This window comes from Poecile atricapillus, chromosome 8 (genome assembly GCF_030490865.1).
Source record: "Poecile atricapillus isolate bPoeAtr1 chromosome 8, bPoeAtr1.hap1, whole genome shotgun sequence".
Lineage (NCBI taxonomy): Eukaryota > Metazoa > Chordata > Aves > Passeriformes > Paridae > Poecile > Poecile atricapillus.
In genome coordinates, this window is record NC_081256.1 from 8,075,598 (window position 1) to 8,645,507 (window position 569,910).

The 569,910-nt window shown below is 43.5% G+C and overlaps 17 protein-coding genes, 1 long non-coding RNA gene and 16 other non-coding genes across 66 annotated transcripts; 16 read left to right on the top strand and 18 right to left on the bottom strand.

Moving 5' to 3' along the window:
• Positions 1-463: 463 nt before the first annotated feature.
• On the top strand, positions 464-62,685 carry GIGYF2 (GRB10 interacting GYF protein 2). Of its 2 annotated transcripts, XM_058844304.1 has the most exons (27): positions 464-543; positions 3,117-3,246; positions 5,391-5,486; positions 9,772-9,880; positions 16,545-16,656; positions 17,204-17,244; positions 36,713-36,892; positions 41,831-42,048; positions 42,137-42,296; positions 42,370-42,570; positions 43,070-43,260; positions 43,971-44,130; positions 45,357-45,523; positions 45,887-45,975; positions 46,960-47,067; positions 47,624-47,721; positions 48,218-48,318; positions 49,105-49,266; positions 53,888-54,046; positions 55,214-55,450; positions 56,016-56,138; positions 56,758-56,961; positions 57,084-57,289; positions 57,596-57,750; positions 58,168-58,337; positions 58,664-58,811; positions 60,916-62,685. In XM_058844304.1, the coding sequence occupies exons 1-27, from the start codon at positions 503-505 to the stop codon at positions 60,981-60,983; spliced, it is 3,834 nt and encodes a 1,277-aa protein (XP_058700287.1). In that variant the 5' UTR covers positions 464-502; the 3' UTR covers positions 60,984-62,685. The 2 variants fall into 2 exon arrangements, with proteins under 2 accessions (XP_058700287.1, XP_058700286.1); XM_058844303.1 differs by lacking the exons at positions 57,596-57,750; positions 58,168-58,337; positions 58,664-58,811; positions 60,916-62,685 and having other exon boundaries at positions 9,772-9,925; positions 41,849-42,048; positions 57,084-57,293.
• Positions 22,846-31,117, bottom strand: KCNJ13 (potassium inwardly rectifying channel subfamily J member 13). The gene is given in 4 exon segments (XM_058844310.1): positions 22,846-23,468; positions 24,312-24,792; positions 30,942-31,076; positions 31,079-31,117. Coding segments are annotated over 4 exon segments (1,278 nt in total).
• A 31-nt stretch (positions 62,686-62,716) lies between the features above and the next one.
• Positions 62,717-73,882, top strand: SNORC (secondary ossification center associated regulator of chondrocyte maturation). 3 transcript variants are annotated; one of them, XM_058844314.1, is made up of 4 exons: positions 62,717-62,840; positions 64,807-64,951; positions 72,707-72,892; positions 73,590-73,882. In XM_058844314.1, exons 2-4 carry the CDS (start codon positions 64,858-64,860, stop codon positions 73,697-73,699), a joined length of 390 nt encoding a protein of 129 aa, XP_058700297.1. In that variant the 5' UTR covers positions 62,717-62,840; positions 64,807-64,857; the 3' UTR covers positions 73,700-73,882. The 3 variants fall into 3 exon arrangements, with proteins under 3 accessions (XP_058700297.1, XP_058700295.1, XP_058700296.1); XM_058844312.1 differs by having other exon boundaries at positions 62,830-64,277; XM_058844313.1 differs by having other exon boundaries at positions 62,830-64,277; positions 64,840-64,951.
• Positions 73,883-74,171: 289 nt separating this feature from the next.
• Positions 74,172-121,456, bottom strand: NGEF (neuronal guanine nucleotide exchange factor). 5 transcript variants are annotated; one of them, XM_058844306.1, is made up of 18 exons: positions 121,149-121,456; positions 113,380-113,437; positions 112,780-112,835; positions 110,236-110,607; positions 106,835-106,949; positions 98,030-98,215; positions 97,819-97,922; positions 92,931-93,205; positions 88,427-88,587; positions 88,134-88,286; positions 86,021-86,150; positions 85,202-85,276; positions 83,183-83,272; positions 81,477-81,640; positions 80,287-80,442; positions 77,789-77,868; positions 77,237-77,341; positions 74,172-76,747 (listed from the first exon to the last, which is right to left on the bottom strand). In XM_058844306.1, the coding sequence occupies exons 4-18, from the start codon at positions 110,501-110,503 to the stop codon at positions 76,575-76,577; spliced, it is 2,235 nt and encodes a 744-aa protein (XP_058700289.1). In that variant the 5' UTR covers positions 110,504-110,607; positions 112,780-112,835; positions 113,380-113,437; positions 121,149-121,456; the 3' UTR covers positions 74,172-76,574. The 5 variants fall into 5 exon arrangements, with proteins under 5 accessions (XP_058700289.1, XP_058700290.1, XP_058700288.1 ...); XM_058844307.1 differs by lacking the exon at positions 112,780-112,835 and having other exon boundaries at positions 110,236-110,324; positions 110,432-110,607; positions 121,149-121,455; XM_058844305.1 differs by lacking the exon at positions 112,780-112,835.
• Positions 121,457-125,234: 3,778 nt separating this feature from the next.
• NEU2 (neuraminidase 2) lies at positions 125,235-134,704 on the top strand. 2 transcript variants are annotated; one of them, XM_058844155.1, is made up of 4 exons: positions 125,235-125,317; positions 128,130-128,234; positions 131,710-131,914; positions 133,629-134,704. In XM_058844155.1, exons 3-4 carry the CDS (start codon positions 131,714-131,716, stop codon positions 134,565-134,567), a joined length of 1,140 nt encoding a protein of 379 aa, XP_058700138.1. In that variant the 5' UTR covers positions 125,235-125,317; positions 128,130-128,234; positions 131,710-131,713; the 3' UTR covers positions 134,568-134,704. The 2 variants fall into 2 exon arrangements, with proteins under 2 accessions (XP_058700138.1, XP_058700139.1); XM_058844156.1 differs by lacking the exons at positions 125,235-125,317; positions 128,130-128,234 and having other exon boundaries at positions 131,580-131,914.
• Positions 131,864-191,670, top strand: INPP5D (inositol polyphosphate-5-phosphatase D). The gene is made up of 29 exons (XM_058844154.1): positions 131,864-131,914; positions 138,912-139,143; positions 143,259-143,322; positions 164,157-164,307; positions 166,401-166,572; positions 166,962-167,102; positions 172,991-173,078; positions 173,795-173,875; positions 174,052-174,123; positions 174,400-174,523; positions 175,579-175,685; positions 176,193-176,295; positions 177,094-177,290; positions 177,514-177,631; positions 178,102-178,198; positions 179,243-179,381; positions 180,047-180,155; positions 180,311-180,399; positions 180,634-180,715; positions 181,863-181,952; positions 182,133-182,246; positions 183,371-183,453; positions 184,488-184,575; positions 185,270-185,419; positions 186,176-186,269; positions 186,502-186,609; positions 187,104-187,373; positions 189,322-189,898; positions 190,642-191,670. The coding sequence occupies exons 2-29, from the start codon at positions 139,010-139,012 to the stop codon at positions 190,642-190,644; spliced, it is 3,645 nt and encodes a 1,214-aa protein (XP_058700137.1). The 5' UTR covers positions 131,864-131,914; positions 138,912-139,009; the 3' UTR covers positions 190,645-191,670.
• Positions 191,671-199,700: 8,030 nt separating this feature from the next.
• Positions 199,701-220,455, top strand: ATG16L1 (autophagy related 16 like 1). Of its 6 annotated transcripts, none has more exons than XM_058843742.1 (19): positions 199,701-200,252; positions 201,273-201,366; positions 203,580-203,685; positions 204,770-204,843; positions 205,033-205,284; positions 206,123-206,188; positions 208,408-208,494; positions 209,233-209,289; positions 209,487-209,534; positions 210,232-210,334; positions 212,334-212,439; positions 212,559-212,629; positions 214,081-214,152; positions 216,070-216,190; positions 216,968-217,073; positions 217,586-217,735; positions 218,060-218,107; positions 218,475-218,576; positions 218,975-220,455. In XM_058843742.1, the coding sequence occupies exons 1-19, from the start codon at positions 200,138-200,140 to the stop codon at positions 219,066-219,068; spliced, it is 1,872 nt and encodes a 623-aa protein (XP_058699725.1). In that variant the 5' UTR covers positions 199,701-200,137; the 3' UTR covers positions 219,069-220,455. The 6 variants fall into 6 exon arrangements, with proteins under 6 accessions (XP_058699725.1, XP_058699727.1, XP_058699729.1 ...); XM_058843741.1 differs by having other exon boundaries at positions 199,702-200,252; positions 208,405-208,494; XM_058843744.1 differs by lacking the exon at positions 209,487-209,534.
• Positions 210,544-210,814, top strand: LOC131581856 (small Cajal body-specific RNA 6). The gene has a single exon (XR_009278175.1). It is a non-coding gene; the product is annotated as a small Cajal body-specific RNA 6 (non-coding RNA).
• LOC131581854 (small Cajal body-specific RNA 6) lies at positions 212,977-213,239 on the top strand. Its single transcript, XR_009278173.1, has one exon. It is a non-coding gene; the product is annotated as a small Cajal body-specific RNA 6 (non-coding RNA).
• Positions 220,456-221,321: 866 nt separating the features above from the next.
• SAG (S-antigen visual arrestin) lies at positions 221,322-237,888 on the top strand. The gene is made up of 16 exons (XM_058844491.1): positions 221,322-221,441; positions 224,230-224,397; positions 224,956-225,016; positions 225,103-225,147; positions 225,434-225,627; positions 226,348-226,407; positions 227,514-227,581; positions 227,754-227,889; positions 228,205-228,289; positions 229,488-229,560; positions 230,593-230,730; positions 231,015-231,092; positions 231,957-231,980; positions 232,399-232,463; positions 236,481-236,490; positions 237,132-237,888. Exons 2-16 carry the CDS (start codon positions 224,299-224,301, stop codon positions 237,223-237,225), a joined length of 1,230 nt encoding a protein of 409 aa, XP_058700474.1. The 5' UTR covers positions 221,322-221,441; positions 224,230-224,298; the 3' UTR covers positions 237,226-237,888.
• Positions 237,889-240,315: 2,427 nt separating this feature from the next.
• DGKD (diacylglycerol kinase delta) lies at positions 240,316-299,473 on the top strand. 12 transcript variants are annotated; one of them, XM_058843418.1, is made up of 31 exons: positions 240,344-240,481; positions 242,046-242,107; positions 255,453-255,563; positions 256,222-256,302; positions 270,714-270,818; positions 271,638-271,770; positions 272,331-272,437; positions 272,959-273,084; positions 274,136-274,238; positions 274,755-274,917; positions 276,929-277,037; positions 277,766-277,905; positions 278,707-278,791; positions 279,341-279,435; positions 279,524-279,623; positions 279,774-280,047; positions 281,907-282,068; positions 282,799-282,927; positions 283,895-283,991; positions 284,281-284,391; positions 285,144-285,240; positions 285,980-286,087; positions 286,679-286,792; positions 287,084-287,218; positions 289,608-289,759; positions 290,514-290,625; positions 290,792-290,884; positions 291,226-291,345; positions 291,687-291,804; positions 293,058-293,188; positions 294,308-299,473. In XM_058843418.1, exons 3-31 carry the CDS (start codon positions 255,471-255,473, stop codon positions 294,395-294,397), a joined length of 3,483 nt encoding a protein of 1,160 aa, XP_058699401.1. In that variant the 5' UTR covers positions 240,344-240,481; positions 242,046-242,107; positions 255,453-255,470; the 3' UTR covers positions 294,398-299,473. The 12 variants fall into 12 exon arrangements, with proteins under 12 accessions (XP_058699410.1, XP_058699398.1, XP_058699399.1 ...); XM_058843415.1 differs by lacking the exon at positions 242,046-242,107 and having other exon boundaries at positions 240,317-240,481; XM_058843416.1 differs by lacking the exon at positions 242,046-242,107 and having other exon boundaries at positions 240,317-240,481; positions 281,907-281,999.
• Positions 299,474-300,870: 1,397 nt separating this feature from the next.
• On the top strand, positions 300,871-308,481 carry PROC (protein C, inactivator of coagulation factors Va and VIIIa). Its single transcript, XM_058843428.1, has 8 exons — positions 300,871-300,954; positions 301,324-301,484; positions 302,399-302,423; positions 302,949-303,059; positions 303,736-303,876; positions 304,221-304,330; positions 305,235-305,352; positions 307,819-308,481. Exons 1-8 carry the CDS (start codon positions 300,888-300,890, stop codon positions 308,379-308,381), a joined length of 1,296 nt encoding a protein of 431 aa, XP_058699411.1. The 5' UTR covers positions 300,871-300,887; the 3' UTR covers positions 308,382-308,481.
• Positions 308,482-312,923: 4,442 nt separating this feature from the next.
• IWS1 (interacts with SUPT6H, CTD assembly factor 1) lies at positions 312,924-342,218 on the bottom strand. Of its 6 annotated transcripts, none has more exons than XM_058844279.1 (16): positions 342,102-342,218; positions 328,215-328,330; positions 326,240-326,296; positions 326,097-326,151; positions 321,612-322,362; positions 320,891-321,086; positions 320,595-320,652; positions 320,206-320,306; positions 319,755-319,905; positions 318,228-318,310; positions 317,824-317,953; positions 317,012-317,129; positions 316,186-316,297; positions 315,950-316,006; positions 315,648-315,759; positions 312,924-313,351 (listed from the first exon to the last, which is right to left on the bottom strand). In XM_058844279.1, exons 5-16 carry the CDS (start codon positions 322,327-322,329, stop codon positions 313,220-313,222), a joined length of 1,968 nt encoding a protein of 655 aa, XP_058700262.1. In that variant the 5' UTR covers positions 322,330-322,362; positions 326,097-326,151; positions 326,240-326,296; positions 328,215-328,330; positions 342,102-342,218; the 3' UTR covers positions 312,924-313,219. The 6 variants fall into 6 exon arrangements, 5 of the variants coding, with proteins under 5 accessions (XP_058700262.1, XP_058700261.1, XP_058700260.1 ...); XR_009278131.1 differs by lacking the exons at positions 326,097-326,151; positions 326,240-326,296; positions 342,102-342,218 and adding exons at positions 314,302-314,344; positions 314,932-315,089; positions 328,642-328,800 and having other exon boundaries at positions 313,214-313,351; XM_058844278.1 differs by lacking the exon at positions 326,240-326,296.
• Positions 335,495-381,894, top strand: MYO7B (myosin VIIB). The gene is given in 47 exon segments (XM_058844274.1): positions 335,495-335,722; positions 336,237-336,350; positions 336,956-337,108; positions 338,308-338,492; positions 339,318-339,439; positions 340,124-340,266; positions 340,360-340,473; positions 342,123-342,276; positions 343,193-343,269; positions 343,558-343,677; positions 343,894-344,036; positions 345,391-345,601; positions 345,841-345,976; positions 346,203-346,363; positions 348,634-348,771; positions 349,758-349,910; positions 350,423-350,521; positions 351,075-351,169; positions 352,287-352,371; positions 353,560-353,850; positions 355,116-355,265; positions 355,979-356,188; positions 357,076-357,243; positions 357,520-357,600; positions 358,128-358,255; positions 359,739-359,865; positions 361,211-361,330; positions 362,214-362,387; positions 362,788-363,015; positions 363,461-363,628; positions 364,216-364,333; positions 364,428-364,554; positions 365,283-365,452; positions 366,148-366,356; positions 367,159-367,286; positions 367,817-367,974; positions 368,450-368,603; positions 370,260-370,415; positions 372,906-373,011; positions 373,147-373,260; positions 374,117-374,204; positions 375,309-375,415; positions 375,872-376,057; positions 376,916-377,032; positions 377,810-377,893; positions 378,601-378,720; positions 379,481-381,894. Coding segments are annotated over 47 exon segments (6,492 nt in total). The 5' UTR covers positions 335,495-335,704; the 3' UTR covers positions 379,565-381,894.
• Positions 362,934-373,235, bottom strand: LOC131581718 (uncharacterized). 2 transcript variants are annotated; one of them, XR_009278133.1, is made up of 4 exons: positions 373,024-373,235; positions 371,900-372,057; positions 368,408-368,547; positions 362,934-363,037 (listed from the first exon to the last, which is right to left on the bottom strand). It is a non-coding gene; the product is annotated as an uncharacterized LOC131581718 (long non-coding RNA). The 2 variants fall into 2 exon arrangements; XR_009278132.1 differs by lacking the exon at positions 373,024-373,235 and having other exon boundaries at positions 371,900-372,776.
• On the bottom strand, positions 381,154-411,978 carry LIMS2 (LIM zinc finger domain containing 2). Of its 2 annotated transcripts, none has more exons than XM_058844282.1 (10): positions 411,826-411,978; positions 399,404-399,563; positions 398,468-398,534; positions 398,041-398,161; positions 389,504-389,653; positions 388,524-388,674; positions 387,376-387,468; positions 386,438-386,486; positions 386,180-386,255; positions 381,154-385,369 (listed from the first exon to the last, which is right to left on the bottom strand). In XM_058844282.1, the coding sequence occupies exons 1-10, from the start codon at positions 411,834-411,836 to the stop codon at positions 385,222-385,224; spliced, it is 1,026 nt and encodes a 341-aa protein (XP_058700265.1). In that variant the 5' UTR covers positions 411,837-411,978; the 3' UTR covers positions 381,154-385,221. The 2 variants fall into 2 exon arrangements, with proteins under 2 accessions (XP_058700265.1, XP_058700264.1); XM_058844281.1 differs by lacking the exon at positions 411,826-411,978 and adding an exon at positions 406,703-406,839.
• GPR17 (G protein-coupled receptor 17) lies at positions 391,628-396,367 on the top strand. Its single transcript, XM_058844283.1, has 2 exons — positions 391,628-391,697; positions 395,152-396,367. Exon 2 carries the CDS (start codon positions 395,182-395,184, stop codon positions 396,211-396,213), a length of 1,032 nt encoding a protein of 343 aa, XP_058700266.1. The 5' UTR covers positions 391,628-391,697; positions 395,152-395,181; the 3' UTR covers positions 396,214-396,367.
• A 7,297-nt stretch (positions 411,979-419,275) lies between the features above and the next one.
• On the top strand, positions 419,276-419,347 carry TRNAQ-CUG (transfer RNA glutamine (anticodon CUG)). The gene has a single exon. It is a non-coding gene; the product is annotated as a tRNA-Gln (tRNA).
• A 5,119-nt stretch (positions 419,348-424,466) lies between these two features.
• On the bottom strand, positions 424,467-424,538 carry TRNAQ-CUG (transfer RNA glutamine (anticodon CUG)). The gene has a single exon. It is a non-coding gene; the product is annotated as a tRNA-Gln (tRNA).
• A 786-nt stretch (positions 424,539-425,324) lies between these two features.
• Positions 425,325-425,396, bottom strand: TRNAM-CAU (transfer RNA methionine (anticodon CAU)). The gene has a single exon. It is a non-coding gene; the product is annotated as a tRNA-Met (tRNA).
• Positions 425,397-426,129: 733 nt separating this feature from the next.
• Positions 426,130-426,211, bottom strand: TRNAS-AGA (transfer RNA serine (anticodon AGA)). Its single transcript has one exon. It is a non-coding gene; the product is annotated as a tRNA-Ser (tRNA).
• Positions 426,212-432,666: 6,455 nt separating this feature from the next.
• On the top strand, positions 432,667-432,748 carry TRNAS-AGA (transfer RNA serine (anticodon AGA)). The gene has a single exon. It is a non-coding gene; the product is annotated as a tRNA-Ser (tRNA).
• A 733-nt stretch (positions 432,749-433,481) lies between these two features.
• Positions 433,482-433,553, top strand: TRNAM-CAU (transfer RNA methionine (anticodon CAU)). The gene has a single exon. It is a non-coding gene; the product is annotated as a tRNA-Met (tRNA).
• Positions 433,554-434,340: 787 nt separating this feature from the next.
• Positions 434,341-434,412, top strand: TRNAQ-CUG (transfer RNA glutamine (anticodon CUG)). Its single transcript has one exon. It is a non-coding gene; the product is annotated as a tRNA-Gln (tRNA).
• A 569-nt stretch (positions 434,413-434,981) lies between these two features.
• On the bottom strand, positions 434,982-435,580 carry LOC131581628 (feather keratin Cos1-1/Cos1-3/Cos2-1-like). The gene is made up of 2 exons (XM_058844109.1): positions 435,488-435,580; positions 434,982-435,320 (listed from the first exon to the last, which is right to left on the bottom strand). The coding sequence occupies exons 1-2, from the start codon at positions 435,578-435,580 to the stop codon at positions 434,982-434,984; spliced, it is 432 nt and encodes a 143-aa protein (XP_058700092.1).
• Positions 435,581-441,989: 6,409 nt separating this feature from the next.
• Positions 441,990-442,061, bottom strand: TRNAQ-CUG (transfer RNA glutamine (anticodon CUG)). Its single transcript has one exon. It is a non-coding gene; the product is annotated as a tRNA-Gln (tRNA).
• Positions 442,062-442,615: 554 nt separating this feature from the next.
• TRNAM-CAU (transfer RNA methionine (anticodon CAU)) lies at positions 442,616-442,687 on the bottom strand. The gene has a single exon. It is a non-coding gene; the product is annotated as a tRNA-Met (tRNA).
• A 733-nt stretch (positions 442,688-443,420) lies between these two features.
• Positions 443,421-443,502, bottom strand: TRNAS-AGA (transfer RNA serine (anticodon AGA)). Its single transcript has one exon. It is a non-coding gene; the product is annotated as a tRNA-Ser (tRNA).
• A 5,698-nt stretch (positions 443,503-449,200) lies between these two features.
• TRNAQ-CUG (transfer RNA glutamine (anticodon CUG)) lies at positions 449,201-449,272 on the bottom strand. The gene has a single exon. It is a non-coding gene; the product is annotated as a tRNA-Gln (tRNA).
• A 787-nt stretch (positions 449,273-450,059) lies between these two features.
• TRNAM-CAU (transfer RNA methionine (anticodon CAU)) lies at positions 450,060-450,131 on the bottom strand. The gene has a single exon. It is a non-coding gene; the product is annotated as a tRNA-Met (tRNA).
• A 733-nt stretch (positions 450,132-450,864) lies between these two features.
• Positions 450,865-450,946, bottom strand: TRNAS-AGA (transfer RNA serine (anticodon AGA)). The gene has a single exon. It is a non-coding gene; the product is annotated as a tRNA-Ser (tRNA).
• Positions 450,947-452,095: 1,149 nt separating this feature from the next.
• LOC131581638 (feather keratin Cos1-1/Cos1-3/Cos2-1-like) lies at positions 452,096-452,413 on the bottom strand. The gene has a single exon (XM_058844127.1). It carries the CDS (start codon positions 452,411-452,413, stop codon positions 452,096-452,098), a length of 318 nt encoding a protein of 105 aa, XP_058700110.1.
• Positions 452,414-456,536: 4,123 nt separating this feature from the next.
• On the bottom strand, positions 456,537-456,608 carry TRNAM-CAU (transfer RNA methionine (anticodon CAU)). Its single transcript has one exon. It is a non-coding gene; the product is annotated as a tRNA-Met (tRNA).
• An 8,803-nt stretch (positions 456,609-465,411) lies between these two features.
• On the bottom strand, positions 465,412-542,223 carry SPSB4 (splA/ryanodine receptor domain and SOCS box containing 4). 2 transcript variants are annotated; one of them, XM_058844464.1, is made up of 3 exons: positions 541,761-542,223; positions 519,338-520,194; positions 465,412-466,725 (listed from the first exon to the last, which is right to left on the bottom strand). In XM_058844464.1, the coding sequence occupies exons 2-3, from the start codon at positions 520,029-520,031 to the stop codon at positions 466,598-466,600; spliced, it is 822 nt and encodes a 273-aa protein (XP_058700447.1). In that variant the 5' UTR covers positions 520,032-520,194; positions 541,761-542,223; the 3' UTR covers positions 465,412-466,597. The 2 variants fall into 2 exon arrangements, with proteins under 2 accessions (XP_058700447.1, XP_058700448.1); XM_058844465.1 differs by lacking the exon at positions 541,761-542,223 and adding an exon at positions 539,141-539,183.
• Positions 542,224-569,910: the final 27,687 nt, after the last annotated feature.

A 569,910-nucleotide genomic window follows, 5' to 3' on the forward strand; every position in this document is an offset into this window, starting at 1 on the left:
ATCTTTAGAAGGCTTATTTTTCAAGAATGAGCAGTGGAAAATTCTTGAATACTCTGCCACTCAGCTGGCAAATCTGTCTTGCTGTAATTCTTGTGGGGTTTTTATCCTCTTGTAATTGTCAGGAAGCGGCAATTCTGTTAATTAAGCATTACTGTTCTTAGAGAAGAGGATTATGCATCAAGTTCTCTGTGTTTGTACAAATTGTTTCCTCAGACACCCTAATCCAGTGTCCTTTTGGAGCTGTTAAAAGAGGGATTTAGGGAAGAAATCTTGATGCAGTTGTTCCTATACTAATAAATCAGTCTGTATTGGAAAGCTGAAATGGATTCCTTAAAAAAAATAAATTTCAATATAGTCAATTTTTTCACTTCTTTGCATGACCAGGTGTGCTTTTGTGTTTTCAGTTAATCTGTGAAGGGCTGTATCAATCCAGCTGTTTTGATAATAAATATTTATTTTTCAGGTTCACACTTTTTAAAAAAGAGGAATAGAACAGGAAAAAATGGCAGCAGAAACTCAGACACTTAACTTTGGGCCTGAATGGTAAGTTTTGTCTGTTTTGTTAGACTCCAGAACTTGTCTAAAAGTATTTTTTTTTTCCCCTTTGTTTGGAGCAGAATTGATTATGGTACTGAATGGGATATATCTTTGTTGTTTTGTCCTGCTTTACCTCAGTCCATGGCCTATGATGTAAAGCAATGTTAAAAAATTAATCTTCATTTTGTGAATTGGCATTGTGTATGAATTGAGTTGGATTTTTTGTTATGTTAATGCATAATATTTACCTTGCTTCCAAGCATTTGAGGGAGGAGTAATGTTTATGATCTCAGAGGTATGCACAGAATAATTGAAGATGTGCTTATTCAGTCTTTCTGTGTGATGCATATTAATAAGGAAGTTCTTAAACTCTCCTCACTGTGCTTAAATCTATAGCTAAACAAGCTTTTTCTTTTCCCAGTTTTAATAAAACCAATCCCTGTATGGAATATGGTAAAAGTGTGAGTTTTGTGTCAGTGTCCTGCACGTTTGTATTGACAAGTGTCAGGAAAAGAGGCCTATTGTGTTCATGGGAATCCATGCTGTCATATAATTTCGTCAGCTGTTAGTTTTACAGCTTATCTGACATGCATTGTCCTGGCTTTTGCTAAAGAGCAATTGCACAGGTGTGATTATTCAGTATTTGTTTCAATTTCTTGTTAAAGTATTGGTGACTTCAGTTACAAACAAAATTTCTGAGTGGTGTGGTTTCTGAAGAGTGATTGATCTCCAAGTGTGTGAATGGGAATATGAGTAGTTACAGGAAATACAGTTGCTGCATAGCATGTGATTAGAACTGTTACTTGAATAACACATTTGCTTTTGCTGACACATTTCTATACACAATGTACAGAAATTGGAGAAGATTTAGTGAAGAAGTAAGACATGATTTACAGCCTGTGAAACAATGAGAGCTCAGTCTGTTTTGTTAGAATGAAAGAAGGTTAAAGAATGAATTTATCAATATCTATAAATATAACCACCAGGCAGATATCTTGTGCTGGAGTGCTCTTCAGTGTAAGAGACAGACATTATTAGATTTTTGATGGATGGAAGCCAAAGTTATATTAAAAAAAGGGAAGGGTGAAGGCAATTCTTAAAAAAAAAGCACTTACTTCAACAGTAACTTCATTGCTGTGTCATAGTGAGGGGAGTGTTGTAGTGAATCTCCAGTTAGATTAAAAACCAGATTAGATTATATATGGAAGCATATATTATATTTCAGTGAATTAGTATATTTTTACAGGAATAATGGAGCATAAGGTAGATAGATAGTTTTTCTTTGGGGTTGTGGTATAGTCATGTCTGTCACATAAGCTGCTGTATCACTTAACAGTGAAACTCTGGATCACATTTGATCTGATTGGTGTTGAACATTGCACTGAGCCATCAAATCCTTTAAATAATTCTTTCCCAGGCACAATTTGTTTGGAAGTGGTACATAGAGGAACTACCACGGGGTGGCACCAAACTAAAAAAATAAGATCAACTTTTGACTTGAAAATGATTTTTTTCTTTCGTATTTAAAGAGCAATAAAACAAATCAAAGCATGCTTCGATAATTAGGTGAAAGGTAGCCTCTGAACCACTGTTTTAGTTTAGACCTACTTCCCTTTGAAGGATTTTTTGTTTGCTGAGAAAAGCTTTTACTGTTTTACTTGTCTATGTTGCCCATCATAGAGAATGTGAGAAAATTGGCAGGGTTTTGTTTCTTGACACACATATCCTTTTGTAAAACATTCCTCAAACTTAAAAATACGAAATATTTGGGTAGCTGAGGAAGTGGCTGTGTAGAATGAGACTAATTCACCTGCAGAGTGGGAATAATGTATAAGAGTAAGATGCTACCTGCAAGAACTCGAGTAACTTACTTGTGTGGGATGGGAACAAATGTAATAGCATGTTTATCTGTTAGCATAAATTAGATTTATTAGATAGCTGTTTCCAGTGTCTCTGGAGTAGTGTCACTATATTTTGTACATACATTTTTTTAAATTTTATTTTTTTCTTTTATTGATAGCCTAAATTAGATGGTATATGCACTCTGAAACAAAAGCCATTAATTTTAACTTGTGGAAAAGGAATTTGTGGTAAGGGAGGATTCCAGAGACAGAAGAAGAAACTTTGTTATAAAATTTAGTATGCTGTACTGTTAAACTTCATGAAACATTTGATATTTGATGCACTCTCCTAGCATGGTAGGAATTTTCCTTGGCAAAAGGAAGCTGTTGTCATTAAGATGTTGTACTGATACGTGTGCAGCCTGTGTAAACAGCTTAGGTAAGGCTTTAGGTGGGTATAGCTGACTTGCTGTATAGCCAACATAAGAGTTTTCCTGGGGAAAGTTGAATTCCTTGATGTGCTCATGGGAATTTTTTTTCTTGCTCTCCTGGCTGTGGGTGAAACAATGGAGGTTCTTCCACTCTTCCTGTTGAAGCACTGAGATTTAGAGTATTGATGTCTTTTCTTTCAGTATTGTATTTATTTTTTTGTGTGAAATCTGTAAATGTGCAGAAGAATGGTAGCACAGGCGAAGAGAATCTCAATTCAGTTTTCACTGCTTTTCTGCTTTCTTTTAGGCTGCGAGCTTTGTCTAGTGGCGGGAGTGTGACATCCCCTCCTCTGTCTCCGGCTTTGCCGAAGTACAAACTAGCAGACTATCGCTATGGGAGAGAAGAAATGTTGGCACTTTTTCTAAAGGATAATAAGGTGAGCAGGAAGAGGAAGGTGGCCTGATGTGTATATTCCTAACGATAGTCTTGTGATTAAACACAGTTGTTTGTATTTTGTGATTATGGACAAAGAAATCGCGTATCCCTTGCAATCCCAGATTGAAGAGGGCTGATTGTGGGGGTTTTCATGTGTGCACTTGTTTGATTGAACTTTTACTAGATCCAGTATGTTTTTGGGTTTTTGTTTGTTTGTGTGTTACTTGTTTTTTGGGTTTTTTTTCCATTTTAGGGGTAACTTTCTGTACCCCAGAGAACAAAAAAACCTGATTGCCATATTCAGTTCTACTTCCACAGATGACTGAGGGTTAAACTCTCCTTGCAGCTGTGCAGATTTGCTTGCTTCAGTAGGATTTTATTTAATGTAGTGCATAATGTTATTTGATTCAGCTACAAAGTCAAGCAATAAATCATATGAGCAGATTATCTGAAAAAAACAAGACGTCTCTATTTATCCCATTTTGTCAGCTCACTTTAGCAGGTAACTAGCCCAATGGGAGCAGTCCTCAGGTAGCTCATTTCTCTGGGAATCAGGACAGAAACTGTGGCATGTAAAGCATAAGAGCAGTATAGAAAATCAAGAACTTCCTTCAAACAAAGGTTCTCAGTGATGTAAAAGATTATATAAAATTTCAGAGATCTTTCAGGCAAATTATTAGTATATTTTGCAGTTGTAAACATAGGGTTTTTCTTTAGATGGTGACAGTGGTTGGTTTATTGTTGCAGCAGAGTTGGAAGTCTGAATTCCCCTGAGAGCTTAACCTCAGGGAGGGAGGGAGGGACTGCAAGAAATAATGTCAAGATTGTGCCTTGAGTTTGAAATGGAGATGTACGCACAGCTTCATGTTCCTGTCCTGGCTGTGCTGACATTGTACAATGCTGTGAGCCCTGTGTTGCTTAAACATGGATTTAAGGGCATTGAATGTCAAAGATGTTTCTAAGACTGTTTAGTGTGGTATAGCTTAAAGCCATGCTTGAACATGCAGGATTGTCCTGTTCTACAGGAAACTGCGATTTAAACCTTGATGCTATGCTTGAATAGGTCAGCCAGTCAGAAGTCATTGTTTTTTGCAGTTTGTGTTTGTTATGTCAGATGATGCTGAGACCTCTGCTCTTGCGGCTGATTCAGGACAACCCCCAAATATCCTGTGTTACAGGACATTTTCTGATTGTTTTGAATGGCCCAAAAGTATATTTTTTTCCTATGCGTTCACCAGAAGGCCGTTATGATTAGAGTATATCTTTCTTTTGATATCCACATTTTTGCAGGGTGTTGAGTGATTCTAGTTATGAGGACTGAGAGGACTCTTGACAGTCATTCTAGTCAGCTAGTAGGTGTCAGCAATGTTCTTAAGCTGTTGCATCTCTAAGAGAGACTGACTGAAACCAGGCAGACTTCTGCTAGCATATATCTAAATGAAAAAAAAATGTATTTAGTGTTAAGAACTGAATATTTTTCAAGCAGTTGTCCATTGGCATAATTGGAGCTCACTTGGCTGTACATAATTGGATGTTCTTGTCCACATTCTCATGGTCACCTCTATCGATGGAGGTTCTGATTCAAAATTAGTGTTAAAATTTATTTTGATTTAAAACATTAGTGTTCTCTAGTTAATCTATACATAGTCTCACTACTTGTATTTTTCCATATGTTTTTTTTAGTTGGTTTGGTTTTGTTTTTTTTTTTTTTTTTTTACTCTCCTGGTTGGTTTTAAATTGGAGTTGCTTACTTTAAATCAAATGCCTCTGTGCTGTAGGTGGTAGTTTTGTTAATTAAAAATTTGGCTATAAAAATGTGTTGAAGTTCAAATAAATAGTGTTTCATTTACCAGGTGAAATGCCACTTGATTCAAATTTCAGTTGCAGTGGTTGTAAGTTTGAGTTCTGATATCTGTGGCCTTGTGGGTGGGTGATGCTTTGGATGCCTTGCCTTGTTTATATTTTTTTCTGAGGGTTGTAAATTTGCAGCAGTTATACCCACCCCCAACAAGAGTTACTGGAAGTTCTGGGTAGATGGAGACAGAGTTGGCAGAATAAAAATTCTTTTGAATCTGTGTGTGTGTAGAATCATCCCTGAAGTGGAAATACTTGGATGTAGTAGAATGCTCTTTTTCTTTCATATAGATACCTTCAGACCTTCTGGATAAGGAATTTTTGCCTATTTTACAAGAGGAGCCCCTGCCACCACTGGCACTTGTACCTTTTACAGAAGAAGAACAGGTATGTGTATATATTTTTTTAAAAACTTTAGATTGATATTAGTGTAAAGACATAATAAAGAGTATGCTTCCATTAAGAAAAACAATAAAATTGGAGATTAGTAGGTCTCAGAGTGTACTAGTCTGAAAGCAATCTAGTGGGAGATTCCAAGTCAGAACTACAATTTAATAGGAAAAATAAAATAAAGGTAATATACAGAAACCTTGGCTTAAACTGACAGAGTGAGAATACCACCTAACACCCTGTTGGTCAGGGTGGTGGTAGCAGTCCGATAAAATGATGGCTGCACTCCTGTTGAAGTGATGAATGTGGTTTTGTTGGAGAGGTGATCCTGTAGAAAGATCTGGTCCTCTGGGAATCCAGTGGTAGTGCTCTCCTGGTGGTCTAAGCCTCAGGTGATATAAAGGTAGGAAGGTTGGCTTCCTCCCCCTGGGAGGGGGGGTCTCACAGTGGGATGATGTAATCCTATGGTCATGAGAGACATTGATGGCCCATTAGTGGAGATAGTTTGATTTTGCAGTTGCTCTCTGATTTGTCGTGTTTCCTAGCATTTTTCTTACTTCATAATACTGTGGTTTGGGTTTTTTTGTTTCTTTTGTAATAGGAAGCTGAGTATTTTTATTGGCTTGAATAATTTGATTTTTGCAAGGGTGGGTAGTGTTACTATTTGTTTCTTAAGATATCAGAGCATCCTCCTTCCTTTGCCTGCCCCAGGCTGTTGTGTTTTTGAACTTTTAATTTAATTTTATGCCTGGGTGTGTTTTGGCATATCCTCTTCATCTCTTCCAGACTTCCTTTCTCTTCAGAATTGGTCCGCATTTCTTGTGTCTCTGTAGAATGCTGTCTTTTCACACAAGATACTAATGGATTAGTTTTCAATCAGCAGTTATATTTGAGTTCACGTGGATACGCTGTGAGCACTTTGTCATAGTCTTAAAAGGCAACTGAAATTGAGACTATGCTTTTGTGCAAAGTCTTATTTTAGCTCCCATTCTTGAATAGGAAGAGAAAAGATTCAGGAGCAAGCCCCAGAAATAGTCAGCCAGACATACAGTGGCACACCTAAATGTTGAACCTTTGTGTAAACGTCTTTGGACGTACTCTTTTGCTGAGGCGTAGTGTAGTCCTTCAGGAAGAACTACAGGCCTTTTAGAATTTAAGGGGATGCTGACTTTTGGTGATTGTCAAGATACTCTCTGTGAGGAATAACAGGAGTTGAAGGCTGTGGTATTGAGAGTTTGATGATGATGATGAGGTGAGATACAGATGAGATGGTAAGTGCTGCTGAGCTTCAAGGATAGATGTGGTCCTCTGCAGCAGTGCCCAGTATTTCACCAGTCTTGAAAACTCCTGAGGAGCTGTGTATACCGTCTCACTGCTTTTTCCTGCTCCTTTTCACCTGTAATCATACAGGAGCCTTTAAGCAGCTTAACAAGTCTCTAAAATCTCCACAAAAATCATAATCTGAAAGAAGAGGTCCATATTCCCCTTTTAAGAAAACTTGTCCTTTAATGCTTTCTGGGGACCCAGAGGATGTGAACAATCTGGTTTTTCGTGTCCCTTTTCTTTCCCCATTTTCATGACTGATTTGAGGTACCAAGGGTTAGAAGTTAGAACTTCTGGTGTTTGTTCCCCATGACATAACATTGTTTATTGTTAAGAACCATGTTCAGAAGTGATCTTGAGATGAATACTAATCAATTTGCTGCTTGCTGTGGCACAGGAAAGTTCTTGAAATTAAGATAGCTAAAAGAGAGTTTAAAAGACCTTTTTACCCCCTCAATGAGCATTTGGGATAGAATTGTTGTCTCAGAATGTGAGGAGCAAGGCTTTGGGAGTCCTTAGAGGAGAGGCTGATCAGAACAGTGGTACTTTGGCGTAGTGTCAGTTGCAGCTGAGTCTGTCAGGATTAGTCTGGCCTTAGATTCAGAACAATTCCTGCTGTGTTATGCACCTGATGGCACTGCAGTTGTATGTGTACTATGGAAGGAGCTTGTCTCAACCTGATTTAAAGATGTATTATCTAGGGATGGATGACAGATCATATCAGATCCATTAATTTAAATTTAAATTTGCACAGTCTTGTAGTATTTAATTAGATACTTAAGGCTACAGTGTTCCCTCTAGCAGGACATGGACATGCTTTGGATAGAATTGCTGGTTCTTTTTATGTAAAATGTTGCTTTTCTGAAGATAAAGCTGTTGAGCTAACCTACAGTTCCACTGATTCACCTAATGTAATGAAATACAATATATTTCTAATCATAGATTTATCTAAGATAAATATGTTTGCAGGGTAATCTGTGTTGAAGTAAAAAGGGTTTCTGCAAATGCCTTTAACAGGGCTTTCCATCACAGAGCACTGGCAATGTGCAGCAAGTGTTCCTTTGCTTTTCCCACTGCTCTCCTTTTTCCTATTTGCATTAGGGGAGAATTTGATTGTCTTAATCTTACCTGCTTGCATAGTAAGGGAGGTTCAAACTCTTGCTGAATATAGTGGAGATGCTTTCATGTCCTCTTTGGTTGTTTTCCTGACATCTGCTTCATGAGACATCTTCAAAGCTATTTGGCAGTGGCTTTGTTCTTTGGTGTGCATTGTCAGCATTGGTCATTGAAGGAATACACTGATCAATAGTAGGGCAATTTTTACTTTTTTGACTTTGCTTTATTATTTGCTTTATTATTGCTTATTATTGATCTTATCATGTGGGTTGTTACCACTATGCCTTCACTGCAGCTGACTCTACAGAGGGGAGGGAGAAGTTGCTCAGAGTTCAGGCAGACAAGTCAAATTAAAAATGAATTGGAAAAGAAAATCAGATTATTATTTTGTTCTTACAGGAAGAATAAGCCATAAAAAAAAAAAAAAAAAAAAAAAAAAGAGGAATCTCCTATGCAAGACAATGATTCTGATAAACAGCTTAAATATGTTTTTGTAGTGAGGTATTTTAGTGCTTCACAAAAAAGCAGAAGTATCAACACCCGAAAAGGTCACCAGCGTTAGCTCAGAGGCAGATGGAGAGGTGGTTCCTTTTGACTTGCAGTTGAAATAGTTGCTTTAAACTTTAAGAGCTAGCTCAGAAAACAGATTTACTGGAGGCTGACATTGCTTTTTTGCCATGCATGACTGCATTTTTTTTCCCCTCAAGTCTAATTGGTTACCAGTTCTCTCTTGAAGGAAGATCTACTTTTATAGGGAGCATATATCAAGCAGTTTCTGAAATGCTTCTGTGATGTATTAAAACTCCCGTTGGCTTTGATCTTGGTGATTTAGATTTTAAATAGTATATAATCACTTGTCTGATTGTTCTCTGAAGACTTTCAAAGTAATAGTAATTCAGATGAGTTGATGTAAGCACCTTGGCTTTAAGTTCCTTTCAAGAAGCCTGATACACCAGCTGTTTGGAGTCCTTTGCAATCTTATTATTCAAAACTTACACTCAGAAAGCGTGTGTCAATTCAGGTTTACTTGTTAATATTTCTGAACATGCTTCAGAGCTCTTTGGTCCAGTTTTCCAAGTATTTGTGCTCAGAGAATAGTGTCAGAGTTGGTTATATTTATCCTTTCTTTATTGAAATAGCTTTTTCTTTAGCAATTGTTTTGTATTAAGCTAAAGATGATTTTTACTGGTGTTTATTTTCTTATGAAAATGAGTATCATTTAAATTTCAGAAGCCTTAAGTACACTTAGTTTTTCCTAAAAATATGTTCCTCTTGTGATATTTAGAGAATAAAAAGATTTATTTCTGCAACGGAGAAGGTAAATAAAGTAGGTATATATCATTTTATCATATAGTAGGTAAATATAATTTTATTCAAGTTCTTTTGGTCTTTACATGTTCCTTCTTTGCTTAAGAAGTAAGTTTAGAATTGGTATTAATTACTGGTGTCAGGTATAGGTAGATGCCAGTCTCTTTTTGTGGCAGAATGTGTGTTTAACACTGCTTCAACTCTGATGGCTTCTATGCTGGCATCACCTGATAAAGGAGAAGGTGTTCAAATGCTTACCTCAGAGCATAGAAATCTCAGCTAAGTAACTTGGAAATGATAATATTGTCCAAGATCCCTTTATAGACTGCTTCAGCTGCTCATGTGTGCATGGAATCCTTTTCCTTTTCCAGTGTTAATTGTAGAGAATTTGTAATGAAAACAAAGCCAAATTTAAGATAATAGTAAATGTTTCTGTTTTTTCTTTTTGTTTTGTTGGGGTTTTTGTGTATTTGTTTGTGGCTTTTTGTGAAGGTTTTTCCAGTCAAATCTGACCATGGCTCTTTCTTCTTGGCAGAGAAATTTCTCGATGTCTGTAAACAGTGCTGCTGTCCTGCGGTTGACGGGACGTGGAGGAGGAACGGTGGTAGGGGCTCCTCGAGGTCGAAGTTCCTCTAGAGGTCGAGGTGAGCTGCCGGTGGGATCTTCTGCAGTGGATCCAGGTGATCCAGGTCAAAGAGATATTAAGTGGAGCTTGGCTAGAGCCATGTCTTCTCATGCCCAGTTTCTTTTCGCTTAAAGCTCTGAAACATTTCCAACAAGATGGTGCTTGAGAATTAATATTGTGTTTAGTGATGATTCTGCACATCTTAGCGTGCAACCGGTATCTCTGTTATAAGCCTTTGCCAGGTTGGTGGGTGGGAAAGCAAAAGGGAAAAGATAGTTTTGGGGTGGAATATGAAATTCTTTGGTTCAAGATTGTTAGAAATAACTTTATTAAAAGCATAAAAATTTGCAGGGAGAGGGTAGAAAAAATCTATGAATGTGTTTAAAATGTCAAGGTTGTAGTAGGTTGTGTTCAGTGTTCTGAAAAGCCATCTTCATTTGTTAACATCCTGAGCATAAACAGTTAATGGAAATATGTAATTGAATTTGGGAGATGTTTGAGTCTTTCCAGTTTTAGTGCATCGTTGTACTTGATGTCTCATGCAGGATCACCTCAAACGTTTGCAAATGAATGGAGAAAATGTCCTGAAGCCGTATTGCTAAAGTCAAATCAAATTGTTAAACCCAGAATTGATCTTAGCAATTCCCTTTCAAAGTGTGTATTTTTGTGAACTCTTATTTGGGGGGCTTTATATATAAGTATGATGTGTTGCATTTAGAATAATGGGAAGCTAGTAACCTGGAAATACTGAGTAAATAATCTTGTAACCTCTGTCTTTACAGGTGCTTAGGTGAGGTTTCTCTTAGAGCCTTTTTGAATTTAATTCTACATGTCCTTAATGGGTGATATTTTCAATAAAGTCTTCAGAAAGTACTTCATATATAATTACATGCTTGACCAGAATTTTGCTATGACTTAACGCATTTTCTTTTTTCTGTTCTCATTCCTTAATCTTGTTTTCTTTTCAGTTTACATCTCTCAGATATTTGTAAATTGTTGCGGTTGCTTCCCAGCTAAGACACAAATTTAAAGCTTTATGAGACTATCACTAGATTTTCCTGTTGCTTCCCCTTTGTTTGCCATTGTATTTGCACAAATATTCAGGGTTTCATTAAAAAGTGTGCATATATATAGATGTGTGTACTCATTTGGGAGTTATTGTTTTTTTGTTTTATTTTAATGTATGTGTTTCTACCACTTATGTTTCACTTTGGCTTGGAATACATGTATTAGCTAGTTTTTTTAGATGCATCAAGACTTAATTCTGCAAATTAAATTATTTCTGCTTAAAATTTGGTGATTTGAGATCATACACCTACTAGTGTGCTCTCTAGTTTCAATATCAAGATACTTGGACCATTTCTAATTTGACAAACCCCTTATTTTGCTTTCTTTTGTCAAATTTCTCTTTGTTTTCTTGCTGCACTACTAACAATGTCATCCTTATGCAGTGAGCTGTTTTTTAATTGCCCCACTAATTTTAATGAACTTGTAAGGCTAAATGTGGCAGAATATGGCTTCTAATTCAGTAATTCTGTTATTGAATCTACTTGTATTCATGACTGTTTGGAAATAGTTGGATTCCTTACCTTTTAGTGGGCAGAACTTAAAATGTACACAGTATTAAGACTGTTTGAAAGCTGCTGCATGTATTCCTGGTTTCCCACAGTTCATTTTTAAGATTTCTTAAGAAATACTAGCAAGAACTTTGTTGCAAAATGAATCCTTTTCACTTCCTTTTTTGTTTTATCCTAATTTGATCTTTTAATGTGTTGGATTTGTTATATGGTGTACTTGTTAGGCTGCTCTAAGCTGTAAAGGACGCATTTCTGCAGTAAATTTCTCCAGCTCTCTGAGCTTTCCTTCTTTCATTGATGCTGGTTACTGCTTGTTTCTTCCATTCTTCCCTTCCTCCTATGAGCAATTAGTGCTGGGTTCTAGGCATGATGAGTCTTCCCAAAGTTTCTATGTCTCAGCAAAGAAATTAAGGTTTCTGCCAGGACAAAACGGTACCATTTTCATAATTACACACATGATGCTGTTTTAGCCAACGACTTCTTTCCTATAGTTATGAAAATTCAATATAGGACCGTTGACATTTACAAAAATGTTGCTTCTAAGGAGCAGGCTTTAAATGCAGTTTTGTTTTTTCAAGTTACAGTGAAAAGGACTTGAAATTTCTTGGGAGTTTGTTCACTAAATGAGCTGCCTCACTTAACAGTTGGAAAACATTTTTATCGCACTCCAAAATTGCCTGGGTTCAAAAGGTTTTCTGGTGTTTTTCATGAACTTTAGACAATTGTATGCAGCAAAGCTGCTGCTGAGTCAGTGTGGGCTTCAGCTTTACCAAAATGAGATTTCTGTCTTGAAGGGACTTGCACCACAGTAACTTTATAGAGGAATTTGCATGTGTGATTAGATTTGTTAATGAGGTTCCCTGACTGAGGCACAAATCACAGAATTGTGTTCCAGCATTTGAGAGCATGAGAGGCAATCTGTGGTGGATTAGCAAGGGAAAGAAATGCTGGTAAAGGAGTCTTACGGGTAGAACTCTAAATGGGATTCACTTACCAGTATTTAAAACTGAAGGATAACACTCAATAAATATTTTCTGGGTAGTCACCCCAAATTTTACTGACAATGCTCATGTGATGATGAGAATGTGGTTACTATGTGGATGTTGCTTTGATTTTTGATCTGTTTTTTCTAGTTCTGTGTTTTTTTTTAAAAGAAGTTGTAGTCTCTGAAGAAACCAAGTACTTGCACGTGACTCTTTTCTAATTGACTTGTTTTCCTGGGAGCTCCCTGTGGTGTGCCATTAAGCCCTGTGCTTTGTGCTGGCAGGACTGGAATGTCAACATTCATGAATAAGAGCCTTAGATGAGGAGAGATTTAAATAGTCCCTGGAATGGGCTGTAAGCTTACAGACACCTTGTTTTGTAGCTGTTCTCCCTTTTGGTTAAGACTGTTAAGAAGGGTCCTTTGCTTCCTATTAGAGCTCTTTCCTCACCCACCATCTTTACCCTTTGTAAGCTGTTTTTGCTGCTGTTGGAAAGTGTGTCAGTGGCGTGAAAGTGTAATGTTCGCATATCTAAATAGGAGTAATTGAACTATAGTTATTCCATTTTTCCCAAACAGTATTATAGTTGTGATTGTAGATCCTGAACTCCAGTTATACTGTAATTTCATTAATTTACTTCTTGCATTCTGTGGGGTTTTGTTTGTTTTTTTTGTAATGAAAATCAGAATGACACTTCGTGCTGCTTCTTCTCTTGCTTGTGTCTTATATTTTTACTTAAATTTAAACTTGTCTATTTTTCAGGTTAGAGACTTAGCTGTTCTGATTGCACTGTCCAGTGGGTTGATGTCCTCATCCTGAGGTTTTTGAGAAATTATTGAATTACACATTTATTCCACTCCATTATTAAATGGAAGGGTTTACTGGCATTTATTGAGTTTGCATTCAGTACTTTGTGCAACATATGCACTTAGTCTGCTGCTTGTGTGCCAGGTATTTTTTTTTCACAAGTGGCATTCTATTTAAAATAAGCCAAGGAGTGCAGAAGCAGAATGTCAAATGGTGTGCTTACACGTGTTTTATCCTCTCTGCAGACATTTCTTGTGCATTCTGTGACCAGCATTAGCTGTGCCTTAGTGTGCACTTTCAGGTCAGACCCCCCCACCCACACAGTAGTTGCTGGATGACTGACTTTGCACACCACAGTTTGCCTGACTTTGCGCACCACAATTTCCCTTGACTGGCTGCTTGTCTTCTCTAGCTTGATAGGATCTGTTTGATGCTTCCCACACTGTGGTCTGCTTGGTGTCTGCTGGGGCTGCACATGCACTTCTGCTTGGCACTGATGGATGGGCCCATGTTGTTTCCACACATGGATGGGGTGGCAGCACAGCCAGGGCAGAGGTGTCTTCAGTAGTCCTGTCCAGTGTTATGGAGTGTCACGGCAGCTGACCCCACAGACAGCCTTAACCTGAATGCCTAAGATCAAATGTTTAGACATTTTGTAGGGTTATCTTTTAATATAGACCATTTTGGTGACTGAGCACAACTGAAATACTGATGAGCCACAATACAGGAGTGGTGAGTTGGGGGAGGTTTTTCAGGCTGTGATTTCACACACTTTTAAATGGCCATAAGCCATGCTGCTGGTAAAACAACTGATTCTTGCTTTTGTTTGGGGCACTTGCTTTATTTGCTGGTGATATGGGACATTTCACCAGCACTCTGGCTGCGGTAGTATGTGTCTACTCCCAGCAGGCAGCGTGCACTCACCCTTGCTCACCCTGCAAGGGGAGCACTGCATGCTGCTGCTCACTGTACAAGCCTGCTTTGTTTTTGTTGGGAAAATGTATGCAACTTCCCACCTCTGCTACCTCAGAGACAGGAGATGAGTCAGTGCCTTTGTTCTGTTTTGACTCTATGAACTACTTTTGTTTTATTATCTCTTGTGAGAGGAAGGAAGAGAGCTTTCCTGTAGTGAATAAATTAGGCAAAGATTGCTATTGCATGAGCTGCTGAAACTTTTCTGGCTTTTATTTGCGAAGAATAAAAACTTGGAGTCCTTTTCCAGGATTTTAGGGGACTCATAATGCTTCAACTGGATAAATACCATGCTATTTTTGATGTTGTATCACCTCTTCCTGTTTCTTGCCTTTGCAGCTTGTTTTACACTTGTGACTATGGTCAACCTTGTAGTATCAGACTTGCCATAGCGAAGGTGTTTCTAATAACTCTCATAGGTTTGATGCTCATTTCTCCTCTCTTACCTTAAGTGCTCAGTCAGCTCCTCTGCCTGCCCCTGAATTTGTGTAAAAACAGCTACACTGATTATGGGATAGGTGTGCTAAACTCCATAGTGTCCATTGTATAGCAACAGCCAAAAGAAGGCATCTTTGCAACTGAGTAAGTAGTAAGAAAAACACAAAGGCGAAGAGGCTTAGCTGCCAGCTGTTTGCAGCTCAGCATATTTCCTGAACCAGATGTGGTCTCTGTTAAGGAATTTTGTTAATCTTTTTTGCGTTTATCCAGTTTTCATCTGAACTTAAGCATCCTCAAAACTCTGTGGTAAGGAAGGCTGCATCTCTGTGATACTGGGAGATCTGCCACTGATCAGCTTTGCTGGTGATAAACCAGAATAGGTTTCTCTAAAGAGGATGTTAAAATTGTTCCTTATACACCCTGCAACCTGTTCTGCCTGATACAAAGGCAGTTGTGTATTTAAAGACCCTGACTGGATTATCTGTGGATCACTTTTCTTTTTCTCTGCCTGAAAAGCAACTTTCTGCCCTTTTCTTCTGCTACCCTTTCTAAGAGATTTGGTATAGTAGAGAAACTGTTGCAACTGTCTCGTTTATTTCAAATTTTTCTGATCATAAGATACTGAAACATGGTATGATTCCTTGATGCTTCCAGGTGTCTTTAGATTTTATATGTATAGGCTTTTTATTACTACTTTCTTCAGAAGACTATAAGAACTGCCGTCCATTCTTAAGGTGTTTGTGTCCTGTTTCATTTGGTCATTCTGTCTTACTCCTGCAGATCCCTGGCCAGGTTTACATTTCGTGCTTTGAGGTGTTTTTTTCTTTGAAGCCAGGAGGAGAGAAAGATGAAAAGATTGATGTTTGAAATACTCACCCAGCCCAGAATTCCTGTTACCAGGTGCTTTTTAGGTTCTAGAAGTTGACTGTACAGACTGCACATGTATGTAGGCAAGGCATTATCCTGACAACTAGCTGATAAAGGTTCCACTTGTTCATCTTCTTCCCATGAGATCTTGAAATGGTAAATTAGCTGATTAGAAAGCTGCCATTTCTTCTGCTGGAGCACTGTGCAAAGCAGTGTTTATCTTTTGTGGATCTGGAAACTTCACCCCAGCCATTAATCTAACCAGTGCTGGAAGTTGTTTTGAAGGGCTGGGGATATATGTGGGTGTTGTTTTTTTTGTTCTGTGGGGCTTGTTGTCTTTTACCTGAACACCCTATGCCTTCTCAAGCCCTGAAGATGTGCTTTGCCATGATTTGCTTGAGGATGTGTCTGCAACTTTTTGGCTTGAAGCTTGGTACTTCAAATCTGCCTATAGAGAATCATTTACTGAAAAGGTCAGTAGGATCATTTTTAATCTATAGCTAGTGTTCTTCATTCTGACCTGCCTATAGCCATCCTGTGATCCTTCTTTCTTCCCACTGATTCTGGGGGAGATTTTTGCTGGCAGTCACTAGAGCTTAATAGTGGTGATGCTTCCTTCTCCTATATGACCTTTGACAGCAATAATTAGGAGTACATCCACAGTGCAGTGCCATTATACTGGAGTTTGCTGTTAAAAGTAATCTGACTTTTGTGTGTGAAGCACACATGTGCAATGTGGATGTTGTGTGAACAATGCATACTTTACTTGGTAATTTCTCTTGGGTAAGTATCTGTGTTTTTCTGCATCATATTTATTTCAGAATTGTTTGCTTGTTCTGTCTGGTCTTGCACTTCTTGATAAGAATTTTTGCATAAGACTCTTTCTTCAGTCGTTCCTTTTTCCTTTTGTCCCAGATAATTTCACTGGGGCTTAAGACTGCAAGATTAGTTCTCAGGGACACCAGGAAAGGGAAACCTACCTGATTCTTTCAACTTCTATTATTATTTATACAAACACTTGTGTTTTTTGTCTTTTCAGGCAGAGGCCGAGGAGAAAGCGGTTTCTACCAAAGAAGTTTTGATGAAGTGGAGGGTGGATTTGGGCGAGGAGGGGGCAGGGAAATGCACAGATCACAGAGTTGGGAGGAAAGGTAACAGAACTCTAGCCCTTAAAGTTTTTTACACACATCTGTTCAGCTTCCATTTGTGCCTTTTGACTTCATAAAAACACTTTAGGAAAGGTAATTAGTTAATATCTGTGAGCAAAGTGTCTGAATTTCTAAGATGGAATCAAACGCAGTAATGTTTCTTGAGGCTCTGGAGAAAGTAAAGGAACATTTCTTGTAAAGAATTTTTCTGCAGAGTTCTTGGGAAGAAGGAGCTAACTACTTTAAGAGAACATAAATTACAACAGTTGCAGTGGAAGTGCTGGTGCTAAGGATTTGCTTCAGTTTTAGTCTTGACATTGTTCAGTACTTAAGGGCACATTTGAAAACATACCCAGTTCCCAAGGGCCGTGTGTGTATTGATGCTTCTGAAAATTTCAGTTGTCACTTGGACCTCTAAAGGTACTGTCCATCAAGCTCCAATTTTAAAAAAGTTCCCACCAAGTAAAGAAAACCTGCAAAACCTATGCCTAAAATGAGTTTTTGGAGTAGTTCCAAACCCTTATTTGAAACTTCTATTCTGCCTTTCTAGGGGGGACAGACGCTTTGAAAAACCAGGGCGAAAAGATCCAGGTATGGTTTTGTTACTGTGTGGGCAGAAAATGGGAGGGAGGAGCAGGGTGTGTTTGGGGGAAGGGACCTGTACATATATCAACCTTTCTTATTGCTCCAGGTGTATTGTTGATACAAGATTCATGTGCCAGGTTGCTAAGTGTGTTCTCAAAGTGTTGTTTCTCCTACTTTGTGTTGTTTCAGTATTAAATGTAGTAAATAAGAAGCATGTGGAGTAAGAAGGTTCTGTTAATTTAATTAAGTTGTGATGTCTACAACTGGAACTAAGTTCCTGTACCTCTGTGAAAGAAGCCTTTGCTGATGAAAAGGCGTGCTGTGGTAATACACCTTTAATCAGTGCAGCTTTAAACATTCCTGGTGTGGGCTGTTTTGGTACTCAGGACTTCTTGACCATTTGAACTTGAATTTTTTTGAACGCTTACTAGTGTGAGAGAGATCCCAGCAGTGTCCTGAGGTTCCCATGCTGATGGATTTACTGTTGATCAAATTAGTTAAGTCATCATCTGAACCTCCTGTTCAGTCTGGTTATCTGCTCTTCCGTCTCTTGTTCCTCCACTATTCTGGTTCTGAAATGCTTCACACTGGCTAGATGTTCTGGCAGAATGCTGGATCTTTAATTGTGGCCCAGTACATCTGAACATCCGACCAAAACTGAGTTGGAATGGGTTTGTCATCTTGGAGATAAAACAGACATTCTAAGGGTGGTGAGAGCATTGGGTCAGCTCTGGCTATCTGGGAGCTTCAGTGACTTTTGCTGTGTGGGCTCATCTGTTGCTTGTTCTCTGGTACGCCCATTCTCTTTCTCCATGGCATGTTTCCATGTGCATGGAGCACATCTGTGCCTACTGAGAGGTTTTCTACTAGTAAGAGCTTACTGACAATGTGTCTTCTCTATTTAGGACCCAAGGAATCTTTGGCTTTGCTAAAGGAGTTTTGGCTTCATATCTTCCTTGGTAATATGCTGAGAAAGCATAGATTAGAAAAGATAATTGCAGGTTGAACTTAAAGACAAACCCAAAGAGATCTAATTGCAATTAGAAGTTGACAGGAATGTATTTTAATCCCTGTGTAGCTGTTAGTATTGCATTAAGAGTAGCATAAATTGCCATATTTATAATTTTGTGTTATCATGCTGACACATGCCATAGGAGTTTGCTTTCAAAGCCCTTCCAGTCTTCTCTCTGTATAGGAGTTGATGTTCACAGCTTCTAAAGAGTACTATTTTTTTCTGCTTGTTAAGTTGAATGTCGACACAAAATTAACATGTGTATGTTTTCCACATTGTTTAAATTCGGCACAAATTATCAAAATAATTTGATACTGGTCAGAGATTGAGCAGTTTTAAGCTTCAAACTTTCTGTGTATCTTTATATTTAGAAATTTTTAAAGAAAAAATGAAAATAGGATAAAGTAAGTACGACTGAGATTTCAGGACTGCATTTTTACAAAAGAAAAATGGATGTAGAGGTAGTATCTACTACAGTTGATTTAGTTTTATTTATTTAGCTCCTTGATGTTGTGATTAGAAATACAGCTATTCCAGTTCCAGGCTATAGAGTACACCACATTTCTGATAAAGATGGGAAAAAAATATTGCATATTGGTATAGGATCAGATGTATTTCTCAGCTGAAATTGAGGACAGTTTACAGTGTGCAAAATGTTCTTACAGAAGTTGACTTCTGCCAGAGGATAATCTGCAGCTAGTGTAGAGCATTTTGTGTTTATAGCAACTGCTGGTGATCAGGGCTATTGAATGCATCTTCTTTCAAGAACTGTTCCCTAGGGAAGATGGTGTCCTTGATGCAATTTGTTGGAAGCTCATTGTGAGAGATGCTTATTCTCAAATTATGAAGCTTTTTGAGTATCTAATTGCTCTTCTTTAGTCTCTTGTATTTCTCTGCTAGTCAGTATGAAGCAAAAGACCTTCAATCTTTCTGAAGTTTCGTTATAAAAATATTGTTTTAACTATAGCATTGCTATGTTAGATGTTAATGTTGCAGTAAGTGGGAAGACCATTTCTCTCCCCTTTACTTCCAAAGACAGATAAGGTGGAGAGCACAGAGATATTGATAGAAAGTGTTGGTCTATTCTGACTCAAGCCTTGGTTAATTAGAAGTAGTTACTGTTATGTAATGGCTTCCCAATGACAAAATATCTTGAGTGTGAGAGAAGGATACAGATATGCCAAAAGAAGTCCCAGGTTAATAGCAAGCAGTAGTATCCACACAGAGCTATGGAAGCAGAAAGGGGAAAGGAATTGACATTCAGGATCACATGCTTTACTGGATGCCTGGACTGGTTTCTGTTACCTTGGTTAAACTCCTTAGTTTAGGATTTTATTCTACAATTTTACTGTGCTTCAGTTTTTCCTTGCTGTTTCATAGGGCCTTGGATTCAGATTACATAATTTACTGAGTTGGCAACTTCTTCATGTTCTTTGTTCTGGATGATCCCATTAGAGAATTATTAAGAGATCAAATATTTTAAACATTTCTGCGTATTTGTAATGGAGAACAATGCAAGCACCCTCAATTAAAAATCAAGAGATTAAAAAAGTAATAGAAATTTAACAACTATTTCTCAAATATGATCAGTATGCTGTTCTTAAAAATTAATGATTGCTTTTTCAGTGGTCACAACAGTTTGCAAGGTCACATTTGACTGATTCTCAGCATAAGCAGTATCTGTTCCTGGTTTCAGCATGCAGATTGAAGATGCACAAAGTATTTGCAAGTTTCTGTTGCAGATTGTCACAGTTTTGACAGACTTCACTTAGAACCCAGATTGTTTCTGGAAGGCTGAGGCCATTAGCAAAGAAAATGAGCAAGTTGCTTTCTTGTACATGTCTGTCTCTTCACAAAAGCTGCTTAATTTTCTGTGCAGCCTCCTGACTAATACCAGCTTAGTAGATGAAGGGATTTGATTAGTTACCAGCAGTTACAAGCTGAAGTGAATAATTATGTTGTTGAAACAAACCTGTTAGTAAGTCAATTGTAGAACGTGGTTGAGTTCTGTTTAATGTGTGGGTTTTGGTTAGGTTCAGAAGACTTGAATATAAAAGGTGTGTTCAAGTTGATATAAAAAGGATGTTGAATTTCTTTGAATTGTACTTTCCCTCACTCTGCCTGTCTTGTTCTCCTGCCTTGCCTTGCTGGCAGGAGGTGCATTCACAGAAGGTTCATCACCAGTTTGCTCTTACTGTGTTAAAGCATGGAGTTGGTGCATCAGAATCCATCAGCAATTTTCCTAGGCTTCTACTCTAATTTGGGCCAAGGCATATTTCCAGTACTTTCAGACATCCATGATTCACCACTTCTCTGGAACTGTAAAAGCAATTTTAATGTATTTTCTGCCCTTGTTGTGAAGTAACTGCACAGTTCTTTGTCTGATTTGCTTCTGCAGTATCATTCAGCTTTGCATTCCAAAATCTAATATTTGAAGATTGCATTTAGCATTTACTAACAACACATTTTTTCTTTATGCTTGCTGTTGTACTCCCTTTTAAACCAAATCTATGAAGAGAATTATTTTAAAACCAGGACAACTATAAAGTATCAAGTCATGTAGAAATCAAACAAAACAGCTCACCTTTTATTAGATGAGAATTGAAATTAGAAATAGCTTTGTATAACTTTGGCTCTAAATCATGAGATTATAGCCCCATGTGATATATGGGAAAAACAATGCCTCACCCAAAATACTGTCAAACAGAATACTCAGTACCTCACACAGAATGCTGCCCTATTTCAGCATTGGTATGGGAGTCTGTTCTCCTGGTCTTGCACTGGTTTTTAGTTTGTAGGACTCTTATCAGTGTCTTACATTGACAGAGAATGTGGAAAAAATGCAAGAAATTATTAAAAATTATTGGTGTTGACACATGGGTGGAAAAGGGCTCTTTAAACTGTGTATGAATCAACAGCTAAAAAAACTGTAATGAAAAGGGATGAAGGCAGTATAACTTGATAGTGCTGCTCTCCAAGCTCCACAATAGTCATGAATGCTTGTCTATAGAATTAAGTTGAAAAAATATTTTGGGAGTGTCTGTGATAAATCAAATCTGAAGTCTGCAATGGGGGAAGGCAGCACTTGAACTGTTTTGGAATGAGAGCTCAGTTGGAACAAAAATGTGGCCCTTCTGCCTCATTCCCCAACTGTGTGTGGAATGCTTCTGTGGGGTGGCTCTCCATTTTCCCAGACCCTAAACCAAAGTAGCTTTTTGCCTACCCTGTTTGGGTTATGAACACACTTCAGTGAACAGTTTTGTGACTTGAGAATTCGTTTAAGCTACCTCATCAGATAGCTGAAGACCATTTTTCCTGCTGCTGACCACTGGGGTGAAGTTAAGAGGGAAGTGTATTTGCTAGCGTCTTACGATGTTGTCAATAAAAGTTGCTATTTATGCCATCGGGGTTTCTGGGAAAAGTCTTGTACCTTTAAAAGTAACTTTAATTTTACTTGAGTGTTCAGGTATGAACACCTAATGGGCAATGCTTTTGTTCAGAGCTTGGAAATAGTTATCCATCGCTGTGTTTTTCCTTTAGCATCTTAAATTATTTAGGAGCTTTAGAATGGCATCTTAGTTGCAGTAGGTTTATGAGGCACTTAAATACAGAAGTCTCATGTATAGTTTGTTTTAATTTTTTATTTCAAAATTGATTCAAGTGTCTCTAAATATTTTTTGTGCGGTGTGTACAGGCAAAGATTGATGTTAGAAAGCATAAAATATCAATGGATGCAGTTCTACTTCTCATATATATAGTGCATCCTTCTGAGTCAGATATACTTGAGACAAGCAACGCAAAGGTGAAAACATGTGGAATGTATGGGGCTTTAAAAAAACCCTCCACATTAATTCATTAAAAGCGGTCTTTTTTTTTTCCCACTGCTAAATTTATTCAGTGTTTTCAAAGAAAAAATTTCTATTGCAGTATTTGTCATATGCAACCAGATTTTTGGATAGTGTCTTCATAGACCTGTCTGGGAGTGAGATGTTCTCTTATCTAGCAGAATGAGGAACTGCACTTAGTATTTACAGTTTTGCTTAATAAGCACAGCTGGAGTGCTGTTCACTGTCATGAGAGATTGGCAGGACTATAAGCCATCTGAAAAATGATGAAAGTCTGTATTCCCAAAGAGGTAAGAGATTAGAAAAGCTAGGCTCTTGGATGAGCAGAGTTACTTATACCAGAATTCATGTGTTTACTGAACGACTCCATATTGTTTTATCCGTTTGTTTTGTTGTCCGTTTTGTCACAAGCTGGTTAATTATGACTTTGGTCAGCTTTGGGAATTTTGAAGATCTCTCCTTTCAGGGTCAGTGTGGCTTTAATCATAGTCTGGTGAATTCAGCAGATAGCTCTTCTAATTTCCCAAGAATTAGTACTGTAAGTGATGCACCTGACTTCATCCTGGATGGTTAATGCATCCTCTCCTCAGTTCTCTTCACTCTGTATCTCACGTTGTAATGAAAAGGATGGGACTGCAAGAGAGATCACTAGAAGGTGGCAGGGCAGGCAAGGAAGTAAGTTTTTAAATGGAACCCGCAAGTTTAATGTAATAATAATTAAAAAAGCACAAAGTTCAAGGTCTGTTAACTCTACTCTGTGAGGCCAGTCTCAGAGAGCTGGAAGCTATCGGTATGCTGTCCATTGATGCGGATCTCCTTGTCAGTCCTTTTTGGACTCTTTGAGTCAGCTGCAGCTGGAAGCTCAGGAATAGTCTTGTCAAAATTCTCCATCTTGATCTGGTATTCACCTTTGGCATTGCGGGCTAGCAGGGAGGCAAAGCGGTGGTACACCAGGATCTCTGACGAGAGGTAGGATGTTCTCCTCTGACACGTTTCTCCTGTGCCCTCCTGCACAGCTGACAAGAAGATGACCAGCTCAAAATGGTGAGGAGCTTCTCTTTGAAAGAGAGCAGCCAGTGGGCTGGATGCAGTGATGGAGTGGTAGTAGGTCAGTGGGAAAATGAAAAAAGGACACTCATCTGCAGTGATGCTGTCCAGGTGGAAGTCAATGCTGGTTTGGTGCAGCTGCCCACTCTCTTGTTCTTGGTAAAGTATAGCAGAGATCTGGACGCTGGTCAGGGGGCTGGAGCGAGTGTTGGCCACCTGGAACATGAGGTGTGGCTTCCCCTCGGGGTGCGTGACCACGGCGAAGCGCGAGAAGCAGATGGAGAGTGCCCGGTTCTTTGGGCGCGCAATCTTGGCCACAAAAGCACCTGGAGCAGGGGAAAGAGCAAACTCAGCGTGAGCACAGGACCTGGGCTGGTTCCCTGCAGGCTCCAAGGGAGCAGAAGCAGGCTGAGGCTGGAAAGACCATATTTGAAAACTATTAGGTTGACACTGTACTAACCTGCTTTTTTTCAAAAAGGTGTAGCTTTCCTGAAATGCTTATTTTTCTAAATTGTGTTCACTTATTAATATTTGGAAGTTAACTGTAGCTGCAAGGAGGCTGTTAGCTTGCCCCATGTACTGTAATTGGTAATTTGGATGTCTTAGTATGTTACATTGTCAAAGCTCTTTCTAATATACAGTAAACTAACCTGTGTATTTTCAAATTATTTTGAATTACTTTAAACATGAATATTTTAAATAACTTAAATTACCTCAAAATAGCTGTGACATTGTAAAAACTTTCATTACAATGGCTACTGAGGAATACATAAACACTGAGTTAAAGATCAATGAAGATAACTCAGACAAAAGTATACCTTAAAAGTAAAAAAGAAAAAATTGACTTTAAACACTGCAATTATATGATAATAGCTAAGAGAGAGAATGGTATAAGAAGAATAAGAATGATATGCAGTGATCTGCCACAAGTATTTTCTAATGAATGGTGAAATTATTAAATCCAGATATTGATAACACCTAATTTGTCTTTTGATGATTAGAGGTGTTTAAATTTTAGTACTACATAGCTGTAGTCATAGCTTGTCATCCTTGTAGTGGCCAATTGTTCTTTCATATATCAGAAAGAACAGTATTTATTTCTAACTCTATTCTTAAAACTAATTGTTACACCGGTAACAATTGTGTAAAGATGCAGTAGGAGGGATTACCTGTGAGGAAGGCTTCTAGCATGAGCCCTAGGACCATCTGAATTGCCAGCAGTGCAATAGCACTGGGACAATCCCCACTTGGGAACATGGTGCCATAGCCAATCGTGAGTTGTGTCTCCAGGGAGAAGGAGAAGGCAGCTGTAAAACTGGTGATGTACTTCACACATATAGTGTGGTTGTCAGGTGGAGCATCGTGGTCCAGCTCCAGGTCCCCATTCATCTCAGCCAGCAGATACCAGAGCACTGCAAAGACCAGCCAGTGAATGACAAAGGAAGCTGAGAAGACGAGCATCATCCACCTCCAGCGCATGTCCATGAGTATCCCCCACACGTCTCGGAGGTACGCCACACCTCTGCCTTGGGCACCAGCCATTTGGAATGTGCTGTGCCCATCCTTGGTCACCAGCCTCAGGTATCTCTGAGTCAAGAGAGGAGCGCTGGATTTGGTGTTATTGCTCTCTATTGTATCTGTTGTCATCTTCTAGAAAGGAGAAGAAAGGAAAAAAAGTGATACAGTGCCACATATTTGTATTTTGCCTAATGTTCACAGCTTCTGACACATCAGCAGGGGTAGAAATACTGCAGCCAACAAAGGAGGGCTTATACATTGCAATCCAGAGAAGATTAAGTCAGGTGCCTGGAGAGGAATTTACCACTGTTTGTGGTAATACTTTGCTAAAAAAGATTAGGTTTAAAAATCTGACTACTACTCAAATTCTCCCTGCTTAGTTGTTTAAATATAAATTTCATACCTTCCTAAATTTACATTGGAGTCACATGCTTTAATTCTCTACGCGTGAGTGGGATGGGATTAGGCATATTGTGTGTGAAAAGAAATTGAATTTTGCTGATTATATCAGATATTGTAACTTCTTTTGAGCAGAGTATAATAATTTACCAATACTATTATGAATACTATTAACAGTAGTGTTATACTAAGGAAAGAATGTTTATTATATTATTTCTGTAACATATTTATGCATTTTAGGTGAGTGCTATACTTCAGCTACTAGCCATTTCTGACTCTCTTAGCTCAAGAATTGTCTGCTGTCTGCACCCACCATGTCCAGTTAAACAGAATTACAGTATTCTGTAAATAATACTGTAAAGCTGCTTCTGGAAGTCTGAGGCTGTTTATGTAAGGATCAGGTAAAAAGAGGGCAGGAGACCAATACAGAAAATACACTCTGACATTATTTCCAGTCTAGTCTGCCTGAGCAGTGTAATTTTTATTAGTGACCAAATAAAATAGGACAGCAAGCATGTGGGAATTAAGGTGGAATTGCAGATATGGGAAGCAGATGGATAGCTGTAGGTATTGGACATATTAGGCTCCTTCGTTTGCTTTTAAACCTCAAAGCTTTTGGAATTTGCCAGAGCTTGTGAATGTCTTTTGACAAGACAGTGGTCGCTCAAATCCGTGCATTTTATAAATTGTGGATGTTTAAAGTTGACCTGGGACAGATTAAAATTAAGTACAGGTTTGTGTAAAATGGAGACTTCATTATGTGTACAACCTGTTTAAAGAAGGTTGTGATGAAGCTTGTTTGTAGAGCAACAGAGGATTAAAAAATACCTGTGAATTCTGCAAATGATAATTATACATGGTGTATTTAGTTTTGATTTCCTATCAATTTGGACTTTCCTTTGAGTGATGGCTGTTTCAGTCCATCACATTTTTTTGTAGAGGAATTGGATTTTTCCCTTCCAACAGTGCCGTCTTAGCTTTCTCTTGAAATGCATTAGAAGTAAGGATCCTGAAATTCAGAATGAATTTATGGTAGGTGAAAATTTGTCTTGTGATCTTTGATCCCATAAACCAGCAGTTTGCATGACTGTTTGCTTAATCTTCAACCAAATTTTAGTTAACTACAGAACACTCTTTTGCTTTTACTTGTGTTTAATGCCTACTGAGACAATGAAGATTGACATCACAGTGACCATTTAGTTAAGTTTTTGTTTTTCTTCCGTAGCCTCTCAAAACCATCCAGCTATTACTTCTATCCATGCCATAGTCAGGGGGAGATAGAGTAGATGATGGCCTGAGTAGAATTCGGTGGTTTTCCCCTAAGTTTTAATTTCCCAGTTCACATCTCTCAAGAGGAATATTTTGAAACCATTCGTGTCAGAGACTAGAGTGCACTTAGCGAAGTTCTCCTGGCATATGATACCAGGCTGCTTGTCTTGGAGGATTTTGGTTGTAGTCCATCCAGTTTATAGCATGACCCCCCACCTTCAGTGAGTTGGTTCTTCAGTCTGCTGCATAGCTCCCTGAATGGCAGTTCTCACTCTTGCTGTACTGTAACCTGAACGCAATGATACGTGCTTCTGTAATCCAATCATTGGTGACTTGTCTGTGGAGCACAGTGCTTGTGTTAAGATTTACATGAGCCTTTCTGGAGGCCTGAAGGATCTGGAAAATGGGCATCTCTGAATGGGAAGGATGATGGGCACCATGCTGAAAATGAGTTCTTAACAGTGCCTTGGTTTTATCATCTTAGAGTAAGCGGTACTCACAAGAAACACTCCCTTGTTTGAATAGAGAGCACTTACTGAACAAAATGCTTCTGAGTGCATCATGCTTTCAGAACTAACCAGCAAACAAAAAACCCAAAACAATGAAACACAATCAAAAGCTTGTGTTTTTCTGTAAATTCTTGTGATACTTTGAGGGCAGGATCTACTTTGTAGGCTCTAAGTAATTTGGGTTTACAAAACGAATACATGTTGTGAAAATGATTCTGATGCTGACTGATTGGTGACAGAAGCCTTTTCTGTGGTGTTATGTACATTAAGAAAAAAGGGAAAACATTCTTAAGATTGTACATTTTTTTTTGGCTGTGCTTCAGATCTTCACACGGGTGCTAAAGCAGTGTGTTTGAACACTACAGACTTAGAGCAAATGCTGTCAGCATTGTAGGATGTCAGATTTGTTGATTAAGGAGCTTCTTAGAGTAGTGATTAATCACTTAATGTTGTCTTAAACTCTGAAAAAAATCAGTCAAGTTCTTTGGTATTTTTTCAATGGGGCAGAATTGATACCTGACAGATTTTGAAGGCACTTGAGAAAGACAGCCTACATTAGCCCACGGCCGCACATTTCAGAGCAGTCTTGTGTCTCTGCTCCTTGAGACTCACAAGCAGGTGAATTTGCCTTCTGAGGTTAACCATGTTATGCACTGGTACAGTGCTCTGATTTTTCTAGTCTAGGACTGTTTAAAATGTTAGTTTTCTAGTTCAGTGGCAGGGAGAGCATTAGAAATGTGTAAGCTTAAGTTCCAAAAACCCCTTTTTTCATAAGCACTTTTTTCAAGTGCTATGATGGATTAAGAGTCCTAAGTTTTGGCATCTTGGACTGAGAAAAACAGATAAGAAACTGCAATAAACTCTGAGAGTGGTGCAGTTGGGTGAGAGTAAGAGGTAAAAGAGCAACCGGAAAATAACTTATCCAGACTGGAGGATCAGTCCTCTGTATTCTCAAAGGCAGAGGCAGCTTAAGAGTGGATGTGACTTTAAGTTTAAAAAGTGTTAACATCTTCTGTCTACTCCTTTCTTTGCCCATAGTAAAAAAATACGAATACCTTCTTTCCTTGTTAGTGATAAATTAATGAAGTTATAAAGTACAATTTGAGCCATCTGATTGAATCCCCTGCCTGGCATGATCCTCCATGACCCCACATTAATCCCAGTAATCAGTGTATGTTTTAGGAAAGGCATTTCAGCTTTGACTAGAAAAATTCTGTGTTTATTGGAGAATGCTTGTCTCCACTATAGCATACATGCACTGTTTCTTATCCAGGTTTGTCCAGTATTCTCTCCCAACAACCTTTATTTTACGTTATTTGCTTGGTTTTGCTTTTCCTGGTTCCTGACTTACACAGCTGTTGAAGCTTTGGGGTGTTTCTTGTCCCTCTATCTCTTAGCTGAAAGCCCTTGACTAGAAAGACAGGAACTGTCAAGAAATCCCTTTCTTAAACCTCTTCTGGCATGCTGACCAGTCCCTTATCACACATTTGCTGTGTCTAATCCTTCCTCTTTACCTTCTCTTGGAAGCTAAATTATCACTAACACCAGTGTGTCTATCAGTTCTTAGGTTTTTTTTGTTTGTTTGTTTTCAGTCTTCTTATCTCCTTGTCCCTCATCCTGGCTTCTTTCTTTTATACACTTCTCTAAGACAAATCAAGCTTGGCTGAGTACTAATTTTCAAAACAATCACAGATTCCTTCTTTAGCATTGGGACACACTCTAAACTGACCTGGCTGGCTAATGATTTATGTGTGATAAAACCTTGCATTACAGGTTTAGGATGTTGCTTGCATTTCTGAAATTCATGATATCCAGCACACGGATCTCCCATGCTTTGCGCTTTTGATTGAGGCTGTCTTCCTTGTGTTGTAACAGCCTTTTTTGCGTTCCTATTCCATGTCACCGTGTTGATTTCCTCTCCTTTCCTCTTGCTTAGCTTTTTCTTAGGACTCTGGTAGGGAAGAGTCCTCTTTGTCTTTCCTCTGAGGGAAAGACACTGGCAGCACTGTCTTCATTTTTGTTTGCTTTCTCAGTTGAAGGCATTCAAAGTGACGCTTCCAGCCTGTTCTCAGCTCGATACACAAATGCATCTGCAACCTTTTGAGGAGCCCAAGCGAGGAGTTGTGTTCAGGGCAGACTTCTGCAGTGTTGCTCTACTTGCCCAGGTTCTAGTCTTAATAAAGTCTGTTCTAATTGACCTCAGAAGGGATTTGAAACAGTTTATGCTGTGCTGCTTCATTCTGACAGGAAAGTAGTCTTGAGGACCTGCTGTTTTCTGGGAGTGACTGCAAAAACTGCTTATAATTGCAGCATCATTTGAAGATTTACTTCTGCCACCCAGGTGGTGGCATGCCCTTCTGGGGATGTGTATGTTCCCTCTTTACTTGGCCTGGGTTTGCATGATTGTGTACAAGCTTCAGATTTAAAGCTTGTCTGCTCTGAGCTGAGATTGTGCAGGTCTGTTGCTGCCTCTGTGCTTTGCAGCAAGAACAAACTAAGATTATAATTTTTAAGGGCATTTTTCATGCAGTTGAAATGGCTTTTTTGTATGTTCTTATTTTTAGATTATTGTGTATTGTTTTTTTAGACTGATTGGCCACCCTTGGAGATGCTCTGGCATTATTATTAGGAAATGAAGGTCTTTTCAGTATGGATGTCATGACTGGATCATTTAACTTACATTAGGGGACAGTCAGAAATGTAGGAAGTAATTCAGCTTGAGAAGATGTGTTGGTTGAAAGCTTATGCTCCTGTTGTTAGTAGAACAGTTAACATTTCAAACATACATGTCCTTTTGGTTTTGTAGCTAATGCCTCATTGAGATGAATGGAAATATTTTTTGACAAAACTGTTACTTCTGAGCAGTGTACAGAATTAAGATAAGTTTTCAGGACTTCTTACATTTATAAGTAGGTCTTTTAAAAATGGAAACTTGAATTTGTTGACCCCAAGTTACATTTTTCAAAGCAAGTGTCATAAAGGATAGGATGTGAGAGCTCGTACTTTTGAGTTTCTGTGACAGTTTATTACAGAATGCACTTTAAAGAAAAGAGGTGGTAAAATAGGAAAGTATGTCTCCTTTTATAGTACAGAAAACAAGGCTGCTTATATACTTGATTTTTGGGACGCTAAATAATGCTCCATTTTATATATAATGTATTTTCACATAAGCACTCTGAGGATCCATATGAACACTAATTCTTGATTTTGAAGTAGCACCTGAGTGGACCAACTAGTTTAGCCACTTTTAGAGAAGCAGAAAAGCAACATTTAAGCAAAGTCTTGGTAAAGGCTTTAAAATATTCTAGTATATATTAAATCCTTATAAAGAAACTTAAATGCAGAATTAAATATTAATAACTGAGGTGTAATTTGATAGTTACAAGGGAGGATTTTATTTGATGTAAAGCTGCAGTAATGGAAGTGTGCTACCAGCCTTTTTTTGTGGAACTTGCTGTTTTTGAAGAGCAGTCCTGCCCTGTGTGATGCAGACTTTCCATGGCTTGCCTAGAAAGTCTAGGTTTTGCAGGGTGGTGGAGTTCACTCCATGTCCTTATGTGGTGTCCTGGGCAGCGATGCTGGCTCGCTGTGTGTGTCCATAAGCACAGGGAGATGAATGAAAACTGTCGAAGTCTGAGATATAATTGGAGATGGTAAAAGCAAGTTTGAAGATCTGAAGCTTGTTTTTTTTTAATTTGTGATGGAACTGAATGCTGAGTTATAAGTACAGCAAGGTGAGGATGACTTTTTCATAATTCTTGGCCAATTTCATGACACCAGCTGCTGTGGCTGGAGCTTGCAAATACTCCCTGTCTGCACAGCCTTGCCAGCAATTATCTCAAAAACTTCCTGAAAAAATACTGCATAAGACTTTGGTTTTGCTCTGTGTGCTCTTAGGACTGACCTGAGAGAGCATTTTTTTCCTTTTGAGGAGGAAAAATCAGCAACTATTTTGCCTAAGGTGATACCTAGTTTAGCAAGCTTTAGAAATAAAACCCTCTGTCCTGAAAAGAATTTGGATTTCTTTGATTAGAGTGACAGAACCATTAAAATTGTACAATAAGAAAAAAAGAAGGAAAAAATATGATAGTTTTCTGTACTTACCAGTCCTCAGAGGGTCTTTGTGCAGGAGGAGGGGATAATCTGGGCTCCAGGAGAGGGACTGCTCTGGTCTGGTGTACTGGTCCCAGCACTAGCAAGAAACTTCCCACAAGTGGTTGGTAGAGATTTAAAAAAAAAACAAACCCCAAAACCTTTAAAAATGGGTTTGTATGTCTCATTCCTGTGTTTATATGCTGGGGGGATTGGTTTCCATCTGAAGCTGATTTGATTGGTCATTTTGCCTGCAGGGGGGCCGGTTGGCTCTGATCATGTGGAAAAGAATGCTGGTTTGTTAGGAGCATTTCTTTACCCAACACAAACCCTTAGCAGCCAAGGAGAAATCATCAAACACTTACTTGGAGAAGGGGTGCCTTCCCCCTCAGCTCCTTAATCAAGATAATTTTTTTGGTTTGTATAACCTAAAGCTTTACGTGAAAGTTGAAAAGGCCAAAATTTCCTTGGAAGAGCTGAGTGGAAAAGTTCCCATATTGCTGCTGAAAACTTACACTGTTCACTGATACCTTTTCTCCAACCAGTGTCAACTACTGTTTGAGTGAAGGGAGACACACTCTTGTGTCTCACTGCTGCTCCACTTCTTCCTTTCCTGTTAAGTCCCAAGCTCTGGAACGTTAGTAGAAAGGTGGGTGCAGCTCATGGTGCAGCCTGTGGTCTCAGGACGGTGTTGTTGAATTGCAGCCTAATGCTGCTCAGGAGATGTAGTCCTGGCCATTTTCATCTCCACATTGCTCCTTTGTGAAAACATGGAATTAATCACAGGATTTTGCTAAAGCTTAGGAATGAAACAAGGCAGATTAGGTGGCTTGCTGATTCCATGCAGCAGATGAAACCACTTTTGCTTAAGCTGTTTGCTCTTTCACTCATGAAATTAGAGGAGCTGTTGAGGGTATGTCTGAGCGAGCAGCTGTGCAGAGTGGTCAGTGTGTGCTTCCCTGCTGGACCAGCTCTGAGGACAGCTCTGGAACACAGTACTGGTTCCCTTTTTTTTAATTTTTTTTTTTATCCCTTGGTGAGCTGCTGATGTGAGGGCTTTGACCGAACGTCAGATGTAAGAGGATCTGAGAAACAAAGGCTGTGGTTGTTTGCAGTAAAACTACTGAAGGCCTGCTGGGAAAATCATTAATGTAGACTTTCCTGCTTAGGAAACAAAATCCTCCCTATTTTTTCTTCTTTAACCTTCCCCCAACCCTAAATTGCAAAACATTAATTTTTTGCTTCATTAGTATGGAACGTTTTAATACATGTTCAGGCATGGCACCGAAAGTTGATAGGCATATTGTGACTTTGAGAACCAGGGCAAATAATGTAGTGCCAGGGGACTCCCACCAGTGTGACAAGGCTGTAGGACAGTGTGACTCGCCCTTCACCCTTCCCTCCACTGTACACAGCCTCACTTAAACCAAAATCCTACTTGTGACTCAAACTATTTCTTAGAAACCATCTTTTGAACTGTAGAAATCATATGCTGTGTGTTCATTGGTGTTCTAACCTAATTCAGCTGAATGAATTAGAAATCTTTATACAGTTGTAAACAGGTGAAATAAAGTACAGTGTGTATTTTTCTGGTGTGTTATGGAATTGAACTCTTCAAAATTCCTTTGAATCTATTGGCTCACACTGGTGACAGTAGATAATGGCCAATTTAGTAAGAAAATATGGAGTTATATTTGATGGTATGTTTTTGAGACCTACTGTTGAGATTGATATTTTATGCAGAGATTAAAAATTTGAAGCTAGAAATGGGATTCAGAACTTCTGATCTGTCACTGGGAGTCACTTCATGGTATTTGTATTCCTTTGGTGGTCCTCGCATGTCCAGTAGCGTTCTAATGAGAGAAGGTAGTCCTTCTCTAGAAGCATCATCTTAAGGGCATTTATTCTTCTGTGAAATAAATTAAAAAATTACACATTTAAGCAAAGTTATTTCAGATCCTTTAAAAACACTGCCTGCAAAGGTTTTTATCTTCCTCTTGAGGAATTGTACAGGAGGCAGCAGAGAGAAGAGAACAAGTTAAAGGGCTTAATAGCCTCTCCTGGTTCTTGCCCTTCTGTAAACAGCAGTGCTGTCAGTCATTGCTTTCCTGTTTATTCTCTCCAGACAGTGAGCATGGCGTAGGAAACGTGGGCTGACAGCCTGGAGAACAGAAGTTATTTGCCATTCTGTTAGTAAGTCCTCTTCATAAATGCGTTGCCATGGGGCCACATCCTCAAATCCAGTCTTGTTCTCCACATTCAGTATCCCTTCGAATCAGTGTTGCACAGCTGTAGGCTTTTCTGGCTGGATACCACTCGACTCTGTCTGAAGTTTTCTGTAAACACCATTGCTGGCTTTGTGACAGGCCTGAACAGAGGTGCCCTTTTACTGCTCCTTCTCTTCAGGAAGTCCAGTCAATTAGTCCAAGGCAAAACCATAGATTGCATTTTAGTTTCTTTCATCCTTAAAACATTGCCAAGTCCTCACTCTGTGATCTAAGTCATTTCAGCTGAAACGATTGTTCTCAAATCTAGAAACAGTTTGCAAAGAATATGCTGGGACTTCGGAATTTTCACGTAATCTGTATGAATATTCCTGTATTAATTTTGTTATAGTCTTTCTGTCACTTGGGTAGCTTGATTTTTCTGGTCCTTAATCTGTGACTGGTTTGTGTTTGTAAAGAACTAGTTTCTTGGCTGGTCTGTCTAATCTTCAGGATCATCTAATGCCAGACCTGTTTGGACACATAACTTGTTCTTTGAGTGATGCTTGCTATGATGTCCTAGTACCACAGAAATCTGAAATATGTCATGAGACACTGCATTTTTTTTTCTCTTAATTCCACTGAATGCGGCATCAGAACAGTCTCTCATGTGACACACTGGAGTGCTGCTGTGTTTGGAAAGGTTTTGGAACCACAGGTGATCTCATTCTCAAATGAATATGATACTGACTCCTTTTATTTGATTTTTTTTTCATTTCTATATTTCTAATGCCATAGAATTTAAAATCAAAAGAAGGACAGGATCCCACTTGAGTCTAATCTTGGCAAACAGCTTTTGATGTTTTATAACCTCTACAGAGAAGTGTTTCAAGCCCCATTTTCTGCAAGTTCAGCATACAAAACCTGACTTTGATAGTTCAGTTCTTGGGAACAAAATCTGCTGTCCTAAGGAATAACAGAACCTGAGTTGCCTTGGTTTGCCTATAACATGAGTAGATGTGTAGTGGGACTAAAACCTGGATATGCAGTGGCAAAGCAGACTTCACTGTATTCTTTAACTGGCCTTTTTTCCTAAATGTTTTTGGAAGAGTGGAAGAGAACCTATGAGCAGAGAGCTTGTCTGTGTTAAAGAGCAGTCTCCAGAATCAACTGAACCTACAATAGATGGGAAGAACATCCCTTTTTTTTTTTTCATTAATTGGTAGAGTCTAAAATTTCTCGCATTAATGTTACTGAATAAGTGTCAAGTAACAGCTGTGAGTTTTTATTAAAATAATAAATAAATCTGTAAAAATGTTGCTTCCCATGTCTCAAAATAGTGATTTGAATAACTTCTTTTGGTAACTGTTTTAGTAAGAGAAAATTTAATGTCTTGTGCTGCAAAATGAAAAAAATTATATCTCTCTTCTTCTTTGTAGCATTTTAAAAATAAATTCAGAAAGAATGAGGCATTTGCCTTGTTGTCTGGGAATTAGGCTCCCCTGTGCTCTCTCTTGTGCACCTCTCTCTGTGGTTTACTTCCAGCTGACTCGGCTCTGTACTTTGCTTTCTCCTTTTCTACTATGGGAAGCCCATCCAAGGAGCAATGGTGAGAGGCTTCCCGGGACTTTTTTTACCATAGTCTGCATTATATTTTTTAGATACCTAAAATTTTAAAATAAAAAAAAAAAATTCCCAAACTTAGATTTTTGTCTGGCTTATTTTCCTGTCTTTTCCATGAAGCATGGGAAAACAGAATGTGTCTTGACCTTCATCTGCAGAGATTTATCCCCTCCAGATAAAAGAAGTTGCCAGCATCACACGTACAAAATGAAGGGAGTTGAGGAGCCTCCAGTAATTTTATTTTATTTGGGATATTACCAGAGACCCCCCCGCCAAAATAGTATTCAGATTTTTTTTTGTTTGATTCTCAAAGCCCAGCAAATACAGAAGTGATCTTCAGCCAGATGTCCCCTTCAGTGAAGTAAAGGTGTAACTGGGTTATACTTGTGTTCATAGATGACGTTGCCTGTTGGTGCTGGTGCTTAACTTTAAGTTAAATTTAATTAGGTACTGGATTTCAAATTAGCCAGCGTGCTTCAGCTCTTCATATAGGAACAATATAAGGGAAAGGTATTCCAAAAAAATTAGAGCTGGAGGAAGAGAAAGGTGTTCTGAGATGGTGGGGAAGGGATGTCAGTTTTTCTTCAAGGTGCATGCAAAGCAGACAGTCAGTGTGTGCTTCCTGTCCTCCAGAGTGCAGTATTTCTAGCAGGAAGAATTTTCATGTTCTTAGCAGAAACCTGATATGCCACAGAATTTCAGATCGTCTTTGTTCTCTCATCTTTTTCATTGACTGAAAAAATTGCCTGGTGCTAAGAAAGCATTCTCCTATGCTTCCTAAACTAATCTCTTAAAAATGTCTCTTTCCACCCTAGGAGTATTAGTACATGATCATGCTTTCTTTTGTTTTTCCTGTCTAAGAAAGCAGGCATGCTAAACAGACTTCACCAAATAGTATCTTAAATTTTGGATTTTAGGAGTCTTAAATAGGAAGATTCAGTATACCTTTCTCTAGTACTTGATTTTTTCTTTTTATAGATAAGACAACAGTTTCAGGTTAACACTGGGTAATAGTACCAGTGGGGAAATGTGGTTCCTGTGAGAATTCTGGTGCTACACAGCTGAAGAAACTTATTTCAGTGATGGGTTATCTTGTCAGGGCAAGGCAGCAGTGAAAGCATCTGTGTTAAGCCTTGGCATATTGCTGTATGATGTAGAAATCCTGGTGTATAATATGGAGTCTTTTCATAAAAATATTTATATCATCCTTTTTTTATAAGGTTGCTTTTCATAAGTACTTGAGGATTTTATGTTTTGTTTTAAATATAACACAATGTAAATGGGGAACTAAAAGGCTATCCTGTCTCCTAAACTTCTAGTAGACTTGTCCTCTAGCTCAGTCATAATTGCTTCTAGACCTTCGTACACTGACTTTGGCTCTCCAGAAGATGGATTCACAGTATAATGTTAACATTGCTAAGTTTTTTCTTGTTTATTCCTCACTGCTACTTTAAATTTCCAGTGTTTTTTAATAGTAAGACTGCTGTATGCTGGATTAAATAAATAGATATCACCTTTTTTTTATTACAGAAGTAGGAAATGTGTTTGGTTTATGTAATGCTTGCACTGTGCTCCCCTTTTAGCTTGAGACACTTCATGATAAAGCAGTTTATTCTTTTTCTCTGCACACTCTTGCCTTCTTTCTATTCGGTTTACCTACATCTCTTAAACTGCCTTTTCCTCTTTTGTGTTTCCTATCCATGTTCCTATTGCTTATATGTTTGCTTCCTTCTGGTTTTTGGTTTTTTTTGTTGTTGTTGTTCCATCCCAAGGTACATAGGGATCTGGATTTCTTAAATCCGTCACGTTTCCTTTGTGAATTTCCATTCCTCTCCTAGGTTCCTATAACCACTTCTGGTGCATTTTTGCCTCCTAGGGAGCAAGATTTCAACCTTTTTGTATTTCCGTGTTTCTGAAGACAGGACACATGTTCACTGGCCTGTGTTTTCTTTGCAGTGAGACCAAACTTTGAGGAAGGTGGGACAGTGACCACGGGGAGGAAACACGAATTTATACGCTCTGAGAGCGAGAACTGGCGCATCTTCAGGGAGGAACAGAATGGGGAAGATGAGGATGGAGGCTGGCGACTGGCTGGGTCACGGAGGGATGGGGAGAGGTGGCGTCCTCACAGTCCAGGTGAGAGCAGAGCTGGGCAAACATGCAGCTGTGGTACAGAGAGAGGGCAGAGGTCATGAGGAGAGGGAGGTGCCACATTCAGGTCAAAAATAGGTTCATGTAGTTTTGGTCATTAAATACTGTTCTGGCATGTGCAGGTCACAAAATGATTAGCATAAAATTATGTGCCTTTTCTTTTCCTTTTAGCATCTTCAGTACCCTTACATATTTAAGGGAACAATACTTTTCAGGTGTGCACTTGTAGGTATTGTGCTCTAGGTGTATATGTACTTGGTAAAATAAGGGGTTTTTAGTAGTACTGTTTCTTTGTGGCTGTGATAGTGAGGGGATAGAAATCACCCACGTTAGACAGCATATCTAAGGCTGCAGAGTGACACTGACATTAAACCATTCTGGTCATTGACCTCTTCCTGGTTTTCCAGATGTGTTGGCAATGCCATGAGGCATCCTTGGAAAATCTCAAAATACGTTGCTCTACGTGTTTTGTAGTTAGTTACAGGATGTCTTGTCTCAGTAAATTTCAGGCACCTGTTTGGTTTTACTCTCCCCTTCCTGGGCCTGACAGGACAAGTCTGTTCACTTGCTTTCCAGCATTGCATTGCTGGAATTGCAGGAGAAATACAAAACAGAGCTTGGTATTTCAGTAGAAGGACTGAAACATATTACTTTTTTTTTTCCCTCCTTCTCTTTGGAAAAGCTTGTCATACATGGTGTGGGATCCTGGGTTTGGCTATCTTTTGGCTGCAGAAGGCTTCTGGAGTACCAGGAGAGGATTAGGTTCTTCTACTATTACATCTTCACAGAATAATAAAATTGTTAAGTTTGGAAAAAAGCTTAAAGGTGGTTTAGTCCAGCCATTGACCCACTAAGCCATGTCCTTAAGTGTCACATTGACATGGCTTTTAAATCTCTCCAGGGATGGGGCCTCCACCAATTTTCTGAGCATCTGTACTAATCCTTGACATCCCTTTCAGTGAAGAAATTGCTATTAGTGCCCAATCTAAACCTTCTTTCTGGTAGTTCTAGAAGGTGATATAAGGACCCCTGGCTTGAGCCTCCTTTGCTCCACACTAAACTTGATGGAAAAGCAAAGAAAGCACAGGACATTGTTGAGGCTGAGATGGACAACTTTTTCTCTTCAATAAAAAAAAAAGTCCCAGTTGCTCTTTTAATGGCTCTGTTGCCCTTTTCAACATCCCAGACTTTCAGTGTGGTTATTGTTGTGAGCAGCCATCACCTCTGTTCTGAGCCTTCTTCACAGCTGTGTATAACTCTGCTCTCAAACAGCTGTTCTATTGTACTAAAATTCAGCAGCAAGCCCAAGGCTTGATTTATCATCAGATGTTTTCTATTTTAGAGCAAGGCAAAAAGACAAATTTTGAAGAATATAATTTTCTTTTCCCCAGTGTTTGGTCACAGTTGTTGATCAGACACTGCCGCTTTGTTGTCTAGTTGAGGTGACATCAGGCCAGCTACCTCATGATGCAGCATGATACTCAGGAGTGGAGCGTTCTGTGACTACCAGCCTGCATGCTTTAGCTTAAAAGGGAGCATAGACCTCAAAGTTCAGAGGTTCATTCAGGTCTTGAACTTTTTTGGATGCTCTGAGAAAGGTTTTGAAAATTCATCTCACTTCTGTCATGAAAAATATTACTGCTTATTTGAATTTTCAGTGTAGTAGAAATTAACTTAACTTCCCTTATGAGTTAGTTTTAGCACGTATTGTTGAAAGCCTGTTGAAAGACTTACATGAATCTGCAGAAAAGTTGCTAATTTTGAGATAGCCTGAGATTACAGCTGTGTTGTCCTAGTTTCAGCTTTCATCAGAGCCTGTATTTGAATTCTTCTCTTAGTAGTAGCCACCGAACAATCAAAATGGTTTAAATCACATTTTTGCTGTAAACAATGAGTTTAACTCAAATTGGCGTGGCTTAAACTACTTCTTTGTACTTATTCTGGTGTTAGGTAATAGTATAGTCATATATCCTGCTAAAAATAGAGAAATGTCTTCAGGGGACTGTAGTCATTTGTTTAGTTGGTTCTTCCTGTGGCTTCGCTCTGTGTACTCCCTGCTAGGATCTTTAGACTGGCTTTAATATCTACTAGAAGAGTGTGATCGCAGATTTAGATTCACTGGCTGCTTTGAAGTTCTGGTTCTTTTTCCTTTTAATTTTTAACCATGTTTTAAAATTATAAATGTCCAAACCACCCCTCTTTCTGTTGTTCCAATTTTTGCATTCATACAATGACTGCCCTTTAAATTTGCAAGGCTTTAAATTTGTCAGAAACATGAACCTGTTTTGGTCTCAAAATTAGTGACTGATCTATAGATGTTCATGGTTTTGGTTACCAAGCCTTATATTATATTACCAGCCTTAAGAAATAAGAATAAGTTTTTCTTGCCTAGAATTTTTGATATGATTTTGTGTCTTTGCTTAAATAGCTCTTCAAATTGGTCATTTTCCTGAAAAGCATTTGAGAGAGGCATTAGACTGTACTCTCATGTAGAGATTCTTTAGTTACTGCTTCATTTGAAAGGCTTTTCAAATTTATCTTGACTCACTCCACTTTCAGAATCAGGTGCTGCTATTCAACTCAAGTTGAATTTTTGGGCATTGTTCCTTGCATTTCTTAAATGTTGTGAAGCAGCTAAAATACATTGGAGAATCTTGTTCCAAAATTGAGCAAAGAACTAGGTTTATATATAATATATGCCAAAAAAAGTGTACTATTCTTTTAAGTGTTTTAGTAGATATTGAAAATTTCACTGCTGAGTTAGAGAATATAACTTTAAAGAGAGAAATAGCTATTAGTAAGTCTAATGTGTTCTTGGATTTCTTGAAGCAGCCAGTAGTCCTTTTTCCTACAATGTCACCATAAATTGCAAGGGATAAATTAAACTTAAGATTGTCTCTACACTTGACATATTGAACATGTAACTGCTTCCTAGTGATAGTATAGGGCTGAACTTAAAGCTGTGTTTGTGTCTTAACTGTTGTTTAAAAAACATCAGTTAAGAATCCAGGTTTATCTCTACTTTTGGCTTGCTTTAAAAGGTTGGCAGCCTGACATTTCAGACCTGAATTATGGCCTACATTCTAATTGGGCTTTTACAAGCACATTTTGTTACTAAGAAACAGGGGTGTGAGTCTGCTGTACCTATGTCTTTTTGCCTCTCCACATAGCTCTGAAAACGTGGGAGCTGTAAAAGGTGGTGTGACAAAATCTCTGCAAGCAGACTAAATGGTTCTAACTTTGAAGATACCTGGGCTTAAAAAATGTTTAGAATTCACCTTCGAAAACTGCATTTCTGCGTCTCACAATGATGAGCTTGTGCCTGGTATTGGCTTGTGAACTGTGGGAAAATAGAGGCTCCTCTCAGTGTAGGGTCTCTAGATGGCCCATTTATGGCTGTGTAGGAAGTTCTTAATACTCAGTTTTCCTATTCCACACAAAAGAGAGCTGAAGAATAGATGGCTCAGCCTGTTGTTAGCGCTAGGGTAGCAAACAGGCAGAGCTGTTAATCCATACACTATGGCATTGCCAGGTTCAGGCCACAGCTCTGTCCCCCTGCTGGGAGCCCTGACATGGACATTGCTGCTTGTAGCGAAGGGCAGTCTATTCAATCAGAAATTGCTGGCTGGTTGTCAACTACCTTGCACACTTAAATTTCTCTCCTTAGTAGCATTAAAAAGATTGCCTCAGAACATTGATTTGATGGTTTCATCCTGGTTTCTTTGTGAGGCATAACTAGAAGCATAGGTTAAGTTATCCAGTGGAATTATTTGCAAATAAGCACATATGGAATAGTGAAGGCCTCGTAAAAGTCTAACATTTGTGTTTCCATGGTAAAATCTAAGATTGAAGGTCATAAAGTTTCTGGAACAAGTTTGTTTTACATTTCCTGCATTTGTGAGACAAACGTGGATTTTTTGCATGGGTAATATTAATAGTTAGGATATTAAGGTCAGTGTGGAAACATTCTTCATTCATGAAACAGGAGCACATTTCTCCCCTTTACTGTGGTTTTTTTTTTAATTCTTTTTGGTAGACATTTGATACTGTGAGGCTGCGCTGATTCTGGTGCACAGATTCTTGGAGCAAAAAAAAGAATTTACTTTTTTTTTAATCCAGTAAAGAGCAGCCACCATGAAAAGCACTAAGGTGTGTTTGCTTTGCACCTTTGTGATAAAGATGGCTTGTATTGCGTGGAGAGCTCTGTACAGTCCTTTCACTCCCAGTTTGTTTTCCTTAGCAGCCAGTTCTTTACAACTTGAATAACATCATTGCACTCGGAGCATTTGAAGCTTCAGTGAATGAAGGTGTTTTTTGAATATGAAGTTTATACATGAATTGGGAAAGTTCTCCCACTTCTTATCTTTCCAAGTTTTGGTATTCCACGGCTAAAAAAAAACATTCAGGAAACTGACCAGTTCTTTCAAAGGTATTTGAACAGCTGTCACTCCATTTTTCATGTACGTGCATAAAAGCATAGCTGAGGGCAAGAGGCAAAAACATGGGTGTTCTGTTTAGGATGTGACTTCTTCAGAGTCCCTGAAGGAAAATACAAAATCTTACACTTATAAAGAAGAGTGCCATAAAAGACTTAATCCAATGATGGCTAGTAAGTTCAATTGGCAACTAGTGTTGCTTGTCCTATTTTGGTGCCTGTTCTAGATTTTGTAGCTGAGCTTTTTTAGCCTTATGTGGTTTTTAATGTTTATTCCAGAATTTATAATGAGGATATACAGTGGACAATATTTGAGAGTCTTCTGCTTATTAGCAAGATGATTCTTTTCTTTGCCTTGTCCTTGAAGTTGCCTGTTCATAGGTGAGCTGTACCATGTAGGGGCTTTCTGAGTTGCTGTCAGTGTCCCTCCCCCCATTGCATGAGCACTGCCCCAGGACCGTGTGGTAAAGCTCCTTTCCCTGCCTTAGACGGCCCTCATTCCGCAGGCTGGCGGGAGCACATGGAGCGACGGCGGAGATTCGAGTTTGATTTCCGGGACCGAGATGACGAGCGGGGCTATCGCCGCGTGCGCTGCGGCAGTGGCAGTATGGACGACGACAGGGACAGTCTCCCTGAGTGGTGCTTGGAGGATGCAGAGGAAGAAATGGGCACGTTTGACTCCTCTGGAGCATTTCTCTCTTTAAAGGTGAAAAGCTGCTTTGGACCCTTGGGTCACTTGGCGCAAACATCCCGTGATGTCAGGTGGGTTATGGATGGTTGTGTTGACTTTGCAGAAAGTGCAGAAGGAGCCAATACCAGAGGAACAGGAGATGGACTTCCGGCCTGTGGAGGAAGGGGAAGAAAGGTCTGATTCTGAAGGGAGCCACAATGAAGAAGCCAAAGATCATGAAAAGACCAAGAAAGAGGGGGAGAAAACAGAAAGAGTAGTGGCAGGTAAGGAGGACTTCTGCAGCTGTCAGTGTAGATTTCCTGTAATTCAGTTACTTAGAACTGTGCCCTGTTACAGAAGCAGTGGAAGAAGCAGCTCAGGCATCATCTCCAGCTGCCAGGTCAGACACCCCACCGAAGTCCCAGCCTCCAGACCCACTGCAGACAAACCTTTTTGAAAGGAAGGAAGAGACTGTGCCAGAAAGAACAGAAAAAACAGAAGATAAAGAGAATCGAGTGGAGAATACATTGTCAGCCAAAATGCCCAACAGAGGGGAAGGTAATAAACCTGACAGATAAATTTAGTCAGTTTCCATTACTCACTGTGAGTAATTCTAGACCCTTAAAAGAGGCAAGGACTGGATTATGGTGATGGAAAGCCGGAATTCACCAACTGGTCTATAAATACAGAATTTGTTGGATATGCCATCTCAAATGCTTTCAGTGCACTGGTACTTCACACTGAAATGCAGTGCAGAGAAACATGAGCTAGTTGTGGATGTGCCTCACTGTGGTACAGCAGAATAGTCTGGACAAATGTGTGTGGCCAGGAAATGGGATATGCTCAAATGTGCCAAGTTCTGCACTGATAGAACTAATTGTTTGTTCCTTGAAGTTAGGCTGAGTGCCTATGCTGTAAGCAATACATTCAGGAAGATCTGAAAATACTTTTGTTTTGGTGCTAAATTTGAGTTGTTGAATATTCTCTGCATTAAGTTCTTAAAAGTAATTGTCATTTATGTTAAAGATAATGAACTAACTTTAACATTTTTCTTTAGATTTGGCTTCTCTTGCTCAACCTTTGCCACAGATTTCTGCAGACACAGCTGCTTCTGCTCATCTTCCTCCTCCTGTTTCCAATTCAAATCCTGCTCTGCGGCCAGTTCAAACACCTGTTACAGCTGCTCCAGGCATGGGCAACATTCCCACTGACCCAGATGATGAAGAGGGCCTCAAACACCTAGAGCAGGTAGAATTTTTCTAATTCCTTTGTTGTTGACAATCATGAGACTGGAGGAATGTGGAATGCAAAAAACATTTGGAGCCCATAAAATCAGAAATGCAGCTGAAACTTTACACTCCACAATGTATGCTGAAATCTGCTTCTCTGGTTTTGTTGTTTTGGTTTTTGGTTTTTTTGGCAAATAATTCAATCTTTTGATGCTATACCCTGTGTTAAAAAGCTAGAGACTGTAACGTTTATGATCACTGTCAAGGAGCCTTATTATCATTTGCTTTGAGAAATTATGTATGTCTGTTAAGACCCACACACAAACAAACCATCAAGCAAGCAAAAACCCAACCAAAAATCCTGTAAGTGAATTACAACATTGTGTTGATGAAACTGTTGTGACTGCTGAGGTGTAGAGCCTTCTTTGTGCTCATGCTCCCATGCCTGTTTTATTTTTCACTGTGGTACTGCATGGACATCCTTAGCAAGTTGCTCTAAAGCTTTTTATAAGCAGGTGAACTGTGCCTGTTCAGGATTCTGCCTGATAAGTGTGGTGGACAGAGCTCCAGATTTGTGTAACAGTCACTCCTGTCCTGGGACTGCTTGTCATTCCTGGTATTCACTCTGGAGCACTGGGTAGCACAACGTGGTTGTGTTTGGTACGGTCATTTTCAAATCTAAGCTCCCATTTAACTCATATTTCTTGCTGGTTTTGATGTCTCCTGCAGCAAGCAGAAAAGATGGTGGCATATCTGCAGGACAGTGCCCTTGATGATGAAAGACTAGCAGCAAAAATCCAAGAGCACAGAGCAAAGGGTTCCTCTATGCCCCTGTTCCACGAAGCCATGCAGAAGTGGTACTACAAAGATCCACAAGGAGAAATTCAGGGTAGGTCTGTGCCATTTACACTTCCTCTTTTGTTTCACAGAATTATTAAAGAGCTCTTCACAGAATTACCACCAACAGATCCTGGTGCCTCTTTTTACAAAAGCACTACAGGGAATTTACCATTTTAAAATTAAGTTCTGAAAATATCTTCAACCCATCACTGCCCCCATGAGCTCAGCAGGCCAAACATCCAGAACTGTGCTTTATATTGTGGCTGAAGTTTGCCATTATTTCATGTTTCTGTAAATTAGGTTAGACTAAAACCTGTTTCACATGCCAGTAGTTACTTGGATTTCCAGATAACAGTGAAAACAGATGAGGAATGTGACCACTCAAGTAGCTTGTTGTGAAGAATCCACAAAAAACCTTGAAATCAGATTTCTAGACTCAGCCTGAAGACATGGAATAGTCAGGGAGGGTGGTTTGTTTAGAATTGAGGGTGAAGAGGAATCAAGTTTCCACCGGCCCGTGCTTGTGCAAAATCTCAATTTAAATTGTGCTTGCAGCCACTGTGTTGTTAGTTCATATAATATATAGGAACTGCTCCCTGCTTTCAATTCTTGCTTAAGATTTTTTTTTTTATGAAATATAGAGCAGGCCTTTCATATAGATACTTGCATCTTTGCTTTCAGAAGGTACTTTTCTTTTGGAAGTCCCAGGGTTCTGTTTTAGCAGCTGCTTATCTGCTTCCCAAAAGTGCAGTTAAATAGTGAATTCCTTCCTTGCTGTACTTCACACTGTGTAGTGTGAATCATTCCTCAGCTGTGAACTCCAGATAGGATTGGTAGGGGTGTTGTTTGTGGGATCTGTGTCAATCTCTTGACTGCAGGTATTACACATCTTTAGGATTTTCTTCTCATCCCTTTAAGTTTAAAGAATGTTAAACCACAAAGTGCTTTCATTTGTTCAGTGAATGTCAATCACTGCTTGGTTTTATTGCTAAGTGACAATCTAAATATTTTTGTTGTTGGATTAAGTACTTCAATGTGACATCAAGAAGTAAACACTTCCACATTTTTATTTTTTCTTGGGCCTTTTGTGGTTTCATATCCCCTAGGAGAAATTGCCTTCTAGAGATGCTCCTTACAGAGAAGGCAAGGGTTACTGAATGTTCCTGCTCTTCAGAAGCTGTTTTGTGAAACTGACTTCTGTGGTCCTTACTTGGTTAAATAATATTTTTATACTGGTTTTGTATGTATTTGAATATGTAAAATTGCTAATTTCAGGTCCGTTCAGTAATCAGGAGATGGCAGAATGGTTCCAGGCTGGATATTTTACGATGTCGCTGTTGGTGAAGAGAGCCTGTGACGAGACTTTCCAGCCACTTGGAGACATCATGAAAATGTGGGGCAGGGTTCCCTTCACTCCAGGCCCAGCACCACTTCCGCATCTGGTAATTATATGATAGTTACAACATTCAAATAGTTCTCTAACAAGCAGGAATTGAATTTTTTAGGTGTCATCTACTCTGTCTTGGAATTGCAGGTGCTCTAAGCACCCAAGTTGAACTTGGTGTTAGATTACTTTTGCAAGAATAGAAAGGACATATAATTTAAAAATGCTTGGTGTGGCTGGGAGGCTAGGTCCTCTGTGATATGTGTGTTTCACAGGCTCTGTAAATCTTGATCTTGGTATTTTTCTATTTTCTTTTGCATTTTTTTCTGGTCAAAATACAACTTTTACATTGCTTGCATTTGCTATCTACTACTCTTGGTATATATGTTATTGAAAAAGAATGTTTTATCCCTAAACACAGGGTGAGCTGGACCAAGAACGACTGACTAGACAGCAAGAGTTGGCTCTGATCCAAATGCAGCACCTGCAGTATCAGCATCTTTTAATACAGTAAGACTTCCTGTGATCTTCCAGTGGCTGTGTTCTGCTCTGCATTTTTAGTCATCTGGGTTCAACTGCTTGTCATTATTTCCTTGGGCAATGAGGCTAGGAGAGCTTCACCTCCAACAGCAGTAGCTGCTTCCACAAACACCAGAGATGTTGATAGTCTACAGAATTAGGGAAGTGTGTGTGCCCCAGGCTCACATTTCAGAGTCCTTCCCAGTGTCACACATAGCTAGTTTGGTGAGACTTGCTTTATAGGTAGCTGTCATGGTCAGACTTGAATCCCAGATGTCCTAGTAATGACCTTCAGATGTTTTGATGTCAGGAGAAAGCTACATGTCTTTGGAATTGGAGATGGAGAAGGTGGAACTTACATTTGGTATGCTGCTCAGCTTTTTGAAGATCAGTGAACAGTCCTGCTGGGCAAAGCAGTTAGTCATCCATTTTGCCAAAGCTCTCAGTTGTTCAGTTATGGCCAGTTCCTGACAGCTTTTTTTGCTGCAGCTCAAAGGAAAGAACACTACCAGATTGCTTTTTCAGGGAACCCTGAAAGCGTGTGTCATAATTATAGTTTTTCAATACTGATTGTCAGCTTATGACTGAATGAGGCAAGAGCCTGCTCCTGTACTAGGCAATGCCTTGACCTACTGGGGAAGAGACTGATTGTAAGTGGGCAGTGGTCAAAGCCAGATTAATTTGAGCTAACGTTACAGAATTTAGACAAAGTACTGTTGCACAGCTTAGAAGAGAAACATGGGGCAGTAATAGCCAGTTGACATAGCTGAGGGTGAAGAGAAGTCTGGTTCTGGTCATGTGAGCCAACTGGCTGTATTCTTGTATTTTGATTCTTGCCAAGCTCTTGTTCTGTGGTTTCTTCTAGTATTTAGCATGCACATTATATAGGTCAGTGGGCATTAGTCCCAAAGCATGCATCTGTCTGCAACTTGGGCATAAATGAACAAATACCATTTGTCTGCTTCTCTTTTGAAGACAACAGTATGCACAGATGCTGGCTCAGCAGCAGAAGGCAGCCCTCTCATCCCAGCAGCAGCAGCAGCTCGCTATTCTCCTTCAACAGTTCCAGGCCCTGAAGATGAGGTGAGCTAGCCCAAACTTGAACTGAATTCTGTTCTTCCTGCACTCTAGTTTGTATATAACAAAAATTTCATCTTGTCAGCTGTCTGTCCTAGTTAAGTTTGCTCATATTTTAGGATTATATATGTTAAAGATGCTAATGAGAATAGGAGTATGTTTCAGAATAATAGGAAACAGTTTCAGGATATGGAGTACTTCTTCATATATGTAACCTTTGCCTCAGAGAGTGTTTATGGAAACAAGGAGTTGAAATTTACCTGTCTGACAGATATGTTGTGCTGGTCACCAAGGAGCTTTGCTGGTTCTGCAGTACTGGATGCTTGTTCCTCAAACTGGCCTCTAAGCAACTAATACAAAACTGTAGCTTAGCCCTTAACTTAACAGCAGGGGTGAGATCAGCAAGAACTCTGCAAGCAACTACTGTTGTCCGCATCATATTTTTGTTTTAAATAGAGGTGTGGAAGGAAAGCAGTATGTTACAAGTTACTGAATCTCATGCGTGTTCAGAGCACTCCTCTCCCTGGAAGTGGCGTGTTGACTCTTCCTGTTGGTATTACAGAATATCTGAACAGAACATGATGCCACCTGTTACAAGGTCTGTGTCAGTGCCGGACACTGGCTCTATATGGGAACTTCAGTCAGCTTCACAGCCTACAGGTAAGGTGCTTAGCCTGGGTCAGGTCTCTTGGGAAAAGTCCATGCATTAAGAATCAGCATCTTTGAGATGATCCTTCCCTTTTTGACGTAAAGTGAAATTATTTCTGCATCATGATGTTTAACTGGATCAGCCTGCTTTGCCTTGAAGTAGAAGTTCCATTTGAGAGCGGTGAAGAGTGTGGTAATTTTTCCTGTGGTTGTGGGCAGTCTAGATCTGAAGGGATTGTTTTATTTAAGGACATTCTACTCTGATGGGAGGAGCTGGAATAGCTGGTTCTTCTGTGAAATTTCATAGGAAATCCATCCTTCCTTCAGTCATGGACAGGCCTTGTTCTCCAGGAAGATAAGATGGCCCTCTACTGACTAAGGCAAAAGTGTTAATGTGATTTTAGTTCCTAAAACATAGTAACAGCATACACAAGATTCTCCCCTTTCAGTTATGTTTTGTTCACGTGCTTATTTTTGCTTGTCAATGTTTGTTTTCTTCACTATCTAGTCTGGGAAGGAAGCAGTGTCTGGGATCTGCCCATTGATACTGCAGCTCAGGGACCAGCTCTAGAACAACTTCAGCAGCTCGAGAAGGCCAAGGCTGCAAAGGTCAGAAACTGTTTTGTACTGTAAGAAGTTGGGATTGCTCTTCTTCAGTGTAATTGTGGTTCTTGAGCCAGTGGAAGACCGAGCTCGTCAATGGATGGTTTTGACTAGATTTTCATGGAAAACACCATAAAGAGAATAGGGTTTATAAAAACAAGTTATGAAATCCTTGTGGACAGCTGTTTGGAAACCATCACTGTGGAGGTACTACTGACCTCTGAAATAGTGGTTGTGTTCTACATTTGTGATTAAAACCTCTTCACTAGCCACCTCTGTTTTAAACTGAAATCATGAGCTGTCAGGCCAAACCCTGAGTTGAGACCAGGTAGTTGTACTCTTAATCCTTGTGATTTTCACCAGAACTGGCTTGGGGAATCATAAGAGTCCTGTTTCGAGGGTTATTCTACATGTACTGTAGTATTGAATTATTTTTGTGAGTTTGAACCTGTATGACTTTATCTGTTTCCTGGAAATTACTATTTTATGATGACTGCAAAGCAACTCACTACTCGCTTCCAAAGTCAGAGGGTATTTTGAGGAGCTGATGTAGAAAGACTGAGTAGAGAACTGGTGTTTGCTACAAACAAAAATTGTCCAAAATTGTTTTAGACTGTTTCAGGAATCTGACCTCAGTAGGCAGCCAGCTGATAGGCAAAATTGCAATTAAGGGAGAGCATCTGTCAGAGGCTTCATCTATTAAGCTGTTACTATAATATCAGCAGAGTTGCCCTAAGAAATGGTGTAGGAATACGTTACCTGCATCTGAGTATAGTTTTATGTGAATTGTAGCTAGAGCAAGAGAGGAGAGAAGTGGAAATGAGGGCCAAACGAGAGGAAGAGGAGAGGAAAAGGCAGGAGGAGCTTCGGAGGCAACAAGAAGAGCTACTTAGGAGGCAGCAGGAAGATGAGAGGAAACGACGGGAAGAAGAAGAACTGGCCCGCAGGAAGCAAGTGAGTTTTCCCCAATGTAGTTAATCTGTAATTAATTATAATATTTTATAAAACTCACTTTAAGAATCCTGTGGGGTCTAAGTAATCTTTGGTAGGTGTGTATGAAGACAGTTAATATTTTTCATGTGAGTATATTAAATTATGATTCTTCTGTTCTTCATTTTTTTTAAGAGCCCAAACTGCAAGCTGAGAAATGGGCTTTGATGCTTCACTTTAAGATAGGTTTCTGTTTGTGAGCACAGGGCCTTTATTCCATGTGGAATAATCCCTCTCAACTTTTTAATGTCAATGTTAGACTTTAGTTAGTTGCCCAGTTAGTGCATGTTTTGATCTTTATTTCCCATTTATGCAGTCAAGTGTTTTATGAGGATATGTTCTGGAGTAGATGGAGCTTGAGCAACTGTTTCATATCAATAAGAGGTAGAGGGCTATAGTGGACAAAAAGTGATGTGACATTCAGCTTATTTTTCCCTTTTTTTTTTTTAACTTAGTAAACTGATTTTCTGAATAAATTATTGTCTGGGTAGGAGAGTCTGTCAGCTTTTTTACTTGAGTTGATACTTGGGAAAGGAAGGGATGTAGCTTGTTCAAGCATGTCTTAAAAAGAATTACGTGGTCAGTGTTGCAGTAGGGGAATGAATATAGGAATTGTAGTATGTTCTTAATCATCCAAGACTACAAAATAGAGACATTATTGTTGGGCATTTTTAGCACATACTTCTGAATTCTGTATGGAAGAAAATGTAGTTGTTCCTTAAGTGTTGCAGGAGGGAGAGACAGTGAAAGTTAAAGTTTTCATTCCGCATGTAAAGGATAAGGGCAAGCACAAGGCTGAACTTATTCACTAAGGAGTTAGTCAGTAAATGTCCTGAAAAGTACCACATGAATAACAGGCAAAAGTACTAAATAATTCTGTCCTTTATAGTATTTCTTATGAGCTTAGGTAGGCAGTTTTAAAGCGTGTTCCTGCTGTAAGGATCAGATACTTCTGAGGAAACCTCTAGAATCTCTGGTTTTGTTTGGAAGTTCATTGTAGATCTCTGTTCACTCAGGGTTTGGGTTTTGTCACAGAAGGTCTATTTTAATTGGTGCAATATGAAATGTAGATAATTTCATGGTATCTTTTGGAATCAAATCTGCAAATAAATGGCTCCTTGCTTTAGTGTATCTACTTTGCAGGAAGTCATTATGCTGTACAGAAAAGCATCTTCCACTTGAGGTCAAACTAACATTGAAGCAATATTATACTCAAAAGTTTTAACTTTTGAGATAAATTGATTTAGATATGGTTCAATAACAAGAACACATTTTTCAGCTGGTAACTCAATTTGTGTCATCTGTGCTGGCTTCAAATAGACTTGGGTTGTTTCTTTTCACTAACAGTTTTGCCTCTGTGTGTAACAATGTCTGTTAAATTCCAAAGTTTTGTTGTCCACTTTGGATTTGTACAGTTAACAGTCTGACTCTCCCGTTCTGAGATGCCATGGGAAATAACTATTTACACGAAGGAAGCAGAACGGGGTTGAAAAGCAGTAACAGCAAGTATTTTAGTTCATTACCAATGCAATAATTGCCACAATGCTTAATTCTGAGCAGTACTGTCTTGAAAAGGTAACAAAGAGTTTAAGCACTTCTCTGGAACGAGAAAATAACATTGTATTCTGTATTAAAAAAAAGAAACTGGTCAATATTTGAATCTGAATTCTGTACTGAAAGGCATTGTAGAATCAGGGATGAACTGATTTATTAGCATGGATTTATGCAGAGGAGATGATGCTTAACAAATTTGATTAACTTCTTTTGAGGAGATGACAGTGAGAGCTGAGAGGGGTGAAGCAGTAGACTTAATCTGCCTGGACTTCAGGAAGGCTTTTGATGTAATACTGCATAAAAGACTAGTATATAAGGTTAGTAAATATGCTGTTGATGGTGAATTCTAAATAAAAAAAAATAACTAATAGAAATTCAATTCTGTAGGATGAAATGTCATACCAAATGTTGAATTCAGTTCTGTTCACAGTTTTCATCAATTACTTCGCACTTTAGAATTGCAAACAGTAATGCCCAGCTTGTGTAGCTCCTCCTGTATTTTTGCTTTTGTCTCTGGCCTGGTATCTTCTATTTTGTAATAATTGATTGCTTTCAGGAACAAAATTTGAGGTTTAATAACCAGCTAATAATTGTTTTCTCTGAATCATGTCTTTAGTTCTCCCTATAAAATACCTGTTTCAAAGAGGAGAGCAAAAAGATTTGTGAGCCCTGGTAACAGACAAGCAGAACTGCAGGTGTCATCAACTACAAAAAATTCTCTATTTAAAAATCCAGAGTCTATTGAACTGGGGATTGCTGCTTAAGGATTTTTTTGTAATATTACAGATACTTTAAAAGATGTGAAATAAGCTGTCTGTACAGCAAGATGCATATGTTTGAAAACAATTACTAAGAAGGATGCTAAAGAGCACTGGGAATGTCTTGGAGCAGGAGTCTACGAACATGGGAGCACTAAGAGCCAGAGGATTGATTATTTCCCATACCAGTCAGTGGCAGAAAGCTGGAGAACTTTGAATTTTGGTCACATGCTCAAACAAAAACTTCACATAATAAGATACAGAAGTAAATATTAAGACAACATTTTTATAGCTGTGAAGAGTCAGCAAAAAGGCTGTCTTGCCCAGCTTTTTGTATCTTACAGGGTATTTTTTCCTTTGTGTCAGTAAAAAAACACTGTTCATCTTTAGTTCTGTAGAGGAGAGAAGTTTTTTACTGATGTTATTCAACAGTGTTTCTGCTGGCATGCCTGAGCAAAGAGATCTGTACAGCTTTTTTAATGGTAATTCTAGCCTTGTTTCCCAAGGGGAAAGTAGTGCTCATCTCTCCCAGGTACTGCCTGCTGTGTCAGTGAGAGCTTCCAGCCTGGCTGGCACTGAGGACTCCTGAGCTGAGATCCTGCTCTGTGGTCTCCAGGCAAACAAAAATGACTGGCACCTCCAGCCTACCCAGCAGCCTTTTCAATAAAAGATACAGCACACAGAAATTTTTTTGCACTTGTATTGGGGACACTTGATTATTGCGACTTGACTACATGTGTCCAATTAATACAGTTAAAGGCCCAAATTTCAAAAATGGCTCAGGTGGTGTGTGTTGCACTTGAAGATGATTTGATTAATGAGAAATGAATCACAGGCTATTGTTCTATGTCCAGCTACTGGAAAAGCACACTTACTGCACTTACATCCAGCACCAAACCACTTAAGAGATATTCAGCAATATGAATGAATTGTTGGCTTGCAGCTAGCAGCTGTTCAGTACCATGGAATTGCTTAGAAAAGATGTTCTGTCTACTGACAGTTTTGTTGCAGGCATCTGAAATTCACTGTCAGAGAAAAACCCAGGGAACTGTAGTGTAGTTTATCTTTACTGTATGTACATGAAGCTTTGGTGCCAGATTGAATAAAAGGGTCTTAGTTTTCACAATTAACTTCCTTGATTTACCAGAGTTTACTTCCATGCTGCACAATTAATCACTGATCATCCTATGAATATTGTTTATAAAAAATTGGTAGGGGTGTGATTGCTATAGTGGGCATTTAAAAAAAAAAAAAACCAAACAAAATTATAAAAGCTTAAAAAGGTTCTGGTCCAAAAATTAAGATCTTCAGGTTGAGCTGGTAGGATAAGTCAGACAACAGAAGGGGTGAAAAGCAGGGTAGCCTTAACTCAGTTGCTGGACATCAGAGGTCAGAAAAGGCTGCAAAAACTAAGGCTTTTTTATGCAAGGGAAAGTCAGAACTGATGGAAGAGGTCCCCAGATGGGATCCCATTTAACAATGTACAGGAAGCTGCTTGTCCCTATTCCTCAAAAAAACCCAAGTAGCAGATTGGAAAAATGTTTATGTTGATAGGAAAGGGTGCTAATGTTTAATTTTTGAGTTAAGTAAATTATTTTAGTACTTAGAAAACAAAATATAATTTATTGGAAGCCATTTAAATAATTTAGGGAAAACCCAAAACAAAGCCCTTAAGAGGCCTCTTGTTGCCCAGAATATATTAATAGTTTAGGGAGAGCCCAGTCAAAGGCCTTGAGACCTCAAAAGTAGCTGTTCTTGAGTGCACTGGGCTGTGTCAGCTTCTTTCTAATGTCTGGAGATATGGTTTGAGTTTTGTAGTGCTCATGAAAGTCAGTGTTCAGAAACTCCTGTAAGTAGGAAAATCTTCCAACTTAGAGCTGACAGCTGCCCCCCCTCCCAAAAGGAGTTAATGATACCCACACATTAAAATATTTATAGATCTAATGTCCAGCTTCTAGTGCTGCATAGTGAAAAGAGGAGTCTCACCTTTTGTTGTCATTCTCGAACACCATTCTTCTTAGAATCAAAGGCAGGCAATTATGTCTTCTGTTTTTCATTAAAATAATTTATGTAGGTGATGCACATTACATCAGAAATACTTGTTAACATGTAGGTTTGTCGTGCTTAATGCAATGTTTTGGTAGAACTTAGTTTGGGGCTAGGGAGCTTTTCTTGAGGCTACTCATTTGGCCAGACAATGCTGTAATTTGTGTTCTGATGTGGTTTGTTGATAAAATGGCATTTATAGACTAACATTTTGTTCCCAACTCCAGGAGGAGGCCCTGAGGCGGCAACGAGAGCAGGAAATTGCACTAAGGCGGCAGCGGGAGGAAGAGGAGAGGCAACAACAGGAGGAAGCACTTAGGAGATTGGAGGAGAGAAGAAGAGAGGAGGAGGAAAGACGTCAGCGAGAGGAGTTAATTCGTAAACAGGTGAAAAATGGATGGCAAAAGGGACCTCTTCTGTTTAATGATGGAGGCTGCCACAACAAACAGGCTTTGAAACTTGCACCAGTACTTGAGAGATCATCAGTTTTGGTCAAAGAAAGCAGAGCTTGCAGACAGTATCGAGTTGAGTGAAAAAAGGTTGTTTACCTGTATCCTGACTTCAGACAAAACAATCAGAATCCAATATGCCCTTAGGTAAAGAGATTTGGGTGGGGGGTGAGTGTTCTTCCTTCACATTTAGCCTTAGGAATGGCTTTGCAGCACAGTATTTGTACTCGTTTTGAGGCAGAGTACAGTATCAGATTAAGTTTGTTTTGAATTAGCACCCTCTGGGCCTTTACTTAGTTATCTTCAGTGTCATCTGAGATGATTAATTTTGGTGGTCTTCCTGTGCAATGCCAAGTCTGTATCTACTACCAGTTTCAACTTTCTTTCTTACTAACAGGATTTTTTTCTCCTTGGGGTCAGCATTAAAAGTCCCTATTGGGAAACTTGAACTTCCAGTCCCCTAATTGATGCTCTCACAGTCCCTTGGTCAAGCTAATCTTGAAATGTGATTGGTTTCACATTAACTTCCAGGTCCATTTCAGAATTCCCAGTTCGTGTTTTAAAATGCCTTTTCAGAGTCCCCCTTTGTAAGATGTCCATCACCATTTCTGTCGTTTGTTAGCAGAAATGTCTTTTCTGGAGCTCTGGTATTGAGTAATAACAGTAAACTCTCCATCTTTGTCACCTGTCTCTTTTTTCCTGTTATTTTTGCCAAGTTTTATTCCATTGAAAGTGTACTGTAAGTAGTATAAGCAAGCAGAAGCTCAGACTGAAAGGTGTGTATCTAGTAAAAGGAAAGTAGTAAGAAATTAGCTGGTGTGAATTACAGAGATGTCATTCTCATGCAAGTTCTTTGGAGCAATGGGAAACATGTATTTTTAGGGAATATAGATCATATTACTAGGAAACATGTATTTTTAGGGAATATAGACTATATTACTTTATTACTGAGAAATGTAAAGGTAAATGAACAACCCAAACAGCACAGATTACAGATAACATGGTCCCTGTCTGTTCTGTCAGAATATCAGTGCCACCGAGTTAAGAGTATTTTAAATTCTGCGAAGTCTCCTTAGACTTTATTCCTTTCTGTGTCCCGGGAAGGAAGAGGAGGCCGCCAAATGGGCGCGTGAAGAGGAGGAAGCTCAGCGGCGGCTGGAGGAGAGCCGGCTGCGCATGGAGGAGGAGGCGGCCCGGCAGCGGCTGGAGGAGGAGGAGCGGAAGCGCAAGGAGCTGGAACTCCAGCGCCAGAAGGAGATCATGAGGCAGAGGCAGCAGCAGCAGGAGGCTTTACGGCGGCTGCAGCAGCAGCAGCAACAGCAGCAACTTGCACAAATGAAGGTAACCTGTTCCTGCAGCTTAACTTCCTTTCAGCTCAGCATGGAAAGTTAAAGCCACAGCTGCATTCAGAATGGCCTGTAGTAGCTTGGGCAGAGCAGGGGTAGATGAGCTGTCTGGAGAGGAAGAGGGTAAAGAGTTGATATGAGAAAAAGGAGAAAGAGAAGTTACAGATTAAAACCTCAAAATGTTCTGTCACTAGAAGCACACTGGGAAGGCATCACACATGGACACAGATGGCTTTTTGCCACAATGAGCAAGGGCCCATGCAAAGTTTCTAAAGTCTTTGAAATCTAAATTAATTGCCTTTTTCTGGTAATGATGTTACATTATTCTTGATACACCATGTCAAAAACTGATGTGTCATAAGGCAATTCAGAGAACGTACCATTTATATTTGCTGCATTTTCATACATTCTTATTATACCATTTTGTACTTTCTAGGGTTTTGTTAAACTTTAAAGGTGGCCTTTCTTTTCCTCTGGGTTTATACCGTTTCTTCTTGATTATACTCCAGCAGTGTTCTCTAAAATGTTTTGTAATCCTGATGATGTCTGTTTTGGCTCAGCTCCCTTCATCTTCAACATGGGGTCAGCAATCAAATTCAGGAGCTTGTCAATCCCAGACCACACTGTCATTGGCCGAAATCCAGAAGTTAGAAGAAGAACGAGAACGGCAGCTCCGAGAAGAGGTAAACACTGACAGCAGCGGAGTGCAACTTGTTAGAGGGGACTCAGCTGTGGGACTGCTTAGCTGTCACTTCGGTTATTAGAAGGAATGGTGAGGATGAGGAATGTTTTTTTGAAATAGCATAACTCAAAATCCTGTTCTTCAGGCATAGGTTCAGTAAGCACTTGTGTGAAAGTTTTCACGGCTTCTTAGTACAAGAATCTGAAAGGGAAAACTGCAGCCTTTTAACCCTGGGAGTGTAATATATTCACAAAACAGTGTGCAATTATTTCACATCTAAATTCTAACATGTGTGAAGATATTCATGAGACCAGGGCACTTAAAGGGAGAGTGGGTTGGGATGGGGAGCAGGAGGTGGTAGGAGAGAAGGTGTTCTTCCAAGAAGCTGACTGCAGTCATCATTTGATAAATTTAGTCTGTCCCAGGCTAATAAACAATTTGTATTTACTGTTTATCTCATGTCTCCCTTTTTGGAGGAACTGTAATGGCCCAGGACAGTAATAGGTCAGCCAGACTTCTCTAGAAGAAAGTGGATTAAAACCAGTTTCCAAGTTAGACTTTTGAATAAAGTAATGATCATCTGAAAGTATTTACAAGCACTTTTGTCTTGAATGCAACAGCAAAGGCGCCAGCAGCGTGAACTAATGAAGGCCCTCCAGCAACAGCAGCAGCAACAGCAGCAGAAATTGTCAGGCTGGGGTAATGTCACCAAACCAACAGGCACCACCAAGTCCCTGCTGGAGATACAGCAGGAAGAGGCAAGACAGATGCAGAAACAGCAGCAACAGCAGCACCAGCAGCCAAACAGAGTCAGAAATACCACGGTATGATTGTTTATCTAATCAGTACATGGGGGAAAGCAGCCATGCCACTTCCCTCTGTCTGTTCTTGTCTTTTCTGCTGGGTCTGTGCTAATAACCAGCATCTCTTTGTTATTTCTCAACAGCACTCTAACCTGCACACCAGCATTGGGAATTCAGTGTGGGGCTCTCTAAACACTAATCCCAGCAACCAGTGGGCATCTGACCTAGTCAGTAGCATCTGGAGTAATGCCGATACCAAAAACTCAAACATGGGTTTCTGGGATGATGCAGTGAAGGAAGTGGGACCTCGTAACTCGACCAATAAAAATAAAAGCAATGCCAGCCTCAGGTAGGAACTGGGGAAGGAGCTTTTGCAAAGAAAGACTGCCACTCCTGGCACGATCACTTGGCACTTAGAACATGTTCACGTGTTTTCCTTTTGTTTTTTCTTTGTGTCATTCAGGATTTGTTTTGACAACAAAAATAGCTAATAGGTGACCATTCACAGTTCATTTTGTCACCTGGTTAGAAAATAATTTTGTTCTGAAAAAGTGTTTGCATCTTGTGAAATAGTCTTACAGTGTTGCACTGTATACTGTACTGTGGGTAAGCCTGGTAACTGATAATCTAATTCTATGTATTTTCTTTACCTCAGTAAATCTGTAGGTATTACAAGTAGACAAAACAAGAAGGTAGAAGAAGAGGAGAAGCTGTTGAAATTGTTCCAGGGGGTTAATAAAGCCCAGGATGGATTCACTCAGTGGTGTGAACAGATGCTTCATGCACTCAACACAGCCAACAACTTAGATGGTAAGAGATGGAAAGGAATGGGGGGAACAATATCTGTTCTGTTTCCTGACCAGAGTAGTTCTGAGGGATTTTAATGACATCAAACCAATGTTTCCAATGCACTTAGCAAAAGGACATCATTAAATAGCAGCCAGAAGAACTGACTGCATTTTACATTTTCATTGTCCTAACTATAGCAAATCAGTGGGATTTGAAAAAGTTCTGGAGTCTGTCAGCCAGAGCCCTCCTGAGGATTTCTGGTAGTCATGGAAGCATTATTAGGCAGATAGGTGAGGATCTAGTTGCATTGTATGATGGGGCTTTATTGCAGAGAACTAGACCAGCAAATATTTGACACAGAAATCTGACATTGGTGTTACTGTATGTGTGTGTTTGCTGTCAACATGCACTTGCTCATGGTCTGCCTTCTTCTTGCAGTTCCCACGTTTGTTTCTTTCCTGAAGGAAGTGGAGTCTCCCTATGAGGTCCATGACTACATCCGAGCCTACCTTGGAGATACTCCTGAGGCCAAGGAGTTTGCCAAGCAGTTCCTCGAGCGCCGTGCCAAACAGAAAGCCAGTCAGCAGCGGCAACAGCAGCAACAGCAGGTAAAGGTGCCTCTGCTCTTCTTCCTGGGGACTGTGAGGCTGGAGGGTCAGCACCCCTGCTGGATTCATCAGCATCCTGGGCAATGCAGACAATAAAACAGCTTTCCAGTTTTTACCACAGGATCAAGTTTCCTTTGTAACTTAACAGTTGAGGCCAACTGTAGGTCAGAGAGTGTTTTTGCATGGTGGTCTGGGAAATGCTGTGGGAAGATGAGGTGGATACATCACGTGGATATGGGAAGGGTTTTGGGCTCTCTGAGTTTTTTGTGTATAAATAAGCCAGACTTCACTGTGCTCTGTAATCTTGTCCTCAATTTGTTCTCTAGGATTCAGTGTGGGGGATGAACCACAGTTCGCTACATTCAGTCTTTCAGACCAATCAGAGCAACAACCAGCAGTCCAACTTTGAGGCTGTGCAGAGCGGGAAGAAAAAGAAGAAACAGAAAATGGTTCGAGCAGATCCCAGCTTGTTAGGTCCGTTTCAGTTCTTAAAAATTGATGTTTAATTGGGCAGTGGTGGTTTGCTTTGGGGAATTTAGAGGATTCTTATTGACCTTAAATGGTAATACTGAATTTGAGTAGAAAAGTTGGAATGTCTTTAGAATATTTTTAGTAGTATTATTTATTTAATGATTTGAAAAATTCTGTACTTATGAAAAACTTTTTTCAAACTTTCCCTTATGTAATGGCCTCTTTGATACCTGGGTTATTACCTGGAAACCTCTAAGTAGTTCAGGGATGTCAGTTAAATTCACTTTCCTTTTTTGAGCTGACTTATGGCTATTTATTGCTTCAATGCTGATTCATTCTTTGAAGAAAAACATTTTTTCCTTTCTTTTTTGAGGAGCAGCTTTCTGAGGTTGCCTTGGCCTTGCCAAATTTTTCCAGGAGCTAACCACTACCCTAGTCAGAAAAGACAGCAAAGTTTGAAGTGATCACAGATTTTCAGCTGGAGACTGTGGAGATGATGACATCATTAGTCGTCCTTTATTTATTTATTATGTTCTGTGTCTTAATTTTTACATGAGGCTAGTTCTAACCATCCCCTGTAGCACTGATGGAAAAGTTTCTTTGAAGTAGCTTTTAAGGTACAAGGCCATTGTGTGAGTGCATGGACACTGTGGGGTGACAGGTCACTGTCGTTTTTCGTGTGGAATAAATGTGTCTGGGTTTGTGCCCTGTGTGACAGAGAGGAAACCAGGGCACGGCACTGGGCCAGGCTTTGTTGTGCTGCTTCTGCTGAGCCCAGTTGCTGTAGAGCAGATAGGTATTGTCCACCTGAAGTCACTGCTTTTTTAAGGCACTAGTAGAGCCCTGCCTTTTGTTTTTGTCTGTCTTCTATTTTTGGTCTCACCAAAGCCAGTACTTCAACTACATCAGTGATTTCTGCACTGGTGTGTATGGAACTTTTCAGTGGAATCCTGACTTATGCCACCCCAAGGTGCCCATCCACTGAGTCTGATCTGGGTACTCAGTTGAATATATTAACAAACCAACTGGTGTGATGTGAAGAAGAAATCACTAAATACAACTTATAAGTTCCAACTGTAAAGGAAGTAGCCCGTGCAGCTTTTTAAAACATATACACTTGCTCTTTTACAAAATAATTTCAGATGCTTTTAGGCCACACTGCCACATGAGGGAGCCAGAACAATTTTCCTATGCCTACAGAGCATTTCTTATCCCTAGAAGTGTGAGGCAGTTGGTTGTCTAGCACAGAGCAAACCAATGTAGCACTCTCAAGACACTGAAGTGTCAACTTTGTGTTTAGTAGCCTTACACAGGGAAACTTCTCCTGTTCTCATACTCTGTATGGGGTTCATGGAGCTCTAAAAAGGGGATTTCAGTAGGAAAGCTGCATTTGATATATTTGATTTGTTTCCTTGTTGAAAGTGTTTTCACTCTCTCACACTTTTCTCGTGTGCATTGTAACCTCAGCACATCTAGCTAAAAAGTTGGGTAGAAGTTTGGGTGCATCTCTAGCCACCTGCATGGCCCTGGGTAACTTTGTACATTTTCATGTTGTACTCCTGAGATGGAAGTTTGTAAAAAAAGCATGGAAATAGATGTAATTGGTACTAGATTTCATAGTCTCACATGCAGTGAGACTTTAAAGGGTGAAATTGCTCACAACTCCTGAAGCATGAGAACATGATTCCACATGTGGATTCCGAGTTCTCAGAATGCCCATTTCTGCTTCTCAGACCATGTAAATATGGTGCTGACAGCCACTTCCAAGAACCAGTTGACTTAAGCATGCAAGATGTTACAGAGCCACGTTGCCACCATGTATGGATGTGTCTCATACTGGCTCTGCAGGTGACATTTTTTAAATGGAACTTGAAAACAGTCTTCTGATCTGGTTTTAAAGACTATAAGTGATGCTTGTCTAAATACACAGTTGATTATCTTGAGTTTATTCAGGAAAAAATCAGTTTGTGTGACTGCATCTGTAGCCTTCCTGAACTACCCCATGATTCTTACTTCCTCTTACATGTGGTACTGCACATAACAGATGTTTTGTATCAAGTACTCTTTGCCACAGCCAGATTTTTAACCAGTCCTTCTTGGTTCACAGGGTTTTCAGTGAATGCTTCATCAGAGCGGCTCAATATGGGAGAAATAGAGACTTTGGAAGACTACTGAGCATGTGCAAATCAACTGGCTTTTCCTGCATCTGTTAACCATGGATTCTCCGTTTGGACATCGTACTCTCCACCTTGTGTTGTTCTTTGCCTCGCAGTGAATCACAGGATCAATCATCTCAGGCTGCTTCCTCTGGCCCCAGCAAACCCTTTCTGCCCAGGACTGCACAGGCGTTGTTCCTACTGTCAGCCCACTCAAGTGGACTTGGTTCAGAGTCCCGGGAGGGTGGGAGTTAGGCTTTGTTTCCCAACAAGGCTGAATTGGGCAGCAAGCTTTCACTGTGCTGTGATTCATTCTGCTGACATACCTGGAAAAAAAAATCAATTGGGATTCTGCAAAGCATTGCTTCCTTCTCCTGGTTACTCTTACCACATCCAACATGTGCAGTCATATGGAGAGAGAGAGAGAGATTGAGAGAGAGTTTGTGGTTAACAGATGTTGGTCAAAACCAAAATGCCACACAGATACTGACTTGGCTGCTCCATCAGGGCAAGAGGTGCTCTCCTGGCCAGGAGCTGCATTCATAAGCTACCCTTAGAAACTGGCAACAGGAGAGGGGCGGTAGCGGGCACAGATTAGCTTGGGTTGGTTTGAAGTTGCACACCCCCTGCCAGCCCTTCTCAGCACATAATTTTTGGAGGGAAAGTTCGAGTCTGTCTTCATTAGGTGGTGATGCTGAAGCTGGTGGAGTTCCTGTCATCGGCATTCTCCAGACTTCCTGGACAAGTGGGGACTTCTGCTCTGGAAAAAGGGGGGTGGCATCTCTTCTTTCAGGCTGAATTTACCCCTTAAGTGCTACCTTCAGAGGGTTAGGACCAGTTTATTTTGAGCTCTTTTCCTGCAAATTTGTCTCGTTTAAGAGACAGTGGGATCTTTACAGTGTGGATCTGTAGTCTCTGGAGAGGGTGGACCCTGGCTTTCAGAGACGTGCCAGCAGCCTCAGCTGGTTGTCACTTGAAGCAGTGCTTAGGTATTGAGCAGAGATGCCCTTTCGTCATGGAGAGAGACACTGGAGGACGAAGCTTTGTGCAATGATGGCCCTGCTTATCTTCTACACCTTAAAAGTACTTCATGCACCTTCACTGGGATCCATAACCTCTAAGTGTTTATGGAGTCATAACCTTCCTCTCTCACCAAAAGATTAACACCACCTTCCCTGCTCCACGTAACCACCCACCCCCACACACACACCACAAACGACAGAGAAGGAAAACTGCCAAATGCACTTAGTTTGAACCCCCCTGGTCCCATCTCCCGTCCCCAGAGGGGTGTAACCTGCGAAGGGAGATATGCTGCAGTTTTGGTGGAGTTGTATAAAGGTGTCTGTTATTCTGTCATCACTGCCTAAAGAAAACAGTTTGAGTTGCTCAAGAGCAGTTTGGCTTTGGATTTTATTTTGTTTGGTTTATTCATTTTTTGGGGTCACCTTCCCCTCCTCCTCCTCTCTCTTCCCCCGTCCCCAAACATGTACAGTAACTATACAGAGACTGCTGCAGACTTGTATATAGTTTTTGGATCCAATAGCATGGAGAGACTTGGAACTGTTGCAAATCTGGTCTCCCTGTCTCCTTTGCTTTGTAAATTCATAAAAGGGGGAAGAGGGGTAGTTAAAATGTTTACAAAACTTTAAACTCCCTCTGAACTTTTGCCAGTGTGGGGGGGGAAAAAAGAGAGAAATAAAACCTGGTTGTATTATATCTGAGAGAAAACTTTCTGCTTGCTTTTGTCAAAGCTGAGTATTGAGATAATTCCTGGTGCTAAAACTCACCTAAACTTGACTTGCATCAGTTTTCATCAAGAAACAACAAGCAAATACACAGGATGTGGAACAGCAGCTGCTGCTTTATTTCTTCCCTGGTGAGGAATACTGGTTGGTTTTTCTACTTGATAATTTTAGAGTTCAAATAAACACCAGTAAGTTGATATTGGAAATTTCTAACAAGAAAGCTTTAATTTTCCTCCACTGTCTGTAGAGAAACGTGTGCATTCATGCTGGTGCTGTTTATGCAGGGGAGATCAAGCCATGGCTGGTTTGCTCTTAACACAAACACTTGGCCACAGAGCCTCCTTTGCCAGTCTGTGCCCACCCCATGCACTCCAGTGCACTGCCCTAAATAAGAGGTTTTATTTCTCCCCTCAGCCTGAAGTCCACAGGGATACCTTGTAGGTTTCTCTTTTTAGAGTTATTTTCCTTTTTTTTCTACTTGTTTTTGTGTGGAAAATCCCAGTAAAGGTAATGGTAAATGTCCTGCCATTCACATGACCATGGAAAATAAGTATGCTAAGGCCTAACTTACACAGTAGCCTTGCACAATGTCTGATGTCTGAGAGAACAGTTTGTGTTTAGGCTGATAACCTGACTTTGTTTTAATATCTTCTCTTTTTAGCATATAAGGTGTGTGGTTCATAAGTGCTTTCTGTTTTTTTACTGGTATGATCTAATTTCTACAAGCTAATTTTGGACTGCTCTACACTATGTTACAAGTAACAAAAGCCTGTTAGTTTGGAGCTCTGCTGGGAAGCAGGAAAGGAACAGCTCTTCTATTGCTAAATGAAAATGCAGAAACGCAAGCAGGGAAAATGTGCAATAATTTGTCAGACCTTGAGGACTTCACTTGGCTCCTGAGAATTTGTAGATAATGGCTCAGTGGGGAAGTAATACTGTTCTTAATGCTGAAATACTCTGGTTTGTGTGTTTAGTACTAAGGTAAGGTAGTGGCATGTACAGATTGTGTGCCCAGGTGATTGCCTTGTCACCTCCTGTGACAAACAGGGCCCTTTTTCTGTAGCAAGTCATTTGGATCAGTAGGGATGGGGAGAATAGGGACTCCAAGAAACAAAGCGATTGCTGCAGAAAAATCCGAATCTGAAATTTAAGACAAAACTACTTGTTTGCAACTCTGAAGTTATGCATACTTTCAGAGCATAAAGAACTGACATTGGAGGTGTTTATGTATTCATTACACGATGGGAAACCATGAAGTATTCATCATCATATCAGCTCCAAAACACTAATGAAATTTCTTCTGTGACAATCAGCTGGAGTGTTCCCCTTTTTATACACCTTTCCCCATTCTTTGTTGCTGCAAATGTGATTTGAAACAAACCTGGGTTTTCTATGTTGTGAACTGCCGCGAGCCCCCGAGGCAGGCAGGGGTAGAGTGGCAGAGGCTGGTGGGAGGAGGTGGTGCCTGAGCAGTTGGGATTTGAGGAGGATGCCATTGCCTGCCCAAAGCGACTCTCCTGGAGCACTTGACAGCAGTTGAGACCACCCGTGGCTCCCAGGCTAGCTCTGTAAGTATTCCACCCAGGAACAAGGATGCCATGGAGCTGCTCTGGCTCCGTGTCAGAGCATTTTAGCCTTGGAAGATTGAGGCCCTTGTTCTTTGCTCTCCCCACACTGCACAGTGAGGGAGAGCAGAGCCCTCGAATGGGCTGCTTGGTCTCAGGCTGAGCTGCCCCAATGGCTCCTGTGTTATTTCCTGTGCTTTGGGATGGCCTGCCCGAGGGAAGGCATTCCAGGAGCATCTTCATGCCCTCTGGGAAGGGCTCACCAACAGCTGCTCGTGTGTGCAGCGGCCTGGCAGGGTCCTGATGGCTCTGCTTCGCTGCCTATGGGGTTTTAGGCACAAGTTTGGGAGGGTGGAGCTGCCTTTGGGAGGAGGTGTGCTCCTGGAGCCAGAGCAAGGGAGGCTCTGCTGGGCTTTTCACTCTCTGCACGGTTGCTTTAGCAAACTTTTTTTCTCTTTTTTTATTTTTCTATTTTTTCTTTTTTTTTTTTTGTTTTTTTTTACCTGACTGAACAAATTTTTTATTATACCAGTGAAATTTCTGAGTTGTTTTGTGCTTTGAAGAGTTTTAAGGATTCCTGCTGATGCTTTTCCTGAGGGAAGCCATGTCCTACCACAGAGTCCTTCACCTGGTCCTGCTAATGCTGTGCAGCATCCTGGTCCCTGCTGTGCTGGCAGGTAAGGAGCTTTGTTTGCATTTAAAGCCCAAAAGCTTGGGATATCCTTTACTACACTGTCCCTCTCTCTTCTCCCTTCCCTGAAAACATCACTAAATATGTATTGAATTATAATTGATTAAGGGAAACTAGCTTTGTTTGCTGCTGGTGAGCAGCAATGTATTTTCAGTGGAGAAAATCCTTTAACTTTTCCTAAGCAGAACAGCAGTAGTACCTATGTGAGCATTGGTGGGTGGGGGTCAGTGGATGCATCAATCAACAGGAGATGGAAAACCTCTCAGCACCTGGTGGGACAGGCTGACCCTCAGCTTTTAATGACAGGAAGAAATTAGAATTATGGAAAGAAATATTTTTCTTTGGCTAAAGCCTCTGTGTCAATTCCTGGTTCCTTCTGTGCTCTTGATTACAGCAGAGCACAGCTGCTTTAGGCAGAGCTAGGGAAGTGTCTGTGAAAACCTCAGCCTAAAGCCAAGGTGTGCATCTTTCCAGAGTTGCTCTGGATCTGGGGCACCACGGCAGTGCAGGGAAGGTGCCTGGCTCTGCACTCAGTGAAGTGATGGGCAGAAGAATGGGAGAGATGCCTGTTGTGTAAGGCACCATTTTTCTGGGGATTCTTATGAATTTCAATTTTATCTGCTGCTGCCTTCAGCAGAGCTGTGCTGGCTGCAGGGAGCTGTGGGCACAGGCAGCTTCAAAAGCTGCAGTTCTGAGGTGGGTTTTACAGCTGGGGAAAAACTGATTTCCATACCCACTGCACTGATGGGCTCCGAGTGTACAGGTGGAAACTCTGCCGGGGAATTGCTTCCCCCAAAGCCTTTCCTGCAGTGGAGGCGAGACTGAAGAGATGGTTGGGACCAAGATAACAGGCACAGCCTTTGTTTTCCCGAATTCCTGTCCTGCCTTCCAAGACCAGGAGTAACATTGTTTTGTAGTTCTCTCCCAGTTTCTTCTGAGCATCTTGCCTCTTCTCAGGGAGATCCTGGCCAGCTGTCTAGGAGATCAAATTATGGAATCATTTTTAAAGGAGCTTTCATATGGGTAGGGGACTTCACTGCAGTGCCTAGCTGGAACATCTGTGGGTGGAGTAGAATTAGTGCAGCTGGTATCTTCTTCTGGGACACCTTTGTGCTGGGAAATCTTTAACTAAGACATGAGCACTAAAATATAGATACTTTCCTTCTTAAACCGTAAGCTTTTTTTTTTTTTTTTTATATAGTGGAACATTAATCACTTTAGCACAGTTTCATTTTGTGTCTCGCTCTTGCTCTCAGCAGCACTGGCCATGCTCTTTCCCCATACCAGGTAAGGTCTTTTCTAAATCATTAGCAGTATTTCACTCTGCAGGAAGTGATTGATTTCAAGTGAGAATTCAATCTGCTTCCTCTCCAAGCTGGGATCTCTTCTGTTTAAATTTCTGATATTTGGTGCATTTGCTCTGCCCCCCCTGCTCCTTGCCAGCTTTTTGATGTGCTTGCTCTGGCATTACAGCTGTGGTTTGTGCCTGGTGCTGCCATCCTTAGCCACTTCTCCCAAGTTCCCTCGATCCTGTTACTGGATGAGTCGTGGTCATGCAGTGAGGCTTGAAGGGCTTTGTTACTGGGGAGTGTGACATTCAGATCTTGGGGTGTAGGAGGGATTCTGTGCTTTCTCTGCACTGTTTCAGAGACTGAAGGCCTCTAACAGGTTGTTCCCTGCTCCCCCAGAGAGGACAGGAGGGAACCAGCCTGGACAGTAAGCCATCCCAGGAGCAGAATGAGTCTCTGCTGCATTAGACATGGAGAGTTCCTGCCCCCAGTACAGGTGCTTTGAGGAACAGTGGAATTTTTTCTCTTTTACTCCATTAGAAAAGGAAATTTCAGGCCTGGTGCAGACAAAGAGGAGAAGGGCACACAGACAGCCCTCTGGTCTCAGCACATACACACACAGCTCTGCCTTTCTGTAAACAAGTTTACTTAGCATCCATCAGAACCGCAGCTCTGCAGTTGCTGCACACAGGAGCTCCTGGCCTTGCCTGCCACAGGCTGCCCTTTGTGCTGCTGCTGAAGGCCTCCTTTCAGCCCTGCCCTGGCCCTGTGCCTGCCATGGCCACCTGGGGCTGGACAGCCCCTTGCTGGCCTCAGAGTTCACCAGCCCCTGCCCTTTCGTCTCAGCACCTCTGACTTTCCCCAGCAGAGTCCTCCAGAGCAAGCAGGAGCGGCTCTGCCTGGCAGCTGGTGATGGTCATGCAGACCCCATGCCCAGGATGAGTCTCCTCTCCCTTTTGGTTGCTTGCCCAGCTGGTCTGAGTTCCTGGACAGCATGGTCAGGGCTCTGCAAACTGCTGAAAGTGTGAACTTCTCCTATTTACTGAGCTCTTTCCAAGGTCACATTTGTCAAAGGTGGGGAAGCAACCAAGCACATCATTAACCCTTTTTGTCCCCATCAGCTGGGTGCAACAGGAAGCTTAAGGATCTGTGACAAATTTAAGCCTTCTTCTCTTCCTCCAAACCCAAGTGGCATGTAGGTGTAGAGCACAGGAGGATAAAGAGATGATTTTTATTTTTTTCCCTATCAGCAAACCCAGATTCAATTCCTGTAATGGATTCAGAGCTCCAAGTGAGGTGGAAGTTAGTACAAAGCCTTTGCAAGGTGCTGGCTTCTGAATTGTGTATATTTGGTATTTGAACTCACATGTGGGCTCATGAGCTTGTTTTGAGATAATGTGGAAATCTCTTTTACTGCAGTAGCACATCAGAATGAGTCTGGGGGGAAAAAGCAACAGAGCACACACACTAAAGGAAAAGACACAGGAAAACACCTTGACCAGGGACATCTTTCTGTAGCAGCTTGCGTGTGTTCGTTTTCAACTGCAGGGAAATAGGAGATTTTTAGGAAGTTTTTTAAAGCTTAAGTACTAGAACATGGATAGTGGTAAATAGGTTTTGTTTGGCAAATTTCAGGAAAAGATGTCATTGTTCCACCAGATCTGTCCAGACTTAAACCAGGACTTTGTAAGCCATTACTCAACCTTGCTCTGCTCCAATACTCCTTATGAATTTCTAATGCTGGTATTGACTCATGAATAAGGAACTAGGTTGGAGGCAGAGAGTGAGGATGATGAGGTGCTGCAGTCAGCTTGTGTGAAGAAGACTACTGGCCAGTAGCAAGTAACCTCCAGGGGCAATGATGTGTCATGGCCATACCTGCCTCCCTTAAGGTCTTACAGGTGGCCTGTGGGGAGGGTCTGGTCGGCTTCCCCCAGGGCTGTCACTTGTAGAGACTCTTCCAGTCACTAAGTACCTGGGGTACCATGTCACTATGCTGGCAGCTCAGCCCACCTTCTTCTTTCTGAGCATGGAAATAGCAGTTTTGTCAAGTTGCCTTTGCCATCATCCCCACTAGGTCTTTCTGCAGCCCTTGTGTCTGGAGTTCCACTGGCCCCTGCATCACTTGGAAAGCTCATAATGTATTTCCTTATGGTAACTGATATTTTCTTCCCATTTCCTCACCTCAGTTATAACTAACCTGTGCTAGGGAGAGGGAGAAGACTGTGCAGCAAAGATATTTCCCTAAAATGAGACAATTTGTAGTGTTAACATGTGAGAAGGAAGAACTGCCATCATCCACCTGGCCTTCTGCAGAACATTCTAGTAATTTTAGTCCATTTTGTCCAGTTCCATCTCCAGTAAAACTCCAATAAGATTATTGCATGTTGTTCTCCTTGGTGTTCTCCAACTTTGTTTCTCATGAAAAGGCTTTTACTGTTAGTCTGAAAGCAACAGTTGTCCTCAGCTTGTGCTTCAGTGCTGAGACAGAGCTAATGCTGGGGAAGAGCTCATTTGTGCCGGAGCCTGGAGGCTTCCCTCCCTCCGGAACAGCTTGCACTGAGGTACAGAGCCTTGGCAGTGGTGGGTCACTCGTGTGCCTCAGCAGCCTGGCAGCCCCTCCATGTGCCCCTGGCTGCCCCTGCCAAGTCCCTCCAGGGCAAGCAAACCATGTGAGTGCACCACAGGAGTTTTCTAGAGGTAGAACTGGTCCTGAGACTGATGGCAGCACAGCTAATGCATGACTTTCTCCCAGATGTTAAACATCTGGTCTTGTGATGGATGATGTGTTTCTTGCTAGTTCTTTATTTCTACAAAGTTCTTGGGTGAACAGGAAAGCCATGCACTACCTTACCTTCAATAATTGGTTTCCAGCTCTTGGTTGCACTCCCTCCCTGGAGATGGCAGCATGTTTGGGTGTTTTTACAAGTTGAGAATTCTGTTTCTTTCCCCATGGCCATGGAGCTTCCATTCAACTTGTCCTTTCCCTGGGAAAGGCTGCTGCTGGGTCCAGAGCTGTCACTAAGGCGTTTGTTGAGGTTCACAGGCCATGTCCTCCTTGTCACAGTCAGAATGATGGCAATGGTGTGGGCAGGAAGGCCTGGCCACTCTGGTGCTGCTCTCTCTGTAAATCATGTTTAGATCCTGATATCCTGCTCATGCATAGAGAAACTCAGCCTGTGAGGAGCAGGACTTGTGGTGGTCACACAAAACATCAGTAGCAGAGCAGAGAACTGAACCTCCTGAACTGGGTCCCCTGCCTGTACTTAGAATCTCTCCAGATTCTATCTAACAGGTGGCTGGAAAAGGCCTTTGTGTCTCACTTTGAGACATGAGACTTTAGTAATAGCGTGCGCGTGTTGGGGTTTGGTACCTGACCCAAACCCTGTCCTTCCCAGCACTAGCTTTTACCAAGGGACTGAAATGGGATTGTGGCATTTGATGTGGGTCCATTAGAGATCTGACACTCATTGGGACTGTCAGGAAAGCAGGTGGGAAACCTCCACTTGTTAAAGAAACCTGCTGGATGGGTGCTTGGGTTTCTCAGCTGGCAGAGTGGAGGCATGTGAGGACATGAGCTGTTAGGTTAGGAGGGAAAATCAAAGGAGAAACGTGAAGGGAACAGTGCTGGTTATGAGCAGATGTTCTCCCAGGCTGCAGCAATGGGCTCTGGAGGAACCTGCCTCTTGTTTTGTGTTCCCCCACCTGTGTGCCAACGGCAGGGCCCTTGGCACCTGCAGCAGCAGCATTGAGGGGCAGGAGCTGAGAAGGGGACCAGCATCAAGCCCTGGCTCCTGGGGAGGCTCAGCTGCAGGTACTTCATGCAATGTGTGTGCAGGAATCTGCTGCTGCCTCTGAACTCACAACTGTTCCTGAGGCACCAGACCTGACTGAAAGGGGTTGTGTTTCCCTGGGCTGAAGTGCTGGTAGGGTAAAACCACAAGAACTCAGGACAGCAAATGCATGTTAAGCACATTCTGCCCTTTCTGTGTGGGCAAACTGAGAGTGTGTGTCAGTCTGATGAGGGGAATTAACAAAATACATGTCCAGCAGCCATCCAAGTTTTTAAAAATCATGGAGATCATAAACAAATTAGACTGTTTTTTCTGTATTTGCTTATCAAAAATAAGCTCTGTGCCCTGCTTAAAGAGAGCTGCCAGAAATTTTTTCAGGAGTTAGAAGCACTGAGAACAGGAGAGACTTTCTGGCATCTCTGGGTCTGGTGGCACCTGTGGTTGGAAGACAGTGCTCCATCCTCATCCCTTTGAGAGCGGGGATTGGGAAGGCCCAGCCCAGGTCATACAATCTCCTTGGATGGTGCCTGCATCTGTTACAGATCATCTGAACTAACACCAGTCCCTGGTCACACACAAGGCAAATGCACAGCTCTGGAGAAAAAAAAAAACATTCTTGGGAAAGGAAGCAAGACTTTCTTCCCAGCACTGTGTTCCTCTGCCAGATGGGTTCAGTGGCAGTGTTGGTTCTGGTCCTGGGGGTGTTGACAGAGTCATGAAGGTCACAGCTGGAGTGTGGCTCTTCTGTATGGAGTTTCTCCCTTAAAAAAGCAGCCTGGAGCTGGGGCTTCCAAAGCAATTCTGTATGTTTGATTTGTTCCTAAACCAACAGCTTCCCCATGCCACTGTTGCCAGCTAAATAGCTCAGCTCTGCTTGGTTCTCTCCTGCATTAACTACATGAATTCTGTATTTCCTCCTGTTCCATTCTCTGGCAGTGAAACCACAGGATTTAAAGTAGAGAGGTCCACTGGAAATGGCACTTTTTGGAAGAGCCATGGGATGGGATATGAGTCTTCAGCTCTGCTGGTTGGTTTTGCAGCACAGGATGGGAAGGGCCCTGCAAAGACTTGGGTGTTTGTGGGGAGCTCCTGTGGAACACAAATCTGTGTGCTTGTACAGGGGAGCCGAGAAGCCACCTCTGGTGCAGAGACCATGGATGTACCAAGTGTGTGAGGACAGCGTGTTCTCTGCTACACCCAGCTCTGACTGGGTTCCTGCCTGGGTCTAACTTGCACAGGCTGCATGCTGGGGACTTACACTTGTCTCTGTCAGTGCTCATTGGGCTAGGATTAAAGCTGGCGGCTGTCTTGCTGGATACCTTGTAGCTTTTCCACCTGTAGAAAGAGCTTTCCAAACTAGTCTAGAACTTTGCTGTGTTCCCAAGATTGTGGGCAGCCTGGAATAGCTCTGGGGATGGTGGGAGTTACTCTTCGATGCAAGACCTGCAGTAAGTTCTCAGCAGGTTTGTACCAGCAGGAAAGGTGAGTGTATTGGCCCTCCTGTTCCAGGGAGTGGTCTGAAGGGAGAACAAAGTGTGGTGCAGCCCATTAATGAGGACTCTTTGCTCTCCTCCCACAGTGCCTTCTGTCTGCAGGAGACAAGGAGGGCTCCAGGCAATTAAAACTGGGGCTGGCACTGCCAAGATGTGCTGTTGTCATCTCTCTTCCTGGGCTACAGAGAGCCTGGGACAAGTCTTAAGTGCCTCTGGTACACCAAGGTTCACACACCAGAGTTGGGGTGCCTGGGGCACCTCTGTACCTTGCCCCAGGGAACCCGTGTGCTTGCTCCAGATTCTGACTCCCTATTTCCCAGTCCTGATAACCATTGTGTCAGTTCAGGTGGGCCCTGGCAGTGAATGTTGTTCGTTTTTCTCCCTCCTGCTTTTTTCCCCATCCCAGTGCAACATTCCCAGTGGTTTCAGCAGGGAGCTGTGGAATGTCTCCTGCTCCTGCCAGAGCCCACCTGAACAAGGCTGGGCATTGACAGGGAGTGCTTGGTGAGCCACACACAGGGAGGGCTCTCTGGCTTGGTCTCTGACCCACGGCAGGAAGGAATAACAGGAGACGAGTGGTAATGTTAAACAGAAGCCAGCCGGGCTTTCATCTCCCCGGTTTGGTGGGGGTGCAGCAGGGGGGAGTCGAGGCTCTGGGGTCCTGTCTGGGGGAGCTGTGTCCTGTGCTGTGACAGCACCTCCAGCGTGCTGCACTGCATGGGCTGGTGGTGCAGGACAAAAGGGCCCTGAGATGCTGTGAATTTGGCCAGCACAGGTGGCCTGGTGGCCTCTGCCTGTTGGCAGTGTGACAGCCCTTCCCAGCCCAGTCCCAAGGGCATCCATGAGCAAACCAGCTGTGGATGTTCATGTGGGGCCCGTTTGTGCATGAGCAGAGGTTGCAGGGTGTCAGGGCATTCTGTGTTGTCTCGTGTGTGCTGTGTATATGCTAGGTTGCCACAGAAGCATTGCCTTTGGCTGCTCTGGGTATGGCTGTTCAGCAGAGGTGTCCCTCAGAGGAGGCCTCTGCCATACCGGGATTCTCAGCCTCCAGGTCACCCTTGATGCACCTCAGAGGCACCTGGCAGGCAGCTGAAGCCTGGGGACCTGTGGTTATCACTAGTAGCCTGACCAGGCCCCCCATGCCTGTGGGGTGCTTGTCTTCCAGCAGAGTACCCGCAGGACCCGGTTCCTACCCTCTGGAACGAGCCACCCGAGCTGCCCTCCGGAGCCGGTCCCTTCGACGCTGCCACCAACCCCGCCCGGCTGTCGGACGCCACTGCCTTCCCCCCGTACACCTCGGAGCTGGAGCCCGAGGACACCACCCAGCTGCACCGGCTGGACGCCGGGGACGGTGAGTGGCTGCGAGAGGGAGTGCCCGCGGCTGGCTCCCGCAGCAGCCTGGGATGGCCTCACGGTGGATTTGCTCCCTGTGGGCCTGTCTTCTCCCAGGAGAGGTTAAAGCCACACTGCTGGGGAGGGTTTTATCTGCCTGGTTGTGGAAACTTCCCTGCTGAAAAGCCTCTGCTGCAGAGCTCTTGCCAGCCCCAAGATGGCTCCAAGACACTTCTTCCTGCCCCATGACCTGTCATGGCAGGCATCTGCCCTGAAAACAGCCCTGAGTGCAAGTAGGGCTCTCCAGGACAGAGCATGCCGGGAGCTCCCTGGACAGGGAGCATGAGTGCCTTTCATGGCTCGGGGCTCCTGACTGACAGCAAGCACCAGCTGAGATGTGGTTCTGCCACAAGCAAAGCAACTCTCCTGGTGTGTTAGCAGGAAAGCTGGACACCACCAACCCACTATGTGGCAGCTGTCCTTGTCACTGGAGCTGGCTGAGATGGTGGTGGCTGGCTACAGCCCCCTGCCCAAAGGTGCACAGGACCACACCTGGCTTGTGTGAGGACATGGGACATGGCCAGTGCAGGGAGCTCCGTGACAGGAGTGTGGCCTGATGCCTGGGGACATGCTGGATGTGGCGTGATCCTTGGAGCCCTTCCCATCTGGGCTCCACAGCCTTTGCTGACCTCGTGTCTTTTTCTCTCTTCCTGCAGGCTCGCTGGGGCCTGGAGCTATTGGTGCCATTGTCATCGCCTCCCTCCTGGGTACGTCTGTGCTTGTGGCCTTGGTCATCATCACACTGAGAAAGTTCTCGGCCTCCTGAACTCAATAAAAGATTTTTCTGTTAACACAACTGGTCTGTCTCCAACCACAAACTGCTCCTGAACTGTCTGCCTGGGGCCCTGGGGGGAATAGTGCCATGGATAACAGGAAAAGCACTGCAGGCCCTGTGCTGGGCAGCCAGGCTGCATCAAGTGCTCATTGCCCTTGGTTCATTCGTGTGTGTGTGTGTGTGTGTGTGTGTGTGTGTGTATCTCCTGGGTGATACAGAATGGCAGGGCCTTGTCAACCCCACTCAGGAGGAACCTGTGGCAGTGTGTGGCTTTGAGCTGGGAGCTCAAAAGGGCCCTTCTGGGTCTAGTCTAGGTGATGGTAACAGTGTTGGGCATCTCCCTGCACAACTTTCCTAGGGGAGGGTTGTTCATGTTCACCCACTGCATTTGGGCCAGTTGCACGGGAGGGTACTGGGGAAGAGACAAGTGATCAGTCCAGGGGAGGAAGGAGACACACAAGTGTTTTGGCGCTGGCTTGCTCAGCTACATTTTATCACACAGAACAACGAGACAACAAGAAGTTCCCCTCAGTTCGCTGAGGCAGCCTGGCAAGGGCTATGGGGCTTCAGCCCATACTTGTGGGCCCCAGGCCTGGCCCTGTACAACACTGGAGACCACTGAGATGGAGGCGTGCAGGGCTGGGTCTGAGGAAATAACACTGGATGCCATTCAGCGCTTGAAAATGGCACAGCCTGTGCCTGGGGTCTGGAGTCCTATGGAATTGCAATGGAGCAGGAGGGGCTGGAGCAATCCCAGGGCTTGGTGGTGAGTGATGGAACAGGGCACAGCAGCACTGAGCCGTTCTCCCTGGAGCAGTGCAATGAGGAACTGGCATCCTAGCACTGGGGAACTGGTGAAACATCTGATGGGAGCATTTCTGTGCTGCAAGAAACATGCCAGGCAGGCATGTGGGGCTGCAGGCCCTGTGCTGGACTGGGCTGGCTGCTGGGCTGCAAAGCTGGATGATGTGAGATGTGGCGATTTCTCAGGTAATTTAAATTGGAGCTCCTCTGGGGTTTGCACTAGTGAATTTGTGGCTGTTGCAAAGTTTGGATCCTGAGCTGGAAGTTTGGTTGTCTCAGCACACTGTGGAGTGCTGCTGGAGGGACCTGGCTTGGGGTGTCCTCATTAAATCTGCCCAATGCACCAGGTTGGAGGCTGCAAGTCCTTCCTGGCCCAGCTCTGAGGCTGGGCAGTGAGTGGGAATTGCTGGCTAGTATGAACTTCCCACAGGTGGCCAAGGCAGCACAGCCTTGCTGGCTGTTGTCACATGCTTAATATGGTGGCACTGATCTGTGCCTGAGTGAAGAATGCCTTCTGTCCCCTTTCAGTGCTGTGGCTCCCACAACTTTGGTCCTGGGTGCTGGCTCTGGGCTGGCTGTCCCAGGGCTGTGGTTTCAGTGGGGACAGCCCTGGAATTCATCTCAGCTGTTTTGGGCCTCACACTGCACACTCCATGTGTCCAAAGAGCAGTTCTGCAGCCTCCCTTCCAAGCATCCTGCTTTCTCCCCATGTTCCGGCTGGCATGGCTGTGCTCCTCTGTCCATGCCCATGGCTACTGCGTGGCTCCATCGGCAGCTGCTCTGTGTCCCCTTTCTGAGCACAACCGTGCCATGGCCAGAGCATACATCAGCACAGGCTACAATGCCTGGAAGACAATCCTTTGCTGTGTTACAGGAAGGTGCCAAATAATTGATTTTCCTAATGGATGCTGGGCCCAGCTTGAGGGCTGAGAGGCCCTCAGCCACATGTGGGACTGTTGAACAAGGGGTGGCTGCTGTGGGTCTGTGCCCCACGCTGCTCTCAGTGCTGTGCCCAGGGCTTCATGCGTTGATGAGCTGGCTCTGTTGGCCGCAGGACTTGCATATTTACACGGCGGTGAGCCTGTACAGGGAGGCTGATGGGGGTGGGTTACAAGCATGCAGGCAGCGGTTGTTGGGCCTCCCAGAGCACGCAGGACAGCAGCTCCCAGGTAAGGTCACTCACCTGCTGTGTGGCACGGGGGGCTGTTGGTGCTCCCATGGCTCGTGTGGTGTGTGAGACAGCGCTGGCACAGCCACCCCTGCTCTGGCCTTGGCAGCAGGGAGTAGCAAAGACCACAAGAGCACAATCAACCAGGAAAGACCATGATGCAGGGGTTCTGCAGTGGCCCTACAGAAGGAGGTGGGCTGTGGAAGAGGGGGCTGATGAGCCATGGTCCTGGGCCCAGATGCGCTTCGAGGTTGTCAGGCAGAGACGTGGGTCAGGGCTGGCAAGGCTGGGCTGCTGCTGGACAAGAGCTGGGTGTGGAGCACTGGAGAGCATTTGACTGGAAGCAGATTGAGGTCTGCCTGTGGGAATCAGCCTAGCGGCTTCACAGCACGACTAGGGTGGTGGAGCTCCTGGGGCTTATCCCAGCCTGTTGCCAATGAGCTCTTGAGACAGTTGAGTCTACTGCTTGACCTGTGAGATGCTGGGTTCAGAGCACTCCAGACTTGGAAGGTAGTGATGAGCTTTTAGTGCTTAAACTGGGTGATATTAATTGCTCAGTGATGTTTGTGGCCATTGCCTTTCCCAAGCAGCCAGCACATGTGGCTCATCTGGCCAGCACCCAGTGGCCTCTGGGCAGTGTCTGTTGAGCTCATGCTCTTTGGGGCTGTACAGAACTCTTGGAAAAGGGGTTATTTTACAGTTTAAAGCGCTGATCTCCAGGAAAGGACCAGTGCTGCCAGGGGGCCCAGGAACAACAGTCTGTTTGTTCATGGGTGTGTGTGCCTCGTCTGTACCAGGTTCCCCACAGTGTCCCACAGCTGCCACCTCCTCCCAGCAGGCAGCCTCTGTCTTCTGCCTCTCTGAGGCACTCCAGAAGCTTGGGGATGCTGGTGGTCATTGGCGATTTCTGCTGCCCAGTTTCCTTCTCTGACTGTCATCTGACTTGTGCACCCGGAAACACTCCTTCAGGTTCTGGGCTCGGATTTTGGGGTTCAGGATCTCCTCCCCCATAGAACTGGGGAACCAGCCCCTCTCCTGGTCGTGAAGACGTTCCCCAAATATCCAGCCTGAGCACAGACAGAGACAGGCATAAGTGGGGAAGGACTGGCCCTTGCTCCTGCACTGGGACAGTTGTGCTGTAAAGAGCCATTTGAGCTGGCAGAGCTTTCTGGAAGCTACTCAGAGGCCTGTGCTGGAGCAGACGCAGTCTGACCATCCAGGCAGGAGGCCTGCTCACCTGAGCAGCATTGTGTGAGGACAACTGGCTCAAGGGATGTCAGCAGACACAGCAGGCACTGCTGCCACCAAGTGCCCTCTGCTGCCCCTATCGGGGGTGGCTGTGCTAGCTTAACCATGGCCCACAGCTGGTGCTGGGAGGCTGTGCCAATGTTGCCACAACTTAAGGAATTAGGAGAAGGCAGTAACTTCCTTCTCTGGCTGTGATGCTGATGCCAGAGCCTCTCCCTGGCTGGAGGGTGAGACTCACAGCTGCCTGCCTGCAGCAAAGCCCATCCTTCCACAGGGACTCCCAGCCCATCCCCATCCCGTTCCCATACCATCATCTGTCTTGTCCAGGATGTTGAGGACATCAGCCAGTTCTAAGGAGAGCTCATCAGGCTGCTGGGCCACGTACGGGTGGACACACTGGATCTGTGGGCAGTCTGCCAAGGAACAGGGGGAGAGTGAGAGGTGGATTGGGATGGACCCCCTTGAAGAACAGCACAGCTTGGGTGGCTGTAGCCTCATGAGCTCTGCACATGGTCCCTCTGATCTGTTAAGGGCCTCTGGGGAAGCCAGGGAGTGCCCCAGCCACAGGTACCAAGGAAGCAACTCTTGGGAAGGGAGCCCAATGTCACCACCACAGTGCCAGCCATGAGCAGCCCGGATGGGAGGGAGAGTGCTGGTGCAGCCTAGCCCAGGTTTGAGGGGTTGAGGTCAGGGCCAGGCCCAGATGTCAACCAAGCTCTGGGCTTGATAGTGGAAAAGGAGAGGAGCCCACGCAGAGGGTTTAGCTTTGGCATAGGTCCCAGATATGTGGCTGCACTGAGATCAGGCAGAATAGGGTGCCCTGTGGTAGGGGTGAAAAGCTCCCATGCTGGGTCTCTTACCAACAAGTCTGGATGTAAATGAAACAAATTTGGTTCTCCGGTTTGGGGCTAGTGAAATCATCCAGCGCTTCATTTCACTCCTGGATAAGGGAGACAAACCAAGGCTGTAAGCATGAAAGGGTTGTAGGGGCCCTAGTTATTCTGCCCAGCCAGTTCTGGACTTCATATTCCTCCTTCCAAACTTTTCCTGCCTGCCCCTCCAGGGTCCAGGGTTCAGTAGCAATGCTGAGCCCCACTGTTGCACACCCCACTCAGGATGTCACACGTGACACAGTGCTCTGGGCCCTGCTGCACAGCTCTGGCTGTCCCCCACAGGCAGCACAGTCCCTCTGCTAGCCTTGCTGCTGAGAGCCAGCAGCAAGATGGGGGGCCTGGTATTTTCTGAGAAGTAGAAAGCAAAGGCAGCTCCTGGCTGGGCTGGTCAACAGGAGCAGTTTTTCCGTGAGATACGCAGTTACAGGAACCATTTATTCCCACAACTGCTGTGTAGGAAGCAGTTTAAAGGGAAGAACTGATTACTTCCCTTGCAGAAGAGCACTGCAGCACACCAAGGGTACCACTTACTTGGCAACAAGACCCATGTGAACAGCACACTGCAAAACCTGGACTTGCAGCTGGGAGGGTGAAGATTTCACAAATGCTGGAGAGTCCCAGGCCTGGATCTCCTCAGGCTTCCCTCAGCCCCACAAGGAAATGGGGCGGTTCACCTTCACATGCTCCTGCCTGGAAGACCAGCTGTGCTTCTAGCTGCTAGAGAGCCAGATTCTTCTACCTTCTCAGGTGGTTTTAAAGCCTGAGCTTGACACACATGAAAAGCCATGGGAGTGTCTTCAGGGAGGAGAGGGGCCTAAAAGGGATGTACAGGACAAGTGCTGGCAGGTTGATCTGTAGTGTTGGGAATACTTTATGCTTCAGGTATGAAGAACAGTGCTAAGGACCAGTGGAAACACCTGCAGGTCACACCACATGAAGATGTGTGGGATGAAGGCCTTGTGCACAGAGGAACTCTAACACGTAGAGGTCAAACCCAGAGTCTTGCCGTGCTTGTGGCCCTGTCCACAGATCCTTGTGGAGCTCCATGGATCCACCCACAGTGCCCAGCTCCTCTCAGCCTGCAAGGAGCTCACCCACACTCCAGTTCTATCAGTTCATCCAGTTGTGTTCAAATAAAGTGTCAGCTCCTGGCAGAGCCCATCCAGGGCATGAGCTGCAAGCTGCCACTGAGCAGGTCATTGTTGCCTGATGTAAGAGCTGTAGCTCTGTTTGGCACCCATTTATCTCTTCTAACAGTTCAATTTTTCAGTCTGTGCCCAGTACTGCTTCCATCATTCCTGTATCTCTGAAACAGCAACCTTCAGCAGATGATATGTCACATTTTAGTGCTCAAGACCTGCTGGCAAGCCAAGTTCTGGATCACATACCTGCTGTAGCCACCTAGAAGATGGGACAGGCTCCAGAGCACGGACCTGCGACTGCGTCCCCTGAGCTGAGCAAATCCTGGCCTGGTTTATCGTTTGCTGCACAGCCAAGCCTCACAGACGTCACACGTGCGCTTGCCCTGCATAGTGTGACTGACATCTCTATTTTCAGTGCAGCAGAGATGCAGCCATATGTCTGGGGAGAAGGTGCAGCTGCTCCCTGTACTGGGGGCTCGTTGTCCTGATGCTGTAGTGGTGGCGGGGGTGTAGGGTGCAACCCTGGGGCTGGTGTTCATTTAGGAATATGGATGATGAACACCAGCCTACTGACAGCAGATAACATCAACTTGGGGATATGCATTGTCTCTAGGAGCTGTTTAGGTGGTGGCTAGAAAATGTGGGCCTGGTAATGCTTGGGTCAGTGAGAAAGCCGTGCCCTGTGGTCCAAAACAATCGGGTCAGTACTAGCACAGCTGGATCATTTGCTCAGCCTGAGCTTTTTGGAGCCTGAAGTGAAAAATCAGTGAGCCAGGAAACCTGTATCCAGGGAGACAAGGAGGCCCTGAGTAGCAGAAGGGCTGCACAAGATTGGCACTGGCTGTGGAGACATGGAGGAAGCAACCTTTTCTCCCACCTTCACCCACAAGCAGAAGACACTTTGCCCCACAGGGCTGGTCAGGCATGGCCATGATCCTTGTGAGTCAGTGGAGCCATTGCAGTGTGTCAGTGTGTATCCTGCTTGGTCTTACTTTCTGAATATGCTGCAGGCTGAAAATCAGCTGGGGCCAGGCACCTGGGCTGATTTCTGACCTCTCTGTCCCAGAACAGGAACTGCCTGTCTGTCCACCATCCCCAGATGCCTCAAATACACCCTACCAGAGAGAAACCTGCCTATGTGACCCGTGCCTTTCAGTAGCCTCAGGGTAGTTATGCTGGGCAGAGAGGTTGGTAGGGCCAGCTCAGCTGCAGCAGTGGGATCCCTCCCTGCCCATCCCTGGAAAGCCTGGACAGCTGGTGCCCATGAAGGCAGCATGTAGGGAGTGAGCACTGCTGAGTGCTGGCAGGGTGACTGGTACTCACTGGGATGATGCCTTCAGCATGTAGCTGGCCTCCCGGTCGTCTGCATTCTCTAGAAGCCTCAAGATGAAGACATTGGCCAAACTCTGCCCCTGATCTTCTAACTCCTCTACCCGAAGAAGCCCTCGGGGAGCAGAGTCAAACACTTGATACTTGTCCCTGGGAGAGGTTAGAGAGGAGATTAGGAAAAACTGTGGTTATTGCAGGAGACTGACTTCAGCCACCCAGAGCTGTACTGAGGACACAGACCAAGAGCTGCTGCATGGCAAAAGGAAAAAAGATGTCCTGCTGTGAGAAGAGATGAGCGTGTGGCTATGAAAACTCACTGCAAAGCAAGGAACCCTCTCTGTGCTCTGCCCTGGGCATCCCTCATGGCCTGGAATAAGCTGCTTGCTCCGTCTTGGCTCGTCACGTCCAAAACACAGATGGCGCTCCCTCAAAGGGGATTGTGAGGCTTAATTCATTCCTATTTATGAAGTGCCTCTGTGTTTTCTGGATACAAGTTGCCACAGAAGCAAAACATTTCCCAGTGTACAGACACTGTGGCGACATGTTCATTAGGAACACTGGATGGGCAAGATGCTCCCTACCAGTGGGTCTAATTCACACCACAAAGAGCGTGCTGTTCTCTGCTGCCGTATTTCACCAGCATTTGCTTGCACAAGACACAGTCCTCAGCACAACATCCTCCTCCTCCTGAGGCAGGTTACACCGTGTCAAATATAACCACTGGCCTCAGACCGAAATTTATACCCCTCCCTCCTCATCAAACTTTCTAGATGGCTATTTTAAGAGTTTTAAATGACTAATCTGAGCTGTTCTTTAGGTAGCAAAAAGTCAAAAATCACTTCTTGACAGAAAGACAGGTCTCCAGGGTCAGCACACCAGCCAGTGTAACTCATTGCCACCCTGCAGGAACTGCTGGATGCATAGTCACCCTGCTGGCAGATCTGCCCTGGGATCTGTTTAACTCCTATTGGCCACGAATTTTCAGCTGGAGAGAGCTGTGCCACGCATGAAAAATCAGCTGTGCTCAAAGGCAAGGTGGCTGCTGGAGGGAGATGTGCATGTCAGGCCAGGATGCCCTCCCTGTGCCTGAGGGACAGGATGGCGTCACAGCATCACAGGCTGGATAAACCTGGGGCAATAGAACTAATGAAATATCCTGTGTACTACCTGAATTTTGCACTCACCCAGGAATTTGCCGGCAAATCACCAGCAGATCATTGAAAAGGAACAGGTAGATTTCTCTGAAGAGTTTTTTGGTGCGAAGCGTTCGTGATGTCTTTGGACCATTCATTTGCTGCAGTTCCCCCTGCTTCAGCAGCCAGCGGGAGTGAGAGATGATGGGTACAGACTAGAAGGGAGGAAAAGATGGCAAAGTTCAGGAGAGCGGCAGAACCCCAAGGATTCAAGTAGTTATGATGCTGAAAGCATCAAGAGATGCAAAAGGAAAGGTGGTGAGCTCCCATCACCACAACTTGCACTGCAGAGGCCGAAGCAGAGCTGCAAGGAGAGGGCAGTGTGCTGCCATCTACACAGCCCAGCACAACGTGACAGAAGTTGGACAGAGTACAGCAGGGGCCTGAGGATGGACTGACATTTAAGGATAGGAATGCTAGAGCACCAAATGCTGGAATAAAACAACAGCCTATGCCCTGATCTCTCTCTGAGAGACCACCTGGGCAGAACTTTCCTAAATACTAATACTAGTAAAACTGACTTTCTAAAACCATGGATTTGGCATTTTGGCTACAAAAAAACCCCAAGGTTAAGCAGGTTTCCTCTGGTTGGGTCTGTCCCAGTCAGGAGGTGATACTGTCCATGCACCTACCACAGCACTTCTGCTGGAGTTTCAACACATCTTGTGCTAAAACCAAGAAGCCCAGAACAAAGCACATCTTGTACTAAAAGAACACTACACTTCCAAATGACTGAAATATTGAAAAATACCTCTATAACTGTCACTCTTTCCACCTTCACTCCCAGTGCTCATCACATGCATGGTGGCACAATCTTTCTTTTCAGCTCCTTGCACTATTCTCCCCAGATGAGCCCTACCTGTGCCAGTTTCCAAGGCAGATCTTCTCCAGAGATCCAGCCCCTGGCTGTCATTACAGCCTCAGCTTTTCAAGAGGTGAAGGCAACCGTGTAGCTTCCCAAATCTACTACTGTCCTGGACTGCAGTCTAGCCCTGACACACTGGTAAAGTGCTCTATAAAAATACATTTTTTTGTTCTGGTTGTTCAGGGACATAAAAAGATTGCTTGGAAGCTAAATACGATCCTTAAAGGTTGTGAGGCAGACAGACCTGAGAAGCCCCTCTATAGCATTCAAGAAAAGAACTGACAACTTTATACTCAGCACTGGAATTTCATGGTATATATCAACTGAGATCTGATCAGACACCCCTGAGATCTGATCAGACACCCTAAATATTGATTTAGTAATTCCCTCAGTGGAGCCGAAACAGATCAGCAGCAGGTATTTAGAGACTGTACACAATGCGTAAGTACAGGAAAGAATTAAAATGGTGGGACAGTCTTTGGGTATTTTTTAGTTTTAAAGTGTTTTGCTTTGTAGCTTTCATCTACCTTTAACATATTTTGTATGTAAAATAACAGCTGAAAGCTGGCCTGTGTTTTGAAGAGAGATATGAGGGAAGAGCCAGACCTGAGTGCTGGAGCAGGAGCACAGTGCACAGGAGAGCTGATGCCAGCATGTCCCACCTGTGTATGTGCACACCACACTGGCCTTGGTGCTGCCCTAGCCTCTGCAGCAGGTGTGCACTGAGCACACACAGAGGTGCTGTGTGGAGCAGCCCCTTCAGAGGGGCCTTTTTGTTGGCTGTCTGCAATGTGCAGACAGTGAACCAAAACTGTCCAGCCTGTGCTTATACCTTGATCTTGAATTCTAGTTTCTTCTGGATGCTGATCATCTGCTCTGTTCGGCTCATCTTCCGGACACCTTCATTGCATGCTTTCACCACCTGGGAAAAGAGAGCACAAAGGATTGTCCCTGCTGGCCTTAAGCAGATAAGTGATGATGGGCAGCATGAAAAGGCCTGACCGTGATCAGATAAGTGCTCTGCTGCAAACAGGAATTGACAAAGCCAAGTTCTTCTATCAACACTGTGTGTGCATGAAAAAGAGAAGGGGAGAAAAAACCCAAAACCTGAACAACCAAAAAGCTCCCAAATACCCAGAAGGTGTTACAGGTGGAAGCTGATTGTCAGAGGATATATTAGGTGGCTACATTGTGTTACTGAACCAGACAGTATGAAACAGTACTTCTGGTTGCACAGCAAAAGGAACTGCTTGTTTTCCAGATCCTGGTACACCATATATCTCATTTCCCCTGTTCCCAATACTTGAAACGAAGTATATGTGCAGTATCATCTTGAAGGAGAAAATGAAGCCAAACTTCTTTTCAAAAATGCAAATGCTGTAGTTCTGCCAAGCAGCACTAGATGCCAGGGCTATGAAATGTCCTAGGGAAAGAGCTGTTCATCACACAGAGCCCAGTTGTGTTCTGAGTACAAACTTTTAACTGAAAAACCACAACCAACATGCAAGCACTATGCTGTTACAGGGACCTTAACCTAGATGCCACTGCCTGTTTCATAAGGAGCAACTCTCCTGAGAACTGGCTAGGTAGAAAAATTACATTGGAGAGCAAGTTCCACTTTGTGCTCTGTTTCTGCTAGTCAAAAATCTACCAGAACATCAGTAACTGAACCTGTGATCAGCTCTTGCCTCTCAAATAGAGAGAAAATAAGCCTAGAGCAAAAGTAAGCATCAGATGGTTTCTGTTGTGATTCCTGTACCTAGCTGGATATTAGGTATCTAAGCTTAAACACTTACTTGTAAGTGTTTAACCATGCAACAGAATTAGTAAACTGATCACCTGAGTCAATGATAACTGAATACAAACCCAGCATTTTTCCATCAGCAGCTACAGTCATCTGCATGCTACAGGAGCAGCCTTCCTCACACTATTGACCAATAGAAAAATAATTGGCTACCAAATGTGTCAAGAGGGATTATGCAAATACTCACTCCACACAGAACAGCCTTCATTGATAAAGTCCCTGCCTTTATCCCTAGTGATCTCCAAGCATACACTTCCTAGGCTGGGTCAGGTTAAATCCGAGAGCCTGTTCTGTTCTAGTGTTTCAGTCAGAAACTGCAGGCCCATCCTCAGGCTGATGTTCTAGCACAGTTTTCAATTTCAAATACTTGTGTTGAACTGCAGGAGTCAGGAGATGTTCCAGGCTTCTGATGGAGTAGGGTTGAAACACAGTCCCAGCCCATGTAGCTGCTATGTCTAGACCATTCAGACATGGTATTCTCCTGTCTAACCATATCAGGAACAGTCCAGATGGGAAACATCCCACTGCCTTCCTGGGGTTTGTACACATCAGTACCTAGCACAACTGAACACCACACCTACCTACCAGCTTCAGGGAACAGGGCTAAAAGCTGGCTTGTGTACTTCATCAGGTAGCTGTTATTCTAGGTCAGAGGAAGAAGTGTGCTGTGTAAGAGGAAACCTGACACAGTTGTACTCTGCACCTAATCACATCTCTCAGTGGGATCCATCACCTTCAGGTGTCTGCAAAAACATTTTTCATTCTTGGAGACTCTAAAGGAAAACATTCTCTGACTTTTCATACGGCAGAAACCTACATCTATTGTTAGCAAGGGATTTGTTGTCACTGACATCTAAGTGCATGTAGACTAGTCCATCTTTCAGACTTTAGGGAAAAAAACCCTCTTGAAACACAGTGACAGGATTCAAAGAAACAGCTCCGGGATAGAATGTAGTCTACAGGTGATTTTTTCAGGGGGATATGTGTGTGTGAAATGAGCATGGTGGTTTAATCTTAATAGCCTTCCATTAACTTATTCAAACTTACTGTTTCCAGTTCTTTATGTGCATCCAGGGCAGTGGATTCTCTGTCAGATTTCTCTTCCACTTTCTTCAAAATATTCTGCATGGGAGAAAATGCTGTGTTAATGCTGATCCCAATGTGAGAGCACAGAAAGGTCTTTGCTAACCTACAGATTACTTCTGGCCATCAGCCTAACTACAGCAAAGGTGACACAATACAGTGACTCTCACCTCTTAGTTCCTGTTTCTCATTAAGACCTGTTCCCATCTGACCTTATATCTAAGAGAAATACAACAGGTAGATTCTTATTTCATAAAAATAAATTAATAAATAACTAGAGCTGGCACTAATAGACAGTGTTATTGGTAATCCAAATGGGATAAGACCATTTGGAACTGAGCTGTTTCCTCATCCCTGGAAGCATGTTCTCCAGCAGTGTTTAGATAAGATGGCAAAGCACAGGAGGAAAATGGCTGACTGGTCCAAGCCACCATGGTGTAGCATCCCTATGTCATCCAGCTGTTCTGTGTGTCTGTGTGTCACCATCCTAACTGTCAGGCAGCTGAGTTAATGGACTGCTGCTACACCTTCTGGCAGCTCAACAAAGCTCCTTCTCAACTCTTTCACTCAGTAAATGCGATCTGGAAAACTCAACATTAATTTGGGGATGGACTCTGACTGAAATCCTTTTTCCATAGTTGTGGAGAGTGCCTGACTGTGGAAAGGCTTCATCCAGTTCTAGGTTTGATTGTAGCTGTATCTAAGCCCCTTTACAGCTGCTGGAGAGGAAAATTACAGGAGTGATCCCAAAGTCATTTGTGAGAGAGAGAAAAGCAAAACTACCTGCACCAGCAGCTTGAGTCGAGTGATCCTTTGAAATGGCAGAATCAGGAAAGAAGAAAAGGACAAGCCTTTGCACTTGGGATCCAGCTCCAGCTGTGAGATCACTTCCCGAAAGGCTGGTTTGTCCTGGCTGAGAGGAGAGACACAGAGGCTGAGAGCTTTGAGTGCTACCCTGCCTGGGACTCCGGTATATAGTTGGTGACCCAAAAGCAGCTTGGTCCTAGAGACAGCATCTGCCTGGCCTCTCCCAATAGGAGACAAGAGGGAAGGAGGGGACTGAATGCCTCTGGGTGTATTTTAGTTTAAATCTAGAACTATTTATAGTTCTGGGGGAGGGAAAAAATAGACTTCTAATGTACAAGCCACGGCAGTGCTCACATGTGTTCATATCTATCTTAGCAGCATACACTGTGTGTGTAGGTGTATGTGAATGGGGTGTGTGTCCAAGTAAATGAGTCAGAGGCATAATTATATATTTTTACACAGTTGGAACACTGTAATAAGGTGAAATTCACAGTCATAAGAACAAGACAAGCCACAAAGTAGCTCAAGCTTGAATATTCCTTGCTGCTTAGCTAGAAGATGGAAATCATTATCTGGCCTGAGAAGGGCAGGGGCTATTCCTGGGCCTTCCCTAATGATGTTTGCAGGAGATGAGGGCACAGCTGGGCCACAGACACAGCTGTGCAGAGCAGAGCAGTCCCGATCGCCACAGGAAGGCAAAGCTTCCTGGCAGCCACGGACTGAGCAAACCTGAGCAAGGCTTGTGCTGCTGGAGTCCTGGCTAGAGGAAACAGTACGGATGCAAAGAGGTTGCTAACAGTGCAAAACCTGTCTGTACTGTGTGTTACACAGTAACAGATTACAACATTCGAAAGAAGCCATCGGCAGTGCTCTTCCCTGCTGCAGCAGATACCTGTGTGACAGTGTGACTCACAGCAGAATGGAACTGCAGTGGAGCAGTCAAATGGGGAAAACTGTGACACACCTCAGGCTTTGAGTTCAGTCAGGTGTTGCAAAATTCCTGTGCTAGCTGGGAGCCTGGGGAAGGGAGTCTGTTCTTTTCAATTTGCTTTATGTATTCCTTCAGACAAAAATGCTGCCCTCTGAATTTGCATTTAGGAATCCCTCATCTCCAACAGGTCCCTTTCAAGCTCAAGCAATCCAACCTATTGTTGCTTTGCTTCTAAGTGAATAGTGATAATGGCTGTAGGTAAACTCTTTCGGCAACTGTATTCCTTAACTCTGACTGAAGGAAACCCTGTGGTACCCTCTTTTTGGAGAGAACAGCAGGCCAAGCTCAATAAAGGTCCCTTACATGTTTGGGTTTTTTTCCTCAAAAGTTAGAGAGCGGAGAAATGAAAGGATGAAATGTTGTTACACTCGCCTGAACTAGCTGATGCTACAGGAGAAAATACACTGCAGCATGTGCAATAGGCTGTCCTGAAAGAATCCAGGACATTGTAACTAGAGAAAAACTGATTCTCCTCCTCTCAAAGACAAGCTTGTAGGGCACTCGTTGTTTTGAGCTGGTATCAGAAAATTCCTACTGGACCAGAACACTTGCTACACTTGAAAAATACTACAAAAATATCTTGGATTATATCCTTAGGCCTAGGTTTGTGTGTTTAACACTAGAATGTGAAGAAAATAGCTTTTTTATTTTTTAATCCTTTTAAGAAAATCCTGTTGTTCTGGAAAAGAATAGTTATGAAACTGAGGAAAGTCAAATGCCTTGCTGAGAAGGTTGGGAAAAACAGTGGCTATTCTTCTCATCAGACATCTATATTATATTCTTGGCCTTCCATTGCTTGCCTCTACTTGCAATTTAAAAATATGTGCATTGCACAAGCACATGCCCCTGCATGCACCATAAATATTTCCTACAGTTGAGAAATGCTGTCTTTGAATTAACTTGCCATGTTACCTGCATCAACCCATCCTTACAATAAAACCTTTAATTTTCTTTTTATAGATGCAGTGAGAAATCACGAAGTGGGAAACCCTGTTTCTGTGCTACCTAGCCCTTTCTCATAAATACCAAAATTACACATAAATCTGTGTGGCTTGTACAATTTTGCAGAATAGTCCAGCAATAAGCACTAGAACTCACAGAAGCTGCTTGTAGGCTCTCTCTTGATAGGTCTGGTTGGAGACGTAGGTGATGTACACAGAGAAGTGATTAACTGTGTGCTGGTAGACAATATCACACACGTCCGAGATCACAATGTTCTCTTCCACCCGCTGCTCAAGGTCTAACAGGAAGCTAAATGAGAAAGTCAGCACCCATATTAATTGTGACCCATCTGTCCCAGGCAATGCCCAAGAGAAGTCAGCTCCTCCATCCCTCTACAACTGCAGTTACCTAAAGCTACTGTTTTCAGTGCCATCCAGCAGCCAACTTACCGCTCACTGACAGCCATGACATCCAGCACGTTGGAAAAGAGGATGTGTGCCTCAGACTGGTGCAAGATCTTTTTCAGACGTTCATTTTCCATGAAGTGAGACACCAGCAGATTCAGACTCTTGTAATACGACGCTTCGGAAGTAACCAGCTCAAACATGGCCTGGGGGAAAATCCCAAAGAAGGAAGTCAGCAGTTACCTTCTACAGAGAGGCACACCGGGCATTAAGTCTGTGCTGCTCAGCCACTGACCTTGCACCCACCCTGCAGGCCCAGGCCGCATGAAGTAAGCCCACAATGCATTTGCCACATGTTACAGGAGACAGTGAGTTCAGCGGGGAAGTTTTCCTCCCACAGCCATCAGCCCTGACCTAGAGGAAATACAGCTGTCACTGTCCAAGTGAGACTCCCTGATCAGCCCTGGCCATACACTTTTCTGCCCTAGTTCACAAGGGACCAAGACAAGACACGGTAGTCCCTAACTACTACCAGAAATAATACCAGAAATAATAAATAATCTCCAAATTTCAGTCTTTGTTTATCCTGTTAGAAGAGAAATCTCTAAAGCAAAGTCTGGCTTCCTCAGGCCAAGGATGTGGTCTGTGGAAGCAGAAAGACAAACTGATGGTTTGGTTCAGAGATAAAAATCAGTTTAATGGGATGTAGATATAAAATCTTCTACCTACTGCAACTGCTGCAGGGACATTCCACTATTACCACTCAGAGATCCCTTATTCTCTGGGCAAGTAGATGTTGTCTCTGTTCAGAGGTAGTTACAAAAGGTATTTATTTACACAACTACTGAATCCATTAGTTGAAGTAAGATTAACTGAAGATTCTCACAAGAGCTTCAACCCAACGAAAAGTTGTTAGATCCTTCAGGCATCTCTTGATAAAGGGGTATCTTGGGTTCCTTGATTTGGGGCCAATGGCCCATGCTGCCATTACTGAGAGACAGTTGGCAGTTCAGTGGAAGTTTTGTTCCCTTGAATCTAAAGCTGCTACCTTGTGCTCACAGCTCCTCTGTTGCACCCTGCTGAGGTCCAGGGAGCTGGTAGTGTGGGTGCCAGTCCCTGAGCTCTGCTGGCTCTCAGCACCTGCTGGGGCCCAGCTAAAGCTGAGGAGGTCTGATTGAGCCACAGTTACATGCAGTGTTTTTTGTGTACATAGGAAAATATATTCTAAATTAGCTGGGGGCCTGTCTTGTGGCTTGGTTGTTGTCCGTTTTTTCTCTTTAAAGAAATTATTTGGAATTTTCCACTGATCAGTTTTTGGCCTTTTCCTGGAAATATCACTGTGCATCACATAAGAACTCAAGGTAGAGACCTGGGTTGTGTCCCTGACACTGTGCTACAGCCCAAGATCTGGGTGAATGGGTACAGCAAGGAGGGACTGTTACTCAGTCCAGAGCTGCTGAAATAGCAGTTGAAGTGACATTTCAGCTCTTTGCAGGGTTGGCAGCCTAGGAAATGTTCCCAGTGGGCACTTAAGTCCAACAGTGGTTTCCTGAACCAGAGGAGGAGGTTATGCCTGCACAGCCCCCAGAAGGAAGACGGAGCAAAGGGTGTCAATACAGATGAACTTAGTGATTGTGGAACAGATAGTGTTTAAGGAATAAGAGGATGCCGGATCTTTTTTCAAGGCCAGATTCCTAATGAGAAAAGTAGAGGAGTATCAGCTCAGCTTTTCTCAGAAGCTTTACCCAGGCACTGGGTGAACCTGTGAGAGAATGTCTCTTTCTGCATTTCTGGCTCAGTACTAAATGTAACTTTAACAGCTTTAACTGGACCTTTTTATTTGATAAATTAGAGAAGTGGAAATAGGAAAAGATATAAAGGATGTGTTCGAATAGCCTGTCCCTTCCAGGTATCCTGGAGATTGACACTTCCAATCATTTTGCATTGCAGCTTTCCAGAGACTCCAAGTCAGGAATTTTTTTCTGCCAAGTCTGACTGTAGAATTTGTGCATGTTTGGCTGCTTGCCATAGTGCAGGGTGCCAGACCTGCAAGGGCAGGTCCAGAATGTAGGCTATACTAAAGAAATAATGAAATCAATAGTGAAAATATCTGGCTTGTTTGTTCCAGTGGGGACAATAAAAAATCACTTTCCATGACACTTTTCAAGCATCCACTGCTTTTCCAGTCAAGTTTCTTGTTTTGACGTGTGAAAATCCTGTTTGTTATTTTTTTTATTAATCTTGCATTGATAAACTGCTCAGTAATATTCCATCATTGCCACTAATGAACACCAGATTTCTTTTCTTGTTCTAGTCTCTTTCCCTTTGAAGATTATTTCAGATAACCAACTTTTTCTCTGACTGTTTAAGCCCTGCTCTGTTACAGTGGTGTTCCCCTCCTCAGCTATGAAGCAGGGTGCGAACTTCAACTTTCTTTCCATTTGTGTACCAGTATTTCTCCCAGTGGCCAAAATAATACTCTTGCTCCACCTTTCCTGGCTGAAGATATGCAAGCTTTTCTGCTCCCTATGGTTACTACAGCTTTGAAGATAAAATGGGTCAGAAAATACAATTTTGTCCTTAAGATTTTTTCTCCAGAATTTCTGCTGTCCTGTACTTCAGGAAAACTTCTCCAATTTATGAAGCTGAACATTTTACATTCTCTAAATTAAGCCCTCATGTACAGCTCACTCTCACAGTTCACATCCAACACGAGTAGAGTTCCAGAACTGTAGAATCAAGTAGTGCTTGCTTATAGCAAGGCTGAATTCAACATCATCTCTTCAATAGCTTCAGCGATTTCTCTAGGCCTCCTTGTTTTCTGACCTTGATTCTCCTCACAAAGCAAATTCTCCACTCTATCTGTTCATGTTCAGCCAATTTCACAGCTTTCTGGCTTTGAGCAATTTTATAATCTCTTACTGTGTTAATCCCAGAACAAGCAGGAAGAAAATTTCAGGTTTGATAAACTAACAGTGGAGAAGGCATAGTACTTTTTTATGACAGCACTGTCCCATTCTCCAACTGCTTTATTTCTCTGTTTACTTTAACAGAGAGAAGAAAATTTGGAACGCTTAATATTGGGTTTTAGCAGCACAGAGATTTTTTTCCCAAAAACACATATAGGTAATGAATGTAACTTATCAGAAATGACAAGCTTGGTATCTGTAATGCACATTTTAAGCAAAATATTTCTCCATAAAAGATTCTTCATTTTGAAGCAAAAATAAAAGCTTGTATTTTTTTCAGATACCAGATTGTGTTCATAATGCTGGCACTTGGAAGTACTGTGTTTTGCCAGGTAAACAGAACAAATCAGAATAACCAGTGCAGAAGAATACGGAAAAACAACAAATAATTTCATTCACCTTCAGCCCTAACCCTGATACACTAACAGCCTATGCTTGCCAGCCCAAACTACTATATAGAAACACCAGTCCCCTGTGTGAATAACACAGCCTTTCCCATCATACCTTTGGGGTGCACAAGATGAACCTTTCCAGTGTGACAGTTAAGTTACAGCCCTAGCCAGGACTGGCACTGTGTGCACAAGGTGTTCATCAGTGTGGATTATGGAAGTCTAAGTGAATTTAGGAGGGACTGCTTGCACCCTAAGTTGTTCTTCAGCACTTTGGGTACAACCCTGTGAGCTAGGGCTAAACACATACACTGCCACAACCATCTCATCAGAAGCAATCCTGGTACAGGAGTACAGTTGGACTTGTGGGATTGAGCCTTAGAAAGCCCCCTCCTTGTACCACAAAGCAAACCACACACTAAACAAGGTTTGCCCTCCCCACTGCTGGCTATGAATGCAGTGCTGTGCAGTGACAAAGAGCACTCACACTCTCCATGATATCCAAAATAGCAAGCAGTTGTAAATTGTGGTGTGACTGATGTTGTCATCACTTGTGAGAGCTACCCCCACCCACTCCTTTCACTGTCTGATGCAGTCCTGTAAGTCATAGCTCATGGCTCTAAAATACTGATGTCACCACACTGCATGGGTAAATGCAAATATACCTGTCGTTATTTTTTACTGCTTGCAATAGACTCCAAGTAACAACAATTAAATATCAGGATGTTTATCAATCTCCATCTCTTCTATTTCTATTAATGTCAACATATTCAAAACCTTACAGTTAATGGTTGAATTCTTCTAAGATTTCTGGTGGAAAGTTATGTGTCCTGACAATAACTTCAGAAAAGGATTAATGTGCACTGGAACCAATAGCTCTTTTGTAAAAATCTCTTAAATATCCCTCTTCCTTTGTAAATTGCTCCTAAAACTGAACCAGAAAAGGGAAATAAGTTCATTTTGCTACAGAAACATCCAGCAGCAATAGCATATAGAACAACATCTGCAGTTTCACAAAAAAAGTGAGTGGGGTGCTAACCAGTGCAACTCAGAAAGTACTCAACAGGGCAAGACTTGTCTGTGACTGCTGTGAAGCTTTTAGTTTTTAAATCTTGATCATTTGGCCTAATTCACTGTCCATTTTTTTAAGCAGGTAACACAGTTAAGGAATATTCTGCCTTCCTCCATTACCTCCTGCAGCTTGATCTCATCTGGTTGGAGGATGCTGAGGACACCACTGTTCTGGACCTCAGGAAGATCCTGCCATAAGTTGAACCTGGAGTTGGAATTTCTCAGCAAATTGATTTGTGGTGGAGCTTTGTTTTCAGTTGTACTTGTGGGTTCTGCTTCAGATGGGGTTTCCTCACTGGGTGAAGTCTCCTCAGGGTCTGTCTGTGAATCTTGCAATCGCCTGGTTTCAATCTCCTCACGTGTAGATTTATCTCGATATTCCTGGTACAAGAGCCCTAGGAAGGAACATAACAGGTCTGAGAGGTTACAACTGAATGAGATAGTAGAAAAGTATTGTGGAAAAGACAATTAGTTTGCATTACTTCACCTCAGCAGAGGTGAGAGATATCCCTTCCATGCAGAGTGAAAAGCCAATTATGGTATTCCTATTTCAGCCAGAAGTGGAAACTATAAATGGAAGGCCATTTCTAAATCTAAAGTGTTGTTAACAATCTGCTCTCACAAAAATTTAGTAATACAGTCAGATGAATCCATGATCATTCAGAGGACATAAAAGAAGCAATTTTTCAGGCTTTAAATGCCTTTTAAACCTTGATTTTCTCTGTTATATTACTATGTTACAAGCTATATAGGTTGATACCTATGTTTAAGCATGTGTCTGGAAAAGTAATACTGCACACACTGAAATTACTTTAAAAGGAGCTATTTGACGGCCACAAAAATCTTTAATGAGGAAACACTGAGCTGCTGTTACTGGCATTGGACAGGTGAAGTTTTGGGACAACTGGCTTAGTTACTTTTTTAAGTAAAAAACCTAGTAACTTTTTTAGTTACTAGGTTTGTTTTGGTATGGACTTCATGGTTAGCCTTAGACACATTGCTTAATACCCTGCTGTTTCCTTTCTCAGTTTCTATGATGCTTGAAGATACAAAATTAACATCCAAAAGTACCTATTCTCTACAGCACTAAAGAACAAGCTCTGAGTTCATACCATGTGGCAGCACATCAATGACACCAGGTGTCTTCCAAGTTTCAACTACTAACTTCAGGAGTAGAGGAAATTGCACAGGATTTGCCCCCACTCCGATATCAATTGACAGCATGAAAAAGGCAGGAATCCTGAAATTCACTGCCAATCTTTAGAACATCCTTTGTCTCTCTGAGGGCTTTCAAACTGTCCCATTTTTCTTTCTGAACCATCTGTAGGACCCAGAATTTTAATTGCTTGAATATAAAATGTAATTTAGAAGACATGTAAAGGCAGGAGAGCATGAGCACACTGAGTCACTTTCCTCCCTTAATGAAATTGAAGAAGCACAATTTACATTATCTCCCTTGGTTTATACTTGAATTGCAGTGTAACATGAATGAATAAAAAGAAAAGCCTTTGATGTTAAAAATGACATGCTAAATAATTTTGTCTGAACCATTAGGGGTTAAAATTTATCTGGTCACATGTACTCATGATATTTGATCTGAGATTCTGTGTGTAATAAGGTGAGACACAATGGGATTAAAAGTTTGTTTAAGGTGGGCAGAAGCATAGATGTTGCTGCCTATTAAATCTCTGGACCAGTTTTAATGAGGCTATGTACCAATCACTGCTAAAATCATATAGGAAATATGCTGGGAAAAGGCGCAGGAACAGCGCAGCATTACTGCAGTCTGCGAGTGTGTCCTGTTATCTGTTCTTCCTGGAAAGATGTTCGACATCGGATTAAAATAGCAGTAAGGGTAGCTGTGCCTAGGAAACCATATAGTCTTCTGTTAGCTTCCTACATGATACTGAGCAGAGGAGACTTCCCCTGAAGTTTTGCATGCTGCTGCCACTTATGTAATTTCTCTCTGCGTCAGCTAGGTTTATATGGCTTTCCTAAGCATTTCAGGCTGCTTTTCACCATCAGGGAGGATGCTGAGGATGTAGCGGGGTGGAAGGGCTCCTTCATGAATGTAGCAGGGGGCCTGCTAAATTGGAGCTGCTTTTGGTGGCACTGATCTGTATGGTCAGCCTGTGCTTGAGGGCTCTGGGTTCTTTTCGCCCCTTAGAGAGCAGGACAAGCTGGGAAGCAACATCCTGCAGCAGCGTAGGCAGTGTTTGGCTCAGGGGAAAACACGCTGGGAAACTAAAGCGTAATCTATTTTACTCAAATTGGAGATAATTATACTTACGGTGTTTGACTGCAGGTACACAGCCATGTTGTGCTGCTAGCTCTGCCTTGCAAGTCAGAGGATGCTTTGTGTAAGGGGGATTTAGGGCCCTTTGTGCAGATCTGAAGAGCAGCCCTTTTTAAGAGATGCCCAAGACTATTTCTCTCTTGCTTTTAAGGAAATAAAACACAGATAATTAAAGCTGGTTTTGTTTCCACGTTCCCTGACTGACCAGGTAAGAGCTACGGAGCTGTTAGTGGCAGGCAAAGCAAATACAGACATAGAAAGATCTGACTGATGGAAAGCATCCACCAGCAGAACTCGATTGGAAAGGACAGCAAGAGAGACTAGCTGAAGCTCTACCACAGACAGCAACATGGGGAGAAAGCAGAAAGGTGGTACAGAAGTAAGACAAAAGACAGGTTTAGGCAGAAGGACAGGAAGAAATGAGGGTTGTGCTAGCAAGGATAAAAGATATCCCTGCTGTCTGGGTCCTAAGGGTCTACCCAAATGTTGGTAAAGAGGTTAGAATGGGTAGAGAAATTATATAGGTAAGAGAGAGGTAGGGAAGCTATGCCAAAACCTTGTCCAGATGGAACAGAAGATTGTCACAGCACAGGAGGGTTGACAGATGCAAGGTGAAGGAACAAGGTTTTGACATGTTGAAAGGAGAACAATACATTTGGGAACTAACTGAATGTGTAGAAAAAAAGCTGAGATCAATAGCTGAATGTGACTCAGATTATGTAATTATTTAGTAAATGTTTACATTTAGTAAGTTAACAAGTACAAAAAGTCAGAGACCTATACAAGCTCCCTTCATTGCTTAATGTCCCAGCTGTCCCTACCGTGACCTAACAGTTATCCCTGTGGTCAGAGCATGATTTTGGTGTTATCTGTTGACTTAAGTGTTTGACTGTTCTTCCTAAGTCATGTTTACATAATTTTTATAGTACATAACAGACATTTCCCTTTTTGTTTATTCCATTTAATTTTGCAGTCACAGTCTCTCTTCCCAGCTGTCTTAAAACCTGGGAGGGGAATTGAAAAACTAGTTACTAATTGTGGAAATCCTCGCCTTAGAGAGTTAGCAGCGCTGTTAAAGTAAACGTTATTGCATTGAAAGCTATATAAAATCCCAGGAGGCCCAGAGAGGTTTTCTCTGAAATTCTCTGCTCCAGTTTCAGACAGAGTCCACAAATGTCTCAGAAGCACGAGGGAGGGAAGAGAGCGAGTGAGTGAGCTCGAGCCATTTGATGTATCATTTCTGGTGGGGATAAACATAACACCTCATATTGTCAAAACCCAGTCTCCTCCATAAAGGTGCAACAGACCTACTTGCAGTTACACTGATGTGTGCAGAGCTTTTGCACAGCTTCCCTCTGATATACAGCACATAAAAATATGTGTGAATATAGCAGCTGGGTTGCTCTGAACTCCTGCTCGTTTTGGTATTTTTATTTCACCTCTGAGGTGCACAGTCTGAGTAAACTGACAGTGTTTTGACACAGCTCCCTTTGTAGGTTAGTATCTACACAGCCAAAAGCAGGTAACAGATTTGGCAACACTCATGCAAATTGTTTGCCACTTTCCTCCAGGAGGCCCCAGACTCAGCTGGTTTGTCTGACAGATGCTGGCAGGCTGATGGTTTCACACCAGCCTCCTTCTCCAATACTGTCCCAGTGGCATCAGGTGTACCAAGAATCAGCCTTGCATGCCACAGCCTGACACCAAACAACAGAGACAGCCTGATAAGCCTTCTTGTTCCTGCCAGGGAGGTTTGCACTGCTGCTCATGAAGTTATCTATTCGATTTTCCCATGCTAAGTGCTACATTCCCACCCTCTAGATTCAAGTATGTTGATTCTATTTCCTGAAACTGAGCAGGAGTGTTTAAAAACAAAGCTTTTTTATTCCCACCATGAAACCTGCCTCAGGATGGGATTTAACTTTGCTGTTGATGAAATCCCTCTGAGGAATGTCACAATTCTGATGTGGGAAACCAAGAAACAAGCTGTGGAGGGCCTCCCCCCATCCCACAAAAGATAAAGATTAAAAAATAAAAGAAAATACCGTAAGAACAAAAGCTTAACAATCCTCTCCTCCATAGCCACCCAGATAACCTCAACTTTGCCTTTTTAGAAACCATGAAGGATGAAATAACTTACTCCTATGTTGAAAGTGCTATGCCAGTGGCCGTTACAGTAAATAGATGCAGAACCTGGTGCACACAACTAATGTCCAACAGGATAGGTGACAAAATACTTTAGTCTTAGGACTTTCAGAGTATGCAAAATCATATTTTAGTAGGAAGTTTGGGGTAGCCTTAATGATTGTTTCATAATCACAAGAATAACCGTTATTTATAGACAAGGGTCAGGCTGTTCCACGATAGCATTAATCCCTGACAGGCAATGTGCAAACCTGATGCCCCTAAAGATCTCAAAAAACTATAATAATGATGTTTTACACCAACGGTGAGGGGAGTTACCAGCAAGGCTAAGGAGTTGGGTTCCTGCAGCACAAGCCCTTACCCTGCCCTAGACTCCCCCCATCTGTGCACCGCTTGTCTTTAGCTTTGGTTTGGGGGTTCAGGGGGCCGGCAGGTGCAGTCCGGCTGGGCTGAGGGGCACCTCTAGGGGCTGCTGTGCCGCCGTCGGTGCGGGGAGCGGGAGAAGCGGCGAAGTTGTGTGAGGGCGCAGCGGCGGCCGGACATCCCGCGGCGGGCACGGCTCCTTACCGATATGCTCGATGAGGTTCCTCCAGGAGTCGGCCGTCATGGGGTGTGCGGGCGGTGCTTCGGCCGTGCCGGCGGCGGGAGTCTCCTCAGTGGCGGACGGGTCCCTGCGGGGAGGCGGAGGCACCCTCAGAGCAGCGGCGGGACAGCGGCGGGAGAGCGGCCCCCACACCCGCCCGCGCCCCGCGCCTCCCGCCCTCACCACCCCCCTCACCTGCCGGGCTGTCCCGCCGAGCCGTCCTGGTCGAGGGCGCAGGCGGCGCTGAGGGCCGCGGCCAGTAGCTCCATGGCCGGTGGCGGCAAGCGGCTGCCCAGCAGCTCCGGAGGCAGCGGCGGCGGCTGTGCGGGGCTGGGGGAGCCCGGGCGGTTGCCACGGTAACCGGGGTAGGAAGGCAGCAGCCTGCACGGGAAGGAGAGGGACCTTGCAACCGCCCCCGGGGCGCCCCCGCAGCGCCACCCCCCCGGCCCTCTGGGTCCCCAAGCCTCCCCAAGCCTCCCCAGAGAGCCTCTATGGTCTCCTTAGAGTCTCTCCTCAGACACCCCCTTCTCCCAAAGCGTCCCCATGGCTCTCCCTTAAAATCGCTAGACAGCCTCCTCAAATCCTCTCAGACCCTCCTCAGAGCCTCCCCTCACACTCTCCTCAAAGCCTCCTCACAGATTTTCCCCACAGAGACCCCCTCAAAATCCCCTCAGAGCCTCCTCGCGGGCTTCCACCAACCCCTCAGAGCCCTCCTAGCCCTTTGCAGCCCCTCTCCTCGCTCCCAGATTTCCTCCGAGGCTCCACGGAGTTCTGCCAAATCCCGGAGGATCTCCCTCAGCTTACCCCAAAGACCCCGAGACTCCTCGAAGCCCGGCAGTTCCCAAGCCCCGCTCCCTCGGAGCCCTCAGAGCTCCGCCTGACCCCTGAGTTCCCCGAGAGCTCCTCAGAGCCCCTCCTGCAGACCCTCTCAACGGCACCAAAATATTTTCCGAGCCCACGCAGACCCCTCAGGTGTCGTGTCGTTCCCCTCCTTCCCAAGCTCCCCTCTCAGAGCCCCCCACCCCAGTCCCGGTACCCCTACCCGCAGAGACCTCCTCAGTTCCCCGGTCTCCCTCCAGCGCTCCAGCGCAGGTCCCTCCTCCGCCGGGAGGCTGACTCCCTCCTCCCCAAGGGCCCCCCTAAAAGGCATCAATCCCTGCCCCAGAGACCCCCCACCTTCACAGGCCCCCCTACCTCCATCCCCCCTGAGCTCCTGCAGAGGGGCTTCCTTCCCTCGATGGGAAAAGGGAAGCCCTTTTCTCCTTTCGCTCCCTCCCTCCCTCCCCAGCAAGGCACCCTCCCCCAGCAAGCACCCACACACCCCGTCCCACCTCATGCAGCAGCCCCTCTCCTCCATGCACGGCCACCCCACAGCGGGAGGGGGTCCTGCCCCGGCACTGACCTCCCGTCCCTCAGCCCCGGGGCGCAGCGCTGCCTCCCATCCCCTGCAGCTCTCTGCTTATGTGTGGATGGCGCCGGCTTTGAGGGAGGAAAGGGGGTGGCAGAGGGGGGTTCGCCTGAACTGCTTACAGATCTGGTGCATATGGTGTACTTCTTCAGGAGTGAAACCCTGAGATGGAGGAATGTAACTGGGAAACTCAGCCTAATCCCTCCTGCCGGGAAGCGCACTCCTGATTATCCCACAGGATTGGCTGCTATCCGCCTCTCCTTCTCCGGCAGGGCTTCGCACCCGCTCGTTCATTTCCCTCATCTCCCCTTCCTTAGCGTCGCTACTTCCATAAGGATATATTCCCTCGTTTAGGAAGTAAGTATCTCAGTACTCAGTAATCCATATCTGTCTTCGTTCAGGTAATTGTTTTTCTGCCTCAGGGATAAATCCTTTTGAGCTCCAGAGTACGGTTACATACTTGCATCAGTTCAAGTGCTTGTGGACAGGTTGGGTGCAGCTCTTCACCACACGTTAATAGCCCTCAGCAAAAAAAATATGTCATCTGCACCACGTTGCAGCTGAGGAGTTAACAGAGGGAAAATGCTCTGCTATTCCTTGTGCTTGCTCTCTCCCTGTTGCATAAATAACGGTGATTTTTTTCTGTATGTGATAGAGTAATTTATGCAACAACATAAAATCAGTGTGTTGGTCTGTATGTGTAAAATGGCTTCCTTTTTATCATTTTTATATTGTTTTTTCTAAATGATATGTCAGGATAGCTTTTAATCAGCACATGACAATACGTCCAGAGAAACTCCTTCAGTTTATGTGAACTAGATCTAGATCTGGCACACTGGAGAGCTCAGTTGTTAAGTCATTAAGAAGCAGAATGGGAAAGAAAAAAGAGCTGGGAATGTCATTGAGGGCTCAGAGAGGGCTGCGTGTGATCCTTGTCCAGTCCCAGACCAGGAGGTCAGAAGAACCAGGAAACCAAAAGGAAATACCAGGGTGAGGGTGAGAGCTGGAGCCTGTGTTGTACTTACAGAGGAGGATGAGAGCCTGAGAGCTGTGGCTGAGATTGTCACTGGATAGATGGTCAGTATGGGTTATCAGCCATTAAACACTGGGGATCATGGGGCTGGGGGAGCCAGGTGAGTGAGAGGGTGGCCAAAACCTTGTGGAATGGATAAAGCAGCAGCAACTATCTGAAGCTCATTTTTTGGTGGCTTGTTGCCAGGGCAAGAATATTGTCAAGGGTTTTACAGAGTGGGTAGGCTTCTTAAAAGCTTCTTTCTTAGAAAAAGGGAGCCTCTTCATTACCCTGAAATCTGGAAAATCAGATATGCTGTTTACTGTTGTCTCAAGGGAAGGACCAAGAGCAGTGAGGAGTTCTCTCTAGTATGTAAAGTGAAATCAGTGTATAAGCTTTTAAGTGACACTACTAGAATGAACATATATCTAAATATAACTTTTCGATGTATTACTTGAAAAAAAAATCTTTCAGATTTTCAGTTGCTTCACTCTCAAGAGTTAAATCTGATGGAAATTAGAATTGTTTCTTAGAAAAAAGTCTGGGTCATGCTATGAAAAATATTCAGAAATAGAAAGCATCTTCTTATGATACTGTAACTGGTAACTTGATCCTGCCTGTCTTCCCTTTTCTTTCACTTTTTCCAACCTAATTTTATTTTTGGTCTGAGATGAAAACTTGAAAATATCACAGAAAGCAGTAATAATAACAAACCCAGTGGAAGCTCTGAAGAGGTGAAACACTAGCTAGGAGTGAAATGCCCCTGTGGCCATGGCAGGCCCAGCTCGTGTTTCTGTGTCTCAGAGAGCTGCTACACTGTGTAGCAATGACCAGTACTCTACTTGTCCTTCCTTTAGGGCTGTTTATTTTTTCCTTGTAATTTGATCTTTCAAAGATGTTGTTCTTTCTTCCTTCCCAGTCTTATTCTTGTACTTCACATTGACATACAGAGAATATAAAAAACATAAACAAAACAAGTGCCCGAGAAATACTTTTTCTCCCAACTGAGGTGACAGAGTGTTCCAGCACTCATGGGACTGGAACAAAAAAATTATATTTAGCAAAAAGGAGATATTTTTGTCCTACAAAATTTGCTGGGATTTTCTAAGTCTTGCTTTTTTGTTTCGGGACAAAACAGAAAGCTTTTAAAGTTTGACATGGAAACTAAAGGCAGGCAATCAAGTAATTCTGTCACAGTGGTCTGGTGATTGGGATCCTCATGCTGGGGGTGGGGGACCAGGTCGAAGCCAGAGATGTGCTACTCCCTTACATGTTACTGCCTGTTCCAGGGCAGGTTTGTCTCTTCCTGGAGCTGCTCGGCTTTCTCTGATCACTCAAAAAGGTTCTTGAACATGCTGAATGCCTTATTCACCTTATTCTGATACTACTTTAAGTCGGTTAATACTGAACTGTTTCTATGAAGTAGAATAGCTATAAGATGCCTCCCTACTTCCACAATTGTTAGGATTTTGTATGCAGTTTAAGCTGACCTAGCTGCTCAATTCCACTTTTCACTCGACTCCCTGAGGCAGATTTCTACCTCTGCTTTTATGCCAGCACTCACTCAAGCTTATCCCATTCACAGAAGAGCAGGTCTGGGCAGTTAAGCTCTTGGAAAATGATTTTTTTTTTTTTTTGTAGAACTAGACCTGTGTGTGTATTGTTTCACTACAGAGTGAGCTCAAAGTGAGTGCCAACAGAGCAGAGGTAGCAGATGTGCAGATGGGTGTCAGGAACACAGCAGTGCCACCTTGGATAATTATTCACTGCTGTGAAATGAAGGCTCAGGCCTGGAGAGGTGCCTACTCCACCTGATCTTAAACATGAGGTAGAAGTTTAGAGGAGGCGTACTTTTCTCTCTCATACTAACAACAAGAAATTTGATCCAGAGCCTAAAGAGTTTTTCCCCAGTTACCAAAATCAGTACAAACTTAAGATGACAAACCAGTTTTCTCACCAAAATCCCTCTAATTCTTCCTAAAGTTCCTTGTCTAGTTGAAGGGAAAAAGAAAGAATCCAACTACTAGAACAACATATATTAAAGCCCTGTAATAATCCTCTCACATCACTGTAGAAGTGGTGCTGTGTGCTCTGCTCTTGTCGGTGACAGTGCCCCAACAGACCAAATTCCAGTTTTGTCTCTGGAACTCTTAGGGTCTGCAAGCATAAAGGCACTGGAAATGATCCTTGGTGGCCATGCTCTACTGACATGGTTCAGCTCCCTGTGGACAAAGGGAAGGAGGTCTGAGCTTGCACATGCTCTGCAAAGAAGGGTTTGTGTTGTTGCAGACTGTTTCCAGCTTCACTGGAACTGCTGCTGGAAAAGATTTTAAACACTGGCTGACCTGGTCCATGTTGTATTAAAAATGTGATGATTGCTGAGAGTTTATAATTAGTTTATCACAATTACCTCATTTAAGTTATGCTTGAGGGATGAATTCCCAATCTTGGTTTGTATTTTCAGGCACTAGTAATTTTGAAAAATGAGTAATCATTTGAATTAAGATTTATTATGTGTATTTCAACTCAAAAGCAATCCTTAGAATAAAGCCCTGCAAAGAGCTTGTTTTCGAATGAAATTGAAATGCATTTCTAAATGTTGTCTTATAGCAATTTTTAGAAATTAAATCTCTTCTTCTAGAAACTAAAAAGAGAAGAGCTAGCCCAGGAGATCTTATTCATGCAAAATTCCCCAAACCCTTCTAGTCAGTGGGAGTTTCACACCAAGAAAGGCCATAAGATGAGGTAAGAAGCACTTTTTAAATCTGAGCTAACCAAAATATTGAGAAGTGTGAAGTTACTAATAGATTTGAATGTTATACCTACTCAAGGACTTTTTCATACCTCAGTTTCATTCAGGTTCCCTCTGTTCATGTGTATTTTTTAACAGTGATTTTGGCAATCGGTATGTCTGGGCACTTTCCATTCCTGATTTTTGACTTTTTAATGGTAGATGGGTGGGAATTCTCATCCCTAGTATTTTTAGATCCTAAAGGCTAGGAGTATATCTGTTCTTCTTAAGCTCCTTAAGCTTTCATCAAAACACCTTAGTTATATCTATTGGGACTGGCAAACTTACAAATAACTAAAAATGTTCAGGAATTCCGTTTATGACATCTTTATGTGCTTCTAACCTTTTGATGCTCATAATCATCAAGGTTACAGTTTTAGTTACTGACTGTCTGCCAGAAACAAGTTATTTTTTATATATTAAAAAAATTAACTATTTATTAGACTTAGGAAAATATTATTGGATCTCTGTTAAAGGAAAACAGAAATCCTGTTGTTCTCCCCTTCAAGAAACTTTGCTTTCTGTTGATATCCAAAATGAAATTTTGGTTTGCGAGGGCTTTATCTTTTCTGCACTCATGAAAATCCATAGAATTATAGGCCCTTTTCCACTGCCCACAAGGCACACAAATTTTAGACTTAGATTTTAGTACCTAAAATTCCTGAGCTCCTGCCCATGGAGAGAATGTGTGTTGTGCTGAGGGCTGAGAGAATTTCTGATGTCATAGCTGTAAAAGCTGCCTGGTCCAGATCTAGGCACTGTGAATAAAGGCCATTTCTGCGATCAGCATGATGAGAAAACCACCTGACTGAAAAACAGAAGGAGCAAGACTCAAGCATGGAGAGAAAGAGGTTTACTTCTGGACCAGGGGACTGCTATGAAGAGAGGAACTCACCCAGAACCAGATGCTTCAGGAAATGCCAAATTGGAAAAGACCGTAAAATTTGGCACTGGAGCTAGGAGGAGGGGTGGGATACTAAGATTGTATAAGGAGCTAGATGGTAAGAGCCTGTGGACAGAAAGGACACTGAGATATGAGCCACAGGGGGGGAGTGAGAAGAATGTGTCTGGGAAATAATAGGCTGAGGAAATTGTGTGGTGTTTACAAGTTGAAACTGATAGAAAAGGAGTGAAACAAAGAGATTGATGGAGAACTTGGGGGTCAGGGCATGTCCAGATGAAGCAGATCAGATTGGGAGACCTGGATGGCAAAGCCTAGACCTTGCAGAGTAATGAAAATATGAGTGGGCTGAAAAACCTGGCAAGAAGAGACTGGGTGGAATAGGTGGGCAGGCTGGGATTGGGATCTCCATTGGCTATATGCTGGAAGGATGCTTTATTAGAATTGTGTATGTTATTGCTTGCTATTCTGTGTGATCCTGTGAAATATGATATTTTTACAGTAATGACATTTTAATACCTACAGTGGCTATTTTTACTGAAAACGTATTAGTTTTTAAAATACTTCTCCCTGAAAATATGGTTGCTCTTAGACTTTTTAGGATGCAGATTGCACAAAAAGAGGGATAGAAAAAGAAATCTATTTATCTATCTCTGAAAGAACAAAAATTTGTTGTAGAGCAACAAAATTTAAAGATTTGGCCAACAGGTGTTTGCACCAGCTATTCCTGACTTCACCACTTGCAAATTGAAGCACCATTGGCAGCATAAAGATGAGGTAACTTTAGGAAATGTATTTCATAAGTAGAAGGAAACTTGGTCAAGTGTGGTATAAATCCTTTTGCAATCCAGGTCCTGGACTCTCCAGAGGCTTTTCTTGCTCTTCTGGTTAAATCAGGCTATAAAAGCAGTGCCCTCTGCTGCCCAGGATCGAGAGTGCTGGGCTAAGGGATGCTAACCCGAACTCACATGAGCAGCCTTCAGAGTGCTGTGCTATTTCACATGTGTACTGCTTCTCTCTAATACATGTGTTTGCAGGAATTCAAACAAGTTAGTTTCCCTCTTGCTGCTGGAGGTGACTATTTGTATTCACCACTGTAGTACTTCCGTTCTTTGAGTTCAGATCAAAGGTGATCGAAGGGTTTTTAGATTATCTGAATTGGAGGTTTCATAAGCAGCATAAAGAAATTATTTGCTCTGCACTGGTAGATCAACGGCCTCCATGAGCTTTGCAAAGTGCCCTTCTGCAGAACTGCTAGCTTCTGCTTTCAGAAGAATGGTTAGCTGGAAGGCACCAGATTTATTCTTTTGGGTTAAATTAAATGCATTTCTTGAAACTAGCAATAATATTTTAAATTACTTATCTGCATAATGGCCATTTTTTCCAAATAGAGGTGAGGTATTATTGATTACTACAAATAATGTCAATTTTTTAGGCTCTTGCAGGCTTTCCCAATGCAGATTTCTAGTGGCTCTCTTATTAATTACAACTGATCTTTTGGAGAAGGAAAGAGGACATGAGATGAATTTAAGCTGGAACTTTGGTCTCATTCTCTGTTAAATCTCTGTGCTCAGTTTCAAGAGATGCCACTCAGCAGGACTGCCTGCTTTTAGCAGACACATGACTTAGAACCTGTACTGACCTGCCAGGCTCTGTGCACAGCAGAGTCTTTGATAAAACTAACTCCTAGCACAGGCTCATTGTTTCCAGCTCCAGGGAGAATCAGAAATTGCACATTTCAGAGCTGCCTAAGTGTCAGTGTCAGGATGTCAGACTGACAGTGATGATTATGCCCCAAGGAGAGGAAGACAGATGGGTCTAACATCGCAGCAGACTGTGGCTGTCTAGTTTCATATGCTCAGTTTATGGCCAAGGGGCAATCAATTTTAGCCAAGGCAATTAATTTATTTAAATCCAACTTGACATTTGGCTAAAATTGTTCTGTTTGAGTCCTCTCCATAAGGAAAGGTGCCTGGGAAAGCACCCAAGACAGCTGGTCTCAGTGATTAGGACCAGACGGTGCAGAAGGATGCATGCCCCCTTTAGAGGACACATGCTTACTGCTTCCAGCTTGATCTACAATGGAAGGAGGGACTATCTCACAGTTATACACACAGGAGGAGAAGGAGTCTAGGAGAAAACCTCAGTTACATTTGAAAGCGTAGGGATAGGTAGCTGCTCTTCTCTCTGCCTGGCTGCAGTGGTGAGAGAACAGGAGTGAGGGCAGATTTATGGGATATATGTAGATTTTTGAGTTGTGGGACCAGGGTCTTCACTGGACCTTTGTTGTTGAGGGATTTAAGCCAAAAAGGACTACCTCACTGAAAGCCTCTGTTGCTTATCAGTTCTTTAAAGTAAACAGCAAACAAAAAGTCTGGATACTTTAGAAAACATCTTTGTAGCTACTTCTTCAGCTATAAAATCCTGTTTTTCATGTGGTATTGTGTAACAGGCTTCAGGAAAGCCCTCTGTGAAGGCCAAGAGTAGGATTATCCTGATGTTGGGATGTTCCATAATGAAATGCCCACAGGCTCTCCCTATTGTCAAGTAACTGCTTAAGGCAGTCTGCCCAGTTTACTAACACTGCTGGGTGATTCTGCATCACATTCCCCTTTTTTCCATCTTCCCCACTCTCTTCTTGTTCCCCCTTTTTCCTTCACTGTCTTCCTCAAGCCCACACTGATAAAACCCTTTTACCACCATGCTAGTACTATACTGTATAAGTCATTAAGACTGAAAGCAGCACCACAAGTCAAGGTGAGAAGGCATGGATCAGAGCTACAGCTTAGTCCAGCTGTCCTTCCCAAAAGAAGTATTCTCACTCTGACACCACTCTAATTAGTTTTCAGGGAAGGCATGGGGAATACCCTGCATGGGAACCTCCTTACCTTTGGATCAATAACTCATCTAATGTTGTTTGATCAGAGTTTGCTGGAGATGGTGATCCCTTATGAGATAAAACATTCAGAGGCTCTTTGATGGGCTCATTATTTTTGAGCGAACCTGTGATATGAGAGAAAGCCAAGAAGGTGTTAAAATAGTAATTTTCTTTATTTACCTTCACTGTATGTAGTGGTTTGCTAACACCAAAGGCAACAGAAAGACCATAGACACAAAGGTGGTTACATTTTAGCTTTGATTTTCAAACAAGATCAGGGTCATCTGCTGCTTTTCTCAGCTTAAATGCAGCTGAGAAAAGGTGAAGTTGGATTTAGGGTATCAGTTCTTAGGTATGGGAGTAGCACTCTCACCACTGCAGGTTGGGTCCCAACATGAGTGATTTTCAGTGCAATTATTTAAGCAGAAAATGTTCAGCTGTGTGTGCCTGTGCATGCCAATATTTGGTTTCCCAAATTAAGGCATCATTACTGCTCTGCTTTCAGGCACACCGTAGATGTTCAGTTTAGTAGATAAATCAAGGTTAGATTTGGTGAGACAGAGCTTTACTTTTAATTGCTTCTTCAGCTTCCCCTCAGATGAACCACTTGATCCTTTCACAGTGAGTCAAAGTTGCATTAAGTCCAAGGCTTACTACTGCAGTAGTTGGCAGGAGAGGGTGCATTTCACTTTTCAAATGAAATCTCCCATTGTTTGAGGTTTATTAATAAATAGCCTTACGTTTTTTATTGGAAATATTTTGGTCTAAGTCATAATTCTGTTTGTCTTTCACACTGGTGACAGCACAGTCAGGTCAGTGCTCTGACTGAAGCATGCTTCTTATGCACCTTTTTAATCAATTTTCAAAGGGAAGGGATGACATACAGAGTTTTAAAACCTTCTAAAATAGAGACAAGGCCTTATGAAACAGTAATTTGAGTTATTCACTTTGAATAGTTTAAACACTTTATCCTTCTGTCAAAAAAGATTGCAACAATTCTTTTTTCAGTTAAAGAAAAGCATATATTATGTTTTACAGCTCCTAGGCTATAAGTCAAAGCTGGGCTGGTGCAAAGGGTGCTTGTATGGAAGCCTTTCCCTCAGCTGGATTTAGATAATTTTAAATTGTTTCTCTGTGATCGCATTTCTTGAGTTTTTATTTTTCTCATTTTCTATTCTACTCTGTCTTTTCTGTCTCTTCCTGTATTCTTGCCTTCCCCTCTCCTCCCTTCCAGTTGTTCCCTGAGCAAAATGAGAACAGGTTAACATTTGAGCTTGAGTCACATCCTTGGATAGCTGCTATTCAAATGGGTTGGAAGGCAATATAAAATAACTCACCCATCCCTTGCTTCCAAGCATGTCAGCAAATGCTGTCATAAGTTCCTGCTACAAATGAGGCTGGTTTAGAAGCACCCTCTGTCCAGTTTCAGGGAGATGGAATGGATTCAGGGAAACAGAGAGAGAGAAATGCTGCTTACACAATCCTAGCTGGATTTAAAGGCCGTAGCTCTGAGGAGGACTTGCTACAGTTACCTTGGAGAAAGAACTATTGCTCCTAGCCCAGGTCTTGCTGTATAGACTGGAGAAAAGACACGTTCCCAGTGTGTCTTGCTGAACAATTGCAGGCATGGAAGGAAAAGCCCTGTTTGGAACCAATCCTGTTTCAGCAGTGGTAATATAGAGAGGGGAGTGGCCGAGAAGCACAGGTCAGCCTCGTGGATGCTCTAATGAGTTGCTAAGAGAGAAGCCCTTCTCTTAGCTTGTCCTTCCTCAATGACACTGGCCAGATATAAGGGATGTCCTCCTCTGCCAATGTCCTGATGCCATGATGCTGCAGGTCTAGGAAGAAGGTGAGTCTGTCTGTGCCGGTGCTGCTGCACTGGCAGCGGCAGGTCGCAGGGGTGAGGAGCCCCCCGGCAGCTGTGGGGACGCTGTGACAGCCGGGAGCAGGACGGAGGGCGGGGGGGGCTGTGCTGTGCTAGTTCTGCAGCAGTGCTCTGGAAGGCGGGCAGAGCGCTGCTGCTCTGGTCGTTTTTGCACCCGCAGGGTGGAGACCAGCTCTGCTCTGGCATAGGCAACACTCAGTTTATCCACAAACTTCATTGCAACGGTAGTAGAATATTAAACAGGAGCTCTTTGCTGCTGTCTGCTTGGAAACTTGGAGAAAGGAGGGAGTTTTCCTTCTGTCCATGCCACGGAGTTGAATGGATCTTTATACTGCTGAAGTAGCATAACTCCCCTGGCTAGGCAGGCGGGATACACTTATTTTCTCGGGGACATTTCCCACACCCCTTTTACTTGTGGGGTGGAGCATGTCTTGTTTTTATTTCTTAAAGAACTTGATCTACTTTCAGGAGCTGAAGAGGTGGCTTTACTATTACATAGCAAAGCAATAGCTTTCAGTGGTTTGCAGAGCAGTTGAACATAAACAGTGATGTATCATTTTGATTCATACAGCTATCCAAAGTTCATAGTCCAGTGCATTGATTCTGTTAGATTATAACCTGAAGATAGGATAGGTAACTTTGCTGGGAAGGAGTTTTAAAATTCAGTTTCTCAAAGCACCTGGGAGATGGAAGCAAAGGGCATTTTCTATGTTTCCAGTTCTAGGTCTCTCATTTAGGACTTAGATTAAAACAACTCCAATTTCCTTCATGCAGCCCTGTTTTCAGCGCTTCTCAGTGTGTTGCAGTAGCTCATTTCCTAGCTCTCTCTTTCTTCTTTCTCTTGCTTCATTCACAGACGTCAGCTCAGACAAGGTTCCAGCCCTGAAACCTGAAAGATGTCTGGTTCCAGCCTGGCCTTGTAGTCATGCTGTGTACTGTTCATACTCAGGGAAAGCCACCTCATTCCTTTTCTACTGAAGCCATGGCTGAATGCATGCACGTTCTGGATGGTGTTCCTGTTATTTCAGCCTCTTCGTTTAAAGGGAGCCTAGGTGTTTCTTACAGCTCTCTCCAGTGCAAAGTAGCACTAACGGCACTTTCACAGAAGTCTTGTTCCTCCCTCATAAGGAACCATTGCCACTTCCTCTGATTTTACTGACAAAATGTAATGACATTACATTTTGAATATGTAACTTCTGTATGCTAAAGAAGTCCCTACTTCGTCGACAACTTCATGTCTAAGTTATTTTTCTCTTAGAAAGCAGAGGGGTGGCAGTGCAGAGTCCCGCATATGTTTAGATTCTCTGTCATGAAGTGTCTTTAAACATGCAACCATTCTACATTTCCAAGCCGAGAAAAGAAGAATGGCACTCCTCTGCCTGCTGTGTTGTAGGGCAGGGCTGTTCTTTTACGTGCTGACTGCTGAGCTGCTTTCTATCTTCCTGTCCTTCTTCTGTTCTATTGACTCCTCTAGCTCCTAATCTCACAGGAAAAAGCAGCATAATGCTGTTTGGGTCAGTACTCACCTGTGGCATGATGCATGTGCATTGTCTCTCTCGAAGTCTTCCTTTTCCCTCTGTTCGGCAGCCTCATGGATCGGTAATACCTGGAATTTCTTTGAATAGCTATGTAATGTGTGTGCAAGTCCGCCTCATGTGTCACTGGGTTAGCACCTGTTGACTCTTCCTCACCTTCAGAGACCGAACCTGACTCTCTTAGTACCTGCTGAGAATGGCCCTGCCAGAGCCCACCAGTGGAGAGCCTGTGGGTGGCTTCTCTCCCATGCTCTTCCATGGCTTCCAGAGCTTATCTCTATGGCAACTGAGACAGTGGATCAGCAGCAGCGCAGCAGAAGACAGGTAGCCTCCACAACTCCATCAGCTTTATCTGAATTAGAGCTGGAGACAGACAAAACAGAAGGTAACAGAAGAAGAGAGAACAAAGTTCTTTTTAGTTCAGAGGCCATAGTCCATCATCTGTTTAGGATAACGGGGACTTTACAGGACTTTTTATCGGAGATCGTTCTGAGCTAATCACCTTACAAGCCTTATTCTAATGTCCTGAACACTGCTTTGATATGCTCATGGTTGTCATTCCATGACATATGGCAGATGTTACTGGAAAAATGTTGTATTTTGGTTTGGTATTACTGGTTGATTTAGAGTGTATAGCAGATAGCGGCTGTGTCCTTTTATATGAGGGTGAAAATGTTATGGAATAAGAGGTAAAAGCTGAAGAGAAAGCTCTGTAAATCTGTCTATTATCTGTGTACTTCTCCATGTAATAGAAGAATTAATACATTTTACAGGGCTGGACTTATCAACACCATTTACTCCTGCTGTGCAGGTAAGCAAAGAAAAATCCATAACTGTCAAGCATGAAGGTAGAAGAGACAAGATTATATAGTGCAGGGGCTTGATTTCCTTTCCCAGTGTTCTCCTCAAGTGCCAGTGTACCTCCTCATGGACACAGGGACTTCAGCACAAAAATCCTCTGCTCTGTGTGTCAGTATGTGGACTATGCCAGTACTCCCAAAAATTTTTAGGAGGCACATCACAACAGCAAAACATCAGTTAATCCCTCAGCCTTTGCAGGACTGGGTAAAATGTGAACAGATTACTTAAGCATTCGCTGGTCCTTTGCTGAATTCTTTCAGCTGTCAAAGTCTTTCTGAGTATATAACATGATTTTGTGACTGATGGGGCTGTCATGAGTAGTAGAAAGAGATGCTATATAGGAAATGTGAATATAAAATTGACAGCAGGCTGAGAGAAGGGCATAAAACTGTGCTGTGGATTAGTTAGATGCTGTTTTAAGAAGTCACATGTATCACTCGTTTGTTATGTTACAGTATATCCAAGACACAAGATAGCTTAGAAAGTAGGTGTTTCAAATTTTTTATGGGTATTCTGCAATCTCTGTGAACTCATATGTTCAATAAATATTTCCCATGCTTGCCCCTGGGGTCACTCCAGCAGACCCTGGGACATCAACTCTGAATCCTCTGCTTTCCAATATTTTTGAAGGCGCTATGATGTATCCTTATAAAGAGAAGGTCACTCCCTGAAATCATGCACTGGGCGTAAGCTTCTTGGCTCTAAAGAGGAGAAACCCTGCTTTCTTCTTTCATAGCCTGAACCACAGCATGCAGCTCTAAATTTGGATCCTGACTTCAGTTCTGCCTTTTGGACTGTTTGGAACTATGGTAGTTTCTCTGGGACTGTTTCCAGTGTTAATGGAAGTGTATGAAGGACCTATTTGTTGTTGGTGGTGTTAACTTTTGGTTTGCAAACTACTCTGAGGTACAGAGATTCACTAAGCCTGTTTCTTTTTTCTGTGGGTGTGTGGAACAACGGAATAAAAACAGCTGCTGTTGGAGACAGTTTAAAAAGAAAGAAGAGGCTATTTCTTTTCCTGTGCCTTTCTTTCTGTCCCAAGACTAGAGCCCCAAAAGCTTGATCCTTGCAAGTGTGATGGAAGTGTATCTTCTAACTGGACTACAATTAATATTACAGCTGTAATCCTACTTAACCCCAAACTCTAAAAATTGCTAAATTTTTATTTATTTCTCTTCTATAGATTATTTTAAGCTTTGACATTTGAGGAGATGAACCTGTAACAATCTTCTCTACATCAAAGTTCCTCTGTGCTTCAAATGGCCACCCCTTGTCCATGTGACTCAGAGGGCCTGTCTCTCTCACGACCTTTGCAAAGCTGACGTAACTTGCAATGCTTTGCAAATTGCTGCTGGTGTTTTCAATAAAATATAGATAAAGTTTTCACAGGAGCTGCTCACCAGTCATGAGTAGTTTCAAAACCATGTAAATGTCCAAAGGGATCATTAGGCAAAGAGATGCACACATGTGCATGGAGGACTGTTTTCCCCTTTTACCTATCTGACTTCTGAATATGAGAATACATGGGTGTCATTGTTGGGCTTTTACAAAGACCCTTGGCAGAGAAGGAGCCCCCTGCATGGCCAGGTAACACTCAGCTGGGTTACCCAAAGACTTATCAATGTGTTCAATACCCCTGGCACGCCTGTGTGCTTATCTTTGCCAGATACTCACTCTTTTGTTCATCAGAGGAGTGAAGGGTTCCCATCCTGATAAATTTCAATCAGTGCCTAACAAACAAAATCCTTGATCAGAAGTGAAGATAGCAATGGATGAGAGAGAGATTTTCATGTTTTCTAGGACAGGCAGAGGGGGCACTCATTTAGTGTAGTGGTTATAAACAAGATATACTCTTTTTTACTTTCTTCAATGAAGAGTTCAAGAACAGAATGCATTTCTGAAGTCAATACTTCTGATTCCAAAACTGATACTCTAAGAAAGTATTGAGAAGCCATTTACTGATATGTCAATCAAATAGTCCTGACTTTTCCACCTGTTTAGGTGTATTAAAAAACTAGGGATATGTTTAAAGGATGCATTAAAATTTAGTATTACATTTTTCTGGTAGTAGACAAATTATTCAGTGACAGAGAATGGCTCAAGGATGTGTGGACCTTAACTACCCCTGTCTGAGTGTTTGTAGAGAATTTTTTAAGAAGGTATTCATCTCTGATAGTAAGAGGTAGGTGAGTGCCACGTCTTTTGTCAGGAGTACCCCCTCCCAAGTATATTCACATGCCACCATAGAATCACATGGCTTGAGTCACCACCCACCTGAATGTGCTTTGCAGGCAAACACTTGCCCAGAGCTCATGGAGACCAAAGCAGCAGTCTGTAGGGAAAAGGGAAAGATGACAACAGTGAAGCCAGCAAGTGATGCACATACAGCAGCACTAGAAATATGCGTTTTGACTCACACATAATCCAGCCTCCAGGAATTAGACTATATAGAAGTTTTACTTGCTTATGTAAAAAACTGGCATTTACCAGCAAATGCCATGAATTTGTACAAGAACAGCTGAACTCAGGGATGTTGAGTAAGATGCTAATACAAGCTGTAAAAGGGACTGAGGTTCCTAGAACAGTGTGGACCTGGACACATGGATGTGTGTAGGAAACAGGGAGCACTGCTGCCCCTGGGACAGTGGGACTGGAGGTGTTTTCAAGGCATAGGCTAGCTGTGGATGTGACTACTATATAAGGAGACTGGACTTAGAGGGACATGAAGGGCATCGGCTGTATCAAAGGTGTATTAGGTGTAACTTCTGTTAACCAGCTAGGGCTAATTAAAGATAAGGATGCTTTTAGTAGCAGCTGTAGTCTGAAAACTGAGATTGCAGCTTTGTAGACCTGCAGGTATTTCAAATGGGTTTATTATGGGCAGTGAGTCTGGAGCAGGAGGTACATTCTGGCATCAGTTGAGCATCTCTACCTCATCCCACGATGTGCCAGGCAGGCACAGCTAAACGAATCGTGGCAGAGGCAGACTGTGTGGTCTGTCACTGGTGGCAGCCCCGGTGGGCACTGGTAGCAGAGCGAGTTGCTGGGGGCTGGCAGCCCTGGAAAGCCAGGCTGGCTGTCTCAGCTGTTGCTGAGACAGGAGGGGTGCAAGTGGTGTCTGAGCTGCTGGAATGAGCCACCTTCTTCCCTGCCAAACCTGCTGCTCCACACACCCTGGCCCCTCTCTCAGCGGCAGTTTTCCAGAGCTCCAGCACAGCAGAACAGGCAGCTGGATCATGGATTCTTTGCCCCCTAGTACTTTGCTGTCCTGAATAATGGGCTATTTTGGTGTGCCTGGTGCTGGCCCTGATCTGACAGCCTGTGCCTCTGGGAGGATTTTTTCTGCACCCTCTCTTACACTGCCAGAAGGCAATAATTTGTGTGGGATGTGGGACTTATTTGGCTCCCTGCTCTCAGCATTCCCTGCGATGGAAGGGGTGCACGAGGTGACTGGTGGCTCTCCTTGCTGGTGAATCCAGTCCTTCAATAAATTCCTAATTCCTCTTTAAAGTCGGGATGTGTATTGGATGACTGAAAAGTGTTAAATACTGCAGTAAGGAAGTTAACACAAGGATTTTGAAATTAAAACTGCTCAATTTGCTGATATTATACAACACTATTGCCCAGCCTGTGAGAGTAATGAAGATTGCTTAATTAATGCTAGAGACAGACTGAAATCTCCAGCTGTGTGACTCAGGGATATTTCAAAGTAGAAAATAACAGGTATGGATACAACTTGACTGAATCGTTTGCCTATATAGGGACATGCAGTCACAGAAGAATTGCCCTTGTCTGACTGTATAATGTGTCCTTACCACCACCAGTAATCAAGATAACAGTATTGATGTGTCCACTCAAAATATGCAGGTGGGTGCTCTCAGCACACAGGACAATGAACCCCTACTCTGAGTTACCTAATAACTACTAACTAGTTACCTAGGAACTAGTGCTGTGTTAGTTTTGCCATCAGCTCCAATCCATCCATGGCTGGATGCTCCTTTAAATGATGTCTAGCTGCACATCATTTTGTTTTGGGGCTCAATGAAGAAATTGCTGTTTTGGCTGTAGTGTGTTTGTGCTGTAGAAAGGCAGAAAATCTTATAATATTTTCTTCCTTTTTATGTGTTGAAGTTGTTTCAAGTGTAAAAGCCAAATTAATGACTCATCTGGAAGGTCTGGCATGCTGAATATAGGGATGCACCTTTCATGTATATTTGATGAACCAGATAGAGCTCTTTTAAGACAAAATTTTGACTTCAAGCCCTTATAAATAACATGGCTCCTTTAATATTTTTTTCTTTAAATACTGTCTGAATGTACATGCAAATGCCAATTTAGCTGCATCTTAACGGTTTCATTTTAAAATGCTTTTCTTAAAGTCTAGTGCAAGCCAAAATCAAACCATTTCTCCCACCAGAACCAGTCCCCCATTACATCCCTGCTCATGCGTTAGGCAGTGACTTTCGTCTATCTTACTTGGTTTTAATTGGAGTGGAATGTCATTTCTAAACTCTTTCATTCTGCATGATAATGAGGCAAACCCAGCTCTGCTGGTATGCAGCACATTCCAAAATCTAGCAGCAGGCCTTACTCATCAGCAGCCGCTCTTGCTCATGCGGGTGCCAAACCCTTAAGGAGTGCCACATGTGAGAGGACCCTGACAGAGGCTCTGGGGCTCTACACAAGCTCAGGCCTGCATTTGCATTGGGAGATATTTCTGTCTGAGTCAGGGGAATAGTAACACCCACAGACTCAGCCCTAGGCTCTGGTAGATTTAGCTCTCAGCAGATGCAGCTATGAATTCATTTAGCCTCATCAGTGGCTGAGGTGAAGGCACAGACTTGGAGCCTGTGTGTGTGGTGCTCTCACATGTCCTGCTGAGCCATCCCTGCTCCAGGGTGACTGAATTCCAGCAGAAGGATGTTTGGACATGGTAACATCTTACCCTAAAGTTCTCATGGCCCTCAGCTGCCTGACTACACAAATATTTATATTTTCATTGTTCCTGGTTGGGATCGCCATCCTTGGAAGTGTTTATAATCCTGACACTTTCTATTAGGTAGTGGCAAAAGACAGTTAATCACCTGCCCATGTCCAGAGCAAGGTACATGACACAGGAATTTCAACTATTTAGGTGCAAGGCCAAGGTATTATTTGATTAAGGCACAAAGGTGGAGACAAACAGGTGGAGCATGAGAACAGACTGACCAGGGAGTACGACATGGACCAAAGAGGTTTGCAGTAGAAGCCAGAGAAAATTAGATAATAAGTTTGGGAATGCTGGCTGAAAGGATATCAAATAGTTTGACCCCACGTTTCCAGAAATTAAACATTTTCTACTTATTTTGTAAATAAAATTGAATTCTATTACCAGGCTTAACAGAATCAATCTACAGCCACTCCGGTTTTGACACAGTCTTTCAGCTGAGGAAGCTAACATAATGGTTCTATTGCCACGATTTAGTGCTGGTACCTTATTTATAGCAAGGAAAACCAAGACAGAATTATATAGTTCATTACACTTCTGTGTAAAAAAAAAATCCTTTTTGTCTTGCACATATGTTATAGAGAACCTGTTTTAGAAACACTTCAGAGACTAAAAATAAATACATTGGATCCATATAATAAATCCTCCAAACCATGTGCTTTAGAAACCCTGAGACCAAGTGAATGGGGATGGAGAGAGAAACCAGTACACTTAAAGTAGCTAAAAATGACTCAAATGTTCTCACTAGATCTAAAAATGTTTCTAGAATTAAGTCTAGCACTGTGGGTAGTTCCATGCATAAAGGTAAGCCATGTGTCCACAGGACCACCAAATAAGTGTGTTCTACAAATATTACGACACATGCCAGAAGAGAATACATGCCTTCATACAATTCCCTCTGGATGAAACATGGATATTTCACTACTTTGTGTAAATTAACTAATATATATCTCAATATATACTTAATAAAGAACACTAAAAAGCTGCATATTTTTCTGCTGCAGGATGGTTTATCTTTCTTACTGTTTATTGATTCTCTATGATTCAAGAGCAATTATCTAAAAAGATGTGGTTTCTTATATGCCACTAATTGTCATCCCTGCTCAATCCATGCAACTCAGTGAGTGGTCCAGCCCTATCTCACCGAATTCCATGCTTCAACCCCTGGGTCTCATGTGGTAGATGCAGCCACAGGCAATAGCATAGGTGTTAAAGAATTTCACCTCTGGAACTATACTCATATATGTATATGTACATATATACACTTATATAAACACACATGTTCTCTCCAGCTGTGTAGAAGGAGTCAACCTAATTTTTAAATCATACAGAAGAGTACAAGTGGAAATCTACAAACTCTTCTGCTTCTGCTAATAAACCAAAAATCTGACCTTATTTCTATTCCTTTCCTTAAATTATTACACGTGCAATGGTAAAAATGCATCTTTACTTGAAAATTTTGAGAGAGTCCTAAGAAATAAAATGTCTAAAACTCATCCTTGTTCTTCTGACATCACTGATACCGCTCTACTAACAAGAACTCTTGGTTCTAGAGGAAGTCCCCTTTCCTTCTTCCTTCTGTTTATAAAATGTTCTTGCCATAGATGCCATCCCATTCCTTATTTCTGCTGAGAAGGTAATAGTGAAATTGTTGCTAAGGAGCTATGGTTGAAAACTCATGAGATTTTCCAGGCTTATCTCTGGAAGGTAAGTGAATAATTAAAATCCAAATCACTGCATCTCCTAGGCTGGGGGAGTACACAATTATCAGCTCAGGGCTTAGGGGCAAATCACAGGATGTAGCCTCAAAGCGGGATATACCCATGTACTCTGCAAGTACGTACACAGGAAGGCTCTCAGCAGTTTGCCTGATGATCTCTTCTGTTTTGCAGGATTGCACGTGGGAGTTGCAAGTCCTTGTTCCTTTTTGTTTGTTCTGTTTGGGCTGTGTGAAGCCTTCTAGCCACGGAATATGTATGCAATGTAGAACTCACTTAAAAAACTTAAAGGACTAAGGTATCAAGCTTTAGTCTCTGATGAAATTATTTAGTCAAAAACATGGTATGAGAAATAATATCCAGGGCATAATGCCTTGCTGAAAGCAGAGGTTTAGTAATGCTAAGACACTTGGAAAAGGAGGATTAACAGATGTCTTGGATGAAACTTTTCAAAACAGACTCATTAGTAAGCAGACAGGGCAAGTGTCCCTTGGGCAGACAAGACCTGTGCTGCTCTTGGGGAAAAATATAATGATTCCCACTTCTGTGTCTACATTTTCTGGTTGTGTATTAGACACTTGGCTGTAGCGTGGTCTTGTTATGGAAGTCATGAAAGAAATGAGCATGGGTGATTGTTTGAACTACGGAGAGGTAAGAATTCATACGGTTTTTCATTTGAAAGCTTCCACACAGAAGCAGGGAAAGAGAAAGCTAATTTTGTTGATCAAGAAATAGTAGAGTTTTCACTTTTTACTCCCTCAGTGTTTATTGGGTGGAGGGTCCGAGGAGTGCCTGTTTGGTGAATCTGCTTGCAAATGTTTAGCTGCAAAGAAGCCAGAAGTCACTAAGACATCAGAATCCTGTTAGGCTGGTTTAAGTTTGAAAAGACAGGCAGGTTTGGAGTGCTGCTATGCCATGCTATCCTTGTCAACTGCATCAAGCTAATTTCAGCTAATTTCCAACATGACATAAGCTGATTGTATTCTTACAGCCTGTTACTCTGACTGCATGGGTCTTTAGTAACTCAGAAAAGCACTTGATACACAACTCTGGAAACTCATTAGCAACAGCATTGAAAGACACAAACTCCCCCTTCAGAATGGCTGTTTTTAGACCCTGGTGGGAAGAGAAGCTTGCTGGACTGCAGCTCCCAATGCAGAGCAGCCTCTTCTCTCCCAGTCCTGGGGGACTAGCCCAGGGCTTAGGCAATCAGCCCCCAGCCTTCCCCACTTGCCTCTAATTTGCCAGCTGCAGCACTAGCCAGCATGGCACTGTGGAAAACAAGGGACATGTGCAGTGCTCTGGCTGTGTGTATATCCACAGGGAGTCTCCATCTTGTAAAATTACTGCCATGGTGTCCACAGCTGCAGTTCTGTAGCTCATTTTACCCAAGCACTGGGAAAGGTTGGCAAAACTTTCCCTTCTGGATCTTTCCTTCTAACAGCAGTTTTTACCCTCTTCTTCAGTCCCAGTTTTTAAACATAGAAAGAGGAAGGCTGGGATGAGAGTAGTGAATCTCATGGCTGTGTCACAGAATCAGGTTCTGGAAGAGTAGATGTAATTTCTTAGCTCTGCTGCAGTTCCCTGGGCAATCTTGAGCATGTCAGTCTTAGTTCCCCATCTCTAGACTGGGAGCAGTATATTATAGTTTGTGAAGACTCCCACATTTTTCTAGTCTTTTTTCTTCTGAGTTACTTGAGCTCAATGTAAGTGCAAGAACATGACATGAGATAACATGATATGTTCAAAAGAACTCTGGAACATACTGTAATTAAAGGAAAAAATGAAACAGTTTGAATATTCTCTTGGTTTTGGTTATTTTTCATCTGATGTTTTCTACATTTCAGTCTACATTTTCATTTCAGTGAAAAGCAAGCATCTAGTCTAGATTTCCAGTTCCTCAGTGGCCCTGTTGTTCTTTTTAAATTTTATTTGAGCTGACTGCAACTGCTCCTAAAAAGGGTTCTTGTTTTAGGAATTGCTCCCTTTTGGAACAGCAAAGTCCAAGTTTTGCAGATTGAGTAACCTGGTTGACCTGTTTTTTCACAGACATCTGTGAAAAAAAGATTATTTCCAAGATGATTTCACATAGGAAAGAGAAGGCAAGAGGGAGATGAGACTTCCAGATTGTTTCAGGCTTTACTGCGTCTTGTCAGTTTTCCTTATTTTAGATATGATGAGGCAGTTTCCATGGGGTGCTGCTTGGAAACATGAATTATTTCCTCTAATAATTATTGGGGGGAAAAATGATAATTGCCTATAGAAATCATAGAACAAGGTACTTTCAGAAGGAAATCCCCAGGGACTGGCCACATACTCAGGGACAGATGAAGGTTATTATAATATTAAAGCATTTTACATTGTCTTGCAAATGTCCTCACCAAAATAATAGCAGTGTGGGACAATGGGTTCTTTGGGGTTTTCTTGTCTGGCAGTTACTGTGGTGTTTCACACATACTCCTGTATTTACAGTTTTTCTTAAAGTAGATTTGAGTTAACAGTCCTAATTTGACTCTGTAGAAAATCAGCCCTGAATAAAATTCCTGTCTGTCTCTTAAAATGGATGCCAGCCAATTAGTACTTTTTGCAAGTTCAGCAAAATATTCTAAATAGCTTTCATTATTTCCTATTTTCAGCTAGATCTGGAAGTGACAGCTCCATTGTAACAGTCAAATCTAGTTATCTAGAAATCTAGATAGTTCAAGATCAGAAGAGCTAGCTCGTTCTTATGAAATTTGAGTCCTTGTTTACTTTGCACATTTAAAAATATACATAATTGCTGGGACAAGGTTCACAGTTACACTGGATTCACAGCAATTGGCCTCCTGAGAGTGAAAGGGAAGACTGGCTCAGGGGAAGGATCAGCCTGAACTTAAGAGGAAAACAGGCTGTTTTTCATATTTCCTGTCTTTATTTACATATATTTTTAAAGCAAGATCACACATAAATGTTTGAGAGGAAAAATCACAACTTGTGCTGCCCCTGGAAAAAGACACACAGCTTGGTTGGTTTGGGAATGTTTGCTGTTCAGTTGGTCACATTAATGTCATTCCGTGAAGTCTGCGTCTCCCCTCTGATTAGGCTTCCTGCCTGTGGGTGGTGGGTTTTATGCCTACCAGGTTGTGTCAGCGGTGTCTCTCCTCTCTGTCAGCCAGTATTTCAACAGTATCACAACTGTGTTCTCTCTGGCTTGCACAGGACTCCTTCAGTATGACTTTGCTTGTAGAGTAAAGTCAGTTCTTTCTTGGGCACTGGACTTGTGCCTTTGTTCGTGGCCTGAGGTTTCTTCCTCGGGCAGTTCCTCTACCAGCAACCCCCCAGAATAGGATTTTACTCACCTGACACTCAGAGGCTGAGCCAGTCTCTCGTTTGCCATTGAGATGAGGTATATCCAAAAAGTCTGAATTAAACTCTCCCAAACAGTTAGGGATTTGCAATTCAGTTGTGAATCCAGAGACAGGTATGTCCTACAGAAGTTCGCTGTCCTTCAGTCCTTCTACATTCTTGTCAGTTCTGCTTGAGAGTAAAGTGTCCCTCAGATTTTGTTTGCTCAGTTTCCAGAGTCACAGCAAACACAGTTTAAAGGAACAGCTTTCTCTTTACCCAGATAAGTTAGTACAAATATGCCCTGAACGTCCTTTGCACTGCTTGTGCCGAGGCTTAATGACAGGGGATTGTTAAACCTCCCATATAAATCTTTAACAACTGGGCGAAACTTCAGTCCAAATCTGCAAACTCAAGTGGAAATGGTAAATAGTATTTGCTTCCATTTTTAAGGCCCACTGGTGGGGAAACTGCTCTTGCTTTACATTATTTACAGCCATTTGAGATGAAAAGACTTACATATTTATGACTATTTTTAGATTGCCATTTCTTAATTTCATGTGTGTTCACATACCTGGGCATTGGGGTGGATATAGCAGAGCCAGCCTGGTTTTATTTGAAGGCTTTTTGGATCAGTTCAAATGCCTGTGATAATCTTCCCTCTTAAAATATTTTACCTTATTACCAGGCTACTTTCTTGCTATGATTTGAATGTCTCTCTTCTGGGGGCAACTTAGGCCCAGTGCTTCAAAGAAGACAAATAATAGCGATTGCTTAGATCAGTGCTATACCTAGCAGAGAATTTTCCCCTCATCCTTGGATAACTCGCTCTGTATTTTCAAGACTGCATTTGGATTGACTCTTAGAAAAACATCACATAGCCTGCTGAATTTGATTTGCTAATCTTTTCTTTGGTTTTTATTTTCTTCTTGAAGTTCATTGAACTTGCCAATTGTCTTGTTCATTTCAAAATATTTTAATTGGTCACAACATTACTCTTTTTAAAATGCAGCTGTATGCCCAGCCTACTTGGTGAAAGCTGTTCACTGAGTTAAGATTGGGTTAATCTGAGTTCAGACATCATAGAATCATGGTCACCAGTGTCAGTGTTCCTTTATACCAGCTGAAGGCCTGGCCTGGGCATAGAGGGCTGCCAACAATTAATCCTGTAATGATTAATCAAGGTCACCATCAGGCCTGTGCACTCCTGGTCTGAGAGCTGGCAGGACTCAGGAATGAGGGATGCAGCGGAATTTGGGCTCCTCTCTGTTGCAAGAGTTGTCCAGGGTGAATCTAGCTAGGCTTGTGCTTCAGACTTGCTTATCTGAGTGTCCAAGCACTGCAGAGTACATGAAGCAAGGAACTATGGTTTTATTACATTTTCCAGTCATTAAATTGCTGCAGTGACTCCTTCTCAGTGGGGTGTTGTGGGGTTTTTTTGGGGTTTTTTGTTGGTTTTTTATTTGGTTTTTTTTTTAGGGCTAAATAAATCCTGCTTCTACAATTCTCTTTTTGTATTCAAACCTCACCACTCTCTTCCTTTGCTTCCCATAGATTGTGCCATTAACAAAAATAAAGAGTATTTTCTTTTTTTGGGTAAAGTAAATGGGGAAATGGTGCAATGTGTATAATAGGCAGGCTGTTTATTGGGTGTTGTCTCTCACAGGGTGAGGAAGCTTGCCTGTGACAAACCCATGACTCACCATGGCATGCCAGAAGGCTTACAGGTCTGCTATGGGGTAATACTGTTGCCCTTTGAGTTAAGGGAATATTTTTTTCATTTTGTCCAATTTTTTCCACAAGGTGAGGAAATAAATTGTATTTGCTGTGAGAGAGGCAGCAGCAGCAGGATTCTGTGCTTACTCCTCCTGATGGAAATCAAAAGTAATGTAAGTGGAGTCAGTGGAGTGTGGAAGGCACAAAAGAGTACCTCCTCCTCATGCCTGTTGCACCTAAGGGTGTTGATAAGGATAGTGGGGTGCTGGTCTCAAATGTGCTCGGAGGCTCTTTTCCCTAACTAGAATTAGCATTAAAAGAAAACAGTGGATATCTTCTCATCCAGTGGACCCTGCTTCCCAAAATGCTCTGCCATTAGCGGCATCTACAAGCATTTGCTTGTTACTTTCATAATCATTATTACTTTGGCTTTTTCTTGCTTGTCTTTTTTTTCCTTCCCAGGCAGAACAGACTCTTAGTCAAAGCCCAGGTCTATAAGATTTATCTTCTGCAGCAACACTACCATGTTCCCCAATGCCTGGAAAGCGGCACATAATGTTTTAACTTAAAATTTGCAGTACTGTGTAATTGCTGCTTCACATGATCTGACCCCACAGACCTCTTGATTTGAACTACGACTGCCTGACAACAGCAGCTACATTGTACAGCAGAGCAAAAATACTGAATTACCTGAGCCAGCCTTGCCTTTCTAATGATGTTGGGAATCAATGGAGTCAGGTTTGAGCATTTTGCAAGGGAAATATACATTGAAAAATTTTAATGGACTGCATGTCACTCACTAAATGTGCCATCTCTTTTTTTCCTGCTAGTTTCTTTTCACATACACTCAAGAACATTAGCTTCTGACTTCTTTTCCTCAGCCTCCATTTGCAGCTATTGCTGAATCTTTCCTAAGACGTGGCACCCAAAACTGAACACGGTCCTCCAAATTCAAATGCTCCATTGTTAGGGATTCTGTCATTATATTATCTTCTGCATTATTTTTATATCCTCTTATTAATGCACCCACACACCCTATTTGCATTTTTTAACCTTTTTAAAAACGTTTTCATTACAACAATCAGATATAAGGGCAATGAAGTAAGTGTGGAACAATAGAAGGGAAGATTTTGATCCTACTCAGACCTAAACCTCTTTTAAACTTCAGTGGTGACACTGATTTTGATTTACACTGAAAGGAAAGAGGGAGGATCGGGCTATGCATGTCTACATCCAGTGGGACATCCATTTTTGATAGTTAATAAGGAACAGTTTTGTAAAATAGTTTCAGAACACAACATGTTGTTTGGGAAAAGCACTTTTATCTGAAGGAAGGGGTTTTGCAAATAGAGGTCTGTGTTGTGGGCTGGAGGCTGAAGAGCAGTGCTGGAGCCTGGATGCTGGCAGTGGTGGTGGTGGCTGCAGGGAAGCAGTGTGGGGTGCCTGCATGTTGATTGTGGGACTGTCCTGCACAGGCACTGGGATTCACTCATTTTAACCTCACTGCAGGACTAAGCAGCACATCCCTCATTTTAGGAGTAGATTTAGCCTTTCTAGCTTCTGCACAGACATGTCTGACACTGACTGGTTCTGGGGAGTGGGTCAAAAGTGGAGCATCCCAGCTGGCTGCAGGGGAATGTCTGGAATCTTAATTAGAGAGGAACAGATGATAAGGGGAGGTGGAAGGTGGCCAGAGGCAGAGCTACTCTGCCATATTTATACTGCCATCATAGCCCATGGAACCATTGCCACCACACCAAGCCACACTTGGGACTTCCACTCAGAAGATGGACAACCAGTTTTAAGCTGCAGCTGGGAAAGGTGATTTTTATTAAACAAATGAGTATTTATGGATTGTCTGGCTGCAGAAGCCAAGTGTGTGACTCAGAAAATCACCTGAATAACACTGCTGCTAGCCAGGGAGAAGAAAAAAGGTGAAGAAATCCATAAAGCAATCATTTATGTCTCGCTTTCTGGCAGACTGCACCTTAGCAGCCTCTTCAATGTTTTTCCTCCTCCATTAATTGCTTCTGCTTTACTTGACTCTGGATTTTCTCCAGGAGCCACTGTTAAAAGTTAGTGTCTGGAGGATATCATTGACATTATCTCTGGAGGGACTTTTCCTCACACTGTTGTTTGATTCCAGGTAATGCAGTGAGATACAAATGCCTTTGGTCTTCTCTTGTGTGCCCCAATTAAGGCTGTACTTTACTTGCCCAGTTAGGCAAGGTTCATAAACAAGGGGTGTGGTTTTACAATGCAGATCCAGTGGCTAAATGCTAGTCTGGGTGGTGACTCTGCTCCTCCTGTCAGCAGCTTCATGCTCCTGCTCCAACTGCAGATTCTGCTGCTTGATGGGCTCTTGCTGACGCAGTCCAGGACAATGACCTGGCAGAAACTGTTCACCTTTTATTTTTTTTCTGGATTAGTTTTCTGCCAGTCTGATATCCTCTGATGGCTTGCCAAGGTAAGATGAACATTCCTGCTGGCACAAGAAAGCATACAACAGAGTTGCTCAAGAGAAACAGTAATACAGAAGCATTACCTTAATTTGGTTGGTCAGCTGATTGGTTGCAAATCCACTTCTTTGCAGCTTACTATTTGGCTTGCACAGATCAACCACAACTGCCATCAAATGAGGAGACTTTTCTTACTCTTTTTCCATGACTATCAAGTTCTCTTCACAGGATTATTATTCTCATTCTTTCAGATCACTGCAAAGACAAGAAGTGTTAATGGCAACAATGGAAACTCAGTAGAAAAGGGGAAAGCAAGGGATGCAGCAAGAAATGGGATACTGCTGTCAGAGATGACAGCAGTAGCACAATGTAGTTGTGAAATTATTTGCTTGGGTACTTGCAGCAGCTGCAGGTGCTGCCTCTCAGCCAGCCAGGGCACAGCTGGGAGAAGGGGTGTTGCTGTCCCTTTCTTCCTCTGGTGTGACCTTAGTCTTGTACTGTCCTCCCTGTTTCCCTGCTTGGTTCTACCCAGTAGCTCCTTGCCTGCAGCTGCTGGGATAGTTTGGCCTCAGAACACTTCCAAAGAGGCTCTGGGAGCTGCACCTGAATGCATCAGTATGTCATTCCTGCATTCCTGCCTGGGAACTTTTGGTGTTAACCCATTTCTTATCCAGAAAGAACATGTTGGTGGATTGGAGGTGCGTGGAGCCAGAGTGTTAGATTATGACAGCAGCATCACCTGTTGGTTATAACAATTTTGTGGGTTCTTCAGGCAAACTTTCCCAGAGCTCAGTACTCTGAGAGAAAGCATTGGGAGTCCACATGCTGCAGCCAGAGGAACTTTGCCTTCCTCAGCACCAGGGGAGTAGAGCACCAAGAAATAAGACAGCATGCTGAACTGTATAGAATCAGCAGCTGTGCCACAGTGTGCCAACCCATGCAGGTAGAAATATGCTGCTTAATTACTATTATAATGTAAAAGTATTTCCGTATTGTTTGTCTGGCTCACATGGAACCACCCCTTATATGCAAAACAGGTTTGCTATTTAAATGTAAGCTTGTGTTTATATGCCAGCTGATAGCTTTTCCTGGGATCTAAGACAGCTGACATTGCTGCCAACATAAACAATTTTGCAGGCTGGAGACTAGTAAGAGTGTGGTGAGCATCCCTTTTGTCTAATTCAATAGGAGTTCTTTTTGGTTCTGTTTCTTTCCTTTTGACGTGACTTCCAGAAGACACAGAGTAAAAAAGGTATTTTTTTCCTTTTCTTTTTATTTTTCTTTTCATAACTGTGGACATTGCTAGGAACTAAAAAGGTAAATACAACATTTTGTAGGTTCAAATAGGGAATGCAGTTTGTGGGTTCCTCCACCAAATATATTTTAAGAAAAATACTGCTACTTCATGTAATTCTTCTCTCCCGCTAAGAAAATCTCCGCTTTAAGGCACAGGAGCTAGTGCCAAGCTGAGCCACAACAGTTTGAAAGCAGACCCTCACTGATTGTTTAGGAAAGCATGTACTGGGGAGATGGAAAATCCCCTTGTAAATGTGGTATTAAGTTTTTACCACAAGAGAAACTTTTTGTTTCTAGTGTGGTTAAAAAATTTAGTTCAATTGGCTGCTGGATTAAAGTAATTCCAGTTTTGTGTCTTTTTCACTTCTAAATTCTGAATATTTTAGTTTGTTTAAGGTTTATTGTTTGACAGTTTTTGCTGATAACATCTTTCTGACTTTACATTGAGGGTGATTTAGCCAGCTAAATAAATGTGTGTTGCCTGGCTTGTTAAGAAATTCCATAGCCTAGATTTAGTGTAGGGTCTGGTCTGAGGGCATAAGCGGTTGGAGATGGAGCGCTCTGATGCTGGGCTTTGGCAGAAACAGGCACAGTCATGCTGCTTAGGAGGGAGGAAAACTTCCATGCAGAAGTGCACTGTGTGGCAACTACTCTAGAAGCAAACTGGGTCTTCTGTTTCTTTGCCCTATACAACTGGAACGTGACTACTTCTGGGTGGGACCCCACTATGCAATATCCCAATAGAAATTATTTCCCTTTGAGTGAGACAAGGAGTGTGTTTTGGCATAATGCTTAGTTGACTTTATACATTTGGAAAACTGTAAGTCCAGGTCTGATGTTGAATAGAGAATGACCAGTCCTGGGTTCTTATGCTTGCCTTGAAAAGCAGAATTTTAGTTGAGTTTGGAACTTGAGTCTCTCTGAGTTTTTTGATTGTTCTTCCCCCAGAGTCTCTCTGAATGGGTTGGATAGTTCTTTTGGGACTTATCTGAAATCATTCAAGAACAAGCTACCTGCTGCACAGAGCATAGAGCTCTCTGACAGGGACTAAGGGATCAAACCCAGCATATTTGTTTGTTTTTCTTTAAAAAAAAAACATGCAAAGCATGGCTTGTTTTAAAGACATGCTGTTATTTCAGCTTGGTTCTAATCATGTTCAGAACAGGTTTTTACAGAAGCTGAGGCCAGTGAAAATGTTATGCTTTTTACTCACTTTTCTTGGAGAGGATTAAAGCAAATAAACATGCAATGGTTGATCCTGGTCCAAGTCCATGTGAGCTGCCTTGAAGGACAGAAGTGGAAGGAACAAGTATCCTCTCCTGGTGTCTACCAGCACCTTTTCCTTACTGCCACTTGGGCTCCTTCCAGGCATTAAATCCACCATAAATTCACTTGTTGACAACTGTTATTTCTTTTGACTCTTCTGGTGTGCTGGAAACAGTCTCTGCTTTGGAAATCATTACAGTGTGTAACTTGCAAATGATGAGTAATGGCTTCCTCCAGTTTAACTCCCCCTTCTCTTAGTGTTTCCAGTGTGCTCATCTTTCCCTGTCTGCCCAGCCCTGCCCAGAGGTGAGGTACTGGATCTCAGTGCAGCAGCTTCCCTCGTGCCTTGGAGAGGAATTGCAGGTAAACATCAGCCTCCCTGAGCAAGACACTTTGCAAGGATAAGCCTGGAAAATAAATTAAAGATTCAGGTAAATACCAAAACGCAGTAGGAGATATTGGCTTAATGGCTACACGATGAATTTCCCTTCTCCTCACTAGGACCTCTGTCATCCAGAAAGAGGTGACCAGTTATGTTCTTTTCTCTTAGGAAAAAAATAATACATCCACTTACCCTTTCTTACTCCTATAGTTCACAAAAGTACGGCTAACTCTTCTGTCCAAGGCTGTTGAGTTGATACAGATATGAGCAATTTTTGTCTTCACATGTACAACTCTCCAGTCTCTTGCTTGTGTTTCAGGCCTTTGTATTCCCAGAAGCTTATTTTCTTTTTCCAATATAACTCTTAGTATTTCAAAAGATATTGCTGTGATCTTTGTCTTGCCCATGTCCTTGGGGTATGCTGGCTGCAGCACTGTTTTCTTCCTTAAAGGCCAGCCAGTGCTGTTTCAGTAGGGTTTAGGAACCGAGTAGCATCATGGACACATGCATCCCGTGGCAATGTAGCCTTGGAAGGTATGTGTGATTTGAATCCCTTCACTCCTGGAGTATGAGCATTGGAACACTCTTCATATGGCTGTCCAGTCAAAGATTTTCCAATTTTACTTCTTTTTTTTTTATTCGGGAGGGTCTAGTTAGTGGGCATGCCTTTGAATACAGCTTGGGGTCAAAAGAAAAATCAATTCCCTTCAGGTGGCTGGACAAGTAACCAAAGCAGCCCTATTTTGCTTTCTTTTAATATATATATATTATGAACTTTAAGCTTATTTAAAGATCCTGCATTTTTGATTCTGTGTGAAACTCAAACTGTTATGACTCAATCTCTGCATGAGAATCCACAAGGGAGAAAGTAGAAGAAGCTGAATACTGACTTTGTGTGGCTGAAAAAGGATGGAAAAGTTTCTCTGCAGATGGATACATAGCATGCATATATACACATACAGCCATAATACCTACACTGTGTGTAGGGAGTGTATGTACAAGTGTATATACACACACACACTCACATGTATCTCTGTTTAGTCTCTGGATAGATGGAAATGTCACTTGATTCTAGTATTTTCCTTCATTATAGTTGCTGTGTCCAGGAGCCTCAGGCTTGTTTCTATGGCAGCTATTCCCAGTTTAGCTATTTCCTCAATCCCCATTTGGCAGTAAGTGGAAGATGTTGTGACATTCACAGTGAGTGTGTCACAGAGGGGCTGAGAGCGTGGGCAGAGCTGTGTGCAGGTGACAGGCTCAGACGAGAGGGACTCGTGTACAGCACGGCCTCCCATGGCACTGGTTTCTTGGCTTTCCATCAAGGGCTTCATGGGCCTGCCCAGATCTCTCTCTCTCCCTTTCTTCCTCTTCTTTATGTTTTTTACCTTTCTTTTCCTTCCCTGTTGCCCTGCTCTGAAGCAGGACTGCAAGATCAGGATGGCATCATGAGCAGGAACACTAGGGAACCTGTGCTGCACTAGACAGGCTGACTAATCTGCCTTTAAATAATCTCCCTTTAAATAGTCTGGAAGCACACTGGTGAGTTTCTGTTTCAGGAGCCATAAATAGCCAGATCCATGCTGGTAAGTAGCGAAAGGCACTGTTGTTTGTTCTGGGAAGGTCTTCCTATTTCCTTCATGTTATTGCATGGATAGCTGTGATCCAGTTCTGGAAACACTGTGTACAGTAGCAGTGCTGCTGCCTTTCCTCACACTGCTGTATCTTCTGCGACAGTGACGGGGGAGCAGCTGCTCCTGGGAGACAGACTTCTCTCTCCAGTGTCTTTAGATCAGAGTGGCAGTGGAGCTGTGGCTTGCTGTGGACTGTAACTGGCTTTAGCTAGTAGTTCAGGCCCTTCTGAGCAGTGCTGTGAGTTCAAAATTCTCATTGATATTTATAGCATCTAGAAGGTGAAAGCAAGGAATATTTGAACACTTACTACCTAGCAATGGATCTGGACAGAGTGGAATGTATGGTCCTAGGTAGCTATGTATGTGAGCTAGCTAGCCTTGTGATTCAGATTTGTCTGGAGGATAAACTCAGTTTATCTGTGTTTTTCTAACTCAAAAATAAACACTATGAAAAATAAAATTATTGACCAAATCTATGTTAGTTAGGCTGGCTAATATAATCTTCTTAAAGATGGAAGAGTGCAAAATATTCTCCAGGTAGGTACAAGAACTTTGAAGCTGCCTCCATATCTGGTCCTGAATCATCAAGGCAGCTTTCAAGAACATCAGGAGCTCATCCGTGTCCAGTAGCTGCTATAGCACTTTCCAAGATTTAGGTAAATAGGAGAATCCTCAACAAAGAGGGCAGCAAGTCTTGCCTCAGCGAGGTAGGAGGCGTTTAAATTTCTTACTCATAGTGTATTGTCATCTTCTTCCTGCCATCCTACCCACTCAATGCGTCAGAGATCTAAGGCTTGATTTTTTAATGTTTTTTTTTCTTTTTTTTCTTCCCCGCCTTCTCTGCTGAGCAGGGAATATCCAAGAATTCAGTTTCTGGTGCATCATGTGAGACTTTTATTTTTTTTTTCCTTTTATATTTTTCCTTTTTTTCCCCATATTTTCCCCCCATCTGCTGAGATATAATTCCCTCAATCTACTGGCTTTTTTACTGGAGTGAGTTGGCTCACCGGTGCAAGAGGACAGAGGGCCAAGTAGGTCTGAGGAGGGGAAGAGAGGATATATGGGGCCATAGCACAGAGCAGTTACACAGAAGTAGCTTCTTTAAATTGTCCCTCATGTTTGCCTTCCTTCATAACATTGCTTTTAAATCATTGCAAAGAGGACAAGGTTTCTGCCTGGTCAGAAGTTCCATCCCAAGTGATGTTACACCATTCAGACTGTTCTTTGATCTTATGGAAGGAGGGGTGCTCTTTTCCTTTTCTTATTCATGCTCAGTGCTTGTCATCCTCAAACTGAGACACCCCTGGGGCCAGGGATTGCCTCAGTGTGTCATTTATATGGGATTTTAAGCTCATGTTTGGCAAAGCAGAAGTTCTGTGCTAAGTTTTGGATACAACATGAACAGAGAAACTAATGGTCTTCTGAGGGAAAGTACTACAATGTCTTATTACAGACTAAAAAAAAAAAAAAAGCCAAAGAAAAAATCAACAACCAAAACCAAAACAACAACCCAGTCTGTGCATTTCATTAAAAAGACAAAACAAAGCACAGCTTTTTCATTAACTCTATTTGGTGTACTTACCTTGTGACACTCCAGGCAGAATACCCAGGCTGCTCCTGGGGTAAGTTTGGCCTGAGTTCCAGCTACTATGCTATGCATAGGTTCTCTTTGGAAAAGCAGAAGGAAAAGGCAAAGCTGAAAGTAGCAGAAAGTAAGTTTCAATGCAGGACAGGTCCCACTGGGCAGAGAACAAAAATCAGTGGAATCTGCCCCATCACACTTTGCTGGGTCAAAATACAGTGTGCTTTGTCCTCTTCCCTCTAGCACAATGGCTGCGTTCCCTGTCTTGGAGCAAGAAACATTATTCCAGAATGGTACCTGGAGCTATCGAATTCCAGCCCTGCTCTACCTGCCACGGTTCAGCATGATCCTGGCCTTTGCTGAGGAACGAGAGGACCTGGTGGATGAACATGCCAAGCTGATAGCCATGCGCAGAGGCGTGTATGACCCAGCCACGCAGCACGTTCAGGTACCAGTGCAAGGACACTGTCCCCTGTTCTGCCCTCCTGCCCCCAGTGAGCTGAATGGATTTGCCCCCTTGCAATCCCCCATCCTGTAGGGACAGGTCAGCTTCTCCTCCCCAGGTACGGGAGACAAATCTGCCTATAAATAATGCATGTCTTGTTATAACTGCTGGGATTCAACACTATGGGCAGCTGTTGGGGGGACTAAAATGGAGTAGATATTCTAGGGGTGGCTTTGACCCATCATTGCAGAGCTGGGGATGCAGATAGAGAGATGAGACAAAGTCCTGTTGTAGCAGGAAAAATGTGGTGGAGGGGCAGAAATGCCTCAAGGAAGAGGAAGAAATGCTGCAATGATGGGGAGGAGTAAATTAGCCATCAGTGACTATTCTTTTGGTTTCTTAATTCATCATTTTAGGATTAATTTATAGTTTAATAAACAATTAAGAATACCTAGTCTCCCCATGCAAAAAAAAGTGTCTGGTTTGTTGGTGCCAGTGAATTTGCTACCTTATTAACCTACCAGTTATTATTAACAGTTTTGCTGCTGGGTGGCTGGGGGTGGTGGAAACTCTATTTATAATAATTTTTTGCATATGCAAAGGCATTAATGTCTTGGGGAAAAAAAATGTAATTATATTTTTCTATTCCAAACCTTCGTTGGTTGCCTTAGATTATAGGCTCTTAAGAGCTGGAGTCTGCCTAGCAGAAGCAGCCTCTGAGCCCACCTGCAGTACCATTCAGGTAACATCTTGTGTAACTCCCTGTAATTCAGTTAGTGGGGTTCAGTTGGTTATAAACTTAGTAATTTTTGTTCACATGCTAATTTCTTAAAATGGAAACATTAGATTTTCAATAAAAGTTAATATTAGTTGGATAGAAAAAGATAAGATATGAATAAAAAGGCTAATCAGCAAATCAGGGCAGAAAAGCTAATTAATATAATCTTACTGAAAACTACTGCTTTGCTTACCAAGCCAATAACACTATGTAGTCATAGTTTTATAATTGCAATTCTAGTGTTAGAAACATGATTGTGTTATGTTATTCATTGAAGAAAACAGGGCTTGCTGGGTAGTTATACCAGCTCTGCGACCTACTTTCTGAGTCAGACAGCTCAGGGTCCAAATTTCCATACCAGAGCCACGCAATCAGCCCTAGCAAGGTGCCTCAGTGTAGGCTGGGTTGCCCATTCACATACATTCACATCAAAGTGGAGGAACAGGAGCCCAAATTAAAAGGGATTTGTCATCATGTAGGATTTATTCAAAAGGGCTTGGGTTTCTGTGTGACTTCCTAAAAAACATTGACACAGCAGAGTGTCTGTACTAGCACACTCTGACCACTGGGCATGTCTGTGTGCCATACATATATTTGTGAGAATTTCTGAAAATTCAGCCTTTGTAGCTTTTTAAAGGGAGTCATCAGCCACCAGCTGCATTGAGTTATGGAGCTATCAGTTCCTCAGGGAGTAGTAATTGAAAAGGACATAACCCACATGCTTGGTGAAGTGTACATGCTTTGTGCCATCTAAATAATTTTCACTTGCCTTTGGTGATGCCAGATTATTGTCTTCCCATTTCTTGCTCTATCCATTATCCTGTTTCTGTTCTTCCCATGCTCTTCTGTAGCTTTTATCCAGACATCCTTGCACTATAATGTGGGTCTCTTTGTAACAGTGTGTTCTATTCCTGTCTCCCTTCCCACGGGCCCTGGCAGTGGAAAAGGATGGAGACCCTTGTCAGTGCACAGCTGGAGGACCACCGATCTATGAATCCTTGCCCGGTATATGATGAGGTCTCTGGAAAACTCATCTTGTTCTTCATAGCTGTCCCAGGAAAGATCTCTGAGCAGCATCAGCTGAGGACAAAGATCAACCTGGTACGTCTTTGCTATGTCACTAGCATGGACCAAGGACGCACCTGGAGCACTGCCCAGGATGTCACCGATAGGACCATTAGGAATGAGTACAAGAACTGGGCCACGTTTGCAGTAGGGCCAGGTCATGGATTACAATTGCTCAACGAGGCCCGGAGCCTTGTGATTCCTGCCTATGCCTATCGTATCTTGGATCCCAAGCAACACCCCACCCCTCATGCCTTCTGCTTCATCAGCTCTGACCATGGGACAACATGGGAGAAGGGGAACTTTGTGGGGGAGGAGAGCGCAGTGGAGTGCCAGGTAGCAGAGGTGCATAGCTGTGGCAGAAAGGTCCTCTATTGCAATGCAAGGAGCAACAGGGGAGCCAGGATCCAGGCTGTCAGCTACAACCATGGGCTGGACTTTGAGGGAGGCCAGAGGGTTGAAACGCTAATAGAACCTCCCTCTGGATGCCATGGAAGTGTTACTGCCTTTCCACCTCCCCCGGATGCCAGATGTCAAGATAGTTGGTTACTCTATGCTCATCCTACAGACCCAAGGGGTCGAAAAGATTTAGGAATTTACCTCAACAAAAACCCTTTAAATCCAGGACACTGGACAAAACCCAGTATACTCTTCAAGGGCCTGTGTGCTTATTCAGACCTGCAGTATATGGGCACTGGGCCTGATGGCTCACCTTTGTTCTCTTGCCTCTTTGAATATGGGACCCACAGACAATGTGAAGAGATTATTTTTGTCATGTTCACCTTGAAGCAAGCCTTTCCCTTGGAACACTGAGTCTCAAGCTTTTCCATCAGCATCTCTCCAAAAACCATCTTTGTTGATGCTTTTTACTGTCATTTCTTATCCCTCAGTAAAAGTTTTTTTACTCCTGCTGCACACATAGTTTTGTGTTGTCTTGTTGTGTCTGTAGGTTGTGAAATCTATTAAACATACCACAACTTAACATGTTTGGTTTTGTTTTCTATTGCCCGTTCTCCCTTTTTGCTGTTCTCTTTGGCTACCTTTTGACACATCACGTGCCCAAAACAAGTGTGACCTTTGTATAGGGCTTCTCACCTTGAGGTCTCTGATAGACTTCATCAGGGACACGTGTGCTGACAGGGCAGGGACTGCAAGGGAACAGATGGCAGCAGGGTTATGCTCAGTGGTATTTAGTAAGTTGTGAAGAAACTTCTAGAGAGGGCACTTGGCTTACTACCCTATAACTGCTGTCATCTCCTTCAGGAAACTGCTTTGGCTCTGGTAAGGAGCACTTCTTGCACCCAGCGCAGGAATGTGGGCACCTGTAATTTCCAGGGCTTTCCGTCTTCTTATTTCAGCAGGGCCATGTGATGCCTTGCTCTTGGGATATTCCTTGCCAACTTCTTCACTGTGTTTGGGGCTGCCTTGCTGAGTTCCCAGGCACTCCAGGGGCTTCTGTCTAACTTAACCTTCTCCTTTATTTCCCATGCTGTGTTTCCTTGCTTACTTGCCCTTTTGCTTACATTACATTGAGAAGGTGCAGTTTCCCATGTGTAAGAAAAGCACAGCCTTGTGTGCTCTGGCTGCTCCCTCTCTCTCAGCAGTGACAGTGGGAGCCATTGAGGACACCAGGACCCTTCCATGTTCGGGGACAGAGCAAGTGGCAAAAATGGCATTTTGCCTATATGGGAACTGCATGCAGGATCAGGACAGGTCTGCAGAGGGAGCTCCCAATTTAGAGTCAGGAGGGGAACTGCTTGCTGGTCTTTCTAACACAAGTGCCAAGCTATGATCCACATAGCAATTGCTCTTATTGTGGACAACCCCATGTCTTATTATTACAGAGTATTATTGGCATATGAGGCACTATATCAAACAAACGACATTTCCCCACTTTCAGCAAAAAAACACAGTTTCAGAGGAAAGAGAACTGATCAAGGCCAGAGTAGCATAAAACACTTAAGCTGGAAGGCTTTCCAATGTAGACAGTTTTTCAGGAGATTTCTGAAGGAAACAACTCTAGTTTTGGTGAGAGAGACACTCTCTACTACTATACAGTGTGTTTTGAAAGGATGCATTATACAACCACTAGACAAGGGACTGACCAGAAACAAATGGCTACCAGGCAAGACACATCAGAGCAGATGGAGCTAGGAAAGTGTTACCCATGCCTCTGGACAAAATTCTACATATGAACCAGTCGGTGCTTGTTTCCTTTGTGTTGTATCCTCTGCGTGTGAACATGTTCAATGACTGCATGGAAAATGTGTTTGTTTGCCCTCTTGATGAAGGAAACCACCTGCTTTTCAGAGGTCTCTGAGCACATCCCCTTTGGTGAACACTAGCAAGTCCCATAGGATCCTTTGCAGTTTCACTGCTCAGGTCTGTGCACCTCTGCTTGCACAGTGATCCTGCCCTTGCCTGTTACTACTGACAACATTCATGGTGGTGGGCAGAGAAGCCCTGACTTTCCTCACTACAGAGATTTGTTTCAGAGCACCTGGATGCTGCATATACCAAGGGAGTGCAGGGATCTCGTGACCTGCACAGATACACCTGTAACTTGTCAAGCCTTTCCCAAGCAGCAGGTCAGTAACATGCTGGGCTGGAGTAGCACAGTGGCTCAGGTAGCCAGTACTTTTTGGGTATTACTCATATGCTCTTTAGATGTAGGCTAGACTCTAACTTTTGTGGCCAACAGCCTGTCATTAATGCCTAATTAGGGCATGGTGTATTTACACTTCAGCAAAGCTACCTGCTGCACTATAGATTTAACCTCCTCATCAGGTACTATGGAATACTTTAGTTTCGTGACATGGACATGCGTGCTTTGGTTTTTATCTGGCCAAGCCAATTTCCCATGCTGGTGCAGTGCAAAGGCTGAATATAAGTGTGTGGGGGGGTTGGGTGACCACTGTACATCCTGAATGATGTCACAGTCAGTATTTATTTACTGGTTCTGGAGAGGCTGGTGCATGGACACCTACCTGGACATCTATAGCAAAACCAGTTTAGATAAAGTGTCTATTGTAGTGTCTTGGAGACAAGATACTATTCCAATCTAACAAGCCATTAGGGATCACAGAACTGTTTATATTAGGGGATTGGGAATTACCTTTTGAGCAGCTGGAGCTGTACTCTGCTTTCTTTTAGGGCCAAGAAATACTCACAGAAACCAGCCTGCACATTCAATTGCCATAATCATAATTTGTACTTGGAACCCTTCCCCTTGTTTTTGTCTCCAAGTCAAGGAGTAGTGTGTGCCTGGACACAGGATTTGAAGGAAATAGCAGCAGCTTGCTAAAAATCTGTGTAGGTGGTGGTATGGATAGGACCTAAATATGCAGCTAATTAGTCTCAGATGTCTAATGAGGGCTTGTACCTGTTACCTGGTGTTAGTTTGCAGGAGATCAGGAGAAACTCTCCAAACAGTTTAATTCTATCAAAACTCACATTGTGAGCAGCTCTGTCCACTCTGCATCCAGATACATGCCTGTTGCATGGACAGCACTGTGAGGGCAAGCAGTGGTTGACATTCAGAGCTGTTCTGCTTCCTGCTGCAGCTGTGCTCCAGAGAAGCTACTGGATGTATCAGAAATCCCAAGGACTTGGTGCAGGTGAGGTTAGCAGTGCACTGTGGCTAGGCAGAGCTGTCAGAGCAACTGCATAGTGCCTTTGCCATATGCAGATTCTCATTTTGTTTGGAAGAACAGAGTTTATAACCACTCTGTAGCTTATAGCTACTATCCACTGGCAGAGCCACTTCATGGCATTCAGTGTCTGACTCCATTTAGGCACCCCAATCCATAGTTTGTCTGTTAAAGGCCTGTATGGATGTTGGTGGAGCTGAAGGCCAGGTTCAGCTGAGCTAATTTTGGTGTGCAGACAGCGCTTGCTCAGCATGGACAGGAAGCCCTGCACAGTGCAGTTCTGCTCCTCTAGCAGGGCCCTGGCCTGGCTGCACAGCTTTGGGCTGCTGCTGCCCACAGTTCCATCTCAGTGCAGAGGTTAAGCTGGACACTGCAGACCAAGCCTCTGCATAACTGAAAGCAGCAAGAAGGCTTACAGGGATGGATGCTGGGTTGTGCTGGTTCACTTTCCCTCTCCACACCCACACATTCTAGCCTCCCCCTGAGCAGTGACAGTCTGTTCTCTCCTGCCTTGGTGTCCATGTAGTGCACAGCATAGCACTTCATGCATGGTCCGGGTACTGCGGTTCCAGCACTTCTCTTGACTCTGGAAACCAAGGGTTGCATAGGGCTAGCAGGGTTTGCATTGTTCCTTTGCCTCTGGACTTTGAGTCCCAGCTCAGCTGCTGCTTTCAGGTATAGCTCAAATGCGGATGTGCAGAGGGCAGAGTGGTTGAGGTACAGGATAGACAACCAAAATTGCCATGAAGGCAGTGCCCCTGTAAAAATGTCCTAGCATTGCTGCAAATATGTCTTGGACATGCAGCACTTAGCATGCCACACAGCATAGCTGAGGGACAGATGTACAGACAAAGAAAAGGGAAGTGAAAGCTCCAGCTCTCCCCTCTCTGACGCAGGTTGCCAGACACAGCTTTGCTCTATCCCACCTTTGGGGATTTAGAGTAGGAAAGATCTTTGAATCCATCTCACAGTAGCTGACAGGGAGCTTTGGTCAAAAATCCCTAGCACAAATCAGTGTTTCAGTCTGCTTCTATGTGTGGAGACATGCAGTAGTGATTTTATTCTTTTCAATTCTTTGATGTCCCCCCCTCACACCTAGTGAGATATGAGGACTAGTCAAGGCAGAAATGGGGCAGTCAGTGCTATGTATCCTAACGCACAGTGTGTTTCTGATCAGAGGTTTATTTATTCCTTATAGAGACCTGCAGTGGGTAGGACAGACAGACAGGAAAAAGAGGATCTGGCAGGAGATCATAAATTGGATGTCAGGCCACCAAAGCCTGGGGGACTGAATCTGTGAGGGAGCAGAAGAGATTACCAGCTGGGACTTTTGGACACAAAGCGGGAGGGAAAGGCAGGGAACATGGGCTTGCTCGTCACTTCAGCGGCAGCATGAAGAGGCAAAATGGGGGCTGCAGGGATATGTCACACTCCCTCTCTGAGCTGTTCAAGTTGAGGAAGTTGTCCGTGGCTGAGTTTCCTTTCCCTCTCTGTGCTATTGAAACAGGAAGCTGGTGAGCTGAAGCTGGCTGATCGTTACACACAGACACACAGGCGGCTCTGGCAGGTCCTGTATTAGCATTCAGGTTTCCTCCAGCTCCAGCGATGGATCAGTGCTGGTACCACGGCAACATCACTCGCTCCAGAGCTGAAGACCTGCTCTCCAAAGTAGGCAAGGACGGCAGCTTCCTTGTGCGGGCCAGTGAGTCAATTGCTTCAGCATATGCACTCTGCGTGCTGTAAGTACAGCGTTCACCGCGCCCTCAGCCCACACTGCTGTCCCTGCTGGGCAGGGGTCACCCCTGCCTTCTCCCCAGAACAGAGGCAAACAGGTGCTGTACTCACTGGAAATGTGCAGCCCTCATCAGAACATGGCTGGTTTCACCCGACTGGGCCATGGGGTGGGAAGGGTTAGGAGCCAAGTTGAATAAACCTATAGTTATGTACTGCTGAACTGCTCACGCTGCTCCTGCCCCTGATTCCAAAGGAGAGAATGGTCAAAGGCACTGCTGCTGGGATCTCAGAGAAAATAACCTCTTGAACTTCTGGAGTGTCTTAACAACTTGGGTCAAGTATTTATCTTTAGTGACCCCAGTCCCAAGCCTGGGACCTCCCAGGCACTTTTCTTGCTCTGGGTCACTGTATATTTGAGCTCCCTGCTTGTACTGTGTTGCATTCAGCAAAAGGCTTGAGATAGTTCCTGGAGCTGTGCAAAGTATACCCAGCACAGCGGTGATTCCACCTGCATCATTAATGTGGCTCATGGGGTAAATGTTTCATGTGGGAAATAGGGAGAGAAGTGTTAGCAGCCCTGATCCCCCCATTCGGGGTTCGGTCAGGGACCAGAGAGCAAGGCCTCCCTCCTGCTCTGGGTTTGTGAGGGGCAGGTTTTTTTTCCTGGAGGCAGGAGAGCAGGGATGAGAGGAGACTGAAGTCAATAGGTAAAATCTGAGTAATTTGAGTCCTACAGGGAGATCAGACAGTTGCTCCTTGCTTAGGAGAGATCAAGAGAGCTTTTGTGGGACCCTGTCAGATCCTCTTTGCTGCCATTTTGCAGCAGATCAATGAAACTAATTTCATCTTTACCCCACATTACATTACAAGCAGACTTCTCATTTTCTGTCTGAAAGTGTATTTCTTGTCGTGGGGAAGGTGGTGCTGCTGTTTGTAACTCTGGGCTAACTGCTTGTCTCTGAGGCCAGATTCCGGTCAGCACTGCCTGCTGCCGAGGGCATGGGCTGGGTAACTGCCCCGTGGGCGTAGGTGTTGGACTGCCGGGGTGGTGGCTGGGGAGTGGGTGTCTTCACAAGGTGCAGAGAGCCTCGGTGCCTGCCTGTTAAGGTGCTTGTAACAACACATGGAAGAGTTTTGTCTTTCTGGAGGGCGCAGAGAAAGAAGGGCAGCTGCAGATGAATAGCCAGTACTAGCAGGAGGGAGGAGAGACAATCCTATAACAGGGACTGAGGGCCCGAATGGTTAGTCAGAGAACAATTTACTAGAATAGACTGTTGCTTCCATTGAGTGATTTTAGTATTACCCCACTGATTTGACTTGTAGCCAGTATGTACAGTATTTTCACTGAGTGGTGGTAGGGATTATAGAAAGGAAAGGTGCTGCAAAAATGCCTACTAACGTGCATTTGCATAAGTTTTTCCATTGTAAATGTTTATGCAGTCGGCTTTGAAAGCCTTTTGTGACTTGAGAGACATGGGATCAGGAAACAGAAACAATATAATGACCATGATTTTCTGAACCGGGAGCCAAAGGTTATATTCTTAAATCCATTCTGAGGTAGCTAATATAAATGGCTTGATTAAAGAACTGGGGAGCACCCAGCCTTGCCAGCCAAGAGCAACTGGATCAGAGGTGCAAAGGGCTGGCATTAATTACAGCCTGGGAAACCTCACACAAACTTCTGTCAAACTATCTGACAAGCTTTCAGTTTATGCTAGTTTGCAGTTAGTTTGTGGACAGGTGGTGATTAAGTCCCTCTGAATGTCATCTCCACAAAATGGGCGCCTTTGCTCAGAGATGTATCAGTTTCAGCTGTGCTACTGACTGGGAGGTGTTTGAAGTTTGAGCTCTTCAGTTACTTCTGTTTAAAAAATAGAGAGGCTGGAGACAAAGAATGGGAGAGTGGAGAATTGAAAGGCTGACTGCAAATTGTTTCCACAAAAGAGAATTATGTTGAAAAGGAGCAGGTGTCAACTGTGTATACATATGGAAAACACAAAAACCTGAAATTTGCTCTGAAAAAGAAATGTAATATTCTACAAAGCTCTAGTATTTACTGGGAAGATCAATAAAGATCCAGCAAAAGCATTTATTATTATAATATCATAGAACTAAATAATGATTTCGTTGAAGAGCTGCTTTAGAAAAACAGGGTTTGTATAAATATAGACAAGTGGGGGAGGTGTATTTGGAGAGCCTTTTAAGGGTGCCTTGTCTTCTTTTCTGAAACTTAGAGAAGCAGCATTTAGAGAGTGAAAGGCTGGGGAATGCTCCTCCCCCTGCAGGGCTGTCCCCTGTTCTGGTCACACTGCCCCATAAAAGGCAAGAAACAAACCCCTTTTCCTCCTCCTTTCTCTGTGCCTAAATAATTTGATCTGCCAGCTTATTGACAAGAAATGGGCTCTTTTACTCACCTGGAGGGGAATGCCTAAATCCAAAAGAACCTGCTTAGTGTTCCGTGCACCTGAACTGGTACCATTCCTCCAACAGAAGATCTTCTGTTGGCAGTTCATTCATGAATGGCTGCAGGACTGACAACACTTCAAGAGGTAACATTCAAGGACCAGCTGCAGCTTTGGGACCCCTCTAAGAGGACCCTGCCTGTGAAATGCCCTTTCCAATGCTCTCATGGTGCATTTGGCACCAGGTCTAGCACAGCAGCTCTGTTTAGTGCTCCAGACACTCTCAATACACACATCATCACCTGTGCATAAAAACATATAGCATGAGAGGAAGGAGAAAATCCCCGTCTTACCACACTGTTAGCTCTTCTAATTGGCTGAGAGAACAGGGAGATAACAAGTACTTGGAGACTTGTTTAAACGGAGTCTGATGTTTTATTTACCCTCCACATGGGCAGCCTGAACCACGGCTGAGCAATTCTGAACTCAACCCAGCTTTTAGGGAGGACCTAGAACGTGGCAGAAACTTGGACTATATAACTGGACAGTCAGGATGCCAAGGAGAGGACGCCTAAGGGTAAAAATGGAGTAAGAGGCCCGATCTTCTCCATCCACACACATTAAATTAGGGGACCGGCAATGAGGATTCCTGCTTTTAATCCTAGGAGTGCTCCTCCCTTCTCCTGTCTTACCCAACCGCCCTTCTTTCTTTCTTCCTATACTGATCTTGTCCTCAGCTCATCCCGCATTTTGTGACAATTCCACAGGTACTGCAGTGTTTCTGTTACAACCAAGGAAGATCTGAGTATAGATTGTGTTCTTTCTTTTGAGAAGAAAGGGGTTGAACCAGCATCTTTTGCTGGCTCAAAGCGATATTGTTATATTTTAAGTGCTTTGCAGATGACTTAAAAGATTTGATCAATCTGTTTTGAGAAAGGTAAAAATATATTTTCTAGTCAATACTTCTTGAGTGAACTGCACAAAGCTCAGCATCTGCTGAGGAAGGTCAAGCTTACAGTGCTGTTCAGGCTTCCCTTGGGCTCCCATGCATTGATGTGACCCTCCACTTAACACAAAACTCCTCCATCTCCCCTTAAATAAGAATCTAATTGAATTTAGCTGGGACAAATTATTTGTTGTGGGTGTATATATGATGCACATGTATAGTGTCCATCCATACCACGATGGTGAGATGGGTTTTCGTTTAGGCTGTTGTTTAGGATTTGTGGATAAAAATGTGCCTGGCTGTTGTACTATGATTTAGCTGAAATATATTATTTGCTTTTTCCAATACTAGTCAATGCACTAGCTCTTCAGTTTACTCATTTATTGCTGATTTTGGCCCTTTGCCTTTTGAATGTCTGCTTTTTCATTTCTTCCTGAGATGCCTGCTCTGCTGACAGCTAGAGCCACTTGGTGTTTTCTCTCTTTCCGGCCAGAAGATGAGTGGTATAGCTCCCTCTGAGCTAATGCTGATATCACTTTCTGCAGTGACATCTGCAAGCAGACGTTCCTGTTTCAGTGACCAGGAACACTTCAGGTTTGTGTTAGTCTGCAGACTCCAGGGAAAGAAAGAAAGAAAGAGAAATTAAAACCCTTGTGCATGAAGCAGTCTATGTGTCTCAGGATTTTACAATGTCTTTTCTTATGGGGAGGGATGACATAGTGAGCTTCCCTTCTGGACACAGTCTAAACTTATCACCTGTGGTCTATTCCAGGTACCGAAATTGTGTTTATACATATCGAATTCTGCCCGATAAAGAAAATAAGCTAATTGTCCAGGTAAGCCATCTTTCTACTATTTGGTCCCACAAAAATGTACTTGAGAACTGCTGGTTTTCAAAGTAATTCTAACCCCAACACAAAAAAAAGATAAAAGGAATTAAACTAATGTCAGGCCAGTAGAGTGCTGGTCTCTAGTCCACTGCTGTGGAGATTTCAGTCTCTGGTCTGGTCCAGAACTGTGGCCATTGGCACACTCGTTATGACACATGCCTTCAATTCAGTTGCACAGCCATGTTTTATGTATCTGAGAAGCCCAGCATGTGGAATAACTTTTCCTCTGAAGCCAACTTCTTATCAATACATCATGGATCTTTTCAATTCAAAATTGCAGCACAGTTGCCTACACCCAGAGAATGTAAGTTGAGTTCTGGTCTCAGGATCCAGAAAGTACCAAGATTGAGGGCAGGAGTTTCAGATGTTCTGTTTATTCCTATTTTGATTTAAGAGCCTAAATGAGCCACTTCCCCTTCCGGTGCCGCCTCTCAGCCCCCTTTTTTTAAATATAAATCATGAAATGTGGTGTGGGGGAGAGGCATGGTATCCTACAGCCCCAAGAATTGGGAATGGGTTTACTGGGCAACACTGGGGGCTGCAGCTGATCCGTGCTCTTGGCACAGTTAGTGCTGCATGGGCATTCCCTGCTAAATGGAGTGGAGATACCCATGCTACCCAGTCTGCCTTGCCGGTCAGAGTGGTTCTACAGTAATTCCTTCCCACTTCAGATGACAACTAGCTTCCCACACTAGAAATCTACCAACTTCTTGAGCAGCTTGTATGTCTCATGCACCACGTTAATGGTGTATTTCCTCACGTGCTTTGGGGTTATCAGTGTTTCTTTGAGATCTCCACTAAGAGGCAGCATATGTGAAATTAGAGTCATGAGTTAGTGAGAACAGCTACATCTAGCAGCTGTGAGCTTTTGGTAAGAATGGTGGATTGTGTGTCCTGGGTGCACACATCCAGCTTGGCTCCTTCAAGACCCACTTTTGGGTAGCTCGGGCTGTTCTCAGCAGCCCCACTCACATGCAGCTCTGCACAGACACAGCTGTATTGCCTCCAAGGCTAATTCCAGGCTCTTGGTGTGACCAGGGGCAGCCACCATGGCCTGTCAGCCTTGACAGCTGAATTCCCCAGAGCCATTGAGATTCCTCTGCCTCACTTGCACTTCTGTTTCTGAGGAGGAACTGGCAGCAGTAGTCTATGCTGGACTTGACCTGGGTCTGTAGTGTTAGAATGGCATGTCACCAGAGTTCATCCCTCTTCATGGAGCACTGGGTGACTCTGTGCAGAGAAACTTGTGCAGGTTCAGCTGGGTGCAAGCCTGGGACCAGCACCCAGGTAGAACCAATAACTTGCCGTTCCCACCTGGCTCCACACAATGTGCTATAGGCTCTGTGTAGAGATACTTGATTCCCCCTGTCTTCTGATATATCCCAGCATTCTGTCCTAAAGAGTGTGTTTTGGTGCGTTGTGCTGGTGTGATGTGGTGGTGGTAAGAGCCCAGAGAGTGATATGGTAATTATCATTGACAGTACCCAGAGCAGCTGCAGAGATCAGGGTCTCACTGTGCCAGAGAGCTCACAGATGGAGCCGTGCAGGCAGACAGTATTTGGGGATATCTGAGGCCCAGGCAAGGGGCACAACTATCTATGTCCCACATGCTCTGTGGCAGGGCCAGTGCGGGACCCTGGCACTATTAATGATGTCCTTGCTCTTTGTGCAATGGTGTCCTGCTTCACTGGCAGCAGTATGATGAAGGGAATTTGTGGAACCCTAATTCTGAGTAACTTTGGGGTATGAGTTTGACAGCTGCTTTGTCTTTTGGAAAACAAGCACAGAAATTATCCTATGTTGGGTTTTCCCCCTGTGGGAGAGGAAGAAAGGCAGGCCAGAGGGTATCTGCAAAGGCAGCCCCACAGCCCCACATTTTGTCCCTCCATGCCCTGGGCAAGCCTTGTCCCCTCCTTGTCCCTCAGCTGCCCTGTTGGCAGATCATGTGTGAAACGCTGGACGTACAGCCTGGCCTGCAGCCTGTTCTAGCAGGACCATGATGCCATGAGTAACAGGAGAGTCTGAAACCCGAGCAGAGAGCAATGTACCTGTGTGCAGCTACTCTCTGGAGAGCGCTGGGACACAGGCTGCTCACAGCACCTGCCAGTGAAGGTCTGTGCAGAGAGTTCTGTGTGTTACGACCCAGGAAGATGCGAGTCACACCAATTTGTGCTGGATCCATGCTTGTCTCTGCTGTGACAAAGGACCTGTTTTCATGTACAGCTCTTGTTTGCAGAGTTGTACATGTACAGCACTCAGAGCACTTCAGCAATAAGAAATCTGTGTTCCTTTCTGTTGTAACAATGGGCAGCTCTCATGCTGGATCAAGGTTTATGGACAAGAAATTTGTTTCTCTTGGGCCGTATGTTGTGATGGCGAGGGATTTCTCTTCTTCCTATGTCACTGAATGCAGAGGGACTGTGGTGGAGTACCTTTGTAAGCTGGGTTGCCAGGAGCTGTAGGTTGAATATCAGGAGTAGACTAAATAAAGCGTGTTGTTAACTCATGTTTTGAGGACACGACACTTCCTGCTTTGTGCTGCCTTATTCCAGTTCTTGGTACAGTGTTCCAGCTGGGCCAGGCTTTTTTTTTGGTCACTTGTCTACTGATTTTTGGATAAAACAAAAACTACTTCATGTGTCTTAAAAGATCAGATATTTGAAATTATTACTTCTTTGCAAGGATGTAAAGTCTGTTTAAAAGGATGGAATATGAACATTTTTAAAAATCCCATTAAAAAAGGAAAGTGTCTACTAATCCTATGGAACTAGATCAGGTGTTAAATTAATACAGTAATCAGTAGATGCTTCTCATTTCTGGGTTTATAAAAATTATATAGGAGAGATTCAATACTCAATCTTGAGATTAGCCTGTATTAGTTACAAATATGAGACCTGTTTATCAATGTGACCTTTTTTTTTTTTTTTTTTTTACCTGCACAGTGCTTCTTCCTTAAAAAGGGCTGTCGTCTGTCAGGAATTTTTCTTGGTGACAGCAGGTTTAGAAGGTCTGTCATATCACAGCTACATACACAGCACATATGATATGACACCTCTCCCTCTGCCACTCTGGAGTTTTTCCACCCTTAAAGCTGCAAGTTGCATCATTTTTTTTTAAGTCATGGAGAGTACATTTCATTTTTTCTCGAGCCTGGTCCCACCCTAGTGGAATGATAGTAATTTTTTTTTGCGTGGTTAAATTAACTGTTCAAGAACAGGTGGCAGAAAGGGAAATACACATTTTTGCATGCAAAGGTGCATTTTTGCATTCAGGGTGTAGGAAAAAAAATATTGGCATATGTCCTTCCAGCAATTTGTGGCATGGTTTGTGATCTCCCATTGGGATTCTATATCTACAGAACCTCTACAGCAGATAGCATGGTCAGGAATCTCTCCTGCCTGCCATATCTGGAATTCTTCTGGTGTCCTCCCAAAGCATACTGAGCTGTAGAGGTCACTGTCAGAGGCTGTTTTCTTTAAACACAAATGGAATTTTTGCCTTTCTTTTCTGATGAATTTTCTCCTTTCATTACTTGAGACTTCAGAATATATGAAAGCGTGGCTTGGATGAATCAAACCTGCATCCTGCTGATGAAAACATTTAAGGAAGGAGGGTAGGGATAATGAAAACCCCTTGAAACATAAGATCTGTAACAGCAAGTAGAGATCTTTAGGCTGAGTCATCAAGATAGTCACCAAGATATCCCTGCTAGTTTGCAAACTCTTGCTGTAATGAGAGAGAACAGGAAGAGAGCAAAAAACACAGTTCCACAGAGATTCAGTAGCAGGGGCAGGAGGCTGGAAATAACTGCCCCTGAGTGAGCTTGGCTGCTGCCTGCCTGTGGGCAAGTCACAGCTGGGGTACTTCACTTCCTTCTCTGTGAAAACACATAAATATGATTTTCCCTTGCTCCAGTGGGGAGACATAATTAATGTATACTTACTGAATGTTTGGAGATTAGCAAAATGTAATCATGTTTGTGCAAAGAGGGGTGAAGCAGCAAAGGAATCCTTGGGCATCACATTATCAAACTAAACACCAGACACAAACTAAGGGCACTAAAACTGCCTTTTTCAACTAGGTATCTATGGTCAGTTCTTGCCATCCAGATTCACAGAAGATATAACTTTCCTGTGCTGTCACTGAAAGCATCTCATTTATTCAACTGGCTGAGGTGTCAATAATGACCCTCATCAGTGCCCACTCTGCATTCCATATGACCTTACCATCCCCTCAACAAATGGGGAACTTGGCCCAGTTGAGGATTGGGTTACTGAAAATAATTTTAGACATCCATCCCTGGCTGCCCTTACCAGATCAGAGGATGTGTGTGATACATCAGGATTCATCCCTCCTCATTTTGGACGTGCAGTCAAAGCTGTCATGTAGTCAAAGCTGAATTGTATCTGTAATCAGCAGGAAATAAATCAGTTTCTCATCTGGGTGGGTTAAGCTGTCCTTGACAGGTCCTGTCTCTGTTGCCTAAAAATAACCCTCTTAAACTGCCAACCTTGGCAGGCTGCAGTCAGGTGAGGATATTCCCAGTACAACTGACTTGTTCCATGTGAGAAGGCGCTGAGGTCAAGAGCTGCTGTTGAAAGCCTGTAGTACTACCCTTGCCTAACGCTTTACCCTCTATTGCCTTTATATACTTCACCTTCAAAGGGTCACTGCCAAGAACATAACCTGCCTCACCAGTGAGGATGCTTGAAAGAGGTGCTGAGAAGGAACAAAACAGTCTTGGCTGGTCAGTAATATGGATTGGAACAGGGTAGGACGGGTTTTGATGTCCTTCAATTTCTAGTGCATCTCAAACAGAAGTTCAGAGCTTGCGTTATCTGCTGGAGCAGTGAAATCAATCATTTCTCAGGGGCAGCTAGATTGCATCTTATGTTCTGCTTGTAGTCTGCCAGAGAACACTTCATAGGTCTTTTGCAGGATCAAGCACAGGCCTCGTGCCACTGTGTGTGGAGGCTGGGGGAGATACTCTGATGGACAAACTGCAGCACTGCACAAACAGGGCTGGCACCAGAAAGGCAAAAAGGACACAACTCGGTGGTGGCCGCCAATTCTCCCCACAGCAACAGCAGCATTGTCTCCCCTCCAATCCCGAGAGTGAGCGCAATGCTGAGCTCAGCCCCTCACTCCCCAGCCAAAACCTGGCAGCATTTCTGCACTTCCAAAGAGAAAGCCCCTGAGCTAACAGACTGCAGCCAGCTGCACCTTTCCCCCTGCTCCATGGCTACATCTTTTGTCTCTCTTGAACGTCGTCGTTATCATCTTAAACAAACATCGTTTGTTGCTCTTAGGTAGCAAACGAGAAAGTTCCCTGAAAGAAAGGAATAAAAGCAGAAAAATCGTAACATGACTTATCACCTTTTACACTAATATGGGGAAAGGGTGTTGAACCAAGACTATGCCTTGCATAGCACATGCTCCAAGCTCCTTCATTTTTTTAAGAACTTTTTTTTTTTGCTTTGAGCAAAACTGTTTGACCAACTCAAATTAATTGTGGATTTGAAAAAATGTGGATTACCCTGTTGTGAGAAGGGATCACAAAAAGCAGCCTTCTTCTCCTGCTGTACAAGAGAATGTATTACAGTAAAGAAAGCATTAGTGTTTTTAAAGTTACAGCCTGTCTTTTACTTTCCTCTTCCCCTCCCTGGGCTGTCCTAGCTGCCCAGCTCTTTGACAGAAGACAGCCGTGTCTGTGCACCTTCCTGCTCCCTGCTCCATGGGGAAACACGGGAAATATTCATTTTGCACTCATACTGCCAGATCATCATTCCTGTGTACATGAACAGTTCTTGCATTTGTGCTGAAATTCACTATTTTAAAAATTTACATTTATACTTATTACCTGTTGCAAAGGGAGGGCCAGACCCTTTTTACTTGTTCATTTTTCTAACTTCATTGAAAATTATAGATGCACGGGCAGCACTGTTTTACAGTGAGTGATCATACAGCTATTTTTTTTTTTCCTCTTTCTGGTACTTTTCTTCTAGTCTGACACTGGGCTTTGTGCAACAGGAAACAAATAGTGCTATGTGAGCAGTTAGAAAGCAGGCCAGCAGCTGTGACTCACTGTACCAACTGACACTAAGAGCAGATCACCAGCGTGCTCTGCAGCTCACAGGAGTTAGGAGAATCCCTAAACACTATATAGGGTTTTCTGCTGAGCCCCGCCTCCCCAGTGCACTTCTAGAAACATTTTTTGGGAACCATCTTGATTTATACATTGCATATGGGTTGACTAAATATGCCAGAACCAATTAAATTCTCCCTCCTGGGATGGGCTAAGATGTACAATGAGAGGGGTGCCTGTCACATCACTGTTGGTAGGACTACATCTGCTCCTGACAAGGATTAGTTCTGCCTTCTATTTATGAGTCCTGCAGGGTGGAGCTGGGGCAGAGGCCCCATCCGGTGTTCAAACTGGCTTTGGAGCACAGGCTGCTGTCCTGATAGCAGTATCTGATAAGAGCTATGAGTTTAGATCAGTTCCTGCATTCCTGGTGTCACTGCTGCTGTCACCAACATCAGAGACACTGTCTGCCTGTGCCATATGCAGTACCAAGTCCATTGTCAGCCCTTTGCAGAGAGATGCAAAGTTTTAGTTGTTCTCTTCATTGCTGCACTGTAATCTCAGTGTGTTGTGCTGCTCTGGCTCATGTGGCCATGAAAAGGTTTTCTCTAACAGGACTTTGTGATTTGCTGTGGATTTTACTAATCTATCTGTAATTGATCAAAACTTTTCTACTGGGAAATTACCCTGGAGCTGGTTTCATTGGGTGATAAAGCAAAATAAAACACTTCAGGTGAGGCTCAGCCATCCACCACTTATATCTTCTGTCACAGCTCTGTGAAGTGTTTATACCTGCTCAACTCTGATGGTGCAACCTCATGGGCTCCAGTGAAGAAAGGGCAGGCACAGATCTGCCCAAAATGCCACTTGCAGACTGCACAGTGGCTGTTTTAAGAAAAGATAATTACAAGAATGGAACAGATTCCACTCAAGTTATCTGTTACTGCAGAAAGCTCACTGTGCTTGTGGACTCACACTGCAGGGCTGAGAGATAATCAGTGATCACTTTTCTTGGATAGAAAGAAAGCACAAGCAAACAACCAGACAATACTTATAGGCAATGTATTGAAGCATGGTTAGGGCAGCACATTTCAAGTATATCCCAAACCATAATTTAATTATATTAAGCTTCATTTTATTACCAAAAATTTTAGATATTAAAATTTGAATATTTTCAACATTAATTTATGTTGATTTAAGTCCATTTGCAAAGTACTTTACATATAGGACTAAAAATATTTTACAATTAGGACTTAGCAAAATCCATATATTGCATGCTTCTGTAAACTATCCAAATCTGTTTATACAAGGAAAATGTTTTTTTTTTTCCATTCTTGCATCTGAGGTAGGAGTGAACTTAATGCACTCCACAGGTTTTGAAAAGCTGAAAGAAGCAGCATTTAATAAGAGAACTAGGTATTTCCTGAAACATGCACATTCCTGCTACTGAATCTCTCAGTATACAAAATTCTTCATACAAACAAACCATATCCAGCTTTTGTCTAGTTTGAACCCTTCCAGAATGTTTCCAGTTTCCTGAAATATTAAAAAAAAAAAATCAGACAATATGGTTTAAATCAAGTTAAAGTGATACTATTTTGTTTTTCAACATTCAAAAAAGGTGAACAGGTATTTGGAAGCTAATGCATGCCATGAAGTGAAATCCCTTTTATCTGGATGTGCTATCAGACAAAATCTCCCTCTAATGAGGGAAATGCAAATGAACATCATTAATTTCTGTTGCAGCAGAACTCTCCTTAGGGGTAGAAATGAGACAGACTCTCATTTAACAATGTGAAAAGGGTCCTGGCTTATTCTCTTTACAGCTTAGCCATCCTGACTCTGCCTACAGCAAGCTAGGGTCCCAACTGCAGACTGTCTGCTGGACTATGTCAGCAGGCTCTAGCTCCATCAGACCCAGACCGGCCTAATAGCAGATCTTTCACTCTCCTCCTTGTTTCATTCTTCTTTGTGTTTCTCTTGTTCCTTTTTCCTTAGAGCTCCTCTACCTTTCTCCTGACCAGCCAACTCACCCCTTTTATTACACGTACCTTTATTAGTCACAGCTGTGACCCATTAAAGGCAAGGCTGTACCTCTTCTTTGGTAATTGTTACAACTGTGATTTATCAGGGGTGAGGTCACCTGTAATCCCTTCTTCTACAAATTTACAAATCCCTACACCTACAAATTTATTTTGCTGTTTGCCCTCCAATAATTGTGTTATGTCATAAAGCCTTCATCATGCTCAAACAAATGAAAATTGCAAATAGCCAATCCTCGCTGAAGGTACAAAGCAGCCTCCAGGAGCTGCAAAATTCCTCCAGACTCTGAAGATAAGGATTAGGGCTGTTATACAGCAAGCAGTTTAACAATTATATTTTATTTGTTTCACCTGTTATCCTTTGGCTAACACCCAAAATCACATACCCAGCACCTCTTTCCTACTGTGCTGGATCTTCTCCCCACTCTGTTACAAGAGCTCGGGTGTGCAAACAACTGCGTTACAAACATGTATAACCCTGAGATGAGCCCTGGGACATCCTCACCTCAATGTCTCCTGGACTTGCAAAAGGAAAATTTTCCTGAAATTTTGGAACTGCTATGGTAGATGAGAAAAAACAACTGAAAACTTATGCAACCAACATTATCAACAAGAAAATACTCTCATTTTTGCAGTAATTTGATGGATATTAGCTTTAGTGTTATCAGTCACATATTATTCAATCCATTTGGTTAAAACACCATTTCCCCCCTCCAGCCCCTCCCTTTTCCCACTGACAGCACAGGGAGACAGGGCATGGGGGTTTTGGTAAGTTCATCACCCGAGATCTCTTTCAGTTCACTCAGGGAGAGGAGTTTTTCCTCTGTTATGCCATGGGGTCCCTCCCACAGGAGACAATTCTCCATGAACTATCTCCTGTGGCTCCTATCTCATGAGCAACAGTCCTGCCAAAATTGTTCCAGCCTGGGTCCCTCCCACAGGCAAAGTCTTCCCAAAACTGTTGTGGCCTGGTTCACTCATCCATGGGGTGCAGTCCTCTAAGGATGCTCTGGTTTGGAAGCAAGGGCCCTCTCTTCTCTATCTCTGGAAGCAGGGGCCCTCTCTCTATTCCAGTCTCCCACTGGATCACAGCTCTCTCTGGCATCCACCCACTCCGGCATGACCAATTTTTTCACAACCTGCGAGTGGATTTTTGCATCCCCCATGGACCTCATGGATTACAGGGGGCAGTTTGTTTCTCCACAGATCTCACCATGGCCTGCAGAGGAATCTTGACTCCAACCCTTGCAGCACTTTCTCCCCGCCTTTCTCCACTGACCTTGGTGCTGCCATGTTGTTTTCCCTTACATGTCCTCACTTCCTCCTCTGTCTAGAAGAAAAACTGCTTGTTTTGGTACCATTGCCAACAAGTTCCACCAAATCAAAGATCCTTGCAGGATCCCACAGCGCCGAGAGGTTGATCTTATCTAAATTCCATTTTGGGGAGTTGCTCACCATGTTTTTGCCTCTGGCCAGGCGGCCCTGCCGCCTCTGCAGGCACTGGCGGCTGCCGCAGCGCTGGCGCTGTTTAACTCCTCTCTTCATGTGGGGCACCAGGAAGGAGAAGCCACTGCCACCCCTGTCCCTCTGCCCAGGGCACGGCTGGCCAGGGGTGGCCAGGCAGGCGAGGCTCACTGCAGGCTGCGCTGGAATGGAGGTGGCCGTGGCAGCAAATTACCGTGGGCTGCGCTGGGATGGCCCCGGTGGCGGCGCCTCGTGACCCCTGGAAAAAGCTGCGCTTGCTCTGCTGTGATTTTCTTCTTAAATCTGTCATTACAGAAGTGTTAGCAACCTCTCTAATTGGGCCAGCAGCATGTCCATATTCAGAGCCATCAGAAATTGGCTCTGTCAGACATGGTGGAAGCTTCTAGCAGCTTCTCACAGAAGCCACTTCTGTGGCCCTCTCCAACTACCAAATCCCAGGCTGTGCCAAATCAACACAGTGTTTTTTATTTCCAAAGACTTCTGATGAAGCTTCATAACTCAATTTCAGGTATGCAGGAAGACAATCGATTATTTCCCTCTCAGCTCTGTGGTAATGAAACATTGTGTTTTATTGCTTCTGTGCTTTGAGGGATGATGGGCCACAGAGGAAAGTGCTCATTTACAGGCAAGTCTTGAGTTGTTTTATCAAGAAAAGAGAAATTATTATGTTTTTGGTGCTGTCTGAGGCTTTTTGTCCTGATCATTTAAGATAGGAATGAGTCTTGAAAAACACAGATTTGTTTACAGTGAGTCTTATGGCAAGTACTGCTGTTCACTACAAAATTGTTTCCACACTCCATACTGACAAGGTAATGCCCTTCTTCCTTCAGAGATCTACCTTGATTTGCTGATGAGATGGATATTTGCGGGCTGAATCCCTCCCCATGCAGACATGGAACTCATCCAGCACATTACAAGTGACATGTAGGCTCCAGTTAGATCTCATTCAGTCAGTCTGCGCTGCACCCTGGGGGAATGGGACCAACACAACGCACATGGGCTGCTGGTTGCGCTTGTTTTAGGTAAAGAGGGCCTGCTTCACCAATACTCTTCAAATTTACCTTTTGGTGGTTGAAGTTATTACAGCTTTTAAACAAAATTTAGTGTCCTTGAGTTTTCAGATTGCTGCATAAATGCGTGCAAGGCTTGATTTCAAATGACAAAATAGTTTAGGGAAATGAAACAGACTTTAGCAAACATAGCTCAGACTCAGTTGTTTCAGTCCCTCTGAAAGAATGAAGTCACAATGCACTTTTTGGTTGTTCTCAGACCTTTGCCCAGCTGTCTGACTTCTTATGTCTTCAGTTTGTACTTCTGTCAGAGTTTTCAGTGTTGGTTCTCCTGTCTAAATTGGTTGAGATCTGTTCCATCCCAGGCTTCTGAAGCTGTCCCTCTGCAGTATTTTAAAAGCCAACATGCTACTGCACGGGTACAAGCTGAGTTCAGCAAACCCCGCAGGCAGAGGATGGTGAAGTTCCCTCTGGGCTGGAGTTGGTATTGGTTAGCAGACTGGTAAGCCTGAGTTAAAATTTCTAAGTAACTCTGCATTAAGCCTTATTCTCCAAAACTTGATGGGGATGTAGTGACCTGTGCTGTTTAACAGTCTTAATATCAAGTGTTCCTCGTGATCAGACACAGCAGGAGCCACAGACAGGCACTGGTTGCTCACAGAGGCACTGGGTAGCCTGTTGTCGTTGTACATTCCTGTGCATGCAAACCCAGAAACCATGAGTCCAGTTTTGGGGGCCAAAGTGTAGCAAAAATTGTGTAACTTCCATATTTTTATTCCAGAGGTGCAGTTCAGGGGAGAACACAAAAGGAGAGGGTTTGAATGGTGTTTTCTTTCTGCTTTTAGTTTTGTGGTTAGTTTTCCTAAATTATGTGCTCCTTCAGGCTGGGTTCTGTATCTGTTCAGTCAGCAGCTATGGCTCAAGGCTTCCAACTGATTGAGTAAGGGTTTCCAGTAACTGAATAAAATAAGGGACAGCCCCTTGAAAGAAAGGACAAGTGGTCATCCTTAGTGTCACAAACAGTAATCAGTTGCTGTAGCTAAAGCCTGAGAAATTCTGCAGACTGAGACAGGAAATTGTAACTAAGGTGCCTACCCTTACTGTGCATTGCTTGGGGGGTTGAATTATGCGATCCCAGAAAATGATGCAGTTCAATGTGGTGCATGCAGCTGCTTCCCATGCACCTTCTGCCTGCATTGCTTTGCTTCAGCAGCATATCTTAGTAAGTATTACCTCTTTAATCTTACATGTTTCCTTTCCCACTGGGTAGTTTATGTAATTTATGCATATTTAGTGCTTGTTGAAACTGGGATTCATTCAGCCAAGAGGACAATAGGGAAAGCAGAGAGATGATTATGGATCCTCCACTGTCTGCTGCACAGGTTGTAGAAGATCCCCAGGAATTCAGTGTAAGACTGATGTGGGCTGAGGGATCCTGCCCAGCTGTGCAGACAGAACCATTGTGGGCATGTCTTCACCTGTTTCAGGGAAAAGTTCTTTCTCCTGGGACTTCAAACACCACACATAGGTGCCTGGGTACGTATACATATTGCCTTCTACAGAGGGAAAAGCTGAAGGGAGCTTGGGAACTTCCACGAGAAGCAAGTAACCTGCAATAGTTCTCCCAACCCAGCTACTGTCAGCCAAGAGCACTGACAAAATCACAACGATGACCTCCACTAAGTGCCTTCAGAAACAAATGACTGTGGTACATTTGCTGCCTTGGGTGCCTTGATAACTCTTGGGATAAGTTTTCAAGCTTATCTTGGTAAGCACTAGAGCTAGATACTTCATGAAGAAATTAAAATGGAAATTTTCATTTGACTTCAAGTGTTGAAGCTCTTCAGTGGAAAACCAAAAAGCACAAGGCATGTGATAAAATCACTAAAGTTCTTAGAAGTAGCATACTCCAAAACTTTTACTTAAATTCCACCTACACACTACAGAAGTGCTAAAAAAAATGCATCAGATCCTCATGGATCTGCAGTCCTTGCTCATTCATCATCAACTCATCTGACTTGCACCCTGTAGCTAAATTTAATACCAGTCCTTCATGTTCCATCATGGAACTGTACTGTTGTTTGCTTTTTGTTGATGTAAATCTTATTTATTATAACACAGAGAAATGCTAAAAGGGTTGTTTGCTCAGCAGGTTTCTCTTGGTGCTACAAGCTGAATCATTGTGTGTTGTGTTGGCAAAATCTTTATTGAAGGCTGGAGTTTGAATGGTTTATTTAATGTGAAAAACGTAAAGAACTATCCCAAGTACGTGCTCTTTCTAGAATTGTTTGGTGTTCTATCTAACTATATTAGTTCCATATTTGTTAATTAACATACTTTTTATGTGAACCATGAAGTGCTGGAGCAGAGTGTAATGGGGTCTTTAAGTGGGATCTGAGTACATTGTTTTTATGATCTATCTCAATATCATGTGTGGAGAATGCCAGTTCAAAAGCCTTCCACAGGTCCTTTACCACCCAGAGCTTCTAATGTGTTTTTCTTTAGGAGGTAGAATTTTAGCAAGGAACTTGAGATAAAAATCTGGCAGCCAATTATACTCTACTGAGAACTCCTTTCAGTATTCCTTTCCTCCATCAGACTCTCCTAATTTACAAATGTCCCAATTTTGCCTGTGAACATGACTAGTCTTTAGGCTGCCAGAACGAAGCCTGGATGGGGTCACAGACAGGAAAACTCTTGCATAGCCAGAAGAAATCAAGTGGCAGATATGAGAGTTAGGATCTTTTTTAGGATTAACTGCAACTGGGCTCACATTCCACACACACAAAACATGTTAAGCATTTGAAACCAAGAATGCGTTGTGCTTCTCAAGTCCTTTCCATGACACCGCACAGAGGAAAAAGTGAGATGGCCTTTCCCAAAATTGGAAACCTTCAGCAATCCTATTTTTTATAATGTTTAATAAGAATGGAATTGTGATGGAGTGTGAGTAATTAATACACAGAGTCTCTTAAGTCAGTATCATGCTTTAAAAAATTGAGCTTCTGATAGTATGTACCGGCATCCCTCAGTTGCACTGGAGGAACAGAGGGAATTTTATAGGATTGACAATACAGTTATTTTCTTTCTTTTTCATTTTTAACTCAGATTTTTTTGGATGTCAGATTTTCAGCCAGGATTACAAGTGGAAGTAATATGTACTTAGTTGTTATTAAATTGTAATTCCTTGTTTCCTTCCATGAATCATCTCTTTCAGAAATTCTGAATCCCTCTTTTCAGAACTGTATGAATTCCATGATTTTCACCCAAAGTCTTAAAAGGTCACTGTAGCAGATGTGACATGTATTAACAGACTTGAATATCAGGATCAAACCAAATGTGGAATGAGACAATAAGCCTCCATCATCTCTCACCTTGGAGGAGACAGAGACTGTTCACCTTCCATTCCCTCCAATATTATTCAAGGTGTATGACTTATAACTGCACTTACACTGTGCAATTCTCCCCAAAATTTGTAGGATCTTTTTTCAAGTGAGGATGTACTGCTCTGGCCACCCACCAGCATCCTCTTCCCATGTTCCCTAGATTCCTCCCCTCACCTCTTCTCTCATGCTTAGTTCCCTGGCAGAGGCCCTCTTGCTGAGCTTTTTGCAGCAGCAGAACTCTCTTGCCAGCCCACAGGTTCCCACCTCTTATTAAAGTTCATTTCTTTATTGACCCTCCAGGTCACAGGAGCCCTCTTTTCCTCAGCCACACGCTTCTCTCCCTCTGTGCTCCTAGGTAGCTCCATTTCTTCCAAGCCCCAGGTGTTGCATTCAAATTAGAGTACATTTCTGGGTGGCTTATATTTTGGAAAGTAGCTGTTTCTCCCAGCTGTGATTCCTGTCTACAATCCCATTTTTGTGATATGCTCCTGAAACTTCGTAGCACAAGATTTGATTTAAAAATAAGTCAGGTTTGCTAACAAAATGAAATTGAAACACAGTCAGGTTGCTAAAAATGCTTTAAAAATAACTTACCAGGAATTTCATAGCTCTTAGGTTCACTTCTCTAGTGAAATACAAAAAGCTTGTCTACATGAGAGCCAAACATCAATTTTAAAATGCCACCTAGACTTCCTAGCTAACAGATAGTCTTGAAGACAACTTTTTTCCAAACCTCAAAACATTTTTGTTTCCAAATCTAAAAGAAGAGTTCCTGCCAGCCAGTAGAATTGTAGAATTGACCTGATTAACCGTTTTCATTTAAGCTGGTGGGTATTTGTAAGAAATTTGCAATTTTGAAAACTTATTGCCTGTTACTGAAATGCCTATGTATGTATTTAAATACCTGTTTTAAGGTACTCTGTTTAGAAAAGATTGGCCTCAAGCAATATAACCAGATGATCAGTTTCCTAGTTCCTCCTGTGCCTTGGCACAGGAAAGGAAAACACTTCCTCTTCCTTCTGAGGGCCCCAGACTTCCTGTGCCATCTATTTATACAATTGTTGTAATGAACCCCAAGTTAACCAGTTAACCAGTTCCTCTCCTAGTTTAGCATAGGCTTTACATCTTTTTACTTCATGTCTTTATACTTGCAACTTCTCTTAAAGACATGATCAGAGCTGCTCCTCATTAAACCTGTGTTTGGAGTGTCTTTGGCAAGGCGTTCTCTTGGCCAGATACAAAGGAAGACCAGATTATCACAGCCATACAAAACCTGTTGAAAAGTTCAGGTGGTTGAATGTGGAAAGGGGGTCACAATATTTAACCAAAGTCTGGTGATTAAAGGCATTATTTGTACCTGTCCGGATGAAATGAACAGCCTAGAAGCCAGTTCAGCAAGAAAACAAGAGCAAGTTGTAGCTAGATGTGCTCAGCCATTTTACTGTGAGAATACAGAGGACTGGAGAAAATGGAAAACTGGAAGGACATGCAGAACTGGGGACAGGCTCTGGGGGACAGGAGACATGAAGATATCCCGTGGGAAAGAAGGTTCATAGCCGGAAGGGCTGGAGTCAGATGTGGAAGGTCTGAAAGCTGTGGTTTGGGATGCAGTTGAAATGGTAGGGCTGGTGGTGAAAAGCATGATCATGTTCAGCTTTACCCATGCTCTTCAAGGGTTCTGGATCTGGATGAAGGAAACTGGGAGATTTGCAGAGGGCTTCCTATAGTCACGGAGTGTGGAGTGGCAGGAGGCCTTGCAGGTGTCTGAGCCCAGCGTTACCCTGGTTTTGAGCTGAGGCAGGATCAGACACTTGCTAGCTGGCTGTGAGGAGTGCCTGGGTGCATGACACTGCTGTCCCCTGGGGCCTTGCAGCACCTCTGGTTACCATCTTCTTTAGAAGAGAATTTAAAACTTGTAAGACTGCTGCTGTGATATCTCCAGGCTGTCCCTTTGTCAGACCATACAAGTTCCTTTCTTCTGAGCTTTCTGTGTGAAACCCATTTTCCAACTCTTCAGTCTTCCCTGGAAATTTTCCTTGGGTAATTGGTTTCCTTTTTCTATGGTACTTTATATGTTCCATAAGAATTGGTGCCCCAAGCTGTTCACAGCAGTGCAGCTAAAGCCTTATAGAACTAAGTACAGCAGAAGAATTTCTTCTTGCATCTTGTATGACACTCTCATTAATAGATCTTGGAGAGACTTCTGCTTTGAATGTAGCTTCCCGCTATAAAATTGCTGCTCATTCTCTGATTCATTGTTCTCCAAATTCCTGTGTACAGCTCTGCTGTTTTGTGGGCTGTTCCCTAAATTGCGTATGTTCACTAGGTGTTTCCTTTCCATATGTTGTGGCTGCCATCAGCATAAAGCCGAGGTACCAGTGGGGATGATGGAAGAATCCCCACGGAAGGAGAGCCTGCCATCCACACCTCTCTGGTGTCCCATGAGCCCTGTGAGCACATTTCTGGGGATGTGGTGTGTTGCCATGGAGATGACACTTGCCATCCACGTTTATAATGACTTGAAACAATTCACTGTGCAATTAAAACAAGATCTATCCTGTGATAATCCTGAGGAAACAGTTACTTACTAAATGCAGGCAGGGGGGCGGGAAGTGGATTTCATTGTTGGCTCTGCTGGGGTGGCTCCAGCTTGCTCTGCGCTGCCCCGTCCTGCTCTGGTTTGTTCACAGTGCCCTGTTCTGCCTCTGCTTCCTGTCTCAAAATCCAGAACAAGCTTGTGTAACGTTTAGGCTGCATTTTGCCTCACTCCTGTCATCCAGAGCAGTTGTCTGGAGGATGTTTATTAATAGTTTACCATCAGTCCAGTTTTTGGTAATGTGCTCTGCAAACAACCTGTCTCAATACCAGTACTTCATTATCCACCACCACTTTTCTTTCTCCACCTAAAAACCAATGCCACAAGTTCAAGTGGGAAGAAAGCAGGTGTCCTAGCAGATGTCACAGATTTGGGCTGCTTTCCTCACTTGCTGGCAGAGATCAACCCTCAGGGGGGTCATCCGGCAGCCTGTGCAGCATTACTGAACCAGACTTTCAGTGTTCAACTGATGCTGCTCAGGCATCATCCCTGCAGTCCCAGGCAATGCTGGCTGGAAACACACCACAACCTTGGCCATAGTCCTATTGTTCTGTGGCTGGGAGCAAAAAAGCAAAATGGTGCCACTGCCTTTTGTGGTGTGGGGAAGGACCCTAAAACTCCCTCACTACGAGCATGTGCTGAGCAGGTCTGAGGCTGCCCATCCTTTCCTCTGTGCTTGGCCATGGCTGGTTGGAGCTGGTTCCCCATTTTCTTGTTTCATCTCTCACTATCTCTGTGCAGCTGCTCAGGACACATATTCAGTTCTTTGCTGAATTCTGTCTTAAAATATGAAATGCTGTTCTTTATTTTACTGTGTGCCATGGGGAGTTGGTCCTTTTTCTCCTGACTGGACTTGGGGAAGGTGGGCTGTCAGAGGAGCTGGCACTGCTGAGATGGAGGCTGCTTCTCTTTGGGAATGAGCATCTGGATTCAGATACAAAGCCCAGCTCCTTGACATGGTCATAAATTCCAGTTATCCTTGAGGGAGGAGAAGGGGGGCTTTATCACAAAAGGTGGCTGGGTGCAGTGGGCCAAGTTAACAGAGTAGAAGGGGTGCATAACAGCAGAGCCTCTGTGCTCATGTGTGCACCCAGCCAGGCTGCATAAGAGCTGGGGCTGATGGCCATGCTGGGGAATTTGAGCTGGAACACAGGCTTCGGACTGTGCAGAGAGTTAGAGGAAGGAGGCCTGTTGCAAAATGCTCCTTCTGCTTACCACAGAGACCAGGACAGTTTCAGAGACTGAACTATCCTTGGCAGCAAAAAGCGCTAATTCAGCCTTTCCTGCCACTTCCATCAAGACTCTGGCCTGAAAAGAGCCATTCATGGCAGTCTGCCTTCCTGCAGGCACATTGGGAGAGCAGGAGCTTGAGGGGCAGAATAAGGCTAAGAAGACAGTGTTTGGGCAGTGAGGGTGGCAAGGATTCTGTGCAGGGACAGGGGCCTTCAGGCACAGTCTGGGGAGATCTGGGGAAGCAGGCAGGTGGTGAAGTAGCAAATGAAAGTGAGGGAGAAGTTGGAAAGAGAAGGAGTGGAGCAGGCTGCAGTAATTCAAGAGGTAGAGAGAGCACTGACAGCAAAGCTTTCCTCCTACAGGGATGCACATGGCAAACCCTGACCCTGTTTGTCCTTGGTGTTTTTTGGGGTCTGTGTGTGTGCTCCGGTGGGGCTGATGCCTTTTCCCAGGTGCCCTTTGGGGTAGCCTAGGGCAAAGCAAGCCACCCCAAGCTTTGTGCCTTATGAGCTCCAGCCTATCTGTGGGGGCTGCAGGTGGGCAGAAGGCAGCCCAGGCAGGGTCATCCAGAGGATTAAGTGTGGGTGATGCTGCCATGGACAGGGCACGGAGGCTGAGTGTGCTGCCATCCCACCACCAGAGCTGCTAACTGTGCCCTCTGGGCTGCTGTGGGGGTGCTGGTCAATGAATAATCACAAAAATGGGGATTTCAGAGCAGAAGAAGGTACTGCATAGAAGATAAACAGAGAGCATGGAAGACTGGCTGAACTATTCTTGGTCTAATCCAGTGCAGCACTGTGACTTCAGGATCCTTTCATACGATGGATTAGAGCTGTTTTTTTCCTTGATGGTTTTCCCTGATTCCCAAACTTTGCACTTGGCACCAAGAAGCAGAAGAGTCTGGGAGGACACATTAATTGGTGTAAATGAGAAGTCATTCCAAATGTGCAGAGTCTATGCTGCTCTAGCAGAGCAGGGTTTGGCCTACACTAGGTGGAATCATGAGAAGTTTTAACCAATTATTTGTTTCAACATCTCTGGCCTCACAAAAATATAATCCAGTGTTTGCGCAAGTATTGCCTTCATGCTGAATATGATGTTTTCCAGTATATGAGGATAATAAATCTTGTTAAATTCAGGAGCAGTTATGTGGAAGACAGAAAAGGAGGCTGTACAGGCAGAGCTCTCAGAAGTATCACTCATGTTTGTTGTGAAAATGTGCCTTGCTGAGCCTTTAAAGACATGCAGGTGTAGCTAAAAATGAAAGGTATTTTTAATGGCAAGCCTGAGGGCACTGATGACTTCAAATGCCCTTCACTTTTGAAAGCACTGTCCTAATTTCTGGCCTGAGATTTTACTCCTTAGGAAAAGTTAAAAAGAAATCTTGTTGCTGCTAGGACTCACTGAAGACATTTTCCTGTGCTCTGCTGTGGTTTTTGCTCACATCTCACTTGTTTAATTTCTTTGATTTTCTACATTTGCCTTTCAAGCAAAAAAGTTCATAGAGAATAAGAAACTGAGCAAAGATAAATGGCAAGTAAATAAATTTGTTCAAACATGTATTGAAACTTTGTGTGTAACTTTTTACAGGCAATCACTGCAAACCCAAAATAAATTCAAATACTCTGCCTGTTAGTCAGAGGCAGAATGTCTGTGTAACAAGTTATGTCAAATTGGAGGCACAGCTTTAATTCCTCACTAATTAACCATGTTTCCCCTGCAAAATCTAGTTTTATGCATGCAAAACAATGCCAGTCAAGCCTGCCATTGGGGTGATCAGGTCTTCCTTTAGGTTGCCCAGCTGTGAACAGTTCCCAGTGTCGCTCTTTTAAGTCAAGAACAACAGCCTCGTGGGGATGGAAAACAACTGCTCTCCTCCATTCTGTCCCCACTTCTTGATCTTTTATGGCAGATATACAGATAGACAGGGCCTTCTTGGGTTGGTTTCTGTGGGAAAACCTTTTGTCCAGAAGGAGCACCCTGCCAGGAAGAGGGTGCCCCAAAGAGAGGGATCAGAGCTTTGGCTGTGTGTTGCTATAGCCTTGGGATTGGATGACACTTCATTGCAGTTTGGGAGGTGGCGTAGGGTTCTTTCCCTTGCTCAGAAGATCTGTGCTGAGCCATGAGAGACTGTGTCTGTCTTTGGTAGGGTCTGTGGTTGAAGCAGTGGAGCAGACCTGCAGGAATAGCAGCTGTTCCTGCTGGCAGAGTCACTGTTTGTGCCAATGTGTGGATATAATTACACTGAAGCTTTGGCTCTGAACACCTCCAAAACCTTATCCCTGTGTTTGGCCCCTGTGGGTAACCATTTGCTGAGATTAGTGGCCAGGGTGTGCTCGAGACAGGTTTGGTCACAGAATTCAGCTGGCACACACAGTGCCATGCCATGCGCATTTGCAGTCCTTGCCACTCTCTAAACCTCTATCCAAGCATTTCTGTGTGGGGCGGCACCTTGTTTCATTTGAATGCAGTTCTGAGCCTTTGAATCCTGGAAGGGATGCTAACGTCTGGATTTAGCCATGTTTACCTTGCAATTTCACAGAAAAATTCTTCCTGGATACCACAAAATATAACACAGTCTAGTGGCTTTGTGCTCAGCAGAAGAGAGAATACAAGGATTAATCTGGGAGAATGACTTGTTTTTAAAATCTTCCTTTGCAGTGAAGCCAATCACCCTGAACCCAGTGAGAGAGCTCTTCCATTTGGCTGCAGTGAGTCTTTGAGGTTGGCATCTGTGCTGACTCTGGCTGGAACATGTAAACTGTTTCTGTTTGTTCTGCACAGAGCCTGTGGTCAGATGGGCAGCAAGAACAGGGCAGCTTCTCTTCTGGGCAGCAGCAGTGGCTTTTTCCTCTCTCTATGACTTTGTTTTTCCTTCTGCAAGGGGCAATGTTTGTGTGGTAGGAAATCCCATGCTATGACTGCCTCTGTGTTTTGTTTCAGGCATCAGAGGGTGTCCCTGTGAAGTACTTTCAGAACCTGGAGGAACTGATAGAGTATTACAAGAAGGAGAACATGGGTCTGGTATGGCACCTCAAATATCCAGTGCCACGGGAAGAGGAGGAGGCTGCTGATGAACTGGAGGAGGACACTGGTAAGAAACCTATGATGTGACTTGCTGATGCAGACCCTTGACTCAAACCTCTTGACTGGAGATACACAGTGCAGGCAGGAGATTACAACATGTTGTGCCATAAAACAGAGCAGAGCATAGAGAGGCCTGAGCTGGCAAGGCCCTGCAGCAGTGAACCCTCATGTGTGTCTTATGGTACACACACCTGGAACATCCGTTTAGCTCACCTGAGGGAATGCACTGAGACCCTCTGTGGAAGTATACTGCATCTGCTGTGGGGGTGGTTAATTGGGTGTCCTTATCTGGACTCCACTGTTTATGTCCAGCCATCTTCCAGACCTCTGCACCCTCTCCTTGTCCTGCATCTGTAGGGCCTCTCTCTAAACAGAGATGCTCCCTTGGGGCTTGGAGCACATCTCTGTGCTGTGCCACGCACCTACAACTGCTAAGGGGCATCTGAAACCACTCAGCTGCTCTGCTCTAGGGGACATTTTTGACAGTCCTAAGCAGAGGGCACAGCTCTGGCACTGGCAGACAGTCTAACTCCATGTACAGAGGCAGGTGTATGATGAAGAGGTGTGATTGGCATCATCCCTACTATTTTATATCAAATGCCACTGTGCGTTCCAGGCACTCACTGGTCTTGGATCATTCCTTGGATTTTTCCTGAATCACCCCTTGGATCTGTCATAGTTCTCCCAGAGGAAGGTCATGTCCACAGAGCCATCCTTCCTGTCCTGTCTGATGTCTGTCTGGAAATGATGAGCACTGCAATCAAACAAGTCTGAAGGACACAGTGCCTGGGACAGATCGACAGGCCCTGTGAACTAGGGCAGATTGATGTGCCTGTGCAACCCAGTGTCTGTGTAACCCTTTGATGGAACCCACTGCATATCTCACAGGAGCTGGAAGATTTTGAAATGCAATTTTCTGGAAGAAATAGAACAAAATTTTGCAAAGCTGCTAAGGAAAGATGTTCCTGGATTTTGGCCAGTTGTACTTAGTCTCCAGCTCCCAGGGCCAGGGAGGGAACTACAGCAAAAATAATATAGAGAGAGGCAAGCAGCAGGGAATGAAGTTCTAGCCAAAACTAAGAGCCTTCAAATGAAAGATTAGTACTGGGTCTGGGCTGCTCATGTACACAATTTAGTTTTGTTGAGGCACTTCATGCCATCATGGTGGAGCCATGTAGGGCCTACAGATGTCTGGTCATCTTAGATGTGAAACTGCAGAGGTGGAAGATGAGCACCCTGCAGATTAACCAGGCATGACTCAGTGGCTCTGAATCACAGCACCAGCCCAGAAGCAGTGGGTCAGTCCTGGGGGTGTTTTTGTAATGCAAATTCCACCATTAGGAAATAACCAAATGAAACCTCACAACTCAACCAGCTTCAGTACAACATGTATAACAAAGTATTGGAGCAATTGGTATGAAAAGAAAGTTAACCACGGTTGGGATCAGTGGAGATGAACCCATTCTTCTCCCAGAAGAGGGAGATATGCTGAACAGCAGGATGACACAGCAGGAAAATCCTTTTTCCTTCCAACTCAATGCCCACAAGACAAGGCAAGATATTCAGCCCCTATGCACTGGGTCATGGAGTCTATTTTCTCCATCTCTGTTTGCTTACTTTAGCTGTTCACTTCTTTCCGTTGGCAGTTTCTGGTGCTTCTTCCATCATGTTCCTCCATCCATTCTGCCTGAGCAGCAGATCCCCATGATAATTGGAATTACATGGGTGGGGTACAGCTGTGTTCTCTAAGAATTATATTCAACTTAACTAATTAACCTTCACAGCTGCTGTGCAGATGGGAGAGTTAAAACTGGCTGGGGTGGAGTTCACGGTAGGCAGAGGCATATGTTGCCTGCATGTGAGTGCCAAGCCTGACACTTCATCCTGCTGCTCTCACACCACAGCCATCCCTGGAAACACAGCGGGGCCTGTGCTGAGTCCTGACCTTCCCAGCTCTGACATCCCTCCACAGACCAGCCAGAAGACATGGCTTCTGAAAGGATTTCCCTGGCAGGGTGGGCTCTGCCCTGAGTGGTATGAGGGACAAGAGGTCCAATTTTTGTGCTGGAATGACTGTGCCTTTCCTTTTGTTCTTGCTAGACCTGGTACCCACACCTCCTCTTCTGCCCCCACGCAACATCCTCATGGCACTGCCAAGCAGTGAGACAAAAGATGTCTCTTCTCTCCCTGAAAACTCCCGGGTGGCAGATGTGAATAAACTGTCCCTTTCTGAAACACTGCTCCAGCGACTGCAGTACCAGGACACAAGCAGGTAAGGAAGGGTGAGTGACAGGACTGCTGAACTTCAGCCCAGTATTGAGCTCGCTGGGCCTTGGTATTTGGGACAGCTGAGGACCTGTTTGATTCAACAAAATTAGTCCTCATTAATACTAAAGAACAGAATCAGATCAACAGTGCGTTGACTGCTCTTTACAGTCCATCTGTTGTCCAGAAAAGACACATTTCTGAATTATTAAAATAACCCATATACTTTCTCCACTGAGGTATACTTTTCTAATATAAAGGATGAGTAGTATCTGAGAGAACTTCATTTATTAGCCATGTGTCTAAACAGTGGGAATTTTAGAAAAACAAGAAAGCTATTTGATATTTGGGAGTAGAGAGAAGAGCTGGCTTTTGACCTGTCTGTTTCCTTCCCAGTGTCTCTGACGAGCATCTTAAACTCATCCAGGATTACCTGCGAGTTCACATCATCAGTGACTTTGAGATCGTGCAGACTGGCTCAAGCAATCTTCCTCAACTGAAGAAATTACTAACAGCTCTTTGCAAAGGACTCTTCAGGTAACTAGAAGCTGGTTTTCAGAGTGTAATGCCATAACATTGTAGTCTAACAAAGGTCCCACGTGCATGCATTCAGAACCCTCATTTTTGGCATAGGAAATTGGCTTGCCCTCAAAAGCAGTCTATTTAGATCTCGTGACCCATGATTCTGATCCAAAGATATGAAATTTATATAGAAGAGACAGCTCTGACAATCAAGTTTCCTTGTAGGTGGTTTCAGACAGCAGAGTGTTATATTTTATGCTTTGTTTAGAAAGAAACAAAACAAAAAATGCACTAACCAATTTACTGCATAATTTGGTAATGCATAAATGACACCCACAGGATTGTCAAGTACAAGCCGCTTATGGAAACAAGCACAAATTAGTGTATAACTAGATTTTAAACACTGATTTTCCTTCCCACTAATGCATTGTGAACTTGGAGTGATTCCACTCATGTTGGTGAAGGCCAGCTCAAATGAAAAAAGGAACAAGTCCAGACTCTTGACTCTACAAATTTTACCTTTCCTGTTTGTAGAGCTTCCATGTCACAAATAGAAAAACTCTGACAGGGTACTAGAACATTGCAGAGCTCCCTCCTTCTGTGGTGGAAGGATGTTATTTCCCTCTTGCTGGTTCTAAGCAAAGGGACCAGCCCACACTTGTGCAGAGCTCTTGGAGCACTGTAGCAGAGGGCACATATTTCCACACTTCTCTCCATGGCTTCCCATACCTTTCTCTCTGGTGTATGCAGAGGGGAGGCAGGTTGTGCTGCTGGCCTGATCCTGTTCTCCTAGAAGCCAGCTGCCCACAGACAAGCCCCTGTGAGGATTGAGGACAGATTTTTCCAAGTGCTGCCCTTCTGCACCCTGCCTGTGCAGGCAGGCAGGCGTTTTGCTTCTCTACACACATCGGAGAGGAGAGACCCAGGTGGCCAGCTAAGAATAAACCTGAACAATGGAAACTCAAATCAAATGAAATCACAAGTGAGAGTCTTGTGTTACTAAAATACCTCCAGTGCTGCTGTTGTAATGATGTTTGGCTTCTCCTATTTCCAACTTCTTATTCTACTTCAGCTTATCTGGGTTTCACAACCCTATTCCTCATAGATGCACATGGAGAGATGAAAGGAAGGAGATGCAACAATTCCCTCAACTGTCAGGACATCTGTAACATTTCTGGATTTTCTGTAGGATTTCTGGTGACTGCACACTGCAAAGTGACATCCTAGAGCAGAGCTGGGTGAATTCTGCTGCTGGTGGAAGCCTGTTGAGTGTAGGGACGTGTCTTGGTTTGAAAGACAGGTGTCTGCCAAGGAAGGCAGGAACCTCCTTTTGAACTGAAAATATAATCCCCTTCCCTCTGAATTATTTAACTTGGAAATTAAGGGGCTCTCAGGCAAAGATATGGGAAAAGGAGTAACAGTTCTTTCCTAGTGTATGTACATATAACAAGGCAAACTGCCAACAGCAGCAGCAACAAGGAGCAGAAGCAGAGAGCCAGTGCCACCTGTCTGGGCTGTGGAGCCCTTTCCCCTTGGGTGCAGTTCTGGGCACGGCCGGCAGGGGCGCTGCTGGCTCCCGGCTGGCCGGGGGCGATGGTTCCTCCACACCTGCAGGGGGCGCTGTGCCACAGCTCGGCTGCCGCTCTGCGCCTGGGGGATGGCGGCAGGGAAAAGGGGCTGCCTTTGCAAACCCGCAGGGGCAGCTGGGCCTGGGCCCCTCCGGATGGCGAAACGGGAGGGCAGGAACCTCACAGCGGTGGCTGGAATGGCACACTCGGGGTGCAAAGGGTACCAAAAACTCTGTGGCTGTGCCAGAAGCGGTCAGGTGTTGGGTTACAAGTGTAACAAGAAGCCCAGAAGCAGCAGCAGAGAGCAGAGAGTCTGGGCAGGGGATTGCTCCCATGGATAGCTCACCTGCGACGACCGTTCCCGGCGATGGGCTGCGCAGAGTGAGCGGCCCTTTGGAGAGGGGTCAGGGGGGCTGGCACAGCATGCACTGGCTTTGGGCTCCTGAGCAAGCAAAGGGGCAGAGAAGCAAGCCAGTAAACTCTAGTCACAGTGCTGAAGGAAAAGAAAAAAATGGGTAAAACCCCACCAGGCAACAGCATCTCTAGTCAGAGACACTGTGCTGCATGGCAGAGATGATCGCTCCACCAGAAGCAACCCCTCCTTGCCCCAAGGAGATCCTTGGGCTGATGCTCACCCATCATGATACTCCCAGAGCGGGGGGCACAGGGAGGGGAAGGCACCGACCACCCTGGACACAATACAAAAAAAACCAAAACAAAAAATTGGATATGGGATAAAAAGCATCCCCAAGACAGGACACTGCACCACCACAAACCCAGCAAAGGACAAGGACCTGCCCTCTGTCCTTCTGGTGACTGCACATAACTATGGCAATGCATATTCTCATGCACTTCTTCCCCAGCATTTTCTCCCCATACCTGCATTATTTTGGCTTGTTGGAGCTGCCGTCTCAATTTTTTCATGACGGTCCAGAACTGCAGGCTGTGGATACTTTCAATCCCTGTCAGGTCTCACTGAGGAACTTCTCCCACTTCACATTGTCTCATGGATCTCTACCACCCAACCAAATGATTTGCTTACCATCAGCTGGCTAATAATCAGATGCTTGGATATCCTACTGTTTTAATCTCTGAGGTTGTCTAGGGTTTAAGATTGAAGCAATCAGGAAAATTAATCCACAAACACCAGAGATTTATGTCCAAAAAGGAGACAGAGTAGTCCTGTTACTTTATTCAAGTAAAGGGGAAGGTCATGGGACATTCCCCTACTCCTTTTTATCCTAATTTCCCAGCTGCATTTCCCTCTCTCTTTCCCCATTGGCTGAAGTGCTCGAGAGGTACAAACTTTTCAAATTGCTTAATACAGACCTCCTTCTAATGTATAGCCCACCCCTTTTCTTTTCCTTGTGTCAGTCAGGGGAATTCCTGTGGAATTTATGGTTCTTCTATTACTTCTTCTATCTCTCAGTATCTACCTTTATTTATCAGCAGACCCACAGTTTGTTTGTAAAGACAAATCTGTCTGATTCCTTTCACTTCCCTTATGTGATTTCTGAACTCAAATTTTGTCAGTGGCATTCCCTAAGTTTAGTTTTTGTTTCCCTGAGCTTCCTTCAGCTGTGCAGGGAATTCCAGCTGAAAGCACAGGTTATTCCTAGGCTGCTTCTTCGTGTCTTATTTTTATGTCAAATTCCATTATTTTCACACTATTTTCGAATAGGTTAAAAAACAAACAAAACCCCCAGAGTTGCTAATTGGCACAGTGGAGATCTTGCAGTGGAGCTCTGAATTTCCTGGTGGTGCTGGGGGTTAGGAATGTGCAGCACAGACTCACTGTGGCTGGGTTGGCCTGGCTGCTGAGGAGCCACACAGACTTGCTGTGAATGTGAGGGTTTTACAATCTGTGTTCTGGCTTCTCCTCACCTTGCAGAGCTCAACTGTGCCATCTCTGAGGGTCACACTCAGACACGCTGCAGTCACTGTGAGAAAGGAGCATCAGTGCCCTTTGCTGCCTCAGCCCTGTGCTGTGAGCCTGGGCTGTGGGTGGATGGTGACTGCAGAGGTCAGCAGGGCAGAGGGGACAGTACTGGAGCTGCTCAGTGGTCAGGAGGAGGACGGAGCTTACAGTGAGCAGTGGAGCTGGGAGAAGAACTGAACCAATTGTTTGTGAACAGTCTGTGCCTTTGGCAGCTCAGGTATTGCCCATGGATGGGGCAGGATGTACAAATGGCCAAGAAGCTCAAGCACAGCTGGGCCACAGCAGACCGGAGTTCAGAGTTTGTGAGCTCTTCCCTCACCCTTCGCCCCTGATTAATTTAGCAAGGCCTCGACCCTTGTGTTCTTCAGAGACTGGGAAAGCTGATTTTAACTCTGCTGCTACTGCTGCTCTAGGGCTAGCAGTGGCCAAGGGGGTCAGGACAGCCATGGCACATCTCCTTATTAGAGCCTGGGGGACCAGGAACAACCACTTGGGAAGAGGCTGGTCCCTCTGGCAGGTCTTATACTGGAAATATACAAACAAAACCAAGACCTGTAAGGCTGATGGGTACTTTTGTGAGGCATTCTGTGCTAAAGAAGTTGCCATACAAGGGTTTCCTTGGCCAGGGGAATCCTTCAGCAGCTGGAAAGCTGACTCAGAGAGAGCGGGGACTGCCCATGCAAGGGGATTTGTTCAGCTTCCAGTGAAAAACACCAATAGTGGTCTATTCAGTCTGCTACTGTCTGAAGCCATCATTTGGTCATCAATTGCCGTTCTGCATATTTTGTTTATTCTCCCTCAATAGATAATTTGCACACAGAGTTTTTAAGGCAGTTTTTCAAGCACTTGTGATACCAAAACTTGTGCAACTGCATGTGGATACACAGGCTTCTGACACTTCAATGAAGATCACTAAAGGTATTAATACTGTCAAGAGAAGAAAACAAAAGAAGTTACAAATTAATTAAAACCACCCAGTGGTTTTAATGGGCTTGAACACCCACAGGAGCTCTTCCTCCTCCTCACACACAACCTACATGTTGCACTGTGAACAGAGGGCAGTTTTCCCATGGGTAATCACTCCTGAGTTGCTTCAAACAACTGTTGCAGTGTTTTTAAGAGATGGCTTGCACATCACAGTAAATGTCCTTTCAGTCTTCTCAAACTAAACTTCACCCAATGTTCCTGCAACTGCTTGCAGCCTTCTGGGGTCTTACTCTATGGCAGCAACGGCACTCTTGGGTTTGGGGCCAGATCTGTTTGCGGTTTCACTGGCCCTAGGTGATCCAGAGCTGAACAGTGGCATTGGAGGAATAAAATTAGCAGAATCAGATTCCTACATGTGCCTTGTACTCCTGTGTGTTCCACGGCAAGTCTTTCAGATTGAAATGTCAAATATGAATGTTTAATTTAGGCAATTAATCATCTTTGGTTCAGCACCTAGACATATCTCTTCAGGCAGGCACACTTTTGTTTTGGAGCACTTTCCCTGACAAAGATGGAATAAAATCCAGTCTGTTCAGACTTAGGAAAGTGAGGGAGATCATTAATATCCACCGTTGACTAGACACAGTGCAAGCATCCTAGTGCTGCTCACCACCATCACCTTCCTTTTGACCTGTGCTCCCTGGCTGCTCTTTCTGGAATAAGTCTTGTCATTATCAGCATAGAGCTTCTGTGCCCAGTTCACACAGCAGTGTTTCAACAAATGAGCATCCTGTGGAATCTCATTGGCAAGCACTGAAGGAATGACATTGTTACCTGTAAATGGTTCTGCCCAGGAGATCAAAGGCTGCCTCTTCCACCCCCTTGCTGCACCTGGCATGTCATGTGAGATGAAATATCTGCAAATTAGTTTCCTCTTTGCACAGAGTCCCCAGCATAGTCCCCAGCACTGTCCTCAGCAATCTCAGCAGCTGCACAGGCCCTGTACAGAGCAGAGCTGCTGCCACGGCTGCAGCGTTCAGGGGCATCAGACTGTGCTGGGCTCTGAGGCGTTTGAGTGCACTTGGGTCTATGAGTTGGCATAGTTGGGGTAATGCTGTTTATACACCATATCCTCAGGTTTTGCCCAGACTGGGATACCTTTCTGTGGAGATTTAAGGAGTCAGCAAAGCAAAACCCAAGGAGCAGCCAGTATGGGTGTGTTCCAGCTTTGCAAGACGAAGTCAGCTGCCTGACTCACACTGCCCTGTTGACCATGTCACCAAGCAGCTGGGATTTGCTCCCGTACGCATCTCACAGCTCAGGGGGGACATGGCGAGGGCAGACCCAGTGTGGATGTGTGCCCAATGTGAACATGTGTCTGTCATATCATCCATGTGGCTGTGTCCGAGTGTGAACAGCCCCAGGGAGCCGGCCACAGCCTTAGACCTGTGCTGTGTCTGTGTTCCCAGTGAGGCCTCGAGGACTCTCCCATCTCTGGAGTCCATCCAGAAGGTGTTTGAGCAACAGCTGCATCCCATTACCCACCAGCGCTCCCAGGTAAGGGGGCTGGGAGGTGGGAAGAGCAGGACAGGTGTGTGGGTGGCTGTCAGTGGGGGCAGGGATGGCTCTGGTGTGCAGCCATAGCCAGTGGGGTATAGGTGGGCATGTGCCACTTCTGTTCTCTTTAGCCTCTTTCTGCTGCAGTGCAGGGGGCGCACAGTGAGTTCTATCCCGCAGTTTCACTTATCCCATAGCCCTCTCCACCTGCCCCCCCTTTCCTGTCCTAGAGGAAAGTGCCACCAGCTGCTGAGGACTCCCACCTCCCCATCCTCCCTCAGAATGTGGGCTGGCATTGCACACTTCTTTTTCCATTAACCTGATTCCAGGATGTTTCACTGCTACATCCTTCCTTTTCCCAAGCCCACTTAAGTTCCCATGACTTTCCTTTCCCTGCCAGAAAACCAAAATTCCAGGACTTCTGTATGCTGAGCCCCAGGCCTGGTCATGCAAACTTGCCCCCAGCAGCAAGCTGACTCCCATGCATGGCCAGCTGCCTTGACCCTATGGAACAGGTTTACAGATTTGTCCTTCCAGCCTCTCACACTTCTGTGTGTTCTCTGCTCTTGTGCTGCCCATTACAAATCAGAGTGGCGAAGGTACAAGTGCTGCTCTTCGGTCTGTGTGAGGTGTTGCTGGGACTGCACTCCAAGCTGTGCTCTGTGGGCTTGGTAATTGTCCATCTCTCTCTTTTTGTTCCTGTGCTGTGGTTTCAGGTGCTTGGTGAAGCAAGTCCGGCCAATATTGTATTGAAACTCAACCAGCTGATTTCTTTGCTGTCTTCTATTGAAGAAAAGGTAGAGTTTTCAAACTATTTTATGTCATCTTCTTGTCCTCCTTTGCCTCTAGTTTGTTTCCTGTTCATTATCAGTGCAGTGCTCTGCCACATTAAGATTGCTTTGTTCTGATTTCATTACTCTCAGTGTAGTGCAGAATCACCAAACGCAATAAATGACACATAATTATTTTACAGGTGAAAACACTGTTAATTGAAGGTCCTGATTCAACACACCGACGCTCCCTTATCCCTCCTGTCACCTTTGAGGTAAATTTACTCCTTTAACAACAAAGCTGATCATAATGTGGAAGGACAGTAATGCAGATTTATGTTAGTTTCTCAGCTCCTGGGAAGTTTGCTGTGCTGCCACAGAGGTAACAGCTTTTCCTGGATTCTGCTTGGCACCGTAAAAATGCCTAAGAGATGTCTGGTGAGACTGGCATAATGATATGTGTCCAGAACTTGAGGGAAGTGCTGCATTTGTAATACATGTGACTGAAGTGTAGAAGGTCCCTCATGGAAAACCTCTTTGTATTCCACTAGGTGAAAACTGACTCCCTAGGAATTTTCTCAAAAATACAACTCAAAGTGGATGTGGAAATGGGAAAACTGATTATCAAGAGATCTAAGGATGGTCCAGAGGACAAGTTTTATACCCACAAGAAAAGTAAGATGTCAGCTTAATGTCACAAATGCTGGGCTAGGCTCTGGGTCCCTGGATGATGGGAGGGGTTCCCTTCAGCCCTACTCAGGGCAAGGTTTGGCCCAGAGGGCAGGTCCTGGGTCCTGCATGAGCACCAGTCAGCAAGACACAGATATCTCAGTACTGGGATAACCAGCTTTCATAGATTGTTTTAGACCCAGTTTCCAGGTCTAAATGAAGACACTGGAATTAGCACTGCAAGGGAGCAGGTTTTGGTAGAAGATTCCCCATAGAGCTGGTTGCAATAGAACCATTTTTCTTCTGAAAAGCAATCTCGCTTGAAAATAAACCCCACCATTCTGCAAGAACATGCTGACTTCTGTGATGATTTTTGATGGTAAAAAACCAGACACTCAGTTTCAGTAACATTTTTCAGTGAATTTCCCTTGATTTTTTTGTATGTAGATTGGTATCTCTCACCATGAGCAATGCCAGTTTGGTCTGTGGTTGCCTGATTCAAGCAACTTCCCTTTTTTCTGTTGTCTTTCTTAACAGACAGTTCACTGAAGCTGAGAAAAAGAGATTTGTGAGAGAGTAGATGATGCCCTTGGGCTCTCTCCTGCTAGAAAATCAACCTGTTGCTGGCAGTAATCAAAAAGATGAGCTTTCACACATGGCTTTCTCTACCAGATGTTCATAATAGCTGCTATTTTAGATGCAAGGAATCACCTTTACCACCAAATGAGGACTTACATCCTCTTTCACAGATGGGGAAGGAACACATGTAGGCTGGCTCAGGATACAGGGGGATTGCCTGCACAAAGTTAAGGCTTCATTTCACACTGCAAGGCTTGGGATGGAAAAGAGCTCAAAGCAGGAAAGTTTTGGGGGTCCTCTTCACTTGGAGTCCAAATCTGTTCCTATTGGGAACAGGATTAAGCAACTTTAAAATGCAGATCTACAAGGAAAACTGCACAGACAGAAAAGACCATGTAAATCCCAGGCCTTTGAGCTTCTCTTGGTTTTGCTGGGACCCTTATTTCAGTGACCGCAGCTTATGACACCCAGCCTCTGTTCAGTCTTGCAGCTCATCAAGTCCCAGAAGCTTCCAAACAAGCTGGTGATAGTTCTGGAAACAGAAAAAGAAAAAACACAGCGGAAGGAATATATTTTTTCTGATTCCAAGGTACATATATGGTGTTTCTTTCCTGCCAACCTCGAGTAGGTACACAGGTGGGAGTGGAACATGGGGCATTCCTTGGTAGAAAGCTGAACTGTTAAAGGACAGTAGTTGCCTTTGTAAAAGATATTTTCTCCTTTGTTCTGGAAACATCCAGAAAATGAGCAAGTATACTGTCTAAAGGGAGATACTAGACGCCTAAATGCTGTCACCGAGGCAGGAGGACAGAGCAAGCACTGAGAAGCAAGGTGTCGAGATGGCCACTGTGCAAAGGTTCATATAGACAAAGAGGGAAGAAAAGATTTTTTTCTGACCAGCTCAGCATTTGTTAAAACAAAGCTAAATGACTAAAAAAGCACCACAGGAAAGGCAGCCTCTTGAAAGGTTTCAGGATAGTGCAGAGCTAATCTGCCCTTCAAGTGTGCTGGGAATTTTTGGTTCAGCTGGTTTTTCAAGAGGTCATGTCAGAGGAGTTAAGTATCTCATTAATTTTCTCTGCTTCTCCCTGTCTAGAAGAGAGAAGGGTTCTGCCAGCTTCTGCAGCAGATGAAGAATAAACACTCGGAGCAACCAGAGCCTGATATGATCACCATCTTCATTGGCACCTGGAATATGGGTATGGGCTCCCTTCTGCCATGGGCACTCCTTCAGACACTGCCTAAAGGTGTGCTCAGCTGGCACAACGAGCTCCAGACTCTCTGTGTTCCATGGCAGGTCTGTACACCAGGGCTGTCCTCTCCCTGGGACAGGGGAAGAGCGGATATCTAGACTTTTGCATGTGGTTTGACACTTCTCATGGTTCCACTCAAAGGACCATGAAGTTGTCCCTGTTGGGTACTGAGGGATTGCTTCAGTGACAGTGGCTGGCACAAAGCTGGTGCAGCAGCGCACAACATCCACCACCTTGCTGAAAGGACATGAGCAATTCCACAAACTGCACATCAGCAGCTCTCGTTTGACTAGGGACAGTTCCTGTCCAGCCTGGGAAGACAGCTGAGTGTCTGTGGTACTTAGAGAAGGGGACAGGGTGAGGGCAGTGGAATATAGGTTATTTTTCTCCTTTTTGGGACAGAAGCCTGGTTCAGCTGCTGTGAGCTGAGCTGTCTGTGCTTGGCCATCCTTAAGGAATAAGGTCAAGGCAGTGGCAGACCAGGAGGAGTACAGCTCCCTGCCTTTACTCCTGACTAGCCTCGGCCTTGGAGAGCTGATCCACAAGAGGCAGGTGGTCAAAGCAGAATCACTCCTTTCTCAGTGACACAAGTGGGGCATTGTCATCTTAGAACAGTGTGCCCTGGCTGATACAAAAGTGATACAAGATGTGAAGCCCATAATTTCTGTCCCCATGAGTTATCTTCATCCTGGTTTTGACAAGATATGCTCTGACTTATTTTGGTGTTTGATGTGTTAATAAAAGGTGCAGCCCCACCCCCAAAGAAGATCACCTCCTGGTTCCTCTCCAAGGGGCAGGGGAGGACCCGTGATGACACTGCTGACTACATCCCTCATGACATCTATGTGATTGGCACCCAGGAGGACCCCCAGGGGGAGAAGGAATGGCTGGAGACCCTAAGGCAATCTCTGCAGGAAATCACCAGTATCAGCTTCAAAGTGGTGAGGGGTTATTCCAGCTATTGCATGGAACTCAGGAGATGAGGGTATACATGTTGTACACGTAAAAGAGATGGGAATAAGTGGGATTTTGCCTGTACCTCCTCCCTTTCCCTCCCTTTATTGTCATTGAACTTGCTATTGAAGGAGTCAGGAAGCCTGCAGCCACAGTGCAGCTTGGCAGGTATTTACAGAAATACAACCTCTACCCTTCCCATTCCTGCAGATAGCCATCCATACCCTCTGGAATATCAGGATTGTTGTCCTGGCCAAGCCAGAACATGAGAACCGCATCAGCCACATCTGCACAGCCAATGTGAAGACAGGCATTGCCAACACGCTGGGTGAGGCACGGGCAGGTCCTGCCCAGACAGCTGTGATCTGCTCAGCCTGCATGGAACAGCTCTTCTCCAACACTCCTTGGGCAACATTTATGTGACACTCCTAAAGTTACATTCCACTTGCACTGATTGTATTTTACCCTGTAAGAGAGGAAGTCTATTTGTGTGTATACTTAGTACGAATATATATATATATATTTATATTCCCAGCAAACACTTTTGACTGGCTATTGGATTGCTCTTTCTTGGGTTTCACAAGGAAGTTGCACTTCTCTCTCTTCAACTAATTTTTTAGCACCCTTAAAAACTTGTTCCCACAATCTGTGCTGTAAGCACTAAGTTTTTCTGTGCTGATTAAGTGATTTTCTCTTCTCCATCCTCCACTTCACATGTGTTAGGTGCTTTATTATCTTTGCTACATTCAGGCTGGAGGTGTATTAATTTTTTGTCATTTTTGGCTTCCCTTTTGCCAGGTAATAAAGGAGCAGTGGGGGTGTCATTCATGTTTAATGGAACCTCCTTTGGGTTTGTTAACAGCCATTTGACTTCAGGAAGTGAAAAGAAGCACAGGTAAGATACATCCTCCCCTCTCAGAAATGGTTGTTGAGCCAGGGTGAAATTCTCTGGGCCATATTTGGAAGGAGGGCCCACCAGACAGGCACAAACATGTTTTCCTGACCATAAAAAAATTGTTTAATGTCTCCTGGGAGGACATTTAAACAAGGGGCTTCTGCTGTGTGGCCATACCACATGGGTGCAGGGGAAACGGATGGTAAAATTATTTCAGAGCCAAGTGTAAAAGTCTCACACAACACTTGCATGACCTGTCATGAAAACCCACTGCATGAGGAAGACAGTTCCATGATCTACAGTGTTTTGGAGAAATGTGGAAAGGCTTTTCCAATCCCAAAATAATCCCCAAAATGGGACTGACTTCCTCATCACTGTAGGGAGTGCTGTGAGCCCTAGGACACAGCTGAGAAAGATCTTTCAGGAATACCAGGAGGGAGGTGTAGAACAGGAATATCCTTGCAGTGATTAATTCTCTATACCCAGCTGTGAAATAAGGGTTCGTGGATTAGGTTCTGGTCAGCACAGGACTGGAAGGCAAAGATCCTGACACCACTGGGAGATCAGTGCCCACACTGGGAAGAGCCGGAGCAGTTGGAAGGAGTGGTTTAGAAAGTGAAAAGGACTTGAAGAGTTTGGCCTTATCATCTTTCCCAGTCCAGGAAACAGATGGTGTGGAATTTCTGCACAGGGTCTTTGCTACTGATGAAGTTAACATCTATGGAAGGGTTCCTCAGGGCCTGGAAGAGCTGCCAAAATCTAGTTATATGTTTGCTGCTGAAATCTGAAGGAAACAATCTAATGCTGGGTTTCTAGGACATGTAGCTCAGAAAAGCACAGCCCCAGAAGGCAGTAGAAGTAGCCTCAGGAGCACATTCCCTGGGTCTGTCTGCTGGGGTGGAAAATTCTCAGTTTCTGATTGGCTCAGCTCCTCTGTAGCTGCTGAATTGGACCAGCTCCCACCTGGTAAAGCTGCAGCCTCTGCTCCATTTGGAAATTCCATTGCAATTTAGGATGTCAGGCAGATGTTTCTTGTCTTGACAGACGCAACCAGAACTACATGAACATCCTGCGCTTCCTGACACTGGGAGATAAGAAACTGAGTCCATTTAACATCACTCATCGCTTTACTCATCTTTTCTGGCTGGGAGACTTGAACTACCGTGTGGAACAGCCCCCAACGGTGTGGGACACTGCGGGAAGCCCTGCAGGGACAGCACACTGTTGCTATAGAAGTGCTGTCTTCTTCCTATCTAGGGCAAAATGGCAAAAAGAGGGGAGACAAAAGGGATCCCCAGGGCGTGAGTGTGGCCCCATTTGAGGGAGAGTAAGGAAATCCCCTTTGTCCTCTCCAAGGATTAATGGACCCAGGAATGCCATCTGTCACGCTTTACTGCTTCAGGCAGCCTCAGTTCCCCAAACCTCCCAACTTTCCTTCCCACTGTGAACAAGCATCTGTCCCTGAATGGCTCAATCCAGAGACTGCCTTTCTGCTCTGGTTGGTGAGCTTGGAATGGCTCAAACAAGCCTTCAGGAACAGGCGAGCCATCATAAATCCTGGATAGGTTTCAGTATGCGGGAGAAAACACCAAGCTTGGTGTTAATGTGCATGTGGTTGTGAGTGTGTGTGTTCTTGGGCAGGGGATGTGTGGGCATTTCAATACCTGTTTTGATAGATAAATGTTCCACCACAAAGGCTGGGGCTTTTCAGTGAAGGGAAGGGTGGAGAAGTGACAGGGGCTACAGCTCTGTCAAACAGTTCAGGAGCACTCACCAGTTTACCCATGAAGGGAGTATTTATATGAAGGTTTTGCATCATCTACAGCTCTGCTGTTTCCCTGTTGGCAGGAAGCAGAGAATATTATCCAGAAGATCAGGCAGCAGCAGTATCCGGAGCTGCTGGCTTTCGACCAGCTTCTCCTCGAGAGAAGAGACCAAAAGGTGTTCCTGCAGTTCGGTGAGATCCTGCACTGGCTGGCAGGTTCCTCTGCTACATCCACCAACTTTCTCTGCCAGCCCCAGCATGGGGCAGGGTGTACCAGGCAGTGGCTCTCTTGCCCAGGTGAGGGCTTCCAGTGGCCAAGCTGTAACAGAGCTCTTTCCCTGTTTTAGAGGAAGAGGAGATTACTTTTGCTCCAACCTACCGCTTTGAGAGAGGCACCCGGGAGAAGTATGCATATACCAAGCAAAAAGCTACAGGGGTAGGTGAAAACTGATTTCCCTTCAGAGGTATAGGGCAGAGTTGTGACAGCAACTCCTGCAGAAGAAAGTGACTTAAATCAATCTCTGTGTTTTCTGCCCTTGTAGTGTTTTGAAAGGAGTCAATACAAACAAAAAGACTTGACACAACTACATAGTGCTTGGGTGAATTTCCTGTTCTTTTGTGAACTGGCCCTTTCCATTCTTCTTGACATTACTTCTCCTTTGGTTTGCAGATGAAGTACAATTTGCCATCCTGGTGTGATCGAGTGCTCTGGAAATCCTACCCCATGGTGCACGTTGTGTGTCAGTCCTATGGTGGGTGGAGAACAGATTGTCGATAGCAAGGCAACCAGTCTGAAACGGAAATGATTCAGAACAGAATCTGTAGGATCTCCCTGCACTGCCAGGCACTCAGCATAGAGGGACCTGATGTTAAACCAGGCAGTGGGGAGCCAAAATCTCTCAATCTTACAGGGTTGGGAATTCATTCTGTTATTCTTTTATATGCAGAACACCACCTGGACAGTTGCAGCTGTCCAACTTTAGGCCATACTGTAGGATCACTTTACATCAGTTATTTCTTGGCAGCAACCACCACTTTTCCTGTGCAGTCACTACCAGGAACTCCTGACAGTGAGTGCCAGCAGGACAGACCCTGTGTGCACAGTCCAGTCTGCAGACTGGAGCTGCAAACACATCTCTTGTATCAAATCATATTCCAGAAGAATGTGTGGTATCAAGAGTCCATTTCCTCTCCTGCTGAGAAGCATCACTAAAGTGCAGTGCAGGGAAGAGAAAAAGCCACAAAATCTGTTTAAAAAAAGACTCAAATGCCAGTTCCTGAAATGTCATTGGCTATATGTAGGACTGAGCATCTGAGTATGTTGTTCATGGTTTCCTATGCATGGATTGAGAGCAGGGCTGTGAAAGTCTGTCAGGGATAAGGCAGGCTGATCTGATCACAGAGCCCATGATGCTGAGGTGTGGGGTTGAATAGGCACCTCTGGAATGATTTGGTTTGCTGGAACTCAGTGTGTGCTTAGATCCAATCAGGCCTTGCTCACTCACTGTTAACCTTGGTCCAGGAGTTGTTTTGTAGCACTGAAGTAGCACCAGTGTATTCTTGTGTGATTTTTCTGCCATATTAGAGCTATAATTAGCTGTGCATGTTGCAGAGGTAACCAGGAAGCCTGTAAGGGCTTTTTGTACTGGAGGAATCTAACACTGACAGTCATCTACAAAACAGTACAGTAAAATGGTGTCCCTTAAACAAATCTTTCTGTATTGTGACACAAGAATTACAGTCATGTGTACTGACATGAGTTTATGTAAAGAAACACTTTTGACTAGAGACAGTTACCAAAGAGACGTTTATGCTTTCTGGAAAATTACTGAATAATATTTCTTTGGCAGTGATCTCTCCGGAGCAGGGCAGTAACCATCCTCCCTTTCTCACTGGCAGGCTGTACCACTGACATCATGACAAGTGACCACAGTCCTGTGTTTGCCACCTTTGAAGTGGGAGTCACCTCACAGTTTGTTTCCAAGAATGGTCAGTCAGGTTGGGTGCACGTGTACCATCTTCACCTTGGATACAGAATGCAGTACTTTGTAAATGCTGAGAGAAAAACCTGATTCTTTAATACTTTAAGACTCTTAAAAAGTCCATTGAAAAAAGCCCTCTTTTTATCTCTTGCTGAAAGTGACATTATTTTCCCTTCCTCTTTTCTAGACTCTAAATACACAGATTCCCAAGGGGAGATAGAGTTCCTGCACTGCTATGCTACTCTGAAGACCAAGTCCCAGACCAAGTTCTACATTGAGTTTCACTCTAGCTGCTTAGAAAGTATGGGTTTGCCCATCTTTATTGTTTCTGTTAAAGTTTTCTGAGTGTTTGGATTAGTTCTCCTTCTTGCTTAGATCTAAAAATATAGCTATGTGGATCATTTGTTCCACTGCAAAAAAGGGATGTCCTAAGGATTTGCTGTAGTTTGCAAGACATTCTATACTGTCAGCAATACAATCCAAACCCCACAGCCAAGGTAGCTGTAATCCATGCTTAGACATGTAGCCTTCCAAGAGTTTTTCCACCTTGTTTGTCAATCTGATAATTTCTTTCTTGATGGGAAACATGTATTGTTCTTGCTTATCACACAGAAAATACCTATATAGCAAAGACATGATTGATTACACTTCTAATTGTGCCTACTACAAATGATCAGGTGATTTCAAAATAAAGCATCTGCATTATGCTAACAAAAATATCTTAAAATAATTGAATTAAACTGGTTTAACAAAGAATAAGTCAGAGGATCAACTAAATGGGAAATGAATGCTAGTGATGTGACTTTGTAAGTGGGACTGTGTACCCCGCAGCATTGCAGATTTCACTGCCTGTGCCCATGCTGTGGGGCTGAGTCTCAGCTGTTTATGTAACATAAGCCTACGTGCCCTTGCTGTGGGTTTTTTAAAGCAATTTCCCATCACAGATCTGCTCTTTTAAGTGGGACAGCAAGCCTTTGGTGGATGCTTCATCACATTATCGCATGTCAGAGCGCTGTGTCAAAGACAGTTCCATAAAAGATTATTTTTTGGCTGTATAAAAATTTGCATAAATTTCTATGGAAACAGTGTATTACGAATCTTAAATTAGAATTTCAAAAGCATGCTATCTTGAGTGGCGTAGGAAGAGCTGTCATGTTCTTATCCTCCAGTCCATGTATGCACTGAGCTCCTCAGTGCCAAGTTTAACTGCAAAATAAAACCGTTTAACAATGCTCTAGCAAAACCACTTGCAAATTTACTGTGTAAAAATTCATCCAAAACTCAGACTTTAAGCTTCTTAATACTTTTAAAATTTGTGTCCAAGTAGGAAAATGATTGTAGGCTCTTTGGAGACATAGTGAAGAGGATTTGTAGCCCAGTACTTGCTGTCTCTTTCCTGGTGAACTCTTTCTTGTCCCTTTGCAGGCTTTGTAAAGAGCCAGGAAGGAGAAAATGAGGATGGAAATGAAGGGGAGCTTGTGGTAAAGTTCGTCGAGGCACTTCCAAAGGTAAACTGGGACTATACCTCTATATTCATATGGAAGAGAAGCTTCCACTTTCATCCCATAAGCAACATTATGTCTTTTACTTTCATAAATACTATTTTCTGGAACATTGTTGTGGTCTTGTTTCCACTCAAAGGGACTGTAAGAATGCAGGATGGGCTTAGGCTAAGCAGAGTGTTGTAAGCAGGAAAGGACTTTCATGTCAGTGTACTTACATCTCTATCAAGAATTTTGCTGGCATGATTATGCCATTCAGAGCCATGACTTTTTCCTTACTTTTTAGTGAACATAATGTCGGTTTAAGCAGGCCCATTTTTTTTTAGTTTTAAATGGAAAATAAAACATCTTAAACAGTAACTCTCTGAAGTAACAGTAACAGTAACTGCTCTGAAGTTTCTTTGCCTGGTCAGACAAAACTTTCTCTTGGTATATTTTAGAAAAGTTGATTAAATATTTGTTACCTGTGTTAAAAAGAACATCAGTGGCCAGAAGTAGTGTTCTGTGTGTCAGTATCAGACAGAAGTCCTGTCCTTGCGATCAGAGCTGTTCTTCATTTCTTGGCATGGTGGAAATTGAAAAAAACTACAAGAGCTCCTGGATTTGGAGCAAATGTGCATGTCAATACCCTTCTAAATAGCCCAGAAGAAGTGCTGACTTTGGAAAGAGTGCCTTACACTGGGGAAAGGCTCTACAGTAAGCGATTACAACAACAGCTAGATAGATTTTTGGGAACAGACTGTAATCAGAGTGCAGATGCCTTCCTCCTCAGGCAATTTTCAGTCCTGGACTACAGGAGAAAACTGCAGCTCATCCCATGAGTGTCAGATTTGTACCATTCGATTCACTGTGCTGGGACTCAAAGAGTGCAGCCTTCTACCACAGATATCCAGATATTATCAGAAGCTGATCCTGGAGGTGACATGATACCCTCATGGGTTTATCCAGCAATTTTCTCCTCATTTGGGACTGAGTCCCAGGGAGAAGTGTGCTCCTGTCAACCATGTATTGTATTGACACACTTTAACTTGTCTTTGCAGCTGACTCCAATTATTTCAGACCCGGAATACCTACTGGATCAACATATCCTGATCAGCATTAAGTCATCAGACAGTGATGAATCTTATGGTAAGTGCTTAGCTCTAAAGTTCTGGATGAATCAAAATCTACTTAGATTCTTCCAAACCACTGAAAGAGTGGAAGAGAAGTAACTCTTATAGACTGAACATCTATGATTTAGAACTCAACATACACAGAAATACACTGTGGGCAATATTTTGTGAAGTAATTATGATTCAAGGAATATGAACTCAAAGCAACAACCTTTGTGAGCTTTACCAGCTCTGAAAGAGCAGTGGTTTAAAAACAAAGTTAGAAACAAACTAAATCAGGAGTCAGCATGTGTTTATTCAGAACATAACAAATCCTGTTTCACTTGCACTCACTTGAGGCATTTCTCCTGGCTACAGAAAGTATTTGGCTGTGCTTTTGGATCCCAGATTCTCACCAGCCAGAGACTGCAGTCCTTGTCCACAGAAGGCTCTTTGCCTAAGCAGCCATAGGCTCATCTTTTCCTTACCAGGAGTGGAAGCTCAGAACCCTGAAGTTTCCCACAGATATCTTCAATGCCGAAATCCTTCACACATACATGAAGTGAAATAAATGCCCCTAATTTCTCAGGAGATACTATGCTCCTTACTGTGATCCAAAGCAAATTCTCTCCAGTAATCAGACCTGTCAGTGCATTGGTAGTAGATGACACAAAATATTTCAGTGCTTAGTTTCTCAGTCCCAGCCTCACTGTCTCCCTGTTGTCTTTTAGGGGAAGGCTGCATTGCCTTGCGAATAGAAGCAACAGAATCCTTAGCTCCCATCCATACTGTGCTGACACACCATGGGGAGAAAACAGGGATCTTCCAAGGTGAAATCAAGTTACAAACGTCACAAGGAAAACAGAGAGAGAAACTGTATGGTAAGGAGTGTCATCATCTCTGCAATGCTCGTGCTAGAGAATCTCACTTCAAAGGATTTCTGATAGCTGTCAAGGAATTGAAAATTATCTCTGCAGTGCCTGTAGTCACCGAGAGTGCTTTTGATGCTGAGTGCAAGGAGGTGTGAGTATGGTTAGCTCTTAGGAGCATACCTGTACTCTTTCAGGAAGACACAACATTAGATTCCTTGTTGTTTTTCATAATTCACGTAAATTCAGTGGACTGAGAGAGCCCCCTGTCTGTCACCAGCATTGCTTTTATTGAATGGGGATACCTTACTTCCACTTGTGATGTGACACACTCCATGCCAAGCTCTCTCTGCTCCAGACATCCTGGGGAGCAAAGAGTGTGTTAGGCTCTCAATGAGCAGTTCTTAGCTAGAAGATGACAAACTTTGCTTTTTTTCACCTTGCTATCTGTTGTTCTCATTCAGAGTACAGAAGTAGCCATTTACAATTATTAATGACATTTGCAATTATTCTCAATGGTAAAATGACTGTATGTGGCTGTTTGGTGGGTCATGACCTTTGTATTTCAAGACACACATTTCTTCCTCTGTCAACAAGACATGACATGTATTAGTGAGCAGTTGAAAACATAACAGCAACAACAGTTAAAAACAGTTTAAAACTGTCCATCACTCTGATGGACAAAGAGAGATGTCTTAATGAACACAGGAACAAAGAAAACTTGAGCAGCCAGACTCTGGAGATATGTGTGCCCCTTCTTTCCTTCAGATTTTGTCAAGATTGAACGCGATGAAATCACTGGGCAGAAACCAAAGAACATCAGCAATTTAGAGCCTAACAAAGACTGGGATCAGACTGACAGGTAAAGGGCAAGTGGGTAAGTCAGTTCCAGAGACTAGTTGGCACCATAAATGCAAAGTTGGGCTTGCTGTGGGAGCAGCATCAACAGGTGTGCTGAGCACTGGGAAGCTGCTTTGTGGCTATCTGGTCAGGACAGGTCAATGCTCCTGTGCCCAAAGCTTCAAAAGCTGAGAATACATTAGCCACGCCAGGTCCCTGCACCCACTTGAAAAAGGTCCTTTAATGTCCAACAGAAAGTCCAAATCTACTCATCTAATGGCCAGAGAGGCAGCAGCCATCGCTCGCTACTGGGGGAGTGCTGTCCCTTCTCCAGACAGCCTGGGAAAGGAGGATATCTTACGGTAACCTTGCCACCTTATCTCTGACAGCTTGGGGTGGGAAACTATGCTCAAACTGCCTGGCTTTTCCTTTCCAAGAGTCATAGGGTGAGTCTGGGTAAGGCTGTCCATTCACCTGTTTGCATTGGGGCTTCTCCTTCCAGCTGGGCCCAGAAACCCATGACAGCCCCTGTATGTGGCTGCAGAGCTGAGTGCTCTCTGCAGCCTGGAAAGGGAAGCATCTGCCACAGCCACAGGAACTATTTTGGGGGTGGGAGAGGTGGTCTTGACCCAGCTGCTTCCTCTCCAGTGACCAAGGGGAGTGAGGCACTAACAGGTCTCCCACTTATTCCCTAATTCTGAAGCAACAGTGACAGAAAATAAAAGTAAAAAAACAGTAGGTGGTATTGAATCTAAGCAGTCAGTGGGCACAGACGCCTTTGTAGCTGGCAGGGAGACAAAAACCCTAAATGTATTTGTGCATGTACCTCCCTAACAATATTTCTTCTCTTAAGCAGCTCCACCCCCACAGACATCAGCAACCCCAACTACCTGGGCATGGCTGCCTTCTCTCAGCAGCCCTCTGCAACCTGCCAGCTTAAGCAGACACCTTCATCAGAGCAGACACCTTCCCTCTGGAACTATGAGCAGCAGTCCAAAGAGAACACCTCCCTAATGGGGCAGAGTCAGTCATCCTCCACATCACCCTCCTTGTCACCTCTATCTCCAAAACCATCCCTCCAAGCTACAGCAAACAGAAGCATTTCTAGTTGGAGTCAAGAGTACCAGTGAGTGTTTGAGTTTTGCACCGAGGTTGGGCCCCTCTCTCCTGTCATGTTTCATTATCTGTTTAGAGAGTTCAAGGTGTAACATATTCTTTATATATTTTATCTCTAGAAATAGGAAGATAAGTGAAGGTCACAAGTACAGACTGCATAATCAAAGAAAACTAGTCTAGCAGTTCCTCAGAATTTTGTGAAAGGAAAGCCAAAGATAATGAGTTAAACTTACAATTAAATAATGAAATCTTAGAATCACAGGTTGGATTTGGATTGGAATGGACCTTAAAGCTCATCTCATTCCACCCCCTGTCATGGGCAGGGACACCTTCCACTATCCCAGGATGCTCCATGCAGCCTGGCCTTAGACACTTCCAGGGATGGGGCAGCCACTGCTTCCCTGTGCCAGGGCCTCAGCACCCTTTTTTCTAACATCTAAATCTCTCCTATTTTAAAAATTCCTCCTTGTCCTGTCACTACCTGTACTCTCCTTCCTTTGTGTAAGTTCCCTCTAGGCACTAGAAGGCTGCAGTGAAGACTCCTTGTAGTCTTCTCCAGACTGAACAACCTCAGTTGTCTCAGCCTGATATATGTAGGTTTAATTCTCTACCAAGAGAAGAGAAGGAGAATTTTACAAAGTTTTAATAACAAAATAGTTGTAATAACAAAGAAGAAAAGTGGGGAGAGTGACACAGATCTTCCCCTGGATGGGAAGGAGAGGTCCTTCATGTGTTAGATGTGAAGTACTTTCACTGAATCTCTACTGGCACTATGCAAATATCCAGCTTGCTGCAGAAGCTAGACTCCATATACTGTTTCTATCACAAGCCTTGATGCAGAATTTCCATCTGGCAACTTAAAATATCCCATCCCAACTTAGTGAGATGATGAGGCTACTTCACCCTAGTGCATGTGCACAATGTGTCCTTGCTGCAGACCTCTTCACAGCCAAGAGACAGCTGCTCTCTGAGCTGGGCTTGAGCTCCCTGGTAAATGGGTGTGGCACTCTGGAAGTCAAAACTTGCAGTGGTCAGAGTTGCCAGCACTGCTTGGGTCTGTTTGTACCTGGCAGTGCTCCATCATCGCTCAGCTCTCTCTGCTCCTGCATGCACTGACTGCCAGAGAAGAGCTTGAGACAAGGAACACGACTCATTTGAAGGTACCCAAAGAACATGTGCCACTCACCTCTCTTCCAGTCTGTTCAGTGATTTGTGATCTGTGGCTGATTTTTAAAGTAATTTGAAGGTGAAAGCCTGGCCAAATCAGGTCGAGTGACCCAAACCCACAGGACCTGCTGTGTCCCACTGTACAGCTGTGCTGTCATTCCAGACTGAGCTGCAGCTCAAAGGGCTCTGCTGAGAATGCACATGGATTGTCTCACTCTGCAGCAGAGCCATTACTCTTACACTGTGCATTTGGGTGCATTAATGAAATTTATCCCTTCCTTAGGAATACCATGCTGCACTGGTAGCAAGAGGAGATTGACCTAGTTGTAAAATGCCACAGTACGTGATGTGAGCTCTTATTTTAAATCTCTAGACAACCATTTCCATCCTCTCTACCAGATCTGAAGATTATTATTAATATTCAAATTCAGATTTGTGTGTGTTGCAGAGTCATCAAAAGACCTGGCACAGTTTGCTCAGTAGTTTATCTGTTTAAAAAGAAGTCTAACATCACTCTGAAGGACTGTAACCTAGCAGGGAGTTTACACACTGGGAGTTTACATGCTATTGGCTATGCATATTTGCTCTCTGCTGTCATGTTACTAATGATTAAACAAAGCAAAAACAATGCACACTTCTGTTCTCTCTCCCTGAGTTTAATTGTTTTTCTGTTGCCCCTTTAGGCAGTCAGTTTAATTTGCTCACAGTATTCATGTCCTCTCTAAATCAGCCAGTGACTCTCTTGCCTGCTCTTCACAAGTCTCCTTTTCACCCTGCTTCCATGACTGCAGGCCAGCTGACATGGGGAAATCCACAGCAGAGCCTGTGCCACAGGAGGAGGGGCAGCAAAGGCCAGAGATGTTTGAGAACCCACTGTACGGCTCTATGAGCTCCAAGGGCAAGGTGCCCCCCAAGAAAGAGCAGGAATATCCCAAGGCCTTGCGGAAAGAGCAGCCGTCACTGCCTGAGCAGAGCTGTCATCTCACAAAGCCACAGGAGCCCGAGTGCAGCAAAACCTCTGGCAAACAGCCATCGCCACCTTTCCTGGTGCCCACACAGCGATTCCGGTCCTACACCTCCCCCTTCCAACTGGAAGAAAAGAATACAGCGGAAAAGAGCCAAGGCAAACCAAAGATGACAACACCATTGGAAAACTCGGCACCTCTCAAAAAAATCGTGAAACCATCAAGGGCTGAAGTCAGCCTGAGCATCCAGGGACAGCAGAACAAGCCGCCCCTTCCCTCCAAGAGCCGGGCAGTGCTGGACATGCAGAACTCCAAGGGCCGTGACTATCGGGACAGTTCAGAGCTGCCGCACTCCGGGAAGCACCGCATGGAGGAGGGCCCGGTCAGCAGGACAACTGCACCAGTGCGTTACTCGGGGGAGTGAAGCGGGGTGGAAGTTGTCTTGGCTGTGATGTTGCTGTGACTGGAGTAGTATTGGCTTAGGCACTAAGTCCTCACTCCATGGTTCCTTCCAAGCTCACTGCTGTCCCACAAACCTGCAGGGTTTGCAGAGCAGGGGGTGCCAGGGAATATCCTAAAGCAGTATTGCTGCAGAAGATGGCGTGTTGTGAAACTATGGCTTAGCTTTGCAGGAATTTTTACCTTCCTCTGGACTTTAAGCCTGGTGGTCCACAAGAGGAGTGCAAATAGTCAGTACCTTGCTATGTCTTGTTTTGGGTGTACTGTGCTGTTCCTGAAAGTGGCTGATCCTGGCCTGATAGCACAAATCTGCTGTATTGGGCAATGGATTTGTTTTGCTGTAAGTAATAAAAAGATGATTAAAAGTAGCAGTTAGTGGTAAACACTTAGCAACTTAGAACAGTGTGTCCAAAACCATTACTGAACCCTCTATAGAAATAATCAGAAATATACTTTCCTGGGCTGGTAGGTTTATTTGTTGTGGTTTGGTTTGGGTGTGTGTTGTTTTTTGTGTTTTTTTTTAAACAGAACATAAGAGCTGTATGAGAAGGAGTAGGGGAGGCCTTAGTAAGTGCATTTGGGAGAAAAAACCTACTTGAGCGGGCTGTATGATTTTTTCTTTTCCGTCTCCATCAAAACTTGTAGAATTGACAATATACAAGCTGATGTCTTCTCTTGTCTCTACAGTGAACACAACACAGCAGCTGGTGGAACCCTAGGAGGAATCCTGATGGGAAGAACAATGGAGACTACTGCTTTGTTCACACTGATGTCCTCTAGTTTGGTTCTAAAAAAGACTGAGGAATTTTATTTTTGAGGGTGTAGCCCTCCCTGTCATTACGGAAACGTTCTAGCTGAGAAGTTTATCCTATGTTGCTCAGACCAAGAGGGGCCAGGACCACAATACCAAATGCAAGTTATTCTTTTGAGTGTCACTTTGGTACTTCCATTAAGAGGCAGGTGGCCAAGTACATGCATTAGTAAATGTTTTGGAAAAGAGGACGGTACGGTACAAGGACTAGGAGATGGAAGGGGTGTACTGAAAGAACCCCCTTCCTACAGAAGAAAGATTTCTATTTTGTGTTACAGGATTCCTGTTAAAGAGTGATCTGTAAAAGAAAGCATCTTAAAAGTGGTACAGCTCCAAAAGCATGTCATATCCTTGGAGCAAGGAGGTCAGGGAGGGTGGGGAAAGAGTCTGAATAGCAGATACTGATGCAGGTCACACACTCTCAGTAGAGCAAGCCTTGCCTGGAGCTCCGGGCTGCATCCCTGCACCACCCAGGGGACACAGCAAGTGAGGGCCGGCCCGTGGCACCGGGGCTTCTTTTCCTTCAAGCAGGCCCTGGTTTGATACCCCAACAAACAGAGGGAAACACCAGAACCACAGGCAGAAAGAGGGGAAGAGAAAGGGTCCACGTCTGCCTGGAGGGGCAGACAGCAGCACCCCAGCCTGCCTGGAAGCAAGCACTTTGCTTTAGAGGACACTGGCCAGCTGGTTCTGGAGCATTATTAACAGATTAATGCTGACCTTACTGTACACTTTTGTTTATTGACTGAGAATGAATAATGTTAACATACTTGTCATTTCTGTTATATTTGTGTTAAATATTAATGCTATGGTTACTATTAGGCTAAGACTGTTGTGTCTTAATCACTGCTATTGTTTCCATGTTGATTACTTAAAAAATAATAAAATAGTCACTTTTCTGCTCATTCTTTATTGAAAATTCAGAACTGCCTGTCACATGATTCAGCTTTAGGTGGGTGTTACACCAGCTTGCTCAGTGACAGTTGTCCCTGCCCAGAGAAAACACCAAAGGCACCAAGGAGAGCACGGAAGACATGACGAGGATGACTGAGAATGCGTCTGTCTGTCTGCACAGATCTTTTGTGGATATAGCTGGTTTGAAAACTACAGGACCTGTTAGCAGGTACAGTTACTAATTGTGTGAGTGTAGAAAAGGTACAGTAATTTTACTGGAGGAGAAGAGGCCTAGCAAAGGCTTGTGAGAATGGGTGAAAGAGGACAACCTGTAAGTAGAAACCTTTCAAGAGGAGATGATTTTGTGCCATGCAGGTTGGAGTTTTGAGGCATCATTATGGAGGCACCTGGCTCTCCAACCTACGAATCAGCAAGAGAAACCATGAGCTTACATTCCCCTTGCTTTATTCACCAGAACCCTCTCTGTGTAATCACCATAGTTCAGTAGCTGTGGTATTTCCCTGGCCCTGGCAAGCATTTCACTTTTCCAGGTTGCAGAAGAACTTGTGTGGCCACCAAGTAAAACCTCCCTGGAGCAGGTGAGCTTTCTGTCCAATACAGAGAGTTAGATCAGTTCCCAGTAATTCTGGGCTGTGTTCTTCTATGTGTGGAGAGGGGAGTAGAGTAAGCTTTCTACAAAAAAAATATTAACTTCGTAACAATGAGACAAGCTCGGATTTTTTTGGTTTTATCCCTGACTCCCTAAACTGTAAAAAATAAAGTATATTCCCCAAAGTTTAGAAACTAAAAGCTGGATATATAAAACAAATATAGCTTTCTGTGTAAACATTATCCTAATAAGGAATGCTGCTTAAATTGTGCACAGATTTGCAGATGAACAGAGTTTGAGAACATTGGACTTGCTAAGGCATAAAAATCTATCCAGGTATTTAATTTGGCCTGCCCTTTAGAAAGGCGTGTTGCTGGGGGAGAAAAGCAGCTCTCTTCCAAGTTTCCAGCAGAAAAAAAACCTACATTCCTATTCCTATGCTAAAAATGGGCTGCCTACCCACTTGGGGTTCCAAAGATAGTCTGATGGAATGGCGGCAAATGCCACCTGGCTTTGTGCAAGTGGACAATATTCTAAAGAAGGCTCTGCAAAGAGCTTTCTGAAGCCTCTCTGGATGAGAGTCTGCTCAGGTGAACAGCTTAGACATGGAGTGGAGAAGTGGGACAAGTGGTGAGACACTACACAGTACCTGTCTCTGTGGCCAGACTGGCTGTGCCTTGCGATGGTAGAAGTGGTAGCAACAGCTGTGGGAGCTTGGAAAATGAGAATATCAGAAAACTGAATTTAACAGATAAGTCTGGTGCTTCTGTTTGTTTTATTTAATTTTTAATTTCTGTCACAAAGCCTCTAAGATGATACCGATTGGTTTTACTGCCTTGAACCACATGAAAGCAGAACTGAACACAGCTGCTACCTTCTCTGACATCCTTGAGTCTGAGACCTTCTTGCTAAACTAGGCACATTTCTCTTCCCCCTCTGCTGTTGTCCAGTTAAGTTGGTACAGGCAGTATGAGCAAAAAACATGAACTGAAGGATAAGAGTTGTCCAGAAATGTACTAATTTCCCCCAGATGTATTATCTATCCATAACCTTCTGCCATCCTTTAGTTTAGGTTCTTAAAATAGCTGGAGTCTTTTTGTACTTATTTCCATGGAGACCCAGCTGTCAAAAATGCCTGAAGTTCCCAGCTACAGGATGTAATGTTGCAGAACACAGTAAGTTTTAAACCCCCCATTTCCTGCCTGCACCTGTTGCACCTAACACCAGCTTCCTTGTCCTCTTGGTGTATAACTACCACAACAGCATCTTTAAGCCTTTGCCTAAGATGTTGCAGGTGACACATTTTCTTCCTGATAAAGGTAGGGTCTTAGAGAAAATGGCTCAAAGAAGAGGAAAAACAGCAGGAAAACCAAATTAAGTTGAGTTACTCACTCCAAAATAGCAAGGGGGTAATTTTGATGTTAGAAATTATGTTGCTTAAGCCTGTAATCTACTTGGACCAAGCACCCTTTTTCTGTACAGCTTAAAACTAACCATTTAGTCACTATCCTCCCACTTGTTTTTAAAATTAAAGGTTTTCTAAAATTTTACAACATTTTTCTGTTGTCCTTGTAATAATACAATAATACTCTATGTGATTGAAGGGACATATTGTCCAGAAATTAATTGATTCATCCCCAGACCAAGCTCCTTATTTTAATAACATTGTGAAGGCTCATATATTTATGTGTGAATAAACTGTGGGTGTCAGGACTAACTGACCAAGGTGACACAGGACAGTTCCCAGAGATCTCCTAACCAGTATCAGCAGATGGATTAGAAATAGACAATACCCATATATTTTCCTTTTATTTATGTACTCTCTTCCTGAAAGAGATCTACACTTTCCCTGTGGGACATTTGCCAAGAGACTCTGTCCCTGCTGTCATTTGTGATGTTCCTTGCTGATAACACAGATCAGAGGTGCAGCCAGTGGGCTGGGCTTGGGGAAGGGAGGGGTGCTGCAAAGCCTCTTCATCAGCAGCTACATCTGTGTGGTGCTCATGTTGTTGAGGCTGAAGTATTTAGTGATGGGGTCAATGGCTTTGCCTGTTCTCTGTGCCCAGCTGGCACTCTTACATGCTGGTCACACCTGCCACCAGAGGGCTGCTGCAGTCCCCAGGGCATTCCTGCAAGGCCTATGGAAGGATTCATTATGCAAGTGCTACAGAATAATCCAAATGCTCCTTTCAATGTGCAGGAAAGGTGTTAGCTGCAGAGGTACAAGATGTTCTTTCTAAATATATATGTAAGCAAACATCAAGTTATTATTCACATGAATATGAAAAAGATCCTCCTAACTCTGTGTGTGCATGGTGTTGTTTCAAATGAGGCTCCTAATAAAAAGTATTTTAAGATTGCATTTGTGTTAAACTACTGAAGTTTCTCAGAGATTCTTTCAGAGTTGAATCCCAGGCTGACAGAAGAGATTTCTTTTTGCCTACTGTAATTTGCTATATTTTTTTCTGCATTATCTTATTATGCATCATCACAAAGCATTATCTCATTATGCATCACCAAATTTCCCTGAACTTCTGTTCTCAGTTCATTATCATTATTCAGTTCCATTAATTTTATTTGCAGATAATCTTTGCTCTAGCTCCAGTGTACCCTTTAAGATCAAAACTAACCGACATTCTTCTATAGCTCTCAGAAAGCTGTGATCAGAACTGTTATACAAACCCCAGTATTGCAGAAGCCATCACAAAAACCAGACATGGGACTGCTGAATGTGGGGCTTGGACTGGAGAAACTCCAGAGACCCATCCAGATTCAGCTTTTCCACACTTGTGTGGTTCTATTTAACTGAGACCATTCTGTGCAAGGGATGGTAATCTGCTACACATTACAGTTATTATTAACACTTTACTGCATTTTTTCTCAAGGTCTGGTCTAGATTACATAGAAAACAAATTAGTCTCTCTTATCATGAAATATTAGATTATATCATAACTAATAAAGATGGCACAAAACAGGGTAGTAAATGTTGGGCACAAGAGAGGATGCATGGATGGAAATGGATGAAGGTGTCCAGCAACATGGACAAAGGTTACAAAAAAGCAACTAACAAAGACTTTGTGGAAGGACAGGAAACCCAGCAGAAAGGAGGTGAGTGAAAGCTCTCTCTCATAGAAACAGGTCAGACAAGAGAAGAAAGTAAAGGCAGCAAAGAGACTGGAAAATTAAAAAGAGACCTTTGCAGGTCACAAAAGGACGGAGAGCTAGCACAGAATTTATGTCTGCTCCATACTTCACAGTAATTTGCATCTTCACATTAAGGCTTGAAGTACAAAGAAAATGACCAGGTGTAGGATATGTTCCACTCTTTTCAAAGATAAACTGAAGATCCAAAACAAAGCTGAATTAAAAAATGGTGTTCTGAGTGTAAATTTGGGAAGAACACTGGTGATCAGCATCTTCCCAGAAAACTAACATTTTTGGTTCCCAGGCAGGAAGCAGTAAAAGAAGTAAGTGAATCTGAGCAGCAAGCTTCAGGGAAACATCCCACTGGAAACTGCTCCACTCACTGTGCAGCAGGGATCCATTTTGTCACCCAAGTGTCAGTCACAACACAGCCAGCTCAGAATCAGAACTGGGCTGGAGGGAGCCCTGATGGGACCCTGCAATCCACTCACCACACCAGCAAAGACTAAATAATAGTCTAATAATAGACTAAATAATAGTTTAATAATAAACTACAAAATCCTTCATCATGTTTTCAAGTGGCCTTATAAACCTCCAGGAGAGATTCTCATCTACCTCAAGCACCCTGTTTTGAGCTTCACCAGCTTTTACCAGCCCTTCCTCATCTCTAGTGGACATTTTTTGGGTTTACTTTTGGCCCTTTCAGTGTAATCCTGTCCCACATGAACAAGAAGATCAGAGCATTGTCTAAATTTTCTGATACACATATTTACATAGTGCTGTCACGTTTCCCACAGGTCTTCTCCTTGTTAGGATAAACAATTCCAACTGTCCAAGTCTTTCTTCTGGATCAAATCTCCTACATACATTTGTCATTCCTGCTGGGCTTCTTTGACATTCTCAGTTCTTCCTGAAATGTGCTGGATAAAGCTAAACACATCTCCACCAGAAGTCCTGTTTTTCCCTCTATGGATGTGGAGTGCAATATTCATTGGAGGCAGTTTTTGCTTCTTCACAGCAGAAGGAGCTTTCTGAAAAGCAGGTTAATTTGTTGGTAGTCTGAATTTTTTACTCCTGAATTAGAATGTTGAACAAATTGCCAGATTTTGCTGCTGGTGGTGGCAGAAAGGTGCTTCAAGTGAAGACACCACTTTCATCCAGAACAAGCTGTTTATTGTCACGTGTTCTTGCAGTTCTTATGGGTATAAAAGGAGAGCAGGATGACAGATGATGATGGTGACATGGTGCAGGGATGTGCTGTTGGAAAGACTTCCAGAAACCTCATATATATTTAAGAATATTGTACTGGAGTGGAAAAAGCATTGCTAGCAGGTACTGTAAAGAAAAATCAAGATATCCTACCCACAGATTACAGAAATCACAGATTACAGAAATCACAGATTACAGAAATGTGGACATCTGTAACATAGTGTGATTTTTATAAATTCAGACATATACAGATGACAATTAATTTAAGTCCTTCCCCTGGAACATTCTAGCAGCTGCTGTAAACAGTAAAATGTGCAATGTTTGAAGTAATTAATTTATCTAATGCTTGAGGACACACTTTTTTTCCCCCCATGTCATTTCTACTCACACTGATTCTTTTTCCTGCCCTGCTGAAAGAAATAGGGGACAATTATTTTCCCTCCCAGTTTTAGAGAGAAAAGCCCGCTCTCAAAGATGAGCTGAAGGATTTCTTGAGTCTGATCCCTATATTCCCGTATCTTTGTCTTTTCTTTTTCCTCATGCTTTGGTTGCTTTCTTCTTTCTCTGCAAAGGATTAAGATGTAGAGAAGATTTGATAGGATTAATTTCACTCATCACTGCCCTTCAGGAGTTCAGTAACTATAGTTGTAGAATTAGGACTTAACCTTACAGTTGCTATAAATGACCCAGACCCTGAGTGGGAAAGAGTTATAAAAGTTTTATTGAGCACAATAAAAAAACTTGCAAAGCAAAAGGGACAGCACTGGGAGCATGGCCAAACACCAGAGGCTCATACACAAAATGATGGCTCCACCTTTTATACCCCTGGGATTGCTTCAGCTTTTTGCATATTTATTTTGATTTCACACAGTCTTGCCCCATGTCACTCTTTTCGGCGCCCACGTAATTTCATCACTGTGGTCATCAGGGCATCACTGGATGAAGTTCTACTACTTTTAAGGTTGTGTCTCAAAGGTTTGGCTAGCAACAATCTGCCCTATGTAAAACTCATAAATCCACATTACAACATACAAAACCATCCTTGTGAAAACCATCCTCACAACTAGGCCGTTGTAACAACATCAACCACTTTACAACACATACCATTATCTTAATATTAACAACATTATAATATTTAGTACCAATTAATATAAAGCCCTGTGAAAGCCAATTCCCATTAACTTGTTTCTCACACAGTTGCAGGTAATTTTAAGTTTTTAAACAACTAATTTGATTTTATGATGTGTAAGTAGAATGAAATAGGCTGTGTGCTTACACTTGGCCAAATTAGCTTTAGAGAAAATACACATAACCTTGTGCATTGTGTACTTCATAAGACAGAGCTGTGCATGAGCTATTATTAACTCAACCAGCAGCACACTCTCATCCAGTCTAATAATCTAGTGAATCATCTCTTTCACGCTGTTACAATTTCATCTTCATTCATTACTCAAAAGAAAAACAAAGCAATTTAGGCAGTCCAAGACAAAAAGCATTATGAGTTCTGCCCAGTTTCCAATTAAATTACAATAATACGGTTACCTAACACATTACTTAGGAAGTTAATGTCAGGAAAATCCACAAACGCCAGAGGTTTATGTCCAAAAAGGAGACAGAAGAGTCCTTCAACTTTATTTGAATAAAGGGAGAGGTTTCGGAGGGCACAGCCTCCCTTTTATCCTAAACTCCTGGCCACGTGTGTCGCTCTTCCTTTCCCTTTTGCTGAGCTGATAGGAAGGTACAGCCTTCCCGAGCCACCTTCCACATATCCCCCCTTGAACCTGTCATTTTACCCCAAAGTTCAGAAGTTCTGCCTTGTGCAGACCCTTGCCTGTTTCAGGAGCCAAGCTGCCTGCGGGTTAGGAACCCGCCTCCCAAAGTCAGCAGAGACATGCAGATCCATTTCAAATACGTTAACAGCCATACCTTCACCCATCCAATTGTTTATAAAGACATTGGCACACATCTTTCCTCTCATTAAGCAGGTGAAAGTAAAGCAATGGAGCGAGTAGCTTCTTCGTGAGGCTGGCCAAGAGGTGGGAGTGCAGGGAGGGTTGCACAGTAGCTTCTGCCCTGTTCCACATTAAGTAGTTTTTCCTAGAAAGCCTCAAGCTCCATTTCATTTCACCACCACCCTCCTTGAAGGCTCAGCTGGGGCTGTTCAGCTTCGAGAGGGGCCCTCATCCCTGGGTGTCCCTGTCTGCAGGGAGGGCTCCGAGCAGAGCCCAGGCTCTGCTCCGGGGGGCCCAGCAATGGCATCAGCAGAACGGGCAGGAACTGATCCCAAGAAATTCCCCCTGCACAGGAGCCAGAACTTCTTCCCAGGGCAGTGCCCCAGCCCTGAAGAGATTGCCCAGAGACTGTGTGGACTGTTCTCACAGGGGATAGTCCAGAGTCCTCCGGATACAATCCTATGCCCTGTGCTCTGGGATGGCCCTGCTGGAGCACGGGGTGGGGGGGGCCAAACGAGCCACTGTGGGCCCTCGAGCCTGACCCATCGCATTATTCCAGGATTCCCAGGAAGCCATGAGGGAAGCCGCGGTGCCTTGTACAGGGACGGGAAAAGAGCACAAAGAGCACTCAACAAATGGCACTGTGTGCCATCTTTACGTAGGGCAGTACAACACTCCCTCTGCTCTCTGCGGAGCCCTTACTAAATGTTTAATGTTCACTCACAGCAGCACCCATCTTTAACAGTGGCAGGCTGTTAAATCACATCACAGAGATGTGACGGTAGCTGCCGAGGCCGCACAGTCCCGTTGCCACGCGGGCACCAGCCTATAACCTTACCAAAGCTTCACCAGTGTCGCCGGTGAACAGCACGGCACAGCGCCGCCAGCCCTGCGGGGACGCTGAGCTGGGCGCGGTGTCACCGCGGAAAGCTCTGCCCGTGTGGCGGGACGCTGGGCCCGGCCCCGCCCCGCACGGCGCTGCCATCGCTCCCCGCAGCCGGCGGCCTGCGCGCATGCGCTGCTGTGGGGCGGCCGGGGCCTCAACATGGCGGGTTTGCCACTCTCAAGATGGCGGCTCAGACGCTCCCAAGATGGCGACAGGACCACACTCAACGTGGCAGCAGGACCACTCTTAACATGGCGGTAGCGCCACTCTCAAGATGGCGCCTGCATTGCGGACACAAAATGGCGCGGCGCGGGACCTCCTCGCCTCAGAAAGTGCCTGTTCTTCCGCCTGAGGCTGACCCCGCCTCTGCGTTTGCAGCGCGATCTCGCGCGGCGTTTTCAAGCTTAGGGACACCGGTGCTGGGGTCGGCAGCGCCGGAGGCGGGCGGACGGCGTCAGGCAGCGGCGGGGCAGCCTCTGTCGCGGTCGCGGAGCGCCGCACAGACGCGAGGGCCCCTGACGTAGCGCGGCGCCATGGCGGGTGTGGGGGCGCGGCCGCGGGCCCGGGCCTGGCTCTGAGGGGGCTTTCGCCGCCTCCCCGCGCTCCTGCCGCCTCCCTGCCCCCCGTGCCTCCCGCTCCGCCCGCCCCGGCCCGCTCCTCCCCAGCCTGCCGCGGAGATGGCGTCGGGGCTGCGCGCTGCCGGCTTCCCCCCCTGGAAGCGGCACATCGCGGAGGAGCTGCGGCGGCGGGACCGGTTGCAGCGCCAGGCTTTCGAGGAGATCATCGCCCAGTGTAAGCGGGGCCCGGCGGGGGCGCGGCCGAAGTGGCTTGTATCTTCTCCCTCACCGATGCCCATCAGTATCTGCAGGGAGACTCTGCTCAGTGGGGAGGGTGTGGAGTCTTCCTCTCTGGGGATATTCCAGAACTAGATTCTCTCCGGTGCCGTGTGCTATGAGATTACCCTGCTCGAGCAGGGAGGTGGGATCTGGTGACCCACTGTGCTCCCTTCCGGCCCGAATCATTCTGGGATTCCTCTTCCTCAAAAGTGGGAAAGCCCTGGTGGCTCAGGGTCCCTGGCCTTGCCCGAGCCGTTTTCACGGGACTGTTTGGGACGTGTCTGTAATAACAGGAAAGCTGGAATTTCTGCATTATCGAGAAAAATAAGTAGTTGTTTCAGTTCCCTCAGAGGCTGAAGCGCTTTGTGCTCTGGGCAGTGATTGAATGTCTGAATTGTCTGCACAATTCCCGCCCAGTTGCTTATGGAATTGAGAACAATGGTGCTATTGACCCTGCTCATGGTCTTTTGTAAAATTTGGAGCTATCCAGGGGCCAGCACTCTCTGTTTAGGGTTTTCCTGCCCGCCCCTCTCCTGCCTCAGCTGTGTCAGGATTGAAGGGGGGGTCCCATAAACTGTGGGGGAAAGCAAATGGCAGAGCTCGGTTTGGCCTCTCTGCCAGGCCTGTTCTTCTGCTTGCTGTCCTTTGAGGACCTGTGAAGAGTCTGAACTTTGAATTCTCTCAATTTTAGCAGATTGCAATGCATCTGAGTAGTCCCTGTCTCTATTAAGCTTTCATGAGACCAGTCCCACACAGCATCTGGATTAATGAGGAGTTCCTGGGGTTGTAGGTGGATGGTGCCTTAACCTCTTGAGATCAAAGAGGAAGAAGAACACACTGATGTGGTGGAGGCTCATTTAGCATTTGGCTGTGTCAGAGTAATTAAAGGGACTAGATCACAACTAGTCATCTAGGCAGAAGATGGGAATCTGGATTTTCTTTCTGGTTGTCTGAAGTGCACTTTTTGCCTCTGCAGATAACAAGCTACTGGAGAAGTCAGACCTTCATGCAGTGCTGGCTGATAAGCTTCAAGCAGAAAAATATGACATGCAGAGCAGACATGAGATCAGGTATGTGACACTCCTTTTTAGTCAGCAGCTGTCTGTTGTGCACCTTGTAACCTAAACCACTGTTTGATGCCTCACACAAACAGCTCCAGGATCCACACAGTGACTTGGCACACAGCAAACTGAAATTCTGTTGGACTAAATGTAACTTACAGCTATGTCTAAGCCTGTGGTAAAGTTACAGTATGTTTAAAATATGTAGCACAGAAAGGTCTAGCCAAGTTTGGGAAAACCCATGGAATAGAGGTGGGCCACAGTGAGGTGCTGCTCCTAGTCTGTTTGCCTTGTAATGCTTACAGTGTTTACCTGCTCTTCCTAATGAACATGGATGATTTAATGGCTAGTGTCTTTCAGTCTGTGTCATCACATGAAAGGGGAGAACAGAAATAAATCATGATTGTGAAGTGTCAATCCTAAGTAAGCACCAGATGCCAAAAGGAAGGTGTTTTGTGCCTGCTTTTTAGTAGGATTTCTTGGGAAGCTTCCTCTCTAACCTGGGAGTAGCACTCTGGTGCTGAAGGCAGGGGTTGTGCTGCTGGTTCTGCTGGTGTTTGACTGCACAGCAAACCCATGTGCCAGAAGTGTCCCTTGGACAGCCTGTCTGTTCCACAGAGCTGGCTGGCTCTGCCCTCAGTGTACCTGAAGAGAAGGCAGGGACAAAGAGCTCAGAATTCCTTCTTTTGTAAGAATTGCTTCCTCTGTTGAGATTCTTTTTGCTCTGCCCTGAAACCAAAACTTACAGCAGGAAACTGTATGAGCATGTCCATCTGGGATACAAAACAAATCGATATGGCAGAGAAGGAGGAGCTGCTGGGTTTACAGGAATTGCAGGCAAAACTCCAGCAGGCTGGAGTTAATAACCATGTGAAAGTTCCCAAAAGCTTTCTGATGGCTTCAGTTGTCTTGAACCATTTCAGTTTACAGGAATTGTGTTCTGTCTGAATGCCAGGTCTAAGAGATGAGGCTGGACTAAATGTGAATGAGAAGAAAGGCACAGAAGCAGCATCTGAAAGTAAATACTCAGCTGAAGTCTGATATTATGCTTAATATATGACAAGTTTTTGAAACAGAATTATTTTTCTAATCCTAGATAGCTGAGGGAAAGTTTTTTTACTTCCCTCAAGGCCAGGGAGTAGTATCTAGTTCTGGCTATAGAGGTTTGCTTGGCTGGAGTTATGGGATGTGTTGGATATTACCACAGGACTTGGCTTCCTGTCTATTTGCACACTTTTTTTTTAATGGAGTTAGTGCAGCATTGGTTCAGTGAGGGGTTGGTTGGTTGTTTATTGAGAAGAGCATTAAGTTACTGATATCACTGTGAGGCATTTGGATGGATTATTTGTTTCCCCCTGGACTATTACAACACAAAATGACTGGAGAAAGGGATGTAATTTCCTTGTTCTGTTTGTCTGATATAACGGTGTTGAAGATAAAATTATGATTTTTTTAAAAAAGCTGTAATTCAAAATATAGGTGATAATGTGCTCAGAGTATGTGTGTGTGTGTATGCTTTTAAAAAAGCTCTGTTCCTGTCTCTGCTTTCAGAGACATGACTGATAAATGTTACACTCTATACACTCTATAGTTGTTTCAGGCAGAGGCTGATATAAATATTCTGATATATAAAAATTCAAGATTATCTCACAGTAATAGTGTTGAAAAACACAATTAGTAACCACCTCAAAACTTACACACAAAAAGAGTATAATCAGACCAATGGAGAAGTGACTTGTCACACCTGGGACTGTAAACTCAAGGGCCTGGGAATACTCCATTGGTTTCCTGGCTTTTGGTTCTGTACCCTCTCCAGACATCTTGCATCTTCAAGGTCCACCAGCTCCCTCCAGAACAAATCAGGGTGGTAAAATATTTGTAATTGTTCCAGAATTTAGAGAGTGTACTTCTAAGACTGAGTTGTCTTCATGCAAATTTAAACAAAGGGTAGTCATCTTCCGTTGGAGTTTGAATTCTAGTTTAGAAATGTACAAAAAGTCAATCTGGTCCTCAGAAGATGTAACTTTCCATTACTGTGTGATGGCCTTTTGGCTGGTGTAGAGTGCATGGTGTAGAAAGCCAACTGTGGCTTGGTTTATTACAAATCACCTATGTCCCTGGTGTACAGAGCATCCAAGGGAGGCAGTGTCTGGACCCTGGTAAAGGCAGAGAAACAGCTGGATTCTAGTTTGGGACATTTCTTCTTCTTTGTCCAATTGCAGCCCAGGACATGATAGCACGTGGAACGACGCTCAGCTGCAGGAACTGGCCCAGCTGAAGATAAAGCACCAAGAGGAGCTGACTGAGCTGCACAAGAAACGTGGAGAGGTTGGAAAGTCTTATTATGTTCTCTGTGGTCCATATGTGGCCTTTTGGGAACCTGACCATGATTATACCAGGCTCATTAATCATAATTTTTTTTGTCCTTTCATCTAGAGGGTTTTTTTTTAACTTCCCCAATTCTTGATGACTAAAATCAACCAGAGATGGGCTGGTCTGTAATACTGTCACCAGGAGATGAGCACTTACATTGTCAGCACAGCATGATTTTTAAGTGCTGAATTTTCTGCTTCACTAATAGGTTTTTAGTTATATTAGGGGAGGGGGGAACTGATCTGGGCTGCACAGCTGTATATGACCACTAATAACTGGAAAAAATTCTTCACACTGGAGGTGTGAAGAAGCTCCAGTGTCAACAATTCCGAACTTTCTAAAGAGGAGATGGTTTTCTATCCAAGGTGTGCACCAAGTGGTCAGGGCACTCACAGTATTTTCTTTACTCCCAACCTGGTGTCCTAAAACCACTTACACAGGCAGGCACTCCTCCCAAAAATCAGTCTGCCTTCTTTCTGGGCAGCTGAGGCTGTGCCCCTGGGTAAGCTAGGAGCTGGCAGCTGCAGCTCAGCAGCATCAGCCTCTGCCTCTCTGTCCCCTGTGCTCTGCAGGCCCTCCACCAGCAACTTTCTCTGTGAGAAAACTTTTGGTGGCACCTGTGTTCACAGTATGAGAATGAATGGCTATTATGGCCATAACAGGATTATTTGTTTCTTGGTTATCAGTACTCATTTGTTGTTTACTTACTTGAGAGTTTTTAGTTTCTGTATTGATTTTTCCAGTACTAAAATTTCTTCCAGTATAGATTCTGTTAGATCTGACTATTAATGAAACTTTTTGAGGGAACAGAGTGAGACATCAAAGGACAGCAGCTTTTTGACAATTCATTTTTGAAAGTGGATTCTCAGAGTTAATGACCTGGGTAGCAGATCTGCATAGAAAGCTGAGGTAAAAAAGGTCTGAAATGTGTGATCCATGCTTTTAATGCTAGATTAGTCTGTGCTTGCACTGAAGGGTGCTAAGTGCGTTATCCACTGACATCCCTGCAGTTTGTAATGCAATTTTCTCCTCTCCCCAGCTGGCCCAGTCTGTAATCGATCTGAACAACCAAATGCAGCAGAAGGACAAAGAGATGCAGATGAACGAAGCCAAGTGAGTAAGAACTGTTTTGTCTGTGACCATACTTCTGATGGAGTTCTTTATTGCAGTTATAATATTCTCTAGGAGTCTTAGCCCAGGGCTAAAAATGCCTTTGTGAGGCATTGTGCAAACAACACAAGGAAGATGGCACAGGTCCCAAAGGAGGTCCTCATGGTTTTTTATGTTTTGTTGCCATTCCAGGATTGCAGAGTATTTGCAAAAGATTTCTGAACTGGAAACAGAGTGCCAGGAATTGCGTAGCAAACTGCAGGATCTTGAGCGAGCTAATCAGACACTGAAAGATGAATATGATGCTCTCCAGATCACCTTCAATGCCTTGGAGGAGAAGTTAAGGAAAACTACTGAAGACAACCAGGAGCTGGTCTCACGTTGGATGGCAGAGAAAGCACAAGAAGCCAATCGGTTGAATGCAGAAAATGAAAAGGATTCAAGGTGAGATACATGACCTCTGTTTGATAAAACTGATACATTTTTCGATTATGAGTGCATAGGATAAAACCAGATTTAGTTTTGACCTCTGAAATCTCTGTTCTTGCACATAACAGTGAGAGTCCAGAACTTTCTTTTTCCAGCCAACAGAGACTGACACTTCATGAAAACATTTCTGTCTTTTAAATGAATAAAACATATTCTTTTGTTTCTTTGGCAACATATAATTGTGTGCTGAAGATCATAAATCAGAAAGAAACTGTGGGGTTTTGCTAGTGTTAGGTTTGGACTTCTCTTGTTCATGTTGCATCTTATACTGCTCCTAGTTTTATCCTTTTTTGACCTGACTAGCTCCAGTGTTTTTTGCATTCCTCTAGAATGAGCATCTGCCATGAGACTGAGCTATGTAAAACTTACTGCAAAAGTAGTTTGTATGGCTGTTTTTCCATGCAAAGTAATTTTTCTTCTGAATTGTTTCAGCTTACTTGCCAGCTAATGGTACCTGGAGACTGACCTATATTACAAGTCTTACAGTAGCTGGCAGTTTTGTATTAGCTTCACTAACATAATCGTTAATTTGGCACATTCTTGCCCTCCAAGGTAATGCATATTCATATGGATCATAAATGGCCTTACTGGAGGGATCTTGTCCTTTGCTACTCACAGTAAGAAAACTGCCTCTCCTGCTCAGAGTGTCTTAAAAGGTGGGATAAAATTAGAGCAGGGGACTGATTTTTTTTTAATTTTATGAAGCCCATCAAAACTGTGCAGGGTAGCCTTTGGAATGGGATTAAGGAAATGTTGTTTTTATTTTTTAATAACCTTGAGTTCTCTTTTTTAGGAGACGCCAGGCCAGGCTGCAGAAGGAGCTGGCAGAAGCTGCCAAAGAGCCCTTGCCTGTTGAACCGTAAGCAGTCTTGATTTATAGAGTCTCTTTCATCAGTTTATGCCTCAGGTTTATGCAGATGCATGATAAATGGTATCTTTGATATTCCTGAATTGGGTGATGTAGAGGAGTGTTTGAACTTCTCATGTAAAGTCAGAAATGTGCTGTAACTCTCTCTGCCTCAACTTGCAGAAGAAGGAGCTCTTTTAGGACTGAAAATAGATGCTTGGACAGAAAGTCCCAGGAATGGTTCATATGGTCAATAGATGTTGTTATAAGAACTGTTTTTATGCTGAGGTATGTACCTTTGATCTTTAAGATAGTTTTTCATGAAATAGTGCAGTCATGAAACAATTACTGTGGAGATGCCTAGATTTTAAAATGTTAGACTACAAACATGCTCAAGGATTTCCTGTAGGAGCAGGTACTGAGTGAATTAAGCTGGGTGAAAATACATGGCTTCCATACTGGCAGGGATTTGTCGTTTCAGGGAAAAACAGTGGAGTACTTTACCTGGTAAGCTGAAGAGAATCCCTCTGGTGCCTTGTTCTTGCCCTGCTGTGTTTGGCTCTGGGTGCTGTTGGATCAGGTGGCTGAAGTGGGCAGTAGGAGCTGTGGGTGCACTGAGCTGGGCTGATCAGGGTGTCTGTGTTTGCCCAGTCCAGAACAGCTGGATCTGATGCTCTCCCTGAGCCCTGCTGAGTGGTGCCAGAGCAGCCTGCAGGCTTTTTCTGGAGATCTTTTCTCTTTATGCTCACATCACAGAGTCACATCGAGTGCTGTGCTGCAAGCCCTTGTGAAGGACAGAAGCAGTGCATCCCTCTGGAAGGGGGGTGCTGTATGAAAGGCTGGAAGAGGGAGGAAGGGCAGGTGGAAAGGGAGTATGAGACACCCTACAGCACAATTGCTTCTGTATACTATTTAAACTCTGCTTCAGAGATGGCTTTGATTTCTTCATGATTTTATAATTTGAGAGGGTTTGTGTTGTGTAAATGTGCTGCTTACTGAAGGGAAAAACTGCACCATTTCAGGGCTGTTTGTATTTACTTAAAAATATAACTAAACATGGAAAGTTCTTTAGCTACACATAGTTTTAATAGCAGAAACTTTAGATTTTTTTTTAGATTTTTAAAACCAAATATTGGCAGAATTTGATAGTATTTTATTGAAACACCAGCCTGATACATTCAATCAGTGAATATATTTTCCACTGTCTTTTCATGTATACTCTCCTCCAAAATCTTAGAGTTGAAAGTGAAATAAGGGATTACAAATGGTTTAATCCTTTTAGATGCTTTTGCAGCTGAGTGTTATCTAATGGCACAAAATGATTATTTAAATACTGAACTTAAAATTCTCTTCAGTCAAATAACATTAAGTTAGTAAAATGTGTTTAAAAATAGTGTGTCCTGCAAAATCAGCAGTGGAGGAAAAATCATCACTGAAGATAAAAATAATAGACTGTCAGAGTCTATGGTGACTAATGGGGGAAAATCTTCAGCATTAGCTGAGTAATTTAGCAGGGTTAATTTATTGTACATGGGTTGGAGCCTCACACTTGTGTTCAGTTCACCACCAACTCTTTAATGGAGTAAACAAAAACAGCTCTCACACTTAGTGGTGCAGCACCTGAAGTACAACAGTGTAAGAAGTATCAGGGTGTCTGGTGTAGGTGAAGCAGGAAAATTTAGTCAGCCTCTTGTGCTTTTTTTAACACTTGCTTGTTTTGAAACACCAAAAAAGGTACTGATATCACCTATACTTGGTGTGTCAGGAACTCATGTTTTTGTTGTTCTGTAACTGTTCCAGCAAATATCATTCACCCTGTAGTTTAGCCTTGCTCAAGTGTGGTAGGTTGTTATAATGCTGTGTGTAGTTAGTGCCTGTAGTAAAGAGAATCTGAAAAGGAGGTCTGAAGGCAGAAACAGGGATGTGGAAATCCAGCCCTGCTGTCAGTGAAGTGGAATTGGCAGCTGGAAAGAAAAAATGAAATTTAGTTGCTGTCTGTATCTGTTTTCAGACACAGTGTGTTGAGTTACATCTCTGGCAGTGGCAGTTGCGTCAGAATTTGTTATCTGGATGTACCAGATAACCAGATACCAATGTGTGTTGCATTGTTGTTGTTATAAACCTGTGTTGCATTGGGCATGGACACTGACAGGCCCTGGAACAGTGCCATCCTGTCAGTTCATGCTGTCAGTGGCTGATTGAAAAGGAGGTGTTTTCTCTCACTTCAGCAGGGATGATGATATCGAAGTGCTTGCAGATGAAACCTCTGACACAGCTGAGGAAACCTCTCCAGTGCGAGCTGTCAGCCGGACGTCCAGGTTTGTGACCAAGAGATTGTTGTCATGTCACTGAGGAAGGACAAGGGGCATAGTAGAGCTGGATGAGTGCTGGGAATGTAACTTAGGTTTCTAGTTGCCTTTAGGTGAAACAGTTTAGTGCTACTACCAGAGCAGTAGGAAACTCATGTGCTGTGTTCTCTGTTGCCATGCTTTAGATGTGCTGGTTTTCCTTTGCTGTTTTAACTAAGTTACCCTAGTGCCTGAAAAATCTTAGTTTAATCTTTAAAACAAATGTTTAAAAACTAGTTAATAACATGGCTATTACAATGCCTGTTGTTTTATGCCTCAATTACTCTACAAGATATCAATATGACTTTGGAAATAGCTGGGTTTATCTGAAATGCTGAAAATAATCTTCACCTAGATTAAATGCATCTTGTTCTTTCTCTAAAATAGCAGTGAGTGGAAAGTAAGAGGTAGTTATGAAAGATCATGGATTAATTTGATTGAAACTTCAGACTTGGCAGACTGTTCTATCTAAACCCAGCAATTCACAGGGCGAGGTTGAGGGGCATGAGGAAATTTCACCCACAAAATGTGTTCCTAGTTGTAGTTACTGATGACTTTTGCACTGATGCCTGTCTTGGTGCTCTCTGTCTCTGGGCTGGGTCTGAGGGGAGGGAATCTTTCCAGACATGTTGCTATGAAATGTGTTTGTATTGATCTTTATGTGGAGAAGCTATTCACAAGGTTTAAACCTGTCCTCCCCTCCTTCAGTAAGCGACTCTCCCAGCCAGCTGGAGGCCTTCTGGACTCTATCACTAATATCTTTGGGTAGGTTAGAAAACTTTCACCTCCTTGTTTTGTTTATTGGTTTCAATGTACACCAAAATCTTGGTGATGCAGGGAATGCAAACAAATATTTTCAGTCTTCCTTCTAGCTTCTGTCTTTTTTTTTTTTCTTTTTTGTTCTCCTCAACTTCCTGTTTCTTCCATCTTGCCGTGTGCTGACCTCTGACCTTTCCCTCCAGTCTGTCTGAGTCTCCCCTTTTGGGACATCAGTCTTCTGATACTGCCAGGTGAAAATGTTATCCGCTCTTAGTCCAGCATGTGATTGTATTCCATTGAAGTAACATGGAACCCAGCTGCTTTGTGCTGATTAGATTCTGCAGTTGATAACTGGTTAGGAACCATCTACAGTGAGAGAGGCAATGAGCCCCTGTTTGTGGAGAGAATACATGGGGTTTGCTCTTACTTTCCACTGCACTTTGCTCCTTTAGTAGGGTTATTTAAAATAAGTCATTGGGTCCTGTGCTTAGTATCCAGAGCGGAGCCGGTCCTTCTAAGCTCAGCTCTGCAGTAGGTGGATGTCTTTGCTTAAATGGAGCAGCCCAAACTTTGGAACAGAGCATTTTGCTGCGTGGTATGTAGTGCTGAAATGGTATTAAGTCTTCCTAGATACAAAGATGCAGCTGCTGCCAGTCCCATGTTTCTCTTCCTATTGAAAACATTAAAACTGCTCCAAAATCAGGTCAGTAATCAGTTAAGGTAACTTATGTGGTGGACTGTGAAATATCTAAGGCCACAAGTGACTACAGTGTTACATAACAAATGTAATTTTTGAAAGGTGGGATAAAAAAAAGACATTAAAAGCACCTTCCCTCATTTTTTACTTTCTGTACAGAGTAGTTAATTGACAGTTACAGATAAGGATGAACTCGAGAGAAACAATGTTCATTTCTCATTTTAAAATGTCTCTGCTTTGTCTCATCTCAGGAGGCGTTCTATGTCCTCATTCCCTGCACCCCAGGATAATGCAGAGCCACATCCAGGTGCCAGTAAAGAAGTGAGAGTGCCCACTACTGCCATATGTGTCTTTGTGAGTACAGAAGGAATTCTTTGCTCTGCCATTCTTTGTTCTGGTTTTGGAGGAAGAGAGTCCTCTACGTGGGAACTTACATCCTGAGACCCTTTCTATTAGCACTGCTGAACAGGAAGGAATTCTCGGTTTGGTAGAAGCATTCATTCTAATAAATTCTTATCCTAAATGTTTCTCAGAGCCAGCGTGCTCGATGTCTATCTTACTGAGGTCAATGATGACAAAGAAGTTTTCTGAGGGCACAGGGAAATTCCACCCCATTGCCCCCTTGGCTCCCAGCAGTCCCTATTCTATCATGCCATAGTAGAGCTGTGATTGAGGAAGAGATTGCTGACAGTTTGGGATTAATTCAGTTCCAGTTCTCCACAGTAAAGGGAGTTGTGGCACCAAATGTAATCCAACATATCTGGTGAAGAGGAGCTCAGGGTGATGGGGTGTCCTCATTTGCTGTGCATGATCAAAGGTTTTCAAGCTGAGACCTCCTTTATGTGTACTTTGGCCTCACAAAGCCAAACTTAATTTTCTGTGCAGGGTATTGTCTTGTGACTGAGAGCAAGTTGTCCTGTAATGCAGCTGCTTGTTTGAACATGCTTCTGGAGCTTTCTTGGGCACTCCAGAGCTGGATGTGGATTTTTCATGGATATTAAATGACTTATTTTCTTCATTCAGATTATCAGTGTGGCTCACCGCAGCAGGGAAGCATGTGTATTCTCGCCTGCCCTCTTACCATATTCGTAGTGGAAGTTGTGGGTGAAGGGAGTAGCAATGTTACCTCAAGTGAGAATAAGGTCATGACTGAAATGGCAGCTGGAGCTGGCTGGAGTAGGGAGCATCAGGGGAGGAGGTGCTAGGCTTTAGTTCCAGTGTTTTGAGCCCAGGTTGAGAGTCAAGACATGTCTAGGTCTGGCAGGGCATTCCAGGAATTAATGCTAGGACTCTGTGACAGGTTTGGCAGGTATGCAGACTGGCAGAGAGCAGGCCGGGCTTACCTTTGGAGAAGCAAGTAGGAGGTGGAAAAGGTAGTCACTTCAGGAATCATTCCCAGGCATAGCTTCTAGGCAAGGCCTTTCACCAGTTTTGTTGTGAATGGCTCCTCTGTATTTGCAGAAAGATCAGATTTGAAGTGTGGTTAGCCTTAAATATGAGCTGAGAGACCACATTCAAGCAACAAGTTCTGTAAAAATACAAGTTTCCAGAAAAGCTGATTTTGAAAGAGCAATTACTGAAAATACTTTAAAAATTATTAAGATTGTGATGGTAATACTGTCTGGGTAAGTAGTATAAAGCTGTGAAATGAATAGAGGAAAAAAAAAAAGAATTAATCTTAAAATTCTCATAGGTTTTAAAAGTTCAAGAATTCAGAACATTAAGCTGTGAGAAGTAGAGGTGCTGGGGGGTCAGTGCATCTGCAGAGATGGCACAGCTTAAGCCCAAGTCCTCTGCAAGCAGGTGCTGTCACACTTGCACTGCATAATCATCAACACACCCAGTGAATGCAGTGCATCTGCTGTGCTGTTTCCTAGCAGACCTGCTTAATTCAATCCTGACTTGATTGTTCCATAGTTGCATGAACTGATTGGATCATTTTCCATGGCCGTCTCTAGATGGAGGAATGTAAAGTTACTTTCCTTCTACAGCACATCATCTGTTACTGTTTCTTATCCTGTCCTCTCATTTTGGGTTTTTTCCCCTCTCGTGACTTAAGAGCCTAAGCTTAGGAAGCACCGTATCGCTTTTGGTAGTTTGTTAGCGCTGCTGAGTCCTTGCTGCTGTTTTTATTGATGTGCCTTTGTTTTTTCTTCAGATAAAGATCAGCCTTTTTGCTGTCTGTGCACCACCAGCCACAGCAGAGTTTGTGGCTTTATTTCCTATGTACTGCTGAAAGATGCACAGCTGTGATTCCGTGTAACCTTTTAAGTTCTGTAGCTTTCTGATCTGTGGGTTATGGGTGTGTGCTAATTCTCTTTTGGGTGGCTGTTCTGTTCCTTCCCCTCCTCAGGATGCACATGATGGGGAGGTGAATGCGGTGCAGTTCAGCCCTGGCTCCCGGTTACTAGCAACAGGAGGCATGGACCGGAGGGTTAAGCTTTGGGAAGTCTTGGGAGGTAAACCTTTCTGCTTTGGGGAATGGTGGGATGCTAAATAAACTCATATTATGGGTCACTTTGTGTCAGCTTCTGTTCTAATCCATTGCTCAAGTTTTTGTTCATCTTTCTCTGTGCAGATAGGTGTGAGCCCAAAGGTTCCCTCTCTGGTAGTAATGCTGGGATTACAAGCATAGAATTTGATAGTGCTGTAAGTATCTGTGCAATATGCACTGTTCATAATTGGGAATAAATTGATGGAATTATATTGTTCTCTACTATCATTTCCATTCTAATTGAAAAGTTACCTAAGAAATGGGTTAAAACATGAAAGTAGTTAAAATTGTACAAAATATCTTTATTTGATGAGATGCAGTCTAATTCTGATCCTTGCTTTACAATTCAGATGATGAAATGCAGCTCAGATGTTGGCTGTTACGGATTTTTGTTTAAAGTAAGAAATTAGCTTTCCACTGAAGTTGGCATAACAGCACAGAAGAAGCAAATACACTGAGGCTTTATTTCTGTGAAGTTTTTTTTCCATAAGTAGTTTACTGAGGTCTGTGATGAATAGTAAAAGGTCTGATTATCCCAAGACTTGCAGTTCCATGCCCTCTTCTCCCAGCAGTTTCTCCGCAGCCACAGCACAGCAATGGTGTGGCTGGCAGAGTGTTTGCTGACAGTGTGAGATGCACTCAGCTCATGTTCACCTGGAGCAGCGGAGACATGACTGGGATCAGCATCCAACAATACTGATTGAAGGAGTTTGGGGTCTTGGATTGGTCTAACTGGACATATGATCTGACTTTCCTGCTGAGACCTCTTCCACAGAACAAAGCTGATATAATTTCTGCCATTTGTGCTGAATTATGATACACACACAAGAGGATCCTTCTTATGGACACTGACCAGCTCATTAGAGATGTGCTGTTAATCTGCAGGAGAAGCTAGTCCTAAGGTTTGGCAAGTTGCGTGAACACATTTGCAGTGAGAGTTGCCTGGGTGAGATGCCAAAGGATTACAAAGATACAGGAAAGTCTTTTGTGATGGACAGGAATGCAAGCATAAATTTTGTGGTGACCATTCTCCATCATGGGTGATTTGTGGGAGCCCTAAGCCTAAAGTCATAAACAAGTAGATTTCTCTCTCCTCAGGCACATTTCATTTTTGAAATCTTAGCTTAAAATGCTAGAATTTTAATGAAAGTAGTAAGAATCAGGCTAATTCCACTTTGAGACCTTTTAAGCAGCGGGGGTATATGATGCAGGGCTTTTTTCCTCTGGAAAAAAAAGAAAAAAGAGGAAAACAACTCTACAACAGATAAGGGTAAACTAGAACACATTTTCTCACTGCAGCTAAAGAGAAAGATGAATGTCCTTTTTCTGGTCTGGTTATTGTTATAATTGGTATACATTATTCTTGTTATAATCTATAGCCATGATTCTACAAACCCTCATTTTGGTGAGAAGCAGGTGTCACAGCACTTTGGGAAGGGTTACATTAGGTTTACATACTGGCATTTGCTACTGTGGTTTTGGTGTTATTCCTATTTTCCTTTGACAAAATAGTACTAATATAGTTTTAATGGTTTATTGAAAATACTTTAATTTGGTTTGCATATCGACTAGCAGAAGGAATTTTAAAGGAATCTTGTGTTCACAGGGTTCTTACCTCTTAGCAGCTTCAAATGACTTTGCCAGCAGAATCTGGACAGTTGATGACAATCGATTACGGGTGAGTCTTGTGAGGCAAAACAGTGCGCAGTTTGTTTCTGTCTTGTATTCACAGTTTTGTCTAATGGGGACATGGCAATTTAAGTTGGGCATTTACAGATGCTTTTAATAGTTCTTTTTGTTGAGAGGTTCTTAATCTCTTGAAGGTCTTCACAGCAAGACCTAAAATACAGTGTTGATCTCCACACAGCGTTGCAGGAAGCTCCAGTTATTGTGTATTTTTCCCAGTACAACCCTGCTCTAGAAAAGCCTTGCCACATAAAGTGTGTGTACACTTTCGTGTACTGCTCTGGGGAACTTTAAATGCCTTTTATGGTTTATGGAGAGCCACCTCGATGTTTCAGCCTCTTGCCAAGAACAAGCTGCTGAAAAGGGCTTTGTAGAGGACAAAGCAGAACTTTTGTTTTAAGTGAGGAGCAGAATTCTTGAAAAGGAGCCCTCTGCCTGGCTGTCCAAGACAGCAAGCCTCAACATGTTGGACATCATCCTCAATGTCTTTTAGAAGGTTCTTCCTTTCCTCCTAAATACTTTGTACTCATATTCTTCTCTAACACTTGTCCCTGATTTGAAAATAATCCTTTGATAGACCAAAAGAAAAGTTCTACAGCTTTCCCAGAGCTTTTTTTAATTGTCATTTTTCTCAACTTTTTATTTTCATAAGATGCTATTTTGATGTTCAGATCTTCAGACATTTAAATGTTGGTAATAACCAATAGATGCACTGTAATTCATTGTGTAGTTCTCAGTGTGGAGATGTCAAGTCTCAGGAAAGTGATCGATTCTTTTGCACCTTCTCATTGGCTGCAAAACCTCCTACTGAATGTGAATTGTAGTGAATACAAGTTTAGCAGACATAGATTACTCACTGCAAAAAGTTAGTTACACCTGCCAACATTCACATAATCTTCCTGGAGTGGGTTCATTGTTTGCTGAGATGAAATAGTGCTCTGCGTTTCAAGTGTGAGTACAGTGGACTTTGCATGGCTTGCACATAAGCAGAAGGTAGTAAAGCTGAAATCACTGTAAACTTTGCCAAAATTCCCTGCCTAAATGTGGATACCTGTATGTGATGTTTGTGCAGCAAGGGCAAGGAGAGATGCAGAGTGGAAGGGAGATAGATCCTCCTTGTTGGAGTTTGTGTTCCTTTCTTAAGGCAAGGTGGTCTTTTTGGGATGATGTTTTGTGTATCAGGTTGGGGATTTTTTCCCAAACTTAGCTCCCATTTCTTTCCATTCTTAAAGGCTTTTATTTTGTGTTTCCCCAAGCCCAGATTTCTTTGTGTAATTTGATACTCCGTTGAGTATTTTTAAAAAAAATCTAACTATCTGCAAAGATTTGTCTTGTTTTTCATAACTCTTACTTTAGTAATTCACTGTTTTGTGATTTAGTATGTAAATGTTCAGCAATTCTAAGTGAATGTGGTTCATGTTCTCAGCCCCAGAGAGCCTCCCTCTGCGCTTAGAGAAGCTGCTGTAGGGAGTTTTTCTGAAATTCCTGGTTGTCTCAGCTTTCAGGCTTTAAGAAGTAATAACAGTTGAGACTCAATACCCTATTGTGTCCTTCAGGGAGGCTCCATGAAAGCAGAAAGGCACAATTTCCATTTTCAGCATGCTTTAACCCCTTGTCATTGGTTTGTCCTGCAAGGCTGTGTTGCAGTTGCCATCTGTCCATGAAATGTAGGTGTGCAGTGTTAAGGAGGGAGCTGGCAGGTTCCTGAGTAACTGGAGAAACTGCAGCAAAAGATGACTTGTGTTTCCCAGCTCCAGGCTGGACTCTGATAGTTAACAGTCCTACTCAATGGTGATTTCTGTTTAACGGTAATAGATGTTTTTTCTGCCAAGCAATGTAGGAGACATGCAACTTACAATTTGAGCAAGTGGAATTACTCAGTTTCACCCTGTCAATCTCCTGTCCCCAGCACACCCTGACAGGTCACAGTGGTAAAGTTCTGTCAGCCAAATTCTTGCTGGACAATGCACGTATTGTTTCGGGAAGTCACGACCGGACCCTCAAGCTCTGGGATCTCCGCAGCAAAGTTTGTAAGGAATCATAACTTCTGCCTTTCATCCATGTTTTGTGCTTCTGCTGAATGCTCATGGCAGTCTGGTGTCAGATCAATTATTGAATCTTTTTGCCAGTATAAAAATAGAAAAAGCTATCAGTCATCCCATTTTCTGTTACTCTTTAAGTAACTGAATTCTTTCTGCCTGTTACCTGGAATGAGAAATCCTGTGTGTGCAGGAAGCCCTGTTAATGCTATTACACTGAGAGCAGCTGTTTTTGGGATTGTTCTTTGTTTACCAGTCTGGGGATGGGTATTTTAGTCTCCCACTAAAAACTTGGAGCCAGGCCAAGTTTTTAACCCTGAGGTGGATGGAAGTGTTTCTTGGAAACATGCCAAAAATTTCAACCTCTCAAATGAAGGAATTGCTAGGATCCAGGCTTTTCTTCCAGAGAAATACCTTATTTCCTTGGTTTTTCTCCTACTGCGGGCTCTTAAACCTGCTTGCACTGAGAGAGCATTTGAGATTCAAGGTTACCTTGATACCTGAATTGCAAACATAGATAAATATGAAGTGGAAATGAAGCAGCTGTCATAGGAACATTTAAAGTCCCAGCAAAGGAGATTGAGAAGGGCAGAGAGGTTGAAGACTTAATTGGGATTATTTTAAGATAGTTTACCCTGTGCCGCTCCTTGGGCACTGCTCTGTGTGACCACTGTATGGGGGGGCATTTAAGGATTGTTTTCTGTCTCAGTTTTCATCAGTTTGGACAATGTGAATTTAAGTGTGTCACCATTGGTTTCTCCTTTTTAGGTATAAAAACAGTTTTTGCAGGATCTAGCTGCAATGACATCGTGTGCACTGAGCAGTGTGTAATGAGTGGACATTTTGATAAGAAAATTCGTTTCTGGGACATCAGGTAAAACCATTGTAGGAGAGCTTACAGTGTAGGAGTGGTTATAGGTTTGCTGTTAGGTTAATCTGAAGTAGGGAGCTCTTCTTCCTGAGCTTGGCAGCTGGGGAGGCTGTTAAAAACACGGCAAAGGGCCATTAAGGATACTTTTGTTCCTACTTTTATGCTGTTTGGTATTATAGGTTTGGTTGGGGCTGGGTTTTTTTTGTTGTTGTCTTTTATTATTTTGGGTTTTTCTGTGGGGGGATGCCAATTTTTTTTCTGAAAAGACAGCCTCCTTGCTGGTAAATATTTTTGTGCTGGTAAATATTAGTGCTGTTCTAGGATGAGGTTGTGAGGAAAGTAGTGTCTTAACTGTTTGCTGGAAATGCTATCCACAGGGTGGGATCTAGCTCTTCCACTGGGATGAGTAAAAGTTTTGATGCACTCGTTTGGCTTCTGGACCCTAGTTCACTGCTTTCTTTTTCCTTCCCTTTTTTTTTTTTTTCCCCTCCTTTTTTCCCTCTTTCTGTCTTTAGGACTGAAAGCATAGTAAAAGAACTGGAGTTGCTTGGAAGAATCACGGCTCTGGACCTGAATCCAGAGCGAACAGAGCTTCTGACCTGTTCCCGTGATGATCTACTCAAGATCATTGATCTGCGGGTCAGTGCTGTCAAGCAGACGTTCAGGTGAGTGTATTCTTCACAAGAACACTGTGAATTTCAGGACCTTCTATTGTGGGCTACCCTCAGTGCTGGAGTGGTTTTCAGGACCTCTGTTGAAGAGAGCAGTCTCCTCATGGTTTTTTTTCTACATGGCAAAGTTCTCTAGAATGTCTAGAAACAGCACAGAATTTCTTAGGGTGGCATTGAGAGGAGGGTGTATGAGGAGGGTGTATCCCAACATGAATTGGGATAAAGGGGTGCTGGAGTTTATTCTGAACCATGCTGAAATCCTTAACATTTCCTTTAGTATATAAATGAGTTAACAGTTACCCGATTCTATCTTTCCAGTGCCCAGGGATTCAAATGTGGCTCTGACTGGACAAGAGTTGTGTTCAGGTAAGGTCAGACATAAACAAGATACCCGATGAACCTTTCCCCAGCTAAATGGAGTGATTCCTGATGCTTGGCTGCACTGGTCCCCAATTACAGCTAGAAAAACTGGGGCAGAGTTTGTAATTTGTCCAAGGTTACCTCTTGGTCAAGCCAGAGTGTATCTGTAAATATTGATCCAATGTCTTGGAAATGCTCTGATTTCAAAGTGCTTTCACCTCTTAGTATTAGCAGATGACAGCACAAATCTCCTAAAGGAATGTTTAATGTGAAGTTGCTTGCTTAGGAAGTTGTGGGTGGAATGATGATGTGTGCTGAAAATTGCTGACTTGAAAATTGTTCTTTGCCCTCCACACCTGGTCTGATCTCACAGCCCTGATGGTAACTATGTGGCTGCTGGCTCAGCTGATGGGGCCCTCTACATTTGGAATGTGCTTACCGGGAAATTGGAGAGGACGCTTGCAAAGCATCACAGGTGAGGGAAATGGGGACATGCAGCCTAGGGTGGGGATCTGGGTTGTGGATCTTACTGAGCTATCAAAAAGTTGGAGTTGCACAACTTTTATTGGCATGTGAGAATTATTAATATGCAAAGTCTTTGTGGATTCATGGCAGTATTCTCTAGATTGAATTATATTAGATTTGTTGTTATTATCTTGTTAAACTGAGATATGATTCTAATAAAGTGCATTCAATACATTTTGAAGAAATTGTACCTCCCTCAGACTTACTAAAAGCCCAAGTCTCTTGAGATATGAGAAAATGTGGGTTTTTTTAAATTGGTAATAAGAGTATTATAGTAATTCATTCCAATGCTAAGTGCTGTTGTGGAATTCAGCTTTCTTGTGAACTTACTCTTGCCTTCCCTTTCAGTTCTTCTATCAATGCAGTCACGTGGTCCCCAGCGGGTGCCCATGTGGTCACTGTGGACAAAGGAAACAAGGCTGTGCTGTGGTCTGAGTTTTGACTGACGGAGAGTGAAAGGCTGTGTGTGGTGGTGCTGGTCCATGGCTGCACAGCTTGGAGACCCGAGCCCAGATCCATCCAGAGTCAGGATACTGACAAGCACATGGGCTTTGCTTTCCAGAGGGAAGTTCTAAAGCAATGGAGAAAGGAGCCTGAGTCAGAGACTTCTCACGGCCATAACTGCACTGTGGCACTCGGACTCAGAATGGGATTAGCTGTTGTAGATGGAGAATGCTACTTAGTCATGCCTTTACTTGCAGTATCTATGCACCACGTGGAGCTGATGATACTAGCGGGATTCCTCACCAGACAGCTGTGCCAAATATCCTGTCACACAAATGTATCTACAGCACTTCTGAGGTGGAAACTTTGGAAGGAAGTCATTGTGTATGCTGACTTAAAGCATGTCCTGTCTCCTGTGTTCTGTTCTGGTGGCCTAGTTCAGGCACGGGGTGAGAAGATCCTGGGACACATCCTAGGTAGTTTGAAGTGTTGGAACAGCTTTTAAAAAGAGTCTCCATGGCTCTGACAGCTCTGTCTTTGAGTCATCAACTCAGTTTGGATCTGTTCTGATCCTGGCACAGGCTCTCCAGCACTGTCATTTGTACTCTGTTTATCAGTTCTTGAGACAACGGTCTGTTCTTCAGGACTTCTGCACCCTTGTGTTGAAATGCCCTTTAACAACTTGGGCATCACAGAATAGGAGATTTTTAATCTTTTTATACCACAGACAGTTTGGTTACTGGGTGTGAGGAGAGACCTGGGCTTGTTGAGGTTGTAAAAGTTGTGCTGCAGTGATGAGGAATGTAGTAATCCTGTGACTTCAGTCCTGGAATACAGATGTTTGGTCCCTTTTTCTGTTCATCCGTCCTGTCCTGGCGGCTCTCAGTACACAGGGGAGCAGTGGCATCAAATCCCAAATCCATTGTTTTGGTGCTGGCAATTCCAGGCCACTTGCCCCATTCTTGAGCACACGTGCAATATTCCCATTTGCGCTGGAGCCCTCTGTGGTACGGAGTGGTGTCTTAGCTCTGTCCCTGTTCTGGCACCCCAAACCATGATGTGACTGAGTGTGAGCTACCTGGCATATCTTTATCCAGCCAAACCTTTCCACATCATCTGGGCCTCAAGACAAGCCACCAGCGTTTTATTGCCTTTTTTATTTGCACTTTATTTTCTTCTTTCCCGATAGTGTTTTACTATGGAAGTGTGTTCTTTGGAGGGGCTGGGTTGGGCGAGCTGCTCTGACAGGCTCCCTCTAACCCAGCCTTTCATTCAGACACTTCCTGCAGAGGGGAATTAGAGTATATGGGGCAAAGTTGTTATTTATTCAGCTGCCCATAAGAACTTGATTGTAAATAAACCTGTGTTCTGCTTTTAAAACCCCACACTGCTCTGATTTATTTATTTGTGCATCTGTGTGTGAGATCTTGTTTGGAATGAGTGCAGAGGGGGACATGAAATATTTTTGTGATGAATTGTGGGATTTGGTGTAGAGGGGGAGAAAGGATAATTCTCTTAGCTTAGGGCTGGATGTCCTGCAGGTGCAGCCTGGGCTTGCCCTGTCTCAGTCCTGCCTTGAGACAGAAGGAAGTCTTTCCTCGTTGAACAAGTGCCTCTGTCTCTGTCCTTGAAAGGTTGATGTATTGTTGGATGTTTTAGATAAACTACTGAACTGAGGAAACCAGGATCTGTATTTCAAACACTGCTGAAAATAGGCATCTTTTTCTGCTGTGAGACTGACTGCTACCTTGTCAAGTTTTTAAGATGGGAATAGGAGTTGCATGTTTCTTTAAAAACACAAAAACCCTGTTAAAGATGTTACTCTGGTTCCAGCTTCAGAGTAATGAAGCGAAGTCTTCAGCTTTTCAGTGTACAAATTTCATAACTAATAACCATCACTGACTACCCTCCTTTTTCATAAGAAAATAAGCTTTTATCCAGCTCATGGAAGTGAGAACTGTAGCAAAAATGAAAAGTTGGCATTCTGAACATTTTCTAAAGGCAAGATGTTTTTTTCTTCTGCCTGTTGCAGTGGCAGATGGTCCTTGAAAAGGCACCTGCCACAAGTCCAGGTGACCTTGGTTACTGCAGGAAAGCAGATCATGAAGTAGCAAGTCAGCATGATGAAAGATAATTGGGAGATTAGCATAATAAAAACTGCAGGCTCTGCTGAGGAGGATCAGAATGGGTTTAGGATGTTTATAATTTAGACTGCTACACTTGTGTTTTTCTACAGGGTGGACACAGATCTTACCCAAAGGGATTTGTTAGGCTCATTAATGCTGTTATGAAGAAGGTTAATAATGCTGGAGAATAATGGCCAGCTAGCTCAGTCCTTAAGCATTTTAGATGGAAGTTCCTTAGCACCAAGGTATGTAAGAAATTCTAGTGACCAATTTTAGCTTTTCTTCTTTTCCCAAATTTTGATTACTTTTATTGCCTCCTTTTCTGCTTCAGCCTGCAGAGGGAAGAAGAGCAAATGAAGGTACTTGCAGTGCAGAGGTGGCTGTAGCAGTTTTGCTGCCAGAGGTGGAGTTGCCCTTCAAGTGGATTTGGGGGTGGGTTGGGCATCTTTCTCTGGATTAAAGGTGCACCAGGAACACGTGTTACAGAGAAGCTGTTTCCAAGATCCCCTGAAGATGTTTGCAGTGGTACGTGTACCAACAGAAATGCTCATCCTCCCCTGGAGAACTAATAACCCTGCAGTGGCTGCAGCACAAACTTGTACAAAACCAGCTTCCTCCCTTGTGTTTTTGCAAAGTGTGACTGAGTAGAACATCTCTGGAGTTTCTTCCTTGCTTCTTACAATAAAGGCCTGACTTTCCTTCTGCAGCACAGGCACATGTGAATTTCTGTGGTTCCAGCCTAACTGGTTTGTGTTTCCCACAACTGATTAGACAGAGTAGTGATTAACTTCTCCAAATAATCAACCTCCAGTTAATAAAATGTTTCTGGAAACCTGAAAAAGCTGAGGAACATTGGTTATGTCATTCAATTTTTTTGAGTAATTTGTGTAGCCCCGGCCACTATATTCAGGCAAATGTCAGTGATTTTGGAAAGCAAGCTTGATCTGTGACTGCAAGGTTGCTTGAGCTGGAGGGAGCTGCTAGGCTGGCAAGTGTACAAGACATCATGTGATCCTTGTAATCAAATGAACAGATGCAGCCAGAGGAAAGCTACTGCTGTTCCTACAGCTCACAAGCCAAAAGTTAACATGTACTGTTGTGCAGAATACCAGGGCCAAATTCACCGGTGAGGGAAAAGCTACTCTTGGAAGATTAAGGACCAGAAAAGCTGAAGTTAATTAAAATATCTGTGTTTCTTAAATTCCAGATGTTGTGTTTTTGTAAGTAAATTGAGGAGGGGATTGTACAAGCCAGCAGTGTATTGTTTTGCATCAGCATGTCAGTTGGGTGCTGGTGAATAGTAGTAGATAAATTGCTTAGTGATCATGAGAATAGTGCATTGTTCTCAGTGTTTGACAGTCCATCAAAATGGCATTTTAGTGTTTTATAAACTCCCTTTTTCATAAATGGCTCTTGTCTGTTCAGTTTCTTACCAGGCTGGGTGTCTTGCAGCCCTGGGATAGAGGAGATAGAGCTTTAGAATAAACTGCTTTCAGTAGCTGTCCTGTGCTACATGTCTGTAGTCTTTGCAAAACATGTGAATAGGACATTCTAGACATCTTCACTGCCTACCTGAATGTCCTTAGGTAATGCCTTGTTGTTGCTGACTTAACCACTTCCCAGCTGAATCAGCCCAGGTACAATACTTGCTCATGGAGAGAGATTAATTCTTGAAATCCTGGATAGATTCAACTGGAGATGAGCTTTCAAATCCCCTACAAATTGTCTTCCTTGTTTGTGAAGAGGGCAGTAATTCCCTCTGGTAGATGCAAAGAATCATAGGACACAGCTTAGAAAATTAATATTTCTTCAATAATTTAGAAGTTCTCATCACTGTCCGTGGAAGCTCCTGTGCCATTTGGAACACAGCAAGGTATTTCATGTTATTTGCTGGTATATTTCTTTGAGTCTATAGCATGAGTATCATGTCTAGTCAGCAGCAAATATTGGTCTGGATTTGAAAAACCTATTTAATGAAAATAGAGATGCTTACATGTGTGTGGTCTATTTCTAATGTCTGCCTTACATTTTTTTTCAGTTTTCCAAGAAGCCAAGTGTTTCCTTTTTCTATGGTTTGTTGTCTGCAAATAGGCCCTAGAAACTGTTTTACTCAGAAAGCAAGCAAAGAAATAGAATGGGAGCAAATTGCAGGGGCAGTCATACTCCATCAGAGCTGGGGTTTGTCTAATAGTGTTCTCATTCACACAGCTTTGATGGTGAGGAGTGTAAGGACAGGATATGTGTGGGATAATCCTCTCCTGATGCTGCTCCTCTGCTTCAGAATCTTACAGGGTTAAGGTTGCTCCTGGATCCTTGTCCAAGAGCTGCCAAAAGCCTTTTTCCCTGTGAATGTATCTAATCCTGTGATTCATCTCCTATTGGTGATTTCCAGAGCCACCTTGAATCTTCTGTTAACTGATAAAATGCTTTACCTTACTTTAAATTTGCTGTCTGATCATTAACTGGGTGCCATTTTATGACATACAACAAAATGAAAAGCTCATCTCTGCTTTGTACCACTTAGGTTTTCTGAACTTCTCTCTGGGATGTCTCTTGTGCCCTTGTGATCTCCCCTTTATCTTCTCTTCTTTTTTTTCACTGCTTCTCTTTTCCCCCCATTTTCTCTCTCTCCTCCTGCCCACCCCCCCCCCCCCCATCTTTTCTCTCCTTATTTTTCTCCTCCTGAAGAATTTTTATTCCATATGCTTTCTACCCTTCAGGTGCAAGCTGTTCCCTACCTCCAAATATAATTGTTGCCTTTGTGGGCAGGTGGCTGGACTGTTCTATCCTTACAGTGCATTCTGATTTGAGCTCAGTGTTACTTTTCCCATGATGGGTTGCACTGGGTTCTGGTTGAGGAAAATGCAACAGGACAGATGAGTTCTCATTTGGGGATTGGTCTGACTCCTTATCAACACAAACCACCTTTGTACCTTTTAGACAGAGCCACCATTTGGATGTGTGAGGGGTTCTGAAACAGGACAGGAGTACAGTGCTTTACCTACTATTATCTCATCCACCTATTTTTCCCAGGCATCTGGGGCAGGACATTTTGGGACAGAAAGGCTTCGTTCACCCACAGTCACATCACTGTGTTTGACCATGAGCTGTCCTGTGTCTCAAAAGACTGGGATTGGTGGGAAGAATGCTGATTCTCCTCCAAAACAAGTTATCTTCAGAAAAAGCACCCGTGACAAAGCTGTGAGTACAATAATAATGGGCTTATTTAGGTTTGCGTTTTAGCTGTAGTGAGACTGGAGACTTATTAGAAAGCTCTTTCCTGTCCCCTTTATTTTTTTCTGAAGAAAGAGTGTGAGCCATATTCCCACTAAATTTGAGATGATGTAAACAGTTTTTAAGGCAAACTTTTCCTATGCTATAATACAAGAGGAAGGCAGCTCACCTCATGCTCATCCTGGGTTGTTCTTCTTCTGGTAATTGTTTAAAATAAAGCTGATTCATTGTCTTTACAGCACCAAAAATCTTCAAATCTACACTTCTTTGTCCCATGCAAGTATTTGTGTTGTACCTTTGGGAGCTAGTCTAGATCAGGTCTTCAGTTCTGATGTCCTGAAGCATGTGAATAATCCTGTTGAGTCTGGTGGGGTTGCACATTTGCTGGAAAAGGAACAAATATTCCATTTACAATGGAATTGTTCTGATCTCTGCAAGATTTATAGTTCTCTGATGTGTGTGTCCCCCTTCCCTCAACAACCACAAACATTTTATAGTTCAGCTGTGGTCATCCTCTCCCCACAGCTGACCATCTACCTGGGAAAGCGGGACTTCATTGACAACATGGGGAATGTGGAACCTGTAGGTAAGTCGACAAGGTTATGCACTGCTCTTCATGCTCTCAACCCTGTTTATCCTCTGTTAATCTTGATTTTTTCCCCTTTCTTTCAGATGGTGTTGTATTGGTGGATCCTGCTATTGTCCAGGGAAAAAAAGGTTTGAGGTTTTATGCAATGTATATCTCAGAAATTGTTTGTCTTTCTGAGTGAGGTGCTAAGGTAGAACCTTCTTATTTTTTTAAGGGTACAAATGTAACTCTTCCCCAGTGAATGGGCTTCTTATCAATGCAATGCCTGTTGTTACGCATGGCATGAGTACTCACTGGGTTATGCAAGTGTTGAAATGAGTTTCCATGTCTCCCTGAGGCAGGAGATGTCCTCATCCCAGCCTGCCTTCACTGCTATCCTGCTGCATGTTTCACCTGTCCTGTGCTTCTTCTCAGTGTTTGTGTCCCTCACCTGCGTGTTCCGCTATGGCCAGGAAGACATTGATGTGATTGGCCTCGCCTTCCGCCGGGACCTGTTCTTCTCCAGGGTCCAGGTGTACCCACCTGCTGACAAGCCAGAGTCTCTCACCCTCTTGCAGGAATCTCTGCTAAAGAAGCTGGGGAAAAATGCTTATCCCTTTTTCTTTACAGTAAGTATCTCAGAAGAGCCTCTGATTCTCTTCTTGTCTGTACTTACCAGGCTGTTGAGGCCTTGTGTTGGACTGAAGATGGGAATTAACAGTGAATTCATGTTCTGCAAGTTCCAATTTTGAGTGATGGGTGGTGTTACCAATGTTTTGGTTTTTTTTTAATTCTTGCAGTCTTGAGAGGTAAAGTACAAGAAGATCCTAACTATGCAGTGATCACAGCACTGTGAGAAGTGTTTTCTTAAAAAAGGGAAGGGAATTTGCAATGGCTTTATGGTAGCAACAGCCCTATATATCTTTGCCTTCCCATTCCTGAGGGGGTGGAATACTTTTTACTATTGCCTCAATGCCAAATCCATTTCCTTTAAAAACTCCCATCAAATAAGGAGATGAAAAGGTCTTTACCAGCTGTTGTCAACAAATGACAGCTGACTACCAAATTCTAACAGGAAATCCTTCCAGTGCTGTCAGTCACATGTCTGTCTTAGTGTTCCTGAAGAAGATTCACAGTGTGCATGGACTTTTTTTCTTTCTTGACTATTAAAGTATTTTTGGAAGAGAGGGATTTGTTCATACAAGGTTAGTATTCTAGCCATAGTTCCAAAGGGTTACTGCATTACAATGAGTGGCCCCGTGGCTTCAGGACTGCTTTTGTGAGCAGTATGTTACTTAAAACATCTGTGTACTATTGCTTTGGGGCATTTCTTCTTCTTCCTCCCACAGTTTCCAGATTACCTCCCTTGCTCAGTTTGTCTGCAGCCTGCACCTCGTGATGTTGATAAGGTGAGGCCAGTGGGACACTTGTGCTTATCATGGTTAAGGAAAGTCAGATGGAAAAAAATCATGTGAATTTATTCAGCTTGCGAGTAGGAGAAGCTGATACTGATTTTACTGTGCTGTGCCACAAATGTCAAGAACTAAGGGCTACAAGTATGTGTCACAGAATTGGAGTTGAAATCCTCAAAGTAAGAAAGGGAATCCAAACAAATAGCAGCAAGACTACAAAATCTGCAGTCCTGTAGCTTCTTTAAGACTATCACATGATTTGTGGGTTGGCTGCACATAAAATGATTGTGGCTATGAGGCTACATGAAAGAAAAGGAGACTGAATGCCTAAAATGTCACAGATTGCTATAAATAACATGTCTTAAGACCTGCCCTGAATTAAATGCAGAGAAGGGCTGGCTTGTATGTATGTGTAAACAGAAAAAAAAACCTGTAGTAAAAGTCACTAAATAATTAAATGTTCTGCAAGGTTTCTGATACTGTTAAAAATATTCCTCTTATACTTGACTGGCTGCTTGTCTGGACTGCAGAACTAGGCAATCAACCAGGCAAAATGGGCTGTGGGTTGTAGAATCTAGTGCAAAAAGGATAATCTGTGTTTTATGCCAGGGAATGATATTCTAGCAAAAATGTCTCTGTAGAGAATTACTTGGGACTCACACAGCTGCCCCATGATGCTATAAACCCATTAAAGGAAAGGTTAGCTTGGCATGATCACTTCCACTCCTTACATACTGGTTTTGGCATTACAAAGCCAACTCAGAAATTCAGTTCAGAAACCCAGGGTGGGCCAGAGAGCATGGCACACTAGTCAGTCATATGTTGTGACCTTTCCAGCACTGGTCTCAGAGGAATCCTTTCAGGAGCAGGGATGTCATCTTTCAGAGTCTGGGATTAAGCCTCATTTATCAGAAGCACTGTAGAACAGGTGGATGTGCCAACACCAGTTGTCAGAGATGTCTGTGATAGTGGTGGGAGGCCAGATTAAATTGCACCTGGTGCCTGCCAAGTTTCTGGTGTGCAGAAAGATACTGAAACATCTGCAGATGTTCCTGTCTTCTGATCCTGATTTCACAGCTCTCTCTCCTCTCTCTTTCTGACAGACTTGTGGGGTGGATTTTGAGGTGAAAGCTTTCTCAACAGAAAATGTAGAAGAGAGAATTCATAAGAGGTAATAGGATATGTCTCTCTCCAGCTTTGCCTTAAAGAGGATGGGTGGTCCAGTGATGCACCCTGATTGTTCAGCTTTGCACCCACTTCTTGGGTGTGAGCACATGGAATTGCAGAACTCCTGCCTCCGCCAAGCACTGGGTGTCACCATGCTGTCCTCTTCTGCTTCCCAGGAACTCTGCACGTCTGCTGATCCGTAAGGTGCAGTATGCTCCAGAGGAGCCAGGACCTCAGCCTTGTGCAGAGACCACCTGGCAGTTCTTCATGTCCAACAAGCCCTTGCACCTGAAAGCTTGCCTCAGTAAAGAGGTGAGGGGGCGTTTGCCCTGGGGCTGGGGGCATTGTGGTATCTGCAGGCCAATGGGCATTTTGCTGCTTTCTCAGCTGAGACTGACTTGTCCCAGCACTCAAGGGCTCTAATGTAATTTCTGTCAGTGGCCACTGCTAGGGGTGGCTGAAACCCTGTTACCAAACACATTAGAAATCATTGAAGGAAGGGTCATGAATTGCTGGGAGGGATCATCTTCCCCTATCTGGCTTCTGCGAGGTGTAATCTGGGGGAACTAGAGGGGTTTAGGGCTTGGAAGAATTTGGCTGGATTTCTGAGCATCCCATTCCTTCTAGGTATACTACCATGGTGAGCCCATTCCAGTCACTATCACCATCAACAACAGCACAGAGAAAACAGTGAAGAAGATCAAAGTCCAGGGTATATTTTTACTGTTGCTTGGGATTCTTTGAGTGCAATAGGGCTGAAAGAGAGACAGAATTTAGTGCTTGCAACAGTTTAAGAAGGCAGTTGGGGATATCGTGAATTTTTCCCTTTCTGTGTGTTGCTGTTTCTTTGCTGTTCATCGAGTGAAGTGCTATAGCTTTTTTCCTGATTCTTGTGGTTACTTGTATGTCTTAATTTCAGGCACCAGATTGTCCCCCCTAGAAAAAGAAAAAGGGTCTGGCTCCTGCAGTGGGCAATGCAGGTGTGGGAAAAGTGGAGGAAAGCTCATCCTTTTTGGGAGGTCAGTGGGAGGGGCTCCTTGCCAGTGTGGTGCTCCTGTTAACTGTGAATGTGCCTAGATCACATGCAGCTTTGCCTGGTGGTCCAGAAATCTCTGGCAGGGTAAGAAACAGCCACTCTGCCAGCAAGTGTCATTCCTCCTCCTGAGGAATTCCAGCTGAGGGCAGGAGCTGAGCTTCATTGCTGTGCCAGTGTTTTATATGACACTGCATGTTTTCATTCCACAAGCTGCAGAGCTGGGAAAGACAGTCCACAAGACAAAGGATATGGGAAAGAGAAAAGAAGGCAGAGAGGGAAAAAATGGCTGAGGTTCCTACAGAACTATAACAGAGAAAGCTATTTCAGTGCTAGTCTGGGATGATGCACTGTGATTCCCAAATATTTTTAGGCTCTTTTTTTATGCCTATGTTAGGCTTAAAAACACCTTCTTGGTCCCAGAATTCCCCTGGGATTTTTGTGTAGGTTTGGAGAATGTAAGTCATCTGTCACCACAGGCTTTGTGCTGATGCTGTCTCCTGAATGTATATGTATGGGCTGTAGGCACACAAGAGATACCAAGACCAGAGAAAAGCAGACCCAAAGAGAGAAGGAAGAGGGACATCTTTATAATGGAAAGAGAGGATCACAAGAGAAACTGTAGGTTATTGACTTTCTCTTGTCTCCAAATCAAGGCCAGGTGCCTTTCAGGGAAGACAGACTTTGGCCATTGGTGCGCTGTTGGTCTCTATTCAGGTCAGGCTATCTGACCTGGTGGTCCCTTCAGGCTGTAAATGGATGGGATTTTCTGCTGTCTTCACCATGTTTCCCATTCCTGGGACTTGTGGTGGGGGCAACTGTTTTGTTTGTGGTACCTGCACACACCTGAGTGTCCGCTTTCTTCTTTCTCCCTCAGTGGAGCAGGTGACCAATGTGGTGCTGTACTCCAGTGACTTCTATACCAAAGTGGTGGCTTCTGAGGAAGCACGGTGAGTGAATGCTCCTGTTCCTTCACACCCTTTTGATTACCCTCATCATCAGTAATGAGAGGTTCTCATAATTACAGTCTGGCATTCTCCTGCTGTTACAGTGCACTCTCCTCTTACCTTGTGTGTGCCACACCACTCATTCTCTCTAGATGCAGCTGGTCCCCTTTTCACAGAGCATCAGAGATCCTCATGTATTTTCAGGGAGTGAAGATGTTGCAGAAGAGGTTTGAAGAGTAATTACATGCTAGACAAGCTTAGTGGTGGTGGCGGGAGGTTCCCAGTTGCTGGAAATCTTTAAATAGAGATGCAACATGTTTCTGAAAGGTGCTGCTGTTTGAGTGGAAATCATGGAGACTCTTGCTTGAGCAAGAGCATTTTGTTTGGTTTCTTCTGGCCTGTGAAAGCCCACAGAAACCTTGAGTCTGTAGATGTTGCGGAAAAACACTTGCTTTTTTTCACTGTACTGGCAGTGCTGAACCTCACACGGTGAGGAAGTTTGGGCATACCCAGGTACTTTATATATGTCTGGTGTTACGCTCTTTAGCTTAGGGACATGTTTTCCATTCAGTATTGGTATTCTCAACTAGGATTCATTTTGTCCACATTCAGAGCTTTGCAGCACAGAGGATGTGGCCTCAAGTTGCACCTGGGGAGGTGTGGGTTGGATATTAGGAAAAATAGATGTGGAACTTGGGGACATGGTTCACTGGTGGCCTTGGCAGTGTTGGGTTAATGGTTTGACTTGATAATCTTAAAGGGCTTTTCCAACCTAAACTATTTTATTATTCTGTGCTTTTGACCTGCTTTTCTGCCTTAATGTGAAATTAAACATTTTCTGTAAATATATGTGTTTCTCTGCTGATTATAAAGGGAATTTTGCTGACTAGATTAGAGGTGGACATCTGTATTGTTGACAGCTGAATTTGCACAGATAAATTCCTCTCCTTTTGGGCAGCTTTGTAATCTGTTTTGAAATTCTCCTAGTTGGGTGTGTAACAAACCACAGAGTATCACTTCCCTTATTATTTTCAGGGAAAAGGTGCAGCCAAACAGCAGCCTGACCAAGACCCTGACACTTTTACCCTTGCTTGCAAATAACCAGGAGACACGAGAAATAGCTCTGGATGGAAAATTGAAGGATGAGGACACCAACTTGGCTTCTAGTACTATGTGAGTGGAGTTTTAAGTTGTTCCAGGTAGTGGGAGAGTTATAGAGAAGGGGGAAGGATGGAGGAGACATTTCTCTCAGTGTAAAATTGTGCCTGGATGGATACATATAGCACTATTACTAATGCCATCATGTTCATTCAGAGTGATCACACATCTGGAGAGGTATTGGCTGCACCTGAGGCTTGCCTGCCCTCCCACTTTTAGGATGCTCCCCTAGTTCTTGCTCCAGGTGTGTTGTTGCTATACAGCTGTGCCAGCTCACACTGCTCTGTTTTCTCTGGCAGCATTAAGGATGGAATAGACAAGACAGTGATGGGGATTCTGGTTTCCTACAAGATCAAAGTGAAGCTCACTGTTCCAGGGTAAGTGTAACATACTTTTTGCTACATCTGCCTAGAGTTAAGGGAGGGGAATGTGTTTGTCATTGATGGGTGAGGAGAGACCAGAACAGTCCACCCCAAGAGAAAAGGCACATGTTATAGAATATGAGGCTTCCTATAAAGCATAAATTGCCTGAAAAACAGTCTTGGCCTATCCATAGAACTTGTGCTGAGCCAAATGGTAATTTGAGCCAAATTACTCTCCTTTAGATACCATATAACTTTACGGTTGAAGTAGGAACCTCTGCTTTGCATTGCTATTTTTGTTTCAAAGCCATCACCTATTTTGTGAGAAGTGAGGTGAAACTGTGTGAACCATTATGTTGGCATTGCTGTTCTCTCAGAGCAGAAAGTGAAAATGTCTGCCTGAGAGTTGTAAATATTGTAGCTCAGATTCTGTACTCAGCCAGCTTTCTGGGTAAAGCTGATGTTATCAACATGAGCTAGATCCAGGATACAGTGCAAAAAAGGATAGTGACTCTCAGTTGATGCTAGTCACTGTTTACATTGGTATTTCATTCATCTATCCTTTGTTGTAGTATAAAAATGCATCAAAGATTTGCCTAAAGCATGATAAAATAACTGCTTCCTTCTGGTCATCCCCTTGCCTTTTGGCCCTTGGAAAAGGGGCCACGCCCAACACTTGGTCAGGAGTTTAAAAACTTAGACTTCTCCATGGGAATGACATGAAAAAGTAAGACTATCTTTTAAAAAAAATAAGTGGCAAGTAGAGAACAGTACATAAGGAAAGTGATTTCAGTAGTCCACCAATTAAAGCATTTGCTGGAGCACCAGAATAGAAAGGCATTAAATATTCTTTGTTTTTCTCTTTGTTTTCTTTTGTAGCATGCTGGGAGACCTCACTTCCAGGTAAATGTAATCTTCCTTTTCAGACCATGCAGTCCTAGTTGTTAGTTCATCTTTTTATTCTCTTTCTTATTGCCATTCCCACCTCCCTAAAAAAAGTAACTGTCCCTTAAGTTGTTAGAAGCAAATAATTTGTGGTTCTGCTGTGAAAATGAAGCTATTACAGAAATATATTTTGTTTTTATATACATGCAAATACATTCAGCACAAAATAAACCCAGTCTATGAAAGTGGATATGCCTGGGATATTTGTGGAGAAATTGGAGCTTAACTTTTTTTGAGAGGAAAATTATGATTAGAAAAGTATGAAGGGATGGGTGAAACTGGAGCTGAGGGCTCAGGCTGGCCTAAGGAGGAAGGAGGCTGAACCAGGCATGTGTGTGGAGCTGTGGATCTGATGCATTCTTTCTTTTCCCTAAAGTGAAGTGGGCACAGAGCTGCCATTTCGTCTCATGCACCCCAAACCTGAGGAAAAGAACCCAGCAGGTCAGTTATACCTGTTTTTTCCCTTTGTTCATTAACAGACTCTGGTGAGATCTCACCATTGTAAGGCTTAGAGTGATTTGTGGTACAGGCCATCTAGTGCTCCTGGGTTGCTCAGAAGCTTTCATGGATACCAAAGAAAGATTGAAGACTTCGAACAGGGCTCATCCAAAGGTTTAGGCAACTGTAACAATTTTTTTTTTTTACATTTTTTTTACTTTTTTTGGTGTTAAAAATGCCAGCACCCCCTCTTTATACTTCTGGCACAAGCATTTGCAATATGAGGAAAAATGGAAATAAGGTAATTCTTCCTTCTAAGATAATTTCAAAGGAGGGATGAGGTACTCCTTTATACAGAACACTCAAAAGGATGTGGGCAGAAGACTTTACAAGGAAAATGGAGATATGCAGTATTTCTCAGATCGCTTTCACCAGCACATCCTCTTACCAGAGGCGCAGCCCACATGTTGTTTGCTACATCAAAGTCTTCTAGGAGCTTGCTGTCAGAAGTGTCAGCTATGCTCCATGCATTTTGTACAGATGGAAATACCAGGTTTCTTATAAAGTGAAAAAAATGCAGGTAATTTCAGGAGCTATCCCATGGGAAAGCCCTGCAAATGTTTAACTCAGGAAATAAATACTTTCTCTTAAAAAAAAAAATAAATTCTAACACAACAGAAAAATCCTCTGAAGCCTGAATAGCTGACTCGAAAACTGTGCTGGAATGTGGTGACTGAGCTTATTACAGGGAATAAAACAGTCTCCCATATGAAGCTGGTAAACTGAAATGCTTTTCAGCTTTATGGGTTGGTAGTTTTCCATATACTGTGCTTCATCCCTTTTCCCAGTTGTGAGTTCAGGCTTTTCAATTTTTTCTTCTACCATTTTAGCTCATTAACTCTGAGAAACATAATGTGTTTCATTAATGAAATACCATCTAATTTGGAATCAAGCAAATCCAGGCTTAATTGCAGAGATGGAGCTTCAATAAACAGTGTTTAAACTCTCGAAGGTCCCAAAAGATGGAATTTTTCTTTGTTGGCTTTTTCAGCAGCTCTGCAGTGAGTACTGGCAGAGGTGCATGCACAGAGAGTTTTGAGATCACCCCTTATCTTCTTTTTCCACTTCCTTCTGTTTTTACTGACAGATCAGTAGTGATTAGTTTGCCTACTGCACCTTCCTGCTCACTTGACTGTCTTAAGGCATAACTGGAAGAACAGAAAAAAGAGCAACCATCTTATGGAGTTAAAGCTGGAGCAGGATTAAAAAATGCCACATATTGTGATTTATTTTGGAGTGGGGGAATATCCTTTTCTTTAGCCAAGGTGATTTATGGCAGAAGTAAAATGTGTAGCATCAATGCATTTAATCATGCAGGGCTGACTTGAGTACAGAGAACCTCAGAAACTTATGCTTCCCAAGAACATGATATAATTTTTTCAGGACCAAGCTGGGGCAAGTGTGAGCAAGTGCTGTGTGCTCTGTTTCACAGCAGATGGCTTTACCCTCTCTAGTTGTCTGTGAGCAAGCTCTGAAGCATTCATCACTCAGTAAACAGCAGGTCTGACACATTGCGCGGCTATTGCAGATTGCTTGATCTTTCTTCCATGTGCCTGCAGGAGACAGAAAAGAAGCAGTTTGCTACCTCTCCTTGCCTGTGTTTATTGCTTCCTTCTCTTGGTCTTCTGCTAGGCCAGGATTTGCATGTTTCATGTGTGCTGGTTTTGTGACTGTTTTTGGACTCATGTGGTTTACATGTGGTTATTTTTAGGCAAAGCAGCTCCATGTCACATTGTCGGTCTGTCTGTTCCGCCTGTTGACAAAAAAATGTGTAGAGATTGGTTTCCTTTAAAGATACATTCAAACTGGGCTGTGTCTATTCATGCTTCTTCTTTCCTGGTCAGCAGTTAGCCCAGAAGTTCCTGCTGGGTTTTCCTCAAGGCTGTGGTCTCAGCATGAGTTCTTTGGTCTGGGGTTTTCCTGCCAATCTTCTGATGTTTTGCATTTTGTGCATTTTGTGGGCCTATGTCTTGGACACTGGCCTTTGTTTTGGCTGTTGTTCAACAAATGATCATTTATCTGCTCCCTGATTAAACTTGCACAAAAAGGCTGTTTTCAAGAAACCGAGGAATGCTTTGTTCTTCTAACAGCAAAGCAATACTTTCCCTGTGTTGGTATTGTGACATTCAGAAATTAGGAAATTTTAAAGCATTGAATATCTTGGAAAATAAAAAAAAAACTATTATCTTTTTCTTTTCTTCCCCATCAACTTAAGAGAGGCTAAAAGCAAGATTATACTGAAAATTACCACATTGATGTGACTTCAATTATATGGAATAATTTCTGTGGCTACATAATAAAAGCGTCCAGAAAACCCTGCTCTGAGAGGACAATGGTATTCTGGACCCTCATCAATCCCCCTCCCACCACAACCCTCAGAATAATTGTTGGAATGCTAATTAAAAGAAGCAAAAGTCTACCCATTTTCTGAGAATTTTTCAATATTATAATATTAAATATACCACAGGACAGCTAGAAAACTCTGGAGTGGACCTAACTCCTGATAAGGGGGTGCAATGGTAGCATGATAGTGTTGCAGCCCAAAGGTGAAGTGGTGCATCTTTGAATGTAATCTTCCATCTAAGGTATATTTATAAGCACTACTCTGCTGTCACACTATCTGTATTGACTTAGTAATCATTTATCTGACACTTAAGTATATGTCCAATTGAAACAATACCTATTTCCCCCCTCACTCCATTTTGTAAAATCAGTTTCAAATCACTGGTGGGGATCTCACTCAACTTCACCCACATCATTAGTATCACTGTTCCCATAGTAATGAAAGTACCTCCAGGAGGGGAAAGAGCACAAATTAAAAAAAAAACAACTGGAGAAAAAATGGAATGAGAATGATGCTTTATATGTTGGAAATTTTAGAAGTTCTAAATGTTTCATTTTAAATCTATTTCAATCAAGCACACATGCCTTGACACTTTCCAGGCTTCATCTTGGCTTCTGTCCTGGTCTGGAGAGATGCCATCAGGAGTGTCTTTGCATGAGCCATCCTTTGAGGCATTTTGGCTGGAGTGGCCCCCTTTGGCACACTTTTAATGCTGACTTTTCCAGCAGTGCTTGTTGTCCTTGACTGCAGTGTGTGTCGGGGATGGGAAATCTCCAGGTGTAGTGAGTTATCCAGTCACTGAAGTGCCCCAGATCCCTGCTGACTTCTACAGAACAAGGGTGCTTTGCTCCCTGACCCAAAGCTATGAGAAGTAAGCCAGGGAAGTGACTATGCCTTGCTAAAATAACTGTGAGAACAATAAAATCCCTGCAAATAGTCTTCTGCTTATTTTAGGCTGTGCTGAAACAGCTTTCAAGGAATCCTGCTAGTAAGCAGGATTTGTTATAATGTGGTTAGCAAAGATCCCACTAAAGAAACATAATTGCCAAAGGTCTCTAAACCATTTTTAGGGCAAGATGAAATCAGGAGTACTGCCCCAAAGGCCTTAACCCATCTGATAAGAGATCCCTGAGGTGTTTCTGTACTTTGACCTCTAATTTTAATACCTTCATGTTTATTGAACAAGAGCATTGTCTTTTCATTAGCTGACTTCTTCAATCACAGTGACAGAGCAATTAAAGCTGACATCATGTCATGCAAGCACTGTCAGCTTGGAGTCCAAGTGTGTGCATAGATGTCTCCTACAGCTGTGACCACGAGCATGTGTAGATGGGAAAATCTGTCTTTGTTCCCCAGCCCTTCATATAGCTTGGGCAGTGTTGCTGGAATGCTTTTCCATTTGGAAGATTGAGTTTTGCCTCATCAGGTGTATGTATGCACATTTTGAGACTTTCTGGAATTCTGCTTGTACTGCTGCAAATCCTGCTTCTTGTCACTGCTCTGACTTGTCAGTCTATATACTTTTGCACTGAACATTTTGCAAATGTTTTTGCATCTGCTGTTCTGACTACCTGGTGTGTCTTTTTTCCTCCTTTGCTGCATGCTCATGACTGCAGGGAAGGACGGGTAAGTTTCTTTTAGTATTTCACTTTCTAGCTACACTTGTGCATTGACTCTTTTAAAAACTCCTCAAAACTGTCCAAAAATCCCCAGCTTAAGATCCAAAGTAAGCAAGTTACTGTGGCCTAACAAATGACTGCTCAGAGTTAAACAGCAGTGACTGACCATGTGAAGATAGATTAAGAGATCATGTTTTGCCTAATAGCACAAACACACTCAGGGAGGGGTGTGTTTGTGCCCTATAGCTGGAAGTGTAAGGAACTTAATAGGTTTGACCATGCACCTCTATTTTAGTATAGAAGGAATAAGGGTGAAATGTTCCACGTTTTGTTCCTGGACAAAGCCCCTTGCAGGCTCTAGGCTGTTCAGCTAGCTGATAAATACGTATCTGGAATGGACATGATTCGGTACAGATGAAAACATCCTCAGTTTGTGCCTTGACTTGCTCAATCAATTGCTTTTCATTTTAGCTAGAATAGCATCAGTGAAGATGGTGCCTGTGGGAAAATGATCCAAATCTCTTTGGAGACAAGGGAAACACTACCAGTCTGTCGGCTTCCCTTCTTCTTCCTATGTGTTGTCTCTAGTCTACTGGCATAAAAATAGAGTAACATCATTTTGAAAGACCTGCATTTCTTCCATTGCAGTGAAGCAGAGCTGGTATTTGAGGAGTTTGGTCGTCAGCAGCTAAAAAATACACCTGATGAAGAGGACAAGAATTCACCCTCAACTGATGAGTGATTAAAAGAACAGACTGACAGAGGAGCTGTGTTGTGTGGCTTCAATTACAAATGTAGGACCTAATTTTCTAGTAGTCTGCATGTTCTCAGTTCATGCATGGTCTTACAGGGATCAGCCCTGAGGTCAGTGGACATGACAACATGAATCTCTATTGCTTATTACAAGATTCATCTCTGGAGGAATGTGGCAAACACAACACCTCGTACTTACCAGAGGAGGACAGGACATCTGCCATGTCATGACTTCTGCTTTCAGGGCTGCCTAATAAAAAGGTTGGTTGCTTTCAGCACTGGTGAGAGCTTTAAGAGGGTTTATGCAGCCTGCCTGGACTTAGTGTCAGAGTCTGTGACTTTGAAGTGCCAGTGAACCAAATCCTACCCTGGAAGGCTGGCTTGCAGCCGTGGGTGATTCATCAAAGTTTCTCAGCAGACTGTACAAAACTGATTTTATTTTCTTTTGGTTGCTTTTGCATTGATGCTTTACCAAATTCAGGCAGTGAATTTTTTCAGTGCTTGCACTGTCCCCATGTGGCTTTTACATTCATTTTCTGTACCAGTAAATATCTCACAAGTTGTCTCCCACAGCATAGACAATGCTGATACACAGTGTTAGCTTTCTAGCAATATGCTTAATAACCATGTTATTAAAGATGAGATAAATGTGCACTGTCCATGAATTGCTTAAAGCTCCCTATATACAATGCCAAACAGAAATACAAGTCCAGACAGAGCCTGTATTTAATCTAGTTTCCTGTAGGCAACTGCTTCAAAAGAAGCTACCGGAAAATTAAGGAGGAAATTATGGCACAGCCTTCCCTGAGGAGCCTTTCCCAATATCTATCTGCCAGCAGTTGGTTTATGCTCTAAGAAATGAGATTGCATTCTGCAAACTTTTCCTCTTGTTGATCTGGATATTCTCATTATACATGTACATGTTGGATATTTTCCTGAATCTCACTGTTTTTGCTGAAGTGACTTGCATCAGCTAATCACATTTTGCATGTAAAACAACTGGTGTTTCATTTTTCTCATTTTTGCTTTAAATCTGCTTTTCAGTGTCCCTGGTTTAAATTCTCCTGGAAAGTCTGAATGCAGGGTCCACATTTATTCATATAGACTTAAGTTTGCCACCCTACACTCTGGAAAATAGAATTAAGAACTTCACACTTATATCTGTTTGCTTCTGTAAACTGGTCTTGATTAAGATGCTGGAAGCAGTTAATTAAGACCACAGCTAACTTCAGGGTTCCATCAGTGCTCTCCCCTAATACACCTGTTCCTCAGTGTTGTTTGTTAGTCACAGGTGTCTCACTTTAGCTTGGAATTGCAAGAGGCACAATGTTCGCTCTGCACTGGGTGCTCTGCTGCTAAAGGAACCCGGCCAGTTCCAGGTGTTTGCCATCAGGATAATTTCTGTGTGATTTCAGCTTTGTGGGAGGGTCAGGCATTTGCACCTGGATGTTTGGGAGGCTTTTCCCTGGTATTTTTATTACTAATCTGTTGGTGGCTCCAGAACACACAGAACATACAGTAAGGCTGAACAAATTGCTGTTGTGAATGTGCTGGTCTTGGAGAGCAGGAGTTTAGAAAATCCTTTAAAGATCTAAGAGAAGGAGGGGGAACAGGGTTTCCCCTGTCTTACTTCAAAGTGTCTCTTTCTCGACAAAGGTGTTTCCTTCAGTGTTTCTGGCTACTACACCTGTAAGTATGGGACCACTAAACTCAGGGATCTGATTTTTTTTTTTCTTTTTTAAAAGTTTTTTATATGTCAACTTTGTGAGGGGCCTCTGTCACTGCCTGACTTTCCTCTCAAATTCAGCTGTGGTGATGACTTCTGTAATCTAAGTGTGACAAAATCACAGTGCACTCTGTTGTGCAGTGGGGAGGAAATTGGTTGTTAAATGGTTATTAAATCTGTTCTTTTGTCTGGGTTTGGGAAAGCACTTTGAGATGCTACTTGTTCAGCTTATGCCAGTCATTTGCTCTGTCCTGCAGGACTAGCTGGATTTTTCTCTGGCGCTTCAGCCAGCAGATGCTGACTTTTGTCAGCAGAAAATAGGTCTGTAGCTAGAACTGTTTGCCTTTTATCTTCCCTTTCTTCTGGTTTTGGTGTTACGTTGATCTACCGAGTCAGACCTGTGGTCTGCTCCTCCTGTTTACCGCTCGGGGAGAGCAGATCCAATTTCCTGACTCCGTGGCTTTGATGTGGTGGGACTCTGTAGAGAGCTCGCCAGCTCCCGGAGAGGGATGCGCTCCAGGAGCGATGGCACCTCTGGACCTGTTGTGTTTGAAGGCAGCTTGGAACAAATACGTGACAGGACGGGTTTCGTGACAGCCTCTTTCCCCTCATACATCTCCGTGAGATCCCAGCGGGAACACTATACTGCCCGTAGCTGATGGGTGTTGGAGAGGCGGGGGGGAGCTACCTGGCCACTGCGAATGGAGTGGGGCCGGGCCGGGGGTGCTGCGGGCTGGGCACTGGGAGCGGCCCGGCCCTCGGCCTCAGCCCCCCTGAGGCGCCCTTCGGGGCGGGGGCTGCGCGGCAGGTGGAGCCTGGGCAGCAGGTGTGCTCGCAGCATTTCAATAAATCCTGGCAACACGGGGAGAGCTTTGGGAGGGGCTGTCCCGGGAGGTGGTGGAGTACTCGTCCGTGGAGGTGTTCAAGGAACGGCGGGACGTGGCACTCAGTGCTCTGGTCTGATTGACAAGGTGGTGTTCGGTTATAGGTTGGACTCGATGATGTCAGAGGTCTTTTTCAACCCGAATGATTCTGTGATTCTGTGCTGCAGTAGCCACGAAGAATGGGAAGGAATGGGGACGGCGGTCCGGACTGTCGGGCTCGCCTCGGCGGGGAGGGCTGCGCTGAACACCTTTGTCCAGGCTCCAAGGAGCCACGGTCGGACCGTTGCGATCGGGGCGGTTCGCAGGGACCGCGGAGGGGCAGGGTGGCCGTGGCCGTCCCGTTACAGCGGCCGGGCCCTTCCCCGCCCCGGCCCCTCCCGCCCCTCCGCCGCCGCCGCCGCCGCCATGTGACGCGGCCGCCGCTGGGGGGCGCCGCGCGCACGGGGCCGGTAGGGGGCGCCGGGCGCGCCGCCGCTCCGTGCAGCATGGCGGCGGCGGGGGCCGAGCAGACACAGCCGGAGCCGGCCGCCGGCGCCGCGCCCGAGGAGTCGTCGGACAGCGAGCCGGAGCAGGAGCCCGGCTCCCTGCAGAAGCTCATCCGCAAAGTCTCGACGTCCGGGCAGATCCGCCAGAAGGTGCGTGCGGCGGGAGGGGGCCGCGGGCAAGGCCTCGGGCTCCTGGCGGCGCTGCGGCCGGCGCTGCCTCCGCGTTACGCTCGGTGCCGCCGCCTCTCCCTCCTGCCCGGCACGGTCCGTGCCGCCGCCAGCCCGGGCCGCTGCTTTGGGAGTTGCCAGAGACCTCCGAAGCTTTACCCGAGGGCCTGCCACTGAGCCCGTCCCTCAGGGAGCTGCCGGCATTCCCCACACATCCCTCTCCTCTCCCCTCACAACGACCCCTCAGGGGTCTGCCTGTGACCACCTCACATCCGCCAAAGCACCCCTCAGGGACTCGGCCATTTCCCCCTTTTCCCCTCTTGGGAAAGTCTTTAATTGCAGCAAATAATGTCTGTGTTAGTGAGGTTTATTTATCCCGTCGTTTTCGGTGACAGCCCAACCATCCCTCTGGGTCCTGTTGGTGACCCCCAATCCACACCGCAGAGACCCCCTGACAACACCCCCAGTAGCTTTTCAGGCACTTGTGAACCCCAAAATGCCCCTCAGGTATCCCCATAATGAACTGTTTCTCAGGTGTCCGTTAAACAGCTGCCCCCTAAATGCCCTTCAGCGTCTGCCAGCGTCCCACAAACTGCCCCCGGTGCCTCTGTGAACCTTTCTAGTTCCCCTCCCCAGTAGCCCTGCTTAGGCCACCTTCTTCCCGGTGCCCCGGTTCAGACCTCCCAGAGAGCTTTACCCAGCTCAGTTGTCAGTGTATCCAGGCTTAGAAGAGCCCCTTCTTATTTTCCCTCCTTACCCTCTTTCCCTGTAGTATTTTCTTGGAGTCATGGAGGTCAGATTTGGGCTTCTATTCCCTAGTGCTGCTCCATTTACCTGGCATTTGAATCCTCAAGGGCATCCTCACCCCATGAAGCTGCATCTCCCCTTTTCTCTTCATGTCACGTTGGCATGGGCTCCTTCCTCACCTCCCCATGCCTTTCCCTGAGAACCTCTGCACATCTCAGCTGTAGCTCCCTGTCACAGTGTTCCATTATTGCTTTCCAACACTTCCCTCCTCCGTGGTCCTGTTGTACTTGGCACAAGTCACTGTCTCATCTTCAGAGCTCTGCTCTGGAAGGTGCAGCCCTCATTGTTCCCTGCAGTCATTGTGTGTGCCTCCCTCACCATCTTCCCATCCTTTTTGTGCATCCTAATTTTCTCCATCTCGCACTGTGCTGTTTTACCTTTCTGTAGCCATATAGCAATATTTAGCTTTCTGTTTGGTCAAGCAGTGATCTTGCAGCTGGTTAGTCTTTGTTTCCAGCTTTGTCTGTCCTGCTCTGCCTTCCTGGTAAGGTAACAGTCCTTTCCACCCAGATTCCCTTGTCCCAGTCATATTTTATCCTGCTGTGGCTTGTTCTGGAACAATACCATTTTTAGGGGCAGTAACAACATTCTGCAACTACAACCACAAATGTAGTTTTTCTGTATTGTTATTGTGAAAGAAGATGTGAAAGTTTCCTTCAACTTTAGACTGGGAACCAGGCATAGGGAGTTTCCTTTTTCTGTACTATTTTTATTATAGCAGCATGATTTTTCTTTGTAGCCACTAAGCTCCTGTGTAACTCTTGGACTGTTATGTCATGTATTTCTGCTTAGAAATACCAGGTTAGTTACTCTGTCATCACCTGCCTTGTGCTCACCTTGTCTCTGCAGCATGGACAAGCACAGTGCAGCTGTGGGGATGCAAAAGCTCGCTCAGCACTGGTGCTGCAGCTCAGTATTGCTTCTCTTGTACTCATAGCAAAGGAGAGTAAATGTCTCTGCATGGTGGGGTGTCTGAAGCATTGCTCAAAGGGCTCTTTTTCGTGCTGGCTGTTTTGCCCTGCTTTTAAACATAAGGCCTGCCATCATTCTGCTGTGCATCATTGTTTGGCTGCATTGGTACCAGTTATGAAGCCCCTGTGACAAAGTGCAGTTGTGTGTGAGGACCGTGATGGGGCTGCTTCCTCCATCTGTGAGTTGCTACTGGCACTGCCACTGGCTTCTTGGGCTGAGGCATTGCGGGGCTGGGCTGTGAGATGGTTCTTTTGACCACACCAGCAAACCCTGGGGCCCTCTAAACCTGTTGATGTTCTGTATCAAGCGGATCTCAGCAGTGCTGTAGCACCAGGGTGGCTTAAGCTAGACTGTTGTTCTGCTGTGAAAAAAATAAGCCTTTTGAGATATTTTCCTGTATCCGGAGTGCTGAATATTAAGAATTTGTCTTGCTGGAGATTGGATGAAACTTGGGATTTTTTAACACCACTTGTGGCAGAGGTCTCATGGGGAAAGGAAGGATGGATGCTATAGTCTGTCTCCATGGTGGTATTTATGATGAGTGCAGGGATACAAAGACTTTTCCAGTGCTAGAGTGGGAACTCTTGCTCATAGCAGGATGTTAGAGATGCTAAGGTGAAAGGCGCATTGGGTTGTATTTTTGTTTGACTATAGCAGAACATGTCCTCCTGTCTCTACTTAATAGTTTTCCCTGTTTCACATCACTTCTCATGTCAGCATGGCTGGAAAAAGACAAAACCAGCCACCTGTATACGCAAACATAAGCATATTAAGAACAGGGATTATAAACATATATTGTCTACAGCTATTGAGCCTTCTGTGTGTCAACCTGCCAAAAACCTTTGACTAAGTAGTGTCAAATTTTCCAAGCCCAGATATTATGGTACTCAGGATTGATTTGTTCTTTTGCTTGTTAATGTCATTTTGGTTTGTCATTGTCTTTTATGCATGCTGCTGCATGTATATGCTCTTTCCTTGCCCTCAGGGCAAGGAGCAAAGACAGCTTGGTGGGTAATCATGGTTTTGATGAGACTTTGAGGAGCTTACTTCCTTTGTAAAGGCAGATCTAATTCTGAATTTGTCTGTTGAATGATAGAATGCAGACTACTGTAAACTGTAGAAGCTGTTGGACAGGTCTGTCAGTGACAGTAAGAGATGCAGGCAGACTTTTACTATGGCCTGAGGATATAAATCTCTTCTGACCACATCTTTTGCTGCAGTTAGCTGAAGACGGTGCCTGTAAGTATAGCTAAATCACCATGGAAGCTGACTGTTATCACAGCTTGAGTGTGAAATCTGTTGTGGCCATGGAATTCCTCAGAATTTACTTGTTTGTCACAGTTGCAAGTGCTTTGAAGGTACATTTTCCTTCCTCTGGTCCTGCCATCTGTTTTCCTAGGAAATGTTGTAAAGTAGAGCTGCTTGCTTGCTTGCAAGACTGTAAAACTTCAGTGAATTTGTCTCAAAGCCCAGAGATTGTCCAGCTGTGTTTGAGTGAAGCAGCTTGCTGTGATAGTAGTGAGGCAAGTGGAATAATTTAGATGTTTAAGGACTGAGGTGTTGATGTGCAGGGTCTAAAGGCAAATCACAGATAATATCTCATCAGCTAAAAGACCTGTCCCTTGTGAGACAGAGGGCAGGGGAAGGAGAAGTTGAAGGCTCAGTGTTTGGAAAGTGAAGTACTGTGTTTTAACTACTTACTTGCTTTTTGCTAGAAAGAATTTTTGAGGCTGAGAAGAAGATATAAGGGAAGCATGTTTACCAGTCTTTTAATGATTATTATTATGGGGAAAGAATAAAGCCTCACATGATCCGGTTTAGCAGGTAACATGAGTGCTCTTGTTGCAGCTGTCTGAGAAGCAGAGGCTGAATTGTGTGCTTGATCAGCCATTTGGACACCTGATGGACTTGTACCAACATAAGGCTTCATAGTGCACTCTTTTAGCTCTTGTCTGGTCTCAGGTTGGTGTTGGTGCAGCTGCAGAAACTGTTGGTCAGCTAAGATTAACTATTTTTGAATGGATAGGAGTTAGGAAAGAGGTAAAATGAACTTAGAGAACAAAGATGTGTGTGAGGAGAGGCAACAGCGGGACCTTGCTCCCACCTCCTAAGCAGTGCTGAGACCTCAGCTGGAACCAGCTGAAGTGGTAATGTCATCTCTTTGTCACTCAGCATGGACCAAGGCACAGCAGTATCCTGGGAGCTGAGGGTATGAAACCAAGGAGTAGAGCACTTTTTTTAAGCTCTGACAGTAAGTGTGCTTCTTCCTTTGGACCTGACCTTTCATTTCCAGCATCACATTACAACCCTCAGAAAGCTGGAGGGTGGATGAACAGTCCATGTGCGCATTTCATTCATCAGTTCTGTGGGATTTCCAATGTGCCAGCTTTGGTATGTTGAGCTCTCAGTTTGTTTACCAGACAGGATTTCAGCAGCGTCCTTGGGTAGCATCAGGAGAACTTCTTGTTTAGACTAGTTCAGTCTAAGTCCTGTTTACTTTCACAAGCAATTTCTCTGTAATATTTTCATTTTTATAAGCATCTATCATTGCTTTGAACTTTTTAAGACAAGTTAGCAGTGTATATTTCACCAGAGTTGCAAACAGAGTGAGCAGCTCTCCAGACTTTCTGGGAAGCTGTCTAGCTCTAGTAGCAGAGATATGTCAAGTTCATTTATATTTTTAAAGCAGTACGGAAGAACTGGTGTTGAGCTTTATGCTGCAGTGGACAGACTGACGGTATCGGAACTAGCACATTTCCCTTCTCTGTGCTGTGTATCAGCTGTAGGTGATGCCTTTTTTGCTGTGGGAAGTTGTGATTCTCTTTCTGACCAGTAGCCTTGAAGTCTTGGAGCTGCCCTGCAGCATTAAAGCAGAAAAACAGGGAGAAACAAAATGTTTCTCCTGATTTTTTCTGAAGTTTCCAGATCATACTATGCTGAGTCCTCAGACATGGTGGGCAGCATGGGCAACTGAAGAAAGCTCATTTTGTTTCTTCTTGTATTGACTGTTAGATAAAATGTCCATTTTATTGGTAAAGAAGTGTTACTTTTATTTCTGGAGGGCAAATGTTTTAAGGTTTTCTGAGATTAGAGTGAAGAAAATGAGATGTTTATTAGTTTGAAATAGAAGTATTGAAAGAAGCATTATGATAAGAAGCACAGCATTTCAGTAAAGCAACATTGTAGAAGAAATAAGCAAGAAATGAGGAAGGAATTTTCAGGAATTCATGTTCTGTCTCTGGCATCTTCCACTAAAACATATTAAAATGTCAGTCTGGTTTTGTTTTGCTGCCTTCTAACAGGCTGTCTGAAAGAGGACATTTTTAGGATCTTCATGTGTCATAAATTGTAGTGGCTTACACTTTAATCCAGGTAGAAACTGCGAACTCTTCACCTAAAAAGAGTGAGACCTGTTGAAAAAGAGAAGTTTTTGTGATTGAACTAAGACTGAACCTCTTGAGCACAGGTTTAAGGACATGAATTTTCTTGGATTAGCAGCATGAACATACTAGTTTCTTCTTTGAGCGCCAAGACACAGGTAGGATTTTAGGCCGTACAGATGTTTCTGTCCCTTAATCTACATTCTGTTTCATGTATACTTCAGACTCCTCTGTTCTGACACAATTTGGGAAGCCTCCCAGCACTGTTTCCACTGGTGTACTGTAAGTTTGCCTTGCTGCAGGAGAGTTTTGGATGCTGTATGAAAGTAGCAGCTGTTACTTCCTTGTTAAAAAAAACAAAAACAAGAATCAACAAACCCAAACTAAAAAAACCCACCACACAACAAAACAAAGCACAAAACCACACGCACTTGAAGCATTTCTCATTCTTTCTAACTATAGATCAGGTTCCAAGAACTTAAGAGCTAACATTAAACTTTTCCATGTTTTGAGAGCATGGATTTACTTAGACCACATCACTAAAAAATTTCCAGTCTACTAATTATTCTCTGTAATAAAATTAGAGCCAAGAAAACATAGGTATTGAATGTATTGGTTTGATTGCTTGGGTTTTAAAAATTAAACTTAAGTAAAATATTTAGAGTATTTTCCTCTACCCAAAGCCTCTCATTACAGAAAAACTATTGAGTTATTACTTTGGAGGAGTACAGGATTATTAATGAAAATTGTGAAATTTCTATCTCCAGATTACCTGATTAGGAAATCCAGTATACCGTGAGACACTGTACCTTCTTTTGCTTCTTGTTTCACTAAGAATTTATGTGTTGCTTAAAGACAAAAGATGCTTCTGTTTGATACTGCAGCCTTGCAGGATATTCATCCAGGGGTAGCTGGATTCTCCAGGCAGAATAGCTGAGGCAGCAGCACTGTTCCACAGCATCTGCCATGGTTTGTGGTCCCTCCTCACACATTTTATATAAAATACTTCAGAAAGTAGTGAGCTTATTGTGCATGCCCTGTTCAGTAGTGCTGTACCTCTGCAGCAGCAGTGCAGTGATTCCACAGGGTATGGAACTTGCAGTCTGCAGGCCCTGGACCACACCTGGACATGGGAGCACTTTCATGGAGGAGGAGGAGGAGGAGGTCTAAAGCTGGCTGCTCTCCTCTCATGCAGAGAGGAAAAAGTTGGCTTGATAGCTACAATGTTACCACTTCAATTATGCAATTGATTAGTACATGATTGCTTCATTTGGTTTTAGAGAACTTTTTATTTCCTCACCATCTCATTGCTAAATTGAAAAGTTTTACATCTGATCATTCTTCTGATGTTGTGGTTTGCCTATTTTGAGAAAGGAAATGCCCTCTTGATCACATAATGCTTGTATCGAGCACATTGCATGTGAGACTTGCAAGCTTTAGTAAATTTATCCATGTAATTTTCTAGTGAGGAGAGGCGATAGGATCTGCAGTTTCCTGTAGGGAAAATGTAGATACATACTTCTTGTATCAAATGTAAGAAATCACCCAGACATGGGAACTAAGGCAGGTGGTGCAAGCTCCAGATATTGTCTTACTCCATGGGACAGCCACCTTCAGTGGTCTTTGAACAACAGAAATGTGTCTGATAAAACAGGGAGGGTGAGCTGCCTGCTCTTGGAACTGCTCTCAGCTGAGGCAGGACAGAGCACTCTCTAGAATGTGTAGATTTATCATTGAGGTTTTATTAAAAATCACTATTCTGGGAATTCACACCAGCCTGTTCTGTTCAGCTGAAAGTTAACAAAACGGTGTTCCCAGGGCTGTGCTCATCTTTTTTGTTGTTGCTGGTGCTGATCAAGAAGTCTTGGCATGGTCAAAGGTATTTGCAGGATATTAAAACAGGGAAAGTGGAAAAACAAATTAAAACTTTGCAGTATCCTTTAAAAACTATGTTAAATAGATCAGGAAAAAAAAACTTAAAAGCATAGGTTGTTTAATACATAAATATGGAAAATCTGATTACAACAGTTGTTACAGATGAGATAAAAATAAATTCTAAGATACCTAAGTATTAATTAAATGGCCAAAAGCCAAAAGCTGCTTTCTGCTCTCAAAGCAGAAAGCAAACCTATTTGAATACCAGTTGGAGTAAAAGGATGAGAATTTGGCTCTGCATCTACCAGTCCCTACCAAACAAGGCTCCTTGCAGAATTCAGTATCAGAGGTGATGGGAATCCAGACACAGTAGGAGGAAGCTGTCTTTCTTTCAGCCTCCTCAACAGAAGGGCAAAGGATTCAGTTTTCTTCCTCAAGGTATAACTTTCACTTTCCCATATTCTGAAGTTTTCTTACTGGTACTTTCTGCTGATTATTCCTTCCTGCTTGGCGAAGGTCTCCATGATGTTCAGAGGTGTGGGAAGACTGGGGTGGTTATGAGCGTGAGGATGAGATCTGCAGCTGTATTCTGCATGTGCTTTCCCATACATTTGCTGTTCTGTGCTCGCACTGGTCACACTCCTCAGCCTGGTATTTGCTTGTCAGATGGCCCTGACAGCCCACTATGCTGAGTGCCTGGCTCTGGTGAAGTGCATAGTGGGGCTTAGACATGTGGGTTTTGGTAGTAACTTGTCTCTTTGAATGCGAATGAATAAGAGTGTGACTTAAGCTGGGCTGTACAGGCTGCAGTGTTAGAGGGTTCTGTGTACAGGCTATGATTCCAAATGAGGTTCTATTGCTGTGCCTCATCAGTAGAGCCATGTGCTTCTGAGTTCAGATGGGGGGTTCAGTGGTGCTGGTGCATAGCTTCTGACAGGTGTATCTCAGAAGGCTTTACAGTAGGTAGCATGTTTTGACATTTTTTGTGTATGGGGAAAATGCCCAAGGTAGGGATATAGTCATATATATATATATATATAATTTTAGATGGTAGAAAAAAATAACAGTCAAACTTTTCATGTTTATATAAAGTTCACATTTAATTAGTACCCTTTAAAATTTTATTCCACTCCAGAATTTTCTGGTAGCTATTAAGCTGTTACCTTTTTGGCTTTAGTTATCTTTGTAGATGGCTTTTAGTCCTTATCTTCCAGCTTTGGTACAGTTTGACTGGCATTTTGTGCTCAGTTTCCCTCTTGTGATAAATGTGTTTGGGAAGGATGCTGGGAGCCTATGAAAAGCATCCTGAGGCTTAAGCAGTTAGTATGCTAGGAGTTGTCCAGCCCCTAACTCATCCTTAATCAGTGTACTGGTATGTTTTTCATTCTCCCTTCTAAGTAGCTGAGCAGAATATTCATCTGTTTTAGTACTTTTCTTGGAGCTCTTTGACAGAGCTCATTTTACCAAGAAGCTGTGCTTTGATACTCTGTATGTTATATTTCCTTCCCCATATACATTTTCATGTGCTCTCAAATTGTTTTTCATATGGTAATTTGTTCACTTTAGGTCTGTGACTGTGCATGCCTTTTAGGAGAGCTGTTCATAATAGTAGCAGCTGAACCTGGTATTGAAAGAAGCTGGTTCAAAGACCTGTTCTTTGTTTATTGGCTGCAGCACTAACTAATGAAGAATGAAGTGTTTGACCATTTATCTGGCAAATTAAAACCTTTTCATTATTTATTTGATACCAATCCCTGATTTTACTGTGGATCCAGAGAATGAGCTTACATTACCTGTTTCAGTGAGATCTCAGCTACTCCATGGATAGGTTTCTATGCTCTGCTCTGGATTCTGTCTCAGAATTTGCAGAGAGGCTGTAGGAGAGCTGTCAGCCATTGCCCACCCTGGTATCTCACTGGGTGTTCCAAGTCCAGCTCATTCATCAGGACTGGAGGTTACAACAGAGGAGAATTGGGAGGATGATTATTAGGAGAGTTTTTCAAGCTTCCCCATGTGGTTGTACAGAGCTATTGTATTGTAACCCCATTCATCAGTTGTAGTGCTTGGCTTCTGTTAGTGGGCGTCTGACTCACTGCCTCAGCTTCCAGTTTGATACTTGATTCCAGCTCTGATTTTCTTCTGGAGTCCTTTTTTTGCAGTGAGTTCTCATAATGCCTTGCTCTTTTGATGCAAGTGAAAGAAATCTTAATGCAATTTTCACTTCTTCAAGAGCAAAGTGCATTTAATGTAGAATTCCCAAACAGGACTATGCAACTTGTAATTACCTTGTGCTCCCTTTTAGATCTGTATAGCTCTCTGTGTCCCGTCGTCAGAATTGCTTTACTGGTCCAGATTTCCCCTCTTGAAGCTTCCTGGAGTTCATTTCTAGGGTGTGACCACTGTCTGGTGGAAGGATGTTGCTCTCAAATTAGCTTGTTAACCCCTACCCTTTTGACATTTCATGTCTTATTCTGTGGGGTTGGTTAGATTTATTCTCATAGTTTCTTGGTCGGATTTACTGTGTTTTATTTGATTTTGAAATATTATTTAGTTTTGTGTTTATGACCACGGAGAGCTTTTATAACACCAGCTACTGAAACTATTTTGCCCATAAGGTACAGCACTCAGATTTGTACCTGCCCTAGCACGGCAAGACTATCTGGCCATGTTTAAGCACCTGCAGACCTACTCCTATCCTTTTTGCCATGGCTTACTCAAAATCAGTGACTAGATGAGGTTGTTTGGTCCCTGGGGTTCAGCTGCCTAATACACATCTATCAAGATAGCCCAGTTCTGCATTTACTTTTGCATTTTGTTTTCTCCTCTCTGCATTTGGTGCTTTGTTTAGTCAACCATTTGTTGTTTGGCATCAGGGTTTTGTGGTACGTACAAATAAAAACTGCGTGTGTCCTAAAGTTTTTACATTCTGAAGACACATGATAAATAGAGAAATCCACATGCTACTTTGGACTTAGAGTTTCGGATTCTTTAGTTGCTATTTAGATAGCTTTGTATAATTTTGCTGTTACCTTGTACTTAGTGCTTTTTCTGCATTGGAAACACGTGTCTGTGGAGCATAATTCTTGTTTTAGATATGCTGCACTGAGTAATTGTCCCTAAGAATATGTTATGATCTCAGCAGTGAAATAAGTTGCACTGTTCTTCCTTTGTGTCTATCAAACATGGTTTGGAGCCTCCCTGTGCCGAGGGACAGTTGCCAGCCTGACAGCTGGATAGTGCTTGATAGTCAACCTCAGTCTGGCTAATAGGGCTTGTTTTCCAGATTAGGAAATTAGTTTTATCAAGAGCCCTACTTCCAAATGGGGTGATAGGTTTGAGCTTCAGAAAAGGATTGTCTACTCATGTGTTTCACTTGGTGAGCAGTACTATGTGCAGGAGAACAGGGGATGTAATTTGAAAGTAGCTGAAATCTGATCCTTCCTAACTTTTATTAGAATCACTCATGTTATCAGTGTAGAAAGCATTTAATCTGTGTAGGCTGTCTCTGACCTCCTGACATGGGTTACTGACTGCATAGACACCTCACATGAGCAGTGCTGCCAAAAACACAACTGTCTTGCTGTTTTTCTGAACAGCTGTTAATCTTTTGGCTTCTTGTTCTTACAAGGCCGGAAGGGGAAACAGTGAAGCATAAGGGTCTCTTTTAAGTTCTTTTTTTAAAGTCCTCTGAGTTGTTTGAAACCATTTCTGTTGAGGTCAGTGGCAAAGCTTTTCTTTTGTCAGTTCAGAATTAGGCCTGAACCCTGCACCCATTTTGACAGGAGAAATCTGAAAACATACTATTGCTCTTCCTAAATGTCAAGTTTTGAAAAGGGATGAGCTGGGGAGAGGATTGTGTATTGCTTGCCATAAACTGATTTTTTTTTCTGCAGGAAGTTGCTGTCCTTCAAGGCCAAAGATAAATACCAAAATGTTAGAAATTCCCTAGGCCTTGCCTTCTTGCCTTTCAGTTATCTAATTTTAGTTTTTTCAGACTTCTGAAGACACTCTGCTATGTGCAGTGTTGTCTTAAATTGTTGGTTTGTTCAGTAACCTTTTTTATACCTTTTTACACTGACTTGTAATATGATAAAAGGGGTCAGTGCTGAAAGTAATAGCATATCATTTTACACAAGAAGAGAATTCATTTTCATAGTGTTATCTGCCCATGGAATGCCATGCCACAGGACACCACACTGGAAAGGGACTCAGCTGGACAGAAAATAACCTGCATAGTTCCATTGCAAACAATTTTAGTATTTATCCTGGATAGGATGCACATAATTAAACCTCAGAATGTTTTAGGGCAGTAGCTTTTCCTGTAGAATCCAATATATGATACTTAAAATAGATTTAACACTCTCTTTTCATTATGGGAGAAACAATTTAATTTTTATCTTGATGAATTACATGCCCAGTAATCTGATCAGAGTAGATCTTCAATTAAAAATCTGCGGAGAGGCTGGGGAGCAGAAGTAACTGTTCATCTCCCCCCTTTTATGTTATTTGTGTCTCTTTGTAGTCAGGTCCTTTCCCCAGTTCATTTTCTCCAGCTGCATTCCTCTGCAAGTAACAAGTCCTTTGGCTGTAAAGTCAAAACAGAGGAGGAGAAAGGCAGCGATGTCTACATCATTTTATAAAGTCATCATGATCTTATCTCCAGCCCTTTCCGCCCAAACCCACCAAACTGTGCTGAGTGCCTATAAATAGCCCAGCTGCTCTTGTGCAGAGATGGGCAGCACTGAACCAGAGGCATGTTTGCTGTGTGCAGAATGAGCGCTCCTGCTCTGGCCTTTCATGTCTGAGCTGGGTAGCTATGAGGTTTTCTATAGATAGAGCCTGGCAATGACAGAAACTGCTGCTTAGAGCGGGGCAAAGTGACCTCTGCAAGTGTTGCCTTTTGGTAAAAAAAAAAAAAAAAGAACAAAAAAAGAGGGTTTAAAAGAGGAATGGAGGAATGCATGTCTTGTGCAGAGGTGAGTGAGCCCAGCTGAGGTGAGGGAGCAGGTGGGAGCAGTGGGAGCTGAGGGAAAGCAGAGGCATTGTTTTGCTGAGGGTTACTGTGCTGGTGGGCTGGGCAAGAGTTTGGCTAAAGTGATGCTGCCTGAGCCTGGGGTGTATAAGGGCTCTGGCTGACCCCAGTTTAACCATAGCTGTAAATAAGCATAGCAACAGAACTCTGAAATCTCCTCCTGCAAGTTGCTGTTTTTTGATTAGCCTTCTTGCTGACTTGATATCTTCAGTCTTTTCATCCCAGGAATCTTCCCCAGGATTGGTAGTTCCTCCCTGACTTTGGTTCAGTTCTCTGCAGGGCTTTGCAGAGTTCAGTAGCTGCTTTCTCTGTCTTATTTTTTATTTATATGTGTTTTTTCCCAGGGAATGCAGAAATCACTCCATGTTTCTGTCTTAAGCTGAAAAATATGCCACTTTCCAAATATGCCATTTTCCAAAAAGAGCTGCAGAAATGTGTGATTTCTTTAGCGCAGTAATTTGGATGCTGGTACTTTACATTTCTCTTTGATACTCAGGTGCTGGAGTTAAGATAACTTGTGATTGAAATATATATTTTAGTGGGTTTTCACAGAGTTGGTGAGTGCTGTTTGTTCCACTTGATACATGGGGGATGGAGACATACAGGGTGAAAATTGCTTTCTTGGGAGCTCATAAGAAGTCCATGGCAGAGTAGGAGCATGAATGCATCTTTCCTGGTTCCAGACGACTGCCCTCAGCTCTGGCCTTGCCTTCAGGGTTGTTTCAGTGAGGGATGCTGTTTGATCTGTCTTTGCACTCAAATTTCTTTTATGCTGAAGCTTCAGCTAAGATAACGTCTGAATTTTGGATTATTGATGTAACACCATCTCTAAGGTGGTTTAACATTTTGTTTCTGGGTATTGCTATGGTGTGTTTAACTTCTGAACCCTAAAGCCACTCCCAGATGCTTTATGGCTTCTTAGAGTGTATTCCTGCTGCTGTGTCCTGTGAAAATGAGTGCCAGGATGCCTTTCAGTGACTGCTTCAGATCTGTGGGGAGCTGGTGTGGGAAACAACTATTTTCTCATAGGAGCTTAATCCTCAATTGTGCTTTTTTTTTTTTTCCTCTTTTCATTCTGCTGGAAGTTCTGTGGAGTTTGGCAATTCTCAGTTGAAGCAGGCACACTAAGTTGGTGTTTGCCTGAGCACTTGAAGGTATTTATTTCTTCTAGTGTTCAGGTGGCTTTGTGAAACAGACCACTGGGAAACTTTGAGGCTTGGGGTTTGTTAACCTTGGAGCTGGCCAGGGCCCAGCATCCAAGGTAGACGACGTTCTTCCAGGAGACGGGGAGCTCCCCCCTTTTTCTGTTTCCCAACACAGTGAAGGAAGATTCTAGTGGCTTCTGTATCTGACAGTTCTCTTTAGGATCTGGTGGAATGCGGCGCCTGCTCTTTCTCAGCTGATTTGTGCATAGAGGCTTCACCATGGTGGTCCAGACCTTATGATCTCTCAGGCCAGTCTGAGGATTGCTCAGTCTAGCAAAAGAGAAGCATATATTGTCAGACGGATGTTTCTCCTTATAGTCAGCATTTTTTTCAAAGTGGTTTTTGAGGAAGCTTTGAGCTTGGCAAGGGCCAGTGTATGTGGAACGTATCAAAATCTGCAGCTGTTCCAAAAACTAAAGACACACATTAGAAATATATATAGCATTTTAAAAGGAGGTTTAATGCCCTGGAAAGGAGTTTTAAAATTAACTAAGCCCTGTGGATCAGTAAGAGTATTTATTTTGTGTGCTGTAGTAGCTTGGCGGTGTCCATTTGGTGCTGTTTGTGAATTGATACTTATCAGCCACCTGACTGTTACAAACCTGAATTCCATGGAGACCTCTGGTATGTTAAAGCTGTGTCATTTTTCTGGCACTAAGATACAGAATAACCTGTCTTACAAGATTGTCAGACGGTTTGTGTCCCGTGTTTTACCTGAATGTTTATCCTGTTGGGCTCTCTCAGCAAGTAGGTTCCTGCAACTGTTTTGGGGAGAGAAGTAGGTTTCTTGTGGTACCAAGGCATGACATAGCACTGCTTGTAGCTCCTAGGCAGTATTTGCAATCAGGAAATTTGGGGTTGGACATTCAGCCTCAACTTTTTTGCCTTTTGTCTTTCTGAGCTGCAATTTTTGAGGTTATTTTCATGTAGCTGTTGGTATTCAAACCTGAATAAAGCGCATGTGGATTAAATCCATATTCCCACAAATGCACAGTATAAGAACGAGCATATGAGTTTGTGTATGCTGGTATGTCAGTCTAGTTATAAAGCAGTTAAAGAAAAAAAATCAGTGTGCAAAGACAGTTTTGGCACCGCAGCCCTGGGAAATGGCAGCTGGCCAGAGAGTACTGAGGCAGGGCCAAGACTATCTGAAGAATACCAAATGCTAATGTTGGATATAGCACCTTCTTTACTCTGGTTTCACTCTTCACCCCCTGGGCTTGCAGCTTGCCACCTCTGTACCAAGTAGATGCAGTTCACAAGGCACAGAAGGAGGTAGAGACTGATATCCTGGGTGTGTATGTGCTGGTAATCAGATGCCAATTAAATGAAAGGTGCAATTACCTGCAACTGAAATCCGACCTGGGTGAGTTTAACTGTTACGCTCCCTGATTCAGATTGAAAATGCTCATTCAGTTTTAAGTTATTTATCTTCTTTGGTATCGTGATGGCACTGAAGACAAGGGTAAAACTGCACCGCAGTGTGGGTTGTGTGTTCATTAGTTTTATCTTGTGAAGGCTGCTCAGTTTTGCTGAATGAATCTATGAAATGCTTCCAGCAGAGGGCACTGAGGTTATTGGTCTCCAACTCCAGTTCCCCTACGGATGTGTGCTGGAGGAGCAGAAAGCATGCCTGTCAGTAAAACCTGTGCTTCACCCCTCTCCTCTGATGCTTTTTGTAGACTGTCATCAAAGAGGGGATGCTGATGAAACAAACCAGCTCCTTCCAGCGCTGGAAGAGACGATACTTTAAGCTGCGAGGACGAACACTCTACTACGCAAAAACTGCTAAGGTAAGGTCCTGACAGTACCTGTGAGACCAAGGAAGGAAGTCAGTAGAGGGGATTTGGAGGCAGATGTTTGTCAGTGGGGAGGCAGCCCTCAGCAAAGAGCTCTTTAGGCACTGGTCTTCAGGTTTTGTAGATACTAGAAGATCCCTGTGTTTTGCCTCACACTTGGGAATCCTTGAAGTGAAGCATCATGTGGACCTGTGATACTGTTTTTCTACATTTTTTCTCCCTTTGGTGCATGTTAGTAGGGAATGGACTCTGAATCAGTAGATGGAAGAGAATACAAATGAAAAGAGAAAGTGCAGTAGACAAGCAAGGCTAGAATTTATCAAATCAGAGCTGCTATGCATCTGGTTTAGTATGTTGATAGTCAACTAGATATAAAACTGTCTCCTTTCACAAGGACAAAACCTACAGTTATTTGGTGCTCTTTTAAAATAATCCTTCAGTAAAAAGAAAGTCTTTGTATTCACTGTCTGAAGACAGGCCAGAGTGATCCTGAGTGTATGGAACTAGATTTCCTTAATGTTGTTGGTGCTGTGTCTTTCCTTCAAATCATAAAAGGCTGTGATACAAAGCATACTAGGCAAACTCCCTTTGAGTCTGCTGCTTGTACATTGGATTCAAGAATTTACTAAGATTTTGAATTTTTTCTTTCCAGTCCATTATTTTTGATGAGGTGGATCTGACAGATGCCAGCGTAGCAGAGTCCAGCACAAAGAATGTCAACAACAGCTTCACGGTAGGACTTTTTGCACTATTTTCTGTTCTTCTAGCATCTTTTCCCCACATCCCATCTCTTTAGCAGTTAAAAAACACCTGAACAATCTTCACAGCATCTTTCACAAAAAAAATCAGAACAAACTTACTTTTCTTTACAACATGATAACTCATATTTGTGCATGTGGGAAATTACCTCAGGGAAATACCTCAGCTTACTATGTATTGTGCTGAGACTTGGCATTCAGGGATTTTCTTCCCTGTAAGCTAAGAGGGTTTGATAGAACCTGTTTGCACAATGGGACAGAAAAATTTGTTCTGCTGAGGGAGTTGGAGGTGATGTTCATGTTCATGCTGGAGATCTTGCTAAAGGAATTTAGTTCTTCCCATAGGCATTAAAATATGTAAACTTATTTCTCTGACTCTGTGTGTGTATGTGTGTGTTTATATATGCATGCTATATATAGTGGGAAAGCAGAAGGAGGAATAAAAAGAAATAGCACAGAAATAACTGTGGGATTGGTTCAAGATACTCATTAGATGTGGAATGTGTGCTAAGTAGTTGCAGTCTGGAAATGTGGTGGTGTCCCTGCTTCATTTTCTCCGGGCTCAGGAACTGGGAGGAAAAATGATTGTATTTCTAAGGTGCAGGTGTTCTGCAAGCTCCAGTTTGGGGGAGCACCTGGTGTGCAGAAAAAAGCCATTACCATCAGCCTTGCAGGATGAGTGTTGAGCTGGTGAGCAGCAGCAAACCTCCACACAGCTCCTGAGGGGCTCAGAGCAGAGGAAAAGGAGCGCCTGGGGAAAGGAAGGTTTGCTCCAAGGCAAGGTGAAGGGGGGAGTAATCCAGGTGGAGGGAGGAATCCCTCCTGGTCCTGCAGGTGGTGACCAACACTGAACAGTGTGCCTTGTACTGCAGCAGGAGTGATCTGCTGCTGTAAACATCTGCCAAAGAGCATTTCTGTTGAGTAGCTGTAGCTTTTGGCTTTGCAGTGCCTGTGTCCAGATAAAACTCCACCACATTCCCAAAACTTGAAAACACATTCTACATCCATAGTTGGATAGGTACATCTGGATGTTGTAGTTAAATATTGAATTCAAGTGTCAATGTTAGAGTACAGAGAAAAAGTTTATGCAGTGATTTGAGTAGGGGACATGTTTTCAAGAATGTGATGTTATTTACCTATTAATAAAGCATTTTATCCTGAATCCTGCTTCTCAAATATAAATAAAGACTGATTTTTCAGGTAAGTGTACTGTTCCTGTGCTGCTTACTGTTGTAGTTGGGAGAGATTTAACATCCATCAGGAAGACTATGTTAGGGACAGAAGGAAGTAGTGTATTTGCTCCCTCAGATTGCCCCATACAAGTCAAACAGTGAAGAGTTATTTCCAAGACTCTGGTATTAGACTCTGTCAGTTCCTGCCTTCCCTAGCTGATAAAAGGTAAAGAGCTACCTTGAAATTCAAGGTACAGTTCCTTATCAGTCTCCAGCTGAGCAGTGTATCATGGTGCTTATGTAAATACAAGAAAAACATGTTTCCTCTTAATTTCTATCTGCTCTTTCTGTCATGGCTTATGGAGGTGACTCGCTTACCTTGAGCTCTAAAAACACTTAAGAAATTCAGAAGGTGGACTAGTCTTGCTGCTGTTTGCTCTGTTACATCATTGCTCTCACTGCTTTTTATTCTTTGCAGTCATGCAGTTTTCTGTTGGTTTTCTTTGAGATCCCTCTGCTTCCCCGTTGTATCTTCCTTTCTAAAATTCAGACTTTTTTGATGCATTTATTTTCCCTGTTTCAAATCAGTGGGTCATACGATTTCAGGTTTCCTCCTAAACTGAAAATATGTAGCTTTGGCGTTATAATCAGAGTTCTGATTTTCTTTTTGTTTTTTCATTTTCTTCAATGGAGGCTAGTACTTGTGGATTTATATAAGAATGGTTTCTTTCTGAGAAAACTCAGTCTCTGTCCAGACACCTGCCTAATGTATAGATTCTGCAGGTCAGGTTGCCTGAATGATACCTCTAACTTCCTGACAAACACCAAAAACATCAGATAAACCATCTGGAGGAGCAATGTCCAAAACAAAGGGGTAATAAGGACTGACCAGTCAGAAGATCAACTCTTGAAAGTGTATTGAGGTGCATGGGGAGGCAGCGTCATGAGAGGAGAAAACCAGAGCATAAAGCCAGGGAAGGTTGTGCTGCATGGATAGAGGAATAAAGTGAAAAAATAGCTGTCAGTAAACTTTTTACATAGGACATGACTGACAGGTAATTTGTTTGCTCCCAGCAGGAAGGAGAGCAAGAAAAATGAATTTTAGGACACCAACTTCTTCCTCTAAAAAAGTGTGTAATAACAAATTCCACCATGGTTTTCTTGGTTGATCTTGCATAGTTTCCTCAGTAAGTGTATCCAGTTTGCAATGGGGACAGTTTTCAGGACTGCTACCTAGAGTTAATCGATAGATGACTATAGAATGGGCTGGGAGCATGTGACATGGGACATTTTTGAGCTTACAATGTTGTACAGCTCCATTCCCTCACGTGTAATGAGAAGCTTTATGTTTAACTTTGTTCCTTTAGGTCAGGCAGTGTGGCTGCAGAGGTATTTAACAGGAAGCCTCTGGGAACAAATCTTACAGCAGCCCCATGCCAGAGCTCTGTTCTCTCATTAGGCCTCTAGGCTGGTTTTTGGTTTGGTATTTGCTGGTTCTGTCACATCTCTGCCATCTCTGTCCTTGAGAGTCAGCTGTCTACAAGATAAATTCTTCTGGGATGTCTGGGCTGGTGCAGGTGCTTTTCATGTATGATCCCTTGGTACGTGGTGTATAGATCCCTCCCCAGCCTTTTCCTAGGGTTGCCGTCTTGTACAGGCCTTAGAGAAAATCTGCTGTGGCACAAATGCAGTGATAGGTGTGCTGTCCTGGGAGTTCAGGACCCTTTATTTCAAAGCGAGCAGTCAACTTTTAGCCTAGACTCTTGCCATCAGTGTGTGCTGTGTTGTGCTCCTAACAAAATAGAGATCAGCAGCACTGGATGGATGAGGACAGAGCCTGGCCCTGATTTCTGAGCAGCTCTTTCTTAGCCATACTCTCAAAACCTCTTGTGATTTCTAAAAAACAGATTATTTGGGATCACACTGGGTGCATTCCCAGTGAGACTTCCGCTCTTTCCATGAGCAGTTTTTTCTTGGACAGTGCAGTTTTGCCATAACATGATTTGTTAAGGTGCCCACATGATGGACTAGCATGCAGTTATGTGAGGAGCATTAAAACAAAATCTGCAATGAGGATGAGTTCCATACTTTAACCTGGAGTAGTGTTTTCTCAAGATAATGCTGGGAAGCCTAGGTTTTACTGATCTCTGTCTCAAAATGATCTGCTTTACCTGTTTCACAGACCTGAACCATCCATTATGCCTGTTCTCCCCTGGGACACCTGCAAGGTCTGGGGGACACCAATCACTCTCTTGCCTATTGCTCAGGTCAACACTTTGCCACCACAGCTGTCCCCTCAAAAGTCTTTAAAAACACTTTGGATCATCTCCTTGGGCCCATTTTTGTAAGTGTTTGTGTGGTGAGCAAATTCTTCCTCCTCAGACTGGTGTGTGGGCTGAAGATCTGCTCTTTTCTAGAAGGTGCCAGCTGAGTTAAGCCTGCTGCCTTCAGTGTAGCTGGTACATTTAAAGGAGTAGTTCCTTATCAGTTCATTGACCCTTTCCTGCTTTGTGGAGGATTTGTATAAAGATAAGGTATGTATTCTTTAATACTAGTCAACGCCTGTCATTGTCAGGAGAGCACCTGGAAAGGACATCATATCTTCCCAGGTACATATTTTGTGTTCCAATATGATTATCACATGGTAGTTTGGTAAATGTTTTCCAGTTATTGCTACCAAATGATGGTGTGGACTTTGACCCTCATTCACATAACATGAATTACAACATTTACTTCTTCTCCCATCTGATTCAGAACTTTGAGATCCCACAGGAGAAATATCCTCTGTGTGGAGAAGGAATTCTTTCTGATGCTTTGGTGAAATGGAAGCTGGTTCAGAGCACGTTTTTGAGTGCCAGGAGCCATGCTAGTGACCCCTCCTCCATAGTTAAAGCTCTTCACTGGAAGAGGTGGAGCTTGAGCTCCTGAGCTCCTGTAAACCCTTTTTTGTTGGGAAGTACCTCTCAGCTCAGCCGCAGACAGGAAACAGCATATTATTACAGTCAGCGCCTGCCTCTCCACTTCATTGCCGTCAGAAGGAAACTTATCCCAGCTCCTCCTTAAGCAGGCAGCTAATCAGCTTGTGGCAAGTGGAACGTAGCTCAGAGAGACTGACCACAGACGAGACTAATCCTATTAATTGCATGTCAAGCAATCTGTTTAGGTTTTTTTCTGAGGGAGTAGGCTGCTCTGGACACTAGTTTAGAGGAAGATTGAACGTGAAAGGTAAGAGCAGGAGCGTGAGTTTTCTGGATTGAGCACTGGGAAACATGGCACCTGTGCCAGCATAACAGATATCAGAAGCTCAGGTTCTTTGGAATATGTTTGCTATGTGCTCTTATTCTTCAGGTGTTCTCTCCTGAGTGGATTTATGTAGATGTATTCTCTAGAAGAGGAGTAAAATGTGCCTGTGGTGCTGTTGGAAATGCTGCACCCAGTTAAGAAATACTGTTTATTAACTGATGATTCACCCTGACCAATGTCCCAGGGGAGAGGAAGTACTCAGGTTAGAATACCTCTTTTACAGAGCACTTGCATGACTGGAGGCAACAGTGGTTGTGGTAGGCTGAGGAAAAGGGAGTTGCTGGTGCCCCTGAATGAGAGAGTGCAGTCATCTCTGAGGAGTATGGATGGCATTCTCCAGCTGTATGGAAGCCTGAGGTGTGCTACAATTTTTTTCGTATTATAACCTTGTTACTTAGTACTGACTCTATTCAGCAGGGAAGTTGCCAGTTTCTGTCTTGTGAAGTTATAAGTTAGTGATCTCCAGAGTACGTATTTCTGCTGTATTGTCTCAGGGCTTATTAACGCTGTGGAGAAATAGCTTGAATTTTCCTTTCTGGTTAAGTAATCTTTCCTATAAACAGAGGGCAAAGTGCTTGAACTTGGGTAAAAAATTGAAGTACTGTCAGGCCTTCCTAATGGGGAGAATATGCTGTTGGTATTTGCAGTTCATTCACAATGAAGTGAAAGTACCTTTGCCGCTTCATGGTTTTGTGTCAAGTTAATTATTTATGTAGGTGCTTTTAAATTAAAATATATCCTTTCCAGCAGAGAAGGCAGTAAAGTCTTCTCTGAAGAGTTTGGTTTTGAAGGAAAATAGAGCTGCTGAAGCTACAGAAAATTTGCTCCTCCTGTCTAGCACTGGAGCTGTGTGCCTGTAAGGCACTGTTGGAAAAAGGAACCCAGATCAGAGGTTGGTTGTGCTGGTTTGAAATACAGGCTTCAAGAAAGAGTGTGTCACTTATTTTTATGAGGAGAAAGAATATAAGAACTTTTGTTGCAAGCTATTTGCAGGAAGTCATAGTTGGACTTCAAGCTTTGGCTGATAGAGATCAGGAAAGTATGTGTGGTTTGACACTTGCACAGATTCTCAAAACTGCCCTATGTGGCCTCAGCCCTCTGAAGAAAATGGATTTGAACGTATGCTCCAGGGAGTCACTGGGATTTCTAGCAAGGGAGAGGATTTTCCTCCCCTGCTTTCTCAATAGGGGGTTAAAGAGACCCAGGGAGAAGGCATCAGCTGGGCAAAAAGACTGATTAATCCAGTGGCATAGTGACACAGACCAGTCCCTGGTGTCCTGAATTCTCACAGAGTCGTGGATTGCCCTGTTAATATTCGGAAAAGGGAAAGATTAGGAAAGAGAGACTTATGAACAGGATGATTCTTTCTTCCTTGTTTTTAATCTTTCGTCTCTAAATGGGAAAAATTGCAGCACATATTGGAAATTCAGTTTTTGCTGGGGGTTGTTGTCTTTTCCACACCCATGTGTGTACACATTCAGGAATTGTACACTCTTTGCTAGTGCTTGTACTCTGTTTATATTGGCAGCTGTCAGAATTTCCTTTATAAGCAAGTGAAAAGATGAGTAGAGCCGTGTATTGCCATGTCTAGAATCACTCTGCTGGTTTTCAACCTTCATTAAGTGCAGTTCAGTCCCCATTTCCTGTCAGAACTGCTGCAGTTTCAAAATACTTTGCTATTTTAGTAGTTTGTAATCCAGACTTCAATGCAGTTTTTTTCTCCTTGAGAAAAGGCCCTTTGGTAAACAGACCATTCTGAGTCACTGTTAGTCAGTGAAAATAGTCATTTAAAATCCTTTCATGTCAAGGATTTTTGGGACTTTTAATCCAGCCTCCAGTGGGAGCTGGTCATTAGTCTGCTCTCATAAAAGAAGGAAAAATCTGGAGAAAAAAGAAGATAAACATGGAAGAAGAGTTAGAAAGTCTGGAAGAGGTTGCTGTGGGTGGAGAGATCTGGCGATTGCTACTGTATGTTACAGAGTGACTCAAAAATATGCATGAGGTTTTGAGAGAGATGAGACTACTGTAAGAAGAAGTTACACTGAACTTTAACTGTTTACTGTGGGACAGGATAGACAGGGAGCTGAAAAGTGAAGGAGACTGTTTGTGAAGAGCTTTTGCTTTCCTAGAGGGAAGTTAGCAGCTTCAAAATCATGTCTGCCCTTGTGTCTGAACACTGGAGGCTTTTGTTTGATAATCTGTTTGCTCTTTGTAACTGTCATGCTGAATTGGAGTTTCACCTACCTTCCTGAGCAAGACTGCAGATTTCAGCATATTCTCCCCTTCCAGGTGGGGGCACAAAGGCAGAACGATGCGTGGTCATTTGAGAATATGTTCAGCTTTACATGAAAGCTACTTTAGAAGGAAAAGGCTCCTTTTTGTGCGGGGAGAGGCTTGCTAGCATTACTTGCAGAAATGCTGCCTCTCTAATTCTGGTGCTTGTGATGGTGCATGAACAGGACTTTTCTTAGCCCAGTGTGGAAAGCTCCTGGGTTCATCAAGCTGTTGAAAGTTATTAATTTCCTTTTGCGCTAGCTACCAGCCTCTGTTCAACACTGCTAAAGTTAGGGGGCTGTGAGGAGCTGCTACTAACAATTAACTCTCAGTAATAGGACGTTTTCCTACCACTGATACGATCTTTTATTGCCCACTGCTGTGGTTTACTGGGTGCCTTGCCATGTGTGAGCCCACTGAGACAGCAGCTCTACCACTCTACCACAGCCCTGCCCCTCTGTTCTTCATGGATTTGCTTCTGTTTGAGTGAGTAGGAAGCTTTCTCTGAAATATGCTTTACCTTCCTAAACGGACCGCCCTTTCTGAACAGAGTGGTTCTGTTTAGGACCTCTTCCTGGCAGGATTGTGTCCTTTGGAAAACAGGTAAAGGGATGTATGTGCATCTGCTGCACGAGTGTGTGGGTAATGGAGCTGAGCTAAGATGCTTTGGCACTTGGTACAGCTGCCCTACCTGCTCCCACTGGGTATTGCTCCATCCTTGGAGATCTCTAGGGATTAACAGACCTGAACTGCCAGGAGAGTTGCATTTCTCACATGCTAACAGTGGCAAAGACCTTGCATGCTCTAGCTTTTGACATCCGTTAAATTGTTGCTAAAGTTTTAAAATCCTCTTCTTGTCTGTGCTTCTCTTACCAATTGCCAAGAACAGGAATGTGCCTTGTTTAGGAACAGTTTCCAGAAGCCTGTAGGAATGTGACCCTGGTATGAGAGATGATAACTTTCCCAGGGATAATGCTCTGTCTGGTCTAGTTTCCCACTACAGCATGGGGGAGGTTAGGGACTGGGAGAAATCCCAGATGGAGGGTCAGCATGAGTTGAACTTGACCTGCAGCACAGCATAGCACAAGAAGTGCCAGTGCTCAGAGAAGATGCACTGCTGCCCTGGTTCAGGAGGGACAGATTGCAAGGTGTGTAAACCTAAAAATGTAAAATAATGTAAAAATGGTCCTAAAGAGACCACAACACACTGGACCTGCTTTCCTATGGAAATGAGCTGTCCTGGATTTTACAGATTGAAAATGAAGGTAAAAGAGCCACATGGAAGTTGGGGATAAAATAGCTGGTGTATTGTGAACAGAGATTTGGGCACTGAGGGCTTTGAGGAAAATCTTGTTACTGCTATTTAAAGAAAAAAAAAAAAGAAGGGAAAGGAATTTGGCACAACTCTAAGAACATTAATGACTTGTTTTATTTGGTGGAAATGAGAGTTTCCATGGGTGGAAGATGGTCATTTTAGCAGGAAATTAAGACCTTGCAGTATAAAAAAACACACAAAACGGGTGCATTTCTTCAGTGTTACATAAAAAGCTACATTTTCTTTCCCATGTCATCCAGGTTTTGGGTGAAGAAAATTGGTGCAGTTCTAGAGAGCTCTAACTGACCTCTGTAGTGAGTTAATGGGACTGGATTTGTTGGCAAAACTGGGTGAAAGCTGAATTATGAAATACAGTAGGGCTGTAGTCTGTGGAGGAAGGCAAGGCTTGGACCCTTATGAGTCTGATACTCATATTATTGCTGTCTTCCAAACTGTAGAAACCTAGTAAAATTATACTGACTCACTGCCTAAGGCTTTGCTGGCCTGATGCTGAGCTCCAGATTGTTTCAGAAACAGCCATCATTGAGACAGACGTTAAAGATTTTAAGTGTTAAAGACTGGTTTAAATTTCAGATTTGTATTCTCTTCTCCCTTTTTCACAGTCTTCTTTTTTGTGTGTTTGCTGACGGAGTAGCACTTGCTAATCCACACTTAATCCATTTTGCCCTGTGTGAGTTCAGTAATTGTGTTTGAAACACAGTGGATTTGCTGGTTTGAGAGTCTTGCTGATGAATACAGGTGAGGTGTTTTACTGTATTCCAGTGTTCATTTCACTACTGCTGTTGCTGAAACAGGAGCTGAAATAGAAAAATGGCTGGATCCTCATTACAATCTCACCCAGTTTTCCTTCCTGAGTCTTGGACTCTCAGGATGTCAAGATCATTCTCCACCATACAGAGCAGACATAGCAGTTAGCTACAGGTGGGGGATGGTTTCCCTACCTTTGCCATATGTGATCAAACTGAAGGTTTTGCAACTTTTTTTATTTTTTCTAGTTTCTAGGTCTCTAGAGCTCCAGAAATTCCTATTGTCTCTATACTCAAGTAATCAACTGTTTGGAATAATGCAGGATCTCTTAGAGGGATTTATGGCTAGCACCTTTGAATGTAAGTCTATGTTGGAACAGGATATGAGTAAAAGGAAGCAGTCAGAATGAGCAGGTGTTCTCATACCCCCACTTTTGGCCATTCTGAGAAATGTACACATCAGGAAAATTATATTTAGCAAAGTTCAATATCCCCCCATCCCATCTCTGCCCGCAGCATTTCTTCTGTCAGCTCTGTGATTGGGCCAGTGTGATCTTAACTTGCTTTGCCATCTTTTGTGGTCACTGAGCTCACCAGATGTACTCTGATAACAAACAGTCCCAGGGCATGCTTGGCTAGACTGTCACTTTATTGCTGAGAAGTTTCTGGGGAGCCAGAAAATTCTCCAGGTGAGCAGAGATGATAAAGTTGGCTTGGGTGGCAGCAAGACAGGAGAATGAAGTTTATGCTCCAGCTGTTGGGGAGGGGAAGGTTACTCAGTACAACAAAGGGTGAAGTATATCAGATTTCTGTTTAAAATTCGGTCTAATATAGGAATCTTTTTTGGACTGCCTTGTGAATCTGATTATTCACAGCTGTTCATCAGGGAAGGACATCCAGGGACATTAGTCCATTTTTAGAACATGAAATGAGGAGTTTTCTTTGGTTGGCTCTGTTTGTTAACTGGCTGTATTGGAAATGTCAGTAAACTGGTGTTAGTTTTGGACAGAGGAGTGTGGGTCAGCATGAGAGGTGGGGGTTAACAGCTGGTAAGAGGGAATGGGCTATGTGAGACAGAGGAAATAAAGTTACATTTTCAGTGTTAAGAGTGTCTGTGCTTGCACAAGACAGCCAATGAAGGCATGGTTATTTTCAGATTTAGTTTTTTTTAGATTTAGAATGGGCAAGCTTGAAAATTGAGAATTTCTCTGATAGACTTGAGATGACTCATGGAGGGCACATACCTACTTCCTGGGGACCTGACTATCACCCCCATTTCTGCAAACGTATTTCAGGAGTTTCATATGCAGTGAAAAGTTGATAATTAACTTGTATCCTGATTTGAAATGTCTTTAATCCTTCCTGCCATTCCCATGTCTCCTTATGACTCTCCCAGAGTGATTTAGAGGGACTTTTCCCCCCCTGTGACTGTGGAGCTCTTTTTCTGGTCAGAATTAGGTGTCAGTCATATCACCATGTGGTGAGCACTGAGCACCTAGTTTCTACTAAACAGTGAAATCTAAAGAATCTCACCCAAAAGTTCAGTAGCATTTAGGATCAAAGAAGTTTTTAATATTCAGTTTTTAGGCAGAATAAGCACTTTTAATTTGCATAATTGCTCATATCTAGATACAGTTCTGAGCTGCTTTGGGGCGGGAAAGCTCAGAGTTCTGCCAATCCCCAAACAAGCCAAAAATCTGTGAGATTAAAAATAAATCTGAAAACTTTTTATTTGGTTTGGGTTTTTTTAACTCCTAGTAAGGCAGCCTTCATCCTAGCTCAGACGCAATCAGATCGTTGTTTTCGTGCTCTCTGTTTATGAGAACAAGAGGTCACTGGTTGACATTACTGCTTTGTAAATTTAGAACAAATAAAAGGAAATGCTGCTTCACCTAGTGCGTCGTCATCCTGTGGAATATACTGTTCCAGGATGTTAGTCAAAAGCTGTAGCTGGAACATGAAAAAATAGTTGGATCATGCTCGTTTGTAGCCATGTGCACCAACAGGGATAACCAAGCCTTGTGTTGCAGAGTATTGGCTCATTGCAGCTGTAGCTGAGAATGAACTCCCTGGACTCCTGGCTAGGAAAGAACAGCTTTCCAGGGGGAAGATTGGTGTGGCTTCTTTTGAGATGACAAGAATGATTTTATTTTTGTGCAAGATGTTAAACTGATCATCGCTCTTGCCTGGACAGCGTGGTGTATGTAACAGCCTTGGCCCTCTGTCAGTATCCTTCAGCAGGTGTATGTCTGGAGCTGGAATAGCTGGTTCAGAGAGAGGGAGGGAACAGTGGCAGGAGGAGTGGGAGTGAGAGCTTCTGTTGCTCAGCCCAGTGCCGTGGCACACGTGCTGCCCACCACACGTGCAGGAAGAAGTGGGCAGCTGCTGCGCTACGGGGCAGGCACAAGCAGCGGATGCTCCCCTGATACCCAGGCTGGGCTGGGGGGTGTGGGGCGTGTGAACAGCAGAGCTGCTGAACTTCTCTGCAAAGGAAGGAGCCCTATTAACACGTTTCTGAATTCCTGATTATCCTCTTTAAGATGTTTAACTGTAATACTGCTGCATATTAATCAGGAAAACAGGTTTGTATGGTTTCTTCATTTCCCTAAATAGTTGCTGCACTAGTTACATTAAAATCTTGTCTGTCCTTCATAGTGAAATCTGAATTGTCCCAGTTTGTTCTCCTAAGGAGCAAGCTTTTTTAAAGAGGTTTATTCTTTTACTTTCCATCTCTGGTGATACCAGTAAATCCCAGTGCAAATGTTGCATTTGAACTGACTAATAGGGAATGTTCTTCATATATTTATCCTGCACAGTTGCATTTATTTGCAGTTTTGTAGTGACATAATAGACCCTTTATTTTAATTCTGTGACTCTTTGTCTAGATGATTCATGTATGAAAATCTTTTGATCTCTTCATTTATCCTCTTGTCTTATAAACTTTGACTTTGTTTTTGGAACAGAGGGTTGTCTAACACTGAATGTGGGGATTTTTAAGATGATGCAGTAGGTGACTTTAGAAGGAATTAGTTGTTTTCTATATTGGATGATCTGTCCAATGATCCAGGGAGTCAATAGCCTCAGAAATTAATTCTTATCAAAGGAACGTCTGTATTTCTGTATTTTATGTCAATATTTTAAATTTCTTGTCTTCCATTATGATTAAAAACTAAGCTATAGTTTCCATTTTCCTTCTGTCCCCCAGAAAGGCAGAAAAATAGGAAAAGGGGCAGCACTGAGTAGGAGTGTTCTGAAGCTGTTCTTCCCTAGTGCTCCAGGGCATGCCAGTGACTCAAATGAACTGGTGGTTCCTTACAGAATATGGCTGGTTTTGCAGCCATGAAAGGTCCTTGGATGCTTCATCCTACGATGTTTGGACTTTATATGTGCTACTGTTGTATGTATGCAACTGTAGATGTTCTTGGCCTTATTAGCAGGAAGAAAGTGAGGTCCAGTGGTGTCTGAACAAATTAGTTAACCTTGGTTTTACTTCCAGAGAAAAAGCTGCTTCCTCTTAGCAGGACTCAGACATGCCTGTTGTTCTTCTCTGACTTCACACTGATTTCTGCATCAGTGTTTTATGCTCTGGAAAAAGTTTCTCTAGGGTAGCCATTCTTACATAGCACAGTTTTTGATGGAAATACATTTAACTAAACACTTTCCTGCTTTCCCAAGGAAGAAGAAACATTCCTGTGAATACCTTCTTTGGAAATAATTTTTTTCAAAGCTGGAAATGTTTAAAGGAAAGTGAGGGAAGAGAGGAGTTCCTAAAAGTTTTATTTTTAGAATAGTGTTAATATTTACTTCTGTGTGCTTACAGCTGATACAGATCAGGTCATTTTGTCCAAGATAGAATGCTCCAAATGCTAAAACTGTGTTTCTAACATGAATGGCCAGTCCTTTCTTTAAAAAGGGATTTAGCTCCTTTCATTGCCTACTTAATGTGTCTGTAGCACTGGTTTCTAGGTATTAGTTGTGCCTCTGGGTAAGGTGGTGCTATTGCAGATGAATCTGCAGTCTGACAATGAAAAGAAATACAGTTTGAAAAATGAAGACCTTAAAATAAAGCAGAATTTTCCAGGTGTATCTTTTTTGTTGACATTACATCTGCATTTCTTGGCGGATGCTCTGAGGCGTTTCAACATCAACTAAAAGTTTGGTGTTCAACGTCAAAGGCTTTTATTTTTAATCTGTTTTATGAATGATGATGAAAAAACTGAGAAACAGACTGGAAAACGAGGATATTGTATTGGGGTGATGTGTGTGGGTGTTTTAGTGTTCATTAACAAAACTTTGGCTGAATGATTGGTTCACTAGAATCCTAGTTTATTTTAAACCATTCTTTCAGATGTTATGTACAATTTGCTTGAAAAGCAAATGATGTAGACAATTTTTTTTCATGTACAATATGTAGAGGGGTGCAGGAGAGTCTGGAACTCGTGGGAAATTTTGGAGTTGACATAAAAGGGAGCCTTTTGGTTTTTCTTAACAGTCCTCAACCTTAATGCAGCTTTTCTTAAATCCAGGTCTTGTAAACACTTCAGTATTGGTCTAATTTAAGTCAGCTTGCTGGAAATCAGTACAGAGGAGTGCACAAAGAGACAGTGAGATAACTACACTGTGGGGAAGAAAGACTTTTGTCTTAGGAAGAATAAAGGTTGATATATAGTCAAGTCTGGACTCCAACTGAATGGGCAGCCCTGAGAACAGCAGACATGGTCCTCTGAAAAGCAGAGTGCTTTTATTTCCTCTGCTGCCACCAGCTGACTGAAGGAGAGGAAGTTAGTGGTAGAGGACACAGGGGCCAGGTGCCTCCTTGGGCAGGGGGAAACTCTGGCCACCCTGCATGTCTTCTGCTGGTTTGTTCAAATACTGGGCTTTTTTAACACAGGGCAACTAATGCATGAGAATTAGCCCAGGGTATAAATACACTGAGGAAAGAATTGTTAGAGGGAGGCAGACTCACCACAGCCTCATCCTGATAGGGGAATATTTGTTAGAATATCTTTTAGGTATGTAGAACAAGTCCTCAGGAAACATGAGGGTTCAAATTGCTTATTTTGTTTTATTTCTCCCCTCCCCATGAGGGAGACTAAACAAATTGTCATGACTAAACAAATTTTTAGTATGATATTGCAGAGAATGTTATCTGATTCATTAATTGCTAAAAACTGGTATACTGTGCTATTAACAAAATGTGTTAATGTTCTTACCAGTTTTAAAAGTACAGTAAGTCCTTTAAAAAGACTTATACAAGGTCTGCACATAATTACTCCTGCTGCTTTGTGCTTGATTTGTGTTGTGCTGTTATTTAGGTATGAGAGATTTTTTTTTACTCAGTTCAGTATTGGGAATGACAGCTAAAATCTGAGTGGTTCTGTACTTTTAGGAAGTACTTCAAGGTGTGCTGTGGTGGATGAGAAACATGGTTCAGAGGTGCAAATAACTTTTGTTGTGCAGCTCTGAAAATAGCTTCAGCAGACTGCACTAGTGGTAAGGTGTTCTCTCACTGTCTTCTCACTGACATGTTCACGCCTTATTTTCTCTCCCTTCAGATTATCACTCCATGTCGGAAGCTCATCCTTTGTGCTGATAACAGAAAAGAGATGGAAGATTGGATTGCAGCACTGAAAACTGTACAAAACCGTGAACATTTTGAGGTAATGGGAAAATGTGTTCCTTTATATTCTGTGCTTCCTCTGCTAAATCACAGCTTGTTTTGAGAGTCAGCTTCCAGTGAAGTTGATGAAGTAATTTTATTGACTGTAATGGGTAATAGTGTTAGGACCTTCTGTAAAATTGATCCCAAATACATTGAAGTGATTCTCCAAAGAATGTTTGCCTTTGTATATGCTCCCTTGGGAATTTGGAGAGAATTTTCAGAGCATGGATAGGTTATGAAGCAATGTTCCCCTCCCACTTTTTCATTTTTCAATTATCCTCCCTGCTCTAATTCACATCTTGCCTGCTTGGTATTCTGCCAGCTTCAGTGCATCTGCCTGCTTCCTGGGGCTGAGTGAGACCAGCACTGCTGCCACAAAAAACTCTCCTGTTTTCCCGACTCTGATGCTGGCCTCCCTTATGCTGGCACAAGCATTTCTCTGCTACACAATGAGCCAGGTTGGGGAACTGATCTTTCTGAAAATTTAATCTGATAAAAAAAAATAAAATAAATTTGGGGATAAATTCTCCAGCAGATAAATTCTCCAGTTCATTTTCCTAGACACACTTGTAGTAAGACATGGATGAGAGGTGGTACAGGAACTGTAGTGAATGTGTGACTTCTTTAGGTAGTCTGTTTTGCTTTAGAGATCTTCTTGGGTTTCAGCTAATGTGTATAAACTGCATGTCGCCCACTCTTTCCTAGTAAAAAAGTGTTCTGTTTCTGCTTTTTCAAACTGCTTCATGCAAGTCTTCAGGGAGAAAAAAAGTTTTGTTGCTCTACTTTAGACCTTCCTGTAATACATTTGTATCATCAGTCTACCCAGTACAGCATGGACCATTTCTCAGGGATGCATAACTGGTACGCCTGCTCCCATGCCCGGCCAACGTACTGCAACGTGTGTCGGGAGGCCTTGTCTGGGGTCACATCACATGGGCTGTCCTGTGAAGGTAAGCGTGCCCTCATCCTCTGCCTGGGAAGGAACAGCCTCATTTTATTTTTGTTTTTGCAAATATACCCAAATATTGCTATCCCTTGTTAAAATCATGTGTGTGCAATGAGCAGATACACACTTCTGAGGTATCTGAGAGAATATTCTTAAGAAGACTCCTATTCATGAGAGTAGCTGTATTTATAAGAACATACTTGTTAAGTGTTTGTGTGCCAGAAGGTTAGTCTTCCTCAGCTTTGTCTTAGCAGAAATGCCTGGCTGTGCACAGCTCATGCTTCTAACATGACTGCAGTGACACTTATGCTGTGTAAAATGATGGAGCAGTGTGCAACTATATAAATCATGTTAAATTTAACAAGGTGATCACTAAGCTTTGTACAAGCAACTGGCAAAAATGACAAGGCAAGAATTAATAGTTAGATCAGAGCACTTGCAGCTGATCATTTTGATGGTGCTAAGAAGGATAGAGTGTGCTCATGCTTTCTTCTGGAGCCAAATACACACTGCCACATTAGACCTCCTGAGGCAGGATTAATACATTCTTCTCTTCCTCCCTAGTGTGCAAGTTTAAAGCCCACAAGCGCTGTGCTGTGCGGGCAACCAACAACTGCAAGTGGACAACTCTGGCCTCTATTGGGAAGGATATCATTGAGGATGAAGATGGGGTAGGTGTTAGTCTGAACTTTTCCAGCCTTACCATGACATGGAAGCACTGTCTTGTGTTCTATAGCTTTGTTTCACTTCATAAATAGCAGATTCTGTTTTACATGGAAAAGATTTCTACTGTCAGAGCATGAGATTCAGTGTGAAAAGGCCAACCAGGGTAGCAAGGGACTCCTTAGTAGGAATAAATTGCTATGGACTGGGGGGAGTTGAGATTAAATAATTGCAAGCCTGGAGAACTTGATCTTAGTTTTGGCAAAAGAAAAATACATGTTTGGAACAGCACCTTAGCATATTGGGATGTCTGATGCAAGTCGGTGTTTCCTGGGTAGCCTGGGGTGAGTCACCTGGACTCTGTGCTTGAACATGATGTAAATGATGTAAAAATTTGTCCTCAGATGTTTTCGAGAAATTGCCTCTGCTGTCCTTAAGCAGTGCATATAAAGAGCTGCTTCTCTATGTATCTCAGAGTCATAAAGGCCTCCTGTATCTTTAAGCTTCTGTCCCTCTGTACCTTTTGCAGATCTCAATGCCACATCAGTGGCTGGAAGGAAACCTGCCTGTGAGTGCCAAATGCACCGTGTGTGATAAAACCTGTGGCAGTGTCCTGCGTTTGCAAGACTGGCGCTGCCTATGGTGCAAAGCCATGGTGAGTTGAATAAGTGTGATCATTTCAGTAAAGGACAGTTTTTGATCAGCTCTGTAGTATGTTCTTTTAATGACACTTGCTTGGAATAAAATCTCTAACCATGCTGTCAGTGTTTGCCATGAAGGACTTTATTGTTCTGCAAGAAATAGAAATTTAATTTATGCTCAGAAGTGTTGCTGTGATGCATAAAAGCAAGACCTGAAAAAAGTATCCAGCTTCTAGCCAAGCTCCTTTTATTTTGAGAGTGAGCTTTCATAGACGAATCTCATTACAGCAGACATGAATCAAAGCTTCAGTCATGGACTGCTCTGGATTTTAAGGAGCCATTATTTGTTATTTCTACAGGTTGAAAAGGTGCAACAAACTATAAAGAATACTCAGCTATTTTTATAATAGCAATTTCCCTTCTGTTGCAATAGATTTCTCTTGCCTAACCACTGAAGAGATACAGATCTTGTTATGTTTCCGGTTGTCTATAATACTAGTAAAAGAAGTATCACAAAGTATGTTTTTAGAATGGGAGGCTCAAATGCCAAGCAAACTCTCTATCTTGCAGTCTTTATGTACCAGAAAAGCCCTGCTCCCCTTTGTATTTCCTTTTTTGGTGGCTTCATTAATCTCTTTTTTTCTTACCTCTTATGTCCCTCATGTCTTCCTGCTTTTTTTTTCAGCTCTCTTGTTCTCTTGAGTTCCCACCTTTTTCTTTTGTTGCTACTTCAGATCTCTTGGCTGAGGTCGGGATTTTGAAAGCAGAATGCCTGAAGGATCCTAAAGCCACAGAATCTGGTATCAGGTTCTCTCAGCACTCCAAGTGCTGTTCTTATAAATTCAAATGGCAGGAAAGTACATACTAATGGAAAGAAGAGAATTCATAGAAGGCTCTGATTAGATAATTCTTAAAATAACTTTATCAATAAATTCATCAATTGACATTTTTTGGTGATCACCCCCTCCACCTTTCTTCCTCTTAAAACTTCTTTTGGATGGCTTTAAAAGTTATACCATGGTGTCCAAAAGAGTCTGTACCATTCTTTTTTGGTGGTGTTTCCAGGTACACACAGCATGTAAAGAGTTGTTGCCAAACAAGTGCCCTCTAGGGCTCTGCAAAGTGTCTGTCATTCCTCCTACTGCTCTTAACAGCATTGATTCAGATGGTAAGTGTTCCTAGTAAGTAGCACTTCTTTCTCTTCCTCTCAGTTGCAGTCACTTCAGCTGGCACTATTAATGTCAGGTTCTGTCAGCTGAAAATTCTGCTGTTGCTGAAACTCGCCACTGGAAGCCATTGCTGAGTATGGCAGTGAACTGTTTGCTTTGCTTTTGCATTCAGTTTATCTCCCTGTAATTTCAGTGTTTGCTGAGCTGCAGCTGATTAAATTTATTGATAATAACAATATTGCAGAAGCAATTTGGGAAGGTTGGGGAAGCTGAAAATTTTGGCATGCTGCTAGGAGATAAGTGTGACATTTGGCAGCATGAGGTGTGGTTCATGCTGGATTCAGGGCTGTGCATGTTTGGCATTCACCCAGTGAGTGCCATAAGCACAGGGAAAATATAAACTGCTTCATAGCTGGGCTGGGGTGTGGGCTGTTGGTTTTTCTCTCCATCCACCCCCATGGGCAGCTTCACATCTCTTGGCTTTTCCTTCCTCTCTCTTCCCTTTGCCTCAACAGGTTTCTGGAAAGCTACTTGTCCACCGTCTTGCACAAGCCCTTTGTTGGTCTTTGTCAACTCAAAAAGTGGAGACAACCAAGGCGTAAAATTTCTACGAAGATTCAAACAGCTGCTGAATCCAGCCCAGGTCTTTGACCTCATGAATGGAGGACCTCATCTTGGGTAGGCAGATATTCTATGGAAACAAAAATTCCTTATAAATACCCAGAAAGTATGAGGGATTTATTTGATTAAGCTCATCCTCAAATGTAACAGCGAACCTATTCCTCAGAGAAAACAAAACACATGAGGTTTGGAGGGGTTTTCCTCTCTCTGTGTTAAGTGTTATTGATAGTTAAAATGAAAAATATTGTCAGAAGGGTCATTATATCCATTCATCAGTAATAGCAGGACAGCTTGAGGCATTTGGAGGGAATTCCAGAAACACTCCCCTGGAAGAAGACCAAAGATGGAAAGCTTGAATCCATAAGAAAACTTGTCCGCAGTCTTGTAACAGGCATCCTGATGTCCTGTTAAGAGGAGTTAATTTCAGTTAACTCAAGTGAATAGACAGATGTCATAGGTAGCAAATTAATATTGTCAAGATGAGAATTATTGAGATACAACTTACCTGAGAAGTCTGTGAAACTTCCATCCCTCAAAGACTTTGTGGTGATTTTGTGGAGAGATCTCTTATGAGTGTGTTTGGTAAAGTTGGTTCTGCCCTAGGATCTGTTTCAGACTTTTTGCCAAATTATGCTAGAATATCCGTGGATATAAAAGAAAGTGAGTGCTGTGAAATAAATTTATTGTGTGTATTTATGTAACTCTCACTTAAAAAAGAGTTTGGTCTTTAGTTTGCCCACTTCCAAATGTTTTTCTGTTGCATCAGATTTAACTAACTTTTGTCATTACTTTGTGCTCCTTAAAATAAGAGCCAACACAAGGTGAATTTCCCTCATCTTTTCCTCACAGTGACTCCAAATGTTTGACTAGGTCTGTGGATGCAGGGGGCTAAATTTGGGAGCATCTGTTCCTGGATGAGTGATCATTGGATTCTCCTGAGAACTGTTGTAGTTCTTTGCCATAGCATATTACAAAACACTGGTATTTAAAACTGCAGTGTTCTGTTGAGGGGATGTGTTTGGCTGAAAAATAATTTTTAAAAGACTTGTAAAATTAAGTACTTTTCTTGTTCTCCTCCCCAGCCAGACGAATTTTGTCACGAGGAATTTTGCTTTTAAGTAGCTTTTAAGTAGCAATGGAGAGGAAGGAATCAATTACCTTCTTGAGCTGTGGTGCACACTTCTAAAACAGCTGCTCTTACATATTTGATTAAAAAGGAAGTGATTTAAAAAGGGTAAAGCCAGCTTCTTGATAATTTGAATGTTTTCAGCTGATGCTAGTCAGACTTGTACCGTAAGATGTTGTTATTTCTGGTAGTCATCTTTGTGTGTCAGCAATGCTTGATAAAATAAGGATTTTCATGTACTACAGAAAATCCTGTTTAGGTAATAATAGTAAAAAACCATATATACAAAGCCAAAATAAAAGCAGGAGCAGATCTCAAAAACGTTCAGTAGGAAGCACAGCTTCAAACAGAAGAGGTTGTTTTTATTATTCTGGAAAGGGTGAATGAGAAATTAACACTGGTGAGCTGTTTGCCTGCCTGTGGGACAGTCAAGGCAGCAGAGCAGTGATTTATGTTGCCTTCCCAGAAGGACTAAAGCTTGTAATGTTTTACAGCCTCTTGCAGTTGTCTCATGGCTGAATGACTGCATGAAGATCCCCGTCTTGAAGCTTTGCTCTAATTGGTGTGGCTGTGTCAAGGCAGTGACATCAGAGCACTTAGAACTGATGAATAACTAGTGTTAGGCTGGATGCAGCAAGGCTGCAAGAAGGAGTTATTTCAATGGATAATCAGCTATCACATGCTTGTCTCCCCTTCTGTAGAGACAGAGTGCCCTGCTTTAGTAGACGAGTATGTCTTGGAGATATTTCTGTAGTGAATAGCTGTTGTAGATTGCTTAGCTGTATTTATAACCTGTAATCTGGCAGTGACCTGTATTCATTGCAAAATCAGTGCCTACTTTAAGCAACGCTGCCATATTTATTATCTAGATTGGAATTATCATTTCTTTCTGTAACAGCTGATTGTTTTTCCCTCTTGCTTTTTTCTTTCTCTTCTCTGTAGTTTACGCTTATTCCAGAAATTTGACACTTTCCGGATTCTAGTTTGTGGTGGGGACGGAAGTGTTGGCTGGGTTCTCTCTGAAATTGATAGCCTCAACCTTCACAAGCAGGTACCTGCCCAAGAGCTTGGTTGGATGAAGGAATGAAATAACAGCAGGGGCTGAAGAGGACTTTCCTTGGTCATGCAGATGTCATTTGCCCCAGGACTGAAGCTGCTGAAAGCTTACCATAGCAGTGCTCTTGCATTAATTTTCTGCAAGAAATTAATCCAATAATAGGCTAATTCTTTATGCCTGTGTCCAGTGTTCCTCCACAAGATCCAACTTTTGGAGTAGGTCTGAGTATTCCTGCTCTGTTGCCAGCAGAGACATGCTCTGAAAGGGCTGTGGTTAGAAAACTTGGAAGTTCCACATGGGTTATGCTCTGTTCCCTTTAATTCTCATGGTATAGTATCTGAGCCTAAGGGATAGGCAGAAACTTCACTGGGGTAGAGATATACAGTTTTGCCTGGGAGCTGTCTGTGCTAATTTTACAGAAACACAATGGCACCACCTGATGGCTAAATATAAACCTTCAGGAGGTTTACTATAGTGAGGTGCTTATTGAGATGGTAGCTGTAAAATGCTCCTCTCTCAATTTACAACCAAAAGTAGAGGAAATTTTTCCTTAATTATATACTCTTCTGGCTGTTTTCCCCATCCAGTTACTTTCTCTCACCCTGGGATTAACTGTTTCCCAGTGACTGGTGTGTGAAAGAATCAGTCATGTTACTCATCCTATTTGTGGCTCGTGTTTCCCCATTTGAATATGACTTTTATTTTCCTTTTCTCTAATGCAGTGTCAGCTGGGAGTGCTGCCCTTGGGAACAGGGAATGACCTTGCCCGTGTTTTAGGCTGGGGTTCTGCTTGTGATGATGATACCCAGCTCCCGCAGATCCTGGAGAAGCTGGAGAGGGCCAGTACCAAAATGCTGGACAGGTGAGTAATCATCACTAACATCATCTGATCTTCAAGAGTTTGAAGATATCCTTCCAGGAAAACAGGGCAGTCCTGACTCTGCCAAGCTTCTGGACCTTTTACTAATGCCAGATAACATTTTGTCATTGATAATCTACTGTCACCTGCTAGCAGGAGGAAGTGGTCTGGCTTTCACTTGTTCTGCTGCAGAACAGTAACAAGTGAAATTATCTGGGTTCCAGATATCAAGATATCAGATATCAAGTGATGTTATCTGGGTTCTCTCTACTGTCCCAGAGTTCTCATTAATTCAATTTGTCAGCCTTTGTACTAGTTTGAAAACAAACTTATGTTGTAATCTAAGAAAGCCTTAAAGTCATGACTTTTTTTCCAAACAATTTCTTCTTGGTAAATCTAAACCAATTTATTTTGAGCTTCGCTTAGAAACAAAAGCCAAATGTAGAAGTGGATGTCTACTCTTGGTATTGATACCTTCTCTATATCTTTGTACATTTAAAATTGTTTTATGTCTTTCAAGTTGCATCTTGGCATCTCGTACGTTGAATCAAGTAAAGCCAATTGAATTTTTGTGGAGAGGGAAGAAGTACAGAGATGTTCCCTGTGCTGTAGAATACTTGTTCATAGTGTCATACTTCCTTCCCCATTTAAGCCCTTCTGTATTTCCATTGTCACTCTGTGGCTTCTGTGTATCAGTGGTGGCTCCCCAGCGTGCGGTTTTTTCTGCTTTGAGGTTCTAACCTGGTATGTTTGGATAATAGAAGAAACCATCTGCATTGTAGTGACAAGTATGATTTTCAACAGGTGGAGCATCATGGTGTATGAAACCAAACTCCCTCGCCAGGCCTCCACTTCCACAGTCACTGAAGACTGCAGTGAGAATTCAGAGGTACCTCTCAGGGGAGGGGCAGGGGACTGGAGCACCAGCCTTGGAGCACACAAGATAGGAGGCAGTGGCAGAGCTCCAGTGGAGCAGAGCTGAGACAGAGCTGCTAAGATCTGGGGCTTTAAGTCAGTGAAATATTATGGAGAAAGATGGAGGTTGGGTTACCAGAGTCAACAACCATAATGAGGGATGAGGAGAAGATACTTTGGAATGGAACAGAAAGGAAATTACTGCCTTTTATTTGCTTCATAATGTCAAGCTGTTGAAATAGTGTCAAGCTGCATAGCAGTCAGGAGAAGCCCCAGTGCTTTTAGCTTTGCAGTTGATCGGAGACTTTTAAGAACTGAATTGCTGATGATTTGTAGGTTCAGAAGTAGCGTCCTCATCAGATCCAGGTCTTCAGTAAGTAACAGAGCCCTGGACTGTGGAACTTTTTCAGGGCAGAAAGAATCTGTGGAGTGATAGGTACCCTCAGAGGAGCCAGGATTTCACAACATAATGTTGTAGGGCTGGGAAGCAGCACCCCAGTGGCTTCTTTCTGACTGTCAACAGGTGCAGAAGATTCTCTGCTATGAAGATTCTGTGGCTGCTCATTTGTCCAAAATTTTGACTTCTGATCAACATTCAGTGGTGATCTCCTCAGCCAAGTGAGTACTTAGATGACAACTGCTCTAAATTGCACTGTGAAAATCCTGTGATAATCCTTGCATGATTTTGTTTTTCTCCTTTGTCTAGGGTGCTTTGTGAGACAGTGAAGGATTTTGTGGCTCGAGTAGGGAAAGCCTATGAGAAGGCAACAGAAAGCTCAGAGGAGTCAGAGGTCATGGCCAGGAAGGTAAAATTTGAAAAGATGTTTGGGTTTCTACTTCTGAAGTGTAAAACTGCTCTGTTTTCAGACAACTGGGATGGCAGCAATTTACTTAACACTAAAAGAATAAGCTACCCAGGCAACTGTTCTTCTCAAATGTCATTCTTCTTCATGTAGTGCTCTGTCCTGAAGGAGAAGCTGGACTCATTACTGAAGACACTGAATGATGAAGCTCAAGCGTCTTCCTCTCTGCCCAACCCTCCTCCCACCATTGCAGAGGAGACAGAGGATGGGGATGGGTCGGGCAGTGCTGGTGACTCTTCGAGTGAGCTGTCGGTGGGCTCAGCATGCACTGCACGGCCCCAGATATTCCGTCCCCGAGAGCAGCTCATGCTGAGAGCCAACAGCTTGAAAAAAGCCATTCGCCAGATAATAGAGCATGCAGAGAAAGGTAACTCATCAGGAGTCCTGCTTGTCACTTCCTACAGCCTCTTAAGAACCATAAATTTCCTTTATTTTGGGGGCAGTAGGCTTCTTTATTGAAAGCAGCTTTCCTGAACTAGAGAAACTATTCAGTAAGCCTGGCCATTGAGTTTCAGTGTCATCTCTGCCAAGCTCCCCTTTTGGGAACATTTCTTGATAAATGAGTCTGAAGTTCAAGGTGTGTTCTCTTCCAGCGGACTGGTTTAGGAAGTTCCTACCCTCCCACACTGTTAATTTGCATTTCCTGTCTGTCCCCACCCATACCGCAATTGTGTCAGTGCAGCTCTCTGTGTGGCCTTGCTGTAAAACAGATCTGAAAATACTTGGGAGGAAGGGATTTTAAGTATTTTAACTTTAATTGTTTCAATCTCTTAATAGCAGAGCCCAGCAAAACATTGCTGTGGTACAGCTGCAGAAATAGGCAGGAACTTCTTAAATGAGCTTTGTCCTTGGGAAAAACTCATAATACTGCCCTTTAATGCAAGTCAGTTCTGTTCCGATGTTAACATCTTAGGCAGGTGACCATCTTCTCCACGTCTTGACCCTTGTCTCTCTCCAGACACACATCCCAATGCTCCAAGGTTCTTTTCCTTTGAAAGGCAAGTTAGTCATAAAGCTGGGGGTTAACTGAGACCAAAGGAAGTACTTAACAGATTGTTACTGGAAATAAAAGCATTGAAGTTACAAATGTAGCATCTATGCACACCCAGGTGTGCACTCTGAACAGCTGTGTAGTAAGTTACAAATCATTGCAATGTTGCTTGGATTTCCAGCACTGTATACAATATTTGCTGAAGGTGAATAGTGGAAGTGCAGCAAACAGCCTGCTTCTAGTGAAGTAGGAGGCCTTGACCTCACTGCTCCCTCACTTTGCTGCTGCAAAGTTCACTCCCAAATTTACCCTAAACCAAAACAAATACATTACCTTAGAACAGTTTAATGTTTGTGAAGTTCTTTTGGGGCCCAAGCAATTTGCTTATTCCATCCAGGAGTGTTCCTGTTTCTACTGTGTGAGTGGGTTGGATTGCTTTGTGGGCAGTTCTGATGAACTACAGGGTCAGCACAAGGGAGAGGAAGAGACTGAAAGAAGCATGTGAGATGTGCAGGCAGTGAAGCTGGTAGAGCAGCTGAGAATATACAGAGCTGTGCCCTGACAGGGGATGCTGGGGAGGAAAAGACCTGTTGCTTGCATGCAAAGGAAGTTTTGATTTCTTTAGGCAGCATGCTAGCACTTAAATCTTACCAGCTCGCAAACAAACTTCAGTTACATTTCAGATGTGTTTGTTCAACTTTTCCAAACTGTTTTGCTTCCAAAGTTGCGATCTGATTGCAATGATTGTATTGGTTTTTACCGACTGCTATTTTCTTACTTTTTGATTATATGTGTCTAAGTTCCCTTTTCAAGTGCCTTATGTTATTGTACCACTACAGATTAAACAAACAGGAAATTCATTGATCATTTCATGTCTGTCTGGTTAGAATTCCTGGCAACATCTAAGTGCAAATAGATGGAAGCCCATCACCTCTAGCACAGTTTACATCTCAGGATGCCTGAGTACCTGTGGAATTAAAAGTAGACACTTCTATTTAGAGCCCCACTGCTAAAGAGCTCAGCAAAGTGAACAAGGAGGCTAAGCCAACCTGGTTCCAAAAGCTCTCCAGAGCAGAGCTGAGATAAATGATAAAGGAAAGCTTTGTGTTATTCCTGTTCTTTCCTTTACGGAATTGGGACATTTAGAGTCCCATCCTGTTGTTATTTACATGAGTGGGAGGTATTCCTTGCCAGAAGAGCTGTGAGACACTCACCTACTTTATCTCTTCATACAGCTGTAGATGAGCAGAATGCCCAGACCCAGGAGCAAGAGGGCTTCCTCCTTAGTCTCTCAGCCTCTGAGGAGGGCAAGGAGCTGAGGAATGAGGGTAAGATTTCCGTGCAGTCATCACACAGCAGCAGCTATGGAGTGTCCAAGGGGAGGAGCCAGAGGAAAGGTACTGCTCTGGAGCTGCCACCATGCATTTCTTGCCTGTAGATTACAATTCTATTAGTTGTAAAAAGGGAAGAAAGTGTAATGTGTATTAATTTCTGTGTTCTGTTCTTCTCAAATTTTTGCATGATTGCTCTTCAGGCCTTGCACATTTCTGTGTTCTAGCCTGTGCATTATACATCCCATTTTTTGCTACATCTCTCATGGCTGGTCCATGATCTTAGTATATGAAGTCTAAGATTCAGAAATTTTCTTGCCCCTTAGCTAGTAATCTGGGTTCTCTTGGCTTTCAGTGCTTGGACAAGTCAGTCTTGAGCACTTTTCATGTCATCCTTTGTAGATGACAGCGAACAGCAGCCAGTTTGCTTTAGTAACTGTGTTATACAAGTAATTTGTTAGAGATCCCTGATCACTGCAGATACATTTGGAATTTCCCCAAGTATTGATTTGGAGCCAAATACCCTGTCTGTTGTGCTGCTGGCACCAGCTTTTTCTCATCTCTATTTCTAATATTTTTCTTGTGGCATTTTGTACTTCCAATCTGTTGGGTTTTCCAGCAACGTGTATGTGACATCTCTGTCTCTTAATGACTGATTCTGTCAATTTTTTGTTTTATAGGAGCTCAAGTGTTTTGCTGTTGAGTGATTCCTAACCCAGTCTTGCTGTTTGGCCTGTGCTGGTCTGAATCACAGCACTATGTTTGTCAATATCCAAGTTTGTGTTTTGTTTTACAGCCTCCAAGTCTCCTTGTGAAAGACTAATAAACAAAGGAAGTTTGTCACTGGGCAGCTCTGCATCCCTTCCTCCCCAGACAGGAAGCCGGGACAACTTGCCAATGCTGAACACAAAAATTCTCTACCCAAGTAAGTGTAACACCCACCACTTCCCACTGAGGCAGCCAATTGGAGCATGGGTGACTGCAGCACAGGCTGCAGTCCCCATGTGAAAACATGAGATTGTCCTGCCAGATGTGCAGGGTCAACTGTGAGAGAAATCCCTTTGTGGATAACTGCAAGTGGAGGCTTGGAATGAGCTGTAGTAGTTTCCAGTTTGTAGCTAAGACTTAGACACAGGTTTTTATTAATGCCATGAAGTGGCAGAATTTAGATACCAATTGCAAGGAGATACTTATCTCAAAGTAACTATGAGAAGAGAGAGAGATGATGCTGTTGAAAAAGGTTTGTGAAGAATGGCAGCCATAGGTTGGGAGCAGCAGTTCTTTTATATCAAGGTTAAAGTGACTGGAAGGGCACAGGCTCAGCAGAGTTCCACCTCCTTCATGAAGTGCAGCAGCTTCTCCCCATCACTGTGGCAGCATCTTTCCACCTCTTTGCTCAAATTACTTGTTGAAATTGCTCCTTCTGGAAGCAGGTAATTCCCTTTCTCTCTGACAAACCTATTATTTGTGGGTCACCAGTTAATAATTTAAGAAGCAGGAGGCAGTAATTCTTGAACAACTTGGATTATAGCTTCAGTCCTGCTCCTTTCTCTCTATTCACTGTATCAGGAATATTATGTGTCTTGCCTTGAAACAAAAAAGCTGCTGCAGAGAGTACACTCCTATTTTCCTTTTCCATGTTTCTATACAACTTTGCTGCTAGCCTTAGGCAGTACACTGTCAATCAAAAACCCTGCAGGCAGCCCCAGAAACCCTTCTCCTTGTCAAAAGAACTGACCTCTGGAGTGAAAGAAAGCACTAATGCTATTTTCTTTCATCATGAATGACAGGGAAAAATGTATCCACTCTTGTTATCTTGTCTTTGAGATTGAAGTTACCTGTTTTCTGCTTATTATTAATCATGCTCTTCTCCATGGTCAAATTTGCTACAGATATCCGGGCTGGCATGTCAGGTTCTTTGCCTGGGAGCTCTGTCATCAGCAGATTGTTGATCCATGCTGATCCCTTTAACTCTGAGCCTGAAAATCTGTGAGTATGCTCAGGAGCTTGAAGGGAGGGAGTGGGCGTTTGTAAATAGACCTCAGCAGAGGGGGATTAGGTTATGGACCAAAGTAATGGACTGCAGCAGCCTGGAGTTACACAAATGGATCTATATGCTGGATTCTAGGGTTTAAGGATCAGTTTATGGAATTACACATGCAGTGACACATCTGACACAGTTGGGCTTGGTCTTTTCCAATCTAACTGATTCTGTGTGAGATACGCAGCAAATGGTACTGAGACTTACGAGTGGAAGTTTTGTTCTTCTGTTTGGCAGTGAATGTTACACAGAGAAATGTGTCATGAATAATTACTTTGGAATTGGACTGGATGCAAAGATTTCTTTGGACTTCAACAACAAACGTGATGAGCACCCAGAGAAATGCAGGCGAGTTTGGTTTTGAATGACCTTTGGATTGATGCCAGAAGTGACTGTGCCACTTCATGCTTCTGTGTGGTTTTGAAGCTGATGGTGTACAATGTGCTAAATACACCTATTTAGCATTATTTGTTTTGTCTACATAATGCTCCTTCAAGGCTTGAAATCATGATGGAAGAGATAAATTACTGATTTATTACTGATTCATTGTGCTATAAGGTATATAAGTTGCTACGTTGATGCAGATTTGGCACATTGGTTCTATTTATGTCGTCTCACAGATTTTTCTCCTGGGCTTGCTATTTAGCTATGAGAGAAGTACATCTCAATTCTAAGTGTGGCAGAGGCTGGTTTTAGTGTTGATCCTGACTCAGTATAAACCACAGGTTTGGCCTTTTGAATACCTAAGCAATTACAGCATGCTTTGTGTAGCCTGGGATTGGCTACATTTGCTGTATGTGAGCTAATACAGCTGAGCACTGTTGATGTCCTGGTGTATGAGATGGACAAGTTCTGTGCCAGTGCAGTCTATTCATGTTTCTGGTAGTGTCTGTTACTCATGCTTGATTCCTTCATGACATTTATTTAAAGGGAAGTAGTGTCCTAGCACAGTGACCACTTGGCGCAATTGACCCTTTAGGAAGCGAAGCACCTTTGTGGTTTAGGATGTAGCAGGTACCATTTCAATGTGAAGTTTTTATTCCTTCTTAGTGAAAGGGTTAATGTCTGTGATGAATTTTTCTTTTTGTTTGCCCCATTAGAAGTCGTACTAAGAACATGATGTGGTATGGAGTATTGGGGACCAAGGAGCTGCTGCACAGAACATATAAAAACCTGGAGCAGAAGGTCTTGCTGGAGGTGAGGAATTAGCATGTTCTTCTGTTCCTGAGGCTGGGATGCCTAATTGCATCTCATTCAGGCATTGTGATTTTTGTCATGGTGATTTGACTTGGTGATATTTGCCCGTCTGAAACAATGTACTTGGCTGTATGACACCCTGAGCTAACTAAAAGTGGCTTTTCTTGGTTCTGGAGCATAACTTGTATTCTCAGCCCATAAGGGAAGAAGTATAATCCTGATGGAAGGTATTTGCTGTTCCTAATGCAGTGTTCAGTATGGATAAGATGGTTATGTTCCATGTGGTATCTCACAAGAACACATCATTTTAGATGGTGGAATTTAACTGTGCTGTAATATGCACCCAACTAGAAAATAAATATTTTTGTATAGGTCATGAACACCATAAAAGGTAACTTGCAAGAAGACCCTCATCACATGGATGTTTTAGGAGTTTTATTCCACTTTCTTGAGAAATAAATCAAGAGGCTTTGCCAAGCCTCTAATGTGCCCTGCTCCTGTTAGAGGAAAAGAAGCAAGAGTGTCTCTTTAAAACATGTCTGCCAGAAGATGTGTGGCTCATGAGGCTTGAGTGGACACCTTCTACTCTTGTAGGCCAAGAATGAACAGGAAGAAACCTGAATTAATGTATTACTAAGATGGTGCTGGCTGCTGGTTTTCTGTTCACAGAGCATGTGCTCTGGCAGGAGGGTCTCTCTCCTGCTGAGCTGAGAGTAGTGTTGCCTTCGTTTCTGTGCAGTGCGATGGGAGGCCAATCCCTCTGCCCAGTCTTCAGGGGATTGCTGTACTCAACATTCCCAGCTATGCAGGAGGCACCAACTTCTGGGGGGGAACCAAGGAAGATGATGTGAGTATTCTCCAAGACCATACATGAAATGTTTCTACTTACTGTTGCTTTTGAGGCCACAGCCTCTGAAAATAGTGCTTGGAAGAAGAGGGCAGGGAGCCTGTCTGCATGCACTTTCTGTTGGAAGTGGCTGAGATACTGAAATCCAACCTTGAGCAGCTTTCATACCCAGGCAGTCTGCAATGATTCAGAAAAAGCATCACCAGAGCATTTGGACCTGCAGGAAGTTCTTTAGGTTTTCCTTGTCCCCACAGAGAAGTAAAGAGAAGTAAATCCCCTTTAGGGAAAAAGCAGCTAAATTCACTCAGAAACATTGTATTTTTTGAAAATGGAGTGCCTACTCTCAAAAGTGTAATTGTCACCTTGTGGCCTACAGCCTTCATGTCTGCAATATACATTAGCCACTGGAAGCCTCCTTTTTCTACCTCCTAGCTCATTCCAGATCTTCACCTTCTAGCCTTGTTGTTAATTTTATACAGATTAAAGGGCACAATTGAAAGCCAACCCCCAGGTCGGCACCAATAGGGGTAAGGGAAACCTCTCCAACAGAACTGTGCCTCAGCTGAATTCTCTCTCCCTTGTATGTGGCAGACATTTACAGCCCCTTCCTTCGATGACAAGATTTTGGAGGTGGTAGCCGTGTTTGGTAGCATGCAGATGGCAGTGTCACGTGTGATAAACCTACAGCATCACCGGATTGCACAGGTATCAGCTGCTTTTGTGAGCTCTTCCTGCATGCTTCCTCTCTAGCTGATGACTTTTTAAAGCCTTTCTTTCTGCTCTCTCTGGTCCATGGAAAGAGCATCTACCAGGGCTGGAAATGGACATGCTCAGAGGCAATTTTAGTATGGAGTTGTTTGCTAGCATTCACTTGCTAGTGTGTGAGTGCAAGTAGCACCAAAGCTACAGCACCTGGATTTTGGAAAAACAGAGAATGGCTTATGCTTTTAGAAAATCAACATTTTAGAGCTTTTCTGACCCAGTCACTCTTTGCAGTGTCGGACAGTAAAGATAGCAATCCTTGGAGAAGAGGGAGTTCCTGTGCAAGTGGATGGAGAAGCCTGGATCCAGCCTCCAGGTTACATTTGGATTGTTCATAAGAACAGGGCACAGACCCTCACCCGAGACAGGGTAAGAGCATCCTGAATTCCCTGTGTAGTACACATATGTTTTAATGTCACATATTTCTGGAGGACATGGCAAGGGCCACATGTGAACATTATCTTTGTGAATGCAAGAAGCATATTTTATTACACACCATAAACCTTTTGGGAAAGAATGTGATTAAACTTGCATTCACCACTTGGGAAATGGCATAAATAAGATCGTTTATGGAAGCTTATTTTACTTCCTTTTCTATGTGCTTCATGACAGTGTTTCTTAACATGCTTGCATGCTGTTTTTTCCACAGGACTCCTGCCTCGCCAAGTGCTGTGGATTGTCTAGATTCAGACGGTCAATGTTTTAATTTCTCATTATTGTTCAGTATGTGGCTTATACCTCATTGACCATGTAAAACAGCATCTTACAACTTGTTTAGAAGTGTGTGTCGGTCTCATCACACAATTTTCAAATATATCTGATGAGTACCAGCAGATAAGGAAGCCTCCTTGCTCTTTTGCTGTATGATTGAGCAGTGGTCAGACAAAGGAATGATAAAGGCCCTACTGTGGCACAGACAGACTTTGAGTCCTCCCAACTCTGTGACTGTCCATGTGTAAGCAGTTCATTTGATAGCAGCTCTTCATACTTTCCAGCATTACACCCCTTTACCCAACTTCCAGAGCAAATCAAAGTCCTCTGCAAAGGACTCACCTACTGAATCACAGTAAAAAGGAGTATGACAAAGGGGAAAAAGGGAAAGTAGCCTGATACAGGCCTGAGGCACATTGCCTGGCAGGGAGTTACAAAGATGACAGTATGAAAAGAAAGCAAAGCTGGGCATACAAAACCCCTGTCATGGTAGGATGGGGCACTGGAGACCTCTTAACTGGGAGAGCAGTGGGTGTTGATCATAGGACCACAGAATGGTTTGGGTTGGAAGGGACTTTAAGGGTCATCTAGTGCAAGCCCCACCTTGGGGAGGGACAGCTTCCACTACACCAGGTTGCTTAAAGCCCCATCCAGCCTGTGGTCTAAATGTTGCCAGAGATGGGGCATCCACCACTTCTCTGGGCAATCTGTGCCAGTGTTTGATCCCCCTCATCATATTAAATCCTTCCTTGCATCTAGCTGAATCTGTTCTCTTTTGAGTTCAAAGAGTTTTCCTGTCAGCTTTGATGTGAATGTTGTGGAGAGGAGACAGGAATAGTGCACACAATCTTTTGTGAAGGGTAAGAGAGCGCTGCAGCATCACACTGACACTTGGAGGGAGAGTGACTGAAGGAGATAGCACAGAGAGCAAGAGAGAACAGGATTGCTGCTGTAAAGGTAAAGGGAGATAAAAAAGGAGAGGCAACCTATGTGTGGGCATGGTGGGAAAGGCAGCATGAAGCACAAGAGATAGGACAAAGTAGTCCCTTGTTAGTGTGCTATGTGTTGGGCCATCAGAAGCCATATGATTGTGCCAGCCCATTCCTAATTGCCTACCAACTTGGTTTAGCAGTTGTGGAATTTCTGCTGAGAAAGAGGTTCCAGTTTTGCAATTGCACACTCAACTTTGTCTCAACTTATCTTTGTTTTTCCTGCTGTCCTTTTAAAGGTCATTGCGTGCCCCTTCTTTCACAGAGCAAACCTGTCTATTCAAGTCCTCCCTTCATGCATGTGACTCTGTACCTTTGGTAGCATTTTTCAAATGTAATTTGGGATATATAGTTTCCTAAACTGAGGATGGAAAAGCTCAAAATGCCCTTTTTTGGCTTCGTCTGGACCACTGAAGAGTCATAAGCAAGAGTGAGATCAGCAGGTAGCTTGCACTGAGCTGAGAGAGCCTGATTTTCTGGTATCAGGGGCAGTAGGGGAAGGGAGTGCTTTACCACAGGGCTCCACAATTTTCATTCTCACCATATTCAATATTGATCCTTCTACACTGAATCTGTTTTATTTCTTCCCACACCACTAGCTGCTGCCCACAGGAATATCAGTATGGTTGCAAATAGGGCAGGTGTTAGCTCCGAGTTCAGCTGCTTGGCTCACCAGTTCCTAAGGAAGCCCAGTTTTACCTCCAGATAAGGAGGAGCCTTGAACATTTTTATTTTCAAGCTCTGGAGTGTCACAGTAATACTGAGGTGTAAAGGTGATGTAGCTGTTCAAAGAAAAGGCTGCCAACAGTACGGAATTGTTGGATTTTGTTAGTCTGGCCCTCAGAACTGGCCCAGTAATTTTGACTAAAACTATGCTTAAGCAGAAATTCAGCCAAGGCAAGGATGTGGCATGGAAAACTTCATCCCAGCCAGCTAGTTAACAAAGTTACAAGCAACTTAACTACTGGGCCCTGCAGTGAAAGGGCCTGTATAGGCACAGTCACTGATTTTTATAGGAGCTTTACAAGGTACCTTATAGTTTGCTTGCTATATTTTAGGCGTTTGAGAGCACCCTGAAGTCTTGGGAGGACAAACAGAAGTGTGAGTTGTCACGACCCTCCTCTTTCTCTCTGCAACCAGAGATCATGTCTGAAGAAGAATCCACCCAGATCATCCAGTTTGGTCAAGCTGCAGGTGCTCTGATCCACAGGTGTGACTCAACTTGCTTTTGGTGAATAGAGCCTTCTTTATTCTTTAGGGCCTGAAGTTGTTGTCCTGCTTCCTGTTTCCAGAGATGTTCCTGTTCAGTCTTACCCACTGCATTGCTGGCCCACGTCACTGGGAGTAGCGTTCAGTGTCCCAGATAAACAAGGACTGAAGCTGAATAAGCTTTCTTCAACCATTTTTTTAAAAAAAATGTTACTTTCATGAGCTAACATGGATCACTTAATCCTGAAGGAACCTGTTATCTTTGAATATAAAGTATTTTTTATGGAAAGGAAACAAAAGCCTCTGAAAGAGCTCACATGAAAAGCTGGGTTGTTATAACCCTGATGCCTAGGAGAAATTTTTATACAATTCCCGGAATGTATGCTTGCCTACTCATCATAGTCGGGCATTCCTTTGGGCTTCTGAGAGAAAGTTCCCAGAGTCATTAGAGAAGGTTGTTATAAGTGCAGCTGCCTTTCACATCACTCTGGTCATACTAAAATGTCTGGATTGTATTTCAAACTGCTCCCACTTTGTGTGCACAATTGAACATGTGCCTGTGAGAGCTGCATTTTTTTGCCTGGAAATGTTCACGCTCAGTGTGGCAGGAGAATTGCCCTGCTTTGCCAGAGGCTGTGCCCCTACCATGATCCAAACTCATCACTTGGATGGGTGTTAAAATGAGATAAACAGACAGGAGAGATCTCCTGCTTTGAGCATATGTATGCTGATGCAATGTGTAATTCTCTCTTTAGCATTCGGGAAATAGCACAGTCCTATCAGGACATGGAACAGGAGCTTGCCCATGCTGTCAATGCCAGCTCCAAGTCTATGGACAAAGTCTACGCTAAATCCAAGTCTACAGAGGTACTGCACTCACTTGGCATTTCCCATTTTGTCCTTGCTCCAGAGCTCGTGGTTTTCCATTCTGACTGACCAAAAGTAGGCCTTGCTAGCCTGAGACTTCTTTCTTTTGACTGCTCAGACCTCTGCACTTCCAAGCTTAACCTGTGCATGAATTGCTTCCCTGCAGGGTCTGAACTGCAGCCTTGTTGTAGAGATGGTGAATAATGTCAAAGCCCTGCACAATGAGACAGAGCTGCTGTTGGCAGGCAAGATGGCACTGGTAAGGAGCACAAAGCAGGAGGAAAAAGCAGCCTCTCACTTCCTCCCCTCTCCTTCTATTGCCTTGGCCTAATGTTTTATTGGTCTTGTACTCTGTAAGTCAATTTAGATGTTTTCATCCAGGAATCATTTGCTACAGAAAATTTTGCTACACGGGTGTGCTGTGGAGCTTGGAGCTCAGAAGATACAAGAATTGTTAACTTGGTCTGGGCAGAGTACCTGGTCTGCACTTCCTTTCAAAAGGAGGAACTGCTTTTTTAGCTATGAATTTCAAGGCAAGGGCCTGGCTGTGTGTTCTGCCATGAGGCTTTTAACTCTGCCTTCCTTCTATTCCTGATCCAGCAATTAGATCCTCCACAGAAGGAGCAGCTCCAGGCAGCCCTGGCAGACATGGACCTCCAGCTGAGGAAACTGGCAGACATCCCTTGGCTGTGGCAGCTTATGGAGCCCTGTGATGAGGAGGTGAGGAGGATCAAGGCTATTTTTTCCTAGCTGTTCTCTTTTTCCCTAGTTGGCTCTGTGTATTTGACTTCCTGTTACTATAGGACTGATGTGAGAAAAAATTATTAAGAAAGAAACTTGACTCCCTAGGGCTAAAGAGAGCAATTTCCTACTAAGATCCCTTGCCTAACATGGGATCAACTTTCTCTGCTTCATTTTCTGTCTTGATCAGAATAAGTTTAGGATTTATTTTTTTTTCTTTTCTTACAAGATTATGGAGCTGAGCTTGACAGTGCTTGTTGCTCTTAGTCCCTTGCAATCAGTTTGAGTGTGTGTGTGATTTTCCCTTTCTGTTCTTGCAGAACCAGATGCTGGATTATTCTAAACGCAGCCGCAGTGGCAAATTCCGCCTGGTGACCAAGTTTAAAAAGGAGAAGAACAACAAAAATAAGGAGACTCACAGTAGCATGGGATTGCCGGGTACCAAGCCTGCTCATTCACTGTGTCTTTTTGTCACATCAGTGTGGTCACACCACTACCTGTTCTTGGTCTGTTTCCTCACACATCCTCTCCTTCTGTTTCACCTGCATCTGCCTTTTCTTGCAGGTCTAGTCAATCTTTTTCACGTGGCAAAATAGCTTATTGCTCCCTTCTGAGTCATGGTCCCCCTGTACCATGAAAATATTCCTGAGCAGGAACAGGAGGTACTCTCTGAAGAATTCTCCCCTACATTGTACAGATTTTCAGGGATATTTCAGAGGGTGCTTAGGGAAGTGAATTTGAGGATTTTGGCATTTTAACTATAAAAATGACTGTGGGGCCCAAGTCCGCGTAACTCCAGTCTTTTCACTGCTTGTTTTCTATGATACAGCAAATTATATTTTTCTCATTGATTCACCTTCAGGCTTTAATCAGGTTTCATGTCTAATTGGCTGGGGATCAGCATCACCACAGGTGTTCCCTGACTTTTAATCCTGTTGGTCAGTAGATAAAAACTGACCATGAATCAACAAATTGCCATTCAAGACACTTCCTCTCTAAATTGATCTAGTTGATTTTTGATTTATGCTCTCCTTATGAAGGCTTTCTTCCAAAATTCAGAAGTATGACCTGTTCTGTTGGCTCTTGGGTTCTGTCCTCTGCCATGGAGTTGTGGGTGCAGTCTCCTGTCTGATAGACTGGTGTTCATTCACTGCCTCCCAAAACTGGAAAATGTTATTATTCTCTTATTGAGAGACTGTGCAAGAAGGTGGAAGTCTAAATTCTTCCTCTCTCCCTCTCTCTAGAGTGAGAGAGGTTGCCATTTTGTTTACTGAGCACAAGTGGTTGTACATAATAGTGTGCAAACTGATCTGTGCTGTTGTTCTCAATCACATATTTTATGAATCTGTTGTTTTGTACACAGAATTTACACAATGAATTTGCTCTTCTTAAACATGGGGATAAACGTGAAAAAAGTTATCCCCATCAAAAGATATCCCATCCCATCAAAACAAATATGCACTTCCTCCTGGCTGTACTGCAGCAGGCCTCTTCTTAAGAGAACATCTCTTACTTTTTTTTGCCCTACCTCTTTCATTTGAGATTGAAGGTTGTGCTGCCCTCACCTTAGTTAAACACTGTGGTCCTGCTTGCCCTCCTCCTCTGGCACTGAGTGCTGTGGTGTCCTCATCTCTCTCTGTCTCCTGGGATTCTGGGTACTCAATGCACTCCTGCTTTTCCATCTCTGACAGTTCACCTCTGGGGAACGGAGGAGGTTGCGGCGTGGCTTGAGCACCTCAGTCTTTGTGAGTATAAGGATATCTTCATCCGGCATGACGTCCGGGGCTCTGAGCTCCTGCACCTTGAACGGAGGGACCTCAAGGTACTTTCACGGTCGGGTCATGAGAAATAGCCAGCTGCATCTGCATGACCTTCTGTGCTGAATGTGCTTGGAAGTGGTCTGCCTGCTGTTCATTCCAGGTGCCTTGGCAAGATGAACAGATTCACTACAGCCTCGTTTTATTTTCTCACCGTTTTGGGTCACCTGGTTTTTAATAGCCAGGAGGTAGAAGAGGTGGTTGAGGGACCAACTGTCCAGTTCTGCCACAGCTTCCTGGAGATGTGATACAGTCCAGCACACAGATTGCCAATAGTGTTCTTGAGACTCTCTGATTTTAATGATGGAAGTTTTTCTCAGCTACTGTACCATCTTTGCAGAAGGTGCTGTAATTGGGAAGATTTGGTTCTTACCCTGCAGTGACTGGACAAATAGATCATCACACTTCTTTGTTACAAGAAAAAGTGATGGTGCAGTTTGATGAGACGTATGGATGGAGATAATTTTTTTAAGAGGGCTTAACAACTGCATTGCACAACTTTTCATCTCCTCACCAGGAGACATTGTTTCTACTGAGAGAAATTGAAAGTGGTAGTTCTTTGCATGTGCAAGAGACTTGTGTCATCATTCTGGTGACTTGCACAGAGCAGGAAAACACTATTTTTTTTTGAAGTAGCGTGTGGCATTTGTTCAGTGTGCCTTGATTCTCTTTATTTATCATTTTGACCATCTTCCCATGGTGAGGATTGCTGTAACCTGTGTAGCTGACCCCTCTGCATGTCATCCACCTATGGCCCATGTTTGTTGCATGGTACCCAGCTATTAGATGTGACTGGTTAGTTCTTCCTGCATGGTTTGGCTACTTGCATAGGTCCTTGATGTCTGTGTGCTCTTTCTGTTCTCACAGACTTTGACAGCCAAAGCAACTTGTGTTTCTGGCTAAGTCCACAGTTGTTTCTCTGCATTGCTCTGTGCCCACTCTGCATTCCTTAGTAGCTTTGTGACATGTGGTTTGAGGCTCTGTATATAACACTCAGGTTTGGAATTTTTCTGGTTGGTTTCCTCCTCTCTTTGTAACTGGCTGACTAGTTTGTAACTGTTGCTTGGCTACCTGGAGTTTCCCTCTGCCTTTCTCTTAATGTAAGGTTTTCCTTTTCCTTCCAGGACCTGGGTGTGACCAAAGTGGGTCACATGAAGAGGATACTGCACGGGATCAAGGAGCTGAGCCGGAATACTCCTGCCAGCGAGGCTTAGCCTCTGTTTTCACTGCCTGTGTCTACCATTCTCCCTAACTGCACAGCAGTCACCTCACAAAGCAGATGTGCTCACAACTATCTCTGCTGAACAGCCAAATTTTAGCTGTTCAGAGCTCATATCAACCAAGCATGGTGCTACTTTTTTCCTGTGGGGTATGGCTGCATCCAGTGGAGAAGTGTTTCCTCTGCAGTTGGCAGAGCCTCCTGGAGAGAACTCACTTGCTGTTTGAAGAGCCATGTCCTGTGTCGTGGGAAGTTCTGGTTCCAGGGACAGTGCAGGACTCATGAGAACTGCAACACAGATACCTTTACTGGATATCTTCATCACAGTAGAATAATTCAGGGCAAAAGATATATTGGCCAGTCTTAGTTCAGAAGTATCTGACAGTCTTTTCAGACCCAAAACTTTCCTGCTCAGCTGTATGTCACATCTGTATTTAGCATATTTGAGTGGGATAAAGCCTCTCCTTGCATCTTACTAATCCCTTTTTAATGCATCTGTAGTTGTGTGCAATTTGCATCTGAAATTCAAAGCCAGTTCAGACCTCTTCTGATGAACATCCATTGATTCTCATTCACTCATGCTTTTGCAACAAACAGTTCATGTACTTCAGACAGGGTTTGGAACAACTGGTGGGGCCTTCTGCTGGGCCTGCTCTCCTCTTCCAGCCAGGGGTAGTAGTGCAACCTTTAGGTTTTCACCACAAAAAAGTGTGGTGCTGAATCATCATAGACAATTGTTCAGAAATTCCTGGTAGTAAGAAAAGAAAATTCTGGAGAGCCAGATGGTTACAGGAGATCAGCTCTGACATTCCTTCTTCTGAATTCATCTTTGGAAAACTAGATAAAAGGGAGAGGAAAGCTAATGAGCTGTTTGGGCTGCACAAGAAGGGAGATAGAGGACAAATTGCTTCATCTTGGGGGAAAGAGCAGCATGACTGGTAATGGCCAGATGTAGCTTCCTGCCTGCTTAGTGCCACTTCTGTGGCCACAAACACAAGAGCTGTTTCTTTACTTCAGCTTGCAGTGGTTTTAGTAGCTTTTCCACCTTGCTTCTCTTTCTTGCTGCCTTGCTCCTTCACTCCAGGGTGATACAAAAGATTAGAGTAGCTCAGTTCTCCTGGGCTGTACCCCTAAGGGAGAGATTCCTTATGCTGTCAAACACTGGGGCTCCTGTAAGAGCACTGAGAGGATTGTTACCAAGCAAACAAGCATCATAATGAAAGCTGGAATATGTTGATAAATTGCCTTTGGTACCAGCAACAGTGGAAAAATTAGTGCATCTGAATCAGTTTCTAGATGGCCGACCCCAGTTAGGTGGCTGTTAAAGCCCAAGACTAGCATGCATAATTATATCACCATCTTTATCACTGCAAAGGGAATTCAGCAACAGTCAGTGCTGTAAAACTTGAGAGACAGCAGAAATTTTTAGTTACTCTGTCATTTTCTGTGTATTTTTTTTTTTTTAATTAGTACAGAGTGGCACCTGTCTGACTATGGCTGCCAACAGAAAAGCCCACATACACAGTGGCATAGAAGATAATTTGCTGAGGACATCATTCTTCTTTTTTACTTGTAAGGATTTTTGTCAGATTGATATCACTTCTCTAGTCTAATAACAACCAGTCAAGTTACTTTATGTCAAAGGTTTGTCAGCTTATGAAGGCTCTGAGCTGATTCCATTTCAGCTGGGAAAACTCCATTGAATTCCCTAGTATTTCATCAAGGGTTATTCTGACTCTCTCTGTCCATTTTAACCAGATACATTCACCCATGTGTCTCCTGTCAGCCTGGTGAGTGGCAGGGTTTGCTCATGTGAGAAGGTAAAAGAAGACTAAAAGTGTTTGGTCCAGCTAGAAACACTTACGGTATAAATACTGTGGGGCCTGAGCAGGAAATATGTCCAGCCTTGCCCTGGATGTGTTTCTCCAATATATACATTGGCAATTGCTTCCATAGCTGTATTTTTTATTTATCAGTAAAGACTCCCTCTAACTATATTGAATTCCTGAGGCATCAGGTAAGTAAGAATTGCAAACATACTGTATTGTCCCACTTGATTGTTGAGGCACAGAGCAGTGTGTGGATGAAAATGAGGAGAAACCTTCCTAGGAGAGCCCCAGGATGCATCCATCCTCAGTGGTGGTGTGCAGTAACCTCACAGTGTGTGCATCCCACTGTCTATCCCAGAGTTGTGCATGTTTGGGACATCCATGTGCCTTGCCAGGAGAGTGCAGCAGGGGCTGAGGCAGGTGATAACTCTGGAGAAGAGGTGAGATCTGTATTTGTTCCTATATGTAGTGAAGGAAATGTTCTATGAGCTTTCCCCAGGCATCCTCGTGGTTAAAAATGTATAAACAATAAGTGCTTGCCTTGCATAATCCTTGAGGGATTAAATTCTTGCTTCCATAGAAACAGCTCCTCTCTTCCTGCCCAGAGCAACAGAGGAATCCAAAGAGTTTTTACATTCAGGTGTGTTCCTTAATCCATGCCATATCTATCAAGACCTGATGGCCATTAGCCATCTGCATGAGTGATGAGGCCTGCACAGACCCATCTTCATTTCTTTTGCTTATATGATGTGTGTGTCAATGCCTTCATATCCTTTTTGTGCACATGCACATTTATCAAAGGGTTGACAGCCACTATATTCCTGTCTGTTACTTATCAGAGGCAGGGAGGGAGTTCTGCCTTCTTTTAAGAGCTAGAAAACAGGATCTTCATTTAACCTGAGTGCCTTTGAATATTTATTAAGGTATAGATCTAAAAAGCCCCAAAGGATTGTAGTTCTGTGTGTCTCACGGGGAATAGTGAAGATTTCTGTTGTCAGGATTTTTGTGAATAGATGAAGACGGTTTGTCATGAACATCAGTGAGCACTATCTGCAAAGTAGGAAGCCAGGTAGAACTCCTGGCTACATTATTCTAGGTTTCTCTTCTGACAAGTGATAATTTTTTGTGGGAGAGAAACTCAGGAAAGACTATTAGTAAAAAATTTGCTGCTTTGCAAAAAAGAGACTGTCCAGCAGTCTCAGGGACGCCACCCTGAGAGAAGCTAGAACTGTCACATATCACACAGGTGTTTACTCCCTGAAGTGATGCAACTCCTATGAAAGCCATGTGGCACTTTCTGTTCTCATCCCTCACCCCTGGCAGTGGCTGCAGTTTCTTCTGCTTGGAAGAGGCTTCAGTCTGTTCTCTCACATTCTGGCACCATCCTGGATATTTAATGGCAGATTCTGGGGAATGATGGTTGGGGCTAAGTGCGATTGCATGCAGTGGAGACTGGAGGGAGGTTTGGCTGTTGGCAGTGCCCTGCCCTGGGCTGCCCTCGGGAGGGCTGGTGCAGCCTCTGTGTTGTAGCCTGTGGGACATTGGCAGGAGCTGGAATGGTGGCCAAGGGGAGCTGTGCCACTGGGTCCCTGCAGGTGCTGGCCTGGCATCTGGGAGCCTCCAGCTCTGCCGGGGCCTTCAGTGCCAGTGCCACAACTGCTTCTGCACCCAAATCATATGGAAAGCTTCGTTCATTGTTTTAGTGTTATTTAAAAATGTGCATAACAACGATGTGATTTATAAAACAGACTGTTTACAAGACATATTTTGTATCTTAAGATGTGTGTACTGTAAAAAAAAAAAAAGGAAAGTATGAAAAATGATGTTTTTCTACAACTGTCAGCAGTGACTGTATGTCTGTATCATTGTCCACCGACCATTGTTCCTCAGGGGTCTCCCCACCATTCCTGTGATCCTGTCACAAGCATTGGGAAGCAAGTGAATCCCTGTACAGTTTTGGGAAGAAGGTTTTGTGCCTTAAGAATGGGACCTGCTTCCCTCCTATTTATTTTGTTAATTTATACAGTGATTACCATGGAAATGTCTCTTGGGTTTTTTTTGTACATAGTTTTCTTGTTGTAAATATGTTTTTCTTGTATATAAAGTAAACATGTTTCCGAGCTTCCAGTAAGGACTCTTTGTTACTGATTTAATTGTGAGAGGGCTGCTGTGCCCATTGGGTGGGAACCAGCTAATAAAAACCTGTGCTGTGATTAAATGGTTTTATCCTGGCTTGCATCAGAAGTTCACAACTGTTCGTTAGAGAGGAGTGAAATGGTAAATATAAGTGTTGTACACTAATTTTGTAGCATTTTTTCTGTTGGTTTAATTGGCATGGAGTAGAAGACATCAGGTGGTTTAATTTTTTTTAGCTATGTCTTGCAGTGAACAAAAGATGTTTTCAATGTGGTGCTTCTACTGGTGAGCATCCTGATCAGAGCTCTGCTGGCAGCAAACCCACAGCTCGATGGGAAGGCTCTGTCAGGCTCAGCAGGGCTGTGTTGGTTACCCCTCCTCAGGTGGCTGTTCCTGGCCAAGGTGCTGCACTGCCAGGATGGGATGGGAGCAGTTGTTCTCCACTTGGGCCTCTGTGTGTTCTGTTTATTGCAGGCAATATGTACAGTGTCTGGAATCAGTGAAAATGCATTTACAAAAATGTGGGAGAAGTGAATTTTGAAATGTAGAAACTGAGTACCATAAATGAAACCTGTAAACTTGAAACAAAAAAATTTGGAGGTGTTTGAATGAGCAGTCCATAGAGTGGATTGTGACAAGCTTTCTCTTCCATCTCTACAGATTGGTGTGTTCATAAGATGCTGACAGGAAACTTCCAGCAGATTTATTTAAATTGAGAGGATGGTTGTCAAGTTCCACAGTACTGTTGCAAAGTGGGTGGAAATTAAGTTACAATGGTCATGAACATTTTCTGTGTGAAAAGCATCTTTGTACGTGATAATTGAACAGAAGTATGGAGAGAACAGTGTATGGAAAAGGAACATCATTCTAATGTTACATACTCTTGCATGATGAAACTTGTAAAATTGAGCATTACAATGTTGGTTACCTGGAACCAGAATAAGGAGAAAAAAAAAAACTACTGTGTTTACTCACACTTGCATCAGACCCTGAGTGTCAGGCTCTGCTTTACATGGCACTACAGAAAACATGCGAAGAAAGTAGCAGCAGAGAAAGATGATATTCTTATTCCTCTGATACAGGTTAATTAATTTTGGTTTGTTTTTTTATTTTTTTATTTTTTTATTTTTTTAAATAATGTGGCAGAAGATAATTGCAAAAAACTTACTGCCCCACTCAGTGTGTCATTACTGAATGTTAGACCGCCTTCTCAGGGCTGCCATCCTCTTGGTTTGATTTAACTACCTAATGGATCTCAGGAGGGTGGAATGGATTGGGAGGAAGGTGTGCTGTGAAGATCTCTACCAATGAGTTTAAATAAAAATATGAATAGCTGTGCACCCCCTAGCTGGGCCTGGAGTAGCTTGAGGTGTTTAATTCTCATGTGGGCACAATGAAAAGGTCCTGAGACTGGAAAGTGACACTCCATGTTGATAACATCTAAGAGTTGTGGCAGTTCTCCAGCAACTTCTGTCTGAAGAGCTCTAGCATTTTGCTGGCTTCCCCAGTGACCTGGGAGTGTTTTTCTTTACAAGAAAGGAAGAGCTGGGGCCGTGTGCATATGACCTAGAAGACCCCTTTGGTTGACTTCATGGTCAGTTGTGACCTATGGCTTTTCTTCATGGGAGCAGGGAAGGGGGTGACCTTAGCCCTCATGTCCTCCTCCATGAGCAGGTTGGTTTGCACTGATGGGCTACTCCAGGGGAGGAGTTGGAGCCCCAGCAGCACTCCCAGGTGTGAGCAGATCCCAACCAGGGAAGTCACAGGCTGGGAGGAATTTGATATCTGCACAGGTTGTCAAATTCCTCTTGTTCCCAGGCTGCAAACTGGATTCACAGCAGCACCTTCCAGCAGCACACAGGCTCTCTGTGGAGAGTTGTTCTTGCCTTTCTGGCAATTACCATTTCTGCTTACCAGAGAATCAAAAGGAAAAAGGGTTTGAGAAAGGCAAAGTGGGTGCCTCAGCTATTTCACTTTTTCCCTGCATGCAGGTAAATGGTCAAGCTCTCCCTGAGCACTGTTTGTTTAACAACTAAAAAGAAAGCACTTTATGTCACTCCAAAGAGTAAATATCTGAAGTTATGGATTAACTAAGTTCCAGCAGAGCTCATGGAGGAAGAACAGATCACGCTGATTCCCACTGAATAAAGCAGTAAGTGCTTAAAAAATATTGTATCCTTTCAGACTTCCAAATACAGTTTAATGGAGCATGAAGCTTGTAAAAAATGTCCAGTGGCAAGGGGAGGGTGTCAGAACAGGCCAGAAGTGTTCTGGGAGAGCTGCTGATGTATTAAAGGGAATGAACAGACCAGTCTGGAGGGAATGGCTGCTCCAGAGCTGGAGTCAAGAGACAGGGCACACCAGAGCATTCAGCAGGGAAGCTGCTCTCTGAAAAGCAAGTGAGTGAGCTGGCTGAGCTGGATGGGTGGGAACTATCTGCAGCAGGGTCTTGTGTCAGTCTGCAATGTACTCTTCTTGATACTTGCCTTCTCCTCCTCCTCAGGTGACTCCTGCTGCAGGATGTGGAAGCTCCTCACCGTGGGGCTGCTGTTGGCTGCTTGCTTTTCATGGGGCTTTGGCACCTCAAGTAAGTGTTCTTTTGAGAGATGGCCTTCAACCTTTCCCAGCCACTGCAATTGCTTTTCCTGCCCTTCTGTTAGAGGGAGTGGCTAGAACTGTTCCCATTAGGGGGGTTTGACTTCCTTCAGCAGAGGCTGACAGTGCTGGGGCCATGGCAGCTGCCTGGTCAGAGCCCCATGGGCTGTCAGAGTACCACAGGGCAGAGGCTGGAGCTTGATTCTGCAGCACAGCACAAGACAGCACATGGTGTCTAGGACAGCCTCTCTTGCTGTATTGGAGAGAAGCTGTTGCTCTCATAAGTGTCCTTTGGGAGGCAGCACTACTAGTTTTCAGCCAGCACTTTTCTCTGCTTGTGCTTTCACCTTTTTGCTTGCAGTATTTTACAGCAGTAAAGACGCAAACCAAGTCCTGAGAATCCAGAAGCGGGCAAACACTTTCCTGGAGGAGCTCAAGCCAGGCTCAATGGAGCGTGAGTGTGTTGAAGAGATCTGTGACTTTGAGGAGGCCAGTGAGATATTTGAAACCAGGGAAGCAACAGTAAGTTGTCTTTTTTAAGGATGAGTGGGGAACTTAGCTAATCAATTATTTTCTTAAAATATTGCAATCCAGGGCACAGGAGATCATGCTGTCAGTACTGAATGCAGATCTCTTCTGCCTTCTTGGGTGTGGGCATGGTTTTGAGTGTCACTGTGTTAACAGTGATTGTCAAGCTACCCCTCTATGAGCCACAAAGCTTGGCTACTGAAGCATGTCCTACCTGACCCACCTGGTGAGGTCCCAGACAGTTAATTCCAATCCTTACTTGGCCCCACTGGCTGTTCTTGCTGCTACTAAGTTTTTCCCAGTCCTTTTAGTCTTTCCCCTTTGTTGTCCATTCACCAGTCCTGGCTGCTTTTCAGTGTATCTCGCACATCACCCAGATACGCCTGACAAACATTTCTCTTTTCACTATGTTCTCTCTCTCCTTCTTCAAACTCCTATTTAGAATTGGACACTATGTTTACTGTCTGCTGATTCCTGCCCCTTTCCACACTCAATTGTTGTGTTGGGTTAGACTCTATTGCTATTTTGAGCAGAGTAAGCTCAAAGCATAGGATGACGCAGTTCTTGCTGTCCCTCAGACCCCAGAGGAGAGAGGGGCTGTCCTTGGAAAATGCCCATGTTTTGTCTAACTGGCCTCAAGTGAACTCAGGTAACTTACCTGGCAGAAAGTGCCAATAAAATAGCCTGCAAGCAGAGCAGGAGGGTATGTGCTTAGTACAGACAGTACAGGAGAATCACTGGCTGGTTTTCTTGGTTGGTAGTGCCAGTCACTACACTGCCAAGCAGAATGAGACCAATGTTACTGATCCCAGTGCTGTGTCCTGTTGGCCAAGATCACAAGACACTTTAAAGCCTTCACTTGTTAAAAATGGCTTCCTCACTGTAATACAGATTTTGTTTCTCCACAGCTAAGTTTTTGGACCAAGTATGTAGGTAAGTAAAGACTTTCCTAATCGTTTCTCTGTGCTTCCCCAGGAGCTAGTAGTCCTCAGCCTTCCTCCTGTCATGTGTCATATACTGATTCAAATCCTATCCTCATTCTCTCTCATGAGGGATGTGCAGAGGATGTTTTCTTGTTCAATCATACAAGCAGCCTTCCTAAAACACTTGAGGTGCACCTGTACCTATCATTAGTCATCTTCCCAGAGTTAAGGAACTGGTGAAAAATGCTTTGGTGCTCTAACCATGCCTGATGTGGTCCAGCAGTAACCTGCTGCTGCCCTGCCTGCCTCAGGCTTTACTCTTTCCTCCTCTTCTACCCACTCCACTCACTCTCCAGATGTAATTGAGAACCCATACTGATGGCCATGTCACTGGCCAAGTGCCACAGAGGTGTGAGCATTAAGTGCCAGAAATGTGGCTGATACTTGGGAGTCTGGGGAGGGTCCATTCATGTTGATGTTTGATCTGTGAGCTCTGTATTGGTTCAGTGACTGAGTATTCCTACCTCTGTTTCAGATGGAGATCAGTGTGAGAAACAGCCTTGTTTCAATGGGATCTGCAAGGACAATATTGGAAAATTTTCCTGCATCTGTAACAAAGGCTGGGAGGGGGTTTTGTGCAGCTATGGTAACACTGCATTTAATCCACTATAAAATAACATCTGTTGTGACAGGGATCTTTGTGTGATAGGGGTGGACACTTCAGTCATTGCACTGCAAACTCTTTCTTTACTATTTTCTTTACTACTGTGGTTTCTCATGCTTCTTGATGTGATGAGAGGTTTATGTGTGCTTATCTAAAGCAAAATTAACTTCGTGTTGCCATAGGAGAATTTTAGAGATATGAGATATCTAAATTTTGGACAACACTGGAAGCATTCAGAAGCAGGGGTTTACTTTGGAATTACCAATACAGGGATTATGGTGGAGTTTTTAAATACAGGGGAAAATTCAATCCACTGCAAATATTTTATTACTGTGACAGTTCCTTCCTTGGACAAAAGCTGGACAGCATATTTAGTGATGAGCGCTGTATGTCATATATCATCTATAGTTTGCACTCTGACTTGGCACACAGAGTTTTCTGTTCTCCAGTCTACCTGACAGTAATCTGTTTCCTCTATCTCCCCACTGCCTGTTTCTGGACCTAGGTCTGTTTGCTAGTGGCCTGAGTGTCATTGAAGCCCACAACGCTCATTCCAAATCCATTGACAGCTGTTACCCACTTGAAGCACGATGTCACTTTGCCACCTTGCCTTTCTGACTTCCCCAACTCCACGTCTCTCTTGCTGTTGTTCCCACAGAGGTCAAATACAGCAACTGTTCCGTGGATAACGGGGGCTGTGAACATTTCTGCAGGGAAGACCCTGCTGAGCAGCATCGCTTGTGCAGCTGCGCATCGGGGTATCAGCTCAAGGATGACCACACCACATGTGAGCCTGTAGGTAAGAGCAGGATGTTTGTAGTCCAGGTTTGACAGAGGATTATTCAGACTGATGTAAAAGAGTTTTAGGGGAGATTTGTCTGCAGTCCGCTTCGTACTCATTTTCAAAACATCTGTTCCATGAAGAATAACTCTGCCTGCATTTCCCAGCTCCATACCCACTTGATGGCCCTTAATCCATGTTTGCCTCATGGAGACATAGAGGAGAGTCAGGAGACTGCCTCCTCTGCCAAATATTGAGGGATTTCCATGAAGCTTCAAGTATTGCCTAGATAGAGGAAATCCTCGAGAAAGAGGATTGGGTGATCTGGGCTTTGCTAGTGAACTTCTCTGCATCTTCTGCAGTGGAGTTCCCCTGTGGAAGAGTGAAGTTTAACTACATTGAAGCCAAAGCAGACTTCAATATTCGGCTCATTGATGGAACAGCTGGAAGAAGGGGAGGCAGCCCTTGGCAGGTGAGGAGAAAGGGATTCTTTGCTACAAATAGTTCAGGCTCTTCCTGAACTGCTTTGCCTGCCTCTCTGCTCCAGAAAGGCTGTTGCATTGTTACTGGTGGTGTGATATGAAACTAAGATTCCCTTAGCTTTTTCAAAAGCATCTCAAAGGTTGGAGTAGCAGGAAAAAATAATTTAGTATCTGTGAGGATTCTTGACCTTGTTGCTGTTGCAAAGTTTTTGAGCTTACTGTGCCAGCATTGCTGAGACAGAGGATGGTGATGGTGCTCATCTGCTCTGTTGCTCCATCCTGGGGAACTCATGGTGTGTGATGTTTGCTTCAGCTCCTGCAACAGCCTTCCACTGTGAGGCGATCTTCCTGCCCTTTCTTATAAGCCTTGTCTGTCATAAATTCAAGTTAGCAGATTTAATCAGCAAAATATGCCATGGCAGGCTGGGTTATCGCAGAGAAAAGGGAGATCTCACAGAGCTTACCATGGAACTAATGAGTGCAAATATTTAGGGGCTGGTTCCCTTTGATATTAAAAGGCTTTTTACACTGTAGTGTGAGAGCTGCAGCCTGAGATGATGCGCTGCCTCTGGTGTGGGACACACCCCTCATTTGTGCTCTTTATTTCAAAACTTTTAAGTACAAAGTGCTTCTTTGCAGTGACCAGCATCATCCCATGCTGATTTGGATGAAGCCAGCCCTCATTCAGGAAGGACATTCAAAACTTTTTTGTAGGTATTTGATAGAGACTCTATTCATAGAGCTTTTGTCCCCCTGTAGAGCTTTGGCTTCAGTGAATGTGACATGCTTTGGTGCTTGATAAGTCTGGGTATTTGCCAGCATCCAAGAAGAATGAGTATAGTATTCTGTGAGCTGTGCTCCATGCAGTGTCACGCCTCCCTTGTCTTGTTTCAGATTATGCTGCAAAATACCAAAGGGAAGTTTCTGTGTGGGGGTGTTCTCATCCATCCAGCTTGGGTCCTAACAGCAGCACACTGCCTCGAGGAGCACAAGGGGTTCAGAGTTAAACTTGGTATGGAAAAATCACCTGTCCCTGTGTTTTTAAATATAACTGTTTAATTTCTAACATTTACCATCTCAGGGAAAAGACTAGCAGGCTCTGAAGATGAAAGTCCTTGGCTGTAGGAGTGGTCTGTCTAGGCAGTATTTAATATGCACCTTAGCTTAAAACAAAGTTTAGTAAAAATCTGATTTAATTGGAGCCATTATCAGCCTTAGTCTGGAAATGAGCTGATCTCTTCTGAGCACTGCTGCTGTTCTGTAAAGTAGAGAGACTTGGTCTCTTCTGCCTGTGTTTTTCTGGTGATGAAAATATTTAGGCCATCTGAATACTGAAAAAAAGTCTTGATCCCAGAAGTAGAATATCACAGGGTCTCTTCCTGCCTTTCTGTGTATTTAAACACTGTTACTTAAGAGTGTTTCACTGGAGAGGTGCTGCTGAATGGCAACACTGCCTTTACTTGCTCTGCTGCTCTGCGGCATCAGAAAACGTCATTTTTCTCAGAGAAAATGTCAAATAAGTGCTTCTCCTGAATTAACAGACAAAAACAATTAGTATTTCATTTACACTTACGTAGATTATTTTTAAAAATAGTGTTTTCTATCTACCATTGGTGCTGAGGCATAAGCAGCTCCACTGCTTGCTTTCCATTAGTGAAAGGACAGATTATTCCCAGTATTTGTGGAGAATCCTGCCAATATATTGTCTATGTATATAGCCTTGAAAATAGATGGTCTGTGTGCATGTTCCATACACACTGTGGATGTGCAGGTGCTTGAGAGCAGAGACAATAAGTTTATGTACGTCCAACATAAAGAATGAATCAAAAAGTGTGTGAAGTAGCCTTGGGTCCTCTTAGGGCAAGAATATTCACCTTTTCACAGAGAGACATCTGTCACTCATGAGAAAAACCCGGAGACATCTGTGAGGGACAAGGAGCAGAGCTTTGGATGGAGACATTGCCATGTCCTTGGGGATAGCCAGGAAAGTGTTTGTACTGAGCCTGCACAGGTGGTACTCAGCCTGTGTCTGTGAGGCTGGGATACCCCACACCCTTCTGGATTTGTCCCCCTGCAGCTTGCCATCCACAGGAGCAAAACAGGAGGGAGAACTTGCATCTGAATTTCCACTCAGCTTGGAGAGAAGTCTTGTAGCGGTGCTTATGTGGCATAATGCACCAGAAGTCAAAGGGGGTGAGGGAACCTGTCACTGCAGTGTGAAAGGTGTCACCCACTGGTTGGTGGCTGCCTCACTATGGAGACAGTTGGTGGCTGTGCTGGTACCAGGTGTGTGGCCCCACAGCAGGTGTGTTCCTGCACAGCCACTCTGCCTTCCTCAGAGGAGACGGTCTGACAGTGCTCGAGTCCAGAGTTATTTCTGAGGCCTAAAGCAGAGTTTGTGTCTGTGAAGGCAGGAATAAAACCCTGCCAGCCAGCCCCCAAACCTGGTGGCTTCAGGCTGCCTCAGGGGTGCTGCAGACATTGTCACCACAAAGAAAAGAGACTGTGATAGGAGGAAAAAACTGGTTTGTGACTGTTGGCTCGATATTAGCAAGTCCATCAGGGGCTAGTGCCACTTAGTACAAGACATCAGAGCATTTTTCAGCTGTCTGCTCCAGCCATGTGTGAACTGTCCTTTGTCTGCAGACAAGTAAGAAGAGAAACTCAGAAATAAATGGGCTGGAAGACCAAGATCCAAAGGTGGATTTAAGGGATCTTTTGAGAATATATTTACGTAACAACTGTGGCCTGTAAGTCCCCATACCTGGAGACACTCCTTACAGAAAAAAATCTTGCCAGACCTCATTGATAGCCTGCCAGAAAATCTAGCTCTGCCTTTCCTATTGCTATGTACCACAAATGACTTCTTGCATTTCTGGCCCTTTTCACCACAGTTTCTTGCTTGCTTTTCCGTAACTGCTTGGCCCATGAGGTAGCCATGATCATGCCGCACAAATAGCACCTGAGGAGTCTTAAGCAGTGAAAAATTCCTTAAAATACAGATGTAAGATTTCAGAAAGGAATACTCTTACCTGTCAGTCAACTTTATCTTAGAAATCCTGACATTCAGCCATCCAGGCCCTGGCTATTCAGCATAAAGCTCATGTCCTGTTGTAAATGTCCTGTTTTGTGGTGTGCTTCCTCTCCCACCTTTTAATGCTGGCTCCAAGAAGATTTTCCTCCTGAAGGTGACTCACACTGCACAAGTGTAGTGAAATATGAAGACCACAGGGCAATTTTCTTACTCAGCTCCTGACCAGAGCTTTAGAGCTCTATGGGTATTCATGATTTCTGTAAATACGAAAAGTTTAGAGATTTGTCCATCTGTTAAGAACACTGTTAAGTTACAACATAAAGTTGTATTACAAGAGAAGTAAAAACATGGAGTGCAGTCCTAATGACCAGTGTAATCCAGATACTTCAGTCTTCAAAGTAAAGGAAGCTTTGACAGCATCTGTCATCGTGTTTGCTCTTCCAGGTAAATTCCGTTTCCGTCCTGAGGCAGATGAGCAAACCATTTGGATTGATAAATGGGTGATCCACGAAAATTACACCAAGAAGACCTCAGATAATGACATAGCCATGCTGCACTTGGCTGAGCATGTGATGTATTACAAATACGCGCTCCCAATCTGCCTTCCCACCCGCAATCTGGCAGAGCAGGAGCTGATGAGGAGTGGGAAGCAGATGGTGGTGACAGGCTGGGGCAGCACAAGCGAGCGTAACACCAGCTATGCCGCTTCCCTCAGGTACATCGAAATCCCCATTGTGCCCCGGAATGAGTGTGCCCAGGCCATGAGCTTCCCTATCTCTGACAACATGCTGTGTGCTGGGAGCCTGGGAGACAGGAAAGATTCCTGCAGTGGGGACAGCGGAGGCCCTATGTTCACTAGATATAAGGATACTTGGTTTTTGGTAGGACTGGTGAGCTGGGGTGAAGGCTGTGGAAGAAGGGAGAAATTTGGAGTCTACACCAAAGTTAGTCAGTACCTTGAGTGGATCCAGCATCACATAGATATGTCAGCTCCTTTGAAGGGTTGATTCTGATCCAGAGTCTGGAATGTTGTGGCTCTGGGCTAGTGACAGTATGCAGTGTAATGTACTTTCAGATCTTCAGTATTAAATATTGAGTATGTGTTAACCCTGTGTGCTGTTTTCCTTGGTATCCACCTTTTTCCTCCTTTTTTTCTTATTTACATTGGTTTGTTGCAGGTTATATTATTTATTTGTGGCATGGTGCTACCTCAGCCTTACAGGCAAGAAAATACCTTCTGTTAGCTGAGATGCTGGACATACAACATTGTAGAAAATAAGGTTGTCCGTTGTCAGACAGCTCCATCTTTGAAATAAAAATGTCAGTTATTTAAAATGTCTGAACTGGTTGGGGTTCAGGAGAAGGACAGAGAAAAGTGTTTTGCAAATAACCCTAGAGATGCAGCTCTGTCATTTCAGCTGTACTGCAAGGTAATACCCACAGTAACTGTTTTGGTTTGCTCGGTATTTGTCTAATTTTTCTTTCAACCCAATGAAATTTTTATTATATCATTACTACCTCCAGTTCTTCACACCTTACTCCAGTGTTCACAGATTGTTGATTCAGCAGATGACTGGAACTTATCTGTATTTTCTCTTCTTTGTACACTTGATGCCTAATTTTACCTTCCCAAACTTCCTTAAAAGAGAATGGGAACTCTCTTTCATGTTATTCACCAAAAGAACACCACCACCACCACCAAAAAACTCAACAAAAACAACAAACAAACACCAAAATAAAACACAAAAACTACAACAACACAAACATTGAAAGAAAAGGAAAAAAACCCCAACCAACTTCAATTCCAAGATTTTGCAGGCTCTATTTATCATGAAGTCTGTAATTCTCTTCTGATTAACAAGCAAACAAACACTTCTGTTCTGGAAAAAGGGAAACTATGTCTGCTCTAGTGATGTTTCCAACATCTTGATGGGCTTGGATGCGCGTTTGGATCAGTGAAGAACTTCAGTCTGCTCTTGTGACGAGACTGTTAAACAAAAACTCCCCAGGTGCAATGAAATTTTATTAGTTTGTAAGAAATTTAATATTATATCAGTGAGGAGGCTTAACAACTCTTAAATTGGTTCCCTCAGAAGCTGCCTCTGTGCTTATTACTCAAGTGAGAATTCTGAGTCATGCACTGAAGAAGTAACAGTCAAACCAATGGCTTCTGTGTCACCTGCTGGCTCTGTCCCTCTCCTCTCCTCCTCTTTTTGCCTTGGGACAGGATTTAGGGGTGGATGAATGTTAAAAATGCTTTGAACAGCAGCCTTCCCACCAGGCTGCAGTGGGAAGAGGTGACCTGTAACTCTGTCTTGCAGGGAAAAATACAATTTTGTTCAAAGCCAGGTCTGAGTAACAGCAGAAACTGTAATGTCAGAGTGGCTGTGACTGTGACAGGGCAGTATTTGCCTGCCTGCAGGTGACTGCTGTGAATCTTCCTGCACACTCCCAGCTCTGCATATTTCAGAGGTTTACTGAGCAGCTTGTGTGTTTTCCAAATCAGTTGGTCTTACCTCTGCTGGAAGGTGGAGTGTCAGAAATCTGCTCTCAAAATTTCCATATTTTCCTGAATAAATCTGTTGCAAAAGGTGGCTTTTATTACTGAAGGATATATTTTTAAGACCTTTTGATTCTGTTTTTAATGCACCTTTGTATATGTGTGGAAACACACATGCAATTTTCTTCTGATTTTGGGTTTTTAATGTGTTTCATAGAATCCAGGTTGTCTCTCCTCTGTCAATATTTGTGATGGGTTAATGATCAACCTTTTGACCTCATGGCTGTTCCTGGTGTACATCCAAATCTCTTTCCTGTCTTCCTCTAAAAAAAATAAGGAAAAAAGTGAGTATAATAATGAGCATGGTTCTTTGTAAGATGAACTCACTCTGGAGCCTGTGTTTTTGAAAACATGCTGCAGGCAGTGGAGGGTTAGGTGCTGTCGAATCCTGGTAAATCAGCATGAGAAGATAATGCCAAGAAATCCAAACTTCTGTCTTGTACCTGTGACTCCAGGTAGATGATGGTTGGTGCCTGGCTGGGGTTGGTGTGGATGATACTTGCTCAGCCCATCAGGAATTGCACAGTGGCTGCTGGGACTCCAGGAACTCGTTGTGCATCTGCCCTTGGCACGAGAGCTGGCACAGCAGGGACTGGGCTGTGGCTGGGAGCGGCGCCTGCTCCTCTGGAGTCTGGCCCTTGCACTTCCGTGCTCCCCATGGCTTTTCCTTAGGGGCTGTGGCTCAGAGCCTGCACCTCAGCCTGGGCTGGCTCAGCCTCTGCCTGTGGGGATTCCTGCTGGGGTGGCTGCACTGCTCTCCCCAGAGGGGAATGGGGATGGTCAGCAGCTGGGGAGCCACACACGAGGGGCTCCATCCTGTGCTTCCTCATGAAAGTGTGGCAGCCCATGGTGGGCCTGGAGTGCTGCCAGCAGATGATGGGACAGGCAGCTCACCGACATCCTGTTCTGTGCCTGCAGGGGGGACAGCGGGGGGCCTTCCACTGTGTCCCACTGTAATACTTTGTTCCTCCTGGCCATTGTCAGCTGGGGCAAGGGCAGTGCTGAGCAAGGTAAATAACGGTGTATACACCAGAGTATCCATCCAATACCATGTATACCACAGTATCCAACTGCAGCCCCTGGATCAAAGTGCTGGTTGAAAGCGTCGCAGATTCATAAAACTTTTTCACTGACTTAGTATCACTGCTAAGAATAGGATCAATTCAATTATTACAGTGTTTCAATCCATGACACTATGCCTGCTCCCATTCTTAATGCTGTAAAATCAACTTACCCTCAAAGACATTTTGAAATGCATAAATTGCTCATTTAAATATCACTGAGTAAAGTACTTGTGTATAATAAAGAACTATCTGCAAGTAACAGAGAAGATAACTCTTCTTAATGTGAACCAGGAGGATTTTTTTGTTTTAGAGAAACTTTCCATGTCTCAAGCCTATCTGTGTTACAACATAGGCCCACAGCCCTATGTGAATTCAGTGCTCATAGAAGGAAGTGCAGCTGTGTAAGGGTGGCTGTCAGGAGACAATGCTGAACACTGGGAGCGAGCTCTTAAGTTTGGCACCAAGTACAACCTTGAGTACAAATCAGTTACAGATCTGTATTTACAAATCTACATTTGTATACAAATTTGTATAATAGATTACATTTACAGTTTTCCAATACAAAAACCGAGGTCTACGGAATTGTGCATAAACCGAGCAGGAGGAACTGACCTAGCTGCAGGACAAAAGGGTTTTGTGGTAGGAATCTTAACAGTTGATCTTTGTGTTTCATATCAAAATAAGTTTTGATTTTGTGACCCTTTCTTACAATTGACTATGAAGTTATAGTTACAAACCCCCAGCACTTGTGAAAGTCCATTCTTACCATTCCACAACGGAGTCTTTGTTTTCCTCAGACAAGTAGTGCTGAGCTATTATGAATAATTTTGACTGGAAGAATTTTATTAGGCCTTGCACAAGACCACCAGGTTCAGTACTTCAGAGAAACAGCTCTCAGGATGTAGAAGTAACCCCCAGCAACACCCATAAACAGTATGACCAGACTGTAGCACTAGAACTACAAAAAATGTGGGCGGATGAAAGAATTCATTCCAATTCCTGAACCTTCCAGCCCAAGCAGCCTCTGGCTCTGAACAGCTCTACAAAGTTCACTTATTTTTCACAGTTTCATCTGCCACTATGGCAGTAAAGAATGTCTTGGCTTTCAAGAAATTAATTAAACCTAAAAAAAACCCCAACACCATAAACCCTGAAGGGCTCAGCATACTAAAAACACACACCTGAAGTGGTTACTGCATTATACACATACCTGGAAAAAGCAGGAGCTTTAGTCCCCTAGTCCCCAGCACAGGTGCCCTCCTTCTTGATTCAAGCTGGTGCCCCAGCACACAGCTCTGTTACTGTCATTCCCTCCACTCAGAGGGGCAAATTTAACGTGACCTCTACACGCACTTGCAGTCTCTCCATGACTGGTGCCAGCAGTAACTCAGCCAACACCAGGATTCCCAGAATTACAGAGGCTCTGCTCCTCCAGCACAAAGGTGACTTTTCTTAATGAAAAAATGCCAACTGCCAATTACCTGTGCAAGAAGAGTCAGTCCTCTTCTTGGAGGCAAGCTCAGCAGAGAGCCATTTTCAGAGGTAAAGACAAAGAAATAGCATTATCCCCCCTAACACAATAACGTTCTCCTTCCCACTAGTAAAACAGACTTTTGCAAAGTCACTGGTAAGGCACGGTGACATTTTAGCTGGAAGCTGCTGGAATTTTTAATGGTCAATCTGCTAGCTTTCTCCTGAACTTCACGTCAGTCTTCATAAACAGAAAATCCTTTGCATGGAAGATGATCAATACTTCTAAATCAAAAGCAATAGATGCAGATCTCCAAAGACATAACAACTGATTAATAAAGCAATGACTAAAGAGAAAATGAGCAAAGTTGAACAAAAAATTAACCCCTCAGTTTTTCCACATCCCAGGTGGTCTGTGCATACCTTCATTTGAGCAATGAACAAGCAGTCCCCTCCCAAAAAAAACCAGAAGATGTTTTATTTTTTAAAGTGTTGCAATACAACAAATACATGATCTGTACAAACGAAACGACAGGGCCAGTTTAAATACAATCAGGAGAAAGGAGTCCCCATATTCACAGTCCTCAGACAACATCTTCTACCAGAACCTGAATCAACAATTCAAGGATTCACTTAAAAAACAAACTAAAAAACCAAACCCACCCCAAACAAGTTAAAAAATTTAAAGGTCTCCAAAGAGTCTGTGGGTGTATTGTCTTACAGCAGAGCTCATGGGGCATTCTGTGAAGGGTCACAATGGCATCTTATTGCCCTCAATGCTGATTTTCACTGCATGGGCCGATCTGCTTTTTTTCCTGATATCTGTGAATTTCCGCATCTGTTTGTCCAGTCGACTCACCCCTTTCTTAGAGGTCCCCTGGAACTTAAAAAATAAAACTAATAATTACTACTGAAAAAAAGCAGACGCCCCAGAGGTCCAAGGCAAGCGGCACATGCGAGGCTGCACCTGGGCAAGGAGCGGGGGGAGCCACTGGTCCCAGCTGGCCTGTCTGTTCTCTTCCCACAAGGGGAAAATGCTTCCCCCCCCAGGACCCAGCTGGAGGCAGTGGCACTCACAGCCTCCACAGTGCAGGGGCAATCACTGTATAGCTGGATACCCTTTGGAAGTTTTATATCTATTGGCTGGCGCTGTGTCAGAACCACAGTGCATCAGTGTCACCACTCTGGACTTCCTGCAGGAGAGTTAGACACAGATACACTGTGACTAAGGCTGACACATCAATTCCACACTGCCATTTAGTTTAAAGGTCAGGGATTAGTATTTAGAAAGCAAGGGATTACTGAACAAAGGCAGTGTAGGGGGTAGCAAAAAGAAATGTCTAAGCTGACCACACAAGCTAGTGCAAGTTATTGCATTTCATCTCTGTATTTGAACTGCAAATGAAAACCAGGTGGCGCAACAGTTATTCTACACAGATTAATACAGTGATGGTGTGCTGAAACACCACTGAAGACAAACAGCAAGGACCTTCCAAGCCATAGCCAGTGCTTCCTAAAAGGCAATTTTCCCTTAACTAGACAACAGAAACAGTAAGTGATGGAAACATGACACCTTTAAGTTTGGGAGAAACAGTGATATTGAACACATGCTACTTAGTATCTGAAAAACACATCCATTAGAAACTTGTTCCCATGGCTAAGGAAGGTGCTCCTGACATGCTGATTTCAAATAAGCTTTATTCATAAATCTGTTCACTATTCATTGAAATTACAGCTAAAATTTCACAGTGATGTTTAAGAAAATAGCTTTTTAAAAACAAATAAATATGAAGCTTAATATGAACTCAACAGTTATCTATGACTTGTGCTCACCTCTTCCTGTCACTGTTAGCTTGTGGCAGCCCTGCTCACAGCACTGAAATTCAGACCAGGAATTGTCAAAACAATTCCCACACTGATGTAGGTTCTCACAGCCCACACTGAGAGCAGAGGATTCTTCTCCCCCTGGTCTCATTCTGTAGCTCCCATCAACCATCCCTATTGTCTCACATCATTCTACTTCCTTGAACGAGCAGGTGTGAAAAACACCTCACTGTGCCCCAGTCAGAGGTCAGCCACAGACGCCAGCATGCAGTGACATGAGGTCCTGTACCAAGGGCTAAGAATTCCCACGTGTCGCTTCAGGTGAATCTGGGAAACCTAATTGTGTCAAAACAGCATTCAAAACCACAGGTGGTGCAAAGCTGGTTTTGAGCACAGGTATTTTCACTGAATTCCTGTCATTTGGTACCCTGAAGCTGTGCAGGCAGGAGCCATGGCAGATGTTATGTGCTAGAGCCTGTTTTCTCCTGTACAAGTTCCCTTGTAGGTCACAGTACAGACACGAGAGAATTCAAGGAGAGTTTTCCAGGTTGAAGTTAGGGTGTACACACTCCTGTCCTGCATGTGCAAACTGCCAACAGCTGGAGCACATGCACTGTTCACACCTCCCTCAAGGGATACCTCTCCAACTTGGGAAGGCAGTGGTATGGCTACAGGGGCATCCTGTTGCCTTCAATGCTGAACTTGATGGCCCGATGCACTTTGCTGAGTCGTTTCTGTTCAGCAAACCGTCTCTTGTGCTTTTCCAAGCGACTAATACCTCTCTTAATAGTCCCGGGCTAGAAACAACATCTCAATTAATGGACAGAAGGAGAAAGAACAGCAGACAGCACAGCAATTGTTACTTCTTCCACTTACACATATTCTACCACATATACCCCTTTTAAATGAAACTGTATGAGCAGATGGATGAAGACAAAGCAACACAAAGGCCTCCACTGAAGCTGTTCACATTTACCAAAACCTCAAAGGTTTCCCAAACTGGAATATTATCAGAACATGATACAAAAGCTGGGAGAAGTATAGAAGCATCAGTGCAGTGACACAGGTACTGAACTGCACCCTTAGCTAAATATGCTTTAAAGCAAGAGGCCTGTAATCAGATTCTCACCTGAGAGAAAAATTCTAGAAAAGTTAACTCAAAATCTCTTTTTCGGTCAGAGATGTTTTCCTGTGAAAACGTGATGAGCTTAGAGCACCTACTTACTGGAGAGTTTACTGTTCACACTCAGTACAAGAGCCCCTTAAAAGAACTACCCTCCTGTGCAGTAACCATGGTGATATGGTGACAGAATCCCAGGCTCAGGAACAGTCGCCAGGACATTGCCAGTGCTTACCCTGGAGGACTCCATCTCCACGTTCCACTTGGGCCTGACCACGTAGTCTTTGTTGGAGGGCATTGGCACCCTCGCACGGGCACAGAACCCAGGGTCCCCAGGCCTGAGAGCCCTATGGAAAAAAAGGATGTGACTTACGGACAAATCTTACCCAGAAAGAAGTAAAAGCACCCAGTGTGCTCTCCTCTGAAACACACTGCATACCACTGCCTCTAAAACCTCTACAACACAAGTTCCACAGTGTAGTGCCACTAAAATACTTCACAAAAAATAAAATAAAATCAATAAAAAATCCAACCTACTTTTCTTCTCCTGTTAACACTTTCTCCAGGTCCCTGCGGGGAGTCTGACCACCAGAGCTGCAAGAAAAATAAGTATTTATAAGCATTTATACAGGGAAAAAAATTTAAAAGACCATCAAGTATGTTAAAAGAAGAGAGACCATAACTTACTACCCTTTTATTTCCTTTAGTATTCACACACCACTTGGTTTCTCTTGATGGAGTCTTAGACGGATTTTTTTGCCTGCTACTCCTACCTGCTCATTTTCCTTCGATGAGGCATCTGCTCCAAATCTCTTTGTTCCCTCTCCTCTCTGGTCATGCCTTTGTAGTTTGAGGTAAGGCCGAAGATGGGTCGAGACCATTCATCTATTAAAAACATGATTAGTTAACGATGACCAGGCCTTTGTTTCTCAAACCACTCTGGTGATCAAGTACAGCCTTTGAAAGTTTGTGGCGAGTATTTATGTTTCCTTTCAACCACATGATTTTTGAGCCCTTAGTATTTAATGGAAAAACAGCCTTGTGAACAGACAGCAAGAGCTTTCATCCCCGAAGTCTCTTTGTTGCCTGCTCTTTTAGAACATCTCCAAGCTCTCAGTGTCAGGAGCTCCTGCACAACCCAGGAATGCTCTTTTAGAAATATGCAGAAAAGTTCCTAAAGAACTTAAGTTTATCATCAGTCTGCAGCCATTCTTGATGGAATGCACTCCACATGGAGTTCAGCTGGTTGAGTAGTAAACATTCAGTCAGCCAAATTCTCTCTGAAGTCCATGAAATAAACAAACCTCTGGCAGCACCTTCCTGTCTTTGCATTATATACACAAGATGTGGACAATGAGCCAAGAGAGAACTGAGGCAAAACAAATGCCGTCCTCTGGTTTAAGACAATGAAGCAAGGTGCATTGCAGAAGTTAATGTAACAGTGTTTGTTAAGAGCTCTATAAAGTTATGAAACAGATCAGTGAGGTTCCTACATTGCAGAATCTATTCTACAGACAGCAGTAGTGCATCAGAAACTGATGCAGAAGCTCCATTCATCATCAGTGGAATCTCAGACAAGGCACAGGCAGGTGTACGTACTGATCAGCTTCCCAGCCATGTCCTTGTTCGGTCTCGACTCCTTGGGGTGTTTGTACAGGTACATCACAGCCCGTCCAATGCCGCTGTGCTTCAGGGTCTCTTGGCTCACACTGGGCAGCTGAAGAGAAAAGTCAGAAAAGAGCAATAAATTATGACTGAACATTAATGGTGTCACTAAAATTTGCAAAAAGATCAAAACTCACCCATCACTTAAATCAGCTTGGAAAAATTAATGTTTTCATTGTCCCACTAGCAATTGTTTAAGGTATCAAACACTAAATCTAGAAATTTGCCATAACATTCTTGGGTTTATACACAAAATTAGGTAGCTTTCTAGAACTTTTTGCTCCAAATGCTCTTTAGCTTATATTACCCCAAAACCATGCTAGTGCCTTCAAATCATTCATTCTAGAAAGATAAAAACTTACATGGCAAAGACACTCAAGCAATCACTTTAGCCACAGACACTGAAAGCCTACACTGAATGTGAGGGGCCTTCCTGTGCATTGCACACTTCAGTGGAACAGAAAAGAGAAGGGACCACAAGGGAAGAAAATTCAGGGATGCACAGTAAGTAACTCATCACTTAAATTTGGATATAAACCTAAAACAGGCAGGCAGAGCCTGTTTAAGAATAATCTAAATTCTTTTACACAGGCACATCTGTTGTGCAGGCTACTTCCTTGTGTTTCACTGCACAGCCCATTGGTAGCAGCTGCAGTTCATTTATCACCTCACATTTCCCTGAAACATATGACTGTAAAACTGTGGAGAAGCCCCAAATCAAATGTGGTTAAAAATCAGTTCCAAACCTCTTGCAGGATCTTCAGAAGCTCCTCTCTTATCTTTAGTGCTGGCAGACTTCGGTCTGGAAGAGGAGAAAGCCACTCTTTGATGGCAGACATAACACCACTATCGATGAAAGTTTCTTTGAGGTCCTGCCTAAATGGTTTAAAGAGAAGCCCAAAAATCATGAAATACAGCAAAATCTTAAGATGTGATGTTCCTTCAGGAAAATAGCGCATTTGAGTTTGTTTCATGTTAAATTAAGAGGGAAAATTACATATAATTTTAGGTTTTTGATGTCACCTAGCTTCAGCATTTACTTGGAAAAGTTTTACTGCATATTCAGTACAGCTGTACTGTAACTCCATGAAATCTTATGAATTCTGACTATTTCCCAAGGTTACAGTTAACTGGAAGAATGACAACTCACTTTTTAAGATGCATAACTACAGTTGGTAACAAAGTTAATTTCTTTAGTGCTGGTTTCTTTTGTGTATTCAGCTGTCGATCCTCCTGTAGAGTTGAAGAATCAGCAAGAGTTAATCAAAGAAAGAAATGAGCAACTCCCATGCTTTGCAACAGTTACAAGAAAGTCTATTAAACTAAAAGTGCAACTTTGGCAGGATTACACTAACTTTGTCCCCTGCTCCAAAGCTCACAAACAATTATGCAACAGTTTCTCTGAGAAAAGGGGAATGAATCACTTTAGTCAGTACTTCCCACAAAAGCATCACATTAGTGGAGTGCTCCTAAATTTACATTTTTTTTCCAGTTCATAACTTAGATTGACTACAGTAACTGAAGGTCCTCTATACTGTGCACAGGTAACACTTCATTAGTAAAGCCTCACCTGAAAAACAAAGTTGCTAAGCAGAAAAATGGGAAGGGATAACTTGTATTTTCAACTCCTCATTTCAAAATTACTTTCATCCAAGGCCTGACTGTCACTGTTCAGTCCTTGTCTCCCATATCAAAAGCACCCATTGCAATCAACAGATTTCTGTCCAGCTATGGTAATTCCTTTCTACTCGTCCTAATCCACTGAAGGCTCTTTCTGTGCAATGTCTGTTTTTATTGCAAGGGAGGAGATATCTTACAATGCATCGTTTTCCTCTTCCTGCCCCTGTATTTCAAAATTTGCCACTTCATTCAAAACATCTGGCTGTCGTCTTGTTTGAGAAATGCTTTCCTGTCAAGCCTAAGAAGTTTCAGTTGACTTCCAGACTGCATTCTCACTCTCCCCATCTTTCTGAACTCATTATCCTTCTGATCTTGTTCTCAGGAAGGTTTTTTTGTTGTTGCTATTTGTAAAGCTCCTCTTTCTAAAGTCCTGTATATCTCTCAATTGGTTTTAATGTGTTTCACTGTGCTGTTTGTTAATTTGATTACTACTCCAACAAAACAGATGACACCTGACAAAAGGCAAGACCCAAAAAGCACTTCCACAGTAACATATTAAACCTTTTCCCAAGAAAAAGGCAGGCTGCCAAGACAGAAGGTCCCATGAATCTGTTACTCTGACTCATTACCACAGCACTGTCATTCAAACAGTTTGGAAAAGGGCTCTTCACAGGAACAAGTACCAAAGTATGACACATGCCAGTAACACTATAATGAAATTAAAGCACAGTCCATTTCTCAGTATTTAACATACTTCTAGGTAGTTTACAGAGCACCTATATATCCCTTTTTATAGAAGTTAATTGCAACTGATCAAAGTTCAGCAATTGAACTAGTTTTAGTTTTTAAAATTAGTATTTTATCATGATTTCAACAGAATAAATGTTTTCATTTAGAAGAGCAAACTAACATATAAATGGTTATATAGACATTACAAGCTTTGTGTACAGATTACTCTTGCTGAATACAAGCCAGATTTTTGTATCTTATTCATCACACGGTTTTCCCATAGAAGGGAACTGAATTTTAAGGTGCCTTTGGAGCCTGGAAAACTCACCTCAGCAGCTTCATTCATCTTCACAATCATGGCACTGACCACGTCATCTGCGTCACTGATGAAAGTTCCCCCATCGCGGTTCCGCCTGCGCTTGCCGCTCATGCTCTTCTTCCGCTGCAGCATCATGTCAAAATCTGACATGAAGTCCATGCTGAAACAACCACAGGATTAGCTGATGGTCCCTGGTAGGAAACAGTTTTGTGTTTTTGTAGTGTACAAACACTGTCTCTCAAGGTCCCTGTGAGATAAATTATCCTCAGTATAATAGTTTTATATAGCTATTTAAATAGCTAGTTTTGCAAAACTAGCAAAGGGCTCCAATGGCTCTCAAACACCCTCAGACCCTGCATTTTTAATACTCAACATGTGCACACCTGTAATATCCACTGTCCATAATGCCCTTTCACCAAAATCTGGCATTAAGAAAGGAATAGCTAACACAATGACTTACTGCTTCCCTCTTTTGATGTTATCATCAGAGTCTGATTCATCTGCTGTCTCCTTCATGTCTCCATCACCTTTCTCTTCCTCCAAATCCTCTTGGTTAAAACCCTGATGAGTACAGATAGTGCAAATCAGTGAATGGATCAGGATTGAGCATCTACTCAGGTACCTGACACTAAAAAAGCTTCAGAGGATCTAGAAAGATGAACAGTCTTTTTAATTCCCTCACCAACAATTAGTGTCTCACCAACAATTCTCCCAAAAGATGAGCTGTAAATGTTATTCAACCCAAAGGCTACCTCAGTGAGTCTGGCAGATACAAAACTGATCTGATGCAACATATACATTATCTTCAGATCTAGCAAGTCAACAGGAGACATCCACAGTAACACTTACTGTAAATTCTTCCTCTTCCTCATCACCAGATTCTCCAAATATATCTGCAATCAGGTTCCTGTGAAAGTAACAGCAACATTTATCTGTTTGGACTACAATGAGATGTACCTTTTCTACAAAATCTCTGATGACTGTGTAAAGATCTCCCTTTTGTTCTGACTCTTTCTACTGACCTTTCTCTTCATGCCACCAATGAAGGTGAACAGTCATTCTCTAGTTGGGATTTAACTGTTTTCCATTCGGCATCACTCCCACTGTCTGCAACCCCGAAAGAATTCATATTCTTTCGCACTTACTCTTGTTCATTTCCAGATTCACTGTCACTGCCAAACAGATCTTTCCCTTTTTTCTTCCCAGCATTGTCTTTTCCTTCTTCTTCTTCCTCCTCCTCACTATCGGACACAACATTTTTCTTCCTTTTGTCAGATTTCTCTGAAGCAGCGTCACTATCCGATTCTTCAACATCGGAAAGGATTCGTACCTTTTTTGCAGCTGCCAGCAGAAAGGAGCATTACTACATGTCCCAGTAACAAAAGGGGACAACTGTTACTTTCAAATTATTCTGACTAGTCTTTCTACACCAGACTATTGTCATTTCTTAAAAAGCATATCCATTCTGAAGAGTTTTATTCAATCAGCAACTGGAGCTTCCATACACCACCATCTATCCACAAAAAAATTGTAATTTCAAATCTCTCACCCCCAGTATATGAAAAAAAAAACCACAGGAAAAAATTACTAGAGAAGCAGCAACAAAGTAGTAAAATAACAAACTACCATGTCAACAGATGCCACTTAGATCCCTACAGTCTTCTGTCAGACTTGCTTATTACTCTTCAGTACTAGATACACATTCACACAGCAAAACAGTCAGAACAGCCTCTACAAATGCAGTTCTGCTCCAAAACCAAGTCTGATTTATGGTTTCTCCCTTAGAAGCTTTATTCACATAAAAGTAATGATTTAACTTTCACACCACTGCCTGCCACAGCACGCTTTCACAGTATAGTTTCTTACGTGTTTTCTCACTGTCATCCTCACTATCAGAAAGGATGGCTGTTTTCCTCTTCACCGTCTTTTCTTCCTCTTTCTCATCTTCATCACTGTCTGATATTTTACGTCTCTTAGGAGCTTCGTCTTCACTGTCAGAGCCCTGAAATCCTTTCCTTACATGTTCATTATCTGAATGATGAGAGTCATTCTGCACCTTTTCTTTCCTGTCCTCCCCATCACTATCTTCAGACTCTATCTGCTTGTGTCTGGACACATCCTCGCTCTCCGAGTCGCTGGCTGGCTGCTTCTGAAGCTCCTCACTCTCAGAATCACTGGCTGGCTGCTTCTGAAGCTCCTCACTCTCAGAGTCACTGGCTGGCTGCTTCTGGAGCTCTTCACTCTCAGAGTCACTGGCTGGCTGCTTCTGGAGCTCCTCACTCTCAGAGTCGCTGGCTGGCTGTTTGTGGGATTCCTCGTTTTCAAAATCACTGCTGTGATCCCTTGGAGGGTCTCCATTGTCAGAGTCACTCGCTCGATGATTTAAAGCCTCTTCATTTTCAGAGTCACTTAAATGTCGGTTTGGATGATCCTCAGTATCAGAATCACTGTCTTTCCCTCCATGAGTTGCTTCATTTTCTGAATCACTTACATTGTGATTTGGGGGCTCCTCATTATCTGAGTCACTTTCTTTTTGCCTTGGGTTATCTTCATTTTCAGAGTCTGTCATATGAGGCTCTCCCATTTGCCCATCATCTTCTCCACCACTGTGTTCATTCTGAAACAGAAAAATAATCTCAGACAACTAAGCAAAAACACCTTAAAAAGTAAAGAAAAAAATGTTCTGAATTTTTGCTTGTCCTTCCTCCAATTTGATTACCCAAGGTGCTGCAAACTGAAATAATTTCTATGTAGAAATAATTAGACAATTTCCATCAAAAGACTATTAAATACTTCACATCAAAAAAAGTATTAAGAGATCTACGGAAGAATGTCCATCCTGCAGCTCTATGGTATTTAGAGAACAGTAACGAATTCATAGAACACTTAAATAAGCATGTCTAAGAAGGGTCCAGTTGCTCAAGGGTAAAGGCTTAGTATTTATTTTAACAAGTCAGACCTTCAAAGTGGTTTAGCTGAAGTTCCCAGTAACAAAGCAAGAAAAGGATATCTTGCATTTGTCATTTTATTTTCCTGAAGACCTCAAGCAGATGTTTTTTGTGTGAAATACATCTTACTGAAACAGCACATGCATTCTGCTCAAATGAAGATAGCACCTGCTCCTTCTTTGTCCAGGAAGCCTATTTAAGAACAACTAAAAACCAAAAGCCTAGCAAAAAACAAGAATAAAGTTTCAGTCAGACATAAAGGTTTTATTACCTGTCTCAAAGGTTTTCTTACCTTTGAGTGTCATTTCAGGGTACTATTGTTAACAAGTTTTGTGTTTCTATGTGCAAGAACGGATTCAACAATTCTCTCCCTTATGCTGACAGCTCCCATGCTTATCTAGACACCCAATATAATTCATGCACAAACACACACCCACCTGACAACGTTAGAACTGAAACAATTCTTTGACTTTTCTACACAGCAAAAGATACTGAGCCACAGCTCCGTTTTTAAAAGAACCTCTCGCAAGCCAACTTGCTAAGTACAATTACTGACAGCATCATCTTTTATCTTTCTATCATCTAATTTCTACTTGGAAAAAAAATCTCAATTGTGTTTACCTGAAAATATGAAATTAGATTCTTGAACACTCATTCCATTAATTCAGTTCTCACAGCTACTGTCACCACAACACCCTTTTCAGCTGAAAACAACATTGTACAAGGAACTTCTCTTTTCCATACTCAACTCAAAGCCTCAGTAAGGCTTTCCTCAGTCATTTTGTCTCAGCTATAAAAGTCTTCTACTTGCAAACTGAGTATTTATTGTCCTAGGAGACGTTTTAAGACCTATATGTCCTGAAGTTTCCAAATATCTTTTTTTTCTGCAGTTCAATTTCCTTGGAAACAGACTATATATTTTTATTTTCTGTAGTCATTCTACTCCCACATTCAGAGGCATAGAAAAAGTAGGTGTAGTACCTACAACACAGAATACTATTCATCTTTAAAATGCATGACGCAGGAAGAGTTTTAAATAAAATTAATTTTAAATGCTTTTAGGAACTACTTCCTCCATAATTATTCTAAGTGGCGAAGAGCATTGCTTTTCAAGACTTTGGACTTTATATACTTACTCCTTTGGCTAGCACTTGATAAAGATCTTCTAAATTACTGCCGAATGATTAACAAAGTCACTGAACAATGAAGATAAACCCCATGACCATGCAATTTTAAAACATGGACTTCAAATTCTACTTCACTATTTCCATGTTTCTTAATGCTAACTACAAATAGCTACTGTGACAATCTGAGTTGTTTTCTCTCTGTTGCTTGTTCCTGTTTCAGTGATGCATATTTTGAATCTTTTGTAGCCAGTAATTCTCATTTCTCCTCACAGAAAGGAAACACTGTTCTGTTAAAACCTGAATCTGGAATTTTAAAGCATTAAATATTAATATTAGGAAGTGACAGAATTGAGGATGTACACTCAACTACTCTCAGCTCGTTACTGTTTTTTTCCCTTACCAAAAAATCACTTTGATTGCCCCTCTCCTGCCTAGTATGTTCCACAAAAGCCAATCACAGGTCTATGTAATGGATCTTCCCTGGCCATATTACTTTAGATGAAAGAAAACTGCAGCTGGAAACAGAACGGAAAGCAGATTCCACAGCAGTTACAGGTAAGGTCGTTGAGAAATGCTGAAATTAAATTGGTATCTATAGTAACAAAAATTATTTTACTATAATACTTGTTTTGCTACCATTTTATTTTTGTGGGTTTGTCTGTCTTCTCTTAATGTCAGATGGTGAATGCTGCATAGTACTGATAATTATATTAGCAGTAATAAAAGGATTTTGCTAAACAAACCCAAGGAAATTAATAAAAATACTCCTATTTAAGATATCAGGACCATTATCTTCCCAGCTTCCAGTTTAGACATTATTTGGTGAAAAAATAAACAAAAGTAAGAAGCAACTAGAATCAGTGATGATTCTTAGTATTTCTAAGGTCAGAAGTGTGTCTCTAGGTTATATATGCACTGGTTCAGAATTAACCACTACATTACAAAGAACTTATGCAAAAGCTTGGTGAGAAGACACTATAATTATAGAGCATTACTGCTGAAGATTTTTACAAGACCCTGAACCTTTAATCTGTTACTGCAAGCTGTCAATCACTCCTGAGAATGAAGATGTTTGGTGAGGGAGAGCAGATCCCCAGCTGGAAGACTCACCCAGTGGTCACAGCAGCTCAACTGCTGCAGTGTGACCACCTGAAGCAGCAGCCCCCCTGCAGCACAGGTGTCCCTGCCACCCTGGGCATGCAGAGGCAGCACCTCCTCTAGCCCAGTGTGGAAAGCTGAGCCAGACAGCTCCACTGTGTCAGTGTCAGTGAGTGCAGCACTGCCCCAGAGCCCCCCACCAGCATCACAATGCACCCTCTGCAGCAGAGCTGACACCCTGCACAGGGAAGGACCTGCCCGCAGCACAAGAGGCTTCTGCATGCAATTAATGAATCTGCATGTTCTGGAATATAATTGATATAAAAAATGACCAATTTCCCAATAAATGACAAAAAGCTGCTGGATATGTCTGATAGTCTTCACCTTCCCTTTTTATTAGTTTATCTCTAAAAAACTGTTTTCAAAGAAAAGAAATATTTAATTTTTGAGTTTTCTAGTTTTCCTTTTCCAAATGCTTGACTGAAAGATCAGACATCCTCAAAACTGAGTAGGTCTCAGGTAATTGCTACTGCATTTTTCTCTAATTCCTTTGCTTTCTTTTCTTCCTCCTCTTTATCTATAAACATTTTAATTGAGATGTCCTTCATTTTTTTTTTAAATTAAAAAGTTCTATAACATGAGGCTTTAGTACAGTATAAAATAAGGAATATATCAAAATCAAATTTACAGTGTTACACTTCTACATAAAAATTACAGCTACCAAGCAGTTTATTGGATCAACATGCAGCTACTTTTAAGAGTTACTTCTTCAATAATTCAGTAACTCCAACAAAACTGAACCCATCCAGTACAATCTCATGAAAGATGAGTATTAAACTAAGACCTACACAACCATCATGGGCAGATCAGCAAGTTCCTCCTTTTTTTCAGAAGTGTCCCATATTTGTGTTTGTTAACAGTCACAGTTTAACCACAACTTAATTCATGAAACAGCAGCAACTTGGTGGAAGTGTAAGAAATAAGTTATTACAGATTTCTGTATAAACCTGACTTGGACAAACACTGTAAACGTGATTTCACATTCATTACTGTACTAAAACTAATTCTAATTGTCTAAAGCAGAATCAGTAAGGACATCAAGGAGAACATTTATAGATAAAGTGGGACTGGGGGAAGGAAAGCCAGAAAAGAATTGTGGAAAAGAAAAACCCACATACCTGAGACCTACATAAGTAATTCCTCAGGATTCCCCTTTTCTTTAAAGTTAAGAACCTGAAAGAAAAGTTTGAAATTTTAAAACTTTAGTTCTTTATATCTGAGTTCTAAATTAGAGACAAAATAGTAATTAAATAGACTTAACTGATTAGGCTGTCTCAAAGGTTTTATTACCTTTGAGTGTCATTTCTCCCACATACTCCTGAAGATGAAGAAAATAAGAGGATGAGAGAATATTTAGAGTAAATAATATTACAAATGACTGAAAGCTACTCCTTTCAGAGATGGCTGCTCCACATTACTGCCTTTTGAGCACTAAGTGAACTCAATGGAGGGAAAGAAAAATTAAGACTTTACAGCAAAACAATATATTCAAATTTTGATTTGAGCTGAATCAAATCAAGCATTAAGCCTTGACAGGTCACATCTAGTATTGGTCAGAAAGGTGGCTTAGCTTGGCTTTTTTCTTTTAATTTACTTTCTGAAGTATTTTACCTATAGAGGAATATTCAACTGCCATCACAGAACAAAGTCTTTAAAATAATGCAGCATATGAAGAGGACCAGTTAACAATGATAACTGGTACTTTCTGCTCACCTAAATTGGAAGAGCACATGCTGCAGATGTAAACAACAGTCAACTTCCCTGCCACAGTAAGTAAAATTAAAGTCTCAGAGAAGAAAGGTAAGAACCAATGATCAAACATAAACCATTGACATAGCAGAAAAAGTTTAATATCATTGTAGCAGCATCAGGACTTCACACACTGATCACACTTTCATTAAAAAAGAAGTACTAAATCCCTCCAGATAGCTGTTTTTCCTATGCTGAGAAATGTGTTTCCCACCACACTGAAATTGCAATTGTCACAATGAGAGATGCTGCCTCACCAAATCTATTTCTTCCCTTGGAAATATCAACACCTTTCAGAAAAAGTAAATTCTAAATATGCTTTACAGTTAAGTTCAAATACACGGGAAGAACTTTCATTTACAAAAATACAAAATCTTCATACACTTTGTAACTCTAAGGGAAGTATGAATCCAATAAAGGCAGGGAGAAAAAAAAGAATAAAAAGTAAGGATTGCAAGTTATGCCACAGTGGAGTCAAGCCTTTGCTCATATCAGCCTTTGTCGCATTTTAAGTAGTTTCTAAAATGTGTAACACTGAAAACCCAGTCAGAGTTAATCCTGATCTTTACGTAAAATACAGTAGAATACACAGAATACTATGAAATGGCTTTGATTTCAATTTTTATAATTATCAAAAAGTTCTCTGTAACTCTTCTGGGTAGAAGACCTGAATTCACAGGCCAAAATTATTTGTTCCGACTAAGACCTAATGTAACTGTATTCTGAGTCACAAACAATTATTAAAAATTAAATCCCAAATTGATTAATTTTTTAAAAAAATTAATTCCCAAACTATCCTAGAAGTCTAAAGGGAGCCTTCTCTTTCACCATAATCTCTTCTTAGCCCAGTCAATCCACAAATGAAGTGACTCTGCCCCAGAAACAACCTTAGACCAAAGCCTTTCTATACTGAATGCTTCTCCAAGTGGGAATCACTTCGGAGGAAAAACAGGTCCCATCTAGGAACGTTAATCTGCTCCACATGCACACCTGCTCCTTTGTAAATGACAAGGTGAAAACCAGCACAAAGCAGACTCAAGAGTCAGTGCTCCCACCTGACACAGAAGCTGGGAGAGCATTTATTCTCCACCAAGGAAACCTACACCTCCAAAGTGTGTGGCTTTACATTACTGTGCAGAATTTCAGGTACCACTTCAAATACCTCGTAATCCATCTCTTACCGTTTCAAACTCCAAAATTTTATCTTTGTGAAACTGAGACCAATCAAGTACAACCTACTCAAGTTCAGAACAGTGTGTGCTATCATAACAATTAAGAAGGAAAAAACCAAACAAAAACCCTAAGCCAACATACTTGTCAAGAGACTATCCAACGCTTTTTTTATGGAAATAAAAGTTTTGCCCGATGGAACCCTTAAGAGGAACTGAATAAACACGTATGTCTTGGTTAAGAGAGAATGCCACTTTAAACAACAGCAAAAAAGAATTCAGAGCGTAAACTTTATCTAGATAAGGCTCCCTTAGTACCTCTGAATGGTGCCCTACACTTCCATTCTCCGATCCAGAGTGTTGTTCGTTTCCTTCATCTTCCACATCAGATCCTGAGTCTCGCTCGTCTTGCACTGGAGTAGCTCCTCCATCATCTATTCCGAGATTAAAGAAAATAAAAAAAACCTCAGCGTTTAAAGGAACCACACAGGAACCCGGCGGGCTCCCGCTCTAATGGGGCAGGGAAACGGGGCTGTCGGAACACACCACCCCAGACACCCCCGGGAACGCACAAATCTTCTCATATCCCGCGGGCAGCGGCTGATGCACTGCCCAGACACCGGACTGTTGAAGCAATTAACGCCGTGCTGCCCTCAGGCCAAGGCCCCACCGCTGTCCCCCCGAACCCGCGGGTCCTGCCGTGCGCGACGCCCTCCCCGGAGGCTCCTGCGCCCCACTCCACTACCTGACTGCTCCCCGCCGTAGTAGTGGGTGTCCATGCCGGGCCCCGCGGTGGCGGCGGGCGCTGCCCTGGGCGCTCCCTCAGCGCAGGCCCGGCCCGGCCCCGCCGCCTCGCACAGGAACAAGATGGCGCCTCCCCGCCCGGCAGCACCCCCGCCCCGCGCGCACGGCGCGCCGGATCTCGCGAGACTCCCAGGGCAGCGGCCGCCAGGGGCCGTTGCACACTCACAGCCGGCCCCGCCCTGTGGGCTCGGGTTCAAGCACAACAAACCGAGAAACATTTTGTCCTCTGCTTTTGCTCCCCCGCCCTTCCCCTCATTAGAATATGGAGGGATTTCAGCTGGGTAGCGGAAGCGCTGAGGAAGCTGAAGGAGCCTTGGAGAATAAAATGCTATTTGTAGCCCCTGGGTGACCACGGCAGTGCTCAGTTGCAGGGTGACATGGCTGTGATCCTGGCAAAGGTGTTGCCTTTTCTGAGCCCTGCGGGAATTTCCGGGAGACCAAACCAGCTCCTGACACTCCTAATGGCTGCTTGGAACCACAGCCCCGAGCTACGGGAGAGTTCCCAAAATCTCCCTTCTGCCAGAAAAGGGCCATCTGGTGCCATGCTTCCCACAGTGATTAAGGGTGGGAGATCTGGAGTGAGATGTAGAGCAGAAAAGATTTTATATATCTGCTCTTTACAAGCCAAGTCAGCACGATTAGCGTGCATCTCCACAAGAAGGTGGCAAAGCAGAGCCAGAGCTCAGGCACACGCTCACAAGTGGGCTCTGATGCTGCAGTGGGGTTGGCAGTGTTCATGTTGGCAGCTGGCAGGAAGGGGACCCACCATGGCCATGGAAAGGAAGGACAGGTTCTCTCAGCAAATTTAGGCCTGGCTGTCCTGACTGAAACTCCAGTTCAAACTAGTTCATGTGTGGGTGGTTCCTCCAGATTTAGCCTTTCAGGATTGACTGAAAGTTCACCCTGAGCTCCCGGGGGATGGTGACTTCCGGAGTAAATGTGGGCAGGGCAAAACAATGCTCGTATTTTTCAGGGATTGTTGTGTTCTGTTTCAATAGCCCCTATCCTCTGAGTAATAGCATTACTCAAGTATTTGGCATGCCCCTGATATGCTAGTTGAGATTTGTTAGGGATGGCTGCTGTCATTTATGCAGCATTTCAAAATGATGAGTCTAATAAATGTTTATGGTGCCAGTATCCTGCCTCTCTGTCTGTCATAACACAACATTAATTTTCTAGGGAAATCCTGGTCAATATGAGATAGAAAACTGCTGTGTGTGTCATTTGGTGTATTTCTGAGCAACAGTGACTTTAATAATTCTGCAGGCCTGACCCTTGTTCAGAGTCATCAAAATTTAGTAAGTTGAATATTTGGGGCAAAATTAGTCTATTTCTTCTGTGCTAGAAGGACCTTGGAGTGGATGGCAGAGAAGTTAAGCCATTATTAGCCAACACTTTCTGTCCAGCAGCAAGCAGTTTCATGCAGAGCGTTCAGTGTACCAGGCTAAACACAGCTGAACTCTCAGGACTGAGTCATTACTCAACATTTTCTGCAGCAAAACACTTAGAAGGAGAAGTTAGCAGTGGAGTCAGATGTTTCTTGGATACAATCCTAAATTCTTAGCAAAAATGCCGAAAACGTTTTTTGGTTTTTTTTTCCCTGAAAGAAGCTTACATAAAGCACAGATAGTATCTCTTTGTTTACAGCTCTACTGGTCTTTTCCAGATAGCCACAAAGATCCTTAAGTGAGTCTCAGGACCATGCTTTTAATGGCATCATGTCCTTTTTTCCTACTCCTATATGATTTTTACTTCTTTTAGGTCTTCGCACTGTGTGGTTTCATTGAGATCTTTTTTGGAAGGAGCAGGCACATGTGGAAGTTTGTGATAGGAGTCTCCTGTCATTGCAATTCTTTGACTTCCATAAAGAAATTGAATGACTTTACACAACTGACTAAATAGAAAGTAGGATGACAACTTTACAACACAACAAATAAAGGAATAAGGAAATAACTTGATGTAACAGAAAATAATGGACAAGGGAAAACATAAATAGAAACTAACAAAAAATCTCAGAAAAATCTCTGTTGAATAATGTGTAACAAGGTACCTAGAAATTGTACCAAGCTGCCTAGAAAACACAGAAATCTATCCCATAGTAAAGTTCCAAGAATATCAGAGTATGATGATAGTCCACCTTGGAAATTAGCACTTTATAGATATGTGTCATGTTCTGCAGTGATAGTGAGCCACTGTCCCAAACTGCAGATGCACTGAGGCAGCACTGATGAAAAAATAGAGATTTTGTGCATTTACTGAGAGTGGAAGGAGGCACAGAGATTTCTTCCTAATCGTTATGAATTCCCATCTTTCTGAAATGAAACCTCCTAACCTACTTGTGACATGCCATATGCATCACACAAGGGAGGGAGCACTGTGTCTGAAACAACCTCACCTCATCAATACTGAATAACTGGGCATCCAATCCAGCCCTTGCTCTGCAGATAACGTGTGTGTGCACACCAACGTGCACATGCCTTTGTTCCTCATGAGCCAGAGCTTGGCACATATCAGTCTGTAATATATTCTTTTAATACCATCCTGGCTGCTTCCCAAAAGGAAGTGACAGTCAGACCGTAATGGGATTGCACAGTGGGGGAGAATGACCTGTCTTCTACCAAGCAGCGTAAGCAGCGCCCACTTGGCATGTGTGAAGGTGTGTAATGACACAGATCCCAGAGCCCTGCCAGTTTGCCTCACTGTGCAACTCCATGAACTGGCTGGAATGAAATAAGCCCTTCCCTGAAGAACAGAATGCTCAAGAAAACCATGCGATGCACTTGGAAATCCTTTAATGGTATGTACTTCTTATTTAGTTCACTTTGTTCTCTGCACTGGCCCTTTCAGAGTTAACAGACATCAGTGACTTAGAGCTACAAATCTGCTTAGAGGAAGGGAAGGAGGTTAGTGTGGGCAAGAGGACTGCTGAATGAACAGTTTAAATTGCAAATTGTTACACCCAATTCATCTTGCTTCAGAAACCTGACAGAAATAACTAGTTAAACATAAAATGATGTTTGGTATCCAGGACTTGGTGATGCAGAAATGACAAGGCCACTTTGATTTAGCTGGAGAGAAAATAGGAAAGGTAGTGCCATGTGCAAATTAAACCCTTTGATCCTGACATCAATCTCTTAATTAGGAAGGTGTCGGGAAGAGGCAGTTTTGTTAACACATGTCTATCTGGACAGACCTATTGCTTTGAACAACAGCAGGATTAAATTCACCAGGTTTCATCCAATTTTATTTTCTTGCTTTTCTCGGTGCAGCATTCATCATAGAATCACAGAACAGTTTGGATTGGAAGGGACCTTAAAGCTCATCCCAGTTCCACCACATCAGGGGCACCTTCCCCTATCCCAGGTTACTCCAAGCCCTGTCCAACTTGGACACTTCCAGGGATGGGGTAGTTGCAGCTTCTCTGGGAAGCCTGTGCCAGTGTCTTGCTACATACTTAATAAATTTTTGAGCTTTATTACTTAAGATGTGACATCACAGTCTTCCCCATCAGCAATTTGATTAAAGGAAAGGTTACAACAATTAACCAGCATAGACCATGCAGCAGGTTACCTCTAATTACCACTACAAATGTTCCTGTGCCCTGCACAGTCCTTCACCAAGCTCTGTGTTCAGCAGCACATCACACTGTTCATTCCTGGCAAGTTCTTCTCCTGGCATTCCCCAAAGCCCAAATCTGAGCTGTCTCTGTGCACACACAGGGCCTTCTCTAGAGGCACCTTTAGCCTGCTCATCTCTCATTAGCTGTGTATGCTGCACAGAGCATCTTGGCTGCTTCCCCTTGGTATATTAAGTCCCTGCTCCCTCAGCTTTTGTTTTCTACCTCTGGAGAATGTCAGCTGTGGAAATCAATCTCCCTTCTAGTATATATTTCAACTGTACAATGAGTTGTACTTTTCTTTCAGACGGCCTCAATTTCCCTATGATTCCATCTAGTACAGTGTCTATAGGACATAAATCCTGTGCTTCTCTCTGAAGTAGCACAGGCACTGTGTCTTGGGCACAAGTGTTAACAACGTAGTTAATTTTAGTGTAAGATTCTCTGCCCCCAAACAGGCTCCATTTGGAATTTCAGCAGGTATGTTTTGTTTGCTGAAGGAATATGCATGGCATTTTTTTGTCCAATTATACAAAAAGCTTTGGGTTTAGATATCTGCCTTGGTAGTATAAAGGTATGTACTTTGATTTCTTTGCCCTATTTGACCTTTACCTAATAAAATCAGTACTTGGAATTTTGTTAATCACATACTGCATATAGACATCTAAAAGCTGTATCAAAAGTAAGTCTGCTAAAGATCTACTTTGAGGCAAAATCTTTGAGTAGGAATGATTTGCACAGTTAGAAACTTGAAGAAAGCTCTCTGTGGCTTTCTGTTTCTCTCCAAAAGTCTCTGAACCCTGAAGGGCCTACATTTTATTTCTGCACCTGTATCTGCTGCTGTAAGACTTAAACAAAACTCAGGTAAGGAGGCTGACATTAAAACACAAATATGTGGTGTTGATAAACATGCTACTCCCAACTATTTATTGCCATGCTTGAATACTAGCAGGGGGCCCATTATACTATGCAGCCACACTGAACCTAGGAAACAAGAAAATAAGAATTAGGGTATTAGGTATACTAGCACATGCTCACAATTATTGCACATTTACATTTGCATGTTTAATAGTGGGTACACAGACTAGTGCACAGTGTTACACACAGGGCCCTGGAGGAAGGTGACAGCTGGGTTAAGGTACATGGAAAAAATCTCATCTTCACTGCTTGGGCTCATCATAAGGGTTGGAATGTGCTTGACTCCTGAGTTCTTGCCTTGGCTGGAGAAACCCCATATCTGCCTCTCTACAGAAGTACTACACTTGTGTTTCTTTCCCATACTGGAATTTAACCCAATTTGCAATAAGGACACAGAGACTACATATGGAGCCAACAAAAAGAGGAAAGCTCTTGGTAATTCTGTCCTGTTTTGGGAACAGAGAAGTGGACACATAGGGAGTTAACATGCACCTAGATTCTGGAACACAGGGACAGAGTTTGTTGAGAGATAAATTAATGATAGTGAAACCAGGACATTTTGTCCCGTTATATGGGTGTGTGAATGAGTTCCAGTTAAATGTGATGAGTTAATTTTGGTCTAAGCTCTAGGTACTGTGAAATACAGACCAGACAGGACACAGACTGACAGGCATTTTCTAGCAGAAAAGAGCTGTGGAAAACCAAGGGGAGGTTTTGATGAAGAGATGAGGGTCTGATTTTCTTCACACCTAACAGAGTAAGAGACAGTCCTAGGGAAGTCAGTCATGTTGGAGCAGGATAAGACCAGATGCTAAAGGGTTTTCTTCTGGAAGTGCTTTCCAGATATCTGAAAGGATACAGGCCTAGTGGAGAGACTGAAGTTTAAGATTCACTGAGGCAAGAATTAGCCTTCATGCTCACTGGAACACCTGACCTGGAAGTGACATATACACTGAACTGGGAGCAAAGTCCTATAATAAATAACTGTGCTTCAGTCATTTCCTCCTTTGTGCAGTGGAGAGCTGGCACTTAATGGCACCAGGGCCAATTTCACCTTCCTTTCCTTTCTTACTCCAATGCTTATGAAAAAGAGGGACCTGAGCTGCAAAAGCCACACAGTGAAGATTTCTTCTGGAGAGGTAAATTCCCATCCTGTGGGGTGCGATTTGGTTTATGGTGCAGCATTACTTTGTCAAGAAAAGGAGCAGAGAGAGCCAGGTTTGGCCAGGAAGTGGCCATGCACCAGGTGCAGGGGGTGGCCACTTATGGCTTCTCTAGGAATAAGAATTTTAAATGCTAGAACTGCATATCCTGGGATTATATGGGATCTCATCCCTACACTTCTGCTCTTGGCTGCTGTCAGACCGGATCCAGAGCCAGCTGTCCCTTTGATGTGACACTGTATGGCTGTCTCTGTGCTTGCGTCCGCCACTCCCTCCTTGTTCAGGGTCAACATTTCTACTCTTTTGCCATATTCTGGTTCCTGGTGCAGGTGAAAAAGTGCTTGTCAGTTGTGAATCACTGCCTGTGGCCCATCTTCAGCCTATGTTTGACAACCTGCACCATTCACAGCAACAGGCCATCTCAGTGTTGAAGTTGATATGTAGGTCCTGCCTCTGAGTCCTGAATATGAACATGAGGACTTTGCCATAAGAATAGCAGAATATGAGAGACCAGCTGGCAAATAATCCTAATCATGGAATGACTCCCAAAATCCAGCTCTGTAGGACAGAAAGTTGCTTTGAATATTTTAGTTTCTTGGTTAGGACAGCCTAAACTGTATCATCCCTTATTTAAAGCATTGCCGTAAATTTCTGGCCACTGATATTTTGTCTGTTATGTTCTTGATAGTGAGTTCCTAATTTTATTGTGATTCCCTGCAGTCCCTTATTTTGCTGTTCATGCCTTGATTACAATCCCTCCCATTCCAATCAAGGAAGGTGAACTCTAGGCCTCAGTTTGTGTTTGGTGGTGGGTTCAAGCTGGAGAGTTTGAGGAACTCAGCTCAGAAAATATGAATTAAACTTGTGTCTCTGGCACAGCCACTGAACTGCTGGGTCAATGGACTCTATTGTGCATCAAATCACATTGCATTGTGGAGTCTTTATTGGTGAGCCAACCCTGAAGTTCAAACTTCACAGTAATTGTGTCTTGCACTTGACTAAGAGAACTACTTGGTATGAAAATGTGCACAGTGAAATCTTTAGGGCTGAAAGCATCTCCAGAGTTATGTGGTAGAAGTCACAGCACCACCCCAGTGCTGCAGGTTCTTTGCTTTTTGTAGATGATGTCATTGTTTCTATATTAGATGTATCTTACTATGATCTCTTCTGCTTTAACAAAATTATTTTAAAACATTTTGATGTTATTTTTTTGCAAGGAAACTCTGCTGTCTGTTCTCATCAAAGCCCTTTTCTGACCTAAAATTATTTTCTTGGCATGCAGGTTGCATACAGTGATCTGAAACATAATGGTGGTTTTCAGAAAGGTAAGTCCTACTCTTTGCTCTGACTGAGTAATTAGCTTGAGGCCCAAAGAGGAGAAAATTACCTTACCATCATGGTTCAATCAAAAGAAAGTAGCAATAACCCAGTATCAACAAGGTTTAAAATAATTTCAGCCTAGACTAGGGAAGCAGAGGAGACTTGCCTCACCAGGCCATGCTCTTGTTGAGCAGATGACCTCTGTCACAAGGTGTGGCACTGAAACTACAGCAGTGGAGCTGCGTTATTGTTGTCCTTGGAAAAAGTGTTGCCTCATTTCCTCTTGTGAGACAGCTGGGTTTGATGACTTGTCCAAAGTCATGTTCTAGATCAGCTGTGGAGCTGGGAGTAGGATTCAGAGGTCTGTAAATGTACTGCCTGCAAGCAGTAAGAACTTAGCCAGTTAAACACTGCTAAAGAAATCAAATCACTAAAAAAGGAAGACCAAGAAGTGTTTGCCTGTGAGCTACATGGCATCAAGTATGTCACTATACTTGACAGTAGCTTTTTTCTCCCCAGGGTGATCATGTGTGGCTGGACACTCAACCAAACAGTGAATTTAATGTCCCTATTGGGGCAATTGTGAAGGAATCTGACTCAGGACGGATCTTGCTTGAGGATGATGAAGGCAAGGTGGGCTATGTTATAACTTTCTGTAAAAGATGAACATAAAATGTAAAAGTACAAAGTACAAAAGAAGGCCCTATTGGGACAGAACAAAGCTCCATCTATCCAGGTGGTCTGACTTTGATATAGGTAGGATATACTAAAAAAAGACTATAGAAATAAGGCTATAGATGGACCAGCATCTCCAGGCCCAATCACTTGGAAGATTCAGAGCTTCATAAGATAGAGGTTATATCTACATGGTTAGGAAAAGGAAATGGATGGGTTCCAATCCCTAAGTTTGGTGAAGTTTTAGGTGGAAACATCATCCCAGTGAAATCAGTTCATTCCTATCTCATACAATGTTCTGCTTCTGGTGACAGAGTTGCCCTCTGAACAGTGTTAAGACTGGTGCTGTTCAGAACCCACCTGAATGGCTTCATTCAGTGTTTTAAACCATCTTGTCCTGGGGAGCAGCAAACCAGTTAATTCCTGTAGGCCAGTCACCTGTGTGTTAGAGCATGCTGGCTTGAGCATGTGTTAATGCTGAAGCTCACTTTAGTCTAACCCAGCTCTCCTTTGCCTCTGAGCCACAGCATCACACGTTAAAGTCCATGCCTTGCCTTTGTCAGGAGCACTGGATCACGGCTCGGAACATGCACATGGTGCGCCTGATGCACCCTTCCTCTGTCCAGGGGGTAGAGGACATGATCCGCCTCGGGGATCTCCATGAAGCTGGCATGGTGCACAACCTCCTCATCCGACACCAGGAGCACAAAATCTATGTGAGTGCCACAGTCACTTCCAGGAACAGCCTCTATGTTTAGCAAGTGACTTGAGCCGCCTGTTAGCCTTTCACACATGGGGCCCTCTGACTTCTTTAATGACCGAGGGTGCCAAGGAGACACAACGCTGTTTCTCTTTTCTTTCACTCGAGTACTTTGGCTGTGAAGAAGAGAGCTGCCAGCAGCCCCTCAGGCACAGTGCTGGCACAGGTAGTGACCCCACTTACTTTCTCCCAGAGCAATCATTGCCACCAGCCACTGACAGTGAGCTAAATCCAGCCCATATTACAGCTTAGTGCTGCTATTACCTGCAGGATCAGCCTAACTAGTATGCAGTAATATGATTTCAATTGTACTCCACTCCAAGCCAACATTTACTTGTTTTTGATAATAATAATAAGATGGCTAATGAATAAATCTGGATATTTTATCCATTACTGGTTTTATCTGTAACTGGGAAATTTGTTATTTTAATTTTCTTTTTTCCTTAGTTTCCAGTTTGTAATATTATAATTAATATTCAGGTTTTCCATGCTTTGCCTCCCTTATTATATACACTACTGGAGAGAAACTGCCTCTTACAACATAGGTGTGATGATATTTAGTGTAAAAAAGAACTGATTTTATAAATCCTGCAGTTTTAACTACCAAGGTGTGTGTATAGACCTGTTATATTAAACTCTAGCAGCCTGCAGTTGTTTCATGTAGTTTTCAAACAATATTATTGCCTTGCATCTCCACAGCCTTCAACAGGCTCCTTCATTTCACTGGTGGTGCTGTATGAAAATGTTTCTAAATCACTGTATGAATAGCACAAGTACAACTTGGCCTATTAGCAAAGTCCAGCTACATCTGCACTAGAACACAAAAGCAGCTTAACAAAACACTGCAAAACACCTTACGATAACAAAGTGCCAGGTCAAATTGGACTTCCATGTACTTCAGCTTGAGACAGAGAACTGAGCTGTCATTTGGCAAGGAGATTACACCTAGCATTCCTCGTGGGGAAAAATCCTCCTTATCCTGGGACGTTTAACAACAACTCATAGTGAGGAACTGGGCTCTCAGCCTCACCCAGGTTCTGCTATGATCTCCCAAGCTTCCCTCCTGCCTCTGTTTAGATTTATACTGCAAATGGCTTTGGGTGTACTCTTGTTTGCAGGTTTGCTATAGAGATAAACCTCACAACTGTTTTCCAGACTTACACAGGATCAATCCTTGTAGCAGTGAATCCATACCAGCTGCTGCCCCTCTACACAGTGGATCAGATCAGACTGTACTGTAACAAGAGGATTGGAGAGCTTCCACCTCATGTCTTTGCCATTGCAGACAACTGTTACTTCAATATGAAGAGGAATAAGAGAGACCAGTGCTGTGTGATCAGGTGAATGGACTCAGAGAGGACAAATAGCAGAAACCAAGTCTGGCATGGTTTGGGGCACCTCGTGGACACAGGAGACCATCTAAATGGAAGGGCACAGATAAAACTAGAGACAACAGGAAGGCATTTTTTTTACTGCTCCTTAATTTTCAGTTAGGGCTGCAAAAGGTAAAACATAAGCAAAGGATTTCTGAAGTCCATTGTTTTCCTCCAGAATCTTTGAATGTGGTTGTACATTCTGCATGTGGTCACTACATACAGAAACATAACACCTCAGCATGTGTGATACAGGGCTGTCTTTTACCTTGGAGACAAGATATTTATGTTACATGTAGTTTCTGAGACTAGATACTTCCTCAAGAGAAATAACCTCTACTAACCCAAAAATGTATGGAAGCTTTCTTCATCCTGTAAAAAATCCATTTTCTGTTTGTCATCAATATAAAGAGCCAGAGAGTCTCACTGCAATAGTATCTGAATATAGCTGAGTCAACTTAGTTGATGTGCTAACACTAGCATTGACAATCTGGTAATGCAATAAAGAAGAAAATCAAGTGGTCATTTAATTTGCACAGGTACAGAATGTTTTCTATGAATTTGCCTGTTTTTAATTGGTGGGAGAATTTAATTCTCAGCCTAAGTCTGAAAAACAACTTAAATTTGAGCAGATAAGATGATGAAAGACTTGAATTTTCTAGCCCTCTATGAAAGACAGTCTGATCTGCCATTCAAAGGGTTAACTTAGATTGGGTTGCTTTTTTTTAACTTGGTCTGCCATGTTACCAAAAAAAGAAAGCAAACCTGTAATGATTTTTTTTCTTACTGCAGTGGAGAATCTGGTGCTGGTAAAACTGAAAGTACAAAGCTAATACTACAGTTTTTGGCAGCTGTCAGTGGCCAGCATTCCTGGATAGAGCAGCAAATCCTAGAGGCCAATCCCATTCTGGAAGGTGGGTTACTTATCAAACATGGCTGATTTACCACATTTATCTCAGGATAAAAAAAGTCAAAAACAGATCCTTGAACCATTGTATCTGTTTAAGTGGTAACTCCCCTGAAACACTGGTGATGCACTGTAGATGTTCTCTATACTTTCCTGCCATGTTCCCATGCAGTCCACATCAGCTTTGCTCTCAAGCTGTACAAGGAGGTACCACTGTAGAATATACCCTGGAACTGCCAGGAGCACAAGAATCCTTGGGACTGCAGAGCCCAAGGCAAAGCCCCCTGGTTTGGCATTTGCCCTAGACAGTGACAAAGTGACTAGCCAAGCAAAGATGTATCTGTAGGGGAGCTCCCTGAGACACCCATCTTTCTCTGTATAGGGATCAGCACGTTCCCAGTAAATCCTTCTGGAGGTCTTCAGACTTGCCCAGATCTCTTGGCTGGCCAGATATAGACCACATTTGGATCATTTGAATATGCCTTTTAGGACCCAATTATCTGGGTGCACAGTATGCCTGTTCCTCTCTTCAGGAGGCAGACTGAGACAAGACATTCTCCAGTGCTCCTCAGCACTGTCATTTGGAACACAACGTGTAAAATACTAGTAGCAAAGTAGAAGGGGAAAAAAATAGGCTTGATGTTCATGAACTGCAGTAATACAGATACTATCTCTGTCCCTTGCCCATCAGCTTTTGGAAATGCCAAGACAATTCGAAATGACAATTCAAGCCGCTTTGGGAAATACATTGATATTCACTTCAACCAAAATGGTGTGATAGAAGGAGCCCGGATAGAACAGTTTCTCCTGGAGAAGTCCCGGGTTTGCCGGCAGGTGAGGGCACTGGCAGGTGTACATTCTTCCTGTTCTTGTGTTAGAAGCTTATCCTGACAAGGCTGTCCATTGGTCTATTTCTTTTATTTTTAGGCTCCAGAGGAGAGGAACTATCACATCTTCTACTGCATGCTAATGGGGATGAATACAGAGCAGAAAAAGATGCTGAATCTGGGCACTGCTTCAGAGTACACTTATCTCACTATGGTAATAATCTCTGCTTTATTCTCCATTATCCCTCTGCCATTTGCTTCTCCCTGTGGGCAATTACAATCACTAGGAGCTGCAGATGATAGTTACTAAATATGAACAATCCTCCCCTTAGAGTACCAGAAGAAGTAACAGTAAAAGTGCTGTAAGCATCAGTTTCAGACATTTACTGTATTGTCCACCAGTGGGAAGCAGCTTGTGGCAGGTCAAAGCTTTCTGTTAAAGTCAGACTTAAGAAACATAAAGAACATCTTTAAACAGAATGTGGACAACATCCCTCATGTTACCAGACACTCAGATTTCAAAGGAATGCAGGGGATCTCATGCCAGGGAGAATGGTAATCACATATGTGTACCTTAGAGGAAAACTAATAAGAATCCTAGTCCTTATATGTAATAAATCTTATATACATAATGCAGGCAGCTGGCATTCAGCATAACGTCCCATGACTGATGCTAATGACCATGTCTGGGTTATGATGTCATTGTGGCAGAAGTGGGATCTTCATAGGTGAGGTTTTTGAAAATAGCTAATTGAGTGGTTTAGGACATGAAAGCCATGATGAAAATCCTGTCCTTTAGCCTATGTATATACCTCATATTAGATATGCCAGCTGGTTAGATTTGGGCTGTTCTACACCTGTGCAAAGAATGTGTTTAAGTCCTGCCACTACTCAAATTAGCTGGAGCTGGGCATCTAATTTCTAGGAAATGAAAACAAGTCTGTTTCTGGAGTTACAAAAACAAGACCATTAAAGTTGTGGAGATCTTTTCAAATGTAATGTTTTCAAAATGGCAGTGATCTTGCAGCAAAGCCGATGAGTGTAATTAGTGTAATTGACCCACTGGCCATTTCATAAAAAGGCCCCTGGGTCAGCAGTAGGGCAGTGTGATACTGAAATAGGAGGATCAGATTAAAGGAGAACATATCCATGGTTTTGTAAAGGTCAGCTGTTGGTACAAGCTGTCATGTTTACATGCTGGAAACTGAAATGTCTAGGAATATTTCATTTTTGTAATCATCACACTATATTGTCAGAAATGGCAAGGGTAAAAAAGGCATTTCCCCACCTCCATTATGGCTGAAAAGAGTTTCTATCAGAAGCAGCATCCTAGGACCTGCTGTGCAGGCTTTGATGAATGTTCTTTAGATGCTCCCTTGGATGTTTCCATTTGCCTTCCACTAGGACCTAATATTTTTATTTTGAGATCTGCCTTCTAGTACTTATCCGACTTACTTTGGTTTGGGATGAGGACTCTTAATTTTCCACTGACAAGGCAGAGAGAGGAAACCAAAGAAACAGGCATGCCCTTGTAAATGTAGGTAACTTTGTCAAAGCTTCCTGCCCTGTGCTCCAGAGCAGTCTTCCCATCAGCTTTTCCTTTTGGCTTCCCCAGCATTTAGTCTACCCCTGGAGAAATGCATTATTGAGCCCTCTGTTTATGAGTTCTTTTTGAGAGAAAAGATGAAGGAACATACAATCACAGGAAGAGGATATAGAATATCTAAATAGGTTTTTGCCTTGCATCCTTGTGGACTCACAGGATAGCCACTCTGTGTACAAAGGCTTGTCAGTCTGCACGTACTTTCTTCCTTGTCTGGGTAGCAGGAGGATTTTCCTTACCTGTTGGTGTGGTGCTTGCAGGGTAACTGCATGTCCTGCGACAGCCGGAATGACGCCAAGGATTACGCCCACATCCGCTCAGCTATGAAGATTCTCATGTTCTCAGACTCTGAGCACTGGGACATCAGCAAGCTGCTGGCTGCAATCCTGCACCTAGGGAATGTAGAGTTCCAAGGTAAATTCAGCATTGCCTGTGCTTACCTTTCCTCAGACTTGATGGTTAAGGTATTTCCCTTAGGTGCTTCCTGCTTCTACCTTCACAATTAGGTTGTATTATATTCACCTGTATTAACAGGTGAAGAGAGTTGGAAAGGCAGGCAGATAAGCACCATGAAATTCTGATTTGTGACTCCACTGCCATGTGTTTTGAAAAACAGCATCTTTTTATTATTTTGTCACACTGTCAGGTCTCCATAGTTGTAAATAGGCCCTTATCACACAAACTGAAACAACAGAATATAATGCCATGTTACACTTGCTGATTGTTCTACACAGGCCAGAGGACACAGGAGTGGTGTTTGCCTTAGATAAAAGCAGTCATTCTCCAGCTTAAGTCTGCTGAACACTCACCTGCATGGGTGCACTTCTGGTATGGACAGGCACAGAGTGACAGTGTGACCCACCAGCATATGCCAGAAGCTTTCACATTTTAGAAAAGAACTCCATGCTTTGTGGTATAGCGGGCCCAATACAGAGATGCCAGGTGGACTCTTTGGATTAATGCTGACTAGTAAAGTTAGGGATTTCTTTTATTCCTCTTCGTTGTCTAAATTTCCTACAAGCCATATACACAGGAACACATTTTCTGTAATCAAGTATCACTTCCCCAGATCCCCAAGAGTTGCTGTTTTAAATAAACAACCTTGTCAGTTTAGCCGCTGTTTTTAGCCTGATGTTCTAGACACAAAAGAGCCCTGCAGATCCCAGGATCCAGGTAAAATCAGGACCCTCCTTGGTAAAATCACCAAACCTGTCCATTTCAAATAAGAACTGAGTACCTTGCCATATTCTGAGTGCTATGGGGTCACAAAAACACAACTACATTACAACACTGATGGTTCTCCCTGAGACTGGCTGTTTCTTCCTTGCAGCGGCCGTGTATGACAACCTGGACTGCTCTGATGTGATAGACTCACCACACTTCTCCATCGCCACCAAATTGCTCGAGGTAATGGACTCTCATATTCTCCTGCTGGTTCTTCCCTCTTCTTTGTTCCATGAGCACACTGGTGGAACAGCTCTCTGGAGTTTATGTAGGAATGAACATTCAACAGGCATGTCCCCAGTCATGCTGTTGCAGATGTGTCTCCAAGCTGGGAGACCTTTAAATGGGACAGCAAGTTGCCAATGGATGCTGCTAGACAAGCAGTTTGTCATAGCTCTCCTCCTGATTCAAACTTTGCTGGATCTCCTTAATCCACCTGGAATGACCTGGTTGCCGTGGCTGTTTCTCCAGGTGGACTCTACTGAACTGCAGAACAGCCTCACAAACCTCTCCATCATTGTCCGAGGAGAAAGTGTGTCCAGGCCTCTGAATGTGGTTCAAGCTGCCAATGGGAGGGATGCCTTTGTGAAGGTACTGGTGCTCACAGCTTCTCTGTTTAAAGACTGGGATGCTTTCAGAGCTGTCTTCCTTCCTGGCTGAGGAGCCTTATGTGATAAACATTGACCCAGAGGGCTCCAGGCCCTTGCAGTTGTCAGGCATAGCTTGACAGCACAATAGAAAGCAGTAAGTTACATCCAAAGTCTCTAATGATGGGCTCTAATTCCTCTCATTTTTTTTTTTTCTCAGGGTATATATGGACGGATTTTCTTGTGGATCGTGAACAAAATCAACTCAGCCATTTTCAACCCAGCTTCTGAGAAGCCTAAAGACAGACATCAATCCATTGGACTGCTGGACATTTTTGGGTTTGAAAACTTCAGCAACAACAGGTAGGAAACTCCAGATGCAATGCAATAGGAAGGTGAAAAGCAGTAATGATGTAAAGGGAAAGAATGAAAAAACAGAGACACATGCTCTTTCATCATCATCCCGATTCTCAGAAAAGTGGTGAAAATTCCATTACTGGATTTTCCCAATTATGATCATGCAGATTCCATTTTTCTTCGGTCTTGATCATATTTCTGCCTCTTTCCCCAGCCTTCATTTTAGTGCAGCCATTGTACATGTCTATTCAAAAACCTGAGGAATTTTCTATGGGGAGATGGCTATGGAGCTACTATGGCAGGCAGCTAATATGTGAGGATGTAGTATATCCCTGTACCTCTGTACCAAACTTTCCTGTTCCATAGCATTTCACAATATCTCTTGGGATATGTTTGGCATGTAGTACAAAGCAGGCTGTGTTGTGTTTCCCATTTCAGCTCATGCTTACATCCTTTCTCACTGTTCTCCCATCATTTTGGTTTTTGTTTGTTTTTGTTGTGGTGGTTTTGTTTTTTGTGTCTTTGTTTGTTGTTTTGTTTTTTGCTGCTTCATTCCTACTCCTAAGGGCAGGTCAGCCAAGTCCCTGGTCAGCACACCATTGTGCCATTGCATGTCACTGCTGTCTCTTCCACTGGTGTTTCCATTCCCAAAGCAGCATTTCTGTTTGCCCTTCTCTCTGGGAGGGGGCAGCAGCTCTCTCAGTTGTCAGGTACCATCAGTCCTCCACAAACCATCAGCACATACTCTGCAGTCTTTTGCAATTCATTTCAAATGATGCCTCTTGCCTTCAGCCAGATATTATTCCTCGGTGACTTTTGGAACAGAATCTAGGATCTCTATGATCTGTCCTCTATCTTTTGTGTTTTCTCCCATTATTTTGTGCTGCTCCCAAGATCTGCAGTCCCCATGGGTCCTCACTGTGGTGAGCACCCCAGAGGCACACACAGTGTGCCACAGCAAGTACCAGGTAATGTTACTCAGGTGCAGCATAAAGGAGTAAATAACAAAAGAAGTGACATTGCCAGTGCAAGCAGAAATGTGTCATAAGTCAAGTGATTTTCACAGTTTCATGCTCCCATTTATCTCTAGAGTTTCTTGAAACACGTAAAAGATTTTTTCTTGCCTACTGAGCAACATTCAGTCATTAGCTGGCTCATTGCTACTGGTCTTTGCTACAGCAGCAAATGCCTCCCTTGTATTGCTAAGATTGACAACGTGCAGTGATGGCAGTCACCAGCACTGTGGAATATGGCAGTGGTGTATCTGGATATGCATTTAATGCAGAGGCTAAACAAACAGCAGAGAGCAGTGCAGCACTGGCCAAGGATGACCATGTGCTTTCATCTCATTCTTCCCCAGCTTTGAGCAGCTGTGCATTAACATTGCAAATGAGCATCTTCAGCAGTTCTTTGTGCACCATGTCTTCAAGCTGGAGCAAGAGGAATACCTTGCAGAGCACATTGCCTGGAACAACATTGACTTCACTGATAACCACCAGGCTCTGGAAGTCATTGCACTCAAGCCCATGAATATCATCTCCCTCATTGACGAAGAGAGCAGGTTCCCAAAGGTAAATTTCTGGTTTCACTCGTAATGCCTGGCTTTGTACCCAGCTCACAAGTGACCCTTGGGTTTAGACACGCAGAAATGCAAAAGTGGCTTTCAGATACATTAGGAGAGGCAATAACTTCTCCCCTCCAAAAAAACCAGATGTTATCTCTAAGCACTGCTTCTGTTTGTTTGCTGAGCACAGGCCAGTGCTGGGGACAGTCTGCTTAACCATCCTTTTTTACCTATATTTGTTTCTAGGGCACAGATGCCACCATGCTTATCAAAATCAATTCTCTACATGGTAAAAGTAAAGTCTACATCCCACCTAAGAATGTTCATGATACCAAGTTTGGCATCAACCACTTTGCTGGGGTTGTCTTTTATGAATCAAAAGGTGAGCCTATCTCTGCTGGATACAGAAGGTGAAGGGAAGGGCATGACCTGCCCTGGATATGTGGCTCTCTGGGGTGGTGTTGATCTGAAGTTGATCAGAAGGTCAGAAGGATTACTCTAAACCAATCTGCAAGTTACTGTAAATTAAGTGGATTTTTGGTAGACAGAGTGGTGCTAGAGCCAGTGGGCTGCAGAGGTGACAGGCTAATTTTGTTTCCATCCTACAGATTTCCTGGAGAAAAATCGTGACACACTGAGTGCTAATGTAATGCAAGTGGTCCATTCCTCCAAAAACAAATTCCTGAGAGAGATTTTCCAGGTGGAAACAACCCCACCTAGTCTGGGACGTGGGACCATTCGACATCTTGGATCTGACCAGGTCTACAAGGTTGGTTTACTGGCACTATCTTGCAGAAACAACTTGTTTCTCCTACCTTCCATAAAGCTCTGGCTATTCTTGATCTCTTCTTTCTTTTGCACTGTCTCTGCAAATCCCTATCTCTTTGATTCAAATTATTTCTGCCAAGGGGGCTGCAGGAAGAGTCAGGGTCTGGTGTTCATGCTGTAAACAAGTGCAATGTCAGCCCTGTCTCCCAGGTCTGCATCCCTGGACATCTGTGTAGCCATGCCTGCAGGCTGTTTCAGAACCATGAGTCATGATGCCTCCTCACAGGTTATCATCAACTGGACATCACTATGTGACAAAGTTCATGATGGGTCATTGTCACAGACTCCACTGTGCCTGTTGTGTCTGTGCCTAGTAAAAGTAAGGGTGTGAAGTACAGTGGAGTAGAAAACAGTGTGGGGCACAATTCAGGTTCTCTGTCCTGCTCCAGCTTCCACATTCCTTGATTTCTGAACATTTAGCTATGCACTGTCACCAGTATGTGAAGGTACTTTGGTTTTGCTTGTTTACATCTTTGAGTTTTCCTGTCAGGATATAGAACAATCAGCTTGCTATCTTACCTGTTATTATCTTACCTATCTATTCCCCTGGCATTGTTTTCTGATCTTGTCCTTTCTTCCTCTGTCTTTGTCCCAGTGTGGCTTTCTGCTGTCCAGAACACCTGGCCATGGACAGGTAAACATCCAGGAGGCAAAGAATGTCAGAAGTGGTATAAGCAGCAACAGATAACTGGCTTAGCGTCTCTTAAATGCTATTAATACTTCCAGATTAAATATCAGGTGTATTTACATTGCTCTAATGCTCTAATGAATCTTGTCTCTATAAATAAGGCTGTGTTATTGAAAAAAAAAAGTACAGCAGCATGTAAAGAAAGGAAATACCAATTGTGGGCTATCCCATGTCAAAATGCACAGAAATTAGCTGTTGATGTTCAAATAAATGGGACCACCATTGGGAAACCTAAGAAGCAGGCTATAGAAAAGAATAATGAATGATGTGCCAGAAAACACTTTTTTGTCCTGAGGTCTTAGAGTTTATTTCCTGATACACCACAACAGAAAAGTCACCTTTAACTTAACAACAAATTCAGCTTTAACATTGTTGCATGTGTGAGATCCTGAGGGCATGGGCTTGGGCCTTGAGTGGCCATCCCACTGATGGTACAGCAGAAAGGCCTCTAAGGTCTGAGAGTGAAAATCACTTACAGATAAAATATGTATATGTTGTTATTATGCCCACTTCAGGTGCTTGCTAACCCTAAAATGCATCAGAGCTGCAATAAGACATTCCCAGGAGCTGTTTTCCAAAGACATGAATGATTGATCACTGGAGGGCAGCCTTGCCCTGTAGCTAAAGCAGAGGGTGGAAATCTGAGTATTCAAAAGGGCACCTTAGACATAGGAACAGCAGGATGAGGTACCCGAAAGATCATGGAAGTGAGGGGAGCCACTGGACTTTAAATTATTTACTTTGAAAAAATTCCAACAACCCCACAATGGACCAAACCCCCCAAACAAATCAGCCATGTTGTGCTGCAATGATCAGCTGCTTGTCTGTATGTAAAAGGCCGGTAGAGTAATTTTGTTACTTGGAATCTGTACTGTTGTCACTGTAATTTAATGTGCCCATACTGAGATGTAGAAACTTAGGCCTAATGTGATGATTATTTGAAAAAGACAGGTCAAGAGAGGCTGGGGAAGTCTGGAGTACCTCATACCTTATACTCCAGTAAAAGTTTGCCTTTTCACTGCTTACTGTAGTATTAATGAGCAAGGTGATCAGTTATCCTAATCCCTAAGGAATGGGCTGTTCAGGATCTTTAGGATTCCTACCTATGATGGCAGCAAAATATCTGGCCTGGAGTTTATTCCTGCTTTGGGAGTGGCTGTTTCTCACCAAGCTTTCAGGCACACTCCCTGGAATCACAGCTTGGCACCCAAGCCTGGCACTAAACACAGCCTAGGTTGGAAGAGAAGGTGCATGTGGACTCCAGTGGGTTGAAGTACTTCTACCACAGCCACTCCTACTGCTAGAATTTAGTGCCCAAGTAGGTGAAAGTACTTAGTGGGGGGTTTCTTTACCAGAATAAACCCAAATTAATAAGGTGCAGATGGCCAATGTAGCTCCCCTGTAGGTAAATATTTTTTTTCTGGTGGCTGTGTGATACTGTGACATTGTACAAAAATACAAAGGTTTATTAATTGGCCTGAGAGTGAATGATGTTGCAGTCAGTACGTGCCTTCTCTTCCCAGGGCTTGGATACCACCAAGAGGCTCTCAACACTGGGAGGACAGTTCAAGCAATCCCTGGAAAAACTAATGAAAATCCTTGAGCAGTGCCAGCCGTACTTTGTCCGCTGCATCAAGCCAAATGACTACAAGAAACCACTGGTAATGTCCTAACAATATGAAGTCTTGCCTTTAGTAAAGTTTGTAATGAGAAAAGTATCTCAGTTGCTGTGTAACATTTTATAGCTGTACTTGGCTGCATCCAAAAAGAGCTGGAGTACAGGGTATTCCTGCAATAAATATAGTAGGAGGATACAGCACTGTTCATTTACAAAAGCATCTCAAAGAAGCACCATAGAGTAATAGATAGCAAAAAAGCACACAGGTGTACTCCTGAGTAGAGATATTTTCAGTAAAGACAAAACTGAAAAGTCTGTAGCCACTCAACACAGGAACAAACAAAAAACAACAATGATCATACTATGGTATAGTATGATCAACAATGATCATACTATGATATAGCCTGAGAGGGAATAGGAGAGCTGCTGGAGTTTGTGAGAGGGGTGATTTGGCTAAATCTGACATACCAGGAGGAGTCAGTTTGTTATTAGGATGCGTGTCTGGAACTCAGGGGATTTCAACCTGGTTCTACTCCAAAACCAAAACCAAAAATGGTGTTGTTCAAGTGACTTAAAAAAGTTTTTGAAGCACCGCATGTGGCTTAGTGAGACAATTTTTAATCTCAGATAAGATTAAACAATAATAATAAGACCAGCATGCCTACTGTGCTTTGCATGGTATGCCCAAAGGCCTAAGTTGCTAATGCAGCTATTCACACCTGCAAAATTATATGATCAATTCACTGTTCATCTGAAATTGCAGTTCTGGAATGAAAAATGATAACTAAACTGAAGTTAACAGACTGTTTCTACTGCTGACATGCACAAAATTTAAGACCCTTTGGGGTGACTTGTTTATGCTTTTAATGAATTAATTTAGTGCACTGAAGAAAAATACAATTTGAAAAAGCACAGTAGGGCATTTTGCAGGCCCTCTGAGGCTGGAGGTTAACAGACATGTTCTGAGGGATACTGCATGTGTACCTTTTTTCAGTGCTAAGTGTCCTCCTTGTCTGCTTTCCCTTTCAGTTGTTTGATCGGGAACTATGTATCAAACAGCTGCGATATTCAGGGATGATGGAGACCATTCAGATCAGGAAAGCTGGGTACCCAATTCGCTACAGCTTTGAGGAGTTCTTAGAGAGATACAGATTTCTTCTGCCATGGTCTCTTCGACAACAGGTGTGTAAGCAAAAACATGGTTTAAGGCTGATCTAACATTTCCTTATGAGGCTTTAGTCTTTCCCACAGTAGAAAATTCTTGAATTACTGTGGGCAGAGAGAGCTGTCAGCACAGGATATATCATTACAGGAACTGTTATCACAGTAATTATAGCTTAATAGTTAAATACTCCCTTTGACCTTAACTGAAAATGCAGAGTTGCTTTGAGGTCCTTGGCTGGCTCCACACAGACGTCCCCAGATGTTTTTTTCTGTGATCACACATTTCTCAGGTCTCTGATGTCCTCCTCACACCTCGATTCTGGAATATTTGGTCATGCAGTCATGTTCCTCCTCTTCCTGACCATTTGAGCTAAACCATTTTCATTCATTGTACTGTCAGCCCAGAGGTCTGCAAGACCTTATCTGTTTCTGTTCTTCACCCTTTGGAATGCAGGGCAGTAAATCCTTCCATAGTACATCTGCTGTGTTTCAAAGCCAAGCCCTAACTTCATGATGCTTTTGCACTTCAGCTGAAGAATGATACCCGACAGAGCTGCATCAGCATCTCTGAAGCAGTGCTGGGCAAGGATGAAAGCTGGCAAGTTGGAAGGACTAAGATTTTCCTTAAAGTAAGTAAAAAGGACAGTTTATTGTCTTTTCTTATGAAAAACTGGATGCTTCTCAGTACAGCTTGGCCTGCTTGTGTGAGAGTGGTGACCAAGGAGGAATGAGTTGTCTTACAAACTCTTGAATCTGAGGGTGGATCTTTGTTGTTGAAAGCCAAATAATTCAATGGAGAGGGTTTGGTGTAGGAGAGGCTGATCGTGTTTCTGTGCTACAGTGTTGCAGCTGAAACAGCACAGTGCAATGTATTGGAGCATAAAAAAGAACAGGGTACCAGTGCGCTGTTGTAGAGGAACACCTTGCCTGTAGCAGATGCCCAGTTGAAAACAGTCTTGTTGCAGGCAGATTCTTGCTTGTTTATGGCTATAGCTAGACCAAGTCTGGTCAGGTGATGTGCAGTCTTCCTTCTGCACAGGATACAGATTTCTCCCATAAATACATTTTAGTCACATTATGCAACATCATACTGATTTTGGGTCCCTTTCAGATCACATGTCACATTTCCAGAGGTTGTAGATGTGTCTGCTAAGCTGGCATATCCACACTTTCTTTTAACAGGATCATCATGACACTGTATTGGAGCTGCAACGCCAAAATGTACTCACAGATAAGGTTCTTCTTATCCAGAAGGTGATGAGAGGATTGAAGGACAGGTCAGTGATTTTACAGAAGGGAATTTGCTTTGATTTGAAGTAGTTAATCTTTGTGATGCAGCTTAACACACTCTGTGCAGTATTTTTGAGTATGAAATGTATCAGTCTATACCTTCCACCAGTCTTAAATTTCATACTCATCATGTAACAATGCACAGTGTATCTATCTATGCAGATGTTGGACAAAGATTTGTTTTGGCTCAGTTTTGTTATTTTTGCGATGTTTTTCAAAAGGCAGGACTGTGATGTGTATGAAAAGGAAGGTTTGAAAGGAGGACATGCTCTTAATATTTTTACTAAACAGTAGACATCTGAAAAGCAGGAAATCCCCATGGAATCTGTGCCCTTCTCAGAGCTACAAAATTTCTCTTATTTAGGATGCTTCTTTGATACAAGACATTGACATGAAAAAGATAGAAACTAACTAGTCCTTCTCTTTGCCAAAGATGCCTAATTCTTGCATTGTGTCTAGTTTAGTTTGAAATATCTTCAAAAGTAAAATTTAGTCACTGCCAAATAAATGTTTGCCCTTATTAAATGCTTTACATCATGATTTGTACTCATGGATCTTGTGTCCCCATGATAAATCAGAACCATGATAAAGGACTGAGTCTTGGTTTGGCTTAGAAATACTCTTGACCATAGTGAAGGAAGAACTAAAAAATACTACACAAATGCCCCAAAACTTCCCTCTTTTTTTTCAGACTCTGCCTGCTATCCAAACCAAAAGCTTCACCTTGCTCTTACTTTTAACCCAACAGAGCTATGTGCTGCTTTTTCAGCTGCAGTGTGACAGTTTGTACCATGGGAGGTTCATCTTGCTCAGATGAGCTCCTCGTCCTGCCAGCAAAACACTGGGGAGAAAGAGTTCTAAATGGGGAAGTTAATTTGTCCAGTCTCGATGTGAGGGGTTTTCAGTTCTTACAGAGCACTCTGACCACAGCAATCAATTTGATCTGTAGCTACTATGAGTATTTTTGCAGCAACAAGGCTATCGGACTATGGACATCCCATTAAGGGAGAAAAAAAAAAAAAAAGACATCTTATTCTTTCCTATTATCATAAGAAGCAGCAGAGATAATCTGTTGTTTATCACCTCACATGTCTGTCTGCTTAGGAAGCAGTTCCTGAAACAGAGGAACTCTGCTGTAGCCATTCAGTCAGCCTGGAGAGGCTATTGCTGCCGGAAGGAGTTCAGAATGGTAAGATGAAGGTGTACCAATGAATATGTATTTGTGTGTTTATATATTGTTACCTGCCAGACTGAGTGGAGTATTAGGAGTTAAAATATTCTCAACTGAAGGGAGAATAGACAAGATGACAGGGTGTAAAGGAAGGTGTAAAGTCCAAGGAAGGCTCTGGGACCTCTCAGGGCTTGCTGAACCTGTGACATTTCTGCTTTTTGGTGAAATAGGAACCCAACTCACCTTTGGCAGGCCTGGCTCCACTATGACCTGACAAATATGTTGTACCACGCTTCTTATAGTCAGAAACACAAACCTAGCCTTTGTGCCTCATCACCATGCTATGAGCAAAGTGTCTTCTGCAACTGCTGCAAGAAAACTGGGAATTTGTAAAAAATTACCAAAGAAATCATTATATCAATCTCACATTATTAATTTTTTTTCCAGAGGAAGTTCAGATTCAGATCAGCTATTAGGAAAAAAATTTCACTGAAAGAGTGGTCAGGCACTGGAATAAGTTGCCCAGGGTGGTGGTGGAGTCACCATCTTGGGATGTGTTGAAGAGGTGTCTGAATGTGGCACCTGTGGCTATGGTTTAGGGGTAGTTCTGGTGGTGCTGGGTTGGACTAGATGATTTTGAAGGTCTCTTGCAACCTTGATGATTCTGTGTGATTCTGTGTGAAAAATATTGGCTGATCTTCTATGGATAGTACATTTTCTGGGTGAGGAATGCTGGGGGCACTCACAGATTGTGTATTTGTGTGGCAGGTATTACTATTATTATTATTATTATTGTTGTTGTTGTTGTTGTTGTATCCCATACATCCCATGTGAGATGGGCAGGAGCAGAAGCTGCCAGTTTCAGTCAAACATTCTATATTCTGCATCAGTGATGCAATTCCTTTCTGATAGTTTGTTTATTTGTTTCCATTCACTTGGCTTCATTTTTGCTCTGTTCCTTCTCTTGTAGTAATCCCAGGCTATCACTGTTACTTTCTGGAGCCGCTCCCTAGAGCAGATTCCCCAGATAACTCTATATATTAGTTTTAAAGCCCTATTACAGGTAGAAAACAAAGCATAAAGGGTAATATTACATTATCCCCTTCCAGTGTCTTTATCCAGTTACCAAATTTCGCTGTCTTCTACTCATCCCAACCTGTCTCGATGGTTTGGAACCATGACTTCTTCTTTCTGCACCACCCACAGGTGCTGCTGGGCTTCGGGCGCCTGCAGGCCCTGTACCGCAGCCGGCAGCTGGCTCAGCGCTACGAGGCCACCCGGGCTCGGATCATCAGGTTCCAGGCCATGTGCCGAGGTTACCTGGTGCGCCAGAAGGTGGCAGAGCAGAAGAAAGCCGCGTGTGTCATACAGGCATATGCCAGGGGCATGCTCGCTCGCCAAACCTACCGGAGGATAAAGGGGGAGGTAATGCTCACAGATACCTTGTGAACACACTGTTTCTGTGAAATTCCAATAGAGATTTTATCACCAGAAAGTGTTGCCTTAACATAGCATTGGGTGTGGATATTCATTTTTGGGGTATTTTATTTTTAACTCTTGCCAAGTGCAAAAGCAGAATGTTAAGCAGATTGATCTTGTTTACATTTGCTTTATGTGATTGTTATCATGGATCAAAACTTCGCTGACACAGCTGCAGTGGCTTTGACAGAAGGGAGAAAAGATAAGATCTGTGTGTATCAGGCAGTCTTTCAAGGGGAGACCAATTTCTATAGCAGGGTCTGATAATGGTGCTCAGGGATCCATTCAGAAGGGAATCCCAATGCGGAGTTTCTTGGTAGGTGCTACCAGCCCTTGGCAATCCATAGCACATGAGAGGCCTCTCCCTGATCTCCTTTCTCTACACAAACAGGACAAAGCCAGTTTGCATGTTTCTGCCTGTGGCCTGTTCCCTAAAATGTCAAATCTTGAACAAAGCCCCTGTTGGGATAAAATCCTGGGGTGGACAGTTTGTTTAAGGCAGAAGGGAGTTGGCTCAGCAGTTGTACAAACAGTCACAGAATAGTCCTGTTGTCCACAGAATAAGCTGGAAGCCAGGAATATCCACTTGAAAGAAGAGAAACATCTCATCCAAGTCCTGGGACCACTGAAAGCAGGGGAAGAAGCTATGAGATTACAAAAGGTAGGCATGCTGGTGGAGGAACACTGGCCAGCATTACCAGCTCACACCTGCAGACTTGCTCAAACCTCTGAGCACTCCTGCATTTAAAGAATTTATTTATTTATGCTGTACTTAAAGAAAGAGAAGACATAGTTGTAACCCTGTTTGTAATGATGCTTTGAAAATATAACAAGGCAAACACATACACCTTTCTGATTACAGCCTAAGCTGGCACTTTAGCCAAACATGCCCAATACAAGTCTCCTGACACAAATAATTTCAAGATTTTAAATATTGTGGGGTTTTCTGCTGTTAGAAATTCTGTGTTTTTCCTGTATTATCTCTTGTTGATTAAATTATTGAATAATTGCACATCATTATCAATAGGCCAACAGTCCATGAAGACAGCTCTCAGAGCAGGGCCCTGCTGCTGATGTGCCAGGTCTTTGTGACTGCTTGACACAAGCAACATTTGACTTCCTGTTTCAACACTGCACTGGCAGAGCTGGACCTCACAGTCACATACCTTTGTAAAATTATTTCATCTCCATACCCCCTCACTCCAGCAGAATGATGTTCATTCATGATGTTCAAGTCATGCCTATTTCTGTGTTTAAAGGAACTGTCAACTCAGGAGAGAGAGGAGGCAGAAGAAAAACAAAGGAGGAACGTGCTTGCCAATAAACCAACAAATCTTGATGTTATCAGTGACCAAGAAATGGTGGACAAAATTTTTGGGTTTTTGCCTTCTGTGATTGGAGGCCAAGAAGGACAGGCTCCTCTGGGTTTTGAGGTACAGAGCTGCAGACTGGTAATGGGTCATGCTTATCCCTTGTGTAAGCCCACTGACTGTTGGAATTCCATCAGTGGTCAGTTCTGTTTAATGAACTTTTGTACATTGAAAGAATCCCCCAAATTAATCATCCAGTCACTAAGGCATCTCTTGCAGATGTGAGTTCACAAAAGTTTCTAGTCACGTCCAGTTTAGGGACTATATAGCTTCAAACTGTGCATTTGTTTCTTTGGCATAGCCAAACAGTGCCACCCTCTGCATTTTGGCACTGACCTCATGCTCTGCTGACAGTGCTCTCTATTTTCTGCCTGTAACAAGCTGAAAGTTCATGGCCCAAGTTATACCATATTCTTGAAAGCAAAATTTGTGATATACTTGTCCTGATAGCAGTGGAGGTTGGAATTTCGTAGGAGGAGATGGGCAGAATAGAATGGTATGGATAAGTACAGGATGTGAACAGTAACACCTGGATTTTCTATCAGCAATATTCTTGCTGAGGACCAAGATAGGAAGACCATATGGAATGGATGCATCTCAGAAGGACAAGCTCTGAGTCCAAATGACCTGTTGCTAATAGTTCTAAATGGCTTTGGGGTTAGTTGGAAAGGCAAATTCTGGAAGACATATGGCCAAGGGAAAAAAAAGCAAAACCAAACATAAGAACATCAGAGTTCAGTAAAAGAAAATATGCTTCTTTCTTGTGTTCTGCACAGGACTTGGAAACAAAGCCTAACAAGCTGGAGGAAGTGGACCTGGACATGGTTCCCATGAGTTTGGAGCTAGAAGAGGAAGCACATGGTTTGGAAGAGTACACCTTCCCCAAGTTTGCAGCTACTTATTTCCAGGGGTCTTCTACACATACACATATCCGGAGACAGCTGCGGCACCCGCTACTCTACCATGATGACAAGGACAACGTCCTGGTATCTTGCGCCTTGTTGTTCATGTTGAATCTGCTCTCTCCACAGCCCTGGCTGTACAGGTCCCCTCATCCTTGGGTCCTGGTTCTCACACAGGCCTGGGAACCAGAGATGTCAGAGCCAAGGAGATAGAGCTCCAGAGGCCTATCAGCATTTTTTGGCATTTTGCTGGCAGGCACTTCACACAAACACCTGCCCAACACAGGATCTCTGGTCACCTTTGTTCTTGCCCAAAGAGGGAGCTCAGAGGTGTGTTTTGACTTCTCCAGACACCCTTTGGGGACAGAAATGGACTGGAGAGAAAAAGCATGAGAGCTTATCCATCTCTCTGCTCTTGTTTGGGTTGCTGGTTTATTAGATAGGACAGAAGGGGGAGCTAGGTCTTCAATATCCCATTGAACCAGAGAGGGATTGAGGAGGGTGTTTTCCTTGATTCTAAGCAGCCTGGCAGAATGAAGGACCCTGTGCATCAAGAACTTTGCTATTACTTGGCTTTCTAGTTCTAGGCATGAAGGGTCCTGGCAGACTCCACTCTACTGCTTATCTGTCCAGGTCAGCAAATGCAGAGTGCAGTTCAGCCAAGGCTTCTCCACCTCCCTCCAGCCACAGAACACCTCTAATGTGCCAGTAAAGGGAATGTTGAGGGCTCAGCAATCACAGAGTTCTGACCTTCCCTCCAGAAGAGCAGGGAAGGTTGTTTTAGCAGAAAAGTGTTGTGTGTTGCTGTCTTGTTTGGTATGAAACTAAACTCTTTGTGTAGGTAACTAAAGGAAATGGGAATTTTAACAATTTGGACTGGGTAAAGGAAGAAAATGCTCTTAATCTAAACAGGCAGAAATGGAGCCATTGGTCTGGTTGCCACTGTCTGATTGTGCTTTCTGTTACTACAGGCTTCTCTAGCTGTGTGGGTGATCATCCTGAGGTTCATGGGGGACCTGCCAGAGCCACCAATGTTTGCCAAAAGTGCCACCACCAAGAGCAGCTCCGTGATGACACAGATATATGACACACTTGGCAGGAAAAACCAGGTCCAGCTGAGGAATGACAGCCCAAATATGGTGAGACAAGCAGGCTAGGTTTGTGTTTTCATTTGCTTTCCTTGGTTTCTGTGCTGTTCTACCAAGAGTGAGTAAAGCAAAGGAATTCTTTCATGCTACTGTACTTGAAATGCTGCAAGTGCAAAAGGGCACCAGTCAGTCCTGGCAGGACACTCAGCTCCTTCTGTCAGGAGAGAAAAAAACAAAAACATCCTCACTTGGGCATCTTTCTGTCCTTAATGAATCATTCTTGCTGTGTATTAAACTGATTTCCTATAATGGTAATGTGTATTGCAGAGAGAAGGCAGAAGGGATAACAAGATTTCTAAGGGGATTTCATCCCTGAAGCTGAAACGGTCATCCAAGCTGACAGGGAAGGTAAGAGGTGGAAATAAATTGCTTCCCTTTCTTCTTGCCTGAAACCCTGACTTCAGCTTCTGACAGATGTTATCTGAGCAACCTCCCAGCTGAGAACTTGTTCCCCTGCTAAGCCAGGACAGCCCTTTGTGGAATACCTAGGGCAGTGTTCTTTGGAAACAATCCCCATGTGCACTGGTGTCATCTGTTCTCTGGCAGGGAACACAGGGAGAAATTTATTGCTAAGTATTGTTGGCATTACAGAACAGCTTGCACTGAGCACAGCGGCCTGAGCAGACTGAGAACCATGTGCTTAGGGCTGTACAGGACAGTACAAGAAAGTTCTCCTAGCCAGAGAGAATGCTGTAACAGCACAGTTAATGAGTTACCTTGAGAGAGAAGGGGGCAATATGGCCTGGTTCTCCTGCACTGAGCAGGAAGAGTTTTAGCCAGAAAGATAGAGATGGAATGTCTCTCATTTATGAGAGAGCTGCCTGCAAGAGAGGAGATTTCTAGACCACTCTGGGGTTCTGCTCTGCTTCTTTCAGGTGGCAGATCAGCTACGAAATGGAGAAGAAGCTTTCCAAGAGGACGTCTCGATCTCTCAGAGACCTATGTCCAACCTAGAAAAAGTACACTTCATTATTGGCAATGCAATTCTGCGTCCTGGCATCAGGTAGGAAATTTGTACCTCCTTCCTAGGGCCAGGTGCCTATTACATCTAGGAAATCCAGCATCCTTTTTCCACAGCCCTGGAGAATGACTCCTTTACTGCCTCTTCTGGTATTTTCATGTTGCACTTTAGGCCAGCTGACTCTATGTATGGCTTTCTGAATATCCCACAGGTATGGAAAGGGGCAGAGCTCAGGGCTGTGACACAATAACACTTGAAGGTGAAGAACTACCCTAGAATGAGTAGAGTCACTCAGAGGAGTAAGAAATACGGAGTTAGTGTATACTAGGTGGATGAAAGGATTCCCAATAGCCTCTTTTTGAGCACTCAAACAATGTCCCCACATCAGAGATGGTCGATGGTCTGGATTGCTGAGTGTATCAGACACAAAGAAGAAATCCTGGCCACAAGCAATCTGAGGCTGGACCTCAGGCCAAGCATGGTGTGACGATAGGGCAGAAGCTCGTTGATTCTGACCTGACCCCATGAATCCTCTCCTTTATTTTATCCTAAGCACTTTTCTGTAACAAAGCCCACAGATACAGTCTGTGCCCTGACCTCAGTCATGGGCTGCATTCCTTTCTCCACAGTCACTTTGTTTCAGTCAAGACACTCCCTAAAGCAGATGCTCAGCTGGCAAAAATCGCATTCAATCCATATATTATAATAGCCACAGATGAAGTTCCTGTACTTCAGTGCAGGTACAGTACTTTCAGTTTGTGTTTCATCAAATGTCCTATCAGGGAACAAAAAACTCCAACTTATGTCCTCTCACATCAGATTTGACAAATGTGTGTTCCAAGAGTCTAGAAAAAATTATGATTTTTTAATAACAGTTTTATTTGTATGCAGATTTTTGCATCTGTATCCCTTAGGTCCTTGCTGCAGGTAACTTGCATTTTCAGAAGCTTACTCTGAAGTGCTCCTTTTTCCATTTCTGTACAAGATTCACTCCAAGTTTGTATATAAGTATAAATAAGATATAAATAAAATATATAAATATGTAAGTATGTAAATATATACAAATATAGATATAAAATTAAGCAGGGCGTCCCCTATACTTGTCCCCAAATCCACCTACAAGCAGACAGACAAGAGCCATGAGCTACAGCCCACATGCTGTAGAGAGCTCAGAGCAAGTTACACCTCTAGACTCTTGGACAGCAATGTCATTTCACAGCCAAATGACTCAGTGGTTGTTTTTCCTGCACAGCTCCCTGCTTCTCACAGAAGTTAATTCAGCATGGGAATTGCACTTGAGCTGCTTGAGTAAGAAGGGGTGGCAAAAGGCCCTAAGTGTGCCTGAATCCTTTTCCATAACAAAGCTATTTCCAGTGGTGCATTAGGGTGCTATCCTAGCTACTGTGATTGAACCTAGCTCAGAACTACTTCATCATGCTGCAATCCTGCCAAGCTTGCAGTCAAAACTTAGCCAAAGATAGTTCAGACTGTGAATTACCTGTTGCTCTCACATGTTTTGTTACAGAGATGAGATTTATTGCCAGATTTGCAAACAACTCACTGAAAACAGCAACAGGAACAGCTATGCTCGTGGCTGGATCCTTCTGTCACTTTGCCTTGGCTGCTTTCCTCCTTCAGACACGTTTGTGAAGGTACACTGCTAACCTTTCCTACAGCAGCTCACACGCCTCATACTGAGCTGGTATTTTGATGTTGTGATGCTGACAGCCACATAAAAGATTTGGCTTCCAGAGCAGCTAGTGCTGTGGTTTCAGCAGAAACTTTCTCATCTCATATGCTTATCTGTGAATTTAAATAAATTCTTGTTCCATTCACATTTAATTTTTTTCATTACATCTCATACAGTCTGGATGCTGTTATTCATCACAGCTCTCATTTTAGATCTATAATCTGCAAAGGATCTGGCAAATTTTAACCTCTCCGATTCTGCCTTTCCAGCCAAAGACAACCAAAAGGTGCCTCCAGTTACAACCCTAGTGATTACATCTATTCAGGAGGCCAGTATAAAATCACACCCCCAAGTTTTACCAGTTATTACCCTATATAGCTAAACCCAAAAAAGTCCAAGAGATATTTGGGCTTTTTAACTATTTATTATTTTCCAAGTTTAAATAGATGATAAATCCACTTCACCACAGGATAAAAACTCAACCTGTGGCTCCAACTTGACATGAGGCTTCCTCCTGGATCTGAGTGGCAAACAGGATCCATGGATGTGCATGAAACTTCAGCCTTGCTTTACTAACACCCAGTTCAAATGATCAATCTAGTCATAAATGCTGCTAAATGGACACTACTTGGAACAAACCAGTCACAAGCCATAGGCATATTTTGACACCAGTCTTCATCCAAAGACTTGGAACCTTGAAGAATTCATGAAAGACATGACCTCTAGAAATATTCTTAACCATTAAAATAACCATGGTTGCACTAAATGCAGATACATAAATACAAGTCTGTGTCATCCAAGAGCCATACAGACTCCAAAAGCTCAGTTTATCCCATTCATCTCTTCAAATGTCCAATATTAATAGTGGATTTCAGTTCATATTGCCAGAGAACTTGGTCAAACTAAAAATATCTATTATCATTAGACCTAATCTGCCATTAGCCCTCCTCCCAGCTCTTCCATTTGTACAGCAGGTCATAAGACTTCAAGCTTTTGGGTTGAAAACACAAACTCTTGCTCTAACCTAAGTGTAAGACTAAAGTCTCCACTACTCATGTAGTTAAACATGGTGGATAGACTGACACAAGTCTTCTCTCCCTTTGGACTGAAAATTCTGAAGAATGAGTGAAAACTAAGTGTCTCAAGCCTCCTTTTTGAAGAAATTAATTCCAACCCTAATCTTTAATATTTTCTGGTGAGCTTAAAGCTAATGAATCATTCTAATCTAATGTATCAGCTGAAGAAGGTTTTTAATGTTTTCTGTGGATTAATGTTTCCTAACTCCTTCTCCTTCTCTGTGCATGTAGTACCTGTTGAACTTCATCCACCATGGGCCCACAGGCTACGCTCCATACTGTGCTGAGCGTCTGAGGCGCACCTACAGCAATGGGGCCCGGACTGAACCTCCCAGCTGGCTGGAACTTCAGGTAGCAACTCCCTTTTGGCTTAATTACATTATCTGGGACATTTTATACTGTTTTTTGTAAGTATAAATAATACCAAACGTTCCTAAATCAAATAATGGAAATCAATTGCACAAGGGGACTGAAGACCAGCCACCTTGGTCTGGGCAGTTCCTTGGATACACCTCTTGTGGCTATTCAGTTACCCTAAATGCAGAAGAGCAGCAGCAGATGATTTGCAGGGAGATACCTCCATCCACTCAGGAACCACAGGCCAGGAACAACCTCCTGAGGAAAACTCTTACTATCACTTTCAGAAAGAACTGAGCAAAGATTATGCTTTTAAAATGAAAGGAAGAAGGGACTACGATGGTACTATATTGCTATATATCTCCACTTCCTTTAAATGTCACCCTAGTAATTAAATGTCACCCTAGTAATTAAAAATGACATCCCCTCCCCTTTCAAGTAAAGACCTGAGTTCAATTCCTCCCTAAATTTCAGGGACCCTATTGCTTAACACAGATCTTCCTGGGCACTGTACCTGCTACAGGCCATCTCTCCACTGATGCACATAAGGCTGTTCCCAAAAGTCATCAGGACAAATGTGGCTCATGAAGAGTCTATCAGTCGGCACTGTTATGTGATTATCAGCTCATGTGATTACCAGATTATCCTGAGCTGTGTAGAGGAGAAAACAGAAGTTCAGTGCTGCTCCAGGGATGTAATTTATATTTATGACTCACCACAATTTGAAGAAACTGTGTGGGTGTTGGAGAGTCACTTGAAGATTGTTGTACAGGTTGTACAGGGTGTGGAGCTCCTAAATCTAAATGCCTTCTTCATTCTTCAGCAGAAAGTAAGGTTTGTCCATAATTTTTTTCTCTCATTTAACTCTGACTTACAGGCAACAAAGCAGAAGAAACCCATTATGTTTAATGTCACCCTGATGAATGGCCAAAGCATCACTATCCCTGCAGACTCTGCTTCCACTGCCAAAGAAATCTGTCAGTTCATAGCAGATAAAACCAAACTGAAGGATGTCTTTGGATTTTCGCTCTACATTGCTGTGTTTGATAAGGTAAAGTGTAGAAAAATAGAATGAAAGCTCCCTTCTCCTTCTGTGGAGTTGCTGCTGCCCACTCAGCCTCACTGAGGACTCCTGAATTTTGGAACACTCTCAACTCAGTCCTGCACTGAAACCAAATTGGTTCTGAATCCCAGCTGGATCTCAAGACCTGATAATCCTGCCTTTCTGTTGGCTCATAACTCAGCAATTCTTGCTGCAGCCGTGTGAGGTTTCCTTTGCCACATAGCTGACTGGTAAAAATACATCCACTTACCACATACAGCTTCCATATTCATCTGCTTACCTTTTTGGAGTTTTTCTTGCTGTCAGGAGGCCAGGAGCTCTGTGTTTATTGTCTTTCAGGCAGAGCCAGAGCAGGCATGGCAGTAAATGCAGTGTCCCTTTGTGGCAGGTCTGGTCGCTGGGCGGGGGCCGAGACCACGTCCTGGATGCCATCTCTCAGTGTGAGCAGCTGGTGAAGGAGCGGGGCACACACGAACGCCACGCACCCTGGCGCCTCTACTTCCGGAAGGAAATCTTCACCCCCTGGCACAACTCCCGGGAGGATCCTGTCAGCACTGATCTCATTTACCACCAAGTCATCCGTGGCATTCGATTTGGGGAGTACCGCTGTGAAAAGGTGGGTCTCCTGATTCATCCTCCTAAAGAGACAAAACTGTATCAATGCTTCCCACGTGAAAAAGCAGGAATATGAACTGAATTTGTAGTGAGTGTGAGCAACCCTTCCCTTCTTAATGAACAATTCCTGTCCAGGTGATTGTGCCAGCTGTCACACTGGCAGCTCTAATTAATACTTTCTCCTTCCCTGCAACTTTCAGTTCACACGGGAACTTGGAGGCATGTCCAAAGGGGCAGATTGGGTTGTACTTTAAAATATCTTTGCTAATAATCTCTCTAATGTTAAGATTGTGTGAAGCTCATCCCTCCTTATGCTGGGTGACTCTTTAGAGTTATACAGACAAAAATTGAGAAAACACCATTTCTAAATGGTTCAAAGGTTGAAAGAGGCTATCTAGCCTTTGTGACATCTTTCTAGGCCTCTTTTTATGGATTAATTGTTTCAGGAGGAAGATTTGGTGGAGATAGGTGCGAAATATTGTTATATCCAATTTGGAGATACCATCCACAATGAACTTGTGCAGAAGGTGCTCCATGACTGCATCCCAGTAAAACAGCTGAAGTCCAAGCCCCTGGAAAAGTGGGTGAGCCTTATAACCTATGCACATGCTAAGGTAAGAGCTTTGTCGGGCACTGTTGGGTAACCACTCTTGAGCACCAGCTTCTGCTTCTTTCACTATTTTCATTTATGTATAGTCTATAGGGGAAGAAGGAAAACCAGCTCAGTTTGTAGATCCCAAATAGCTCATTAGGTCTAGGGCAGCAGAAAACCTTTCCATTCACACTTCTGTATGAAGAGCAAGGGGGAAGAATGAAAAAGTACAATTAAATCTCTGAATAGAGTAGCTTTTGCGGTTCTATTTTCCATCTGACAACCAAGTCAGGATGGGCTTGGGGTGGAATACTGGTTTTGATCTAGAAATGGATTACCAGAGTTATTTCCATGGCATCCAAGGTATGTTAGACTCTGAACAGGTCAGTGGAGATTTGACAAAAATTTGGAATCCAGATGCCTGTGGGCACTCTTAACTGCATGTAGTTCCCTGGAGACCATTCCTGATTTACTTTCTCCAAGTTCCCTTGACACCAGTAACAGCAGAGGACTGTTGGGATCTCTGGGATCGGGCTTGTTCTTTATTGTCTGCAGATCATGCAAACCAGATTTTACTGAGAAAACCTTGGGTGTGTTATTTTCCTGCAGGCCCCATATACACAGGACCATCTCTCCTCTCAGACTGTGAAGGAGCAACTTGTAGATTTTGCTCGCTTTCAGTGGCCTTTGCTTTTTTCCAGATTCTTTGAAGTCACTAAGTTTTCAGGTAATATCTGTAGTCTAGGAGTAGAGGACAGATATAAGATCAATAGGAGAAGACTCATATAGCATTGATAAGGATTTTTTTTCTGTATTTTCAGGACCCAGCTTGCCTAAGAACCACTTCATCATTGCTATAAACTGGAAAGGCATCTGCTTCTTGGATGAGTCAGAAAAGCGGTTCCTTGAGCTGACCTTCCCAGAGATAACTGGAATCCACACCAACAGGTGAGGGCCACAGAAAGACAAGATCTGAAGATGACATCTCTTCCATACTCTGAAAGGGTGCACCTTCTCTACCACCTCCTTAGGTGATGTGATGTGTGCCTGGAAAGGTGGTTTAGCCTAGGCCTGGGAAACAGAAAGGGAAAACTTCTGAGCAGCCTGTAAAGGAAATACTGAAAGGACTGGATCCTTCCAGCTGGTGTAAAGTCATCCTGTTTGGTCAGAAAGGTGTAAGAAGCACAGACAGGCATCAAAACAAGAATGGCCCAAATAACTGACACAATTAAGCCATTGTCTGCTGTGCATGCTGGCAGTTCACACACTTCCCGGGTGTCATGGACCAAACAGGATCACTGAGAAAAGCAGTTGACCACTGCTTGCTCATGGCACACATCCTTCCATCAGGTCACTTGGATAAAAGGGTCTTACATACACAGAAAAGCTCCCTGAGAGAACTGCCAGAGATTTAATTAGTTGTCAAGTTACTCCAAAAGAAGGCTGTTCTTTTGTCTATATTTTGCCTATTTGTACAAAACATGGTGAAGTGCAGAGTAAAGCTGAACCACTTCAGTCTTTCACAGCTACCAGCTCATGGGAAGGCAAATTAGGAACTACCAAGATTCACTGTAAAGGAGTTATCTGCAAGGAGGTGTGTGTGCCTTGGCTGTGTTTACAGATGGGTCTGTAAGTTCTTCAGATGCTCTGGTAACAAATTGTTCAATAATACATAGGGCAGTGAAGTCATTTGGACAGAGTTGCACTCTCATCACCCTTCGTGCAGAGGAGTTTGTTCTGACATCTGTAAACAGCGTTGTCATTGCTGAACTGGTGGTGATGTTCCTGGAAGGACTGAAGAAAAGATCACGATTTGCTGTGGCAATGCATGAGAAAAAATCCCAGGGTAAGTCTCATAACTTTTCTTCAGGGTGGGGAAGAAATCATGAAAGAATCCACAGTACTTGTTTGAAGGTGCTCAAAGAGGAGAGGGACAACTTCATCGAGAGTCCCTTTGCTCCCAGGGGGATGCATCAGCACAGCAATGCCAAGCATAAGGCATTGGGATTTAGTACCTTTGCACACAAATAACCTTTCCTTCCTCCTTCTCCTCTTTATATATAAATATATTTTATTTAGATAGTATAGCATCCAGGAGCTCACTTTGGTTATAGTAGGAAGTTGATCTGGGCTTGCTGGGAATACTTTGCAGAAGAATTTCACAGAAGCAATAAACTGAAATTTTCTGTGAAATACAGGTGGCTCAGACAGATATACATGTTTAAAATGTAAACATTAACTACTTACAGCTACTGAGTCCCTTTCCATGCTTTGCTGCCAGTCTAGACACAAAGTCAGCATTCATATGAACCAAATTGAGTTCTGCCATTGCCCTCAGTGGATCAAAGTCAGGGTGTCAGAGGAAACAAGTGATTTCTCTGAAGTATTATTGGAAAATTAGCCATATTTATACAAATCACCTTCTACTGCAAACTGAATTCAGGCCTTGAAAATACAATTCCCTTGTCTTTCACATTGCAATCCCTTTGCATTTTCTCAGGCTGTCAAGCCTGAACAGTATCCCCTTATTCCGTTTTCCAGAAGATCCTGGCATCCTGTCCTTCAAGAAGGGAGACTTGCTAATCTTCACCGAAGACAAAAGGCTGGATCTGGCCCAGACAGAATGCAGACAAAATGCAGATTCTGGCTGGATCTGTGCCCAGAATGAAAGGACAGGCAAAACAGGGAATGTATTTTTGGAAGACATCTACATCATTCCTTCCCTCACAAAACCCTCTAGTCAAGTGCTGGTAAGGAAAGCTAAGCACTCCCTGTGAAAAGACTGGAAGAAGATAAAAATGTTAATATGGTTATATTTATAACTGGAATTTATAACTGGAAGATAATTGTCCCTCCAAAGTCAGACAAGTCCTATACCTCCCGCTGAAACAAAGCATTTAATTCTGTCCTGTCTGAAAACAAAACTTAACCTAGCCTAGGCACTAAGGAGAAGACTGTAGCTGCCTAAAAGCAATGACTAAAAAAAACATCCCCAAAATCCAGTCTATTCACCATGGGAGATTTCAGTGCCTGGAACTGGTGGCAATTAATGGGTATGGTTATGCAGTTGAATTTTCCTGCATTCACTCTGGGCTTGAGTGGCGATCACATTATGCCTCAAGAGAACCTCTGAGTGCAGCAGGTTACTTACAGAGAATATGGTCTTTGAGGGAGCCAAGGTTTCTCATGAATGCCTCTGCTAATAATTTTGTCTTCAGTTTTGAAGATTCAGTATCTTGGATCCTGTGCTAACAGGTAAAAAGCAGAAAAACTGGTGGCAAAACACACTAGAGAGAAGCAGGTGCATTGTAAAGCATGTGTTGTGCTTTGGAGAATCACATATATTTTAATGTCCATTACTATTATGTCTATGTAAATTGCATCTTTGAGTCAACTGTTCTCAGGTCTATCCTGAGTCTCTGGAGATGCTGCTTTTGAGACAGGTCTCAGGCAGCATAGAGGACTACCTGCACATATATGCTGAGTAACACCTGACAGTGCGTGCAGAGACCTGTCTCTGTGTGACATCTCTATGTGGCTGTGCTATTCCAGAGTTTGCTGATGATGTCTCCAGACCAGAGGAGGACAGCTTCCCAGAACTCCTTCATGGAGGAACCTGATGAAGAGGATATCAAGGTGAAGCCTTACACCCTGGAGGAGTTCTCCTACGAACACTTCAGGTGAAGCTTTCTGTGTAGAGTATGCCCTAGAAAAGTTCTTGTTGATCAGTAATCCTTAAAGCCTATTATGTAATAGCATCTCCCACTTCTGATTTGGTTTCTTCTTTTTGTTCCCTGTAACTTTGGATATACAGAGATTCTGGCACATGGCCTATTGTATCTTAAGTCTGCAGAAATGCAAAGGGGAGGGTAGAAGAACCCCAGCTGTACTGACCTCTTCTAGTAGGCCCTATTCTTACTTCCCACCCCTTCTTCAGCACCTACCAACTAGTGAGGATATACATCTCAGGCTTCAGAAAGTAAGGGGAAAATTAGTTTTCTAAAAACTCCTTTTTGCCAGTCTCCTACCTTTTTGATATACAGGAAACTACATTTCCCTGCTCCTGTTGACCGACAGAATCAAAGGAGATTTGAGATCACTGTCTTGTGAAAGAACAGGTCTAGAGATACTACTTTGCAATAATGTCCACCTTTGCTCATAGCAACACCGGTCCAGTAATTTTGTATTGCTTGCACTTGTCTCCATTCAGGACTCCTGAGAAGGAATCCATCAGCAAAGCTGTTCTCCAGAAATCCCGTGGGCACAGTCAACTGTGGGCACATTCTAAGGAGCCTCTGAAACAGCCATTGCTGAAGAGAGCATGCACAGACCCTGATCTTCGGGATTTGGCCTGTCAGGCCTTCATTGATATCCTTTCTCTTCTTTCTTTGGGATCTGAGAACACTAAGCAGAAGGAACAGTTAGCTAGGTCCACAAAACTACCTCTATTCAGATACCTCAGCCACCTTACAGGGGATACACTGACATAAAGATGGAGCAGATCAAATCTGTTTTCCTTGTCCACAAAGGAAACATTCCTATTTCCTCCCAGTACTCCACAGCTACTGATAGCTCACTTAACTAATAATGTGGCTTTAGGAGTGAAAGAGGTTTATTGCATATGCCCAGAGAAAGCAGCTACTGGCACAGCACAAATCACAGCCAAGCAGCAACTGCTGCATAGGGGAAGGCAGTAGGGGACAGAAAGGGAACATGCTCCAGACCTTCCTCCCGGTATTTGCCACGTAGACATCAACCAAGTCACTACCATGTTAGAATCCAGATGAAACTTCCCATTTACCTTCCAAAATTGGCCTGCTTTTCTCCTTAACAGCACATTCACCCATCATGAAATTCATGGGAGACTACCCCTCAAAACAGGCACACTCCTCTGTGGAAGTGACTGACCAGATATTTGTCCCAGCCATCCAGGAGGAGATCCTGCGGGATGAGATTTACTGTCAGATTATGAAGCAACTGACTGAGAACAGAAACAGGTATTTACCTGGGTGCAAACACCCTGCTCCTGCAGAGCCAGGCCTCAAGTGCAGGAGGCATTAGGAACTCCTGTTGCATTTGTGGTGCAGAGGGGGCAGGGGGAAAGACACACAAATGTTGGGGTAATAGCTTCCCTTCTCTCTTTTGCCAGACAGTGCTGTGGGGCTCACCTTTGTGGAGCTCTCAGGACTATTCCCTGGCAGGGAGAGACCACAGAGCACCAACAGTCATCTCCCCTGAGCTGCTGCTTTGCTCCCATCAGCATTCTGTGCTCATCTCCTTGTGGTGTGAGGCAGGCAAGGTGTCACTGAGGCTCTCCTGCTCCCGAAGCAGTCTACAGGGGAAACACGGCACTGCATAGTCCTTGCATCCCTTCAGTGACTGCCTTGACAACTCTCCATTTAAGTTTCCCAATGGCAGCATTCCCCTCTCACACAAACATAGTTCACACTGGATTTTTAGCACCAATTAATAAATACTTTTGAGTATATATTAATTAGGTTTCATAACTGCCTTGCAGAACAGATTGGTTTCAGAGGCACCTGCCCACATAAAAGTCTCTGAAATAGGCTGGTGTTTTCTTCTCCACTCAGAAAACAATAATTTGATCTGCTTTCAGGGAAAATGAATTGCATTCTGTTTCTGAATGCATTGTGTTTATTTATTTATTTATTTTCTGTCTTACTGTTCCACAAGTATTACATATAGCGGAACTTTCATGATGTGTGTCAGTGTTGAATGGTAAATTCCCTTACAAGCAATGAATCTTACAGGCTATTCCATGCATAGTCTGTAAAAATGGTGCCAGTGCCATGCCTGATGTATTCCACCAATTTTGTAACTGTTGTGAGTGGGATCACTGATGTGGAAAGCACAATGCTTGAAAGGTGGCTATTTCCATATACTTTCACTGGAGCAGCCAGAGAAACAAATCTTTCATCCTTCCCAGGCTGCTGTGTTGTGGACCATGTCCTGCTCTCACAGAGACACAAAAAACACTCATCTATAGAGTATAAATGGGATTAAAATAGTGTGTCTTCATCTGCAAAATTAGAACAGTACATGGGAATAAAGAAGCCACAACTTCTTTATTCAGTAAAGTCTGATGACTTTTCAGAGCCAGACATGCTGACTTTCCCAACCAAAACCACTTCACACCAGTGAGCATTTCAGAGCAATCCTTGGACACAGCTGAAGTGTGTTCTGCTCCTGGCTTTGAGGCAGAACGACTGACCACCTCGAAGCTGCAGAGCCCTTCTTAATAGTGAGGGCAAAGTGCCAGAAGAGGTTCAGCTGGCAGATGCAGAAGCTGGAAGAACTGGATTTCTCCCTGAAAAATAGTACTATCTTGATCTGGAGCATTTAAGAACTGCATCTACCTCACTACATAATGCCATTAACATGTTCATCTTTCAGAACAGAACAGGAGTACATATAAAGTGCTCATGCCCTGAGCAAAGCTGGCCAGTGCAGAGGGCAGGTGAATATATCCATTGAGAAACCATGATCTGAATATACGTGAAGGCTCTGTTGATTTGCAGCTCTCTGTAGAATGGGACCATGATAGGAGTGTATTTCTCTTCCCTGTAGCTGGTGTGTGGTCAAACAGAGAATTGTATGTGGCTGTAGCAGAACTGTTGGCTTTGTGTTCACAGGTACAGTGAGACCAAAGGCTGGCAGCTCCTCTGGCTCTGCACTGGCCTCTTCCCACCCAGCAAGTCACTGCTCAAACACGCCCAGAAGTTCATAGAGACACGTCAGAAAGAAACACTGGCCCCGGGGTGCCGCCGGAGGATTCAGACAGTAATGAGGTAAATAACCTGGCATATAACCAGCCCAAAGTGTTCAAATATCAATAATCAGGGCCCAAAACCCACATGGGCTGAAATAGTGTGACTGTCACTTTCCTTTTCTCCTTACATCTTGTTTTTTTTAAGTGATTATTTTCACATTCATTATGGACTCTGAACCATTAAAGAGAGGTCTATATCATAGTTTCACTTTTTTCTTTCACAGAGTTAGCAGCATTTTCAAAAGTTCATCCCCACATATAATTACTTGACTCCCAGAGCTGGGTATTTCAAGCATCCTAAAGGGCATGCAGTTTGGAATGATGTCACTGATGATATCCTGACCTTACTTTTCTTTGGTGAGGCAGCGAGTCCTTGTTTGAAAGGATCAGTACAATCAATTCCTATTCTTTGAAAAATCCCAAATGAACAGAGCCCTGACTCTTACCTGGCTGCTTGCAGCATGGCACTTCTCCATCCTCTTGGCTGAAGCAACAAGACCCCCAAACCACAGTGCTTCCTCAACTTCCAAATGAGTTGTTGTTCAAAGGGACATGACACAACCAGAGAGAGGGGAAGGGCTAACAGGTTTTCAGGAACTGTAGAGAAAGGTTTCCCTAGATTCCTCCAAGCACTGGAAAAACCCAGCTTGCCCCTCTGAGAACAAAGCTTTGACATCAAGATTGACTCCAGCCTTCTCCCTTTTGATGGTGTTGTGATTTACCACTTGCCTGCCACAGACCTCATCAGTAAAGAATCTGCCCAATGATTTCACCTTCCAGCTCCTCCATCTTCCCCTTTCTCTCAGGCTGGGCCACATGTTTGGCCTGTGAGCCCCACAGGTCAGGCTCTAGGGGAACACTAACACAGTGGATATCCCCCTTGCAGTGGATGGGGTTTGGCACTGCTGGGGAAATGTCATCACACATTGAACTCGCTTTTGAAGTGTCTCTGAAATGCATGGCAAGGAATGCTATTCATCATTTATTTCTATGGAGAAGACTTAAAAATTCCTGCCTCCCTATATCATGTGCTATTCATGATCTAAGCCCTGTTGAGCCATACAGAGCTTCTTTAGAGAGAGCACATAGGGAGGGGAAAGCAGAATGGGTTGTTTGGAAGGAGAATTTTATCTGCTAAACTGCCCCAGATCTGGAGCCTGGGGATGGGAAGTGAAACAAAGACAAATCTTGTCTTCTAAGAGCAGTTATTTTCCTAAGATTAAACTTGCATCTGTTTAGAACAGAATAAAATAGATTAGTATAGAATAAACTATTTCAGTTGGAAGGGATCTTCAATGATCATCTAGTCCAACTTCTTCCTGTAAGTAACCTGGTCTCTTTGGAAAGGGTAGAGCAGACAGCTCAAAGGATTGACCTATAGTACATCCAAGGGAAGCCAACTGAGCCCCTGGGTACACACCTTTCCTCCACAAACCTCTTTATAGCTTCATCCCCAGAATCCTGGCCAGGGAACCACCTTTATGGGTGTTAAGCAGATCTCACCTTGGTAGTGAATTGCTAGCTCAGACTGCAAGGAGAGGTGGGTAGCCCTATGCCTCTGCAGCCAAACTGCTACAATTCCTTGAGCTCCCAGGGCCTCCTTCTGATGCCAGTTCAGGAACAGGTGTCTGAGTAGGGCAGGTCCATGCTTTGGACAGAGCCTGCACAGTACAAAGCACATGTGGTTCAGCTTGGTTACAGTCAAGTTTTCCTTCTCCAAATAGAAATGCTCCTTTACTGAATGGAAAAAAAATTAGTTTTCAAATCCATAGAATTAAAGCTTGATTTCAGACTAACCTCCTGAGAGAACACCCCAGTGTGAGAGGCCCATAAGGTATGGTGTTCAGAACGAATGAACAGCCTGCTCTGTGCCACTGAGGACAGGAACTTACCAGCCCCAGGAGGTAATTTGCTAGATTTGCTTTCACTTTAACTATGTCAAAGTTTCGGCATGACTGAGACTTCAGGGCCAGTTCCTTTGCTTTAAAAGGCAGCTTTGCTCTGAGGTATAATTTCAAAGAAATGGTTTTGTACAGCTTAAGCACCTCCTAAGTCAGAGATTGCACTCCAGCTCTTATATAAAATGCAATACTTTCAGCAGCTCTCCAGACCTTTTTGGTTTGGGCTCTGAGTCCTTTTGTATCCAAATACATATTTTTTTGCTGATGCAGGAATTAAGCAAAATGTATTTCTCCTTACAGCCATTACAGTCAGACTTCAGTAAGGAAAAATGCTGCTGAATCAGTAGAAGAGGCAATGGTGCTAGCTAGGAAGGTGCCTTATTCATGCAACCTCCGAGCAGAGCAGAGCAGACTTACTTTACATGCTAGTAAAACCCCCAGTTTCTTGCTGTTAATACATTGAATTTGCACTGGGGTGGAGGTCCATTGGAGCCTGCCCCATCACACAGTACTGGCATTTTGGAGGGTGTCTGCTCTTTGGCTGGAATACTGCTCATTTCTTTAATGATTAAACTGATCACTCTTATTGGGGTGGTGGCATTTTCCAGGAGCGGCTGCAGGAAGTGGGCACCTCATCCTGTGGAGGTTGAGGCCATCTTACAGAACAACACTAAGATCTCACACAAGATTTGCTTCCCCAATGAAACAGAGCAGGTGAGCACTTACTTGTTTTCCCAGCCTTGACCATATTTCCAGCCATGATGTGCTCAGCCAGGAGCACGTATGAAGACATTCAATATTCTTATTTCTTCCTCTCCTCTGTGTAACAAGAGTCTTGTTATCTCATAGACATTTGATGTGGGAACAAACACCAAAATCCAGACTCTGTGTCAGAACATTGCTTCCAAATTGCAACTGCAGTCCTGGGAAGGTTTCAGCCTCTTTGTGAAGATTGCAGACAAGGTAACTCCTCCTTGACTCTGGCAGGGTAGCCAGACTGCCCCTCCTCTCTTTTTTATTTACCAGACCACCTAAACAACCATACGAAGCCAAGAACCAGAGCAGGTGATTACTGCTTTTGTCTTTCTGAGAGGATACAACCTGAACTTGAACTTTTAGCACCTGAGAGTTATTTTGAGTCTCTTGAAGGGGCTGGATGGAGATGCAGAGTTTCTATCATTCTGCCAGTACCCAGGTGGCACTAAAAGCAGAGAAGATTTAGGCTTTCTGGCAGCTGCTAGGATGGTTGTATACTGCTGGATTCAAGCCTTTTTCACTCAGACTTGCCCAGATGTGCTGCACATGTACAGTGTGTGCTAGGATTAGTGAAAGCAGGGGCAACCAGCACCAGTTAATTACTCTCTGGTTTACCGGAAACCTGCCTTACATGAGCTGAAGCTTGGGCTGGCTGTCTCGCTGAGAGGTCCCTTCTCTCTGAAACTGTGATCAAGGCAAAAGAGCACTAAGCCCTAACACGGGGAATTTCTGGTGTGCTGCCTTCCTGAAAAGAGAAACCCAGTATGTAACAACACTTTACAAAGAGAAGAAGACTGGGAATAAGGTAGGCATCTTCAGCTTGACTTCAATAAGCAACCTGGAAAGCAAAAAGCAACGGAAGATGCAATAAAGATCCCCATATGAAATATAAGTAAATTGAGCCTTCTTTCTCCTATTTTTCTACTTCTTTCCTGCTACAATTCTGCCCTCTCTGTAGACAGGGAAATAAAATTCAGCCTGATACTTGGGTATGTGGCACAGGCAGTATTTTATATGATGTTCTAACCCCTCCTTTCTCTCCTTCATTGCTTGGGCTCTGCAGGTGATCAGTCAGAATGAAGCAGATTACTTCTTTGACTCACTAAGGCAGGTGACAGACTGGAACAGAAGGAACAAACCAGGAAAAGATGGTAAGGAGAATGCCAGCATGACAAGAAGTTGCATGAGATGCTGTGTTGAACTGGAAAGCAGCTGATCCATCCAGTAGGATTCACTCCATCTTGAGAAGTATTTAGCAGAATCTTGTATCATTTCTGTTTGTACATACATGGTTACTGCCTGCACCAGCAGCAAGATCCAGTGATGCAGCCAAGCACTGGTTATCAAAAACACTAGGACATTTCTGGGCTGGGGGGAGGGGGGGAGGGTGGGGGGGAAGTCTCTCCAGAAATTTTAAATTGGTAAAAAAGATTTTTTTGACCTGTTGTATCCAAAACACACAGCTGGATACATGCAAGTTAGATAGGTTGATCCTCAAATACTAAGAATCAGCCAACATGTGCAAATAGGTTCTTTACAGAGTGTCATCACATTTCTTGGGTTGTTAGAAATTTTTTAACCAGTTTATTACCTGGTGACACTTAAACACAAGTTATGTTGTGAAGGAACCACTTGTTAGAATAAAACAATGTAATACTAATAACAGCAATTCCTTGCACTTACTGTCCCATCCCCTCCTCCCCTACAGACAATATACATTTTGAAATCTACATCAAACTCCACTTAAATGTCCTATCGGTTTGTCCTGACCTTTGTGTATTTTAGGACAGCTGAGGTTCAACTCCCTGAAGCTCTATGTATCTAAGACTTTCTAACCTCTCTTCCCTCAGCTGATGCAGCTGCTAGGAACTCTGAAAATCACAGTATAAAGATGTGGGTGCACTAAATCACAACTAATTTGTAGAAGCACAGCCATCAGGGGATGTACTTGCATGGGCGTAAGAGAGTTCAGATGTGCTGCACGCCAGCAGGCAGCTGTCATGAGCACCAAGAACAAACACTCACAGTTAGTCCCTCAACTTCTCCTCCCTCTGATCATTGCATGAGCAGTGTCCAGGAACTGTAAAATAATAATTTCTGTTGTCACATAAAATGGCTTTTTGTGTTGTTTTGTTAATAATTTTGTTTGTTGCTATTTAAACCATAATTGCATTTCTGAATGAATTCACAAGCCATTTATAAACTGTAGAACTGTCAGTGACACAGAGAACACTAACAAGATCTGATCTCCTTAGGGGCTGCTCTGTCTGTGGCGTATGAAGTGTACTTCATGAGGAAGCTGTGGCTGAATGTCATTCCTGGCAAGGATCTGAAAGCTGATACCATTTTCCATTACCACCAGGTAAGCAGCTCCCTAAAGCAGAGGTATCGTGTGATCCAAGAAATACTCCTGAGAAATTAAGTCTGTAGGAGTATTACTGGCCTGTATTATACAGGCATTATACAGGCTCCAGAGGAATGCCTCCTCCAGAGGGGGGCACAGCTCAGCCTCAAAACAGATTTATTTCTCAGTGTTTACACCTTACCTATACTGAACACGTTAAGAGTACAGGTCCTTTACCTTATTGTACTGTGGAAATGCTCATCTTGCTCCATAAATCAGAGACTCACAGAAAGTTTCGGGTTGGAAAGGATCTTTAAAGATCATCCACAGAACCTTCAGAAGGAGTCAAAAGTTCTTAGGATGTCCTTGGACTGAATTTGGCAAGTCTTGAGTCCTGACCTCACAAATTTAGAATGTTGAAGTCAGTGTCTGCTTTAGCCCATTCTGCCTGGATTCAGAGCTGGTCTCTTCCAGGAGCTGCCAAAGTACCTCAGAGGCTACCACAAGTGTTCCAAGGATGAAGCTGTGCAGCTGGCAGGGCTGATTTATAAAGCACACTTCAACAACGACCGCACACAGCTGGCAGCCATCCCCAAAATCCTGAAGGAGCTTGTGCCAGACAATCTGCTCCGAGCAGCGTCACCAGACGAATGGAAGAAGGTAAGAACATCAGCTTTCATTAGTCATATTACATATACAGAGCTTTAGTAGAGAAAACACCTTGAGCCACACTACATTTTTGATCTGATGCTCTTTGAAAGTACAGTGGAGGGATGGTATTGAATATTGCTGGATTTGCCAGCAGGATAAAAAAAGGATCTGCCGCTTATAATCCAGATTTTACATACTCTACCAAAATTCTGAAAGATATCTGGAGGCCTGGATGGCTTATCTGAAGTGTGCATCTTTCCTGGAGATACTAATCTATTTCCAGTGCCCAGAAAAAGAGTTAGAGATACGAGAGTCGGTAAATGGACTTGGAAGTTGAGGATATTGGAAAGAAATAGAAAATTAGGGTGTCTCAGAAGTATTTCTTGGCAGCAAATAAATCTCCTTGAGCCATGTCCATGCTACTTACAGCAAGACTCTTTTTATCCACAAAAAGGGCAAGGAAGTTTCAGCAGGTACTTATCACTTAGTCTGCTGAGAAAAACACAGGACATCCTTTTAAATACTAAGGGAAAATTCACCCTCCATTTTTCAGCCAAAGATGTAATACATGTCTGTGGGTGTTGAACACTGGCCTTCTGAGTTCTATCTCACATTGCCCCTCTGCCCTGAAGTCCATTGCCTCGGGCTGCTGGGCTTCCTTCAGCCAGCAGAGGAATAAGGAACACTGGAGGGTTCTGGCTTTACCTTCCCACATGGCAGAGCAGCTGTTTTGATTTTCAGTATTCTGCTGTTGAGGCAAAAAGCCGGATTGTGGTGATGAGCTCATTCTGTCTTTAGTGCTAAGGCTAGGCATTAGAAACCTGCCTATCCAACTCAACTGCTTTTGTATCCTCTTTTCCTAAACAGAGCATTATTGCAGCATATAGTAAACATGAAGGAAAAACTGTGGATGAGGCCAAGATTGCTTTCTTGAAAATGATACACCGGTGGCCAACATTTGGATCAGCCTTCTTTGAAGTGAAGGTAGGTTTGAAGGCCTGTGTGAGTGGATTTGGTAGTAGATCCAAGGATACAGACTGACTATAATTCCATATCTGAAAGTAAAAATACATTATAAAGCTGAATTCCTGTAATCTATTGAGGAAAACTCAGTTCCTTCCAATTTTTGAGATGGATTCTTTATCCATTCTGAACTATGCTTGTTTACTGGCAATGTTGTTACTCTAGGTATAATACCTCTACTACAATTGTGTAGTAGCTATAAGGGACTAAATTGTCCTGTCATTGCTCTCCACAAGAAAATGCTGCCAAATCTCTTTGGTGACTCTTCCCTCAGAACAGAACTGTACTAATCCTCTCATTCTGGAGTGGATATCACCCAATAATAATTTCCCATGTGTTACCTTTAATTTCTCCTCACTAGGCTATTAAATAGTTTGCAATCTATGATTATAATAATAATATAATAAAATAATATAATTATATATAAAATATAATAGTGTTATAAATATTATTATAATATACTATCTAATAATATATAATTATATAATTCTAATTATATATTATATAAATATAATAATCTAATTATTATTAAGCCTGTTATCAGACAGCATAGTAAATAACGGACTTGATTCTGCTGTCATGTAGCATTTGCTCAAGTCATCAATATATGTCCAAAATGTTCCAGTGTTCATTTGGGAAAGAGAACAAGAAGCACTGGACACTGTTGAAGGTCACTAGGCCCCTGATACAGATAATTTCTCAATTTTCTGCTTATCTTGCTGTGTTACTCATTTACAGCAAGCCTCAGAGCCAAATTTCCCAGAGATTGTACTGATTGCAATCAACAAGCAAGGAGTCTCACTGATACATCAGAAGACAAAGGTAACAGCTGCTTCTCACAAATGCATCTAAGGAAGGACTGAACAGACCCTACTAATTTAGGAACAGTGATAGGACCTTGGAATGGTAGGAGAGGATAGAGGCTCTCTATTAATTTTCTGAGTGAAACTGAAGAAAATGTTACTGCCTCAAATCACTTCTTTGCACTTTCTACACTGGAAAGGAATAGAATAGAGCATCTCTGAGAAAAGACATGGGAATCATGATAGACCTGGCAAGGTGGTAAGATCAGGAAGATGGATGGGCAGTGCACCCAGGTACCTGTTTCAGAAAAATGCTTTGCAAGAAGCCCCAGATGTCTAAAAGATCAGGCTGAATGGCCATATTTAGGTGCAGTCTAACCCCAAGAGTCTGGTCTTACCAAGTTCTCAGGAAAAGGGAGTATCACTGTTTGCTTTCAATAATGAAACAAATTAAAAGCTCGTTTTAGATTATTGTAAATCTAATAACAGTGTGCTAATGCAAAGATTGATATATAATGAAAGAAAGTCTCATTAGTGTGATTAAGAATTACCCATGTGGTGAAAATACAATATTCCACTAATCTGGATGCAAGAACTAACTTAATCCACTATTTTTATAAATGAAGTGGGAAAGAACAAGAATTCTCTGGCTCTACAGGGTTTCTTATGTAACAGCCTGTTTTCATTTGAGAAATGTTCTATAGATCAGTTTGTTTCCTCTTACAGGATATTTTAACAGTCTACCCCTTCAATAAAATCTCCAACTGGAGCAGTGGGAGCACATATTTTCACATGACAATAGGGAACCTGGTACGAGGAAACCGGCTCTTATGTGAGACATCTCTGGTAAGAAGAGTTTTGCCATCTTAGACACAACAAAATCACAATTTTTCTTTTCCAACCAGGATTGCTACAAAAGATGGTGCAAAAACATAAATACCAGCGCAGATACAAAAAGTATTCACTGTTGTGTCAATAAAATTGACATTTAGAACTGGCTCAGTTTATATATAATGCTATCTGGTGCAAAGATGCATGACATAGGACACAAAGAAAAATAATAATTTCCCAAATTCTTCCAATACATCAAAATTCTATCCAAGAGATTAAGACTGCAAAGCTAGTTAAGAGGCTTTTTGTCTTGCATGTCTGCCTCCAGTTATATAGTAATGCCAGCCTTGTAAGACTTCTTATTTTCCAGGGAGTGGAGCCACCTTTTTAACAATTGGTTTCAGATTATTCACAGTGTCAGAAAAGCATCACTGTATTAACAGTTAAAAGTAGGTTTGTAAAGATAAAAAAAAACATTTAAAGGCTAACTACTCTGACAGAAAAGCTTGGATTCTTAAATACAAGAATCTTAAGTACAAGTCAAGCTACAGAGTGAATACCAAGGAGACAGTAGAGCTATGCTCTGTAAAGTTTTGGAAATCTATGAATAGCAGAGGGAGGAATGGATAAGTTATAACTGAAACAGTGACAGATATTAAAAGAAAAGATGTTTGTGCAAGGAAGAACCTAAGAAGATTATAAACAAGGGAGGAAATGAGTTATTTTTGCCTCTGGAACTCTCTGGGAGATATAAGACTTCTTTCTTTCCTGACAGGGTTACAAAATGGATGACCTGTTAACATCCTACGTACGCCTGCTCATGAATGCTGTAAACAAGCAAAAGAACCTCCCAGCCTGAGAGTGGAAATAGAGCCTGTGACCTGTACTTGTGCCAAACTACCTGTAATTTCATATCCCAGAAGAAATGCCATTTAAAAAATATTAATCTTGATGATCGACCTTCTGATCACACACTGAATGAACTGAGCTGCTGAAATACTACTACAGAAGAAGCTCAAGTGAGCATGTCCTTTCAAATATCTGTAACACTTCTTAGATGTAGTATGAGAATTCCATTCAGATATTGGATTTAGAGAAAGTTTAGATGATTTTAATATTCTATGGGAGTGGGGAAACCCTGTGAGAGCCCCTTCTAATAGCCTGACTCTCCTCCAAGAGAGACACAAGTTAAGAGCTGTCTTCCTTTTGGAAAGAAAATGCCCCTTTATTGTATATGCCCTCACCAAAGGCACAAATTCCAAGTCTTTGGAAACAAAGGTAACGTAATTTTTTTCTTCCTCTTGGCAATTATAAGAGTGGGGAGATGCCCTTTAGTAGTAGATAACTGAACACTGAAAGGTAAGATGTTGGGTTTCATCCTCTGGTCCCTAGGTTACATGCTGCACATTACAGTAGACTGTCAGAATGTAACTGCCCTTCCTGTATGCTACTAAACTTGCAGGCTGTCCCCTGACTTACCAGGGCCTTGCTTAAATGAAATGGTCTTCTTTCTTCCACATGTTATGATGCTCTCATCATTGTTGAAACTAACAACTGCTTTCTACTGCGCAGTTTCTAATACGCTCTGAAATGAGTCTGGGGTTTGGGATCATCACTTTTAGTTGGTCCTGTTTCAAGATACAGATGAGCTATTCAGTGCAAATCAGAACTGAAGAACTCAGACTAACAGAAGTCTGTTGAAAAGAGAGTTTTCTGCTCTACAAAAATGTTCTGTTTGGAGTTATGCAGACATTCCTTCATGAGACAAGAATAATAGCTTTAATTTGTCCTGATCTTTTCTGCTTCCTGTTTAGCAGACAGTTTCGGTGGTAAAATTTGATTCAGCACTTGTTCATCTCTAAGAGCTTTGTAGAAACATAGTTTGGATGCCACGGGAACCAGAGTGTGCTCTGAGTCTGTAAAGCAGATCTAGACTATGGTGGGAATAAGCTTAGCTGCTTCCCCCTCAGAATAAGTACTCTTCCCTCACTCCCAGCAAAACATGAACATGTCTTAAAGCACTTACACCAAGTTCCTTGAGACACAATCTGGCAGTGCTGGAAAAGCAGCTCTGCTTGATCTCTCAGTTTTGCCAACAGATGCACAATGGTTCTCTTGTTCCCTCTGACGTGTGTGTGAAATTCAAATGCTGGTGGGAGTTCTGTATATGGGTGGCAGGGAAGAACCCCACTCTCTCTGTGCATCTAAACCAGTGCCACACCTGTTAGAATAGCTGATCTTTTTGCAAGCAGTTAGATGCTCCTGCTGTATTGTCCATTGCTGGCAATGGAAACACTGGAGTCTATTTACCCAGAATGGTTTTGGTGCCCAGTGTCTGATCTAACTAACTAGCTGTAAGTGAGAAATGTTCAACACTTCACCTGTACAAAAAGAAATTTTACAGCCAAACTGTATTGTTTCTGGTTTTTAAATAAAGACTGCAGAAAATCAACCGCAATGTCTTTTTTTAACCAAGAAAAGTGAATGTTTGCTCCAGATCCATGTAAATCTACCAAATATCCACTATATCCTGTAAATGGCCATAGCATCCCATCTGCTCATTACATACACATCACAATTTGTACAACACAGCCACTAAAAGGATGATACCTCTTTCTGCAAATCCTCATCAACCAACACATCACCACAGAAACAGCACAGGTCCAAAATGTGAATTCACCACAACAGTGCCTCAGGTTTCAGCAATCCCAGAGTTCCTCAGAGTGGGTAATAGTCTCTGGCTAAGCACTGAAAAGATGGTATTAACTGTACACTATACAATTTTAATTTATTTTTTTTTTTGTGTAAAGATTTAAAATGTATTACAGTTAACTTTAATACAAGAACATACAAAGGCACAGTATTACAGCATTTCAATCTACAATCATGTGTTTTCATTAGACAGCTCAAACAGTGTGTAATAAAGTGAGAGATCTACATGGTGCAGAACCCATCAAGGCCTGAACCAAGGGAGGGAGCTACTAATTCTTTTCTCACTCTAATACCCTCAGCACTTAACAGTGCTTTACAGGCTAGTAATAACCACAAGTATTACATGCTTGCCTGCAATCTGTTCCTTCCCCATCCAATCACTCATGAAAGAGTGTCAGTCAAACCATCTAATACCAACCATGCCACATCAGGAAATCTCTGTACGAAAGGCTGACCAGCGTTTGCCAGCACTGCACAGACTGCTGTAAAAACACCAGGACGCAAATCCTAGAGAGCAGATTAGTGCCATAAAGAAAGACTGCAAGTGATTAGCATACCCTTTGAATACCAACAAGCTTCACATACCATGCTTTCTAAAAGCAAAACCATTCTTTAAAGTGTACTCAGTGAGTGTTAGTGATTTTAATTAGGTATAAATATGACTGTAAACTGTAAGTCTATAGTATGAGACAACATATTTTGTTAAGTGTAGATTTCTGAGCCAAGTTCAACCTTCATATTAATCTCTACTCTCCAGTGATGTGATGCATAGGAAGAATTTAGCCAACAGGTCTATTTACAGCAATGGAAAAAAGCATGCAGCTTATTACTCACTGACACCTTGACTATATTTATTAAAAAGAAAACAAAACCCAACCTGTCAGCCTACCAAGGCACTAAGGAGAACTTGTGGGTTTGCACTATATTCTGCTTGGTTTTTAAAAAGTAGACTGACAGAAGTAAGGGAAGATACATTTTTTTAAGCAATTTATAGTTATTTCTCCTACTCCTTAAATTCTACTCTCACACTAAAGGTATGTTGGTAATATAAACTACTGTAACTGCACATTGCAGGCTATGGGCAGCAGAAGTATAAGAAAATCATTGTGAAAAATTAATAATTTAAGAGAATATAACCCCCCCATCGATATAGAGATGAGAGATTAAAATTATTCTTTTCACCAATTAATTTTGCGAAGTGTTCTGAAGATAAGGACATATTCCAAATCCTAGAGAACTGAACAGCTTATCAAAGAGAATGATATCAACTCTCCTGTGAACTCTGAAGCTTTCTAGGTCTGCCAGATTTCTAACATGAGACAGGATGAAAGCACACACTAAATCTTTACTGGCAGCACAGAAGTAATGCCATTCACCTTCACATACATGCATTTTTCATTGCTAAATGTGAGAGGGGCCACTGAAAGAACATTATATTACCTATTGGCTGCTAGTTACTTAATCCTTCCATATTTACCAGGAATGTGTGGCTGTGTGTTCCTCCACCACTTCCCAGGAGGCTGGGGATACATAGCTGCTCAGATTCAGCATTAGGCAAGGCCTGTGACTGAGATTACAGGAGCAGACTGGAATGTTTTATGCTGAGAAGAATCTGCATAACATACTGAGCTGCATCTAGGTCAGAACCTCAAGTGTTTTATGCTGTGACAAAATGCCAAACAGGTTTGATTGTAAATAGGGGTCGTTGCAGGGCCACACTACTGCATCAAAAGACATGCTGTTCTTTGTGCCCTAAACTAAAAGACCATTTTAAGGCTGGTGAGAGAACAGTGAATAGCCACATGTTCTCCTAAAGCAGTGACAAGCAGCTACTATTACTAGAGTCTACAATGCAAACTGGTCAGGAGAAGATCAAAGAGTTTACTGCTAAAATTAGGCCTATCCCTTCATCATTGTTAGAGTGGATACACTACAAACCAGTTAAAAGATTATGGTAACTTACAGCAACAAAAAGCAAAGCAGCTGAGGGAAACTGAGTTAGCAAAGACTGTGAATATCTAAGAGATGGTCTCACATGTGGGATTCTGATCAGTTATCCAGGATTTCCCAGCACTTCTTTGGTATCACTGGTGCAGTTCCATGGGTCCAGATCCAGCAAGCACGGTGACACCATTCTAAGGTGGACTATTGCCCCAATCCAATTACTGCTCACACACAGAAGTGGGGAAGCTTTAACTGCTTGCTACCTAATTCCCCTGTGGCTGTGGGGTGTTGTCTAGGCCCAACAGTTGTGTTCATCTGACCAACTAAACCAGACACTTTTTGGAAGATTTAAATCATGCAGTGTTTTTCAGCCTTGCCAAAGGGCAGGTACAGTCTCACAACTGTTCATGGAAAGGGATTTTCAGCTCAGCTTGGGTCAGCACAAGGAAGTATGGTGGTCACCTCTGGGGGACTCAGAAGATCACTGGGATCATACATCAGACAGGTGGGCTCAGGAACAGCACTGCTGATGGCTCACCTCTAAAGAAATGTTGAGAATATACAAAACCAGTAAATTTCTCAGCACCTTGAGTTGTGGTAGCAGAGAGAGTAGGACCAGCAAAACCTCACTGGTGACAGACAAAATTACAAAGGAGGACTGTATGCTTGAGATGTTAGCATCATGTCTGAGATCCTCTCCTTAAGTACACTCAGGTCTCAAAAAGAAAATGAACAGGACTCTTACTGGGGTAAAAATTTTAAGAAAAATGGGGTTTTTTTCTGCATACACCACATTTGCTACAAACTGTAAAGATTAGAAACTCCTTCAAGTAATTGGGCTTTCTGGGGCATGACCAACAAGCATATACTTGGCTGGCAAATAAAGGGAGAATGGGAAAACTGAAGTGCTTAAATTGGTACTATATTATTTATTCAGTTTCCTTATGCAGAAGAGTAACCAGTGTTCCAGCCACACTGCCTCAATAAATATCAACTATGCCAATGGACAGGACATGCTTTATGTTGACCGGCAGAAGCTTTACCAGCCATGTAGTAGTAGAGAACAGAGAAAATTAGTGTCAGTTCTAATAAAATGTTTCGTTTCCCATAGCCACTTTCTCCTTCAGGAGAGCCTAACTATTCTGAAGAGGCTCACATGGCCTTGACAGCTGAAATCTCCTTAGTTCTGAGATGGAAGCAGCAAAGGAAACTTCTTAGCTGTCTTAACACTGGGCCTAAGTGGGCAGTGCAAATGCCACAGCTACTGGTTCCTAGGCTTTTCCAGTAGACCCACAAACCAGAAGGACTGGGATATGGGTTAAGGCATCCATATGCTCTCTGTAGGAATCTGGACAAAGACCAGAACTTTTTGCATATAGTAAAGAATGAAAACTTTCAAACTACTTGCCTATATATTAAAAAACCTAAAAATTGCTTCACACAGAGTAAGAAGAAAAATTCTGATACTCTGACTGAAAAAGAGCAAATCTGACATTTCTTCCAGCCCTACATTTAACCACTTTTTCCAAATTCCTTAGATTAGAGGAGTGGAAAGAGTAGTACAGTTCAACTGAGGAAGTAAAGACTGTGTAAAACTCCACAAAGGCAAAATGCAATGTTAGTAGCAAATTAATAATCAGCCTGTGCACTGCTCAAGCAGAAATCATACTCCTCTTCCTGCCAGTGTTAATAGACAATTGCTTGAGAAAAGGGACAGTCTAGATGCAAGAGACACCACCAGAAGCAGGGGAAGGTACTACTTATCTTTGGTTCCACCTCTTAGTAATTGCTTCTGTAATCAACAGCTGCAGTGAGCAGCAGCTTGTGTCAAGAGTGCAGTCAGAAGACTGACAGACCTGTTTAAGCAGAGTTTAAATCTAAAGCTTTAGGATGGATCTTCTTGGATGCCAGCTCTGACAATTTCTTCAGACGTTTCTTCAGCTCCAGAGGGAATTTCTCATAGCACTTCTTGCACACAGGCTTCATGTCAAACTCCACAAATTTATTCCTTTAACACAAAGAACAGTTATTAAATGGTATTTGCAAACTATGCTTCACTAATTCAAATCTCCATACATCTACATCAGTGCTGTTGCAAGTGTTCTATTCCATTTATAAAACAACTAATTTCCTCATCTGGTGATGCAGGTATAGAAATTGGGTTCTGAACAGTGAACTGAAGTCTTTAGTATTGCTAGGTAAATAAGCAACATGATTTTGCTAGTTATTTGCATGTAAGAGTCTAGAATAATAATTTTGTTACTATAGAATGCAAGTGCCACTTCAGAGGTCCCCTTTGGGATGCATTAGAGCTCTTTTATATGGCCAGTGGAGCCAACCCAGCAGAGTAGGATAAGGGTTTAAACCTGAGAAAGGAAAAATGTAAGACTGCTTTTTTTTCCTGTCCCTCTTCTAGATATTTGAGGTGAATAACACAGTATTTTATTTCAAAATAATTTATGCAATAGCAAATATTGTCATTAAGGGGAGCAGCAACAGTTAAGGAGACATGGAGGCTGTGGATTGTTCAGGACAGGCAACTGCCTGTCAAAGTTTAGAGCCTTCCCTCTGTGCTGCTGAATGAGTCCCCCTCTTACCCAACCTCCTTACAGAATAGATTAATGAAGGAAAATAAATCAGAGAGGATGCTGAGTGTCAGCTCTCTTTCAGTGCTGAAATCAGGAATTATAAACACCTGCTGCCACAGAGAAAAGGTGTATTTGCCTTCAGAAAGGCAGTGGCTCATGGCTCCTCCAGGCTGATGCCCTGCCTTAGGGGCAAATATCCCATATGGTCCAAAATATAAATACTGACTTACTTCAGTGTGAGCTTGACGTTGCAGGTGGAGCAGGAGAAGCAATTCACACACCAGGCCTTGTTAAGAGCTGATACCACTGCAAAAGCAAAAGCACCAAGAGGAAACTGATGGACTATTTGAATTCAGATTTATACCCGAATTCAAATGAGGCCAGATGTGAAAACAAACACTGTTGTCTTGCAACTGTGGGACTGCAACAGCTGCACTAAAAAAAGAAGCAAGGACAGCAACCCAAAACAAGGAGAGAACAAATCTTACCATCTCCCTCTATCACGTGGCTGCAGTTGTAGCAGACATCTCCAAAGAGCTGCACAGAAAAAGAAATAAGAATATGAACTCATGTTGCTGACTACTCATGGTCCCCAAATTACACAGCTGGTGTGAACATTAAATACTAATAATCAAAGAATTCCCAGATACAGCAGTGGCCCTCAGATATACCAATTTAAATCTTCTGAATAACTTCTCATACACTTGCCAAATAGTCTATGTTCTTTTGGATCTCACACCAGTAAAAACTACAAAACCTTTTTTGTTGATGCCTCACACTCTAGTACTGTTATGGGATCTTAAAGTCCTCTATATGTGGCAATTGGAGAAGAAAGGGTGGGTAGAGTATGATCCTTAGTGTAGGCAAACATCTCCTGATGCTCAACTACAAACAACAAAATAGAACTACTGCTAAAATACAGCTAATATCAGAACAGAAACTCGTACCTCTTATGAGAGAGAGTCATTTATCTGACAGAAGAAAATATCAAACCAAAAAAGTTGTTCACTCAAATCACACCAAAAGAACAGGGTTTGATTGACTTTTCTATGTTTTTCTTTTTTTATTGATCTACTTTTCTATGCTTTAGACAACACAACAGTTGCCTCAGGCCCACAGAAACAAGTAATTATCAAAGAAGCCCACACAAATACATTAGAAGTAAAATTACAGGGATATTAATCTCAACCCACAGTCAGTCAATGGCACAAATTAAAATCAGTGTCCCCAAGACATTTCTACTGTTTCCAGCATTGCTTTTCTGCCAAGAAAAACTATTATTTTTCTGGTAAATCTAACTAATTTCTTACTATTTCATTGCATCTACAAATTCAGATTATGCAAAATCTGCATAGCTTTGCATATATAAAACATGAAAGAGCATTTTCCAGACACAAGTACCTACAGCACAGATGGCTGAATTTACCTGATTATAATGAGTCTCACAATAGGCCAGCCCTTTTTTTTCATAGTGTCGGTGCCCCAAGAATGGCTTTTCACATTTGGCACAAACAAAATGCTGTAAAAGAAAAAAAAAAAAAAATCCCATGGCAGGCAAAACAACTTTCACATTAGCAGGGAAAAACATGTTCAATACATGACACTTGATCACAGAACAGTTTGGGTTGGAAGGGATGTTAAGGCTCATCCCATTCCAACCTGGCCTTGGACAGTTCCAGGGATGGGGCAGCCACAGCTTCTCTGGGAACCCTGTGCCAGGGCCTCAATACCCTTATACAGGGAAGAATTTCTTCCCAATATCTAATCTAAATCTAACTCTTTCCATTTAAAGTTGTTACCTCTTAATGTTTTAATAAAGCACAGACAGGAAAGATCTTTATGGAAGAAAATAAAAAAAAAATTTAAAAAAAAGGAGATATTTAGTATTTAGTCTATTCATAGTAATTAAGCGCCTTATTAAAGATAGGTGGGAGACCTGCTGGAAGGGCAATCATCTTGTGTCTATCCTGATAGACTTGTGGATTATTATCTTGATTGTTTCAGGGATGAGAAGCAGGAACATAAATATAGTTGGTATGAATACACCTCAAATGAGCAGCAGCATCTCTCTCAGGTCAAGTCCTAGGAGGCATAAATAACTGAAACAAAGATCACTAACAATCTCCAAAGCAAGTTGTGATGACCCAGCTGAAAGTTATAGAAACAATGAGCTGAAAAGGCTTAAAAAGCAAGAACTGCTCAGCTTTCAGTAAAAATTCCAACACTGTTATGTGCCTGGTAACTCAAATTGGAGAGGATATAGATATATCTAAGTACATCATACAAAATATGTAAATTTATTAGTAAGTAAATGCTTTTCAGTGAACCCTATTCTGCAAGGATCTTTAAAAATATTAAGGTTATTACAGTTGTGAAAACAGCTTTCTTAGGAACCCTGATGGCCCTGCTGTAACTCATTCACCCACAAAAAGTGAAGACAATCTGAAACACAAGCAATTAGATTTTGTCTGAATTCATACATTACAGACCACTTGCATATCTACAGCTTCCAGACAGCACTAGTCCTCTTCCAAACCAGCTCTTGAAGGAAGCTGCAGATTCAGAGGGTCTCACCTCAACATGCCATTGCTTCCCCAGAGCATTGACCACTCGTCCCTCGATGGGCCTGCGGCAGGCTCCGCAGATGGGGATCCCCATCTTGTCGTGGCACGGCAGGCAGTACAGCTCCCCCTTCAGCTCCCGTGCCTCGGCAGTCAGCTCCTTCCTGCCAACACAAACACGGCCCTGAAGAAACAACACTGAGGGAAACTCGGCAATGCCCAGCAGGAAGTGTTGGAAGACTAAAAGTGAAAGTCAGCTTAGGCAACATTCACACTACAAATGCAGTCATTAAGTTTAGCTAGTGAAATACAGTTATTGTCAACTCATCTTTCTAAAATTGCCTTCTCAGTTTGCCAGAGAAGAACATCATGTCATGTGGAACATCATGTCTGCAGCTGGATATTCTCACAGACATACGAGGTGCACTTACATGGACACTTAGAGTGTCATGCTAAGACTTGAGGTATGTTTGAATGGGAGAGCTCAGGTGCAAGCACCATCCCAGCTCAGCACTGAGACATTTACTTGCACTGTTACCCATTCTGGGGCAGTACTGTGCCCAGTTAAAATGCATTCATGGTAAGTAATTCAGGTCAGACAGGTATCAGGGTGGCAATGGACAGTGCCACAAGACTGACACAGCTCACCAGGCCATCTTTTTTTTTTCTATCCAGGAATTTAAAGTAAAACTATTTTGGACAGCATGGTAACTCCTATCTTTGGAAAACTCTACTATGGTAATCTGCACACAGCCTTTCAGATTTTCATTTTCATCATACACTACCATTATCCAATGTTAGAATAAAAGAATATTGAATGGCAAAACAAAATTAAAATTCCTGTAGTTTTTCCAAACTTATTTCAGTTTCTCCTCACACAATTTCTATTTGCTCAACAATGTGAAGGCAGCAAAGGCTAGACCTTGGGAAGAAGGACTGCACTGATGACTCAATGTCTCCTCTTTTGTCAGAGTTTACAGTATGACAACATACCCACAGTGGGTGCAGTTGAAGTGATCTGGATGGTAGGAATCATTCCTAAACATCAGAGGCTGCTCATCAATTATCAAGTGGCACTTCTGACAGATGTACTTGCCCAGACCCTTTGCTTTTTCACGGTTGTGGCATGGCCTGCACAGGTGCCTGGTTGAAAAAAGTAAAGGAAAGAAAATATTAAAAAACTCTTTCTCCTAAAACAACATATACTACATGCTGTAGGAAGTATTTTATGTAACAGAACTGTCTTCTGAGGTCAGACTAAACATAATTCAGTTTGGTATCCAGTGTTTCACACCAGTGGCTCAGAGAAGAATATGAGTATAAAGCAGTCACACGGTTATATTTCCTTAGAATACTATGCCAACGATTCACTCATTCATATGCCATCAGGGGTATCACCCAGGCATTCTTTTAGGGATCCTTGCCAACCCTCTAGAACTTTTCTGATAGCTGGGCAAGGAAAGGTGGCAACACCTCTATCTGTAACTGATGGACAACCATAACAGGCATTACAGCGCTGGGAGTCAAGGAGAGAGAATGCAGAGTATCAAACCAAAAGGCATCGCTTGAATGCCTTTTACCACGGATGGATTCCTTAGTCTTCGGTATCTACGACAGAAAAGAGATCTTTTCTTGCCTACAAACTCCTTTCCTTAAAGTTCCTAAGTTAAAGAAAATTAAGAACGATGCAAATTTATGTGGTAAAAGCAGCTGTATTCCTAGCAAGTGCCCTTGAACACATTACAAGTACACTTCTAAACAGGCAGATAACCCAAATTTCTGGTAGAAAAGCTCAGGCAAAGGCATAAAAAAACTTGTGAAGGCTGATGGAAGCCACCAGTTTTATCACAATATTTAGGAGCTCTGAGGAGAAGCTATTCAGTTTACTTGCCTATTACTTATCCCTCTAGCTGCAACGCCGTGGGCTGGGAATAATTTATGATAAAAGAAAAATTTCAGAGAATGACTTCTGTGGGTTACTTTGTCCCAAAATCAACAAGTCTGCTTAATTCCTTTCACTGTATCACTATGCCAAACACTCACTGAGATTGACAGGTCATTCTCAAAACACATCAGACAAAAGAAAAAGTTCAAATGGAAAGGGCAGATTTATGGGTTAAATAGCAGGTTCTTCACAGGGCCCCTTCCAAAATTCCGCCCTGATGAATTACTTACCCTTAGATCTGTGAAATGGGGATAAGAATACAACACATGTTGTTGTGAGGCCTCAAACATTTATGACTCTCAGCTGGCAGGTGCCTGTCTAAGTGCTAAGTATCATTCTTATTCTCTCCAAATCTAAGCCCTTCTGTCAGCAAGTGTCTCTGTCCAGGGCTGGGAGTACTGTCCGCCCAGACGGAGTCCAGAAAAAGCAGACAGCACCCCATTATAAGGAAACATGCAGCTGTGCTCATCTCAGCATAAAGGCATCAATTTTATTCAGCACTGTCAAATGCAGAGTAATTATACAGGGCTGGACATGGGACCCTGAAGCAAGAGTCCTGAAAGAGACCCCTCTCATTCAGCTGAATGAGATGCCTTCAGCCATTTGCACTGATAAACCATTATCAACCCCCTCTCCACTCACAAACCCTCTGCCCTCCCACAGACCCTCTCTATTGGAAGCTAAGGGAAGTGTTGGACAGGCTAAGCTGTTACCATAGCAGCCTCCCCTCTCCCTCACCCCACCATTATGGAATTATCTCATTCTGAAATGTCCTGTTGTGCCTGTTAATACTAGATTTCCCCCAAACAATGCATCTCTCCACCCTCCTAAAATAATCAGAGGGCTCCAAGGATTCTGTGTTTAGGGCTGGGGGTTCAGTAGCAGCCTTCAGTAATGACCATGAACACTGGAATATTCATGCAGGATACTCATATCTATACCAGCAGCAGCAGCCCCAGCGCCAAGAGCTCAGCTGGGATGAAGACTGCTCCTCAGTGCTGGGGTGTCCTGTCCCCTGCTCTGTTGTGTGACTGAGCTGATAATGTGCTATCAGAGTGAGGAGGACACTATATAGAGGGGCTCCCCTCTCTGCTGTCAGCAACTCTGCAACTGTGTATTCTCTTGGAATCATCTTGTTTGCTCTGCTCTGCTTCTACCTAGTTTGCTGTCACCAGAAGGAGTTTGTTGGGATATTCCCCAAAAGGACCCTATACTCCACCCACAGGACTGCATTATAAAGAGGTAAGAGACCAACTTTTGTTAGTAGGGGCTTTAGGAGCTTTTTTTTTTTAAGAGCTTTCCTAATGGCATTAGCTTTAGCTGGTGCCAATGAGGAGCAGAACACATACCAAGGTGGATGAATACAATGGAAATGTCTGAATGTAAGAACAGGCAGCATTTTCTGAACTTCAAAGAATAATTTTCTCACCTTTCTTTATATCACTCCTTCAAAACAAAAAAGGTTTTCAAACTTTTGTACCTAATGTACAGCCATTTGTGTTATTTGTATGGTATGTCTAGTGCTCTCTGACACTGCTTTGATGCTCACAAAAAGCAAGTATTTCAGCTGAAATACAGGCTCAGCAGAGAGTGATTTTCAGGAGAATAACTTCAGTCAGAAACTATTTCCAATTAAGATTACTTTGAGTGAAAAAAAAGGAGACACTCATTTGACAAGACACTGAACTCACAAAAATGCACAAACCAGTATAATCATACCAGAAACTGTTCTAGCTTAGAGCAGGAACAGGAATTTCTGATACCTACCACAAACCCTACCATATAGGTCAGTTTATCTGCAGTGGGCTCTGAACTAGCTAGGCAACTGTGTACAATGAGCTAAGGATTTCCCCTGCTAGTTGTTTTATTAATGTCAGACAGAGCATCTGCTGAAAGACTGCGTTATGTCCACACTGACAGCCTTGTGGATTGTTCTCTTGCTTGTTTCTGAGCAGAAGGGAACCAGGGCATGAAATATGGTCAGTGTGTATGCATGTATTTCAAATGAGCAGTGACATCCCCATTACAGCTCAGCCCTTGGAGCCTGGGATAATGGCTCATCCCAGAACAGTGCTCTGTTTAGCAATACATAAATCACTAAATATTCATGCAATGTCAAGAGTGCAGTCCAAGCAGAAATTATTGGATAATGAGCCAGACTCCTAAAGGAGTTTTCTGTCTGTGGAATGAAAGCCTCTTGCATCAGATAGCTTAACACAGACTACACATTCTAAGTAATTTGTGAAGGTTTCTAGTTTGCTCTTAGCATTTATACAGACTATAGGAATTCCAGTGCTTTGTCTGTAAGCAATAAAAAACTAAACACATGTATTTTAAAATTATAGGATAAACCCAAGGAGAATAGGACTGGAATTGCAAATAACTGCAAAAGGCTTCCAGCACCTTCTAGAGAACACACTGTCAGAGAATTATTACTTTTCTAAAGCTGTAAAATTTTGTTGAAAATATGTGAAGTCTAAAAATAAGCTAAACAATTAACTTGAATGATGTGTTGGCTTTTTACTGAACTTACTCAAGTGCTACACCACTATTTTCACCCAATAACTAGAATTACAAAAAAAATCCCCAAAACATTAATGTTGAAATTTAAGTTTCCTTTTAACTTAAAACATAAGCAAAATTAGAAAGAGGAGCATTTCCCTTTTCTGTAACTTCTAACCAGACAATGAAAAACATCTCCCTTCACCTTACTCTAAAAAGTAAATTAGATAACAGCAGCTCTTCTATGAAGGCTGTCATTTGCAAAGACTGAATCTATTTCAATTTTATAATTAGTTCTAAGCCTCTCTCTTCCTGACACTGCCATACTGGGCTTCCAGATAGCTCTGACATTCTCCTTTCTACTCCAACCCACACCATTTTGCACCGAAAGCACATCTGTATAGAAATCCATAGCAGACTCAATGCTGTCATCACTGAGGATAAAAATCTCAACTTTGAAGTCTTGCCAATTCTAAGTCTGGCACTGACAGCTGAATCTGAATTTCCAAGACCTGCCTTAGGAAATCAACTCAAATAGAATTGGTTCAGTGTATCACGCTGTTAAGCCCCTAATAATTAGCTTGTAAAGAGGGAAAAGTCTGCTTACTCCTTCACTTTGGGAACTGATTTAAAGCATTATCAATAAGACAAGAGCCATCCCAGTCTGTTCCATCAGACAACTATGCTTTCTGCTTTTTCAGCTGCTCCAAGCCAGTGTTTACTGCTTGCTCAGGTGTCACAACCATGGATAGAGCAATGTTTAGCCGTAAGACCACCTATCCCTGACAGGTGTCACCCGATTTACACTTTTTGCAGATGAAAAGCATAATTAAACGATGGGCCTGACACAAAAAAAAAAAAAAAAGGCTTAATAGATAGAACATGAGGTGATAAGTAGCATCACAAATTAACAGTCAGTAAAAAGGCATGGTCTCATGTGTTTCTCTTTTGGTATGCAACAGAAAAATACATATTTAAACTAATTCCATCCAAGGAGGACAAGTACATGAGTGAATGTTATTATCCCATATAAATTTTAAACTTTTGGGTTCAAGAATACTTGCAGGCTTTACTTTGTAAGGGACAAATGAATAATATAAACAAAAAATTGTGGCCTCTTCTGTAAACTTGTGACTTTCACACAAAAAAAATATGCAGCAGGGAATTTTCCTTTTGTGTGTGGAAGCAATTTCACAAGCTTTTTTGTATGTAAGGACAATAGGGCTGTACAGTCTTCCTTGCACGTGCAATTGCAAGTAATGGTAAGATAGCAACTTGTTATAAATACTCAAATCCAAAAAGGTATCCAGGCAATGCATGAAGTAAGAAGGGCCCTCTGTGGCCATAGGAAGAACTTCCAATTTCTGAATTTCATCCAGTCCCTCTGCTGTTGATTTTCTCTCTTCAACTGTGAACCAAACAGAAGTGATCCAGCACATAAATCTCCAGCTATTCCAGTTTTCTGTTCACCTCAAGGTAACAGCAGCCAAACTGAATATATTAACTACCTTGGAACTGTTCTTATATTTTCCAGTATATTTGTTTGTCCTTAATCCAATTTCAGTTCTCTCTGATCCCTATACTTTTACACATCTGAACAATGAGTTCTGTTGACTAAAATAATGCTCAAATGTTTTCAGGAACCCTGTGGATTTTTTTAATAACAGCAACATTTGACCTGTCTTTTATCTCTTTTAAGAACAAGACAGATATTCTAAGCTAGATCACTTTACAACAGACACATGTGCTCAGAAAACTGACTCATCAGGAATTCCTTGGTCCTGAATCAGGCTTTCAAACTGAAACATGGCAAACACTTTCTAGTTAGATATACAGAACTCACTCCTACTCCTCTTAACCAGACACACAAGCATCTCAGTACCTGGTTATACAACTGACCTCAGCACAGGCTGGAGACAAGCTCATCACCAGCCAGCCAGATCTTCACTGGGGTTCCTTCCACAGGAATTACTGCTCTGGTAAACTCAGCTGAGCAGAGGGTATTCAGAATTCTAATATAAGGTTTAAATTCAGACTGACCTGTCATACTAAACACTGATGCTAGCAAACAGGAGATATTGCTGACTTTTATGAGCGGGTTTTTGGGTCTTTTGTTTTTTTGTTTTGTTTTATTTTGTTTTCCATACACCCAGGCTCTTTTGTAATAATACTGTCTTAATTCTTTTACGCTTAGGGTTTTTTTACTTCAGAACTGTGGGGAAAAATGAATGGACCAGCAGCTTCAAGCCTGCTCTTCAATTGCTCAAATCAATCAAATTTCACTTTGGAAACATCAGAGCAATGTGGCAAAGAGACACACCTTGAGAACATGATTTTTGCCACTTTCTACTTTTTGGACTTCATCCTAGCTTTTGCTGGCAATGCCCTGGCACTTTGGCTTTTCATCCGGGACCAAAAGTCAGGCACACCTGCCAACATTTTCCTGATGCATCTTGCTGTGGCTGACCTGTCCTTTGTGCTGATACTTCCCACCCGGCTGGTGTACCATTTTTCTGGTAACCATTGGCCATTTGGTGAGATCCCATGCAGACTCACCGGCTTCCTTTTCTACCTCAACATGTATGCCAGTATCTACTTCCTGATGTGCATCAGCGTAGACCGTTTCCTGGCCATTGTGCACCCCGTGAAGTCCATCAAGCTCCGCAGGTCACGGTATGCCCACGTGGCGTGTGTCTTTCTGTGGGTCATCGTTGGTGTGGCAATGGCACCTCTGCTGCTCAGTGTGCAGACGGTGCACATGAAAAACACAACTGTCTGCCTGCAGCTCTACAGAGAAAAGGCCTCACGTCACGCCCTCGTGTCCTTAGCAGTGGCATTCACCTTCCCCTTTGTTACTACTGTGACTTGCTACTTACTCATCATCCAGAGCCTGAAGAGCGGGAACAGAGTTGAGAAACACCTGAAGGAAAAAGCTGTCAAAATGATCATCATGGTCGTGATGATCTTTCTAATTTGCTTTGTACCTTATCATGTCAATCGCTACATTTATATTCTCCACTACAACGGGACCAAAGCCTCCTGTGAGACACAGCGTCTCCTGGCCCTCAGCAACCGCATCACTTCCTGCCTCACCAGCCTCAATGGGGCGTTCGACCCCATCATGTATTTTTTTGTAGCTGAGAAATTCCGTGAGGCTTTGTGCAATCTGTTTTGTATTAAAAAAACCATAATGTTGCCTCAAACATATGAGGGCAAGACAAATGAAAGCTCACTAAGTGCTAAATCTGAACTGTGAACATGACTCTTGTCAGTGTCAGTGGTTTGTCTTTAGAGCACCCTCTTCCACCAAAATCAGCTGAGAGCACAAATATGCAGCAAGACAGTCCACCCAGAGTCAAATTCACCCTGAGAAGGGAAGTTCTGGTTTTTTTATGGGGATGCCATTAACAAGAATCCCTTTGACCATAGAGAACACCTGTTTGTATTGCTAAAACTGCAAACTGAAGGACAGTTCTACTGATTTCCAAGAAATTAAACTGAGGGTTGAGCACTTAGGAACAAGGAAGGGGACAATGAGGGAAATGGACCCACAAATTAACTTTTTTTCAAAGGACTTAATTCCCAAAGCACTCAGTGCTTCCTCTGCACAATGCATACAGCCTTATTTAAAATTTCACATTGTGCCAGCAGTAGAGATCCGCTCCTGAGACAGACCTGCCTGATGGAATTTGCCTGCATTTGCACATCTTGTTCAAGTCTCTGAATTCAAAGTGCTTTTAAGTAATAGAAAAAAAAATGGTACTAAATGATGACAAGAACAAAAAAAAGGCCGAATGAAGCAATGAACCCAGCCTAGACAGGAATTAAGACAGAAAAGATTCCTAGCTTTAAGATGGTTCACAGTTCTTTTTTGTGACTTATCTAGCAAGACTATTCCTTCACTATGCATAAAGTAGGGATTATCTTTATTCTCACTGATGCAAATTGCATCCAGCAGAATACGCCTGGAAGTGACAGGCAGACTAGGGTAGACCAGGTACAATGAAAAGGGAAAAAAAGAATGCAAGAGTTTCCAGTAATATTTACTAGAAGACTGCTTCAATGCTATGGAGATAAATATTATAGGAAATTATGTAACAGGTAAAATACATTATTACATAGATACACACACCTATCTCTCTGCTGTGCTTTTGGGAATGAGTTCCTTACCATTTTAGACTTGGTCCACAAATTACAAAATCAAACATACTTTATCTTGCTTGAGCTTTTTTTATCCTGACTGTTTCCCCAAAACACCCTAAGTGCTATTCCAACAGCCCATTCTAGCAAGGTGAGGTGCCAAAAGAAAATCAATTATGCCCAGCTCAAAAAACTCAGGCACAGAAGTTGCATGCAATATGAACAAGATGAGGGAGTTGAGACGACTCCCTGCTGGACAGTATATGACCTTTGCTTCCTTCCTTCACCATTAGTTAGTGAAAATATAAACTCTAGGAAACTACTAGGCTTTGCTCATAACATATGAAAGCCTAAAATTAACTCTGAATTGGCAACACTGTCTGCTAACTTCTGGATTGTCTTATTTTCTTATAATGGTATGATTTTGTATAAACTCCTTTTTGTATTTTTGTTATTTCTGAATTAAATGCATTAATAAAGCTCTAGGATTCATTTTTATATTTCTGCACTTAAAATTAATGATTTCTGAATACCAGTGGAATCACAGGCTGAAAAGACGTAGCTGTAATCATTGTGTTATTCTTTTGGCCTTTTGCTACATTTTGATTTCCCACTCAGCTGCTTACTTGATAAACAACCTGCCTGAGATTACATAATCTCTTTTTCTCACTTATTATGTAGCCTTCTGTGTGAAATCCCTGAAATTTCTGTCTTTTGCTTGAAATCCCTTTCTTCTACAGAACCCATTCACTAGCCACTAAAATTTCAGTTTCTACATGTTTCATTGAATAAAGAACTTCCCACCTAACAGGTTACTCCTAAAATTCTTCTGTACCTTATCAAGCTTTCCTTCTCAGTGTAAAACTAACTGACCACCCTCAGCATCTCACAGCTGTATCAATAACACACTGATAAAACTTTCTGACCTCCTGCTCCATCTTACCTGCCAGCATTCTTCACAAAACCCAGGTCAGCAAGGGTTACATCACAGAGCTCACAGCGGAAACATTCTGGGTGCCAGTTGTTGTTCATTGCCTTGATAACACGCCCAGTAATGAACTCACCTGCAAAAGGAAAGCATGAGATGCATGCAGAAAACAGTCTTATCAAAATCTACTATCCTTCATAGTCCTCCCACTTTAATTCCATAATTACTATTACAGTCTAACTGTGAAAAAAACCCAATTATTCCCACAACCAGAATAACCCCAAATCACTGCTGGTATCATGCTTTGTTCCCACCCAGAGCTCCTGACTCCTTAAAGTGACCCCAACAACCCCAGCCCAAGGCTGGACATCACAGCAATGCTGCAAGGTTTGCACAGCCCTGCAGTTGTTAAACCCTGGTGTTGATATTTGCCACTTCTTACCACATTCCCCGCAGCAAGGAGCAAACAGCATCTGGAAGTCATGCTCACAGTACTTCCTACCTTCAAACTGCAAACAAAACAAGAGAGAAGGACCCTCATGAATAACTGAACTACTTTTACATCTTGACAGTTCACCATGATTTTCCATTCATATGACCATTTAGTCCAGGTCAGTCAAGTTTTCCAGTTCTAGTCCCCTACATACCTGTTTTTCAGCTCCTAAAGGTTCTCTTAAAGAAACATCCACATATGGCTGCAGCCTCATGGTGAATTCGCACAGCTAAATTAATAGCAATGCTGCTACAAAATAGTAAAAATCCTGAAGAATACCCCAATCCCTTTCCTCTAGTTGCCTTTAATTTCATTTTTGCTTTAGTTTAGCTCAGAACTACTACTCCTCCTACACGAGGCTAAAACTCCTGTCAAAATAAAATACAGTAAGTTTAAAATAATGTGTTATTCAAAATATGTACTTGTGTATATTCTGAAAAAAGAATTCAACCTAGCTTTTAAATAGGTTCACATATTCCAGTTGCCCAACTGGAACAGTTTGGTACAATATGTCTAAAAATAAAAATTCACTTATGTCTAATGAAATATTAAGGCCAGGCTGGACAACCTGGTCCAGTGGAAAGTGGGCCTGCCCACGGCAGGGCTTGGAATGTGATGATTTGTAAGGTCCCTTCCAACCCAAACCATTTTGTGATTCTCTGATGATTACCAAAACACTTATTTTCTTTTTGAAATGAGTCTTACCCAAAGAACACCTTTTGAAGGAATATGCGAGAACAAAAAGAGGAAAATTAAGTTGGAGGTCCCTCAAAAAAATGGCAACAAATGTTTAGGGCTAGGAAATTAAATACGCAAGAAAGTTGAGAATTCCTTGCATTTTACTACAGCTATTTCTCTTCTCTTCCAACCAGCCAGGGAACTCACCTCATAAAAGAGTCCCTCTGGGAACTGCCGAAAGCACTGAGCACAGACAAAGCAGTTCTCGTGATAGAGCTCCCCGTTGCTGTTCACAATCCTCTCTGCAGGATCAAACCGCGCCTGGCAACGCTCACACACGGCATTTGCCAGAGCATCAGACATATTACTGGAATAAAGACAAGAGTAAGAACATTTATAAACACAACATTCCAGCTGCTTTAAACTCCCTTTTGTAAAAAAAATAAAATAAAATAAAAAGAAATCTATGAGTCACTGACATCAGTCAGAAATAAAGTTCTGACAACTCATATGAGGCAGATGAGGTCACGTAGCAGATGTACCCATTGCACACTTTTGGCTACTTCACCAATATTTCACCCCATTACAACATCCTGCTAATAGCTCATGGCAAATAATCACAATTTTGCACAAACCAGCAGTTTGGAGAAAGCAAACCCAATGGTCCTGACTTCTTGGGCCTTCTGGTCTCAGGATGTGCACCTCAGGACGTGGATTTTGAGTTGTAATAAGCACTGATATCCCACTGCACTCTCCCCTTCACTGTCAGCAGTAACACAGCATTTCCCCCTCTACAGGCCCCTGCCCTTCTGAGAAATTAGTTAAAATTGTCAAAGTGTAACAAAGCTATGGACAAGGGCAGGTCCTTCTGGCTGGCTTGGTCAACACCTCAGCTTCATTTCCTCAGAACGTGAGGCTAAAATCCCCCACAGGCCACACTTAAAAATCACATAAAGAACATTTCCTCAATCTACCCTAAAATAAGGAATCACCCTAACCTCTTTCACAAAACTTTCATGCTTGCCATCATGCTAATCTAAGTTAATTCAGTTTTAAAATGTATATCACATGTGCAAACCAGGAGAGAAAAATTATCAGGTCCATCTCAGTTTCTTGTTGCAGTGTGATTTTTCTTTTAACCACCAGACTATCCAATAGTATAAAACATCAATATTATTACACTTTTAGATATAAAAAAACCCTGGTTTATGCCTTCTGGACACCTTTTGAATTCTATGATTGGAAAGTTTGCAGTTTTATAGGTGGAAGTATAAAAACTGCCACCATGTTAAGAAAGTCTCCAAAGTATCTACTAAAGTACCGTACTTTTCCTGAAGTAGGAAATGTATACATAAAATGAAAGAGAGCTTGCTTCACAAGGCTACTTTCTTTCTTTTTAGATTCAAAGCTACTCTGAACTGATTTTCCTTGTTAGTGTTACTCAACAACCCAAGATGCTACTTTCCCCACCTCTTCATGGAGAACAGTAATCCAAGAAGCTTTTCCAGGAGCAGAAGATTCTCTTTCCTCTGGTCAGAGACAATCCCCTCAAAACCAGGCCACTGTCTGTATTCCAGGGCTCTGTGCCCTGAGCACAACTGGAATGAGCAGGGAGCAGCTGCAGCCTCCTGAGGTAACACAACCAGCCCTGCAATGCTGAGCTGAGCCGTGTCTCCCCTCTGCAGGCTGCACTAACGCCCTACTCTGTGACCTAGAGAGACCCCTCAGTAAAATCAGACTTTCCTTTCTACCACCGCAATTCCAAGGGAGGCAAAAACGAAGAGAAACCACAAGAGTTTCAAGAATGAAGTAACAATTTAGGAAAAATTTGTTACAACTTGTTTCCTTCTTGCAGTACAAAGGATATATAATAAGACAGACATGGGCTAGAATTATGGACAAGAGGAAATCCTGTTATTTCATAAACTAGAGATCATAGGTTAAAGAAATATTTTTATCCTGACACAGTACCAAGGGAATAGGTCAGCACAAAAACATCAGTGTTTGCAGCAAAGCCAATACCTAATCAGCTTGGTTTTCAGTCACCACTCTTCCAGCTACACCACACAAATCTGTACCAGGACTTGAAAATAAAACGTTCCCTTCAAGTACTTTTACCCTGTTGAAAAATTCAGGTCCTAAATTCCAAGACTTGAGCTAGCCAACAGTCAAGATTAATAAAGACTGATGTCACCATAGTGAAAAATCTCCTCTGGGAAAAAAAAACCAGGCTATCCAGCAAGTATTACATGCTAGACACTAACAGCAAATCACCATCTTATGTTGTGTTAGTTGTAGTTTTTTCTTTATAAACATGAAATCAACATTTTAAAAAATCCTAATTTTCTTTATTTTTTCTTTCTGCAAAGGGACCCGCCAGTGCCAATATCAACATGTAGGGTGAACTCTGCTAGACCAGAGCAGTCATCTCCACTACATTTCGCAGCAACTGAAGCCTGCAACCTGCACAGCTGTGCATGAAACTCAGCACAGCTGTGACACTTCACACCAGACACTCTGGGAAAGATTCCCACACAATCCCATGGCTGGCTTGGCAAGAAAGATAATGACGACACAGGGTCTCCCCTGTGATGCTGCTGCTAAGATTTCCTCAAAGACATAAGAAAGATGATCATGGTACAGTCTAAGCTGCCCATGCAAATGAGCTAATGAGTGTGACTCATTATGCAGATGAGAGAAACTATTAGTCCAGGAAAATATAAATGAACCAGTACAAAAAATTCAGTCTCTACCTCAGCTAAAACTCAAATAAAACTTTTGGGAAGAGCCAGACTACCAGGAGTCAACTGAACTGCATCAGCTCCTGACCAATATATCTCCTGTAATGCAAACCAGCAGCTGTGGCTCTTTGACAATCCACAGCAAGAGTTTTGCATCCTTGCTCTTTCTCCATTTATAACTCTGCATCCGTTTTCATTTAAGACATTTTATTGTTTTGCAGTCAAGCTACATTTTGCCACACTTCAGCATTGCCCTAAAGATATGAATTTGCATTTATTCAAAGGTTTTACTTTAACATTTGACAATTTTTTTAATTTCCTCTGAGTACACACCCCTATGTGCCCTCTTGTTTGTACAAAACCGAGCATTTTTTCATCTAGCTCAAGGTTAAAATTAACCAAAGCAGGAAGGAAGAGGGTCTGTGCTAATTCAAAGCAATTTTATGATACAGTTTACTACACTGCTGCAAAAGCACTTCTGCTGGCAGCATGGGGAAAGGAAGGGTAGCACCACAACCATCCTTTTGATAGCAGTACCAAGAATAACCACAAAGGTCTGACTTGCTGTGCCACTCATCAGATTACACTTACACCTAAATCTTTCCCACAAAGGACAGTTCCCAATATAGAGTGCTGCTTCTTTCTGTTTGCTCAGTGATTTTTTGCTACTCAGTAAAATAATGAATCTTCCTCTGTTTTAACAATAAGCTGGTGACACAAAGACAGGAAAGGCTGTTAAAACATGATGAGATCAGCATCCTGAAGTTATCCTGTCCTACACAAACCCAAAAACTACCAGCATTCAAACAATGCTTTTCCCAATCTTTCATGATTATGTGCTGTATCTTTAACAAATTATCTAATTACCAAAGAAAGCAAGATAATTCTTTGAGATACAAGAACACAGGGCATTATCTAAACCTCAGCAGAGAACAAAACCTATGCTGGGGAACCCTACAGATGCATTTTCTGCTCATTCTGCTCAGTAGAAGCAAGTGTTTACAGAAAACATCACAATATGATTACATTTCTAGTATGTATGCACAGATAGATATGACAGTGAAACATCAAAACTGGAAGAGCTGTCATCACTTGTGTATGTCACAGATGTCAGCAGACCAGATAAAAATGAGATAAACTCCAAGAGAAGGGCTGGTTCCCACCCCCACAGCACAGCTGAGAATTAGTGGCTTAAGGTCCTCATTGTTGACAAAGACACAAATGAAATCTGAGACAATACCAGACTTTATGACTGATTTTACAGATAATGACTAATACAAAGACAAAAGAAAGAGGAAGGGTGTCATTTCATGAACTAGTGCTGAAAAACAGCCCTCAACTACTCTTATAATTCCAAAATCTCTTTGCAGCAATTGACTTATCTGGACAACTTTCCCAAATTGAATTGACTTATTTAATGTTACTATTAAACTTGTCATAAAATGTTGGGAAAAAGTCATCCCCATTTGTTTAATGCATGATTTGTTGTGCATTTGTTAAACTATGCTCACAGCTTAACATTTTCAGCATTTCTCCTTCTGCTTTGCACTGCATTTTCAGTTCATGATGAGTATTTTTTTCACTGGCTAAATAAGAAATGAATAGTGTTTCTCTCATTATCTTCCTTGATCGTGTAGCCCCCAAACTCTCAGTGAAATAAACATTTTTCTTCCTTATTTAGAACACAGGGATAACCAAAATTAAGAAAAACATACAAATGCAACTTATGGACACAATATGGAAAAAACCCATCTCTCCTTGGGCCTACCAGCAACAGCAATTTCAGATTAGTAAAACTGGAGTTTTAACTGGAGTTAAAAAAAAACAAACAAACAAACAAAAATTCACATATTGTAGCTGAAGCCAGAGTACAATGTCCATATGGCTGACCTGCAGGAAGCTGCAATCAGGCAGACCTTTGAGATCAGCAGCAGCAACAGCAAAATTCTCTTGGTATTCACACCAAAAAAAAACCCTATGCCATGGATACTTGGGAGTCCCTCTCAACACCAAGACATACTTATTGCCAGTAAATCATGACAAATTACTTACAAAGACACACAGTCAGCAATGCTCACTCAGCCCAGGCAAACATCAACAACATAAAGAAATGTACAGGTTTTAAATAAATTATTCCTCTTACACAGGAAAAACACTCTTTTATTATCAAGCATGTATCACTTCATCCAGAATGTCTATTTGATAAATAACTCCTTACACACATTAAATCTTTCTCTCTTCCATTATCTCAAAGGAGCTTAAATGTGATGCTTGTTTACCAGCACTGACAACACAAATCATTCCCTACATGTATTCATCAATTATCAACAACTAGCAGCAGCACTTCTGTTGGATTACTCTCCTTTGCCTGAAAAAAAGACACAAACTATCAGGGCCTATTAGGAAGGAGAAGCAAAAATTACCACTAGCTCAAAACCCATAGATAAAATACAGTAATTCAGGGCTTCAGAGATAATTCATAATTCAATAATTCAGAGATTTTAATCCTCAAAGGGATTAAAATTTTCAGCACTGTCACCTGCTCAATAAAACCAAAATATACTTGCCCTGTGCTTACTCTGCATCAAGAGCTAGGATGTGAAAAATGTACTCAATTTACCTGTACAGATGCTTTTCCAGTGCTTTTCTTTCCTCTCACAGGTCTCTTCCATGCTTTTCACTTTTCCTGAACAGCATTGTCACCTCTAGATGGCATCACCATTTCCTTCACTAACTTGTTAGCCCCTCTCCTCATTAAATTCCCATACATACACACCCACAGCTTCGTGTAAGAAAAATAAAAGATTTACCAACTAACTAAGAGTTAATAGGAATAGAGCAGGAAAAGGAGGATTTTAGTGAGAGATGCACAGTTCATATTGAGAGGCCAAACCAATTCCTCATTTCCAGCTAAGCATCAGGCTGACTTCTGGCTAAGAAATGTTTCAAATTCTGAACTCCTGACTGCTAGAAAAAGAAAATCACCTCTCCTGGATGCTCACTGCTCTCTTCAGTGACAGACTTCAGATCCCACATTGCTGCTGCAGCTCACAGTTCTCCCAAAATGCAAGGAAATAAGTTTTACTTAACTCCTGTTAATTTACCTTCTGCACAAAATTAACTAATGAAAATTCAGAAGTAAAATTTTAATATGAAGCATGGAAAAAGTAATGATCATATCAAGCAATGGAATTGTCTGGACAGATTTAAGAAGCACTGGTTTACATGTTCTCATGAAGCAGCTACACTTGAAAGCTTTGGTTTCTGAAGCTGGATTGGAGTTACTTACAAAAACTATAATCAACAAGCTTGATATTAATAGTATAGGTAAAGAATTGACTACTGAACCCTAAAACCCAAGGAATGATAGAATTTTATCAAAACTTTGGAAAATTACTGCATTTCACCATTTTTTACTCCCACAGTGCCCAAATGCTTCACCATTAACACCACTGTCACTGTCATGGTCTGACACTGGCCTAACACCTGGCACCCACAACAGTCACTCACCCTCCCCTGCTACAGCTGGACAGAGGAGAGAGGAAAAAAAATGAAACAAAGGGTTCATGAGTTGAGATAAGAACAGGGAGAAAACACTCTAAGGGCAAAACAGGCTCAACTTAGAGGTACAAAGTGAATTTCTTACTAAAAAATCAGAGGAAGATAGTGAGAAGTAAAACAAGCTCTTTTTCCCCCCAACTCCTCCCTCCTTCTCACCGAGAGTGCAGGGAGACAGGGCATGGGGGTTGTGGTCAGTTCATCACCCATGGTTTCTCTCACTGCAGGGAGAGGAGTCCTTCCCCTGCTTCACCGTGGGGTCCCTTCCCACAGGAGACTGTTCTCTGTGAACTTCTCCAAAGTGGTTACAAACTCACAAGCAGCAGTCCCCCCAAAACTGTTGTGGCGTGGGTCCCTCTGCTGCGGGGTGCAGTCCTCCTCCAGCCTGGAAGCAGGGTCCCCTCTCTCCACTGGGTCTTCCACTGGGTCACAGCCTCCTCCAGGCATCCACTGCTGCAGCATGGGCACCTCCTCCAGGGGCTGTGCATGGATCTCTGCATCCCTCATGGATCCCCAGGGGCTGTGGGTGGATCTCTGCATCCCCTGTGGATCCCCACAGGCTGCAGGGGCAGAGCTGCTTCACCATGGCTTGCAGAGGAATCTTGGCTCCAGCACCTGAAGTCCCTTCTCCCCCTCCTTCTCCACTGACCTTGGTGTCCATGTTGTTTCCCTCACATGTTCTCACCTCCTCATCTTCTCTGGCTAGAAAAAACTGTGCCCCACTTTGTTTTGCTTTCATTCTTAAATATGTTATCACAAAGGCATTACCAATAGCTCTAATTGGCCCAGCCTTGGCCATGTCCATCTTCAGAGCCATCAGGGATTGGCTCTGCTGGACATGGTGGAAGCTTCTAGAAGCTTCTCACAGAAGCCGCCTCTGTGGCCCCCCACTACCAAAAACCAAGCCATGCAAACAAAACCAACACAAGCACTAATGCTGGTTCTGAACAGTCTAGCACAGAGCTCAAAATGGGAAAGGTTCTCCATTGTTGCTTTCCTGTTATTGTTAAAAACTGAAAGCTTTCTCATCAGGAAAGTTCTTTCCTTCTTAATCTACTTGGAAATGAAAACAAACAGACCTCACCCCCTCTGGCTCTGTGCAAATAACTCTCACTTTAAATAAAACAGCCCCATGACCAGAGCCGAAAATCTATCAAATCCTGGAAAATGCTTTAACAATGCCGTTCCCATCATCTTGGAGACATACCCAGGGATCCCAGCCGCCGTGTCTGTCCTGCTGCTCAGCAGTGACCCTGTGCCACTCAGCCGATCCTGCCGGCGCTGATAAAGCTTGGAGGCTGCCAGCCCCCGGAGCCTCAGGCCAGCCATGGCACCCAAGGCCCTTCTGCAGGGGAATGCAGGGACACAGCTGGAGCAACACCAGCAGCACTGATACTCAGTGAGTCACCTTCCTTTGGGGAGTTGCGTTTACATTTTAGAAGAGCTAAAGCAGGATGCATAGACACCCGATCAAGCACTGCTCCTTATAACCCGTCTGCCATTTTGTCATATTCTTAAAGATCTGACAATCTCTTTCCTGTATTCCATTAGTAATTATCTACTTAATGTAGCACACCATTGGCTGCATCAGCACCTCACTCTGTCCTGGCCTTGCAGAATGCTTCTGTATAAATGCCACAAGTAAATAAAAAAAATAAAAATCCTGAGTCTTCACAAAATTAAGCCACTTAAATCAAGAAAACTTTCTGATGAGAAATGAGAGAAATGAAGAAAAGCAAAGCAGATTACTAGAGCTCTTGATAGCAAACACTATAGTTTACTGCAGATCAGTATCTGACCCTGGCATCTCCACGTGCTTCCCTGCAGGCTGCTGTATCACACCATGTCCTAAGGACACTGTAAACAACCGAGCTGTTCCTTCCATTTGGACAAAGCATATTCCAAGAAACAAGGCTGCAAAGACCTCTGCTGTCAGGACTCACTGCAGCCAGCAGCAGCCGCACACAGCAGAGGGTCAGGAAGCAGGGAGGAAGAACATACTTGGCATTCCAGTCTCCAGAGCTCTCTGGCCTTCAAGAATTACCATGAAAAATATTTTAAGAGTCATTATCAACAAATTACTGTTTAGTAAATTGGAAAGGGGAAAGGGGAAAGATTGGATTTTCGTAGCACGAGCATGAAATGTAGCTGCAAGCTACAGGGGAAAAAAAATGAGAGGACTGATGACTTCATGAGTTCTAAACGAATATTAATGAGCAAGAATCTCCTCTGACACTTAAAGAAAAACAGAAGGGTTTACTGAGGCCCAGTAGAACAAGCATGAATAAAGAACAACATGCTTTTAAAATCACAAATCAGCAATCTTTAAATCTACAATGCACCCCACATTTCCTTAAGAGTTTCAGCTCCTGACCTGACAGCAATCTGCCACTACCATTTAAGACAGTAAGTGTAGTTTATCTATTTCTATCTTAGAATATAAGTGGAATAAAGAAAAATCTTCTCCATACTGGGTGTCTCTGCTGACCTTTGAAATTTTAGAGCAATAAACCATTTTTAAAATATAAGATTAAATAATGTTTTTACTTTTAGCACAAAGAAAAATATTAAATCACCGCAATATTAATCTCCCTTATCCTTAAGCAATCTGAAAAAAACCCTCCTTCTCTCTCAAACAACTTAAGCTTTTACTTGAGTCATATAACATGATTCTATTGGTTTTCAAATAATCACTCTTCCATGGAAACTATGACTGTCTTCTTCAAAAGGGAAGATGAGGGTATTAAAGAAAAAAAACCCCAAAATCCCAACAGCAAACATTCCGTCTTTCCATCCCTCAACACAAGCTCACTTACTCACTCCTCTCTTGCCACCTTACAAATAAAGAGTGAAAATCCATGGGGTTTTTTTCTTTCCCTCTTGATAGACTGCTTTTAAGAGACAGGGTTGATGCCAAACTCTTACAGGTGGTTACTTTCTCGACCAAAGCAGAGAAAAAAGCAGCCAGACTTCTTTCAGGCATTTTCAGGTTCTTCCTCAGGGAGGCACCTCTATGGCCTCAAAATAGACTAAGGACCTTCCTATCTAAAGACCAACAGAGAGTAAATTTAGATTGAAAGACTAAGACTAAAACCACATTTTCAACCCAGAAGAACATAAACGTCTGCTTCTAACTCAGATATCTCTTATTTAATGCAGCTACTGTCTACTCAGTACCAAGAACCTTTTGTAATACTCCTCCTCTTTCAAACCATTTTATTTGCAACTGCTTCAGTATAGCAGCAGCTCTCTATGTATTAAAAAAAACATCTAACCAGCTACCCTAATTGAAAATAATATACTGTTATTTCTTACCTTCACTGGATTAGGAACAATCAATAAGCATATCTGTAAATGCAGCTGCTCTTCTTTTGTTGACTACAGGAAGCACATAGGCGTATCCAGATCCCAATTTGACCAAGTATAGTGATAACAAATATTTCTTATGAAGATAATTATGTTCTAAAACATGCACTTGGGAAGTATTTTTTTCTTGGGCTTTGTATTAGATTAATTTCTAAAGGCAACACAAAACAGCCCAGGGATTTTTCACCTTTGGGTTTTTCTAATCAACACCACAGCAGCATAGTCTTAAAGGAAACTCTCTTCCATTCTTTCTACTTTGGGCATTTGACAACATTTTGTTCACTGGTAATTCACAGATGATTTCTTCACTGCTGATTCACACCTAAAAGAGAGTCCTTTCATATTTTTACTTTATAAGAAAGGTGAAGTGAAAAAGAATACTGTTTCAGCACCTCATGTTTTCCAGTCTTCTTTACTTTAGAACACTGTAAAACAACAAAATCATTCCCTGTGTCAACAATTTCAAGACCAAAGGCACATTTATGTCCCCTTTCTGGCTCAGGAAGGTTCCCCCAATGGATACTGAGGGGATGCTCCAGCTGTGAAGCACTTAATCTCCTCCCAAAACCCTGAAAACCCCATTTTGTGGTAAGCTGGGGAACATCTGACCACATTATGTCAGCAGACTTGAAGAGCTACCAGATAACAAACATGGAATAACATCTGGGTACCACTCAGCAGAGTGACCTGTAGCTGGATCTAAGAACATTCTCAATGCTGAATTATTTCCAATGCCATAGGAGTCTGTCCCAGCCTGAAAAACAACACTGAACACGGTGCTTGTCAATGGCATTGGCCAGGCAAGGTGCTGAGCAGTGCAACTTCACACAGACACTGTAAAACTTTGCTGGGAAACTACTACCCTAAATGGGTGATACTATTAACAAGGAATCAGCCAGCTGAGTTACAGCTGTGACAAACAACTTGGATAGAACAGTTAACTGTCCTGTCCTGGGAACGACAGCAGACAGAACTTTAGAAATGTTTATAGCCAACAAACTTCCCAGGACAAACCTTTCATGAAAATATTAAGTAACACCTGTATTCACTTTTCACAAGCCAAAGCCAAGGCCTGCTCATTTTAACAACCCTCTGAAGTAAACCCAAGGAAAAGAGAAGTCCTGCATCACTATGAACTGCACACTTTGCATTGTCTCAGCTACCTTGGAATTGTCCACCCAGGCTCACACTTCACATCAGAGCTTCCAATGAATAGTGTTGCACTTTAACAGGCAAGTTTCAGAGGAAGCATGAAGAGAAGACAAGGATTGCTGTTTGTTGGCACATCCCACTGTCCTCCTGAGCAACTTCACCTGTGGTAAGCCTGTCATTCTAAACAGTACCATTCTACAAGTCTGAAGAAATGAAATCAGCTGGGTTCATACAGCCACAGTCCTTTCCAAGTCCTCTCCATCCTTTCTCTGTTTAAGAGCTGGACGGGTACCCATGAACTGTGGACATTTAAGTTCTAAGTCTTCCTCTAGCTGTAAGAAAATGAATGTAAACTTGTAAATACACACCTGTTTCACATGTCAGAAAAATTAAAAAGAGACCATTAAAGAAATGAGGCAATACCCAGAAGAGTTTTGAGCATGTATAATAATCATGTATAATTGAACATCAATTTGTAATCACAGAGACCAAAAACAATACATTCCCAAATCACAGAGGAGCACACACAAGAAGGTTCTTACACCAAACAACCCACTAATCAGGATCCACTTCGAATAATCAGAAAAAGCTGCATAATACAAACATCAAGACTTGACAGAAAAGGAAAATGAATACTTATACATAAAGTGTTCTGAATCCATCTCAGTATTCCTAATCATAAAGAGCAATGCTTCAGAACTACAGTAAGATAGCAGGACTCATAAGGATGAGTATCCTAAAAAGGGCACCTTGCTAATTGTAGTATTACCTCTTCGTGCTTCCCACCTCCAAGACATTCCACAAAGGCAAGCTGATTTTCACGAACCACTTATAACGTCTGAGTTTTATTTTACAGATGGGAGAAAAAAGTGACATTAAAGCACTTGTGCAAACCCTCGCAAAATGCCAGGAAATGCCTTCCCCGCTCCTCATTTACCACTGTCAATTATTTCACAGCGTTCTCAGCTGTCAGACAGCATGAGAGAACCAAGCTCCAGATTCAAACAGCTCCTGGAGCATGTTAACTCTAAGGCCAGCTCGAAGAAGAGGAGAGTGAATCTGTGGGCAGAGGGGCTGCTTGTAGATCATCGAGAAGGGCCCCGACGGGGCAGAGGTGCGGGGCACACCGGGCGCAGGCTGCCGGCCCGGCTCCCAGAGAGCCCGGCTGCTGCTTCCCGGCCGGCCCTGCCTCAGCCGTGCCTCAGCTCTGCCTCAGAACTGCCTCAGCCGTGCCTCAGCCCTGCCTCACCTCTGCCTCAGCCGTGCCTCAGCCCTGCCTCAGCCCTGCCTGAGCTCTGCCTGAGCTCTGCCTCAGCCCTGCCTCAGCCCTGCCTCAGCCCTGCCTCACCTCTGCCTCAGCTCTGCCTCAGCCCTGCCTCAGCCCTGCCTCACCTCTGCCTCAGCCCTGCCTCAGCCCTGCCTCAGCCCTGCCTCAGCTCTGCCTCAGCCCTGTCTCAGCCCTGCCTCAGCTCTGCCTCAGCCCTGTCTCAGCCCTGCCTCAGAACTGCCTCAGCCCTGCCTCAGCCCTGCCTCAGCCCTGCCTCAGCTCTGCCTCAGCCCTGCCCTCCGCTGTCCCCGTGCAGGGTCAGGCCCAGCGGAGCAGCTCTGCGCTTGCACGCCCGGCCGGAGCGTGCCCCGCTCCGGGCAAACCTCACAGCAGCGAAGCGCTCTCCCCCGACCCTTCCCACCGGGCCCCCGCACGGCGCTACCCAGGGCGAGAAGGAGCTGTTCCCGACACGCCACAGCCGCCCCAGGGCGGTGAAGGCTGGCACGGCCCAGACCCCCGCCCGGCTCCCGTGTGCCCGGCCTCACCTGCCCGTCATGGCGGCGAGCCCCGCGCTGTGGCCCAGGGGCTGCGGGGCGGGACGGGCGGCTCGGCCGCTCCGCTGCGGCCCCACGGGCAGCGCTGACCCCGCCCCGGCGGCGGCCCCGGCCCCGCGGGCGTAGGCGGGCACCGCAGCTCTCGGTGACTCAGGGCAGCCCCCCCGGACCTGCGCATACTTTTCCTATAAAGGCAAAGAAATATGGAATAGCGAGGCGGCGGAGTGGAAAGGGGGGTGGGGAGGAAGGAGGCGGCACAGAGCACAGGCACAGCGCTTGCCCCTGCCCCGCCGCCGAAGCTGCTTCGCTCCACCTGGTAGTAAACACATGGCAGCCGCTATGAGTCCACCTGGGGTGGAGGGGGCAGCGCTGGCCGAGCCGCTAGCTACTGCGCAGTCACATACACCGTACTGAGGTGACTTTGCTCCTGAGATCAAAGCGGCCGCGCTTCCAGGCTGTTCTGCGGGCTGCTCATCCCTGCGCACACCCCCGCGGGCACGGAAATGGCTCTCCGGCGTTTTACCCTTCGGTAAAAGAAGATAGGTCTGGAAGGCTTCTAGAAAGTGGTTATGGCAACCATTGCTACTGAAGGATGAGGGACCGCACTCCCCAAGGAGGGCCCCTCCACGTGCGATGGCTTTGATAACATCTCCCTTTTTGCCCATGATCAGGCGTTCTCTGATGTAAAGCGAACCACCAAATGTCATAGGAAGCTTCTAAGCAAAAGCAATTTCAAACTTTGTTTTCATCTTGTGAGACAGCCTGGTATGCTGTGGCTCACCATTGTTACATGTATTGTTGCATCTTGAAAGTGATAATAGAAACTCTGTCTGTGCTCTCTTGTTTTTTCTGGTGTCCAAACAATCTCGTTTTTCAGCCCTACAGTAAACATTTAAAATAATACAAGTTAAATTAGTATCTGATGGTTTTACTTCTTACTTCAGCCACGGTGAAGAATTGAATTGGATGGTTTTATTTTGGTTTAATGTTCAGTTGAGAAAAGGGTAGATATTATTAATAAGCAACAATTCAACAGATTTGGCTGAGTGCACAGTAATAGACAAGCTCTTAGCCATTCTCTGCATCCCTAATCCCTCCTGTAATGGTTCCTGAGTGCCAACAATCATGTCTCTACCCTTGCAGTTCTCCTTTAGAAAGGAGCAGAGATTACTAGGATTGGATGTGCAAGGGAGATTCCAGGTGTTTCCAAGGGTGCTGGGGAGAACACAGCTCAGGACAGAGCTCAGCCGCTGGGCCATCACTATGGCCATTCATCTTGACTTGTATATCCAGGGAGGCTTCTGTAAATTGTATTGATTTCAAATACCATATTTTCTTACTGATCTACATTTTGAATATGATGCTTCTTTCCAGCTGTTAAAACCAAGAACTGCTACCACTTGTTACTGCTGAGCTCTCAGTCATTTCACAAGGCACAGCTGGAGCAGAGACAGAAGCGCCCCCCATTCCCCAGAGACCCCTTGTCTGACAGCTTTCCCTGTTCCCTCTTCAAACAAATATGCCTGTTATAAACCAGTTTAAACACAGAAGAGCAAAGAAAACTAAGTCTCTGTGAATAAAACGGATCAAACCCAGAAAGGTTTGACATATACCCAAAAAACATGATTAAAACCAAATGGGGTATGTTCATTTGACACAGTCTGATTTTTGGTAGAAGGGGAGGGCCACAGGGGTGGCTTCTGTGAGAAGCTAGAAGCTCTCGCCATGTCCGACAGAGCCAATGTCTGATGGCTCTGAAGATGGATATGCTGCTGGCCCAATTAAATATGTCATCACCTCTGTGATGACATATTTATGAAGAAAATGAAAGCAGTGCACACGGAGTTTTTCCCCAGGAGTGAGGAGGTGCTGCTGTCGCCACGGGCACTGCCATGCCAGCACTGCCCACAGCGATACGCCGGTGTGGCCTCTGCCATCTCAGTGCAGCCCGCATTGAGCCTCGCCTGTCTGGTCGCCCCCAGCCAGCCACACGGTGGGAGAAAGGGCTGGGGTGGTGGCAGCTTCCCCTTCCTGGCACCCTGCATGAAGAGAGGCCTTAAATAGCACCAGCGCCACAGTTGGGCCACATGGCCAGCAGTGAAAGCATGACAAATGATTCCCCAACACAAAACCTAGACAAAATCAACTTCTTGGCACTGAGAGAAATTCTTTCAAGGTTCTTTCAAGAATCTTTGAATTAGTAGAACTCGTTGGCAATGGTACTTTCAAATGGCAGTTTTTCTTCTAGTCAGAAAAGAGGAGGAAATGTAGACATGTGAGGATAAACAATATGGCAACACCAAGGTCAGTGGAAGAAAAGGAAGGGAAGGAGGTGCTTAAAGCATCAGAGCTGAGATTCTTCTGCAAGCCATAGTGAGGACTATAATGAAACAAACTGTCCCCTTGTAAAGCATAAAGTCCATGGGGGATGCAGAAATCCCCTTGCAGGCTGTGAGAAAAATGCTCAAGCCGAAGTGAGTGGATACCAGAGAAAGCTGTGATCTAGTGAGAGACCCGAAAAGAGAGAGAAGGCCCCTGCTTCCAGAGATAGAGGGCCCTTGCTTCCAAACTACAGCAGCCTATCCTTGGAGGATTACACCCAATGGATGAATTGCCTATGCCACAGCAGTTTTGGGGAGACTCTTTGTCTGTGGGAGGGACCCCACAGCATAGCAGAGAAAAGACTCCTCTCCCTGAACACATAGAAGATCTTCAGTGATGAACTGACCAAAACCCCAACAGCCTCCCTGTGCTGTCAGTGGGAGGGAGGGGCTGGGGGGGAAAAGAGTGTTTTAAAGGCTTATTTTACTTCTCATTATCCTTCTCTGACTCTATTAATAATAAATTTACTTTGTACCTTTAAATTTGAACCCTGTTTTGACCTTTAAGTGTTTTTCTCCCAGTTCTTAACTCTTGAACCCTTTGTTAATTCTTTTTTTCCCCTCTCTTCTGCCCAACTGTAGCAGAACTGGGTAAAGCAAACGATTCTTGTAGGTGCCTGGGATTTGACCCATGTCAAACTATATCATGAGGTGTTGTTGGTGCCAAAAAACTTGGTATGTTTTATTTAATAGTAAAAGAGGCAAAGAAAAAGAAAGAAAATAGAAAAAGAGGTGTGGGTGGGTGGGGGGACAGGGAGAGAGTGACAGGGGTGAAGCTGAAACATATTGATCTTTCAAGGGTTCCAATGACTTCTTGTTGCTCCCCTCTTTCTGGTCTTCTTGGTGGTGAGGGTCCCCTGCCGGCCCACACAGAAAAGTATAGAATCCAATGGATTAATGGATTTGGGCCAGGTGGGAATGTTCACATGCCTCCCCTGGGAAGGGCAAGTTTGGCACTGTCCCTTGCAACACTGTGGATCTGTTGCATCATGTTGCAGGGCTCTGGTGCAGGCTCTGGGGACCCTTTTGGGGGGATTCCTTTGATGAGCCATGACAGCCTCTCTGCTTCATGTGAATGCGGCTTTTCCCAGGGTGAAGGAGCCTCTGCAGCTGGGCCAGTCTGCACAGCGGATGATGGGCATTCACTACCTTGGACCAGAGGCTTTTTCACTACACACCCAAAACCTCTCTTCCCACTCTTTGCTGTGAGGGTCTGTGCAAGCCTGGCAGCTGATAGCACTGGGGCTGTGATCTCCACCCCAAAGGTGCTAAGCTTGATCTCTCTGTGAATGTATTCTTCTCCCCCAGCCCAGATTAGACTAGAGTTACTTTTATCTTATCTCCATCAACAAGTAGTCCAGGGCCCAAATCAGGGTTTTGGTGTTTTTTTCTGAAGCTTTTTTACGGTTTTGTGGTATATGAGAAGTCAAGATTTAGTTTGGGTACCCAGTTCTGTGAGAACTTAGTGTTTATCTGTGTTTGAGGTGTAATTGGTGTCATACAGTTTTTGTGGTGTGGTGTAGACTTTGTAGACATGACAGGCATTTTTTTAAAGCTGAGTTTAAAAAGCCCTTAAATTCTTTGTCTTTGGGGTGTTGCCAGACAATACTAATATAACAGAGTTATTGCTCTTACTATTTTTGTTGTCATTATCACAATCTTGTTCAGGAGCACTGATAATAATGTTTTGGAAAAAGGAGCCTCAGGCTGTGGCTCCTTCAGGGGAGCAACTGGGGTAGACTCAGGAGCCATGGAATACATCATGACATAAGCTAGAAACATGTACAAATATTGGCTAGAAACTTGTACAAATAATGGACCAGAACCATGAGGGGCTAAGAACCCCATGGAGGTGTTAAAATACTGGGGGAGTTTGTGCAAACTTCTTGGACACATTCTAAAGAGCAACTGATTCCTGCTAGCCAAAATGACAGGTTTCTTGTTCTTTGCATGCAAAGTTGCAATGGAAAAAAATTAAGAACTAGAACAACAGTTAATTGAATAGGACAAGGACACAGAGCAGCTGAGAGCTAATATAATGATACAAAGAAAACATTTGTAACTGCTGCTGAGTAGGGTGAGCAATTGGAGAAAAAATGTGCAGTTTTAGCAGAACAATTTGCTGTTTGGGTTACTAAGAAATGAGGGAAAAAGAAAGAAAGAAAGGTGGCTGGCTCACTGATGCAAAAAAAAAAGAAGGTGTTCATCCTGGTCCTGTGTTTAAAATGCACTAGTAACTGGAAAAAAATAATCAGACTCTCCAAACAGATGAACTTACTAATTATAGCTCTGAAAAAGTTTAAAATTTACTGGAAAACTAGGAACAGAGGCCTGGGGGGAAACCCCAAAACTGGCTAGTACATCTTGTAGAGGAAGAAGATGATACTGTGTAACTGGATAGTAGAAATACTAAAAAGTTAATGGGACTTACCTCTGACAAATATGTTCAATCTGCATTACAACATGTGGAGGACAATAGTGTCACTCTGGTTAGGGTTGTTGAAGAAGAATTTTCAGATCAGTATACTAATTATGCTGCTTGGCTGGTTGTGGCCAAAGAATGGACAACTTTAAGACAAGCATGCGATCTGCTCAAAGCAGAAGGCTTGAAAGTAAACATCATTATGGGGTCTCCTGAGCTTTACATGGCTCAACACCTAACTCCTGGAATGCAGAACACTCTTCTAGAGGGATGCCCAAAAGAGTGGAAAGCCTGTACTCTTAGCTGGACAAGGGAACCCAATTGAACAAGTTATTGAAAAATTAAATCAGTTAAGTGACTTACCAGGACTAAGCCCAGAGGATTCGGTCCGGGGTCAGAGGAAAATTGAAAGTGTCAAGGGGGACCCAAGTGAACAGACTCAATTATTCCATTTACTCCTCAACAAAGGGGTAGATAAGAAGGAAATAGACTACCTATACAAAACTTGCACCACATGGTAAAGGAGTCCCAGGGTATGAGTGTGTATATTGTATATGGAACACCCAGGGCTGGGAACACCAGAAGTCCCAGCACATACTCCCTCTCCACCCCTTTATCTGCGGGAAGACACTAAAGAAGCTGCAAGAGAGCAGAAGGACAGCAGAAGGACAAATAACAACTGAATAGAGAATAGACCAAGCCCCTGTATTGGACTGCCATGTGTTGTGACCAGACACCCATCTCTTTACTGAATATATTCATTTGGTAGTGAAATGTAAGCAAACAGGGAGTCTGTGCATTTGTAGATACAGGGGTGAACGTCACTATCATACACAGTAACCCAGACAAAATACAGAGAACGACTGCTCCCATGTGGGGGTTAGGTGAACAACCTGTAGTGAGAAAAATGACCAAATTAAAATTACAAACTGGGGATTGGGAGCCTCATATATATTCTGAATGCTTCAATCGGTGAATATATCTTAGGCATGGATATGTTGTGGGGTGCCACATTAGAAATTAATAATACCTATTGGGCACCACCATGTGGTGGCTAAATGCCAGAGCCATCACTGTGGTCTTGCCTCTTCCTTCAGACTGGGGGATTCACCTCCCCCAGGGAAGAGTGGGGCAAGCTGAGTCAGAGCAGGCTGTGCTGGGCAGCCCTAGGCTCTTCTGGGTCTCTCAGCTCTCCTTCCTTTCTTTGGTGCTGTAGATTCCTGCACCCAGGGATGCCAGGTATGAGCCCTGGTTTTCCTTAGCAGGCTTGAAGCTCTGTTTGTCTTTAGCTCTTCCCTTTTCCTCACTTCTAGACATGCTGCACACCCCTTTTTAACCCGTTCAGGTGGAGGAGATCTACAGGAATCACGCTGATATTGGTCCTTACTGCAAGGACAGTGATCACTGCCTTCACATGAGTGTTAGGCACTGCCTGAGCTCCATGTGGAATGCCAGGATATCACACAGCCAGTTACTCTCATTCCCGAGATGCTGGGATGGAAGCACCCGAGTAGGCACCCTGAGTGATGCAGGAAAGGGTGAGCAGTAAAATGTGACTTAAAAATGCTTTTTCTTTATTCTGCCAAATGCCTTGGGAAAATCAAAGTGTAGTGCAGTGAACTGTGGTGGGTGGTATTTGGTAGCACTGAGAGAGACTCCCCGGGCTGGCAAACTGCTGGGCACTGTTTGTTTAAATTCTATTGCATATCCTGGCCAAATAAAGTAATGCCTAATAATCTAACATTGAAAAGATGAAGTTTGAGAGTTTCTGTTTTTCCCTAGGATTTGGTGATGCTTTATCTTTGATTTCTCCAGCAACAACATCACCAAAGGGCCCCTCAGCATGATCTATGAGTGGGTGCACAGCAGCAGGCACAGCTTCCCTCACAATATTCCCTGCATATTATGGGCACACAGGTTTTCCTCCCTTCCCTGAAGGCAGATCAATCCCAGTGGCCCAGGCACAGGAGGGCACCTCCAGGCCTATGCAGGGGCAGAGGAGGCTCAGGCTGCTCCATGTGCACGACACAAAGACCTGGGAGCTTTCTCTGTCCTCATCTGTTTGCTGCCGTGACCATTCAGAGGCTGATCCAGGATGAGGGCCATGCAGCTATTGCCAAGGGACACTGTATTGGCCAGTGGTGGCTGGGTGTTGGGAGGGGAGGAGACACCAGGTGCTGCGGGCAACGCCTCTCTAGGAAAACTTTCAGGGGTTGGCATGCCCAGGAGAAAGCTGGTTCCTGCTGCCACCACAACTCTGAAACATCTGATTCCCATTCAGTAGTCCTTCAGGACCTGGACTGGCTTGGGCTGGGGAAGCAAAGACAAGGGGGCTTCTTCAGAATGAAGGTGACTTCCCAAGGTGTGCCCTGAGTCAGAAAGAGATAGTTGCAATTTGGGAAAGACAAGACAAGGCGAGTTTCGAGTCTGATGCTCGTAAGAGAGGCCATGCCAGGCTTGCAGAAGGAGCTGTGCTGCTGGCCTGAGGGATGGTGTGATTAGAGAGTGCCTGGAGGCCCTGCAGGGAAGGCTGCTCGTGGTGAGAGATGTCCAAGGCGATGGAGAGACAGCCAGCCTCAGCTGGGGACAGAAGGCAGAGCAAGGCTCGGCACAGGGGCCAGAGGTGACCGGTGCAGGAGGTCCCATGGTGTAATGGTGAGCACTCTGGACTCTGAATCCAGTGATCTGAGTTCAAATCTCAGTGGGACCTCAGCCTTTTTGTTCCCTCGGGCTTTCCCTCAGCACGCTTACACCCTCACAGCTCTACTCTGCAGCTGCTTCACCTGTGGAGACTGCTCTGATGAATCACACAGCAGCTGAGGTGGAGACCACCACCCAAAATGGATCAGGCACAGGAGGCTGCTCGGGGACTGTTCTATGTTGGATGAATCCAAAAGCAGACACTGGGCTATTCACTCTGGGCAGCTGTTTCCAGGTTGCACCATTCCCACAGTAACTGCAGGTTACTCCCTGTGGCAGAACTTGTGTGCCCAGCCCTGTCCACTGCTCCTTTCTTGCTCCTTCCCTCTGCGGCTTCTTTCCCTCTTTTCCCTGTCAGTGTCTTTCTATTGCACTTCAATCAGTTCAAGGAGCTCGACCAATATTGGAAGAAGGAGGAGAACAAACGAGCAGGAGTCTCCAGCAATGATGCACAAAGCCTTTAATGAGAAGGATCAAAAGCAGTGGCACAGAACAGAGACCAGGGAACGCGTGTGCAGGGGCCAGGGAGGGAAAGAGCTGGGCCCATTTGCCAAGGACAAAGGGGACGATGCGCCGGCTTCAGCAGATCTGACCGCAGCGGGGGATAGGCAGGCACAGGCCTGACCCTCCCAGCCCAAGGGAGCCCCCAGAAGAGATGGGAACCCCTGAGGTGCTGAGGGAGCTGCCCACAGCAGCTGACAGAGAGGATCCCACGGCCGTGCTCTGAGGGAAAGAGGTGAGGATGGGGCCCGGCAGGGTCACCACCACCGGCGAAGGCTCGATGTACACCGTGGAGTCAGCACAGCGGGCGAGGCACGGCTCGCTGCAGCTGCTTGCAAGGGGCGTTGGGCCACAGGGGCCGCAGGGCCGTGGGGGACAGGGTCTGCAGCAAGACATCTCTCGGTGCAGGAGGCAAGGCTGCAACACAGAGCAGGGAGCAGGGTCCAGCCTCAGCATCACTCTGTCTCTCTGTCCCTCGGCTCTCTCCAGGGACACATTTGCTCTGCCCAACACACTCTGTGCCTACAGCTGCCACGACCCTGCCACTTCCCTCCCAGTGGCACGACACGGGAAGGCCGCCCCACTTCAGGAATAGGACCCAGCACAGAGGCTTTAAGGCCCCTGTGGAAAGACTGCTCACAGCCCATCTCCAGAACAGACATGGCTGTGTTACACATGTCCGGGGAAGCACTGCCACATTTTGTTAGCCCATGGAGGGTGCTAATTCTGCTGGGCACATCCCCCTGCAGCAGAGCCCCACTGATCCCCTTCTGCTGCATCAAAGCCCCCTCTCCCCACCCGTCCCCAGCCACCAGCATGGAAAGGCTGCCGGCCCTTCAACGCTTCCGTGTCAGGGCCAAGCTGAGGCAGCCCAAGGATCAAGCTGGGCAGCCTCTATGACAGCAGTTCTTCCCACAGGGAGGCATGGAGCGGACTCAGGCTTACCTCGTTCTTCGAGGAAAGGGAGGCCAGAGAGGAGGATGCAGAGCCTGCAGCAGCGCAGCCTTTTATGCCGTGTCCCAGAGCCCTGTGGGGCCACAAACATTCCTTGTTTGTGAAACATCCAAACTCCTGGGAGTGGCCATTTGCGAGGCATCGCTGCTGATGAGGTCCCTGCCTCTTTAATCTCAAATTTTGTTGTCCCATTTCATACCAGATTTGTGCAATGACTCTTAGAATCAACTGAGGAGAGAATGGACCTTAAAATCATCTAGCTTGAGCCCCCTTCAACGGGTTCTGCAACTCTTCTCTGGACAACCAGTTCCAGTGTGTCACCACTCTGTACCAAAAAGATTCCTTCCCAATATCAAACCCATATATTCCTGCTTTCAGTTTCAGACCAGTAGCCCTTGACACATCTCCATTCACTCCTGCCAAGTATCCTTTCCTTTCTTGACTGAATGTCTCCTGGGAGCCTTCTCTTTTCTTTGCTACACAACCCCAACCCTCTCAGCCTGTCTTCACAGGACAGTGGCTCCAGTTGCCTGCTGGTCTTTGTGGCTCCTCTGGACCCTCTGCAGCAGGTCTGTGTGTTTCTTTGGCTTTGGGACCTAGAACTGGATGCAGTACCCCAGCCAAGGTGTCTTGAGAACTGAGTAGATCATCACCATCCCCTCCCTCAACCTGCTGGCCACTCAACTCTGGATGCATCCCAAAATACAAATGGATGTTTGCACTTTGCTGCTAGCAGGCAATGCAGGTTCATGTTCAGTATTTCAGCCACCAGAACCTGCAAATCCCCATCTGCAGAGCTGCTCTCAATCCACTCATGGCCTAGACTGTGTCCATGTTTGGGATTATCCCGACCTTGGCTCTTGACCTTGTTGAATTCCATGAGGTTTGCACAGACCCACCTCTCCATCCTGCCCTCTGGATGGCATCCCTTCCTCTACAGTACCAGCCCCATCACTCAGCTCAATGTCATCCACAAACCAGCTGAGGATGCACTCATTCCCTCCTCCCAGGTCTCCCAAGAAGGTGTTAAATATTCCTGTTCCCCTCACCAAGCCCAGTGAAACCACACTCATCACAGGCTGGACACCACTTGAGTTGGACATTGAGCTGTCATCCACAAGTCCTTGAGTCTTGCCTTCCATCCAATGGATGATGGACTGAGTGGCCACCCCACATAAAATCCACATCACTCCTATTTAGGATATGAGCTCTGTTATTCCTTGAGCGCCTGAGTCTGTGGCACGCCGTCCACTGGAGTCCACACTGGGTGACTCAGGTTTGCCTGGAGCTCAGGGATTTTCCCAGCTCTTCCACATCACCATGACACCCACGTGCTCTGGGAGACCGATCCAGTGTCCCTTTGAAATGTAAAATGCATGGAATGGGAAACCCCATCCCTGACCCAGAAAAAAAGAGCCATGGGCTTTGGGCTCCCTGCCCTCAGCCTTTTCCCCAAAGCTGCCATCCAGGGCTCTGGCCTCTGGGATGAGCACGCTGAGCAAAACAGGTCAGAGTGGCTGTGGGTCTCTTTCAGGGAAGGACGCGGCATCACTTTGATCACACAGCCAGGCCGTGGTACAGCCTGTGGACTGTAAGCAAGCTCCCCATGGCTGTCACTCAGGCCTGCAGGGGACATCCTTCCAGCAGAACGTGGACTTTCCTTGCCACTCAGCTTTGCCACCTCCCTGCAGAGTTGGGTCTCTTCCCCACTATAGGGTTGTGCAGTGTTGACTTTCTGCCTCAACTGACCCACAGTGTTCCGGACCTCTGTGATGGCCTGTGGAAGAAATGACTCTCAGGATTAGCCCAAGTGCCTGCACTGAAAGCTCCTTGAGAGCTGACCTGAGGTGTCTCTTTTTGGCTGAATTTAAGTGTGACTGGAGCCAAAGTAACAGACAACATGAACAAATGACAGAAGCAATAGACACTACACAAATTCAGTTCAAATCACGTAATGCGCTGACCTAGGACCTCCAAGTCAATTGACCTTAGGAAGCTGGGTCACACATCAATCATTTCCATGTTGTGTGGTGTGAAACTGGTGAAAAATGCTTGAGATGAAAGAGGCAGGGACCTCATCAGCAGCGATGCCTCGCAAATGGCCACTCCCAGGAGTTTGGATGTTTCACAAACAAAAAATGTTTGTGGCCCCACAGGGCTCTGGGACACGGCATAAAAGGCTGCCCTGCTGCAGGCTCTGCATCCTCCTCTCTGGCCTCCCTTTCCTCGAGGAACGAGGTAAGCCTGAGTCCGCTCCATGCCTCCCTGTGGGAAGAACTGCTGTCAGGGAGGCTGCCCAGCTTGATCCTTGGGCTGCCTCAGCTTGGCCCTGACACGGAAGCGTTGAAGGGCCGGCAGCCTTTCCATGCTGGTGGCTGGGGACGGGTGGGGAGAGGGGGCTTTGATGCAGCAGAAGGGGATCAGTGGGGCTCTGCTGCAGTGGGATGTGCCCAGCAGAATTAGCACCTTCCGTGGGCTAACAAAATGTGGCAGTGCTTCCCTGGACATGTGTAACACAGCCATGTCTGTTCTGGAGATGGGCTGTGAGCAGTCTTTCCACAGGGGCTTTAAAGCCTCTGTGCTGGGTCCTATTCCTGAAGTGGGGCGGCCTTCCCGTGTCGTGCCACTGGGAGGGCAGTGGCAGGGTCGTGGCAGCTGTAGGCACAGAGTGTGTTGGGCAGAGCAAATGTGTCCCTGGAGAGAGCCGAGGGACAGAGAGACAGAGTGATGCTGAGGCTGGACCCTGCTCCCTGCTCTGTGTTGCAGCCTTGCCTCCTGCACCGAGAGATGTCTTGCTGCAGACCCTGTCCCCCACGGCCCTGCGGCCCCTGTGGCCCAACGCCCCTTGCAAGCAGCTGCAGCGAGCCGTGCCTCGCCCGCTGTGCTGACTCCACGGTGTACATCGAGCCTTCGCCGGTGGTGGTGACCCTGCCGGGCCCCATCCTCACCTCTTTCCCTCAGAGCACGGCCGTGGGATCCTCTCTGTCAGCTGCTGTGGGCAGCTCCCTCAGCACCTCAGGGGTTCCCATCTCTTCTGGGGGCTCCCTTGGGCTGGGAGGGTCAGGCCTGTGCCTGCCTATCCCCCGCTGCGGTCAGATCTGCTGAAGCCGGCGCATCGTCCCCTTTGTCCTTGGCAAATGGGCCCAGCTCTTTCCCTCCCTGGCCCCTGCACACGCGTTCCTTGGTCTCTGTTCTGTGCCACCGCTTTTGATCCTTCTCATTAAAGGCTTTGTGCATCATTGCTGGAGACTCCTGCTCGTTTGTTCTCCTCCTTCTTCCAATATTGGTCGAGCTCCTTGAACTGATTGAAGTGCAATAGAAAGACACTGACAGGGAAAAGAGGGAAAGAAGCCGCAGAGGGAAGGAGCAAGAAAGGAGCAGTGGACAGGGCTGGGCACACAAGTTCTGCCACAGGGAGTAACCTGCAGTTACTGTGGGAATGGTGCAACCTGGAAACAGCTGCCCAGAGTGAATAGCCCAGTGTCCGCTTTTGGATTCATCCAACATAGAACAGTCCCCGAGCAGCCTCCTGTGCCTGATCCATTTTGGGTGGTGGTCTCCACCTCAGCTGCTGTGTGATTCATCAGAGCAGTCTCCACAGGTGAAGCAGCTGCAGAGTAGAGCTGTGAGGGTGTAAGCGTGCTGAGGGAAAGCCCGAGGGAACAAAAAGGCTGAGGTCCCACTGAGATTTGAACTCAGATCACTGGATTCAGAGTCCAGAGTGCTCACCATTACACCATGGGACCTCCTGCACCGGTCACCTCTGGCCCCTGTGCCGAGCCTTGCTCTGCCTTCTGTCCCCAGCTGAGGCTGGCTGTCTCTCCATCGCCTTGGACATCTCTCACCACGAGCAGCCTTCCCTGCAGGGCCTCCAGGCACTCTCTAATCACACCATCCCTCAGGCCAGCAGCACAGCTCCTTCTGCAAGCCTGGCATGGCCTCTCTTACGAGCATCAGACTCGAAACTCGCCTTGTCTTGTCTTTCCCAAATTGCAACTATCTCTTTCTGACTCAGGGCACACCTTGGGAAGTCACCTTCATTCTGAAGAAGCCCCCTTGTCTTTGCTTCCCCAGCCCAAGCCAGTCCAGGTCCTGAAGGACTACTGAATGGGAATCAGATGTTTCAGAGTTGTGGTGGCAGCAGGAACCAGCTTTCTCCTGGGCATGCCAACCCCTGAAAGTTTTCCTAGAGAGGCGTTGCCCGCAGCACCTGGTGTCTCCTCCCCTCCCAACACCCAGCCACCACTGGCCAATACAGTGTCCCTTGGCAATAGCTGCATGGCCCTCATCCTGGATCAGCCTCTGAATGGTCACGGCAGCAAACAGATGGAGACAGAGAAAGCTCCCAGGTGTTTTGTCAAGCACTTGGAGCAGCCTGAGCCTCCTCTGCCCCTGCATAGGCCTGCAGGTGCCCTCCTGTGCCTGGGCAACTGGGATTGATCTGCCTTCAGGGAAGGGAGGAAAACCTGTGTGCCCTCAATGTGCAGGGCCTTGTGAGCGAAGCTGTGCCTGCTGCTGTGAAAAAAGTGCCTTAGCAGAGGATGGTTTTGATCCATCGACCTCTGGGTTATGGGCCCAGCACGCTCCCGCTGCGCCACTCTGCTCTTCCTGAGCCTTGGCTGCCATTGCCCTCACTGCAGCTCCATGCTGCCGGGTACTGCTGGCCCTCACTCCTTCCCTTCCTCCCTGCTCGGCCTCCCCCACCCCACAAAATAGACACCCTGACAAGTTCATCTCCCTTGGCCGTGCGCCCCACAGCTCCAGCACCTGGTCTTGCCCTTCTCCCACACCTCCCGCTCACAGCCCTGCACAGCCCCTTGCCCTTTGACCACCCACGCTGGCCCTGCACATCCTCAAGGCTGTCCCAAAGGCAGGCTGCAGCCTTGGGCCTTGCTAGGGATGAGGGCACCTGAAATCCAGTGACTCAATCCACATGGCTGCAGCCCTGCACAGAAATCCAGCTCCGCTCCCAGCACGCTGCAGGACAGCACCTGCCCGACGCTTCAGTTCTGTGCTGGCCAAGGAGGGACACAACAAGCTGAGAAAATACATCAAGAACAGTCTGTACCAACCAGAGGCCCCTTTAATTTGCTGGAGTCTGTTTTAAAGGGGTCTGCTCCCCCAGAGGGAAAAATCCAGAGTCAGGAAATGCAGTGCCCGTCTAATGTAATGGCAGTTGCAGAAGGAACTGAAGGAACAGTGGGACCTAGTAAAGTTGCTGGGGCTGAAGTGCAGGAGCTCTCTGGGCAGCTCCAGCTGCTGTCCATGGCAGCCAGCTGTGGGCTGGTACCCGCACAGTGCTGTCAGCTGCCCGCAGCCCAAAAGGGGCGTGTGCCCCGTAGTTGGCAGGATTCGAACCTGCGCGGGGAAACCCCAATGGATTTCTAGTCCATCGCCTTCACCACTCGGCCACAACTACCTGCTCCAGCCCTCCCTGCCCTGCTCAGCACATGCCCTGTGCCACAACACCAACGCCCCGGCACTTCAGGACAAGGCTCCTGCTACGAACCAGTGCTTGAGGTGGCTTCAAAAACTCACTGGCAAGGGTATCAGCAAAAGCCAGATTTAATATGAAAGGAAAGCACAACAAAGTGCTTTGGCAAGATTCACTCTACTACTTTCAGGACAGATAAAGCACAACAAGGGAAAACAAGCAACAACAAAACCAAACAAAATACAAGCAAGCTAAATGGAAATGAACTGACATCTATCTAGGGGAGTGTGTGTCTGGGTCTTTGTGTGTGTGTGTGTGTGCGCGCGTGTGAGAGAAATAGGGAGAGAATTGATAATGGTATGAATGTTTTCCCTGTGAATTTGTAATTAAGTCCTTGCTGTGACATCGGATCGAGTGCTGCTAAATGCTTTTGCACACTTTTAATTATGAATGCCTGCATACTATACACTTTTGAATGCATAGTGGCCGTGTACAACACTAAACATTGGTTTCAGTTCGATATTCTATTCTTGCTTCATCAGTTTAATATCAGAAGTCTGTGAGTAACAGAGTGAACTTTACTGTCAAATTCTGCTGAATCCAGATTGCCTCTGTCCAGCCATGAAAAGAAGTGCTTTGCTCCTTTCCAGCCCACAATCGTATACTCTTGCCCCTGACACATCCCAACATAGAAGAGAGAAGATTAATTTTGCCGTGATTTTGTGAAGCAGCTATGACAGAACTGAAAATTAAATCAAAATATTTGTGTTAACTCTCACATGGAACAAATTGTCACCAAGCACTGCAGGGCCGTGATGTCAAGGTTACAGAGTCAAGCTCAGTGAGAGAGCCTTTGGTGCTCTGGAGTAATGTTTGGGAGTTCTTGTGTAGCTGCCGGTAAGCTCAGGACAGCATCCAGTGCTCACCCTGGCAGAGCAAGTGGTAGCTGAGGGAGGAGGAGAACAAATGAGCAGGAGTCTCCAGCAATGCTGCACAAAGCCTTTAATGAGAAGGATCAAAAGCGGTGGCACAGAACAGAGACCAAGGAACGCGTGTGCAGGGGCCAGGGAGGGAAAGAGCTGGGCCCATTTGCCAAGGACAAAGGGGACGATGCGCCGGCTTCAGCAGATCTGACCGCAGCGGGGGATAGGCAGGCACAGGCCTGAGCCCCCCAGCCCAAGGGAGCCCCCAGAAGAGATGGGAACCCCTGAGGTGCTGAGGGAGCTGCCCACAGCAGCTGACAGAGAGGATCCCACGGCCGTGCTCTGAGGGAAAGAGGTGAGGATGGGGCCCGGCAGGGTCACCACCACCGGCGAAGGCTCGATGTACACCGTGGAGTCAGCACAGCGGGCGAGGCACGGCTCGCTGCAGCTGCTTGCAAGGGGCGTTGGGCCACAGGGGCCACAGGGCCGTGGGGGACAGGGTCTGCAGCAAGACATCTCTCGGTGCAGGAGGCAAGGCTGCAACACAGAGCAGGGAGCAGGGACCAGCCTCAGCATCACTCTGTCTCTCTGTCCCTCGGCTCTCTCCAGGGACACATTTGCTCTGCCCAACACACTCTGTGCCTACAGCTGCCACGACCCTGCCACTTCCCTCCCAGTGGCACGGCACTGGAAGGCCGCCCCACTTCAGGAATAGGACCCAGCACAGAGGCTTTAAGGCCCCTGTGGAAAGACTGCTCACAGCCCATCTCCAGAACAGACATGGCTGTGTTACACATGTCCAGGGAAGCACTGCCACATTTTGTTAGCCCACGGAAGGTGCTAATTCTGCTGGGCACAGCCCCCTGCAGCAGAGCCCCACTGATCCCCTTCTGCTGCATCAAAGCCCCCTCTCCCCACCCGTCCCCAGCCACCAGCATGGAAAGGCTGCCGGCCCTTCAACGCTTCCATGTCAGGGCCAAGCTGAGGCAGCCCAAGGATCAAGCTGGGCAGCCTCCATGACAGCAGTTCTTCCCACAGGGAGGCATGGAGCGGACTCAGGCTTACCTCGTTCCTCGAGGAAAGGGAGGCCAGAGAGGAGGATGCAGAGCCTGCAGCAGCGCAGCCTTTTATGCCGTGTCCCAGAGCCCTGTGGGGCCACAAACATTCCTTTTTTGTGAAACATCCAAACTCCTGGGAGTGGCCACTTGCGAGGCATCGCAGCTGATGAGGTCCCTGCCTCTTTCATCTCAAATTTTGTTGCCCCGCTTCATAGAAGACAGATTTGTGCAATGTCAATTACAATCACTTTGGGATAGAATGGACCTTAAAATCATCTAGCTTGAGCCTCCTCAATGGTTTCTGCAACTCTTCTCTGTACAACCAGTTCCAGTGTGTCACCACTCTGTACCAGAATGATTCCTTCCCAATATCTAATCTATATCTTCCTGATTTCAATTTCAGACCAGTAGCCCTTGACACATCTCCATTCACTCCTGCCAAGTATCCTTTCCTTTCTTGACTGAATGTCTCCTGGGAGCCTTCTCTTTTCTTTGCTACACAACCCCAACCCTCTCAGCCTGTCTTCACAGGACAGTGGCTCCAGTTGCCTGCTGGTCTTTGTGGTTCCTCTGGACCCTCTGCAGCAGGTCTGTGTGTTTCTTTGGCTGTGGGTCCTAGAACTGGATGCAGTACCCCAGCTAAGGTGTCTTGAGAACTGAGTAGATCACGACAATCCCCTCCCTCAACCTGCCGGCCACTCAACTCTGGATGCATCCCAAAATACAATTGGATGTTTGCACTTTGCTGCTAGCAGGCGATGCAGGTGCATGTTCAGTATTTCAGCCACCAGAACCTGCAAATCCCCATCTGCAGAGCTGCTCTCAATCCACTCATGGCCTAGACTGTGTCCATGTTTGGGATTATCCCGACCTTGGCTCTTGACCTTGTTGAATTCCATGAGGTTTGCACAGACCCACCTCTCCATCCTGCCCTCCGGATGGCATCCCTTCCTCTAGAGAACCAACCCCATCACTCAGCACAATGTCATCCACAAACCAGCTGAGGATGCACTCATTCACTCCTCCCAGGTCTCCCAGGAAGGTGTTAAATATTCCTGTTCCCCTCACCAAGCCCAGTGAAACCACACTCATCACAGGCTGGACACCACTTGAGTTGGACATTGAGCTGTCATCCACAAGGCCTTGAGTCTCGCCTTCCATCCAATGGATGATGGACTGAGTGGCCACCCCACATAAAATCCACATCACTCCTATTTAGGATATGAGCTCTGTTATTCCTTGAGCGCCTGAGTCTGTGGCACGCCGTCCACTGGAGTCCACACTGGGTGACTCAGGTTTGCCTGGAGCTCAGGGATTTTCCCAGCTCTTCCACATCACCATGACACCCACGTGCTCTGGGAGACCGATCCAGTGTCCCTTTGAAATGTAAAATGCATGGAATGGGAAACCCCATCCCTGACCCAGAAAAAAAGAGCCATGGGCTTTGGGCTCCCTGCCCTCAGCCTTTTCCCCAAAGCTGCCATCCAGGGCTCTGGCCTCTGGGATGAGCACGCTGAGCAAAACAGGTCAGAGTGGCTGTGGGTCTCTTTCAGGGAAGGACGCGGCATCACTTTGATCACACAGCCAGGCCGTGGTACAGCCTGTGGACTGTAAGCAAGCTCCCCATGGCTGTCACTCAGGCCTGCAGGGGACATCCTTCCAGCAGAACGTGGACTTTCCTTGCCACTCAGCTTTGCCACCTCCCTGCAGAGTTGGGTCTCTTCCCCACTATAGGGTTGTGCAGTGTTGACTTTCTGCCTCAACTGACCCACAATGTTCTGGACCTCTGTGATGGCCCATGGAAGAAATGACTCTCAGGATTAGCCCAAGTGCCTGCACTGAAAGCTCCTTGAGAGCTGACCTGAGGTGTCTCTTTTTGGCTGAATTTAAGTGTGACTGGAGCCAAAGTAACAGACAACATGAACAAGTGACAGAAGCAATAGACACTACACAAATTCAGTTCAAATCACGTTATGCACAGATTTAGGACCTCTAAGTCAATTGACCTTAGGAAGCTGGGTCACACATCAATTATTTCCATGTTGTGTGGTGTGAAACTGGTGAAAAACATTTGAGATTAAAGAGGCTGGGACCTCATCAGCAGCGATGCCTCGCAAGTGGCCACTCCCAGGAGTTTGGATGTTTCACAAACAAGGAATGTTTGTGGCCCCACAGGGCTCTGGGACACGGCATAAAAGGCTGCGCTGCTGCAGGCTCTGCATCCTCCTCTCTGGCCTCCCTTTCCTCGAGGAACGAGGTAAGCCTGAGTCCGCTCCATGCCTCCCTGTGGGAAGAACTGCTGTCATGGAGGCTGCCCAGCTTGATCCTTGGGCTGCCTCAGCTTGGCCCTGACACGGAAGCGTTGAAGGGCCGGCAGCCTTTCCATGCTGGTGGCTGGGGACGGGTGGGGAGAGGGGGCTTTGATGCAGCAGAAGGGGATCAGTGGGGCTCTGCTGCAGGGGGCTGTGCCCAGCAGAATTAGCACCCTCCATGGGCTAACAAAATGTGGCAGTGCTTCCCTGGACAGGTGTAACACAGCCATGTCTGTTCTGGAGATGGGCTGTGAGCAGTCTTTCCACAGGGGCCTTAAAGCCTCTGTCCTACTCATTGAAGTGGGGCGGCCTTCCCGTGCCGTGCCACTGGGAGGGCAGTGGCAGGGTCGTGGCAGCTGTAGGCACAGAGTGTGTTGGGCAGAGCAAATGTGTCCCTGGAGAGAGCCGAGGGACAGAGAGACAGAGTGATGCTGAGGCTGGTCCCTGCTCCCTGCTCTGTGTTGCAGCCTTGCCTCCTGCACCGAGAGATGTCTTGCTGCAGACCCTGTCCCCCACGGCCCTGCGGCCCCTGTGGCCCAACGCCCCTTGCAAGCAGCTGCAGCGAGCCGTGCCTCGCCCGCTGTGCTGACTCCACGGTGTACATCGAGCCTTCGCCGGTGGTGGTGACCCTGCCGGGCCCCATCCTCACCTCTTTCCCTCAGAGCACGGCCGTGGGATCCTCTCTGTCAGCTGCTGTGGGCAGCTCCCTCAGCACCTCAGGGGTTCCCATCTCTTCTGGGGGCTCCCTTGGGCTGGGGGGCTCAGGCCTGTGCCTGCCTATCCCCCGCTGCGGTCAGATCTGCTGAAGCCGGCGCATCGTCCCCTTTGTCCTTGGCAAATGGGCCCAGCTCTTTCCCTCCCTGGCCCCTGCACACGCGTTCCTTGGTCTCTGTTCTGTGCCACCGCTTTTGATCCTTCTCATTAAAAGCTTTGTGCAGCATTGCTGGAGACTCCTGCTCATTTGTTCTCCTCCTCCCTCAGCTACCACCTGCTCCGCCAGGGTGAGCACTGGATGCTGTCCTGAGCTTACCGGCAGCTACACAAGAACTCCGAAACATTACTCCAGAGCACCAAAGGCTCTCTCACTGAGCTTGACTCTGTAACCTGGAGATCATGGCTCTGCAGGGCTTGGTGCCAATTTGTTCTACGTGAGAGTTAATACAAATATTTTGATTTACTTTTCAGTCCTGTCAAAGCTTCTTCACAAAATCACAGCAAAATCAATCTTCTCTCTTCTATTGGTGATGTGGGGATGTGTCAGGGGCATGATTATAGGACTGTGGGATGGAAAGGAGCAAAGCACTTCTTTTCATGGCTGGACAGAGGCAGTCTGGATTCAACAGAGGTAGACAACAAAGTTCATTCTGTTATCCACTGAATTGATGAAGCAAGAATACAATATTGAACTGAACCCAATGTTTACTGTTATAAAGGGCCACTGTGCATTCAGAAGTGTATGGTATGCAGGGATTCATAATTAAAAGTCTGCAAATACATTTAGCAGCACTTGATCCACAGTCACAGCAAGAACTTAATTACAAATTCACAGTGACAACATTCATACCATTATCAATTCTACCTCTCACACACACGCATACACACACTCAGAAACATACGTACTCCGTATTTAGGGGTGTAAGTGTCAAATTTGAAGGTGAAGATATTAAGTTTAAGGTATTATTCTGATTTATGTCAAAGTTAAGTTTAAATATAAATGAAATAATTAAGTTAAGTTGAAATACTGTTGAGTTTGAGTACTGTCAAGCTCTTAGGCCATGTTCCACTATATCATTGCCTCACTGTCTTTTGTCTCACACACACACATACACACACACACATGCACACACTCCCCTAGATACATGTCAGTTCATTTCCATTTAGCTTGCTTGTATTTTGTTTGGTTTTGTTGTTGCTTGTTTTCCCTTGTTGTGCTTTAACTGTCCTGAAAGTAGTAGAGTGAATCTTGCCAAAGCACTTTGTTGTGCTTTCCTTTCATATCAAATCTGGCTTTTGCTGATACCCTTGCCAGTGAGTTTTTGAAGCCACCTCAAGCACTGGTTCGTAGCAGGAGCCTTGTCCTGAAGTGCCGGGGCGTTGGTGTCGTGGCACAGGGCATGTGCTGAGCAGGGCAGGGAGGGCTGGAGCAGGTAGTTGTGGCCGAGTGGTGAAGGCGATGGACTAGAAATCCATTGGGGTTTCCCCGCGCAGGTTCGAATCCTGCCAACTACGGGGCACACGCCCCTTTTGGGCTGCGGGCAGCTGACAACGCTGTGCGGGTACCAGCCCGCAGCTGGCTGCCATGGACAGCAGCTGGAGCTGCCCAGAGAGCTCCTGCACTTCAGCCCCAGCAACTTTACTAGGTCCCACTGTTCCTTCAGTTCCTTCTGCAACTGCCATTACATTAGACAGGCACTGCATTTCCTGACTCTGGATTTTTCCCTCTGGGGGAGCAGACCCCTTTAAAACAGACTCCAGCAAATTAAAGGGGCCTCTGGTTGGTACAGACTGTTCTTGATGTATTTTCTCAGCTTGTTGTGTCCCTCCTTGGCCGGCACAGAACTGAAGCATCGGGCAGGTGCTGTCCCGCAGCGTGCTGGGAGCGGAGCTGGATTTCTGTGCAGGGCTGCAGCCATGAGGATTGAGTCACTGGATTTCAGGTGCCCTCATCCCTAGCAAGGCCCAAAGCTGCAGCCTGCCTTTGGGACAGCCTTGAGGATGTGCAGGGCCAGCGTGGGTGGTCAAAGGGCAAGGGGCTGTGCAGGGCTGTGAGCGGGAGGTGTGGGAGAAGGGCAAGACCAGGTGCTGGAGCTGTGGGGCGCACGGCCAAGGGAGATGAACTTGTCAGGGTGTCTATTTTGTGGGGTGGGGGAGGCCGAGCAGGGAGGAAGGGAAGGAGTGAGGGCCAGCAGTACCCGGCAGCATGGAGCTGCAGTGAGGGCAATGGCAGCCAAGGCTCAGGAGGAGCAGAGTGGCGCAGCGGGAGCGTGCTGGGCCCATAACCCAGAGGTCGATGGATCAAAACCATCCTCTGCTAAGGCACTTTTTTCACAGCAGCAGGCACAGCTTCCCCCACAAGGCCCTGCACATTGAGGGCACACAGGTTTTCCTCCCTTCCCTGAAGGCAGATCAATCCCAGTTGCCCAGGCACAGGAGGGCACCTGCAGGCCTATGCAGGGGCAGAGGAGGCTCAGGCTGCTCCATGTGCACGACACAAACACCTGGGAGCTTTCTCTGTCCTCATCTGTTTGCTGCCATGACCATTTGGAGGCTGATCCAGGATGAGGACCATGCAGCTATTGCCAAGGGACACTGTATTGGCCAGTGGTGGCTGGGTGTTGGGAGGGGAGGAGACACCGGGTGCTGCGGGCAACGCCTCTCTAGGAAAACTTTTAGGGGTTGGCATGCCCAGGAGAAAGCTGGTTCCTGCTGCCACCACAACTCTGAAACATCTGATTCCCATTCAGTAGTCCTTCAGGACCTGGACTGGCTTGGGCTGGGGAAGCAAAGACAAGGGGGCTTCTTCAGAATGAAGGTGACTTCCCAAGGTGTGTCCTGAGTCAGAAAGAGATAGTTGCAATTTGGGAAAGACAAGGCAAGGCGAGTTTCGAGTCTGATGCTCATAAGAGAGGCCATGCCAGGCTTGCAGAAGGAGCTGTGCTGCTGGCCTGAGGGATGGTGTGATTAGAGAGTGCCTGGAGGCCCTGCAGGGAAGGCTGCTCGTGGTGAGAGATGTCCAAGGCGATGGAGAGACAGCCAGCCTCAGCTGGGGACAGAAGGCAGAGCAAGGCTCGGCACAGGGGCCAGAGGTGACCGGTGCAGGAGGTCCCATGGTGTAATGGTGAGCACTCTGGACTCTGAATCCAGTGATCTGAGTTCAAATCTCAGTGGGACCTCAGCCTTTTTGTTCCCTCGGGCTTTCCCTCAGCACGCTTACACCCTCACAGCTCTACTCTGCAGCTGCTTCACCTGTGGAGACTGCTCTGATGAATCACACAGCAGCTGAGGTGGAGACCACCACCCAAAATAGATCAGGCACAGGAGGCTGCTCTGGGACTGTTCTATGTTGGATGCATCCAAAAGCGGACACTGGGCTATTCACTCTGGGCAGCTGTTTCCAGGTTGCACCATTCCCACAGTAACTGCAGGTTACTCCCTGTGGCAGAACTTGTGTGCCCAGCCCTGTCCACTGCTCCTTTCTTGCTCCTTCCCTCTGCAGCTTCTTTCCCTCTTTTCCCTGTCAGTGTCTTTCTATTGCACTGCAATCAGTTCAAGGAGCTCTACCAACATTGGAAGAAGGAGGAGAACAAACGAGCAGGAGTCTCCAGCAATGCTGCACAAAGCCTTTAATGAGAAGGATCAAAAGCGGTGGCACAGAACAGAGACCAAGGAACGCGTGTGCAGGGGCCAGGGAGGGAAAGAGCTGGGCCCATTTGCCAAGGACAAAGGGGACGATGCGCCGGCTTCAGCAGATCTGACCGCAGCGGGGGATAGGCAGGCACAGGCCTGAGCCCCCCAGCCCAAGGGAGCCCCCAGAAGAGATGGGAACCCCTGAGGTGCTGAGGGAGCTGCCCACAGCAGCTGACAGAGAGGATCCCACGGCCGTGCTCTGAGGGAAAGAGGTGAGGATGGGGCCCGGCAGGGTCACCACCACCGGCGAAGGCTCGATGTACACCGTGGAGTCAGCACAGCGGGCGAGGCACGGCTCGCTGCAGCTGCTTGCAAGGGGCGTTGGGCCACAGGGGCCGCAGGGCCGTGGGGGACAGGGTCTGCAGCAAGACATCTCTCGGTGCAGGAGGCAAGGCTGCAACACAGAGCAGGGAGCAGGGACCAGCCTCAGCATCACTCTGTCTCTCTGTCCCTCGGCTCTCTCCAGGGACACATTTGCTCTGCCCAACACACTCTGTGCCTACAGCTGCCACGACCCTGCCACTGCCCTCCCAGTGGCACGACACGGGAAGGCCGCCCCACTTCAGGAATAGGACCCAGCACAGAGGCTTTAAGGCCCCTGTGGAAAGACTGCTCACAGCCCATCTCCAGAACAGACATGGCTGTGTTACACATGTCCGGGGAAGCACTGCCACATTTTGTTAGCCCATGGAGGGTGCTAATTCTGCTGGGCACAGCCCCCTGCAGCAGAGCCCCACTGATCCCCTTCTGCTGCATCAAAGCCCCCTCTCCCCACCCGTCCCCAGCCACCAGCATGGAAAGGCTGCCGGCCCTTCAACGCTTCCGTGTCAGGGCCAAGCTGAGGCAGCCCAAGGATCAAGCTGGGCAGCCTCCATGACAGCAGTTCTTCCCACAGGGAGGCATGGAGCGGACTCAGGCTTACCTCGTTCCTCGAGGAAAGGGAGGCCAGAGAGGAGGATGCAGAGCCTGCAGCAGCGCAGCCTTTTATGCCGTGTCCCAGAGCCCTGTGGGGCCACAAACATTCCTTGTTTGTGAAACATCCAAACTCCTGGGAGTGGCCATTTGCGAGGCATAGCTGCTGATGGGGTCCCTGCCTCTTTCATCTCAAATTTTGTTGCCCCACTTCATAGAAGACAGATTTGTGCAATGTCTCTTAGAATCACTTTGGGATGGAATGGACCTTAAAATCATCTAGCTTGAGCCCCCTCAATGGTTTCTGCAACTCTTCTCTGGACAACCAGTTCCAGTGTGTCACCACTCTGTACCAGAATGATTCCTTCCCAATATCTAATCTATATCTTCCTGATTTCAATTTCAGACCAGTAGCCCTTGACCCATCTCTATTCAGTCCTGCCCAGTATCCTTTCCTTTTTTGACTGAATGTCTCCTGGGAGCCTTCTCTTTTCTTTGCTACACAACCCCAACCCTCTCAGCCTGTCTTCACAGGACAGTGGCTCCAGTTGCCTGCTGGTCTTTGTGGTTCCTCTGGACCCTCTGCAGCAGATCTGTGTGTTTCTTTGGCTGTGGGTCCTAGAACTGGATGCAGTACCCCAGCTAAGGTGTCTTGAGAACTGAGTAGAGCGAGACAATCCCCTCCATCAAGCTGCTGACCACTCAGCTCCAGATGCAGCCCAGAATACAATTGGATGTTTGCACTTTGCTGCTAGCAGGCGATGCAGGTGCATGTTCAGTATTTCAGCCACCAGAACCTGCAAATCCCCATCTGCAGAGCTGCTCTCAATCTACTCATGGCCTAGACTGTGTCCATGTTTGAGACTGTCCCGACCTTGGCTCTTGACCTTGTTGAATTCTATGAGGTTTGCACAGACCCACCTCTCCATCCTGCCCTCCGGATGGCATCCCTTCCTCTAGAGAACCAACCCCATCACTCAGCACAATGTCATGCACAAACCAGCTGAGGATGCACTCATTCCCTCCTCCCATGTCTCCCAGGAAGGTGTTAAATATTCCTGTTCCCCTCACCAAACCCTGCAAAACCACACTCATCACAGGCTGGACACCACTTGAGTTGGACATTGAGCTGTCATCCACAAGGCCTTGAGTCTCACCATCCATCCAATTCCATATGGACTGAGTGGTCATCCCCCATGAAATCCACATCACTCATACTTAGAGAGAATGATTCAAAGAGCAGGTCCAACAGTCCCTCTCCTGTGGTCAGGCTCTCCATCCCCTCTACTAGGAAGGTGTCCTCCACACGCCCCAGAAGTTCCCATTACTGCTGGCAGTTCCCTGAGTTGTCTTTCCAGGCGGTGACTGAGTGGTTTAAGTTCCTCTCAGTACCAGGGCCAAGTGAGTGGGCTATCTCCCACTGTCAAAACAATTCATCTCTGCTCCAGAAGCGTGAGGCCAATTGGCTCAGAGGTCTGAGGCTGGAGTGGAGGAACATTGGAAATGGGTTTGTGTCACACACATTGTTTTTGACACGTTTCCCTCTTCATGGGGTCTGCACCCACCCATCACGGTGGAATTTAGCTCTGAGAGACAACTTGAGTGAGCCTTCAAGGGCTTTTGGTGCCGGCACACCAGCCAGCCCTGAGAGACGTTTCTCCCCAAGGGTCACTTTGGCAAAGAGGAGATGGTGGGTAAATTCAGGCAGAAGGTCAAAGCTGCACAGTCCTGTAGCGAAGAAGAGATGGACCTGTCTGGGGCTGTGGCAAAACTCAGTGGCAAAGCAGGATCACCGTGGGCTGGAGGGAAGCTCCTCATTGTGAGGAGTGAGCACCAGGAGGACCTTGCTTTCTGTTTTCCATTATCATTCTCTGCTGCAGCCTGCTTTTTTCTGCCCATGAGTCTGGGGAACAGCAGCAGATTCATAACTAAGAGGAGAGACCCAAGGGCTCAATAAACTGTCTCTCAAGGGACTTCTCTAAGGGAATTTCCATAGCTGTGTGTCCTGGAAAACTAAAGAAGGCCCTCATGCGTTTCACAACCAGCACTCTGGCCTCAGCTTGGGAAGTTGGGATCCTCAAGCAAAGGAGGAATTCAACACGTAGGATGGGGATCAAAGGCATGTGTATGTCTCTCCCTGAAAGACAAATTGACCCATCTTCTCATATGCAAATTGGCCCACTTTGCTCAGTGTCCAGCCCCGAGGCTGGGATCTGCCTGGTGGTTTTGGGGGGGAGGACGAGGACAGGGAGCCCAAAGCTCATGGCTCCTTTTCCTGGGGCAGGCATCACTTTGGCCATTCAATTAATTTCACACTTCAAAGGGATGTTGGATCAGGCTCCCAGAGCAGGTGGGAATCATTGTGATGTGGAAGAGTCGGGAAAATCCATGAGCTTTAGGCAAAGCTTAATCATTCTGTTGTGGAAATGAGTGCACATAATGCCCTGGACTCAGGCATTCCAAGGATACCAGAGCACATAGCCTCTTTCCTCCAAAATTTCTGCCTGCCTTTGTCAGGGGCATTTCCACACCTTTTAGGACCAGTCCCAAACCACCTTGTACGTCCATGTAATCCTGTGCTGCTGCTGCACCTTTGCAAAAGGCATTGCCTTTTGGTGGCTGCTCAATGGCCCATGGGATGCAGGGCAACCTGGAATAATGGAGGTTGGAAGAGACCACTGGAAGGCCTCTGCTTGTGCTCAGAGAAGAACAAACTTCCCTGTTGCCTCCAGAAACTGTGGGCCTTGTCCCATTGTCCTTTGAACACTGCCACTGTCAGTCAGGTTCCTGTCTCCTGGGCAGCACTTCCAGGGATGCCCTGCAGTCCTGGGAGGGTACCAGGAGATGGACAGGGCTCCTCCAGGTCCTCAAGGGGGAGGACCACTCTGAGGCTGCCTGCACTGGTGACTACTTGCCGTGGCAGCCTGGAGAGCACAGGGATGTGTGCAGGGAAGGCCACCTGCTCTGTGTTGCACTCTCAGGCCAGCAACAAAGAACGCCATTGGACCAGAAGGGCTGGAAAGCAGAGAGAAAATCTGTCCCAACAGAGCTTTCACCCCAAGTCCTCTGGGGAGCTTTCACCCCTAATCCTGGGAGTTCCTTACTGTCCATATCCAGATCTCACTCTATAAGCCTGGGATCTGATCACACCATGGATGCTGGCCTCTCCTTGGCACTGCAGAGGCCACATCGGGGTTGGTGTCCCCATTTGGTGTCCCCAGGGAAAAGGGAGGTGGTGGTGATCTCTTGTGGAGAGGGGCACTGCCAGAGGAGCAGGCAGACCATAAGGGCTGCAGCCCCGGGCACATGCGCGGAGGCTGAGGGCACTGCTCTTGTGCAAACTAGGGGAGATGGGCAAGAGCTGCACAAGGGGCAGTGACCCCTTTCTTAAGCTGTGTCAGTGCTTAGAAGTCATCAGGACAAGGCCCAGAGCCTGCTGTGGAACCAAGGCAGTTTGATCTGCCCCAAGCAGTTGATAGGAGCACAAGAACTCCAGAGCTCCATCCAAAACTTCTGGGGTTGATATGGGCTACTCTAAGTTGTTACGGCCCATGAGCAGACACCAAAAGACCATATCTTGGGAGACAGCAAACCAGGAGATTGCAGAGAAGTGCCAGATGCTCCACAAATGGGGATAGAAGGTGGTGAAATACGTTTCATGGCAGCAGAACATTGAGGATGTGAGCTCTGCTATTCCTTGAGCACCTGAGTCTGTGGCACGCCATCCACTGGAGTCCACACTGGGTGACTCAGGTTTGCCTGGAGCTCAGGGATTTTCCCAGCTCTTCCACATCACCATGACACCCATGTGCTCTGGGAGACCGATCCAGTGTCCCTTTGAAATGTAAAATGCATGGAATGGGAAACCCCATCCCTGACCCAGAAAAAAAGAGCCATGGGCTTTGGGCTCCCTGCCCTCAGCCTTTTCCCCAAAGCTGCCATCCAGGGCTCTGGCCTCTGGGATGAGCACGCTGAGCAAAACAGGTCAGAGTGGCTGTGGGTCTCTTTCAGGGAAGGACGCGGCATCACTTTGATCACACAGCCAGGCCGTGGTACAGCCTGTGGACTGTAAGCAAGCTCCCCATGGCTGTCACTCAGGCCTGCAGGGGACATCCTTTCAGCAGAACGTGGACTTTCCTTGCCACTCAGCTTTGCCACCTCCCTGCAGAGTTGGGTCTCTTCCCCACTATAGGGTTGTGCAGTGTTGACTTTCTGCCTCAACTGACCCACAGTGTTCTGGACCTCTGTGATGGCCTGTGGAAGAAATGACTCTCAGGATTAGCCCAAGTGCCTGCACTAAAAGCTCCTTGAGAGCTGACCTGAGGTGTCTCTTTTTGGCTGAATTTAAGTGTGACTGGAGCCAAAGTAACAGACAATCTGAACAAGTGACAGAAGCAATAGACACTACACAAATTCAGTTCAAATCACGTTATTCACTGACCTAGGACCTCCAAGTCAATTGACCTTAGGAAGCTGGGTCACACATCAATCATTTCCATGTTGTGTGGTGTGAAACTGGTGAAAAACGTTTGAGATGAAAGAGGCAGGGACCTCATCAGCAGCGATGCCTCGCAAATGGCCACTCCCAGGAGTTTGGATGTTTCACAAACAAGGAATGTTTGTGGCCCCACAGGGCTCTGGGACACGGCATAAAAGGCTGCGCTGCTGCAGGCTCTGCATCCTCCTCTCTGGCCTCCCTTTCCTCGAGGAACGAGGTAAGCCTGAGTCCGCTCCATGCCTCCCTGTGGGAAGAACTGCTGTCAGGGAGGCTGCCCAGCTTGATCCTTGGGCTGCCTCAGCTTGGCCCTGACACGGAAGCGTTGAAGGGCCGGCAGCCTTTCCATGCTGGTGGCTGGGGACGGGTGGGGAGAGGGGGCTTTGATGCAGCAGAAGGGGATCAGTGGGGCTCTGCTGCAGGGGGCTGTGCCCAGCAGAATTAGCACCTTCCGTGGGCTAACAAAATGTGGCAGTGCTTCCCTGGACATGTGTAACACAGCCATGTCTGTTCTGGAGATGGGCTGTGAGCAGTCTTTCCACAGGGGCTTTAAAGCCTCTGTGCTGGGTCCTATTCCTGAAGTGGGGCGGCCTTCCCGTGTCGTGCCACTGGGAGGGAAGTGGCAGGGTCGTGGCAGCTGTAGGCACAGAGTGTGTTGGGCAGAGCAAATGTGTCCCTGGAGAGAGCCGAGGGACAGAGAGACAGAGTGATGCTGAGGCTGGACCCTGCTCCCTGCTCTGTGTTGCAGCCTTGCCTCCTGCACCGAGAGATGTCTTGCTGCAGACCCTGTCCCCCACGGCCCTGCGGCCCCTGTGGCCCAACGCCCCTTGCAAGCAGCTGCAGCGAGCCGTGCCTCGCCCGCTGTGCTGACTCCACGGTGTACATCGAGCCTTCGCCGGTGGTGGTGACCCTGCCGGGCCCCATCCTCACCTCTTTCCCTCAGAGCACGGCCGTGGGATCCTCTCTGTCAGCTGCTGTGGGCAGCTCCCTCAGCACCTCAGGGGTTCCCATCTCTTCTGGGGGCTCCCTTGGGCTGGGGGGCTCAGGCCTGTGCCTGCCTATCCCCCGCTGCGGTCAGATCTGCTGAAGCCGGCGCATCGTCCCCTTTGTCCTTGGCAAATGGGCCCAGCTCTTTCCCTCCCTGGCCCCTGCACACGCGTTCCTTGGTCTCTGTTCTGTGCCACCGCTTTTGATCCTTCTCATTAAAGGCTTTGTGCAGCATTGCTGGAGACTCCTGCTCGTTTGTTCTCCTCCTTATTCCAATGTTGGTCGAGCTCCTTGAACTGATTGCAGAGCAATAGAAAGACACTGACAGGGAAAAGAGGGAAAGAAGCCGCAGAGGGAAGGAGCAAGAAAGGAGCAGTGGACAGGGCTGGGCACACAAGTTCTGCCACAGGGAGTAACCTGCAGTTACTGTGGGAATGGTGCAACCTGGAAACAGCTGCCCAGAGTGAATAGCCCAGTGTCCGCTTTTGGATGCATCCAACATAGAACAGTCCCAGAGTAGCCTCCTGTGCCTGATCCCTTTTGGGTGGTGGTCTCCACCTCAGCTGCTGTGTGATTCATCAGAGCAGTCTCCACAGGTGAAGCAGCTGCAGAGTAGAGCTGTGAGGGTGTAAGCGTGCTGAGGGAAAGCCCGAGGGAACAAAAAGGCTGAGGTCCCACTGAGATTTGAACTCAGATCACTGGATTCAGAGTCCAGAGTGCTCACCATTACACCATGGGACCTCCTGCACCGGTCACCTCTGGCCCCTGTGCCGAGCCTTGCTCTGCCTTCTGTCCCCAGCTGAGGCTGGCTGTCTCTCCATCGCCTTGGACATCTCTCACCACGAGCAGCCTTCCCTGCAGGGCCTCCAGGCACTCTCTAATCACACCATCCCTCAGGCCAGCAGCACAGCTCCTTCTGCAAGCCTGGCATGGCCTCTCTTACGAGCTTTAGAATCAAAACTTGCACTATCTTGTCTTTCCCAAATTGCAACAATCTCTTTCTGACTCAGGGCAAGCCTTGGGAAATTACGTTCACACACCTGATGAAACCTGGTGGATCAGCCTCTGAATGGTCACGGCAGCAAACAGATGAGGACAGAGAAAGCTCCCAGGTGTTTTGTCAAGCACTTGGAGCAGCCTGAACCTCTTCTGCCCCTGCATAGGCCTGGAGGTGCCCTCCTGTGCCTGGGCAACTGGGATTGATCTGCCTTCAGGGAAGGGAGGAAAACCTGTGTGCCCTCAATGTGCAGGGCCTTGTGGGGGAAGCTGTGCCTGCTGCTGTGAAAAAAGTGCCTTAGCAGAGGATGGTTTTGATCCATCGACCTCTGGGTTATGGGCCCAGCACGCTCCCGCTGCGCCACTCTGCTCCTCCTGAGCCTTGGCTGCCATTGCCCTCACTGCAGCTCCATGCTGCCGGGTACTGCTGGCCCTCACTCCTTCCCTTCCTCCCTGCTCGGCCTCCCCCACCCCACAAAATAGACACCCTGACAAGTTCATCTCCCTTGGCCGTGCGCCCCACAGCTCCAGCACCTGGTCTTGCCCTTCTCCCACACCTCCCACTCACAGCCCTGCACAGCCCCTTGCCCTTTGACCACCCACGCTGGCCCTGCACATCCTCAAGGCTGTCCCAAAGGCAGGCTGCAGCCTTGGGCCTTGCTAGGGATGAGGGCACCTGAAATCCAGTGACTCAATCCTCATGGCTGCAGCCCTGCACAGAAATCCAGCTCCGCTCCCAGCACGCTGCAGGACAGCCCCTGCCCGACGCTTCAGTTCTGTGCCGGCCAAGGAGGGACACAACAAGCTGAGAAAATACATCAAGAACAGTCTGTACCAACCAGAGGCCCCTTTAATTTGCTGGAGTCTGTTTTAAAGGGGTCTGCTCCCCCAGAGGGAAAAATCCAGAGTCAGGAAATGCAGTGCCTATCTAATGTAATGGCAGTTGCAGAAGGAACTGAAGGAACAGTGGGACCTAGTAAAGTTGCTGGGGCTGAAGTGCAGGAGCTCTCTGGGCAGCTCCAGCTGCTGTCCATGGCAGCCAGCTGTGGGCTGGTACCCGCACAGCGTTGTCAGCTGCCCGCAGCCCAAAAGGGGCGTGTGCCCCGTAGTTGGCAGGATTCGAACCTGCGCAGGGAAACCCCAATGGATTTCTAGTCCATCGCCTTCACCACTCGGCCACAACTACCTGCTCCAGCCCTCCCTGCCCTGCTCAGCACATGCCCTGTGCCACGACACCAACGCCCCGGCACTTCAGGACAAGGCTCCTGCTACGAACCAGTGCTTGAGATGGCTTCAAAAACTCACTGGCAAGGGTATCAGCAAAAGCCAGATTTAATATGAAAGGAAAGCACAACAAAGTGCTTTGGCAAGATTCACTCTACTACTTTCAGGACAGTTAAAGCACAACAAGGGAAAACAAGCAACAACAAATCCAAACAAAATATAAGCAAGCTAAATGGAAGTGAACTGACATGTATCTAGGGGAGTGTGTGTCTTGGTCTGTGTGTGTGTGTGTGTGTGCGCGCGCGTGTGAGAGAAATAGGGAGAGAATTGATAATGGTATGAATGTTTTCACTGTGAATTTGTAAGTAAGTAATGACTTTGTATTGAATATTGATAAATGCTTTTGCACATGTTTAATTATGAATCCCTATCCTTTGCATACTATACACTTGTGAACGGAGTCTCCTGTTAAAACATTGAATATTGATTTCAATTCAATATTCTATTTTTGCTTCATCAGTTTAATAACAGAAGTCTGTGAGTAACAGAGTGAACTTTGCAATCAAACACGGTTGAATCCAGACTGCCGCTGTCCAGCCATAAAATGAAATGCTTTTCTCCTTTCCATCCCACAGTCCAATAATCATGCCCCTGACACATCCCCACATCACCAATAGAAGAGAGAAGATTGATTTTGCTGTGATTTTGTGAAGAAGCTATGACAGAACTGAAAATTAAATCAAAATATTTGTATTAACTCTCACGTGGAACAAATTGTCACCACACCCTGCAGGGCCGTGATCTCCAGGTTACAGAGTCAAGCTCAATGAGAGAGCCTTTGGTGCTCTGGAGTAATGTTTGGGAGTTCTTGTGTAGCTGCCGGTAAGCTCAGGACAGCATCCAGTGCTCACCCTGGCAGAGCAGGTGGAAGCTGAGGGAGGAGGAGAACAAATGAGCAGGAGTCTCCAGCAATGCTGCACAAAGCCTTTAATGAGAAGGATCAAAAGCGGTGGCACAGAACAGAGACCAAGGAACGCGTGTGCAGGGGCCAGGGAGGGAAAGAGCTGGGCCCATTTGCCAAGGACAAAGGGGACGATGCGCCGGCTTCAGCAGATCTGACCGCAGCGGGGGATAGGCAGGCACAGGCCTGAGCCCCCCAGCCCAAGGGAGCCCCCAGAAGAGATGGGAACCCCTGAGGTGCTGAGGGAGCTGCCCACAGCAGCTGACAGAGAGGATCCCACGGCCGTGCTCTGAGGGAAAGAGGTGAGGATGGGGCCCGGCAGGGTCACCACCACCGGCGAAGGCTCGATGTACACCGTGGAGTCAGCACAGCGGGCGAGGCACGGCTCGCTGCAGCTGCTTGCAAGGGGCGTTGGGCCACAGGGGCCGCAGGGCCGTGGGGGACAGGGTCTGCAGCAAGACATCTCTCGGTGCAGGAGGCAAGGCTGCAACACAGAGCAGGGAGCAGGGTCCAGCCTCAGCATCACTCTGTCTCTCTGTCCCTCGGCTCTCTCCAGGGACACATTTGCTCTGCCCAACACACTCTGTGCCTACAGCTGCCACGACCCTGCCACTGCCCTCCCAGTGGCACGGCACGGGAAGGCCGCCCCACTTCAGGAATAGGACCCAGCACAGAGGCTTTAAGGCCCCTGTGGAAAGACTGCTCACAGCCCATCTCCAGAACAGACATGGCTGTGTTACACCTGTCCAGGGAAGCACTGCCACATTTTGTTAGCCCACGGAGGGTGCTAATTCTGCTGGGCACATCCCCCTGCAGCAGAGCCCCACTGATCCCCTTCTGCTGCATCAAAGCCCCCTCTCCCCACCCGTCCCCAGCCACCAGCATGGAAAGACTGCCGGCCCTTCAACGCTTCCGTGTCAGGGCCAAGCTGAGGCAGCCCAAGGATCAAGCTGGGCAGCCTCCATGACAGCAGTTCTTCCCACAGGGAGGCATGGAGCGGACTCAGGCTTACCTCGTTCCTCGAGGAAAGGGAGGCCAGAGAGGAGGATGCAGAGCCTGCAGCAGGGCAGCCTTTTATGCCGTGTCCCAGAGCCCTGTGGGGCCACAAACATTCCTTGTTTGTGAAACATCCAAACTCCTGGGAGTGGCCATTTGCGAGGCATCGCTGCTGATGAGGTCCCTGCCTCTTTCATCTCAAGCATTTTTCTCCAGTTTCACACCACACAACATGGAAATGATTGATGTGTGACCCAGCTTCCTAAGGTCAATTGACTTGGAGGTCCTAGGTCAGTGAATAACGTGATTTGAACTGAATTTGTGTAGTGCCTATTGCTTCTGTCACTTGTTCATATTGTCTGTTACTTTGGCTCCAGTCACACTTAAATTCAGCCAAAAAGAGACACCTCAGGTCAGCTCTCAAGGAGCTTTCAGTGCAGGCACTTGGGCTAATCCTGAGAGTCATTTCTTCCATGGGCCATCACAGAGGTCCAGAACACTGTGGGTCAGTTGAGGCAGAAAGTCAACACTGCACAACCCTATAGTGGGGAAGAGACCCAACTCTGCAGGGAGGTGCCAAAGCTGAGTGGCAAGGAAAGTCCACGTTCTGCTGGAAGGATGTCCCCTGCAGGCCTGAGTGACAGCCATGGGGAGCTTGCTTACAGTCCACAGGCTGTACCACGGCCTGGCTGTGTGATCAAAGTGATGCCGCGTCCTTCCCTGAAAGAGACCCACAGCCACTCTGACCTGTTTTGCTCAGCGTGCTCATCCCAGAGGCCAGAGCCCTGGATGGCAGCTTTGGGGAAAAGGCTGAGGGCAGGGAGCCCAAAGCCCATGGCTCTTTTTTTCTGGGTCAGGGATGGGGTTTCCCATTCCATGCATTTTACATTTCAAAGGGACACTGGATCGGTCTCCCAGAGCACGTGGGTGTCATGGTGATGTGGAAGAGCTGGGAAAATCCCTGAGCTCCAGGCAAACCTGAGTCACCCAGTGTGGACTCCCGTAGACGGCGTGCCACAGACTCAGGTGCTCAAGGAATAACAGAGCTCCTATCCTAAATAGGAGTGATGTGGATTTTATGTGGGGTGGCCACTCAGTCCATCATCCATTGGATGGAAGGCGAGACTCAAGGCCTTGTGGATGACAGCTCAATGTCCAACTCAAGTGGTGTCCAGCCTGTGATGAGTGTGGTTTTACTGGGCTTGGTGAGGGGAACAGGAATATTTAACACCTTCTTGGGACACCTGGGTGGAGGGAATGAGTGCATCCTCAGCTGGTTTGTGGATGACATTGAGCTGAGTGATGGGGCTGGTACTGTAGAGGAAGGGATGCCATCCGGAGGGCAGGATGGAGAGGTGGGTCTGTGCAAACCTCATGGAATTCAACAAGGTCAAGAGCCAAGGTCGGGATAATCCCAAACATGGACACAGTCTAGGTCATGAGTGGATTGAGAGCAGCTCTGTAGATGGGGATTTGCAGGTTCTGGTGGCTGAAATACTGAACATGAACCTGCATTGCCTGCTTGCAGGAAAGTGCAAACATCCAATTGTATTTTGGGATGCATCCAGAGTTGAGTGGCCAGCAGGTTGAGGGAGGGGATTGTCGTGATCTACTCAGTTCTCAAGACACCTTAGCTGGGGTACTGCATCCAGTTCTAGGACCCACAGCCAAAGAAACACACAGATCTGCTGCAGAGGGTCCAGAGGAGCCACAAAGACCAGCAGGCAACTGGAGCCACTGTCCTGTGAAGACAGGCTGAGAGGGTTGGGGTTGTGTAGCAAAGAAAAGAGAAGGCTCCCAGGAGACATTCAGTCATGAAAGGAAAGGATACTGGGCAGGACTGAATAGAGATGGGTCAAGGGCTACTGGTCTCAAATTGAAATCAGGAAGATATAGATTAGATATTGGGAAGGAATCTTTTTGGTACAGAGTGGTGACACACAGGAACTGGTTGTCCAGAGAAGAGTTGCAGAAACCATTGAGGGGGCTCAAGCTAGATGATTTTAAGGTCCATTCTATCGTAAAAGTGATTCTAAGAGTCATTGCACAAATCTGTCTTCTATGAAGTGGGGCAACAAAATTTGAGATGAAAGAGGCAGGGACCTCATCAGCAGCGATGCCTCGCAAATGGCCACTCCCAGGAGTTTGGATGTTTCACAAACAAAAAATGTTTGTGGCCCCACAGGGCTCTGGGACACGGCATAAAAGGCTGCCCTGCTGCAGGCTCTGCATCCTCCTCTCTGGCCTCCCTTTCCTCGAGGAACGAGGTAAGCCTGAGTCCGCTCCATGCCTCCCTGTGGGAAGAACTGCTGTCAGGGAGGCTGCCCAGCTTGATCCTTGGGCTGCCTCAGCTTGGCCCTGACACGGAAGCGTTGAAGGGCCGGCAGCCTTTCCATGCTGGTGGCTGGGGACGGGTGGGGAGAGGGGGCTTTGATGCAGCAGAAGGGGATCAGTGGGGCTCTGCTGCAGTGGGATGTGCCCAGCAGAATTAGCACCTTCCGTGGGCTAACAAAATGTGGCAGTGCTTCCCTGGACATGTGTAACACAGCCATGTCTGTTCTGGAGATGGGCTGTGAGCAGTCTTTCCACAGGGGCCTTAAAGCCTCTGTGCTGGGTCCTATTCCTGAAGTGGGGCGGCCTTCCCGTGTCGTGCCACTGGGAGGGCAGTGGCAGGGTCGTGGCAGCTGTAGGCACAGAGTGTGTTGGGCAGAGCAAATGTGTCCCTGGAGAGAGCCGAGGGACAGAGAGACAGAGTGATGCTGAGGCTGGACCCTGCTCCCTGCTCTGTGTTGCAGCCTTGCCTCCTGCACCGAGAGATGTCTTGCTGCAGACCCTGTCCCCCACGGCCCTGCGGCCCCTGTGGCCCAACGCCCCTTGCAAGCAGCTGCAGCGAGCCGTGCCTCGCCCGCTGTGCTGACTCCACGGTGTACATCGAGCCTTCGCCGGTGGTGGTGACCCTGCCGGGCCCCATCCTCACCTCTTTCCCTCAGAGCACGGCCGTGGGATCCTCTCTGTCAGCTGCTGTGGGCAGCTCCCTCAGCACCTCAGGGGTTCCCATCTCTTCTGGGGGCTCCCTTGGGCTGGGAGGGTCAGGCCTGTGCCTGCCTATCCCCCGCTGCGGTCAGATCTGCTGAAGCCGGCGCATCGTCCCCTTTGTCCTTGGCAAATGGGCCCAGCTCTTTCCCTCCCTGGCCCCTGCACACGCGTTCCTTGGTCTCTGTTCTGTGCCACCGCTTTTGATCCTTCTCATTAAAGGCTTTGTGCATCATTGCTGGAGACTCCTGCTCGTTTGTTCTCCTCCTTCTTCCAATATTGGTCGAGCTCCTTGAACTGATTGAAGTGCAATAGAAAGACACTGACAGGGAAAAGAGGGAAAGAAGCCGCAGAGGGAAGGAGCAAGAAAGGAGCAGTGGACAGGGCTGGGCACACAAGTTCTGCCACAGGGAGTAACCGGCAGTTACTGTGGGAATGGTGCAACCTGGAAACAGCTGCCCAGAGTGAATAGCCCAGTGTCCGCTTTTGGATGCATCCAACATAGAACAGTCCCAGAGTAGCCTCCTGTGCCTGATCCCTTTTGGGTGGTGGTCTCCACCTCAGCTGCTGTGTGATTCATCAGAGCAGTCTCCACAGGTGAAGCAGCTGCCGGGGAGAGCTGTGAGGGTGTAAGCGTGCTGAGGGAAAGCCCGAGGGAACAAAAAGGCTGAGGTCCCACTGAGATTTGAACTCAGATCACTGGATTCAGAGTCCAGAGTGCTCACCATTACACCATGGGACCTCCTGCACCGGTCACCTCTGGCCCCTGTGCCGAGCCTTGCTCTGCCTTCTGTCCCCAGCTGAGGCTGGCTGTCTCTCCATCGCCTTGGACATCTCTCACCACGAGCAGCCTTCCCTGCAGGGCCTCCAGGCACTCTCTAATCACACCATCCCTCAGGCCAGCAGCACAGCTCCTTCTGCAAGCCTGGCATGGCCTCTCTTACGAGCGTTAGAATCGAAACTTGCACTATCTTGTCTTTCCCAAATTGCAACAATCTCTTTCTGACTCAGGGCACACCTTGGGAAGTCACCTTCATTCTGAAGAAGCCCCCTTGTCTTTGCTTCCCCAGCCCAAGCCAGTCCAGGTCCTGAAGGACTACTGAATGGGAATCAGATGTTTCAGAGTTGTGGTGGCAGCAGGAACCAGCTTTCTCCTGGGCATGCCAACCCCTGAAAGTTTTCCTAGAGAGGCGTTGCCCGCAGCACCCGGTGTCTCCTCCCCTCCCAACACCCAGCCACCACTGGCCAATACAGTGTCCCTTGGCAATAGCTGCATGGTCCTCATCCTGGATCAGCGTCCAAATGGTCATGGCAGCAAACAGATGAGGACAGAGAAAACTCCCAGGTGTTTGTGTCGTGCACATGGAGCAGCCTGAGCCTCCTCTGCCCCTGCATAGGCCTGCAGGTGCCCTCCTGTGCCTGGGCAACTGGGATTGATCTGCCTTCAGGGAAGGGAGGAAAACCTGTGTGCCCTCAATGTGCAGGGCCTTGTGGGGGAAGCTGTGCCTGCTGCTGTGAAAAAAGTGCCTTAGCAGAGGATGGTTTTGATCCATCGACCTCTGGGTTATGGGCCCAGCACGCTCCCGCTGCGCCACTCTGCTCCTCCTGAGCCTTGGCTGCCATTGCCCTCACTGCAGCTCCATGCTGCTGGGTACTGCTGGCCCTCACTCCTTCCCTTCCTCCCTGCTCGGCCTCCCCCACCCCACAAAATAGACACCCTGACAAGTTCATCTCCCTTGGCCGTGCGCCCCACAGCTCCAGCACCTGGTCTTGCCCTTCTCCCCCGCCTTCCGCTCACAGCCCTGCACAGCCCCTTGCCCTTTGACCACCCACGCTGGCCCTGCACATCCTCAAGGCTGTCCCAAAGGCAGGCTGCAGCCTTGGGCCTTGCTAGGGATGAGGGCACCTGAAATCCAGTGACTCAATCCACATGGCTGCAGCCCTGCACAGAAATCCAGCTCCGCTCCCAGCACGCTGCAGGACAGCACCTGCCCGACGCTTCAGTTCTGTGCTGGCCAAGGAGGGACACAACAAGCTGAGAAAATACATCAAGAACAGTCTGTACCAACCAGAGGCCCCTTTAATTTGCTGGAGTCTGTTTTAAAGGGGTCTGCTCCCCCAGAGGGAAAAATCCAGAGTCAGGAAATGCAGTGCCCGTCTAATGTAATGGCAGTTGCAGAAGGAACTGAAGGAACAGTGGGACCTAGTAAAGTTGCTGGGGCTGAAGTGCAGGAGCTCTCTGGGCAGCTCCAGCTGCTGTCCATGGCAGCCAGCTGCGGGCTGGTACCCGCACAGCGTTGTCAGCTGCCCGCAGCCCAAAAGGGGCGTGTGCCCCGTAGTTGGCAGGATTCGAACCTGCGCGGGGAAACCCCAATGGATTTCTAGTCCATCGCCTTCACCACTCGGCCACAACTACCTGCTCCAGCCCTCCCTGCCCTGCTCAGCACATGCCCTGTGCCACAACACCAACGCCCCGGCACTTCAGGACAAGGCTCCTGCTACGAACCAGTGCTTGAGGTGGCTTCAAAAACTCACTGGCAAGGGTATCAGCAAAAGCCAGATTTAATATGAAAGGAAAGCACAACAAAGTGCTTTGGCAAGATTCACTCTACTACTTTCAGGACAGTTAAAGCACAACAAGGGAAAACAAGCAACAACAAAACCAAACAAAATACAAGCAAGCTAAATGGAAGTGAACTGACATCTATCTAGGGGAGTGTGTGTCTGGGTATGTGTGTGTGTGTGTGTGTGTGTGTGCGTGCATGTGAGAGAAATAGGGAGAGAATTGATAATGGTATGAATGTTTTCCCTGTGAATTTGTAATTAAGTCCTTGCTGTGACATCGGATCGAGTGCTGCTAAATGCTTTTGCACACTTTTAATTATGAATGCCTGCATACTATACACTTTTGAATGCATAGTGGCCGTGTACAACACTAAACATTGGTTTCAGTTCGATATTCTATTCTTGCTTCATCAGTTTAATAACAGAAGTCTGTGAGTAACAGAGTGAACTTTGCAATCAAACACGGTTGAATCCAGACTGCCGCTGTCCAGCCATAAAATGAAATGCTTTTCTCCTTTCCATCCCACAGTCCTATAATCATGCCCCTGACACATCCCCACATCACCAATAGAAGAGAGAAGATTGATTTTGCTGTGATTTTGTGAAGAAGCTATGACAGAACTGAAAATTAAATCAAAATATTTGTATTAACTCTCACGTGGAACAAATTGGCACCACGCCCTGCAGGGCCGTGATGTCAAGGTTACAGAGTCAAGCTCAGTGAGAGAGCCTTTGGTGCTCTGGAGTAATGTTTCGGAGTTCTTGTGTAGCTGCCGGTAAGCTCAGGACAGCATCCAGTGCTCACCCTGGCAGAGCAAGTGGTAGCTGAGGGAGGAGGAGAACAAACGAGCAGGAGTCTCCAGCAATGCTGCACAAAGCCTTTAATGAGAAGGATCAAAAGCGGTGGCACAGAACAGAGACCAAGGAACGCGTGTGCAGGGGCCAGGGAGGGAAAGAGCTGGGCCCATTTGCCAAGGACAAAGGGGACGATGCGCCGGCTTCAGCAGATCTGACCGCAGCGGGGGATAGGCAGGCACAGGCCTGAGCCCCCCAGCCCAAGGGAGCCCCCAGAAGAGATGGGAACCCCTGAGGTGCTGAGGGAGCTGCCCACAGCAGCTGACAGAGAGGATCCCACGGCCGTGCTCTGAGGGAAAGAGGTGAGGATGGGGCCCGGCAGGGTCACCACCACCGGCGAAGGCTCGATGTACACCGTGGAGTCAGCACAGCGGGCGAGGCACGGCTCGCTGCAGCTGCTTGCAAGGGGCGTTGGGCCACAGGGGCCGCAGGGCCGTGGGGGACAGGGTCTGCAGCAAGACATCTCTCGGTGCAGGAGGCAAGGCTGCAACACAGAGCAGGGAGCAGGGTCCAGCCTCAGCATCACTCTGTCTCTCTGTCCCTCGGCTCTCTCCAGGGACACATTTGCTCTGCCCAACACACTCTGTGCCTACAGCTGCCACAACCCTGCCACTGCCCTCCCAGTGGCACGGCACTGGAAGGCCGCCCCACTTCAGGAATAGGACCCAGCACAGAGGCTTTAAGGCCCCTGTGGAAAGACTGCTCACAGCCCATCTCCAGAACAGACATGGCTGTGTTACACATGTCCAGGGAAGCACTGCCACATTTTGTTAGCCCATGGAGGGTGCTAATTCTGCTGGGCACATCCCCCTGCAGCAGAGCCCCACTGATTCCCTTCTGCTGCATCAAAGCCCCCTCTCCCCACCCGTCCCCAGCCACCAGCATGGAAAGGCTGCCGGCCCTTCAACGCTTCCGTGTCAGGGCCAAGCTGAGGCAGCCCAAGGATCAAGCTGGGCAGCCTCCATGACAGCAGTTCTTCCCACAGGGAGGCATGGAGCGGACTCAGGCTTACCTCGTTCCTCGAGGAAAGGGAGGCCAGAGAGGAGGATGCAGAGCCTGCAGCAGCGCAGCCTTTTATGCCGTGTCCCAGAGCCCTGTGGGGCCACAAACATTCCTTGTTTGTGAAACATCCAAACTCCTGGGAGTGGCCACTTGCGAGGCATCGCTGCTGATGAGGTCCCTGCCTCTTTCATCTCAAGCATTTTTCACCAGTTTCACACCACACAACATGGAAATGATTGATGTGTGACCCAGCTTCCTAAGGTCAATTGACTTGGAGGTCCTAGGTCAGTGCATAACGTGATTTGAACTGAATTTGTGTAGTGCCTATTGCTTCTGTCACTTGTTCATATTGTCTGTTACTTTGGCTCCAGTCACACTTAAATTCAGCCAAAAAGAGACACCTCAGGTCAGCTCTCAAGGAGCTTTCAGTGCAGGCACTTGGGCTAATCCTGAGAGTCATTTCTTCCATGGGCCATCACAGAGGTCCAGAACACTGTGGGTCAGTTGAGGCAGAAAGTCAACACTGCACAACTCTATAGTGGGGAAGAGACCCAACTCTGCAGGGAGGTGGCAAAGCTGAGTGGCAAGGAAAGTCCACGTTCTGCTGGAAGGATGTCCCCTGCAGGCCTGAGTGACAGCCATGGGGAGCTTGCTTACAGTCCACAGGCTGTACCACGGCCTGGCTGTGTGATCAAAGTGATGCCGCGTCCTTCCCTGAAAGAGACCCACAGCCACTCTGACCTGTTTTGCTCAGCGTGCTCATCCCAGAGGCCAGAGCCCTGGATGGCAGCTTTGGGGAAAAGGCTGAGGGCAGGGAGCCCAAAGCCCATGGCTCTTTTTTTCTGGGTCAGGGATGGGGTTTCCCATTCCATGCATTTTACATTTCAAAGGGACACTGGATCGGTCTCCCAGAGCACGTGGGTGTCATGGTGATGTGGAAGAGCTGGGAAAATCCCTGAGCTCCAGGCAAACCTGAGTCACCCAGTGTGGACTCCAGTGGACGGCGTGCCACAGACTCAGGCGCTCAAGGAATAACAGAGCTCCTATCCTAAATAGGAGTGATGTGGATTTTATGTGGGGTGGCCACTCAGTCCATCATCCATTGGATGGAAGGCGAGACTCAAGGCCTTGTGGATGACAGCTCAATGTCCAACTCAAGTGGTGTCCAGCCTGTGATGAGTGTGGTTTTACTGGGCTTGGTGAGGGGAACAGGAATATTTAACACCTTCTTGGGAGACCTGGGTGGAGGGAATGAGTGCATCCTCAGCTGGTTTGTGGATGACATTGAGCTGAGTGATGGGGCTGGTACTGTAGAGGAAGGGATGCCATCCGGAGGGCAGGATGGAGAGGTGGGTCTGTGCAAACCTCATGGAATTCAACAAGGTCAAGAGCCAAGGTCGGGACAATCCCAAACATGGACACAGTCTAGGCCATGAGTGGATTGAGAGCAGCTCTGCAGATGGGGATTTGCAGGTTCTGGTGGCTGAAATACTGAACGTGAACCTGCATTGCCTGCTTGCAGCAAAGTGCAAACATCCAATTGTATTTTGGGATGCATCCAGAGTTGAGTGGCCAGCAGGTTGAGGGAGGGGATTGTCGTGATCTACTCAGTTCTCAAGACACCTTAGCTGGGGTACTGCATCCAGTTCTAGGACCCACAGCCAAAGAAACACACAGACCTGCTGCAGAGGGTCCAGAGGAGCCACAAAGACCAGCAGGCAACTGGAGCCACTGTCCTGTGAAGACAGGCTGAGAGGGTTGGGGTTGTGTAGCAAAGAAAAGAGAAGGCTCCCAGGAGACATTCAGTCAAGAAAGGAAAGGATACTGGGCAGGACTCAATAGAGATGGGTCAAGGGCTACTGGTCTGAAACTGAAAGCAGGAATATATGGGTTTGATATTGGGAAGGAATCTTTTTGGTACAGAGTGGTGACACACAGGAACTGGTTGTCCAGAGAAGAGTTGCAGAACCCGTTGAAGGGGGCTCAAGCTAGATGATTTTAAGGTCCATTCTCTCCTCAGTTGATTCTAAGAGTCATTGCACAAATCTGGTATGAAATGGGACAACAAAATTTGAGATGAAAGAGGCAGGGACCTCATCAGCAGCGATGCCTCGCAAGTGGCCACTCCCAGGAGTTTGGATGTTTCACAAACAAGGAATGTTTGTGGCCCCACAGGGCTCTGGGACACGGCATAAAAGGCTGCGCTGCTGCAGGCTCTGCATCCTCCTCTCTGGCCTCCCTTTCCTCGAGGAACGAGGTAAGCCTGAGTCCGCTCCATGCCTCCCTGTGGGAAGAACTGCTGTCATGGAGGCTGCCCAGCTTGATCCTTGGGCTGCCTCAGCTTGGCCCTGACACGGAAGCGTTGAAGGGCCGGCAGCCTTTCCATGCTGGTGGCTGGGGACGGGTGGGGAGAGGGGGCTTTGATGCAGCAGAAGGGGATCAGTGGGGCTCTGCTGCAGGGGGATGTGCCCAGCAGAATTAGCACCCTCCATGGGCTAACAAAATGTGGCAGTGCTTCCCTGGACAGGTGTAACACAGCCATGTCTGTTCTGGAGATGGGCTGTGAACAGTCTTTCCACAGGGGCCTTAAAGCCTCTGTGCTGGGTCCTATTCCTGAAGTGGGGCGGCCTTCCCGTGCCGTGCCACTGGGAGGGCAGTGGCAGGGTCGTGGCAGCTGTAGGCACAGAGTGTGTTGGGCAGAGCAAATGTGTCCCTGGAGAGAGCCGAGGGACAGAGAGACAGAGTGATGCTGAGGCTGGACCCTGCTCCCTGCTCTGTGTTGCAGCCTTGCCTCCTGCACCGAGAGATGTCTTGCTGCAGACCCTGTCCCCCACGGCCCTGCGGCCCCTGTGGCCCAACGCCCCTTGCAAGCAGCTGCAGCGAGCCGTGCCTCGCCCGCTGTGCTGACTCCACGGTGTACATCGAGCCTTCGCCGGTGGTGGTGACCCTGCCGGGCCCCATCCTCACCTCTTTCCCTCAGAGCACGGCCGTGGGATCCTCTCTGTCAGCTGCTGTGGGCAGCTCCCTCAGCACCTCAGGGGTTCCCATCTCTTCTGGGGGCTCCCTTGGGCTGGGGGGCTCAGGCCTGTGCCTGCCTATCCCCCGCTGCGGTCAGATCTGCTGAAGCCGGCGCATCGTCCCCTTTGTCCTTGGCAAATGGGCCCAGCTCTTTCCCTCCCTGGCCCCTGCACACGCGTTCCTTGGTCTCTGTTCTGTGCCACTGCTTTTGATCCTTCTCATTAAAGGCTTTGTGCAGCATTGCTGGAGACTCCTGCTCGTTTGTTCTCCTCCTTCTTCCAGTGTTGGTCGAGCTCCTTGAACTGATTGCAGAGCTATAGAAAGATATTGAGCCTCCACATGGTCACGGCAGCAAACAGATGAGGACAGAGAAAGCTCCCAGGTGTTTGTGTCGTGCACATGGAGCAGCCTGAGCCTCCTCTGCCCCTGCATAGGCCTGCAGGTGCCCTCCTGTGCCTGGGCAACTGGGATTGATCTGCCTTCAGGGAAGGGAGGAAAACCTGTGTGCCCTCAATGTGCAGGGCCTTGTGGGGGAAGCTGTGCCTGCTGCTGTGAAAAAAGTGCCTTAGCAGAGGATGGTTTTGATCCATCGACCTCTGGGTTATGGGCCCAGCACGCTCCCGCTGCGCCACTCTGCTCCTCCTGAGCCTTGGCTGCCATTGCCCTCACTGCAGCTCCATGCTGCCGGGTACTGCTGGCCCTCACTCCTTCCCTTCCTCCCTGCTCGGCCTCCCCCACCCCACAAAATAGACACCCTGACAAGTTCATCTCCCTTGGCCGTGCGCCCCACAGCTCCAGCACCTGGTCTTGCCCTTCTCCCACACCTCCCGCTCACAGCCCTGCACAGCCCCTTGCCCTTTGACCACCCACGCTGGCCCTGCACATCCTCAAGGCTGTCCCAAAGGCAGGCTGCAGCCTTGGGCCTTGCTAGGGATGAGGGCACCTGAAATCCAGTGACATCCTCATGGCTGCAGCCCTGCACAGAAATCCAGCTCCGCTCCCAGCACGCTGCGGGACAGCCCCTGCCCGACGCTTCAGTTCTGTGCTGGACAAGGAGGGACACGGGTTGCCTTTGGTTGGAATTGCCAACAGAAAGAATTCTCCTCTTTTAACTCTGCAGATTCTGGAGCCTCAGCTCAGTGCTGCTCATGGTTACTCTGAAGTAAAGGTCTGAGTTCTAGGCTCTTTTTGCTGAGCAGTTTGTCGAGCTGCAGGTCCCTGCCCTTCACACTTGGTGCTGACAACTTCTCTGAGCTTCTTTTCCATTGCAGTGTTTCCCTCACACCAAGTGGCTTGGCTGCAAACGGAAAAGCAGGAATGGATTTTGTCTCCAGGCCTTACATAGTTTAGTTTTCATATTTTCCAGATTCTGTACTGAATTAGTACATAACTCTGAACTTCCTAGAAAATGTTAGCAAGTTCTCTTCACAGTTTAGTTGGACAAAACAATCTTTTTCCTGCCTGAGAACCAAGGAAACTGTTTCAACTTCAGGCCCATAAAGGATAAAGAACAATGAATTGAGGAGAGCAATTTGGGAGGATCGGGTTTCATAACCTGAAGCTGTAATTGGACAATTAACCCCAATATGTAAATGGGGAAAAACTCATAAAAGTGTGAAAGTGTGTGTGACCCATAGTCCATCTTGTGTGTAGCCTCAGCCGGACTCTTGTACTGTCCCAGGTGTATCCTTTTTCTAATAAACACCAACTTTATTCCTTTAACACTGTCTTGCCTCTGTTCTAGGTGGTCTCTCAGACATCATCAGTGGTTTGGATGTCAGAGGTCAGAGGCTGAGGTTGGGGTCAATGGTCAGCAGCTCAAAGCTCAGGGGTAAAGGCTCAGAGGTCAGGCAGTCATGGTTCAGGTGTCAAGGGTTTTAAGGTCAGGGGTCCAAGGTTGGAGGGTTTTAATGTCAAGGCTCAGGGCCAGGGTTTGAGGTTTCAGAGCAAACGTCATAGGACTTCTCCCAGACCAAAGCTGCCAGTAATTGGGACTCTGGCTGCCCTTGGAGCCCCAGATGACCTCGACACACTGGAGGACCGAGGTTTCTTTCCCATGGAAAAGGGGCACTGTTCTCATCCAGGTGCCTGCTCTGCAGAGCAGCTGCAAGGGAGGAGCTGCTGGCAGCCTTGCCTGGCTCCTGAAGGGCCTTCTTCAGGGCTGAAGGGAAGAAAAGCCAAGTGACTCAGTGTGCCCCTCCCTGGAAAGCAAAGGACATAATGCCAGTGTTGGTGGAGCAGATATTAAGGTACCATGGGGAGGAATATTCTAGCAACACATTTCTGTCCTGGCCCCTTCTGTGTGGGAGCAGTTGTTGGATGTATGCAACACCTGAGGCTGCATGCAACTTTTGCTTGCTAAGTTCCTGAAGGAGAATGACAATGCTTTTTCATGGGGCCATGAAAGTACATAGCCCCAGTGTTGGAGGTGAAGATAAAGAAGCTGCTTCATGCAGCTTAAGGACCACAGAAACTTTCTGTCCTGGCATATTTGGTGTGGAAGCACTGCCTCAAGTTGTACATTTAGGGTGTCAGTACCCATCTTTGGAAGGTGGTTTCCTAAAAGATTCAATATGTCATGTGATTTTCACTTCTGAAAGGTGTCTCTTGAAATTCCAGCAGCACATGTCTTTTGGACAAGATAAGCAGCTCCGCTGAGTCTTGGTATGCAGCTGATGTAGTGCCACGGGCACCACAACTTTTTGTTGTAGGACTTTTTCTTTGCGAGCAGCTGCTGGATGTTTTGAAGGGCTTTGGCATCTGTGAGAGTGAGAAGGTGGGATGGTACATGGAGCTTGAAGGACAATGTGTATCTCCAGGGAGCTGGATGCAGCTCAGTGGGTGCAAGTTAGGTGTAGAGCAGCCGATGGCACAGAAAAGGTTCTAAAAGAGAGGGGCCGTTTTTCAATTGCCTTTTCTTTTGCAGCCCACAAACTTCACATGAAATGATTTTTCCTTCCCCGCTACCTGCAGGATCACATTCTGTCAGTGTCCAGGAGCCGGGATCCACAGCGGAGCTCTTGCCCGCACTTCCAAGCCAGAAAAGCGCTTGGCTTTTTCCTAGGCAGTGTCAGCACTCATCAAAACAACCACACGATGGGAGTGTGGACTTGGAAAAGAAGGAAACGCACGGAGCCCAGCTCGAAACCACCCCCAGGGACAGAGCCAAGCTGGAAACGCCCCTGCTCTCAAATCAACTGTGTCAGGACAAAAAGATTTCACCGATCTTTCTCTCCCAAATGTAAGCTGTTATTGCAGCACACTCAAACAGCAGCACGAATTCCTCTGGTGTAACAAAGCTTTTCACAATCGCAGAGACCGGCCGCAAACCTGAAAACATCTACCAAACTCAGAGCTCACAGAAGTGCCAGCTGAGAAAGCTCTTGCTGCTTGCAATTCAGCTGCACCCGTTAAATCCGAGCACTCACCCTGCTATCGGCACTTTCCTTCTCAGCTCTAGGTGCCATGCTAAGCCTTCAGTCAGGATCCAAAGGGAACCAGGGACTGCTCATGCACTAGAGCTGCCAGGACAGAAAGCTCAAGGGCTTGGCCTTTGCATTGCCCCTGACAGTTCAAGAACTCCAACCCGGAGAACTGCCTATTGGGAAAAGCCTTTAAAATCACTAATGTGCAGATCCAAACTTGCTTCCTTTGCCAAAGAGAGGAGCTAGAAGGCCAGCTGAAAAGAAATGGCATCCTCTCCTCCAAAATGCACAACATCCAGGGACTGATCCCTTAAAATGTGCCGGAACGCTGTTACTGGGCATGACCCAGGGCACTAGATCAGCTACCCACCAAGACTGGGCATAGCTGTTCACCTTGTCCGAAAGACCTGCGCTGCCACAATTTCAAGAAGGCCACCTCTGAGAAGTGGAAACAACATAACAAATTGAATCTTGCCCTGCGCCTGAATGGCAGGTGAGAGGGAGGGAAGCACATGCTCAGCTCCCTTTTAATCGCACCTCCGATGGCCAGAGGAAGCCCCTCCCTGTGCCTGAATTACTTTATTCCATTACAGAAATTCATAGTAAACTCCTACCATGTTTCTACAGGACAGCCGAGTAGGTGTACGCCTACAAAAGCATTCAAAAATTAGCTCTGTGCAAACAGCAGAGGACTTAAATCCTGAGAACTCATTCATCTTTGTTTTCTTTGAACAGGAAAACCATGAAAGGGAAAGATCTTGATTAAATATATGACATCTGCTCTTTTTAGTTAGCCTCTCTGTAAGAAGGGATGGTGTGAACATACACACCATTACTGCAGGATATATAGAGGATTGAATTTACAAAGATAATATCTTTAATGTGACTAATACTGTACTCTAAAAGCCAGACCAGCTTTCAGGATATGCAGGCTGAAGCTTTGATCTTCAAGGCAAAATACAGCTTCAAACTTGTGATACAAGTTTAACTTGCACAAGTTAATCAATTATATCATCAAAGAGGGTTGTACCTGCAACACAGAGGGAAGATTCAGTAAGTCATTAGAGAGAGAAAAGGTGAGTTCAGCAGAACACACATGAGCTACTGGTGGTTCAGGAATTGGAAAAATTGCAACAGGACACAGAACCAGTACATTTATCAACTCTCAAATTTCTCTGCAGCTTAAGAACTGTTCAAATTTAAACAGTTCTTAATCTGAATTTAATTTTGAAAACTGGTGTTTGGATTTCAGTGAAACGTTTCTGTTTCTGAAAGTGTCTCTTCAGTTTCATTCAGCTGGTCTCATAAAAGACATCATTTGACCCTTCAATTACTGTAATTTTAGCAAGACCATAACAACTTTTTGATTCAGTAAGGAAACTCACAAAAGAAAAAAAGAATATTTTTATATTTCTACAAATAAATTCCAAAACCAGAAATCAAACAAAACTTTAAAGCCTTAACTAAAGATAAAATAAATAAAAAGAGGGCATGATATAAAGCCTCTTTCCTTTTCCAAAGTCACAAAGTTGCCTGATCCATAAGAGTGGTATTTCAAAAGGATTAGAAGCATCTCCTCATGCCCAGTGGGATGCACATGTTCAGAAGATAAATGTTAGATCTTTCCAGAGAGATAAAGTTCTGGGAAAAAAGCATTAATTTCACCTTTTAGTGCACGTGACACAACATACTGGGATAGGTTCCTATCACAGCTGTCCATTTATCATCAGTTATTTGACGATTAAAAATGTTTATTTCCCATTCTGTTGGGGATGGGAATACCAAGCAATGCAAGGAACCAGCCTCTCCAGATCTCTTTTTTTCCACTCAGATTCAGCAGGAAGCTGGAAGTCACGGACCTCAGAGAAGAGGACACTTCTGTATAAAAAGTACAGATTTATTTCTCTTATTTTTATGTGAGAGTAATCACTGATTGTAAAGTTGTGTACGATATTCCTTAGTGGGGAAGGGTTAATGATGTGAGAGCAACTGAAGCATGGAGTTTTAAACTTCAACATTAAGCAGCTCTATTATTAAAATCCATATTTATTCCAATCTTGTGCAATGCTCTTGTGACAGCTCAAAGAACTTTGATCTAAAACAAATTCTTACTTTAAATACTGCTGATCTTTCTGAAAAGGCAAATTAAACTGGGCTCACAGAATGTTGAAACACCCACCATTTCCCAGAGTGAGGCCCCAGTAGAAGAGTCAAAGGAAATTGCATATAAAAGGCAAACACACAAGACAAAAGGTGCATAAGCTACAAATTAGGAATGGTCACTTGTGTCTTTGTGTGTATGTGCAGAATGAGGCCATTTGGTGGAACTGACCTTAACAACTGGACAGCTATTAAATTAAATTAAAAACTTAATTAGGTCAGTTCAACAGCAAGCCACCAATGTGACATGTCCCAACATCCTCTGAGAGGGCTCTTGGAGTCACAAAGAGTGAAGATGCTTCACTTTATGAATAGTAAAGATACATTCCCCAAAGTGGATGGAGAGAAGAAGAATGAAATTATGTATTGTCATGAAGCCCAGCTTGGGAAACACAGCCTGAGTCTCAAATATCAGTGAGGTAAAAGATGCAGCAAGATTAGAAATGATGAATAAGTGAACTGGGTGGTTTTACTTGTGCCATGAAAACTTAGGGTCCATGAAAAAAATGAAAAAACCAGACTGCTGTCTTTGATGTACACAGGAAATGGTAGAAGCAGGGATGGAGGGAGAATCAGCAAATAATCAAGAACATAAAATTTTCTGGCACAACTTGGAATTAATCTCAGAACTTCTGGAGGCAAATTTAATACTCAAAACATCCTTTCCTTTTCTACATGGCTTTTTCCAATGGGGGTTTATTTATGCAATTAGATAGTAGACCTTGGGAAACATTTTAATACCAGCAGCACTTGATGCCAGGCCAAGTTTACCCAGGTAGCTACACTTTGGTTTTGGTTTGGTTCATCTCTACACAAGCCCTGATAGAATAGCTTAGAAGGATCCAAATCTTATTCATTCCCGAAAGTTAAAAGTTATCTCCAAATAAAGTAAAACTTCAGTCCCCAAAATAATGTCACAGGTACCTTTACTGTGCTTGAGAAGTCACTTCCAAATGCAGATACTGAAATTCTGGCCCCATGCCTTACAGCTGTTCACATTTTGTTACATAAGAAGCAGTGCACTTGCCTGATTTTCTCAGTAAAATGAGAAACCATTTTCCCATTAAAAACATTCATTAGCTTGCCAGGTTTGTGTGCAGCAGTTTCTTGTGCCTCTGCTAATCAAGCCTTAAGTGTGCTATAAGCATTTTATTCATTAGAATAGTGCATTTTCAAGTCAAGCTTGCAATTTGAATAACTTTGTAAAATCCGTTTTTCTTCTTAAAAAAACAGGTAAATATGGAGGAAACCGATGCAGGCACCAGTGAGAAGATTCTGATCCAAGTGCCTCTGTGATGCTGACTTGTGACTGGTATTCGAAACTGGCAGCAGCATTTGTCATACATGAGGACTGTCAGAAATAAAATATCAGCTCATTTATGTGCTTTGTTTGCTTTTCCTTAGAATTCTGAAGACATCTGCCTTTTGTGGTGTAGCTTTCAAAAGGCAGAGAAACAGTACACGAAAATCCAGCGTACCTGTCTCCACTGTAAGCACCCCAAGTATGTTACAGTTATTAAAAACATGAGCTCTGCTTTTACATCTACTGTCACCTGCAGAGATCAGAGCCTGTATGTACCTGACAAATTCTCACAGCTACACAAATGAAAGTGTGAGTACCTGATCCTGACACCTGTTTTAAACAGGATTTGCAAAGCTGCCTCCCAATTGAAATGCAGAGCCACGTGAGCTCAGCCATCCATCCCTGGCTGCAGATGTGTTCCTGCTGCTGGAACTGCCCCACACTGAGCTCTGCTCTGCCAAGGATGGGGGCTGGGTTGGGTACCCCCACATGTTCCTGCAGCAGTGCCAGTGGTGACAGAGCAGCTGTGGTTTTTGCCCAGAAGTTGATGAATTAAGGTCTGACAGGACAGGATGTGGAACCGGGTGCTATTACACAAAACTGCAGAGCCCAGAGACATTCAGAGGCTTCTGAAACAGTCAGAGGTAGAGCCTTGGGATGTTAAGGCAGTGCAACAAAGGTTTAGTGGGGAAGATGCTTAAGCTTTAAACAGCAACACTAAACACCTGATGGTGATGGAAACATAACTTTTCTTTATTCCTTTCCCCTCTGAATTTACTTGTCCTCTATAGTGGGGCTAGAAAAAGAAAACAAGGCAAGCATTATTCTCCTGAGCTCTGATCCTTTGTTCTCTGCCACACAGTACACCCAAATTTGCTTTAACGTACCTTCAGCAGGATTCAGCTTTGCTGCAGATGTTTCAAAATGTTTCTATTTTAGACAATGCTTGCAGAATACACTCAGGTCTTCTCTGAAGCAACAGTTGCTTCGTGTAGAAAAAGAAAAAAACCAGGACATGGTGGGGCATCCAGGCTGGTGTGTGTTGTATATTTTCCATGGCTCTATGCCTACAGAGAACATTTCCCAGGGAGGAAGGAGGTCTTTTGGTGTCTTTTTGAAACAAGCAAATAAAGGCATTTCCACTTCATCATCACCAGACATTCTTCTGAGATAAATAGGGATGGATAAAGACCCTACATTCCTTTAAGCATACAGAATAAAAACCACAAAGATTCTAAAGGTTTAAAAATGGAAAACCATCAGCAAGGAACCAAGAAGTCTGGCTTCCCCTTTGAACACTGCTCTCAGCCTCAACAAGACACATTTTTTCGTTCAACTTTCTCACAATGTTCACCTAACTACACTTGCCAGAACATTTTGCCAAATTAGAGAAACTGCTGCAGAAACCATCTGCTTGACATTGCTTACATATAATAAAGTATGGCTCAATACAATGTATTGGAAATGTTTGGGGATCTTTACATGGGAACCGAAAGCAGCAGTGCTGACTCAGGCAGATCTCCCGCTGATGTCAGTGGGAATTGTACCTGAATGAGCTCTGCTGGAGCTGGTGCAGAGCTCGCTGTGCAGCGCCTGCCACTGACAGGAGAACATGTGGTTATAGTTTAACCATACAAACTGTAATGGAGATGAGAAGGACATTTTATAGCACTTCTGCCTTGCTGCTCTTCTAGAACTATCAAAAACACTTTAATGATTTGTACACGTCTGCTCTGTAACAGCTTTTCCCAGCTTCAAGTGAACACTGAGAAACTGCTCCAAAGTTAGGTCCTGCCTCAACAGCAAGAGGTTTTCTGTTGATATAAAAACATGAACAACAGAAAAACTACATGTATAGACTAAAATAAAACTTCCAATGTACCTACTGAGACAAAAGATTTACATAAAATAAAGCAAGCAGGAAAAGTAAGGAATGTGGATCACTGCTGCAGCTTCTTCCCCTTTGTAAGATTAAGGGAAGGAATGCAGTATGTACCTCTCACCTTAAGTAAAAGCAAGTCCAAAATAATTCCATGCTGAAGCTTACAGTTAAGCCCAGACAATCAAATAATAGTTATTTAACTTTTGACATCCCTGTATTACCTTGCCCTTGTTGCTTCCACTCTTGCTTGTGTTGCTGTATCTCACATTTCTCTTTTCCAGCTGGAACTGTAATTGTGTTCCCAGGGGTGAGTGAGAGCAGGGCAGCCATCTGTGGGTCACTGCCTTTGCCTGGATCATCAGTGCACAGCAGTCAATCTCCAACCTGCCTCAAAAGCACCAAGTCCCAAAGCACAGCTTGGCACAGAAGTGAGGTTTTGTTCAGAGGAATCTGACCAGAATGGTGTTGAAAACAAGAGCATGGCCATACTCAGGGTGAATGGGATAAATCAAGAATAGGACAGGCCACGGCCTACCATGTCTCTCACACAGGAACCCAGAGCAGCAATCCCACAGAAGAACCAAACAGAAACATTTTCAAAGCTGCACAAGGAACTGAACTTCAGCTCTGTGCAACGAGCAGTTTTAACACTTCATCAAAGGAGATGGGAGTTTTACTTTGGACAGTAGACTTTATTAGAAATTTTCTCCTCATTCATCAGTAAATTCACATTAAAATATGCTGAAGGCAGCTCAGTCTAAACATTTGACATTCTGCTGTAACAACAACTTCCAGTTTAAAAACTAGATAACTGATTCAGGCAGATAACTTGAAACACGTAAGAAACGCAAACAGAAAGCAGCATCTTTAAAAAAAGGGATGAGCCTGAAACATTGACACATTTCAGATGGAGTGGGGGAAGAAAAAAGAATCAGTCACCCCAAGATGGGAAACAGTTAAATGAGAACTCCAGACACTAAACAGATAAATAAACATTATAATCACACGTACATTAAAAAGAAAACAAAGTACTTAGAGTTCATACCACGTAAAAATTATAAATTTGTTTTAAAAAAAAAAAAAAAAAAGGGAAGTGACAAGCTTCCTAAAATATGCATATACTAAATTCTTGGGAAAATGAACACTTTGTTATAAACTGCAGAACTTTGGAGGGACTAGATTTGGTCTTTGAAAACAACAAACTGCAACTTACTGTTACCAAGTCCAGAAACTGATCTGACACACAAATTGTTTGTTTCCTCTCATGTTTTGAAACCACATTCTCTTCTTCTAGACAACAATCTGCTTTTTTTAAACATTAGAGCTTTTAGGTATTGTAGGCCTAATTATGTTGAGCACTGAACATGCAGAACTCTCAACAACTCTGCATACCAAGGTTTAAATATTTTTCCAAAGTTACTGTCAAGACTTTTCCTTTGATAATTTATTTTTATTTATTGGAGTAAAGTATAGGAGAGAGAAAGAAAAATGAAAATCATAATATTCAAAAATGCTCTGCCTGCATGACAGTGAATCTTGCAGGCAAGATTTTCTATTGGCATTTACCAGAGGCAACAAAGATAAACAAATCAATGTATAAGAGATGAGAATTATAGCCTTCAGGACTGTAAACACAACAGGAAACAGGTAACACATGAACCTCAATCAAATCAATGTCTTCACATTCTTTAGTAGCTCCCCCACAGTAATTTGCTTTCACCGGTTCAGAAAAAAAATATACATTAAAAATTAAATAACACTTAAGTGTCCATCACAAAGATTTATATTTTGCTGTAAACAATTTTCTGCCATTTGCATTGATGAAGTCCAATGTGAGGCCAGAGGGTTCTAGATGTCTTATTGGTACTGTAAATAATTTTTCAGAGACAGAGGCAAAGGTAGAATTTCTATGTCATGCAGGCGGTCTCTGCCAAGAGCAAAACGAATCGATCTTCGGCACAAGTCCATTAAAGGCAGGGGTTCCGCTGGAAAAACAGGAGAAAGAAAAGAAAGAGTTAATTTTTCAGCATCTCTATTTACAGACAATGTTTTTTTTATTAACAGAGATTCTGCATTCTATCGATCAGTCATGAAGATAGCAATGGTACTGGAAGAACGTTTGTATCTTGAGGCAGAATTTTCCACATTTCACCCATAGTAAGGGGCTGCAAAGTCTCACACTGAGCTTCTTTATCTGCAAGGTTTAAAACAATAATGCCAAACCACTCTATCAAGCATGAGAAGTTACTGCATTTCCAGATCTCAAACAAGACAGGGAGTTTCTACTGTGTTTATAACACTTCTACTGTGTTTATAACACAACATTCATCATGTTGTGTTAACATGAACTACACTGGCAACTTCTGACCTTTAGATCCCAGTTCCTTCTGCATCTTAGGAACTGGAAATGGCACTTAGGGGTAACCAAACTTCTCAGCCAACAGTGCTTTTCCTGCAACACTCTCTTAGCCTTTCTTTCTAGGAAGTCCCTTGGAAGAAAAAACTAAACAAAACACCCTTGAAAATCTAGAGGAAACATAACCTTTTCCTCTGTGAATAAATTAGTGGAGGAGGATTTGGCTGACTGGAAGGCAGAGTGTGTGTTCCCATATGTATGCACACAAACACCCCCAAAATATATAAACAACATCTTCAGATGTCTTAAGTTTAATTTAATCAAAGCGAATTAAGTATCTGCCAGAAATGCCTCGCTGATAGCACTTTAGACTGGAGACCCAAACACTGATCCCCAGCATCTCAAACCATCTCGCTCTGTATCCCATCCTGGCCCACAAAGCTCGCACAGAATTGCAGGAACATCGTAAGATTTCCACCTAATAGTAGAGCAAGAATCATCTCTGTGACTGCAGTGTTGGCAGTGGAAATCCTTTTGCCACAGGAGCTGGAATAAAGCTGTGAAGTCTTGTACCAGTTGCCACTATCTTCAAGAATTCCAACCAGATGGATTTTGTTCCACATGCTGGCTTAAAAGGGTAAGAACTTAAAAGATTAGAGGAAACTTTTCTTCTTTACATGATAAAAGAATTGCAGCCTTAAAAACCTTATTAGCATGTTCAAATGGAGGGGGAAAAAAGTACTGTGCCTATATTGTAGTGACAACATTTCATAAACTTGACAGATTTCTTACAAGTGCTCAACATTGTACAGCACTCTGGTTTTATCAAGATCTGTTTTATGTGTCACACACAGATTTACACACACTGCCTAGTGTAAGGTGTTCCCTCATGGCAGGGGGGTGGAACCAGATGACCTCGAAGGTCCCTTTTAACCCAGACCATTCCATGGCTTTATTCCATAATTCTGTGTTAATCTATCAATCTGTTAGCTGATACTTTTAGAACTACTTGGAAAAAAAAAAAAAGAGAAAAAAAATCATTACAAAGCACAAAATACCCAGTAAAGGACTGGTTTTATATGCTGGAATTGTCTGCTCTGGTGACACACCACTGACTTAATGGATTTTCCATCATTTATCCCAGCATCACATTTGATTTGTGTCGTCCACAGTTCCCTATATTTCCCCAAAGTGGCTGCAAAAAAGCTTAGAAAGCATTCTGAAAGACTGAAAAGCTTTTTTAGCTTATAATCACTTCAGTGACTTGATATTGAGTCTACTCTTTACAATACACCTCATTGATAATTTTACCTATTAAAAATTACAGTGTAAGAGCCCTCACATTCCATTAATAAAGCAACATTTTCTCTACATCACTGATCTTAGTTTTCATTTTTTTCCACAGCAGAATTATGGATGCTAAATCTTAAGGGATGAAGCTGTAAAATTCATTAACCAGGATTAATAAGCAGGAGCAAAAATAGCTCATGAGTCCTGGGACACAATACAACACATCTTACACCATAAACAACAATTTTCTGAGTATCTTCCTACAATCTCTGAGGTCCCATTAGGAAGATCTAAAATGAGGACTATGAGTGCTTAAAGCCATTAACTTACCATGTGGTCTTTTTTTTTTCCCTAGACAAAGGAATATGTAAAATGTAAGCATCTGTGCAGCCAGGCACAGTGTTAACCCCAAACTTCAAAACACAATTTAAGGAAAGGTTAAATTATTTTTCAAGCTTGAAATGCTAAATTAATGTCTCCTGCCTCACTTCTACAGGGAATTTTCAAATGCTGAAGAAAATGCCCTCAAGTGTTTTCAACAGCTGCTAAATTGCACATACTAAATGTGTTTTTGCAACTTGAAAATTGAACTATATTCCTTTTATTCTACCTGACAGCAGTTCAAACCTACAACAAATTCAGAACAGGTTAGTCCTACAATACTAAATAAAAAATTATGTTTTGTGGGGTGCTGCTTGTAAGAACTTGAGAAAAAATTGCAATAATAGCATTTTAAGTTAAAAGTGTATGTGCAGAGTCCTAAATGAATAAAAATAGAATTCAGAAAAAGAATTAAAAAAAAAAAAAAGTTTAATAAAAAATAGTTTATGGGACAAAGGTAGAGCTGTAAAATTAAAGACTGACAATTTTCAGGCAGCCTAACTTGACAGAACCATTATTAACCACTTGGTGTGCACCTGAATACTGGCACTCCCCTTTCACCACATCTCACTTTTTTACTATGTATTTTACAAAGAAGGAGTAAAAAGACCATGAGTAACTCAGTCCTTCCAGAGGGGAAAGGACAGGTTCAACCTGAGGATGTTGCCTTGCCACCTGAAACACACACACAGACTTGATGCATCCAAAACACTCCACAGAACGTTCAAACGTTCAAACCGTATTTCCAAAATGCTGTTTTCATTTGAGATCATACAAATACTGCTGAGAAGACTCTGATAATGCAAGAGATGGGAAGATGAATACTCTGAAGACACATCATTAGCTTTAAATTGGCTACAGAAAGAGCCTTTCTTTCACACCTTTAAATATTTACCTTTGAAAAACTTTCAAATTCAGGGATATTAACTGTTTGTCAGAACATCCCACTAATTTTAATGTACATTAGGTATACCAAGAGTTGTATTTTTAAAACAATTCCAATGGATAGGAGCTGCAACATTCAAGGCCCCCAGAAGAACGTGAACTATTTTTCCAAAGTTATGTGAACTCCAGTTAAGTCCTCGCCATTAGAAAAAAGGAGGAATGGATTGTTGAGCTGGAATGTAAAACTGCAAAGAAAACATAATTCACAAGAATGGCTCTTTGTACTAAATTCCTAACCAGGCTAAGAAATCCAAGGTGAGACACTCCAGGGCAAGGGAGCAAGCTTTGCACAGGAAACCCAGTGCTTCCTCTGGGCTGCAGCAGCACCCAGAGAGAAACTGCAGCTTTTGGGTATCACAGCTCCACACCACCTTCCTGAACACACTTTAACTAATCACCTTCTCATATGAAATTTACTCTGAGACCTCTTCACCCAAAGGTAGCTCCTCATACCTGCCACATTACAGAAAATTATTTTTCAAGAAAAGAAAAAAAATGAATTAAAAAAATATTGCTTAATTGACACATCAGAGTTTAATTCCTGTGTCTCCCCATTGGGTACCAGTAGTTTAAAAAAAGGCCCATTTGCAAACCTTCCTTTCCATACATTACAGTCATACCCAGGGGGACACTGGCAGAACAACCACAGCCCTTCTTACCCAGAACTGCATTTCACCAATAGGGCCACTCCACAATATAGCTTAAGTGCCTATTTAACATAGTAGCTAATGACTTAAAAATCGCTTAAATATATATCTGGTTAATTACATTAATTAAAATAGCTATTGAGTAACTATTCAGCTATTAATAACACAAAATAACTGTGTTATTATACATACAGATATATTCATTTTAATGGTGTCACTGCTGGGTTAAAGACAAAGGCAAAGAAACTTTTGTAACCAGACACAACCCTGTGCTCCTGAGCATTCCTCCAGTGCACATTTTTGAGAGCAATTTGCACATCATTACCAGCTGAAAAGTTCATTTAGTTTTGGCAACCTGTAGTTATTTAACAATCTGGCGCTCCAGCAAGGCTGCCTCCTCTCTGCAAACAGGCTTTTGTAGTTGAGATAAAGTCATCTAGCAGCTGATAACACTAAATGTTATTAACTGCAATGTTACATATGGCTCACACAAAAGAGCAGCTCTTAGCAGACAACACTTATTTGCCAAATGACAATACTATTTTTTAAAATAAATTTGTAAAGCTCTAACAGCACGCTGTGTTCATGGCTTTTGTTAATCTATGAAGAATGTATTTTTATTTCATCTTACAAAAGCAGAGACGACTGGGAGGGGGAACCACAATCAGCAAAATTAAAGCTGGGTGAAGGAAAAAGGAAGTTGTCATAAGAACTGATGTCATCAAAACTTAAGAAATTTTTTTTTTAGTTATTTTATATGCATACCTAAGACTGTGAGCGTTGTTATGTTTTGATAGTTTTGGCCTTAAACTTACTAAAGAGCATTTATATTCAGCAATCCGTGTTAATGTTTCAAACCGCTGAAAGGCAGATTTGAAGTCAGATTCAAAACAAAACAGCATTAGGAGACAGAGATGTGACTGCACACCATTAAATAAGTGAAGGACATCTCTCCAGTCCTAGCTTTGCTTTTCTCACAACGGATGAGCCAGCATTAAGGAGCTGAAGCCACAATGCCTCAAGAAAAGGAAATGTAAAGTCTTGCAGAAGTGCTGCATACCTGGTGCACAGAGAGGAGTCTGGAAAGGGAGGAAAAAGCAGGATGCCACTGCTCATATCCTGATGCCACTCTTTGTGTCCTACCTGGTGTCACGGGCACTGCCATGCCCGGGCACCTGGCGCTGTTTAACTCCTCTCTTCATGTGGGGCACCAGGAAGGAGAAGCCACTGCCACCCCTGTCCCTCTGCCCAGGGCACGGCTGGCCAGGGGTGGCCAGGCAGGCGAGGCTCACTGCAGGCTGCGCTGGAATGGAGGTGGCCGTGGCAGCAAATTACCGTGGGCTGCGCTGGGATGGCCCCGGTGGCGGTGCCTCGTGACCCCTGGAAAAAACTGCGCTTGCTCTGCTTTGATTTTCTTCTTAAATCTGTCATTACAGAAGTGTTAGCAACCTCTCTAATTGGGCCAGCAGCATGTCCATATTCAGAGCCATCAGAAATTGGCTCTGTCAGACATGGTGGAAGCTTCTAGCAGCTTCTCACAGAAGCCACTTCTGTGGCCCTCTCCAACTACCAAATCCCAGGCTGTGCCAAATCAACACATCTGGGCACAAGGTTTTCTGTATTTTCTGTACTTTCTGGCTATTGCCCCATTCTCCTTCCTGTCCCCCCTAGTCTTTACCTAAGTCAGCAGCACTCTGGTTCTGCCCAGCACTGCCTTTCACTGCTCCATTTTCACCTCATACTTCGCCAAAATCAGTGAACATCATGATCTTCCGAGGGATGAAAAGCCTTGGAATGTGCTCCAGTATGGACACGAGGCATCAGTCTTACACTGGGCCTGGTGGGACTTCCACATCCAGAAAGTGGCAAGGGAAAGCTTCTCCGTGGCTTGTCAGCACTCAGCTGATGTCTCCCTGCTCTGAGGGACAATCCTCTGTCCCCCAGCAGGGCACCTGAGTGCCCACTCTACTACAGGCTGCAGCACACTTTTGTTAAATCCTTTTTCCTCAATTTTTATCCCTCCTCCAGCTATTAGGACACCTGCTAGGAGGTAACGTGGCCTAAGTGTTTCCATTAGGGTGATTTAGAGTATGCAGAAAATTTTAAATACCATTTAATTATCACACACAATAAGCACACAAATATGTCTAAGCCAGGAGTTTTCCTTCCAACCTTTGTGTCAAAGCCTAATTATTGTTTTAATTTTACTCAGTACAGGCCAAATTCTTTCCAATGCATAATAGGGTACATAAATACACCCCTTGTGACATATTTATGGCTTCCCTGATGCAACTGATGGAAAATTTGAGCTGTGTTCCTCAAATGGCACAATCTAGAGAAAGGAAATTGCAAATAATATATTAAAGAACACAGGCTATGACCAGCCATAAAAAATGCTAATAAATCACCTAACAGCAATGCAAACTTGGACAAAGGATAACACTTATCTATTTTCCCCACAGATGTCTTTAAGCTCTGCAGCCTAAACCAGTGAAGCACCTTAGAAACCACATTTAAATCGCGGTGCAGGCGTTCCAGAACGATCACCTCTCTGAAGAAATCTGCAATTCCAATGGGCACATTGTGATTTTCAGGAGAGCGCTGTCATTTTCCCTAAGTCACAGGTTTATCCATCTCTCCCACCTCCCAGCAGCAGCCCCTTCCCAGGCACTGGAGCTTTAGCACCCGCCTCTTGCAAAGCTCAGGGTGGCAGATGGGGAGATTTTGTGTTATCAGGCACGGCTGATAAGGAGGCACTGTCTCCAGCAGTTGTCTGCCAGCACAAATAAAGCTTTGTGCTGTCCACACCCGCCCCTTGCTTTTAGCAGGCACGGTGGGGAAGGTGAAATACAAAAACAACACAAACACCGCCCTGCATTTGAGCTCACCCGCATCCCACAAAAATTCCGCACGTGAAATTTAATATGTTAAAGGGAGAAAGGAAGGCAAGAAAGCTTGAACGGAGGGAAGGACTCAAAGGTAACCCTCCCCCCATCCTCCTCTACATGCCTGGGTTGGGAAGGGAGAATTGGTTTACAGGTTTGTCTTTTAAGTGTTAACTGCAGTTACAGGCAGTTCAAAACTTCAATCAAGCAGCATTTAGCAGAATTAAGCTGAAAAAGCAGCAGTGAACAAGCAGATATTCTGCAACATCATTTGTTTTCAGTTAATGCTTTCCAGCTGTGCTTTCTTGAGAGGAAAATGGTTGAAAAGCAGAACAGAATGAAAACAAACCAAAACCAAGCCCCAAAGCCAGTGGCCTCTTGTTATGGGTTGGATAAAGAATCTGTCCTTTAAGCACAAATGCACAGCTCCATGCAATGTCTTTTTTTGCACTTTGGAGTTTGTAATCTCCTGGGAGGTAGGCACACCAGACTCAGACAACAGATCCTGACTCATGAACACCAGAGCTAGATTCAAATAATTCAACACAGGCTTAAAATTCACTCCTGAAGATTCCAATTTAGTAGGTTTAAGCATAGGCCTAAACATTTTTTTGATCATACTGGTTATAGGAGTGTTCTTAGAAAAGTGATTTGTCTGTGTACATTTGTAGGAAAGCTGTATTTACAGTCATACAAATCTGTATCTGCAGCAACCCCTCTGATAAGCTCCTCGTGGCCTCTAATAGTTCTTACCCTCTAGGCAGGGTTAAGACCCATCCAAAAAAGGGCCCTGATCCACCACATTTCATATGAAGAACAGGCACAGTACAAAGTCTGGCCCAGGCAAAATCTACAGGCACACCTTACTGTGGAAACTCACCTGAAAATCTTTTTCTGAATTACAGATGCTAATTTAAATGTATATATGCATCATTATAATCCAGTTTCCACCACCACAACCAAAGGTATGACACATTTTAAAACATTTTACCACACTATTTCTACAGTTTAGATTAATACAGTGTACTGCTCAATCTGATTCAGAGACTGCAAACAGATAACAAGGAATTCTAACAGCAAGCAAGTGGCTTTTTAAAAAATGCAGCAAAGCCGTGCCACATCTTGGTAAATTTGCATGGTCACAAAGAGCATAAGCAAAAACAGTGGCCACTTCCCTTCTGAAAGAGAAAGGACACATGAATTCATTCCCTATATGCATCAGGAAATGCAAATAAGAGGATGGGCTGGAAGGATTTCCTTTCTAGCCTTGATTTGTTTGCTCTTCTCCCTCCTTCAGATATTTCCACGCCTCAAGCTTTGCTCTTGAACACATTGCAAAGGTAAATTGGGACAGTTGGTTCAGTGATGATTTAAATGTTTTGTAGTAGCAAAGACACAAAAATTAATAGACACTCTTTAAAACCAACACACAAAACCATGTGCCTGACATCACAGGTGAGCCTTAGCTACCACCACAGGCTCCTTGGCTCTTCCCTGATCAAACTTCCCCAAATTTACCACACAGGGAATGAAAATTTGGCTCAGGTTAATCTCTAATGTATATTTTATAGCTTTTAATATCAGAAACACATTTATCACCATTAAATTCAGCTTGTGTGCCAGCCCATAAAGAGGGAAGTTAAAATATATCAAGGTGAGAGAAGATTAAAGCTTGGATGAGAATTTCACTGAGTAGATACACTGGAGTTCAAAGCCAATGTTGTTCAGGGGTTATTGGACAGATTTATAGACAAAGTAATAACAGAGAAAGTTGAAGGAAAGTTCAGGATTCAAGGATGAACCACTGCAGACAACTATTGCAACAGGCACCTGCACACTGTGAGCAACATCCTGACTGAAATACACTGAAACATTCCTTGCATTTTACCTCTTCATGAGATGTGCTTCATAAATGGGCACATGAAATAGCACGCATAGGTACACACCTATAAGCACCTTTATGGCTGTGAACAAGTTCTTATTGCTCAGGAAAGGGGGGCAGGAAGCCAAAGATATTTTTGGTGACCCTCTTCCAATTCCTTTAATTAATTTACACATTTCTGCCTTAATAGCATGACATCAGATGAGGAGATTTCTTGGTTGGAAATCTAATCATACTGATTAAAATATCCTAAAATTCAAACTTGTACGATTTCACAGCTGTTCTTAAACATTTTTTATTTTGGGTTAGCTAATCAAGGATGAGAGGGGGAGAGGGAAAGGGAAGAGAATGAATGAGAAGCATACAAAGAACCAAAATGTTGGCACTATGTGCTGAACCCAGTGGGTCCCTGGTTGCCTGACTGCCCCCTCTGCCCTTCTCCCATTGGCCTCTTTTTTACCTGTTGCATTTTGTGTGACATATCTATTGATTGTGGGACAATGAAGTAATCCCTGTCATCTTTCCTTGCACTGTGCCCAGCATGCTGGAGCCTCACCACAGTTCCTCCACACTACCACACTGAAATAACACACCCTCATTCAACATTTCCACTGCTCGCAACTCCCGTTCTCAGCTGGAACCTCTCACAATAGTTTTCTGTGTGCCTGTTTAATATTACACCAAAATTGTTTACCCTAGTTAGCAATTAAATTGATTCAAAGCATCTTTTGCACCACACTACATCTTTCTTTAAAGTTTCACCGTATTGATGGGTAACAGAACTGATGACTCACCTACTTATATTACTACAAATTGTGCTGAGCTGTTTAAGACAATATTTGACTATATTCCTCATATCATTGTTACACGACATTTTCTCAACTACTTCAGTTTAAATTACCCAGAGGCTCCAACATATGCAGATTTTCTCAAACCAAGCGAAAAAATTACAGCAGCATGTCATTTAAATTTTAATGCAGTTGTATACAAGCTAATGATCTCTAGTGGAGATTTACAAACAATAGACCTGACTCACTTTATTATTCTAGTTTTGGTATTAACAGAATTACACTGGAATAAATCTGGACCCATGAAGTTGCAATTAAGCTAAATATAATGAATTTGATCCCATTAGTTTAGTACCATTTTTATTTTGGACTTGTTGAAAGTGTTTTTTTTTTCTTAAGTACCATAATCTTCACCAGCAGAAAATGGGTACTGGAGATGATCTGAATTATTTTCATACTGAATTTAGGATTCGTCATTGTTCCTGGCATGCAAACACAGCTGATGCTCTCTGAACACATTTCTAAAGCATTCAGTTTGAACACAAATGCACTCTCATAGCACAGATAGAGCACACAGGGCTGCCTCCACTCACCATTGTGCAGCTCTTCTCAATCACAAACTCTTGTTACCATCTTTCAACGCTGGCAGAGCTCTGTCTGAAATGTCACGCCCCTTTGCCCTGCCTACAATCAGCACTCCTGACATGTCATCTTACAAACCCCATTTCTGAGAAATATGAGTGTGGAAAGAGGATTTCCATATTATGCATTCTACAGCCACTGTAAGAGACGTGTTATCACCCCCCAAGCCTCTGAAGCACCAGCACAAACCCAGCGATGGGATTGGAGAGGTGAGAGGGTAGGTGGGCTACAGAGTGCTTTAGGTGGGCTACAGGGTGGTTTAGGTGGGATACAGAGTGCTTTAGGTTGGCTATAGAGTACTTTAGGTGGGCTGCAGGGTGGTTTAGGTGGCCTAGAGAGCGGTTTGCCAACTGAAGTGACTTTTCTTGTTCTAGGTATGTGGGGTAGGGGGATACAACATTAAGATGGGGGTGTCACAAAAACACCCCCTGGAATTTCACACAGGATTCCTAGAATCTGATAGCTATCTCAAGTTGCACTCACTGAATTTCTTCACCTCTAGGGCAGCATCACCAAGCAAAACTTTCCTGTACTTGGTCCTTCTGAATACATGGACAGCCAGAGCCCCCTCTGAGCTGTCTTCCCTGGCAAGAACAGCTGAAAGGGGGGGTGGCAGCTGGGATGGACCTGCTGCCATTCCCCAACCATCCATCAGCCTACTCCTGACAACACTGCTTAACATATTTTGAGAACTAGGCCTGGGATAATACCAATCATGACTTCTTCCTCTCCTCTGCAGCCTACCAGATCCATCCAGCCAACACATTTCCTTTGGACCTCTCAAACTCCACACAATGACTCTCCCCCGGGGGTGCTCACTTGTTCCAGTGAATTCAGGCACAAAGGGGAGGGCAGCAAGCAATGATGTTAACCCCAGCCCTCTCCTCGCTTATCTCCCAGCTTCACGCTTAGTCTGTCTGTCCCCACTTGTGGTTTTATGACCACCATCTGCACAGGACCCCATGGTGTAAGACCAGGAGGAGAAGAGGAGAAAGCCAGGAACAGCTGAACCCCTGAGTTTTGTATCTGTGCTCTGGGTTTATTGCTTCTCGCTGATTCATTATCAAACACGCCCTGTCCATAAACAGCTTGCTCCAGCTCGCTCTGCCCCAGCTGCCAGCTGGCAGCAGTTGCACAGGTGTAAATGAAAGCATCATTTGGCCTTCAGGAAATCTATTATGAACAAAGATTTATCTAGAATTTCAGGTCCCAAAGTCAATCTGTGAGGCTGGCAATTAAAAAAAGGCATCTGGGAACAACAAAGCAAAGCTGAGCAATTCACCCACCTCTTTCATGTGCTTGCGCACACGTGATTTCTTTAGGAAAGGGAATCTCATCCACCCACTAATACAGCTGATAGCAAAAAAAACCTAAAATGAAAGAAACTGAATATGTATGAAAAACCTTATCACAGTTTCTACATGTTTGTGTTTTCAGATTCCTGAAAACATTCAAGCAGGAGCTTGAGGCACTCAGCTCACTATTACACATGTGTGTGATTAAGATAATAGAGAAAAACCCCATTTCTAGAATTCTACAGCCTGAGCAGATGTACAATAATTTCTTAATACGAAATATAAACTGTTTTCAACATGGTTTTAGCTCCATTAGGGTCTGTTTTCTGATCTGGGCATTGGTAAATATGCAGGTAACAGTTTTCTACAATAAATGAGTTTATGCAAGCCCAGACTGAGGTCCCACAATAAATGACTTGGTTCATTACAGTGCCAAGCAGACAGCACAGCTTACTGAACACAATGAGGCTATTTCCAGCCCCTACAACAGCAATGGCATTTTTGGTAATTTTGGGGGGTTTTGACATTTTATTTACAGTTTGGAACATCAATTTTGAACTTACACAGTGAGTTATTCAATGAGAATAATAGTGGGCAGTTCTGCTTTAGGGTTTTTTGTTTTTTTTCAGGTATTGGAGTATCAATCCAATGCTAAATTTCCACTATATTTAAATAGATTCTGGACAGACTCCTTAATTATCAGCCTCATATTTTGAACACGAATTTTTAGGGGTTTATTAATGAGATTACAAAATCAAAAAGGTGAGAGATATATCAATCCCATTTTAAGCTTGTGTGGCAGATACAAACATATATAATTTTTATAGTTTATATACATATATCCATTCTGACTCTTTTCAGTCAAATCTTCTAACCTATTAGACCATTTGTCTTATTTTCCATCTTATCAGCTGGCTCCTTCCCTATCTTCTAATCTTCTACTCTCAAACAGTGTCACTCAGTGAACTGGGGTATAAAAAGCAAAACCTCTTCTATCTGTGGGTCTAGAAACATCAGGCACAGAGCATTTTACTTGTTTTGCATAAAAATCTAGGTGACATTGGTGCAACAGATGGAATGCTACATTATAAACCTAAATTCTTTAATTTGGTAATTGAAGTACAATCCCCCCAAATATATATATATAAAAAAAGCACATTCAGAATTACACAGAGCACAAAAGAAGGTTTCCCACTGAATTCCTTTTGCTCCCAGGTGACTCAGCCTTCTTGACTCCACCAGCACTGTCAGCAAAGCCAAAGGGATTTTTGCCAGGGTAAATACTGCTAAATGGGGTCCCCCATCCATATATATTTCACTTTATCTCTGTTGCCAAGTAATTTCTGATTGCCAAGTCAATCTGCCTGTAAGATTAATCGGATTTTTTTCCCAAGTACTCAGAGTTTTTGAGATAAACACTGGCTCCTCGGGCATAGGAACATGCCCGGGCTATTCTGCTGTCTTGGATATTTCTTAACTAATTAAGTTAATCGTGTAGACAATGACTGAGCAAAAAGCTACAGAGCTTTCCAAAACCATCCTTCTCAGGGGTGGGAACAGCCAACCAGAGCAGATTCCTGGGGAGCATTCCAAACCCATCCTCCAAACCCACGACATTAGTTCATTGTTTACTTTGGATATGCTTTTACTCCAGGAGGAGAGATCAAGACCTCGTGCTTGTTTTACATCTTATTCAACCATACAGAGAATCAAACCCACAACCCCAAAAAGCAGGCTGCAGTCCAGCAGTAAGGGGAAGAAACAAGATGTATCCCACTTCCCAAAGTGCTGAGACTTGGTTTGCATCTTCTTGTCCTTTCAAAGATCAGAAAAAAAGATCTTCAATAAGAAGGATGAATGCATCAAGGAAGACGCTTTCCTTCAGAGCTGGGAGACAGGAGCAAAAACCAAAGGGGCACCAAAGCAAAGAGAACTGGGCTGACTTTATCCTTCCAAGCACCTTCCAGCTCAAGAGGTGATGAGGCCACTCCAAGATCACACCAAGATCAGTGTTAAAATGTCAGTGAACAAAGGGAAAACGAACGCTTTCCTTTCTCTGTGTTTCTGCTCAGTGCATTGCTTTTGTCATCTCTGCTGTGATGACCTATTTGAATGCTGATGTAATGAATTTTATATTCTGAATGAAATGTTTTTATCATATATACCATAATCTTCATTTACTGAAACAAACCAGATTTCTGGGCTTTCAATATTTGGGATCTTGGTAGCAATTGAAAGATGAATTTCACTGTCTCTAAGGTAACTTTCCAGATTAGTAAAAAGGGGAATATTTTAATTTTTTTCCTTTATTGATGTATTTTCCAAAGACAAAATCAGGACTATATATTATTACTCACTGCTTCTTCCTTGGTAGGTAACAGCAATTAAAACAGACTTTCCAAGACATTCTTCACTTCAAAACAACAAAGACAAATGACAATTTTTCAAAACTCCTGGACATCTCTCCCATTCAGCTTTGAACAAGAACTTCTATGCCTGGACACAAGGAAACTTTATAGAGAGCAACTTGTACCACTGCTCGAGGGTCTCATGGAAAAGCAACACTCACCCTGCAGCAGGAGGAGACACAGCCCTTCTGAGCAGATTCCCAGTGTGGACCAGGACTGGGCACATTGTGTTTGTTACCTTCCAGCACCATGTGAACAGATTCCCAATAAAAAACATCTCATCCACTTCTCTCTTAGAAGCATCCCATATTATTTTAGAAGCCAGTTGTGTGTAATACCTGTGAATTTCATCAAATTCATGCCCAGGATGATCCATATGGATTTAGCAATTTCCACTGACAGGAAAGGTCTCGAAATTTTGCTGTTTCCAAACCTGTCTGTTCCTCTTCCGTTGCTCAGTAGTCACAGCAGGACTGAATCTTTGCTTCCAATAATTATTCCCCAAGTATGCAACACTCAATTAATTTTATGTACATTTTTCCTTATGGGCTTTACCCAGTTTTGATGAAAGATTCAGCTTGTTGCCATGCTCTTGGCAGCAGGGATGCAGCTCTTCCCTGAGCTACCAGCGTTAAACTGTGCCACTCCCCACCAGAATTCCAACCATGCCCAGGACTTGTGGTTCCTCCTAGGACAAGTGCACCAGAGGGGGAAAGGAGAGGAATGGGAGGGGGTTTATCAGTAGTAAAAAAATATTTAGAGAAAAAGTACTTCAGAGCAAGCCTACATGAATTTCTGTCTTCCCTAATGCCTGGTGGCCCCTCAGGTGCTGATGGCTCCCTACAGACATTGCATTCCAGTGCTCTAAATAGATACTGCCTGTTTCCTTCCTGAAAACCCATTTTAGAGTCACAGTTCTGGGGTTTGGCACTTCTTTTCCACTGCCTATCCAGGCCAAAGCTGCAGTTCAGAGAAAATGAAGGCAAACATCATCACCACATAAACAGGTCAAGGCCAAAATTATTTCTGGCTGCCAGGTAGCCGTGATGACACCTGCCATGCTTTGGCTTTCCTGTTTCCCCAAAACACACCTCCTGGGCAGCATGGCCCACTAGACATACAAGTATTACAACAAACACACAGCTAATACACAGCTAGACCCATTGCCATACAGATGGAACATGTTCATAATGAATTTCCATCCCATTACTAAAACCTTAGTACTGATATTTAAACTAATTATATTTACACACACAAACTAATCTAGAGCCCACAAAGCAGAGGAATTGAAACAATGACAAAGAATGTAAAAAGTAAGCAAACCAGTAGCTCTCTGGAGCCTCCAACTCTTTTGAGGATTCCTCTGTGCAAGCTATGCTCTGCAGATCTAACATGGGCTGTGGTCTTAACCCTGCAGAGCCTCAGTAAAACTGCCTACTGGAAGCAGTCAGCCACGATTTTGGGAAGCTCAAAAGAATGTAAAAGTAAGACCTGTGATCTGAAATTTAAACAATGATTGTTCCCCCAAGTGTCATAAACAATATGATCCTCTGCATCTACCATTTGTGAGAATTTCAAACATCACAACCCTGAAGTGTATCGGGTTAAGAGCAAAATAGCACTGCTCATGCAATGCCAGAACAGTTTACATCTTATGCAGGTCTTTACCCCTGGGTTTCAGGAACAGTAATTTAAATTTCTAGTTGCACCTCTGTGACTCAGTTTTCTCCAAAGAGAAAAAGGCTATTTCCTACTGCTCCCCTATGAGCTGTGGGCAGTGCAGGGAGCCCCAGCCTGGCAGCAGTGCCAGTCACACAGCTGGTCAGACAGCTGGGGCTCCTTCCCAGAGGCCCCAGGCAGCCTCCAGGTGAGGAGCCCAGGCTGCATTTTCCCAGGGATGTGGTCTGCAATGTAAATGAGGCTGCTCCCTGAGCTTGCCTTCAGAAAACATTCTCAGGAACCCAGATCTACCATTTCCTCCTTGAAATCCTTCACTCCTGGAAGGAAAGGAAAAAAAAAGAAACCTAAGCTTCCCTAGCAGTAAACATCTGCTGAGAAATTTTAAGTGTTCCCATCCAAACCCTCCTCATTTTTCTTAAGCTTTCAATTTCTTACTGTATTATAAATCACTCTGGGAAAATACCACGGACTCTGAAGATTTAAGAATGTTTCTAAGTGGTAAACCATCAAGTTTTACTAGACTCTTTAAAATAGTGTGGTCCATCTGAATAAACAAATTATATATTGCTTTTTCTACATTAATGATATTTTGCACTGACTAACAGCCATAGAGAGAGAAAGTTAAACTAGCCCTTATTATGGAAACCTGTGACATCTGAAACAGAAAAAATATTGCAATGGTTCAAGAAAGCTTTGGGGAAGGCACCAAAACACTTTGCAAAGAATAGTTCACTTTTATGAGCTCCAAAGTAGTTTGTTAAATAAGTGCAAAGTATATTTTTAAAATATATTTTAAATTAGAGTAAGAGCATCCTGAGCATCCTGTGGTCAGGCAACAGGCAGCACCTTCCAAAGTGCTGCAGCTCTGGCACACTACAGCAGGTACCTTTTTCCCTACAAGAGCTTCTACACACACCCCCTCCAGTTCCGTTAATAAAGGGATGTACACTCGCAGGCCAATCTCCTCATCAAATCTTTTATTCCAGCAAGGTCACTGTAGGCTAAAAATAAGGCATTAAAATGCTTTCAAAGTATTTCTAGAAATGTCTTGTGAAGAGGAAGGAATAACTAAAGTACAACCGAGACTGTGCATTACTAATGGACGTTTTTGTTGAAGCTGAGCATTTTGACAAGACATCATCCTGGGAGCAGAGTTCTTAAACCAGCAGACACTCCAACAAACTGAAGGTAAATGCTTTCAAGTGGCATCAACTGATGGACTGCTCCTTTTAACACTGAAGGATGACTTAATCATGCAATGCACATTTTTATTTCCTGTAAGCAGTGACAGAAATCAGGAAAACAACATGAAAGGCATGGGAGAGAGTGGGCCACATTCACTAGGTCCAGTGATACTTTAATTGCACATCAGCAAATTTTGAGATATATAATTCTGGGGTTTAGATGTAAAATGAAATAGCACTGGGAAGTTACTTGTCATGGTTTGACACTGGCCAAATGCTAAGCACCCATGAAAGCTATTCACTCACCCTCTCATGTTTTGGTTTTGTATGCAATAATACAACATTTAAATCTCATCTAAGACTGACTAAATTTAGCTCAGGAGGGGACATTAAAAGAACGCACACCACAGAACTTGTTAAAATGAAAGCAGTAATGAGGAGATGATGGGACAGACAAAAATCAAATGTGGCTGCTCTCAGCATGAAGAAAAACTGCTCAGGAAATCCTACAACTTTGGAAACAAAAGTGGTCCTAAATGAATGCCAGAAATGAGCTGTGGAATAACTTCCTGACCCAGACTATGGGAGTTTTATCATTTGGTACTTGTAGAATAGGAATGGAGGCGTAGAGAGGGAAAAGATGCTAAAACTGTTCAGCCCAGAAAAACAAAGTCTTCAGGCAGATGAACAACAGCCTCGAAATAAACAAAATGAAAGGCTCATTAAGTTTACTATGTTGCTACTGTAAGTAATGCAGTATACACTTCCATTAACTGATTGAGCTTCATCTTAGAGCAGGCTGAGTTTCTTTGCCTTGTAACAAGTACTAGAGTAGCAAAAGATCAGTCCCTATGTATAGAAATAGACTGGGTAAATTGGAAAAAGGATAAGTAAAAATTTTTATTTTCTATCCTCTTATTCCTCCAACAGGCACTGGAAAATGAAACACCGAATATACAGCTGTAATCTGAAGAGAAAGATTGTTTCCATGGACCTACACGAAAGTTACTTCACATTTTTGCAATAAACTTCTAGTTGCCTTCCATTCAAGGGCCATTTAAAAGAAACTGGTTTTGAATAGATGGTTGAGGAATCCAATAAAACACACCTTTTTAATTATTTTTTTTTTATTTTTAAAATTGACTCCTGCTATAAAACATACCCACTATTACCAGAGACCAATGCAAAATGTGCCTTTCAAGCAGGCTCCAGGTGGTGTTTGTGTTGGTTGGCAGCTCCCAGGCACACTCTGGCTGGAGCACCAGAGAACTGGCACTGTGGCAGGGCTGGGCAGGTGACACAGAGCTCACAGGACAGGTGGCTCCTTCTTGCTGGCCACATCTGACTCCTGCTCCTGGAAGTCAGCCCCACTGACTCTTAAGCTGATGGATGAGCAAGTACTTCCCAAATTAAAGCTTGGTACTGCCCTGTTCCAGACAGAGGGACAGCTCAAGGAAGGTGGGTCTCAGGGTATAAACTGGTTTTCCTCAGCAATTGCTTAGTCGGTTGAGCAAAGCTGTGGCCTTTAGTTTACATTTTGTATGCACTACCTATCTTCACATCAGAGCTCAAACTACCCCTTCTGTCCTCCTGGAAGTCTTTTAGGCAGACAAAAAAGAGGGAAAAGCTCCTGTACTCTCTGCACACAGTGGCACGCTCAGGGCCATGTCACTGGCTGGGGGAACTGCTAATTACAGTGCTTCTGAAATGGCTGGATTTCAAGTTGATAATATGGTTACAACTATTAGCTTCTTCCATTACCAGATGGGCTGGATAATGTGAAACACTTCCCAGGGCTGCTTAAATGACTGATTTGTAGCTGCAGGCACCTAGTAAGTTGTGAATGATTGCTGATGTAAAAGAACAACTCTACTGGGGATGACAGTAATTAGTCTTTACAAAATTCAGTGAAACATTGTCAGGGAGAACAAGACATGTAAGTAATTTATGCACCAATTAAACAATTGTCAGAACTTGCAAAAATTTAAACCAGATAAATACTGCATATAACTTGCAGCACCTGTGGATTTAACATCTTATCTTACAATACCACTTTTCTAAGCAAATTTCCTTTAAGCAAAGAAAATAACACAGTGTTGTCAGCCTAAGTTACTTTTACCATCACCTATTGTTTCCTAAAATGTTTCTCATGTACTGTGAAACTATGTAAGTGGCCTCCCTTTCTCATTTGAGAATGAATAAGAACTAAGACACAGCACTGAGCTGTTAGTATGTTACACCAATAAATCTCACCGATTGTCAACTATTTAGGATGTATATGAATATCACTAGATACCACAAAATACTTTAAATGTCTCTGATTTGCCAGTCCAGCTACAGCTTGCCATGAATCAAAAATAATTTTGTTAGGGTTCAGTTATTCTTTACAGGGGTCAGCACATCAAGTTAACCAGATGAAAAATTGTGTCTTGAGAAAAAGCACAACATGTCACAACCTGGTTCTACCTCCTGTTACCCCCTGCCAACCAAAGTATTTCCTTTTAAAGTAAACATTTGAATTACAGATTATAAAGAGCAGTCTGTTTTAGCAGGTGCTTTGTCAATCCCTGCCTTTTCGAGTTTTGCCTTACCTACTCAATATGGAGAGAACATGTCACTAAAACGAACAGACCATGCCAAAATTCTCCCCACAGCTGTGCTGGGTAAATAGGAGAAAAAGATTTAAGCTGTAAGACTTTCAAAAGGAATTCTATCTGGATAAACAAATACAGAAAGGTAGGTTTCTCTTCCCCAGCCATCCTATGAAGGGTGCATCTGTGCTCCAACAGCTGTCTGACTTTCAGATATGCTATCAAACAAAAAAAAGGACTGCAAAGGGCACCCTGCCAGCACCTCAGTGCCATGCTCACTGGCAGGGCCAGGAGAACAGGTGGGGCCAGCTGCAGATCCTGCCTGATGTGTGCAGCTCCTTGCTCTGCCCACCTCGCCCACACAGCAATGCCCAGGGGCTTTCACTGCATCTAATAAAGCTTTACACACAAAACTATCTGAATATTGGTAGACCAACTATGTTCACAGCACAAGAGATATGTTTAGTAAGTCTAGTGAGACAAATCTCTGCTGAAGAATTTGAACTCTGGAGCTGCTTTACCCATATCATTTTATTGTTTCCTGCATTCTCCGGCATTTGTAGTCTCGAGGTTAATTCACTCCCTTCCAACAGGATGGCAGCTAAGTAATAACAGGGGGAGGAAAAAACCTTAAAGGCCAAGAGAATTAACTGTATCTTACTAAAGCCAGTGAGGTCCTGCATTATTCATGCATGGACAAGATTACACTCAGCTAAGAGGGCTACAGGGACCATGAACTCTGAGGCTCCCATGATTTGTAGCCATTAAAAAGGCAATCTGCATTATTTTATCTGAAAGCAAAAGATAGTTAACTGCTTCACCTTCTGCAGAGCCACATGTAGGCAAAGGGATTGCTTCTGGTTCTCACAGGCACAGCAGGAACTTCTATTGCAGAGCTCACACGAGAACTTGACTGTTCTCTCTCAGGCACAACAAGGAAACATGAAGGAATATTTAAGCCAACTGATATTCTTCAAGGCAAGAAAGAAGTCTTGGGTTACTCGAAGATGACAGTGCATGTGGCTATTATACAGGTGCTTTCGTGGGTCCTAATGAGACCATTAGCACTTAATGCTGCCCAATACACAATCCTTTAACTTAATAAACCCACAGAAAATAGCTACTTTGTACTAAAAGCAGCCTTCTACACTTAAACTATTTACATCCACTATGAAGTGCCAGTCCAAACTAACATTGCATATTTGCAACCTTCTTTCTAAAAATACACCCTCATAATACAGTAGCCATTATTTCTCTACAGTATAATCATGGAAACTGCATGACTGCATTACTTCTAGTCCATATGTGTTAAATAAGTGAGCTAATTTTGTAGAAAATTTCACACCCATGTCTGAAATCTGTTACAATACAGTATTTACTTTTCACTTGGGCTGTAAACTATTAAAACCACAACACCAAATCCTGCAGACAAAACTCGCATTCACTGAAATCCTAATTGAAAACTGCAGAATTTTGAGCAATGATGTTCATAACACAGTGTTGGTGAAGGAAGGCTTTAGAACCTCAAAGAATTATTTCATATTTGTCAACAAGCTCTTTTGAAGGGGGTCCCCTCCCCTAAACCAGGCTTTACAATTTGGCTACCCTTAATTTCTATTTCTTCATTCATACTTCAGCATTCTTCATGCTGATATGTGCTGTTGCATAATGTCCCTTAACCACCCACATCTCACAGAATCTCCAGAGCAGATGAACTATTGATCCCTTTTCTCCTTCTTCTACTCTATAAATCTAATGAACTATTGATTCTTTCCTCCTTCCCCCATTTTCTTCGGCCATGCATGCCCCTCCTCCACTGTCTAAATCTCCTTTTCTGTGCAGCCTCAGGCTCATCCTTGTCCATTCTGTCTATATCTGAGGGGCTGCTGGTCTGGCCTGTGGTGGGTGTGTGACAGCAGAGACCTTGAGTCAGAAATACAGAAATACAATTGCACATTGAGCTGTCTCTAGCAATGGAGAGCATTAGAAAGGAGCTGGCTCTCAACTCCACCGTCCCTTTCCTACCACACACTGAAGCTGCCGTAGGACATAACCTGCAGCCTCCTGCCCTCCCCATGGCCTGATCCCACAGCCATGAGAACCACTGTGCTGGAGATGCTGCTGCCAGTGAGAGGCTTCAGTGTTCCATTGTTTTGTAAGTCAATCAAGGTATTTACTGTGCTCTGCAAATAAACTCCAAGTGTGTTTGTTTTTTTTTATTCCTTTACCAGCGAAAACTATTAACTCATTCCCTTACTGTGAGGGAAATACTTGATGCTTCAAACCTCTTATGTTTCTATCCCTAACAGCTTCCTTCTTTCCCTGCTCCAAAGGTTGCCTGGGTGCTCCAAGCTGCCCCCAGCTCCAGCCCTGCACACTGTCCCTGACAGCACAGCCACCTCAACCAGCAGCAGCTGCTGCCCCACCTGTCTCCAAACTCCAGAACCTTGTGACAGAGAGAGGCATTGGTAGTTTCACTGGTTACAAGAGATTTAGCTGTACTTTCCCCCACTGAATCCTTTTCTTTACCGCTGACAGCTCCTCTGCAGGCAGGGCAAGTGAGGAGAGAGTACCCCCAGCCTCACACAGCCCAGAGATGTGGATAGAGAAGAGCAATGTGCTTGACTGCTCCAGACAGATCTCCCATAGTCAAAGTTTAACCAAGACTATAAAAATAAGGAGTTTTCAAGTGAACTTTTTTATATTCTTCTGTACATGTATGGTGAAAGCACTTACCTGTAAAACATTTCAGCCAAGAGCTTTCCCCCCACACCTTCCCTTTGCAGGTTGCCAGAGTGATGAATTACTGCTTCATTACAGCACCACCACAGACCTTTCCACTGCTCCATGCAGCCTACTTTCCCTTCTCAAATCCCACCCTCCTCTCCAGAACATACAGACATTAAATCCCATGACAAGGCTCTACTATAAACTCATCAGCAGGTGCCACTACCTTCCTTGCTGTATCTTGTGTAATATTCACCATAACCAGCTGAATTCAACTGCTTCATCACATACACACACCAGTTTGCAGCTCTCAAGTATTTAGAGCAAATACATTCTCTCTGGTTTGTTTTTCTATTCACAGAAATAAGAGTTTAAAAGATATACTTGCTCCTTAATGTTTGGAGAGCAGTAGAAAAGGATGTGCAAGTCTGCAGATATTTTGGGAAAGATCATCTGAAACCTTTACCCTAAAGTAAGTATCCCAGAAACACCCATTTTCAAAGCCTCATTTCATCAGAACAAACTAGAACAAGAAAATGTTAAATAATGAAATTTGTCTCATATAGGTAATACAACTCAAGTTAGAAGGTTTGTAAAGAAAGCTCCTGCCATGGTTTGGCAGTGAGGTTCTGTTGTCTGGCTTGCCTTTTGCTAATGCACTCGGCCATTTTCCAGGCTGGAACGAATTCCTCCAGCACATCCACAGAGAAGCTGTTTCTTCCATTGCCTCAGAGACACAGACCTTGGCCATGCATCAGCTTCCTGCTCCTTCTGGCAGCCACATGAGTCCTGCTGAGCTCGAGGTCACCTCTGGGCTTGTGTCTGGCTGCCTCCCACCCCTTGGCTGCGTGGACAGTGCTGCTTTCGAGGAAGGAACCACCACTCCTTCCTCTCCTGGGTCCCATATGCTGGCAGGGTGCAACCCCAGGATCAAACAGAACAGTCCTCGTCCAGGCTGCACAGTCCTTCCACTTTGAAAAACACAACATCTACTAACATTCAGTAAATCAAGGCATTAAGCAAGTTTATCACCAGTTATTCCTTAACTTTTGGTAGCATTGCTTCACTGTAAAACCAATATTTGTCTGTCCTGGTTCTGAGTTTGTTAAAACCATTAATCTGTAGAAATCTTACTGACCGTTTAAAAGCTGAATTAGAGTAAGTTTTGATGTGTATGAAGAAAGGAATCTGTAACAAGCACTGGACCAGGAAGAGGTTGGGTGGGCACAGACTGTGTCCACTCCTGTATTGAGTACGAGGACACTGAGAGGATGGGGCACAGCAGTGTGACCAGCAGAAAGGCCCTCTGGCAATCCAGGGACAGAAGTCCTCACTCTCAATCTTAAAGCATTTCTACTGTAAGATCTGGGGAAAACCAACAACAAAAAAACCACCCCCAACTTGCCCACCTAAACCTAACAGCTTTGAGCCACTTCTGTTATTAAGAGAATGAAGGCAAACATTAACACAGACTTGTAATGGTTTCCTTCGGGGTCTGATCAGACACTAAACTCTTTTTCTTAATTGGAAAAAAGTAACTTGGTTGCATAGCACCATTATGGTATACATTATTATCAATAATATATAAATACTAACAACAAAAGCAATAAACTTGACATTTAGAGTTTGTTTTTACAAACTGCCTTCCCTCCCTCAATTCTGAGAAAGTTTTAGGAGCTCATGTTATTATGAATCATCTACTCAAATATTATTTCCCACCTGGAATAGCATTTGACTTCTTTAATATTCCTGTAAATTTATATGTGAGTGCTTCAGCTCTATAACTATTAAATAATTTAATCAGCATATGTCTCCAAGCCTGGCTGCAGCAGGAGACCAAATGAAATAACTGGATGCAAAAAGCCATTGTTCAGTCATAAGCTACAAGAGATGAAAGGCGGCAAAAGTTCCACTTCATCAGCCCTATTTCTGTAGTTTGCCCAAATCCCAGCTCCCACACGTTAAAGAGGTCACAAACAGTTCTTGAGAATCATTTCCTCTACAACTTCTGTTGTGACAAAGTTGCTCAAGTTTCCTTACTGGGTAACAGATCACTGCATCAGCAGCACCAACCCAAGGGTGATGGGAAACACGCTGGGATGAGCTGCTACCCCCCGGGATAATCTTCACACAGCCTCCTCCTCTCCCAAAATACTCCATGTAACAGAAGTCTCATTGTTGTGGCTTCAACACAGAGCATGCAGATGCTCACCAGATGCTGCCAGAGTGAGAAGTGAGGTGGAAAAAGGAGCTTCAGCTGTTACAAACATGACAGGGCTTGATCTGCTGCTATTGGAGTCAGCTGAAGAACATCACTGCACTTCATGGCAGCAGCGCTGACTGACAAAGGCTTAAATTACCTAAAAATAGCTCTATGAAATGTGGCCTCATCTTTCTGTCACTTCTCAGGCTCAGGAAATGCATCCACCAATTTGTCTTGCTGTGTCCAGCAAGAGATGCTCCCACTCTGGGCAGCACAGGACGCACAGAGGGCTCCTGAGAGGCTGTGCTCTGTGTAAGTTCTTCATTGCCTCAACTAGGAGTCTAATTTTATCTTCTGCTGATATAAACTGAGCATTGCTTACAATTACAATCTGTGCACATTCCAAAGTGTATTGTTTCAATCACTGGCTGTGATAAACATTTTGAAAAATTAACAAATATATCCTGAGTCATGGAAACACTGAAGTTCATCAAGACTTGTGAAAGGAGGAATAATGGAAAACCTGCAGTAATAAGGAAAGAAAATTAATACAGCTGATAGCATGTATTGCACACTTAAAAATACAGTAATTACATTTTTTGCCATAAACGTATTTAATACCTTGACAAATGTGGAAAGTTGCCCTAGTGTGCATCAGGTTATCAACATTTATCAATTTATCTGGGTTTGCCAAGCACCTGGCCTGGGCCCAGGGCTCAGTGTGCTGCTGGTGCTGCACTGCGGGCCTGGATAAGCCTCTGCCAATGGATTTACCATGCTTGCTTGAACTTGACAAATGATACTTGAAGAAACAACAAAAGCCAGAACAAAAAGATTAAAAGGATGTATTTTTTTTGGTGTCTTTTGTATTTTAAACAGAAAGAACTTGAAGCATGAATAAATGTCTGGTCATCTCAAGAGCTAGGTGTGTGCTTTAGGCTGCAGCCAACTAACACAGCTGAGAGGCAACTGCTGTTCTACTTGTCTTTTCCTCCTCCCAGCTTCCAGAAAACACTGCAATAAATGTGGATAAAAATGGTGATTTCTAATACATTAAAGGAGTATCCTGATTGATTAAAAAAACCCCACAAATTTCCCTGCCCCTCAAAAATTTTAAATACACAGACACACCTCAAACAGATGAAAAAGAGAAGTAGAGATGGTAGGGAGAGAAGGGAAATGGGAAAGGAATTTTTAATCTCTTCTTTCAGATAATTATGACATGATTTGTGACTTTTAGAAAACTGAGAAAACCATAGCTGTTACTAGTAAGCACTGCTTCCATGTGAGCTGCACTGGGGCTGGAAAGACTTTTTTGGGAACTAAGAGTTTCTTCTGGGAGCGCTCAGGATAACTCTGCTTTCCTGGTGCTGCAAATGAAGTTTTATGACATCAGTGCTGAGAGGGTGTGCATGTGCATACACACATGTGTATATACTCTCTGAGCATTTGCACACATACATATGTACATGGTACTATCAACAAAAGGCAAATTATAAGAAGCTGTGGTCAATGAAGCAGCGTCCTCTGATTTTCTGTTTATAAATTCCCATGTCTGCTTACATAAGCCATGCAATTTCAGACCTCTGCACAGGAATAGGAATGGTGGATCTGACCTGAGGCTTATCAGTCCAATTCTTTCAAATGAAATCACTGAAATACAGCAGCCACCTGGGTCTACATAAATTACATTGCCAAGAAGTTGCACAGCTCTTGTAAGGGCAGTTGCATCTTCACAAAGTCATCTGCAGGCACTTTAAGAGGAAGAAAGAAAGATACAGGAAAAAACATTATTTGTTTCAGAAGCAAGCCCCTGTAATTAGACAGAAATCTCTGTGCTTGCGTTAGATTTTATAAGAGCTTATAATGTTGTGAGTTTGGGTTTTTTCCCCTCATTTCATGCAAACATTCTGCACACAAAACAGCCATTGAGCTGGCATTACAGAGAAAGATGGGAAAAGACTGATCCCAAAAGACTGCATTGTCAGTCTTCAGTATTCCCATTCTAAAAATAGGTTTTAAAGGGCTCATCAGTGCCACCAGGTTTCTGAGCTCCTGTTAAATCAGAACCTCCTGGAGTCCTGGCTCCATCAGTGCCAGTTCAGCACATCAGGGAAACAGGAGAACCACAGTTCAGCAATTTTCTGTGCTCTAACATTCTAAAAATGAGGTTCAAGAAACAGAAACATACTCATTTACTCAGTTAAATACACTGTGGGGATTTCTGTGCTCCAGGGCGGCTGGGAGGACAGGAGCAGGCAGTGCCCAGGGCAGTAACTGAGCCCTGCAGTGACACCTTCTTTGAGTGGGCAAAGGAACTTACATGGGGCTACAGCAAAGAGCTTTCTGTGACTCCATTTGTCAGTCCTCATGATCCAAGGGCTGCCTGTGTTTACCACAAAGCAGATCAGTGAGTCCACACATGGGGCTGAAACACACTGTGCTAAAGCAGGGCCAAGAGCTGATACCACTGGTCCTGACCAGCAGCTGCTCCAGGATTATCGCTTCCATGAAGAGCAACAGGTGCTTGTTCATAAAAAACAGATTTATTCCCCGAGACTGTCTTGCTGAGGATCATTATCCACAGATACACAAGTGGCCTGGATTGGATTTCTTCTCCTCATACTCTTATTCAAAGAAGAAAAATCCTACAGTCTGCAGCAATATGCCAATGTGCTTCCATCACCTTGGATCACAACTAGCCAGGGTAGAAGCAGACTCCAGGAACACCACTCTCCCTGGGAGCCAGCATGGCTTCTCCACACAGGCTGCTCCTGCTTCTTCAGCTCCTGCATTTCACTGACTTTATTTTTGTGCTCAGACTTCCTGCAGAAGTGTAATTGTTCAAATTGCTAATAAAGGAGAAATAAAGTGGAAGGAAATATATTTTTTAAGAAATCCTGTAAACCCTAATCTGATAATTTCTCTTTTATAATTTGCAGTGTGATACATTTACATATTTCTGATCTTGTTTGCTTGGTTAACAAAAGGATAAAAGTTGCCCTTGATTATAGCAACACATCCGGAGAGCCAAAATGTGAACACAATTCCAAATACACAAAGCTACAGCACATCAGCTGAAACCAAAATGTTGAGGGGTTGGAAACAGTAAGCAAAAGGGCAAGTTGCCCTCAAGGAAGAGGAGATGTCAGGCCCAGAGCTGGTGAGGCTGCTGCAGGAAGTGACTTTAAGCAAGTCCATAGCACTTACTGCAAAGCCTGCTGACAGCAGGGAGTGCAGGGTTTCCTCCTGCATTACCCCACTAGCAAGCAAAGCCACAGAAATTTTCCTGTGTTGTTGGCAGCAATTTATCCCCAGGTTTTTAAAGCAGAAAGTAGACCACAATACAGTAAAACAATCACATCATCACAGGAAAGGAAAATAATAAAGAATAAAAGAGAATTTCATATTCCATAGCGCATACAACAACTTTCTGCATACTCTCCATTATTTTGGATAATATGTAGCATTCAAGTAAAGACATTTTCCAAATTAAAATGAGACATTGATACAGGACACCAATTCCTGTAGTACCAATTCCAATAGCCATAAGAAGCACATATCACCACACCATTTGTGCCAGCAACTTGAGCTGCTGTATGAATTCCTAGAAAACACACAGAAACACAAGCTCCTGATCTCCACCCAGTTATAACTCTCCTTAGCATAGTGCTCAGCAGGCACCCCACTGAAATTTCCTAATTACATGTATATGAAATATGCTACTATTTTGGTTTGCTTGATTTTACAGAAGAGAGGCTCTCTAAAAGTGATTCTGCCCTGGTTTCCCAGACTGTCCTCCATAAACATTGTGTTAATTCATTCAGGTCGGCCCCTAAAGACACAGCCAGCTCTGCAGAGAACACTATCAGCCTGTTCTGAATCAGCAGAGATGCTGGCAGCCTTTCAACTCATCCAAAAGAGATGAGGTAGCTGCACAAGGAATAAACTTCAAAGTGCTCATCCAGAATTCCCTCTGGGAAAGACCATGCATTTTGCACATGCTAATTCCAACAATTAACCCAAGCTGCTTATTTACAAACTTCTGAATACATTTTAAAATGCAAATAACAAAGTTCACATTAAATGCTAAGTCCTTAGGGGAAGGCACCACATTTATGCTATACTACACAGAAACAGTATGTTCACTTCTTTCCAGCCACATTAAAGTTCAGAGGATCCCCAAGAGGATGATTCAGCAGTTAAGGCACATCTTTCAGTATTAAGCTGGGGAATCTCTTTCCTCAGACCACACACAGTCACCATCCTCCTCTTCTTTTGAAATTTTTGATGCATGAAAAGTAGTCCTGAGTCAGAAGAGGAAGCTTTTCATTATTTGTACTCAATGAATGAGAAAGGGCTGCTGCTCTGGCTGGTTCAAGTCCTGCTCTTTATTAGCAGCATTGTCACCTATACTCTGTGCCCAGCAACAGCAGGGACAGCAGACCTGCTTCTGCTTCAAGGAGGAAGACACTCACCAAAAGAACTAAAATCACAATTAATAATATTAGGTTCTAAAAACTTGGAGGAAAACAAGGAGAAGAAAAACAAATGTAATAGCACTGATTAACTCATACATGTTTCCACAGAGACAGGATTGCCAGGATTAAGCATCTTAAACCACAGTCTAGGTCTTCCATTTCCTGCTGGTTTTGAGCCACACACAGAATGGGGGGCCCAGGACTGCCAGCACTTGTACACCAAACCTGGGGGCTCCTGAAGGCACAGGAGCCTGGAGAGCCAAACTGGATTTTCAGGCTACCTGCTTCCAGACCTATGTATGTCAATCTTACTGCACCTACATTCGATGTGAACATTTCAAACATGTGTTTAACAGAATTACAGACTTTATGTTAATCTGAGAAGTTTCCAACAAAAGCAACAACTCTTTGAACATGGACTACATACAGCTATGGTGAAAGGAAAATAGAGGATTTGGTGGTTTGGTTATTAAAATATCTTTCACTTCATTTCTGCATCCTGCAAAGCACTAGCAAGACTATCAGAACCCATATAAAAGCAACATTTTTGTTTTGCAACCTATTTCCATTTCAAAACAGCAAATCTAGGCATCAATGTTTGAATAATTTCCTAAATTTCATTTCCATATGCTAGACAGAGACCTGCTTCTTCTGGTCTGTACTGTGGAAGCTCCTAACCTACAGATCCATCTGAGAAGGGCATGAAAACAAAGTACACACATGCTCCCTGGAGCTTTTTGATAAAGAGCTGATTTTCATGAGGCACTACCAATTAGCCTTTTTCAAATGAATGCAAAATCCCTAATTTACACTGTGCACATATTCAACAGATTATTAAACTCATAATATTAGGTAAAATAAAACATATCAGCTGTAACTGCTGGTTTGGACAGGGTTATTATGGAGTGATCCTAACCATTCTAGTAACTCCAGAAAGAAAAATGGGTTTTAATAAAGACCCATACTGCTAAAATGCTATTCCTGAAGGAAATAGCAGCTGGCCATAGTGATGTTAGAGAGTGCCATCTCTTCCTCAGTCTCTCCTGGATATTTGTTGTCTCTCTGGCTGTTGCTCAGCCAGACAGAAAATAATGTCAAACCTCATGCTACTCCTAGCTCTTGGCCATATTTCTCATTTGCCTTTGGAAGCAGCTATTTTGCCTTAATGCCTTGGTACCTTTGAGCACTCCAAATAAACACGAGATATGCAGGAGAAACTGGTTCACTTCACTCACTTCCAATTCTTTCAGACTTCAAGTGGAGACATGCAAGCTGTAAGTCTTGAACCACAGCCATACAAAAACCATGATTGTAAAAAATTAAATACACATCCCATTTTAGCCACATCCTCCTCAAGTATTTCTGCAAGCAAAATTCAAGATTTCAATCCAAGCTCCAAGTCTACAATTAAGAAAGGTACCATGATGTACCTGTTCCCCATGCCATGAGTTTAGCCCTAGGCACAGAAACTGCTGTGCCCTCGTGTCTAGACTTTTATTATTAATATTGTTTTAGAAGAAAGCCATATTAAGATGCTAGCCCACAGCAACAGTGTTTAAGTTCATTGTTCCCATGCCATTTGTGGAGGCCACAAACACCACAGGGACACACACGATGTACACAAGAAGGAGCGCTGCCCTTTGCTATTTTGGCACCATTAATTCCTTTCCCCCACCCTCTTTTTTTGAGCGAGACGAGCTCAGAGTTACCCTGTGTGATGTCAATGGTTATTTTGTGCTGATTACTGGAATCCAATCTCCAGACAGGATATATTTACAGCTGTCTACACTGTCTTACAATAAGCTGATGGATGACTCATCCTTTTCCTCCCTTCAGCTGAAATCACACAAAGGAAGATGGAGACAGAATGACAGTCCATGGGAAGCAGGGAGAGGTGAATTGCAAAGACCCTGCTCTGTGTTTAAAACACAATAGAATATAAGTCTTTCCTTGTGTATGTAATGACAAAAAATAATCCTAGTATATAATTTTTAATATTTTGGTACATGTAAACCCACTAATAAACAGACACTTATTCCAGAGTTCCAGTACCTGTGTGCTTGCAAAGGCTGATATCCCAGTGCCATTACTGGATGTCTCCTTGCCATGTACATTAAACAGCATGCAATAAATTAAAAATCAATTATCATAAATTTAATGCATCACAGGAAGATGAAGCATCAGCAGAAACAAAAACTTTACGTTTTCCATCAGTGATCTCGATGGGACAGATTTGCCATCAGAATAAAAATATGACCAGATGATGGGCTGATAGCACAGACTGGTGTGAGAGGGAGTCAACTTGGCAAGGCTGCAGGCAAGGAGCACGTCTGCTCCGTGTGTCGATGGGCAAGGATGCGAGTCTGCATCGCCACAGACAAATTTAAAAGAGGGTTAAGTGTATTCACAGCCTGCCTGCTCTCATTCCTGTCAGCATCAGCGAAAGAATATTTGATAAAAGATAAAAGGCTGGAAAGAGCTTGTGGTTTGTTTTTTTTTTTCAAACTGGCTAAGTCAGTCTATAATCACAGTCTATTACCTTAATGCAGGGTGTACAAGAGGAGAGCCAGGATCCCTAAGCTCCATCAGTAATGCTGGATCAGCTGGCTCAGCAGGATGTGTTCGTCACCAGCTCCTGCCACAGGTGGGTTGGGCTCTTCCTACAGATTTTGACCAGGCACCAGGAGGTCCTCAAGGACAGTCAAGCATGTACCTACATGTTGTTGAGTTTCAATGAATTTACAGAATCACAGAATCACTAGGTTGGAAGAGACCTCTAAGATCATTGAGTCCAACTCATGCCCTAACACCTCAACTAAACCAATGCAAGACACAACACCAAGACATTATTACCAAGACACAAGATTTAGACTACCATAGTTTTCTCTTTAAATGAATGATGTATGTGGGGGAATTTTCAGGACCAAAATGTCTGTCTTCATGTTTTAGCACTCCATTTGCAAATTCAAGGAATTACTCAAACCCACTATAAAACAGCATGAAAGAGAAATCCCACTTATCTTTATCACTCCATAAAACACAGAAAAAAGCAAGATATTAATCTGGAAGTGCTACTTAAACACTTCCATCAACAAATAAATAATCTCCATTAGAACTGTGAATTAATAGTTATGGTCATAAGACTTTTGGAGTATTTGCTATATAGAAATGCTGCACCTGGAACAGAAAGTTTTCAGTACCATAGAGATAAGCAAAAGCTTCATCTGAAATATTTTTTGCTTTAAAAACAAACAATTGTGTTAAAAATATCAGTTCTTGAACATCATGTTCTCAAATACACGTTTGCTACAAATGTTTGAATATAAATTTACAATGTGCAAAACAAACAAAAAAAATCAAATTGTAGAAATAAACACGTCAATACTATTTTTTCAATACTTAACATGCAGGGTAAACAAACCCAAGCAGGTGTATGTCAGCTCATGCATATGAACTCCAGGCTTCTGCAATGTTCAATGCTGAATTAAAGCTTCCTGTCAGCCTTCAGGGGAAGTTTTGTCAACCAAACCTGCAGCTTATAAAAGTCCATTCCTTGCTTATCTAGAAGTGGCAAACGCTGCCAATGCTCTCTACTGCCCCATGGAATTGCCATCTCCTTTTGGATATGCTCCTGCCTTGGATTATTTCTGCTAAGTCATGGTGTTCCCTCACCATCTGCAAAGGCACAGACAAGCTCAAGCTATTCCTCCTTTTTGGAGGCAGCTTAGAGGATGCCACTGATCCTCTCAAAGGACACAGCAAACTTGGCACTAGCAAACAGAAGTGCTGATTTTCTCTGACTGAAGGAGAACAGACGTGGAAATAGCACATGGAAGAATTAACAATTCTGCTCACAGGGTACCCCATGGAGAAAAAAAAACCAAACCCAAACCAACAAAACCAAACAAACTCAACTAACCAACACCCACTTTACAGACACAATGAAATACTGATATTGCAACCTATGCAGCACATCAATACATCCAGAATAATCCTACACACTAACCTGTCTTGACAGTACAACTTGCTTTGCTCCAGGGGTATTGATTTTATTACATGGCTGTAATTTAGGGAGTCATCCAAAGTATTTACAAAATTCTACTAATTAGCCTCCTTGCTTCTAGATGTGACTTCAAGGTCACAACCAGAATCTACATCAAACTGGAGTTACAGAAAGAAATCTCTCACTGTCAAGAGTTAAATTATCTTTCTACTTCCTTCCCCAAACACATACCAAAAAAATCAATTCTTGATGTGGCCCATATTGCATTATTGATGACATAAAATAGCAGAGATGACATAAAATACCCCTAATTCCATTAGCTGCTGTCTGAAAGAAATGTTAGTAAGTACATGATATTTAATGACAAAGAGACAAGAACCCCATGGCACAGATCTCTCAAACCAGCCCCTCATCCTGCCATGGGATCCAGGGAAGCAGCTGCCAGCCAGGCATCAGAGGCTTTGCACACTAAAAATGTGTCACAGGCTTTGTGCATTATCCAGCTGGCCATGGAAATGACCCAGTATTAAGGGTTACTTTGCAGCATGTATACCTGAAAACCTTTAACTTCCAGATCTGATCCAGAGGGAGAGGAGAGGCTGCCTCACTGTGCCCAGGAACTGACAGATCCCCAGCCTGGGCTGATTTTCCATTTCCAAATGGAGAACATGTTATGTGCCTCATCACAGCTATAAAACAATAAATGCTCTGAGCAGCAATAGGAGAGTCACCTTGGCTGCTATAGCTACAAACGACTCCAGTGGTCACAGGGGGAGCATTTCCAGAGGTGCTCAGTTGTGCGCCCACAGAAAAATCAGGAGTGGAACTGCCCTGGCTGTGGCAGAACAAAGCCAAGGCAGAATTTGCCTCTGCTGTGACCGAATGAATCTCAGCAGCTCCTCTTCATCCAGGAGAATCAGAATCACCCAACTTTAACCCTGCACAGCAACAGCCACAAAATCACCCTGCAAATCCCCAATCTGACCCCGTAAGCAGAAACAGCAGCTGCATCAAGGTAGCTGAACTTGAATTTAAAAAGCCACACAACTGGGCAATTTACTGCGTATCCCAATAAAGTGTACCAAAGGATAATAAATTACCCTAACTATTAAAACATACAACTTCTAGTTCATATTTTCCTTCTAACCAGCAGCTCCTGCTGGGCCCTGCATATGTGAACTTCAAAGGGCTCTTTCCCGTCATTTTTTCCCTTGAATAGCAACTCCTAGAGCATGATGTGGGTTCTGGCTGGAGGAGCATTCAGCAAGGAGCACTGAACCATGCAGGGACTGGAGCAAGGCAGCTGACAGCTGAGTACAGAGGGTAACCTCATCTCTGATGGACTGACAGAAGAGGGTTATTCAAGCTCAAGAACATTATGCTTATTATTTATACCTATAAAAATATATAGGTGTATAGAGAGGGAGAGAAAAATCTGATACAGGACTTGATGTAGAGTTTTCTGAAAAACAAACTTTCCTGAACTTTTTCAAACAAAACCCAAAGAAACAAACAAGGCCCGAGTGTGATTTCAAGGGAAAGAAAACCCCACATTTCAACAGTTTCAGTAAGTTTTAGTAAGAATTTTTGGTTTGGTGGTTGGTTTACACATATTTTAAAATCTAACATCGAAGTACACATTTAAACAGCAATGGAAAAATGCATGGATTCACCCACACATTTCTCAACACTTCCTTTCACGGAAAACAGGAATCATGCACCTACAGGAACTGCCTGTTTGTCAAGGAAGATGCAGTAAAGTTTCTCTTAAAAAGGTCAAAGAATTGGAATTTTGTTTCTCCCCAGATACTCTCCATATATTTGTTGTACACTCCAATGGGATTCATAGTGACTGCAGGCAGCCCCTGAGCAATGACAGAAGTGCCAAGGAACCCCAACAGCTGAGGAGAGATGCAAATCATAAACGTGGAGGTGTTGAGCTTGGCCCCATCTCAACACAAGCTCTTTAGCTCAAGAAGTGCCAAACTTTTTTCCTTGCCTTATGAACTTTCTAGGAGCACGTGGCCATGTTAACACTGCACTAATCTCAGCAACCTAAAGCAAGACAACCATTTTCTCCACAAAATGTTGCTTTGTAATAAAGCAATGTCAAGCAGGACATGTCTTAATAATGGTCTGTGCTTGTATACAGTTGTATTCCATTCTGAAGAGCCTTGTAATAGAATTTAATAGCAAATACTAATTTGCATAGAGAGCTAATGCAACAAACAAATGCTTCAAAAATAGAGTAACAACAAGAAAAGTAGCTGATAAAACTGTTTCTTATACAAAAGCCTCTTCTGTCCATTTTTCGTGTTTCTTATTTTTTATGTATGCTGACGTCTATTTAAATGGGAGTCAATTCCAATATTAAGGTAAAATAATTTCCTTAATGAAAATATATTTTAAAAATCTATCTTCAAAATCATCCTATAGCACAAAGTGACCATACTATTAAGTTACCCTCCTTTCTTTTCAGTCCAGGATTTATTACAGTTTCATTAAAATATATGTTACTCTCTCAGATATTTGAGAGCATGAGCATTATAACAAAGAGTTATCCTGTGTGATTTCATATACTTTTCTTCCCCCTTGAAGATTAACTCAGTATATTCAACACAGCCCCATTACTTAGCTCCCATGATCTAGGAGCAATCTAGTCAAGTATTAAATGTCTTGGACAACACTGACCCTTCAAAGTCCCTTCTTATCCTGAGACTGCAGTCCAAGTTTGCTGACTTCCAATATTCTCCCTTTCCCAAGAGAAAGCAAATTCATTGCTTGCAAAGGATGAAAAATCGAACTATGAACAGAACATCAAAAGTGACCCCAAGTACACACAGTGCTGAGGAGGGGGGGTGAGGGAGGGGAAAGAGATTTTAAAAAAAAGGGGGTAGATGATGATTTTTTACAGTTGCACCCAGACAATAAACCCAAAACATCAACATTAAAAAGAGAGCAACGTTTTTCACTGTCAAATCCTTTGAGTGACGTGCACAACACATTACCAGCTCCCTTCCTGGGTATTTTTGGCACTTTATTAGGACCTTAACGTCAAGAAGGAACATGAAGTGTTTGAAAGCCCTGACATCATCATGGCACTGTTACATTATTGTCTTTGAAGAGGTCACTTTCACTCAAAAAAACAGCAGCAGGGAGTGTAGAGGAGGATTACACAGACCACACTGTCAAGTTACAGGGCATAACAAACAACACTTGGAAAAAATGGGGATTTTAGAGAGAAAAAAAAAAAAAAAAAAAAAAAGATACAGAGCCTAGGTAACTCCTTTAGGACACACACTCAGCTCCAAGAGATTTCAATGCTGAAACTATAGGTTTAACCAAAGAATGGAGAAGCCAGAAGAGTGAAGCAGCCCCAAGGTGAATTTGCCTTGTCATAGAGGCCTGCAGGACATCCTGCAAACCTCAGCAAGGAGGAAACTGGTCAGGAGGCCAGAGGAGCTGCTCCAGCTCTCACCAGTTCTTACCCAGGCTGGCCCAGTGCTGGGGCTGCAGCAGCACCAGCAGCAGCAGAGGGCTGACCCCTGCATCAGGAACACACAACCTCCTCGGGGAAAGCAAATTTAACCAACCAAATAAAAACCCCCAAACGGGATGGTTTTAAACTGTCCTGTAGAAGCTGCTGCAATTGTTCCTGCCCAATTAATTAAATCCCACTGTTTGATTATATTTTTTTAATTTCAAAAACTTATCACTAGGTGCCAATGAAACATCCTCTCATTCACTCACTCTCTCACACAGAATTAAACATTAAAAATGCACACTGCTTTCACATGTCACTTCAGGCATTTTATTTTCCTCTGAAATCAACTACTTTCTTTTTTTAATAGGTCAACTGCTGACCTCCCTGACACTGCAGTGCAACAGTCTGACAATAAACAGGCCCAGGAGGTTTGCTGAAAACATAAGCTTGTAGAACATCTGGTGCTACTGACGGATAAAACCTGGAAGAAGCAAGGCAAGGGTTGGTGGTGTCATTCTGAGCTGGGAGAAGACTTCGTTACCTAATGAAAGACCTTGCCAAAGCTGGGTAGTTTGGAATCTTAAGCTCCAATTCAGGCAGTAACAAGAAAGTGACCTTCTTTAATAGACTGGATCAATGGATGTCAAATAGATTAAGGCTACTGGCAGATAAGGCAATCTGCAAATTAACTACTCCCAGCTGGTTCAGGGATCCAAGGTATCCATAACTAATTTTCCTAAAAACTCAGTATCTTTTCCAATAAACTTCTCAGTTTTAAAAAAGATTTAAGTTAAAAATAATTTTTTTTTGTTTTTTTTTTTAAATAATCCACCTTTTTTAGATAGCAAAGTGTTGCTAATAGACACCTCCACTGGGACGCTATTTTAGTGATGTAATTGTCAGCAATGCTTTGGTAGGTGAGGATTTCCAACAGTCACAGTAATCTCACTGACTTGCCAGAAGGGTGTCCTGATGCTTCACTGCTTGCCCTCAGATTCAGCAGCAATTATGTTCCACAGAAAGCCAACTCAGACCAAGGCTTAAACTGACAGCATTACAAGGACATGAGGCAAAAGGCAGCTTTTGTCCCATGCTGAACGATGCTTTAAGGATATATCATGGAACACTAGTCTCCAGAAACAAGGCAGGGCAGAGTTGTGTCACCAAAAGTTTTGGATAGATATAAATACACCGTCTTTAAAAGGAACCAATCCATATAGACACAGTGTAAGTAAGCAGATCAGAAAGGGCAGATTTGCCCTAAGTCAGAGAAAACTCACCTTGAGCCATTTCAAGGATACCTATCAGCAATTTTAGCATCAGCCATTTTTCCCTGCTTTTTGAATACAACTCCTATTTCAGATACAGAACCAGTTATTTGATCAGTGCCAACATAACTCTTATAAAGTTGTGTCTAATGAAGTTGAACTAAAATTAGTCAGGAGGCCGCATTTGCTTTCCTTGCTATGCTGAAGCACTGGTACTGGGTTTGAATTAACAGCTGAATTTTAGCTCAGGCTTAATAAGGCATTTCATTCTAAACAGAACATTTTCCCTTTTCACAGGTGAGGCTGCATCTACTTTCTGCAGTGAGAGAGAAGGCAAGGGATCTGTGTGCATTCTTCACCGGGGAGGTTTTACATTTACAGTGAGTTTGTGATGACCAGTTCTGAATGAACAGCTGGTAAGCAGCCATAAGGATACCTGCAAACAACATACACAGCTTCCTTTTAGCTTTAAAGGTTACCTAAATATGAACAGATGTCCATATCCAGCTCAAGAAAAAAGACAGAATTAACTTCACTACCAAGCAACAGCAGGAATTCTTCCATGGTCTAATCTTTATTGAGGGCAGTTTTTAGGCTTACCTACAATAATCCATTTTAAGCTGTTTCCATTTTAAGTGGTTGAAACTATTTTATAAACTGTGTCTGACAAAAACTTGTTTTCAGACTCCTGGAACTATTTTAAGCATTTACTTGGTAATGGAAAACACATGTGACAAACAGAATATCAAATAATTCTAGCAGTAGTATTTCCACATTTTATTTTCATCTTATTCACAGAGGTGAAGTAGAAATGAAATTCACCTTACATGACCAGACAAACCTGTAATCCCTGCTGCAGCTCCTGTAGCAGCTTTAGTGATCTTCAGAAATACTTAACATTTTACTAAATATCACATTATCCTGTATCTCCTGTCAGAGATCACTGAATATGCATATCATGGATTCACTTCTGTTACCTTTTGGTGGTTCAAAAAACATATAGCTAAATGTTGTATATATTTTAATATATGAGGGAGCACCATATACAATTTCAACTTTTTTTTATGAGCAGGTAATTTTATGAGAGTTTGCTTGGCACTCTTTTGTTTCTAATTTTATTACATTTCTGGTGCTGAAGGATGTAACTACACTGCATGTCCTACTAATATCAGTAGATCCCTTATGAATATATTTAATTCCTTTCCAAACCCATTTGTGCTTTTGATTTTCACATAATCTCACTGCAATAATTCACAGGACTAATTTTTTCAATGTATAATTTTTATTTTTTTTTAAACAAGGCACCTGGTATTTCACTGGAACACCTCCATCATCAGATTTTGACACAGAACCTTCCACAGTCAACGTTTTCTGTGTCATTTATGAATGCACAGACATTTTTTTAATATTCTCTGTAGTTATTTCTTTTTCAGGCTGAAAAGTTAAGCCAAAACAAATCAAGAGAGGTGTTTTGTCACATAACACATATGTAAGCTGCCACAACGTGCTCTGGATGCAAAAAGCTTACATAGCTCCACAGAAGAAGACCAGAGCGTTTGGGAAAGTAACTACTAAGGGTTACTAAACACATATCCATCTGGTAAAGTATGAAGTCCAGATGATTAGAGGCTAAGGGATCACCCAGATGAAATAAGGCTTCAGAGAAATCAGGGAAATAAAGGCTCACTCTCTCTCTAAGCTTACCCAGTTGCCACACTGTCCCTTAGCCAGCCAGTTAGAGTTGCTGCTGTGGAATGGATACAGATGTAGGTGGGCTATTGGTGAGATCTAGGTTTATTTATTCTTTCCTTGTGCAGAAGCCATACTTTTTTTCCTATTCAGCCTATTAATTTTTAGTATCTATTTAGTTTAGTATTTATTTACATGTTTTAACATCTGGGGAGAAGGGGTAGGAGAGGGCAGGTATGGACAACAAGAGCACACAGTAATCAAGACACAAGCTGGCCACAATAACATCATCAGTTCCCTGCTCTGTCCTGATTCACAATATCCCATTCACCCTGTGGGTCACTCTTTAGTGACATTTTCATCATATGACACATAATATCTTCAGGATCTCTTTCCGGGTGGTGACACTTCATCTTGCACAGAACTCCTCACACACCACACACAAGCAGATTTGCTCCCCTCACCCCATCCTGTTACACATTACTGGGCACACAACATCACCAAACTTCACCTACTTTTTTACTGTCAAGTTAATTACTACAAGACTCTGCTCAGAGTCCTATTTAGATTTATCTGCCTTGAAAGATTTTGTCTAAATTGCTTCACCTTATTTTCCAATTCACTGTTACTGTACTGAGCAGAGTAGGTCCCAGAAGAGATTATACTAATATTCTCCTCCCAACTTAGAACTTGACCATTTGCTTCCATCTTTTCTTGCCTGTTTTTAAAAAAGGCTCCCAAAAAAACTGCTCAACTTCACCAAGTTTTTCAGAAGGGATTCTTTCATCAGGTTCTCTGAAGTATCTGAAATTGCAGAATCTACTGGATTGCCTTTACTCCCCTACCTTCAGACAACTAAAAAGCATTACACTCCCTTCCATGAAATAATCATCAAATATAGTCACCTGTCTAATCATCCTATCCTTTCTTACAGTTTCTAATATCAAAATACCAAAATTCTTGTTTAACTTTACCTGAACACTAGATCTCCAGCCTGGATCAATGAGAAGCACAAACTAGATGAGGTGCCCTCGGTAATGGATTCTATTGTACATAATGTTGACAAGATAATTGGAAATATACGTGTTTTCTCAACTGGAACATCTAGAGAAATCAAAAGGCACCATTCAAGTAGGTCTGAGGTGTCAACAGGAGAGATGTGGGAATTGCTGTAGCCTGAACACAAAAGTCCAGGTAAGAGCTGCAGTCACCACCAAAGCAAGCCAAAAGAGATGCTGCACACCAGCAAATCCCAGGACTCAGGCAGGGAATGCCTCCAGGGACACTACACTTAATGACTGTCTCTTCTTACACACTTAAGGGAAAGAATCCTTGTCAGCCTAATTAAAAGCAGAAATCATTTACTGCTCGTTGTTTTCCCTTTGAGGCTGGGAAGGACTGGAGACCGCTGGCAGAAGTGCCCCAGGAGGCACAGAATTCCCTGCTACAATTACCTGGCAAAAAGAGTAGTAACATCTTTAGAGACTGCACCACACAATTCCGTGTTTAATAAAGGGTTTGCTTTCACTTTTCCAAAAATAGCTGAATGTGTTCTATGAGAATTTCAAGAAAGGCCCTAAAATGGTTAAGAATTATATACACGCACACATATATATCTATATCTATCTCTATAGTTTCTATGACTTCTTGACAGTCAAAGAAAATAGCTTTTTTCTCAAAACACAAGAATTGTAGAGTTCAAGTAACTCTACAATCTAGTAAAATCTAGTTGTGTTCAAGACACATCTAGACAGCTTTGCACAATTGCATTTATATAAGTCACTTGGTTTACCCCAATTTCTTCAAAGGTAATTTCTCATATTTTATCTCAAAAGACTATTTTAAAATACTGTTTTTGCAAAACAACTGGCAGAATCAACTGGACAGAGCCCATTTTTCAAATCTCTTTGAATAGAGACAGTATCATTTGCAGATTAAAGAAGGGAAAGAATGAGTAAAAGACAGTTTACAGCTGTACACTCAGAGAAGGACACCAAAGCACTCTTCTACCCCAACTCCTGAAAAACAATTTTATCATATTTCCTGCAGAGAAACTAGAAAAACAGTATTGCCCACCTGCTCACTCAAAGGAGACACTTCTCCCTCTCCAGCTAAAGCAGAGGAGACTTTCTTGGACAAGGAGACACCATTTCCCAGCAGCCAGTGGATTTCAAAGAAGCACACAGCATTACTGAGCTCCACAGAGGATCAGAACATTACTGTCAGATTAGCATTGGGAAATGGATTTACCATCTGCCTTTTTGGCTCAAAATCTTAATCCTAAAAGCCTGAAAAACAAAGTTTTTTTACACTTAATGTGTGTCCTTGTATTGGTTATATAAATGTGGTTTTCTTTTTTTCTTAGTACTGAGCAACTTCCCAAGTAGAGAGCACAATGGATTTTCTTTTTCACCTGCTCCAAGAGCAGCTCCTACCAAACACCTCCTTTAATGCAAGACTTCATAAACTAATACTGCAGAGTTAGCCAAAAGCTCTAGTTTAAAAGCCTAATCTCTTTTTTTAAAAAATCACCACTGCAAAGGCAATTGTGCACTGAGAACAAAATGAGAAGATGCTAAAACTGATAGGGTTTTGGGTCTACAGCTTATCCTGCTTATAAGGGCAGCTAAACATAATACAACAGGGAAAAATAGCAAACAATGCCATTTGTTATTGCAAGGAATTGTCAGTGAAGGGAAAACAAGTAATTCTATTAAATGTTATTTTCTACCTAGAAAAGCAAACCTTTTTCCCATTTAACTTAAGCCTACTGCAACAATTAGTTAAATTAGTTAAAATGTCTTATAAAGCAAATGAATAACTTAAAGTGAATTTCTGTTAAACCAAAATGACAGTAATTCACAATAATGGGGAATAAGTGATTTAGTGTACCATGGTTATAAGTGACCCTTAGATTTTATGTTCACATTTCACACACAAAATGTTTCTCAGTATTGCCATTTTAAGGAAGTTTCTATCAGCAGAATAATCTGAGGAACAGAAAGCAGATGGTGATTCCAGCTGACGAGCTTGATGAGAAGTTCCTTGGAACTGTGGGATTTGTTGACCAGGACTTTCCTGTGGGGTGCTGAGAAACGCATCCACCACAACCGTGTAAGGGCTCCTCTTGGTGAGCAGCATGGAAGGAGGGTCTGCTTCCCGCTCCAAGAGACAGCCTCTAATGACAGCAGCCAAGCACTGCCAGACACCCCTCCCCAAACTCCTTTTTCTGGAAGTAGTCAATTCCTGGCCATTTCCTCCTGCAGCTCATTCTCTGCAGAGCTCATGTGTGCAGCCCCTCACATGCAGCCCAGCCAGGAGCTGAGACATCAAGAGCCACAGCAGCACACAGGTAAGGAGAAACAGAAGTACAGAACTGCTGCTCTGTGGCCAGGGAAACTGCTGAAAGCATCACCTCCTTTGGTACCAAGTCCAAATCATCCTGGCTTGTTCCTGCCCTGTCCTGTTTTAAAGGCAAACTTATTTTCATGTACATTTTAAGATTATAGACTATGTATGCATTATGTATTAAAGGTGTTTGGAAAAAATGGGCCAGAGGAAGCCTGGAACTTCCTCTGCGTAAGTGATTTAGGAAAAAAATTGCTCTCTCGGGAAGCTGCTGCTGCTGCCCATTTAACAGAGTTGCATTTGAGAAATGTTATCAAAGTATCGTATCAGAAATGCTGCTGGGGATGATGCTAAAAGGCTGGAGCTCCAGTATTTCAAGTAGATCAAGTTACATGCAGGATTCTGAAAATTTGCATCACAGATGATTTAGGTTCTGCTTTATTCTTGAAATGAAATTACAAAATACCTTGATCATCTTCCTGATGATCAGCTGTACCTGGAAGTTTAGCAAATTATTTTAGAGCACAAGATCTATTACACAGAAGTAACAGATTTAAATTTACAGTAAATTCAGAAAACTGAGGAAAAAAAAACATTCAAAAACTTGTAGAAGTCCATCAGAAATTAGGAATAAGTTACTCAAAAATATGCAGGGTTAATTTAGCATCTCAGATCCAGAAATATTAACAATTCACTCATTTCTACTCAAATTGAAAACTCCAGTTGTGAGGTCATGGATGATAAAACATCCTGAGAGGTGCCAATAGCAGCACAGCAATTCCTGCAAAGTTCATACTAAAAACACAGGGAATATCTGTCAGTTTTTTTGACTTATACAGGCTCTTAGCCTGCTTTACAAAAACAAGCAGGAAAGCTCAGCATGGCTATGCTTAACACCATACAGCTGGGGGTTGGAACCAGAGCTCCTGCCAGAAAAACTGGTGATGAAAGTAAAGAAAGTACAGGAGGGATGTCTGGCCATTCAGGAGCTTGGACAGCCCTGACCTTTATTTTCCATGTGCTACTTGGCTTACTACATCAAGGCTTATTTCATGTCAAAATCTCAGCAGCTTTTATTTTCCTTTTTTAACCCTCTTTCCAGACTTGTGTGCCTTCTCTCTTCTTTTTAAGCTTCTTCACATTTGCTCCTTCAAGTACATCATTCTAGACCTTGCTGGCACTTCTCCTTTACTTCTTGCTTTCCCCCCCTCTTTGCCACACATTTCATTCTGTTGCCTGTGTGTCACAGGTCTCTCATATCATTCATTCTTTGCACACTACGGCCCTTTGGCCAATGTCCCCACAGTTTGAACTTTCAAATCTCAATCTAAATGAAAAGTGAAGCACCAGTGAGCACTCCCTTCCCAAGTCAAGAAAATACCACTGAAGCTGGTTTGTCAGTGTAAGCCCAAGCCCCAGGTGAAGCCATCCCTCCTTTCCCAAACATGCCATGAACAAATTACTCAAAAGTACAAAAGGATTGGCTGTAACCAAATACTAACGTACACTTAATGGACTGCAGATTTTGCAGGATGTTTAAAGTTTCCCCTCTGATCTCTCTGAACTTTGGCCTTCATTTGTTTATACAGGCAGAGGCCAGCAGGTCATACCACTAAAATCAGCAAATTGTTTACACATATGGCAAGCATGCATGCAGCAGGGCTGGAGTCATGGCTACAACACAGCACATTAAAGCAACTGCTGTAGTTAAAACAACAAAGATAGAGTGAGTCCACACACGTGATGAGGAGGCCTTCCAGTGCAGTGAAACTCAGTATGAACCAAGAAATTAACTAGTATTTCCTCTGGAGCCAAGGCACACATTCCACGCCAACCTAACCCAAGTCACTCACCCCAACATCACTTGTTTCATGAGAAGTGGGAGCCTTTGGCATCACCAGTGTCAAGATGTTATAAAGTTTTAAGTGAATGAGCTAATTCATCAGGGTGGCTGTTAATACTGCTAAGAATAGAAAAGTTCACTAAGCCAGGCTGGAAGAGAAGCAGTCGCTGACAGTACACAAACCCCAAACATGCTGCCTGGTTGTGCTTGTTTGAGCACCAGGTTCTAAACAAACCAAATTCCTAAGCCTTTAAAAATTATTTTCCCTTTCAGAAATACTTTTTAAAAGCCTCTTCAAAATATTTTATTTTACATAATACAAACCACTTGAAAATTAGGTGTTTTCAGAAGCATAAAGCATTTCAGTTTTGAAGATGTGAACAGAGCATCAGTATAACCCCACATTGTTTTGTTTTGATGGACAGAGTAATGCATTTTTGAGAGCAATTACAGGCTCTGTGCTTAAGAGAATGCCAAAATATGAAAGGTAAACACTATAAGAAATGAGGGAATGCACCAGGATCTAAAAGAAGTGAATCACTTTGTCTTGCTCAGATAAACTGTAGCCATCAAACTTGCTGAAACCAGAGAGAGGAGGAAGCAGATTTTTTTTTTAGCTTCAAGATGCTGTCTCAAAGCTTTGTGGCCCATGCAGTTACACAGTGAATAGACATACAGATATGTGGCACACACAAGAATATTATTAACTTTTCTAGTTACTTTTTATTGAAAAGCAGAAGCACCATGGCTTTAAATGTCATGTCTGAATCAACACATGAAAATCGGAATTCCCATTTCCAATGGGGGAACAGCATGCTGTAAAAATTAAAGTGCCTGTTGTGAGAAATATAACTCTCAAACAAAAGTTATCCTTTTTTAATGTTATCTACTTTGCTCATAATACCTTCTGGTTTCATGTAAATCACTTTTCTGGAATAAGGCAATTTTTTTGGCCAACCAGTGATAAGAAATTGGTAGAGACAGAGGTAATGTGAACCTTCTCTTAAAAAAAAAAAAAAAAAAAGGGAAAAAAAGGGGAAATCAACCTAGCCCAAAGACATCCCATGTCTGGAAGTTCATTACTTTCAGAAAGAAATGTCCACAAAAGGCAGGGATATATCTTACATTGCTGTTCATGATAGAAGTTTGATACCTGTATGAAGATGAAATTTGTGTTGTCTTAAGCATGACCATGGAAAATACAGGTATAGGTTTGACTAACTGATCTGAGGTTACACTGGAAATTACCAACAGAAGTTCTCTTTGTAGTGTCATCATTTTATCTTCTGTATTTCATCACCAACTGACATTTAATCAACTGAAAACATCCTCTCAGTACTTGTACATGAAGTCCAATTCTGCCAATAACTTCTAGCATCTCCTCTGCCTCAGCCCTGAGTGAGTTCCAGCACTGAAGACAAATGCCCCCATCTCACACTTGTAGTATTGGAGGGTTTTCAGCAAAAATCAGGTTTGATAACAGACTGGAAGACAGATTTGATCATCAGTCCCAATCCAAAACAGTTTAAAGTGAAAGACTGAAGGTATATTGCCAAATCAAAGCAGATGAGGGAGAGCTTTGATCCAGGGCTGTCCTGCTAGCAGGGCTTTTCTGCTGTTATCTTCAAAGGGCAACACAAACCTGAGCCTGAGAACACAGGGACTGTCATGTCTGGGGGTTTCCACACTGGCTGTCAGGGGAAAACTACAGAATACACCAACTCATGAACACACAGGACTGGGGGAAAAGAGTCAAGGAAAAAGTGAGTACAAAAGGATGACTTGCAGCTGAACCTACCATCTTTGAGCAGAGTGAAAAACTACCTCAAGAAACCGGGATAAGGCTGCCCAGCTCGGAATTACAGCAGCAAAAAACCAAATCCCCTTCTGCCATTTGCCAGGTTCCAAGTACTTGACTTTACAGCCTCAGCATTATTTTCACACAGTGTTACTGCTAGGGCAGCTTTATTCTCCTCTACACAGGGATCACCAGCACTACTTTCAGCAGAACCACCTGCAGAACACAGCAGCATCTCTGGACATGCTCATTTTCAGGCCCATTGCCTGTTAATTTACCACATAAATATGAATTTTGCCATAATATGAAGACTGGTATAAGAACTGCCACTCACCACAACACACTCTTTTTTAGAGTAGAATTTTCTCTGAGCTCAAACTAGAAATCAGGTTGTTTAACTGCTTCTCTAGTAGAGAAGCTATATTGCACTTAGGAGAAAGAGGGTATCTGCAAAAAGAGCTTGTATTTACAGAAGGGTAGAAACTTCCATGGCTAGAGAGACAAAGGAGTATCTTAAGGAGAAATATAACTTATGAGGAAACATGTATGAAAACAGTCCAAAAAGCACATGCATTTTTGGCAATAAAAGAAATATTTCACTCAATGACAGAAGCATGCTTGTATGCCCTGAAACTTGGATTTACAGTCTACAATTCCCAAAAACAATACAGATAGAGCAAATAAAAAAATAACAGTCCTTTACAAATTTCCACTTCTAATACAAACCTGTGAGAATTTACATTGCTGAGCAATTCCATCATCTTAGCTTGAGCAAATTCATACAAGAATTAAGCAAGGCTATCAAATTGCTATTTTAGTGTAATAAGTACAATATTCACAGTGCAACTTGCTCCCTTCAATCTTGAGAACAGAGTTGTAGTTACTGCTCTTCAAGGTTCTTATTTCTTAAAAACAGGATACATGGGAGATCAGTGGAAACATGATCAGAACACATTATCAAGCATTTTTTCCTTAAAACTGTAAATTTGGAAGTTGCCATGGCACCTTTATGAACCAGAGAGGGAAATAAAAAAACACTTGGTATGTCAGGATGCAAAGAATCCACAACCCAGCTGTGGACTATTGATGCACGTTCTTAGCCTTGAGAACTACTGAGCTTGACAGAAAGTATCTCAGTACCTTCTTATGTGCTAGGCCAAGGATAACTGGATTCCTTGCTAATAGACACATTAGACAAGACTGTAAGAAAGAAAAGAAACAAAACCCATGATAAAACCTCCCAAAAAACAAAACCAAAGGAACTTGCTCTCTGTAACACTGATCTATGCCTTAGATTGTCAGAGGAGGCTCTGTCACTGGAGGTCTTAACAGGAAAAAGTTCTGTGAAACAAAGCCCATTCATCATTACAGCTAAAGTCACACATTTAAATCTGAAATGTTCTTCTCTGAAAGAGTGACACTGCATCTGATCTTCTACAGTTTTCAGTAACAAAAATGCACTACCTGAAGTTGGGTACAAGAAAAAAGAAAAAACAGGGTAGGTAAGATTTAATTATTGCTTAGTGTGGGATAACAGAAAAGAAGAGAAACTCAGCTGGGGAAGGGAAGGAAAGAAAGACATTGGGACTGAATAAATGAAGAGAGAGCTGTAATGCAGAGACCACCAAGAAGGGGCAGGGGGTGGCTGGGGTGAAAAGCCACTTAGCAGAGTGGCCTATTCTAGTGACAATACAGTGGTTTCAACCTGCTGGGAAAAGGCTGAGAATTAGAAAGTGTCAATAAATTAGGATTAAAGGACAAAAAAATACACTTATTCCAGGGAAGGGGAGTACATTTAGAAGACAAAAACCCCCTAACAATAGCTATCTGACTCCTGAAGCAGGCACTGAAAATGCTGTTTCCTGTTAAATTATCTCAAAAGTTGAAGACTGCGTCTTCACAGCATTGGCTGCTTAATTGCTGCTGCTTCATCCTCTGACTGCATGTCTGTAGGGAAAATCCTTTCTAAGGTTTAGCAATACTGGATTTTCAGAGTGCATTACTTCTATTGCAGCCTCCAGAGTCATGTATTATATAAATAGCATAAAACAAGTTTCGATAAACAAAAAACCAAATCCATTAAAAAATTTAAATTGAAACCCATCAGGGAGGGAAACACAGAGTCTGATGAGAGATTATGGATTTCTCCTGGCAGTGAATAATGTCACAATTTTGACTTAGATTTTTTTATGGCAAAAAGCCTCCAAGGGGAAGAGTGTATGTTTATAACTAGCAATTGTGTTATGTTAGACACAGACCAATGTGAATTAAAATAAACTGAGAATAGCAGCAAAGAGGAAATAAGCTATGCATAGCTCCAAAATTGGTATTTTAGCTTAGAAGCATCACCCTTAATTCAAAATGCTAAACACACAGAGCCTCAGGTCTGAAAGAGTTTCAGGGGTTACACTGTGATCTTTGTACAGCTGAGAGCAAAAGGTTTGAAGAGACCCCACATGCCAGAACTTCTGCAGCTGCAGCAGCAAGCAGAGAGGGTGTGCACTGAACCCCCTCCTCCCTCGATACAGAACAACTCCCAGCTCCTCCCTGCTGGGCTACAAGTGCCCCAGCAGCCAAGAGAGGCAGGAGCCAAAGGGATCAGCATCCTTTCCCCACGCAAACCAGGAAGATGATCTGCTGTTCCTGGGCCTCCACACAGGAGCGTGTACTGGCTCAGAACTCCCTGAACTGAGCCAACTTGCAGGCAGAGCAAGCAGGCTACTGGCACACACAAAAACAGCAGCCAGAATTTCTCTTTGGATGCTCTTTAGTCCACCCATTCCTTCATGGTAGGTAAATTCGAAGCATATACTTTGAATAAGACTTCTGTTTCCTTTGGGGATGTACAGAGAGATGTTAAAGGCAGGGGATCTGTTACATGGCAGTGCTCAGTAACTGCTGACAGAGCCAGGGAGCCTCGCTGGTGAGGGCCAGATCCTAGAGGAACGATAAAATACAAATGGGTACAAACAAATGTTTTCCATAAATTATAGTTGTAAGTAAGGTCTTCTCTTCTGAGACAAATGCTTCCAGCTTTCTGAACTCAATTATTTTCAGAATTGAGTAAGACTATGGGAAGTTTAGTGCAAGAAATGCAATGAGTTCAGTTTACCTACTCAGTGACCAAGTTTTCCATCACAGCATTGTTATATTGATTGTCCTCCCAATGCTCTGTTTAAACACTAATGGATCAGTCATGATCTGCAATGTACATTTACACAGAAGTGTTTTGCTATTTCTCTGTTCCAATCTATAAATAGTCTCCAGGACTCTTCATCAGACACCAGATATAAATAGACCAGCTTTTTGTAAACAAGCACATACCCTGATCTGAAAAGTAACATTTACTGCTTTTATGTTATTTGAGGTTTCTAATTATTGCAATAGGCAGTAAGTCAGAAGACTGATGTAAAATTCTGTCTTCTGTCCAGCTTAGGAACTGGGCAAACATCAATGTGGTAAATACTGATAGCACTTGATCAAAGGAGTTTGTGTGGGGGAGAACTCAGTGTACTTCTTATGAGCACTCTCTGTCCTGCCCCTCTGCCTTCCCTCCCAAACCCTGAAAACATTTGCAGCTCCAATTATCTCTCAAAAAAAGGAAAAAAAAGTCTTGTGAAAAGTCACAGATCATCATCACGTGATGTTCAAAGCAGTTTCTGAAGCAGAATACTGTGGGTATCAGATGCAGCTGGAAGAAATACAACTGATTTTAATTACAGCATTATTCTAGGAGCAATATCTAGAGTCCAGAGGGCACACAGGTCCTTGATCTTTGACCTGCAGCCTTATCCTCCTGTGAATCTGCCATCTCTGCAGTAATTAACACACTTGGAAGTCTGCATCATCTGTGACGTATGTTTAAGTTCATTGCAGCTGCATGAGGCCCATCATCTGAGCCTTTCACTCTTCCATTCCTGCAAGCCTTTCACTCTTTGCCAAGCAACTGAAATACACAGGCCTTTAAAGTATTCAGAGGTCTTCAATTTAAGCAGCAAGTATTGAAAACACTAGAAATCCCTGCCGTGGAGGTCTCCATTTGCTCTGTAGGACACCACACAAACAACCATCACAAGCTGTGGTTTGCATTCTGAGCAGCAACAATCAATCACTGAATAGCAAGTTACGAGGCACTGTTTGACAGCAGCTTCAAAACCAGCTAAATTACTATGGCCAGAGCTACTAAAAGCTGCACTCAGCAGTAGGAGATACTTCCAGGGAATAGGGGGGGGAAAAAAATATTAGGGGAAAAAAAAAGAGCTAACTGACAAGATAAGAGAGGAATCAAACAGTAACAACACCCCATATACATATATGTTCAAATGTATTTAAATTTGTGAATACAACTGTTCTACAATACCTGCTCTGATTTTCACAAGAACAAGCAATTATAAAAACCTGCAATCAAAAGTGCAATAAGAACAAACATGAAGAGTGCCACAGGCAAACTTGCACTGTTGCACAAGGGCTGGCTGGATAGAAACACCTTTAGCAGTAAAGAGACAGTGTTTGCCTTGGAGCACAGCTAAATAAGCTCATTTGGTTTCTTGAATGCTGTTTTTGTTGCAGGACAGTAATGGATCAGTGAATAAGTGATAACAAATGATGTGACTCCAGGATGTCAAACTGCCCCACGGCAAAGTGGCTTTAAACTTCCTCTTCATGTGACCGGATTAACACTCAGGCCCACATAAAAGTTTAGCTCACAAGTCTACTTTTATCCACGGGTTCACATGTTTTTAAAAAAAGATACTGACTTTCTCAGGAAGAGTTTAGGGAGCTAACCTGCCTCTTCCAGCAAAATCATCCTATGAGAACCAGATGGGAATTTTTCTCTCTTCCATCTCAGAGACCACAGCTATCCTTCTCCACTTAGTCCCCTTTATTTTATAATTTCTACCAAACTCATTCACATCCTCCTGCATTTTCATCTTTCTAGAGGTCCCTTGAGCAGCCCTGTGAAAGCTATAAAAGGAATGCAGAACAATTCCTTGTGTGGACGTGATAGACCAAGCTGAGCTGTACTTTGCTTAGTTTGGCAGATATTCACAGCATTATAAAAACTGCTTTCGCAAACAAATATTCAGTTTGCAAAAGTCTCTCTCCCCCACAAGCCAAGAAAAAGACTGTCAGCACATCATTCTGCAATGACTGAGTAACTGAAAAATACTTAAGATCCTTGGATATTCCCCTGTATGAAAGCACTTGAGAAGCTGCCGCTTAGTATTTAGCTGCAAAACCTGCAGGGCTTCTGTGGGTAAAAAGTCTTTCCCCCAGAGCTTATTATAGATGTTTAATATTAATTAAGGTAATATTAAGTAGGGTCAAACTACTTAATTTTGTTTCTACTTGGTATGTCAGATATAGGGTTAATGAGCAGAGAATTAATTTTTGACAGAAAAAAAATTTAGACCACTCTGTCCTGATGGAAAAGAACAGTAAATTATTTTAGAAATTACCAATTGAAAGGCAGGTGTTGAACACTTGCTCTTACTGCCTTCTTAAAAGACCAAGTTCCATTCGAAGAGCCCAAAATAACATGAAGATGTTGGCCAGACATCTATTTCTTTTTCTATATATTTATATTTGTAGCTCCTAATACACCTCAGATAATAAAGTTTTGAACAAGAACCAAGTTCCACTTGCTACCTTATCCATTCTTTTATTCCCCAGCTTCCAGCAGCTGAGAAGCTGACAGCCAGTAGCTGCCCTTCTTGCAGGATCTGGTCCTCACCAGTGAGGCTCCCTGGCTCTGTCAGCAGTTACTGAGCACTGCCATGCAACAGATTCCCTGCCTTTAACATCTCTCTGTACACCCCCAAAGGAAACAGAAGTCTTATTCAAAGTATATGCTTCGAATTTACCTACCATGAAGGAATGGGTGGACTAAAGAGCATCCAAAGAGAAATTCTGGCTGCTGTTTTTGTGTGTGCCAGTAGCCTGCTTGCTCTGCCTGCAAGTTGGCTCAGTTCAGGGAATTCTGAGCCAGTACACGCTCCTGTGTGTGAATTAGGCACAGACCTGGCAGAGCCCACACCTTCCTGTGCATGGAGAACTGGACAGGACCCACTTCTGCAACTCACCTTCTGCTGGGCCACTGCTTGGAGGTCACAGCAGCAACGTGCTGCTTCTTGTTATGCAACAATTTCATTAGACAGAAATGCTAGATCAAAAACAGTTCATGCTTATCCAAAAACCTGGATTTCTGGACAGTACCCTGAGAGAGTACCTCCTGAAAAGAACTAAAGAACAGAGCTCTCTTTCAGAAAAACTGAATGCAGTATTTGACCTGAGTTTCCAGATTCTTGGGGATCCACAGCTGCTTTTGAGGGTCCTGAGAAGGCAACTACAGAAAGAAAGTTGTCTGGCCAGTGTTCAAGAATGTTTATGCACACCATGTAAGAGTTTCCACTACTACAGGAAATTTTTACTGGATCCGCAAATCCTATTTGGAAACCACAGATTTAGAACATATCCTCCAGTAAACAAGAGTTTTACTGTTAAATATACCCAGGAAGTTTCTCAATATCTTTTTCTCAGCCTGCTCGGTTTCTTTGGACATAGAATTCTTGTCACTCTGCCTATCAAAAGGGAAGGTATTTTGATACAATCCATACCATCATTACAAGACACAACAGAGGTATATTCATTGGGGGGGCACTTTCCTCACAGTTGAACCGTCTTGCTGCCCCCAGCATACTGTCCATAGGAAAAGGAGAAAAAAAAACCCCTGCATGAGAAAAACTGAGAGGGCAATAAAGAAATGCGGTAACACTTACGGTCAAGTCCGTTGATGTATCTCATTGTAATTTCACAGTGCCCCCAAACTGCACTGACTATGGGGTAAAGTTTTTTCCCTTTTAGTCCCCTGAAGGCCACTCCAAGATACTGTCCGTCGACCATGAAGCTAAGCGTCCCTTCATCCATATCCAAAACCACCAGCAAGGAGTCTGGGAGTACAAAAGACTCATCTGGTTCCAAAAAGACAGGGTACGTGACCCCAGGCTGGTTTTTACAGTTGTGGTAGAGTTTGTTGCGCCCCAGATCCCAGCCCCAGGATTCACTATTGCTACCAACCAAGGACGTGTATCCCACCGAGTGCAGCGGCGCGTCGGCCGTGGAGACGCCCACCACGGCGTGAGTCCCCCGCTGCCTCGTGGGCCAGTGGATCTGCCACACGTGCAGGCCCCGCGTGTAGCCCACCTTGCCCCGGATGCAATCTGTGCTTTGGGCCACCGGGTGTCTGTGAAAAGTCAGTTTATCGTCCTCCTTTACAAATATATTTAATGAGCGATCTTCGTTATTCCAAGCGTGTTTGTACTGGACCTCCAGCTTGGCAGGGGGCATATCCAACAGCATGTCCAGCCGCGCGGGCTTGCAGAAATCCGGGCCTCTCAGCTCTCGTTTCACGGGTCTATAAGGGGGCTCCCTCACATCCACAGACTTTATGCTCCCTGAGATTTTCTGGCCCATTGCTTGGCTGCAGGTTTACAAAGGAGAAAGAGAAGTTGACTTTGGCCCAACGTCACCTCATGAAAGCACCGTTACACTGAGCCAGTGCCCTGACAAGCTGACTGGATTTACTCCTCCTGTTTGGAGTTTTTTAGCAGCAATGTTTTCAGAGTAAAAAATTCTCCTGAAAGAAAGCAGAAAGTTTCCAGTTAGTTTAAGAAAGCCAACAGAAAACCCACAGCATATTTTTGAAGCGCTTCTTCTCATCCCTGGGAGCTATTTTAAACACCAGAGCTAAATTCACTCCTCCTTGTGCAGTGTCCTACAGCGCTAACCGGGCTGCCAGCAGGATGCGGAGCCCACCAGTCCACGGAGCACAGACAGTCATTTCCTCCAATTCATGATAGGATGCAGACATTCCCCACCTTCTGCCCTTCCACCTATTTTGTCTGGCCAAGTCCACAGCAGGCGTGAAGCAGGCAGATGCTGTTCCCCAACAACAGTGATAAACTTTATGTGCAGTGGTTGCTGCACTTTCACTTGTGCTTTTGGTTCAGTCTCAGACACAGACTCAGCCAGAATCTTTTATTTCCAGACATGCTCTGTCCTGGGCCCTGGTGACAGAGACTTCAGCTTCTCTGCCCTCATTAGAACAAATGCAGCCAACAGCAAATGGCAGCAAAATTTAAGTGTTTCTTTTTAACTTACCCTGGCATTAAATAAAAGGACAAAAATTAATCAATATTTTGTTTGTTTTCTTTTATAAAGGAGCTAAAAAAAAAAAAAAAAGGAGGGAATCAGGAAAAGGAGCCATGCATGGAAGGACAAATAAAGGAATGGCAGTTTTAGTTCTTTGGCAGACATTTCTAATGGGCAGCTACTGCAACTGAGGATGTTCCTGATGTTAATGGACAGCAGGTTAATCCACAGTTCCTATATTTCAGTATTCAGCTGACCTGGAACACAGTAAGACACATTATGGGGAATACATGATTTTGAAATGTATTATTTCTCTGCTTCCACAGACAAACAGGGCAAAAAGAGCACCAGGAAAAGCTTCCCTGCAGCCTGGATAAGTTAGATTTGTTCACATTTTAGAGCTCAGGTAGAATGCAGAGATAAATCAAGAACCTCTAAAAGTACTAAAGGAATAAAAATGAAGACAAAGTCCTATAAACTCAAATAGGTGATGGACATGGGATCTAACAGAGTATCTGCAGCAGCAGACACACTTCTGTCCTCCAGCAGAATCAGTGCCAAGTCCAGGAATGCTCCAATATAGCAGCGTAGACCCACTCTGTTTATTTATTGACAGAGTGATGATGTGCTTCAAGAAGCAAAAAATCTCCACACTTTCGAAAGGCTGAAGAGCCCAGGTGACAGTTGGTTGTCAAAATACAGAAAAAACAGCAGATGGGCAGAAATGTTCTTGCAAAAAAACATCCTGCAAGATTTCACTTGCTAAGTCAAGCCACTGTTCTTCCTTCTAAAGAACTTCTACTCCAAACACACAGTCCCATTCCAAAGATAATTTCTGAAAGAAGACAAGAAACACGTATGCACAATAAAAGGAAACAAAATGAAGTTTGGGGAAAAAACACCCTGTAAAATTTACCATCCAACCAAGTTTGAGAAGTGAATGAAGTCCTCTTAATATTTCCAATGGCAAATAACCTGTATTTTCTGCATGTATTAAATACAGAAATTAAACCACATCTATGTTATATGAAATTCTTCTTAAAAATGAAAAAAAAAAAAAAAAGAAGTACAAAGGCGATTTTTCAAAACCACGTGAGAGTTAAGGTACTACAGGAGAATATTCTCTAGTGGTTGATTCCCACAAGGACATATGCACACATGTCAGTGTAAAAGAATCAACTCATAGCAACTACTTTCAATGTCTGAAAATAAAACAATACACATAAATATCCAACCCCCTCATATCACATTTGCAGGAAGACTCACAATCCACAGGATCTCTCCATTTGAGGTCAACTTGAATGATCCCCCTTATTCCTTTCCAAACCATGTAAGAGGAATCTAAAACTTTAAACAGCAATTACATTTAAGTTGATGCTTCCCAATTCCAGTAGTACAGAAGCACTCATGGGTTGTTTCAAAGCTATGATGCCACTTTGGCCCAGCAAAGCAAGTTCAGTACTTTATTCCACACCTGTAATCCCAGGAGAAATTAAATAGTGACACTAATACACACACACACAGGGAGGCAACAGGAGTAAATGTTGTAAGCAGGAGGATACATGCTCAGGGATTGGGTAGTTCCTTTTAAACAGTGATTATGTGAGCTTGAAAGGAAATGAAAAGGGAAAACGTCAGACTTTCAAAGGGAACTTCAGTGATTTAGATTTGAGATTTAGCTCTATGTGCCTTTGAAAATTTCTACTTTAAAGCACAAGGCAATTGCCACATTCCTGTCAGGGTGCCGAAGGGAGACAGCCAGGGAAGTCCTCAGTGCATCCTGCTGTATCACTTCCTGATCACATGAGAAACTAAACTTGGCACAGATGTTTGCCTGGCAAATCACCAAGAAATTATAAACACGGAATGGACTTGCTTGGCAAGCCACAGACATTCTTGCTTGTGTGCCCCAAACTGTAATAAATAGGCTGCTAATAGATAGATCAGTAATTCAGAGGAGTAAAATGCATCATTATGAGTACCTTGATATACACACAACCATTCCTGCATTCTGGGATGCCCTCAGTAAGTACTTTGATTTGAAACTGTATCTTACAATAGTAGGTCTTTCACCACACATTAACATTACCACATTATTTAAATTAATTTTATAATGGAATATTTTGCCAAATAGCTTTGTATGGACATAGTATGGAACAGTGGAAAAATCTTTCATTTAGGCAGCTTTGGTTGCTGGAGCTGAGTAGCAGCTGACTGAAGACTTTATGTGAGGAGCAGCCTTGCCTCCCAAGCCAGGCAGCAGCAACGTGAGCTCCACAAGAGGCAACTCATCCACGAAGCCCTCCTGGGGCTCACAGCAGTCCCCTCGGGTGCTTGCAGGAGCAATGTGTTCCAAAAGCCAGATCATCTGTTGCCTTGCCTGTGTCCTGTCCTTTTACACCAAGCCGATGGCAGAGACCCAGCTGAGGCACAGAAGAGCAGGGAAGGACCACTTTGCCCTCCACCCTTTCAGGAGCTGCTGTTGGAGGGACACAGCTCCCAGGGCCCAGCCTGTCTCCACCAACAAAATCCTCCCTACTCCCACAGGTCACACACTTGCAGCACAGAAACCCCAGGAAACTCATATGCTTTCCCCACTACTGCTATGGGGATCTGCAGGCAGCTTCTCCTCCCAGCAGCAGCTGTGGGAAAGTCGTGCACATTCCCACAGAGGGAAGGGGAGTGACAAACAATTCATCTGGCAAAGGTACCCCAGAGCAGCTTCCTGCCTGCAGCACTGGATGAATACACAGCATTACCAAAAGCTGTGGGTTAGAGACAAAAGATTATTCCTGTCAGACTCATTAGTGTTCAACCCATTTACAGAAATACTTGGTTATAAAACCTTACTGTCTCCTGAGTTAATAAAAACTTGTCAAAACCAGTGTCATTTGACTGCTCTTTTTGCAATCTTTCACCTGGTAGAGAAACTTAGATTTCCTTGCCTAAATCTTCTCACCAGATACATAAATATTCAGAAATAGAAATAACATTAACTTCCACTATATAGCTTTGCTTTGATGGTTTTCCCAAATCTTTGCTCTTCCAGTAATTTCAAACCACTACAGGAGTTAAAAAACAATAAAATATTTCAAACTGGCTTAATAAATGACCTCTCCATTACACTGGTTAGTGACAAGACTAAATTTCACCACTTACCCCTGTGTGAGAAGAGTGTTAGGCTTTGCAGTCTAAGTAATTTCTGTGTCACAATTTCCAATTCATGCCTAGCTTTGTCAGGCTACAATGATTAGAGTAAATGTACTGTACAGGAACAATACAACTCCAAACCGGAAAACTGTGTCAGTGTCACTTAGCAGCGTCTTCATTCAGACTGCTAAAATATTTCGGGAAATTATTCACAATAAAACCACCAATTACTACAGAAAGGCTTGCTGGGACATCACTTTGCTGTAATTAAATAGGATGCATTTCTTAAGTTTGGTATGCTGGCATCAGTAGAACACAACTGATAAAAGAAACACGCTTTCAGCAAAGTCAGCTTTCAGCATTCATAGCTGTATTTCCCACTGGATCACAAACTAGACATGCAGGAAGCTTGGCAAACATGCATAAGAAATAACACAAACTCAATTCAAAACTACGTTAGGAACACGCTAAGCCTCAGGTTAATCCCCCTAAAATAACACTTACCCAAAGAGTGAGAAGCAGAAGGTGAGTCCCTGCTAATGGCACTGACCAGTGAAAGAGGCCATCAGAAAAAGCAGGGAAGGAGATGCCTCTATCCAACAGCATTGCCAATGTCTACAGAGCAGTTCTCACTCTTTCTGCTATTGGCCCTCATTCTTTTTTTTTCTTCCTGTAGCCAGACCTCAGTGCCACCTCCCCTGCCAACGTGGGCTTTGTCACCAGCCAGCAAGGACTCCCGAGTGCCAAGAGAGGCAGCAGGAGGCTCTGAACCAAGGCCACTCCTTTGTGGGCACCAAAACTGCTCCTTCCCCAGATGCCTGAACAGAACAGACACAGTGTCTGAACACTCTGTATGTAATTCCAGTCCCAAAGTCCCTACAGAAGGAGTAGGAAGAAGGAAAACACATGATAGATGTCGTGCTGGGCAAATCGATGAAAAGGGTTTTTATATGTTCAAGGACAAGGACTTTTACCCCCACCCAGACAATGTGAAGGCACAAGGCCCAGCGTCTATCAATGTTGTTCCCAGTGTGCAAACAGCTATATAACCATGACAACACTGTTTTGAGGGTGATAATGAATTAAGCACATTTTTGGCACTTAAAAAGACTGGGTAGCTTGGATTCAACTATAGATCCTGGTATCCAACATTGTTCAAAATGGGCAATAAATCAACAATGCTGGCCTCCTTTGTCAAACTGGGAATATGCAATAACAACGCAACCAGACAAAAATGCTTGGCTATTCTAAGCTATCCTGTGCTACAGACAAAATCTGATGCTGTATGCACACTTAGCAAGTGACATTTAATATGTGGGATGAACAAGGCAGCAGTAAGTCATGACTTCTTCGATTCCTGAAAGGAATGCAAATCCTGAAAATCCCAACTACATTCCTCCGTAAAGAGTAACTTGTTTTGTAATGTTACAAAAATGTAATTGTTTCAAAATTCAGGAAAAGCTTGTTATTAAAAAAAGACTGTGCATTTAGCTGCTTGGAATTAGAATAATCTGAAATACCATACCATCTGTACCATCTGACTTAAAAGCAGTTTAGTCATATGATGAAGAATGCAGAAAGAATCCTGAGCAGTAATGAATACAGTGGAATGTATATTTTTAAATACTTCCATCTACTGTATTTTGGAATGGAGCTGACTTGAGGTTTTAGCTTGGTTTTATGCCTTCGTCTCTCTGCATATGTTTCTGTAATTCTCCCCTTTCATGCTGAAAGTTGGTTTTAGATGAAGACATTTCTATTCTGAAGAAACATGAACTGAAAATACTTCAAGTCTGTAAACAGTTTTTCTGTGTAATCACTTCTCAGAATGCAGCAATGCAATTTGAAAAGCAAATATAGTAACACAATACAACAAAAATTATTTTTTTTATTATTCAAATACTTTCAAGACTAACAATATTTCAGTTCTAAAGTTCCTGAAAGGAAACAGCACTTTTCTTTCCAGGGTATATAACAGGAATACCCATATGATCCCACAATTAATAAGGGTACAGATGTTCAAGCTGCTACAGCCTTTCTACCACCCCTTCCTAGTCATTCTTCCCTTTTGTCTTCAGCCACCTGCATTCAAATGGCCTTGAAATTGGTCTGCCTCAGAAAACTAAAGTGAGTAAAACTTAGTGTTTTATTTTTCCAGGTTATTTTCAGGTGAATAAGCCCTGTGATCTAGAATATCAGACATTGATGCTAATACTTGCTCTGGCAAAAGGAAAGAAAAAAAAATAAATAAAATCTCGAAGACAGAACCATCTATTTAGGCAGCAGTCCAAACCATGGAGCAAATTTCCACAGTCACTTCAAGCTGCCCTAAAGCGCACAGCTGAACTTCATGTCTGAATTCAGCACAGGCATGAGCTTCTGCTTACATCTTCCTCTCTCTTCAAAATCATTCATCTTTCACCCTTCAGCCACCCTTCTGTCACAGTGAATACCTTCCTGTTTTTCCCAAACAGCTGGTGTGACCATTTTTAATATTTAAGTGTCAGGGTTATATTAAAAGAGCAAATTAACACATGAAAAAGGCTTAATACTAAATTGAAAATTATGTTTTCACCTCTACTTTCTATTTTACAGGATCATTTGCCATTTAATATTTCTACTCACCATGCTTCACCAAGTAAGTAACACCAATAGGTGTCACACATGTGAGATTTAAAGCCAAAGGAATAATTAAATTTTGATATTGGAGTTTTTCACCAGTCATTATTACTTTTCACCAGCCTAACCCTTTTCTTTTTAGACAATTCATTTTACATTTTACCTCTGCAGCTTTGTAGAGGATCAATAGCCCTACAGCTTCAGTTTCAAAATCAGAACATCCATTAAGTGATGGCCTCAAAGTGTCGCTGAATACATTCCCATTGACTTTCTTTTACTGCAGCTCCTTTTGCTGTAATGTGTAGCGGAGCCAGTTGGCCTTTAAAATGAAACGAGTTAAAAAACCATAAATGAGAGAAATACTTCTTGAAAGCATCATTCCTAAGTCTAGCCAGTTGCAAATCGCAGGGAATGTGCCAGAGATGATCCCTGAGCAGACTGAGGGAAGGCCTGCAGTTGGTAGAAAGTGAAAATCAGATAGATGAGAGCTCCTCTGTACTGGCAGAATTGTTCACCAGAACTTTACTGCAACTGCAGAAACTGTAATATCACATGGGAGTGAAAATTTGGCCCCTCAGCTCAAGCTTCAGTCTTTGATCGTCCACGCTTGGTGAATCTTCATAAATCCTAAGAGATCCTTGGTCTGCAACTGGTTTTCTAGGGGCAGTACCATGGTGAGGATGGGGATAAGGAGGAACACTCACTAGTAGCAGCTCTGTGGACATCTACAACATCACAAGGCTACTGTAGATTTGCCAGACTCCACAAGAGATGGCTCCACTCTCACAGTGCCTGTCTGTACATTTAGCCTTGCCTCAGTACCATTTACAAAAAGACATTCACTAACAGCTTAAAATCTGCAATGCTTCTGGAATGACCAGGATACTTTTGTCATCATCTTTTGTATCCAAGTCTTACTTTGGATTGAAGCAGCAGTGTACAGACAGTACCTGCGAGATGTGCTCAGCTGAAGCAGCCCATCAGAGGCAGTTCCTGATGTGACCTGATGACTTTAATACTTCCAGCAGTGCTGCAAAAGTCCAGTGACACAAAAATACCGTGCTTCTGGCCAAACACAGCAGCCAAGAGCTGAAGATATTCTTCCCCCTGTGAACTGAACAGACTGACACAGAGGAGATGCCGCAAAAGGCTGTCTTGGGCAAACCACGGGTGGACACAAATGCCCACAGGGGTCAGGCCCATTCCCCCTGCTCAGGGCTGCACAGTGAGAGGGGGAGGGCAAGGCTGGAGGGAACCCAGCCATTGTTCTTGCACAAACATGCAGGAGATGAATGCATGAGAGCAAAGTTTGATGCTGAACAAAAGCGTATTTTGTTTAATAGGAAAATAGACTTACACAATCACACCATCTGCATCCCTCCTAATCCTTCCCCCTCAGCTACTTCAGTCAATAGCCACCCTCAGCCAAATCTGACAGAGCAGCAGCAGGCTCAAGAATAGGTTCCTACAGGACAGACATCCCGGAAGTGAGCACATGGAACATCAGCCTGGGCTCGGAGGCCACATCTTGCCAAGAAACCCTGATGAGAACGAGTTCACATCAAAGCTGTAACTGCAGGCAAAGTGTCCTGAAGATTTCATGTCAAGTCAGCCACGAGACACAAAACCAGGAAGCAATGCTTCATCAGTCCCACAGTTCCTTCTTTTAAACAACAGAAAATAAGTAAACACACTTCACATATGTTAAGGAAACATCATGACAAAATCAGCTTGCACAGATGATTCTGTGTTTCCCAGGTGAGGCAATGAACCAAGTTTCTTTGGAGTGCTGGCAAAAAGACAAAACAACTTCCTGTTAAACAAATAAAGGTTTTGCAAAACCCCACATTTTTTAAGCAACAGCAATGAATTTCATCTGTTTCAAACACCAGCCACTGCTAAAGCCCATCTGTCAGCAGAGAACAATTGCACAGACAAGTGGAGATGATGGAGAAAGTAATATCATAGAAATAAATTGCCTAAGCTCTAAGCAACAAAATTGATTTTTCTCATGCTTATAAAAGCTTTTCCACTTTAGCAAAGTAGTATTTTTGTGTCTGTTTTTTATTAACTTAGAAAATTTAGGAAATGGGACACTTGGTAATGCAGGAGAGGCTGGGAAAAGGCACAGGGCTTTAAGGAGTTAAAGATTCATAGACAGTTATGTCCCCATGTCAAAAATCTGACTGCTGAAGATACCTTGGGACACCTTGGTGAGAACCCAGAACAGGTCTCACAGTAGTGAATCATAGAATGGTTTTGGTTTGGAAGGGACATCAGACTTGGGTTACAGCATAAAGCTGAGTAAGGGGAGGTTTAGGCTGGATATCAGGAAAACATTTTCCACCCAGATGGTGGTTGGGCACTAGAACAGGCTCCCCAGGGAAGGCCACCAGCACCAAGCCTGTTGAAAAAGCATTTGGTCAATGCTCTCAGACACATGCTGTAACTCTTTGGAGTGTCCTGCGCAAGGCCAGGAGCTGGGCTTCATGTTCCTGTTGGGTCTCCTTCCAACTGAGGATATTCTGTGATTTTAAGATTTAGTTCCAATCTCCCTCCATGGTCAGGGACATCTGTCCTCAGACCAGGTTGTTCAAAGCCCCATCCAACCTGGCCTTGAACACTTCCAGGGAGGGATGGGACATCCACAAAATCTCTGGGCATCCTGCTCTAGCCAACTCCTTATCCACCGAGTGATTCTTTCATCAAATCCATGTCTCTCCAGTTTGAAAACAAAGATGTCCTGTGGGACAGTGTTAGATGCTTTGCATAAATCCAGGTAGATTATATCAGTTGCTTTTCCCTGATTCACCAATGCCATAATCTCACCAAATTTGCCAGGTACAGTTTGCCCTCAGTGAAATCCTGCCAGCTGTGTGGAATGCAATTTTCTTTCTGGCTCTTTCATTGTCCTAGAGCCAGATTAAGCAGAAAGGCTGCTTTTTCAAATCAATACTGTTCTGTGGAGAAAAACTGTACCAGACTTGGCAGTGTTAAAATCAGAGAGGGCCTCCAGCTAGGAAAAGCCATGGTGAAAGAAGTTGCTACCTGGAGTAGCATTTATATCTCTCTACTACTGACCTAACAATGTACATCCTCAGAGAAATTCATGCTGCAAGTGCCAACAATTCCTGGTATTTTTGACCACAGGAAAGTACTTTAAAAAGCCCTCACTAGACTTCCTAATAGAGGTATGGATAAAAATAAATCAGCTTTGTGCCTGCCTACAGGACAACTCAACACAAAATGTGATCTATAAGCTCCAACACAAGACCTGTATTTCTCAAAATAACTTTACACTCTAGTTCCCCCTACTAAGCAGTCTTCTGAATGGAATTTTCTTTTAAGCAGCATTTTATTTGTAGCAATTAATTACTAACTGTATTTCCTTCTTTATTGCATTGGATGAAAGGGGAGAAAAAAAAAATTAACAGTTATTTGGAAGAAAACTACCAGCATGCAAGTTTTGATGGGAATAAAAATACACTAACACTTAATCTTTAGGTGTACTCCTGCTGAAATAAAACAAGTAACATTGTGTTCTGGAAGCCTTGCAGAAATGATATTAAAATTAAAAAATAACATATTCCAGTTAAACTTTGCACACACACACTTGATATGATTGCAGACAATCTTCCAGACGTGATCTAAATCTGCTAGACTCTGATTCTCCAATAACTCAGGCAGGGACCTGTTCTACCCTGGAGAGAAACGTGTTCAGTCTAAATTTGGATCGGCAGTACTTTAGACAAAGAGAAAGCAAATCAGTAATTACAAGTTAAGCTTCAGCAACAGGTGGAATATATTGAAAACAAAGTGCTCAGAGTTTTTAATTCTGGAAAAACAAAACTCTAGATTGTATAGGGATATACAGATCATCTTGATTTCCAGCATAATAAAGAATAAAAGTAACATTTAGAAATGCCTTTAAAAGTAAAGGACTACCTCCAGGAAAATAAGTCATCTTCCCACTGAGTTATAAAAACTATAACCCACTCAGTATGACCTGCATTCCTGAATGAATACTGGGGAAATTATTCTTTTTTCAACGTCATCAGAGCTAAACTTGTTTTTGTTTACTATATCCTCAAGAGCAACACAAGTAGCATAAAAATGAAGTAGATTTATACAAAGATCCTTCCAGAACCATTTGAACTAACCAAGAAGTTCACTTGAGCCTAAATGCAAGCCTGCATTTATCACACAAACTATCATTTGCTGCTGCAAAAGACTTGTAAGACATGCAAACCATGTGGGATACTGCAAAACACTACAAATAGTTTCAGAGGAGGAAAGCAAGCCTTTTGGCCAACAGGTTAAGGAAAAAAAAATCAAAATCTAAGGATACTGGAAATCTAAGGGGGTTTAAATTCCAACCATTCTTTGAACAGATAAACTGTTCCCTGAAGTGCTGTGTGGACACAGAAATTGCTACAAGAATCATGGGAGCAGTTGTGTATTTTCATATTTAGCGTGAACTCTGTCACAATTCACACTCAAAAGATCAAAAATAGAGGCAAGTTTGAAGGAAGTACTTTACACCATATGAAATTTTAACAGAGCATTAGGACCCAGAAGTCTATTAACACTTCTAACCACCTGAAGAATCTCTCTCATGAACAGAGGCCTTCCTCCACAGTGATGGAAGGAATGGAAAACAAAAGTATTTTTAACTGCCCCACATATATTCATCACATCTATGGCAAACTGCTTTTTATTACAATCCCAGTCTTTCTAGTTTCCCTTTCCTTTTCATCCCTTCCCCTCGTTTTCCTGTACATCCCATTGTCAGTTTCCTTAATACTAGGAAGCCACATTTGGCTTAAAATTTCACCCATTTTTTAGCATCCTTTTAAGATATTTACCTCCCCACCTGGCACTGCCAGAAAGAGAAGCATATGCAAGCACACTCAACCCTGGCCTTTCATGAGGTAGCAGACTCATGAGCAATTATCAGAATACATTATCATCTTATTAACACAGCATAATCAAAGGGAGCAGAAAAAATATACGTAGCATCAGGCTCCTCCCTGAAATTCCCAGTACCACAAAGATCTGTAGCATAGAAGAAACTGGTTCCAGCTGAGGCCACTTTTCTGTGCTCTGAAAAATACAGGACACTGTAACATAACCACCATCCTTGCTGGAAAGGGAGGGGATGCCTTCAAGGAAAGCAGACAGAATGACAAGAACTCTGTGTTACCATCTGACTCCCTGTTTAACATCCCTTTCCCTGTTCCCTAATGACACATGCTGTGAAGATAAAACATCGAATAGAAAAGAGAATGCACCTGGGAAGAACACTGATGGCACAACTATGAAATGCAATCCCCTTGCTTGGGAACCACAGGGCACAGAGAAGAGAGTGTGCTCCTCTCTCCTGGTGGAGAATTCAGACTGACCTAAGCAGGAGAGAACCTCCAACACCAATAAAAAAATAAGATATTCAGGCTCCATTCAATTGCACTGTGCAGAAATCACTGTGATTTATGACTTCTGCCAAGAACCAACTGCAGAGAGGGAAACACCACCCCTGTGTGTGCCCCTCATACTAAGCACACACCATCCTGTGTCTGTGCAAGACACAGGAGCGAGCACAGCTGCCTGCTTTACACAGACATAATATTAAAGGAATTAATTCGCAAGGCAATGGGAAAATACTACATGGGAGAACTTCCAAGTCACAAATTCTGCTTACTTAAGCTAAGCTGCTTAATCAAGTTAATTGAAGGAATTAAAAAAGCATCTGCAGAAGAACATGTTCACCAGCCAGTCTCTAGTCATTCCTGAGCTGGTGTTCCTTCTTCTGGGAGCCAGTTCCCCTGCTGGCACAGCACAATCTATCATCAGCCATTACACTGATTACCATCCATTAGTTTTGCTAAGTACTAATGAATTTAAACCTACTTTTGTAATTTATTTACAAGCTATTCACATCCTGGATATGAAGCATATATATACAATGCTTTGTGTTAACAAGAGAAATGTGGCTGAATATTAAAAATTACCAATAGAAGCAATAATTCTCACAAGGAATAGTTTGTGGAATTTTTTTTTTTTTTTTGGCAAGACAAGCAAGACAGAAGCTTACAGTCTTTAAAAATACAGCTGGTTAATATACAGGGTGAAACAGGTAAGAACCCACAAGAATGACAAGTTTTAAGTATCAGTCCCATAAATATAAAATTCAATTAAAATGTAATTTTAGCAAGCACTGAGAACAGAGTTGGGACTCATATAAAACAATGGTTTTTCTTCCCCGGTATTAAGGCAGGGTGATTAAAATGAAAGATAAGCCTCTTTATTTCAAAAGCTAATTATTACATGTAATGAAATTTCTTCTTGTACCATGAGACTGAACTTTATTCTACCAAGACCATCAACCCACACATCTTTGCTGTAATAAAGAAATTGCTTGAATTTTTCCTTACAATCCTATTTCTACAATAGACTATTAGGCTCAGCTTTGATTTCAGCACACCACATTCCTTACCACTACAGAAACCAAATGCAGAACAGCTGTGGAAGCAAACTCCACTGTAAGCAAATATTCAGACAAAAAAAAAAATTACAAGTAAAAAATCCCTTGTGAAAACCCTTTCACTGGGAATTCTGATGAAAGTTAAACTGCCAGTTTAGCCTTGGCTTAAGGATTATCCAGAGGAAGCATCCCACACACATTTTTCCCAGGAGGTGTAAAGAGTTGCCTGTATCTGTTAAGTGCCCAGATTTTCTATCCTGCCAGCCAGCAGCGCTCCGGAGGAACTGAGCTGTTTGCTACACTGCTGCTTCCTGCATTGCTAATTTAGGCATCTAAATTTAGATGCCAGGTTTAGTCAATGCTTTTCCCACTTCTTCCAACAGTTAAATAAAAAGAAAAACAGTTCTGCATCAATTCACTATCTTCATCCATGTAGAAAGACAACATGATGTCAGAAGTACACACACTGGGATTACATCCCCAGCCTCCAGCTACAGGGTGAGTGCATGAATGACTGCACACCAGGCAGCAGGCACTACTGAGTCACACTTCTGTCTAACCCTGGGCACTGCTCACCCAGGTTCCAAAGACTTTACCACAGGAGGGAAAAAAAAAGTCTAAAAATAAAGGGAGTAAAGGGAGGGGGTTGGCTTCTGGATTCCCGAAGACTTGCTGCTGCCATGTCCTCTATTAGCAGGATGTGGATGGAGTAAAGCAGTAAAAGCAAGCTCATCAGTCACCCTCAATCCCCAGAGTGTTGAGACATTTCACTTTGAATTTCCCTTTGGTGTCTTTTTCCAGCAGTCAAACTGTCATGACCTAAAACATAGGGATTTTTTCCTCCCTTGCACTATTATTGGCCATTGCTAGACAGAGGTGTATTCAAGTGAAAACAAACTATTGATTCTTGTTACTGGGTCTAAAAGCAGGAAATTCAAGCCAATTATCAATGCTGAAGGTAACTCACTGGAAAAAACCCTCAATTCTTATAAACTGAAAGCCCACTGTATCCCTAGACATGAACTTAAGGCAGCAGCCTCATGCACTTCCTCCCATCCCACTGCAGCTTACTGAGGTGAAGTTCTGCTACCACCTCACTGCTGACTCCTCAGAGGAGTTTGAGCATCACAGGAGGAGGACCCTGCAGCAATTCCTGATGGCTCCCTTCATGCACCCTGCCTGTGACGTCTATTTTCACTCCCTGTTTCATTTTTTAAATCTTGACAAATACTTAGCCTTAGTCCCTTTGACAAATAAATCATCTTTTTCTCCATCACCTTCAAAGCCTCCTTTTGAATGTTCCTCTCTTTCCCTGTCCACACTTCAGTATGTTGCTACCAAGAGATCTCACAGGTGAGCATCTCTTCCTTCTCTCCACCCACACACTTTGTTTCAAATAACGCTAATATGAATGCTAAAAAATTTAAAAACAACAAGGACATATTCCAGGTGTCATGCTCATACTTGTTTAATACATCTTGTTCTATTTCAACTCAAAGGATAAGATACTGCACATGTTGAAACAAGTCCTTCCTGAGCACATTCTCACATCTTTGGTAGATGATCTTACAACACTGCATTTTAGTCTAAACAAGCCAGTAGTGAACTCTGTGTAAGGTTTTCTAGACTACTGGAAACAGTTACGTCAGCACTGACCAAAGCACATAGGAACTTCTTGATGTGATAATATTTTAAATAATCACCAGCTTCAATGTATTATTTGCCTTTGAATACAAAGGATGACAGAAAACCCACCCTTTTTATCTTGCAACATCAAAACCAAAGGACTCTACAAATATTTAGTGAATGACCAGTACACTTAGAAGTGAGAATATCAGAACAAGTGTTACCCAGATGTTAACAGCATCAGAAGCTGATGATGCTGAAGTGCAGGGATAGTTAGGTGCTGGAACAAACCAGATGTAATACTAATACGCAGCAACACAGTAAAATGAGGTTGGGATGACAACGTTCCTGTCTTTTATGGACTTTGATGTGCCACATCTTTAGTTCAAACAACTTCTGTCGTCTCTGACATGCCTGACAATTTCAACAACAAGGAAAATGGTATTTTGATTTCTTTATGCTGCATCTTAATTTTTGAAAGCAAGAGGACAATGCACCTGAACCTCCTTGCAGGGTCAGACTCCCAGAATGTGCTCCATAGACAGGGACTTGGCTCAAGCAGGGGATGAAAATATCAAAGGTCAGAATTTAGTTTATTATTAGGTTTAGCACATGCCCAGAGGTGCACTACTGCTGCTCCTTTTCTAGGCAGAGAACAAAGTAACGGCCCAAGTGAACTAGCTGGAGCCTCAAAATACCCACAGTCTCTGAGAGAGTTCAGCATGTGCTCCTATCACATTCTCAGATGCTCAGTTTAAATCCAAGCTGACTAGTGATAAGGCATGAGGCACAGATACTCAATTCCCCACGCACAGATGTTACATGAATTTGATCTACAAGTACACCTTTTTACACGTTAAATTAGGATTAACTTTCAAGATAATCAAACTAATGAAGTAGTAAATTTTAATGGGCTTTTTTTTTAAACTCAAGAAAGTCTCAGCCAGAAAATGCCAAACAACAACATAAGGACTAGGTTTCAATTTTAACTCTTAAATCCCCAGGTCAGCTACACTGTATTTTGGGATTATTTGTAACTTGAGGCAACAATTCACATAAATTAAGTAAAATACAGGAGACACTACAAAATAATATGCAATCACACCATTGAGCAAGGAATACAAGTACAAACAAATTAACATGCAAACTTCATTTTAAAGCAACCACTCACTTTACACCACTGCAATGATTCTGCTGTCAAAAGCAAATAACAGCAGAGCTTATTCTGGAAATGGAGTCTAAAACACTGGGAAAACAAAGTTTCAAAAGTACCAGTACTTATGCCCAGATTACTGAGCGTTGCCAAGATACCTTAAAGTCATTCTCAAAACAAGAAACTGTTTATGATTTCACTAGTAAATCAAAAAGTAGTTAAAGCTCAAAATTCCCTTAACCACTTAAACCAACTATTTCTTTGGCTGTACATACAGATTTGACTGTCATGGCATTTTCTCACATGTGAAGTAATAAAATCCTTTTTGACAACACTGTGAATTTATTGCTTAATTTTGTGTGGCTTCTATCATGAAATAGTTTAATTAGGAAATAAGCTCAACATTTTTGAGATTTAATTCAGAAACAACAGCTAACTTTCTTCCAAGCCATTTTCATCCTTCCAGAGCAAAACAGTTGTTTAGAATATTCTTATAGAACAACAAAGAACCAACACACAGCTCAAGACTACGCCTACAACTACCACTTCGGGATTTCTGTGGAGAGCACACCCTCAGTATGAAATGTAGTATTGATATAAATTGTGCAATGTGGCTCTTTTTTAAAATGATGGCCTCCAATATCTAATGAAAAAAGGTATCCTTCTGCTGGAGGTAATTTGTTTCAGCATTCATTTGAAGACAAGATAGAGGAGAAGCAGTTAAATTAAATGATAATTAAGTACCTAAACTTTCATGAGATTTGAAAAATCACACCTTTTTCCATGCCTAAAGCTATACAAGTGCTCTTGCATGATTAATGCTCCTTAAAAAAGCAACTCTAAATATGTTGATTTCTGAACATTCAAGATACCCTTTTCAACAAATGCTCCATGAGGCTGCTGCTGCTGTGAGGTGATGATGGAGCTCGAATGGTCTCTAGGTACCAGCTTCGCTTCCCCCTCTCACAAAGAGCTGGGCCACACTCAGGTGCCAGCAGAAGAACTACTGAAGAAATAGACTAGAAATAGACTAGAAATAGAATATAGAAGATAGAATAGAAACAGAAAGCAGTCAGCTGTCAGCAGTGCCTCTGCTGCCTCAGGACAAAGGAGTCCCAGGCTGTCCAGCCCCTCCGCAGGGAATTCCCTCAGCAGCTCCCAATCCCAGCAAGGGGAGGCTTCAGGAGATGAGCTCCTGCAGTCTTGACCATGGTTTGCTCCCAGGGCATGGACCCATTTCTGCTGGAAGCAAATCTTCATTTTCCTGATGAGACACTGTAAATATAACCAATCTTTTCCCTTTCTCAAAATCTCTTGGCAAAATTTTCCTTAGGAGTTGTTACCGCAGAAAGGCGCAACAGCAGACAAGCGCACACCTGACTTCAGCAATAGGTGTGGATGAGAAGGGCAGTACAAGAACAACCTTTTGGAAATGCATGTTTAAAAACAAGAAAGCAAACTCATCTGAAGAGTTGCCTGTACATCTCTGAAAGAATTAGCCAGCAATCAGCTCCAAGATGGATTTCCTACATTGCTGCACTTCACACTGCACATCAAAGCTTACTTGTCCCTTCAGCCTCTGACAAATCCTCAAAGATAAAGTTGCTAAGTCACCACACTCTGCAATGCAACACAATAAAACTTGTCATCTGACACTAGGCATGAGCAGGATTACCCCACAACGTTCAATCCAAAGATACACAAAATAAGCACAGGGAAGCAAAAAATTATACAGAACACTGCTCAGCATTGGTCTAAATTCAAATTACTTCAGCATGAACAGATTTACGTCACAGAGCACCCATGTTTAAGTCCAGGCACCTCACCTCTTACTAAGGATGGAAATAGATATAAATTCTCCTCACATGCTTCTTTGCTACAGCCAAACCACAGCAAATTATGTAAAATTTCTGCATTTCAACTGCTAAATGCTGCACCACATTGGCCTCTGAGGCAAAGGTGACATCCACTTAAAAAAGATACCGCCTAAAAAATACAAACACACACACACACACGCATTTCAACAGGCTAATACCTAACACTACTTCATTTCTGAGGGAAAAGGAGCCAAAGGAAGGAAAATGTTGAGCTCTGCCCAGCACTCTCGTTGGGCCCGCCTTTAATAGAGCAGAGGCAGCCAAAATAGAGCCATCAAGTTTTAATCAATTACTGCCAGTCAAATGGCAGTTCTTAGCCCCAAGGCATGGCACCCTGTGAGCACTGATCTCCCTTAACCACGACTGCTACCAAAAAACATAACCCACATTTTCTAGCTCTCCTTTATGCATTTTTCCACTCTGCCACCAAGGCCACTGGAGCCACACTTAAATCTCTCCAGGAATTCTTCCCTGACAGGCTGTGAATGCTACTGAGTATACTGCCAGCTTTCCAAACATAAAGAACCAAACCAAAACTAACTTTTAACTTTATCACCATCCAGTCTAAAGCAGCTGAGGAAAAGGCATTTCCTGACATCATTGCAAACATCACCTGAAAGCAGGAGTCCAGATACTTTAACTCTTGAGGCAGCACAGGTCAAGCACACCACACTGCTGGCTTCAAAGCAGCTTGGAAACTAACAAAATAACAGACATCTGTTGCTCTTTGGGAAAGTTACTTATCAGTGAAGCTGCATTCAGCCCTTCTGGGGCAGCACTCTCCACAATATTGGCAGTAGACAGTCTAGCACCAGTGGTAGTGATGCACACACACCTTTTCAAGGCAAAAAGCAACCAACCAACCCCCACAAACAACCTGAGCCTCAGCTGACTGAAGTTAAAGAAGTCAGAAGACATGAACTGCTCTTCCAGGAAGCACCTGATGCATTAACATCTTATCCTACTGCACAACCTACATCAGCTAACAGAACATGTTGCAAAGACAGCCTAAAGTCACCCCTGAAGGCCGTGTGTGCTGCAGAGAGTGACACAGATTCACCAACATGTACACAACCCCATTAAAAATACCATGGGTGAGGTAGCTATCTGGTCTGGCAAGTTTCAGTCCACAGCACTGACTGATTTCCAGTCAGTCCAACACCAACTTCCAGAATTATAAGAAAATGTTTATCCATACTACAGAGAGTTTTGATTTCAAAAACTGGTTACCTGTTCAGTGGGCAGGTTGAACCAACACTTTCATCACAGAAAATGGATCTATTCTGGCTTAATAAATACTTAAAGTTCCCAGGACAAGATGTGTGGTCTGCATCTCCACTAGCCTGAAGGTGCATACCACATTGACATAGCTCAGATGGACTGCATCCATCCATCCATCCATCGCTCTGCCCCGATGGAGCCCTTCATCCCTGGAGCCACAAGCCCAGCCCTGCTCCCTGGACAGTGCCAGGAAGGTGGGCACCCAGCAGTACCAGCCTCCATTCCTCTCTACCATCAGTCTCACCTCAGTCTTCAGAGAGGATTTACAAACTCCAGCAACATTTACATCCATCCTCTGTCCTAGGAAACCTGCTAAGAAGAAAATACATCTAGATTTCTATTACACGGATATTCTATTAAGAACAGTGCATTTCTCCTCACTAACTGATGCAGAAAATAGATGTGAGTAACAAGGCCATTCTGTATTACCATTATTCAACCTGGGATTTACCAATGTGAGAGCCTCAAGTTTACACTGAAGCTGCCCCAGCACGAAAAGAATTGAGCAGAGGATGTCGGTGCAGCAGTAGTGAGCAGCCAAGCAGACTGAAGAGAGCAGACAGCTAAAACACAGCATAACTTAGAGAATTTGAATAAGGCATCCCTCTTTCTACCTTACTCTTCTTGGCCATAAATAATTACTAGGACGGGACAGTCGAGTATCTAGCATAATCTTGCTAATCACTTTAGCCAAGGATTTTTGACAATAATATCTCAGAAAATCATGTAGTGCCTTCTTCCTCAATTGCTGTCAGAAATGTGGAATCAAATCAGCTCCTCATAAGAAAACTCTCCAGCTCTCTCATTTAAAAGAAGCCAATGCAAAATAACCATCACATGGAGTCCTGTGACATGGCATTGAGTGCCACTGTGAAAATTACTTTTCTTCTCCATAAAAAGAGGTCAATGCCCTATATACAGAAGAGGGGAAAACAGTGATTGTGAAGGAAGATGAGACAAAAATAGCTGCCTTGAATTTTCTTGGTACATGGAAAATCCATTATAAAAGTTTGCCCAGCAACAATGAAGCCTGACAAGTTAATGACTTGTTGCTTGTGGAGTCATAGGAGTGATGTCACATCATTCAGAAATTCCTATGCTGCATAAACACGAGTCATAAAAATGACTGTAATTTGGTCAAACCAAAAATCAGAAGTTTTGGTTCTTTCAATAAACAAGATATCCAATTAGTACTTCTCATGGGGAGTTTATGCTTCTCTTAAAAAAAAAAAAAAGCCAAAAAACCCAAACCAAAACATAAAAAAGCCACCATGAATAACCTTTCCCCCCAAAAAAACAAACAAAAAAACCCCCAAACAAACCCCTCAAAAAACAGAACAACAACCAAAAAACCTCAGAAGTCGCACAAGTCTGAAAAGCTCCTTGCAAAAAGGTGTCTCTGCTTTCTTAGTCCCGAGCTCCAGAGCCTGTTGAGCAGGAAGCCGGGTGCTTCAGGGCTGGCTGCAGTGACATTTGCAAAGACAAACAGGCCGATGGGCTGGGAGTGAACACAGGGCTCTCGGAGCCAAACAGCACCAGTGTGTGCTTCCAGAGCAACACCCACATGAGGGCCTCAGGAAGGCACGGAGCTGGGAAGTTTTCTCATCCTGGTGATGCAGGGAAGTACCGAGTCTCCCTCCCTCCAGCCCTGGCAGGGTCACTGAAGCACAGGACGGTCATCCAAGGACATCGGGAGTCAGCAGCAAGACACCGAGGCACACCGGCTACCAAGGAAACCAGACTTACATGACTAAGGCCAGTTATAAAACTTCCGCTTGTTGTTAGCAGAATGTACATTATCTGGCATTTCTCTGTCAGCAGCACCAAATAATCTAACAGCAATTTGATATTCATGTCCCTGACGGGCTGCTTTAGTTACAGAAACAACATTAAAAATGTAGCATCCTTCGAGATACACTGCACAAGTCAGGCCAGTTTCAGCCACAAGCATCAACTCTCTAGGACTGCTTTTTTTTTTCTCCTGATAAGCTCTTTTGCAGCGTGGAGATATCTTATCAGGGATTGCTTCTGTCACCGGAAGGCAAACAGAGCACTGTGAAAATATCAGGTATGACTTAAGCACCGAAGGGCTGCAGCCAGCATCAAACCAGCAGCTGAAGTGGTAGCTGGCCATCTCTCTATATAGGACACTTTCCACCCTGTAGCAGTCTACACTCCAAGTCCGAGGCACAAAGAAATAAAAATGTCTCGCTGCCAGCACGGACGCTGCCACATCAGTGCCGGAGCCCCTCCAGGAACGAATGGGGCTGCGAGGGCAGCGTCCAGCTCTCCTGCCCTTGGTCCCTCGGCAGGAACAGCTTCCTAACAGCAAATCCACTGCCTGCCTCCGAGTTCTTACAAGTAATGTGACGGCAAATTCAGTCAATACCTTTCTTTGTTGAAACTCAAGTCTCGCATACAAATTCAGGTTTGTCTTGACGAAGGTTCAGCTTCCCTCTTACGGAGAGGATAGTTTAGTATTTCAGATTCGTCTAAACACCTGAACTGAGGTCTGGCTTTTACTGCCCGAAAAAGCACCAAGTAACCACTGTAGAACATTAGCTTGTGGCAATCATTAGGCAGGAGGCTTTGCGTCCGGCAGCGCAGTCAGATACATTCCGTTCACGAGAAGCGTAGACCTCTAGTTATCCAACATCTCGGGAAACTAATTTCTATTGTAAACCACTTCACTATAAAGCAGAAAACGGGTCGCAAGTGTATTTCTTCAAACAACAGCCTGAAAGCCAGCACTACTAAAAAAAGGAAACAGACAAGAAACGCCCCCCCACAAACGCGTCTTTACATCCTGTGCAACAAAACACCGAATTCCCACGAACTGAGGGATTCGCCCGTCGCAAACTTACCATAAACCCCCAGCTCGGCACCGCCACCGATCCGCTATGCCGGCAGAGAGGAGATACCGGGGACGAGACGCGGAGCACAAGTAAACAAACTCGGGAGCCGCCGTGGCCGAGCTCGCCACGCTCGGAGCCCGTGCTCCCCGCCCGGAGCGCGCCCGACCAGCAGAGGCTGCTGCCCGCCGCCGCTGCCTGCGGCTGCCCCGGGGAGGCGAGAGGAGCCGGGGGCGCCCGGGGGGCCGCGGGCGGCAGCCGGGCTCGGGGCGGCCGGGCCGGCCGGGAGCCCTGCCCGGGGGCGGCGGCCTGCGGCGGCTACCGGGCTTTGTGCGCGCTGCCTCCCCCTGGGCCGCCCGCCGCCGCCTCATGCGAGAGCCGGCACAGCTGGGGAGCGCGGTGAGCGCCGTGCCCCCTCGCGAAAGTCGATCCCGCTGATCTCATCACCGCTGGTTACTAATCCAATGACCGCGGAATTAACAGCAGATGGCAACGCCCCTTCCCCCCGGCCGGCGCGGCCCGGCCCCCGCGGACGCGGCGCGGCCCCGGCCCCCGCAGAGGCAGCGCGGCCGGGCCGGGCCGCCAGGCCCCGCCAGCCCCCGCCGCTCACGCGTCAAAGTCGCCCTCGGGCACCGGCAAAACTTTCTCAGCAGCGCGTCTCGCCACCGCCCTACGGGCCAGAGCGAGCGGCTTCGCACCTCCGGCAAAGCGCGGCAGCATCTTCCGGCGTGCCGCTCGCAAGGGGAAGCGAGCAGGAGGTGCCCTAAATCCTGCCAGCGAGCCCCTGTGTGTGCCAGGCAGAGCCGAGCTGGAGCCCGGCGGGGATTAGTGCCGCGCATCGGACACTGCCATGAAAACTCAGCACACGCGTCCTTGGGGCTGCCGGGAGGAGACGGGAGGTTTGCGTTATCCGGGCTCTGTGATCCAGATAGATGCGTGTGAAACTCTAATTATACTTTAGGCTGCCAAAACGAGCCCCACACTCTTAGGTGAGCTTCACGTCTTCTAGAAGGCTACAGGCAAGGCAAGTCCTGTCAAACCAGTGCAAGTTACAAAACAGTCATAAGGTAAGTGCTTCGATCACCACTCATTAATATCAGTGAATAACAAGCTGAAAAGCAGTGGTTTCTAACCCTAATAAGCTCGGCCCTAAATCGCCATCCCTCCCCTCTGCCCCCTAGGAACACCAGCATAGGGTGACACACATGGAATTTCTCTCGTGCATGCAGTGGTTGGGTCCACGCTCAAGACAAGAAATGTTACCTGCTGCTTCTGCTCAGGCTCTGCGCTTCTCATCCCAAAACTAGATTATCTTCTCTTAGAGACCCCAGACCAGAAAGATGGCATAAAATAACTCTTTCTTCTGGGACAGGAAAATAAAAATTGAGAAAGGTGAAGGAAACCTTACAGATTAGTATTTTTCCTCAAATTCTGCTGTTCTGCCTATGCTTTGTGCTTCTGGCGATGGAGAGGGCAAAATTTTTCCCCCCTCCACTTTCATGCTGATACTTATTTCTACAGTATCTTTATTTCTTTTACTAAAACGTTCAGATGGGCTTTGAGCAAAGAACTGAGCCAGACAAGAGAAATATCCATGCTCAGACCATAAAAAAAAAATGGAAAGGAAATTCTGCAAATTCTTTGAGAGTCTTCAGTCAATAAATCCTCCATATGAGCTGCTGTAAAACTGGCTGTGTTTCACACGTGCCATGTGGGCAGAAAAAGTGTCAGATAATGGCAGCACCCCTTCTGTGGGGACCTAGTGGTGCCCCAGGGGTCAGACACTGCTGAACCCAAATGAAAAGTTCTGAAGAGAATATTAAACTCCAGTTCCTCTCCAGACCCTGCATACACACCCGTCCCCAGAGCCTTTGAGATGTACAGTAGATGGAAAGCACAGGATGAATGGGAGTTTTCTATCTGCTCCACAGTTCTTTATGCCTAGGAAAGGCTTTCTGCCACGTCCCATTCCCTCAGGCAGGCTTTGTCTGGTTTATGTATACATACATGGAAGTCTTGACATGAGTAGTCATCTGTGCTCTTACCAGCAGGCAAGTTACTGAATATAAATCCTCCTCTTGGATGTGAGCACCAGCTAATGTCTGTTCTGTGGCACTCATTGGGAAGAGGAGCCATAGAATGAGCCATGTCTCAACAGTCAGTGGGGCAAGTCTGTGCCTTGGAGGATGTTTTGCTTTCCTCAGTTTTTAACAGCCTTATTTCTCTTACACCCTTTCCCAAAACAGCTGTGTCTCCTAACACTTCTTTTGGCAGCCAGCAGTGTGTTTTCCAGTGTAAGGTGGGATGTGGTCCTTCGTGCCTGTGCCAAGCTTGATGCAAAAAGCAAACTTGGAAGGACTTTGTACATGTTTTGTAATAGTAATTCTACAAAAGGAGATTAAAGAAATCACATTAGAAGTCAAGCTTTGTATCTTTTCAGCCAGCTTTAGACACATAGGTCTGAAAAGTGTACAATGCAAAGATCAATCAGGCAGCACAGAGTTTTGGGAACACGCTTCATGTGCAAATGTGAAAACACTTGAGGGTTTAGAAAGTGTCATTTTGATTAATGAGGGCTACAACTTGCTATTTGTAAATAGATGAGAATATAAAAGAATAGGAAACAATCACCTGTTAAAATATTAACGTGATTTTAAAACACACTTGAGCATGGTACAGATACAGCCCATTCTTTTGAGCTCATCCCATGAAATACCTGGGGAAGGGAGGAAGAGGCACATGTTGTGTAATATAACAAACCTTTCAAGATAAATTCTGTGGCACAAAGTCAACAAAATGAAGCATTTGGTACAGTTCCTGGAGCTGTGCATCACAAAGAGCAGAACCCAGGCTGTGTCATAAGCACTGTGCATTACTCACATTCCCCATTCTTCCACTACTTTGAAATTACCTCACAAAATGAAAATCACAGAAAGGAAATCTTGAGAATAATACACTTTATGCTTGACTGAGAAACACCATGGTTAGGTGATGAGGGCCAGGTGAGAAATCTGCCCCTCCAGTCTCTTGGAATTGTTGGATAGAGAGTTGAGAATAAAAGTTGTTCACTGTTGCCCATGAAACAGTAAGTGCAATTAAGAAAAAGTGAGGAAGAAAAATGTTAATTTAGATCAGGAAGATGGTAATCTGGTGTCCATAGCAGATCTTTGTGTCTCACATGAGACTCATCCTTTGAAGTTGTATCCTGGCATCTGATAGCACATAGGCCAAAAAAATATAACTGCCCAAATTTGTTCTTCCCCTAGACACTCACCTTCAAGGTAAGTTCCACATTACTGCATGGTGAACCTCCCTATACCCTTAATTTCACTCAGAAGCAATTAGGAAACATTTGCTACACACACTTACAAAAGTACGGAGTCCTGATCTTGTGATCCATCTAAATAGCTCATCAGATCACTAATATTTACCCACCTGGTCTCTGGGCACTCCTATACTTGGAGTGGCTACATCTGCTCTGGCTTTTTTGTAGCAGGCTGAGCTACTCTGCTGACATTCCAGACTGCCCTGCAGCTGCCCAGCTTTTTGGACAGGGCTAGAAAGCAGACAGAAGGAACTTGCAACAAAAGACCATTTAGGCACTGCTATATCTTGTGTATCTTCATCCCTGGAATTCTTCCTCTTTCCAGACTGGAGTTTTGGGTGAGCTCCAGATAAAGGTAGAGGGGAGAGCTGAGTGAGGCCACAGAGAAAAGGTTATAAATTGATGGACAGTGTGGACAAAGCCCACCTAGAAATCCATAAGACAAAATAAATACACATCTCAGATTTATGGATTGTAAAGAACTGTGTTTCATTGCACCGTAATTTCCATTTATGGTGCTTAAATAATGCATATTATTTCTAACAGCCCTCTTAAGTACAGCAATACTACAGTCATCATTCCTACAGAGGAGCCAAAGTTGAAAATTATGATGAAAATCTGTATTTCCATGCATTTTAGATATCCACATGTGAAGATGTGACCTTAACTATAGTAGTCTAAAGTCCACAAAATTCCCACACATGATGTTTAAATTTTAAGAGTATTCCAGTTCTAAAGCTCTGCTTCCATGAGCACTGGACATTTATATGAAAGTACCCACAGAAGCACAGAAGCCTCTGCCTTGCTCCAGCCATTCAAAACACTGTCTGGACAGAGCTTCTCTACGGGGTGTTTCCATTCTGACCTGGCCATATCCTGGCAGCTGTGAAATCACACTTTACCACTGCTCCTTGGAGCCCAGCAAAACCATTGCCCAAGAAGCCAGGATACCACATCTCTTAATGAACTGACAAATTGCTGCTGAAACTGAGATCTGCTTCCCTAGGCCATTGGGCAGAAGTTAGAATTTACCTTCCTAGAGATCATCCCCCTCCAAGCAAATGACAAAACCCCACAGAGATTAGGAAATCAGCACTTGCATAAATGTTTCCTTAGTTCAAAGATTCTTAACTGAGGATAAAGATCCTGCACACCATATTTGACAAATAAGGATGGCATTCAGAAATACTTAACGATTCAAAAGTAGAGTATTTTAAAATGTCAGAAGTTCATCTATTCAAAAGCAGAGCTACCTGCACTCTCAGATGTATTTCCAAAGCTTACTATATACTTCAAGTCCTGTAACACAGTCAAGTCCCTTTCCCAAACACATAAGATAATGGGAAAAAAATCAGACTATACATACATAATAATCCCAGATAAGAAGAAAGCTGCTCAACTTCCCCTTCATTTTCCTTGTGTGTTATCCCCATCAGAGCTCATGGTCTCAAGCACTATCTGGAGGAGCTGATTTCTCTATGGAGCTGGTATTCAAGTTTTTCTCTCTGGCAAAATTGCATTGGACAAAACAACCATAAGTTTTCACCAACACAGAGAGTACAAGGTTTTTAGGGAAGGGTTTTCCCTTAAACACTGTAATCACTCCTTGGCCTGGGCCAGCAGTAAACAGGGTAGGGACATCTCAGAGGATGCAACAGAGTCAGTTGATAAACAATGGAAATTGCTATTACAGTACTGAAAACAATCCAGAATTCATTCCACTCACTTATTTTGGGTTCTGCATAACCTAAGGAGCAAATTCCAGTGGTTAAATTCAAACACAGAAACTTCTGTCTGAGAATGGTCTTTGAAGTGGCAGTTCCTGTTTGGGAAGCTCAGAGAGCCTGTGCCTCCTGCTGGCTCCTCCACCTGGCTGCTGCAGTCCAGGTCATACAGGCATTTGCTAAAATCTTGCTTTGAAACTACATCAGATGCTTTAAGTCATTACAGTGCCACAAAGCCCATCAGAACCTGACTGGTGGCTAATTCACATCCCAAACTCTGTGGTCTCTGCTTATAGTCATCATTATGCCTATCTCTACTCTGTGGGCTCTGAACTCTAATAATAACTGCAGTCATATCTTGCACTAGCTTTAATTTCAGGTGGTGTTATTACATCATGCAGCCTTCGGTACACTGCAGCAATCACATGCAACTCTAGGAATGTGGATGTGAAGAGAAAAATGAAACATATTTTTCAGTTAGAAGAGATGGACATAGAGTCTGGGACAATGGCTGATACAGCACCACCTAAACCCAAGGCAGTATAAAAGACTGCTGACACTGTACATAATGTGGTTGTTTTTCTAAAGGACAGGACAGTGACAATGATAAGTTTGAGCTGCAAGTGGATCTTCATTAGCTCACTTAAGTCTCTTTGTCACATCAATAGCATCTCACCTTGATTTAGATTAAATCATGACTGATCCAAGCTCCCTGGCTACATTTGGTCCCTGGGCATTCATTCTCTTACCTCAGCTACTGCACAAGTAAAGGAAACTCAGATATTATTGATACTTTTGACAATATATTGGTTCTTTCCATTGAGCCAGTGAGAGAATAGATCTTAATGACCTCCCACAGGAAAGTTTTGACTCTACAGCTAGCAAGAAGTGACTGCAATGGTCTTTCTCTCATTTTTTCTTTTAATGTGAATACAACATCCCAAAATAATTAGCTGTGGAAAGCCACAAGGTGCATACTTTGGATCACAGGCAATTTGGGTGTGCACATTAGCTGTTCTTTCAAATTCTGTCATGAGCTCATGTGGGTAGGTCTGTCACCCAGATTTCCCCACAATGTATTTCTGGAAATGGAAGTAATAGTAACGTATTCCTCCTACGTAGTGCCCAGAATTTTTTTAACTGAAACAGACTGCTTTTGCTTCAAAACTGCTTTCCTAGACTGCTTAGTGGGTAACTTCCATGAGATTTCAACATATAACTATCAGACAAATGAAGAGGTAGGTCCAAAAAATATATATATATTTTTTTTTTTTTAAATGCCGCGGTTTATGCTGCATTCTGTTCTGGAAGAAAAATCCTACATTTCCCAAAACTTATGGAAGCTGTATCAAAGATAGATTTATTCAAATCCTTCCTATAAAAATGCACTACTGGTGTTACTCAGCACGTTTCAGACATTCACCTTTGATTTAAAGGGTTTTTTTAATATATATGTATATATAATATTCTGGAACCATTGGTACACCTAAGTCTTTTAGTATTTCATAATCTTACTTTGTATGTTAACAAGTCTGGTGATAATTACTACTTCTAAAAAGATTCAAAAATCTCTGTTTCGATATTAAAAAAACATGTCCTAGCAACATGCCTTGGAGAGCTAAAAAAATTTCCATTAACACATTTTTCATCCTGTTGAAAAACAACCAAACAAAAAACAAACCAAACAAAAAACCCTACAACTTTGTCTTCCAACTCTGGAATACTTACACAGAGTTAACACTTAAGCCTGACTATTAATATGGGCTCTCTTTTTGCTCAGACTGACTACCAACATCTGAAACTCTCAGGATGTCTCACATTTTTCTGTTCCTTTATTTGAAGGGCAGAAGAGAGGGAAGAGAGTATCAAAGGTTTTCAGTTATTGCCACTGGAAATTTCTGGGAATACTCTAGCAACTATTAAGTCTTCTTGAAAGCATTCTGTTTCAACAGAAATAAACTGCTAAACATTCCAGGTATCAAATATGGCCCATGTGGATTCAGAGCACAGAAAAAAGTCTGTATTAGTTGCTTAGCTGCAATAAACTAGAAAGCAGGATATAATAAACACTCTACTAATTCTATGATATTTTCTGGGGTTTAATCTTCTGCGGTGCTTGTTTCCTCAGCAAACCCATCAGGGAGTTTTAATTTATTCAGCTTCCCTCCCTCCTCAGTTTGAGATTTACAATGATACATATCTTCAACAATTTTCCCCAGGAGATCTTGTTTCTTCTACTTCAAGATGTCCACTTCACATCAGAAGCAAAGTCAGTACTGTTTATTATCCATTAGACAATTAGAATATGACTCTTGTGCTAAAGGCTGTGACTGCAGGCAACCATCTGGGGTCTGAACACACAAAAGGCTGTTGGGAAGTGTGTGCCTTACAAAGACACCCGTTTGTCTCTGGGTTACTGGGAGGGTCTTTCTGAGGGTGCCATAAGCATCAGAGCACTGGGAAGGCAGCCCTCAGATGGCAGACATCAGCTCCAGCAAGGACAGATGGTGAACAAAGGTGAAAAGCACTCAGTGTGCAAAGGGCCAGGAGAGCGCTTTCGCTCCTCCCTTCAAACCTGGTACAATTCCTGTGACATCCTGGGCTGTGATGTGAAAAGTGTGGCCCTACAGGGCAGCAGCCCACTGCTAATATTGTCTCTGAAGTATTGCCAGCCCTACCTGGGACGATGCACAGGGCTCACCAGAGAGATGCCACCTCTGTGAAGGAAAACAACACGGGCTGCAGCCAGATACTGCTCTGGCTTATTGTTTGTCAGGGGAGACACAGTTCACTGGCTGACTTCTGCAAGAAAAACTCAAGGTCTGAACAGACAAAGACAACAATCATATCAACACACTCAGCCATATTTCACTTATCTTCCAATCTTTTATGACTGATTTAAAAATAGGATTCATAAAGTAACAAGCTGCCCTCCAATAGAGCTTTTTCTTATGGTGGTTTATGTGCAGTTTACACCACAGTGTCAGATATACTCTGGCATACATTCCACTGCTAACTAAACTCTGAAAGAGCAAGGGTACTTCTAGCCCATCTTGTGCTTCTCTAAAAACTGAAAAAAAAAGAAGGAAAAAAAAAAAGAGGATAAAATGTTTTACATGTTATTAAAACAGCAAGGATATAGTGTCTCAACAGGCAATAAAGCCAAAATATTTAAATAAAGAGCAGGAATGTCAGCAGAAAACCAAAAATCAAAGAGATCACAGTTCAATACAAGAAAGTATATCACTCTTCTGATCAGGCACAATCCTTGCCAAATTTGTAAAATACTTAAACTACTGCAGTTGCTGCTGTCTAGGAGAGAAAAATCCTTCCTCTTCCCTTTTGTAATATTTTCTCTCTTGAAAAATAATATGAAATTAAAAAAGGCAGAGCACTTGCATAGGTGGGTACACAAAACAACCTCCTAATTAAAAAAAAAAAAAAGTAATGTGGTCTGTCTTTCTTCCTATTCTGTGTGAGAGAGAGAGAGAAAGAGAAATATTTAAAAGTCTTGAAAGACTTTTCTTGTTTTGTGAAACATTGCCCAGGCATGGACATGTTCAGCATCTCTGGAAAGGTTGTCAGTTGTTCACTTTAGACTCTGAAAATTGATCCATGAACAAATAGTGGCTCTTTGTGGATTAGCCCATCTGCCTGCCAGCTGGGGGAAAAGGTGGTATTGTAGTAACAGCTGCTCCCACAAGTTGTACTTGTTTTGGCTGGGATAGAGTTAATTTTCTTCAGAGTAGCTTGTTCAGGGCTATAGTTTGGATTTGTGCTGGGAGCAGCTTAGAGAATGCAGGGGTGTTTTTGTTACTGCTGAGCAGTGAGTACACAGCCAGGGCTTTTCTGCTCCTCACCCCAGCTGTGAGTGGGGTGGGGTGCAAAAGGACTGGGGGAGACACAGCAGGGACAGCTGATCCTGGAAAAGCTGGGGGAAGAGGGAAGGAGGGAGCATTCCCAGTGATGGTGGTGTTGTGCCAAGTCACCCTTACACTGCTGGAGCCCTGCTGTCCTGGGGATGGCTGAGCACTTCACCCAGGGCAAGGGATGAATGCTTTCCTTGTTCTGCTTTGCTTTACCTGTTGAACTGTCTTGATCTCAGCTCATGAATTTTACCACTTTTACTCCTCCCATTATCTCCCCCCATCTGACAGGGGCTCAGTCACCAGCTGGGGCTGAGTTATGACACTGGGACAGCAGGACATGGAAGAACAAGGATGAGGAACACATCAAGGAGAGCTTTTATTCAGGAAGCACACGAATTTTGAACGAGATCAAATGAGCCAATTTAGAAATGTGCCACTACCGTATCAGCACAGAGAAAACACAATACAACTTTAAAGAAAGAAATCAAACAGGACTATGTTAATTTGTTTAGGGAAAGAAGGAAAAAATTATTCAGGACTAATACAGAGTCCCCTCTGTTACCTGCAATTTTGGTATGAAGGTCCCTAAACCTTGAGACCCAGGATTTCTTCTGTATTTCTATGACAGCAGAGCTCCAACCCTCAAAAAATGAAAATTAAGTGTGTGTCCAGCTGGAGATATCTTTGTTTTTTCAGCTTTGGAGTTATACATTGTCATCAATCAAATGGTCCTGTTCATATCGATGTAGCTGAGTCAGGCAGAATTTCCACTATAACAACCTGATTTTTTTAGGAGTTAATGCTGGTGTATATTTTGTCTCTAAGTTGAGCCTGCCTTCCAAATTTTAGCATGTGTTTAGTTTGAGACCAACTCCATGGCCCAAGCACCATCCTACAAGCCAGTTAACAGCTTGAGTTTCCTTGAATTCACTGGGAAAAAAGGACATTTAATGGAAACTGTGGAGAGCAGGACTGGAAAAATAGAGATTTTTCTGTGCTGGAAGTTAAACAAGGACTTCATAAACTCTAATTTTTTTCCTCTCTCTGGTTATTGGGACCATGACATAGCCTGCAACACAGCATTCCTACCTACAAGCTATTCACTTCTAATTAATTTTTTCCTAGATGCCATGATCCAAAGATTTTAACAGGAGAACAGCCTGTTGGGAAGGAGTGCTGTCACATACCTCACTTGGTGACACCAGGAAGTGTGGTCAGTACATGAAACAGGATATGTCAAGAGCTCCTTTCATTTGAAAGATTGACTGGTTTGTATCTAAATTAATAAATGCATGTTACTATGGATTTCACAATGCTGAACTCCAACTACTTCAACTGTTTTCACTTTTTTAGGGAAAACATTTTCTTTCTTTTAATCAGACTTACCAAAAGACATATTTAAGGGAAACAAAGTCATTGTTTAGCTCTAATAATGAACTGCTCACTCCCCATCGGATGAGGGAGAGAATCAGAAGAGCAGAACTGAATTTTTGGGCTGAGATAAAGACAGTTTAAAAGGTAAAGCAAAACCCACACATTCAAGCAAAGCAGAACAAGGAATTCTTTCATCATTGCCATAGGCAGGCAGGTGCTCAGCTATCCTGAGGACAGCAGGGCTCCATCATGTGTGACAGTCACTTGGGAAGACAAACGCCTTCTGAAAGCTCCCCCCTTCCTTCTTCTTCCCTCAGCTTCACATGCTGGGCATGATGACACAGAAATTCCCTTGGGTCAGCTGGGGTTGCTGTCCTGGCTCTGTCTCCTCCCAGTCCTTGTGCACCCCCAAGTCTCCTCACTGGTGGGGTGAGAAGCAGAAAGGGCTTTGACATTGTGTGGGGAAGAGAATTAACTGTTGTGAGATGGATGGAGAATGATCCTCCATGTATGTCCTTTCCCACTCTGCAGGAAGAAAGCACAGCAAAGCTTGAGGACAGTCACGGGAGGTGATGGCTGAGGGTGTGGAGGGAGATTTTGCTGTTGCCTGTTAGTTCTAGGACTTGAGCATTCCATCTTAAACCTGATACTATGGAATAGTGGGGAGTGGTCAATCCTTCCCTCCAGAAATCATTTGGGAGCACAGGCCTCTCTTCCCCAAAATGTTTTACCATGGGATGCTGAAGTGAACCACAACCACGGAGTGTGAGTCATCTGTGGGGCATCATTCCCAGGAATCTCTGCCACTGGAGCAGGGAGGAGGACAGGCTGCTCAGGAGGCTCTGTAATTGCACACTCACTGAATTGTAACTCAGCAGCTCTATCATTAACCTAATAATGTTACTGCCTTGCAGAAAGCTCGAGTCAGAGATGGAGTTAAATTGTATATTGTCAAAATGTTGGCAAATAAATGAATTCTAGCTCAAATGAAACTTCCCTTAATCACACCATAACATTACCACATGCTTAATTAGAGGCTTTTTTAATTAAAATAAAGTTATTTAATGGACAAGATAGTAGGCTTTCAGAAGTTAGAAATATGCAGCGAGTTATTTATTATATAGCTGATCTCCCATCCATATAAATTGCTGATGCAGTTGCCACACACTTCAAAAAGCTTTTAACTCAAGTTCTTTAGATCAACACAAAGAATTCAACCTTGACAAGATCCTTTACAATTTTCTTAGGTTTTAAAAAAAAATCCTCCCCACAAGACACAGAAATCTCTTTTTTTTTTTCCTTTAAATACATCACACTGTCAAAAATGTTTTCAAAATCTAAGAGATGAAAGGAGGAGGATGCTACAGAAAACCCAAAACCAACAAAGAGCACGTTCAGTAAAGAGGCACTCACCAAAGCCCAGCTATTTAAAGAGAATGCTGTAAGCTTGAGTATATTGCTCAGCTGGGGCGCCTTTTGGTCACAAACTCCAGAGACACTGACTCAGTCTGCCCAGGAGTGTGTGCTTGCCTTGGGGGCTTGCAGGGGGGCGTTGCATTCTCTTTGCTTTTGGCTTTTAAGGAGCAGGTGTTTGTTTTATTATTTAAATAATTGCTTGTTTGCCATTGAAACGTTTGAAACCTTGCTTTTGAGAAATGGTTCCCTGTGAATAGCCTCTCTCTGGGGCTTCGAGATAGTTGCACTTGACTTTGAATAAGGAACTATTGAGAACGTTCTCAGTTTTTTTTCCTGATAAAGTGAATCCAGATAATTGAAAAAAAATGAAATACAGTTCAATCAACATTTCAAAATGTTAGTTCAACTGCATATACTTACAGATTTTCACTACAGAAAAAGTTTTCTGTACCTCCCAAAGAGAGGTTCCCGCCTTCCTTGGCAGACACCTGTCCTTCAAACCAAAACACCATCATTTAGACAAATAAGGCACCAACTCCCTTTTCACTACAACATGGCAAAAAGCAAGGTTTTGAAGATTATATTATAGAGGAACATAGATTGATTGATAACATTAATTCATGCTGCTGACAGCAGACCTTGTAAATTGAAGTAATATTGCTTTGAGAAGAAGGAAATAATGAAAAAAACCCTCAATATTTGGTACAGGTATCTCAAGGTGACTACAATTCAAATTATTTTTAGGGCAACTTAAGCCATTTCTAATTAAATGGTGGACTTTTAAAACAGAGTAGAACTGCAGATAGCTCCATTTAGTACCATCTTGCCATATAGCTCAGGAAAGATACTTGCAAAAACCAAGCTGATATGGAAGTCTATTATTGTTCATTTCTTAAAGAGCACAGGAATTAATATCTGTTAATTGCATTAGTAGTCAGCTCTAAAACAATGACAGGATTAACTAATCTTCAAGACAATGTACAAAAGTCTTAATTAACGTCAAGCTCTGGAGGAATTGTGGCAGTCAAACCCTGAGAAGCAGCACGAAGGCTGGTGCAGCTCAGAGCTCAGCTGTCCCCTGCCCTGTGACATCCCCACAGGGTCAGCGAGCGAGGGGACAGAGGCACAGAGCTACAGAAAGCCCAAGGAACATGTGCAGCCTCCCATTCCACAATCTGTGAATCTAAGGAAAAGGAATTGAGCTAAGGCTGAATGTTTCTCCTCCATGCTTTTAAGAACAACCCCCTCCTTAAGGGCAAGTTCCAAGGGCAACAGACAACAAAGACATTTCCAGAAGTGTGTTCTCATTACTGCTGTGCTTCAAGCAAACCAGGAAAGTCACTGCTGACCTTGAGCCAACAGGGAGGGGAAAGTCTTGTAAGGGAAAAATACTCCTTAGCAAAACAACCTGGAGGAAGCTCTCCCTGTTTCCTTTGCAGTCTGTCCCTCCAGGGCTCTTCTGCGAATGTAAAGTTCTCTAAAAAAAAAAAAAAAAAAAAAAATAATCCTGAAATTGGTTAAATGCACAATTATCTTCTTTCTAGAAAAAAGTAATTCTCAATGTATGGCTTAACTACAATTCTTTAAACAATTCACCATGTAGATTTTCTTAAGAGCAGAACCAAAAGGATCAATTTAGTGGAACTAATCAGTGTTCTACTGAGCCTAGTCTGAGGGAGATTGGTTTTAGTAAGATGGAGGAAAGCCTTCTTAGATTAGGATCTGTTATTTTAAGCTTTATTTCTTATTTTTAGGAGATAAAGTTTACATGCATTTTTGTGTGTCTATCACAGAACCATACATTTAGATTAAATATGCTGCTGATAGCTGACTAAAGCTTTCTCTGTGAAATTTTGGTGTCCTGGTAAAAGTTTACAAAACTACTGTGAACTGTCAGGACGGGTATTTTTGAAAATATTTCCTTAATTACACCTGTTTTGTAAGGAGACTCACTTTGAAATGAGTGTCAGATTGGCCATGTGTATGAAGAACATTTGTTTGCACAAATACTGCTCTTTGAACATAAAGGAAAATTCTACTATGCAGGAAACAGAAGTCAATTGCAACTCACTACATATGGAGACACCGATGGCCACTGAATAGACAAAATGTACATTAAAGCCCATCATGGAGATTAAAATCTTGCATGGAGCAAGCTTTCCACATCAACAGGTTCTCAGATTGCTGTGATTCAGAGGCGTTAACAAGTATGTTTATAAAATGAGATCATCAAAAGCTGTGAAAGTCTGAGCAAGCCTAGCTGCAGAGGTGTGGCTGAGAGCCCAGAACCCACAGTCTGAGTGTCCAAAACCAGGACAGTCAGAGCTTCTGTGCTTCCAGGGGGCACTCACCCTTGGAGGGCAGCACCAGGGTGCCTCTATGGATCTGGGCATGCTTGTCTAGAGATCAATTAGTTATGTGACAATTATTGTTACCTTATGAAACACCTGCTGGGAGTACCTATGTGTTACTTTTACCTGTATGGGAATCCTGAGCCTCAGGTGAGAGTCTAAAGGTAGAAGCTCTGTACAACAGCATGAATACACTGTGATTTCCCCCTTAATCTGGGGAGCACTCATTTCCCCACATAAATCAGAAAACAGCCATATGTGCACCACCAGCTTTGCAGAAGCCAAGCAACACAAATCCATAACCCACAGAGCCTTTTGCTTTAGTAATGCTTAATGCTTTTCATAGAGACTTCTTAAACTTGAGTATCAAAAATAGAACTATTTCCTGAAAGGCTGAAAAGACTGAAGTTACTACATGAAAGCTTTTAAGAATTTACATAGTCCCCCAAAATTTGGTAAAATCATCCAGCTACTGCATTAAATGCCATTGCACAACCAAGGCAAACATGCCAAATGGCTGTAATCCACCCTTAACAATTTGGGAAGTTCTTCGATTTGCTGCCAGTTTTAGATTACTTACTACATGATCAGGCATTCAGTTTGCTTTTTCTGCCTTCCTGTTTAAAAAAATACTGCATTTCTTATTTTCAAACTATCACTACAGCAGCCACAGAGCTGACACCGTATATTTTTTAATGAATCAATAAGAAGAACAGAAATCTGTGAATGAAGAGATTGTTATGATAATGGTTCATGAAATACCTTGAAGTTTCAATAAACGAAGCAAAAAGGAAACAAGCTACATGAGTATAGTGCTCTTCAGCTAACCATTTTTATTTTTTTCTGGTAAAGATGTCCAGATATAAAGATATGAACCGGCCAATAAAGACACTGGTCTCTAGCATAGCTTGGTGGTAAATGAACAGGTATGGTAAATATCCATAAATACACTTTCTCAGATTTTCTGCATCTGTTTCACCTCGCTTGAACTTCCAGAGCAATGTCTTATTTATCAAAATAAATGACACAACTCTGTCCTGCTCCTTGTTACTTCACACAGATTATTGATCTTTATCCCCTCTTATCACTTCACCATTAATTCTTAAAACTGCAAATTAGACTGCAACACCCATTGTACTGTCAAGATAACAAATTGCAGTGTCAGCCCTTGGCTTCATGCTCCAGATCAGTGGAAGGAGTGGCCATCTGCACAGGTCTTTAAGCAATACAGAGTATGCAGATGTATTATTCTTTACCACAGCAAGTTCAGCATGGAAAGATTTTCAGTCCCAGTTTTGAAAAGTTCAGAACTGCATCTAATTGTATGTCAAGGACTGTTTCAATAGCAAAAAAGTATTTCAATGATACCATAATATATCACCTGAAAATTCAATTTGAGGATTGATCTGAACATTTTACTGAGGAAAAGGTTCTACTGATCAAAGAAATGTTGTGGTGAAATCCCCAAGAGCCAACAGCCACGACTGTCTACACATCCCCCTGTCTCCACCAGGTAGTTCCCTGGCATGGTAAGAGAGGGAAGCAGCAGGCAAATCTCTGGTTGCAGTTCCATTGTGTCCCACTGTCCAGCCCTGAGTGTTCACCTGACACGCAGCTCTCTCAGCCAGGTACTGCACCACTCTCAGCAGCAAGACAGCAGAACTCCTTCATTATGCTGGAAACATTCGAGCTGTGTGTGATCAAAACATGGGAGTTTTACCTTTTCATTAAACCAAATTCTACAGCTAGTAAAAATCAGAACTGCCCCATTATCATGAAAAAAACCCAACAAAAACCAACTAGAAACCTCAAAGTTTCTGCCTGCCACCAATGCCTTCTCTCTCCATCACCACTGATGCCTTCTGTACCTGGAGAAAAGCCAAAACTTACAGAAAAGAGGCTTTGTTTAAGGATTTCTGTCATCCCCCTCTGCTTTTATTTTTTTGTAAATTATATTGCTGCCAAAAATATAAAGGTTTTGCCTATTCACCATCACTCATTGAGGGATGGAGGAGGAAAGACAGCCTATCACAGATTTTCCAAAAATTGTGCTCTGGAAATTTTCAAATTCTTCTAAGATCTTTCAGAAAATTAGATTAATACAGTCTTAGAACAAGTGTTTGATCCCCTTACTCCCAAGTGTGTAGTTTTGGCTTGTCATCCCTTCAGAAGAGCTGGAGATTGGGGTGCCTCATTCATTTGTTACCACTCCGCTTAGGGCAGCAGGGCACCCTCTAAAATTCCTTTAACTCCATGGTCACCGCCCCTAGAACAGCAGATTGCCTATGTTTATGATAACACTCTACTGCATAAACTACTAAAACATATAATTTATTATGGTTTCCTTTCAGGGACAAAGCAGGAAGGGTTAAAAATTCTTAAATAAGGCAGAGGTTAAAAATTCTCAAACAAGCATAAGAATTTGCACCCAAAATCTGTTTGATTTAAAACAAAATTTGGTTTCTTTGTTTGGTACACAAATAATCTTCATATTTATTTGTTTTGGAAGGGGCACTCAATTTACTTAAAACAAAGACATCTGTGTTGCTGTGTTTCTAAAACAAAGCTTGACTTACAAAATGTGATTAAATTTTCTAAGTGCTAAGAAGTACCCTTTCACTTTAAACTTTCTCATGCTTTTTTTTAAAGATAATCTGACACAAGGTCTAAATAGTTACATTTTCTTTTGAAACCTCTCTAATGTGTAAAGCACCATGGAGATGTTTTCAGAGAGATGACAAGAAATGCAACTGTAAAAGAAAAAGAACGAACTTAAAAAAAAAAAAAAGCAAAATGTGGGAGGACGAGGATAGAAATAGTGCTGAAGGTAGTCTTGCCCCTGATAATTACAGCTGTGTTAATTAGCAAAGAGTGGGAACAGCCTTGCCCTCACAGCTGTGTCCAGTAAGGATGGGAGTTATAAAAGAGTGGGTTAGTTGGCTACACTTGGCTGAAGTCTGCTGGCCAAGGAGGATCAAGTGTTGTGGGTGTTGTAGGAGGGCTGAGATGGGTGCTGAGAGCTGGCCTGCCACCCCACTACTGCTCTGATGAGGTATCTGTATTTTGGATTTTTGGGTGTGCTTTCAGTATGATGATGGCCAATAGGATGAAGTGCATTGTGGAGTCAGGAGAGAATAAAGATGCCAGGTATGGCCACAATAAAAACTGGGATGAGGTTTCATAAGGATCTGCTTTGTATCATGTCTGCTCCAACAAAGACAGCAAAATAGATCTGTAATTACCTGGAAATAATATGGTTCTGCCACAGTATTTGTAGTGCAACATTGAAGAAATTCAGTTATTAGGTTTGGGTTTTCTCCTACCCTGAACTCCCTTCCTTTCTTCCGCCTTTGCATTTCTATACTAGAGACAGCTTAAATGCCTGAATCTAGATAGTTGTAGTGCAGGTCAGAATAAAACCATGCTCTTGGCCAGAGTTTTTGACTAACAAGAGCAATTCTGAATTCTCGCTTTTAGACTTTCATTGGGAGACAAGATTGAGAGCAACCAACATAATTTAAAAATAGAAAATAAATTTTCTCTGCATTTCCCAAGCTAGTCCTGTTCTGCAGTTGTTATTTCTACTTTTAGACTGATCTACCTCATATTCACCCAGTGCTAGGTAATGTTTCCTTCCTTTTCCACTCTTTGTTGGAAATCAGTTTCTGTATTAGTGAAATAATGTAAATAAAGATCCCCTTGCACATGGAGTATTACATAACTGGGGAAAAAAACCCCAATACTCCAAAATCCCCTAAACTCTCAGCCCTTTCTCCTGCATTCCTTCTCGCTTACCCCAGTCCTATTCCCTCGATGGCTTTGTGAATGGCCATCTCTAGCACTCTTTGCAGGAAGCATCCTGGATTTGTGAGGCTGCTCAGTTTTTGTCCATCCCATATAGTGTGAAACAGATAATGAAAAAGCACAGTAGTGCAAGTTTTAGCTTGTATGTCCTAGACAGAATTGACCTTGGAGAAATATGCAGTCAGCTGTGCCCAACACTCTGTGTTCCCCCTCTGTTCCTCTAAAATAAACATTCCAATCCTTTCCTACCAAACCCATCTGACACATTATAGCAGCCCAATATCGAGTGCCTTACTGCTGTTCTTTTCAACACTGGATTTTCATCTGCAAAAATAATCTAAGAATGGGAAAATTCATTCTCCCATGAACTTAGATCAGCAAGACTCATTTCTCCCCTTCCCCTTCTTCTTAGCGAGGTGGTTCAATACAAGCCCCTCCCTGGCAGCCAGACAATAAAGCTGCAAATAACTTATTCTGATCAAAGCCCCATCTGCTTGGCAGCAGCAATTCAACTGCACTTGTGGTTTTTGTATGGCTGCAGCTTCGGAATTGAATGATCCTTTCATTTAGATGGAAGTTTAAACAAAATATGGTAATTAGCATCAACCACCGTTTTCATGGCTACTGTCTACAAAGACATCTCTAATAAAAGGACTTTGCTGCTTTTCCATCTAATTACACAACATTGTTGAACAATACAATTTAAATTTAAATCAGGCAGCTCTTTTTCTTTAAGTCAGTTAACAGACTTCCTGTCTTATGCTACCTATCGATGTAGGGGATATGACTAAAATGAAGAATTCCAACTCCAAACCATCTCACCAGATTTTGTTTCATCTTTCCCCGAGGAATATGACTGAGGTTGGTAACATTTAGCTCTAATCTTGCTAGTATAAAACTACCTATCTACCTTTAAAAAGGAAAGCAGGATTTAAGCTTTTTACCAGAACAGGGTAAAAAAACAGGCATTGTGTAGCATTGCAGTTTTATGACATAATAAAAGATGCCAGCATGCAATGATGAATGTTTTTAATGAGATAACCACAGTGCTGTAGTCAATAAAAAATTTTATAGGCACAATCCTTGGCGATATAAACAAGAGGAAAATTAATTTATTGTAACCACTACCAGTTTTTGTTTAGGTACTATAATTTCTCATTACAATAAAAATCAATAGTGGAAAAATTAATCTTATCCCCAAAAAAAGAGTATTTTTGGCAAATGACGATTTTAGCAATCACATTGGGCTGGATGTACCTGACCTTACAGCTGACGCCAAGGTGGGCCTGACCTTGGGTTTACAGAGAAACCCCTGGGGTGTATCAGCAGATGCTGTAGAAGAAAGCCAGTGGCTCAGCTAAAACAGTTAACATTAGCCCACAAAACCTGACTGAATGGAAAGGCTTAATCTGGCCCCATCGTTGCTGATGAGCTGATAGGCAGGAATAAAATACAGTTTTAAAGCCTCTGGCTGGGTCAGGGATTTTGACACATGAATTCCCTTAGGCCATTCTGACAGCTCCAATCTAAAGGTTTATCCTAAAGGCTTTTCTTGCCACCTTCTATTTGCCAAGTGAAACAAAAAGGGCAGGTAGATGAAATGTATCTGAGGGAGTCACGTATTTTTGTAGTATGAGTTATAATTTGAGGGAACAGTTTTACTGTGTACTGACGTGTTTGTGAAACACCTTTTTAGAAATCTGATTGGAAGAGAAAACTCCAGATGGGTGAACTGCATCCTCCATTAGTTCCTAAACGATGAGATAACACCAGGCACCAAGAGAAAAAACTTTGTTTCAATAGCCTCATCTATTGTGCATTTCCCAAACAGCTAAATCCCAAACAGATTGGGGCCTGGAATACAGATAGACAGCATTCCTCGCTTACATGCTGTTAGAGAGCTGAACAGTAAAACAGAGCAAGTTAAAATAGAAACCCTGTGGTCAATCCAGCAGCTTTTAATTACCATTCCAGGGAAGTGCTCTCCCACCCAAACACCTCGGGTAGAAAAACCTGGAGCCCCTGTCTCACCATGCAGTCCAGCTACTCTCATCATCATTATTTCCTGAGCTTTCCCTTACCTGACACATAACAAGCAACTCATCTACCGATCCTCTTTACCTAGCAAAGAAACACGAGCACTCTGCAGTTTTTCACTGGAAAAAAACCCCAACCAAACTGTAATAAATTAACATATTGAAAATTTTGGAGAGAAGTGGCAAAAAGAATAAAAACTGAAAATGGTGCTTGTCAGGAAACTGCTTGAGAGCCCTTTGGCTGTGCCCTGTGCAAAGAAAGCTCAAGCAATCTGGAAACCTGCAGCAGGCAAAAATAGGAATTCTCACCGTAAATTACTGTTTCCTTCAGAATTCTTTTGCCTGTGTCTCCTGGATTACATCCTAAGGTACGTTTAGCAATAGTCAATACAAGATTCATGAATGATTCATAAGCTTTCCTATTATGTGATACTGATGGTTATCCCAATGTTAAGGGACAACATCTCACACAAGATACAATACAACATCTGATCCCCATAAGGCTCTGAAACAGCAGAGACCTTTCAATACCCCTTTAACCATCTGCAAGGATTCTGTGATTTCCCTATATCTATTTCCCTCACCTAACAGGATGTCTATTCCTGGTGCTCTGTGTTTGACAGGCAAAGCTGAAAGTTCTTGTCTGGGTATAGTTTCCAAACGTACTTTATAAAGGTATAATTTTGTTTCATTTATAATCCAAATACATTTTTGAATTTAGGGGAAAAAATAATGAAAAAGCAATCTTCTGAAATATATTTTTTAAGTAGGAACGCTGCCAAATGTTGTGCCTTTAACTGCTGCAAGCAGAAAACAGCATTAATGTGCAAATTATGTGTCATGTGCACATAACCAAAAAATTACCTTCTGCCCAGAGGAAAAAAGTACTTGCCAGTTGCAGGGGTAGTGTCATGCCAGGACGAACCCAGGGGGATTCATTATGATACAGCAATTTTGTTTGGAATTTAACTTGAGCCTTTCAGCAAAGATTATTTGCTAAACTAAAAATATTATTGCTAAGCAAAAGTGAAACACCCCCAGAAAGGAAAACTATCCACACTGCCATGGCTATGGCCACACAGGCTCAGAGCTCCAGCTCGTGTGACAGCTTCCAGGGAGCACAGGGAGATGGACACATCCCTGAGGAGAGGTTCCCAGGCTGGGACTGCTGTCACACCCAGCTGCAGCACAGCTGACTCAGCCTGTGCAGTGGGCACTGCCATCTCCTGCTTTGGGCCACAGGGGCTGTTACTGTGACTGGCCTGTGAAGTTTGGGAAATCACTTTTTCCTAGAAACCTCTCACATTACCAGAAATACATATTAAATGTAATCAAATTTGCTGGTCGCTTGCTGTGTAGTTTCTTTAGTTTTTCTTTATATCAGAACCAGATGGCAAACCCAAAAAACATTCAGCTTCTCAGCACTTCATCAGCTGCTTCAGCAAGCCCTGACAAAAACTGCACAGGTATCTTGGTAGAGAATGGCAGTAATGTAGCATGGAAGGGGGTAGTCAGTCTTCCTCGTATTGAAAGCACTACAATTAGAATCAGACACCTCCAGTTCCAACAATGACAATGATGGATGATTTGTAATTTTAATAGTAAAATTTTAAACACTAAAAAGGCATAAAATGTGGATTGAAAGGCATCCTGTCAAAAGGAAATATTTTCCTTCCATGAAAAAACAAAATTACTTTTGTATCATAAATAACACTAAAAAAAATAAATAGGAAAATGTGTAGGTGTGGAATGCAGAGGTTTTTTATGAAAAAGTGACCCACAAAACCCATAATGCATATGAAGTTTGAAGGCCTGGGACTAAGCAATGAGTCCTGAAGACCTACAGGTAATCATTTTGCAGTATTCATCCTCTTGTGGAACCAAGGGAGCACTCCAGCTGCTTACAGTATCTCAGTTATCAGGCCTGCATCTTCACATCATCAGGAAAAGAGGGTTTGAACCTCAGGGAAGTTGATTCTCATGGAATCACATTACCACTGACAAGCAGCCAGGGCAAATGCATGCCCACCACAGGCATCTGTCTGTGTTCAAGGTTCATTCAAACAGAGGCTTCACTCTACAGCTACCTTTGAAATGTGTTCACCCCACCTCAGATTAAGGTAACACCCAACCTAATTTCAGTCTCCTACTGGCAGACCAGCTACACCAGCCAGGAACACACTCCCACCTACAACAGCCTGGGAGGTGCCCAGACAGAAATTATAGGAAACAGCTCTTGAGGGAAGGGATGAAAACACAGGCTGCAGTAAAACTGTTTAGGGTGCCATGTTTCCAAGAAATGTAGTTGCAATTATCCAAAGCCATTATTATTTTTTCCCAGTAAATGCTGTTACTTGGCAGGACAGTGTATTTCATTCCACTACCTATGGGTAGTTTCTTGCTTTTAAAGCCAAGCACAGAAACCCTTCCATGGAATGCGGATTTAATGATATAAAATGGGATTTTTTTTTTTTTTCACAATGAAAAGCAGAAACAGGCTTGCCTTTCCCTCCCCTTTCTGCTCAGTGCCACTCATTTGTCAGTGCACTTACTGATTGAGCTCAAAGGACTTGTCAGAACTCACCACTACTTGTTAAACTCAGAAGTCTTGCATCCAGTGGCTGTGATTTGACGTGGATGAGAATTGCACAATTTTTATACTTGTATTGATTATTCCCTTCCTGTCTCACATCTATCTCTCTTGCTGTATTTCATCTTAGGAAGCTAGACCAGATGACCTGCACAAGTCTCTTCTAAAATAAATTACTTTATGATTCCATTAATCCTTGTACTGCAGGTTCTCCAGGGAAAAAGCACTTTGCACAGAGACCCAACCAAAAACTAATTTTTTATTTCACACCATAAAAGTAATAGTCCTGGGTATGGCCATGAATATTAAGAATTATTTGTGGAATGTAATGAGTTTTCTCAAAATATATATCCACAGTATCCTCATATGAAAAGCCAGCTGTCCTTTTCTGTGCAGAAAAACATTCTGAGATTCAGTTTGCCCTACTTAGTATTAACATATGCACACTAACAATCCACCAGGGCTCCTGTGCTTGTTCTAACAATTGTAGTAGGATTGGCAGGCCAAAAGGGGTTAGCACAGGTAGCAGGAACAGGAGGCATTTTAAATTGATCAAGAGTAATAAATTTGTTACTTGTAAAATGTCATTAAAATATCCTATAGGAAGATCTGTTATCTATCCTAAACCACAAGTATCACATCCAAAGCCATCCTCAAATCTGGCCAATGCCAGTGTCACATCATCATCTACAACACTTATGTGCATGTTACTGTGTGGTCTTCTCACTTTCAAAAGTCTGCTCAACATCAGTACAGAGAGATATTTAGAGGATTATTACAGGTGTTCCACCACTGAAGCCACTTGCCTTTGGTTCAGCACAGCCATACAATAACCCTTCAGAATAGCACTGCCTGTCTTGTTATTTAAAGGCAGATGAGTATTGCACTTAAAAGAGACAGGGCTTAATCTGTAAACACTTCAAAGTGGTCTCTAATGACTTGGCTTTATCTCATCTTTTTTCATTTTAACTGCAGCTTTGATGTTCCCCCTCATCTTCTCCTAGCCCTGGGCTCAAGAGCGCATCATCACACAGGAGTTTTTGAGACTGTAGCACGTACCCCTGACTGATCCACCAAAAGTCACAAGCAGGTTACCCGGGCAGTCTGGTGCGTTTGAGGAGTGAATGGCGTGGCTGTGTGCCACGCTCACTGCGGGCAGGTAAATGTGAGGACATGTGGCACTGGGACCTGACCTTGGTGTACCTGGCCACACCCACGTGGGTGATGGTGACAGTGACAACCTGCAGGTGAGGGAAGCATTTGCAGGTACTATTGACAACTGTTTCACCTTCACTACCATGATTTTGTCAAGTTGTCACAGGCAGGTATTTGTGTTTCCTCTAGAGTCTATCCATGTTGTTCTACTCAGATTTTAAATCAATACGTGCAAATAATGGACACTTCTGGCAGACTGATTTTTTTAAATTATTTTTTAATGCAAAGCAAGCCCCAAGCAAGCTAATTTCCACAGTATCAAGCAGATATAAAAATAGGAATACTTTTACTCTAAAGTTATTTTTTATAACCTGATGCTATTTTCTATGTGCAAAGTTAGTGACTGTTACTCTCCAGATAAGCTACTTGCAGTGTAAAGTTATTTAATAACTTTATTTATTTAATAACTGTTATTTCTGGGCCCACACTCTCCATACAGATCCCACTCTGAACCATGGAACAGACAGACCCTGGATGGCAAACCTCAGAGAACTTAATTTCTACATGTTTGACTGCCTAAGAATATCTATAGACTTTGGTAAAAAAAAACCCAATACAATTCCTTTTAATTATAACTTCAGACTCTGGCTGGAGATTTATAATTTATTAATTTTACATATCACTGAATGTGGCTGTGGATATTTGAGTCACCTTGTGCAAGTTCTGAAGGTGAAAAAGCCACAAAAGGAAGAAAAACAGTTTTCTCAGCATCAGGGTATAATCAATAACATCCCAGATTAGACAATCAGTGCCACAGTATATCATTCCCAATTTTTTAAAGGAACATTCTAAATTGAATTCTTAAATAATTTAAAGAATATACTTCATATATATATATATATCTAAAGAGGTATTAAGGAAGCACTTTACCAGATACCTACAACTTTCATCACCTTCAGCTGAACCCAGCTGAACTGAGCCTAAACTTTCAACATTTGCACAGACAAATTATAAAGTCCTTAGCATAAAAAGAAAAATTTACAAAACTCCTTAAGAAATATATTTAAATTAACAAATTATGTCATGTAACTACATACCCACAATTTTTAAGTTCACCATGTGCTGTTAAAAATAAATAAGAGCACACTGTTTGCACAATTGGTGACTGGAGTCCATTTGGTTTCCCCTTCCTCTTAATTTTCCATATATTAACATTACCTGACTAATTCTACACAGATTAATTTTCAATGGGACTCAAGTAAATAGATATTTACAGAACCTGTCCTTTCTATTAATATTAGTTAAAAATGAGGTTGAAGTAACATGCTCTTCTAGTGATACTTTCACTAAAAGGTAAAAAATACTTTAGATACTACATGTAATTCAAAAGACAAGTAGACTAGTAATCATATACATGCTAAGTTTGAATTTTCTTAATTTTTCAGTAGAAAGCCCCATAGGACTATATGTTATCAAAACTTAATAAAAATTAGCATAATAAAAAGAGTAGTTTTTGTATCTCATTTCAAAACTATTCTACAGACTGTAACAGGATTCTGTTGTATGAATACACCTTCTTCAGAAAAGTTTAAATTTTCTAGGAGAGAACAATACCTTCTCCCAGTTCATAAGACACTGCTCCTTGTTGTTTGGGTTTTTTTTTGAGACTGGAGGCATATTAAAAAATATCTAAATGTGTTGTTCATACGACTTTGGTAAAAATCTATATATATATAGAGAGAGAGCAGAATATCCATTGTCCATGGATATATTCTTAAAACCCAGGGGACCACATTAATTACTGATGCAACACATAATCCTTGTCTGTCTGCTGCCAAATCTCTTCTCTCACAGGGAGCTGTAGATAGGATCAGGGTCTAAGCTCCTTCCAATGCACTTCCTAATATTGCTGCCATTACCAGTCTGTACCAGCGTGTCAGCTGAGAATGTGGCTCCTGCACCAACTGCCTGGGCTTAAATGAATTTGTCAGAACGAGGATGAGATGCCTCACTTGGCAGCGTTACAAAATAGTCTCTTTCCAAGGGGATTGAAATCAATCCGTGCACCAGTGAGCTTTTAGGGGACTCACTGCTCTGCCCTGTGCTCATTAGTCGTGGAAGTGGTAAAACAAGTCATTTACTAATGTATTTTATGGTGTCTGATTAAAAGGGCTGAGAGGAGAGCAGACACTGGAACCTAAATTCAGCCAGAGAGGAATGCTGCAGCCCTACTGAGTAAGAGGAAGAGTTTCTGTAATGCATGGAGCAGGCTGGCAAGCTCTGCTCTCATCAGACTGAGGGATAACTGCAGCAAACTGTGGGCATATGCTGAATTTACTGGTGTCCGTGGTGCTTAATGGGCCATCACCAACACGGGGTGCTGTGTGGGTGTGTGTTTCTGCTTGGCTTTAAGAGAGAAAAAAATGCTGGAAAAGGGAAGGTCTCTGAAAGATAACTGTTACATAAATTTGAAATAGAAGAGGATACCCTGATTTAGGAAGAGAGGATAAAGAACACAGGCAGATTTCTCGATGAATGGTGACAGTAATCTGACCGTCTGGCAGAACCCATAACAGCTGATTAAGAAGAAAAAAGAAAAATGTGATTAAAATATACTACAATTTCATATGGTACTGTCATCTTTAAAAGCTCTCTCAAAAAAGGGATTTTTATGGGGTCTGACACAACACATATATAAACACACTGTAACAGCAAGAAGCTAAAACAAGTGAGTACAGAAGATATACCAATTAAAAGTAACTTTAATTAGCGTAGAAGAGCCTCAGATTCAGGTCAAACTGAGCAGATTTCAATAAACAGATTCAAAGCTACTTAGTAGTTTAAGTACCCTGGTCGATATTGTTTTAGTTTCTTTGCTGAAAAAGCAACATAAAGAAGCTAAACCAGGCTAGTATGAGCAGAGAATTCAAAACAAAACACCCCAAGTCACCCAAACTCCAGCACAGCTCTCCACATTTACCCTTCAAAAGGCAAAAGAGCATTGTCCCTGCTAACAGGTCCTGCCGAGCCTGGCGCCCCACGATGCTCAGATGTGTTAGGGATGAGCAGAGGCCTTCCTGTGCTCCTTGTGATAGCCTTAGGAAAAGCGTCACACATTGAAAAAACAGAGATCAAACACTCCCATAGCTGCCTGTGAGCCTGACAAAATGCAAAACCCAGTGAAAGGATGAGAGGAACCGATGGCAGAAGTGAAACAGGACCCTGGCATTGTGCAGGACTGGGGTTACTGTGCCTGGGAATGAACTGGGGGAGAGTTTGTGGACACAGCTTCGAGCTTCAAGACTCTCCTCATAGCCAGATTCATCTGTTTTTTCCAACCCAGACTTGATGATTCCATCAGGTTGGTATAAATTGGGAATAGCTTCAGACAGCAGAGGGACAAACGACCCAAGAGACTTCTTACACCGGTATAGATCTTCTGAACTTTTGTCTGCTGTGGGTATTTTACACTCCTTGCCACCATGTACCTCGTAACCACCACAGCAACATAGGAGAAAGCTACTTTCATTTCACAGATGGGACATCTACTGGAATAATAAAAAGCCGGCAGCACAGGGACAAATGCTCAGCCCACGTTCAGGGAAGCAGAAACAAAGAGAACGTATGAAGGTACCTGTGATGAACAAGTGGTTGTGTGAGCTGATGTAAGCTGCTTTACAAGCCCTGTTCTCCTGAGATGCCCGGCACTGGGCAGATCACACCCGCATCATGCAATAAAGAACAGTAAAATGACCCCTGAGCTCCCAGTGCAGGTAAAGCAAAGCAGCACAGTCCCACCAGCGGGGCTCGGTAAATCACATCCATTGCCCCGGGGCTGTGCTGGTTTTCAAAGAACGAGAACTGCTGTCTGTATGGCCCTATTGATCAGTGCTCCAGGAGGTGCTTGCAGCCAGCTCAGTCCTCCTCTGTACACTGCACACAGTCCAATGGAGAAAGAATGATCAGAGTGATTTGATGGATCACAGAATTAGCTTGACAGGTATCAAATCCCAGACTAGTCCTCTGAGCAGAGGTTCCTCCCCTCCAGGCTATATTCACTAGCTAATTCTGTAACCCAAGCAAAATGAAATTCTGCCTAGCAGTGTAAATGAACATTTCATGTACCACTTTGTCTGAAACTCCACCAGATGAATTTAATCCTGCCCTGGGGCAGGGAAGTAGGTTAAATGACTTCACAAATACTGTGGGTTCCTGTTTCTCTGTGATTCTACTACTGCTTGGGATTGCTGCTGTCTCTGTTCCCAATGTGCCCTGGTGGCATTCAGATGATGTGCTCGTCTTTGCCTTGAAATATTTTAATAAGTTCAATTTTTTTTTTCCTGCAGTAAGTCAGTTACCAATGTGGAGTATATCAATCATTGGCATGGTGACAAAATACCCATGCTTATTTAAAAAAAAAAAAAGTTTTAACTTAATTTCATCAACACTATCTCTTCCAAACATGTTAGTGGAACCTCATCCCAGTTTAGGCAGCAATCTTTCCCCATCTCAGGTCAG

Excerpts from the sequence above, each read along its gene's own strand:
- GIGYF2 (XM_058844304.1), top strand. The coding sequence starts at position 503 with ATGGCAGCAGAAACTCAGACACTTAACTTTGGGCCTGAATG. Across the intron at positions 48,319-49,104 it reads AGAAGGCCAAGGCTGCAAAG|CTAGAGCAAGAGAGGAGAGA; the intron begins GTCAGAAACTGT and ends TGTGAATTGTAG. Across the intron at positions 49,267-53,887 it reads AACTGGCCCGCAGGAAGCAA|GAGGAGGCCCTGAGGCGGCA; the intron begins GTGAGTTTTCCC and ends TCCCAACTCCAG.
- SNORC (XM_058844314.1), top strand. The coding sequence starts at position 64,858 with ATGCTTTTCCTGAGGGAAGCCATGTCCTACCACAGAGTCCTTCACCTG. Across the intron at positions 64,952-72,706 it reads GGTCCCTGCTGTGCTGGCAG|CAGAGTACCCGCAGGACCCG; the intron begins GTAAGGAGCTTT and ends CTTGTCTTCCAG. Across the intron at positions 72,893-73,589 it reads CCGGCTGGACGCCGGGGACG|GCTCGCTGGGGCCTGGAGCT; the intron begins GTGAGTGGCTGC and ends CTCTTCCTGCAG.
- NGEF (XM_058844305.1), bottom strand. The coding sequence starts at position 110,503 with ATGGAAGAGCATGGGAGAGAAGCCACCCACAGGCTCTCCACTGGTGGG. Across the intron at positions 98,216-106,834 it reads GATGAGTTATTGATCCAAAG|GCTGCTGCCTTCCTACCCCG; the intron begins GTAAGGAGGTTC and ends CTTCCCGTGCAG. Across the intron at positions 80,443-81,476 it reads ATTTGCCGGCAAATTCCTGG|GGACAAGTATCAAGTGTTTG; the intron begins GTGAGTGCAAAA and ends AACCTCTCCCAG.
- NEU2 (XM_058844155.1), top strand. The coding sequence starts at position 131,714 with ATGGCTGCGTTCCCTGTCTTGGAGCAAGAAACATTATTCCAGAATGGT. Across the intron at positions 131,915-133,628 it reads CAGCCACGCAGCACGTTCAG|TGGAAAAGGATGGAGACCCT; the intron begins GTACCAGTGCAA and ends GGGCCCTGGCAG.
- INPP5D (XM_058844154.1), top strand. The coding sequence starts at position 139,010 with ATGGATCAGTGCTGGTACCACGGCAACATCACTCGCTCCAGAGCTGAA. Across the intron at positions 177,291-177,513 it reads CCAGTATCAGCTTCAAAGTG|ATAGCCATCCATACCCTCTG; the intron begins GTGAGGGGTTAT and ends CCATTCCTGCAG. Across the intron at positions 185,420-186,175 it reads ACAGAGAGAGAAACTGTATG|ATTTTGTCAAGATTGAACGC; the intron begins GTAAGGAGTGTC and ends TCTTTCCTTCAG.
- ATG16L1 (XM_058843741.1), top strand. The coding sequence starts at position 200,138 with ATGGCGTCGGGGCTGCGCGCTGCCGGCTTCCCCCCCTGGAAGCGGCAC. Across the intron at positions 208,495-209,232 it reads GCTGTCAGCCGGACGTCCAG|TAAGCGACTCTCCCAGCCAG; the intron begins GTTTGTGACCAA and ends CCCCTCCTTCAG. Across the intron at positions 212,440-212,558 it reads GCTTTGGGAAGTCTTGGGAG|ATAGGTGTGAGCCCAAAGGT; the intron begins GTAAACCTTTCT and ends TTCTCTGTGCAG.
- SAG (XM_058844491.1), top strand. The coding sequence starts at position 224,299 with ATGAGCTGTCCTGTGTCTCAAAAGACTGGGATTGGTGGGAAGAATGCT. Across the intron at positions 225,148-225,433 it reads TATTGTCCAGGGAAAAAAAG|TGTTTGTGTCCCTCACCTGC; the intron begins GTTTGAGGTTTT and ends GCTTCTTCTCAG. Across the intron at positions 231,981-232,398 it reads CTGGGAGACCTCACTTCCAG|TGAAGTGGGCACAGAGCTGC; the intron begins GTAAATGTAATC and ends TTTTCCCTAAAG.
- DGKD (XM_058843415.1), top strand. The coding sequence starts at position 240,332 with ATGGCGGCGGCGGGGGCCGAGCAGACACAGCCGGAGCCGGCCGCCGGC. Across the intron at positions 279,624-279,773 it reads CAGAGGTCATGGCCAGGAAG|TGCTCTGTCCTGAAGGAGAA; the intron begins GTAAAATTTGAA and ends TTCTTCATGTAG. Across the intron at positions 280,048-281,906 it reads AATAGAGCATGCAGAGAAAG|CTGTAGATGAGCAGAATGCC; the intron begins GTAACTCATCAG and ends CTCTTCATACAG.
- PROC (XM_058843428.1), top strand. The coding sequence starts at position 300,888 with ATGTGGAAGCTCCTCACCGTGGGGCTGCTGTTGGCTGCTTGCTTTTCA. Across the intron at positions 303,060-303,735 it reads GGGGGTTTTGTGCAGCTATG|AGGTCAAATACAGCAACTGT; the intron begins GTAACACTGCAT and ends TTGTTCCCACAG. Across the intron at positions 303,877-304,220 it reads CACCACATGTGAGCCTGTAG|TGGAGTTCCCCTGTGGAAGA; the intron begins GTAAGAGCAGGA and ends CATCTTCTGCAG.
- IWS1 (XM_058844275.1), bottom strand. The coding sequence starts at position 328,675 with ATGGACACCCACTACTACGGCGGGGAGCAGTCAG. Across the intron at positions 316,298-317,011 it reads CATGGCTGGGAAGCTGATCA|ATGAATGGTCTCGACCCATC; the intron begins GTACGTACACCT and ends TGTTTTTAATAG. Across the intron at positions 315,760-315,949 it reads GTGTTAACAGGAGAAGAAAA|GGCTCTCAGGCCTGGGGACC; the intron begins GTAGGTTGGATT and ends TTTTTTCCATAG.
- GPR17 (XM_058844283.1), top strand. The coding sequence starts at position 395,182 with ATGAATGGACCAGCAGCTTCAAGCCTGCTCTTCAATTGCTCAAATCAA.
- LIMS2 (XM_058844281.1), bottom strand. The coding sequence starts at position 406,824 with ATGGCTGGCCTGAGGCTCCGGGGGCTGGCAGCCTCCAAGCTTTATCAG. Across the intron at positions 388,675-389,503 it reads TTCAACTGCACCCACTGTGG|GAAGGAGCTGACTGCCGAGG; the intron begins GTATGTTGTCAT and ends TTGTGTTGGCAG. Across the intron at positions 386,487-387,375 it reads GTGAGACTCATTATAATCAG|CTCTTTGGAGATGTCTGCTA; the intron begins GTAAATTCAGCC and ends TTTTCTGTGCAG.
- LOC131581628 (XM_058844109.1), bottom strand. The coding sequence starts at position 435,580 with ATGTGTAACACAGCCATGTCTGTTCTGGAGATGGGCTGTGAGCAGTCT. Across the intron at positions 435,321-435,487 it reads TGCTGGGTCCTATTCCTGAA|CCTTGCCTCCTGCACCGAGA; the intron begins GTGGGGCGGCCT and ends TCTGTGTTGCAG.
- LOC131581638 (XM_058844127.1), bottom strand. The coding sequence starts at position 452,413 with ATGTCTTGCTGCAGACCCTGTCCCCCACGGCCCTGCGGCCCCTGTGGC.
- SPSB4 (XM_058844464.1), bottom strand. The coding sequence starts at position 520,031 with ATGGGCCAGAAAATCTCAGGGAGCATAAAGTCTGTGGATGTGAGGGAG. Across the intron at positions 466,726-519,337 it reads ATACATCAACGGACTTGACC|CGGAACCCCTGCCTTTAATG; the intron begins GTAAGTGTTACC and ends CTGTTTTTCCAG.